General features: G+C 41.1%; 1 protein-coding gene, 1 long non-coding RNA gene and 2 other non-coding genes across 8 annotated transcripts; 2 read left to right on the top strand and 2 right to left on the bottom strand.

The window, feature by feature from the left end:
* Positions 1-165,405: 165,405 nt before the first annotated feature.
* On the top strand, positions 165,406-404,943 carry EPB41L4A (erythrocyte membrane protein band 4.1 like 4A). Of its 5 annotated transcripts, XM_024563334.4 has the most exons (23): positions 165,409-166,689; positions 264,499-264,603; positions 288,733-288,784; positions 295,606-295,684; positions 303,722-303,819; positions 305,150-305,270; positions 307,699-307,786; positions 310,056-310,144; positions 310,771-310,834; positions 328,512-328,603; positions 330,031-330,108; positions 336,907-337,028; positions 358,245-358,335; positions 360,815-360,898; positions 361,889-362,002; positions 370,178-370,225; positions 371,431-371,508; positions 382,914-383,033; positions 396,177-396,224; positions 396,785-396,853; positions 397,895-398,005; positions 399,036-399,117; positions 403,279-404,424. In XM_024563334.4, exons 1-23 carry the CDS (start codon positions 166,591-166,593, stop codon positions 403,405-403,407), a joined length of 2,061 nt encoding a protein of 686 aa, XP_024419102.2. In that variant the 5' UTR covers positions 165,409-166,590; the 3' UTR covers positions 403,408-404,424. The 5 variants fall into 5 exon arrangements, with proteins under 5 accessions (XP_053767398.1, XP_045053546.2, XP_071075509.1 ...); XM_053911423.2 differs by lacking the exon at positions 264,499-264,603 and having other exon boundaries at positions 165,406-166,689; positions 403,279-404,943; XM_045197611.3 differs by lacking the exon at positions 360,815-360,898 and having other exon boundaries at positions 165,406-166,689; positions 403,279-404,943.
* LOC112307233 (small nucleolar RNA U3) lies at positions 277,193-277,407 on the top strand. The gene has a single exon (XR_002975029.2). It is a non-coding gene; the product is annotated as a small nucleolar RNA U3 (small nucleolar RNA).
* A 284-nt stretch (positions 404,944-405,227) lies between the features above and the next one.
* Positions 405,228-406,773, bottom strand: LOC112307224 (uncharacterized). The gene is made up of 3 exons (XR_002975028.3): positions 406,304-406,773; positions 405,772-405,832; positions 405,228-405,382 (listed from the first exon to the last, which is right to left on the bottom strand). It is a non-coding gene; the product is annotated as an uncharacterized lncRNA (long non-coding RNA).
* On the bottom strand, positions 405,930-406,063 carry LOC112307243 (small nucleolar RNA SNORA13). Its single transcript, XR_002975035.1, has one exon. It is a non-coding gene; the product is annotated as a small nucleolar RNA SNORA13 (small nucleolar RNA).
* Positions 406,774-503,566: the final 96,793 nt, after the last annotated feature.

Genomic DNA, 503,566 nt, shown 5'->3' with positions numbered 1-503,566 from the left:
AAATTCCAGTTGTAGTTGTGCACCCCACTCCCACAGTTTTAATTCAAAACATACCTTTTCACGAAGTCCTCCTTGTTTGTCTGACAAAGATTAATCAGTACCTTGCATTACCTTTCTTGCTTAATTTCACTCAACATTAATTGGACAAATAATAATTGAATTTTCGTTAGATATTAGATATTAGTCTAGGTTGTAGGTTTATAGCACTAAGAAATAAAAGCTCATGAAACTTAAATTGTAGTCGGAAAGAATAGACAATAAAAGACTAAAATCAACAGGATAATATGATAAGGGATGGGAAGAAAGCCAACCATAGGGGCCAGTAGTCGTGAGAAGATCTGGATTAGAGCCTTCCAAAGAAAGGGCTTGGGGATGAGACCAGCGACAGGAAGAGGCACAGAGAGAGTAGGTGACATGGACAGTAGGAGGAGATGAGGTCAGAGGAGGGCTAAACAAGGTAGGACACTGCGGCCATGGCAAAATTGGATTTTATTCCAAGTGGCACTTCTAACTGGCTGACAGTTCCCCAACTACTCTTCTTCAAATACCTGTAGCTCCCATCTTCCTCATTGCTTTGCTCATGATGACTCCACAGTCTCGAAGACCCTTACTTACTCTAGTACTTTACACGTCTAGCTTGTCAGGTTTCATTTCAAATGTCACCTCAGAAAGAACATTCTTCCTAACCTAAGTCTCCTTCCTGCTCTCCCATTAGTCCCCATAATTGTACCTGATCATTTCTTTCATGACACTCAGCATATTTTTAAATTATATATTTATTATTTCTTCACTGTCTCCCCACTAAACTGTGAACTCCACAATGGATGTTTGGTTTACCAATGAATACCCCATGCTCAGCACCATGCCTGACGAGGGCGGTCATTCAATAAATGTTTGTTGAATTAACAAATGAGGAAGTTTGTCAGCACCTACGTAGTCAGGGGTATACTACTTTGTTTTTTACTTGTTGGTTTTTAAATGTAAATGCAGGTCATTTCCTAATAATATGTCTCCTCAACTAGATTATACATAGAACTTTGGAAAGGGGGAGTGGGAACGAGATGGAGAAGTGCAGGTGATGGTGGGGCAGTGGGCAGAGACAGCATTGCACATGTTTGCAGGACTGGGAGAAGAAAGGCTTCAGTTTAATGGAACACCTATTATATGGGTTGTGCACTGTGTTAGGTACTTAATCCTCACCAGCGCCCTCTAGGTAGTTATACCCATTTTTATACATAGGAGAGAGAGTTCAGAAAGATTAAGTCACTTGCCCAAGGTCGCACATTAAAAGATAGCGCAGACCCTATAGCCCATGCTCTTCCTATCTAGAGAAACTTGATTTGGGGATGGGCTTATTTGGTGATTTTGTTCTATGTCATGAGCTGATTTTCATTAGAGATTTCAGCTACTGCCATTTAAGAATCCTTATAAAACCGCTATTCTTGTATAGGATCTCACTGAAGGGCTGAGACAGGACAGTAAGAAGCTAGGAAAATTCCTTGACAAGTGGAATAGGAAAACTGAGACAGACAGCTGAACACAGTGGCAGAGCAATTTACAGCCAGGTGCAGATGGTCACCGGGGCAGGAGGCCTGGCGTGGCAAAACTGGGAAAACAAGGACCTCACCTCCAAGGTAACCTCTTCCCTCTTGACCTTTCCTCCCTGGAGATAACATCTAGGCCTCAGTTGTATTTTGGCTCCAGGCCCAGAAAAGCAGTAAAACCAGGTGGGTGACCCCAGGATTAACTGCAATGACTAAAGACCCCTGCCCTGTCACAGGCTAATCAGTGGAGACCATGACCTTGAAAGGACACACCTGGAGAACTGATGCATATTCTCCTGAAATCATCCCCTAAGAACTCTCCTGAGATTCTTGCCTGCAAGAAAGAGAGAGAGAAGCCTCTAGAGGATTCTCTGGATCCTCAAGAGAAAGGATTCAGTGCTCACACTCTCCTACTGGGGAGCAGCCCACAACATTCCCTTCCTCTTCTCCCACTTCTTTCTCCACAGGCACACATCTCCTAAACTCTAAGGCGATGGGCAGTGGTAGTTTGTCCTAAGCTGATCCCCTGAACCTGTCTGCAAAGACGCCTCTTCTCTGACTTCCCAGTGAGCTAAGGCAACCCAGCCTAGGTTCTCCTGTTGCTTCCTCTATGCCAAACCCTTCCTTGTTTCACTGTCCTCAGCTTTAATAAATGTACTCTCACAGTCACGTGGACTCATATTGTGAGGTCTTTCCTACATGAAGTCAAGAACCCACATACTACAGCTGGCCCTAGGCAGGCCCACTCACGGTCAGACCCCTGTGCAGTAACAGGGCCTGATTGAAAACTGCTGTCATTCTTTTCTTTTGCACTGAAGCAGAGCTTATGTTACCATTTCCTTTTCATGTTTTTATTTTTAAGAATTGTGTGTTTCTTTTCATTTATAAATTCTATATGTTTCATCAAAGGAAAAGAGATATTAGAAAAGTGGATGCAAATCCTGAACACTAACTGCGTCCTCTGGGTTAGGCTTGTTATTGCATTACGAACTCTCTCATGTAGGTCGCAAGTAATATTTTAGACATCAAAGACAATTCTCTGGCAAAGAGTGACAGGCTCACCACAACAATCATATCCCATTCACTCATCAGAATTACACACCATCATTTCCCTCTAAATAGGATAGCTGCCTCAAGATAGCTGGGGAGAACTACTAGAAAGGATGGGTCTTCTGTCTTATAAATTGGGGGCCACTCAGTCCTTAGATGAGGGAAGTGATACACTACGTATCTCATGATAACACACTTGTAAATAAGATCTGGTTAGTATGTGCAAACCAAGTCAGTACGTGGGACTACATACCTGAAAAGACTCCCCACCTTCACGCCACCGCAGTGTAATTCTTCCTTGGAATAAATCCTGGAAGCAAGACAATCTCTCCTTTTTCTATGGTGTTCTCTCTTCTTATGTTTACTATCTGTTATAGGTTGAATATGCCCCAAACCCCAGCCAAAAAAAAAAAATGCTATGTGAAAGTCCTAACCTCCCATAACAGGCAACAAAAACTTATTTGGAAATAGGATCCTTGCAGATGTAAGTACAGTTGACCCTTGAACAACATGGGGGGGTGGGTGGGTAGGGGCGATAGACCTCCTGTGCAGTCAAAAACCTGCATAGAACTCGTAGTTAAGTAGTTAAATGAGGTCATACAACAGTAGAGTGGACCCCTGATCCAATAACTTATAAGATGGCCATATAAAGAAAGAAGCGCCTGGGGAAAAGCCATGTGATGACAAAGGCAGAGATGGAGTTACACAGCCACAAGCCAAGGAACACCTGAGACTGGCAGCAAACCACCAGAATTTAGGAAGAGGCAAGCAAGGATTTCCCTACAGGTTTCAGAGGAATCATGGCCCTGCCAATACCTTGATTTCAGACTTGCAGACTCCGAACTACGAGACAATACATTTTTATTGTTTTAAGTGACCCAGTTTGTGGCACTTTGTTACAGCAGCCGTAGAAAATAATACACCATCTTATGTACATGACAGGGCCTGGAACAGAGGAAGGAGACAGGAATAGGCAGTGAGGAAGTCTGGGCTACTGTCCCAGTTTAACAGCAAACAACCTAAAGACCTCAGATTAGTCACTCACCCCTCCGACCAAGCTCCCTCATCTGTACGAACAGGGATGACGATAGCTGTTCTGCCTACCTCAGAGATCTGCAGGGCTAACTAATGAGTATTTCTCCAGAGATGCTGTGACCAAGACAGCCTGACAGCTACTGAGAAACAATTTTGTCAAAGACGGGGCTCCTGCTATGGAGAATTTTACAGTCTGGCTGTGAAGAAAGGCTCTTTCCTATAATAAGATAACAAGCACTGCCGAGTGCCAAATGTGTGGTTTGGATTTGATTTGCTACTGATGTCAAAAGCAGGAAGGATCATTGGGGACTGAGGTAAAGAGGGGAGACTTCATGACGAACCTTGGCAAAAAAGGAATTAATTAGAAGGATGCTGGATACCTGCAGGATCTTTAGGAACAACACTCAACATTATGCCCAGACCTGGTCCCAAGAAGTAAACACTACAACTGCTGGATACAGATACCAAAAACAGGGACCACCAATACCACTGGACTTAGACACTGGATGATGTCACTGCTGCCCCTGGAAACTAGATACAGTTACTGTCGCTGCCACTACTCTCAGTGAGAAGAAGGAGGGTCACTGTGACTTCACCACACTAGCATTTGGTCCCAAGCCTTGACACAATCCAGTCATATGTTAACATTCTAGCTCAATTTTCTTTAACAAGAAAAAGAAAAAAGTGAAATTAAGTTTCATAATATATTTTATTTAACCCAACATATCCAAAATATTATCATTTCAACATATGGCTCTAGCTTCATTTCAAGAGCTCAATAGCTGTATGGGGCCAGAGGCTAACCTATTTGACATCACAGTTCTAAATGATAGGGAGGCCATGAAAATGTGTATACGGACGTTTGATTTCCATGGTGTGGTAGGGTTCTGCTTCGTGAAGAGGACAACTTCCTAAACACAGGAAGAGGGGTGAGATGCAGTCTTGCAGATGGAAGATAAAGTTGAAGGAAAAGCAAGACTGTGTTGTAGAGATAGCGAAATGGAAGTTTCATTTCTTTCTTGAAAGTTTTAATGGTCATTCCTAGCTGGCGCTGACCTCTCCTTCAGGTCCACAGTTCCCCCATAGGGGGTTTGACATGGTTTGTTGGGCTCACGTTTCATCTTCTTCACTAGGTACAAACATGAGGGCAGAGACCATGTCTCATCCATGTTTTGTGTGTATCCTTCACATGTCTTGAACTGGAGGCAATCAAACAATGAAGATCAGCAAAGTTTGATAATTTCAGAAGCTGGATGACAAGTACCATCAATATTCATTCCACTATTCCTGCTATTTTTGTATCTGCTTGGTAATTTTCATAATACAAAGTTTTTGTTTTTTAAAGACGTGTAAGAAACTTCTGCTTCAAGATGCTGAATTAGGTACAAGTATTGACCTCCCTTTGTACCCCTTTAAATGTCAGCAGAAGGGCTTGATTTTCAATGAAACTAATGGAAGGTAACCTTCAGGGGGTCCTCACTTGCATGGACTCTTTCCAAGCTCCTGGAAGATAGCTTAGCAATATGTCCACATGTTTGTAAGTTTTTGTAAAAACCGCAGAAGTAATCTATTTCAACTACAATAGGTTAAGGACATGGTCTCTTTCTACCCTAACTTCCACACTGTCACTGACACTGGTCTCCTTGAGTCATGTAATGTGACAGGGACTGTGATCATTTTGGGGGATCCAGATAAAGGGAAGTTGAGTTTGGGGTACAATTAGTTTGAATTTGGTGGGAGGATATTTATGTCACTCACAGTCTCTTCTGTGTGTGGTATCTATTGCCAACCCAGACTAGCTCCCAGGAATACTCCTACAGCATAGCTTTGTAACACAAAGGAGCAGGGCCAGAGAGTGTCCTGCAGTGTGGTCATGTCCTACGCTACTTGTATCAGAAATATGGACAGCATTGGAAACTAGCCTGTGGAAAGTTCTCCCAAATTTTATAGCTCATAAATTGAACCTAATAGAAGGTTCCCCAAATATTACTACACTCTTTAAAAATTACAAATTACTAATAACAAGTTGTCAAGGCAAAACAAAAACCCTATTAGTAATAAAAATATTTTGACCAGCCCTGCTTGAAGAAAGACTAAATTATATTTCTATTCAGTCCATACAAATATGATAAAAACAAAATTATTATCATTTGAAGAGACAATTAAAGAGCATCTGGACAAAAGAATGTAGGGAAAAAGTATTATAGAAGTGTGTCAGGCAGTAAAATAATAAACACATTATATGGTTTTTGGATGTTGGGATGTTTGTGAATTTTTGGGTCAGTATTTTAAAATGTGTAATTTGTTGTGATTTTTCTCATTCAAAATAAATATTCACTTTTTAGCTGAATTTGTATTCAAATTTTATATTTTTCTCTTAAACAGAGACTCCAAAATTGATCTTTCATAAAACATGGATCTCTGAAATTGTAATTGGGAACTTCAACATCCCCTTCTCAGCAACTGGAAGAACTAATGGTCAGAAAAGGAGCAAAGATAAAGAAGACCCGAGCAACACACCAGCCAACAGGCTCTAAGTGGCATTTATAGAACACTACAGCCACAACAGCAGAATGTATATATTTTTTTCAAGCACCCATAACAGACCACATGCTGGACCAGAAAACAAGTGTTAATAAATTGAAAAGAATTGAAATCATACAGAGTATGTTCTCTGATTGTTACAAAATTAAATTAGAAATCAATGAGAGAAAGGCAACAAGAAAACTCTAAATGTTTGCAAATTAACATACTTTTAAATAATACCTGGTAAATAGGAAGCTTTCAAGAAAATTAAAAAAAATACTCAGAGGTGAATGACAATGCAAATACAATCTATCAAAATGTGTGGGTTGCAACTAAAGTAGTGCTGAGAGGGAAATTTATTCATTAACCGATTACTTCCGAAAAGAGGGAAAGGTTACATTATAAAAGTTCTCAAATCACTAACCTTTTTCAAGAAACTAGAAAAAAGAAGAGCAATATAAACCCAAAACAAGCAGAAAGAAGGAAATAACAAAGATAAACACAGAAATCCATGAAATGGGAAAAGAAAATAATTTTTGAAAATACCAACAAAAGAAAAGCTGTTTAATAGACTTTTAGCAAGAATGGCAAAAAAAAAAAAGAGAGAAGACACAAATCACCAATGTCAGTAATGAAATAGAATAGCATTACAGTTCCTGCAGCCCTTAAACTAATAGTAAGGGAATACCAGAAGTACCTTTTCACTGATAAATTCAACAATGTAGGAGAAATGAACCCATGACTACTGTAGCTTAAACAAGATGAAATAGAATAGTCTTACAACCATTAGAGAAATTGAACTTCTCTTTAAAATTCTCTGGAGAAAGAAATCCCCCGATAGTTTCACTGGAGAATCCTCACAAATATTTTGAGAAGAATTAGCACTAATTTTATACAATCTCTTCCAGAGAACAGTAGAGGGAATACTTCTCTACTCACTTTATAAGGCCAGTATTACTCTGATACCCAAACTCGGCATGTATTATCCAAAAAGAAAACTAGAGACCAACGTAAACTTAGATACAAATATCATCAACAAAATTTTAGTAAATCAAATCCAACAATGTATTTTAAAATTTACATGAACAAGTAGGATTTATTGCAGGTATGCATGGCTGGTTCAACATTCACGGGAGACCTTGAGCCACAGGCAGCCAGCTAACCTACACTCACAAACCTGATATACAGACACTGAAATGATAGCTATTTCTTGATTTGAGCTGCTAAATCTTAGAGTAATTTGTTATACATCAATAGAGTAACAAAGGAAAACAGACATGAGAAGATATGAATTCCATTTCCAACACTGTTGGACTTGGTCAGAGAGCAAGCTTGAAAAGCTTTCTTCATCTAACCAATCACGTATCTTAATCCTTTTTCTTCTATCTCTTGTACCTGATTCAGCCTTTCATTCATGATAGAATAAACTGCTCTTCTTCTAAGCTCCACCTATTCATTAAAAAGCTTTCCAACCAAAGTGACTGACTGTAATAAAGCAAGCAGCCAGAGATGCTGTGCTTTTCCATCTAATGACAGAAAAAAAGAACACACTCCATCTGGGTAGAAATTGATAATTGGCCATATCCGATTCCTGTACATCTGGCTTTTAAATGACACTGAACATAGCAATTGATGTCTCTTTCCTTGGGCAGTCTTTCACCAAAATGCTATTTATTCTTTTAGTCTTCAAAGGACAGCACCAGTGCAATTTTAAATATCAAATAACCAAAGATTTGCCTCATTTTTTTTCCTATTCCAAGCTGTTATATATTTATTGTAGAATTTGGAAGCTACAGAAAATCACAAGAAGAAGAAAAGGAAAAAAATCTCACCATCCAAAGTAATTATTAACATTTTGATGAATATCTTTCCAGATTGGGCTTTAAAAAATAAAAGGAGTTTCAGAATAACATTTTTTTCTCCATCAACAATAAATTCTCATTTAAAAACCCAACAGACTATTTTAATGAATGAAATTTAATGAAGAAAACCAAACCATTTATTCCACTGAAATCCACATCCATGTCCTAATATAGTTTACAGTGTGCCTGATGCCACTGATAATTCAGCCCTAATCACAAGGCTGAGTAGTTTAGGGAAATGTCCCATAATGCTAAAGCAGCCCTAGAGGCATATCAAGAGTAATGGGGTTCAGAGAAACAACATATGTTTGCACCCACCGTTCCTTCATGCTGCCTCAGAATTTGTAGTGGGGGAAGGGTTCACAGATTTGTACCAGGATCCTTACTGGGCTACAGGCCAGCTCAAAGAAGCACTAGAGAGCAGACTGTTAAATATCAGGGATTCTGAGACAATAGGACTGACGGCCAAGACGGAGGCATAGGTAGACACGCTGTGCCTCCTCGCACAACCAAAAGGACAACAACAAATTTAAAAACAAAAAACAACCAGAACTGAGAGAAAATCGAACTGTATGGAAGTATGACAACCAAGGAGTTAAAGATAAAACATTCATCCGGGAGGAGGGGTGGAGACAGGCAGCTGGACAGAAAGGACTCACAGCAAGGCAGCAGCTGGTGGACCAGGGCAGGCAAGGCTGCGGCTGGTGGACCCAGTGAGGCAGTGAATTGCAGACTGGGTGGTCCCACATTCATGTGCAGATAAACTGGGAGGAACAACTGGGGAGCGAGACAGACCACACAACCCAGGGTTCCAGGGTGGGGAAATAAATCCTCAAACCTCTGAAAACACCTGTGGGGGTTGAGATGGCAGCAGGAGAAACTCCCAGCCTCACAGGAGAGTTCATTGGAGAGACCCACAGGGTCCTAGAATGTACACAAACCCACTCCCCTGGAAATCAGCCCCAGAAGGGTCCAATTTGATTGTGAGTAGCAGGGGAAGTGCCTGAAAGCCAGCAGAGACTGGAGCAAGCGGCTTTGTTCCCTCTGGAACCCCTTCCCCCACCCAGCATCACAACGCAACGAGGTGGGTTGCCCCACCCTGGTGAATACCTAAGGCTTCACCCCTTACTATGTAACAGGCACACTAAGCAAAAAAATGGCCCAAATGAAAGAACAGATCAAAGCTCCAGAAAAAATGCAACTAAGCAATGAAGAGATAGCCAACCTATCAGATGCACAGTACAAAACACTGGTAATCAGAATGCTCACAGAATTGGTTGAATACGGTTGCAAATTAGATGAAAAAATGAAGGCTATGCAAAGTGAAATAAAGGAAAGTGTACAGGGAACCAACAGTGATGGGAAGAAAACTGGGACTCAAATCAACAGTGTGGACCAGAAGGAAGAAAGAAACATTCAACCAGAACACAATGAAGAAACAAGAATTCAAAAAAATGAGGAGAGGCTTAGGAACCTCCAGGACATCTTGAAACATTCTAACATCTGAATCATAGAGGTACCAGTAGGAGAAGAGGAAGAGCAAGATATTGAAAACTTATTTGAACAAATAATGAAGGAGAACTCCCCAATCTGGCAAAGGAAATAGGCTTCTGGAAAGTCCAGGAAGCTCAGAAAGTCCCAAAGAATTTGGACCCAAGGAGGAATATACCAAGGCACATCACAATTACATTACCCAAGATTAAAGATAAGGAGAGAACCTTAAAAGCAGCAAGAGAAAAGGAGACAGTTACCTACAAAGGAGTCCCCATAAGACTGTCAACTGATTTCTTAAAAGGAAACTTGCAGGCAAGAAAGGGCTGGAAAGAAGTATTCCAAGTCATGAAAGCAAGGATCTACATTCAAGATTACTCTATCCAGCAAAGCTATCATTTAGAATGGAAGGGCAGATAAAGTGCTTCTCAGATAAGGTCAAGTTAAAGGAGTTCATCACCACCAAGCTCTTATTATATGGAATGTTAAGGGGACTTAACTAAGAAAAAGAAGATAAAAAATATGAACAGTAAAATGACAGCAAACTCACAATTATTAACAACTGGTCCTAAAACAAAAACAAAAACAAACTAAGGGTGTGCTGGCACGTCCCTTCCTTCATAACTCTGTGTTCAGTGATTTCACATGGGCAGTTTGACATTGGGCAGGGTGAGTATTTACACTGGATAAATTAACAAACGTTCCAAATCTGGGTTTCATTTATCGTTTTGTTGATTGTCCAGTGATGGAGAAAATGTTAATACTGTAGATTAAATTTAAAAATGTCATATTTATAGTTGTTAATTGTGAATAACAAAAAGATCAAGGAACTATCCCTCCAGTATCATGCAAGTCACTCACGTTATCAAAGAACGAGTGAAGTTCCAACACATTTCTTTGTTGTTTCACTTTCATTTAATCATTAACATCAATGAAAATATCAGCCAAGATTCTTGCCCAAACTATAGTTGTTTGTTACTTATAATGATAGGTTGGCTACAGGTACAAAAGTTCAGCAAAAATCAATGAAACATTCTGTGTGAATCAATTGGCTACATGGAACTTACATAAAAAATATTGCACATTTTATTATTATTTATAAACTATGTGCCCTATACTCTTCATATCCATAAAATTAAAAATAAACTTTCATGTGTGTGCATGTGTGTGTTGCAGAGAGATGGTTGTAAATCATTTAGTAAATCTTTACTGATCAGAGCAAATGCTTCCTTTTGCCCCACTTGTCATAAACTCTGGAAGATTCCTTTCAGCTAGGCGTGAACTGATAAATAGGGAAAGAGAGTAAAAGAAAAATAAGAGCTCTGAAGAAAAGGCAGAAAAGCCAAGAAGAATAGAAGAGAAAGAAAGAACAGGTAGACATGGACAACAATGTAGTGACTGCAGGCAAGAGAGGGGGATATAAGGGGGACAAATGGTAATGGAAAAAATACAATAAAAATAAATTAAAAAAGAGAAAAACAGGTAGAGAAAATTCTCCCTGTCTTGCCTTGTGCCATATTGTGTCTCTTCTCAGACTCTCATCATCAGCCAGCAGCTGTTTATGAGAAAGGAGACAAACCATTGCACAACCTTTCAAGATTTCTGGAGTCACAGATACGCCTGGGATCAGCTGGCCACCCCGTGGACATGGAGCTAGGGAGCCAGCAGCCTCTCTCAACAATGTCCCTGCTGACTGTGGGTCAGAGTATGTTTCAGGTTTTTGTGTTTTACCCTTAACATTAAAAAAATTGAGATATAATTTACATACGGTAAAATTTGTCATTTTAGAGTCTAGTTCTCTGAGTCTGACAAATGCATAGAGTCACATAACCACCACCATAATCAAGATATAGAACATTTTCACCCTTGCTCAAAATTCACTCAAGCCTGTTTGTGATTGGCCAGCCCCTCTCTCTGTCCCCAGCCATTGGTAACTACTGATTTGTGTCCCATTCCTCTTCCCCCCCACCACACATATCATATAAAGGTCTAATGCAATAGATAGACTTTGGAGTCTAAGTCCCTTCACTTAGCATAGTATATTAGAGATTCCCGTGCAGTTGCTCGTTGCTGAAGCTCGTCTCTCTGTATTGCAGCACGCACACTGCAGCATACTTTAGCACACACTGTTGCCTAGTCACTGGTTGGAGAACACTTAGGTTGTTTTCAATTCAAACTGGTTATGAGAAAAATCATTGACTAGTTGGTTTATTTATTTAAAGTCTTAATTTTTTAGAGCCGATTTAGGTTCACAACAAAATTGAGAGGACGGTGCAGAGATTTCGCATATACTCCTCCCCTCCAATGACTAACCTCCTCCATTATCACCATCAGCCAGAGTGGAACATACATTTATGACCAAGTGTGAACCTGCATTGACAACATCACAATCACCCGAAGTCCATAGTTTACTTTAGGGTCCACTCTTGGTGCTACACATTCTATGGGTTTGGGCAAACACCTAATGACACGTATCTATCATGTGGTATCACACAGGGTGTTTTCACGGCCCTAAAAATCCTTTGTGTTCTGCCTACTTTTCTCCCCATAACACCAGCAACCACTGATGTTTTGGTCTCATAGTTTCCCAGAATGTCGGATAGTGGGAATCATAATGCTTGTGGCCTTTTCAGATCGACTTCTTTCACTTAGTAATATACATTTAAGTTTCCTCCATGTCTTTTCATGGCTTGATAGCTCTTTCCTTTTTAGTGCTGAATAGTATCCCATTGTCCGGATGTACCACAGTTCATGTATCCACGAGCCTACTCAAGTACACCTTAAGTGTACTGCCAAGTTTTGGCAAGTATGAATAAAGCTGCTACAAACACGTGGATGCAGGTTTTTGTGCAGACAGAAGTTTTCAACCCCTCTGAGTAAATACCAAGGAAGATAATTGCCGCATTGTGTGGTAAGAGTAAGTTCAGTTTTGTAAGAAACTGCCAGACTGTCTTCCAAAGTGGCTGTGCCATTTTGCATGCCCACCAGCAGTGAAGGAGAGTTCCCGTTTCTCCACATCCTCGTCAGCATTTGGGGCAAGCGTTCCAGATTTTGGCCTTTCTAATAGGTGTGCAGAAGCACTTGTTGTTTTATTATTGAGTTGAGAGAGCTTGTTATATATGTGGATACACGTCTTTTAATGAATATGTACTTTTCAAATATTTTCCCTCAATCTGTAGCTTTCATTTTTATTTTAACAGTATCTTTGGAAGAGAAGTTTTAATATTTTGATGAAGTCTCAATGATCAGTTGTTTTAATTTTAATGATCATGCTTTTGCTCTATCTAAAATATCCTGCCTAAGCAAAGATTAAAAAAAAAAAAACCTTTCTCCTGTGATTTCTTCTAAGTTTTATAATTATGGGTTGTAAATTTACATCTATGATTTAGTTTTGCATTAATTTTTGTATATGGTACAAGAGAAAGTTGAGGTTCTTTTTTTTTTTTTTTTTTGCATATGGATGCCCAGTTGTTCCAGCATGCTTTATTGACGAGATTATTCTTTCTTTATTGAATTGTCTTTGCACCTTTGTTAAAAATCAATTCACCATGTGTACATATGGGTTGTGTTACTATTTTAAAATTGGGCCTTCCATGTCAAGGGCTATGAACTACTCTTTTCTGGAGGGGAAAGGGGTAACTCAAAGGGCCACAGTGACCATCCTCACCAGTTCCCAGTATTTGGTAAATTCCTGAAGCAGAAAGCTTGGCAGAAGCCTTCTGAACTCATGTATGTAAGTTTTTGGCTGATTGCTAGCTACCCTACTCATGGTACACTTTATATGCCTGAATACAAGGCAATCCTGAATGTAAGGAGACCTCTCATTTTTAAAAATAAAATAATTAAAAAATTTTAATTTTTAACTATTTAGGCCAACTTAAATATAATGTACACTTCTAGGGATATAGCAAAGTAGTCAAATGTCTCTTTTTTTTAAAAAACTGTTATTATTAGTAATTAAAAAAATCTCACAGTGTTTAAATAATATATACATTTAAGAGTGTTGCTTGTTTTCCTGTCGCATATCATGACATTAGTTTCACCTAAGTTCTTCACGTTGTTCTTTGTCAGAACCTTTGCCAGCACTGGGACCACTTCCTGCATCGTTTAACCCAGTTTTTTCAGACCACACCAGCGACTCTGCTATTTGAAACACAGTGGTTTTTGAATCTTTGCATGAAGCCATCTTCAGCAATTTTATCACAAGTCACAAGTACCTATTTGCATAACATTGGAGTAGTTGACATGTTTATTCATTCTGAACCCACACATTTGTGATTTCTACCTCATCACTATTTAGAGTGGGTTTTTTTTAAAAGAACATATCTGTAGGGATTTTATTGTGCCTTTTCCAAGAAGGATGGGGGCAGAAAAGGGAGAAAAGCAAGACACTCACAACTCTAAGACTCAAAGTGCAGGGGATTACACCAAAGGGGAAGTGAGGAACAGGAATGATAAATGGGGATTGAGTCACCCTCAGGGAATGCTTACCTGGGGCAGGACAGTGAGCTCGAGAAGGAGAGAGAAGCATTATTGGCTTTGTGGTAACAAGGGCAGTCTGGAGTCTTGCAGACTTTAGGTCTTGCTTGTCCCTGGAGTCTTTAGTCCTTGCTTGATGAGACAGAGCTGGATTTGGAACTAAGGGTCTAACCAGTATCCCTCATGAGTAGAACTGGTCAAGAGGCCTATGTTTTGATTTCTCATAGGCAAGTCCTGGGCTTTATTCCCGCTCTCTCACTTGGAGACTTTCAGATGCCCTTATGAGGTGCAAAGCAGTGAGTATGTGCTTCTTTTCTTATGTCTCCATAGAAGCCAACTTAGTTCTCTCTCCGTGTTCCTGAAGAGGAACATAAAATCTTTCTTGTATGTCTAAATGTCTTCTGCCTTCTGAAGTCCTTTTCATTTCCCTTTGGAAAATTACTTTTTTTTTTTTTTTTGGTAAAGTTGAGCTGGCATGAGTCCCCTCAGTCACTCCTGTCTGGGCTATTACCCCATTCCATCTGCCCTGTGTCTTGTAGAAGGTGGGTGTGTGTTCCCCACTAGATTTTGAGCTCCTAGATGAAAGGCCCCTCTACTGACAGACCTAACATCATGCTAGATGGAAGAGGAGAAACACTTAAGAGTCCAGCTCCATCACCACAGAGCAGACAATGAAGGGTGAATTCAGAGTGAGGAGTAGAAAAATTGAATTCAGAGCAGAGAGTAGAAAAAGCCACAGCATCTCATACCTGAAAACTCAGGCTCCTTTCTCTTCATTCTCATCTGAAGTTCACCCTCCTGGACATAGGGACTCTTCAGTGCTCCAGGCCCTCACTGCAGGCTATACACCAATGGAGGGCCCTGCACCAAGCCAAAGGAGATTTGTGGTGTGGTGCTGGGGACAAGAAAGAAAGGTCTCCCACTAAAAAAAGGAGAGCAGCAGTAGCACCCCTGGATGCAGTCCAGGTTCTTGGTGGAGGTTGGATGCTGGTGTGATTCCATTGCCATCTGCAGACCAAGGGTTCCAATATCTGGGCTGAGATGGGGGCCACCCTCTGGCTCTTCTTTGTCTGTAATGAACCCAGTCAGCCAGGTGGATTCCAGAGGTCAGTGCTGAGCTACTCATGTGAGGGGCATTGAGGGCGCACTAGCAGCTCCTACTTATTCTTGAAGTGGTAACCTCTCTCAGGCATGTACAGTGATATCAAACATCACAAACGTGGCAGTGAAGTCCTGGGACGCTGCCCAGAGCAGCAAGGCGGGTGTCAGTGCTCTATCACTGGTCGTCTGTATGACATCCCCAGTACTGGGGGAAGGGTGGGCAGGGGAGGAGGTGGAAGGAAGCCCCATAGAAATCCAAGGGGAGTAAAGCTGGCTGTCCTAGGATGCCATTCCCAGGAAACACATGTCCCAGTGATACTTGAGGGCCTTCCAGACCACAGTCTGTATTCCTCCAGAGTAACTAGCTTCTTCACTGTTGAGGAAAGGGTGCCTTTCAGGCCTCAGTGTCTCCTGATAAGCCCCAACCCCACACACCAAAAGCACTTTGGCCTCGTTCCCAGATCATGGCTTTCTACTCCAGGAGCAGCTCCTGGAGAACTTGCTAGGAAACTGATGGGTTAGAGGGGCTGAAATGATCTATTGCTGCCCCTTGTCCCAGAGAAAAGAAGCTGAGGCCAGTGAGAACAAGCTGCTGTGTGAGTCATCGGATGCTGCTGAAAAAGTCTAGAATTTGCAGCTTCAAAGTAATCTGTAAACTCAACTAAGGAAATACTAGATTTCACTAGGAATAATCTCGAAATTTGGGTTTCAGCTATCATTACTAAGAATAAGAATAGTATTTTAAAATATGGTACCTGATTGCAATTTGATTTTTCATTTTATTTGCAAGGTTGCTCTGAAATTTATCTGCTGCCTATACTTGAAGGAGTACTTACAAAGTTACTTGGTTTTGAAATAGAGTGGGTTGTACTAAGATATATCATTTAAAATATCTCCAAAACATCAAAAAAGAAGAGCCAGGGAAAGCTTGGAAAGAGATGAAGAAAGCAGAAACGTTTAGCTGAGAATATTTGTACTGCTCCCAGGTTCACTTCCCCCTACCTTACCCCAAGGACAGCTTCAGACACTTCTCCTTTTTCTCTGAGGGACACAGGTACCCTAGATAAGCTTGCAGTGGGGTGCCTTCTTTGGATCCCAGGTGAAAATGGCAGTGTAGTAAGTTGAGCAGAGAGAAGGCTGGAAACAGTGCTTGGAACCTGAGCATGGAGCTCTTCCATAGGCCCAGCAGTGGGCATGCCAGGGCCATCTTGCCTGGGGGCAAGGTGATCCCACAGCACAGGCTCTAGGGTGCGCAGCCCAAAGGAACAAGATGAGGCTGAATGTCCAAGCTTCACCTGAGCTAAGAGGGGTTGGATGGGGGTGAGAGTGGTGGACCTTTATTTTATTAATTCAATAGACTACGACTCCTCAGCTGCAAAACCTCCAGTTACAGGAAGGAGAGAGGCATTTGGGCAGAGCCAGACCCTCCCTTGCTGCCCTTCGCCTGCACCCAGATACATCCTGAGGGGAAGAGAAGAATCCTTGACAGTGAACAGCTCTGATACTGAATTTGAGCTTTAAATGGACTGAGTTTAAATCTTTCATTTGATTAAATATTTACTCCAAGAGACTACCTTTGAAACTGCAATGATATTTACATTGAGAATGACAAGTTGAGTTTCCCCCATCGTTAAAAATGGCGGCTTGGAGTCAAGCTCAGTTCTGTTATAGAGAAGGAATTAAAACATCTTTCTTCCTGCTTGAGGGGTAGAGTGTGAATTTTAAGTCCATCACAACATCATATTTGTTCTTAAACCACATACCTGGTATGGACGGCAATATGGCTCAGATGTGACCCCATAAAACAGTGTGGCAGTGTCTGTGGGTCCTGCCACCCACACTCCGAGCCCTTGGACACATTTCACCCACCAGAGCGTCTGGTCAGAGAGCCCAGACCTTGTCAACTTCTCCCAGAGGACAATGGCCCGATGATGACACAGCTTCTTCAGAGGCCAGGGCACTGTGTCCATCCCATTAATTATCTTTATATGGCCCCCAAAATAACAGTTATTAAGCACTTATGCTAAGTACCAGCCTGCAAATAATATGTTGGAAGATAGGAGCTTACTTCAAGAAGCTCACTGAGGGGGGAAAAGAAATGGGACTAGCAAATATAAGCATTTGCTAAATAATCCAGGCCAAATCTCTCAAATAATAAACTGCTTTCCCCTCTCCTTTGATGACTGAGAGGACAAAGTGACAAAGGGCAGCAAAGGGGAAGTGTGCAAAATTAGGGACAGAAATGAGGCAATGAGAAAAGTTGATGACATCAAAGCAGGAAGGAGATGACAGGGATGATGGGGAAAAGCTGTACAAGGGGGTGACCCTCCCAAAAAATGGGATTATCTTCTGGGTGGTGGGCCCCTGGTAGTACAGGCTTCCCCCACTATGTGAGTGTTGTAGGATCCCATCTGTATCAGTGTAGTAACTGGCATTGTTGTGAGAGGCTGAGTTTGGCTTCAGTGGATTTTTTTGGAAGACTTTTTGAACGTGTTTGCCCATTTCATGATGGGTGATTTGCGAGCTCACCTGTACACACCACACTGAGTGTTCAGTTGTTTTTGACCCAAAACTGCACGATTCCCTACTCACCAGATCTCACCCCAAGTGACTTTTCTTTTGTTTCCCTGGATGAAAAAGTCCTCAGAGGGAAAGGTTTTGCCAATGTGGAAGAGGTGAAAAAAAATGGCAGAAGCACGAAAAGACATCAAAATCGATGAGTGCAAAAGCTGTTTTGAGCAGTGGAAAAAACATCTAGGTGGTGTACTGCATCAAATGGAGAGTACTTTGAAGGTGACTGAAGTTTAAACATGTAAGAATAAATACACAATTTTTTATACATAAATTCCAGGTTTTTTGGGTCCCCCAGCATAAACATTCACCCTAGCAAGCTTGCTGTCAGAGACCTTCCTCCTCAATCCAGTTTCCGCCTTTGCCGTTAGCCAGTGCTCACACTATCGCCAACAAGAAGTCTCCTGTGGTCCAGCAGGGAGAGAGCACCTGGCTGTTGTCGCAGAGAGTGGTCAGCTGCACAGGGCAGTGTCAATGCAGTCAACGAGGACAGTGGGGGCTGGGAGGTGGCAGCTGAGGGAACGGGAAGGCAGGGAGGTGCTGAGAAAGAAAGGCTGTGTTTCCTTTCACTCTAGGGGCAGGAATAAAAGGCTTTAAGAAGATTATTATTTAAGGTACAAGTGTCTCATATTACAGGGCTCTGCCATTCCTCCCATACTAGTTCCCCGCTCCCAACACACACACACACACACACACACAACTAACCTTGTAGAGGAAGAGAGGTCCATTATCTTTCTAAAAATACTTTATGCTGGGACATGCAATGAAGGCCACTTTAAAATACAATAGCCTCATCTCTTTGTATGCAATTTTATTTCCCCAGCAATAGGTCTTCTCGAGAAGAATTTGCTTTGGCTTAATCCTTTAAAAGGTACCTGCAACTAAGTAAGCAACATGTGAGGACAAAGGTCAGTATATATTAATTCTAAAACTGAATCTATTTATTAAATGTGTTACTTTTTCATCTGTTTACTATAGTTTAGTACTTATATTTCAACCCCCTTTACTGACCCATGCTGTCCCAGTAAAACACTGCAACAGAGCATTAAATTAATTTTCACAGCAACTAATATCATGAACGCCAGATTATGGCTTTGTTACAAAATGTAGCAGATGGGGGAAAGAGTTCAGAAAAACAAAGCTCCTTTCCAAACATGATATTCTCTTTAAAAAGTTATTAAACTGGAGAAAAGGCATACAACTGTAACTGAATAACAATAAAAATTTTAAAAAAAGATACGGCGAACCTTTGCATAAGCAAAGTTAAGTGAGTAAATTATAAGACGTGAACTTGAAGATGACAGGCAAAGACAGAAGAAATAAACAAAATCAAAACACACACACACAGTTATTAAACTGATGCAGAAGGGAATACAGAGTAATGGCTTCAAAATCACTTGCATAATATTTACCTAAATTTCCTACTTTCTTCTAAGGAACATGCTTAGGGCCAGAATCTTCTTTCACAAATTAGCTCATAGGCGTTACATAAGAATGAAATAGAACCTTTTGGCAAAATCTCCCCATAGGGAACTACTAGAAGGTGCTGTTTCTACCTGTTTTATCCACAAATCCCTGTTACAAATGGACCTTTCAGGTGTTAAAGAAAATGCTGGACTCGCCCTTAGTGAGGGAACAAAATGGCCCCTTTGGGCATCAGAATTTAATTTGCTTGTGGCCTGCCAATTTGCTCATGCTGGTAAGAGGCGGAAGGAGCAAGCGAGGGGAAGAGCGGGTGAGAACTACGACACTGAGAACCACCAAATCCTGACTCCGGGAAGTTAAGAAAAGCAGCCCTCGAGAACAAAGGAGTTGCTCTCTCTCCCTGCTTTCTGAAACAAAGGAGAGAGGAGCCAGCTCTCAGAGGGGCTCAGATGGACTGAAAAGCTTGCAGAGGGGAGGGCAGCTCCCAGTCCTGCCTCTAGCTGCTGGGCTGAAAGCTTTTCTTGTTGAAAAGGGACCAAAGGCCTCTGGGTCCTTAAGGTCCCCAAGGAACCATTTAGGTGGGGTCATCAGGAGCAGCATTTGGCTGAAACTACCAGAGAGCATCAGCTGGATCAAAGTGATTCCAAAAATTGAGGCAAACAATCTAAATACATTTGTCAAAACTATACTTTTGTTCAAACATACAGCTGGCTGATACAACGTGGTCTTTTTGGCTTATCTTAGATAACAATAAAAATTGTTTATATCATTTGGCATATATGGGTGAGAATAAAAAATTATTTTTGAAAAAAGTATATTAATATGGATGAAGCTGTTAGGAGACATTTAACCATGACCATTCACTAAAAGCAGATGCTAATGTCTAAAAGACAGATTCTGATGATAAAATTGTAGAAGTGTTAAATCTGCACATACCTTCATCTCAGCAGTAAGTGTCTTCATAGTGGTTACCCCATTGGATTATTAAGGGGCCTGTAATATTCTGGGTAAAAGGGGGCTCTTTGCACCAACCAGTGCCTCTGACCTGAATCCCACAATATCTTTCTTTAATGTTCTATCTTGGTTTATTTGGCTGAAGTTAATGTCAAAACAAGGTATGTTCTAATCAATATCAAAAAAGCTTAGAGGTCACGGTCCCACAGAGCCCATGCTAATGCAAATTACCCACATTCCCATCTTGTCCCTCCATGAAGTGTTAGAGTGATAGAAGCTTTGCACTGGGCAGACAAGGCTTCAAATAGTTGTCAAGAAAATGAAGGCCCTCTCTCAAAGAAAGTCCTGCTTCAGGCTCCACCGAGGACAAATTCTTCAACAGAGCAAACCAGCTGCCACAGGAAAGCAGAAGCAAAGGTTCCATATCAGTGACTCTAGAACCCACACCGTTGAACTAGAAAGTATACTGGTACTTGTTGAAAACTCACTGTAAAACTGGCTATTTGTCAAGTTTTCAAGGTAAAAGAAAAATATTGTCAATTTCTCATCAGAAAAAAATGTTCATACTAAATATAATACATTTAAAATTGGTTTTTTAAGTTGGCATTCCTAAATAACTATAAAATGAGCTTCTTCATTTGCACATTCAATGATGCTAGCTGATTTGCCCAAAATATATCACACAGTCAAACATTCCCACCAAGCTGAGAATAGGAGCAAGCTGTTGGTACGAGGGAGTGATGGGTGAGAACTAGACCTGCCAAGACTGAATGACTCAAAATGATGCTGAGTGGGAAAAAGCACAGATTCCCCCCACTCCATGGCATTGTAACATCTTACAACACTTGCCCATGTTTCTATGATTTACAGCAGCAGAATTCCTTAGGCCTGGAGACTTAAATTATCCCTTCACGTTCTCACTGGGGCCACAGTGGGGTGGGTGCAACTCTCTTGCCCTGTGGCTTTTTCAAAAATAGATAATTGCTTTTTTACAATGTTGTGTATTTCCTGTTTCTAATAAAGTAAAACAAAAGTTTATAAAGAGAATGCTGACTTACTATTCCTCATCTCCGGTGGAGATGGGGAGCTAGGAATAGGGTTCAACGTCATTAGACAGAGTTCAAGGTGGACATAGGAGGAATTCCCTGATTCCAGGAGTTAGGAGGCCCACAGCAGATTCTGACAAATGTGTTTTCCCTGCCCCTGGAGAACTTGCAGTAACAATACGACATGTATTTGGCGGGGGGAGAATTTGCAGGGAAGATAAGGCATACGTTTTGGGGAAGGGTGGGAGGGTGGTAAGTGTAGTAATGGACTCAGGAATGCAAAATATTAGTTATGGAATAACAGGCTGCTCAGTTGCTAGGGAATCCTAAAAATAGGGATGAGTGACTGGCTGAGAGGGGCAGGAGGAGTGGATGTTTCTGTGGGGATCGTGGGGCAGTCCAGGCCAACAGAGGCAGTGCGGAGCTGCCTTCTGAAGCTGCTGCAGAAATAAAGCAAGGAGCATGGACAGCCAAGTTGAGCCCCAGCAGTCGTGCAGATATATTCTTGACCGTGGTCATGCTTTCTTCCAGAAGCAGGCTGTCCCGCAATGTAGACTCATAGTCTGACAAAACTCAGACTCATAGTGAGGGCTAGAGGCTCGGTCCCTGAGGTGAGAATGCATTTGTGCATCCTGGCTCCCACTGCCGTCTACTCTTCACACTCATTCTGCAGCTTAGAAGCAGACTTGCACCCACCTTTCCACAGTGTGCAGAGCTGGCTTTGGAGGATACGGGAGGTGTTTAAGCAGTGAGCAACAGGGTAGGTGAGACTATTTTGAAGCAAAGTAGTTTTTGTTTTCATCCTGGGAAGGTTAGCCTTCCAGTCTGATGATTTCTAGCCTGATGATTCCATAAAAACATTTTAAACACATTTCACTTCATATCAAACTCATTGTCTATCAATGTCATGCTACTTGTTTTCTCTATGACAAGTTCCATTAGCGATTGTGTCTTTCATCTGTTATTTCCTGCTTGGTGGGGCTTAAAAAAATTCCTGATGTTGCTCTAAAAAGGGCTGGGCTCACTGGTTTATTTTTCTTTTGTTGATGGTAAGACCTGGTAGAAATGATAGTTGGTGGTTGTGTGGACACAGGGCAGATGGCAGGAAAATGGGGAGGGGGAGGGAACATGGCGGAGTCCATCGATTGGGAACTGGAACCCTAGCTTTCCTCCCCTGAGCAGGTGCACAGCAGGCTGGGCTCCTGCTCTCTGCTCCCTTTGATGCCTTTGTCCGTTCTGTTAGAAAACTGGATCTCAGGGAGAAAGAGCAGGGCTGTTTCCAAAGAGTCATACTTTACCTTTGCTGGCAATATTATCAGCTCCTGGTGTGGAGGCTCAATAAGTGACTTTCTGTTTGTGTGTTTATACAAAGGACATCCTTACCCTAAGAAAAAGATCTTTCCCTACACTTTTGTTGAGATTTACTGCTTTAGTTACTATCTTTTTCTGGTATGTTCTGTTCAATTGAAAAAGCAGAAATTATAGAAACCATTAGCAGGGTTTCATGTTACATCATTAATAAATATCATTACCTTATAATATAACTAGATGATAGGGTAGTGGACACAAATAGATATTCTTTAATTAAAAAATTAAATTAATTTAGATACTATAAATTTTTATCCCTTTTAGTTTACAGTGTTGCAAGTGTTGATAAGCACATGCAGTCATGTAACCCCTGCCACAATCACGGTATGAAAGGATTCCATCACACCAGGAAATTCCTCCATATCCCTTTGCGTCAAATCCTTCTCCATTCCTTAGCAACTACTGACCTGTTTTCTGTAGCTATAGGTTTGCCTTTTCTAGAACATCCTATAAATGAGCTCATACAGTATATTGACTTTTAAATCTGGATTTAGTCACATTGCATAGTGTATTTGAGATTCATCCATTTTTTAAATGTTTCAATAATTTGTCCCTTTTTATTCTTGAGTAGTAGCTCATTGTATGGATGTACCAGGTTTGGTTTGTTCATTCCACAGTTCAAGGACTGCTGTGGGCTGCATCCTGTGCCCCCTAAAATCCCTATCTTGAAACCTTAGCCCAATCCTAACTGTAGTTGGAGATAGGGCCTTTAGGAGGTACTTAAAGTTAACTGAGGTCATAAGAGTGGGACCCTCATCTGATAGAGCTGGTGCCTTTATCAGAAGAGGAAAAGAGAGGTGTCTATTCAGGTCCTTTGCCCATTTTTTTTATTTGGATTGTTTACAGATGACCAGTAGACATATGGAAAGATGCTCAATGTCACTAATCATCAGAGAAATGCAAATTAAAACCATAATGAGATATCACCTCACACCTGTCAGAATGGCTATCATCAATAAATCAACAAACAAGTGCTGGTGAGGATGTGGAGAAAGGGGAACCTTTTTGCACTGCTGGTGGGAATGCAGATTGGCACAGCCACTGTGGGAAGCAGTATGGATATACCACAAAAAATTAAAAATGGATCTGCCTTTTGACCCAGCAATCTCACACCTGGGAATATACCCAAAGGAACCCAAAACACTAATTTGAAAGAACATAAGCACCCCTATGTTCATTGCAGTGTTATTTACAATCACCAAGATATGGAAGCAGCTCAAGTGTCCATCAGTAGATGAGTGGATAAAACAACTATGGGACCTTTACACTGTGGAATACTACTCAGTCATAAAAAAGAAAAAAATTTTACCCTTTGTGGCAGTATGGATGGATCTGGAGAACATTATGCTAAGTGAAATAAGGCAGTCAGAGAGAAAAATACCATATGATTTTACTCATATGTGGAATCTAAAGAACAAACTGAACTAACAAGCAAAATAGAGACAGACTCAGAGATAGAGAGCAGATAGTTAAGGAGGGGAGGGGAGGGGGTAGAGGGATTGAGCAAAAAGGGAAAAGGAATTCATGGACATGGACAACAGTGTGGTGATTGGAGGAAGAGGAAAGCATAAGGGAACTAAATGGTAATGGGAAAAATACAAAAAAATTAAAAAGAAAAAGAAGCAGAAGAGAAACCAGAGTTCTCTCTCTGAGCACACACATTGAGCAAAGACCATATGAGCACACAGAGAGATGGCATCTACAAGCCAAGAGGAGTGTCCTCACCACAAACTGAATTGGCTGCCACCTTGATCTTGGACTTCCCAGCTACCAGAACTGTGAGAATATGCATGTCTGTTGTTTAAGCCATCTAGCCTGTGCTATTTTTATTGTAGCAGCCTGAGCAGACTACTACAGGGACATCTGGGTTGTTTTAATTTTTGTGACTATGAATAAAGCTGTAATAAGCCAGAATTGATAAGCTTTTAATTTTTAACTTAATTAAAAACTAGCTAATATATTCTCATGGCTCAAAAATTTTAAAAGTGATACTGTAGTAAATCCAACAGATAGGCTTGTTCAGCATGTGCTCCAACTTTTTATATGGTAGAGGCTGAAAAGCAAAGCCTACATTTAAATATATCCTTGAAACTAGGGTTCCAGGTATGAATTAGGTATACCAATCACATGTGTTTTTATAACTTTTGAATTTGGAAATACCTTACATGGGGAGAAAAATGACATGGAAGTCATTCATTGTACTAATGAGAATGATATGGGCTGATATTGTTTCCCGTGTATCTTTCCAGAGGTATTTTACATAAATCTAGTCAAACATAAATTTGTGCTCCCTTTTTAAAACACCCTTCTGCATCAGCCTCAAAAATTTTATATCTTGGAAACCTTTCTATATCCACACAAAGGGAGCTTGCCACTCCTTTTCATAGTGGCAGAGTATTGCATCATATGGATGTAACATAATTTATTTAATAAATCCCTTAATGGTGGAAATTGTTATTTCTAATGGTTTTCTACTATCAACAATACTGCAACAGATATTAATTATATACACTTGTATATATACTGACAAACAACTACAAATAATAGAATTATCTCTAAATCCCTAGAAATGAAATTGCTAGGGCAAGGAATGTGCACATTTACAATTTTGAAAATATTGCCAAATCCCCCTCATGGAGATTGTCCCAATTTGTCTTTCCCTGACAGCATACGAGAGTGCCTATTTCTCCACACCACCACCATACTGTATCGTAAAATTTTTGTGTTTTTGCCAATTTAGTAGGTGAGAAATACTGTTACTGCAATTTTAATTGGATTCTTCCCTTTTATTATGAGTAGAATTGAAAATATTTTCATATGTTTAAGAGCCACTTACAAATTTTTTCCAGTGAACTGTTTATCTCCTTTCCCCATTTTTCTATTTGGCTTTGGTTTTTCACTTAGCACTTTATTTGTAACAACTACATGAGGTTAATTAGTTCTTTTTTAATGAAATGAGTTGCAAATTCTTTTTCCAAGTTTGTTTCTTGACTTCGTTTATGATGATTTGAGCACATGCTTAAAAATTATGGCATAATATTTTGGGGTCATAGTTTTGAAAAGTCTTTGCCATTCTGAGGTTTCTTATCTCTCCTATTGTTCTATTATTGCTTACTTTTTTTTTGTAAAGATTCAATTCTTTGATCCATTTGAAATTTGTCTTGGTATAAAGGGACAGGTATGTCAGGAGTTAAATCTCCATGGAGTGCTCGTGTTTTTGCGCATCTCATGATGGCTTTTGCTCTGAACTATCTTTTCGAGGATGTTTGTATAGCGGTCAGCCTTGGGAGACAAGGAGGTCAAAGGGCAGATTTGTTTGCTGTCTACTATAATAAAGATGATGTTTCCCTCTATGTCAGGTTTTCTAGCAGTCCCCTTATAAGATGGTTTCCTAAGGTCAGAACTCAACCGTGACACAAGCCCCCGTGTGTGCAGCATCCACCTGGCCCAATCTCTGCATCAGCCCAGAGGTACTTAGGGAGCAAGGGGAACCAATGTAATTATGGAGCTCGTGCTTCCAGCCATGCATGAGTAATACAATCTTTTGTTTCCAATCCAAGAATCTTCATGTCTTCTGAGAGCATTTATGAAATCCTACAAGCTAACTTGTTGGCTCGCAAGAGGGTAAAATCCCAGACTGGTCACAGCTCTTGACAGATCTACCTCTATTTTTTCCAAATGGCTATGCTCTTACCCCATCACCTTCCCCCCAAAATAGTTCCTCCTTTCCCAACTGATTCTAGATGACAACTTTGTTATACACTAAATTCTTATGTAGAACTCAGAAATGAGCTTGTATTCTATTCAGTTAATCTGTCTATGTGTATGATCTAAAATACACTTAAAAATTTATCGAGGCTTTATAATGATAAATTTCTGGTGGAATAAATTACCACTTATTCTCTTTTTCCCCAGAATTTTCCTGGAACTTCCTGCATAATTGTTTTGCATATAAAATTTAGAATCCCCCCTTCCCTCTCTCTAAAAATAAATTTAAAAAATTTAGACTCAGCTCATGCAGTCACAAAATTCCTTGCATTTTATCAACGACAGTGTCAAACTTATCAATTAATGTAGGGGGATTTCACGTCTTCATGACATAGCCTCTTCCTGTCTAGGAACATGGTATGCCTTTCTTTTCACTCAGGTGTCCTGTACATGAAGTCTGTTTTGATTTGATTCACATGAAGTGTGAATTTGATATCCTTTTCCTCATAGAATTTTCTCATAGAATTTTGTTGTAGTTTTACAGTGGATTCTCTTTGGTATTACAGTTTTACAATTATAGCAACTGAAAATGTAAATAATTTTATCTCTCCTTTTAATACCTCTAATTCTCTTCTACTATCTGTTTGGTTTGTTTAGTGCCTCAAAAATAATGTTAAATAATGGCAAAGGTAGTTAAAACTTATTGAATATTTACATACCTTGTGGTGTATAAGTATTCTACACCTATCAAGCTATTTATAACTCATAGCAAGCAGCCCTAAGAATTATTATCATTATCTTAATTTACAGAAGGGTAAACTCAGCACAAAAATATTATGTAAATTGCCCATAGTCACATAGATTCTAGGTGGCAGAGTTGGGACTTCACCCTTGGTAGCTGAATACCAAAGTCCTCAAACTTCACCATTTCACTATGGTGTCTCTTAAGAGAAGTAAGAGTAACAAGCATCCCTCGTTTATTATTTTGGTGGAAATGTTTTTGGTAGTTCCCTATTAAGTATGATGATGGCTTTTGAATTAAGACATCTATTCAACCACGTGAAGGACTGAGAGTTTTTATGAAGAATAGACGTACATATATTTGAAGAGTTTATTTTCAGCATCTATGGAGCTGTTCTTAGATGACTTTTCTCCTAAGATCTATTAAAAGTGCCTTACCTTTGCACCTCGAGAATGAAACCCATTTGGCCTTGGTGTGTTATTTCTTTGATGTGCTGCTGGATTGTTTGATAACATTTTATTTGGCTTCTGCATTGATATTAATAAGTGAATTGGCAAACTTTGACAGGAGAACACATTCTGTGGTGTAGGAAGGAGAGGAAGTTTTAGTTGGAAGCCCTTTAGCGAAGATGAGGGGCATCTGAGGAGCGAGACAGCTGTGTGTTCTCATCAAAGGAGAAGGAGTAAGGGAGTCCCAGAGCCGTCAGAAAAGCATTAAAAATGAGCTCCACCTTTTTAATATAAGTTTCCTAAGAAATGGTTTCAAACAGAGAATGCTCCTATACCTTCTATATTCTCCAATACCCTCTTTCGTTTGCCTTCTCTTTAAAGTGTTCAGGTGGTCAGAGGGAAAAATCTAGCTAGAATTCTAGTCTCTCACTATTAGATACTAATAAAAGAATAATCGCTTGATAACTGAATCACTCCCTAAACATGATGGCGCTGGTGGACAGCTCTCTGCTCTTTCATGAGCTGCATGAGAATGAATGAGAACGACTAAGGGCCCACAGCTGGGGCACAAGGGTCACTATGGAGACAAACTGAAGAAATACCAGGGTGAGAAAAGAAGACGATGATGTTGACAGATGTTGAAACAACTTCTCCAAATTCTCCTCTATGAGGAGTTCTGCAGAGTGTACTCAGTCAGCAGTATAAATGCTGAATTCCTTCCACCCAGGGGAAAAAGAGAAAGCGGTTCCTCTGAGGCGGACAATGAGCGGGGGAGGGGGGGGTGGCTCTGCAGGCTCCCCAGGGCCGTATTTCTTAGACAGGAGACGATGGGGCCATTTGCCTCAGAAATGCCTGGGGTGTTTGCTAAAAAAGCAGATTCCCAGCCCTGCCTGGGGTGAAACTCTGAAATCTGATTTTTGTTTTTAAAGCCAGATCATTCTGATGCAGATAGTCATAAGACCTCATTTTCAAAAGCAGTTCCTTAGAGATGCTTGACTTCTTCATTCTACCTTTTCTGGAATCAAAGAAAGTTGCCACATTTAAAATATATTGAATGCCATGAGTTGGATCCAGGTCCTGCCCCCCAGAAAGATGTATGCACCCAGACTATGACACATTGAAACATACAATACGTATACAGATTGTGGTCATTTGTTTCAGTATTTTTATGTGGAGAAAAACAGACCAGTTGATATTAGTGAAACAAATTCATCTAAAGGTAGACAACGGACCTTCCAGGACCCATGGGTTTCTCTGCATAAAACCCTCAGTCACACCCTGGATGTCAGGGATGCTGTATGATGCACATGCTTTCGTGCCTTTCAGGGGACTGCACACCGAAGGCAAAGAGTTCCTGTGGGTGTCACCATGCGGCATCACAAGAAGACTGCTGTCCCTGGCTTCTGGTTAATAATTTGCAATGAAAAATGAATGTTTCAGGACTTCTGAATAGTCTGCTTAATAATTTGGAAAACAGAGCCCATCTCTCTGACGCTCACTAAGCATTTTTGGCAAGTAATTTAGACACAATTTATTTTCTCTGACATTGCCTAATGGAGCTATCTACTTCCCTGGTGCACGTGGCAAGGGACTGGCTGAAATGTCTGCATTCTGCATTCTACAGTAAGGTGAGTGTACCCCACCCAGGGAAGCAGCCTGCCTTGGGCACCCAGCCTAACAAGTTACAACAACCAGTTCTCCAGTAGATGTTCAGTGAGGTACCTGTTACTTTAACCTCTTAAGTAAGGTATCGGAGCTTTCAGGGCTGGTCTCTGGGAGTTAAAAAACGGTTAATCCAAAACTGTCAAAATATATTCCAGTTTTAAAAAAGATTCCGTTTTAAACTGAGTGGAAAAGCAAACATTAGAAGTTAATTAAAAGGAACATTTTCAATTCCTGAACCCCAAGAAAATGATGACAGTAGAAAAGTGTGACTTAAGACATCTATATAAATAGCTTTAAAAAGGGAGTAAGAATCTCTGATGATGATGACAATGAAGAAAAAGAAAGAAGAGGAGGAGGAGGAGGAGGAGAAGGGGAAAAAAAACACTTGGTAGAGTTTTTTGCCCATAATATCTTTAGTAAGTATGATTAAAAATACAAGGTCCCTAAATTAAGGGAAAAAAGGTGGTGGTAGCTGGTAAAATAAAGAATTCAAGACCCATGCTTACATTTAACTGGTCCTCAAATTCATCCAAGAAATGGCATAGATCTTGTGGGTTTTCACTGATACAGTCAGGTGTGTTCAGGCTCCTTCTAACTGCCCGAGGACAGAGGATTCTGGGAGACAGATGGCGCTGACTGGGGAGGCACGCTCACCACTATGACTGCAATGTGACGTATGGCAAGTCTTCCCTAACCTGTTCGTGCCTCCCAGCTCAACACTTCGCACTGTCAGCTGAGTTTTCCACTCCAAGAAAGGTGATAGAAGAAAACACTGCTGATGTGGCTCTTCATATAAAAAACCTATTTGCATTTTATCCAGCTTCAGAGAATTTCTGAACAGCTATTGAAAACTGAGTAACTGAAAGTTACAGATTGATATACATATTTCAGTTATCCATTGTGATAAGTGTAACAAATAAATGTCCTTGATGTTTGGGACTCTTGTCTTTCAAGATGGATTCCAATGTTAAATGTCGCATTTTAGAGGCAGGGTCAGAGAGAGCCCAGGTCACTGGCTGTCTTTCCTGACCCAGACAGAGCCCACTTTTGTACAGCACCCTCCAAATCTGCTAAAGTGATTGTTTGACAGCACAGGAAGTGAATAGTGTGTACTAATAAGTATAGGCAGCAAGGTTCAAAACCAGATTCATGCAATGATTGCAATTATGTTGAAATTATATATATATATATATATACTATATATATATACTATATACTATACTATATATATATACTATATATATATATGCAGGTAAGACTAGAAGAGGAGATGAGGAAAATGCGGCCAAATTATTTTGTTGGGATAGTTTCTATTTCAGAATTTCTAATACTGTTATTATATTGTTTGAAAAAATAACTTCTGTTAAAAGAGGATTTAGTTGACTCATATAGTGAAAAGTCTAAAATGTTGCTGAAAGAAATTTAAAAAGACACAATAAGTAAATGCAAAGACATCCAGTGTTCAGGTGTTGGAAGATGTGACATCACTGAGATGCAGATACTACTCAGAGTGGTCTACAGGTTCAGTGCAATCTCTACAAAAATTCCAACAACTTTATTTTCATGGAAAATAAAATGGAAAAATAATTGCTCTGACTGGTGTGGCTCAGTGGATTGAGTGTCGGCCTGCAAACCAAAGGGTTGCCAGTTCAATTCCCAGTCAGGGCACATGCCTTGGTTGCAGGCCTGGTCCCCAGTAGGGGGTGCATGAGAGGCAGCCACACATTGACGTTTCTCTCCCTCCTGTCCCCTCTCTCTAAAAATAAATAAATAAAATCTATGGCTTTGGGAAAACTGGATACCTGCATATGGAAAAGTGAGGTTCGTCCCATACCTTACACCATACACAAAAATTCACTCAAATTGGATAAAAAAGCTTAAACATAGAACTAAAAATACAAAACTCTTAGAAGAAAACAGAGGAAGAACTTTATGACATTGGATTTGGCAATAATTTCTTGGATATGACAGCACTGGCAACAAAAGAAAAATTAAATTGGACATCATCAAAGTTAAAAATGTCTGTCCATCAAAGGATACTATCAACAGAGTGAAAAGGTAACCCATGGAAGGGGAGGAAATATTTGCAATTTATCTATTTAATAAGGGATTGATAAAGAACTCTTACAACTCAACAACAACAAAACAAACAACCTGAGTGAAAAATGAACAAAGGACTTGAATAAACACTTCTTCAGATGGTATCACAAATGGCCAGTGAGAACATACAAAGGTGCTCAACATCACCTTTGATCTGAGGAAGCGCAGGTCAAAACAATACCGAGATAGCACTTCACACTCATTAGAATGGTTATTGTTTGAAACAAAGTAAAACAGAAATAACGTGTTTTCTAGGGAGTGAAAAAATTGGAACCCTTGTGAATTGTCAGTGGGAATGTCAAATGGTGCAGCTGCTGTGCAAGAGAGTACGGCAATCCCTCAACAACTTAAACAGAATTTCCAGTGATCCAGTAGTTTCACTTCTGGGTATATTTCCAAAAGAAGCAAACATAGATTTGAAGAGATATTTATACACCCAAGTTCACAGCATTATTCACAAAAGCTGAAAGTGGAAGCAACCTGAGTGTCCATCAGCAGATGAATGGATAAACACAATGTGGTATGTACATACAATAGAATATTATTCTGACACATGCTACACCATGGACGAACCTTTATAACATTAAGCTAAGTGAAAAAGGCCAGTCATGAAAGTACAAATATTTCAAGGTGGGCTCTTTGGATCTGGTGCAGCTCCTAGAATAGTCCAATTCATGGATAGAAAATAGAACGGTGGTTGCAAGAAGCAGGGGGAGGGGAGAATGGAGCGTTACTGTTCAATGGGCACAGGGGTTCAGTTTTGCAAGATGAAAAGAGTTCTGGGATTGGTTGGTGGTGATGGCTGCACAGCAACATGAATGTATTTAATATCATGGAATTGTACACTGGAAAATAGTTGAAATGAATTTTATTATGTGCATTTTACCACAATACAAAATCTGATTAAGTGCACATTCTAACTCTCTTATCCTAGGCAGTGCATTTTGAGGTCTGTGCTCCTTTCTTTCTCCATATTCTCATTTCTCTTAGTTTTGCTTTAATGAGATTGTTGCAGATTAATTGCCCTAAACTTTACTCCATAGCAGATTCTCCTCTGACCACTTCAACTGCCAATTTTTGTGCTAATAGATTCATCTTTTGAATTATAACTATTTACTATTGTATAAAATATGCAGGCCCCTGTATTTGGTGCTATGGACAATAAAGTAGGATAAGGGTCTGGTGACTTACAGCAATGCCCTGACAAGATAGGGCACATGGGGCACAGAGCACTATCTCCAAAGGAAAATAATGCTTAGACACCCACTGGGAGTGGGACAGACCAAAAGCGTGTTAGAAATTTGGAGAGAACTGGGGGAGGTGGAACTGAAAGAAGCTGCGGAGAATGGAAAGCACTAAGCTGAAGGGGCAATTCATGAGTTAACTGTTAACATGTGCAGAGCTTCTCAACCTTGGCACCACTGACATTTTGTACTGTACTATTTTCGTTGTGAGGAACTATCCTGCAGATTGTAGAATGCTTAGCAGCAACCCTGTCCTCTACACACCAGATGACAGTAACTCCATTCTCCGCTCAAAGCTGTCTCCAGCCCTGGCTGGTGTGGCTCAGAGGACTGAGCGCTGGCCAACAAACTGCAAGGTCACTGGTTTGATTCCCTGTCAGGGCACATACCTGGGTTGCAGGCCAGGTCCCCATTTAGGGGCATGAGAGAGGCAATCAACTGATGTTTATCTTGCACATCGATGTTTCTCTCCCTCTTTCTCCCTCCCTTCCTCTCTCTCTGAAAATAAATAAGTAAAATCTTAAAAAAAATGTTTTCAGATATTTCACTTCAAAAGTCCCCTAGAGGGCAAAATAACCCCCACTCCCATTTGAGAACCACTGATATATAGAAACTGTCCTGGAGCCAGGAAAGACATCAGTTGTCCATTCATAAAAGCGTCTTTCATTTCTATATTCCAAGGATCGGTTTTGGCACCTGACACATAGTGAATGGTTCACAAGACTTTTGGGCTCATTTCTTTTTGTACGGTGCTATAAGAAAGTTGATTTGAAACCTTCAAAAGAGTTTGGATAGGGACATCCTAGAAGTATAGATGGATCATTTAGGAAGCTTTGGTAATAATTCAGAAAAGGGATATAAAGACCTGAACTAAGGTTGTGATAATTGAAATAGAGAGATAGTTGATGCAAAATTTGGGTGACAGAAGATTGTACAGGGTTTGGGGGCAAGGGGAAATACATCTGATGAGCTAGAGAGAAGACAGGAGGGGCTTTGGTCTTATTGAGAAGCAGAGAAATAAATGCAGATGTAAGGAGGTCTCTAGGCAGATAACTGATGGTTGAGCGTGAACAGTTCTTTGAAATCGTGAAAAGAATCTGTAGCAAGTAGTCAGGCTGAATCTGGAATCACCCTGTAGGTAAAGGAGGCAGGCAAATTTAGACTTATATTTAGAAAAAGATATATAAGAAGGACAAAGAGAAGAGAAAATTGTGTTTTTCTTTTTTTCATTGTCTTTGCTCAGTAATATCTATCAGTTTGAGATGTAAAGATGATAGTCTCTGATTTGGGATTCTGAAATTTGCATTTGAAGCTCAGCATGTCCCTTTAAAAGTCCTAAGAGAATAACGAAAACAAACTTTGTGCTTTTAAAAATTCTAAACCATTTCCTCGTTTTCATGGGGGGAAACACAGACAAAGCAAGGGCAAAATTTCAGCATCAGGGCCTCCCCCTGGCTCACAGCCTTGGACGTTGCTAAGCTGGTGAGCATCCTATTGTCATTTGAGAAAGCCAGCTGCATAGCTAGATAGAGTGAGCCTGTCTCTGCAATTCCAAGACTGTAATTATGCTAAAATGGGATCTTGCAGCAGTGACTATAAAGAGAAGCCTTGGAATATCTCTCCTACACTAAACAACTTTATGGTTGAAAGGAAGCAATTACTGAGAACAAGATGAGACTAAGTAAAAACAGCATAATTTTCCAAGTTTTTCAACTTGGTTATTGACGGAATTGTGCTGACCTCAATCTTTGCTTCTGCCTCCCTGCCCCCACCTGCCAGAAGCCATAATAATTCCAGTTTTCTAGCCTGAGTTTTAGATTAAGTGGAAATAATTTTTTTAAATTAACCATTCCCTCACTCAACTTAAAGCAACTTTCTAGGTCGCCTTAATAATATCAGTAATTCTAACAAAGTCTTTAGGTTTAGTTTCCCTCCCACCAAGACCTGGAGAAACACAAGGTATCCAAGTAAGACATTTTTGCTGCTTACTTGATGCAGGAGCTCTGCCTTCCTGAGTCACCACAGTCCAGCTGGGAGTAGAGTCATCTGCGGAGAGGACAGGCACAAAAACTGCAGGACCTGAGGGTTTCTAATTCTTCTTCCTCTTCTGTGGTAGAAGGTGGCAGAAATAGGAAGTTGGGAATTGAACAGGACTATATCTGAAGCTGGCAACCGAAAATTAGTACCAGCTACCAGATTGCATCTGCCGCTTCCTCATTCTGTCTCTGTCTGCAAAGGAAAAAGGTCCATCTTGAATTTTCTTTCTCCAAGGTGCACGGTAGGCTAAGAGAAGGTAATGTGGTGCTTGAGAAGAGGCACATTCTACACAGGTTAACGAGATAACATAACCTCTCTCAATAATTCCAGAACCCAATAGAATCAGCTTTTACCTAAATTATACAGATGGCCATGCTTGGTGTTATTTATCACTCTTCTGAAAGTCTTAATCAAAGCATAAGCAACAGGAAGAAACAGGATGCGAAGCATTGAGAAGAAAGAGACAAAAATGATCACTAAGTGAAATGACTGTCTTCCTAGAAATGGAAAATCTAAGACAATCAAAGGAAAAACAATAAGGCCTAATGAGAGATGTAAGTAAGGAAGCCAGGTGTTACTATAAACATGCCAAATCAGTAGCTTTCTTACATATCAACGATAATCAGTTATAAAATATAATGTAAAAAGATTAAATGAGAGAAATTCTTTAAATCAGCACATGTCTACCCAGTGTAACATCTATGGGCAGTACCCCAGTCACTCGGACCTCTGTGCGACGGCATGGTGAGGTTGCCATTCGGTAAGAGGAAATAACGAGGCCCGAACAGTGCGTGTGTGGAAAAACACATGGAAAAACCACTTGAAAGACTATAACCAAATCCTTTTAGGTGGTTTTCTCAGAGATTGGGGAGAGCTGGAGTTACGGCTTTCTGCTTTGATGTTCTATATCTCTCTAATATTTTCACATGGCAATTATGTATTATACTTGAAATTCAGAAAAAGCAATAACGATGAACAATTTAAGCGAAAAGTTAAGAAGCTTCCTGCGCTCTCCATTTGCTGGCGCTGGCCAGCACTTGCAGTTAGTTCATCTGGGAGTCAAACACCTTCCTCTCGCAGAGAATGTGAAAGCTCATTCGTCTCCTTAAGAATGGAACTGAAAATGCACAGCTCCCAAAATGGAATCGAAAGTTCTAAGGTTCAGTTCATAAATGGGAGTAACTGTACACTGATATGGTTAACTGAAAACACATTTTAAAAGAGAGATCTAGCATTGGAATTTCTCATTTTCTCCAGTGTTTAAATCAACTTTTAAAAACACTGTATTTTTCTTTTATCAATAATTCATGTTATTCCAGGAATTTAGAAAACAACAAAAGTATAAAGAAGAAATAAAAAATATTCTATCGTCACGTTTCCCAGACATAACCAAATTAGTATTTTTATGCCTATATTTTCCTTTAGTCTTTTTATCAATGCATATGCATATTTTAAAAAAGGGATATAACTATTTTCATTTGACAACACATCATGAACAGCTTCTCTTGCCATTCTTTAAAATATCATTGAATATTTCCTTTACTTCCTGCTTTTACCATAAATAATATTATAATGAATGCATTTATATAAAATGTTTGAATAAAACAGAATAAACTACAGGAGCATAAGGGCTTTTTCTGTGTTGTTACGGCTGTGTCCCCAGTGCAATGGAATAGAGCCTGATTCTTAGCAGGGACTCAATAAGCATTAATGTATGAATCTCTCATTTGCCCTGGCCAGTGGGACGTTAGCTTTAATGTATATAAGAATTATCAGGAGAACTCGTTAATGCAAAATTCCCCGATCTCAGTCTGCATCAGAGATATTGATTCAGACATCATTGGAGGGGCCCAGGGATTCTGAAGCTCAGATCAAGCTTTGGGAAACTGCCTTAGGCCCAACACATAGAAGTAGAATTAATGGGCCAGTGCATAGACATTTTCTAGTCTCTGATTTATATTGTTAATTTACCCTCTTGAAAGGTTCTGTCAATTTACCAATTCACTGCCTTAAAGTATCCTCCTACCTGCTTTGTAATATATAAAACTGACTATGTTGCTGTCGTTCATCAACATTGTGTATTTCCAGTTTAAAAGCTCACTATTTACTGATTTGATAGGGAGGAGATAGGAAGAGAAAATAGTCTCTCACTAAAAATACAAAAAGTCATAAAAGAAGATTACAGTCATCTATATTCACATGGTCTCGAATGAACTGCTCTCATTCACTTCTGGCATATTTGTCTCTCACTTTGCTTTTTAAAGAAAACAATCACTATTGTTTTTGTAAAAATGGCACGGGCTTATTATAAAGAATGTGTACACAGTAAAAAAGGGCAAGTATAAAGGTTAAAAACACCTCAGGTTGTACCATCTAGAGAGGACTGAACTTAACACTGGAAGGGCACAATTTTAGACATCTTTCTATACGTGTCTAGAGAGGGGTGCACGAGAGATGGATGGATGGGTGACTGGCTGGCTGGCTGGCGGGTGGAGAGTAAGAGAGGGTACTTTCATAGAAACAGAATCAAACTGTTACAATGGGCATGTTATCTTTGACACTACCTGGGCTCTACTCTCTCTTCTGGGATTTGTTCATTGTTTTATGCCAGGGTGTGTTTCATGGGGGTGTGTATTTCATTGTTTTCAGTGGTTCATAGGTTGGGTTTCCACAGAAGCAGAAGTGGAGGCAAGAAAATGAGAGGAAGGTGTTTATTTGGGAAGCAACCCCAGAAAGCACTGGTAGAAGAGTAGAAAAGTAAAAAAGGAAAGGGAAGGAAGCCAGTAAAGGTTGTGCTAGGGAGTAGGTTACTTGTGTGGACAATAGGAGCGCAGTCCCACCAGGGAACTCCGGGTACCTGCCTCACAAGAAGCAGGCTCTGTTGGTAAACAAACAAAGAAAAACAACAAAACAACGAAAAAGCCCCACAAGCTACTGGAAGCTTGAAAAACAAACATGGCAATTGTGAATGCTGAGGGGGTATGGGTGGAGCCCAAAAAGTGGTGGGAGATACCTTTGGGTTTTGAATTGTTTCCCTAATTCAGCCTGGAAACCTGGAGACTTCTATGCCCTCATGAGAGAGTCAGCACCCTTGTTCCCCTCTCTATTTTAGCCCTGTCTCTCCACATCCATTCGCACTGTTCCTCAGGCAGATGATGCAAGAGATATACATATTCACACAATATGTTTCTCTCCAAATTTGGGAGTATTGGTGAGAATCCTCAGGATTTTGTTGACAGTCTTCTGCAGTTTCTAGGGGTGGCACTGAGGTTAGGAGCTGAGCTCTCCTGTGTATCTAGGTTCTCTGCTCTTTCTAGAAGCTGGTGCCTCTCCCCATCCCTCCATACAGCCCACTTACTACAGTTTTTTAAAAAAAAATCCTCATGTAAAGATATGTTTATTGATTTGAAAGAGAGAGGAAGGGTGAGGGGGAAAGAGAAACATCGTTATGAGAGAGAAGCATTGATAAGAGAAACATCAATTGGTAGCCTCCTGTACATGCCACACCCTGGGATTGAACCCTCAACCTAAGTATATGCCCTGACTGGGTTGGAACCTGCAACCTTTTGGTGTATGGGACAACACTCAACCAACTGAGCCCACCCAGCCAGGGCTCCCCACTGTTTTAAAGGCTTATTGTACTATGTTTTAACAATATATCCACAGAATCTTTAAAAAAATATACAAAAAAAATTTCTTTGACATTCTCCACCTGAAAGGCAGAGGCGAGTTCCCCTCCCTTTGAGTGTGAGCTGTACTTGGTGACTGGGTGACTGTCTTCTAATCAATAGAATACGGTGGATGTAGGAATTTGTGACTAGGCCATGAAAGGCACCCTAACTCTTCTTGCTGTCTCTTTCTCTTTGTCTCTCTGAGGTAAGCCAGCTACCCTGTAATGAAGACACTCGGCAGCCGATGGAGAGATCCCTGTGATGATTCTGTGAACGGTCAGGGAGGTACTAAAGCCTGTGGACCACAGGCACATGAGTAAATTTGGAAGAAGATCCACCAGTCCCTGTCAAGTCTCGAAATGGAAAATCCTGAGCCAGACCATCCATCTAAGCTGCTCCCAGAATCTTGACTCATAAAAACTGTGAAAATAAATGTTTGTTCGAAGCTACTAAGTTTTCAGGTAATTAATTAAGCAGCAATTAGATAACTAATACAATTGCATTAGGTTTTTCCATTTCCTAGTTTGGTTTTTATTAGTATATTTGGGGTTGGCTTTTAAACTATTTTTTGTTCCTTTTTAAATATGCAATTTAAATTCACTATATTTAAAAAAACAACTTTCATATTAATGCTTTTGTCCTGAACACGACAGAATATGTTAAACTTTGCATACTCCTTTCCATTATACAGCAGTCATAGGGGACCAAGGGCACCTTTTGTCGTTTTCCTTTCCCGAACAACAGTGAGGAAGTAATTTGTTCAGCATGTCCTTCGCCTTCACCTTTTTACCTGTTGGGCCGTTAATGCTGTTAATTGATAGAGGTACTTCGGCAAGCTCTACGCAAAAGAAGGCTTCGATGCTGACTCCCAGAAGCCCTTTGTTTTTCCATCTGCTTCTGAAACTCCTCCTGACTGCCAGATCCCGCAGACCCAATGCCACTCTGGCCACCCCCCCGTTCCAGTGGGTGGGGATCGATGGTTCTTCTGGGGCACTAAGTCACGGTCTCCGTTTTCTCTGTTTGAAATCTCTGAAGAAGTGGTTTCCCCCTTTAAAGTTGACATTGGCATTTGACTTCTAGAACTACTGCATGAAGGTCAGGGGGCAAAGGGCAGACAATGACTAAGGAGCTTACGACTTCATGAGGTGGAGTCTCTTCACCTAGAATCTAAATAAAGCAGGTGTTCCATTTGAAGCAACTCTCACAACTCAGTTTTATAACTTACATCACTTTAAAATCAAAATCTATTATTCTGAAATGTAAGAACTAGAGAATAAGGTCCTAAGCCATATTTGATCACTTGAAAACAAAATCTCCAGTAGAAACACCCAGTTAACAATGTGAAACACAAAATTACACCCACTCGATGATAAGAATCAGGTAAAAACTAGGTGCATGCGTGAAGGGGGATTAGGAGAACTAAAGAAATGTAAACAGCTATTTTACTTAGGCCTAGACATTATAGATGTACTTCACAACACTGCAAGATCAAAATCTTTCTGGAAGAAAGAAATATAACTATGTATGCCTGGGTGCATTTCTGTAATCATGCCAAGCTGCAGAATTTTAAAAGTAAATTGGGCTGGGGCTATGAAGGAGAAGGAGACTGTTCCTTCGTTCTGGCGGCAGTGAGGCTTCTGGTCTAAGATGTCACTTGCGTTGGTGAAAAAACCTTTCCCTCCACTTCCTCCCCTTTCCTGCTCAGCCCCGTTTTGCTGTAGCTTGCTTTTCTTCTTCTCTCTTAACAGAAAAATCTCTAAATTAGTTTACGGTTGATTATTTTGCCTGGACAAAAATAATGATAATAAAACTAAAAAATGAAGTGTGGTAAGTCTCAATTTAAAACTCAGACCAACCAGGCGGCATCTCAGGGGCTGGGCCTGCTATCACCTTTGGCTCCTAAGAAAGGACACAGCCTGTCTCCACCTCCTGCGTTGGCGGCTGAGTGTGGAAATGACCTAACAGAAGGCAGCAAAGCAGGCTGTGGAGCAGTCTTGCTATGAAAAAATAAGTAGGCCTGCTTATTAGGTTCCCCCATAAAACCCTGGTCTGTTCTACCCCATTCATTAAATACCATAATAAGCACCACAGGTTACATTACAGATGTACATGCGGTTACCTTTAAAAATGTAACTATCTCCAGCAGGAATTGCATTTGGAGAAGGGCCAGTAGCGGGGCAATGTCAGACTGTTTCTATCTGCCCTGGAAACCGCTGAACACCAATCATTTCTGTCAGGTCTCAGCCCCGGGGTCAGCAAGGTCTTCTTTCCCTGGCAGGCGGGGGAGAGGGGGTGGGGTGGAGTCAAGCCAGAGGCAGCGGATCTTTACTCAGAAGACCCCAGCCTGACCTTGGTGCCTGGGGTAGAGGTGACCTTGCAGAAGGCTAGGGTTTTTTTTTTTTTCTTCAATTTATTCATTTCCCCCCATTTTTTCTTACTAGTGTCAATATCTATATTTTATCATTTGTCTTTTTAAGATTTTAATTCCAGATTTTATGACTCCTCCCCCATTAGTATTTGATACTTTGTCATCGCAAAAGTGTTCCCTTCTCCAGTGTCTGGGAGCATGTGCTCTACGCCTTCTGAAAAGTTCTCCAGAGATTCCACACTGGAAATCGGACCTCTGCTGCCTGCAGGCCAGGCTTCACCTCCGCAGCCACCCAGTGTGGAAGAGACTCACAGCCCCTCCGCGTCAGCCTCAACAGGTCAGGCGCCTGAGGGTTGGACCGTGGTAGGTGGCTTTTACTTTCTTCGTATTTAAAACTTTTTCCAAATGTTCAATCATAAACATTTATTATTTTTATTCACAATTTTTAAAGATGGAGTATTTATTGTGGATATCTTTGGCTTTCTTTTGTAAACCACTATGGATCTAATATTTTCACCTAAATCCTTTTCAAACTTACTTACATATTTTACCTTTTAACTTACGAGTTAAAGACTTTACTTAAAAAATGTTGCAAATTGAATACCCATGATAAAATTGTGGTGTCCCTGATTTATTTGAGACACATTTCTAATTTTGTCATTTTAGAGAATTTGTGTGGGCTATATACCTTAGTCAAATATTGAATAGTGTTATGATCCTCATAAAACTGGTGAATAAACATAAACCACATAGCACTAGTCTAATATCTCAGCTAAGTGGGTAGATGACCGGCAGCAGAGAGGGTGGCATCCAAGTGGCAGATGCTCTCTGGGCAGGGCCATCGGCGAGACTGCCTGACCTGGCAGTCAGGAGCAAGGCGGGTCTCTCGGTCAGTGGGACCCCAGCTTGTGTCCCTCACTTACACATCTCTATGTCACCTGAAGCCAAATTTTCATCATGCTGAGCCATGTTTTTCTCTCCTGCAAAATGGAGGTAATAATAGGACCTACCTCATAAGATCGGTCATATGATTGTTATGAGGACTATATAATATGATCTACAAAATCCTAGTGGAGAAAACTCGAGATCTAGAGTGACCCGGTGTACTCAGTATATAAGTTGAAAGGAAAGGAAAGAAAGACGTTTTGTTTTGGGGAAGAGAATGAGGCGGGACCGGGAAAGAGGAGAGGGAGAGGGGGAGACAGTGCTGAGATTACGTGCATGGCACACGGGGAGAGCTATCGGACGCACTGCACATCTAGCACAGGTTTTGGCCATGACAATACTAGTTATTACTATGTCCTTCCGAATTGAATCACACACCACTTCGCTTAAATCACGTAAATGTGTGTGACGTCCCCCTACGTGTGCTTCTAGGTCCTGCTGTAACTCAGTGAGCATTAGACTGTCTTACTAGGTCATGCAGTGGGTACAGAGAAGAAGGATGACAGACCTCCCTCTTGGTCCCGGCTTTGATGATTGTTAGATGTGACATCTAGGACAAATAATTTATCTACTTCTCTGTCTCCTCAGCTGTAAAATTTGGATGAAAATAATGATAACTGTTTCATAGGGCTGTTGCAAAGACTCATTGTGCCTGATATGAAAAGTGCTTGGGACCATACCTACCACCCAGTGTAGTATTGAATAATGAATGCTTTCCATTATTGTTACCACAAGTAAACATGTTCTCTGTTTTCAATAAGCTTATGATCCAATAAGGGAGATAAGATATGTCCACAGAGAGCCATGGCCCACGGCCCAAGGTAAGGAATGTTGCAAGAGCTGTAAAAGTGCTGTGGGAGCCCAGGGGAGAGAGAACACGCCACGGGGAACAGTTGCTTCTCCTTCTTTGAGATGGAAGCTTCACTCCAGACTCAGAAGCTGAACTCCTTCCTCTCCGGTTCACTCATTTCTGCTCTCAGAAGAGGGGCTTGGACAGAGAGGGATGCAAAGTTAGGAGACTCATGTTTGGGTCATGGACATTTTTTAAGGGTCCCTTCCGACTGTAGGAGCTGCCATTTCTGGGTGCCACTCCTCTCTTCAGAGAACCATGGGGGAAGCAGCTCTGGGTACATACTTGAGATCCCCCTAAATGCTACCCTTTGCTTGCTGGGCATGCTGGGTTCTGACACCATTACCCTCTCCTCACTCAGTATTTTCTAGTTACCACCATGCAGCAGCCAGGTGATGGGAGGAGAGGGAAACCCTGACTGAGGCGAAGGGGGCAGTGAAGGAAAGCTCACCTGCACACGGAGGGAGCACTAGCATCTGAGAGAAGGCCGAGCCTTCTGCAGAGCAGCCAAGGGGCCTGGTTGCGAAGAGAGACTCGAAGTGGTGTGGGAAGTTAGTTCTCTGAAGTCCTCATCATCCTTGCCCTCCCGCCCTATCTTCAGGCAGCCTCGGTGTCCTGTGCGTGGGGCTCAAAGCACTGGGGCTGAGATGCAGAGGGGTGAGTGGAAGTCCTGGCCCCACCACTTAGGGACTGGTCTTGCACAAGCTGCATAATCACACTAGCTTGCAATTTCCTCAACTATAAAACCGGTTTAGTAAGACCTTCCCTGAGCATCTCCTGAGAATACAGTGAAGACTGAATGAGTTAATGTGTACGGAACATGACTTATTATATCAGTGACTTTGCTCCCTTTGCCCTTGACTTTTGGATATGGTTTAAATGCCTTCAAATGAACAAATCACTCAGGTAAGTGTTTCTACCACTAGTCTTGACCAGGAGACCTGTTTCTGTAAAGGTCATTTACATCTGGTATGTTTTAAACGTTTTATTCATTTATTTCTTCCCTCAGGGAAATCTCTGTTCTCTGCATGATAGAATCCTTACTCATCTTTTTATAATTCACCATAAATACTGTAATCACTTTAAAGTCGCTGGTAGGAAAAGCAGGTTTCTTAAAGACTCCATTTATTATAGGGATAAAGAATGACCTTGTCTAAAATACAGGGTGTAATTATTTCAGGTTCTGGAAAAAACAAAATAAAACTGTTCTTTGAACAGTGCATGCCTCTCCTCTGCATGTTTCTTTAAAAAGAATTGCAAGCTCTAGCAAGAAAGATGCCACAAAAATGGAAATGCCAATCTCTAAAGATCTCAAGGCACTTTCAAAATAATAAATAATGAATTTTCACAGCAACCCTGATAAGATTAGTCTTATTGTAGAGATGAGGCAAGGGAGGCCAACAGAAGTTAAGGGACCTGCCCAAGGTTATAAGCAGCCAAGCCTGGAATCGAAGCCAACCTGGAACTCAGACCTTCTAACAAAAAGATCCTAGTTTGGTGCATTTACTGAGCGTGAACTATGTTCTAGGTGCTGTCACCCAGGAGCTCATGATCTAGTGGGTAACATGCCTCCCCACACACATACCCTAACATAAAGCAAACAGCAACGAATGCTATAATTAGATATCAAAATGTTATAGATGTAGAGGAAGGGAGAGATTAATAATGACTCAGGCAGAGAGGAAATCTGGGAATGTTTTTATAGAGGAGATGGGATTTGACCTGAGGTTTGGAGAAGGGGCTGGAGGTTGATAGGAGAACACAGGAGAGGGGGAAACATGGTACCACTCCAGGCCGACTATTCAGTTTTGAGCTAATAACCAGGGTCTGCAAAGCAAAGGAGATACTCTTACAAAACAGCATGTAGAACTAGGGTGTGTGCTGAGTAGGGATGAGACAGCCAAGCATCTTGAATTCTAAATCAAAGAGGCTAGATTTTGTTAGCTATGATGAGCTATTGGTGGCTTTGGGTAGGGAAGACATAAGATATCTGTTACAATAAAAAGGTTACTATGGCAGCAAATATATAGAATAAATTAGAAGAAGGAGAGGCAACAGGCAGGAAACCAACAATTCATTAATTCTTTTAATCACTTTACAAATATTTACGTGAGGTTTTATTATTATGCACTGGTTGCGATGCTGGGCACTCGGGTACCCGTGCAGAAAAGACACAGCTCCTGCCTCTATAGAGAAGCAATGCTTACAGAACAGACCAAGTAGCACCGGAAGGGGTAGGAATAGGCTGCTTTGCAAGCACAGACCAGGGGCTCAGCCTTTTTGGAGGAGGTCTTACTCCTGTCAAGTGGAAACAACAAATGGGGATTGGTTGGGTGAATGGGGTATGCAAGTGCATTCCAGGCGTGGCAGGTGAGAGTGTGAGTTAGCATGGCAGGTTCAGGGGACAAGGGGCTCTGCGTGACTGGGGTAAGAGTGGTGTGGTGCTGGGGGAGGAAAACGGGGGAGAAATGAGGCCAGAAAGGACAGCAAAGCTGGAGCGTGTGAGGTTATATGAGTTAGTTAAGAGAATGAACTTTATCCTGAGAGCTTCTGAAGGATTTCTACGTGGAGGAGGGGCTATTGCATACCAGTAATTGCTATTAAAATCATTCTGGTGACAGGTAGTAAGGGCTTGACCTAGTCAGCGGCAGGCAATGAGACTAGAGAGGACTTTATAATTTGGATAGAAACTAAGGCACAGAATGGGATTAAAAATCAAGGTGAGGTCAAAGGTTAAATTACAGGTGACTATCAAAGGCTCTGGGATTTTAAAAGAGAGAATAAAGTGAAGCCTGGAGTATAGTGGCAGGCAGGGGTCCACGAAGGGGTGGGGCTTGCACCGAGGAGGGCATTCTGGGTAAGGATTACAGAGCAGGTGGAAGAGGCAAGGCCGGCTTCCACAGCAGGAGGAGAAAGGGCTGCAGGGGTGGAGAGCTGTTTTATCATCTGCCTGGCGATACGGTAGTGCTGCCTGTGGAAAGCTGTAAGAAGACCAAGACTAGATGAAATAAGCCAGAGACACTAAAAACTTTTGAACGGAGGAGTGAGCTAATGAAAATGATATAACCCAACTTTAGTTTAGTTGCAGGTACTTGGGGTGGTTTCGGCAACAGAGAGTGTCTCTGATCATCCCGAGAATCTGGCTGCAAGATGTGGACCCTTTCAGCTTCTCTACCTACATGCTCCTGTCTTCTCAGCAGGTGGCCATGACATAAGCAGTTTTTTCCCTACCACGAGTAAAGTCTTAGCATGTTAGCCATCACTGGCTAGTCTAAAGTAAAGAGTTCTAGAAAGCTAACCTCCCATGGCATAGAGCACTCAGTTTCAGTGGAGAAAGGCCCCCTATACCTCAGTGAACTTTCCTGGGACCAGTCCTTGTACCCTGATGAATAACTGTTCAGAGGCCAACAGTGTAGCACTTTTAGGTACAAGAGATTATAGCAAGGCTCAATAGCAAAACAAAGAAAGCCTGAAGGTCACATGGAAAAGGAAAGCAATGAATGAAAAAAAGGTAGAAAGTCAAGACGGAGAGTTTAGAAATTGAATAATTATATAGATCTGTGACCTGGACACCTAGGAATGATAGACTATAGTGATAAGATTCTTAAAATCATGGCTGAGACCTGAGAAAAGAATATACATGGAACAGACTGGCAGCTGTCACAGGGGCGAGGGGAGGGGGCACTGGATGACAGAAGGTGAAGGGATGAGCCAAAGAACATACATGCATGGAAAGAACACACATGCATACACACATGTATGCAAAGAACATACATGCATGGCCCATGGACACAGACAGCAGTGTGGTGGTTGCCTGAGAGGGGGAGGCGAGCGCTGGGTGGAGGTGGGCCAAGAGGGATAAATGGGGAAGCTATAATAGTATAAACAATAAAAATAAAGTTAAAAAAAATACACCTGTTGAAGGCTGAATTATGCTCCCTGAAAATTCAGATATTGATATCCTAATGCCCAGCACATCAGAATTCAACTGTATTTGGAGGTGGGGTCTTTAAAGAGGTAATTAAGGTTAAATGAGCCCACCATTAGAGCAGGTTCAAATCCAGTATGACCGGTGTCCTCATAAAAAGAGATTAGGACTCAGACACACACAGAGGAAGCCAACATGAAGGCAAGGGAGAAAACAGCAAGGTATAATGCAAGGAGAGGGCTCAGAATGAAAAAATCAGGCTGACACCTTGAGCTTGGACTTCTAACCTCCAGAGTGGTGATTTAAATTTCGGTTAAGTCATACAAGATATGGTTTTGTTATGGCAGCCATAGCAAATTAATACATTACTCTAGAAACCTAATTTAACAGCTTCCTTGGGGCCAGAAGAACTCAAAGATCTGGACCAAAGCCAGAAGTGCAGTGGATTAGAAAGGAAATATAGACTTGGTAGAGAGATAGGAAGAGAGGTTCAGGCAGATGGAGGCACACAGGTCTAAGGATCTGTACGTAAGATGGATGTCTTCTAACCAGACAAAGTTTTTAGTTTTTGCCTCAAGTCATCTGCTTGCTTTTAGGAGTGGCTTTGTTGCACTTGAGATGCCTGGCCTGGGGGTGATTTAATGCTGATGAACAGTGTAAGAGGTAATGATAGTTCTGTGTCTTCAAATGATCTCACTTCAGAGCAGCATGCAAACAGTTGACCACGCCTTCCTTTTTGTAACACTCTCCTCTCGTGGACTGTGTGGTACCATAAACCTCCTATATTTCTGGCAGCTCCTTTTAAATTTCATTTGCTGCCTCATCTTTCCCTACTTACATTCCAAATGTTAGAGTTCCTCAGGGCTCCACCACAGGCCCTGTTTTCTTCTCTGACTATCCCCTCTCTCCATGCCAACTCCTCTGGTGCCTTGGTTGAAACATCATGTATGAACAGATGACTCCCAAATCTAGTTCTACCCACTGCCTTGAGTTCCTGACTTGTCAGTTCAAATGCATATGTGATGTTTCCCACTTGGATGTCACACAGACACCTCAGATATTATGAGTAAAAAATTGCAGTCTTGATTTTCCTGCCCAATCTTGTTCTTTCCCCTGTACTTCCATTCTCAGTTAAATATCTACCATCATCCACCCAGCTGCTCCAGTCAGATCATTCTAATCCCTTCCTTTCTCTAACCCAATCCATTAGCAAGTGTGGACGATTCTACTTTTAAAATATCTCAACCTGTGCCCCTCTTTTCATCACCGCTGCTAACATCACAGTGCAAGCCACCATTCCCTTGCCCGGACTACTGTCAGAGCCTCCCGGGTGGCACACCACCTCTGATGCAGTCTCCACCCGCAGGCATGTAGTGTGACACTCTCATTCTGGCTCACAACTCTGCACAGTCTGGCCCCAGCCTAGAACTCCAGCCTCATCTTGCTTTATTCTCTTCCTTGCTGATTTTCTTTCAGACCTTTTTCCAGTTTCTCTAAAGTGTATGGATCCCAGACTGGGTTCCCTTAAAATGACTTAGGTACGGGGGGGTTGGGGAGGTGATTGAGGAGTGAGGGCATGAGAAGAGTGAGAAAGAAAATAAAAGAAAAAAATGTGAGTGCATTTTTGAGATTGCTGTTCTGAGCAACAGGGCTCTATTTTACTATGACCTCCTGAGAAGAAAATAATGCATCCCAGAAAGGTGAGCCTAAAGGAGGGAGACTGGGGAATTTGTCAGCCAGCTCCTGTCCCCCGAGTTGAGGGTTGTCTGATGGGGTGGGATTAGTACCCCTCCACTTACACACTGCACTTGAGGCATTATCAGGGAAAGCAGAAAGGTGCTCAGATGCCTGAGGCTGTTGGCTGGAGGTGAGTTGAGCTTGCAGGATCTGTCCACTGCAGCTATGGCTGAAACAGAGAAGAGCAGATGGGATGTAATGTGGGGCACCAGATGCATCTCCCATCCAAGCTTTGTCTTGTGTTGGTGGCCCTCTCTCCCCTCTGCCTCTGCAAGTAACTATGACCTGCCTGTCCTTTAGCTTTCAGCTTAAATATCATTTCTTCAGAGACATCTTCCCTGATCTCAATTACATCTCTTGGGCAGTCTCTCTCATAGTGCAGCAGTATATATATAACGTATACATATATAGTATAGGAGTCTCTCATTGGATTTGTGAGTATACGAGGTCTGTCTGGGAAAAGTCCAGCCATTGTTAATATAACAAGAATGGTTTGCCTGACATCGATGAAACCTGGCAGCCAAGGAGAGTGAACTAGAATGCGCATGTGTGAACAATGATGACTTCACTGTACTAGTCAGTGGGGGTGGTAGAGGCCATTGAGTGAGCATGTGTATTGTGTAGCTGTCACATTCAAAATAACTGAGCAAGGAGAGCAACAAATCTGCATCAAATTTTGTGTTAAGCTTGAACTTTCCTCCATGGAAACTATTCAGATGATTCAGAAGGCTGCAGCTATGGGCAACTGGTGACTGGCAGCTTCATCACAACAATGCGCCTGCTCATGCATCACGTCTCATGCAGAGTTTTTTGGCTAAACATCAAACCACCCAGGTGACTCAGCCCCCCTATACTCCATTTATGACACCCTGCAACTTCTGGCTTTTCCCAAAACTAAAATCACCTTTGAAAGGGAAGAGATTTCAGACTATCAGTGAGATTCAGGAAAATACGATGGGGCAGCTGATGGCAATTGGGAGAACTGTGTGAGGTCCCAGGGTGTCTACTTTGAAGGGAACTGAGGCACCATTGTCCTATGTACAGTGTTTCTTGTGTCTTGTATCTTCTCCAATAAATGTCTCTCTGTTTCATATGACATGGCTGGATACCTTCTGGACAGACCTCATATATGCATGTACATACGTAGTATAGTGGTCTCTCATTGGATTTGTGATTATATGTGTGTGTGTGTGCACGCGCGCACTCCGTGTTGTGTCTTATCCACATGAGGCTAACTGTCTTTCTTGTCTATCTCTGTACACCCAGTGTCAGCCAGTATACCTGGAACATAGTAGGTGCACGACTGATGAATGAATAAAGAAAAAGTTATAAACCTAAGTAACTAGTCTCAGAAACTAGTTACTTAGTTACTAGTCTCGAGTCTTTCTTCTGGCAGCAAGGGCAGGGACCTGGTTCTCCATCGAGCCTCCAAGCTGCCGGAAGAGCTCGGGTTCCCTAGGCAACAGCTGGGACAATAGAAAATTTTAGGATGACAAACAGGGAAGCCTCCAGCAATCATTTGCAGAGCTTCCACTGTGGGGGCAAGCCTTGTCTTGGTGAAGAGTAAAGACACAGTACCTGCTCTCATCGGGTGGGCGTGGGCGTCACAGAAACTTATACGTTGCGAGATGACTGGAAGACAATAGAGCAGTAGGCAACAGGAGGCCTCGTGGTAGTGAAAGGCTGAGCCAGATGGTTCTCTGGAGGCTTCAGGCCTTTTAATCTAAGGCATCCACAATCAAGTGGGGTCAGGACCTGGCAGGGTGAGGATCTGGGGGAGATTCTTGAACTATTTCAATTCAAGGGGTGCTTGAAAATAGTTTTGCTCACAACTCAAGGGCCGCCCAGCACTTGGGAAGGTGGTTTCAGATATGGAGTGCAGCTGTGCAGTCCCCAAGCTGGGCGGGGAGTCCTGGTTCCACGCTACTCTCTCTGTGGTGGATGAGTGGCTGTGTGGAGTTAAACTGGGCATGCTTTCTTTAGTCTAAACATCCATGGTTTAATACATTTTTCTTTACGGTAATAGCCAAAAGTGAGTGGTAACATTGAATAAAATGTGGCATAATCTATCTCTAAACTTGACACTGAAAAACATATGTTTATAGCCAGGATATTCTGCGGTAACTTTGCTTCTACTGCAGTGGGTACCAGTGCAGGATCTGGGTGTTTGACCTTGAGAAACAAACGCATTCATTATGGCCCCATGTTTGCGAAAGATTTTCCTAAACCACTGCTCAATGTGGACTCTCCGTTCATGTCGTAAGTGTTCAGAACTCAGGAATTTGAAGAGATAACATTCTGAAGGGACTGGCATGTCACCGTGGGTAAGGGAATGAGCAAGGGTCTAGGAATCAGGAGATCTCGTTTCTAGTCCCTTTCTGCCACCACCCAGCTGTGCAACAGTGGGCACAAACCCTCCTGGTCTCCACTTCCCCAGCAGTAACGCGCATCCTGGCCTTTCAGATCTAATCCAAATGGAAAACACCAAGTCGCAGTCCAGTGTGCGTGGTTAAGAGGCTGGGTCCTGCAGCCTGACTGTCTGCATTCAGATCTGTGCCCCACCACTCACTCGCTATCTGACTTTTGGCAAATTACCTAACATCTCTCTGTCTATTTTCTCATCTCTAAAACGGAGTAATCATAGTTTCTGTGCTATTGGAGAGTTATGAGAAGTAACTGACTTCATAAACATGAAAAACACCGACCACGCATGATGTAACTTCTTGCTAATGTTGCTCGTTGTCGCATTGTACCAGCAAAGCCTGGACATGATCAAGACACCCATCACTGGGGGATCGGCTACACAGACTATCAGAGAATGAGGCAGAGCTCTGTGTGTTCTCGTTAAAGGTCTCCGAGATACATGGTTAACTGAAAGAACATAAGGGGCAAGCCAGGAAAGAGCCTGCTCCCATGTGTGAGTTCATTTTTTAAGGGCACACATAGATAGAAGTGTGCCAGTGTGCACAATTTCTAAAAGAACATAGAGAAACCCTTAACAGTCATGATATGTTGGGAGGGGACTTGGGCGAGCACAGGTTAAGAGAGACTTAACTTTCAATTTATGCCCTTCTACTTGAATTTGTTACCACACGTGTGAGTGTGTTTTCTCAAGAAATATGCTAGTTAAGAACAAAAGCAAAAACCATAATGCTTGCCACCCAAGTCAGGTTCCCTTCCATCACCGTGGCGAACACACAATGCAGTGTACAGATGACATGCTGTGGAACTGTGCCCCTGACACCTACATAGTGTCGTTGGCCAGTGTTGCCCCAATAAATTCAATAAAAAGGAGGAAATTGAATCCAGTGGGTTTTCCACTTTGAAGTCTAATTATTCTAATGGAACCAACATTTTTGAGTGCTACTTTGTTTCAGGCGCTGTGCTAGGTCCTGGGGCAATATGGTCCACGGAGTTGATGCCTGAGTTGAGGAGACAAGAAACCAAGTCAGTCTGACACATTGTGACGGGAGTGGGGGGGGGAATCATAAGGTGGGAGTTGCTGGTCTCAGAGGACCACTCTGAGGAATGTGAGATGATGCACTTAAAAGCGTTGTGAAAAACGGGACAATGCTAAGTCAATGTAATGCATTAGTAAAATGGGAGTTTTGGGCCTAGAAAATAAAGAAGCCCTAAGTGTACATGGTTGCCTAAGTAAGCCTGGCTTTCGAGTATTGTCACAACAATGAAAGCAACTTTAACAGTGATATTAACAATTGCACTGATGCTTGATAATAAGTAGTGCTGGAGCATTAGCAGCAGTATCAGAGTAGTACTGGTAGCGCCTAGGGGTACCATGGAAATCAAAGCTTCTTTTCTGAAAATCAATTTATTTTCCATTTAAGTAAAGGGTCAGGGAGGGCCCGTCCCCAATAATTTTTGCTCTGGAGTCCTAATTATTTTGCAGCTTTTGGAAAACAAATCCAATGTTAAAATTTCCAGTGTTTTCAGTATTGTCTCTTTCCTTTGAAGAGGGGTAACTCTTAAGAAAATGTTCCCAATTGGATCCCCTGCATCTTTCACTAGACATCCATTGGTAACAAAGATTTCTCTCAACAGAAACTTAAAAAAAAAAAATCATTAAGGACTTTTAAATCAGGTTAATTTCAAAGGTGAGGATTGTATAAGTGGTTTTGAAATCAGGCCCAGAGAAGAGGAACCTGGTGGGGAAAGTGAGGATAAACGCTCCCTTTTCCCTCATTTACCACAAACTGGAAATTTTGAGTCAATCTTAGGAGAACAGATTTCCTGCCTTGTGCTCAACTGTGAAAAAGGAAGCTGTGTAATTGTGCAAGAGTTTGGTTCCATGCAGCAAACACAAGAAAAATCCTCAATTTTCCCTGCTCTAGGGTTTGTGAGCCCTGAAACACAGCTCTAGGTCGTCCCTGCCCTTTTGTCTCCGCTTTCTGGCACAGCCCCTGGGCAGCAGCCCTGAAACTGGGCCTAGCATGCAACCCCCCTGCGGCTTTCCCTTCCCTGTGTCACTCTGCACACAGGTGACCTCAGCCTCATTCACCCTCCCCCAGCACTTCTGCTTCCCAGGTTCTGAGGTGAGCAGCCCAGGGGCCCCTGACACATCAGTGTCCGTCTCAGCAGTCACAGCCTTGCCCAGAAAGCTGTGCAATGGCTTTGTGTACACTGCTGGTCCCACCATCCATCTGTGCAGTTTCAAGCCTCAGGGGCCATCCACGTGCAGACGCGCTGGAGTTCTGCCTCTTTCCTACTTCTTCCCACATCCTGGACAAATAGAACCATGTCTAGAATGACTCCTCTGTATCCCTCCCCACTCTCAACCCTCTAATCTGGTTTGCAAAGAGCTGCTTTTCCCTGGCAGGGGAGTCTGCCTGTCATCCTGATTTCTTTGGTTGTCTAAAGAGCAAAATGCAGAAATGTTGGCAATGCATTAATAATGCTCCCTTAACTGTTTCCCTGGAAAAGCCTCCCTTCCATGAAGTGGCTGGTGAGTGCAGCGACTCTGGCCTCCCAGCTGCTCTGGGCAGCGTCTTACCTCCTCTCCCTGCCAAGGCCCTAACCATTTCTGCTGGCTGAGCTGCCTGTCACAGAAACCTCCCCTCCCCCCCAAATTTGGAGAGAAAGCTTTGGATGCTTAAAGTAAAGTTATAAAGCATTCCTTTTTCGCAGGGACACAGGAATTCAACCACAGGACTCCTGCTGGTGTTTGCAAAGGCAGCTCTAAGAGAGGAGAGCTCTGGGAATGACGCTGTGGCTCCTGGGCACAGACAGCCTCTCTGGAGATGCAGGGCAGGGCCTCAGGCCGTGTTGCCTGAAAGCCAAGAATGGAGACAAAGAAATCTCTGCCCTGGAATAACAATTGGCCATTGAGCTCTGATTTTCACTGGGTTCTTTCCACCTTCCACTATACCCCACCAGGACCACCACCCAGGCCCCCTGATCCACAGCAGACATTCCCGCAGCCTGAATAGCTGGGGAAGGAGATTGCCAAGGAGCAGCGACAGGAGGCAGGGGACAGGAGTCTCTTTGTCCAGTTTTGGGGTACAAATTGTGGACTAGTTGCAAAAAAGTCCACATTTAGGCTTTGTGTTCACTGAGAATACTGATACTTCCTAGTGCTCTCTGTGTACCAGACATGGTCTTAAGTGTCTTACTTATGGTTGTCATTTAATCACTATCACACAACCCTTTGAGATGATTGGTTTCATTACCATCCTCACTTTACAGCTGAGGAAGTGAAAACTTGGAAACGTTAAGCAATTCCCGTAGGATGTCACATTTAGGAAACTATCCAAGTACAATTCCAACCCAAACAGTCGGCTCCAGGCTGCACTCTGAGCTACCTACGCACACAGCACACACCGCCATCCCCAGGGACTGCTGCTGTAGGGATGCCTGAGGGCCCAGCCTTTGCTTTATGTGACACACACAGGAGTATTGGAGGCCAAGGAGGTTACCCCTAGCTTTATGTAGAGCTGCTGACCAAAGGAACACAGTGTGTGGAAGAGTTGAGATGCATTTTGATTTTGATCTGAAAATGAAATAAAATGAGATGGAGAAAAACCAGAAATACTGAGTAGGAAAGGAAGATGAAAAGAAGAAAAACAGGGGGAGGAATAATTAAGATACAGTCATTCGTTTATTGAATAAATGAGTGTCTTCTATGTGTCAGGCAATGCAGGAAGCCATGGCTAGCAAAAAACAAAAAAGACAAAATTTTGTTATTGCAGGACTAGCAGTTTAATGGGGGACAGTGACCTTCACCAAACACCACATATGTAAATTTCAGCGATAACTCCTGTTTGGTGCTATGAAGGAAAATGCCATGGGGGATGACAGGGGCCAGGCCTCATCTCTCTCCTGCCTAAAATGTGCCGGGCGGCCGTGTAACCCACGGTCTCTTTCCCAGGCGAGGTGGAGTGGATTCTGGTATTCCCGAGTGAATCAGTCTTGCTGGCATGATAGTCATCTTAGTCTCTCACCAGAAGTTTGAAAAAGAACCATAATGGGTATGATTTTTGCCTCTAAACTTCCCCCAACCTGTTCTAATTTTAACTTTATTTCTCCTGTTTCAGTGCCCCTTCCCCTAAATCCCTGGTGCCCTAAATCACCATCACTTCCTGTTCAGTAGCAGTTTCTCCCTGAGCAATTGTCTGCTGAGGAACCCATTTGTCAGTGGTTCCGCTGTCACTCCTCCAGCTCGGCAAACACATCTGGGCGCCAGTTGGCCGGCCTCCGATCCCCTTCAGCCTTCTGTTTATGAAGCAAAGGCTCCAATATTCCTCACTGTTTATTAGACTCTTTTAGATTATCTATAGACTATTTTGGCATTATATTTTCATGATATACAGAATGCATAGTTTCTTTTTTTTTAAAGATTTCATTTATTTATTTTTAGAGAGAGGGGAAGGGAAAGAGAAAGAGAGGGAGAGAAACATCAATGTGTTGTTGCCTCTTGCACACCCCCCACTGGGGACCTGGCCTGCAACCCAGGCATGTGCCCTGACTGGGAATCGAACTGGAGACCCTTTGGTTCACAGGCCTGTGCTCAATCCACTGAGCTACACCAGCCAGGGCAGAATGCATAGCAGCAAAAGTATACAGTAACTTCTGCTTCACTCTCCCTTCATGCCATAATGGGAAAGATTGGAACACTCAAAATTCTAAGATAATGACGTGGAACAAGTCATTGTACAGCAGCCCAGAATATCCTATGTGATGGGTAGTACGGATTTTGTGTACCATAGATGATATTGATTTTCAGATTGTTTTTTGGGAAGTCAAACAAAGTCTGATTAGCTAATGGTGCTTTAGCCATTAGGAGTTATATTTAGTTGAAATGGAGACAATGATGGTTATTTTTACCACTACTCTGCTATAACTTCTCTTTGCCCAGAATATTCTTCACGTGGACATTGAGTGGAGTCCCAAGTGCTGGGTCATTGCTAACAGACACGGACTTCTTGTGTTTGGATTTTGGAATTTAGTCTCTGTGAGGATCAGTAGGCACCAAGGGAAAACACGAGTACTGAAAACATATTCCCATTAAAACTACTGTATACCACCAGGGCACAAAAGCAGACACCAGAAGGTAAGGGTCAGTGTTTACTATTTCCCTGAAGGACACACTGGAGACTCCAGCAAGGCCACCTCAAAGAGGGACCTCCTCACCTAAGGGTGCTGAGCCCAGCTGCCTCTCCAGACACTACAGGGCGTCAAATGTCTTGTTTTCAAAAGGATGTGTCTCCCTCATTCCTGCAAACGTTTCCCAGAGGTGGGCTATATGATTCTTTCTAAAATTTCCTGCTCTAGTCCCTTGAAGGGTTGCTGGGTGTCTGTCCTGACCCTTTCCAACCTGAGCGTTCAGTGGTGACTGCCCCAGCCTGCTCATACTCTCTCCTGGGAACAGTCTTTCAGGGATTTCATTATTGAGAAATGCCAAGCGGAGACTATTGTTCAACTAGAGAGTGATACTTTCCAAAGGGTCTAAGTCAAAGTAAGTAACACACATTCCGTCATTCATTCAGGCAATATCAATTGCGCAGTGCTATTCACCCGTCCTGGGAGGGGGCTGGAACAGAGTGGTGAGCCGCATAGCCCTGGGCTCTGTCCTAGTGGAGCACACTGTCTACCAGAGGGGGCAGAGACCGACCGAACGATCACACAAATACAAGATTAGAGCTATGAAATGTACTGAGTGGAAGGCAGGAAGCCAGGATTGTGGAGGAGGGTCAGGTGGTTCCTGGTGACCTGAGGCCTGAAGGACGTGGCCCTTCTGGTGCCTCGCATGTGCTGGCGCCTGCCTGTGTCCACACAGCCTGCTCTGGGACATGCTCGTCCAGTGGCACAGGGCCTTCGCCGGGAGTATCTCATTCACTGAGGTCAGTACAGATTCTTCGTTCAGCATGTGGTGGGGGGTGTCTGGCCCACCTTTGAGAGCCTAGCCTCTCAAACTAAGAGGGGTGTTCTCGTAAATCTTTCTCTGGAACATTTAATTATTCCAACGGGGGATTTGACTGGGAAGTACAACTAAAGAGGCATGAAACCTAAAGCATTTAACCACATGGTCTCATCTGGTCCTCACGCAGCCTCAGAGGCAGAGAGTCTTTATCACCCCACTTTATAGGGCGGGACTGGTGCTTCAGCTACTCGCTCCTTTACCACCCTATCGTTTAGTCTTCTTTGCTGTCCTGACTCCCTTGCTCGTGTGCTTGTCCCACAAGACCTGAAGTTTATGAACGCAGCCATAATCACCACCATATCCCAGGCCCCTAGCAAGTGCCAGTACCTAGAAATGATTATTTGTCGAAAGAATAAATAAGTGAATGAATAACTTGTTACAAAGAAAAGCTGTGTTCTGGAGGAAGAAAAAGACATTGAACTGATTTTCCAGTGGGATGTAATCAAACAAGACTACTTTGTCCTAGATGGGCTGGAATTCAAGGCAACAATAAATATAAGGGCCAACCCGATTTTTCACGTGCCTGAACTGAAAATGTGTAAAAGACATGTGAAAACACACAACACTTACCTTAAGCCTCTCCCACAAAATTGCTACCTCCACCTCTGACTGTTGTCAGCCCTGCTGCCAAGAGACACAATGGGAACCCCTCCCCCACTTCAGTTTCCTGCTCTGCTTCCCGTCAAGATAATCTCTGAGTGTGGTTGCTGTACGTGTCGGAGCTGAAACCAGGAGTCCTGCGTGGGCTGTTTCAGACGCACAGCTTTGTCAGGACAGAGGTAAAATCAGATCAGTATTAGCCACACTGTGTCCTCTGCCCCTCCCCCCACCCCCTTTCGCTTTAGATAGGAAGAGAACTCTGTCCACCCATTGACACCGACTTGCTGGGTACAGTCCAATGTTCAGATTGTCAGCACTGCTCTTCTCTTGCTTCTGATGGGGGAGAGCCATTCAGGCCAGAATTCAGCAAATGGGAAGACTTCAGGGGCCTTTAGTACCTCTTAGATTGCGGGATGGCTGACTCCCAGTTTCACGCTGAATTGAGTGCTTATTCTTCTAGGCCTTTCCTCCTGGATCCAAATCAGAGCCATGGTAACTTGAGAGCTGGACCCATGCCACGTCTGTCTGTGGCCGCAGCGCCGTGGCCCCCAGCTGCTACATCACCACCTCTGTTGTCCCTATTCTGGGCTGTGGAGTTTCCTGCCTTAACAACTGTTCAAGGAAGTCAACTTGGGTCAACTGTATGAAGCCGGTTTGCTGGTGGCTAAGCAGAGAGGATTGGGGCTTAGAGCGGGATATGATGTGGTCAACAGTGCAGCAAGACACAGTGAGGTCTGCAGTGTTCCGGGCCTCACTCAGGCCCCTGAAGCATTGTTTTTATTTGAATGGGAGAGTTGTTAGGATAAGGCTCACAAAGGAGAAACCCACAAAAACTTTTCTAAGTCCTCAGTGGTCCTGTTTTGAACAATGAATAACCTGGGGGAAAAATTGGGGTCAACATGGAAGAGGTCTTGGGTCTATGTCTTCACAGAGAAAAACAGCAAAACAAATATATGATTATTTTAAATTTATCTTCTCCATATTATCCATTAGAAAAAAGTTAACTCACCCAGAAAGCAACAAAAGTACTATAAGAGTATTTAAAAATAAAATTATAGTGACTGAGCTTTTGACTAGACCAGGAGTCAGGAAAGCAGTTGCTAGTCTCACTTCTGTCCCTTAACTACTTGTACAACTTCGGCAAGTCACTTCTCTTTTTCAAACCTCATTTTCCTCATTTGAAAAATGATGGGACTGGGTTGGATAATTTCTAGGGTGCTCTTTGCAGCAATAAAATTCTCTGGTTCAATGAAATATTGTAAATATCTAAAGGAAGCCCATGTAATCTCTCGTTTTTAGTGAAGTGAAGTTGGTGTCTGAGCTATCGCTTAGAAGGAATTTCTTAAACCACAAACCAGTCAGTGGCAATTTCAGTAAAACAATCTGTAATTGAATTTAAACTACATTTTAAAAGTGTAGTCCTACTGGCGTATGTCTGAAAATGTTGACTATTTCAACATGACTTCCAAAAAGGTAGTGGAATCAGTAGTAATATTAAATATTATTGATATTATAATAATATTAAAAGAGAGAGCTCTAGTAGCATGACCGTACCACAAAGAGAATACGGAACAACACACCCCTATTATTAGTCATGGTGGGCTCAGTTATTTTCGAATGCCAACGCAAAACATGCATAGTCAGGAAAAGGACGTCTGCTGTAAATTCCGCTAGAAGAACTAAGGCAATTGGAAAGGTGGAAGCACTGCCTCCAAGGACTTGGAAAGCAAGGGTTCTTCTATAATTTTATATAAAAGAGTATTTCTCAAGTGAGGTCTCTGGTGCGCTTGTCTCAGAATCTCCTGGGCTCTGAGAGCGCACACTTCAGGCCCCTCCCAGACTCACGGAATTGGAATTCTGGAAATGGATGTTTTAACAAGTACCCCATATTCAGGGAAAAACCTGCGAACTAAAGGTCTAGGGATGTTCTTGGGAGAAAAACCTGCTTTGTAGAAAAAAACACAATGGCTCTTAGAAGGAAGACAATCTTCCAGGTCCTACCAAATGAGAAAAGGTGCTTTGTGATCATTTATCAGCATCCAGTTAGGAATAAGAATAGATTTTTTTTTTTTTTTTTTTTTAGAATTAGAAGGGGCATGGGCCTGCATATCTGTCTTGAGGTTGGCATGGTGGGGGTAGCAGAGAATAGTGCAAAGAGCATTGGCTTGCAAGACAGGCAGGCCTGGGGCTGGGTCCTGCTTCTGCCTAACTCCAGTAAGAATGCAAGCTGGAATGTTAGCAGGGCACTCAGTTTTCTTATAGCTGTGTATTGCAGAACCATGTGGTAGGATCTCAATAAATATTAAATGTTTGTATTAGTTCCCCACTGTTGCTGTATAACAAATTACCACAAATTTAGTGGCTCAAAACAATGCAATTCATTCTTTTATACTTCTAGAGGTCAAAAGTCTACAATGGGCTAGAAAGCTGTATTTCTATTGGAGGCTCTAGGGGAGAATTTCTAGCTTCTAGAGGCCACCTGTGTTCCTTGGCTCATGGCTGCATTCTCCATCCTTAAAGCCTGCTGCATGGCATCTTCAGATCTCTCTCTCTGACCTCTGATGTGGTTGTCACACCTCCATCTCCTCCTTTGGTCCTCCTGCCTCCCTCTTATCAAGGCTCTTGTGAATACATGGAACCCACCTGGATAATCCAGGCTAATCTCCCCATTTCAGAATTCTTGATTTTATCATGCCTGCAAAGCCCTTTAGCATATAAGGTAACATGTTCACAGGTTGTGGGGATTAGGACGTAGACATCTTTGGGGGGCATTATTCTGTCTGCTACAATGTTGTTAAACAATTTTCTTCTCTAAACCTTGGGTTTCTCCTCTGTAAAATGGAGTTTCTATAAGGATTAAGTGGAGTAATGACTGTAAATGTAAAATAAAGGTAAGATATTATTTGTACACCTTCAATTATTCTAGAATCAAATCGCTTATTAGGGAATGAATTAAAAATACTAAATTCTTTTCTCCTTGCTGGTACTTCATTACCAGCATGTACTTCATATGCTGGCACTTTATATACCACTATAAATTTAGTTTAATTTTTAATTTAAATAAAATACAGGCCCTGGCCAGGTAGCTCATTTGGTTAGAGCATCAGATTCAATACTTGGTCAAGGCACATAAAAAAAAAAATCAAACAATGATGAACTTCTGGCCAAGATGGAGGTGTAGGTAAACTCACTGTGCCTCCTCACACAACCAAAAGAAGGACAGCAATTTAAAAACAAAAGCAACCAGAACTGACAGAAAATTGAACTGTATGGAAGTCTGACAACCAAGGAGTTAAAGAAGAAACATTCATCCAGACCGGGAGAAGGGGCACAGACGGGCAGCCAGGGCAGAGAGGACTCGTGGCAACACTGGGGCTGGTGGACCTGGCAAGGTAGCGGCTGGTGGAGAGGACAGTCCCACATTCACACGCAGATAAACCAGGAGGAACAAATGCGGAGTGAGACACACCACACAACCCAGGGCTCCAGCACAAGGAAATAAAGCCTCAAACCTCTGATTGAAAACACCTGTGGGGGTTGAGGCCGCAGCAGGAAAAACTTCCAGCCTCACAGGAGAGTTTGCTGGAGAGACCCACAGGGTCCTAGAACATAAACACACCCACCCACCCAAGAATCAGCACCAGAAGGACCCAATTTGCTTGTGGGGAGCGAGGAAAGTGACTGAAAGCCAGCAGAGACTGGAGCAAGCAGCTTTGTTCCTTCTAGAACCCCTTCCCCACATACAACATCACAGCACAGGGACATGGGTTGCTCTGCCCTGGTGAACACCTAAGGCTCTGCCCCTTTATGTAACAGGCTCGTCCAGACCAAAAAAAAGATCCAAATGAAAGAACAGATCAAAGCTCCAGAAAAAATACAACTAAGCAAGGAAGAGATAGTCAACCTATCGGATGCACAGTTCAAAACACTGGTTATCAGGACGCTCATAGAATTGGTTGAATTTGTTTGAAAACTAGATGAAAAAACGAAGGCTATGCCAAGAGAAACAAAGGAAAATGTACAGGGAACCAATAGTGATGCGAAGGAAACTGGGACTCAAATCAACGGTGTGGACCAGAAGGAAGAAAGAAACATCCAACCAGAAAAGAATGAAGAAACAAGAATTCGGAAAAATGAGGAGAGGCTTAGGAACCTCCATGACATCTTTAAACGTTCCAACATCCGAATTATAGGGGTGCCAGAAGGAGAAGAGGAAGAACAAAAAATTGAAAACTTATTTGAACAAATAATGAAAGAGAACTTCCCCAGTCTGGCAAAGGAAATAGACTTCCAGGAAGTCCAGGAAGCTCAGAGAGTCCCAAAGAAGCTGGACCCAAGGAGGCACACACCAAGGCACATCATAATTACATTCGCCAAGATGAAACAGAAGGAGAGAATCTTAGAAGCAGCAACAAGAGAAAAGGACACAGTTACCTACAAAGGGGTTCCCATAAGACTGTCAGCTGATTTCTCAAAAGAGACCTTACAGGCAAGAAGGGACTGGCAAGAAGTATTCCAAGTCATAAAAGGCAAGGGCCTACATCCAAGATTACTCTATCCAGCAAAGCTATCATTTAGAATGGAAGGGCAGACAAAGTGCTTCCTAGATAAGGTCAAATTAAAGGAGTTCTTCAACACCAAGCCATTATTATATGAAATGTTAAAGGGAGTTACCTAAGAAAAAGAAGATAAAAAATAGGAACAGTAAAAATGACAGCAAACTCACAGTTATTAACAACCACACCTAAAACCAAAACAAAAGCAAACTAAGCAAACAACTAGAACAGAAACAGAACCACAGAAATGGAGATTACATGGAGAGTTATCAATAGGGGATTGGGAGGGGGAGAGACGGGGGAAAGGTACAGAGAATAAATAGCAAAATGATAGGTGGAAAATAGACAGGGGGAGGGTAAGAATAGTGTAGGAAATGTAGAAGCCAAAGAACTTGTAAGTATGACCCATGGACATGAACTATAAGGGGGAGAATGTGGGAGGGAGGGGGTGGGCAGGATGGAGTTGAATGAAGGGGCGGAAATGGGACAACTGTAATAGCATAATCAATAAATATATCAAAAAAAGAAAATATATTAAAAATACATACATTTAAATTCAGAGGACCTTAAGAAACTTTTAATAGGCTCCTTCACTAAACCCTTAAAATTAGTGAAGGAAAGAGAACAACTCTAAATATTTTAAGTAGAAAAATTTAATACAAAGCATTAGATAATTTTAAAACCGTTGGAAGGAGCGGGGAGCAAGCATCAGCTGTGACCATCAGCAATACTGAACTTAAGAGGACAGTGTTGTAGGGGATCTAGGGACCAGGAAGCCACAGCCACAGGGAGCACAACTGCTTTTCCATCCCCTTAAAGCTGGAGACTAGCGATTGGAAGCCACCACCTTCCTCTAAGTCCTTGATTACCAGTAGAAATGATCATAAGAAGATGTTCTCAGCTTCACCCCTCACTCCAAATCAGATGTAATTGCATGCCATTGCTGGAGCCTAGGTGGCACTCAGAACCCTGGCGCTGAGGGTCTGAAACACGTGGGCTTCCACTTTCCAGCCTCTGTGATGGGAAAGCACAGAGAAGGAGGCTGAATGGATGCTGAGCCACAGTCAACCGTTATGTAAGCTAGACTCTCTCGGCAACTTGCTCTTTGCTGTTTGAAGTATGTTCCTCGGAAGGAAGATCCCCTTCTACAATGTGTTGATGTGTTGCATTCTAAAATCCCCTCTGCTGGGAATATTCTAAAATCCTATCTGTTGGAGCATCTAGATTGCAGAAGAAATATTTTTCTGTGTTTTAAATTTCTCCTTTGGAAAAATTCCCAATTTTCCTTTCTCTAAGAGTCATAGATGATACATTTTTAACTGAATATATATATTTTTAAACCCAGGATGTAAATCAATACAGCTTCTAAACACTGCAAAGTTAAGGTGGTGGGCTAGAAACTGCCAATAGCAGTCTGGGTGCCATTCCGAAACCTAGGAGATGCTCCATAAATACATGCTCTTCTGAAACATGAGTTAGCCAGCCTGCGGGCTCTCCACGTTGGAACGGTTAAGAGTTTGACTAATGACTTGAAATGCATACAGCTAACTTAAATAGTGAGACAGACTCAACGCAGGGTGTGATGAAGATGAACTACGATCAAATATGCACCTGGTATCAAGTGCATATTTCCTGAGAACCTGAAGAAGGGTTCCTTCTCTTTCCTTCGATTCCCCACGTAGCTTCTGCCTACCTGAGGCAAAGATGCAGGATGCCTTTGGTTTGCAGCTGCCCCAAGACCACTTAACCATATTTTAGCTTCAATGAGCCTCTGAACCCTACTATGCCACATGGCCTTGGCCACACTGGCCACTTTCTTGGTGTAAAGCTGAATATGGCGCACCATTTCTAAACCCCTTAACATAATCTTGGAAAGTATCAAAGCAAAACAGAACACCAACAAAGCAGCAAACCACACAGGTTCCCTTCCATGTATTTGTTTTTTAAGAGAAAAAGGATAATTTTGAACTACAACACTGGAATTATATGATGGGAAATGACTACGCTTTGCATAACCTGAAATTGCTCTTTTGGCATCTGAACACCCAACTCCAACACATCAATTTGGTAGCCTACTGTCAAGCAAAAGGAGATCTATATTTTTGGATTAAGAATGTCACATTCGCTTCCATTGCACTAATTTACATAGATTAATGTCACCGTTAATCCAAGTAAAGTGTAATTCCTATTTAGTCATTTCCACAGCCCCGTTTATTTAAATAGATAAAGATGTGTTCTTGACCTCCTACGTTAGGAAGATCTTACACTACAAAGCGCTAGATTTTCAGTGAGAAACGAAGGGCGAGTGCAGAGCACTGCGGCGAACTGGCAGAGGCCCTGCAGAGCGCTCTGGGCTGGCTGGTCTGGGATGTGAGCAGCCTCCACGGCTTCTCCCCCACAGCGGTGTGTTTGGAAAGTCCTAGGAAGTCTGGCTCTGGGCCAAGCAATTGAGGGGCACATTTTTTTCTTGTGAATCGAATGAAACACCCCTCAGCAGACCCACCCATGGAAGGCTCCAGGAACAGCTGGGTGGAATTAAATGGCATTTATTCCTGTATTGGTTATGGCCACGGGCCAGGAATCCTACACCCAAGACACATGCAGCCTCCAGCACACATGAGCAGTGGTATTGATTGTGGCCGGGGCTCCACTCTCACTGTGGGCAGGATGTGAATGATTAATTTTTCTATTAAAAAATTCCTGAAGGATATGGGAGGACTGTTTAGTTTCTGCGCTGTGCCTGGTTTTCCTGATACCCACATAAGTCTCACATGTCTCACACAATGAGGGGAGAACTGCCTGATTATGCCACAGATTCAGACAACTCACACAGCTAATCTGGCCAGAAATGTCCACGAGGACCTACTTATCTCAGACCCACTGAGCAATTACTTGTGCCCTCGTGTGATTTCATGTGACACTGGGTTTAGAATCAGGAGGACTTGACATTAGAAACATATCATTTCCCTCAAATTAACCTGTAAGTTCATCTGGAAGATTAAATGTGCTGAAATAGCTGAAAAAATAAAATAAAAAAGAGACGATTGAGGAGGGGCCAGCCGTATCAGATGAAAAAACGTGCTACAGTAACTTTAGTTGCAATATTAGGTGAGAAGAGATATCTTGATGAATTGAACAAAATAGATGAGACCCATTGCCTAAGGAATTTATAATAAATTTTGGAATTTCGATTAAAGAAGAAGGTGTAGGTTGTTCAGAAAGTCGTATTAGAACACTGAAAAAATTAAGTGAAATGCTACCTCTCAGGACATGCCAGCCCTCTCCCATCCCTCAAATCTGGACAGATTAAAGATCTAAATATTGAAAGACATTAAGAAGTATGAGAGACTAAGGGAAAATATAGGACAATGTGTGTGTGTGTGTGTGTGTGTGTGTGTAATGGGGAAGTAGAGAAGCCTTTCTAAACACAGCTCTAAACCCTGGAGTGGCAATAGAAGAGATGCTTTCATTTGACTCTACAAAACCAAAAGAGTTCATAGAAAAAATATAAATATCCATAGACACATAAAAACATTCTCATTCTCATAATTAAGGAAATGCTAATTAAACATAAAAATACTTTTTGCCTGTGTGAAACTTTTAAGACTTTCAAAATCAATATTGGTGAGATATGAAAAAAGGAGTATTTTTCATATACTTTTTGAAAGCAGAACATGAAAAACCTTTCTGAGGGTAATTTGCAATGTCAACTAAATTTTTAAATGCACAGAACATTTGCCTAACAATTGCTCTCAGAGGACAAAAGTCTGCCAAGTTATTTTATTTCAGCATTGCTTGTTCCAAAAACGGCTGCAGCATAAACAATGTAAGTGTCCAGCAAGGAAAATAATGTTAAATTATAAATGTATCCATATGATAGAATGTTATCTAACCATTAAAAAACCTATAAACACTGATGTGTAAAAATTACAAAATATATAAGTAAATGCAAAAAAATCATAAAGATTATAGAATTTTCTTATGAAACTACAGAAAATTCTTTAAAATATGCTATAGACCCTGGCCGGGTAGCTCAGTTGGTTAGAGCATCATCCTGATACACCAAGGTTGTGGGTTCGCTCTCGCATCAGGGTGTATGCGAGAAGCAACCAATGAATGCATAACTAAGTGGAACGACAAATTGATGTGTCTCTCTCTAAAATCAATAAAATTAAAAAGTAAAAAATGTCATAAATGAAAACATGGTCACATGTACAATTTTTTGAAAAATTATATTTATTATATAAATGGAGGCATGTGCATATTATGTATTTTTCCTGAAGTGAAAATTGTTAACAGTGATTGTCTTTAGGGAGGGGTTGTAGGGATGGCAGTGTGTGTTGGGGGTGGAGGGTAGGGGTGGGGAGAAATTAGTTGGACTCAACCATGGGAAATGTGATTGAGCTAAATTGTGATTTGTCCTGAATGCCAAATTAAAGATCTGGAATGCAAATAGCCAACGGTAAACAATTGTAGATTTTTTGGAAATTTTATTTAAACATTTAAACAAAAATACATTAACATACTTCAAAATCAAAACAGAAATAAATGATATGTAGTAAAACATTTTTTCTCTTATCCTTGGCTTCCATCCTTCCCATTCACCATCCCTCCAACACAGGTAACCATTGTTAGTATTTTCTTGTGTTTCCTTCAGAGTTTATGTTTTTATAATCAAACGCAATTATGCATATTTTTGATAAATTAATGATACTAATTTTTCCTTTCTTTTTATATAAAAATTGGAGTATTATACATGCTGCTAGGTACCTTGCTTTTTTATTTTTTTAACTTAATCTTAGGTTTTGATCTTTCCCTGCCCCTTTACCCAGAAAAGTGCTCATTCTCTCATCCAGATGCATATCATTCCAGTGTATGGAGCGCGGGAATTTATTTCACTAGTCAACTAGTGTTGGTTATTTGGTAGGTCTCCAATACTTTTCTGCAAAAAATAGACTTTGACATATCTAAAGGGGTAATATTTAAAAACTTCAAATTCAAGTACATCACGGACATCAAACTTTTAGGATACTTACTGGCCGTGAGCTAGGCAGTGGGTCCTATGCTCATGTTCTAGTTAAATACTAGCCCTGAAAATCTTTTCTTTACATGGAACCAAATAGATCTGTACAATGTGTAGTCTGGAGAATCCATAGTTGTATTTTCAGAAACAGAATTGCTGGATTAAAGGGTATAGGCATGTAACATACATATATGGTCAAATTGCCCTCCATTGGAGTTCATGCCAATTTATACTCTCTCTAGCTCTTTATGGGAATGACTCTTTCCCTACAATCTTTCCAACAGTGTGTTACCAAAGTTTTGTCAACCAGAGAGCTGAAAAATAGTATCTCAGGATCGTTTTAATTTTCAGTTTTATTTATATGAATATAGTGAACTGCCGTTTTTATGTTTACAGGGGCACTGGGGATTTTTTCTTGTGAATTAGATATTTATATCCTGAGCCTATCATTCTATGCTATTCTACATATTGATGGCTTTTTTTTCTCTTCTTGATTTCTAGGAGCTTTTATACAATAGGGAGATTAGCTTATTGTCTTATGATATGAGTTATAACCTACATCCCCACCCCCAATTAATCATTTATCTTTTGGCTTTGCTTCTGGTGTTTTCATTCCATGCTGAAATATTTTTCCCTTTATGACTTCTTGATTTTCAGTGAGAATTAGAAAGGTTTCTCCTACTCTAAGATTACAATAGAGTTCTCCAATGTGCTCATGCACTAGTAGTAAAGTTTTCACATTTAATCTCCGAGGAGTTCCTCCTGCTGCCAGGGGGGCAGTTTGGACCTAACTAGAGTGTTTCACTGAAGATTTTTACAGTGGGCCTTACATGACATCATGGCCACTCCTGGTGTGTGATAAGCCTGATGCAAAGATTACTGATGTATTTTCTACCCAGTGTCTGACCGCAGCCCATTGTCATTTGTGGCAGACACTGTGGGCGGCTCAGCTGACAGCTGTTTCCTCCATCTCCATTGCGATAAAGCCTATCTTTTCATGAAGTGATTGAGGGTAAATCTTGGTTAGCCCAAGCCTGTCACTGTCATCCCACGCCCCTTCTCAGGGACTGGTTTCACTGGCAGCATGGGACCTCATTCTGGCCAGTGAAACATGGGAAAGATCTCTTGGAAGCCTTCAAAAAAAGTTTTCCTTTCTTTTAAAATGAGACCAAAAGGGTGGGGAAAATCCCCCCTTTTTTGCTTTTGCGAGGCATTGTCAGGTTTGCCTGGGATTACAGGGACTGATGCAGTTACTTCAGCTATGCTTCTTACCTGTGAGGGAGCCAGCCAAAGATGAAGCCACCTGCTAGGTCGGAACAAGAAAAGAATCTGGGTGCTGGTTGTTGTGGAGATATTGAATTAACCACTTTGCGGCCAATCTTCCTTTGGGCTTCTTGTTATATGAAAATAAATTTTCTTTGTTGTTAAGTAATGAACAAGGGGTTGTCTCTTGATTGTAGCATCCTAATACAGTGGACCCCGAATGTTGCACATAAAATGAAACACAGCCCTGGCTGGTGTGGCTCAGTGGATTGGGCGCTGGCCTGCAAACCAAAAGGTCATTGGTTCGATTCTCAGTCAGAGCACATGCCTGGGTTGCAGACCAGGTCCCTGGTAGGGGGTGCAATCACAGAATGGTTTCTCTCCCTCTCTTCATCTCTTTCCCCCTTTTCCTTCTCTCTAAAAATAAATAAATAAATAAATAAATAAAATAAAATAAAATAAAATAAAATGCAGACCACAGAAATACAGAACACTCTTGATGAGAGGTCTGACCGTTCCCTTCAGCCTGGTTTTTCAGCCTCATTCTGAGGCCTTTAACACGCCTTTCTGGGCTACCTCTGACAATGCCACCACAGCGGAGCTCTGACCAGAATGTTCATGTAGTTGAGAAAATATTAAAAAATGAAAAAGTAAAGGTATGAAAACTTACAACATAGTTTGAAGTTTACACATTTAACTTACACCCCAAGTAGGACTTTAAAAAAAAATAATTTTGCTTTCCTGGATGTAATGGAAGCAAAGTTATCAGTAATATATTCTAAATCTATTTCTGGGGGACAACATTAAAAAAAATAAAAACATATATGTAAGGGTGCACATTTTTTTTCTTTTGCCTCAGGGTCTACTATGGCTTGGCAAGGCATTGTTGGATCCAATTTTTATTTAGAATTGTGAGATTTTGTTCATCACAGGTTTTTTGCATTAATTTTGATCTTCAAAAATATTGCATAAGACAGTATTTATTTTGATTATTGAGTTTTTTGGTGCTGGCTTTATTTTGCACCTGAGGTGATCGTCTCGCTCGCCTCATTCTAGCCCCAGGCCTGGCAGCCGCAGTATCCCTTGGGTGATACAACTGTGCGAGGCTACTTGGTCATGGGACCTGACTCTTTGCTGTCTAACTTTTGGGAGATACAGCTCCCCAAGTGCAAAGATGACTAGTTTTCCAGAGACCCTCTGTTGCTCCTATTTTCTTCCTTGCCTTACTTAGCATCTTTAGTTACGAACAACACTCCCCCCACCCCCGCCAAACCCTCTGCTGAATAAGGCCTAAGAGAATTCTTTGTGTGAAACTTTGAAATGTGGTTTAGAAATGCAAAAGCCAGTTATTTATTTTGGATCGAGTCAGCAGATTGTCAGTCCCAAGGCAATATATGTAAAAAGCTTTTTGGAAGTTAAATTTGTTTCATTATAATAGCAAGTGTTTTTATCTTTTCTAACCCCACCGGCCCAGTCGAGTATTTTCTGCAGTCCGGCTGGGACAGGAGACGTTTTCAGATAAATGACCTCGCCCTTCACTCTAGAGCTGCCATTCATGCTGCTGCATAGGAACTTGCAAGGAGAGGCAATTTGGTGGGTCCTTAAAGGGGACAGAAAAAGAAATTGAAAGAGTTGTTCCTGATATAGCAGTCATTTAGATGAAAGGTTGGGGTGAAAAGGCCCTAGATACCTTTTTCAACATGGGACTAAAATGGATGGGTAAGTACTAGGGTAGAAATAAAAAATTAACATCAGTAAGAAAATGTCAATTTCTCACTTAGCATTTTAAAGTGTCTATTTAGCAGGAAGCTTAAAACGTGGCCTCTCTACTCTACAGCTTGTGTAGATATAAGACAACCCACGGCCCAGCTGAGACTTTGTGCTCCTGTATTTTAGTTTTCTTGCTGCTGTCAGACTACCAGCTCATTAGTATTTAAATCAGCTCATAAATATTTCCTGGAAACTCACAGTTGCTTAACCTTCACCGCTATTCATCTCCCATTCTTGACTCTTACTTAATGCCTTTGTTTCTTAGGCTGCTAACATTGCAGGGGGATAGATTTCATTGCATATTAATCTTACTGATGCATGGTGATGGAAAAGGAAAGAAAGTCCTGTTCGAGGAGAAGGAGAAATAGAGAGTGGATGTAGAAGGAAATTTTACTCCATTTCTTTTGTGCAAATAAAGTTATCTAATGATGGACCGAGGAAGTGTGTACAAAATAAGAACAGCCCCAAAGCATATGCCAAGGCAATTCAACCTGAATGTTTCTTTCACATATTCTTTAAAAGCTTTGAAACAGACGAAACATTTCATTGGGGGCAGGCCCTGGATGTTCCCACTGGGGAGATGGTTGCATGGTTATAAAACCCCTTCTGTTCAACACAAGAGCTGTATTTCTAATTATAAAATAATGATGACAGAGAGGGGCCAGTTCTGTCATCATTATGATTCAGTATGGTTCTTAGCATTCTGCCAGAGTTCAACACTAATACCTACTACATACAATGCCAACAGCCAGTTCTTTTAAATGAGTGTGAATAATATTTAACCAATGACAAATGAGAGGAAAATAAATATATCCTATTTCATTGAATTTAAAGTGCCATTGATTCTAAGACCATTTTTTATACACGAGAAAGTATACCCAAGAAAGAAATAAGTGCTACCAACTAAACTAAGAGATATATTGATTTTTAATTACATCCTGATTTCAGAGGTGAAAGAAAAAATGAGAATGAATCTCTTTAGTAGGAGCATTCACTCTAAGAGGCAATGACTTTTCTGGTATCAGAAACCTAAGAGATGTGAGAAGCACTGAGGAGCAAAACTTTTGGGACCAACCCTGAGAGTCTGCCCAGGATGGGGGACACTGATGGGGCCCATCATTGACATTCTCATGTCACTCTGTCACATGCTCCCAAGGTCTTCTAGAGATGAACTTCAGAATAAATAGAGAGATCTGCCAGGCCCAGGCAATTAAAATGTAATTTTGGGCTAAGAAGCACCCAATCCTATTAAATATAGTCTAGAGAACTTAGCTGACATTCAAAAATGCATAAAATCTGGTCTGAAACTATTTTTTAAGTTTTTTCCCCCTTCTATTTAAAAAAAAATTACTGATTGATTTTAGAGAGAGAGGAAGGGGGAGAGATTGATTTGTTGTTCTACTTATTTATGCATTCATTGGTTGTTTCTTCTATGTTTCCAGACCAGAGATTGAACCCACAACTTTAGTGTATTTGGATGACTCTGTACCCAACTGAGCTACCTGGCCAGGGCCTACTTTTCTCAATGTAATGTGTACTCTCAGCAAGCTGAATTATTGAATTTTCTGAAACCCACAGTGTATTATCTCAGTTCACTGTTTTTGATTATACTAGTTTCTCAAGCTTGGCACTACTGACATTCTGGGTTGGGTAATTCTTTTTTGTGGAGGGCTGTCCTGTGCACTGTAGGGTTTTCAGCAACAACCCTGGCTGCTGCCCACTAGATGCCCATAGCACCTCTTCCCAGGTGCGATAACCGAAAGTGTCTTCAGATGCTGGACATGTGTCTGGGGGTAGGAGAACAAAGTTACCACTGGTTGAGAACACTGCTTATACTGTGCTGCCCCAGTGAAAGAGAACTTGCAAACTTTGGTTACCAATACTCATGAGCTTGAACCCTGCTCTCTGGGGTAGCTATCCAGATTGTATAGCCATTCAGCACCCATCCCCTCTTTCTAACAGCACCCCACTTTCCTTTGAGGGAACAACCTTTCCCCACTGTATGAAGACTTGATGGGACTCTAAGTCTTGAAATAGCGTCTTGCCCACCACTGGGAAAGTGGTGGGCATGTGAAACTGAGCTTGGCCAAGCCAATACTTTGTTCTAGGACTTTGGCCACCTTGAGCAGAGTGATGGCAAGGATGGAAGAAATGTTGGCGTGAGCTGACTCCTACGTGAGATGGTTGAGTGGTCCCTGTTATTTTTTACATCTGTCCTAATTCCTGTCCCTTTTCTGATTTGGGTTTCTAGATTCCCAACCTTTCTTTATTCCAATAGCCTTCCAATAAATTACCTTTTCAATTTAATATCAGACAGTTGTATTCTGTTGCTTGTCTGCAAAGGTAGCCAGTTGAGACACAGCTATTGACCAGCTTTGCAGTTGAACCAGTCTCTTAACCTCTCCAAACCTATGTTTCTCTTCTATGAATTGAAAGTAAAATCTATATACCTTTCAAAATTGCAAAAGATGCCCTCCTTATAATCTCTGCCTCTCTAAATCTAGGTTCTGAACTCAGACCTGGAGATGAATGAGGTACTGCCTCTGTCCTTATGGGTTTACTTTCTTCCTCTGACAAAATTAATGGCATGACCCAGACAACACAACAAAGCAGAAAAACCATTCTGAGTAGAAACAGTACCAGCAGGTCAAACAGCATTGGCTGAGAGTGGCCTTTGTCCTCAGCATGCCTACCTACTGCTTCTTTTTGTGCTCAGTCCTTCCTGATGGCCTCCCTCCCGCCAGAGGGAAGCGAGGCTCCTGACAAGGGGCTTTAGACACTCATTATTCTACACCCCCAGCCCGACCAAAGCTGCTGAAGTGTCTGATATTCTGCTGTACTGCTAGGTTAGCAGCCAGAGCCAATAAAGGAATCCAGGGTCGGCATCTTCTGTTTCTCATCTAACAAATAAGGTCAGGTATTTCTTTGAACAACCCAGTCCCAGTAGCTGTGAAATACAAAGAGAAGCTAGTGGTTAGGCACAAGGTGGGTTTACGGTTTCAGCTTTTGTTGTGGGAGAGGAAAGTTCTTGTCATCCCAGGCTTCACCTTTTTGGAGTGAGGAAAAGAATCTGGGGTGAAAGGCTTTTTGTTCCCCTCTGCTCTCTGCACTGAGTGCCAGGTGCAGAACTGGTTTCCCAGGGGAATCAGAGTGTCATTGTCACCCAGGTGCATGGCCATTTATCCTGATTCTTACTGTTTATCACCACCGCAAACTCAGAGGCTTCAAACAGATGAAAGAGAATGTTGTGCAAGCAAGTGAAAGAAAGGGGTGCTCTAGATATCAGAGCCAAGGGCTGAGGTTCCGGCCAGATGGGAACCTTGGCTGAGGGGATTGTGAGTTTCCTGGCCTCTCCCCCAGCTACCCTTCACCAGATGACCCTTTTAGATGGAAAGCAACCTATGTCCACAGATACCTCTCTGTGTACATTCTGTTTTTAACTCTCCAAGCGCACATTTTTCAGTATCTTTCCTTATAACAAATTATGTAATTGATGTTATTCTGGCTAATGTTTATTTGAGAGAGTTGGGTGACTTAAAACCCTATGCCCCAGGACGAAACCATCTCTGCTGGGCTGTGCCTCCTTTGTTAGTTGAGTACTTAAACACTCTGTTGTCTGAGGGTTGGTTTCTTCCAAAATGTTTAAGGCAATACTGGAAGCTCTCTTTGAGCAGAGGAAAAGCGAGACCTTAGTACAGACCCCAGGTTTCCCGTTGCACAACTTTAACTGGGTGTTCCACGATACCCTCGAAATCAACACGTCTAAAGATGAGCTCAGAACCTTCAACCACAAACTTCTTTCCAAGGTTCCCATCTCTAGGTGAATGGCACCATCATCCCCGTAGTTGCCCATCCAGACACCGAGAGTCATCTTAGACCTCCTCCTCTCCCGCCCACCCCCAGCACTCTGTAGGTCAACCGGGCCTGCACAGCTCTCAAGACCATCATCTTCTCCTTCTCCCTACTGCCCTCCCTTTATTTCAGGATTCATAATCTCTCTCAGCAGGCCTCTGACAACCAGTTGTTTTGACTGGGCATTTAGTTCTCCATCTCGTTTTCCTCCATCCATCCTTCAAATGGCGGCACAAGTAACCTTTCTATTATAAAATGCAAACCCCATCATGCCTCTCACCTTCGAACACCTCTGTTACCCAGTGAGTAATGCAGTTCCCTGGCATTTCGCGTGAACGGACGGACCACTGCCTACTTTTCAGCTTCACCTTCGGCCACTCCTTTCGTACTAAGTACTCTGGTCATGCCAAAATATCTGACATTCCTAATTAGTCCATGACTTTTCACACCTTCATTCCTGTGTGTATGCTCTGCATTCCTTCATTCCACAGATACCTGTATTCACTAAGCCCCTACTAAAAATGTGCCAGCCACTCTTCAAAGCTTTAGAGATACAGTAGTGAGTGAGACAGCCAAAATCCCGGTATCTTGGGATTTTCAGTGACAGGACAGAGTCAACCGGCCTCAAATATGTAGAAAAACTCTAAGTTCCTTTCTGTGGTATCTCATCAGATCCCAGTCTCCTCCCCTAGTTAACTGCTGACTGTTTTTAGGGCTTTGGTAGGCATACTATAATTTCTATGCTTTTAGATATATGAATGTATGTGGAGAAATGTAAACTTTATTCACATAAATATCATGTATACAATATTCTGCTACTTACTTTCTTTAAAGATTTATTTATTTTCAGAGAGAGGAGAAGGGAGGGAGAAAGAGTGGAAGAGAAACAGTGATTGGTTGCCTCTGCACGCCCCCAACCAGGGACCTGGCCCACAACCCAGGCATGGGCCCTGACTAGGAATCAAACTGGTGACCTCTCAGTTGTGGAGTGATGCCCAATCCACTGAGCCACACCAGTCAGGGTGGCTCAGTGGGCTGAGATTTCTTTATTTTATCCAACAATAGGTCTTGAAGGCAATTCTATGTCAGCATAAAAAAAAAATCTCTTTATTTTAGCTGTATAGTATTCCAGCGTGGAGGACTTTGTGTGTGTGTGTGCGCACACTCGCCAGAACCTTGCTCTTCCCCGGCAAGCCACCTCCCACATTTTTTATGTGGCTGATCACCTCACCTTCTCCATTCAGGAGGAGGACTATGACCCACACGGGCCAATTGGTATCACAGGAGTGGCTGGGGTGGAAGTGTGCCTCCGTCTGGGCCAGTGAAAGCCATCTCTGAGGATTCTGCTGTTTGCTAAGCTGATGGTGTCCCAGGTCTCCTCTTGCCCTCATGTCTAAACCTGTGAGCCTGAAAAATCCCAGGGGCCACTCCATCATTTGCAGTAGTCTTCACCAGAGAGTACTCTGGGATTTGGTTTCATCTTACAATCTGTTTCTATATGTCTCCCATATTTTAAGGTATTTTAAAAATTATTACTGGCTCACAGAGAACATTATATTATGCTTTTCGGGTCAGTTTTAGATTTTTATAAACCTCTGTTACGTCTGTTACGTAGTAACTGGCACATTGCCTTGTGATTATCGATGTACTTACCTTTGGACTGGACTCTTTACAAATAAACAATGACTAATTTACCTGTCTGTCTGGCAGTTGGTAGTCACTCATAAATATTTGTTGAATACCTAGTTAAATAAAAAGTTGACCTTACATTCACCTCCCCCGGATGGTTCAAGAGATTCTAGTGCTTTACAAAGTACAAAGTCTTTGTACTACCTTGTGATAGATTAAATTATTGTTTGGCAAATATTGCCTCCTCTCACCAGGTTCCATGAACACAGGATATACCCCTTCTGGCCACTTTTGCCTTCATTGTGTTCCTTCCTTTGGCCAATGGGATCTTAGCGGCCCAGGTACGAGCAGAGGCTTGGCATCTGCTTGGGTGGTAGGGTTTGCTATTTCACACTCCTGCTTTTCTCCACGGGAAGAGCCTGCCTAAGGCAGATGTTAGTTCAAGGAGGATGAGAAGCATGTGCAGCAGACCTGGACCAACAGGATGGAGCCTAGACCAGCCTACATAAGCTGTCCTCTGGCTTACCTGCAGATGTGTGAGTGACAAGTAGATGCTTATTGCTGTCTGCCACTGAGATTTGGGTGGTCTGTGATGCAATATCACTATGGCAATGGCTTACAGAGACACGTCTGCATCTGAGCTACCCGAGTGCTTATTATGGATGAGATATTTGAGCTCCACCCTGGATCTCATAACTGATAATCTTGTGTGTTTTTGGAAATCTGTATTTAATAAGAGCCTCAGGGGGTTCCTGTGCTTACTCCCGGGCTACAGCACTCACCACTTGGCTGTTTTCAGCAGCGTGGAAAGAGCAGTAGGTTAGTTCCCAGAGAGCTGCTACACTGACCGACAAAAAACTGTTCTGAGAAATTTGTGGCTGTAAAAAGCCAGGAAACAAGATTTTTCTCATGGGATCATTTAAAGGGGTGGGAATTGAGAAACTTAAAGGCTTCTTGAGGTGATTTATAAACATAGCATTTCTCAAAAAGCTTTCAAGCAGGTATCCAGTCAATAACTTCTGTTTAAATTTGAATACGTTAAAACTAGTTGGCCTGTAGAACAACACAATATTCATTAGTTAAACATGTACTTGGGAAGTTCTTACTAAATGTCAGGCATCTAGAAGATGATGGAAAATTCCAATGTGCAAAGGAGCTTCTAGCTTAGTTAGCCAGGTTCCCTCCTTGCGCAGAGGTAGGTGTTTGGGGATTTCAAGGAACAAAAGTGGCAGAGTCCTTTCCTCCCAAATGCTTTCCTGGGATGACTTCTATCATTTCTGTAGGCATCCACTCACATTTCTCACCATTTGTTCTGTTTGGGACCCACCTTGTTCCTGTCCCATGGAGAGAATTATTTTTAGTAACCATAGGACAAAATGATCTCTCTCCTCAACCCTGAATCCACCTCAGCACCCTTGCCTCAGGTTCCTTCTTCAATGCTGCATCCTGCCGGGAAATTCCACCACTCAGCAACCATGCAGGGGGCCAAGGCTCCTGAACTCAGGTTCTGAGGTTCTGTTCAGTGTGCTAGTTCTACTGGCCAGGAGCGCTGGTCGTGAAGGAGAAACTTTATCACAGGGCAGTATTATCATCACCTTTCCAGTCACAAAATCCATGCCTTGGAAAAGCATTTTCAGTAGCAGACAGGATAAAAGCATTGCAATCTGCAAGGAGTCTCACTGTGATTAAATGCTGCAGAAGCAGGTATTGATTTGTGTTATTTCCTCACCTGAAGCTCATCTGCTATCCTCAGAGAATGGGTTACTGAAGTAACCTTTGGATACTGACTACAGAGAGCATACAGTGTATTTATTTGTCTCCTAACAATATGACATTATGTACCAAGCAAATTGCCCTATGCCTTCTTTTCATATTACTCATCCAAACCACAGCTTTGCCCTGTGAGACTGAACTTCTAAAAGAGACAGCTAGACTCATATCATAATGATGTCATTGTTGTCAATTTATATGGATAATTCTTAATGGCATCAATTGTTGTAAAATGTAAGCATTTCCAGAATAAGAATTGTGCCTTTGATATGTTATGTTCTACCTGGAGCACCCTAAAACATATTTAACAACCATTAAATAGGGGAACGGAAACATTGAGCTTGTGGCCTGAACATCTCTAATTCTAGTTTTCAGATAAGTAGCTAACCCTGGGCAGTTCTATTTTCATCGCTGGGAAGTCTGCCAGCAGTGATCCAAATGACGTCTTCAAGGAGCCTGCGTTCCCTGCTGGACCCGCCCCTGGGGGTGGACTAGGATTGGAATCACCACAGCCATTTGTCCTCTGAGGCAGGTGCTGTCCCACCCAGACCCTCTTCTTCTCGGCTGGAGCTCCCCCCTGCTCCAGTTCCCCACATTCGCTGTGGGTGTTGACTGCTAACCGCAGCTTAGAGCTGCCCCTTTCTTTGGGCACCTGCCCTTAGCTCCTGAGAGTCCCCTTGTCCAGAGAAGCCAGGGAGGTTATGACCCTCTTTCTAGGAGAGTGGCCTGTGGCCAATGACTGACTGATGTGGGGTGGTACAAAAGCCCAGCCTCTCGGCCTCACGGCACAACAAGCTGGTACACCTTATGCTCACAAGCTCCCCGCAATATCAGGCCAAGGCAAGACATTTCTGGAAACCACATCTTTTTCTAACTACTTCCCTTCCTTATTCTGCTTCCCTCTCGCTCTTACAGGTTTTTCCTGAGCGTACTCTCATTCTGTCAATAAATTGCTTACACCTCAGGTTTCACTTCCAAGGAGCTTGTCCTAAGACACCCACCCAAAAAGATGAAGTAAATCTTCCCCAATGACATATTGTTACTAGGAGTAAGGTGGCTGAGTCCCAAACATGGGTTTGAAACTCTTAAGATGCACTTAAATAGCACTTGAAATATAAGAAGCCACCAATTGGTCAGATACAGTTACAACAGACATTGAATGGAATCAATGTCCATAGACAGGTCCTCATTTGAACAGAAATCTTAAAATCCAGCAGAGCTGCGAACAGGGACTGACCCTTCATGTAACAGTCATAGTTATTTGTTGCTGGACAAGTCACCTGTGAGAGCAGGCCGGGAAAGAAGGCAAGTCACATGCCCTGATTGCAACACTTAGGTAGTGACAGAGGAACGGCAGAATTTTCAGAAGCAAATGACTAAATAATAGTAACGACAATAATAAACTTGATCATTATTATTCATCCCAGGTAGGGTGCTGGGCATTTTGTCCAAAGGCCTTGTTCACTTCATCAACTGTGTGAACACCCAGTTAGCATAGCAAGGACCCCATTCAAGTGCGGTCCATCAAAGACCTTGGTCTCCATGGCACAAAATAATTGGAAGATGGTAGAAAACTGCCACCATGGCTGGAGAGCCTCCCTTTGAGAGCAAGATCAGTCCTTTCTTTTCAAAACATTTAAGGTAATCATCACTTCCCTCTTCTAAGGCCTTTGTCCTCATTCAAAGCACTCACTGGGATACTGTTAGTCCCTTTTATGTCTCAGGTTAACGTACCACCTGTTCACTAGAAGATGTGCCTTTAGCTGAGCTGCTAAAAGCAAGAAAACATTAATCAAACATTAGCACTTGAACTCAGGTATAATCTAGAAGTGGCAGACAGTGAAATCCTGACATATAATTACCTCTAACCTTTTTTGTGAACCTGTGTAGAACATTCACATGCTTCAGCAGGTTCCCTTCTTCCCATGGCCAGAGTCCTGGGGCTGTAGGTATGTACTTCAGCTTCCTTTGTGATACTGAGGATGCCTGGACATTTATTTACTAATTGGTTACATGTCTCTGAACAAGGCACAGGTGTGCCCTTCATCTTAGGAACATTGTCTGGGCGTTGGTAATGAACTTTCACAGGCAGGGGGAGATGGGGGGCCTTGTGAACCTGGGCACTGTTGGGAACCACCCTGTCTGGTTTCAGAAGCTATAACCCTCTGTGGCTAAGGCTGCGTGAGAGACCTTGGGACCATAAACCACTAAGGAGACAAAGCTTATCTCCCTGGCAGGGGTGCCACCTCTGCCCCCTTTTACTTCACCCTGCTTGGCCCTGGGTGGACGACTAGCCAATGATGGGTAAGATTCTTCAAGGGAGGGATGACCTAAGACAGGCACAGTCACAAGGGGGCTCTCAGGGATGGATTTGGGGGGCTATAGAAAAAGGGGGTGATGGATCCTCATCCCTTGGTTTTGACATAGCCTGAGTCTCATTCTGTCTGTGAGAAGTCTCCTAATGTCCTGGCTGCCTTACTTCCCCTGCCTGACTTAAGCCTGAAACAATGACAGAGGGCAATGCAGCCCTGTGCTGGAATGGGTGGTTCCGCAGGGCGATCAGGCCTGGTAAAGAATGCATAAAATCCTGTGAAACCTGCTTTGCTAAGAATGCCCTCAATTTTCTGATAAGAGTCCAAGCATGAAATGAGTTTGTTTCCCAAAGTTTTATAGCCCTTTAGCTAACTGACTCTGACTCAGAATAAGCCCTTGTAGTTATTTGAATGTTATCTATTGTTTGATCCTTACTGCCTGACAATGGTTGATGAGCTTTACCTGTATTCCTGTGCAAATTAAACCCAATAAAAGCCCATTGAGGAAAAGGCTCTTGGCCCTTCTCCTTTGAGAGATTGGCCACCTTTCCTCCCCAAGCAGATCACGTCTTGGTAGACTTACTCTCTCTTCCATGGTGGATGGGGGGATAGCACAAATGCTGCTTGGAGATCCATAAACTTCGTCGTCCTCTAAGGGAAGCAGTGGCTGTCTGTCACATGACAGTCCCTCTCTGTGTGCTCTGGGTGCTGGCTCAAGGACAGCGTTCTAGCTGTCTCCCTCTCCAACATTTCTCTCTTGATCTCTCCCCCGTGGATAATCTTATCAGTGGACATGTTGGTTTTAATATTACTGGGCTTAAAACACAAACATTCCTCTCCCTTGATCCCAAATCTATAACTTCTTGGTATCATTTCCCCCTTTCACAGCAAAACATATTGGAAGAATGGTCACTAGTGTCTTTACTTCTTCACCTCTCACTGGCTCCTTCCTCCAGGTCAGGCTTCCATGCCTACCCTCAGCTGAAACTGCTCCTGTTGAATCATCAATGACGTTCGTGTTGATAACCCTGGCAAGTGATAGACACTTTCTGTCCTTGTCTCATTTGGCCTCTCGGTGGCATTTCATGCTATTGACTACTCTCCCCCCTTTCTCAGAACTATCCTTCTCCCGACTCCATGCAGCAGTGTGCTGGCAAACTGGCTCTTAGGGTGGAAAAGCCCTGATTTGTATCTTTTCCTTTTCCCACGGCGTAAACACTCCCATCATGGCTAAATCAAGCTCCCAGTGGTTTCACAATGGCTCACAGACCACTGGTTCCATGAAAGGAATCCCAACACCATTTATTCCTGGTTTTCTCCTCTTACCCCTTACCTCACAGTGGCAAACACAAGGCCCGTGGGCCGAATCCGGCCTTCCACCTTGTTTTATCCAGCCTGGCATCTTGTTTCTACCTAGTGGCAGTGCCGAGCTCTCGATTAACTGGTAAGGAGTAGTTACATTTATACAGTCCTAAAATTACATTCGGCCCTTTGAAGGCAACTGCAAGGCTGATGTGGCCCCTGGTGAAAATGAGTCTGACACCCCTGCCATACCTGCTCTTTCTTCCAGTCCTTCCTCCACTACCGAAATTCCAAACATCTATCTTCTTTAGGCCTTGGATCTGCGCCTTCTTCCTTCTTCCTTTCTTTCTCATAGAAGATCTCAATTCTCCATGGTTTTCTTTCTTTAAAACAAAATTTAAAACTGTATATATATATATATATATATTTTACAAAAGGCAATAACTTAAAAAACTGAAGTGGTATAAAAATACTTTAAGAAGTCTCATGTCTGTTCCTGTCCCCACCCACCCCTACCCCGTTGCCCTTCAGGTAAGCCCTTTTATTAGTTCTGTGTATTCTTCCAGTGTTTCTTTTCGTAAATTCAAATGTGTGTATGTGTGTGTGTGTGTGTTATTTTCCCTCTTTTTTACACAAAAGGCAGTATCATGAACACTATACTGCAGCTTGCTTTCTACTATGTGTGCTAGAGCTTTTCTGTATCAGTAGAGATATCCACATGATTTAAAAAGCACCATCTAAATACTGACGACTACCAAATATATACGTCCAATTCAGACCCCTTCTCTGACTTACAGACTTTTCCAACTGCTTATGTGACCCTCTATATCTCAAATTTCTCTCAAACTTACCATGTTCCAAATGAAACACTTGTTTTCATCTCCCGTGGTTTTGTTGGGCAACCCCATTACAAGGTCAGAGCACCCTTTCCCCAGCTGCTTTGAGTATTCCCTGCTAATGGCTCACAGCTGCCACCTTCTCTGGAGACGTGCCTTCAGCTGAAGCGACCCACCTTGTCCTGGAAGTTACTCTCCCAACCAACCGCTGACCGATATTGGGTATTTCAGCACATGCCAAGCTGAAAATATCCCATGTGCCCATCTTCCAATGACGATATACAGGGGATTGCTTGAGCACGTGGGATATTTCTAGAGAGTCTGTTCAGAAAATCTGTGCTTCACAACGAACATAGGGACAGAGAGAATATTTATCTGCCATCTTCCTCCCATCTTCTGTGGCCCGTTGGTTAAAGGCACCTTACAGAGATGTTAACCCCCCTGCTATTCCTGGTTGTATCACTCGGTCCCTTTGGTACTTCAGCTGAGCTCAGAAATGTTGAGAGGAGGTAGAGACATGAGGTGTGGGCCTCTGGCAGAAGTCTGCACAGAGCCGGTCACAGATGCTGACAGTTGGTGACTTCTAGGAACAAGATACAGCAGAGGATGCCAGCAGGGACGGATGACAACCAAGGACCAGATGAGCCCCCTCCATGACCAAGAGGAAAACCTGGCCCGGTCCAGAAAAGGTAGTGCAGAGATTCAGACCTGGGGCTTGGGTCAGAGCCATCCTTTATGGGCTCCGGCATTATAAGCAGCAACTCTCACTTTCTTCATTTGTAAAATGGGGATTATCAATGGTACCTACTTCATCAAGTTGATGTGAGGGTAAAATAAGGCAATAAATGTAAGGAACTTGAAACTGTGCTTGGTATATAAAAAACCTTAGTAAATACTGGCTATTACAGTAACAAACTGTCTAGTTTTTAATGTAATTTTTCTTGATGATAATGAGGGAATTGGAGGCAGACTTCTCAGGTTGTGACATGGAGATGTGGTAGAATAATATTTTTTAAGTACTAATGTAGTTCAAATAAACTTCATGGATTAACAAATTTAATTAAAATTATTGAATATATGTTGAAAGATTGTTTTCTTTGCCCCTACTCTGAACCCACACATTGAGCCGGCACTTTTTCCCGTCAACTCAGATAGACGAAGACCCTGTGGGCTGGGAAAAGGAGAAGAGGCGAAAGGCTGCTGCTACATGTCTCTGTGGGGCAGCCCTGGGCTGGCCCCTTTCTGGGTTGATGGGAATAGGGGGGGCTCATGGGCTGAGAGGGTCTGCCTTGTCCTCTCGAGGGGTTCCAGGAAAGTGACCCAGGTCTGAGATTTTCTCACCCTTTGCTCTTGTGAGTCAGGGAGTAAGAAATCTCAGTGTTGCAGCTCAGTAGCCAGCAGTGCATCCGCGCCTGTCGGAGACAGGTGCCGGACTACCTCAAGGAGGCCTGGCAGATTAGGAGATGCTTTGTGTTGGGAAGGGGGGGCACCAAGAGCAGATGTCAGCGCTCTATCCTTATATGAGGCCAGATGGGAACTCAGTTGCCTCCATGGATGCCAGAGGGCAGAGATGCTGACAATTGGTGACTTCTAGGAAAAAGACACGGCAGAGGATGCCAGCAGGGCCAGATGACAACCAAGGACCAGATGAGCCCCCTCCATGTCCAGATGTTCTATCAGTCCCCTCCAAACTCCCTGGGGCCAAAGCGGGAGGGAGAAAAACCCTAAATGGACTGAGTTCATCTGGAATTGACTTGCTTCCAGTTCTGCCACCAAGTAGACTGGGGACTCAAGATAGAAATTAAGAGTCAGTTATGGAAAATATAGATTTTTACATTTTTGTATACCTAAGTTTTGTGGCCAGACACATTTTAACTGCTACAAGGGTAGGGCTGAATTGAGACACCAGAAAAGGCCTTTGGATAAAAAGCAAGAATAGAAACATTTTCTACTCTGGAAGAAAAAAAAACCTCAGATTAAAGAAAAAAAGGACTCTAGACTAGAAACATTTGCTGACATAAGGAGAGCAGTGAGACTGTTTCTCTTTGCTAGTTAGGTGGGAGTGTTGGGGACACTTGAAGCAGTTGACAGAAAAATGTAGCAGAATGCCAACATGTCACTCAACAGACTGTGCCCTGACGCTCCAGAAATCGTGGGTCTGCATTCAAGATTCATTGTATTCCAATGAACCTACAGGAAAAACCCCAGATATCTCTAAGTATCTAATGTTTGGTGTTTCCCACCTCTGCTCGGAGATCAACAACTAAATTCAAAACAAGTAAATCCTAGGAGGAGGAAGGGGATAAGAATGGATATTTTTTCAAAACAGATATATTCATTATAACAAAGTTCTCAACTCTGGCTACGAATTAGAATCAACCGAGAAGTTTTTCAAAATGTTGCGCCTGGGATCTACCATCTCCAAGGCTCCAGTCTAATCAGTCTGACTTCGTTTGCAGTTGTGGGATGCCCGGGAACCAGGGACCCCGGAAACTTGACTTTGCACGGCTGAGCACTAGCAGCTTGGATCCTCCTATGGAAAATACTGCTTAGTTGTCCTCTTATGTCAGGAAGAGCTCTTGCAATTGTTAGTGGGGTGCATGGTCACCTAAAATAAAGGCTCTATTTCCCAGTGCCTTTTGCATCGAGGGATGACTGTCTGATTAAGTTATCCTGACTTCTCTCATCTTTTCACTGAGAATTTAGGATGGTTTGGCTATAAGTAGCAGAAAATCCACCTCACAGTGGTTTAACAATAGGGGTTCCTTTTTCTCCCATAACGACAGGTCTGGAGGTTGGCAGTCCAGGGCTGAAGAAGCGGCTCAGAGACTCCCAGGCTTTTCCTTTGTTTCCACTCTGCCATTCTCAGCACAGTGACTCCGCACATTACCGTAGGGAACACAATGGTTGTCACAGCCCTAAGCATCACTTTCTTGTTTAAGGCAGGAGAAGACGGGAGGAATGGCTCTGCCTTTGTTGGTCCTTTTCATTAAGAGAAGCAACCACTTTCATAGAATTCCTCCAAGCATACTTCCATATACAGGGTCTGGCAGAAGTAACATCTGCTTGAGTGTGCTTGGTAGAGTAATAATATGGGTGTAATAATTTATGGTGTTAATTTGAACATTTCACCTAAAATGTCACATGGTGTGCTTAAGTGTGACATTGTTTGTTACAGAATTGCATGCTCATGATTTTGTAATAAAAGATTTTGTAATGAAAAAGGGGTGTTACTTGTGCTGGACCCTGTACAGCTCATGGGCTACAACTGTGGTCTGTGTCCCCTCAACTCCCGGACAAGAGAAGCTGCTAATGAGTAGTTAGTTTTCTAGTCTCAACACTGGGGGTGAGGAGGGGATGAAGTGGATGTTAGATCAACAGTGCCCATCACATTCACCTACTGCAGCTAATCAATCGTTAATTCTGCTCCCTCCACCTCATGGCATTTTCTTGAATGTCTACAGCCACCTCCCTAATCCAAAACCACATGATCTATAGCTTCCACTTTTACAAAAACCTCCAAAATGGTCTCTGTTTGAAATGTGCTTTTTCTGTAGTATTTGAGAATATTCAATTCTGCTATAAAAGGCAAAACAATCAGAATGGATATAAGTCTTACAAAGTGGGAGCATTGATAGTAAGTGAATAAAAAGACATAGGCAAAACACACAGCGTGTAGGAGTATGGGAAGTGATCAAACAAGTAACATGTGAGACTTAGGTAGAATTCATAGATGTGTTAAAAACAGATTAAGTTATTAACCTGTGCGACATGCAGAGGATACAGAGAATAAATAGGAAATATGATACAGACAACAAGGGAGTTGCTTACAGGTAGAGAGGGAGGACTGCTCTCACTGGGCTGACAGTGATATGGCGCCCCCATCAGTCACGCCATGGTGACACCCAACATGTTTTGGATTCCCTTCTGGCCCCACAGGTGCTCTGCCCCAGAATCGCAGATACAACTTGCAGCTGTTCAGCAGGCTTTTTGGAAACTACAGCTGTGACCAGGTGTACTTGCCCTGTGTCTCTTCAATACAGAAGTGTGTCTTTGGTCTCAGGTACCTCGCCTCTGTTGTCCTTCATTCAAACGCCAACTCAGGCTGTCCTAACCACACCATCAGTGCAGAAGGCTGATGGGAGGGGGCAGGAAGGAGAACACATGAACACAATTCGGCTAGCGTGGCCTTTCACCTGCTTGCACCCTGTCTTTGCCCCTCGCTTCTCACCACGTGATTTGAGTTGATTTAATTTGAATATTTTGATTTGTGCCAGGAGCTCTTCTGTCCTGTGGGAGAGCCCTGCTTCTGGAATAGCTCTCCTGGTTTTGCATCTACATTGCATGAAGGCCATTTCCAACATGACCCTATGTCTCTGAGTTTGCTCACTTCAATACACCTTCTAAATACGACCACAGAGTGATCTTTTAAAGTTGCAAATCTAACCAGGGTTAACCTCTGTTGACAACCTTTCAGCATCACACCATTGCCAACAGGCGCCATCACTCTCTAGCCTAGTGCTGCAGGTCCGGCTGCCTGAGAAGCAAAATCTGAGTTGCGGGTTAGCATGCAGCAGATGTATTAGGGAGTGCTCTTGGGAGCCTTGCTATCTGCCCAACCCTCCAACATCGACAAGTTATTGGGTGTGGGTGACCCCTGTGGAAGGGGCTGTGATCCTGAGTGAGTAGTAGCTATAGAATGAGTCCTTCAGTCCAGGAAAGGGGGTCTGGGCAGCATGACACAGTCCCACCAGACTCCACGTGACTGGCCAGGCCTATCTCTGTCTTATCCCTTGCTCTCCTCCTTCCATTAAACACACAGCCACTAACACTAGTTGTATCATCCAAACATACCAGGCTCTTCCTTCCTCCCTGGCTTGTTACTCTGATCCTGTTCAGATGTCCTCTCAGCCACCACTTCTACCCTTCCTGCCAGTCCCAGCCCGTAGCATCTCAGATCACACCTCTGACCCAAACGGCCCATTCCACCTGCAGGTTAACCTGCAGCTGTGAACTGGATGGGTCGTGGGAAGAATGGGACTGAATAAGGTACAGGTGATGAGTGCCTGGACAGGAGGGATCCAAGACAAATCATGCTCCACATTCTAAAATATCTTCTCTCTCTGAGCATCCCCTTCCCTCCTACCTTCCCCTTCATCCCAAATGAGGAACGTGGGTTCATTTCTGTAACAGGAGATGATACACTGAGCTCTAAATTGTGTTTTAAAATTTTAATAGTAGACTAAATCAAAAAACACCTAGGGAGCATTTTGAAGATGCCCTGCAGCTGGGTTTGTTTGAGGCTAGAGCAGTTTTGCTGCCTGGCTGCTTCCTGCTGAAAGCACAGAGATGTGCTGAAATGCTGCCACTGTAAACAAAACTAGATCAGGCAGATGCCTCTCTCCTGCACTGACAGACCTACCTTGTAAGTTGCTGGCAGCAATGCTATTTGACAGGTAGAGTGCTAGGAAGCAAGTGGCTTCCAAAATAAGAACTGAAAGGGAGGAATTCTTCAACACAGTCTTGAGAAATGTAAGCACTGGAAGGGACCTCAGAAATCACAGTCCAGCTTCCCTAATTTATAGTTGAGGAAACAGAGGCTCAAGAAGGTGAAGGTATTTTATCCTGAGTCACACAGCTGTGAGTGGCAGCCTGAAGCAAAACCAGGATTCTTGGCTCCTAGTCTAATCATCATCCTGCTACATTGTATTCAAGTTCGTACTTTACCCTGGGGTTTTTATTTTTGCCGCTGGGCATTTCAGATGATCGTGTGTAATTCCTATGATCTCTACAACGACAATACCTAACTGCATGTGGAATGGCTATTGGTTCTGTCACTGGAAGGAACAGTTCACAAATTCCCTAGATGGACTTCTGTGTTCACTTCTCTCCTCAAGGCTAATTACTTGTTTAATTAAGTCATTTTGACTTGATCATAAATGCAATCACATAAAATACTTGATGAATATTTACTTTGTGCTGTGAAGACCCAACATATGCATGAAGTATTTTCGTTGGAACTTATGAAAACTAAACAATAATTAACTTTGAGATGTTTAAAGTTTAAACAGGAGCAAATTCATAAATTTTAGAATTATTCTCTATTTTGCACACTACATCATACATGCATGAAACACCATAAGGGAGCTGAATTATTTATGGAAATCATAATTTACTACAGCATTTCCTTATGATTTTCTTTGTAAAGCCTCCAACATGCCATTGAGTTAAAGCCATTTGTTTGACATTTAATACTTTCTTTGTGTTTCTATGACACCTCTTCCTCCCTGCAGCTCAAAGTACTTAAGACAAATCAACTCAGTAATCTTCACTACAATACAGCCAGAGACAGTAGATGGCAAATATAATCCTCTTGATACCGAAGGCTGGGAGTCTGCTTGGAAAATCCAATGTCCAATGGACTGGCACGCTAACTGCATTACCAGAGTATGTGCGCAGTGGTTGGAAATTGCCGCCAATCTATATGTGACTGGTTATTTGCTTCTGGGCATCTTTTCAACTGAGAAAAGGGAAAATACGAACAATACAGTATATTGCTGAGTTTTAAAAAATGCCAACTTCAAATTGCAAACTACTTGGATTAACGTAGGACTAATTTTGGGGGGATGTCTTTAGCTAAACTTAAAAGAATAGCAGAATGATTGAATATAGGGGGTAAGCAAACCAATAATAACAATAATGATTATAATTTGCTGAGCTCCTACTTTGCATCAGATTCAGAGCTGAGTGTCTTACATGTGTTTCTCTAATCCCTACAACACCCCTGCAGGGCAGGCACCATTGTCTCTATTTTACAGGTGAGAAAGGTGTGGCTATTTTCACTAATCTAAGCAATTACTATAGAATTTCAGGTGCATCATCCAAGGTGGTGGCACGAGTTAAGGGGACTGTAGGCCAGGTTCACACTGTTCAGAAACTTTTCTTCCCCTCTTTTCCAGTTTTCTGCCCAGCAACTCCTCCCTCCCTTTATCCATTCAACAAACATTTATTGAGCACGTACTGTGCCAGGCAGGTGTGGGGCAGTGAGTGCACGGTTGTGAACAGAGCAGGCAGCGTTCCTGCTCTCATGGGCTCACCTTCTAGGCTAAAGTGTGGATTTCTGTGAGAACATGGTGAGAAACAAACAACAGAGTTAGGGGTAAGGTGATACACCTGGGCAAAGAGGAAGAAGGCACCAGGAGAAGTTGGAGACTGTCTAACCAAATACTGACTTCAGAGTTGGAAACTGTTATACTTTTCACTTCTTCTCTTTAGTGATTTTACTCAGGTTATTTTTGTATAAGTCCAGCACCAAGGAGGGATAGTGCAGTTTATAACAAGATGGCATGACTGTTAGCCAGTCTAGCACAGCATGGAAGCTTAGAGGGTACTCAAGGTTAAGGTGAAATACTCCAATCCACAGAATGGGTCGTATCCAGAATGGTGAAGCTTAGGTAGTAACCTAACAAGCCCATTCAACATGTCCCATGTTTTACCCACCTGGTCCATGAGTCACTTTCATTGTCAGCTGACAGCATCTCTCTCATCCTCTACCTCATGCCCCAGTGGGTTGAATAGTTCCTCCAAATAGTCATGTCTATTCATCACAACTCTCCACAGCCCTCTGCCATTTTTCTCTTGGAGATATTCTTGTCTATGTTCAACCCACATTTCACAACACTCTAGCATCTGCTCTGTTGTCCCATGATGCCTGTAGATAACTGTAGCTTTTGGTATTTGGTAACATCCAGAGTGGACTACATCCTTCTTTATCGCCACCCCAAGCCATTTATCTGGGGGCCCCAGATGGCCACTGAAAGGTGTCTTAGGCTCCGCCAAGGAAGAAATGCCAATCAGCCACAAAATTAGGCAGTACAGAGCTTTACTGGGGTTTGTGCACTCGGGCGAGATTCCCCGGTCTGCAGAGTGGGGCAAGGAAGTCGCGCCCAAGCAGGGAATATGGAAGCATTTTATGTACCAAGTTCTGGTTGGCTCTCTTCGTGGGGGCTAGGGATTGGTCTCCTGGAACAAAGCAGCAATCTATCATTGGTGGTTCCCTGGTTTGATGTCAGCTGTCTCTTCTGGGTTGTAGTTTGGCTGCCATTTTGTCCTTCCCTGCCCATCCTGACATTCCGACCTCTTTGATAGGATAAGGGGTGCCGTGTTCCATCTAGCTATTTCCTGCTGTCCGGGGCATAGAGGGGAGGGGCTAGAGGTTGGCTGTTTTAGTCAGATGATGACCAGGGGGTGATGGGAAGCTAGGGTTGGGGTAGAAGTGTCCCATACTTGTGGGTTGAAGAGAGAAGGGGAAATAGGCGGAGCTGGAGGAGGAGTTGGATTTTCTAACAGTGGAAGGATAAGGGAGGAGGAAGGGGTAGGGTTTCGCCTGACCTGGAGAGTGGCACCTAGTAGTTGCAGAACGTCCCTTCCTAGAAGCAGGATAGGGCAGGAGGGTATGACAAGGAATGAATGGGAAAAGGGAAAGCCGTCCAGACTGCAGTTAAGCAGATGGGTTCACCATGGGTGAGATGGGGTCCTGTCAACCCCCATGACCAAGATCTGGGAAGGAATGAGAGGTCCTGAAAAAGATGGTAAAACAGAGTAGGTAGCCCCCGTGTCCACCAGGAAAGGGACGGACTTACCCGTACCTGCAGCGTTACCCTGGGCTCAGCGAGGGTGATGGGGGTCTTCGAGTCCGGGCCCCTTCAGTCGTCTAGGAGTCCGAGAAGTTCCCGCACGGCCAGGGAAGAGTCCGCACCTTGATTGGCTGGTCCCCCGCATGGAGGCATCGGGGACGAGCCTCTAAGGGGACAGGCATCCCTGCAGTAGCCAAACTATTGGCACTTGGGGCAGGGCTTCGTTAGTGGCCGAGGTTGAGGACACTGGCGGGCCCAGTGTCCTTCTTTGCTGCACTTGAAACAGGCCCCCGGTGGGGCGTTTGTGGCCCGGACTTAGGCTTCGCCCCGTGCTGGTGTTTGGCACCGGCCGCAGGGCTGCTAGCACGGCTTGGGTCTGCAGGGCTACCTTTTGCTGGAGGCGTGCCTGGCAGGCAGCCTCAGCCTCTGCTTCCTGATTATTGAAAACCTTAAATGCCATATTTACCAGATCTCAGATGGGGGTTTGGGGGCCATCCTCGGCCTTTTAAAATTTTCTTCTAATGTCTGGGGCCGACTGAGAGATAAAGTGAGTAGCTAAGACAGTGGCCCCAGTGTTAGAAGCGGGGTCAAGGTGGGTATGGAGCACCATTGCCTCGGTTAGTCTGTTGAGAAATAGGGCCGGATTTTCTCTGGGGCCTTGGGTGACTTCTCTGAGTTTATCGTAATTGACTGCCTGAGATGAAGGGGAAGGCAGAGCCCTCCTTTTGGGAATTACAGTTGTTAGAGGTGGAAAGAGCCTAGGCGTTTCTCAATTGAAGACAGGTCAGTTAGTGAGAAGGGGACATGGACCCGAACAACACCCTCTGGTCCTGCCACTTCCCGGAGGGGACAAATATGGGAATCTAGGGGCTCTAGATTCAGGCGAGAGCAGGTGTGTGAGCTGACTGGGGAGGAAAGGTCTTCAGAGGGAGGGGAAGAATCTGGCTGAGAGGGGAGGGCTGGGGCTGCAGTAGCCATCAGCAGGAGCTGATAAGAAGGAGGAGGAGGAGGAGGAGGAGAAGCAAGATCTTCAGGGGAATCAGAAAAGGAGGAAGGGGGTTCTGGGGCAGTTGGCTTAGGAGGCCATACGGGTCAGAGTTCCCTCGGGCCAGGAGAACCTAAGCCGTGGAGCATTGGGCACACAGATCAGGGCGGGAGCGCAAGGCCCAAAGGCCCTGAATGTATGGAACCTCAGACCATTTGCCAGTCTGTCTGCAAAAATTATCTAGGTCAGTAAGGGTAGCGAAATGGAAAGTACCTTCAGGAGTCCAGGTTGCACGATTATCAAGCTGATATAATGGCCTGGCCATAGTGGATGGAAAAATCAGCCGTTTTCGCTTGAGGCTAGGATCAATAGCTGGGAAATTTTTCAGGAGGCACCCTAGAGGTGACTTAGGGTCTGGTTTGGACTCCTGCCCCCCCATTCCTGGTCCCATGGGGATTAGCAAGTGGGAATCGGCGTCCCTCAATCCAAGTTGCTGATCTGGTCTGGTAAAATGGGGGTCTAGGCCCAGGGACGTCTCCTCCAGTGCCTAGAGCCCTCAGCGGAGGGAGAGCAGCCTCTCCCGGAAGGGTCACCCGGACGCAGCGCTGCGATTTGGTGGGAGAGCAGTCTCTCCCAGCAGACGGGGGCTGGAATTGGGGTTTGGGGACCAGAAATGTAAGGGCAATGGCACTTACCCTGGTTCTTAGTCCGGACTGGTGGGGTGGCCGCGAGGCCTCCTCGGAGAGTGGGAAGAGGAGTGGTCTTCAGCAGACAACTCCTCCCAGGTTTCGGCACCAAATGAAAGGTTTTCTTAGGCTCCGCCGAGGAAGAAATGCCAATCAGCCACAGAATTAGGCAGTACAGAGCTTTACTGGGGTTTGTGCACTCGGGCGAGATTCCCCGGTCCGTCTGCAGAGCGGGGTGAGGAAGTCCCGACCAAGCAGGGAATATGGCGGGGTTTTATGCACCAAATTCTGGTTGGCTCTCTTCCTGGGGGCCAGGGATTGGTCTCCTGGAACAAAGCGGCAATCCATCATTGGTGGTTCCCTGGTTTGACGTCAGCCGTCTCTTCCGGGTTGTAGTTCAGCTACCATTTTGTCCTACCCCGCCCATCCTGACAGCCACCTCCAAAAATTAGTTTCTGATTATGTCCTCTCCCAAGCTTGGCGATATTGCCGTTGGAGCCTTCCCTCTTCAGGAGTAGACCCATGTGTGAGAAGTCACTATGCGCAGGAGTCTGTGTGTTTACCCAGCCTTCCCACTAGCATAGTGGCTTTGCCCTGGCGGCTCAGGTGCCAGTAGGGAACCTCACACTACATCTTTTCTGGTATTACTAGAGAAGCAAGGCCACATGGAATAGAGTCCATTCCATGGAGAAAAAGGTTTGCTCATCCTTATTCCTTAATTAATTCTGGCACCAATTTCTAGCCTTTTCTAGGGAGAGCATTTCCTCACTTGCAGAGACTATTAGAACACTAGCAGGAACCACACCATCACTCCATGTGCAGGCAGCTCCATTTCGTGTCTAAAGCTTGCATAATCTTTCAACTAAAGCTCCTTTTTCTTAGAAAAGAACACTGTCTCTGTTGTCTGGGCTGTATTGTTCTGTTGTCTTTCTTTCTCTGATTTTAGAGAGAGGGAGGGAGGGACGGGGGGCAGAGAGAGAGAGAGGGAGAGAAACACTGATCTGTTGCTCCAATCATTCATTATTCATTGGTTGATTCTTGCAGGTGCCCTGACCAGGGATTGAACCCACAACCTTGGCATATTGGGATATGCTCTAACCAGCTGAGCTACTGGCCAGGGTTATTGCTTCTATTATACAAGTATTTGGGCCCGGAGATTATAAATAAGATTCTGGTCTAGATAAGAGGGGCAGGAAATAAAATCAGAATGTCTTATAATGCCAGAAACAAAACTGTTGTTGTGATAAGTAGACTGAGCAATAATTAATCAAGGAGAAGGGCAGAGGGCAATTTTGAGGTGTAAGAGGGCAGAAAAAAACTTGTTTGAAGAAAAAAATACAAGGTCTGATTCCTGATTTAGGAATTCCTGGCAATTCTGAGGTATAGGTGGGCAGGGAAGACCTTGTTTTCAGGGAGAAACAAAACAAAGCATGACCAGATTCCTGATTTAGTGGTTCTTACAGTGTGGGTCACGGAGCACGGAACCCAAACATTGACATCATCTAGGACCTTGTTGGGTATGCAAATTCAGAATTCCTCTTGAACCTACTGAATTAGAAACTGGGGGCGGGCCCAGCAATCTGCACTTTAGCAAACCCTGTATGTAATTCTGATGCACACTAACATTTTAGAACCATTGGGTTAAAACCTCCTCTTCCGTAGGATGAATTTTTAATTCAGGACACCTGGTGGAGAAGGACATTGAGGCAGAGACATCAAGGGTCAGTTTTGTTCCAGGTGGGGAAACCCATCCCACCCAGGAATCTGGGTCAATGCTGAGAAAATCCCAGGAGTAGGCGCCTAAGTGCCCCTGCTGGTTCCTTTAGATTTCAAAGGACAGCTTCAGAACTGAGCTGCCAAAGATTTTGTAGCTAGACTCATTAGTCTCTAGAATTTCCCGTAAGAGTTTGAAGGGCTGGGTTGGAAACTTGCAACCGATTGCCCTGGTGAAGTGGGGGGAACGACCAACAGCACTGCTGAAGTGCCACAAAAGCCCTTCCTCCCCAAGAGGGACTGAAGCAGTCTTGTTTCTGTGTAGCAGGCTGTGAAAAGCCACTCCTTTACTTTGATGGGAACTGGGCTCAAGAAAGTTTCCCTTCCAGCAAGATGCTGAGGAATAAAGCAAATGCCAGCCAAGTCTCAAGCCGGGGTTCGTGGGCCAGCCACTCTGCCCGCTTGCCTGCTTTTTTTTTTTTTCCTATTTACCCTTTCCTTTTCCCCTCTGTTCCTTCCTTCCTTCATAATGGCCCGAGGCCTTGGCTGCAATAGGTCATTTGGCATTGATGGGGGTGTGGACATAGAATCTAGAGCTTGAGTCCATCATTGTAACCTCTCAGGACTGAATTAAATGCTCTTTAATGTCTGTTCCAGTTCTGATCTTATTCTGCTGAAAATTTTCTCATGGACAGAAGCTTTATCCCAGAGATAAACGCAGTTGGAGTTCTAAGACCTGTCACTCACCTTTCAGAAACTCACTAGTTCAGCTACTGCCTTCTGTCAGATGTCACCCTTTTGCTACATCAGCTTCTCAGGACTATCACAATTTTGAGATCAATGGCTTATGTTTCTTGCCTGGATTCCCTCACTCACCTAGATAGGCTGTGAGATCCTTAAAGGCAGAAATCATGATGTATTCATCATGGCAGCCCTATGCCTAGCACATGCTTTGTAGATAGCACAGCCTCAGTAATGCTGCGTGTGGACTGAACTGCCTAATTTAAACATTGAGGTTTTTATGCTGTTTTCAGCATAGAGTTGAAAGTCTATTTCTTCTAACTTGTCCATAGGTATTTGTTTTTAATTAAAGCAATTTTCCTAGAAGTGAACAATAAATACATGACCGTAGTGGTTCCACTGTCAAAGAAAAACCAGAGCTGGACAGTAGGCAAAGTGATAAAAACAGATTATATTCAGGACTATTGTCCTAAGTGAGAAGAGACTTCAGGACAGAATTGGGCTCAATTCTGAATGCAGCATGGACACGTGGGAATTTATAGGCAAGAAGTAGTATGGGGATCAGTGGATGGAAAATTACTAAGGGAAAACACCAGGGGTGAGGGGGATTCTGGCTAAACTGACCTAAGGGGGGTCTTTGCTGCAGACAGGCCAGAGTGATGAGACATCACCTGGAGGGAACTGGAGGATGAGGACCCTTAGTGGATATCGAGAGTGATCAGATATGGAGGGTGAGGGATGCTTGCTAAACTGATCTAGCGTGGCTCTTGCTAAAACTGTATTTTACAGTGAAATGCACAGATGGGCCAAGGAGAAGGTTCCAGAGCCTGACTAAAGTTTGGCCATGTGGAGAATATTTGTCATTACCTAGGGAAAGAAGATCACAATAAACTATGAAAAATAATGCATGAAAAGAAATACATGTCTTGAGCCAATACCAATGTACAATAAGTCATTCATGGTTCTGTTTACTTTCACATATTTGGCCAGTAGTCTGGATGGCAAATTTTGTGGGGAAGAGAGAGCATAGACAAAAATGTTTTGGGGTCCATAAAAGTTTTGTTATTATTGACAAAGTTGGTGCCTGTGCATTTCTACAATCTGATTAAACACTTTGTGTTCTCTGGGGCTTCATTAATGGGTTATATTGACACAGAAAAGTGACAACCAGAAAGAGAAATTAATAATAGTTATTTTCTATAACTAGAAGTTAGAGTCTCCAGCGCAAGATCACCAATCTCTCAGCTGCTAACTAGCCCACAATTTGACATCCTACATGGATAAGCCACCTTTAAAAACAGTCAGTTGAGGATATAAAGCAAGCTAGGGGCTGCATTAAGGTTTACGTGTAGGAAAGAGTTATTTACATGCTTCTAAAGCACTGTTAGGCCAGAGAAAGCTCATGAAAAGCCTTACAATGAATTGCTGCCTGTCAGAGCCTTTGAAAATGTTAAGTACCATACAAGTGCCCAGCAGGGATCCTGCTAACATTGTTTTATTGTCTTACCAAATAACTATAGCAATATCATGCCATCCCTCCACTGAATTTAACATATCATTTGCATTTACAGTGTAAAGTTGTTATTAAAGGCAGGATATTTTTGCAAGTGCAAATGTTGTATCTTTTCTCTTCCCTCTCTTGTTGTGGCACAGTATTTAAGAACCTGCTGCTCCACCACCTGTTCATGTTTATTACTGAGAGTACCATGTTCCCATCATTGGCAATTTTCTTTCTTTTGTTGTAATATGGCTCCAGGCTTATCTAGGATGATGGGCTTCAGAAAGAGCATATATTGAGCTGGGCACCAAACTGTCAGGCAATGTATAGCATGGTTTTGTCTGACTTAGAAAGAATCAGCCCCCACAAAGTCATGCACATTCTTTCTCTTATAGCAAGATCTCTAGGAAAGGGCTACTCTGGTTCTGTCTGTGGGGACGGGATTTTTAATTTGTCCATTTTAACATGCATGTGGTCAAGCCCTAGAACTTTCCTTCTCTGGACCACATCACCACAAATATCCACTGGGTCAGGAAAACTCTTGGGCTCACAGGTTAGCTTGAGAGCATCCTGGTAAAGAAATGGAGTATTTGATGCAAAGATCTCTTCCACTCAACTGGAGTCAATTAAATAGTGTTTCCTCTATGCAAAGGATGTGGAGACTTCTGCTCAAGATGGAGGTGTAGGTAAACACGACTCACCTCCTTGCACAACCACAGCAAAAATTACAACTAAACTACAAGACAACTATCACCCAGAACCGTCAGAAAATCAAGCTGTTTAGGTCTGACAATTAAGGAATTAAAAAAGTCACACTCATTCAGATGGGTAGGAGGGGTAGAGATGCAGGGACATGGAATGGGTCACTCCCACACCCATGTGTGGTGGGTAAAAATCAGGATGGGTATCTCAGGAGCGAGGGATACCAGACCACCCAGCCCAGGTTTCCAGTGCCAGGAAGATAAGTCCCCATAACTTCTTGCTGTAAAAATCAGTGGGGGTTGGGGTGGTGGAAGAAACCAAGGGAATCTCAGGTGTCTCCTCTTAAGTGGTCCCCAATGAATTTAGGATTTACTCAGACTTTCTCCGTTTGAGTTCCAGCACTGGGGCAGCAGCTTGAAGGGCATCAGGGGCATACAGGGAGAAACTGAAGTGTCCGGCATCAGAGTGAGTGCTGGGGGACAGCTTCCTCCCAGATAAAACTCCAGAGGCCAGGCCGCAGCCATTGTTCCTTTTCTGAGCCCTCCCCACACAGAGCCATAGAGCAGTGGCACCATATCTGAGTCTATCAACCTGCTCCACAATGGCAATTACCTAAGGCTCTGCCCCATCCAACTTATGGGTGCGCTTTTCCACATTAGGCCATGCTACTAAGACAGGAAGCTCTATCTAGTACATAGAAACAAAGACGGGGAGGCTGCCAAAATGAGGAGTCAGAGAAATATGGCTCAAGTGAAAGAACAGAACAAAACTGCAGAAAAAGAACTAAACAAATTGGAGATAAGCAATTTATCAGTGCAGAGTTCAAAACACTGGTTATTAGGATGTTCAAGGAACTCATTGGGTACTTCAACAGCATAAAACCCCCCAGGGTAGAAATGAAATTTACACTAAGTGAAGTAAAGAAAAATTAACAGGGAATCAACAGTGGAGTGGGTAAAGCCAAGAATCAAATCAATGATCTGGAACATCAGGAAGTAAAAAACATTCAATCAGAACAAGAAGGAAAAAAAAGAATCCAAAAAAACAAAGATAGAGTAAGGAGCCTATGGGACAACTTCAAATATACCATTTGAAACATACAGATGCCAGAAGGAGAAGAGGAAGACCATGAAATTGAAAACTTGTTTGAAAAAATAATGAAAGAAACTTCCCTAATTTGGTGAAGGAAACAGACATACAAGTCCACAGGAAGTCACAAAGATGGATGCAAAGAGGATCATACTAAGACACATCATAATTAAAATGCCAAAGGTTAAAGATAAAGAGAGAATCTTCAATGCAGCAAGAGAAAAGGAGGCAGTTACCTACAAAGGAGTTTCCATAGGACTATCAGCTGATTTCTCAAAAGAAACGTTGCAGGTAAGATGGGACTGACAAGAAGTATTCAAAATGATGAAAAGCAAGGACCTAGATTACTCTATCCAGCAAAGCTATCATTTAGAATGGAAGGGCAGATAAAGTGCTTCCCAAACCAGGTAAAGCTAAAGGAGTTCATCATTACCAAGCTAATGTACTATGTGAAATGTTAAAGGGACTTATTTAAGAAAGAGAAGATCAAAACTATGAACATTAAAATGGCAATAAATTCACAACTACCAACAATTGCATCTAAAAAACAAACCAAAGAAACAAGCAAAACAGAAACAGAATCATAGACACGGAGGTCATTGGAGGGTTATCGGTCGGGATGGGGAAGGGGGTGATTGGGGGAAAGGTACAGGGATTAAGAAGCAGAAATTGGTAGTTACAGAATAGGCAGGGGGATGCTAAGAATAGCACAGGAAATGGAGAAGCCAAAGAACTTACCGTATATGCACGACCCATGGACATGAACCAAGGAGAGGAGGGAGTGCCAGAGGGAAATGGGGGATGATGAATGGAGGGGGACAAAGGTGGAAGAATTGGGACAACTGTAATAGCATAATCAATAAAATTATTTTAAAAAAGACAGAATAAAAAAAGGATGTGGAAAAGATTAAATTATTTGTCAGTTGTGCATATGATTCATTTGTCTTGGAGACACTGTGCAATGGTCTTGGTTTTATTATAAGAATGCGGGTTAAAAGCTAGAATTCAAGAAATGAGCTAAACAAAGATAGATCAGAATGTCTCCTGCTTTTGCAATCTAATGTATGCACAGCCCTGCCATTTGCAGGGGGAAAGAACTAGAAAAGAGAGAAAAGAAAGGGAAAAGTGAAGAGGATAAGATGGATAAAGGAAGGGAGAAAGAAGAGAAATAATCTCCATGTTGGCCTGGTGGAGCCACACTTAGCACACAGAGCTCTAACAAATGCTGCGGGCCAGTGATTCAACAAAACACGAACTTGGAACCCTTCTAAGCAGGATGATAGGAGCAGCCTAAGTAAATCTGACCTCCTTTTACACCTCGGCCGCCCTGAGCTGTCACGGGGTTCTTGCTCCTTTGAAGGCACCTGGGCCACCTGGAAGGCACTCAGAGAAACAAGAGATTTTCAGCCACAGAGATTAAGAAACTGGAACACAGGAGGGGAGATAAAAGCTCTTCCTGGACAACGAGGCAGAGAACATTCTCTGGGGTGGAGGACATAAAGGATAGGGGTTCTCCTTCAGAACAGAGAATCGGTCATTGGAAAGAGTGGGGGCTGAGCTTGGTAAGAGCCATGGGATTTAGAAATTTTAAGAGTTTAAGTCAATCATGTCTTTAACGACTAGACAACTCCCATGCTATTTAAACCATCTGAGAGTGTAGAGGAGAGAAGTAAAGCCTCCAGGTTATTTTATAACATAAAATACCTTTGATGAGAAAAACCTGTCAATGATATCACAACAAAAGAGAACAATAGACCATATATGAATACAAGCAATAGACAAAATGCTGGTGACCAGAATCCAGCAGAACTTTAAAAGAACAGATGTCCTTCTGGGAAGACAAGGTAGTTGACAGTAGGAAATCTAGTAATATAATTCCCCATATTTCTTAAAGGAGTAAAGTACATCATTTAGTCATCTCCATTGGTGCTTAAAAAGAATTAGATAAAATGTACCCTATATCCATTATTTCTAAATGATTCTTAATGAAATAGGACTAGACACTTTCTAAATATATTTAATGTATATATAAAGCCAGCATTATGCTTAATTGTGAGACAAAGGAATTCCTATTAAATTCGGGAGTAAGATGATGTTCACTAAAACTCTTAGTTAACACTGTCCTATATAAGTATTAATTGATGCAAAGACAAGAAAAGGAAATAAGTGAATAAAAGGAACAAATGACAGTTGCAGAATATCTGATTATTTATTTATTTATTTTTAAGATTTTATTTATTTTTAGACAGAGGGGAAGAGAGGGAGAAAAGTTGGGAGAGAAACAACAATGTGTGGTTGCCTCTCACGCGCCCCCTACTGGGGACCTGGCCTACAACCCAGGTATATGCCATGACTGGGAATTGAACCAGCAACCCTTTAGCTCGCAGTCTGGTGCTCAGTCCACTGAGCCACACCAGCCAGGGCATGATTCTATATTTAGAAATTTCATGACAATGAGTTGCTGTGTCTTTAGAGAAAAGTAAGATAATTCAGTAAACTGGGAATCAACAAATGTAATGAGAAAATAACTTTCTATATACAAACAGCTACCAGTTTTTAAAAATCCCATCTTACAATAACAGCAAAGACAAACAATGCAGGAAATGATCTGCAGAGAATGGAGAGGAACAGATAAATCCGTACATCTCATACTCTCTGACAGCTGTTTCATGGTGTTTAATGTTTTGCCTACAGGAAGACCAATTGCCAGCTGAGTTTATGTACCAGTTAAAGTGGAAATGAGGCTCCTGGTCCTAAGCTGACTTGTCACCACAACATTTTCGAAGGAAGGGAGCCCTGTAACAGGAGTCCAGACCCCAGAGGACTGACTTGCTCACTAACTGACTGCGACCTGCCTGATTAACTTTTCTGGACCTCAGTTTCCTCAGGGTGTAAGAAACAGAGTGGATGCATGTATTGCATCAGATGTAAACTGGGAGTTCACAGATGTGTCTTATTGACCTGCCTGAAAGCAGTTTTAATGAGTAGTCAAAATTGGGTTACTTCACATAAAAATCTACATTCTCAGCACTGTCTAACACAACAGGGCTGGCCTCGCCCATTGCTACAATTAGCTGCAGCTGCAGAAGCTGTTGCCGCTTCTCTCAGAACCTGGCTCCTGTTTTACAGACCTCCTTCCCCATGTCCCTCACCACCCTGGTGTCATTGGCCTGAGTATGTACCCGATCAGCTGACCCCGATGGCATTCAGTTATAGCTCGTGGTCGTTCCAGTAAGCCTCTTTTACTTGCACAACTTAATGATTCTACATTTCAGTCCATCTAAACATATTCCTTTCCACATTACTTAAAAGCCTGGGTATTTTGAGCTAATGTGGGTGTAGCAAGCTCTGGCCCTACGCTTTTCTTTCTTTCTTTCTCCATTTGCTTGTAGCAGACTATCCTTGGTTACCATGGTGATTACCATCCCTTAATAATACGCTGCTACCACACAGGGAATGTAATTTTCTTTAAGCTCAGTGGAAAGCAGTGAAGGAACAGTAGTTGGTCTAAAAGCTTTCTCTCCCCCTCTGTCCCTAGGTGCTCCTCTGTTGCCACAAAGGACAAGAGCAAGCTGCTGATCAATGTCTCCAGACAAACCAACATGAGAGCTGCTGTCAGGATTTAAATGCCTTCCCTGGGTCCCAGTGCACATGTGGGAACCCTGGGAAAGGCTTTTCCAACCTCCAAAAGTGTTCTGCATCAAGTCTCATGGGACTTAATTAAAATAATCAGTTTTCACAGCCCAGGCTTTCGACTCTAACTTCCCACACAAAATGAGCATCCCATGTGCCAAGAGGCCCTGTTCACACATACTCGAGCGAGTAACATCTCTAACTGCATGCTCTCCTCCTGGCAGGGATCCTGTGGTCTACATCTGGCCCTTTCCCATAAAACTGAGGGCAGAGAAAGGTAATCCACAGCCCATAGCCCTGCTTGGACTTCCAGGCCTCACACCCGAGTTGTCAGAGGCTCTGATTGTGCCCAGGGGGACGGGAGAAGAATGGTGCTGTCTCCTGCACAAGACCCTCAGCTCCCAGGGGCTCACCCCGTGGCAGTCACTGTGAGAGCAGGCTGAATCTACTCAGCGCTGGCCTGCTCACCAGCACTTCGAAGTCTCTAACTCCTAAGGTCCATTAAAAAAAAACTGAGATGTAACCGACATATAACATGGTGTAAGTTTATGGTGCGTAAGGTATTCTAAGGTCCATTTTAAAATCACGGCCAAATAGAAAACCGGGCAAATGGAGGAGGTTAAAGTTTTAAAACATGCGTTATTACTGTTATTCACTTTATTGTAGTAAGAACACTTACATGAGACCTACCTACCCTCTTAATGGACTTGTAAGTGTACAATGCAGGACTGCTGTCTATAGGTACGATGTTGCAGAGCAGATCTCTAGGACTTACTCGTGTTGCACAGCCGAAACTTTATACTCATTAATTAGCAGTTTCCCATTTCCCCTTCCTCTGAGGTTGAACTGTAAGAAATGAGTTGATAGACGAGAGCAGTGATTTTCAACCGGTGTGCTGTGGCACACTGGCACGCCACAACGATTTTTAGAACATTCGGTGCCTGACGAGTAAGTCAGGGGTACTGACCTCTTCCCCTTAGATCATCAGATAAAAAAATGACAACAGTCAACACAACAATAGCCGTGGCTGTGAAGGAATCATACCTATTTTTTTTTGTCTGGTTGGCAAAAAAATATATTATTTTTTGGTGAGTCGCCGAATTTTAGTAATTAGTTGATGTGTGCTATGAGATGAAAAAGGGCTGAAAATCGCTGGACTAGAGTCACCTCTGCGGACTTAATCTCTCCTTTTCTCTTTCCTGCCCCTTCAAATATCCATACAGTTTAAATTTCAATTACAAAGTAGCTGAATATTTATATGGTAGAGCAAGTAGAATTAAGGTGGTGGGAATGCAGAGTGTCTATTGTAAAATTATTTCAACTTTTCCATTAAAAAGTTGTCATAAGAAATATCAGAAAGTACATAAATGACTGAAGCAGAGTTTACAAGCAGGTGGCCCATGGGCCATGTAAAACCCACAGACATGATTTATTTGGCCATTAAGGAGGTTTTTTTAATTGCATAAAAGTAATCTGGATTTCTAGTTTTTCTAGAAAAATTAGGACATCTGGTGACATCAGATCCCACGTTCTTGCATGAAAACAGTTGGCTGGAGCTGGGGAGTGGCTGTCTCCTTTCACTGGGGCGCATTCTCCCCACTGGGACACAGCCCCACTAGACCTGACTCCTCCTTTATGTTGTGGAGTGGGCCAGCTTCCCAGTTAAGACTCTGACCCAGAGCAACCTCCGAAGGTGGGAAAACTGATAAAAGGGCAGCTTAACTGTGTGTGTCTTGCGCCCCTGCAGCTGGCAGGAAAACGCAGTCCTCCACCTTTGTCTTGGTTTTGTATGGTCAGGGGGCAAAGCCTCCTCCGCCCCATTGTGCTTGCAGCCTCCCAAGATTCTGCTCTGTGACATGCCTGCCATGAAGGTAGTTGGGCAACGGAGCCCAGGAACAGGCCTGGCTGTGGCTGTGTCGAAAGAAAAGTCTTGGGGCTAGCTGAGCAAGGCTGCATTTATTTTAGAATGTTTGTCTTCTTACTAAAATGCCACAGTGCACAAAATAGACCCTCTTCTATCAAGTCGATGCCATCATCATTTATCACGAAGCTTTGTTGTTAGGTGGTAGGCAGAGAGCCATGTAGAACTCGGCTGTCCTAGAGCCTAAATTTGATCTGTGCACATCACCATGGGAAAATTCTCTTGTTTTTCTTTCTGGTATAAAGGAGGTTTGTTGGTTAAAATACTTTCTCAGAGGAGCGGATGCTTGTTGCAGTATTTAGTGTTCCCCCAAACAGATTTTTTCCTCTGCTTATGCCCTTTCCTTGCAGGGACCCATACCATAAAGGATGCTTTCCCCGGGGTGTGCTGTGCCTCTGAGGTCTTTGCTAGAGTGGGAGGTGCTAGGGTGGGAGCCATGTCTTCTAAATCTGCTATCTTAACAGTCAGCCCACTGTGAATGCTGTCAGGAGCTTAACGCATCCTCCTTGGAGATAGTAGTGACAATGAACTCAGATCCCTTGTTCTTCTCACTCTTCCTCCAATGCTTTCTACTGAGCTGGGCAAACAATTCTGCCCCTGCTTATCTTCCAGCCCCATGTAGTCCTGCTCTTCCTCCCCCTCCCATGCTCCAGCCACACTAGCTTCTTTCTACTTCTTGAACACTTATAGCTTGTCCCTGCCCAGGGCTGCTGCACAAAGTGCTCCGCCCTCCATCTGGACCACTCTTCCCCCAGCTCTTGGCCTGGCTGGCTCCTTGGGCTTCGGCTCACTTACCAGCTCCTCAGAGGTCTTTCCCTCTGCAAGAAGGGTGACCTCTTGACCACCTTCTGCCTCCTCTCATGCCTTGTTGCTAGTAGATTATGTCATCATTTTTTCATTGCAGTTATAATCTAAAATTATTTTCATTTACTAGTGTCTGTCTGTTCCACTTCAAAGCAAGCTCCACAAAAGCAAGGACCTTGTCTCTTGTTCACTGTAGAACATCCCCGTCCCAGGAACACACATTTGTCCCACAAATGCCCACACCCGGAAAGGTGTGGGAATTGTAACAACTGGGAGCCTGTAGGCATTCAGATGAACATTGCAAAAAAAAAAAAGTTGTATACACATATTTAATGTTCCCCTGATTTGGGCCTGATTTTCAGGATGGAATTTACCTGTTTGTTATATCTGGGTGGCAATATGAAAACTGTGTGAGAGAAAGACTTAGATTTGATGGTTTAATAGTTTAATTTATTTCCTTAATTACTGCGATTTTATAAAATGTCTTAGGTGACACAAAAGGCAAGGTTGCCACCTAGTGTTTAGATGTGTGACACCAGCAGTCCCTTTTTTAAAAAATTGTTTGAGTCTATAGAAAGCCCAACTTCCCCAACCTGCTGTAACACAGGCTAGAACTGACCACGGGGGCATCAGTGCCCACAAACAAAGCGTCTCTGAAGAGGCTGCAGACGGATTCCCTCTGGTCTCATGGGCTTCTGCCAGAAGTTGAGATACTGCCTTTGTTAGCTACTAAAGAAACCTGAAGCCGTCCAGCTCAGTTTCACAAGGTAGCACATTGTCCAGACTGAGTTTTCTAAATTCCACCTGCTTCCTCTGTCAAAGTGTGCTACTTACAAAGTCAGTGAAATCAATATTATAGAAAATAGTAGCCCACTGCCTCAGCTGCTTTTCCCCCTGGTGAGACAGGGAAAGATGCATTCTCAAGGTTCAGGATCACCCGGGCCATTCAGACCCCTAATTGGTTGTGGCCAACAGAACACTGACCTGCACTGAAAGGTCTTGGTAGTCTTAGGCTGGGCATTTTTTGTTCCCAAGCCATGCTGAAGATGAGCATGGTGAAGGGAAGCTGTGGGAACTGCCCGGACAAGGGTGGCACCAGGGGAAACCATTTCATAAAGAGCCTGGATTATAGGCTCCTAAGACACTGCTCTGGGAAACAAGTTATTAGAAATGATGGAAAATGGGTGATGAATAATAACCATAGCAACCAAACTATCCATGTTCTTATTATTTCATGTTCCTTGAGGCTAAAATAGATCAAGTGTGGGTCATTGTAAACAAGCCCAGCAATGGTTTGCATCTCCTGCTACAGCTTTTGCTGGCTTATTGTGGGCACGTGAAGAAATGCGCTCCTAACCTTGAAAAATTATCACATGTGTTTTGTTCTAACCATTTAGTCTGTGCTCTGCATACTACCTTTAATACATATATAGTCTTCTACTTTTAACTTACAAAATATTTTCTAAAAGCAATAGAAATAAGTATGAAATTACAAAGCTAGAATTAAAATGCTTTTTGGAAACCACCTACTCAATTCAGGAATCTTTTTTTTTTGTCATCCTGAGTGATCTAGGCTCTATTTAAATCTCTTCAGTGACAAGGAGCTCACAGCTCACGATGTAGGAATTCCACAATTAAACTAATGGTTGGAAGCTTCTTTCCGTATTCCGTTTACTCCTGCAATTGATGTTTATGTAGCACCTACTCTGTCAGACACTGTGCTGGGAATTTTGAATCTAGTGGTGGACAAAATGAACTCAGCTCCTTTTGAGCTCAGTCCACTGAAAGTTACAGTCTTCTTCCCTGTAACTCTCCTGTGGATACGTGCAATTGGAAACAATACAGAACAAGACCACCGTCTTTTTTTCATATGAAAGTCCTGTGAAGTTTGTAGAGAACCCTTAGATTTTCCTTTACCAACACAGCTTGTGGGTCAGGGAGGATTCCTCAGCTGCCAGGAAGTGAACAAATGAACGAAATCTCTGGTCAACATGGATCTACGTGAGCAAAATGGGGCAGCTCAGAAAAGTGAAGGGAGAGCAGAAGAACCAGGTCTGGAGAGAGCAAGAGGCAGCATGGGGATCTAAATAGCAGGAACTAAAGAACCATCTTCTCAAGGTGCTGCTTTTGTTTCAGAAACAGTTATCTCAGGCTTTTGTCCCTCTGATCGAGCTTCAAATCGTGAGAAGACAGCATCTGGCTGGCCCAGTGTGGGCCCCATGTGCACCCCATGCTGGGGCGGCCATGGAACTTCTTGATGCCCACACAGGATGCAGCCAATGAAGGAAAAGGTGTTCCTGCACCGAGAGGTCAAGGAATTGCTGCCAGAAAGAGGAGGAATGAATGCTGGAGGCTAAACGAACAAAGGACCACAACAGTCACCATCTTAATCACCGTCCTTTGGGCTGACGCACTCTGTGGAGACAGAGAGGCAAAGGGAAACCTGGAGGTCCTCCCTCAGACTGTAGTGCAACTGCAAGCCTGACAGATTGATCTCATCTCTCCAGTAACAATCCCAGGTCTGCCCCACCTTCTTCAGCTGATCTGTAGGACCACCGTGAGGACCTCACCCCTGTGGGTCTCATTCCAACCTGGACTCCTCTTCCGTGGGAGGTGCAGGACGAGCCTGGCTGCGCTCCTGCAGCCGCTGGCAGGGTGGGGATGAAGACTCAGCTCTTCCTCTTGACACCCATCTGCTGGGTCCAGCCCAAGCACCAACACTGCCCCAAACCTTGCCCTTATTTCCAAACAAGCATACTTACACACCAAAATTGTGATCCACACCCATTCCTCATTTCACCACTTCACCCACGAGCATATCACAGCAGACTCCGTGTAAGTAAATGAGCTCAGTTGTTTCATGCACTTGTTCTTGGGAATCAGTTAGTTTTACAAAAAGCACATCCTAGATTTATGATGGAGATTAATGTCAAGACTAACTATCTGTTTAACTATTTTAGATAGGGGGGAAGTCTGTAACTGTCTCCAGTATTCTGGCAGTCCTCCCTCCCCCCATTTTTTGGAGATTACTACAGTGTCTCAGACCACATCTGCAGGCTCCTTGAGTGCTCGGAATAGAGCTCACTTGTGCCCAGTGTGAGAGATTCTCTTAAAGCTGCCAGGTGTGCATGCTGTTGCACTCACCTAACCTACCTTGCTTCTACCCAGTCTTATTTGAACACCAGTCTCTTTGCTAGACAAGGCCAGAGAGCACTTGACTAGATCTGCCTTCACCCTGAAGAACTGTGTAGTGTTTAAAAGAGCAAGGGCTTTGCAATCAGAAAGACCTGGGTTTAAGTCCTCTTTCTGTCTTGTACATGTTGTGTGACCTTGGTCCAGTTATTTACCTATCTCATGTCCATGTATTGAAGAAATGAAAAGCCTTTTCAAAAAGGAAATATTAAGAAAGTAGCCATCATAGGAAGCAGTTACCGCCCTAGAACTGGAGGACTCGATGGAAGAGTTTGGGATTGGTACAGTTTAGAGCTTGAGGAGGGGCCCTGCAAGGCTGAAATTCAGACCTCTGAGAAGGGCCCCTGCTCAGCTGTGGTGTTGCCTCAGGAACTTGAAGGTGGCTCATGTGGGTGATACCCAGACCTCTGTGCCTAGCTGGTGCTGGGGCCTCTAGGGAATGTTGTGGTGCTAGTTCTGAGACTGTTGGAAAAATGCAAACCGGAATCAACGGGTGCTCCTAGAACAACCTGCTGCATGGCCGGGTGAAAGTCCATTGCCAGGATGGTGCTGGCAGGAGCGGTGCGACAAAGGGAATGGAAAGCACCCAGGGAGGAGCGCTCCCTTCTCCTTCAGCCTTGAAGTCGCCCTCTAGTGCCAGCTATTGGCAAAGCCCAACAGGGGTCCAGCTGAAAAGAACTGAGGCAGGCGGTTTCCCAGCCTCGGAATCATGGAGCAGTATGAAAGGGTGGGTCTGAGGCTGGGAAACAATATCTTAGTAACTGGCTACCCCTTTGGCTACTCAGCATCCACCAGCACCCTTCTTCCACACGACAGCTTCCCTGCGGACTTCCGCACATGGAAAACGGCTTCAGGCTCCTGCCCGACAAAATGCTACTTCTTTACACAAATGAAAATGTTCTCAACCTCATTGTATCTCAGCGTCCCAACAGCTCTGGAAGCCTGAGCAGTCACCGTAGCTCCCTCTGGGAGACAGTCATATTATCCATCTTCGAGCTGTCTGACTCTTGCCAACTCTCATCACACATTCTACTACTGACAGACGAGGTTGTCTTGTGTAAAATAGTAAGGGGAAGAAGCAGAAATACAAAATTAGCTTAAATCTGGGGTCAACAAACTCCAACCCATGGGCCAAATCCAAATTTTAAAATAAAATTTTATTAAAACACAGCCACATCCACTACTTTACATAGTATCTACGGCTGCTTTCAGGCTACAGTGGCAAAGTGCAGTGCTTGCAATAGAGACCATGTGGCCCACAGAGCCTGTAATATTTATCATCTGGCCTTTTGCAGCAAAGTTTACTCTGCTTCACACACACACACACACACACACACACACACACACACACACACACACACTCTGCAGCAGTGCTGTGCCAAGTTTTCCATGCTCTCAGTCAGAACCTGGGCTGGTTCTTTGCCCGGCGGGGCAGCCCACATATTCACTCCTGACTGAATGTCAGAATGAAGTCAGGAGTGTCTGAATGCTCAGTGGCTCTGCCTTTTTTTGGTTGCTGAAGTTTTCCATTAACTGTGGTTAGTGGTCATGGAAGTGCTAAGATACCACCCCACAGAATCCCCTGAGTTCTGCACGTTGTCCTTGCTACCTTCATTTTTTAGTAGCCCTACAATTGGCTCTTGGTAATCAGAATCAACCAACCAGCCAGGAGAGCAATCTTCTTCTTTACCTGTTGGTTGAGGGATGTGAAGACCCCCAAATGAGCAGGTAGGTGGTTGTCTTATTTTCCAATTCAGTGAAAACATTGGTGTGTACCCAAAATGAATTGTTCTTCTCTCCAAACCAGTAGAGATCACTATCGCAGGGGTGGGATGCAAAATTTGCAAGAAGGTTAGTAGATGTAATAGTGAGAGAAACCACCTGCTCACCCATCCATGGAGCCCTGGACCCTGTATGCTGACTGTGGATGAAAGAGCACCCAACACTGGTTACTGATCTAAGCATATACTGCATCCTGTAAGACAGAACCCCACGCTTTTAGGGTGTTACCTTTTAACCGGCACTGTAACCTAGTTCCAATGTGCCCTCCCACCATTCTATGGGGCTAGTTGCTTCTGGGTGACAGGACACAGGGTAAGACAGGCAGGTATCTGGCGTGTGGTAACTTCCATCCAAACTGGTCCAAAAGGCTTCTGTGTAAGTGACAGGTCCGGCAGGTGGGCCTCCAAGTCAGGGGGCAGTCACTGTGTCCTCAGGCAAATGAAGGAGGCCATCCTAGCCAAACACCATGGGGCACTCTCAGCCTCTAACCCTCCTAGGTGTTCTCTGTGCTTCTGGCTCCACCCCCTCCCCCCACTGCCCTATGCAGGAAATACTCTCCTCCATGGCGTCTCTGGTCAAAAGCTCCTCAGATCAGGAAGAGCTTCCTCTGCTAAAACCCGAGAGGCTTCTAAGCCACAGAGGGATTTCTTCCTGCGGAACAGCATGGGCAATGTCCTCTAGACGTCTCCAGACTGCATGCCAGCTGCATCCCAACTGGTATAATTCTCCTCAGCAGTTCAGCCAGAGTAGGTATTGTGGGCCTGGAAAAGGAGTCACTTTTTTCTTTTGGGCACAGCCCCAGGGTCAGGATGAGGCCAGCCTAATGTGCCTGCACCCCAGGCCACCTCTCAGGTCAGCCACACCCATTGCTACGGCCATTGCCCCATCCCTTCTTTAGCATTTAATGCAATATAGTTGACGTGAATTAACTCCAACTTTATTTTAGTCATTTCTGCAAAAGTCCTACTTAGCGAAAGTAATTCCAGTACATGATTATCAAGTTACACCAGGGTTTCACTGACCTCCCATACAATTGTTGCATGGGATCCTGGAAAGGAAGAAGTAAGACTCTGGATGAGCTCAAACACTAATTATTGATTTGCAAGGATGCATATATGTAAATATGTAAGTGCTTTTTAACCAAATAAGAGCAATAATGTTTTTGTGTTGCAAATTGTAAGTAAGTTCCCCAGTTTGTAGTTGGTCTTATAATTTTCATATAAAAGTTTTACATTTTTTTATTTGAAGCCAATTTGTTTGCCATTTAATCAGAAAAAAAATGTTATAAACCTCCAAATAACACTTCCTATGTTTCCTCAGATTTCTTTGAGTCATTGTGCCATAGAATCAGGGCCGGGCAGGCAGGAAGTCAGAAGTCAGTTCCAGCTATGCTCTTAACACTACCTAGTCTGCTAGGGCTTAGCATCTCTGGGTCTCAGTTTCCTCATCTGGAAAATGAAATGAGTAGGTGAGATGGTTTCAAGGTCTTTTTCACTTTAACGCTATAGTATGGAATGACAAGTGAGACAATTTCATACGACGTGGCTGATAAAAAGACCGGGACGGCATTAGCTATGGACACCTACAACTTCCATATTTAAATTCCAACTCTTTGAGCCTAACAGATTTTTTAAATGCTCAAGATAAAGCAACTATCAATTCTTCTGAAATAAATATGGTATATCTGCTCTGAGTACATGTTGTTTTAATTTCTTCAGAGAACTGGCAAAAGATGTCTCTGATATTTACTGGTAGCAGAGAAATACAATCGAGGTGCTGGCAGCCAGCAGCACACGGATGGTTACTATAAAATCCATCCAGATTCTCTGATTACTCTGAGAGCATTACAGTGGGGTTTGTTTGATACTCTATCTTGTCATGGCTGGGTCAGAATGCCTCTTTTGACAATAAACAGTGACTTCCTGTACTCAACACAATCTGACTTGAAATATGAGTATGAGGATGGAGCTACAGAGAGGTAATAAAAGAAAAGGGTCTTGGATGAAGGGTGTCTTGTTAGTTTTATGTTTGTATTGGGATCTGGTCCAACACTCCTCTTAGGAGCTCAGACACTTGGAAATACTTCTGGAAAGGGAAGCAGAGGTTAGCACGAGTAAAGTGCAGCTCATTATTTCTTGTCTGGAATGACTGTTCATGTTGAGTATGTGGATCCAGGGAAGCCAGACACACAGAAGCAAGAAGCACAAGGAATGGCACTTCTGGAATTCTGGTCATGAATTTACGTTGTCACGAAGGACAGTATCTGGGTCAGTTTCCCTCCCAGAGGACCAGGGCACTGGCCAAGAGGCCCCAGTGGGGATTAGATTATGAACTCCTGGGTGGGGATCGAGAACCCAGAGGTGGCGGGCAGGGCTCATGCTTCTCGAGCATGTATCCAGTGCAGTTGCACAGGGCCCTCAGCTCAGAAAAACTCCGTGCTTGACGATGAATTCTCTGTGATTGCCATCTTGGAAGTTTTAATAGCTTTATTTTTGAATTTGTGTTTTGTAAGTAAAGTCAGATGGGACAATAAAGCATCCACCAGGGACTGAAGGCCTCAACTCAGAAGCAGTCTTGCTTTTCCTGTTCCCTGCTTCTTAGCTTCCAGCTCCCCCAGTGCCCTCAAGCAGCCATTGATGCCCTATGGACCTGGTTGGGGCCTGGGTGTGAGGTGGGAAGGGCTGGAGGGCCAGGCATGCTCAGGCTGCATGTGTGCCACCTGTTGAGTTATGAGACTGAGTCTTGCTCATCCCTCAAGTATCCTCAACCATGAGGGAGTGCAACACCCAACAGTGATACAAAACACCATGACAAGTCAAGAGAGGGGCCACAAAATAAGAAAAAAAGCTTTTACTTCTGCTTTTTCCACATTTCACTGCACTGGGCCCCACAAATTATGTAGCCAACACTGGTGAGAGGGGCAGCTAATACCTGTGCAAGGAGTGAGTGAGGTGGATGGATGCCTGAACACAGCAGGGAGGAAGGGTGAACAGCAAATCCATGGAGCAAATACAAAGGCCAGAGCTGGACAATAAGTCACAAATTTGAGGCAGGGGAGCTAAGAGAAAGAGAAGGAAGCTGAATTGTGTGGCTAGGGTATTCTGAATCCAAATTTAAATAGTGGTGCTTCAATCTTGTTTATGTACAGGTGAGGGTCCATCTGACTCACATGGCCAAAAACGAGGCTAAACAGTGTTGACAATGTTCTAAGCGCATGTTAGTCCTTGAGAGAGGAAATAAAGGCAGTTCCACATTTTGCTGACACTGAGGGCTGAAATGTGTCTTTTAGCCATCCCATGTGATGGAAAGAATTACCATAATGAAAATTCAGTTAACTTTATACATCTAATGTGAATGTAATTATTACAAAGAATGACTGCTAGCCCTGGCTGGTGTGGCTCAGTTGGTTGGGTGTCGTCCTGCAAAGCAAAAGGATGCTGTTGGATTCCTGGTTAGGGCACATGCCTGGGTTGTGGGTTTGGTACTGTTGGGGCACGTATGAGAAGCATCTGGTTAATGTTTCTCTCTCACATTGATGTTTCTCTCCCTCTCTTTCTCCCTCCCTCCCTCTCTCTCTAAAAATACATACATAAAATATTTTTTAAAAAAAGAATGACTGGACTTCTGGTCAAGAAGGTGGCATAGGTAAACACAACTCAACTCCTAGCACAACCACATCAAAATTACAACTAAAATATAAAATAACCATCACCCAGAACTGTCAGAAACCGAGTTGAATGGAAGTCTGACAACTATGAAATTAAAGAAACCACAATCAGATTGGTAGAAGGGGTGGAGACACAGAAGGGGCTGGTCCCACATCCATGTGTGGTGGATAAAAATTTGGGAGGGATATCTGGAGAGTGAGGAGTCTGAGCCCCATGACAGGCCCTCCAGCTCAGGGTTCTGGTGCCAGGAAGATAAGTTCTCATAACTTCTGACTGCAAAAACCAGCAGGGATTGAGTTGGTAAAAGAAACTTTCAGAGTACCAAGCAGTTCCTCTTAAAGAACCAATACACAAACTTACTCAGACTCACTCCCTCTGAGCTCCAGCACCAGGGTAGTAGATTGAAAGGCACCAGTGGGGAGGCCTTTCAATCTACTACCCCAACAATGTGGGGAGGAACTGAAGGGTCTGGCATCATGACAGGAACTGGGGGACAGCTTCCTCCCAGACAAAAAGGTGGACAGGGGACATTGTCCCTTTTCTGAACCCTCCCCCAACAAAGCCAGAGGCGGGTGCCATATCTGAGACTCCATCAACCTGGCTAACACTGTTTGCCCTGCCCTGGAAATCCCTGAGACTCCATCCCACCCAACTTACAGCTGCTAACAGTGGCTTTTCCATATGAATGGCTGGTCTTGGCTCATGCTTCACAGTTTTCTAAATCCTTTCAAACAAGCAACAGGTGGCCTCAGTGAGCCCCTAGCCCCTATACCTCTTGCTAAGTGGACCCAGGCATGGCACTAGCAGCAGCCATTCTAGATTCACAGCTTGGCTTTGCCTGGGAATCTCCAAGCCCAGCACAAGTAGCAGCCATCTCAGATTGCTTTATAGCTCCTTCAGGATGGCCCAGGAAAAACATAGGCAGGGGCTGAACTTGGCCTGCACCACCCAGGAAACCCCAGGGCCTGTGCACCCAGTGGACAGCTACAGACCATGTTGGAGCACCACCACCCTGTCCCTGCCCAGCTGATCCTCCAAGGAAGATGGAGGTTGGTGGTCAGTGGTCACAGCCAATCCTTGCAGCTGACTGGCCTGGGTAAATCACTCCCATTGATCTGCCATCAACAACCAAGGCTCAGATAAAAGAGGAGGGTGTACTCAGCCCATACATAGGGCACACCTTGAGTACCCAGCTTGAGTAATAGGGGAGGCCATGCCATTTGATCCTACAGGACACCTACTACATTAGGCCATGTTACCAGGACAGTGAGTCAGAGCAGCTCTACCTAATACATAGAAACAAACACAGGGAGGCTGCCAAAGTAAGGAGACATAGAAACAGGGCCCAGATGAAAGATCAAAACTCCAGAAAAAGAACTAAATGAAAGGGATACAAGCAATCTATCAGATGCAGAGTTCAAACCACTGGTTATAATGGTGCTCAAGGAACTTAGTAAGGACCTCAACAGCATAAAAAGAACCAGTCAGAAACAAAAGATACACTAATTAAATTAAAGAGCAATTTACAGGGAAAGAGCAGTAGAGCAGATGAAGCTGAGAATCAAATCAATGTTTAAAAACAATAAGGAAGCAAAAGCCAACCATCGGAACAAGAAGAAGAAAAAAGAATCCAAAAAAAACAAGGGTAATGTGAGCAGCCTCTGTGACAACTACAAGCGTTCCAACATTTGCATCATAGAGGCGTCAGAAGGAGAAGAGGAAGAGCAAGAAATTGGAAATCTATCTGAAAAAATAATGAAAGGAAGCTTCCCTAATTTGGTGAAGAACATAGACATGCAAGTCCAGGAAGCACAGAGAGTCCCAAACAAGATGGATGCAATGACACCCAGTCCAAGACACATCATAATTAAAAGGCCAAAGGTTAAAGATAAAGAGAGAATCTTAAAAGCAGCAAGAGAAAAGCAGTTAGTTACCTACAGGGAAGTCCCCATAAGACTGTCAGCTGATTTCTCAAAAGAAACTTTCCAGGTAGAAGAGATTGGCAAAAAGTAATCAAAGACATGGAGCAGGGACCTGCAGCCAAGATTGCTCTGTCCAGAAAAGATATCATTTAGAATCGAAGAGCAGATAAAGAGTTCCCCAGACAATGAAAAAAACTAAAGGAGTTCATCATCACCAAACCATTATTATATGAAATGTTAAATGGACTTTTTAAGGAAAAGAGATCAAAACTGTGAATAATAAAATGGCAAAATATACAAATCTATCAACAATTGAATCTAAAAATCAAACTAGGCAAACAATAAGAACAGAGACAGAATCATGGATATGGAGAGCATTTGGATGGCTGCCAGATGGGAGGGGGCCGTGAGGAAATGGGTGAGGAGGTGAGGGGATTAAGAAGTACAAATAGGGAGTTACAGAATAGCCATGGGGATATAAAGGACGGTGTAGGAAATGAAGTAGCCAAACAACTTACATGCATGACCCATGGACATGAACAATGGTGGTGGGATTTCCTGAGGGAGTAGGGTTGCTGGGTGGAGGGGGGCAAAGGGGAAAAAATCAGGACAACTGTAATAGCATAATCAATAAAATAATTAAAAAATAATACTATATCTTATAACATTCTTTTTTTATGTGTAGATTTTTGAATCTGTAGGGGAGAGGAATAAACTTATAGCTGCTCTCTTAAAGTTTGGCGTCTCTAGTCACATACATGGTGGACACTGATAGGCACTATTGGTCCTGGTAATGAAGGCTGGAAACCAGAAAGGGAATTCACCGAACCTGGGACGCCACAACCTTGCCGCCACATCTTGCTCAGCACCTTTGGAGTGGTGCCAAGTTGGAAAGAGGTAAAAGAATGCTCAGAGCCTCTGCTTATTTTGTAACAAAATGGAATCTAATTAAGCACAATTTATGCTCTTAATTTATTCTTCTGAAGACTTTATATGTTCAGAGCTGCTACTGCTAACTATGGGCTAGTGATAGGAAAGTTTTTACCCATATTCTGAAACAGAATTTACTTATCAGGTGGTAGGGGCAACTGGGAAGAAGTTTGGAAGGAAGTAACATCTGGCTTGTCTGGTACTTTGCATTTTTATTTATTTATTTAACAAACACTCATGTAGTGCTTATTATGGTGTCAGGCTGTGTTCCAAGTGCTTCACAAACACTAACTGAGTGAGTACTCACAACAATCAGGGCTGACTTATCCAAAAGGCATAGTGCCTAGGGTCCATGAAAAAAGTTTTTAATTCCTTTAAAGTCAGGGGAAAAATGAATATAAGAATAATGAATATATAGTAAGGAACTCAGCCTAGATTATATTCTTCTTTATACCAGTGCAGTCATAAAATACAGTTTTGAATGTTATTTTATGGAAGAAGGGGCCTATGAAGGCAAATGTATGTAGGGTCCACAAAAATCATAATATAGTTCTAATACGAACTGCACTTGTATCTTAATTTCACAGATGGAAGGACAGAAGCACATGTCAGTGACTGCCCAGTGCCACGCAGGTACAGTTCTCAGAGCTGAGCCTCAAGCCAGGCAGCTTGCTTGTGGAGCTCCAAAGAACCCTGCATTGAGCTCTAGTGACCTGCTGATGAATGATGTTTTTTGCATGAATTTTCTAGATAGCTGAAAAATTAGGTGTCTACAAAACCAAAATTTATTGTTCAAATAATTTTGAAAGAAGGTCTTTTATATTACATTTGTTATGTACTTCCTGCCTTACTAATTAATTACCCTGAGCACAATCAGCTGTTTGTCATGATGATGACGACTGTACCCTTATCAGTAGACAACCTTACTGAGAATTTTTTGTGTGCCTGGAACCCTTCTATGATTTATTTTACATGTGTTAACTCACTGAATCCTCACAACCCTAAGGTATACAGATTTTCTTTTTTAGATGAGAAAACCCAAGTTAAGTAAAGTTAAGCTCCTTGTCCAGGTTCACCCAGCCCGTGGACAGCAGTGAGACCCAGGCACCCCGGCTCCAGAGTAGCCCGTAAACCGGGAGGAGCAAGCGCTCGGCCCTGCAGTAGGAGCGCTCCCCAGAGCTTTCTGCCGCCCCACGTGTCTTCAGACCGCGCTGTGGTTGCAAGTCTCTGGCAGTTCTGCAGGACGTGTCTTCTCTGTCCCCGGCAGGCAGCTGGCTGGTCATTTCAGCTGTGCTTTGTTCCCAGTACTCACGTTTGTCACTGTAAATTTATAGAGTGCCTACGAAGGGCTGTGTTGTGTTTCTTTGCTGCTTCCAAATTACTTCAATGAAGAACCTGAGAGCCCATTATCTTGGTGTTGTGTCAAGTGGGTCAACACGTGCTGTGTGGAGGCAGAGGCGCCTCTGTGACCCTTAGTACCTGGCCTTGTGCGGGTGATTTTGGGTGCTTGGAGGGGTTTCGTTGGTTCACGTTCACTTATTTCTTGTTTTTCATCTAAGACTTCAGTAGCGAGTGCTGGTAACTGGCACGGCAAATATTGTTTGTAAGGGGAAAATATTTGGCATGATGCCTTAACTGAGCAAGTAGTTTGACAGAATTCATTTGCCAGGTAACTGCACTTTGTGGTCTTTACTGAATGGTGTAAACGAAAGAATCCATTGGGCTATATCGGATTAATTACTCCTTTATGGCTCACTCTTGAATACTAGGCCTGAAGTTGGGAGGGACTCCCTCTCCTTACCTGTGTATCTGCAGGTATGTGTATGTATACATTCATACACTTATATTAACACAAAACATGTATGTGTATGTGTTTTATGTAGGAATGAATAAGTACTTTTTACTTGTCTTGACCCCCTGCTCATATCCGAACATCATTTAGGCATACCCTAAATTTAGCCTCGGTGACTATTCTAGAGCTTATAACCCAACTGGCCACAACTCTAGGATTTGAGGACCACTCCCTGACACCAGTTTGATTCTTTTCTGTTAATCTCATTTCAACTCTTGGCCTCCACAGCCTCATCAGGAAACGCTGCTACCACGGCCAAGTCCTTATTCTTTATGACCGGCCTGGAAGGCTGTGCTGAATGGGAATCAGTTTACAAGTCTGCAGAGGCTGGACAGTTTCTGGATCCTCCTGCTCAGCTGTCACAAATACACCTAGAGCCCTTTGTAGCTTCTGAAACATTGGCTGAATTTTTGGATAGGAGAGAACACAGGCAAGGGATGAGTAAATTTCTTGAAACATCTTCAACTGTTTTTAAAAAAAACAAACCAAATAGGCTAGACTACTACCTAAGTCAGAGTTTATAAACTGGTGACACTCAAGCTGGATTGGGGCCAAACATACTTGGTTTTTGCCTGCATCTTAAACTACAAACTTTTAAATCCATTGCTTTCACTCACAAATCTGGAAATTTCACCACATAATCTCCAGACATTTAACTGCTTTAAAAATTGGGCGTTCTTACATCGTAACAATTGGCCAGAACTGGGCAGTAGCCGGTCGCTTAGAACGGACATGCAGGTTTTTGGTGACAATCCATCTGCAATGCAATTTGCCTGTGTGACCTGCCTGTGCCCTGGAGCCCTGGAGTTTGTGTGTTTCCCCTGCTATGAATCAACAAAGGGCACAAGCGCGAAGCTCAGGACCACAGTATTCTGCTCAGTTTTCTGCTTAGTTGATGAAATCTTAAAATTAATATTGAAAAGCAACACCACACATAAAAAATTAAAACAAGGCAGAAATGTACAGGTGTGGACAAAACTAGGTTTACAGTTGTGAGTACATGAGACAGAGTTTATTTATTATTATTATTTATTATTGTAAATCTACTTTATTAATTACTGCAAACCTACTTTTGCCTACCCCTGATTATAGTGAAAAAAGTGTGAGTCCAATGACCCCATTTTTCCAACAATTCCCTTTCCTCAGTCCAAGAAATAACATTGGTAATGGTATCTTTTATATTCATTTGGATACTTTCTACGAATAGGGTTTTTTAAAATCCAACTGGGGTCATCTATGTTTTGTAAGGCAGTATGTATATGCAAGCACACATACAGGGTCCCACACATGCACAAGAGCAATGTGATGTATTGAAGTAATTATCTGTATAATTAACAAAAACTCTTGAAGAAATTTCCGAATATTAGAAAAAATGCTTTTAAAAAAAAATTATCTGGCTAATTGCCTTCATTAGACCTCCTTTCAGCTCCCTTCTTCATGGAAGGAATCCGACCATTCAGTTGTCATTCATTGAGCTCCCATTATGTTCAAGACACTGTGATATAAAGTGGAAAATATAGACACAAATTGAAAACAAAATCAAGAACATTGACATGAGAAGAAAGTGATTAATTTTTTTTGCCAAAAGGAAAGAGGGCGAAGGTATTGAATTTTGAATTAAACATGCCCCATTCTCAGTGGGCCAAGCCTAAGATTTGAAGGATATAAAAGTCCTGGCAATAACCCAAACCTGAAAAGGTAAATCAAAAGGTAAATCAAAAGCTGAGCGGGGAGGATGTGTGTGGATGATGCAGAGGTGGTAGGAGGTGGGCTGGCCACCTGAGGTGAGGTATGAAGGAGAGCTCACTGATGAAGTGTGACCTCTCAGGGTAGAGACCTGCTGGCATTTGTTCAGCCAGGTAAAAACCACCCTGGGTACATGACTGCACTTCCTCTTCTCTCCCAAGTAGATTTCAATGATAATTTTGATAAAATGAAATTGGGAAGGGAGAACTTCGAAACTAGAAATAAAAGATGAACTCATGAGAGACTTAAAGAGAAAGAAAATTTTGTCTTATATTTCAGTTACCTGGAAACAATAATTTTTTGTTGTTGTTGAATACTTCCCTTAAATGAAGAGAATGTCAAAAACTCCCAATCCTTAAAAAATAAACAACCAAAACTAAACCAAAAACCCATAAGGTTACTTTACGTGCTTTTATACCTCTGTAGTTTTGCAGACAGCTGAAGCCTCTTGGAAATAATAAAAAGGACCCATCTGTTATAGATCTGCAGTCACTTGTGGATGAGACATCAGGGGGGCCTAGAGCACACCCTGAGTTCTTTCCTAGGAGCATCACCCTCCAAAAATCCTTCACTGTGATCTTCAGCAGCCTGATGCTTTATATATCCAGCACGGATGAGAAGTTAAGAGTTAGGCAACTCCAGTTTTGACATGTATAATGGCTATTGAAGATACTGACATTGAATAAAGCTGGGTGAATGGTACATGGAAACCACTGAACTATTTTTGCAATTTCTTGTGAGTCTTAAACTGTTTCAAGGTATAAAGTTATTTAAAAAATGGCCATGCAACCAATTTTCATTTTGCTTTGGAATGTATCTTTTTCTTGAATGCCTCAGCTAGAAGTTCTAATTTTAAAACTTCTTACTTAAGTGACTTTATGGATAATGCTAATTGAAATAGTGATAAAAATTGTCCGAATTATTCAAGCAAAAGTATTCTTTGTTAGAAGAGCATTTTATTCTCTTCTGGGTGACCAAGGCTAGATTTCTTCAATAACAAACTTTATAGGATAATCGGTCAGTGTCAATTTCTCCTTGCTTTGCTTTAGAACTGCAGGTATGAATAAGTGCCTTTCACAATAATCCCATAATTGTATATTTTATTCTTTTATATAAATAGTATATGAATAGATTTGTTTGAACTATTAGTAGTACCATAATCAACAACTATTTATTGGTATTACTTTGCCAACAGATTTTTCTCTCCACAACACATTTTACAGTCTATAAATGTGTTATGTTCTATAATAAATTATACAACATCAAATAGTGACCAATTTTTAAAGTTCCGTACATTAAAAATGTTACAGATTTACTTAGACATAACATTACAGCCTGCTTTAAAAACCTTAGTGCTACGGTCTCCAAAATAGGGCTCATATGTCCCAGGGATGTTCAGGTAGATTCATTCTAATTGTCCAAATTTGAAAAACTAAGATGTGATCCAAAGCAGGGGTAGTATCAGTGTACCTGTGCCAATGATCTTCAAAATTCACTTAGCCAACATTTCTCCACAGGAGTCTTTATAATAGACTAAGAAAACTTTTCCTGTATTTGTATTTCTAATATGTAGTGGGTATTAATTGGGGGGGCATTTATCAGTAATTTACATATTTCTATAATTTTCTAGGAAGCATTACAGCCTTGTTAATAAATCACTAGAGTAAATATTCATCTTTTTCCTTCAAGAAAACACATAATTTCTGGGTAGAAGGGATCTAGATGCTATCCAGCCCAACTGATTGCCTACCACTTGAACCTGCTTTTTAAAATCCTCACCCCAAGCATGCTTCTAGCTTAGTGTTACGTGCTATGAGCTGCAGAGCCTCAGGCTCTCAGAGGCAGTGCTTCAAGGGCTACTGTGGGGAGGGAGTAGAGGGAACTGGGAAAAGTGAATGCTGATCTGGCATGGATCCAGTTCTCCTCATTCACTCGCTGAACAAGAGCAGCTGAGATAGCATTTGATTCACTGAATTAGCTCTGTGTCAGATTTAATTTTCAGAAAGTGTTCCATTGCTCAAGAAAGTGACCCTTGAGCTGAGTCTTAAGACTGAGTATAAGTTAGCCATGTAAAAATATGGTAATTGGGCACACCATTTAAGAGGCAAACATATGTTGCCTTAAATAAACTACAGAGGAGTTAGAGAAAATGGCAGAGTAGAGAAATTCTCATAAAAGGTATAGGAAAACTGGCAAAAATCATCAGAATCAACTGTTTCAGAACTCTATATATTAAGTAAATGGCTTCCAGCAATTTTAGGAGTGTTTATTAAAGAAAAATGGCAAAATCTCAGTAAAACGGTGCGAATTGTGGCATTTTAACTTGCCCTATGCCCATCTCCTCTCTCTAGCTCCGTGGTAATCTTGAAAACCAAGAGCTTGCAATCATGTTGAAAACTGGCAACCTGGTAGCCAGTGGAGGTTGCAGAATGGAGTTGACCTCCTTCAAAGCCTCATTCCCAGAGAACTGCCATCATTTGACATGCCTGGTGGTTCCCTGTAAGACTGTGCTTTTGAGGCTGTATTTATTTAACATGACACAGAGTGGAGGTGATCTACTGGGGAAAGCCTTTTTTTCCTCAGGGGTGTTTGCCAAAACAGTTAGTGTCAGTCGTTTAACTTAGTGGCTGCTGGGGGTGATGGGGAAAAGTGGGGATAAAAATAGGCTAGCCAGAAGATTAAAAGAAAAAGTCGGAGAATAAGATATCCAAAGGGACTTTGAAAAGCTCTGACATATTCCTAGGAATCTAGAGGATCAAGTGCATGCATAGGGCTATGATGTCCAGGACTCTGTGCCCGCATGGTGAGGAAAGGCCTGAGAAGGCCCTAAGCTCTCCTATCTGGATGGCCTTGAGGGTCTGTGCAAGCAGAAAGTGAAGGCTAAGGTGGATTTGTAAACTTCCTCATGGAGTGTTGAAGGTACGTCCCAACACATACATGGAGACCTTTGACAAAGACTGGGAGGCTTACGGGTTCCAGGCATTTAAGGAAATCTCTACCCAATTGTTACCTGACCACTAAGCTAACTGAGCAGAAACTTCAGCAGCCACACATGACAATGAACACACAATTTATCATTTAGGAAAGTTGTTAAAACAAACGAATAATAACAAACACCAACAATCCCTAGAAAGGGAGAATATTTGATTTCCATAGATGTTAAAATGTATTATTTAAACGTCTAATTTTCAACAAAAAATTATAAGATGTGCAAAGAAACAGATGGTATGGCCCAGGAACAGGGGGCGGGTTGGGGGAGCGATTAATAGGAACTGTCCTTGTGGAAGTCCAGATGTTGAAATGACGACACAAAGACTTTAAATCAGCTATTGACTGACAAACACATGAAAAGTTGCTCGACATCATTAGTCAAATGCAAATCAAAACCATTTCATACCCACTAGGATGGCCATAATGAAAAAGACAGGTAATAATAAATGTTGGAGAGAATGTGGGGAAATTGGAACCCTCATACATTGTTAGTGGCCATGTAAAACGGTATAGCTGCTTTTGAAAACAGTTGGAATTTCCTCACAATGTTTAACATAGTGTTACCATACGACCCCAAAATTTCACTTCAAGGACTATACCCAAAAGAATAAAAATCATATGTTAAAGTAAAAAAATTTACAGGAATGTTCATAGCCTTATTATCCATAGCAGCCAAAAAGATAAATCAAATATCCATGAACTGATGAATAAATACGCAAAATGTGGTATATTTAAAAAAATACTTTATTTATTTATTTATCTTCAGAGAGAGGGGGAGGGAGAAATAGGGAGAGAAACATCAATGTGTGGTTGCCTCTTGAGCACCCCCTACTGGGGACCTGGCCCGCAACCCGGGCATGTGCCCTGACTGGGAATTGAAGTGGCGACCCTTTGGTTCGCAGGTCGGCGCTCAATGCACTGAGCCACACCAGCCAGGGCAAAATGTGGTACATTTATATAATAAAATATCACTTAATCATAACAAGGAATGAAGTACTACTATATGACACAACATGGATAGTCTTTATGAACATTAATTTTATGTGTCAAGTTGTCAGGACACAAGGTGATGAATATGTTTATGATCTTGATTACAGTAACAGTTTCCCAGGTAGATACATGAAACAAAACTTATCAGATTTTATAGTTTTAACATGTGAAATTCATTGTGTATCAATTATATACCAATGCAACTGGTAAAAATAAGTGGAAATGGGAAATCATACACAGGGATCTATGTTAGCACAAACGGTGGGCATCCCTCTGGAGCTGATGGGTCAAAAGTCTGGGATTTGCTGCTTTATTCAAACCAGTTGTATTGCCACTTTCGGGAATGGAGTCTGCCTTGATGCAGGGTCAGAAGCCAGGGCCCCAATATTCTGGAAACAGGATCATGCTTGGGGCCCTGCTCTGACAGCCTCGGACGCCCTAGGGTACTCGTACCCCGCACCACCCCTGGTTCTGAAGGCAGGCTGCAGGCACCCACTGGTATTTGCATAGTGATCTAGAGGGACGAACAATGCAGGAAGTTGATGCCAAAACTACAGGGATGTAGGCACAAAACTAGGGCAGGTCGTTTGGGGGTCACGGAACACAGCAGGAGAAAAGGGTCAAATTTATCTGAGAAACTTTACTTTGGTGAGAGTAATCTTCCTCATTTCAGAGGCAAGGAAAATATCTAGAGGTAATCAAGGCACTTTCTGGCATTTCCTGGCAATTGCTTCAGGTACCCACAAATCATAATGATGTGTCCCCAAAGCATCTACTTAAAAGAGCAAAGAAAGAGTCTGTGGGATAATTTAGTGGATTAAATGCCAGAGGCATGTTCTTGAGACACACATTCCATTTTGTATATGCTTGACTTCTCTTCGTTATTAAGAACCATAGATCCTAGTTGAAGTGATTTGCCTAAAGCTCAGATAAAGTACCTAGCAGGCCGTCAGTGTTCTGTCTCTCCTGCTATGGGATCTGATACAATTCAGCTGTAGAGACACATGCTATTTAGCTTTACAAGGTATTATTTTGATTTGTAAAACTGATTAGCCTCTTCAGCTCCAGGCTATTGTGCATTAAAAATTTTTCTCAACAAATAATGAATTAGTACTTTTGCCAAAATGTATGACAAATGCCATTATTATATGGGGTAGGATAAATTATGCACAGTATTGGAAAATAAATCACATTAAATATAATTTAGTCCATCATTTAAATTACAAACATTAGTGGTCTCCTTATAGGTATATTTTGAAAGTTAAGCATCGTAGCTATTGTAAATCTATAGGTCAATTTTGATTTTCCCTGGAATGGCCTTACCATTCCAATATTTCATGACAGATTTCTACCTGGCTACCACAAATCACCTTCTATTATATTAAGGATTCGGGCTGTGATGAATGTGGCGATTGCCCTCTGGGTCAGTGAAATGTATTCAGGTGTCCCTAGTTCCTGTCAGATGTTCGACAGGTTCAATGCGTTTCCTTTTTTTTTTATTGAAGAGAGAGTCAATTTGTTAAATCAGACAGATTTCTTGTTTCCATCTTTTCCACTTAATCATTAAGATCGGTACTTGTACTTTTCAATAAAAATAATCATGTTTTAATTTTTCCATTCTAACTTATGTTTCAGTAAGTGAAAGTCCTAATACTTGAACAACATCTTCAAACACAAAGTAAAAAATGGGATTTAAATTGACTTTAATCTGAAACATCCAGAAAAGCCTAAGTCAAGGCAATGTATTGGCACAGGATTGGTGTTGAATGAGTGCTCTTGATAATTTCCTCAGTTATCTTCTAATTTGCACATCTTACATTGCAAAAAAAAAAAAAAAAAGGTGAAGAATAGAGTAGAATATTGCCTGTTTTATTGGCAAGTGTGCCTAATTGAATTTTCAATACTTCTTGAGGCAGTGTGTTGTTACATTTAGAGATTTCTCTCCTTTAATCAAACTATTTAACGAGTGATCTTAGAAAAGCCCCCATCGGCCCTTCCTCCCCTTCCTGCCCCGGGCCTGAGCCCCACATTGCTGGAGTCCCAGGGACGCAGAAACTGGCAACCTTCTCTGGCAGACTGGCAGCCTGAGCTACCTCTCAGAAGCCTATTCTTTTTTTTTTTTCTTCCAAAAACCCCAATTAAAGAAACTGAAATTCAAAGCAAAATCAAGGACACCTTGATTGAAACAAGATTGAGATAATAGCCTCCAATCTAGGGTTGTTGTTTTTGTTCTTTGTTTTTCAGCTGAATCTCTTTAGCATCTGACAGCTACTGATATGTCAGATCACTCAGTAATTGCAGGTTTGTATTGGGGCAGAATGTCCTGCCCTACTGGATGTAAAAACTAAACAAAGAAAAAAGGCGGAGAAATAGATCGGTCAGTCTTAGGAGACCACAAATACACCCTGAGTCAGATGACCACTGTTTCAGAACCTCATGCCTGTTCTTTCTCAGCAATTTTGGTGTTAGGCTGCCAAAGCCGCACCTGGACTGGCAGGGTTTTCCCAGGTGGGAGCTGTCTCCTTTGGTGGACTTGGGGTCTGTGCCCTCTCATTGCCAGTACAGATGTCGGTTTCCAATGGTCCCATGTGGGGCTCTGCCACTGTTGTCTGCTGCCAAAGTCCCAGCAAGGGTGTCAGAAACGAATCATGAAAACATCTGATCTGCGGTGAATCTGTCATTAAATTGATGGACCACTACGGTGACCATTTTCCGACTGGAAGTCAAGTGGTACCAGGCCTGCTCTCCTCATCTCCCAGTTCCAAGGGTTACATCGAATACCCTGCATGTGACGCCATCCATCCTCCAAAGGGAGTCTGGGTTCTAGATGGTAACCCCCAAATTACTGTCATGAAATTCATCTTTTGTGTTCCCTTCCTTTCTGTAATCAAGAGCTTTCATATTTTCGCACTTTAGCCCCCATGTTCCCAGTTTTGTTCTTAATAACTGAGGCTGGCAGACTTTCCTTGAAGGATAGAAAAAAATTAATTAGGAACCTGATGACTGAAAAGGGTAAGTGTAGGCAGCAACACACACAATCACGGGCACAACTAGAGAAGACAGCTTCAGTTCCAAAAAAGCTCGAGTCGCAAAAGCAATCTCTCTGGACCCCAGTTTCTTCATCTGTAAAATTAAGAGGTAGACTACATAGTTTTCGAGTTCTCCCACTTCTAACACCCCAAGAATCAGTATCTGATAGATGTTTTTAAATAGGATGCTAAGGTCTCCTTATTTGCTTAAATCAGATACCAGTTTTCCATCTCTATTCTTGTTGATGTTTCCAGTATTAGAAAGTGTCTCTTTACTAATTGGTAAGTTTTTATTAAATGCCTACTGTGGCCCAGGAACTCTCATGGGTACTGAAAGGACAAAGGCCCTGCCCTCAGAGAGCCTGTGGTCTAGTTAACAGATACCCTCGTTCTTCTTTCTTCTCCCGTCTCCTGTGGTAGTTAATTATTATTACTTACTCATCATTCTTACCCTCCCTTCTCTGTCTCCTTTGATGGCTCCTCTTCCTTCTTGCATTGTTAATGAATCCTAAGGGTTACTCCATCCTTATTTCTCTACACTTGTCCCCTAAGAGACTCTCCTCAGGGCCACAACACATATTATCTTCCAAAGTGCTCATTCCGTTTGTTACTCCCTTTCTGTCACACCCACAGTAACTCAAGGCCCAGACACCATAGTTCTACGTCTCTACCAAGGAGATTGATTGCAACTACCTAAACCTGCTCTGGGCATTTCCTCCTCATTCTTAGCCCTTAGATTTGTCTCCATTTTTTGGATCTTTTCCCATCTTTCACACTGCTCAGTGCACTTGGTTTCTGTATTAGTTTCCTGGGGCTGCTATGACAATGTGCCACAAATGTGTGATTTAAAATGACGGAAATTTATTCTCTCACAGCTCTTGAGGCTCGGAGTCTAAAACCAAGGTGTTGAGGCAGGGCCATGCTCCCTCTGACGGCTGTTGGGAAGAATCCTTCCTTGACTCTCCTAACTTCCGGTGCTTGTAGGTGATCCTTAGCATGCCATGGCTTTCAGATGCGCCACTGGAATCTTTGCCTGCCCTTTCGCATGGCCTTCTCCCTTGTGTCTCTATCTCCCTCTTATTCATTGGATTTAGGGCCCACCTTAGTTCAGTGTGACCGCACGTTAACATTATTACATCTGCAAAGACCCTATTTGTGTGTGTGTGTGTGTGTGTGCATAGTGCATAATATAGTGAGATCTAGTGGTTAAAAACATAGTCTATGTCACAGACTCTATGATATCAAACAGACCTGAGTTCAATCCAGGCTTTACTATTTGCTAACTATGTGATCTTATACACATTATGTTATTTCTGTGACCTTCAATTTCCTCATCAATAACCTACAAATGTGCCCTAGCTGGTGTGGCTCAATGGACTGAGTGCCAACCTACAAACCAAAGGGTTGCCGGTTTGATTCCCAGTCAGTTCAGATACCTGGGTTCCTAGTTTGGGGCATGTGAGAGGCAGCAGATGATTGAGCTTTCTTTCACACATTGGTGTTTCTCTCCCTCTCTTTCTTCCTCCCTTCCCCTCTCTCTCAAAATAAATAAATAAAATTAAAAAAAAACTACAGATTTTAGTACTTATCTCAAAAGATAAAGTATAAATAAAACAATATATTTTAAGTTTTTAGCTGAATGCCTAAAAGGTACTAGGTACCAAATTGGATATTCTCTTACCTCCACTCTACTCCAATATGAATTGCCCATACTGGTCAAGCTGGTCTTCTCATAGGCCTAGAGATTCCCAGCCCCGTGGCCTCACAGAAGTGCCTTTTTCCCTCTCTGTCTTATTTCTTCTTCTCCTCCCATACCATTTTTGAAAGCTAGACTCAAACCCATTTCCACCATCATCTTAGGCTGCTTCTCTGTGGATATTTTATCTATGTTGAATACATAGTTTTGTTTCCAGGGACATGGAGTTGACATGTTTTTTCCATATTCTTCCTGCCAAGTCAACTGAAATCCCTGGATATTATATATAAAAGAAACCTGACAGCCAAGGAGAGTGGACTGGAATGTGAATGTGTGAACAATGAGGACTTCACTGTACTAGTCAGTGGGGGCAGTAGACACCATTGAGTGAGCATGTGTACTGTGTGGCTGTCGCATTCAAAATGACTGAGCAAGTAGAGCAACAAATCTGCATCAAATTTTGCATTAAGTTTGAATATTCCTCCACAGAAACTATTCAAATGATTCAGAAGGTCATAGCTATGGGCAACTGGAATTGGCAGCTTCATCACGACACACACCTGCTCATGCATCACGTCTCATTCATAGTTTTCTGGTGAAACATCAAATCACCCAGGAGACTCAGCCCCACTATAGCCCAGATTTGGCACCCTTCAACTTCTAGCTTTTCCCAAAACTAAAATCACTTTCGAAAGGGAAGAGATTTCAGGCAATACGATGGGGCAGCTGATGGCGATTGGGAGAAATGTGTGAGGTCCCAAGGTGCCTACTTTGAAGGGGACCGAGGCATCATTGTCCTATGTACAATATTTCTTGTATCTTGTATTTTTGTCAATAAATGCCTCTATTTTTCATATTACGTGGCTGGATACCTTCTGGACAGACCTTGTATATATAGGTGTGTATGTGTGTGTGTGTGTGTATGCCCATACAGTAACCAAGACTGAAACTTTCAATGAAAACAGGATAAACACACAGATGAATAGAACAGAATAGAAAAACCAGAAACACACTTACACAAACATTCCCAACTGCTTCTTGACAAAGGTGAATTGTAAACAATTCAACGGAAGGAAGAAAGATAGCCTTCTCTATAAATTGTGCTGGGGCAAATGGACATCCATAGGCCAGAAAAAAGAAAAAAAGAAAGAAAGAAAGAAAGAAATTTGATGTCTCATACCTTATACAAAAAGTAACTCATTATGAATAATGAACTTAAACATAAAATGTAAAACTATAAAACTTTTAGAAAAAAACATGGAGAAGATCTTTGGCATCTAGGACCTGGCAAAGAGTTCTTGAGACCAAAAGTATGCTCTACATAAAACAAAAAAAGAAATAAATTGGACTTCATCAAAATTAAAAATTTCATCCTCACCTGAGGATATGTTTATTGATTTGAGAGAGAGGAGCATCAATGTGAGACATGAACATCGACTGGTTGCCTCCTGTATGTGCCTGGACAAGGGATTGAGCCTGCAACCCACATAGGTGTCCTGACAGGGAATCAAACCTGCAACCTTTTGGTGTATGAGACAATGCTCCAGCTGACTGAGTGACCGATCCAGGGCCAAAATGAAAAATTTTACTTTGTGAAAGGCCCTAGTAAAAGGATAAAAAATAAGGTACAGACTGAGAGAAAATATTTGCAAACCATATATCTGAACAAAGCACTAGTATTTAGAATATGGAAATAAGTCTTAAATGCAAAAGTGAAAATTTAAATGGCCCATTTAGAACATTAGCAAAGACAAGAAAAGCATTTTCACCAAGTAATATACAAGTGGCAAATAAACACATGAAAACATTTTCAACATCATTAGCCATTAAAGAAATACAAATTAAAACTACAATATCACTACTACTTATTATTAGAATGGCTAACATGAAAAATAGTGATAACACCAAATGCTGGTGAAGATGAGGAAAAATATCACTCATACATTGTTGATGAGAATGTAAGTACTGCTACTGTGGACAACAATTTGAGAGTTTCTTAAAAAACCTAAGACTAAATGGGTAGCTATCATACAACTAAGTAATCAAAATTCTGGGTATTTATACCAAAGAAATGAAAAGACTGTTCACAATGAAATGCTTGTACATGAAAGTTTACAGCAACTTTATACATAATAGTCCACACAAACCAAATGTCCTTCAACAGGCGAATAGTTAAACAAACTGTGGTAATGCATACCATTAAATACCACTTAGCAATAAAGAGAACAAACCATTGGTACACACAAGAACTTGGATGAATCTCCAGAGAATTATGCTCAGTGAAAAAAGCCAATCCCAAGTTGTTGCATATTATATGGTTCCATTGAAATGACATAATTGTACTGAAGAAATGAAATACAGATCAGTGGTTGCCCGATTAGTGGTTAAGGAGGGGGTGGTATCAGGAGGAAAATGGGTGTATCTATAAAAGGTAACTTGAGGAATTCTTGTGTTCATGGTGATTACGGATATGTTTTGTATCTTGGCTGTATCCTTCTCAATGTCCTGGCTGAGATACTGTACTGTACATAGTTTTGTAAGATATTACTATCGGGAGGAAACTGGGTAAAGAGCATTTCTAACAAATACATGTGAATCTATAATTATTTCAAAATAAGTTTAATTAAAAAATTTATCATATATTATATTCTCTTATATGTTTTTTATTAGTTGTTCCAAGTGAGATCATCTTTGCTCCCTAATAGATTTAAAATTACCGAGAGCAGGAACTATCTTGCTAAATCTTATCTCTGCCACGGTGTTTAACACAACATAGACGTTCAGACAGCATCCACTGAGTGAATAATACTGTCGAATGAATGCTCCTCTGTGCCTAGGACAGATCGATAACAGCATATGGCTTGAGTTTATCTGTCAAGCCAGATGGAGGAAATTTGGGGGCAGATGTGCTTTCAGCTCATCTCAATATCCGTGTCAGTGCTCCCAAGAATAAGATACAGGAAACAAAGCAACACATGGTCACGATAACCATGCCCAGACAAACCCTCTCTTCTGACGCTCTCCCCACCCCCTTGAAATGCTGAAGAAAAGAAGAAAATGAGATTGGGTAAATATATCTCTATACTCTTTCTCCTGCCTGGAGAAGCAGAGGAAAGGTCATCCCATGGAATAATGCAGCAGAAAAATTCATATAAACCCAATTTTCCAACTTGGAGCTGAGAGCAGCTGAACAAGAATTCCTCTATTATCTCTCACTGTACTGTCTTCTGCAGCTTCCAAATTAAGTGATCATGGATCCCGTGTGCTTTCCTGGTCTGGGTGCAGGCCCTTAGAGGGACTGAGTGAGCTGGATATAAACCAGAACATTTTTAGGGCACAAGTAATAATATAGCTTCTTTTGATTCATGTTTCTAAGGCTCAATTTAGGGAAACCAGGTTTTGTTTCCTTTTTTTTTTCCTCATTTGTTTTTTTTTTAAATCTCTTGTTGCTTAGCTTTTAGGTTTTTGTGTACATCTAAATTAAACCTCCACATTTGTCTCACTATCAACAAGGGTAAAAATACTAATGGGTCCTAAAATATGTAATGGCTAATGACAATAAACCCAACAGAAGTTCGTCTACAATGTGGCCAGCTCTAGATGGCTAAATTAAGAAACGATTAGATGGATATTTATAGATTAGATATTAATTGGTCCTTCATTAAATGTCCCATATTATATAGTGTTGATGAGGATGAATAAGACATAATTTTTGTCCCTGAAGAACTCTCAGACCAGCAGACAGACACATAAAAACAATCACAACACTGTAGTAAGAGCTATAACAGGGTGTGTTCATAGCATTATGTAAACACAGAGAAAGGAGAAACTAACTCAACTCGTACGTACTGCCTAGTCTCTAAGAGTCATAGAATCCTGTGGTTTTCAAAAGACCTAAGTTTGTTTCCCAGCTCCAAAATGGTCTCTTTACTTAATTGTGAGAAATTATAGGACACCTGCTTATTTCAAAATTTAGGATCTGAGGTTTCCAATATACGTCCTATGCCTGAGCCTGCTTGAGGTCCAACTATTTCCAGGTCTAAATATTTCCGACTATTGAGGTACTGCACTCAGAAACTGCGGGTGAAGGTGTGAGTGCGGATTTTGGAGCCCGATTCCTCAAATTCAAATCTCAGCTCTGCTATTTATTAGCTGTTTGGCCATGACCAAGTCATTAACCTCTCTGGACTTGAGTCTCCCCAGTTGTAAAGGAGAAGTATTAATACACCTATCTCTCACTCATTGATGAAACCACTCATGAATTTAAAGGGTATACCATTCACCTCATTTGTTGTATTCTTATCCTATTACTTTTTAAACATTTGTATGACCTTTAGCTGTATAATAAAAATAATAATTAATAATACAATCAGCATTTTTATAATGGTAATCCACAATTGGTTTGGTTCTTCATTCACCAGACAAGATAAATTTCAAGTTTCTCAAATATCTCCTGCAACTTTTTGTGAATTATGTAATTTCACAGAACATACCTACCTACCTACCTACATATTTGACCAGAAGCAAATAAATTCAAAGTTATAGCAGTTAGAATCCTGTCAGAAATGGATAGCACACTGGATTTGAGTAATTTGAAAGAGTTTTTAAAAGGCACTGTTGAGCCCTGGCCAGTGTGGCTCAGGTGGTTGGAGCATCGTCGGTACACCAAAAAGTTGAGGGTTCGATCCCTGGTCCCTCTCCCTCTCTTTCTCTCTCTCTGTCAAATCAATAAGCATATCCTCAGGTGAGGATTAAAAATAATAAAAAAATAAAAAAGGACTGTTGACAGATATGTGGAAAGGGTATAGGGAAACCAAAAGGGACATGTGGCATCCAGAGAGCTGCACTCTTGGACCTGAAAAGTAAGGGGAGAAAGCAGGCAGCAGGATTCAGGGAGGGCCACTTGACAGGTGGGCCCATGGCAACCCAGTAAAAGGAGACTTGGGAAAAAAGGTAGCCTGATGCCACTCTCCTCTTTCCCTGGGAACTTCTGCATGTTCCCCAGCTTCCCAGAAAGGCAAAAAGAAGGGCTGAGATGACTAGGGGTTCTGGAGGGACAAATCAAAGAAAACCAATACAGAAGACTTGTTATTTTGTGGTGAAATTCTCTTCCAAAACAACAACAAAAGAATGAAACAAAAACAAACTCAAGACTGATGGACAATTTGTCACTGACTGGCCTCTAAGACTGAATTCGAACTTACAGAAAGATGGTGCAAAAGCTGAGGAGCCCCTGGGGAAAGCATCCTTTTTAGTTCTCATGTCAGATGTGGCCACAAGAGACAGTCAACAAGGAATGTCTTCTTCAAAACGTATAACCAGGAGGCAAAGGAAACAACCAGAGAGGATTTTCCCAACGGGAAGAGCCAGCATGAGGCAATATGTGCTGCGTATTTCCCAAGCACACATTTCTAAATGGGAGTTTTATTGCAGTTATCTTGTTCCTTCCCCCATTTTTGTACACTGGATGTATTTGGAGGAGAAGTCTTCACTTTTTTTTTTTTCTTTTTTTTAAATATATTTATTGATTATGCTATTACAGTTGTCCCATTTCCCCCCCCACTCCACTCCATCCTGCCCACCCCCCTCCCTCCCACATTCCCCCCCCATAGTTCATGTCCATGGGTCATACTTATAAGTTCTTTGGCTTCTACATTTCCTACACTATTTTTACCCTCCCCCTGTCTATTTTCCACCTATCATCTATGCTACTTATTCTCTGTTCCTTTACCCCCCTCTCCCCCTCCCACTCCCTTATTGACAACCCTCATGTTCTAGTTGTTTGCCTAGTTTGCTCTCGTTTTTGTTTTATGTGTGGTCGTTAATAACTGTGAGTTTGCTGTCATTTTTACTGTTCCTATTTTTGATCTTCTTTTTCTTAGGTAACTCCCTTTAACATTTCATATAATAAGGGCTTGGTGATGATGAGCTTCTTTAACTTGACCTTATCTGAGAAGCACTTTATCTTCCCTTCCATTCTAAATGATAGCTTTGCTGGATACAGTAATCTTGGATATAGGTCCTTGCGTTTAATCTTGGGTAATGTAATTATGATGTGCCTTGTTGTGTTCCTCCTTGGGTCCAGCTTCTTTGGGACTCTCTGAGCTTCCTGGACTTCCCGGAAGTCTATTTCCTTTGCCAGATTGGGGAAGTTCTCCATTATTTGTTCAAATAAGTTTTCAATTTTTTGTTCTTCCTCTTCTCCTTCTGGCACCCCTATAATTCGGATGTTGGAACGTTTCAAGGTGTCCTGGAGGTTCCTAAGCCTCTCCTCGTTTTTCCAAGTTCTTGTTTCTTCATTCTTTTCTGGTTGGATGTTTCTTTCTTCCTTCTGGTCCATACCATTGATTTGAGTCCCAGTTTCCTTCTCATCACTATTGGTTCCCTGTACATTTTCCTTTGTTTCTCTTAGCATAGGCTTCATTTTTTCATCTGTTTTTCGAACAGATTCAACCAAGTCTGTGAGCATATTTATAACCAGTGCTTTGAACTGTGCATCCGATAGGTTGGCTATCTCTTCGTCGCTTAGTTGTATTTTTTCAGGAGCTTTGAAGTGTTCTGTCATTTGGGCCATTTTTGTTTGTTTGTTTGTCTTGGCACGTCTGTTACTTTAAGGGGCGGAGCCTTAGGTGTCCACGGGGGCGGGGTAATGCTGGTCGCTGCGCTGTGACACTCTACGTGGGGGAGGGGCCGAGTGGGAGCAATGGCGCCCGCCTCACTCTCCTCCGGACTTCAATCTCTCACTCCGCTACCCACCATCAAACTGGGCCACTCTGGTGCTGGTTCCCGAGTAAGTGGGCCTGTGCACACTCTAGGCCCCTGTGGGTCTCTCCAACAACCTCTCCTGTGAGGCTGGGAGTCTCTCCTGCCGCCCCAACCCCCAGGGGCGCTTTCAATCAGAGGTTTGAGGCTTTATTTCCCGGAGCTGGAGCCCTGGGTTGCGCAGCGGTCTGCTTCGCTGCCCGCCGTTCATCCGGTTTATCTGTGGGCGAATGTGGTGCCGCAATGTGCTATCCGCCACTCTGCCTGCCCCACTCTCCGCCACTCTGAGTCTGGCCCTCTGGGTTTATCTGTGCAAATGTGGGGCCGCAGGGTCTGCTAGTGCTCGGACTGCCTGCGCCATTTGTCCCACACTCCGCCAGTCTCAGTCCCGCCACAGCCACGCGAGTCCTCTCCACCCCGGTGCCCGTCTCCGCCCCTCCTACCAGTCTGGATGAATGATTATTTTCTGTTTCCTTGGTGTCAGTCCCCCTTGCTGTTCGATTCTCCGTCAGTTCTGGTTGTGCGAGGAGGCGCAGTGTGTCCACCTACGCCGCCATCTTGGTTCCCCCCCGAAGTCTTCACTTTTAAAATTGAATTTGCCAGGTCATGTGGAACCACCACCAGAACCACTGAAGAGAACTGGATATCACACAGAGATACTGGACTTTGGTCTGGATGTAGGAACTAGGGTTGTATTCCTTGGGGGGAAAAGTAAATGTATTCCACATAAATACAAACATGCGAAAATAAGAATATGTGTGGATGTTGCACAGCCAAAGGACCGACTGTGGTGGACACTATGGATGGCCTATCCAACGGCCTTTCACAAACCCCTTTCCCTTGCCTTTCTCTGCTAAAGGGATTGGAAAGCTAAAACACACACCTTTCCAGACTTCCTTGCCAACTATAATGAACATAGTTGGGTATACCGAAATGTTGAAAGAATACTCTAAGGACGGGTTACTGTTCTTTCTCCCTAAAACGTTAACATGATGTTTAAACTTGGAGCAATCCTCTTCTGACCATGGGGATGGATTCTGCATATTCAGTACCACTGAGCAAAATGATAGGTGCAACCTGGTTTCCCGATTATTACTGGGCAAGATTTTCAGCCTGCGTAATTATAATTGCTATACACTTACCTCGTATAATGGCTATTCAGTCAGCGTTTTTTAGCCATAATAGTTCTTTAAAAGTTATGTCATTTTTGAACAAAGAATTCCATTGTTATTTTTGTTGTCTTCATGACTTGTTCATCCTAAAACATACAAAATAGGTATGCTATAAGAAATGGCATTTTGACGTTACAATTTCAGGCAGAAACACACTCAGAGAATGTCATATAGACCAAATATGAACTGTGCACCATGATGGGAGAGTAAATTCATTAAAATATATAAGGCATTTATAACAGTGGCTACCACATAACCCAGCAGGGCCAGTTTCATGGCCATGGACCTGGAGTCACACAGGGTCTAGTGCTTGGAAGAGTCCTGTGCTTGGTTTAATGCTCTGCTGCTGCTATCTTGAAATAATTTCCATTGTTTTTTATTTTTTTAATATATTTATTGATTATGCTATTACAGTTGTCCCATTTCCACCCCTTCATTCAACTCCATCCTGCCCACCCCCTCCCCCCCCATTCCCCCCCTATAGTTCATGTCCATGGGTCATACTTATAAGTTCTTTGGCTTCTACATTTCCTATACTATTCTTAACCTCCCTCTGTCTATTTTCTACCTACCATTCATGCTACTTATTCTCTGTACCTTTTCCTCCTCTTTTCCCCTCCCACTTCCCTGTTGATAACCCTCCATGTGATCTCCACTTCTGTGATTCTGTTCCTGTTCTAGTTGTTTGCTTAGTTTGCTTTTGTTTTTGTTTTAGGTGTGGTTGTTAATAACTGAGTTTGCTGTCATTTTTACTGTTCATATTTTTTATCTTCTTTTTCTTAGATAAATCCCTTTAACATTTCATATAATAAGGGCTTGGTGATGATGAACTCCTCTAACTTGATCTTATCTGAGAAGCACTTTATCTGCCCTTCCATTATAAATGATAGCTTTGCTGGATAGAGTAATGTTGGATAATTTCTATTTTTTTAAAAAAGATTTTATTTATTTTTAAAGAGAGGGGAAGGGAGGGAGAAATAGAGGGAGAGAAACATTTATGTGTGAGAGAAACTTTGATCAGCTGCCTCTTACATGCCCCCACTGGGGACCGAACCCATAACCCAGGCATGTGCCTTGACTGGGAATTGAACCAGTGACCTTTCACTTGTGGGAAGATGCCCAATGAACTGAGCCACACCAGTCAGAGCTGAAATACTTTTACCTTGAACTTATGCATTGCAAATAAACAGTGATGGAACAGTAGGACATGCACATAAGCAAAGGAGGTATGTGTACCAGGTGCATCCTCCATTCTTCCTTGCCTCATTTGCAAACTGTGCAGGTGATGACTCATGGGCACAGAATTCTGGGTACTACGTGTGGGCATTCAGCAAAACTCTAAGCAAGAACGAGGTAAGAATGTTACATCTAAAACTAAGTAAATGATTGCATCGACAGCTCCATAAGGCATGCTTTCTGTCTGAATCAGAACTTGCTTTGAATGCAGAAAGAAGACAATGTCATTTTAAGAAATACAAACAACAAAGGAGCCCTATCTTATCTTTCCAATCTCCTTGTATTAGCCAACCACTTACATGAAAAATAATTTACAATGACATTAAATAGAAAATTTAAAACACAGGACAAGTTGGGAGACTGCAGAAGAAAAAAGAAGCTTTATACTTTAGCACCTTTAATAGCACTCTTTTCTTTTTCTTCCTCCTCTTCTTCTTTTTTTAAAACAATGAGTCTCTCATTTTCATTTTGTATTGGACTTTGCAAATTATGTATTTGACCTTGGATATGATGTACATTTACACATAGCACATACATGAAAACTATAAACTAGCTATACTAAACATTAATTAGATACCCAATTAACAATAATGCCCCAATAACTGGCTCTTTAATAGAGGGGGATGAAAATACATCTTTGCTAAAAGAGCCTGCTCTATTTATAGCTGAATTTAATTTAGCGGAAGATCCATTTTCTGTAATATCTGGGGGGCGGGGGTGGGGAACAAACTCTCTCTCCAATCTAATGCTGGGGCAAGCAAAAGCAGAGAGGCAAGAGCCAATGTTTGGTGCACTCTGGATTCTGGGAGAAACTTGAGTCCCTGAGCCCTTTCCAGCAGCTCCCACCCTGTGCAACAGGGAGGATCATCTCACTGTGACTGGTAGTGGCTGCACAGAACGGGCAGATGAATGGTTGCTGTCCTACCTCAGTCTATTGTTTTAAAGTGCCCTGAGGCAGAAGCCAAGGGAGTATCATAAAACTGGCACAGGCACCCAGGCCTGTTGGTTGGATAAAGGAGTTTTTTTAAAAAAAATTTTATTTATTGATTTGGGTGGGGGGAGATAGAGAGAAACATCATTTTGTTGTTGCACCTATTTATGCATTCATTGGTTGATTCCTGTGTGTTCCCTGACCTGGATGGAACCCAGAATCTTGGTGGATTGGGATGAAGTACAAACCAACTGAGCTACCTGGCCAGGGCCTAGGATAAAACATTTCGAAGACCAGGTACTACTCTCAAAGTCTACGACTCACATGGATTTGCAGCATTGGATAACAGCTCATGTAATTGAAGCCTACTAAGTTTCTTAAAAGAGTTACATGGTCAGAAAACCCCTAAATATGGCAATGAACTTCCTTAAGCCTCCAGAATTCACATCAAAAACAGTGGTCTCAGTAGGAGGTGGAATCATCAGATCAGCCCTAATTTCTGTTGTAGCTCGTATATGCATATGCATTTTGATTTTACCAGAACAGTGGGAACACCGCACAAAACTATTTTTATTTTGCTTGTTGATACATGCACATTCTACCAGCGTTCTCTACCTTCAGCTTATGGTTGAGGGGAGGACAGAGAGGAAAAGTAACCATGGGTTGCCCTATTTTTTTCCTGGTTTGCTGTTATGCACAACACCCCTCACTCATTAATAAATCATTTCCCTTGACTGACCCTGCTCATTGCCAATGGGTTGCCCTAAAAATCAAATGGAAAGTCAGTTTCAAGTACTTTTGGTTTTCTGCTCAATCACTCTAAGATCTGAGAGGCTTTTCTTAAATAGAGTGTGATAACGCTCAGGTCAGTCTCTTTTCTGCAATGACTCAAATGGGATTCAGACAGGACCAGGCTTGTCCGTTGAACTGGTAGGGCAGGCCTGCCAGAGGGTTTGCTTGGCTTTGTTGTTTGAAAAGGAGAGAGGCGGGCACCCACGTCCTGGAGGGAAGGAGATGTGGGGAAGATGATAGCCTCTCAGTGACGTTCCCTCGGCAGGCTGCACAGACTTGGGATTGAGTCTATGGAGAGAATGACTGCAGGCAGACACCGAAGGCGTTGTTCTCGTAAGGGACTCTGTGTGACACTGTGAGACGTGAGGATGTAGGCAGTGCTGCTTCTGGGTCCGGTAAGGGGGAGAAGCCTTCTCCCCAGTTAGGCACAGACCACAGCATGTCTTCAGAACACTAAGGACTGATTTGCAGCTTTGGGGGTCAGAAGGCCGCCCCTTTGGCCAGGACATCAGTAGAGTCTCAGTGGAGATTTCCCCCAGCTTCTGATCTTGGGGGAAATCTCCTTGGCTCATTGATTTCCATGATCACCAGTTCTGCTTTCTGAAGACCTCCCCTGTCGGAATTGTGGGGATAAAGTGTAGACTAGGTCTGTGGATGGTGGTGGGAAGAACTGAAGAGACCAAAATTTTGATTTTTAGACACAATATTAACATTTTAATCTCTGGAAGGGACTGTCAATCTGTGCGATCTGCTGAAGTGATCGTCCAGAAGCGAGGAGGGAAATCTGATGGGAGATATCTGAAGATCAAAGTGGAGAAAATGAAGGTGCTTCCTGCCTGCACCCCCTGGAGTGCGGCACCTTTGACAAACCTGGTACACCTGGGACACTGGAAGCCACTGGAGGAAAACCGGTTAACACGTGTGGATTTCAAGAAAACGTCCCACTAGAGAAAGTTGGAAGTGGTGTTTGCAATGTGGTTTCACTATCAAAACGACAGCATAGAGTGGAGGCACCAAATGTGGATCTTTCTCATAATTTCAATCAATGACAACCAAGTTATTTTCCCACCTTTGAAATTTACTCTTTTGAAAGAAAAAAAAAAACTAAGGACTTGCTTTTTATACTTAACTATCATAACATTTTCCATATTATTTCATATTCTTTTGAGTGCAGTTTTAAATGACTTTATAACTATACCCTATAAAAAGAGTTAATTACTATCACTTTTTTGCTTATAAATAACAAAGTATATAGATAGAAATTTTTCAAAAAAATTTAAAGCTTACTTGCTTTGGTTATAGTCCAAGACCCAGTTAAACTCTTTTAAATCTCATGATTGTTTTATTTAGAATTTATGACAATTCAAGGTGTAATTGATTCCTATTAATTATGACTTAAAGTAATTTTTTGCTCTGTGAATTTCAGGGCCTTTCTGGTTAGAAAAGTCAATTTAGCCTAAAGCTGATGGCTTTTTTTTTTTTTAATCAAGAGCTCATAAATTAACAATTTATTCTATGAGCCTTCAACTTCTGGCTTTAGCAGTAAATTATTTTGTGCTAAATGGCTTGTGTTCATTGTTCAAAAAATACTACCTTATTTGTTCTGATATTCAGGACAAATTGCCTTTACAAATATTTTGTGATAAGGAAATCTCACTTGGTAGAACAGCTATTTTCTTTTTGTTGCAAGTTTGTGAGATTTTGTTTTAATATGCTTACAGTTCAAAACCCAGAGATGTCTTAAGAAATTTGTAATAATTTTAATTCATTGACTAGTTATGTGGGGATAAAGTCTCATACTATATATGAGAAAATTTGATAAAGTTAACACATCTAAATTCTCTCATATTTAATAGTCAAATAATATTACAAAAATTGCATGAACAGAATGAAGCATGTTCCATATTATTTTGCTTAAAAATGTAGTTTTATAAACCCAATAAGGTTTCAACTGTCAGGGAAGAGGAAAGAGAAGAGCAATAATAATGAACAATGCCTGATCTGACCCAATGATGTGTATACATTAAACAACATTCATATATACGGCTTTATTTAAGGACCTGTACTTGGTTTCATCATTTTTAATAGGTGTAGGGAAACGTGAATAAAGGTAACTTAATTTTAATGTTTGAAAATTTGAATTTCTGGTGACATGTATTTCAGCCAAAAAAAACTGCACTCTTTCCCCAGTTGCCTTTGGCAACACACCCCACAGTGACTGATCTTCCTGACCTCATCCCGGAGTTTGGCTGGAGTGACCAGTTTTAATCAACCTGAAAATAATGGCTCTTTGTCTATTGGAAAACAAATGGCGACAGATTGGCTCTTTCTGCTATACCCACAGCTCATCTGACTGGCTTTGCCCATGAAAGTCTTAGAAAAGTATGGAATACAATTTGAGGAGTTAGTTGTGTGTGAAAATCTTAATGAACTCAGTCACCTTGTAATTTAATGTCCAAGAAGCAGCTGTCTGAACACATTACCCATTAAGTCTCAGATGGGGGGCTGTGTGACCTTAGTTTGCATATTTTTAAAATCTGATTTTGCAGAATGTGGTTGGCTCTCTGAGGCAAGCGAGGGGTCTCTGAGCACTGCCTCGCTTCTGTTGGGTTACAATGCTACAGAGCAGAGCCGGGCCAGTCACCAGTAGAAAAACAAAAGGTGGCTCTCTTTTCTTGCTTTATATAGCTTTACTCAATTAAAATAGTTTTATATAATTAGCATTAGATCACTGTCACTTTTTTCTCTGAGATGTTGATTCTCTAAATCAACATTCATTTGTGACATTGGTGGGTAATAAAAACATCATTCATGGTCATCACAGTGCATTTATTTCTGAAGATAGATATGGCTGTTTCTGGGATTCAGAAAACTGCCAGTAAAATAATGAAGACACTAAAATAGTGTTGCTAAAGCTAATGCCTAGAAGGACAGGACAGGTAAAAGTTGAACTGTGTGAGAGACTACCAATGTTCCTTCCATATTAGTAATAGAATCTTCCTCAGAATACACACCATGCTTTCCAGGCTCCCTTGTAACTAGGTGAGACCATGTGGTATGGACTGAACTGTGTATCCCCCAAATTCATATACTGAAGCCTATCCCCTCCACCCCATGTCACTGTTTCTGGAGAGAGGGTCTTTAGGAGGCAATTAAGGCTTAATGAGGTCATAAGGATGGGACCCTAATCCCATAAGACTGTGTCCTTCTAAGAAGATCTCTCCCCCTCCCCTTCTCCCCCCTCATCAAAGGAGAACACAGTGAGAGGACAGCTGTCTGCACACTAAGAAGAGAGCTGTCACCAAAAACCAAATCAGCCAACATCTTGATCTTGAACTTCCCAGCCTCGGGACTATGAGAAACAGAGTCTTGTTATAGCAGCTTGAGGGGACTAAGACACCACGTGATTAAGTTCTGGCCAATGAGTTATGAGCAGAAATAGTAAGTGTAACTTCTGGGTTATGCCATTATAGAGAACGGGCATACCCTCCTTTTCCCCTCCCTCTTTCCCATCAGCAGGAACCTGAACAAGGTGGTACTCAGCCACCTTCTACCCCTCAGATGAGGACAATGCCTTAGGATGGTTGAGTAACAACATAGAAGGGGCCTAGATCCCTCACACCATGGATCTGTCATCCTAGCTCTGTACTGTTCATGCTTGAACTACAGTACATGAGAAAAGAACAAATTCACTTCACTTCAGTCAGTGCACTTCGGGTCTTTGTCTTAACAGCAGAATCGTTTCTTAATTCACACAGTATATGAGATCATTAAGAAGAGTGGTTAAAGGCCCAAAAGCATTAAAATACAAACATTAGGAAACAATGTGTATGCAAAAAAAACCCCCACAACGACAACATAAATCTCAGGGTACATTAAACTAGTTTGCAATTGTAGCTGTTAATTTTCAGTTTCTTTTTTGAAGCCTGGACTCCAGAATCCCTGGAACGCTGCCACATGCTACATATTCACCCCCCTGTGTTTCAGTTTGTTCAAAGCACACCTCTCACATGGCCCAAGGTGACTCTGCCTGTCAATCCTTTATAAGATTAAGACGTGGGGGTGGATGGGGGAACATCTAGTTCAGGTCCTTTACTCTTGACTGGATGATTCATTGTAATAACAGGAAGTTGAAAACCAAGGGCCATGGGTTCATGACGTGCCAAGAGAAGAGAAATCTGAAGATGGATTGGGGAGAAAGTGCCCCTGAGGGGATGGGAACAGGGCCATCCCTTATTGTGTACGTTATGTACTTCACAATTCTAAGGCAGCCCATTCATGAAGGAGTCAGACAATCTTCTGACAATCTTCCAAGTGTTCGTGTAGTGCCTCCGGTCAAGGCTCCTTCCCCTCATCTGTACACAGTTGCAGCACAGGCTGGCAGGGGTGCTAGGGTGGGTGCTAAAGACCAAGGGTGGGAGACTTTCCGGGAGTAGAGAGAGAGAAAGTGGCAATTTCCAGAAAAAAGAACAAGGTTACCTTCCACTTTATAAAAATCAGTGAGGATTCACAGTGTCAGGGAGGAGTTTCAGAATATGCAATGGGGTAGCATCTAGATCTTGAGACCACCCCGGGGGGCACCCCACAACAAGAGGACCAATGCCGTGTAGGTGGTGAGGACACATACACATGACTGTATTTTTAGTCATTGCATACACTCCGAGACACTCCAAGCGGTGGTCGGCGAATGGGGTGGGGAGAGAGTTCCACGATCAAATTCCAACCATTTGCAATAACTTACTTTGTGTCAAACTTATTTAAAAGTAGCCATCCCATATATCAGGTTTTTTAAAAGTTGAGGGGAGAGGGAAATGGCAACATTTTGTGAAATTCATTGGCCATGTTTTAAATTATCTAATGTTCTATGTCAGAGGTTGTAAACTAGGCTGCTGAGGTCAAATTTGGCCTTGCAGGTTATGTTTTGCTTTGCTGACGTAGCAATTTTTAAAAGAATGGTTATTAGTTGTCAATATTTAAAAGAAAGATATTTCGCAATAAAATTGGGATTTGAGAATTCTTTCTTGAAGACTAGAATATGTGGCTACTCTGAGCTCACGCGTGTTCCCTTAGGGAAATACTCCATGGACCAGAGGAAAGGCAGCCTCTACTCTTCATTCCCAATCCCCACCTGGCCTGCCCCGTTTATGTTACCTGCCTGGCTTCTGTGGGCATTTGACTTGCTGCCCCTAGAATTTGAACAGGGACTGTCGTTCCCCAGAGAAGGATCCAGCGTGTTGCTGGCCGAGTGCGTGGAGTGCGTGCTCTGTAAACATTCACTGGATAATGAATGGATGAATTGATCCTGCTCAAGGCTCACCAGAGTCTGATTTCGATGATCATCCTCAGGCTAGAATACGTTACGGACCAGTGTTTTGATCAGCTTGCCGGGACCTCTGCTTCCAGCCAGGAGACGCGTGAACTGTCAAAGCCAATGTCATGAGTCCATCACCAGGGAATCAGCTTTTGTAGTTATCATGGATAAGTTTGCAGAACCTGGTCCTGCTCATTTTTACTGAAATCATTTTCTGATTGCCTACATTGGTAGGCAATGGCACTTTGGGCCTGACCTAAGTGACTCCTAGACTGAGGCCTTTCTGTTTGTGTATCTTTGTGAAGCTGCTTTAGATTTTCCCTTTTTTTTTTTAAAGATGACATAAAACAAAAGCCTGGTGATCTGATTTTGCTTATCAGTTTATTCAACAATTCTGTGATTTCAGTAATTTCCTCAGGAAACTATGTTTGATTCCAAATGAAACACTTAAGTGTTTTATCTGTAAGTAACACACCAAGAGTCCCAAGAGAAGGGACTACTAAAGGAAAACCGGGGGTGGGGGATTCAAGAAAGGATCAGCTGAGGTTGTTTTGTAGTCTCAGCAGAAGGAGTGGGTGGGGACCGTGAAGGGATATTTTAATTTAGTACTGGAGTATACTGGTATACATTCAAATGCAAAGCGCTTCTAAAATGAAAAGAAAATCATCCAATCCATGCTTTAGAGATGAAACTCCTCTGATTCTGGTTTAATATTTTTGCTATTCTACTTTGCTTAGTTGTTGTCGATTCTGCTCCTTTTTGTGTAAGTTGGAACAATGACAAAATCTCTGTAGAGTTCTGCAGGCTGGTTGGTGCTTCACAAATAAGCCCGAAAGGATTTTAAACTCCTCCCAGAAGGACACAGTATATTAAGGAAATAACACCAAAAACTTAGTTGCCTCATTGCCAAGATCTTTTATGTCCCTACATGTTTGGCATATCATTTCAGGCAACTAATAACTTCTCCCCCCTTACAATTCATGAAACAAGAAGCATTTCTTAACCTCAGCTACAGTATATATTTCCTGAGCCCTTTTCCAAAGTCCAACACTTAAGGGAGAGATAAGCATTTATGAATCGTCTCTGATGCACCTATACCTGGTCCAAAAAGAGGCAGAGTGTAGGTTGGAAGGAGCAGGGAAAGGAGAAAAAGAAGGACTAGAGAATACAGAGGGCTCTTGTGATGAAATAGTCCTTGGTCAAAAACCAGTCTTTGAGGGCAGATAAAATGTACACATTTCATTTACTCAATCCATTCATGCATTCATTTATCCATAGTTATCATACACTTATTCATTTATATTTAGAAAAGTATAACGTGAACAAAATGAAGACCTACAGTTGACTCGAAAACAGTGCCAGGTGTGCAAAAGCACTCAATAAATGTTAGCTATCAGGTCTGTAAGAAACTAAAGTGTTAGTATGACAAAGAACTTTTACAAATTAGTAAGAAAAGCAAAAACACTTCAATTGAAGACTGAGCAAGGATTATGAACAAATTATAGAGGAGGAATTCCTAATTATCAATAAATATCTAAAAATATGGTCAGCCTTGCTAGAGGTCAGGGAAAAACACCCATTTAAACCACAGAGGCTCCTTTCTCTCTCTCTCTCTCTCTCTCTCTCTCTCTCTCTCCCCCTTTCTCCCCACTCTTCCTTCCTTCCTTCCCTTTCTCTCTCTCCATCCAAAAAAGAAAAAAAAATCCAAATAAACAATGAGATGCTATGTTTCACACGTCAGGGTTGTGAAATTAAAAAGGGCAGGTGAGGATGGGGAGAAATGTTTGCTACAACTTTGGGAAAAGGAATCTGGTGGACTCTATTAAAAATAAAAGTGCACAAGGCCTCCTTTGGCCTGGTTTTGTGGGGAAAGTACACACACAGGGCTAGAACTGTGTGTGTTCTGGGAGCTTACACAGGCAGGGGACTCCCCTGTCGGAGTTTTACTCCGGGAGCGGAATGATCAGACCTAGTAGGGACAATGATGAGGTTTTGGTTTCAGAAGAACGCCCTCTGGCTGCTGTACAGAAAGTGTGGTGGGTAATCACAGGCTGGAAGCAGGGAGATGAGGTAACTGGCTGTGAGGAAAATGAGGGCCTGAGGCTGGGGCAGCTGACCCAGGAGGAGTGAGTAATATGAAGTCAGTTAGGATGTGAAGTCCACAGGCCACCTAAGTGAATACTCACGAATGGGATGATTGACTGCAATACCCTAGGACACAGAAGTGAGAATGGAATGGAGGAGTCTAGGAAACAAGGCTGTCCTAGATCAATTGTCAGACAGCTACAATTTATATGAAGCTCTTCCTCCAACCTTAGCTGTTTTCGGTTTGGGACCCCATGCTACCCTGGTGGATTAAGGAACGCTCCACCCCAGGCCCTCAGCAAGCCTCCCTCCCTCCAGCAGTGCTTCAGGCATCCCCAGTCTCCAGGCATCAAGCTGTGAGCCACTGAAGGGCAAAACCACATCCTATTCATTATCCTGTCCCAGCCTCTAGCCTATGTCTGTCACACAGTTGATGCTCAGTAAGTATTTGCTTATTCTGTACTTTCATCTAGTTATTAAGAAGATAATTAACTAGATCATGCCAAAATATACCAGACAGCCAACTTAACGTGTGATCTTTCCTGGAGTCTGCTGTTAATCCGAAGGAATGTATTAATACTGGTGAAATTGCTGGGAGATGGAGAGCTTTTGGAGTTTGTGTCTTCCAGGCCTGTCAAATCATGCAACACAGGCAATCGCCTAGATAAAATGTATTAACCTGGCTCAGCAGGAGAGAGTCCCGAGTGCCATGTTCAGTTATGAGATTCCAATGAAACAATTCACAAAAATATGTTTAGAGAGGGCAAAGTGGAACAGAGATTCAAGTTCTGTCACAATCCGACTCCTGCTCTGCATGGAAGTCACTGTATGGAGCGGCAGAATCTGGGTGTATGTGAGGGCTTTGATTTAGTTACATCCATCTTGGTATCCAGACACGGAAAGTTTACGTGTTAACAACTCCCTAGCTTGGTCCAAAATCTCTGTATTTCATAGTGTAGCTGTTTTGGGCTTTCCACAACCCAAACTTGCCCTTGGCTGATGAATTGCCCATCTGATCTTACTGATGGTCTCTTTTCTTCAGCCTTTCGGATGCTCCCAGCTCCACTGGGGCCAGTGATGGCCCTTACCCCCTGTCCACACTGAGTGTGTTTTAGTCTTTTTCCTGGGAGAACCAGACCCAACTCCTGGAGGGCAGAGGCCTGTCCTCAATAATGTATCTATATTTGGCACACAATGGGAGCTCAGTAAATGTCTGTGGATGCCAATTAAAATGGACCATGGAAAAGAGGAGACTTCTGGCATTCCCTGTATGGAAAGAAAGTTGTCCAGGGACAGAAAGTAAATTTTTAAGTCACTGATTTATTGCTGGCCCCCAAAGAGGCCAGGCTCTTGACTGCAAACACTACTTCCCCTTTCCCCCAACCATTGCATTTTAATTATATATATTTTCAATTACAGTTAACATTCAATATTATTTGTATTAGTTTCAGGTGTAGAGCATAGTGGTTAGACACTCATATACTTTACAGTGATCCCCTTGATATTTCCAGCACCCACCTGGCACTATACATAGTTTTTGCACTATTATAACTATATTCCTTATGCTGTACTTTACATCCCCATGACTATTTATTTTGTAACCACCGATCTGTACTTCTTGATCCCTTCACATTTTTCACCTGGTCCCCCAACTCCCCTCCCCTCTGGCAACCATCAGTCTGTTCTCTGTAAGACACTCTACTTTTACATGTTTCATTCACATCACCTACTCAGAAACAACACCTTCCTCTGTGGTCAATAACCAGAACAATATAATGGCAACTATTATTTATTGTTTATATGTCAAACAGTATGCCTAATATCTCTGTATATTTTTATTCTATCCTTAGGACAACCCAGCAAGAGGAATTATTATCCTCATTTTATCTTTGGGATAAACCAGAGAGTTACATGACTTTCCCAAGGTCGCCAGGATAGTAAATGTTGGAGTCCTTTGGTCTCTAAATGTGTGCTTAAGTCTAATGTGAGCTATTCGCTAGCTTCCTTCTGCCCCCATCCCAGCTCTGTTCACTTATCAGTGTATCAGATACACAGATACACTGTATCAGTGTATAAGTGCATCAGACATTTTCCTCAGTGCTGGAAAGGTAAAGAAGTGTACGTGGATCATTAGAGTAAAGTGTGCTTAGCGCTCTGATAAAGGAGCGCAGGCAGTGCCGTGGAAGACCAAGGCCGCACTTCAATCAGACCAGCACCAGGAGTGGGTCAGTCTTCTCAGAGGAAGGGATCCATGAATATATTGGCAGTTTTGAAAAAGAGTAGGAACATTACAGGTGGGAAGTGAGAAAACATTATTTTGGGAACTGCTAAGCAATGGGCATGAGTCCTGATTTACCTCGGCACTAGCTGTGTGACTTGAAAAAGTCATTTAACCTCTTTGAGCCTCAATTTACTCACCTTAAAGTGAGGCTAGTAATTCATCATACGCAGAGATCTGGTGAAAGCTGAGGGGAGAACACAGGGAGAGCATGTAGCTGTGCTGCTTGGTTTGCAGAAGGTATTTGCAAATGGCAGTGGTAGTGGATGGTGGTGGCGGAGTAGTTCTCACCCAGGACTGAAGGAGGAGGCTTGTGGCAGAGTCCCCGGGACAGGCGAGACTGCAGGTGGACTACTGACTAACCAGAGGAGGGAAGAATTCTGAAGCCCAAGCTCAGCAATAGCTGCGGGGAAGGAGAGGTGGGGAAGATCTAGAGATACTTCAGAGGTTGTAGGTGAAATAGAAAGAGTCCTGGGATTGTTTGGATAGATTATGAATTAAAGGAGAGGGAGGAGCCTTCTCAGGTGCCTGGGGTGGGTCAGCAGAAGAAAAGGTTTGAATATACCCACTGTTTAGAACCAACCACCCTGTGGGGTCAATGGGGACTTCAGTGCAGTCATTTGGGGCTGACACAGTGACTGTGGGAAGGGGCTCAGCCTGACACAGGGACTGGGAGGAAGAGGGTGCTGCATATTTCTAACCCTTACCCTCACATCTCATTTATATCTGTGATGTCGATGAAATCTTAGCATGTTGAGAGAGTAACCCCCAAATTATTTGGGATGACATTGCTTCCTTTGGCTTTTAAGCACTTTTTAGTCTCAGGAAGATTCAGAATTAAATGTAGAGGTAAACCCAGGGGATAAGTTATTTTTGTGTTAAGTGACCTGTGTGTATTTGGTACTTTAAGTATTTATTATTTTTTTATTTTATTTTTATTTTTTTTACTTTTTAAAAAAATATATTTATTGATTATGCTATTACAGTTGTCCCATCCCCCCCCCACTCCACTCCATCATGGCCACCCCCTCCCTCCCACATTCCCCCCCTATAGTTCATGTCCATGGGTCATACTTATAAGTTCTTTGGCTTCTACATTTCCTACACTATTTTTACCCTCCCCCTGTCTATTTTCCACCTATCATCTATGCTACTTATTCTCTGTACCTTTCCCCCCTTCTCCCCCTCCCACTCCTCTATTGACAACCGTCCATGTGATCTCCATCTCTATGGTTCTGTTCCTGTTCTAGTTGTTTGCCTAGTTTGCTCTTGTTTTTGTTTTAGGTGTGGTCGTTAATAACTGTGAGCTTGATGTCATTTTTACTGTTCCTATTTTTGATCTTCTTTTTCTTAGGTAAGTCCCTTTAACATTTCATATTTATTGGCTTGGTGATGATGAGCTTCTTTAACTTGACCTTATCTGAGAAGCACTTGATCTTCCCTTCCATTCTAAATGATAGCTTTGCTGGATACAGTAATCTTGGATGTAGGTCCTTGCGTTTAATCTTGGGTAATGTAATTATGATGTGCCTTGGTGTGTTCCTCCTTGGGTCCATTTTCTTTGGGACTCTCTGAGCTTCCTGGACTTCCTGGAAGTCTATTTCCTTTGCCAGATGAGGGAAGTTCTCCTTCATTATTTGTTCAAATAAGTTTTCAATTTTTTGTTCCTCCTCTTCTCCTTCTGGCACCCCTATAATTCGGATGTTGGACCGTTTCAAGATGTCCTGGAGGTTCCTAAGCCTGTCCTCATTTTTCCAAATTCTTGTTTCTTCATTCTTTTCTGGTTGGATGTTTCTTTCTTCCTTCTGGTCCACACCGTTGATTTGAGTCCCAGTTTCCTTCGCCTCACTATTGGTTCCCTGTACATTTTCCTTTGTTTCTCTTAGCATAGGCTTCATTTTTTCATCTGGTTTTCGAACAGATTCAACCAATTCTGTGAGCATCTTGATAACCAGTGTTTTGAACTATGCATCCGATAGATTGGCTATCTCTTCCTTGCTTAGTTGTATTTTTTCTGGAGCTTTGAAGTGTTCTGTCATTTGGGCCATTTTCTTTTTTTTTGTCTTGGCGCGTCTGTTACTTTAAGGGGTGGAGCCTTAGGTGTTCCCCGGGTAGGGGTAACGCTGGTGGCTGCGCTGTGACACTGTACATGGGGGAGGGGCCGAGAGGGAGCAATGGCGCCCGGTCCACTCTCCACCGGATTTCAATCTTTCACTCAGATACCCACAATCAAACTGGGCCCCTCTGGTGCTGGTTTCCGAGTAAGTGGGCCTGTGCACACTCTAGGCCCCTGTGGGTCTCTCCAATGACCTCTCCTGTGAGGCTGGGAGTCTCTCCTGCTGCTGTCCCAACCCCTATGGGCGTTTTCAATCAGAGGTTTGAGGCTTTATTTCCCGGAGCTGGAGCCCTGGGTTGTGCGGTCTGCTTCGCTCCCTGCCGTTTGTCCGGTTTATCTGCGTGAATGTGGGGCCACAGGGTCTGCTAGTGCTCGGACTGCCTGCGCCGTTAGTCCCACACTCCGCCAGTCTCGGTCCGCCACAGCCACGTGAGTCCTCTCCACCCTGGTGCCTGTCTCCACCCCTCCTATGGGTCTGGATGAATGTTTATTTTTTATTTCCTTGGTGTCGGATCCCCTTGACATTTGATTCTCTGTCAGTTCTGGTTGTGCAAGGAGGCGCAGTGTGTCTACCTACGCCACCATCTTGGTTCCGGTACTTTAAGTATTTATGATACCTAAGAAAATAGAACCTATTAGAATAAACAAGCAGTCTTGTTTCCAATATAAATTTATAATTGAATAATTAATTTAAATTTGTGGCTATAAGTTGGAAAATATAAGAATATCTTACTGAGTTCAAAACAGGATTAGAAATCTTAAAACATTAAACATACTTAACATTCATGTATAAAAGTTATTTAGGTTCTTAAAAAGGTTTTGCTTTAAATGCTTAAGATGGAAACAAAAGTATAAATGCAGTTTAAAATGTTTGAGGATATTTTTAATTAACTGTGTATATTAATACAGTAATCAAAGGTTTCTTAAAAGTGATTGTTAAAGTTTGTTAGTTTTCTGAACAGACTAATAAGATTTGTAAGAGTAAAAGCCGAAGAAAGACCTATACTTTTCATTTTTAACTTCAATACATCACTTATTTAAAAAAAAAATCCTGAGTAATTCTTTCTGTTCATAAAAGTCTCTCAAAAGTAGCAAAAACATCGATGCACTGCCATGATGTGTGCCTGAATTAGAAGGAACACTACAGAGTGCTTCTCAAACAGTATGTATGTTATTAATAACGTATTCTCAAATACAGATTACACGTGATATAAGACAGCACGCTCCCAATATGTATCTGTGTGCGCGCACACGTGTGTCTCTCCCCTCTCACAGGAGCAGAGGCTGTATGCAGACTAAGGGTTGGATGGTCTTGTCTGAAAGTTGTTTTCCCCAGCTCTGATATTCAGTAATCCATGTAGAGAACAAAGGGATTTTGTTTCATGAACCCTAATTGCCTGCTGAATGAATGAATGACTGACTGAATGAATGAATAAATAAATAAAGCGCTGCCTGCATTAAATGAAGGTAAACATTGACCCTGACACCATATGTTTGCTAGGGAGCCAGCTGCAGTGTGCTGGCAGGTTCAATCAGTGGGGGTGTCTACCAGCCCAGCAAACAGGGGCTTGGTCATTCAGGAATACCGTCTGGAAAGACGCTGAAATATCGATAAGGCTCTTCTGCTTGTGCCTTAATCCTTCCCCCCACCCCCAATTCCTTCACCAAAGGCAGCCTGCAAAATCAGAACCCCCCCCCAAAAAAAGGAATAAGAAAGGAAAAGAAAAATAGAATGAATATTGACTGTCTAATCTCAGATAGTCCTGTGGGAGCCTCTGTTAAATCAGACTGAGGAAGATTAGCATATCTTTGTTTTATTTCACCTTTACTAAAGAAAGGAAAGACTATTCTATTGGGCCAGACCCATGAGGATGAGGGCAACTATATATAAATATATATGTATACCATGCTCTAGGGGAACAGACCCTCTTCCCCCGGAAACATCACTTGCTGGGCAAGCCCCATCACCTCCCTGAGCCCCAGTTTACTCAGCTTCACAAGGCAGGTAATACTGGTCCTGCCTTTGTCATAGGGTTTAGAAGCTCAGGTGAGGTTACTTATAGAACAGGGCCGGAGAAAGGCTGCAGATTTTAAAAACTTAGTGACGATGACTTCTGAGTAACAAGGCCCTCTGGAGTATACCCTCACCCCACCTGTGCTGTCTGTCCCTGTGTCTGTGTCCCAAGCCCAGAGTGGCCAAAGGAGGGGCAAGAACAGGACAGGCTGCTATTGGAGGCGGCCATGGCAACTTTTGCAGGGCAAGAAATCCCTTGGTTTTTCCCAGTTCTTTCTGAATTAAGAAGCCTAAGTTATAGATTTTCAAAGAAAAGAAATTTACTCATTTTAAGGATACCCAGAATCAGAGAAGTTAAATATTTTCATTTAATAATAGACAGAAATTATTTCCAAGGAGTGGCATATCATAAGCAAGTGGTCCTTTAAAAAAAGTATGTTGTTTATTTGGTTACTTGCTGTCTTATGTAAATAGATGGGTATGGGTTTCAATCAGGATTACATTTTGTCATCTATAGCAAAAAACAACCCCCCCAAAACAAACAACCGGGCTTTGAACAGGTGGACATGAAGAAGCCCACAGACAGGCTGCCCAAGGCTGGGGTGCTGCTTCCCGGCTTGCGGGGCACAGGCTCCGTTTTTGTTCCCCTGCCCCTGTCTTTAGATGGCTGTTTGTGCTCCAGCCATGATATTCAAGTTCCAGTTATGGGGAAGGAGGGCAGAGGTGCTGTGTGTCTCCTTCCTTCTTTTTACAGATTTTTAGGGAGACTTTTCAGGCTCTTAGGAAAGTACCATTTAATACTTAACAAATCCCATTGGCCAGATCTGAGCCACATGACCATACCTACTGGCCAGTGGATTCGGGAAAAATGCTTAGTTAAAAATGAGGGTTTAGTTTCAGAGGCAGATTATATGCCACATTACTTTGATATATAGATAATGGGAACATAAACTTCAAGTTATTATCAACTGAAAAATTAGAAGTATCATTTGGGTAATATTCAAAGACTGCCTCTTTCTACTTAACTCTTACTCATTCCATCCACGCATACTACTTTTCTGGAGATCTGGATAAATAAATTAATTAAAAGCTGTGATGTGCTGGGCATTGACTTAGGTGTTGCAGATAAACAGCTGAACAGAGTCCTGCCTCTCTGCCTTCTGGCAGCTCACAGTCTAATAGGGGAGACAGACACGTAAAATACGTATCATCATAGTACTGTAGTCAAAAAAAATCTAGTCAACCCCCCAAAATCACGTATTGATTTTCTAGGGTCCTGTTTGCTCTTTCACTTTATGTACTAGTGATCTAGCTAAAGGAAGATTAATATTTGTTAAGAACTGTCATTCTGAACAACTGCAAACCCCATGAGGGCAGAGAACAGGTCTGGTTTGTTCACTGCTGAGCTTGGTACACAGTGGACTTCCAAGTCAACGAGCACTGAGTAGTAACATGAATGAAAACATATGAGGAAACAGGGGGCCTGAGGAACATTTTAAAAATGTGTAATTTATATAACGTGGAAACTTGGTATATGAAAATACACATTTGACAAAAATATAAGGCTTAGGAAGATTATTTACCTGGGACACATGGCCTCCATTTTATAATATGATTTGTCAAACAACCCTGTGTTTTTAAATCATGACTTGTGTAGTGGACATTTGTTGGTTACTCCCACCTGCTTTCTATCCCTTAATTTACCTTCTCAGTGCTCCTATTTGGGGACCTTATGTGATTCCAGAGAAGCAAATTCTGCCCATCTCTCTGGAGGTGCCTTGGACCTAGGCTAAGCCATTCAGTATAGTCTCCCTCTAGCCACGGTGATTACTTCAGGGATGAATCACATCACCATCATTAACAACAATAATACTTTCATAGCATTTACTAAGTGCCAGGCACTGTTCTAAGCACTACATTTGTCCATCTAATCCTCACAACATGTGCATGGGGTAGGTGTTATCATCATACCCAATCTGCTGCCCTGAGGTGCAAAGCTGGTAAATAGTGAGCTGGCTTGGGTTCCGAACTCACACAGTTTGGTTCTGCAATCTAGGTTCCTAATGGCTTCACTATACTGCTGTGACTCAAGCTGGTTGGTCCTTCAGAGTGAATCCTGGGCCTCCAACTAAGAAAGAACAGTTGGCTCCCTTTGCTCTCTGTGGTGTAGACAGCAAATGTGAGTCCTGGCTCTACTCCAGCATCTGAATGCTTCAAGAGAAGCTAGGCTAAGTTCAAGATCAATACAAGGAAGTGGCAGAGGTGAAAGGAAACAGAGAATCAGAGTCAGTTCTTGGATGCTGCTTGAAATTGGTAGAAGCAAGGTAGTAAACTCTATTTTAGAGGTTGCTTTAGAGATTTCTGGTCAAGATGGTAGCATAGATAAACACAGCTCACCTCCTCACAGAACCACATCAAAATTACAACTAAAATACTGAACAACTATCATTCAGTATTGTCAGAAATCGAGTTGAATGGAAGTCTGAACACTATGGAATTAAAGAAACCACATCCATCCAGGCTTGTAGGAGGGGCACAGATGTGGAATGGGGTGGTCCGACATCCATGTGTGATGGATAAAAATTTGGGAGGGATATCTTGGTAGCAAGAAGTCCCAGCCCCACTCCAGGCTGCCCAGCATAGGGTTCCAGTGCCAGGCAGATAAACCCCATAACTTCTGGCTGCAAAAACCAGCCGGGATGGAGTCGGTGGAAGCAACTTTTGAGTCCCAAGCAGTTCCTTTTAAATAATCCACACATGGACTTACTCAGACTCATTACCTCTGAGCTCCAGCACCACAGTAGCAGCCAGAAAGGCACCAGTGGCATACAGAAAGGAACTGAAGTATCTGGCACAAAGACAGGAGCTGGTGGACAGCATCCTCCCAGACAGAAAAGCAGGCAGAGGTCATTATCCCTTTATTGAGCCCTCCGCCCGCATAGAGCTGCAGGTGGGTACCTCCATCAACCTGGCTAACACTGTTTGCCCTGCCCTGGATCATCTGAGACTCCCTCCCACCCAACTTACTGGCCCAACCAAACTGTTAACTGTGACTTTTCTATATGAATGGCTGGTCTTGACTAATACTTCACAACTTTCTAAATCCTATTAAATAATCAGCAGCCAGTCTCAGTGAGCCCCCAGCCCCTGTATCTCTTGCTAAGTGGCCCCAGGCCTGGCACTAGGAGCAGCCATTCTAGAGTCACAGCATGGCTTCATCTGGAGATCTCCAATCCCAGCACAAGTAGCAGCCATCTCAGATTGCTTTATGGCTCACACAGGTGGTACTGGGTCGAATACAGGTGGGGGCTGAACTTGGCAGGCACTACCTGGTAAACTCCAGAGCCTGTGTACACAGCACTGGACAGCTACAGACCACACTAGCGTATCACCACTCTGCCTGTGCACAGCTGATCTTCCAAGGAGGGTGGAGGTTGGTGGTGTGTGGTCACAGCCAGTCCTTGCAGCTGACTGGCCTAGGTAAGTCACTCCCATTGACCTGCTAACAGCAACCATGGCTCAACTACAAGAGGAGGGTGTACTTAGGCCCACAAAGGGCACACCTCAAGTACCCAGCTTGGGTGATAGGGGAGGCTGTGCCACTGGATCCTACAGGACACATACTACATTAGGCCAGATTACCAGGACAGGCAGTTGATGAGGACTCCGGCCCGCGGGGTCCGTGTGTTGTGGCTGCAACGAACAAATTCACAGGGTGAACTCCAGAAGTCCTGTGGAGAAAGAGGGACGGCATGGCTGCTCTCTAAGTGAGAGAGGGCGGGCCCTGACCCCCGCCTGGACAGGCTTTTATTGCTTTTCTGGGTACATTACATTGAGGATGGTCCTCATTTACTAGGCACAGGTTCGCTTTAGGTGATTACCTTTTACAGATAACGAAGGAAAGGATGTTGCTAATGCAAGGGGAAAGGTGGTTGAACTGGTTACACTCCATACCTGCGAGGTTTAGCACAGACTTTAGGAAGTCACTTTAAAGATATGCAGTAAACATTTGCTGCTTCAATTCAAGGTGAGAGAGTTTTAGCAAAAAGCAAGTCTCAAAGTAGCTTAGGTACAATGCAGGCTTGATTCCCCATGGGAAAACTGATCCGTGGGCTCAGTTCCTGTGTGCTTACTTGCTCCCCACCAGTTTTCTGAGTCAGGGGCTGGGCTACATTCACCATGTCATGCGGACAGGTTCCCTATAGGGAGTCATAGCAGCTCTACCTAATACATAGAGACAAACACAAGGAGGTTGCAAAAATGAGGAGACAAACGAACATGGCCCTCATGAAAGACCAGATCACTACTCTAGAAAAAGAGCTAAATGAAATGAAGATAAGCAATTTATTAGATGCAGGGTTCAAAACACTGGTTATAATGATGCTCAAGGAACTTAGTGAGGACCTCAACAACATAAAAAAGATCCATTCACAAATGAAGGATACACTAATTGAAGTGAAGAACAATTTACAGAGAAACAACGGTAGAGTGGATGAAGCTGGGAATCAAATCAATGATTTGGAACATAAGGAAGAAAAAAAACAACCAATCACAACAAGAAGAAAAAAGAGTCCAAAAACCGAGGATAGTGTAAGCAGCCTCGGACAACTTCAGGAGGTCCAACATTTGTATTACAGGGGTGTGAGGGAAGAAGTGGAAGAGCGAGAAATTGGAAATCCACTTGAAAAAATGATAGGAAACTTCCCTAATTTGGTGAAGGAAATAGACATGCAAGTCCAGGAAGCACAGAGAATCCCAAACAAGATGGATGCAAAGGGGACCATACCAAGACACATCATAATTAAAATGCTAAAGGTAAAGATAAAGAGATAATCTTAAAAGCAGCAAGAGAAAAGCAGCTAGTTACCTATAGGGAAGTTCCCATAAGACTGTCAGCTGATTTCTCAAAAGAAACTTTTCAGGCTATAAGGGATTAGGAAGAAATATTCAAAGTCATGAAAAGCAGGGATCTATAGACATGACTGCTCTACCCAGCAAAGCTATCATTTAGAATTGTAGGGCAGATAAAGAGCTCCCCAGACAATAAAAAAAACTAAAGGAGTTCATCATCACCAAACCATTATTATATGAAATGTTAAAGGGATTTATTAAGGAAAAGATCATAACTATGAACAATAAAATGGCAATAAATACATATGTATCAACAATCGAATCTAAAACACAAACTAAGCAAACAAGAATAATGGAGACAGAATCATGGATACAGAGAATGTTTGGTTGGCTGCCAGATGGGAGGGAGTTTGGGAGAATGGGTAGAGAGATGAGGGGATTAAGAAGAACAAATAAATAGTTACAGAATAGCCATGGGGATGTAAAGTTCACTATAGGCAATGGAGTAGCCAAAGAACTTATACACATGACCCTCGGACAAGAACAATGATGGTGGGATTGCTTGAGAGAGAGTGAGGTGCTGGGTGGAGCAGGGCAAAGGAGGAAAATTGTGACAAATGTAATAGCATAATCAATAATACATAATTAAAAATAAATTAAAAACTTCAATTACAGTTGAAAAACTAGGAAAAAAAAGGTTGGTTTAAGTTGGGCTTTCAAAAGCATCCTGACATTTGACTTACAAAAATTACATACATGCATTCTTTACTGAAAATATCTGTGCCTATGTTCTTCACGTATATTTACTAATGAACATGGTATATAGAGACATTAGAATATTAAATCAGTTATTTTAGCTGAAAAGAGTAGTATAAACATGATCCTAATTAACATCATATTTCAGTTTTCAAGATGACATTTTTTTTTCATGTTAGTATTTCTGAAATCAGGGCTCCTCCTATAACTGATAGTGTCTTCAATTAAATGGCAGTTTTTATTTCTTTCTTAGTGGTAAATAAAATAAGTTGTTAATGTAATCATTGGCACTTAGATCAATGACACAGTAATTTGATTTTGGTTGGATATATACCCCTTATAAATATTGCTTTGTTCTATGTACAACCTGGACTAAGCGTATTAAGGCATACCCTACTGACATATACATTATATGTATATATAAGTAACAATGCTTAAATTAAATTAATTTTATACTTTTCTAAAATTTTGGGTAGTGTTATATTATAAGAGTGGCAAATTAAATTAAGTCCCAAGGACAGGAGTCCTGTGGTCAAGCCCAGTTTTGCCAAGAGCTACATACTTTATATTCTTGTGTCTCAAAACCTTTATGTGAATATGATTAAGGGATGGGACTAAGGTGAACAATAAAATTCCTTCCAGATCTCACATGCTACAGGTCCTAAGTAATTGTATTACTTGCCACTGTTTTGTAGTATCACTGACAACAACTACGATCATATCAATAAAGCATGTTGTAAACCCAGGTTAAATGAATTATTAGAGATTGCTTCTCACCAAGCTGTTAAAGGAACAGATTATTGCAGTTCTTTTATTAAATATCCTTTAGATATAAGCTCTAATAAACATTCGGCGTTTATTCAATACACCTTGAATGTAAACTCTGGTCTGTAAGTTTGCACAAAGAAGGTCTGAAGTGTTTATTGCTCATTTGCTTATCCTATTTAATTTCTACAGAAAATAAGGGAATATCTCACAAAACTTCTGACATCCATGTGCCAACCACAACACCCTGTAATACACAGGGCAATGAGAAGCCTTAGGGGTCAAGTGCATATTTCAACATACAGCACAGTTGTATGCCTACTTCAACTCTGTCTTACTCTCTAAACAAAAGGTTCCTTTGGTTAAGAAGATGGGTAGCAGACAAAGTAAGTTCTCTAAAAGGAAATCAAACTAGAGTCCAGTTGAGAGTGCTCAAAAAAAAAAAAAAAAAAAGTGCAGGTAGTAAGCCAGAAATGAAGTTTGTACAAGTGAGCTCGGCCATTCATTTAACAGATTTATTGAGATTGTCTGTCGGTCAAACAGTATAACAGGTACTTGGGGTACAACAGTGAACAAATCAGACATGGCCCGAATTTCAGGAACGACAGTCTAGTAAGCGGGTGGTAATAATGCAGTTTGGATTGGGACCTGACCCAGACCGAGGAGTCACAGGAGCTTCCTTGAGGTGGGAGAGCAAAGTGGACGGACACCTGAGCAGTAGGTGGGGCCTACTGATGTGAAAAGGAGGCAACAGGTGGGAGGTGTGGGAAAGAGGAAGACCTGAAGCTGAGGAAACAGCTCGCAATGAGAGAGCGAGAGGATTCACCGGGCGCCTGTCTGTGCCAGGTGACATAGTTGTCAACAGGGAGTTTGTGGCAACTTTCTCCCCCCTGGGTTTGATGTGCTCACTTGGACTCCTTTTGTTCTTTATTTTATTTTTTAAGGAATTATTTGTCTTTTTTTCCGAGAGAGGGAAAGGGGTCATCCCTTCAGTTTGAGGGATGACACCCCCAACCTACTGAGCCACCCAAAATAACAGTCAGGGCTGTTACTTGTTTTACTATTTTTTTTTAATTTTATAAGATTAATGTTTAAAATTCATACTCTGGTTTCTCTTCAGATGGTATAAATCTTTCTCCTTTTAAAATTAAAGAGATTTATCTGGCCATAGGTGTAATATTTATGGAAAAAATCTATAAAAAATTAACTAATAGAAAACAAAATTTACTCAGAGTTGTACCACAGAGAGACAATTACTGTTGGTAGTCTCACACACACAGACCCAGTCCTTACTCTATGTAGGCCCGCTTAAAAAGATACTTTGCCTTTTTAAAAATGATTTAAAGAATTTATTTATGTAATGGCTAAGTAACACATATACAGAATACCAGTATACAAAATTCCAAATGTACAACAAAGAATACAGTAACATGTCTCCATTCCAGTCCTGTCCACCAACCATCAATCAAATGACTGTTTTGTTTTTCTTGGCAACTTCTTAGTATCAGAATCACAAAGCTGGACATGAATTCAGAGGTCATCTACTCCAGATGTTTCTTTGCCAGATGTCACACTGGGTTACTGTTTGCCTGGAATATCACCTTTCCAGGAAAGGCAATGTGTTGTTTCCAGAAGAAAGGGATTGGAAAGCAGCATTCTGGGAGTGAAGATCTAGATGCACCAGAACCCAAGTCCCAGGTCCCTTATTTAAAGGAAGAACATGCTGTGGCACAGAGATTGACAATGGGGCTTCGTTTAGATCACATGGCTAGTCTGACTTAAAATTAAAGTAATTGCAGGATAGATCAAAGCTCATTTGCCCCACCTTTTGATGGGGAAACAGGAAGAATATGAACCAGATACAATAGTCGATATGTGAGAATTCAAGTTAGATTCTAGAAAAGGAATTCATTTTTAAATGAGGGTCAATTTCATTACCCAGAAATGTAACAGTATTCTTTTGCTTAATATAAAAATGTTTTCATCTTCAATTTTTTCATGCTCATTGTAAAAAGTTCAAACTTCCTTTTAAAAACAAATAAAAATGGACCTTTTTATTTGGACGATTTTGTAAGCTGCAGTTTTGCACCTCACTGCTCGCCGTGGGTCACTTTCCACATTGGTACACACACAGCCATCTCATCTTTATGAACAGCTGCTGAATCTTCTATCAGATGCAGAGACTAGAATTAATGTAACGACTCCCTGTTTTTAGGGATTTAAAAAGTTTTAATATTATAAAATATTGTAGCAAATATCTTTTTTACATACATCTGTACCTCCTCTTTGTTAAGGATGGAATTCCTGGGTCAAAGTGGGGGCATGTTTAAGTTACTGCACACACCACGGTTTGCACTCCCGAAAGCCGGAACCCATCTGCGGTTCCACCACCACCAATGTATCAAATACCCATGTCACCCGCTCCTGCCAATCTTTGGAATCTTTCTCAAATAGGCAGAAGATGTCAATCTGTTTAAAAAACTAAAAAAGAAAATGTCTCCCAAGGGACTACTAGACTTATCAACTTGCTCTCCTGCACCCACCTTTGCTCATTTACATTTGACCAGAGAAGGGGATACTAAGGTATTTCAGAATCAAAGTTCTAAACCATGTATACCAAGTACAGACCATATCAATGCATTTATCAACAAGGATTACAAACTGTGCAAAATAAAAATTCTCAGTAAACTCCAAGGAACATTTACATGGAAATCAGAACAATGAAGACACAGCTTAGCATGCTGTCTGGGAGATGACTCCCTTGAAATGTGGGTGACACCCTTGAGGCACTTCAATAAATGGACATAAGGCCTCAGAACTTAGAAGACAGGATAGCTGGTTAATGACATATATATGAAGGAAGTCAGAAGGCAGGACGGTCTTAGAAACTGGATGTACCCAGGCACATTCTTATATCGGAGAGAAAAATGAGTGCAGTGTCTGAGGAGATGAGGCAGGAGTACGATGAAACTAAAGCAGGAATATTTCTTTTCTTTAAAAGCTACTCTTTCTGAAGTAACGTACTTGGCAGGGTCTTCAGTGCTCTTCCTCAACGGGCAGTAATGAGGTAATGATGCACGAGGTGGAGCAACAGGGAAGCTACGAGTAGAAAATTCACCTCCCCCTTTAAAAATTATTCCAGACCAAGTGAATTCAAAACTCTGGGGGGTGGGGCCAGCAGTCTGTGTTTTAACAAGTCTTCCAGGTGATTCTTCTGAATCACCCTTGTTATTTAAGTAATTGGATTATTTACTTATTTACTGTCAATATTTTCAAATTGTTATTTCCTGTTTCAAGTTACAGTTAACTTTGAGGTTTGGAAAATGCAAAAGTATAAAAAAATGACAGAAGACATGGATTGTTTAAATACACCTTCCTGAGAAGAAGATGGTGCTTTAATAGAAATCCTGTGTCTGGCATTTTGAAGTGCATGTTTCAACAAGGGATGGGGGCCTGTTTCATCTGAAGTCAAATTGCTTCTTCCAAGATGAGAATTCCTACAGTCCTTCACAGATGATTTACATATTTCCATAAAATTGTATCTACTCTAAATTTGTAATTTGACTCATCTACATACGCTTATTATGACAAGATGTCATCTTGACTAAAGAAAATATTTTTCTAAAAAATCTCTGAAAAGAGATCAAAGGTTTTGACACAGGCTTTAATAGACTGTATTATGTTATGCACATGTTGAAAAACTGTATGATTTTCCTGAGAGTGGGTGTTTGAATAGCATCTTGTTAATTTGTTTCTCTGGATAGTCATGTAACAGGATGCAGCCAAGAGGGGCCCCCCAAACAGGGATTTTTAATGGGGTCCAGAACTCGGTATCCAGGAAATATTAGAAAAAAAAATATATATATACATATACATATATATATATATATGATGTCCTCACCCCCACAAGTCTGAGCTGGGGGATGGGACACATGGAGCAGGGCCATTGAGAGTTGTTTTGAATAGCAACAGTTTTGCAGATAACCTCTAGAACAGTCATTTAACGTATCTATAACCTTTAACTGGTTTTATAAATATGTTAAACAGCTGTGGCCATGCTTTGAGCCAGGGGATGGGAGTGACTTCAACCCATGATGTAACTGGGAGGCAACTCCCCCTGGTTACAGCGCCTGCGTAAGAGCTCGGAGATGATTGGCTCCACACCACAGGGCCACACCTGCCCGGACTTACTACGGCAACCCAGTAAAGCTGGAAAAAAAATACATGAATGCTGGCAGCTGTGGCCAATTGTGGGAGGAGTCAGAAATGGTGTGGCAGAATAAGATTGGTGCTGGGATTTAAATCCAGGCGCGGCAGCAGTGCGGAGGCTTTTTGGGACCATGCAGCTTGGGCAGAGAAGAACCATGGGCTTCTATTTCTTTTTCTGAGATACGGTACCTGGACTAGGCAGTGGGGGCTGGAGGCAGGACTGTGCGTTTGTGGGTATTCTAAAGGACTTTGGGATCTCAATGAAGACATTAAGTTATTACTCTTAAATTTGTATAACTCTTTAAATAAATAATCCCTTTCCTTTTCACCAATCTCTGGCATTGAGAGACGTCTTTCCCTGGCGGCGGGCAAGGTCAACCTAGTATGGGGTATGGGGACCCCCCGAACCCCTAGGGTCTGTTCTGAAACAGTCAGAGAAAGTCTTCCTCCAAAATTCTGTGGAAGGTGTATGTTTATATGTTCAACGTTTTAAAGAGACTGCCAGAGTGTTACCAAAGTGGCTGTACCATTTCACATTCCCACCAGCAGTGTGTGAGAAAATATATATATATAAATTTTTCCTCATCCTCACCAGCACTAGGTATGGCAATATGGTACCCTGGTGTGGTAGCCATTCTACTAGGTCTGTAGTGGTATCTTAGGATGATTTTAATATGAATTTCCATAATAAGTAATGATGTTGAGCATCTTTTCATGTGCTTATTTTCCATTTGTACGTCTCCTGATCCAGTGGGATGGCAGCCGCCCATAAGGCAGGAAGAGAGGTCTCACCAGGAAGCAACTATGCTGGCACTCTGATCTTGGACTTCAGCATTCAAAATTGTGAGAAAATACATGTCTGTTGTTTAAGCCACCCTGTTTATGGTGTTTTGTTATGGCAGCCTGAGCTTACTAGCACAATCCTCAGAGCAGGATTTGTAATATTTATATTATTTGTAAGAGTGAAACACTGGAAACCACACAAATAAATGAATAAACAATCGTGGTAAGTACCTATGAAGGCACACTACTGAGCACTACAAATGGGTGAATGATTGACACACACAACATGGATAACTCTCTAAGTATGCTGAGCAAAACCAGACACCCCTCCACCCCCCCAAAAACTTGACACTAATTCCATTTATATGAAATTCTAGAAACTACAGGTAATCTATAGTGACAACAAGCAGATCTGTGGTTGCCTGGGAGGTGAGGTGTGATGAGGAGTGAGAGGAAGAGATACAAAGGTACATGAGGAAACTTTATGGGTGATGGATATGTTTACTAACTTGATTGTGGTGATGGTTTAATGAGTATAGACATATATCAAAACGTACACTTTAAATATATCCAATTTATTGTATGTCAATAGCTCATTTACATTTCTTAAACCTGTGGAATCTCCCTATTACCTCTAGAAAACTCCAATTTTGTGTGTTAAATGAATTTTTTTCTGTTGCCAGTCCTTGATAAAGAAATAGGGGAAAAAACAGTCTCCCTCAGAAAAGGCTGTCACATGTACAGGGCTTCATGGATTTGTGCTTTTCCTTGCGAAGAGCCTGGAACAGAATGGCTGCCTCACCCCCAAATCCCAGCCTTTCCATCACCATCAAAGGTAAAAAACAAAACAAAACAAAACCCAAAATCAGAGGACATGAAATAGGTGGCAACAAAACCCCTCGAAACTGGAAAACAAATGATTACATTTGACCTTCTCTTTTTTGTTTTTGCAAGCTCAGGAGGCTCTACTGAATATGATGATGTAGAAGGAAAATGGTGACTTGTGCCAGGAGTAATTACAGAAAAGAAAAGCCTCCGCCAGTAAAGATCCTATACCCAGAATAATGTTTCAGCCCACGTCAAGCAAAACTTGGACAATACCACCCAAAGTTGAACATAGAATTTGATTAGAAATTCAAAACCTGCTTCCATTTCACAGACAGCTTGGAAGATAAAATAAGTTTGAGTGATAACTTTAGGTAAGTTCATACCAAACACGGCAGGTTTATATCGCACTTCGGGACTGTGCTCTTCATGTTTAGGTGGGGCTGCTATAGCAGGGAAAAAAGGCTTCCTGCGGAAGGTTCTTTGCAGCAAATCACTATGGAAGGAAACTACCTCCCAAGTTGCAAATTGTTCATTTTCGTTCTGCTGAGCTGTGGACGTCGGCTTTAAAATTTTTATTTTATTTTTAAGGTACTAACGTCTTAGGTTTTAAGCTAAATTTTTTGAGCTTTGCCTACCTACCTTGGAACTCAAAACTCTGATGCCAAAGCTCTTGCTCTTTCTCATACAAAACATAGAATAGAGAAGTTATCTGGAAGGCCTACCCTCAACTCTGCTCGGTGTCCTCCTCTGTGTCTCCCCTCCAACTACGAGGCGCATTAACTCGCTGCTGTTTCCCAGCTGGAAAGCACAGATTGCACCTGCTCGGAAAGCTTGCACCGCCCTGCCTCATCCGCTGCTTAGCTTGGGTTGCTTGTGCTAGGACACGAGGACCCGCCAGGGGTCACTGCAGCCTCAGAGCTATTGTGCCAGTCCCGGACACCCGCCGGCTGTGGAGAGGGTGTGGGATTAGCAGCGTGGAAAGCCAGGGTCCAAGCAGGAATGCGCCCAGCCCAGCCAGAGCCAGCCTCCCGGTCTCCCAGGGAAACGGACGCAGAGAGAGGGTTCAGGGCTCAGGGCAGCCGGGTGGCTCTGGGGCCTTGCGCCATTGCTCGTGCGGACCTGTCGGCACTTCGCCATTAGACCACCTCCGCCCCGCCCTCCGCCCCCAGCCAACACCCCGCCCAGAAGGGGCGCCCCCTTCCTGGCCTCTGGGTCCCGCTTCGCTCCAGGGCTTTTTGCCTACGCCAGGGCCCGGCCCAGCTGCACCTGGGCTGCTCCCGCCTGGGGCGCCACCTCATGAGCTGCGGAGAGAACTTTCCCCGGAGCTGCTGCGGCCTGGCACACCCCATACCCGTCCTGTCCTGCGGCCCGCCGCGTTCCCAACCGGGCGCCCGTCGGCAAGTCCTTCGACTCCCCACTTCTCTGACCTCCCAGGAAAGCTGCACTCCGCCACAGCGCAGGGCATTCTCCCAGGCAGAGCTTGAACTTGGCCTTACACGGTCCCCCGAGATGATCTCAGGGGTCCCCAGACTGGAGCCACATTCCCCGAAGAGCTGACTTCTACTCACCAGTCTCGGTAGGAGCCCACTGCCGTTTCCGACTGTCTTCGGGCTTCTCGGTGCCCGCGGATTGGGAAAGGGACCATCCTTGCCACTGCCCCTGCAATGTTGCTGGGACGTCGTGGGGGCCCCTGACACAAAGCGCAGCGCACCCCATTCGGCGGACCCGACCGGGAGTTGCGGGGTGGGATTTGAGCTGCAAGTGCGCGTCCTCTTGGGACTCCGCAGGCGAGGGGGAGGCGGGTGCGTAGCTGCCGCACTCTGGGCGGCACGGTTCAGGGGTCCTTAGAGCTTCTAGGAGCTTCCAAGTGTGTCGGGGGGAGCCTCTCTGGCCCCTCCCTTTTCTTGCCTCTGGACCCTTTTGCCTGGAGACTTTTGTGGTCCTGAAGACTGCGGGAGGGGCCGCAGTGTCCCCGCCTTCAGAGAAGCTCGAGCCGCGGGATGCGCTGGGACGCGCCGCCGCCCACCGAGCCCAGTTCCTCCGGCGCTTCCCAGGCTGCTCCCGGGCGCTGACTCTCCCGGCTTCTCCTCCCTTCTTGTCTACTGCCGCGTGGCCCTGGACCCGCTGGGAGCTGTTCCTGTCGCACTGGCCACAGCACGGACAATAAATTAATGCCTCGCACTTGAGGGGAGGGGGCGGTTTAGCGGCTGGGTCGCAGCTTTCTCGCCTGGCTGGAGACGACCACAGCCGACATGGGCTGTTTCTGCGCTGTCCCGGAAGAATTTTACTGCGAAGTTTTGCTCCTGGATGAATCCAAGTTAACCCTCACCACCCAGCAGCAGGGCATCAAGGTAGGCGCAGGTTGGGGGGCATGTTCGGGGTTTGGCAGCTCGGGGGTCCGCGGCTTTGTGTGACGGCTGGCTGTCACAAGTCTCCGTGGGGAGGGACGGAGCCGCAGCTGCCTCCTGCGCGCAGGTAGAGGGTGGACATGTCAGTGAGGTTAATTTTGAGTCCCTTCATAAAGGAAAGTAAGTTTGTTGCTCCAGAGGGTAGTCCACGGTCCTACATCTGTCTTTCCAACACCCTCCCAAGGCATCTCAGGTGCGATTACTTGCCTTGGCCTTTTCTTGATAGTGTGTGTCATTGGGAAAGTAAAGGAGTTCACTCGTTGAAACATTTATTGGGTGGTTATATTGTGCTGTCTGGGCGTATAGTTGGGTATTGCTACGTTTGGACAGAAAATAATTTCCCTTTCCTCAAGCAAAATGGTTACCCACATTTAAGTAAACATCTCTCAAAGCTACTCGGTAATAACTTTGCTTGTGTTTGTAGATCATTAAAATGCAATTACTACTGTTTACCTACAGAACCCAAACAAAAAGGCTGGGAAATTGCAGAGATCTACTTCCTTAATTTTACTGGATTCTTATGTTGTAGTTGACTATCTGACGGAGGCGTCTGCGCACTCGCTGGTTTTGCTCTTGCAACTTTGTAACTACTGAGAGGTGATCGGAATTGGGAGCGGTTTGTTTTGTTTCCTTTCTCCTTCGCTTTTAAATCACAGGCATTTTAGATAGCAACTGAGTCTGGTGAAGGAAAACTCCTCCTCCCTCCTCCCCAATATAGCTGGTTGTCTGAGAAATCAAGTCCAGGCTGGCAAGTGTCCTTTCCTGGTCTTGTCATCTCAGAAGTTAATCCTAATGGCCTAGGCCCTGGGGATTTCTTTATGTGAATCGGTTTTTACATAGCTTTATGTACATTAGAGTAACTGTACCTGGCCCGAAGCTTCAGCTTTAGTATTGCCATTCTTGGTACACAGAATTCTGATTTCACAGGTGTCATTCTTTTACAGGGGGGAAAAAAATGGGAGGGGGAATGACCACTTAAAACCACAAGATAAAGTTAACCCTTTCCTTTAGGAAGTGGTTTTGAATATTGTGTCGCCAGTAATCATAATAAGCAAAAGCCAATCAAATTCTGATTTGCTGTTTCCTTTGAAGGCTAATAAAAAGACTTTGGGGGGGGGTGTTCATTATATATTTTCAGCTTTTCACTATATTCCAAAACACCTCCCCCCCCCAATGAAATGAGGAAAAGAACTTGCCTTATAAGATCATGTGACATTCTTTGGTGTACTATGAGAACAAAATAGGCAGGAATCACAAAAACTTCTTAAATTTTTGATAGTATATAGATTCTCTTTGGCTTGGGGATAGAAACAATTAGAGAAATATAACTGATGATCCAGTACTAAAACAACAAGTAAATCTTTCTGAAGCGCAAAGTCTAAAGTCATCTGGAGTGCGAGCTTCCTATTTCATCATGAAAGGCATTCCTGTCAGCTGTGGAGCATGTACATTATTCTGTCAAGAGAGCAGCCAAGACTTGGGATCAAATGGAATAATTTTGTCAAAGAAACATGAATCAAAATCCATCATTACTTTTTATAACTTGACGGTGCCTACCTTGTTTTACAGATAGGTTGAAAATTGGTGAGTGATTCAAATGTAATAGCAACTTTATAATGCTGTTATTTTGGATAGATGGCATTTAAATAAACAATACTTTAAGCAGGCTTTTGTTGGAAGTAATCATTTTGGAACAGGCTTGGCCTCTTTTAGTGTCACAAAAGAATGCCACAATTATTTTGACGGCCGTATGTGTAACACAGATGTCTGCTGAAGTTAACCACGTTATCTGTAAGTGCCATGCTACCATAAGATGCATGTGCTGAGCACCTATCTGCTTGTGGTAGGTACTAAATTAAACACATATGTATAGTTGTATTTAATACATGAACAGCATCTCGAATGTAGAAGGTATTCAATATTGAATGAATGTATCTATAGTTTGTATATTATTGTTCTGTGGATACCTGACATTTTTTAAACTCCTACTTTAGTTTGTAAATGAAATAGTGAACAGTTAGTTCAAAGTTAATAGTGTAATAGTTACTATGATAGTGTTTTCCTCCTGCTGTAGTAAACTTGATAATTTTGATTATCACTAATTAAAGTCAAAGTTAAGCATGCAATGTCAGTCTATTTTTCCCTGAAAGTAAAATAACAAAATCTTGCCCTGGCAAGTGTGACTCAGTTGATTGGAGCATCGTCCCATGGACTGATAAGTTGCAGGTTCGATTCCTGGTCAGGGCACATTCCTAGGCTGTGGGTTTGGTCCCTGGTCAGAGCTCATATGGGAAGACAACCAAGTCGATGTTTCTCTCTCCCTCTCTCTCTTCCTTCCTCTCTCTCAGAAAGCAATGAAAAAATGTTCTCAGGTGAAAATTTAAAAATAAAATAGAAAAATCTTCTCATTTTTCCAAAGCATTTTCTAATAATTATTTTGAGATGAGCCTTTCTTCCATTCTATCTCAAATGAAATGAAGAGAGCTAATTTTGTATTAAAATTATTCACATATTTCATCTCTTAATGGAAGGAGTTGTACTGATTCCTCATAGTTACTTAAGAATTTGTTTGTATTACTGTTACAGCAATTCCTTGTGAGTTAAAGAATTAATTGTGGGGAATTTAACGAGGCGTGTGCGAGAAGCTTGGTGAAACATTTTTTTTCTGTGTGATATTTTGAAAAACACACTTTGAATTTAAGTGCCAAATTACAAATTGAAAAGTGGTTATGAAAAGATATTCTGCAATTTAGATAAAAGTTTTTCTTTGACTTTAGGAAAAATTGGTGTTTGTTTCCATGGAAAGTAGTTCAACTTGAAGAGAGTGGTTACATATAATATATGTTAAGATGGGTAGCATTTAAATGGAAAATGATTTTTTTTCTTTAAAAAAAGAATCAAATTGCTAGTTATAAAAACAGTCGCGGGGATGTGAAGTACAGCGTAGGGAATGTAGTCAATAGAGTTGTAGTAACTGTGCGTGGTGCCAGATAGACTAGACTTATTGGGGCGATCAATTCGTACACCTGAAGTCTGATGTAACATCTTATGCCAACTGTAATTGAAAATTGTAAAAATCAGAAAAATAAAGCACAATGTCTTTGCGTTCACACTAATGTTGGGTAGAAACTTGCCTTCTTAACTTGTTTAGAGGTCACTCACCTTGAAAACCAGGAAGTCTTTTTCATGCAGTTTGTAGTTTGAGTCCTATCCAAGGTTTAAAAACCCAAGTTTATGTAAATGTAAGCTGTTGGTTGTGTGCCTGAGCCCCCAGTAGCTTCTAGCTGTTTGTTCTCTGCTGCTATCTCTGTTGTTTGTTCAAGTTAAGAATTTCTGCTGGGGTTGGTCTCTTGGTTTTTTGAATAATGTTTGCTCAGGGATACTTTTGTTAGGTCCTTTGTAGTTCTTTGACTTGAGGGAGGTAGAGATCTTTCCTTTTTGTTCTCTTTAGAAAGTAAAACTTTATGTGCCTCAAACTACCCTTATAGGTTGTCATTTGATTAGCAAAGATTTTCAGGGGGAAAAATATCACCACGTTTGATTATAAATTTCGTTTTGAAAATTGCTGCTGCAAATATGAACTAGATTAGTATTCTCATTTTAGCAAGATTTTAGTCTCCTGAGTAGTAAGTAATGTAATAACCACTGAGGTGCTCATTTCCCCCTCGGTGTATTTTACTAAATTAATGAAACCAATATGATAGCAAGATGGAAATTCCATTAACTTTTTTAACGGCTTTATTGAGATATACCACATAATTCCCACAGTTAAAGTGTACTGTTTATTCGTTAACTTTTAAATGAAGTTACTGCCTAATCATGCTGAGCTTCCTGAGGGAATATTGTGAGTTTTGATGCTTTGATCGGAACTTCATAATGAACTAGAAAAACAGAAGGTAGGGACTTACAGTCCTCTCACTTACTGAGAAATGTAATTTTCGTCTCATTTGGACTGGAAAAGAAGAATCTGAGAAGAGTGAGGGAAAAGTGAAAAGCAGTATCTTCACAAATCATATTATGTAAACACTTGAATCTTTGATATCAACCACATAAGTTACAGAGTCAGAGGCCTTATTTACATAGGTTGCAGCAAGTAACCACACGCCAGCATTTCTGTTAATGTGAGATTGGCTGGGGGGCCTCGATTGGTTAGTGAGTTGGACGTGATGGGGTAAATGTGCCTCCCTTCCCCGCTGCGTCTGGCTCTCCAGAATTGATATATGACAATCATATTGTGGCTGTTCAGGATGACCTAGTATGTAAATGCTCCCTCAGATGTTTTTGTTTTTAAAAAGTGAGTCAAGGTATTTTTCAGCTTTATTGAGGTGTAGTTGATAAATAAAATTGTGTACAACCTGAGGATTTGATACACACATGCGTCGTGAAAGGGTCCCACCAAGTTAACACATCCATCACCTCAGTTACTTATCTTCCTGTTGTTGTTGAGAACACTTAAGTGCGATTCTCTTGGCAGATGTCAGTTATACAACATAACATTATTATCAGATACAGTAACCATGATGTACATTAGCTCCTCAGACCTTACGTGCACCTCAATTCTACAAGTCTTTTTTCTTGAAAAAAATTATAAAAATACTTTTGTCATTCATGGTTTGAACGTGTTTAAAAATAATTTAATGGGGAAAGCTTTGTTACCTCCAGCAGCTCGTCAAGGGCTGTCCTTACCCAGGGATTCATAATTTTACTAACTGAAGGTAGGCCACACTTTTTGCAGCCCCATTAATGTACTCTTGAATTCTACAATATTAAGCTTGAGCTAACTTTGCCCTAGACTGCAACTAACGTGGAGCTTTTGTTGCTTTTAAGCACGGTGGTGTCAGTCCGTTCAAAGCTGCTCTAACCAGATATCACAGACTGAGTGACGTATAAACAAGAGAAACTTATTTCTCGAAGTTCTAGAGGCCAGAAATCTGAGATCAGGATGCCAGCATGGCCCGGCGAGGGCCCTCTTCGGCTTGAAAACTTCTTGTAGCCTCACATGGCAGGGGCTGGGAGTGTTACCAGCCCTCTTTGATAGGGGCACTAACCCCAAAGGCCCCACCTCCTAATGGGGGTTAAATATCCAACATACGAATTTCTTGGGGGGAGGGCACAAACGTTTAGAGTTATATCTAAATTGCGGGGACAAAAGTCCAGACTCTGCTATCCATTAGCTATGTGGCCAGTGGCTTGCAGTTTTTGTTAAGACACTTATAAACAAGGTGGGAAGCTCACATTTTCTTCCTTGGTTTGTGTCAGATTATCCCTCAGGGTGAGGACGGACAGTTTTTGTTGTGGGAGGCTGTCCTGTCCGTTGCGGGATACTGAATAGAACTCCTAGTCTCGAGCCGTGAGATGCCAGTCGCGCATCTTGTCCAGTTGTGACAACCCAAAATATCCCCAGATGTTGCCAAATGTTCCGATGGGCAAAATCACCTTTGGTCGAGAACCACTGCCACGGAGAATGACATGCCCTTTATCCCTGTGTGTTTGTTGCTCAGCCTTCTGCCCTGGATGCAGGCTAACTTGTAGTTGCCTTCTTTTTTCTTTTTTTTGAGGGGGGGTAGTTATCTACCGTACATGTCAGTGAAAACAATATGATATCTGTGTCTTTAACTTGTTTAATGTTCTTATACTAGGAACAATATAAGGGATTAAACGCATGGGCTCTAGAGTCAGACTACCTGGGTTTAAATTTTCACTCCACTAGCTGTGGTACTTTCAGAAAGTACTGATCTCCGAGAATTTCCCCACCTATAAAATGGTGCTTTGCATCTGGTAAGCACTCAGAAAATGTTAATGTGGTTTTTTTCTCCTCTTTTCTTCATCTCCTCCTTTTTTTTTTTGACTACATTTTATTGATTATGCTATTTACAGTTGTCCCAATTTTTCCCTCTTTGCCTCACTCTGCCTGCTACCTTACTTGCCTCCAGCAATCCCTGTTGCTTAGTTCATGTCCATGGGTCATGCATGTAAGTTCTTTGGCTTCTCCATTTCCTATACTATTCTTAACCTCCCCCTGTCTATTTTGTACCTACCATTCCTGCTTCTTATTCCCTGTGCCTTTTCTCCCATGCTCATCCTTTCCTCTCCCCTCTGAAAACCCTCCAAGTAATCTCCATATCTATGATTCTGTTGCTGTTCCAGTTGTTTGCTTAGTTTGTTTTTATGTTTTAGATTCAATGCTGATAGTTGTGAGTTTGTTGTCATTTTAATGTTCATAGTTTTTGATCTTCTTCCTTTTCTTTAATAAGTCCCTTTAACATTTCATATTATAAGGGAATAGTGATGATGAGCTCCATTCGCTTTACCTTGTCTGGGAACCAACTTTTTTGGAATCCTTTATGCTTCCTGGACTTGTTGTCTATTTCCTTCACCAAATTAGGGAATATTTCTTTCATTATTTTTTAAAATAAGTTTTCAATTTCTCGCTCTTCCTCTTCTCCTTCTGGCACCCCTGTGATTTGGACATTGGCATTTTTGGAGATGTCCCAGAGTCTTATACTATCCTTATTATTATTATTATTATTATTATTTGAATTCTTGTTTCTTCATTCTGTGCTGCTTGGCTGTTTATTTCTTCCTTATGTTCTAAATCATTGATTTGAATCCCTTCGCTGTTGATTCCCTATAGATTTTTCTTTATTTCACTTAGTATAACTTTCATTTCTTCCCTTATGATTTTGGTGTACTTAGTGAGTTCTCTGAGCATCCTTATCACCATTGTTTTGAACTCTGCATCTGGTAGGTTGGCTATCTCTGTTTCATTTAGTTATTTTTCCTGGGTTTTGTTCTGTTCTCTCATTTGGACTATATGTCTTTGTCTTCTCAATTTGGCAGCCTCCCTGTGTTTGTTTTTGTGTGTTAGGTAGAGCTACTTTGACTCCCTGTCTTAGCACACCTATTATGTTGTACGCAGTGGAGCCTTAGGTATTCACCAGGGCCCAGCAACCTGCTTCACCGCTTTGTGGCTCTGTATGTGGGGGAGGGTTCAGAAAAGGGACAGTGCTGCTGCCTGGCTGCTGGAGGCTTGTTTGGCACTTGCCCTGCTTCCAGTCACTTCACCCACTTCCTGTATGCAACTGGCACCCTTGCAGCTGTTGCCCTGATGTGGTTCCCAGAGTCGGTAGGTTTGCGAACATTCTAGGGACTGGATGGGCCCTTTAGAGGGACTCTCCTGAGAGACCAGAAGTTTCTTCTGCCACCCCAACCCCCATTGGTTTTTACTGCCAGAGTTATAAGGATTTATTCTCCAGTGCTGGAATCCTGGGCTGCACAGCCTGGCCTGGGGCTGGGATTGCTTCCTGATTTTTATCTACCACATGTGAATATGGGACCACCCGTTCTACCAGCGGCCACCGCCTTGCTGCCACCATACCATATCCTCTCTGCCCCTGTTCCCTGTCTCTTCCCCTCCTACCAATCTGGATGGATATAGCCTTTTAAATCCTTGGTTGTCAGACTTCCATACAATTTAATTTACTGGCAGATCTGGGTGTTTTTTGTTTTGCGGTTAGTTGTGATCCTTCCTATGGTTGTGGAAGGAGGTGAAGCATGTCTGCTTACACCTCCATCTTGACCGGAAGTCTGTCTCTTCCTTCTTTTAGTGATTCATTTCTTTTACAGATAAAGTCTACACTTCATTGTTTGGGTTAGCACCTTATTGATCTAGCCCTGCCTACCCAATGACCTGCTCTGTGGACATGCAGAACTGCCCAGTTTCTCAAACATACCAGAGTCTCCTGTGCCTTGATACATGGGATTCTCACCGAGTGGTGTACCTTTTTGTCTTCCATAAGCACACACTCATCTGAACTCATCCTTTTGACACTTGAATCAAGTGTCCCGTCTGCTAGAAAGCCTTCAGCCCAGCTCCACTAGGCAGAGTTAAGCACTTGTCAACACATCACACACATCCTGCCATAGAACTGAGCACACTGCAGGCATTATTTCTGGACACATCGGTCTTGTCCAGCAGCCTGTGAGCCCCTCTCTGTGATCCGCAGTAGCCGGAGATGCGTACCTCCTGTAATAGATGCTTCTTAACTATCTTCGAATAGGAGATAGGAATGAATGGAGTGTTACGGTTGGAATGGGCCATATTGCAAATCTTCTGGATAATGAGAGGTTTTTTTGCCATTTTATTTTTACTAGAAAAGGTCCCAGGATAAAGTGAATTTCACTGTGAAAAGTCTGTTGCCAAGATACCCTAATTTTTATATTGATAATGGGTAGAAAATGAGATGGTGCCGTGGACTGAATGCAAGTAGCACATTGAAAACCTGACTAGCTGCCATTTCAGAGAGCACAAGCCGCACTATTTTGTATTGTAGATGTAGCTACTAAGCCTTTCTCTCTCTCTCTCCTTTTTTTTTTTTTTTTTTTTTTTTTAGAAAATACATTTTTCCCCATAAAAATCGAATCTTTTGGAAGAAGGGCACATTTCAAAAATGGTTAACAGTCTCACACTTCAGTTGCTTTTCTTCCTTGCCCCCTCTTCTGTGAACCATCTGAGAAAGTGAGTTGGTTTTGCAGTGTGGGTTTACACAATCAGTAGTTAAAAAGTATACAGTAATTTTTTAATATTGCTATATCATCCATTTTACTCTTGAAGCTGCATAAGCCTCATCTGACACTGCTCTAAGGCTTCATGGAAAAAAGTGTCAATAAATGAAATATTGGGTTTTTATGACAAGTGTTAAGTTTCTCATTCCAATGCGCAGTGTCTCTTCTGCAGGCCTATTATAAACACGACAGATCAGACACCTGATTTGCCACGCCCCTCTAGCGTCTCTGAGATTGATTGCTTTGGCTGAGCTGTGTTTCCGATATTTTCACCACAAGTAAAGTCCATGCGTAACATTCCTGGTCAGCCTGCTTTGGGTTATAATGAGTGTACCTGCCGTTTGCTTCTGCCTCATCAGATTGTTTCTACGCCTCCTATATTAAGATCATCCAGGCATCTGTTATTACTTGTTTAGGAATAGACTAGGTGTGTTAAGGCCAGGAAGCAGCCTGGTTAGTTTGTGACTCAAAAAAAGCCTGTAAGTACACTTTGGAGAGTCTATGCCATTCTGAAAAATGTGGATTGCATTCCTGGGCCTTCTGAGCCTTGTATGTATTTCCTGTTTTGTTTTGTAAGTGAATCAGCCACTCTTCCTTAATGCTGCCTATTGTTAACAACCCATTCCTCTGTAACTAAACACTCTTGCCAAGAAATTCCCCAGAGGCTGGGATGGCCTCTCCAGAGGCTCTCCTAATAATCACTGAAGCTGTGGAAGCTCTTGGCAGCGGCTTCTGAACGTGTGAGCAGTTTGTCTTCAAGGATATTGACATGCCAACAGGAAGTTAGAAGAAGAGTGATGGTGGCAGGCAAGGAAGACCGAGAGGTGCTGAGTGCTGGCCTCCATGGTCAATCACTGAAAGGTCAGATGTCAGGGCGGGAATTAGCAGACCGAGACCTGGGAGGAAACCAGATGCAGCAGGAGATTGTTGAGAAACTACAAGTCCTGAGCACAGGAGAAAGCACAGTTCTTATGCCGAGAGTTCCGCACTTTGTGAGGATGGTGTCCCAGAAGTTGGTTAGAAAGTACCTTGTTTAGGAGACGGTTTCCCATACAGGGGCACGAGTGAGGGTCAGCGGGTACCTGAGCTAGACCGTGGAGACTGTCAGCGTGTTTAAGCCCTTCAGGTCCCACCTTGCCCTTGGTTCAGAGCTGAGTTTGAGAAGCAGACTGGGTACCTCTGCTGCCTTAACTGACTTACCACACTTGGTTTTTCTCTACCATCCTCCCTGCTTCCGGTGTAGTCCAGGCCCCCCCTCACTGGACCAGCCTCCTCACTGGAGTGCTGTGGATCACCTCCAAGTCTCTCCTGGCTTGCTGTCCCTGCCCCGTGCAGGAATCCTGCTCTGCTATGAAATTATCCGTCTTGCGATTGGTCAAAGGACTCTTCTCGGAACTAGCCTCCCTTTCTTCACTTATAAGTTGAGGGGCATGATACCTGCCTCATAGAATGATTGTAATAACTTGAAAAAAGAATTTTAGGCACATAGGATAAAAGGTGCCCAATAAACAGTAGCTATTATTATGTATGGTTTATTATTTGCTAATAATTTTTTTCTAAATTCCAATTTGGGCTATTTAATCCCCCCCCATCCAAAGTGAGACTGGCTCACTGAAGGACATGCGTAGTTATTAGAAGTGGGGGAGTGTGGTGGTTTGTTATTCACAGAGACCAGTGACTTACACTCCTTTTTTTTTTCCCTCTAAGACTTTCATGGCTTCAGCTCTTACACTTAGGTCTGTGAGTCATTCTTCATTCTTTTTCATGTGGCTGTCCAGTTGTCTCAGCTCATTTGTTAGAAAGACTGTATTTTCTCCACTGAATTGTAAGGCACCCTTATTAAAAATCAATTGACAATAAACGTGAAGATTAATTTCTGGACCCTCAGTTCTCTTCCATTGAAATACTTGCCTGTCTTTCTGCATCTTGTTTATTGTTCCTAGTTCCTTGGTACGGTAGTTGTGTATAATTCAGCAGAGAAAGCACTCCCAGTTAAAACAAATTTGACATTTAATATTTTGAGAAAAATTTCCTGTAAACTTCCCGGAGGGCAGCAAAACATTGTGTGTTTTATCCACTGATAAGTCCTCAAGAACCTAGAAAAGTGCCAGGTACATGGTGTGGTGCACAGTAAATATTTGTCATTTCTGAAGAAGGACCGATAGGATTGTTTTAGTCATGTGGCTGCTATTGTTCTTTTAACTTGAGACCTTGGTTGAATATATAGATTTCCAAAAAATTTTCTATGCAAGCTTTGCGTGTTGCTATTTACATTGTGTAAAGGATTTGCCTTTGGTTCTTGCAGGTTCTTTCTGTAAATTACTTGGTGGAGGGCTGGAAAAAGTGTGTTTGCGTGTGTTTTATGAATAACTTTCTTTGATAGTTTTGATAGGTGAATATGTAGCATGTTAAAAAAGTTAATATTTAATAGGTATGTGGTTTTCATCTATTGCCTTGAAACATATCGAGAAATTGCTGGAGATTTGGCCTGTACAGTGTTTTCCTCCTAGGGAAATGATTTACATGGTTAGAAGCTAGTTCTGAACACATACATCCTCCCCCACCCTTGTGACTTCCTTTCAGCCATGAACTTCCAGGAATCCTAGAAGGACCGCAGGTTAAAGCCTAGGGGACAACTATGGCTCCGTAGAATTGAACTAAGATTCCCTATGACTGAGGGAAATTGTAGGAAGTCTTAGTGGTATTGAAACTGGCAATATTAATATAAGCTTTCCAGTTTTGTCAGGATTGTACCTTTTAAAAGTCTGTAGTATTCAAACACTTGAAAAATCCCACTAGATATTCAGGCTACAGGCAGTTCCCTCTGTGAAGAAAATCTCAACCATCTATAATACAGATAATGCCATAGCCTGATGAAATCTTCACATAAGCTTGTTTCTACTTGTCATTGCTTTTTTCTGCCAGCCGCTCATTCTTTTGCCCAGTACTACAGCGGTCTGATTCTCTGCACCAGACCTCTGTGTGGTCACATGTCCTTAGTTAATTCAGTCCCATGACGCTGTCTGAAAATGCAGCAGATACCAGGGGCAGAATGTGGATGAGATGAGAGAAATTACAACAGACTGGATTTAGACCTGGCCCCGGAATCATCGAATTCTCCCATCCCACCTGTGAGGGAACAGGGACCCAGTGAGGGGTGGAGATTTGCTGGAGCCTAGCACGTGGTCCTAGAACCCTGTCTCCTGGCTTCCCATCTGGTCATTTTCTCAGTGCTTACCCACCCTCCATTTCTTTGTAGCATGCCAGGGAGGGAGGGCTGAGAGCTGATTATAGAGGGAGAGGTCAGAACTTATTAAAAATCATTTAGGTTTACTGCCAATCTCCTCTCCTCTCATAGTCGCAGCCTTTTCTTGTTCCCTCCCCTTTGCTGCTCTTAAATTAAGTCTCCATAGGCCTACGATCTGGCCCGATTACCTTCTGCGGTCCTGGCATTTGGATTTGAAGAACTCTTTCTGGGTAGATTATATGAGGGAGAGATCCTTTTGTTCAAAGGTGTCTTTAGTTTCCCCCCCCCCCCCAATTTAAAAAAGAGTTTGCTTATGTGGAACTTCTTTTCAGCGCTTACTGCATTGCATTTTAATGGTTTAGCTTTTTTTTAAAGCTTATTGATCTAAAAGGTCTAGAATAATTTATTTAGCTTCAAAGCCCATATCACTCAGTGTTTCCTTTGTCTTTATTTTGTAAAGCCTCTACCCTGGATTTTTACAGCCATTTTAAATCTCTCTTCAGGGAAGAAAATTAAAAACTGATTGGTGACCCTTCCTATTGCTGGAGGGAGGGTGTGAGAGGAAAGCAGAAAGGTGAAATTGCTCTTTCCTTGAAAGGTTCAGATGGGCCAATAATCAGGAAGCTAATAGATCTTTTCCTCTGATAATGATTATTTCGTGCTTCTGCTACTGTTTACAAGGGCACTTGGAGGATGTGCAAGTTTCCAGAATTCCTCAGAGAACCAGCTTCTTTTTCTTTGAGACAGACACCGTGTTCACATCATGTTCTAGGCCAATTATTTGGTGATAAATAGGTTTGGAGTGTGAGGGTTTATGGGGGTCTGGGCCAGTGCTTTGTGCCAGTAATTGTAGGTATGGACTCGTGGACTCAATTCTACAATAATTTATTTAGAGCTTGTTGTATATGCGGTAGCAACCAGGTTTCTGGTGGGGGTGATGAAGTGGAGGGAGGATTCTTGCCCATAAAAAGTTTAGCTTTTAGGTGGAAAGATTGGAGAGATTTACTTATAAAACAATACAAAACAATTTATAATCAAAATTGGGTTGTGTTGTGCAGAGTCTAAGAGGTACAAAAATTCTTACAAAGAAATCCTGTTTCTTGTATGCCAACGTGGGGTTAATCAAGAGAGTGTTTTAGGAAAATTGAGTACAGGTTCACAGTGCCTTATCTGAAACCCCTGGGGCCAGGTGTATTTCAAGATTCAAATTTTTTCAGATTTCAGCAAGGTGATGTGGTGGATATACTGTTTGTTAGACAATATCCCTGGCCAGGACTGGTACTTTCTAAAACAAGCACATTAATATTTATGTAGTTCATCAATTGTATATCCATAATAAGTGGGGATGGATACTCAAAGTAGCCTTATGCCAGTTCATAACAAATTTTCCCCCATTATTAGTTTCCTATTCCTGTCTTATAGGTTATATCCAAAACTTAGCAGCTTCAAGGAACAGGCATTTATCACCTATGTTGCATCCACCGACGCAAGAAACAGATGTTTGGAGACTTTCAGGACCTTTTCATAGATGTTACTTTAATGGCCAACTCTTTTAACCTGCGCGGGGGCGGACTCTCGATGTGTCCCGGAGACACGGTGCTCAGAAGAGCTGCAGATGAGAGCCACGCCGAACGCTCACAGGCCAGCCCTTTTATAGGCGCACAAAGCAAGCAAGCAAGCTACAAAAGCAGATGTGGCAGTTAGCAATTGGCTATTATTTCTTGGCACACTCAGGGTTGGTTACCAGGACAGGGGAGTGGAAAATTTCAAACTTGAGTATTCTAGGGCAAGGCAGTTTCTCTTGGGTGGGCGTCTTAACTGCCAGCATTGACTAACTGGGGGGTGGGGGGAGATGTTCACAAGAATAAAATGTTCTCTTAAGCTACTGTTGCAACAACCTACAGATTCTTTGGGTCTGGAATCCAGGAGTGGCTTAACTGGATGATTCCGGTTCAAGGTCTCTCATGAGGTTGCACTTGAGCGGCACCCACGATGACTGCCATCTGGGGACAGGGGACCTGCTTCCAAGCTCACTTGCCTCTGTCAGCGGGCCTCAGTTCCTCACACATGGGCTTCTTCATGGCTCCTGAGTATCCTTTCAACCTGGCAGCTGGCTTCCCTCCAAAGCAAGTGATTTTAGAGCAGGGGTGTCAAACTCATTTTCACTGGGGGTCACATCAGCCTCACAGTTGCCTGCAAAGGGCTAAAACAGTTTTAGGACTGTATAAATGTAACTACTTCTTAACTGTTAAGGAGTTGAAATTACATTCGGCCCTTTGAAGGCAACCATGAGGCTGATGTGGTCCCCGGTGCAAATGAGTTTGACACCCCTGTTTTAGAGAGAGAAAGCCCAAGATGGAGGCCTCGGTCTTTTATAACATGCTCTTCTGCAGTATTTTGTCGGTCGCACTAACTAAGCTTGGTATGAGGGGGACTATATGAAGGTGTGAGTACTGGGAGGCAGGTGTCACTGGGAGCCACCTTGAAGGTGGACTGCCATAGTCATCATATGAGTTCGGCATTGAACTTAAGATAAACTTTGTTTTCATATCTTCTTGGATTTTTGATTGTGGAAGAGAGATTATGAACTTATGTAGACTTTGGCCTCCCTGAAGTGATGACTTACGAGGATGGCTGAAGCTCTGAAGGTGGTTTAGGATGGCAGGTAGCAGGAAGGCAGACAAAAGGATGAGTTTGGTGGAGGAGATGAGGGTCAGGGGACACTCAGCCCTGTCGTCTGCTGTGTGCCAGGCATTGTACTTGATGCCAGGGATAAAAGGGCGAATTCAATAGAATTGTTACCATCTGGAGCTAGAATTATGCTTTGAGAAATGATCAGTGCTTAATGAAAACACTTTTATTGAGTCTGCAGTAAGAAAGGCAGCTTCTGTGGTGGGAGAAGGGGAGAATATAAATGCAAAAAATCTGAGTCCTGTTCCAGCTCCTTCATTTACTAGCTTGGAAAAGGTGCTTCAGAGCCTTGGTCTTTGATTTGTAAAATTAAATTGATGCTTATGTGTGGTGAAGTTCAAAGAAGATAATGGCTGAAAAAACCCTTGCAAATTTTTAAAGTGCTATGGAGTGTTAATAATTATCTTGCAGCTCTATCATTTACTAACTGGTGACCTTTGGCAGGTTATTTAACTCTGTGCCTCAGTTTCATCATCAGTGGAATGAGGATAATCATACTGTAGATTCATAGATCGCTGTGAGGTTTGAATAAACTAATGCATGTCAGGGCTTAGAACAGTGCCTAATGCACGGTAACGTGGACGATACCAAATAAAAATGAGCCGTTGCTGTTTTTATGTAGCCATATAGTGCTGAGCCTTATGGGAGATTTAAAAAAAAGTGAAATGATGACTTAGAATGCCCTTAAACAGTTCTAAACAATGAGACGAATTATAGTTTTCCTTCAAAGGCTTTTTATTATTTGCATGTGCTGATAGAAAGCTGACTTATTGGGTTGGACTGAGATAAGTTTGGAAACAACTACCAGCTTCCTCCTTCCCTATTTTCCTCTCCCTTTCTCCTTCTCTCTTTCTTTGGATGTTGACCTTCATGTCCAGCTTTTTAAATTATTGAAGGTCATAGCTGGAAATCAATCTCTTTGTATTTCTGGTGGCATACTAGTCAGCTTGCCTGTTCAAGTATAAAAAGGTGAGTCAATTTAGATAATCTTGATCACTTGATAAAGATATATTTCAAAAATGAAGCTTAGATTTGGGAACCTGGCAGGATTTACTCATTAAAATTCCTTGTAGGAGTGTATTATGAGTAAAAAAAATGAAGATTGCAATTCTTCTGTTAATTTTAATGATGAGGACATTGAATATATTATGATGTAGCCTTTGTAAGACTCTGAAGAGCCTTTTTTTTTTTTTAAGTATCATGGGAACCTTAATAAATCATTATTTTCTAGACTCTTTGTCCCACAGACCTTGAAGAACTCTCCCGTAGACCGCCTGCGAGCCATGACAGGCACCGGGGAGAGCAGGCTGTGACAGTGTCATGGGAGCATCGGTGTTGACACAGGCATGATGTCGACTCCCAAAGAGCAAGGTCGAAAAGGGAACCAGACCCCAGGCTGGCAGCTCATCAATTTCCTCGGGTCAATTTCCTTTGTGAATGGTGGTGAAGAAACTTGGGTGGCGTTCAGGTTTTCAGGTTGAAAATCCTTGCGTTTTCCTTCTACTTGAAAATGCTGAACTGTGTGTGTGTACCCAGAGGGAGAAAGATAAGTGAGGAGACATTTAAATTTCAGTTGTGTGTCAGCCGTGTTTCAGAGTAAATACTGTATGACTAACTGCCCTCTAGGAAACCACTGTCTTCCTCTTAAATACTGTTTTCATAAGATGGGGAGTATTTATGTCCCAAAATGACATTTTCATGTATGAAAATAAGGGCTCCTGAGAGCGAGTGTGCATATTCAACAAGATGTACCGTGCTTTACTCCAGAAATTATTTTTGTAAAAGTTTAGTTATAAATTGATTTGTGTTTTAAAATGCTTCCCTTTTAGTGTTATTAAAAAGTTGAAAACAACACAGGGATATTCCCCCCCCAGGGAAAGGGCGGTGATTTTTTGTGCTAAATTGCTTATGGTTTGCTGGGTCTTCCAGGTGCTTTTTTCAGACTTGCTGGGTTATGCTGAATTGACCAAGGCCACGTTCCCAACAAAGGCTGCTATGGTTTTCAGCACAGAGCAGACGACAGGCACACGTTTGTTCTGGTAGATGTTTCCACCTTTGTCCTCAAATGGTTAGATGATCTTGTGCTTTCTGCCTGGGGTTAGGGTAGCAAGGTGACAAGAAAATGCACCATTTCTTCCCACATTTACTAAATTCTGCTTTGTACGTGGAATCCATGGCTTCTTAGATGTGCCAGGCTGTTAGTTTTCTAAGCATGTTCAACCAAAAATGATGAGCAAAGGTGGCTTAGGTTGACCAGTGCATTTTGAGTGCCACTGCATGCATTGGCCAAGGACTTTGGCTCTCATTTGGCCAGTCTTTTCTCCACGGAAGATGATTCACCGACACTGCGTGGGTCAGTTTGGCTGCATTTCTTGTGTTAGATTCCAATTGCAGGCTGAAAAAGGAGCTAGAACCAATAAGAACCCAAATATTGAGAAACATCTGTAATTTTTATAATATTAGTAGATTTTGTTCTTCCCCATAAATCAAAACTTTTGGGCTGAGAAGACGGCATCTACTCCTGATGTATATTTGGTACTGCTCGATTCTCTTGTTTCTGGTGGCAGCAGTGCATGCCAGAGGAACATTGAAAAAAATTCTTCAAAATTAATGAGAAACTTGACTGAAAAATAGATTCCTCCCGCCTAGGAACTTTCCATTCTTAACTGAGGAAAGGATGAGGAAAGGTTCTGCAGACCCTGGGTGGTGTTAAATGTATGTCTGATACAGGCATTCGAACATTGGGGTAATGGGCTGGGCTTCTTCTAGCTCTGGCGGGTTGTATCTACAGTGGCTGTGGTGACAGGTGCTGTTTTCAAGCCTTGAGATTAGGTTTATGGTTTATCTAGTCTGGAGCCACAGTCCACATTTCCTTACTCAGGCTTCCCAGATTACTGTGGCTTTTTCAGCCCCCCTCACAGAGTGGGCAGGGTCCAGGAAAAGCCGGTACATTTTCTGTTTTCAACAACTCCAATGACTGATTCGATAGGGGAGGGAGAGTGAAGCTGTTTGTTCTTCCTCTGACTCATGAGCATTTTGATGTTTTAATTATTCTCTTTTATTTTTGGATTTTATTTTCTTAAGGCTACTTCATGGTTTAAGACCATATGTAACTTAAAGGTTGTCTGTAAGAAAATATAAGCCAGTGGATTCAGTGGGAGTTTTAACAGAGCTTACTAGTCACCCAGATATTTTACATGTTATGTCGTGTCTGACACTCAGCAGCGTTCAGTAATTGTTGATACCTTCTTCTACTTCTCGAGTCTAGTCAGCCTGTTAGGGGAGTACAGAATTAATGTAAATAAAATTACAAGAGCACAGTTAAATCTGGAGTAGGACTGGAAGTGTGATATTGAAGTGTGTTTCAAATTTGACTTTTAAGAATAAGTGTACTTTAGATATAAAGAAAGTGAGGGTTGCCCAGTGGGAGTCTCGGGACAGTGAGAAACTGGATGAACCTGGAGGCAGAGGGCAAAACCACATTGTACCCAGCTGGGATTATTCAAGGACTTGAAAACCAGGAAGAGGAGTTGAGACCTGGTGTGTGATAAGCCAGTGCCCCGAGGGTCCTGGTGGTGTTTTATTGAAGGTAAGTTGGCAGTTAACCCATGCAGACTGCAGCAGAGCGAGGGGAGCCTGGGTTCGGGGAAAGCCATCAGTGGTGAGGTGAGGAGAGCTGGGCTTCCACCGTGGAGTGGGGCAGAAAAAAAGATAGAAGGGACCTTTTAGACAGTCATTCATTGAACAGATGTCCTTTGAGGTCCTTTCTGGTGTCAGGCACTGGGCTGGACCCTGGATGCCATGGTGTGGCCGACTGACACTGTTCCTGCTGCTGATTCTAGTGTTGTTGGGAGGATCCAATGGGATAACATATGTAATAACAATGCCTATTACCGTTTCAGGATTACAAAGTCCACTTGTTTTTAAAAGTGCTTTAAAAATTCTGATAGAAGTCTCTAATACAGGGAAATAAAATTTTTGACCGAAATCAATTTCTCACATTAGGAACTGTTAGAGCTTTGCTTTGTAAGTGATTTGTACTTCTCCTTTTATTCCCCCCTCACTCTAGTGCTCTGTGCCCCCCGCACCACCCCCCTCCCCGCCCCAGCCTCATATGTTGGGTCCCCCTTCCCTCCCACATCCAACAGTTCTCTTCTTGGATAAGAAGTCATGTTAGCATAAGTTCACAGCTCATTAAATTAGGTACCAACTGCTTCTGAGGCCCACAAATCAATAATTTACTCTTATGTGTGTGTTACATCTGAGAACTCCTCAAGGGGCTAAGAGGGGAGAGGCCCTGCTCGCTCTCCAGGCCCCTCATCAGCTGTGTTTCCACTGACTTGCTCTGTTTTCCTGGGTCCAACCAAGATGTCCTTTGGAAGATTGAATACAACTTTCGTATGCAGTGTTATTTATAAATAATGCATATTTGACAGTGGAAACTTTCTAAATCTGCACTTTGGAGGACTTTGTGATAAATATTTTGCAACTCAAAGGAAAATCTGCAAATTCTTTAACACAATTTCTTTAGAATATTGCCACCTGGTAAGAAACTCTATTCATAGTCCATTCCAGGCAGTCTGACATGTATTTTTTAGGGGTGGTTCTTTAACTTTAAATGGTGAGAAGACTTTGAAGCCCTGCTGGAAGCTGGGGCATCCTGTTAGGATGGAGGTCAGGGTGGCTGCAGGGAGGGCACCTGTGTGGGTCAGCATCAGGCACCAGGAGTGCACATAGCTGCTGTAATCCCTTGTTGAAGCCGGAGCTGGACACCAGCGGCCATGAGAGTCAGCCTAGGGACCTTTCTGAGCAGAGTTACCAGGCAGAGTCTGAGTGGAGAGGCCACTGAGGGCCTCAGGTTCAGAGCTTGACCCTGAGCAGCGCAGGACCTGAAGTCAGTCCCTTAAGGGCACATGCTGACTTAGCCACAGGGCAGACAGCCTTCAGGTCTTCCTCCCGTGGTCCTGTTCTCCTGGTGTCTGCGTGGCTGTGTCTTTACAGAGCCTCACTGCCTTTTGTGCCGTCTTGGTCCTGGTAGGAAGGGAGCTCTCCCCACTGGGCTTTTAGCTTCCATATCGGATGTGAGGCCCATATGTTTGGGCTTTCCAGGTGGCAGTTTGCACTTTTTCCATGTGTTTTTCTTTTCATAGTCTTTTTAGCTAAAGCAGGGACCCACTGGAAGGCTCTGTCAGTGGTGAGGTCATTGTCAAGTGAGGTAGCAGAAGGGAAAGGATTGACCACTCTCTTGTTTGTTGGTTAAATTGCTTTGGCTTTCTTGCAGGAGAATCACTTGCTGTTCCCATTGAGCCTCTCCACTCAGTCTTCCGCTGTCGTGTCTATAGTATCTTCCTTTACTATCCAGTCAAAGTTACTGGAAACTATAACCTTAATTTTGAGATGTGCTGTATATTTACGATCCTAAATGTAGCATTAAAGAGAAAGTTGATATCAGATTTATTTTAAAACTTTATTGCTACAGTATGTCTTAGTGTTCAGTCCAATCTCTCTCATCTGTTGTGATCAGAGCCTGACAGTTAAAAGTAACAATCATTTATTGGAGTAAAACAACCAGGAAAATTCAATTACCCAGAAAACCCTATTCCCCCAGCATCCTTTTAAATCAATATTGGGGCATATAGATGAACTCAGAAGTCTCTGTCTTCCTTAAAATAATTACTGTAGATGTGTTAGCCTTTTTAAAAAAAATCTATGAAAATCAACATTAATTTTTAAGCTAATAAAATTTATTACTGAAGGTTTGGTGTCCCATTGGAAATAATTTAGCATCAGACAGGAGTAATTTGCTGTAACAATATTTTATGTGAGATTAGAGCAATTTTATGGGCTGAGTTTATGAGACTAGAACTACAGGGGCTGTGCATTCACTGTCCATTTCTAGGGTTTACCAGCCAATGCCCCTTAATGGGCGATGGTGCCTTCGTTAGGTCTTAGTGCAAACAGACGGCTCGTTAAAGACTGACCGTCAGAGGCTGGGAGAATGCAAGGCACTGCTTCGTTCCATTGTTTTTTAAAAATATGAAATGCTAGGGTTGAATTCTCTATTAGTTAGAAATATATGATATTGAAAGGACTAATTAAGCCATATTAAAAACTAATTATTTGGTTAACAGCGAGCTCACAACTTGTATATTTCGGAGACAGTCATGCTTGGAGGGAGAAAGGATTAAGGTCCTAGTTACAAAGAAATCAATACATACTGTCCACATTATTTTTAGAAATTCTACCAATTTGAACATCTACTAGGAGCTTGTGAGATCGGAACCTCGTTATCTCTGAGTGATACGTATTTGAAGATTTGAGTAATGCAAATTATCATTTAAAATTTTTATTGGTGAGGTTGGGTACTACCCTTTTCTCTTTCCCTCTTTTGAGTTTTTTGCCCTTTGGTCTATTGGGGTCTCTCTAACGATCTTTTGGGGTTGGGGCTGCCTCCCTTCTCTCACTTAGACTACGATTTTAATTCTTTTAATATCATTGAGGAGGTAATTTCAGTGAACGAAAGACAGACTGGTCAATGGAGTTTTTTATGGAGGGTGTTTTGGCTTTAGGTAATGGGTCTTAGTTTTCTCTGAAAATAACAAGTCTGGAAGTTGGCAGTTCAGGGTTGCTTCGGGGGTCAATAGGTAGGGGTGTGGATTGGCTTTTCTGGGAGTTTCTGGGCCTTTTTGTCATAGTTGCCTGGGATGGATAAAAAAGCTTGTTATCAACTTTGGGGTTCCTCCTTCTCCCTAATGGTTTTCTGTATTATTTCCACACATTATAATACCCTTTACTAGACTTTCCCCAAATTCACCAAGTTGAGTTCACTATGTGTTCCTTCCTAGAAACATAAACTGGTACAGGTTGTGTTCCTTTTATCAGAGAGGAGCATTTTTCTTGGAAGCACCAGGTCCCTAATACACGTTCTTTCTCAAAGGTCCCATCGGCCACGACGGGCTCGAGCCTGTAGGCTGATGGAGTTCCTGGGAAGGTGTACTCTACTGACAAGGGTTTCTCCACTTCCTTAGAGAAGGTAAAGCTGAAACCATATGCAAGGGTCACGTGTGCTGTTCCCAGTTTCTTCCTAAAGGTGGGGCGTCTCAGTGGACTGAGGGGTCGTGGGTCATGCAATGACCAAGACTAACCACAGAGGGAATTTCCTAGGGACAGCCCTAGCAAATGATTGGGGCAGCTCTTTGTATTATTTTTTCCCAGCATATATTGAGGGCTAAGAAAAAATTCATTTATTGCCCATGTTGAAATGTCTCCAAACCTAGGCAAAATCTCATTATGACTTTTCTTTTGCTTTTTTACTAAAACAAACAAAGGCACTTCAGTCAGGGTTTTGACAGGTTAACCATCCTTCCTTAGTTTTAATATGAAGGTGGCAAAACTGTCTTTCAGGAAGAAGCACACACCTTCTACTCCCACCTGCCTCCATGGACAGGAAACATCTGACTGTGTGTGGCTGTTGCAGAAATTTGGCCATGGTTGAAGGTTCTCAGGCTCTAAATGAAGATTTTACTGACAATCCATTTCAGAACGAGATCATCTTTTTATTTTATTTTTTAGAGTAAAGTTGGCCTTGGTCTGCCATGTTAATTGCAAACACACAGTTACTACTTTTTTGCTTTTAAACTTAGGTTAAAGAAATTCTAATTTTTTACTGAAACATAATTGACATACATTATATTAGTTTCAAGCATACAACATAACGACTCGGTATGTGTGCCTGTTGCGAAATGATCATAGTAAGTCTGGTTAACATCCATCGCCACACAAAGTTAAATTTTTTTTCTTGTAATGATAATTTTTAAGATTTATTCTTTTAGCAACTGTCAAATTCAAATGCACAACACAGTATTATTAACTACAGTCACGATGCTGTAGCACCACACCCCCATTACTCATTTATTTTATTCTGGAAGTTTGTACCTCTTGACCACCTTCGCCCGTTTTCTCCACCGCCCACTTCTCACCCCTCACCTCTGGCAGCAATCTGTTCTCTGTATCCATGAGTTTAGTTTTGTTGTTGCTATTTTGCTTCGTTTCTTTAGATTCTATATATAAATGAGATCATACAGTAACTTTTCTCTGTCTGCCTTATTTCATACAGCATAATGCCCTCAAATTTCACTTACGTTGTTGCCAATGGCAAGATTTCCTTTTTTATGGCTAAATAACACTCCTGTGTGTGCGTAAATATTTTCTTTGTTCACTCAGCCATCGATGGCCAGTTAGGATGTTTCTCTGTCTCGGCTGCTGTAAATAATGCTGCGGGGAACGTGGGGGTGCACGTAACTTTGAATTAGTGTTTTGTTTTCTTCAGATAAATACTCAGAAGTGTAATTGCTGAATCATATGATGGTTCTATTTTTAATATTTTGAGGAACCTCCATCCTGTTTTCCATAGTGGCTGAACTAATTTACATTCCCACCAACAATGTACAGGTTTCCTTTTCTCTAACAGGGGTGTCCAACCTTTTGGCGTCTCTGGGCCACACTGAAAGAAGAGTTGTCTTGGGCCACACGTTAGATACACAAACACTAACGAAAACTGATGAGCAAAAAAAAGGGGTGTAAGTAAATTTACAATTTTGTGTTGGGCTGCATGTGGCTTGAACACCCTGCTTGCCAACACTTGTTATCTTGTCTTCTCAATGATAGCCGTTCACAGGTGTGAGGTGATGTCTCCTTGTGGTTTTGGTTTGCATTTTCCCGATGATTAGTGATTTTGAACATCTTTTTATGTACTGTTGGTCATCTGTTCTCTTTGGAAAAATGTCTAATCAGTTCCTCTGCCCATTTTTAAATTGGATTTTTTTTTTTACTATTGAGTTGTACGAGTACTTTATATATAGTGTGGGGCAAGTAGGTTTCCAGTTGTGGGTACATGAAACAGTTTATTCAATTATTATTTATTAATTGTATTATTTATTACTTACTGTATTATTTTCCATACAAAGAACTGTAAACCTACTTTTGCCCCACCTTGTATTTTGGACGCTAACTCCTTGTCAGATATAGGATTTGCAAATATTTTTTCCCACTTGGTAGGTTGGGTTGCCCTTTCATTTTAGTTGATGGTTTCCTTTGCTGTGCAGAAGTTTGATGTAGCCGTACTTCTTTATTTTTGCTCTGGTTACCTTTGCTTTTGGTGTCAAATATCAAAAATCATCACTGAGACTGATGTCAAGGAGCTTACTGCCTAGGACTTTTGTGCTTTCAGGGTTTACATTCAAGTCTTTAATCCATTTTGAGTAAATTTTTGTGTATGGTGTAAGATAGAGGTCTAGTTTCAGTTTTTCTTTTGCATGTGGCTTATTTTCCCAGCACTGTTTATTGAAGAGACATTGTTTCCCCATTGTGTATTCTTGGCTCCTTTGTCATAAATTAATTGACCATAAATGTGTGGGTTTATTTCTGGGCTCTGTGTTCCATTGGTTTTTATGCCAGTACTATACTCTTTTGATTATTATAGCTTTGTAATATAGTTTGAAATCAGGAATTCTGATGCCTCCAGCCTTGTTCTTTCTCAGGATTGCTTCGGCTATTCAGGGTGTTCTGTAAAACAAATTTTAGGGTATTTTTTTCTAGTTCTCTAAAAAATGCCATTGGAATATTCATAGGGATTGCATTAATCTGTTGATTGCTTTGGACAAAATGGTCATTTTATAACAATATTAATTCTCCTGAATTATAAATATGGATATCTTTCCATTTATTTGTGTCTTCTATATCTTTCATTAAAGTCTTGTAGCTTCCAGTGTATACATCTTTCACTTTCTTGGTTAATTTATTTCTTTTTCAGGTATTTTGTTATTAGTGTATAGAAATACATCTGATTTTTCTATAATGACTTTTGTATCCTGCAACTTTAATGAATTTGTTGATTAGTTCTAACAGTTTTTTATTGGAATCTTTAGAATTTTCTCTATATAAGATCATTTAGAAACAAAGACGGTTTTAGTTCTTCTTTTGAAATTTGGTTGCCTTTTATTTATTTCTATTTTTTTTTCCTGATTGCTATGGTGAGGGCTTCCAGTACTATGTTGAGTAGAAGTGGTGAGTGTGGGCATCCTTATTTTGTTCCTGATGTTAGAGGAAAAGCTCTCAGCCTTTCACCATTGATTATATATTGTCATATATTGCCTTTGTTATGTTTGGTATGTTTCTTCTATACCGAATTTGTTAATCATCTTTATCATGAAAGAGATCATTTTTTCAAATGTTTTTCTGCATCTATGGAGGTGAACACGTGATTTTTCCATCTCATTTTATTAATGTGATGTATTACATTTTCTCATTTGTGTATGTTGAGCCATCCTTGCATTCCAGGTCCAAATCCCATTGATCATGATTCCTTTAATGTGTTATTGAATTCAATTTGTTAGTATTTTATTGAGAATTATTGCACCTATATTCATCAGGGATATTGGTCTACAGTTTTCTCGTAGTGGCCTTATGTGGCTTTGGTGTCAGGGTTATGCTCGCTTCATAAAATGACTTTGAAAGTGCTCTTTCTCTTCAATTTCTATGGAAGGGTTTGAAAAGGATTAGCGTTAATTCTTTACTAAATATTTGGTAGAATTCACCAGGAAAACCATCTGGTCATGGAGATTTCTTGTCTTGATTGTCATTTATGAGCTCTTGCTCTGGGCTTTTCTTTAAGCTCTCTTAAGGGTATCTTTCAGCTCCTTAAAACTGCTCTGTCATGCTTCTGCAAATCTCTGCTTTGCCCTAAAGCTTTTCCCTTTTCCACTCAGTTACTTCTAATTCAAGTCTGAGTTGGGGATAACTTTAAAAAAATATTAATACTTTATATTCAGGTTTGAAGATAACCTAAAAGAATTAGAAGGCAGGAAAAAACCTGAGCCCTCCCCTCCCCCCCCTTTCCTCTATCCTTCCCTCCCCTTCCTCTATCTCTCTTTCCTTTCTTTCTCAGGACTACATGCCAACCAACTGAGCGACCCTGCTGGGGCTGCATTGTTCTTGTAAATATGATTAAATTGAGAGGGAGAATATCAGGCTAAACTAAGAGCTTTCTTTTCCTAACTCACTAAGAGTTTAGAAATTAAGAATGGTTGTGAAGATATATCAAATACCTTTATAAGGACCAATTGATTTCTTCTCTTATTTTTAAAAAGTTTGACTAATTGCTGTGAAGTACCATATAAATTTCTTAAAGTTAAAAATTTCATTTCTGGAAGAAGTCCTACTTTATTGCCTGCTGTTGGATATGATATGCACATAGTTTTTAGAATGGCTGCACTGTCAACCCCCAGTTTTAGGGGGAGATTGCCCAGTCTTCTGACTCCTTCACTTTGGGAAAGGGTCCCTCCTTGGTGAAGAGTTGGTGGGACCTACTACCTTTTTCACACTATGAAAGCACAGAGCTATTGTCTCACCAAAGTGCTGAGACTTTGAATCTTGCCAAGGCAGAGGGACAGTTGAAGAAGTTCTTATGGCTGTGCCTGGTTGTCAGGAGCCCAGTGGCAGTAGTGATGTGTGCTCTGCCATAGCAGGGCGGAGGGAGCAGTGGTGATGGTGATACCAACAGCAGCATCCTAATTTTACAACTTGACCCCGGTCATGGCACACGTGACTGGGTCCTGGGTAATGAGTTTGGTTCTCCATGTTTCCCATTCATTCTGTGAATTATCATTACGCTTTCAGAAAATTGATTATTGCTTAGTTTTGCTAGAGTTGCTTTCTTTAGCTGGCAGCTAAGAACCTGAATGTATAATAGCATAGTGGGTGGAGTATGAATGGATCTTGGTTCAGGTCCTTGTTCTTTCAGTTACTGACTTTGGGCAAGACACTTAACCTCTTGGAACCTCATTTGCAAAACCTCACAGAATGGTAGAAGGAGTTAGAGGAGTTGCTAATGTATACCAACTGAATTATCTCTCATAGTAGGCACTCAATGAATAATTAGTAGTTAACATTATTATTTACAGAATGTTCCATAATAGGGCAATAATCCCTTCTCCACAATTCTAAAATCTGAAAAGTTCTGAGAACTTAGATTTAAAAAAAAATAACTCATTCGATTATAAAACCAGACTTGACTTGGGATGTATTTGAGGAAAAGACCTGACTCTAATGTGAGAAAATTTAAAGTCTTTACTTAGCACAATAGCGTAAATGTTTATACATTTTTGCTTCACAAATATTATAGTTGCCCCAGACTCTCGGAAGATGTGTGAAAGATATTGGATATGCCCAGTAGTGCCTTTCTGGAAATTGTTTGAATCTTGAAACACATCTGGCCCCATGAGTGTTGGGTAAGGGATTTGGGAAGGACTGTTCACACATCCTGGCTCTCTCTGTAAGAAAGAGTAGTGGGATGGTCTGGAGGGGCTTCAAACCATCAGTGTCCTCCGTGTGGATGAGGTGTATGCTGCCCTCCCCTTTCCTTGTGGTCAAGTTGTATGCACGGGTGTCTGTGTTGTGTGTATGTGCGGGGGGGATGGCTTCTCTGACCGGTTTTGATAGCGAGATTATGCCAGCATCAGAAAACTAATTCAGGGACACTTCAGTCTTTTTCTTGGGCTTTGTAGTAGGTTATGTAACCACAGACTTACTGTTCTTTGAAAGTTGGAAAGAGTGTGTGTTAAACTATCTGAAACTAGAGTCTTTTTTGTTTTTTTTCTGTTTTTGAGATTATTCTGTGGTAATTTTCTTGAGTGTGACAATTATTGGGGAAGTTTTTTTTGTAAATCCCCACATATTTACACCTTAGTCAAAGAATTTGCAAGTGGTAGCTTTGTGGATGAGAAAAAGTAAGCATCAGTTCTTGTCTATCTTTACAGTTATTTAAACATTATTGTATAGAGTATCAATAAAGTTACACCAACTAAGCAATGTTTTGTTAGTGAAAAACATTATCTTAGTAGAATTATAGTTTTATTGAATAAGTAGGTGGAGAGGAAGCATTCGATGTATTTAAATATACATAAGTAGGTAACTTTGTATAATTTTCTTCCTGGTCCTTAATTGTTTTCAGTCACTTTGTAGTGTAACTGTGGTTTCCCCTCAGGATTCGAAGCCTCGATTTATGCTGAGTTTCCGAATTTGGTATGAGACCCTCTAAGCTACTTCTGTCGGATCCCTGGCTCCTGCACTGTACTCTGGGGACCGCGCTGTGCTCTCTGCTAAGGGGGACACTTGTGATTACATAGCAATTCTCCTTCAGGTCCCAATGATTACTCTGCCCAGAAAAGCAGGTTTAATTTTGACTCTCAATTTTGGGCTCCTACCAAAGATCATAAAATAGAAAAATAGTATGGCTTTCGATTTCCTTAAAATATTCTTTTAAAATTTAACTAGGTTGGTGCTTTGAACAAAAGCAGCTCAAATTGCCTTTCTTGGGTCTTGTAGGATTACAGTAACTAATCATATTTTGGCAGAAGTGATTGATTCTAGATTTGGACAGGTTCCACTAAGCAGTTATCTTGACAACTCTCATCTTAACTGCTGTAGAATGTATTGTGCCTTCGGGTAAGCCTGAGATCAGTCCCTCTCTAAGTTAGTGTGGGGTGTGCTGCTGCCTATTGCTTTTCAGAACGGCTGGGTTTCATCTATGAGTGAGTAGATATTCTTTTCATGCAGTTTGCTGTTGGTGAGACCTCGCCCCCCACCCCTTACAGGTGAGAAAGCAGGACTGATTAGACACCTGAACATTTCTGTGTTTCTCTTAATGATGGGCAGACTCCCAGGATTGGTTGAGTGTGTTGTCCCAGCCTCAATTCCTGCTCTGTTCCCCATCCCTGGCATTTCTTCAGCCTCTAGTCTGGCCTCTGTGTTCCTCACCTTTGTTTCATCAGAACTTGTCCTTAGAAAAGACCATTTTACACTTCATTCTGTTTTCAGAAGTATTTTGATGTTATGCCCTAAGTTCATTTGTGGCGTGTAAGGATTGTTTTGTGATGAAGGAATTCTAGGTGTTCGGAATATGTAGAGAAAATATTTTGGTACTGCTGTTTAATAGGTTTATGTCATAGAAGGAAGTGCTTAAGCTTCTATGTACTAACTTTAAGAGTAAAATTCTAAGTGTTTGGGGGAAGATGTCTCTGTTCTTTTGCCTCCCTTCATGCCCACTGAAGACCGGTGGGCTGCTTTGGCTTTCCCGGTGGTTTGTTTCTCTGAGTGTCTGCAGAGACAACGAGGAGGCCCTGTTTTGGTGCTAGCCCAGGGCTCTCTCCCGCCTTTGTGAAGGGGGTTCGGGTATGCACACACCTGTACACTCCTGTGCACACCTAATCCACAGAAGAATGAGTGAAGATTTACAAGGAACACATCATGGTGGAAAGGTTTCCAAATTGAACCCCTGACGCAAAAATGTAGACTTTCAAAATTAGACTTTCAAAAGTCTGTTTTGGGAGGCTCCACCATGGCAGCTGCCCTCTCAACCATCAAACATCGCCTGGGTTTCCTGTTGATTTGCAACAATTCTGCATGTTCAGTCAGGCATCAGACAACGAAGGGCGCTTGCGTTTAGGGCTTCGTGTTGTACAAAAAGAACACACTTGAACCATGAGGATGAGACTCAGTGTTTTGAAGCACACCTAAGAGAGGCACCCAGGGACTGAGCCTGGGGCAGCAGGACTGTCCTGCGGAATTTCTCCCTCTCTCTGTCTCTCCGTCTCTCAAATCCGTCCAGCTCAGTTTGCGTAAGTTAAATGCTGTATGCTCTTTGAGCCAGACAACCTGGCATTCTTTGGAGTGACTATAATTTTGTACAAATCAATTTCTATAATCATGACAGGAAACAGACATATTTTTTCCCCAAGATGTGATGCTGAAGGTAGCCTGGCTTGACAAATGAACATTTTAAAGTGTCAGAACAAGATTTTCCCCTCTCTGGAGAGCTTTCAGTTCAATATAAGTTTTCACCTTTCCATATTGAACTAAGTTTCTCCCTGCAAATGATATACAAAGATTCTCATGTCTGGGGATGTTTTAAGGGCTGTACTTGTAGATAGAAAGTGAAGATTGCAATTTTTTGTTTGTTTTTGGACCTGGTAATTGTGGATTCGGGATCTTCCAAGAGTGAATTGAATCACAGTGAAAGTTTCTTGTCCTAAATGCACTGTAGAGTAATATCCTGTTTTGTGCGCTCCCTCCCCCCTGAAATTGAGCGGTAGTAATTTTTTTCCAGTTCATATTAAGATACTAGTCTGAAATATAGCACCGGAAGGGACATTTAAGCAGAGGGACATTTAAGCATCTTAGCATCTTTCTCTGAAGAGAACAAAGCAAAGCAAGTAGCCGCGTAGAAAGTGGTCACTCTAGGCTGTGGCGTGGTGTAGGCTTGATAGCTCCTATTATATTGAGTGTCACCAAGGAAGTAATTGGTCTTGGCAAGGCCAAGGTGCCCCGTCTTTATGAATAAAATTAGTAAGGTTGCTGGGACTCATGAATCATGGATGAAATGCTAGAGCTAAAAACGGCCAGTAAATAAAGATCTGGAAGCACATGTAAAGCTCACTTCCACATACTTGCTGTTTTCTGAGTGCTGCAGTCAGGGTTCCATGTTCAGTGAGCCAGTTGCCTTTCTTTTTTTTTAGTTAAACATTTTATTTTGAGGTAATTCACATGTAGCTTTAAGAAATAATAGAGAGAGATCCCATGGCACTTGAACCATTTTCCCTCAAACGTAACTGCTTACGGAACTTGAACACAGTGTCACAACCAGGATGTTGACCTTGACATAGTGAAGATACAGAGCGTTTCCGTCACCAGAAGGATTCCTTGGATTGCCCTTTTATAGCCGTGGCTGCTTGTCTGCCTCTTTCATCTCTCCTTAAACTGACAACCACTAATTTAGTCTCTATTTCTATAGTTTTATTTCCAGAATGTTGTATCAGTGGAATCGTGCCTTTTGAATTGGCTCTTTTCACTCAGCGCAATTCTCTGGAGATTCATGCAGGTTTTTGCACATGTCGGTATTTACTCCTGAGCAGTATTCTATGCTGTGGATGAGCCACAGTTTGGTTAATCCTTCACCTGCTGAAGGACAGCTGGATTGTCTGCCATTTTTGGCTTTCTGAATAAAGTTGCTATAAATATTCATGCATAAGTTTTATATATGAAAATTTTCATTTCTCTGGGATGCATACCGAAGAGTACAGTTACTGGGTCTTATGGTCGTTTCATGTTTACTTTTGTTGTTGTTTTCTTTAAGAAGCTGCAAAACTGTTTTCCAAAGTGGCTATAACATTTTATAGTCCCCCCCAGCTCTGTATGAGTGACTCAGTTTCTTTGCAGTTCCTCAGCATTTGGTGGTGGTACTGTTTTTTATTTTAGCTATTTTGCTAGGTATGTAGTGATATCTCATTGTAATTTTAATTTGCATTTCCCTAATGGCTGATTACACGGAATATCTTTTCATGTAATTATTTGCTATCTGTGTATTCTCGTTGATGAAGTCTCTCTTTTTGTCTTTGCTGATGTTCTAAATGGATTGTTTTTCTACTGTTGAGTCCTGAGAGTTCTTTTTTTTTTTTAGACAATTTTAAAAGATTTTATTTATTAATTTTTAGAGAGAGAGGAAAGAAGGGAGAAAGAGAGGAGAGAAATATCAATGTGTGAGAGATATATCTATTGGCCTCCTCTTGCATGCCCCAAATGGGGACCTGGCCTAATAACCCAGGCATGTTCCCTGACCTAGAATTGAACCTGCAACCCCTTGGTTTGCAGGCTGGCACTCAATCCACTGAGCCACACCAGCCGGGGCTCCTGAGAGTTCTTTATATATTCTAGATACTAGTCCTTTCTTTGGAAATGTTGTTTGCAAATATTTTTTTGCAGTTTGTATATATTTTATTTTTTGCATATATATCCTCTTTACAGGATATTTTGCAAACAGAAGTTATTAATTTTGATGAAATCTAATTTGTCCGTTTTTGCTTTAATACTTTCTGTGTCTATTTAAAGCCCAACCCTGGCATGAATCATCTTCTCCTTTCTTCTTAACCTAACCCATTGGAGACTCCGTTGTCAGTCAGTCAGCCCCCAGGGCGTAGCTTTCCTCAAGGGATTCTAGGCTTTGACTCATTCAACAGTCATTCAGAAAGTCAGATCAGAGCCATCATACCAAAGGTAAATGACAGTGAACAGGCCCTAGGACACCACAGGCCAGTGTGCAGCTGGGTTAGTGTCCCTGGGGATTTTTCTACCAAACAAATTTCTCAACCTGCTCCAGCCCAGACCTGCACAATCCTGTGTGGGCCAGCAAAGAACCTCCTTCAGGGGCCCGAGGAACAGGATGGCATTTCCCCCAGTTCATCTGGGGTGTTTCTAATTGCTCCTTGAAGAATTTTTATCGCAGCCACATTAAAGTTTTTGTCAATTCTAACATGTCATCTTGATGTTGGAATCTGTTGATTATCTTTTTTTTCATTCAGTTTGAGATCTTCCTGGTTCTTAGTATGATGAGTGATTTTTGACTAAAGCCTGGGCATTTTTGTATTCTGTTATGAGACTCCAGATCTCATTTAAACCTTTTGTTTTTGATACCACTCCAGTAAGGGAAGGGGGAGAGCTGTCACCTGATTACTATCTGTGTCTCCAAAGGGTTGGGCTAAGAAGAAGCAAGAGAATTTACCCCAGGGGTTGGTGTTGGTGTTCCGCCATCACTCTGGGGCATCCTCTAAGCCAAGGTTCTCAACCTTCTCTGCCTATTCAAGTTACTTGGTGGAGCTGTGTCACAATGGTTTCCTCTTCCACCCCACAGGCGGCAATCACAAGGCCCACAGGCTGAATCCGGCCCTCCACCTTGTTTTATCTGGCCAGGCACGTTGTTTCCACCCCGAGGCAGCTCTGAGCTCTTGCTCAACTGTTAAGGAGTAGTTACATTTATACAGTCCTAAAATCACATTCAGCCCTTTGAAGGCAAATGTGAGGCTGATGTAGCTCCATCCCCAGGTAAAAATGAGTTTGACACCCCTTCCTACCCTGAGACTTTGATTCACTTGGCCTGGAGTGGAGCTTAGGCAGGAGCATTTTTTAAAAGCTTTCCAGGTCAGTGTTCCTGTGCAGCTAGAGTTGAGAGACACTACTCTGCAGTCATTTTTTGAAAGCCTTGGTCTCAGACAGAGGGTTTTGTGTATGTCCATTCTCAGTGGTAGTGAGATGTGACTCGTCACAGGATAAACTTGGCCCATCTTCCTGGAATTTCAGCTTTGCCTGATTAAAAAAAAAAAATCATGTTTCAAATTACCTGGCCTCCCCCCAAAAGAGGCCAAAAATCAAAAGCGATCTTTTGTAGAGTAGAATGTAAAATTTGCATGCATTTTAAAGGAAAAAAACCCGGCTGGGATTCTAGAGAAAGCTCACATTCATGGTGAGCAACAGCACTGGGGCTCTCCTCCTGGGGTTGCTTTGGCGCAACTGCTTTCAGAAGCACCGTGAAGACCCAGGAGGCAGAACACCACTGTCTCTGCGTGCTGTGTGTAACTCTTATTGTTATGTAACCTAGGTGACTGGACTAATGTGATGTTTTGTAGTATGAATCATTTTTATTTAGAAGACTTTACCCTCTTTTATCATCTTTAACTGTCAATGTAGTCATCCCTGGAATACTGATATTTCTTATCTTTTTTTTTTTTTTTTTTGGTCTGGAGCTGTGGGTGATGAGAGTCCCATGGCTCTGAATTCTAAACTTAGGAAACACTTCTGTTCATTTTTAGAAGGTTAAAGAAGGGAACTGCTGGATAATGAGAACTTTCTCAGCCTTTTTGTTCTCACTCTCAATCACTGTCAGCATAGATGAGCTCCTTTCTTTATGGCCACGGTTTGTAACACCAGTTAATAGTTTTAGTGGGGACCTGTTTATTCCGGGGGGATGCTTCTGACATTTGAAGAATGCCATTTATTTCTGAGTTGAGCACCCCTTCCGCACTAACGATTCTCTTTGTGGGACGTTCTCACAGAGGATGGGTGCTTCCCACCCTGCAGAGCTGCTCTCTGGCAGAACTGACAAGTGTGCACATGAGTTGCTCTCTGTTACCACATATTCATTGAAAAATGAATGTTTTCTCTTCACGTATTAATCTGATTTCCTGGAAGTGACCCAAAGTTTGATGAAAATAAACTCATATAGTTCTAGCACTACAGAAACCATATAACCCTTTACTCCAGCATCTCTCCGTTAAGGTGCAAACGTTTGACACTATCTTTACCGTGAAGTGTGGACCTTTCTGTGGTGGTTGACTGCAGTTGTTTCATCTTATTCCCGAAGAACCTGACTTGAGAGCTGGACTCCAGGTTCAGCTGTACACTATCAGGAGGCAGCTGATGAGGTTAAGAGCATGGGGACCATGGAAAGACTGTCTGGGTTCTGATCCTGCCTCTGCTGCTTGCTAGCTGGGCAAGTTACTTAACTGTTCTGTGTCTCAGTGTCCCCTTCTTTAAAAAGGGGACAGGATTTTTATGAGGATGTCCTGAGTTAATACACTGCAAGCTCTAAAACAGTACATGGCTTAGAACAATAGACGAATTAACTGCTATTACTGTTTTAATGGACATAAAAAGAAAATATCCCAGTTTCTGCAAGTTCAACATCTATGTGGAAAGGAATTTAATTCCAGATTGTGCAGTAGGGGAAGAGCCAACCATATCTGGGCAGTGGGTGATGGCGGTGCAAAGGGAAGCAAGTAGACTGGTTCACGGGTCTGAGGAGAAAAGAGAGGGGGACTGTGGTGATAGGGATCTGGCCCGAGGGGACCGTGGATGAGCAGAGCAGGATCCCATGGAAGTAGTCCACCCTTCTGGAGTCCTGTCCCACCCCTCACTCTCCATTCATCTCAGGTCAAGGGAAGCACAACCAGCGGACTGGAAGTGGGGGAATCCTGCTCCCCCTCCTTTGTTGGGAGGATGATGGAGAAGTCCCTGAGTCTCTTGCTCAGCCCAGAATGTGGGGATCTATACTCTTGGGCTTCGAGTTTATATCTGAATATGTTTTTTAGAACAGACACTCCTATTCCTGGTTGTGAATTCTGATTTGCTCTTGAAAAGAGTAGTGTAGAGAGATTGGTGTTATATGTCTAGAATTTTAAGGGTCGAGTAAGCAATCGAGGGCTGCCGAGGCCAGTTATTTCTACTCCCAAAATATCTGTCCTTCAGTCTTTACCTCCACCTCTACCCCTTAGTCAGGTGTCACCATCTCTTACCTGAACTGCTGTAATAATCTCTTTCCTGTTTCCCCAACTTACTTCCTTGACCATCACAGTTCATTTCTCTGTGTAGTAACCAGAGTCAGTTGTATCACATGGGAGTTGGAGTCAGGCAGCTTCTTAAAATTCTTTAGTGGCTTCATTACACTTTGAGTAAAATCCAAACTCATTTTTATGACCCACCAAGACCAGTAAGAAGCATAGGATGTGATCTGGTTCTTTCCCATTCTTTCCAGTTCCATCTTGTACTAATCCCCTTTGTATTCCATTTTCAGCCGCACAGGGCTTTCATGTCCCACACGCACCCTATACTTCCCTGCTTTAGAGTCTTTGCCCTCAGTGTTGCCCGTGCTGGGAAGGCTGCCCCCCTCTGAGGGCTTAGGTGCACACTCAGCCCAGACATCTCCCCCTGAAAGGGCTTTCCCTGACCATTCTTCTTATTTCCTTCCAATAACGATCACAGTCCATAGTTATTGTTTGTTTACTCACTTATTGTCCGTTTCTTCTACTAGAATATAAACTCCACGAGGGGTGTGTTGCAGACTGATTTAAGCCAATCTGGCCTTCCAGCACTGTTGGGTTCTTTTGTTCAATACGGGTAGCCTCTAGAATCTAGAAATAGGTGGGTGCCATACATTCCTTCCTACACTGTCTTGCTCCCAGCTGGTAAATTACACTAAAGACTATTTCTGGTCTTAATTCTGTAGGTTTACAGTCATTTATAAGCAAGCAGGCACAATAAAGAGCCACATGCCATCTTGTCTCCCTGAACGAGTCCCACTTTCTGTCCTTGGGCACTCAGACTAGCAGGAAAGTGCAGGTGCAGTGAGGACATTCTGAAGATGAAACCTTCCAGCTGTGGCTCAGTCCAGGCGACAGCCAGAGGACTGGCGAGAAGCAGGGCTGGCTGCAGATGCTGAGCGCCGCACTGCAGGTGTCAGGGTTCTTTCAGAGATGGTGGAATCTGTGCAACTCAACCAACCACGTGTCCCGGACAGCCCTCATATCACAAATGAAAATGACTTTTTAACAGGCCCTTTGTTAATTAACAAACCATTTGTTGTATTTTAAATACTGACACTTAAAGTGCTAGCCCGGAGTGTAAGCTTCTAATAACAGTGCTTGAAATGTCAGAGTGTCCATAAATCTTAGTAAGTAAATTATACACACAATGTGCATTGTTTGTACCACAGTTTTCCCTAAGTACAGAAATTATAACAGATGAGGACCTCGTCTGTCTTATTTTCTACAGTATGTCCATCACTTAAAATGGTACTGAGTTCATGATAGGTGTTGTGTAAATGAATAAAATTATTTCTGACAGAAGAAAAAAATCTATGTTCTAAATAATAAACTTACAAACTTTTGGAGCAAAACTGATTTTTAAGTTGAGGATTTGTAACTTCAAAAATCAACCTTTTTTTAGAAATCCACGCATATTCTTATTTCATCTAGAACAAGTTGATTTGGTTATCATCAGTCAAAATGTCTGGGAACATTTTATGAGTACGGGAAACAGCACATCATTACCATCCATATGTTTAAAAATGCTGTAAAAATGACAAAAAACATCTTTCAAAGAAAAAAATTCTTAAAATTCAAGAAATACATAGAATGCCATTGCCAGATTAGACTGTGGAGTAATTGCTGAAAGATGGGAAGTTCTGTAGAGAAACGAAGTGGCTGAAAGCGGGAGCGGAGGACTGCTGCGGGGGGAGCAGCTGCGGAGACCCATCCCCAGGGCTGGGAAGCAGCCGGAGCAGGTCGGCAGCCTGCCCCGCAGGTCGGCGCCCTTGGGTGTTCGTTCGTCAGAGATGCCTGCAGAGCTTGGAGGCCAGGGATCATTTCCCAGAAGCCAGTGGCTTTTGCTTCAGGCTAAAGTCACCTTGTTCCACCAGAGAGGTAGGGACTCCCAGAGGATAAGCTGCCCCACCTCCTGACAGCATTTCTGCTGCCTCCTAGCAATTTCCAGTGGCAGGCTGGTCATTTCTCAGTAGTTCTTCAGTTATACATGGAGATAAAACAGCTATCATAAGAGTTCTGTAAGAATTAAATAAGTGAATGGAGAAAAATACCCAGCATAGCACATGGTGCCCATTGCATACGTAAGTGGTAATTGAGCCCCAGCTTTGTAAATGGTGTGTATGGGTTCCATGTAGATACAAGTGAGTAGTGTGAGGCATTGCTCTCTCTCAAGCAGTGAAACACATATGAATGAATTAATTCAGCTTTTTGTGGAAGTCATTTCATGAGCCACATTTCTTACCATTAAACTAGGGTCATGTTGTCATAAATTATCCGTTAATCTAAATACAGCATGTGAAAATAAAGTCAGAAGATTTATGGCTATTTCAAATAAACTCCCAAACACACACACACAATTTTTCTAATTCATTCATTAAAGAAATACCATGTCTAGATCTGATTATGCCACTATTCCTTCAAGTCCCCGAATAGAAGAACATCTATAAGAGAAATAACCTTTCTTTGAAAATCTTTTCAGAAACAACAATGCATACTAACCCCATTTTTGGTATTGTTGTTTTGTTTGCAGTCTAATGAAGGAAAAGATAGCGTTTTCGGGGCTCATCCAAGTTTTTACTTCAAGAATTTTTCTTTAGGTCCTCCTTTTTCTTGCCAGTCATTTGATCCAAGTCAGGATGGTGTTCAAAATACCCCTCAAATGTTTTTAATACTGCCTTTTGCTTTAATAAGTCCAGTTACTTTCACTAAGGTTCTTTGACTCAGCAAACATTTCTTGTGCTTGTGTGCATCGAGAATACAGCCCTGACTAGGACATCGTGCCTGCCCTCTGGCAGCTAACGATATGTTGGAGGCAGCACACAAACAGGTGATTTTACTTAAGAAATCCAGGGAGGCTTCCTGGAGGAGATGCCACCTGAGATCAGAAGAGTGAGCATGCTTTTTCAAGGAAGGAAAGGTATGAGGAGAGTACTAAAAAGATCAACAGCATGAACAAAGATACAAGGATATGACATAGCATGGGGGAAATGCATGCAGGTGACAGTAATCAAGTCTGTATTACTAAGAATAAAGACCAAGTAGAAAATAGATGGGACATAAGGCTGGAGAGGTGGATGGGGCCTGGAAGGGGAGAACCTGTTTGTTCTATTTTTCAGGTGATGGAAGGTCTCTTTAAGGGTTTTGACTAGGCTGGTGATAGACATTTGTGTTTTTAGTAGGTCTTGCAGGGCTGTATCAGGGAAATGAAATTTCGGAGCTTTGGACCAGAAGCAGGAAACTCTGATAGGAGACTTGGCAATGGTCCAGGTGGGAGACAATAAGATCCTGAACTAGTGCTGGGAAATCTATATGGAAAGGAAGGGATGGGTTTTAAAAATATTTCGGAGGTAAGACTTGAAAGTTTGGGCGATGACTGGATGTTGGAAATGAAGGAGGAAGAGATTAGGATGACTTCAGATAGCTGGCTTGAGAGACGACTGGTGGGCACCATACCCTTGGGGCATTCACGTGGAGTCTGAAACACTGTGGATATCAAGCAGCCATCTAAATGTACATCTGTAGCTGGCGGAAAGACCTGGGAGCCTTCGGTGAAAGATGAGGGTTGGAACTGTGGGTAGTCTGCTACCACTGTCTGCTGCAGGAGAGCTGGAGAGAGTGAGGATGGGGGTGACGGGTGGGAAGAATGCAAGAAAATTGGAGACGGGAATGAGAAGGCAGAGAGAGAGAGAGAGAGGCAGTAACAAAAGATACAACCATTAGGGACAGCAGTGTTTAAGGAGTGGGCAGAGAAATGGTGAGAAAGTACAGTAAGCAGGAGTGGTCGGGGAGCTCCAGAGCAGCCAGAAAAGAAAATGTGACATTATAGTCACCAGGGGAAGGCGAGTCAATGGTATCAAATGTGGTAGAGCGGGCCCTGAGACAGGCTAAAATGCATTTCGTGAATTGGGCATGTGCAAGAAATTGTTGTCCTTTGGAGAGCAGCTGCAGTAGAATGGTGGTGTCAAGCCTTGGTGCAAGAAAGGGAGGGATCAGGGAGTAGAGATGCAGGAAGCCAGAACATCATCAGTCTCTTTCAAGTGAGAAGGAAGGCAATGGAGTAGTAGTTGGAGGGACCTATGTAGGCATCAGGGAGATTTGTATTGGTTATTATTTTTTAAGGATTTGAGTAACTAAGGTGTGTATATTGGCTGGAAAGACAGAGCAAGCCAATGGGAACAAGGTGGTGATAGGGGACAACAGATGGGGTAGGGTACTGGGAGAGGTGGGAGGGATGGTATCAACTATACTATTGTATTTTTCAGATTATAAGACACACTCACCCCCCCCCCCAATTTGGGATGAAAATGGGAGTGCATCTTATAGTCTGAATGTAGCTTACCTGGCTCGCTGGTGCGGAAGGGGTGGTGGCAGTGGGGAGTGGGGGGGTGGTGGTAGAGCGGGGTCACTGGCAGTGGCAGGAGTGGGGTGATGCTGCAGGCTGGCAGCAGCAGGAGTAGGGTGATGCTGCGGGCCCTGGGCTGGGAGGAGGGGTGTCCCGGCGGTGCAAAGCAAGGGAGGCAGGAGCAGAGTCCCCACTGTGGCATACTATAGTGCTATGGAGGAGGGTACAGGCGGTGCAGGCACGTTAGGACAAGAAAGCCTGCAGCGCCTATACATGCCTCCATCACGTGACTGGTGTGTCCCCCATTAACATTAACACAGGTGAATTCCACTGCAGGGTCACCTGTCAACGTGGCCGTGCAGCTGTTGCAAAACTACAACTCCCATCATGCTTGGACAGGTTGGGATGATGGGAGCACTAATTTGGCCACAGCTGCAGAGCCACACAGGTTGTGCAAAACTGCTGTCCCCAGACAAGAGTGTTGCACAACCTGTGGCCCTCCAGCAGCAGATCTCCCCCATAGCAGTGTCAGCAGCAGATCCCCCCGCAACAGTGTCAGCAGCAGATCCCCCCGCAACAGTGTCAGCAGCAGATCCCCCCATAACAGTGTCAGCAGCAGATCCCCCCATAGCAGTGTCAGCAGCAGATCCCCCCACAACAGTGTCAGCAGCAGATCCCCCCACAACAGTGTCAGCAGCAGACCCCCCATAACAGTGTCAGCAGCAGATCCCCCATAACAGTGTCAGCAGCAGATCCCCCGATAGCAGTGTCAGCAGCAGATCCCCCCATAACAGTGTCAGCAGCAGATCCCCCCATAGCAGTGTCAGCAGCAGATCCCCCCACAACAGTGTCAGCAGCAGATCCCCCCACAACAGTGTCAGCAGCAGACCCCCCATAACAGTGTCAGCAGCAGATCCCCCATAACAGTGTCAGCAGCAGATCCCCCGATAGCAGTGTCAGCAGCAGATCCCCCCATAAGTGTCAGCAGCAGATCCCCCCATAGCAGTGTCAGCAGCAGATCCCCCCACAACAGTGTCAGCAGCAGATCCCCCCACAACAGTGTCAGCAGCAGATCCCCCCACAACAGTGTCAGCAGCAGACCCCCCATAACAGTGTCAGCAGCAGATCCCCCATAACAGTGTCAGCAGCAGATCCCCCCACAACAGTGTCAGCAGCAGATCCCCCATAACAGTGTCAGCAGCAGATCCCCCCATAACAGTGTCAGCAGCAGATCCCCCCATAACAGTGCATCACCCACTGATGTTCTCAGCTACAGCGTCCCCATAACTGTGGAGGACACAGTGCTGATAGTTCTGGCATTACTGTATTTTGTTGTAGAAAGATACGATAACGTACCATAGTCTCCTGCTGAATCTACCGTAATTGTGGAAAGATGTCAAAGCAGAAAAGGATTTCTGCTTTAAAGGATGTTATGAAATATTTTACCACATTTTTTTTGTTTCAAAATTTTTTTTCCTATTTTCCTCCTCTAAAACCTAGGTGCGTCTTATGGTCCGGTTTGTCTTATAGTCCGAAAAATATGGTCTGTCAGGAATGGCCTCAATCAGGAGACAGTTTGTGCTCTAAGACACAAGGTGAGGAGGAATAGGACTATTTTACAAGTAGAGGCAGAGAGGAGACAGGTCTGAAAACTTTTCATTTAAAGGCCAATCTGTTCTGAAAGTTTACTTCTCGTATCTTTAAAGATAAGAATAATAAACGACTTTGTTAAGTGCTTACTGTGTTGCCCAGTATGGGGCTAGTCTGGGAGAAAGTCAGACAAAATAGGGAGGCATCTCCCTGTCTTGGAAGGAGCTGCTAACAGAACCCTGCCAGGTGGGGAGTGAGGAGAGGTAAGCTCCCTAGCGAAGGCTGGAGCACTGCTGGTGCTGGTGCTGGTGCCGGTGCCGAGGGCCTTTCCTTGGTGAGATTTATGCAAGTGGTGGTTGACAGGGGAAGTTGATGTTTGTATAAGCATAGAAGCACTAGTGCTTCATTAAAGGTCTCAGAGACGAGAGGTTTTATAGGCCCTTAAGTAACAGAATTTTTTTTTGAAGAAATGTAATGAAATGTAACTGAAGTTTTATTTTGTTCTCAATCTGTTGAGAGTGGATTTGAGGTTCAGCATGGGAGCTTATGAGGCTTTGGGCAGGATGATCAGTGGTTAGAATCTTACTTGTTAGAACACAGGTGCAAACTCTATCCTGGATTGACACAGGGGTGTTGGGCAGAGCTGAGTGACCAGTCTGGCTCTCGAAAGAGCTCTTGGAGCATCTCTGTTGTTTTGGAGCAAGTGCTGATCTGATCGGCTCTCCCTTTATCATGGAAGGGCTAGCCTCACCTGCGTCTGTTTCTGAGGGCTCTTCAGGGTCAGGCTCACAGGTGTGCCCTGTGTATGTTTTCCCTGCAGTAGAGTCATGCTGTGACAGTCCCAGGTTTCGTTCTGACCTGCAGACGAGAAGGGCCTGTGTTATCCCTTGTTTCAGATACGTACCTCAGTGCCTACTAGGACGTTTGTGTGGGACCTAAGATTGCTTCTGTAAGTCCCTGCCTTCAAAGAGTTTACAGTACAAGATAAAACACACAAACAAATATCAACATTCAAATAGCTATACGAAGTGTGTGAGCTTGGCTTGCCTTTTCTCCTGAACTGCGTATCTGTCACTTGCCTGTCCAGATCCATTCTCCATCCTAATCCAGTCTACTCTGTGCCCTTGGACACTGACCCTTGTGGGCAACATCAACATCTTTGCCTTCTAGTCTCTCTGGTTCTGGCCAATGGAAGACTCTACCTAGCAGGGTCGAAGGGCAGGAAGAGAGTGAGGTAGGGATGTCAGTTCCTCCAAACTCCTGTCTGGTGCCCTTTCCCATTCACTGTTCCCTCGGGGCTCCTCCCCTCACTCTTTCAGACCTGGTGTGGAGGAGCTCCCCGTGGTTGCCAGCACTAAGGTACTGTACTGTCGTGGGTTGGTTATTCTGCCCACACCTTGGTAGACAGCTCCTTGATTACGTCCGCCTCAGTCATTCTGTTGATAATGCTGTCACCTGATGGGACCTGACTGCTCACATTTTTCATTTTCTAAAAACGGTTAGAGACAACTTACAAGGAAGAACAAATGCACTACGATGAATAAAACTGAGGAGAAAGAGTGCGGCAAAGGTAAGGAGTGGAGGGAACAGTAGTCAAACGCTGACTGCAGAGTGGTGCTGTCTGGGACATGATTTATGCCAGATGCGTTTTCTCCCAGCTTTCCCCCCACAGGTTTCCTTGCCTTTGGTCGGTCTTTCTGAGGCTCCCGTTACGCAGGGTCCTTGTAATTTGTTCCCCAGCAACGTTGTTCAACTTCATTTCCTTTTGCTTAGGTTCTGTATCTGCGGTCTGGATTTAAACTTCTGGTTTACTTCTTCACAGAATAGTACATTATTTTGTTGAGTAAACGGGCCAAAATTTGTGCCTTGTACTTTGTCCTATCAGAAATCTTTGAATTGAACTTTTTGAAATCTGATGTTTTCAAAATCAAAGCTTTCTAGGAAAAACATAAGACAAACCTACATTGAAGGATGTTCCTCAACTCAGTACCTCTCAAAAACGGTCAAGGTTATTAATCCTAAGGAAAGTCTGAGAACCTGTCACGGACCAGAGGAGGCCAAGGAAATGTAATAGGTAGGGTCTCGACATTAGGGAAAAACTAGTGAAACCTGAACAGAATGTGGGTTTGTTTATGGTATTGTACACGGGTGTTGGTTCTTTATTTGTGACAAACGCACCATACTCGTGTCAGGTGTTGGCAGTAGAGGAAACCGCGTGGTGGAGATATGGGAACTATAATATCTTCGCAATTTTCCTGTAAGTCTAAAACTATTCTGAAATAAAGTTTATTTAAAAAAATCAAAGCCTCTAACATCTAGATAAATTGATTTTACATCAGAATACTTTATTAAGACATATACATAATTTTTTTTCTGTGCACAGGATTTGCGGAAGATAATTATTTGGACCCAAAGTGATGTATACAGTCCCCAAACCTTCTGTACAACTCAGGCTTATTAAAACCCCTGTTTTTTTGTCTGGAATACTATATAGGAATATAGATAAGTTTCTTTGCAGTTGAGAAGTAGGTATCTCTTGTTTTGTTTCTCTGGATGTTTATCTCAATTCTTTATCTCAGACTTATTTTTATCCCAGCGCATAGTACTGTATGCTGACATTAAGTACTAAAAGTTCTGTAATATAAAAGTATATTTATTAAACTACATTTAGGCTTACTATATGTATGTTGCCATTTATTTTACAGTTTATATTCAATTTAAGAAATGAAGCTAGATTTAGGGATTATCTTTAACCTGAGATAAAGATTGAAATTATGAATTGGGAAAAGTACTTAAAGTCTAAAGGAGTTTTTAGGTATTTCCTCAGAGTCAGGATTTAGAGAGAAGACATTCATTTATGCGATGGAATACTATGCAGCAAAAAGAAAGAAGGAACTCCTACCCTTCGTGACAGCATGGATGGAACTGGAGAGCATGATGCTAAGTGAATAAGCCAGGTGCTGAAAGACAAATACCATATTATCTCACCTATAAGTGAAACCTAATCAACAAAACAAATGAATAAAATAGAACTGGAGACTTGGAAATAAAGAACAAACTGACAGTGACCAGAGGGGATGGGGAAGGGATAACACAGGAAAGAAGGGGAGGGAGCAAGCAAAGGAACATGAATAGAGGACTCATGGGCATGCACGATGGTGGGGGGGACTGTGGGAGTGGGGGGGATAGGGTAGGGGTGAGCATTGGGGAAAAAGGAAGGGCAACTGTAACTGAACAACAATAAATAAATAAATAGGAAGGAGGTAAAAATATCAGATATATTTTGTTAGCCATATTAATTTGATAGGAGGAAAAACCTACATATTTGTAGTGTGACCCCCTTTTGAGTCCACTTACAGAAGAAGCCCCCCCCACTTTGAGTTTCTCAGATTATTTGTCTTACCTCCAGTGAGAGTATGCACGTCATGGTAGGAATTCGGCAATAATGTCAATATCACTGGTGAAAAATTAGTATTAGCAGCAATTCTAGATCAATATGATAAAACTGTAAAGACTGATAAATATTCTACATATAATAAATTTATGCATGCAAATTTGGTACAGTTTTTTAAAAAATTTTTATTGTTATTCAGTTACAGTTGTCTGCATTTTCTCCCCATCCCTCCACCCCACCCCAGCCAGTCCCACCTCCCACCCCCCTCCTCCACTCTCCCCCTTGATTTTGTCCACGTGTCCTTTATAGTAGTTCCTGTAATCCCCTCTCCCCACTATCCCCTCCCAACTACCCTCTGGCTATTGTTAGATTGTTCTTAACTTCAGTGTCTCTGGTTATATTTTGTTTGCTTTTTTCTTCTGTTGATTATGTTCCAGTTAAAGGTGAGATCATATGGTATTTGTCCCTCACTGCCTGGCTTATTTCCCTTAGCATGGTTCTCTCCAGTTCCATCCATGCTGTTGCAAAGAGTATAAGCTCCTTCTTTCTCTCTGCTGCATAGAATTCATTGTGTAAATATGCCATAGTTTTTGGATCCACTCATTTGCTGATGGGCACTTAGGTTGCTTCCAGTACTTGGCTATTGTAAATTGTGCTGCTATGAACATTGGGGTACACAGGTTCTTTTGGATTGGTGTTTCAGGGCTCTTAGGGTATAATCCCAGCAGCGGAATTGCTGAGTCAAAGGGCAGTTCCATTTTTAGTTTTCTGAGGAAATTCCATACTGTTTTCCACAGTGGCCTCACCAGTCTGCATTCCCACCAACAGTGCACTAGGGTTCCCTTTTTTCCGCATCCTCTCCAACATTTGTTTGTGGATTTGTTTATATTGGCCACTCTGACTGGTGTGAGGTGGTACCTCAAAGTGGTTTTAATTTACATCTCTCTGATGGCTAGTGATGCTGAGCATCTTTCATATACCTCTGGAATCTCTGTATGTCTTCCTTGGAGAAGTGTCTGTTCAGGTCCTTTGCCCATTTTTTAATTGGGTTGTTTGTCTTCCTGGAGTGAAGTCGTGCGAGTTCTTTATATATTTTGGAGATCAGGCCCTTGTCTGAGGTATCATTGGCAAATATGTTTTCCCATACTGTTGGCTCTCTTTGTATTTTAATGCTGTTTTCTCTAGCCATGCAGAAGCTTTTTATTTTGATGAGGTCCCATTTGTTTATTCTTTCCTTTATGTCCCTTGCTTTAGGGGATGTGTCTGGCACAGTTTTATTATTACCTTTTCTAGAGTCCCTGCTGACTTTACTGCTTTTTTGAAAAAGAAACTTCATTACTGAATTTTTTGAAAGTTCTACTCTTAAAACTTATACGCAAATACAACATAAATGGTGGCAATGGTGTGGAGATTATCTGAGTGAAGTAAGGGAAAACTCTAACATGCACTGTTAATAGAGACTGCTGAATGTATGTGCAGCTATATTATGTAACAGTTTAATTTTAATGGTAGACAATATTTAAATTTTAGACTGTAAGAATAATCAAAGGTACAGATAAAGCCATCTACTATTAGAAATTATTTTAAGCCCTTAGGTCAGATCCAGAGTGAGCCCTGAGACTTGATATCATTTATACTGTATTTGTTTCAAAAATGATGCATTGTCTTAAGGATGGTAATGTGTTGAAGAGAGGGGTGAAGACCATCGTGAATGATTACTGTAGGGAACTTTAGTTGCGTGCTGGAGACTTATCTTTTGTTCCTTAAGGTTTAATTGTTAGTAGTGTTAACATTAACCTCAATGGGCTTGATATTAATCATAAACTGAGGTCAATGTTTTGGTCAACGTTTAAAATTAATGGTCTGTTTGTTTTATAAATCTAAAACAGGATTCTTAGTCTAATGGTAGACTAGGTCATTTGGCTTGGTATTGCCAAAGAGCCTAAGAATTTAAAAGTGTTCCTTGATTGGCTTATCAAGAGAGAAGAAAAAAAAAAAGTCCATACAGTAAAACATTTTTAGAATCATTTTCTTATTTTTCCTGATAGCTTTTACAAATGTATTGGATTTCTATTGGATATCTAGTCTGGAGAAGACAGTTTAAAAATGTGATAAGTAATTACAGAGTTCAAATAGATATTTGATATTTGAAACATGGTATGCTGAGATGGCAGGTGAAGCTGCTGTATCATAGTAAGGGTAACTTTAAAGTAGTATGTGACATACACATTTAAAATAAACTCACTGAGGCTTTCAAGGACATTTTTCCTGCTTACCCTTGAAACTGAAGCAGAAAGTGAGTTGTTTCAAATTCAAAACTCAATAATTGTTACTCCAACCGTATTAAGATTAGAGAGCGTAAGGAAGTGAAAGCTTTTGAAATCAGCCATCGTAGATAATTGGCTACCTCTGGCTAAGTATTTAGAGAGAGAGAATTTCTGTAAGCGTTCACTCAACTGAAACTCTAATCAATTACTTATCTCTGGCGTTCACTACCTTTGTTGGACCTATTAGAGAACCTGGAAAAAAACCTCTAGATTCTCTTTTAAAAACAATTTTGAGGTATAACATACATAAAGTACACAGATCTTAAGTTTGTAACTGGATAAAGTTTTACATGCAGAAACAATTGTGTAAACACTATGCAGGTCAAGATACAGACCGTTTTCTGTACCAAGGAGGCTCCCTTGTGTCCCTTTTCAAACCGTATCCCCTCCTCCCTGCACTCACCCACCCAGAGGGAAACTGTGCTTCCGACTTTCAGCATTGCACATTAATTTGGCCCGTTTTTTGTTTCGTTTTGTTTTACATTGTGTAAGTGGAGTAATAAAATATGTACTCTTTTGTTTCTGGCTTCTTTTACATAGTATTATGCTTTGGGATTTTTAATGTTATTGCCTGTGGCAGAAGTTCTTTGTTTTTTTTTTCTTTTCAATTTCTGTGTGGTATTTCATTGTATGAATATAACACAGTTTATCCATTGTACTGTTGATGGATAGAATTTAGCTATTATACATAAAGCTATTCTTCATATTCTTGTAGCACATACATAATTTTTTGGTGGAAATATGCACGCATTTCTCCTTTGTGTGTAGCTAGAAGTAGAATTTACTGTGTCATAAGGTAGCTGTATGTGTAGCTTGAGAAGATTAGAAGATACTACCAAACAGTTTTCGAGAGTGGATCTAACAATTTAGATTCCAACTAGCAATATGTGAGAATTCTAGTTGCCCCATATCCTTACCAACACTTAGTATTATCAATCTTTTAAACTTTGGCTATTCTAATGGGTGATTTCTTTTTCCTATATGACTGCAAGGAGATTTTAGTTCTCCTAATTAACTATGTACTTACTTCAGGATCTCAGATTAAGAACTCCATTACTGGGTAACAGTTACAATATTTATCTCTGGGTAAAATTATCTCTTCCTATATGCTTTTATACAAATTAAACTATAATACTATAGTTTATAGTATTATAGTACTATAATACTATAGCTTATAGTATTATATACTTGAAATATATTATAGTACTATATAATATATAACATTATATATTATAGTACTATAATACTATATAGCTTATAGTATTGTAGTACTATAATATATTACTATAATATTTTAGTATAATATATATTATAGTACTGTAGTACTATAGTTACATTTTATATGTAGTATATTATGTGGTTTATATGTAGTATATTTTACTACTATATATACATATATAACTATATGTAGTTATATGTAGTACTATTTATATAGTACGGCAACTTGCATTTTTACATTTAATACACTTGTATATTTTTTCTGATCAGTACAGTTAGATATACCTTTTTAAAGTTATCTTTGAAAGAATATGTGTTGGTTCGCATACTCTGAAACTTTCAGGTAAAATCTGAAACTGGCCCCCTGTACATGAGGGCAGGGAGAGACAGGAGAAAGAGGCAGGTCACTGGAGATTTGTAGGTGGCAGGTTTAATAAGCAAGGGAACCTACATATGAGGCTTGGCTTGGCGACCACAGATGAGTAGATCTCGTCACCCACCTGCCAAATCTAAGAAGTGTATATTGAGGCGTGTAGTGCGTTCGGTCTTGTATTCAGTCCAGATGTCTCAACACCCACCACCTTGCTCTCTCAAGGCTACCTTTTTGTAGCCTTGAATATTTTGTAACCTAGAAACTAAATTATAAAGTTAACCACTATGACCTGTCCTTACTGAAAACGATAGAAAAAGGTGAAGTGAAGAAAAATAAATTACCTGGGTGCACACATATGTGTGTGTGTGTGTGTGTATGTGTGTGTATCCTCCTCCATGGAAAGGATTCACCAAGTGGCTGTCTGATCCTTCGGGGGAATGTTGCTGTTTTGGTCACTGAGGGCTGGTTTCTGCTGCTGGCAGGCGAGGTGCTCGTTGTTGGGAGCAGCCAGCTTAGCCTTTGTGAGAAGTCCTTGTTGTTGAGTCCACTCATAGCCTCTGTTGCTGCCACTGCGACCACTTCTAGTTTGTCTGTCGAGGAAGCATTGGAGTGGCTGGTGAGACAGAAGCTCACTGACATCTAATTTGTTCACCTGATGTGTAATTTTTGTTCACTGGATTATCGAGAGGCTCTTTTGCAGTGGATGGAAAAACGTGTACACACACTGTGCTACTCCTGAGAGGACCATCGTATTCTTCCTCCCTAGACCGCCTGGTACCTTCTCTTCCAATGCTGGTGTTTTCCAAGTCCTTGACCGTCCAACGTAACCATCGGCTTTTGCCCATGACTCAGTATAGATCCATAACTTTGACCATTTCTCAATGAAGATAAAGTGGACAAGAAAATGTTCTGACCACAGTTGTGCTTTCTGGGACAATTTCTCTTCACGAAGTATTTCAGGGATGCTCTGTTTTGGAGATGTAAGGCTGCAGCAGTCCACTTTTGCTGGGTGCCTGGTATCATGAAAACCATCTCTAAACCAGGCCCAAGTTTCCTTCTCAATCAGCTGCTCACAAGGAACTGTCCATAAAGCTATAGGCCTGATACGTAGGGGTAGGGTAGGTATTCAAGATATTTGAGCCATCTGCTCAAATAATCTCTTGTGCCTTGTAGCCCATTCTTGTATACCATTACCTTTTGATGATTGATTGCTTCTATGGGCCCAACCTTATGGCTTGGTGGGTCAGATAATGATCACATCATTACAGGCAGCTCAGGTCACACAGACACTTGATATCCTTTAATCAGGCTCTGCCAAAGCATAGTTACAAGCCAGGAGTCACTTCTTAAAAGCACAGTTATCTGCAAAAGAGGGAATGGCTTTGTTTCAGAGCCCTAGAAGTTTGTGCTGTGATTTTCCAGATCCTTCTGCATTGTACTAATTGGATCTGCTATGTGCTAAGACCCAAGTGTCATAGCAGTTTGTGCTGCGTAACCATCTCTCGCTCTGGACCCTACTCAGCACTGGTGGTTCTACAGGTTACCTAGTAGAGGAGTCAGAACAGCATGTTGAAGTGTGGTCTGTGTTGTCTTTACAATGCAGAGAGGCCCATGAAGTGTGCTGCTGCTTTTTCAGTAGTGACCAGTTCTGAGTTCACCAGCTTTGAAGAGGGTACTGACATCTTCCAGACCACTGGATCCCCAGAAACTTCACTGAGGTCATAGCACTTGAATTTTCATATTATTTTTTTCATCATCAAGCTTGGATGCATATTGCTTAGACATCTAAGAGACTTGTTACTTCCTGTTCATCGGGTCTAGTCAGCAGAGTATAATCAATGTGGGGACCAGTGTGATGGTCTGTAGGATGTGAAGACAAGCAAGTCCCTGTAATTATGGTAAAGAAAAGAGTTGTTAATAGCCATGAGGGAAGGAAAGTGTATTTTTGACTTTGACCTGAAATAAAAGTAAACAGCCTCTTGTTTCCTTGCATATTGATAAACCATTTTCTAGGTTAGCAGCTTCATATCAGGTGTCAGGAACTAGATTTGCCCCAGGAAAGGTAATTGTTTGGTCAATTGGCCCCATGGCAGTCACTGCCTCAGTTGGTGTATGATAACCCATAGCTGTTCTCCAAGGTCTGTCTGCTTTCTGCACAGACCAAAGAGGTAAATTCAACACGAATGTGATAGGACTTACCATCCTTGAAAATTTGAATGTTTTGGTGGGGGTATTCATCTCTACAGTTTTCCCATGGATGTGGTATTTTTTTCTGCTTTCCTGTCCCTGTAGAGGGGAAGTTCAGGGTCTTTTATTTGGTCATTTCTCTCATAATAGCCCATGCTCCGTTGTCAGAGAGCCATTGTGGTAATTCTACCAGGGGTCCAGTATGTTTACTAATAATACATTCAGAAATTGCTAAATAACCATAGAGGGGAATCCATGGGTTACCGGGTCCACTGTGAGATGGAAGGGGGCAAAACTTCACGAATCACCTGACTACAACAAAATTTGACTGGTAGACAGGTATTTGAGGTCCCTAGGATTGAGTGGAGCTCTAACTTATATAGAAAGATAAGGATTGCTGTCTGAGGGAGTGAAAGTAGGCAGAATGTATATTGGTTATGCTTTTGCTCCCAGCTCCAAGATCTCCAAGAATTTAGAGGTAGATTTTAGTATTCTACCTCCAAAATCAACCCTAGGAGATAGTTAAGGATGAACAGGTGAAGGAGTAGAATTCACCGCGGGTAGTGGTCTTTTGCAAAAGGTAGTTTCTACAGAGCTTGCAGTTGTGTTAGGAGAAGGTTTGGAAGAGTGTTTTTGTTTTCACACATTTTTAATGCTCTCAAACTGGCTCCTCAAGAGGAACCAAAAATGAACTTTGTCATACTGGAAATTGTGCTTCAACTGTGAAACTCAACTTTCGCTGATGCATAAACACATGTAGCACTCCAAAAGCAAGTGAAATATTATTTTGACGTGTGAAACACACTGGTAGAAAAGAGGTTGTAGGTGTTTATTTTTCTCATGAGAAATACCTAGTCTGTAAAGAATATTCAGCCTTATTTTTTTTTAAATTATTTGGATAAAAATCTAAACAGTGGATTTCTTTTAAAAACTTGATCTCTATGCACTGCATTGCTTATTTCAGCCACTTTAGTTGTGGAGAAACTATCTTTGAAATAGCTTTTAGTTTCTAGTAACTTATCTTACTAGTTGCAAAATAAATGTGAATACTACTTTTACTTATTTTCTTTTGCAAGTGGATGAAATAGATTATCTGGTAGTAACAATGAAATTTGAGTATAAATCTGTGTTCATTGAATTAATGCCTTCATGTGAAATTCTAGAGAAATAGAAAAAACCCCTGTGAAACTAAGGCATTTGTTGGGGGTCAGATTTGCTTTCCTCCCACGTCTTTCTGGTTCCATTTTAGGTTTTCTTTTGTTTGTTTTGGTGCCTGTTCTTAAATCAAATTTTGGAAAAATACTTCTTTTCTTAGCCACACATAATAGTTTTTCTAGCCTGATGGTAATCTATGCTTACTAATGGCATTAGTGTTCTCCGAGACTTAGAAAAGACATATAGTTACAAGCGCAAATGAACAGGTTCGCTGGTAGAGTCTTGGCATGTGGTTTGCAGAGGACGTCATCATCAGTTCAGCCAGGTTTGAACTAGATAATGATGAATCATAAAGTATTTACTGTTCCTCTGTGCAGAGGGGGCGGTTTCTTATGGAGTCCTAATGAGAAAATATTATTTTCACCAATGAGAAGCCTTTCCTGGGTTTTTCCTAATTGGTGAACTATACAGCAGGGAAAAACAGTCCACAAAAAAAATATCACTTGACTGGTAATTAGCCTGTGTTAGCTTTTTGTGGAGAAAGGGCGGGATTTTGTTAAACCAAATTAAATGTTTCTTCCAGGTTCTTTCTTACCCTAAGTAAAATTAGGCTTCCTCCTGATATGTCTTCCCCATCCTTCTCTGCCCGTTTGCCATACACCGTTGGCCAGTGAGCGGGGTTTGCGTTTTCTTGCCTTATCAGTGCCCCTTTCACATTGTTTCTCTTCCTTTCGTTTGTCCTCTTTGACTTTCTCCTTACCCTCAACCTCACCTCGTTGTGACTTCTAGTCCCTCCCACCACAGACTCAGGCCCTTGACAGCACACCTGCGCCGTTGTCTCCTGTGGCGCCCAGTCTCCATCAGCTCCCACATCCGTTCGGATTCATAATGGCTAACACTTAATGAGTTCTTCCTGTGTGTCAGACACTATTATAAAGCACTTTTGTGTCTGCCGTTTAATCTTCTGAATAGCCCTCTAAGGTACGGTATGTACTGTCATTATTCCCATTTTACAGGTGAGGTTATTTGCTCATAGTCACAGGCCTCCAAATCAACAGATCTGGGTTGGGAACTTGTGTAATGGCTTCAGAGTTCATGTTCTTAACCAGTACCCCAGTGGTTCTCAAACTCTGCTGTCCCTGGGAACATGTTTGACTAATTAAATCAGAACCTCTGGGGAGTGGGCTCCAGGCAGCTGCACTTTGTCAGTCTGCCCAGGTGACTGCCATGTGTGACTGAAGCTGAGGACCATCGCTCTACCTCTGTGCTGCATGGTAGCTTCCAGCCACGTGTGCTTGTTCAAATTTAAATTAATTAAAATTAAATAAAAATGCAGTTCCTCAGTCATACGTGGAATATTTCAAGTGCACTGTAGCTATAGAGTATTTCCATCATCTGGGCAGCGCTGCTCTGCACCACACTGCGTCCCATCCCTCACGCTGTCTGCCTCCTTCAGCCCGTGACCTTCACTGTTCTTCACTGACATGGCCAAACCCTGGGCCTTGTTGTCACCTGAAACTTGTCTACTTTGCAGAACCTTTAACTCATCAATCCCTCTTTCACCGGAGCCCCTTATCCTGTCCTCTCTCCCGTTCATTTATTTAGTCAGCCTCTCCACCTGCCCATTTTCTCCCTGTCTCCTTCTTGCAGGCTTTATTTCTCTTTTCCATTCAGTTTTGTACCCCCGATCAGTAAATGTCTTGGACACTTCCTCCAGTGTCTTCCCTTTTGTTTTCTTTTTTCCTTGCCATACCCACAGCGGCCAGCTTGAATGCTGATAGGAAGCCATTTACATTCTCTGCTCCTCCTGCCCGTTGCTGTTAGAGAAAATCATGTCTTCTAACAGATGTCAGTGTAATTGTTCATTTCACTTGGAGAATGTGTATCTGTATGGCAGTCCTTTCACTCACTCTTACACAGCAATCTCTTCCCCTCAGGGGCTGTCGCAGACCTTTCACCTCCTCGGATCCTGCCAGCCTCAGCAAATGACCCCGCCTCTGAGAGGAGGACCCAGCGGCAGGGCTGTGCTTCCCTCCCCTCCAGCCTCACACCCTGCAGTAGCTGTGCCCATTCCTCATCCTCTCCCTCATCTCAGAGCAGAGGCCGCGCCTTTCTAAGGTTCCCCTCTCCATCTGGTTAGCCCAAGCCCCATTTTCTTACACTGGGGCTTTGCCAAGTCTCTCCTAGCCTAAAAAGTGTGTTTTCATTCATTTTTTAATAGCCAGAATAGTATATTTATTTTTACTTGTTCCAAGGGCTTAGCTTCTGATGGAAGTACATTTTTTTAAGTGCCAAGCTAATCTCATCACTATTGAAATGTACACTTTAAATAAGTAACTATTTTTGTCAAAAATAGACAAATGATTTTCTAAAACTGTTTTCAGTTATTCCTCCCTTCCCCTTGGGAGATATTTTCCACAATTATCCTCATCATCACCTGTGTCTTAAACTTTTAATCTTGGTTCATACCTTTTCCAGCTCAGCCTACAAACATTCAGAACACACAGAAATTTCTTTCTGAAACAAAGAAAAATTTCCCAGCTCCCCTCAAAGCTCTTGCTCTTCTGGGTTACTGTTTTCATTTGTTGTTTCCTTCATTTCCAAGTGTCTTGAAAGAGTACATTTGGATTTATTACTTCCCCACCCTTCAACATAGATTATTCTATTTGGGGGATGCATTGGCAAGTATCACCGTGTGTGTGTACATGTGTGTGTAAACAAAATGTGTTTTCTTGATTGTGCATCCCCATAAAATCATGTCCCTATTTCCTTCTTTTCCTGTTTGACAAACTTCCACATCCTCCACCTCTCTTCAGTCTGACTCCCACACCTGCCAATCTCGTGAAACTGTTCCTTCTGTGTCATTAATGACCTCTAAATGCCAGATGTGTGCTCTGCAGTGTCATTTGAAGTTGTCACCACTCCTACTTTCCTAAAACTTTCTTCTCTGTTTAGTCTATGATACAGCCCTTTCCCATTCTCCTCTTGTTCCCCAGTTACTTCCCAGAATACTCTGCATGCTCCTCCTGTCTCCCCACAGTTCTCATTATAGTCAAGTGCACCCATTCGTGAGGATTTGGACCTTGTCTTACTTGCATTGTCTTCATTTAAAAATCGTCAGCATCAATCCTGGCATTTGGTGTGAACATTGTGCTTAGTAGCATCATTGAATGCGGTGAGGTGCTAGTGTGTGATTCTGTACAGGGAATAAATAACTTGTCTGGGGATACCTTGAAACACATTTTCGATTTGCACATGTGCTTTTGAATGGACAGATGGAATCCCTAATAGACATTTGGGAGCTCCCTGTTGAGGTACATTTTCTCTTTCCACAAAGCACCTGAGTGCCTCATTAGTATCACTGTCACGTCAATCATCACATACTGTCTCACTTTGCAGCTCTGTCTTGAACTCGGCCCCCCTCCCCATGCCTGCCTCTTCTAGCTGACTTCCCACTTCCCCTGCAGAGACTCACGGGACTTCCCAGATGTTCTAGGTTCTGTCTGAAGCCAAGAAACATTCAGAACTACTGTGTTTTTAAATCATATTCTAACAAAATGGCTTTCCATGAAACAGAATTATTGGTATCTGGTATCTGGAAATGATTAATTTATTTAGCAATGTATGAGGACTATTTTCTTAGCTATATGCAAAGAATAATAAAATATGAAAGATATGGCTTTTGTGGCAATTATAAGCTAATAGGAAAGGAATATATACATCCCATTTAATTCTAATACAGGCACAACATGATAAATGGACAGAGGTGGGGCGTTTTACAGAAGGTTTCATGAAGGGGGTGACTTGAGGAGGACCTTGAAGGAGGGATCAGGATTTCAACAGGCAGGGACCAGAGTGAGGATGAGGTGATTCAGGTCGAGGGTGTGACAGGAGGAAAGTGGTAAAAATTGGGGCATGTGCTGGCTTATGTTGAGCATCCAGTTTGGTGGATGTGAGGGCACATTAGGAGATAGACATGGAAGGATTCATTGAGCCACAACATAGAGGACCTCCAGTGCCAGTCTAAATGGTGCTGAGGGGAAAAGTGGTGGGGTGCTGTTCAGGTTTCGTGTCAGAGAAATGTGAAGGTAGGGCATCGAGAAGAAGCCCTGGCAGCCAGCGGTAAGTTGGGTGTATGGGAGGGTTCAAGGTTGGGTGCCTGTGGCTGGGTGGCTTTCTCTTCAGAGTGCTGGGGTGGTGGAGGGCAGAAGCCGCCTCTTGGCTCTGCCCCACTCTGATTCTAGGCTGGAACTATGGCCTTTGGGTCTTCAGCTTTTTAGACTGAATCTTTTCTCTAGGTTTCTGCTAGTTCAGCCTCTGTTGCACTCTATTCCACAAGTGTTCAATTATGTTCGAAATGGATGCCCAAAGGTCAGGCAGCCAGAGGGAGGAAGAAGAGAAACTGCTTACAGGATGAATAATTTAAAACTGCATGAAGGTCCAAGAGCATGTGTTCGTAGCTGAACCCAGGTGATGGCTCCAAGATACTTGGAGAGCCATGCCTGTAGGAGGCGGATTGGTAGGGGCCTGAAAAAATCTGTAATTAAAATGATAGTACTTGCCTAAATTTTGCATTTTAATAAGAAGATATGAATTATCCACACTGCTTGGGGAATTGACAGAGTGTTCCTCCATTTTTAAAAATTGAACCGGTTCCTTCTGTATTTTCCTCTTCTTTTTACCCACTATTGCTTTTCCACCATCAGTGCAAATGTCAACACAGTGAAACAGGCAGATAGTGTCTTCGAATTATGACAAATACTGTTTGGACCACATGGACCCTCTTACATGGCTCACACTTTGGAAATGCTGGGGTGTGTGTATATCCAACCATGTTCTGGTTGGTGCAGCCCCTTCTGTGGCTCGATGACACCAGGCACTTGCAGCTCTCAGCTGCTGTGCTGTGCGCGTAGTGTGTCCTCACAGAACTATCGGCGGGTCTTAGTGGTTCTACCCACGTTGTGGCTCAGGACACTGTTGGTTGACTGCTTTTGTGTCCAGTGTTGTGGTTTGGGCTTAGGGTCAGCTATATAGCTGGCTATTCAGACTTTAACTGTCAAAATGATAGATATGGGGCACTCATCCTCAGATATTCCTCCCTGATGTTTAGAAAGCTATGAAGAACGCTGGGGGTTTAAAAATTCGTATAGATGTAGCTTTTCGTTCGAAGTTGTGGCCTGAGAAGTCTCAGGATTTGTGTGTCTAACCCTTAGTGTTGACTGATGGAACAAGGAAATAGTGATTTGCAAGTTTTGTTTAACTAAAATTTACTTTTGGGTATTTTAGGCAATGACTGTAAAATAACATAATAACATGATAAAGTGTTGATGGTCTTATGCGTTTCTGTAGTGTGGGACATGGCTGCCCTCATCCTGTTTATAAGCCTCGGGGACTAACATTTATTGTGAGAACCAGAAAGAAGTATCTATTCTCACAGTTTGACTTCTTTCATTTTCTATTTATTAATCTTCAGATATCTTACAAATTCTCTCTTTATTTTTTATTTCCTTTTATTTTAATGTTATTTAGCTTTATTGTGGATTTCTTAAAATTTTTTTTATTGTTCAGTTATATTGTCTTGCTCTTTCCCCCATTACTCTCCCTTGCTCTACCTACCCCCACCTTCCACATTCAATCCTCACTCCCATTGTCTTTGTCCATGTGTCCTTTACACATGTTCCTTGATGACCCTTCCCCTTTTTTCTCCCATTACCCCCTCCTCCCTCCCCTCTGGTTACTGTCAGTTTGTTCTTGATTTCCATGTCTCTGGTTATATTTTGCTCACTTGTTTTGTTGATTAGGTTCCACTTATAGGTGAGATCATATGGTGTTTGTCTTTCACTACTTGGCTTATTTCACTTAGCATAAGTTCCATTCATGCTGTTGCAAAGGGTAGGAGTTCCTTCTTTCTGCTGCTTAGTATTCCATTGTATAAAATGTACCACAGTTTTTTGATCCACTCATTTACTGATGGGCACTTAGGCTGTTTCCAGCACATGGCTACTATAAGTTGTGCTGCTATGAACATTGGGTGCATAGGTTTTTTTGAACTGGTGTTTCAGGATTCTTAGAGGATCTCCTTATTAGGTAAAAGCATACAATATATCTAAGTTTAAAGATTCTTTTTTTTAACTACATGTGTTTGTTGAAAGTATAACACATAGTTACATCTGTGTGAATAAATGATATGTCATCTACAAACATTGGAAATCTTGAAAAGAGAAAGCAAAAATAATTGTAAAGTGTTGTGGCTAATAGTCTTGTTCCTAGTACTTCTAATAATCTAGGATTTCTGGGCAAATGAATCGATCTTCCTTATTCTTAACAGTGAAATCAGTGAACTATACCATCTCAACTCTTCAAAAATTAAAAAACAAAACACATTGAAAACACTTAAAGTATAAAATAGAAACATGTTTGTACTCAGAAATCTGGAACACAGAAGGCTATAACAAGAAAATAAAAACCATCCCAGGTTGCCTGGACATGTGTGTATATATTGACTATAAACAGGCAAGAGTAAACTTCCTGGGATGATGGAAATGTTCCCTATTTTTTATTGGGCTGTGGATTTTATGGATTTTATTTGTCAGAAATCATCAAACTGGATTCTTAAGGTTTGTATGTATATAAATTATACTATAATAAAAATTATCCTACAGTCAGCACCCAGGAATAATCATGATTAACATTTTGTTTATTTCCTTCTAATCTAGTATGTTTTTTTTTTTAAAAATTGAGATCTTATATATAGAATATAAGTTCTTATGTTATTCAAACACTAATATGGCATTTTAAAAAAATTAACATTGGCCCCGGCTGTGTGGCTCAGTTGGTTGGAGCATTGTCCCGTTCACCAAAAGGTTGCTAGTTCAATCCCTGGTCAGGGCACATACCTAGGTTGCAGGTTTGGTCCTCGGTCAGAGTTCATATGAGAAGCAGCTGATTGGTGTGTGTGTCTCTCTCTCTCTCTCTTTCTCTTCCTCCTTCCCTCCCTCCTCCCCTCCCTCCCCACTAATATCCTTGGGTAAGGATTTAAAAAATTAACATTGTATCCCGAACATTTCCAAATGTCATTAAATATACTTTAAATATAATATTTAATGGCTACATTATATCCATTATTCAAATGTACTATAGTTTTATATAATCAGTTCCTATGTTGGATAATTTAGATTGTTACAGTTCTTTACTTTAATAAATAAGACTTACAAACTTAATGGCACAAAACTTTTTCCTGAGCTCTGGGTATTTTGTATATGTACAAGTTTCCTCTAATTCAGTTCAGTTCAGCTAAGTGCAAGAACCTGTGGCTGAGGGCCACATGCAGATCTGTGAGATATGCCACCCACACCCCTGCTGTCACGTTGGCCAGATACAGTGAGACTGGAATGAACACAGTACTACAGTGCACTACAGCACGTGAGTACTTTGAGCCTCAGAACCTGCAAGTTTGGGCAAAATAAGATATTGATGAAAACAAGGATGTAATATTATGATAGTTACCATTTATTGAAACTTCTTATGTAGCAGGCACTGTGTTAAGATATTTGTAGTTGTTATTTCACAATGGCTTTGTAATGTAAATATGTTAAAAAAAAAAAACAGTACAGAAGTAGATTATATGAATCAGGGTGCCCTGAGAGAAAAAGAGCCGCAGAGCCAGTAGGAAGGATGGAGATACACACACACACACACACACAACAGATTTATCACAAGGAATTAAGGGTGTGTGTGTGTGTGTGTAGGCATCCGTGTGTGTGTGTGTATAATATACATAGGCACACACACGGGTGCCTATATAATGGATGAATATACATGCAATAGATGTGTATATATACACACACACATACTCTTTTAAAAAACAGATTTATTGTGAGGAATTAAGTTATTGTGGGGACTGGTGAGGCCAGTGTCAAATCCACAGGGAGTGTGTCAGGAAGCGCTGGCTGGAGCCCCGGGGTGTGAGCCACATGGCTGTGCACAGGCAGAATTTCTTTGTACAGGAGCCGTTAGTTGTGCTAGTACTGCCTCCTTGCAACCGATTGAATCGGATCCACCTGGATTACCCAGGGTAACCCTGCTTTTTTAGAGTAAATTGATGGTAGACTTTCATCAAGTCTGTAAAATACCTTCACAGCAACACTTAGAGTAGTGTTTGAATAGCTGAGGACTATAGACTGGCCACGTTGACTTGTGAAAGCAACCATCAGTCAGAATAGTTTAAGGAACCTGCATGTACCCTTCCCTCTGCTGTCACCAGCCATAAACCAGTTTTGCCGCAGTCATACCTTCCTTCGCTTGTCCTCTTCCTATTTTATTTTGAAACAAATCCCGGTCGTCACACATCTCATCTACAGATGTTTTGGTAGGTATGTGTCTCCAGCCTGCCCAACAGAATTTTCAGCAACGACAGAAATATTCTACATCTGTAGCCATTAGCCACATGTGGCCATTGAGCACTTGGAATGTAGCTAGTGAGCTCAGGAACTAAAACTTTACTTCTACTTAATTTTGAATTATTAATTTTAAGTTAAATGCCCATATGTGGCTAGTGGCTATGGTATTGGAGGGCACAGCTTTGTAAGATAAAAGCTCATTTTTAGAAAACATAGTCCTAATAATATTTTGTGTGAAAAGTTCAATAATAATTCTTTAATATTATCAAATGTCCTTTCTTGTTAACATTTCCACTTACAACTGTGATCAGTTGTGTATTTTTAATAGTGTAGATCAGAATACAGGTAAGAGTTCTACATTGTAATTGGTAAATATGGGTTCCCTCTGTGTGATTGGCTACTTATTTGTTGAAAATGCTGGGCCATTTGTCCTTGGCCAGAAGCTATGACCTGCTCATTTTATAGATTATTTGGTGAAGGCTCAGTTGGGTAGTCTGTGTTCAGAGCAGGTCCGACTCCAGAACCTGAGCTCCTACCTGAAATGATGATGACTGTGGTGATGGCAAGTGACGACATAGCCGGACGTGAGGGCTGGCTCTCTGTAGACACGTTAGCTCACTTCATCTTCACAGTGTGTGCTGACATTCTCACTCCCAGCTCCTAGACCGGTCACGTGACTTCTTCAATGTCAAATAGCTAGTAAGTATCAGAATGAAGGTTCAACCCAGGCAGGCAGTCTGGATCTAGAGTCTGAATTCTTAATTACTCTGCTATTGTACATGATCTCCATACTGTATTTCCTCTTAAACACAGGAGATGAGAAATTCATTTTGACTTCCTGTTAGCAGCCTGGACATGTTTGAAATTGTGGATCTAATTTTACCAAGTGATTTTCCAGGACTGTTGGAAGAATGGAATCAATTAGTGCTTGAAAGCACTTGAGAACCCTTAAGTAAAAGACTGTTACGGAGCGTGTTTACTTGTCTGTAAAGTCAACTGCCTACTATCCCAGGTTCTCATTTGTGTTTTGTATGTCAATTGCTTTAAAACGGAATGTATTCCTACAGGCCACATTCTGAATATGATCCTTTTATTTAAAGTCACTTAAACATTATAGAAATCCTCTAAGAAACCTGTTTAGAAACTATTCTGTCCAGAGTGCCTTGCGTAACTGCTAGATTATTTTTCTCTTCTGGGTTAGGAGAGATTTGTTTGTGTTGACAGAATGGCCTGCTGAAATGCACTCTTAGGAGTGAATGCCTCTGAAGTGTAGTCCGAGTGTCTGCATGCACTGGGATTTTCCTGCTTTGTCCCATCTGCTAACTGGAAGCATGCAAACCAGTCCCCTCGACTCTCAGTGGCCGCTGTCTCTTCAAGACCACCCCTTCTGATGTGACCTCACTTCTTCAACCCAGGTGGCTGTGGAGCCTGCTGCTCCCACTTGCTGTCTGTGCTGCAGCTCAGGGCACCAAGGAGCAGTAGACGCCCCTTTCATGCATATTGGATTAAACTGGTACCTACTGCTACCCACGGGGAAATTGGTCTAGCTTATCTGGAAAGGGTGCCTAGTGCTATTGCCACTCAATAAATCCCACTGTCAGTCCATCACTCAGGACTGCCTGGCATCCCAGACCTACCCCACTGGTTAGGGCCCAGTTGCTATAAACACATGGCAGTAAATGCTTTTAACAAGTTATCAGAAAAGACTGGTGATAAGACAAGGTATACTTCATACATTTATAATTCAATAGATAGAGAGACAGAAGGAGAAAGAATAGAGGAAAGGAACAAAGAGAGGGAAGGAAAGGAAATTGGTGAGCCAGCCAGGAAGCATGTGTGTAGTCAAGAAGCATGGTTGTCTTATTGCACCCGGTGAGGAGTGCTTCTCTTGGCTGCCCAGTGTCTTTAATGAAGTGGTGTTTACTGCAAGGGATTATTTACTTATTCTCTTTTTTAAAAAGAAGTTTTAAAACAATGTTTGGGTGTCTTGTGAGAATATACCTCTTTGAGATTTGATAGCTTCTAATTGCAGATAATTTTGTGTAGTGTTTCATGAGTTATTTTGGTTCATCCTATAGGATGAAATAGTTTTTATTTGGCTTTAAATATAGATATTTGAAGGACTTGCCCCATTTTTAATTTGCATACATACCATCTTCACATAAGCTAAGATTATATACAGAGTTTTGGGTAATGGTGCAAATATATTTTTATTTTTTAGACACAAGGCTCTATCTTTACAGTATCCTATTTTTCAAGGCATTTAGTTAGGGATGACCAATATATCATTAAAAAAAAATCCTCACCCAAGGATATGTTTTTATTGATCTTAGAGAGGAAGGGAAGGAGTAAGAGGAGGGTGGGAAGAAATGGAGGGAGGGGGAGAGAGAGAGACATCAATGCAAGAGAGAAACATCGATTGGTTGCCCTCTTTACATGCCCCAACCAGGGATCGAACCTGCAACCTAGGTATGCGCCCTGACTGGGGATTGAACCCACAACCTTTTGGTGTATGGGACAATGCTCCAATCAACTGAGCCACCTGGCCAGGATGATCAATATATCTTTTAACATTTAAAGTTACTTCCTTTCAGATTGTTGGATGTGAGTGGTCAATAAAGATATTTATAATGCTTTTACTTGCCTTGTCTATTTGTGATGTTATAAAATAGGTATTAGGGGAATCTTATTAATATGATATTTCAGTTGATAGCTAAAGCATCAGATACTTTAAAGCTATATTGGATGAGTTCTATTAAAATACAATTCTCTGGACCAACAGTGCTAAATTCCTGCATTTGTGCTTCTGCGTGTGCACACACACAGAATACGTGTTTTTGTAAACTTATTCCGTGAAGAATTGGTTGTGAGGGAGGGAAGCAACATTTGTTTCAATTTGGAAGATTAATGCATTATAATTGAACACAATGAATTTTATATGGGATTTTGGAGCTTGGTAAGGACTCGGTCAGCAAATTCCACCAAAGTTTATTGAGTGTTCTGTGTGTCAGACTCGGGGGGTAGGGCAGTGAACTGACACAAAATCCCTGTTATCTTTAGCTTATGTTCTGATGGGGGAGACCAACTACACAGTGAAAAAAAAACATACAGTAAAGGTTAAGAAGAAAAGTAAAGTGAGATGGAGGGGCAAGAGTGGGATGTAGGGAGAATTGCTGTTCAGAGCAGTGGCTGGAGAAAGCCTTTCAGACGAGGTAACAGTTGAGCAGAAACCTGAATGAAGTAAGGGAGGAAAGCATGTGGCTATTTGATGTAGAGAAAGAAGCTGCCCCGCAGAGTGAACCGTCGGCGTAAAGGCCCTTGGGTATGTATGAACGCATGCTTAATTATACGCAATATTTAAGGTTATATTACAGCTGAGTGAATGTTTCGGGCTTGCTGTCTACATTGGATCTTTAGCCAGGGAATAGATATAGGAATAAGATATACATTATTTTAAGTGGATCATTTGTAAACAAAATTTATATCACAAAATAAAATTGGCAGAAATGTACATGTAGCTACATCAGAACTAGTGAAGGTAAAAAGTAAAAACAAAACGTGAATGTGCTATAACAAAAGTGATTAAAAACTGATGTTATATTCTTCAGAGCAAGCATTTGTTTTTATTACTGTTTATGTGGGCACTAGAAAATCTGTTCTTACTGCAGGAATCTACCTAAGACTTCCCTTCATTGTTAGAGAGTTGATAGTATACCTCAGAAACACAGTTCAAGTCCCAACTTCCCAGTACCTGTGAATTTGACCATATTTGCTGATGATCCAGTTAAGATGAGGTCACTAGGGTGGGCCCTAATCTTAGTAAGATTGTGTCCTTATACAAAGAAGGAAATTTGGACACAGGGCGACATGAACAGAAGGAAGATGACCTGAAGACAAAGGGAGGGCACCATCTACAAGACAAGGAGAGCCCGAGGCAAGGAGAGAGGTGTGTTGCTTACCTCCCTCACAGCTCTCAGAAGGAATCAACCCAGCTGAGACCTTGATCTCGCACTTCTGGCCTTCAGAACTGTGAGACAATAAGTTCCTGTTGTTTGAGCCACCCAGTTTATAGTGCATTTACAGTGCGTGGCACCTCTAGGAAACTAATACAGGCATTAAGGAATGTTTTGTTTTCTTCGAAAGGTGTCAAAAATGAGAAGACAAACCTGAAAATACTTTCCGCATCTCGGCAACTTGACACGTAGGCATAGAGCAGGGCAAATATAGACGCCCGCAAACCCCAGGCAGATCACAGCCTGTGCCCACTCAGTGTCCACTCACCTTAGACAGGTGCTTCATATCTGGTGGTCAGTTTCTTCATCTGAAATGGGTCATGTGCTTTTGGGCAGCGTGGCAGCCACACACAACAGGTAGCAGTTGAAGAGCCCCAATGGAAGTATAATGCATTTCCAGGAGTGCCGTCACCCTGCTATGTGTTTTCCATTTTCTGCTTGTTAGTGCTTTATAAGGCCGCTGCTCTGTTGTAGTAACACAGAAGAAAGATGATCTGGGAAATTACAACAAGGATGTGATTGTGCTTCTGAAGAGGCTAGCCAACTCACGTTTTTGGGGGGAGGGGAAGTGGTGAGTTGAGGAAGAATTCTTACAAAGAAAGCATGAAAATGTGCTGCTGTTATTTCATACTGTGAAATAAGGGCCCACGGATGGAGGTTGGGTTGTTGCTGAGAAGGCATTTGCATGGAGTGTAGTCAGGCAGCTTTAGCAGGCTTGTGACTTGGGGCCATTGAAATCTGGTTGAGCACTTGCAGGAGGAGGTATGTGGTCAGGAGTATGAGCTTTGAATGACATGGCTTGTGTTTGAATCTGTGCTTCATGTCTACTGGCTGTGCGAACTTGAGTAATTTCACCCCTCAGTTTTTCCTCCCCTGGAAAGTGGGATAACAGATCCAGCCTCAGACAGTTGTGGGGATGAAACGAGACGATCACTGTGAAGTTCTTAGAACAGTGCTGGCACATTTAAGTGCTCAGAAGGTTATGGTCTTTATTAGTAGTAGTAGGAGTAATAGAAAGTCAAGTTAGAAGGAAAAGAATAAAATAGAAAGACAGGGCAGATGATACAGGTATCTAGGACAGAGGTCATGGCTTAGGTGACGGGCCAGGTGGTGGGCCAGGTGATTCCTGTAACCAGACTCTGATGGTTTCTCAGGGCACAGGGACTTTGATGCTGAAGAACGAAGGCCTTAGTTGGTTCTAAATCCTATTCGGAAGTAGAAGGATTTGTAAAAATACTCAGACTCCTCTTCAGGTTCCTGGAGCCAACGTTAGTCTTTGTGATATGGAGGGGATGATGGAGCACGGGGCACAAACAGGCTGCACAGGGGCACCCTGACCTAGCAGGTCCTTGCGTGCAAAAGCTACCGTGGGCGGCAGTCTTACGATGAAGTAGCATGTGCCGGCCAAGCACAGTGCAGAATCCTGTCATTTAATTCTCAAAGCAGTCCTGTGAGGTAATTTTTATTCCCAGTTGTGTTTTTAAAATGGGAAACTTTGAACTTTGGGAGGTTGCCTGTCTCAAGTTATACATCAAGGAAGTGGTAGAGCTGGGACTCGAACTGGGTCTGTCTGAATGCAGAGCCGGAGCTTTTAGCTTTGGGGAAATCATGCCGATTTCTCCCTTCCCCAGCATCTTTTTCCAGAGGCAGAATCCTGATGACCTGGATGTAGGGCCCCCGCACTGTTGGTGCTGGGGGAGGACTATAACAAGAGGAAGGTGATGGTTAGTCTCTGTCATCTGTTCAAGGTAGGTATTTTCCCAATGGATAGCTTCAATGTGCCACGTGCTCAGAAGGCAGTTCTAGTGGAGACACGAAACTATTTTGACATATGTCTGCCCTGTTAGCAAAACAGCATAATCATCATGGGTATTTTGAGGTGGGCAGCATTCATTCCGAGACATTCATTCTGGCACTCTAATCAGGTTATTCTTCGTTTGACCTCCAGAACATGATGTCTAGAGAGGTTCTGTCATCCTCTTCTCTCTGCATTGACACCTGCCATCTTTTCCTGTCCCCATCTTTTATTGCTCCCTCACTGATGGTGGCTCTTTCCTTCAATGTGAACAGGCTCAGGTCTCTTGCATCTGCCTTGAACTTGCACCAGTTACCACCTTATTTCCTGTCTTCCCTTCATAGACAAACCTCTCAAACTAGCATCCAGAGAAGGAGGTAAGGAGCCATGTGAGAGAGGAGTCAGGAAAGCAGCCGAAAGGGTCACGGTCCAACGCTGCAGCAGTGGCTCTCAAAGTGTGCTCCCTGGGAACTTGTGAAAAATGCATTCTTAGGCCTCCCCCAGACCAACTGAGTTAGTAACTCTGGGTGGGGGGTGGGGTGGCAGTCATCTGTTTTAACAAGGTTGCCTGTTGTGATGTACCCTAAAGTCTGAGAAGCACTGTGCTGCAGAAAGGTTGAGTTAACTAAAAGCCAGAAATCCCCCTTGGAATTCCTAATTAGGCGATTCTTTGTTTTATTCCTTTGTTCCCTCAGCCCTGTGCAGTCTTGCTCTGTGAGCAGCAGTTAGCTGTACATTCCCTATGTCGGCAGGACCTCCCCTGCTGACTCTGTCCCTGCTGCTGTGAGCACTGATGCGTGGGAAAGCTGTGGGCCCCTTGTCAAGAGTTCTGGGTTCTGTTCTAGCCTCCTCCTCTTAACCAGCTGGGCTACTTATAATAGCGGTGGTTAACCAGTCTGGGCCCTAGTTTTCTCATCTGTTAACCCAGAGAGTGAGATTCGTTAATCATTAAAGGCCTCCTCCATCAGATATAAGGTTTTCTATTTTAAGCATTTATTTATGCATAATATTTCTATATTATGCATTTAAATTCTTTTGATTTATAAATTTGTCTAAATATGTTTGCTACTCTGTTGATGGCAGATTTAAGCATATTATCTATGGTTACCAAAACTTTGAATATCTAACATATTTTAGTGCCATAATATCGAGCCAGTTTATTAATGGGGGCTGTGCTGTCAGGCATCGACTGACCTTGTCAAGGTACCTGATACCTTTCTTTAAAACCCGTCAGTGGAGAGGGAGAGAGATGGCCCTGATGCAGGACTTGTATTTATGGTTTGGTGATCAGATTCTCACTCTTTGACCAAGGAGCACAGACAACATTCGCAATGCTTCTGTTGTGGGATTCCTCCCCTCCTCGCTGGCACCTGAACCAAATCACCAGGCTTGTTGATTTTTCCCTCCAGCATCTCTTGCACCCACTTCCTTCTTTCCACTCACATTTCCCCCTTCCTCTCACTTTCTTTAATGTAGCAAATGGTTTCTGAGTGCCTGCCGCCTGCTCAGTGATGCACTGGTAGGTCTGAGACAAACTGTGAGCACAGCAGGAGAGATGGGGAGGTTGCTTGATGTTCTAGAGCTGGGTGGGTAAACCTTTTTTTGTAAAGGATCAGATTGAAAATATTTTGGGTCATAAGGCCTCTGTCACAGACAGAGACACTGACTCTGACAAAGACAATATGTAAAACAACGGTGTTTATGTAAAACAAAGGCTTAGGTGATGGGCAGAGCTGGCCTGTGCGCTGTAGTGTGCCAACCCTGTTGAAAGACTGAGGCTGACCATTAATGTGCATGATAAAAAGTGTGTGTGTGTCTACCAAGTTGTGATGCATGCTATGAAGAAAATAAAGCAGCGGGAAGGGAACGAGGAAGGCTGGGGTATGTGTGTGTTCTTTTATACATAGGTTGGCAGAAGAAACCTGTGAATCTGAAAAAGTGGGGAAACAGTCATGGGCCATGTGGTGGAAAAGCCTTCCAGGTGGAGAGAACACAGGCGGAGTGCCCCTCTCATCGCCATGTTTTGGGCTCATTCAGGGAGAGGCCAGGCTAGATGGGTGAGCCAGGGAGAGGGCAGGCAGGGTCTCTGGGACAGGTGCCACGTGAAGGGCTGGTAGGAATTCACCAGCAGACAAGGAAGGAAGGGCCTTCCCTAGAGCGGAGGTGTCCTGTGTAGGGTCTGGAGGTGTGAGAGAGGACAATCTGTTTGGGGGACATAAGAGGTTTGGTCTGGCTATAGAACAGGTTAGATGGGCCATGTGGCAGTGAGAGGAGCTGAGGTTGGTCAAGTAGGCTTTGAACATCGTGCCCAAAAGTGTTGCCTTTATTCATGAGCAGGCTTTTAGAGAGAGGAACATTGCTTGTGTTTTAGAAAAGGTGACAGATAGGTGGTTGTGTGGAGGGTGAGAGGTGGGGATGTAGGTGGGAAGAAGGAGGAGGGACTGACCTGGGACCGAGGGGATGGAGATGAGGTGATGGATTCAGGAAACACTCAGCCAAGTGGACTCCTCTTTTATTTCTTTTTTTTTCCCCCTTTTTGTTGGTTTCATTTATTTATTTATTTTTTTAAAAATGTATTTATTGATTATGCTATTATAGTTGTCCCATTTCCCCCCTTCACTCCACTCCATCCTGCCCACCCCCTCCCTCCCACATTCCCCCCCCCCCCCATAGTTCATGTCCATGGGTCATACTTGTAAGTTCTTAAGTGCTGTGTCTTCCTGCACTTGTGCCTTTGTTCCTGCTGTTCCTTTGTCCAGGAATGCCTGCTCTTGACCTTCACCTGCAAGGAATGGCTGAAGGTTTCCTTCTGTGAGAAGCCTGCCTCCCATTACTCTAGTTATAAGAGTCTGTTTTTTCCTCCCAATTCTCACAGCACCTTCTTCCTGGTACTTCTCTTGCCTTGAGGGTCAGACAGGGCTATTTGTTTACATGCCCCGATCACTTCTTAGGTATTTTAACATTCTTGAGGGGAAAGGATCTTTTATTGATAGTGAGATCTTAGTATATATTGTAGTGGGGAGTATGAACTCAGGAGTTATGCTGACCCAGCACTTACTATTGTGACCTTAGGTAAATGACTTTGCTTCTCCAAGCCTGCATTTTCTCATCTGTGGAAGGAGAGAGTATTACCAGCCCCACAGACAGGGCTCTTGTGATAACTGAGATTCTGCATGGAAGCACTTGAAACAGAGCCTGCACATTTTAAGTGTTCAACACACTTTAGCAGTTAGTAGCAGCATTGCTCTTGTATTACAGCAGTGCCTAACACAGAGCCTGGTATATAGGGAACACAAAAAACATTGGTTAGTAAAGAATGGTATGGATTAACTTTATATTAGAAGAATGCAGACTAAGCCTAAATTGTGGTAAAGGTGACTGTAACGGATGGGCTTGGTCTCTGTGAAGATGAAATTATGGAGTTTTTAGAGAGGCTTAAGTATAGCTGGATATCTTAGTTATTAAAGAGGAAAAGCTGGTGAAATTTCATGTATATATGGGTGAAAAATCTCAGAATACATGCATTATCAGTGTTAACGATCAGATGTTCTTGAATATTATAAAATTTGCAAATGACAGGTTTGGAAGACAAATATTTAGAGATAATAGTTAGCAGTGCATACTACTTTGGGCTAAGAGAGCTAGCCTCTTTGTTTGGTGTCTCAGGGGCTCCAGGTAAGAACTGCAGACAGGCACTGTTGCTACAGACAGTGTCTTGCATTGCTCAGAACAAGAGGAGACATGTATGTGAACAGCCTGAAAACGAAGCCTCTAATGAGGAGATGCGTTTGCTCTGGAGAGATCAGGAATTGTGTGTAGACAGCCATGTAAAAGTTGAAAGTCATGTAATTGGCCCCAAATACCTTTAGGTTATTTGTCATCTCTGAAAGCTACCACCTGCTCATTATTCCTGCAGCTAAAACCCTTTCCTTTCAAACTTTCTGGCCTTCATTAATGAGAAGTTGCACTCGTGGTGCCTCAGTGACACAACCTTTGGACCTTTTGGTCATCTCCTTGCTATACTATTGCCTCCTTCACCATAGAGCTCTGCTCGTGAATTCTGGTCTCGAATTTTGGACCAAGTCAGTGCTAAGGCCTAATCATAGGGCCCCATTTAAACTACCCAGAGATCAGGAAGTGCTGTGCCACCACTGGGGATATTTGGTGAGCAGCTTTAATGACCACCACAGGAATATGTAGAGCGTAAAGAGAGTCACACCACTTTTTGATTGCATTTTGCAAAATGACAGACCGTACGGTCTCAATTCCCAAGGTAACTGACAACATGCCCTTTGGTTTATGTTTTGGTTACTTAGGTTCTCATTATATTACTGTTGAGGAAATCCTAATCAAAACTCTAATTATGGCTCTGGATGATGTGTCTCAATTGGTTGGAACCTTGTCCCATAGACCAAAAGGACACGGGTTCAATTCCCAGTCAGGGCACACACCCAGGTTGGGGTTTGATCTCCAGTCAGGGTACGTAAGAGAAGGCAGCCAATTGATGTTTCTCTCTCTCTCTTCCTCTCTCTTTAAAAGCAATGAAAAAAATATCCTTGGGTGAGGATTTAAACATAAAACAAAATTCTAATTATGCTTTTCACTACTCCACCCCAACCAATTTTTGGTCTTAAAATTAACTTAAAACTTGTGGTCTCTGATTTTCCATAGCTCTTTGAATTACCAATGTTTGTCTGCTTTCTAATCCCCCTCTGTGTCTTTATTCATGTTTCCCTCTTACCCAGAAGTCCCCTCCCTTTTCTTTCCATCATTCAGTCCTCCTCATTCAGTACGACTCATTTCCTTCAGGGAGCCTCTCCTTCCCTAGCGTATCGGGAACCAGGAAATGTGACTTTGAGGACGTGGGAGGATTGTACCTGAGAGATTGAAAAAAGAGTGGGAGCGTATTGTTTCTAGGCAAAGGATCAATGGAAAGAAGTCCAGTGTGGCTGGACCCCAAGAATGAGGGGAGAGAAATAACAGCTGTGACTGATCAGGGCAAGATTATAGAAGGAGGACTTGGAGATCAAAGTGAAGGAAATTTGGTTTTTGTCTTTATAATATAGGGACTCTATTGAAGAACATTAAATAAGAAGGTGTCAAGGTCAAGTTTACATCTTAAAACACTCACCCCGGCTGCTGTGTCCAATTAGGAGACAGTTGCAGTAGTCTAGATGGCTTGGACTGGATGGAGGTGGTAAGGACAGAGAGCCATGGACAGATTTATGTCCAGAAATCTCATCCCAGTCATCACAATGTCTGGCTAGTTGGGTGAAATGAACCATCTGGAAAACGCCAATTTGTGGGCCTGGGTTAATGGAATTGAATATATAGAAGCAGCCACTCCTATTCGAGTGATTTTTCTCATATTCCTTGTTTTCAAAATGCTTTTTTTTTTTTTTAAGATTTTATGTATTTACTTTTAGAGAGAAGAGAAGGGAGAGAGAAAGAGAGGGAGAGAAACATCTATGTATGAGAGATACATGGATCAGTTGTCTCTCCCATGGCAGCCCCAGCTAGGGACCTAGCCCTCAACCCAGGCATGTTCCCTGACCAGGAATTGAACCAGCACCCTTTTGGTTCTCAGGCCAGCTCTCAATCCACTGAGCCACACCAGCAGGGCAAAACATTGTTTTGATTGGATTGATCCCGTGAAAAATAATACAAGATTTCAAAAAAAAAAAAAAAGATAGTTTGAGCAATACTTTTGGCCTATACATCTATTTTAGGCTTACCTTTTCCTGTTAAAAGATAATAGATTAATCGTTCCTCATGTAAGACTGAAATGATTTCTGACTGCTTGAGAGGGAGGGTCTTTAGCACTGAGTCCCTCTGTGAATTTGGAGCTTGGGTGGATTCAGACTCTAGTGGGGGGGGCTTTTTTTTTTTTTTTTTGCTTTTCATTGATAGGAATCTCTCTCCTGCCATTATGTTCGCTGTGCAGAGCCTTGGACAAGCCCTAACAAGGCCTCCTGTGTTGAGGGCTCCTTGTGCCCAATCAGTGCAAGGCTTCCTAGCTCCTGTGCTCAGGCAGAGTGCTTATTCTTATGCCACATTAATGGAATGATTTTCATGGTGAGATTTATCCCATTCTTGGTAATATGTTTCCCAAAATTGTCTAATACTAATGTTTTTTGCAGTTCTTCTCTCTACCAAAATCTGATGTTTGGCTTTGCCAAGTGGGGTATCTATGAGAGACTCCCATTCCCCTCATCTTTGCCTTCTCGTTTTCTTAAACTCAGCTAATTGTGCATTGCAGTCTTTGAGGTGACCTGAAGTAGGTGCCGAGCAAGCTCTTTCTGTGTATTTACGGGGGAAACTCACGGTAACAACATCGAGTGTGAACATACAGTAATTCAATGTGATATCCCTCCTGGCTAGTCGAGGCCCTGGCAGACAGCCAGGTTGCCAAAGAAGCATTTATGCAAAAGGAGAGCTGGTGACATGTGTCCTGGAAAAAGTGGCATCAGATCTGTGTCAGTATGTAGCAGTCAGAGAGAGAGAGAGAGAGAGAGAGAGAGAGAGAGACTGATGGACTCTCTCATACAAATGTGTAATTGGAGGACAGTGTGGGGAGGGAAGAGAGGACCACAGGAAGCCGAGCAATTTCGGAAAGACACATTCTCCCCCTGTGGCCAAGCTCCCCATCTCTGAGAAAGGGGACTGCAAACAGCATCCTGGATTGTCTGCTTTGTGTGCGTGCGTTTGTTTAATATTCATCAACACCCCATCTCCTGGGGCCTGGTGTCACAACCATTATCCTTCCGTCTGAGGCTGGCTGCAGCTTGCCGTGGAGACCAGCCGTGCCTCTCCTTAATTGGCTGGTAGGGTCAGCAGCATTGACATGCATGTTTTTCCCGTTTTCCCTTCCCCCTTTCTTGACATCTCTTCCCTTCCCAATATATTTTCTAGAGGGGAGGGCCAGCAGAACCAGGAGAAATTAGGGGATCTTGCTTGCGAAATGAATTCTGCTCAGGGACCCAATTCCTTTGCCAGAGGCTTGCTTCCAAACTGATATGCTCTAAGCCCTTTGAGAGGGTACCTGCATTTTAACCCAAACGAAAAAAAATAGCCCTACATTTATGGATATTTTGGTCAGCAAAGTGGCTATTAATAATTTCAGTTTTCTTAGCATTTACTGGTGATGTGGTCTCTATAGGATTGAGAGAAACCACGAGCGATGCTTAAATATCAGTACCCACCACCTCCCTGTTCCCACCACCACATGCTGCGTCTCCGAAGAGCCTTGGACACTAATCTCCTGATGGCGCAGCAGGTCAATACTTCTCTGTTGCTTTATGTGGAACTCCAGCAGACCTGAGTGGTTACAAGGGGGAAGGGTAGGAGCAGTGTTTCTGAGTGATGGCGGGGCGCCACTCTGGGACCAGGTTCTTGGCATGCATCCATCTTCACAGCAAGCTCTGAGGGAGGTGGAGGTTTCCTTTTGGAAGAAGAAGCTGAGCACAGAGGGTTAAGGAGCTTCGCAAATTCACATGAGTGTTAAGCAGGGGGAACTGGAATTTGGGCTTCAGTATGTTTGACACAGAGCCGATGGCATTCTTACCATGTTGGTATAAGGATTTGCAAGGATGGAAAGGTAGCTCCTAAGCATGTTGAAAGATGACTTCTCTTCAGTAGTCTGAGATAAACAAGATGCACAGGTCAGAAAATCGAACCAGTATAGAAGTTTATATAATGAAGAGGGGAAGCTTCTCACACTGTCCACACCTCATCCTGCTAACTGCTTTCTCTGGAGGTAATCACCATTTAATTTCTTTCAAATTTATATAAAATATGTATGTGTTAATATGTATTGGTACACAGACCCAAATATTTCCTTTTTAACTTATACCACAAGCCTATACTCTGTGCAGTAGAGGCAGGACAGCACAGATGCAAGCCTGAAGCTGGGTTCAAATGTGGTCTTACCACGTTTAAGGCCTTGGGCTGGTTACTGTCCACCTCACCTGTAACGTAGGTTGTTCTGATTGAATCTGATCTGTGAAGAACGTGGAACAGTGCCTGATGCATAGTAAGTGCAGAATGAACGTAAACTGTTAATTGCTTTGCATCTCGTTGGGCTTTTGTAAACTTAAAAAATATAAGATCTATATGTACTCCTATTAATCCCCTTAAAAATAAATTTAGCAAATTATCAATATGTGCCCTTTCGTTATCTTTCAGGGCTGCAGAGCCTGGGCAGTGCAAAACGTGTTGTGATTGTGCGCTGGCTAGCACTTTGTGATAGGAATGAGCCCGTAACCATGTTTGTGATGCTTTGTGCATTTAAAGAGAGCTGCTAGGTATGCTTTATTTGATCTTCCAAGCCAGCCTGTGGTGTGGGTTGGGCAGGGGGTATTAATGCACTGTGCAAATAAGGAAACTGAACGGGATGCAGCAGACCTGCCTCCGGTCACACAGCCTTGTCGGGGCCCAGCACTCTGCTTCCTTTGATACTGCAAGTAGCTCCGCGGCCACCTACTGTGGGAAGTCCTGTTCTCTTCATGGCGGAGGAGGTGGGGTGCTGAGAGTTTCCCCCACAGCGGGATAGGTTTGCTCAGATTTATCCACACTCCTTTTCCTGTAAAGAGTGACACATATTTTCAGGACAGTCCTTAGGTTTTGAGAGGTACTGTGGGACACTGCAGAGAGTCTGGAAGGGGGTGTGGTGCGGTGGTGTGGGGGAAAGAGCAAGGAACCAGAGGCAGGGAATGTGGTCTCAGTGTCTTCACTGTTTACAATGATGCCTGGGTATTAAATGTTCTCTAGGCTTCCAGCTGAGGAGTTAGGGCCAGAGAGGTTAAGCAGCAGTTCCAAGTCACTCAGCCAGTTAAGAGCAGAACCAGGACTAGATATGGAGGGTTGGTCATAAAAGAATTAGTAGTCAAGGCTGTCAGAACCCGTTCTCCAACCCAGGCAATGAGCTATCATCCAATATATCTAAAATGTTATTTCTACATGAAATCAACATAAAAATTACTCTGTTTTTCATATTACCTTTAAAATCCTGTGTGTATTTTACAGCACATCTCAATTTGTACCAGACACATTTCAAGGAATCAGTAGCCCATGTGACTAGTGTTTACTGTATTGGACCACATAGCTCTCAGAGGGTAGGAGCTCATTAAAAAGCATATTGTTCAAGTTGCTTTGAAACAAAGACCTTCCCTCTTGGCCCTTGTCAACATTCAGTGTGCATTTTGGTTAAACACCCTTAGACTAAAGAAACTGAATGAACTTTACTTGTAATAAATGCTACAGAAAATTCTAAGTTTTCAAAGTCTGAAATTCAGGAGTTGGTGATTCAATTATAAAAATAATTCAGTGTATAGGCTTTAAATGATAAATTCTTATGGTACATTTGCATTTTCTTCTAATATATTAACTATTTTGCCAAAGAAAATCCAAGGAATTGAGAAGTTTTATTTCATAATTTGCCACTGGAGGATTATTAAGTATAAAAATTTCAGAAAATAAGTCAATGGTATATATAGTTTGAATGATCAAAATTTGATTTTCTTGCAGCTCTTTAGGGGAGTAGTGTTACAAAAAAAAATAGTTGCTTACAAAGTGTTAACCTGAATGGCATTTTAAGTCAGCGAGTGAGATAAACATGGGGCAATGAGGAGAATTGGATTCTGTTCTCACTCTGCTTGTAACTCGAGTCTGGGGCTAATTTCTTAGGTTAGATCTATTTCATTACTTATAAAACAGTATCCAAAATACTTCAGTTTTTAAATACATGAATTTAGATAACCATCTTTTAATGGTTATCAGATATACAACCCTTTTCTGCACAGAACTACCACTCTTTATTCATAGGTTATTTCTTTGGGAAAGTCGATTCAACTAAGGTTCTTTTGATGGATGGAATCTCTCCATCTCCTAATATTTTACAGCATCCTTTCAAAGGACTATCACTTGGCCAAATGCTAGAGAGATATAAAATGGGGATGTGAGCCAAAACAAAATCAACTGGTGGAGACAGCGTGTAATGAGAATTTGTATAACCACAGCGCCCACGAAGAGCAGATTGACTTGACAGGCAAACCCACCGTGAATCCGGTGCTGGCCTGCCCTCCTTTTCCTTCTTGTCTTCCTTCGTGTGATCCAAGAGTAGTTGCTCATCATTTGCTGTGTTCAAGAAGCTGCTATAGCTGAAGTTTGTAGTTTGTAATTTCTGTTGTAGCAGAAAAAAAATGTGGTGATATGTTCTTTGAAGTGACTTTAGAAGATATTTATTTGTTAGAATAATTGAATTTAAACATGGAGGACTTCTTTATAAAAACTGTTGACTTCATAATATCTTGAATTTCATTTCTTTGAGGAAGCCTTTTTAATTATTCTGGTCAGAAATTCTCTGTTCTGAGTCTTAACATCACATGCAGGAAGGACCCTGAGTATGGGAGCCCAGGGTGCGCATCTGGGCTTCAGTGCTTTCTGGTTCCATGGCTTGGGCAAGCCACTCAGCTGACCTGTCGAACCTTAGTTTCCCCATTTGTGGAACTGAGGCTACTCCTGCTTGTGGGACACAGTCATGGTGAGGGTTGAATGAAGTACTGAAAGTCTGTGGCACAGTGTATGGTGTGTGCTCAGTGCCTCTTTGTAGAAGGAATAAGTCATTGATTCTGTGGTGATGTTGGTGCTCTGTTACCTCCGAAGATTTTTGGTTGAACGTAAAACTGACATGGTGTAGGTGTGTAAGTGTCTTTAGTCATTAGGTTGATTCATAAAAATGGAGATAGGGAAAGGAATTAAGTCACTAGGAGGCAAAAGAAAGGAGAATGGGTGAGTTGAGCAGAACAGCAACCAGCCTTTGTGCCATAAACGCCTGCACATCACATCCGTTTGGGGAAGGCTGAAGTGAGGGATGGTAACAGGAAATGGCATGGGAACGCTCTGTGTTCAGAAGCACGGTGAGTTCAGAAAGCTTGTAAAATTGTTGTTCTCGTAGTAGTTCTCCCTTTTTATATCTTCCCATAAATTTGAGATGAAAAGAAACATTTTCTACTTAAAATTATTTTCATTTACTGCTTAACCAATAATACCCTGGGGTGGGGTTTATTGCCTTTCCTGTGAAACTGGAAGGGTCCTGTTTGACAGAGAGGCTCCAAGGAACGATGTTTGTGCTGAGTGTAGGATTTCTCACAGGTGGATTTCCTTCTGGGTGTGGGGCTGGGCCTGCCTTCAAGGTGGGGTAATGCAAAAAATGAAGAAAGAAAGAAAGAAAGAAAAGAACCATGGGCCCTCCACCACGTCCTGGGAAGTTAATGTCCACAGAGAAAGGCAGTTAGTGGAGGTTTCCAAAGGATTCAGTCTGCAGGTTTTGTTTGTTTGTTTGTTTTTAAAGCACATTCATTGACTGCCAGAGCTGGAAAGGACCTTTATTTAGTTGTTATCCCATTTCACAAATGAACAAACTGGGATCCTGACAGTTCAGCAGCCCACCTGTGGTTGTCTGCACAGCGAGTTGGGAGCAGAGCTGGGTGAAACCCAGGCCCCTGGTGCCCTTCAGCTGCCTCGGAACACGGATCTGTGTGGTTCTCCTGGCACAGCATGGCCTCCCCACCGCCTTCTCTGTTTTCTTGGATGTTTTTGAAATTACAAAATTTGAAATTGCAGAAGTGAAATATGCAATAGTTCTTTATCACCCATTTAAAACACTATTCTGCTTTTGTAACTAAAATATCTTTTGGGCATCACTTCAACTCAATGCGTATTTTATCCAGTTCTTTTTACTTGTCACATAGTTTCTCAGTTGAGGTGACTATTGATGGCTGTGAAAGTTGGGGGATTTTATTTTGCCACTCTCAAATATGCTTTAATAAGCATAGCTGGTGATTTTATTTCCATAAAATAGATTCCCCACAGTGAGACAGCTAGGTCTAAGGGTATGTATGGTAACTACTGTCTGATCACTTCTCAAAAAGATTGGTGAGCCCCTTTACCACTCACATTTATCATCATAAATGCTGTATTTGTTTTTATTCTTTCCATCTGTTGATCTAAGAATGCCCAAACTTGTAGAGAATTTTTATGGGGGTTTATTTAAGCCAAACTGATGACATATGCCGGGGAGCAAGATGTCAAATGCTCTCGAGATTAACAGTTTTGCGGCTTCTGTTATGCATTTGAAATTAAAGAGGGAATGTAAGGAGGATTACTTGGAGGTGAGGGAAAGCAAGGTGGGGATTGGATTAAAGGCTAGTTAATAAGATTATGTGTTCTCCTGGGGGTGGTTAAGGTTTATTTCAAAGGTGTGTTAACCTAGATACACAGAAACAAAGGACCGGGCTTGCTTACAGGGAAGTTAACCCTTTTACTAAAAAGTTACATGCCTGAGGCGTGACCACCCACCATGACCTGCCCAGTTAGGAATTTATGATCAGATTACACTTTCCAAAGGACCTTTTTTGTTGTTGTTCATACATCTATTTTTTATTTATCATTTATTATACTTTGTTAACATTCACTCTTTACCCTTCTTTTGCTACATGGTCAGATTTCTCATCATTTCTCTACCCACCTCATTAACATGGAACATCTTTGCTTCTCTGTCCTGTTAGTGGTTACTTTCCCACCGGCTACTGTCAGAGCAGCTATAATTAAAAATTCTATATTAACACATAAAAATGAAATAATACATATCCCCCCACATTGGGTTTGTCTACGCATTAGAATTTTTTGTTCTTGTTTTTCTCTTATTGTATGTCTCTTAAATACTTAAGCTACACATTAGAAGTTCCTGGCCATGTTACCTTCCTGTTGCATTGTGCCTTTTTTCCAAACTCTTCTTTGTCTTCTGTATCATGAGATTTCTGCCTAGAGTACATCTTTCAAGACTCCCTCCGATTGGGTTTATTGCTTAAATAGTTTCTTAGTTCTTGAATGTTCAAAAGGGTTTTTTTTTCTTTTTCCTTTTTTTGGTCTTCCCTGACAGGTGAAGAACATCTTGGTTGGGCTTTTTCTCTCCGCAGTCTCCATTGAACATATGCTCTGGTTTCCAGTGTTGCAGTTGAGAAATCTGATGCTCATCTGGTTCTTTTCCTTCTAGAAGTCCTCTGTTTAATTTGGTTGAATGACTATATGTTTCCTCGTAATCCTGAGAGTCTCTGACCACTGACTGAAAAGACTGCAGAGTAACCTGTAGCAGAGCCAAGTTTATTGCCTCCTGTAAGAAGGGAGACCATGACACTGGCGGAGCGTTGTGGAGGAGGGGGAACAGAGATGGGGGATTTATGAGGTTTGTTAGGGTCTTGTATAAGGCAGGTTGTTCAGTGCAAGGACATAAATTAGAGAAAGTTTTTGATAAAAATAATTTAAGACTGGTGGGCTGAGTAAGGGGAATTTAATAAGGATTAGCTGAGCTGTCTGTTGTTCAGATAAATGGCTTTCTGGAAAGTTCCTGAGACCGACAGTAAAATTATCTGTGACTTCATCTGGCTGGGTAAGAACTTTCTGAAATAGTAAAGTCATATTAATGCAGACAGTTGAATAGTCAAGTCATGTTAATGCAGTAAAACCGCGTGTGGTTGCAGATGACTTCCCGTCCCAGTTTGAATATTTTACAAGTCTAGGCATGTGTCTTTTTTATCTTCATTAATGCTGCCTGAGCTTGTTGTGAGGCCTTTTGGTCTAGAGAATTATCCCTTCTTTCAGCTCAGGGAAGTTTTCTTTTGTTTTGTCCCCTCTGTACCTTCTAATTATTTCTTCTCCATTCATTAGTATTTCTCCTGCAGGAAAGCCGGTTTTCTGCATGGCCTGTCTTCTCGTGCCGTCTCTCACATCTCTGATACTTGTACTTGTGCCGTCTGTTTGATCTTTCTGCACACCGAACGGGTTTTGAGTAGTGACCGTGTCCCTCTGCATTTTGCCTAGTGAAGATTTAATTCCAGAGTCATGCAGTTTGGTTTTAGAAAGCTTTTTTGTGTTCCAGGAGTAGTATCTCCTTGAAAAGTCCCCATGGCCTTCCCCTACTTACTATTTTTTTTTGTCTTTTTCCTAGATACTTTTTGTTCTGGTTATTAATATTGGTCTCCCTCATTAAGTGGGTTGTAATTTTTCTTTGACTTTGAATGGGTGTCTGTCCCTCAGGCAGGCTAAGAGGGCTCTTGGCAGTGGTAGGTCGCCCGGTACGAGAGGATAAGAACGTGTGTGCACACACAGGCACGTGTGTGGGGTGATGGATGAGTGCGAGCCATCAAACCTGGGACTCGTCGGCTGAGTTCTGGGGAGACTCCTTGGTCCTCAAGAGCACTTTAGCTCACCAGCGCAGCGTCACATGAGCCCGCTTGGGTCAGTAGGGCTGGACAACCCCTCCAAGCAGTGGCCACAGTGTCTTCCCAAGTATAACCAACTAAGATTTCTGGCAAGGTAACTTTAGGGGGCTTTAAAATCTGTGGTTAAGCCAGGTGCATCCTTGGGCACAAGGGAATTGTTAGAGCCCTCTCTCTAGGAGTTTCGCGAGAACGCTGGCTTCAGATGCATTCTCTAGCTCTCCTAGGACAGTGGGAGTGCATTTGGAGCCCAAGTTCTAGAGCCAGACAACCTGATTCCTGGCTCTGCCATTTACTGTCTGGTCCTCCTGGGAAACCTACTTAACCCATATGTCCCAATTATCTTGTCTCTAAAATGAAGGAATAATAATATTATTTTCTTAAGTTGACATGAGGATTAAATGAGTTTCACCTTTAAGGAAAGAGGCAGAGCGCTCTTAGAACAGTGCCCATTGCATGGAAGGTACCCAGTAAGAGTTAGCTGTTACTGTCATCTCATAGGGCTGCTGTGAGGATCCAGTTCACATATATAAAGCACTAATATGTGCCAATAAATGTTAGTATTATTTATTTTATTATTTTATGTGATGCTGACTTATGGTACTTTGAAATATCATGACATAAAAATATTAACAAAGCACTCTGGCTGGGTAGCTCGGTCGATTAGAGCCTTGTCCCAATACACCAAGATTGCGGGTTTGATCCCCCCATTGGGGCACATACAAGAATCAACCAGTGAATGCATAAATATGTGGAACAACAAATTGATACATCTCTCTCTCTCTCTCTCTCTCTCCCCCACCCCTGCTGTCCCTGTAAAATCAATAGATAAAAATTAAAAAAAAATACAAAGCCACACTTTATCTTTTAAATTTAGAATGTCCCCTAAATTAATTTAATCAAAAATCACATAATTTTAAAGTTGGGAGGGTGAGTGACTGATAAACAGTATAAACTCTTCTATACCCTTCACCCACAGATGCTGCTGTTAATATTTTACCACATAGGCTTTATCGTGATTTTTTTCCTCTCTTACTGAACCACTTGTAAAGTGAAAACATGAGACTCATTACCCTCGAGTGCATTAGTGCAAATTACCTACAAACAAGGACCCTCTGCTACTCCGTCATGGCACAGCTGTCAACACAACTTAGATATGGTATGGCCATCCAATCCACAGGCTCCCTTCAAGTTTTATTAGTCACCTCAGTGTTGTTCTTTAGAGCAAAATAATCCCAGATCATTTGTGGGACTTTTGTCAACATGTTTGTCCCCTTCAATCTAGAACAGTTACTCAGGACTCTCCTGACCTCATTATTATTATTATTATTATTTTTGAAAAATCAACTGACAGAGAGAACCAAGATGGCGGCGTAGGTAGACACACTGCGCCTCCTCGCACAACCAGAACTGACAGAGAATTGAACAGCAAGGGGGACCAACACCAAGGAAACAAAAAATAATCATTCATCCAGACTGGTAGGAGGGGCGGAGACGGCACTGGGGTGGAGAGGACTCGCGTGGCTGTGGCGGGACTGAGACTGGCGGAGTGTGGGACAAATGGCGCAGGCAGTCTGAGCACTAGCAGACCCTGCGGTCCCACATTTGCACAGATAAACCCAGAGGGCCGGACTCAGAGTGGCGGAGAGTGGGGCAGGCAGAGCGGCGGATAGCACATTGCGGCACCACATTCGCCCACAGATAAACCGGACGAACAGCGGGCGGAGAAGCAGACCGCTGCGCAACCCAGGGCTCCAGCTCGGGGAAATAAAGCCTCAAACCTCTGATTGAAAGCGCCCCTGGGGGTTGGGGCGGCAGGAGAGACTCCCAGCCTCACAGGAGAGGTTGTTGGAGAGACCCACAGGGGCCTGGAGTGTGCACAGGCCCACTTACTCGGGAGCCAGCACCAGAGGGGCCCAGTTTGATTGTGGGTGGCGGAGTGGAAGACTGAAATCCGGAGGAGAGTGAAGCGGGCGCCATTGCTCCCTCTCGGTCCCGCCCCCACGTACAGCATCACAGCGCAGCGACCAGCATTACCCCGCCCCGGTGAACACCTAAGGCTCCGACCCTTAAAGTAACAGACGCGCCAAGACAAACAAAAAAAATGGCCCAAATGACAGAACACTTCAAAGCTCCAGAAAAAATACAACTAAGCGACGAAGAGATAGCCAACCTATCGGATGCACAGTTCAAAGCACTGGTTATCAATATGCTCACAGACTTGGTTGAATCTATTCGAAAAACAGATGAAAAAATGAAGCCTATGCTAAGAGAAACAAAGGAAAATGTACAGGGAACCAATAGTGATGAGAAGGAAACTGGGACTCAAATCAATGGTATGGACCAGAAGGAAGAAACAAACATTCAACCAGAAAAGAATGAAGAAACAAGAACTTGGAAAAATGAGGAGAGGCTTAGGAACCTCCAGGACACCTTGAAACGTTCCAACATCCGAATTATAGGGGTGCCAGAAGGAGAAGAGGAAGAACAAAAAATTGAAAACTTATTTGAACAAATAATGGAGAACTTCCCCGATCTGGCAAAGGAAATAGACTTCCGGGAAGTCCAGGAAGCTCAGAGAGTCCCAAAGAAGCTGGACCCAAGGAGGAACACAACAAGACACATCATAATTACATTACCCAAGATTAAACGCAAGGACCTACATCCAAGATTACTGTATCCAGCAAAACTATCATTTAGAATGGAAGGGAGGATAAAGTGCTTCTCAGATAAGGTCAAGTTGAAGAGGCTCATCATCACCAAGCCCTTATTATATGAAATGTTAAAGGGAGTTACCTAAGAAAAAGATCAAAAATAGGAACAGTAAAAATGACAGCAAACTCACAGTTATTAACGACCACACATAAAACAAAAACGAGAGCAAACTAGGCAAACAACTAGAACATGAGGGTTGTCAATAAGGGAGTGGGAGGGGGAGAGGGGGGTAAAGGTACAGAGAATAAGTAGCATAGATGATAGGTGGAAAATAGACAGGGGGAGGGTAAAAATAGTGTAGGAAATGTAGAAGCCAAAGAACTTATAAGTATGACCCATGGACATGAACTATGGGGGGGGGGAATGTGGGAGGGAGGGGGTTGGGTAGGATGGAGTGGAGTGGGGGGGGAAATGGGACAACTGTAATAGCATAATCAATAAATATATTAAAAAAAAAAAAAAAAAAAAAAAAAAAAAAAGAAAAATCAACTGACAGTCTTATGGGAAATGGCCTTTACTATTTTTGAAGAAACTAGGCCAGGTATTTTGTACAGTGTCCCTTAATTTGCTTTTGTCTGATGTTTTCTCTACATTAAAGTTAGGTTAAATATTTTTGGCATGAAAAAGACAAGTGCTCTATTTGTTTGTTGCATCCTTTCAGGTGGTGCTTGGTGTCAGTGTACCCCACGATGGGTAAAATTAACTTTGGTTTGGTTACTGGTTTTTTCACTATAAAGTTTCCCTTCTATCCTTTGTAATTAATAAGTATATGGTGGGGAAAGATTCTGAGACCTTGTAAATGCCCATTTCTCCCCTGAATTTTCACCCACTCATTTTAGCATCACTGATGCTTCTCTACTGAATCAATTATAACCATGATGGATGTTTTCTAATTCTGTCATTCCTTCTACATTTATTAGCTGGCATTTTACTGTGAGGAAGCCCTTTCTTTTCTCTCTATTTATTCATCTATATGTTTATATTCACATAGACTCAAGGATTCCTCCCAGGGGATTGTAATCTGATGTTTTCATTTATTTTGATGCTCAGATTGTCCTGGATTTGACCAGTAGGAATCCCTTCAAGCTAACTCCTGCATTTTTTGGAGAAGTTTTCATCCTTCTTTGAGTACTCCTTTCCTATGTGGTGGAAACAATTTTTTTTTGGACTTTTACTTCCTTGTCTCAGCCTTGAATCGGTGTTTTCTAGGAGTAGAGGATGACACTTAGGGACCAAAGATCTGCGCACTAGGTGCGATTATTGCTGTTGAGGTGTCACTGCTCTCATGCCCTCTCAGTGGGGAGGCCTGGAGGGTAGAGTTGTGTGTGGACACACACCTCTGTTTATTTAAAAATGGTAAATCATGTGTCAGTACATGTAGACACAGTACCTCTGTGTCTACAGGGTTCCTTCTCGTTTTCTCCTTTTCCATATTTGTCACTCCCTTCTCTAATAGGAGAAACCTGGCTCCTATTAGTATATTTACTTATTGCTTAATCCTTCTGTTTGTAACCAGTCTGCCACCTCTGCCTGCCACTGCCTGGCACGGTGGCCATCCTTGCTCAGACACCTTTTTGGCTTAACTTCCAACCACACCAGATAACCACCTTGCTCAGACTTGGGCCTGCTGTCCATGTCTAACAAGTAGTGAGGTACTAGGAAGGGACCCTAGTGGCTTTTCAATGGAATTTTTCAATTATTCAGGAAGGAGAGGAGCGAGGGCAGGACTGAATGTTTTTTTCTAACCGTTTAAGAGATGAAAGTGAAAAACATTGTCACTCATGTTAGGGCCATGCTTTTAAAATTTGATAGCACTCTGTGGAGTCACGGCTGCTTGTACGGCTCAGTTGTAACAGAATTGTCACCTCATGGAACAGTGATTTGCTCTATCCAAACATATATTGTGTTTTGGGTGAGGGAGTTTATAGTTTACTGAACTTTATTTACTTCCTTACAATTCCATTGGTCTTAAAAGGGTGCATTTTTCTGTCTTTCAAGGGGACATTGTATAAGATTAAAAATCTCCTCTTCCCAATCCTGAAAAAATTCTAGCAAACTAAGGGCTTGATCATGCTAGAAAAAACCACGGCAGTCTGGAAACATGTCATGTCCTACCCACTAGGACTACCACTTGGAAGTGGAACCATTTGTATTAAGGGGAATTTCTAGTTAAGGAAACCAAATGTTACTATGCTATTATTAATGGAGACTCCTAAGAGCTCCAGATACCAAGCGGGTGCCACAGTACCCAGGGATAAGCTTCCAGGTACACCCGGAACAAGCGTGGAAGGAAGTGCAACAGTGCAGGGAGATTAAAGGAGGATATCAAATAGCTTTTTACTGGAAATTGTTGAAAAGTTCCTAGTGTGTGCATTTTATATATCTGACCGTGAGGGAAGACAGAAGAAGTTAATGGTGTCTGGTATGTGCTTTGACTCTTTTTCATGGGGATCTGCATTTCTAGACTGAGAACGATAGAGTGTTACCATTAGTCTGATTATCTATGGTTGTGTAGTTGAATTAAAAAAACTACCCAAAATTTAGTGGCTTCAAACAACAGCCATTTTGTTAAGTTTCATGGTTTGTAGATAGGACACTGAGCGAGGCACCGCCGGGCAGTATTGCTCCATGTGGCGCTGACCGTGGTCTAGTTGGTACCGATCAGGCAGTCGGCTCTCTGGAGGGCCTAGGACGTCTTCATTCGCAGGCCCAGCATCCTGGCAAGCGTCTGACAGGTCGGGCTCACCTGAGCCCCACTTCTTACGTAGTCTCGGGGTCTCTCCCCATGGTCTCTGTAGCAGGGTGGTTAGACTTCTTTCATGACGGCTCAGGATCCAAGACACCAACGAGAAAGCAGCCAGTTTAAAAGCTGCACTGTATCTGGCTTCGCAACACCTGTGTCAGTGGAAGCCCTCATAGGCTGGCCCAGAAGCAAGGAGAGGGGAACTGGACCTCCTGATGGGAAGAGTCAAATAGTTTCTGGCCATCTTTGCTGCACTACACTTCAAAAAAGGTATGAGTAGGAGATGAATGGACTTTTAAAACTTTTTCTTAAAACTTCTGTGTAAAATAGAGGGTTTTTTTTCTGAAATTATAATTGCTAATATTCAACATAGTATATTTAAAGTTTTGAAATATAGTCTTTTATTATTCAAATTAAAGCTCAAATGGTTATACCTCAGATGAGGGATTATGTTTGTAAAACACAAATCCTTGGCTTAACACATGTTCTCCTGTTCTGTAAGGTTTATGAGCTTTAAAAATATAAGCATTCAAAAATGGAAAAAGTACAATAAAAATAATGTATAATAGTAAAAAATATATAAAAATAAAGTAGGGAAACAAAACAAAAAATAAGTAAATGTCTTGAATAAAGCAAGATTATTAGTAAATTTTCAATATTTTATTTTTCAGGGTGTATAACGCACTTTTATTTTTACTTGAATGATTTAAAGAAAGGCTGTGGTTATGAAAAGGTGTTACCGTCCAGTATTTCAGTATTGATTTCCTCTTTGACTTGTAATGACTAGAATTGATGTGACAGAGTTGCTGTTCACTTTGTCTCTTATTACCTATGAAACGTTTTTAGCTCAAAGGTTAATTTCTGAAAACTTGAAATAAAATGAAATCAGATTTGCAGGAGAGATGCAAAGATTAAGAGTCCCTGAATACCCTTTACTCAGCTTCCCCTCATGTTAATATCTTATATAATCACATTGTATTTGTTCAACACCAGGAAATTAACATTTTAATTAAAATAGCTATATTTTCTGAAACAGTTTTAGTGAGAAAAATGACCTTGTTTTGACGTCTTTGCACGTTAATGTCTGGCTTAATGGAAAATAGTTGGATTCTTATATCTGCTTTCTGCACTGACAGTGGCAGTGTTATCTCTCATATGCCCTATAGCCTCTGGAAAACTGTATACTTGTGAGAAAAGGAGAAGAAAGCAAGTAACAAATTAGTAATATTAGGAATATTACTGGGCTATTGAGCGGGTCTCTAGGTCCTCCCAGGGGTCCTTAGATCATACTTTTTGAGAACCACTGGTATAAGAGAATGAGCTCAGCCTTTTGTCAGATATTTCTGCGATGGAGTCCTACCTTTACCACTTATTTCTGTGTGACTGTAGCCAAACCGCTCATTCTCTTCCAACTTCTGTGACCTTGTTTGTAAAATGGAAATAAAACGCCAAATTCACATAGCTCTTGTGAGGATGAAATGAGATAAAGTATATGAAAGCATCTAGCATAGTTCTATCAATACAGATGATCAAGATTTACTCTTTTGCAGTAATTGGAAGTATTACAGTGAAGATGAGTTGAGCAGAGAAAATACCATAAAGAATATAAAAGGTATAGGGAGGGGGATCAGGAAGCGATATATGGTAGATTGTCTAAAAAGATGATTACCAATGATTCTTCCAGTCACTCACTAGACATGCATATCTTTCCTTCTACCAAGGGATGGGATCCATTTCCCTTTCCTTTGAATCTGGGCTGATCCTTTGACTTACTTTGACCAATAGAGTATATCAGGAGTGATACTGTGCTAAGTCTGGGCCTTAGGAAACTGGGCTGCTTCTACACCTGCTCTCTGAGCCTCGGTCACCATGTGATGAAGTCAGAATACCCTGCTGGAGAGGGAGGACTTGGAGGATGAGAGACTGTGCAGAGAGAGATTGCGAGAGAGCCAGATAGCCTCCAGACATCCCACTCTCCGCAAGAGAGATGTCAGTCTGCGAACGAAGCCACTTTGTGTGCTGGAGCCCACGTGACCCTCTCCAGCCAACAACAGCTGGAGCAGATAAAAGTTGTTTCTTCCAAGCCCTGCCCAAGCTGCAGAATCATGAGCAAATTGTTGTTGCTTTAAGTCACTAAGTTTTGAGGTAATTTGTTCCATAGCAGTAGATAGCAGAAACATTATATAAAAGTCTGAGAAAAGTTCATTAGTGTGAACAAACTTTTATATATGATAAATACAAGTGGCAGCTTGAAAAATAAACACATTTTACTCTTTTTTAAAAAATTACCAAATGAGGGCTTTCTTTACAAATTCCTCACTTAGCAGTGAAGGTAACTCTTAGTCAAAAACCATTAGATGGTAAAAGTACTAGCCAGTGATACATCTGGTTATGGGTTAATAACCCAAAGTTTTGTGAAGAACCCAGACCACTCAACACCAGAACAATAACCAACCCAATTAAAAAGTGGGCAGAAGATCTGAATAGACAGTTTTTCAAAGAGGACATAAAGATGGCCAATAGACATATGAAAAGATGTTCAACATCACTAATAGTCACAGAAATGAAAATTAAAACCACAGTAAGATACCACCGTACACTGGTCAGAATGGCTACCTTCAACAAATCAACAAACAAGCGCTGGCAAGGATGTGGAGAAAAGGGAACCCTTGTGCACTGCATCCCACCGGGATTCAGATTGCTATAACCACTATGGAAAACAGTGTGGAGTTTCCTCAAAAAATTAAAAATGGAATTGCCTTATGACCCAGTGATTCCATTTCTGGGAATATATCCAGAGAAACGCAAAACACTAATTTGAAAGAACATCAGCACCCCTGTGTTCACTGCAGTGTTATTCACAATCACCAAGATATGGACGCAGCTCAAGTGTCCATCAACAGATAAGTGGGCAGAAAAGCTGTGGTACATATTGGGTTGGCCAAAAGCCCACATGGTTTTTTCCGGAAAATAAAAGACACATTTTTCATTTTCACCAATAACTTTACTGATTTGGATATTTTGAGTATGTTGACTATCTCCCACATGGTATAACGTTGATTGTTCTCACTTAATGTCTTGATTTGATCGCTATCAACTTCAAGTGGTTTACCCGACCATGGAGCATTGTCCAGCGAGAAATCTTTAGCATGTAACCTCACATACCACTTTTCATACGTTTGATCAGGCACAGTACCTTCTCCATACACTGCATAAATCTTTTTTTGTGTTTCAGCTGCATTGTTACCTTTCTTGAAATAATAAAGCATAATATGCCAAAAATGTAATGTAATGTCTTCCATCTTCCATATTAAATGACTACACAAAAATTCACCAATTTTGGTAAGTTTTTTTAAAGTGTATGCTGATATGACAGCTGTCACAATACAATCTAACAAAGTTGTTTTAAATGAAGTTAAAGACAACTAAGTGCTACTAGAGCCATCTTATGGAAAAAGCAAATGAACTTTTTGGCCAACCCAATATATACAATGTAATATTACTCAGCCCTAAAAAAGAATGAAATCTTACTGTTGCAACAGCATGGATGGATCTAGAGGGTTTTATGCTAAGTGAAGTAGGTCACACAGAGAAAGACAAGTACCATATGATTTCACGTATATGTGGAATCTAAAGAAGAAAATTAAACAAACAAAATGGAAACAGACTCGTAGATACAGAGAACAGACTAACAGTTGACAGAGGAGAGGGGTTCTGGCGGCTGGGTGAAAAAGGTGAAGGGATTAGGAAGTACAAATTGGTAGTTACAGAATAGTCACAGGGATGTAAGTTATAGCATAGGAAATATAGTCAATGATATCATAATAACTTTGTACGGGGCCAGATGTGTATGTGAAATATCAGGGGGGCCCCTCTGTAAAGTCCACGATTGTCTCGCCACTGTACTGTACATCTGAAACTAATACGGAGTAATACTGAATGTAAACTGTCATTGAAAAGTAAAAAAAAATTAAAAAACCCATCAGATGGTGGTTAACAATACTTGGTTTGAGAAGCAATTATCATTTGGTGCCTGAAAAATATCTCCAAGTTTCTACTTTACCTTATCCTGATGGGCCTGAGCTAAAAAATTTAATGTGATTTAAGTTTTCCCAGAGAACTTGGTAACTAATAGGTAAAAAAGCTAAATGAAAATACAGTAAATTTTAAAGGCATAACATTAAATAACTTTTTGAAGGATTCATTTGCCCGACTCTGAAGGAGTAAACGTTGCGAAGGAGTTTGTCTTAAATGTGATAGTTATTCTGTGCAGCTGGTAAAAACCTGCCTTTCTGGCTTGTAGTGTCCGGTTAGTCAGCAGCGGTGTTATTACTCATTTGAAGAATTCTTGGTTCTGGTTGAAAGTCTCACCGATGGTATTTCCTAATAACCTTGTTCTACTTGGGAGTCTTTCTCTAATATTATAAGCCTTTTGTAGCTCGGTTCTTTCCAGAATGTTGCAAATATGTTGGCACTAAAAGTAATCTGTCTTCATTGGCTGAGATTTAAGTGGCATATAATTCGCAATCCAGAAAATATGTCGCAGGCGTTTGTTTACTGTCATTTGAAAAGTGAATGAATATATTGTAACATTTTTTATTATATTTTTTCCATTACCATTTAGTTCCCTTACGCTCCTCCTCCACCCCCTGCAGTCACCAGTCACCACACTGTTGCCTGTGTCCATGAGTCCTTTTCCCTTTTTGCTCACTCCCTTACCCCCTACCCTTAGTCCCCCATACTGTACCATTTCTATAAGAAAACTGTCCATTTCTACAGAAAACTGTCCATTTCCATAAGATTTACATGTAAAAATTAATATTGGGTCCCTTTATATTTTGATATCTTGTAAATTTGAAAAGTAAGCTACTTATTCCCTAAACCAGTTTTAGAGTCTGAATCTGTCGGAACTATATGATACTGAAACAAACGTATGTTTCTTTAAATTAAAAGTAAGCTCAAGTAGCTTTGAATCAGCTACGTACTGAGGTCAGGATAACTGAATCCATGCAGCTTTCTCTTTGCTTTTGTAGGTCTGATTGGTCAGGAAACATGGACATCTTCATTAAGAGGCAGGAAGAGAGGTTTAATTCATGGGCCCCCATGTTTCCGGTATTACATCTCTCCCTTGCTTCTTGGCCCTTAGCATCAGTTCAGTGAACTTTTAGGTATTTTTACTGTGTGCGGATTATTGGACTGCCTGGAAAGGAAGTGGTGTACAGTTTAGTACTTGCTTTCAAAATGTCTAAATATTAGAAAAGTTGAAGGAAATAGAAAATGGCTTTAGTAAAGGCAAAACAATGTCAGTCCCAGAGATGTGCAAAAATGAGCCACTTTGTAGGTTCAGTGGAGGCAGAGGTCATAGTGAGGTTGAGGAGAAGGGCCGGCTGTTGTGGAGAAGGTGGCGTTGGAACTGGGTCTCCAAGGCTAAGTGGGATTTTGACGATGACAGAGCAGGGAAGATGTTCCAAAGGGAAGCGGAAAAACAAGCCTAGGCCCAGGGAGGCCTAGGAATTCCTGTCCTGATACTTGTGTTGTTGCTCAGCTCTCAGGTTTCATTAGAGGAGGTCCATTATGTGTCTAAGACAATTATAAAATTTATTCTTTTCTTCAGAAACTGCTTGAGCATGTTAAGTGCTGTGGTCATAGTTACATCTTATTTTGTAGCATTTTAGAAAGTTCTCATTTTGGTAGAGATTTCTGCTAGAAATGGTCAGAAAGAACAGGAATGAAACTAATTATAGTCATATTCATGTTTTTGTTTTGCCAAGTACTGAAAGAAGTAGAGTTAGGGACTGGGGGTATGTGGCCTCCACACTGGTATTTAATGGCCTATAAAGGTTAGCTCAGGAAGAATTCAGATTAAAAAGTCTTCAAGTTACTTTTCTGTGAAGAAATGGGGAGTGTGAATTGTTCATATGGAAACAGGGTCAACAGATTGACAGCTCGGCACCGCAGCCCTGTGTAGTCCCTGGGCATTGTGCTTAGCACACCTCTTCATGCATGAACGGGAGCCAAAAAGGTAATGGCTAGGTTCTCCTTGGCATAGATTTGCTTTTTAAAAGTATTTTTTGTGCAAGTAAAACATGTGCATTAGGTGTACAAAAGAGCTTCTGATGAAAACCTGGTTCTTCCCTATCTGACTTTCTAGAAGTTTTAGCCACTCTGTAGCCCCTGGGCCTCTTTCAGGTTCTGATGGACCAATCAATGCTCCCCCCAGAGAGGTTCTCTGTGTTACGTTCTGAGCACATCCTGCTCTCCTCTGGCATGGTTGCTGTCATACTTTTTCCGTCTTCTAGAGATGAATCACTTGCTAGCATGAATAGGTACTCAATATTTGAATGAATGAAGTCATGTTTCTTTGATAATATCCTTGATGGGGCTTACTTGTCCTTTTCTAGTAATAAATCCTGAAACTGGCCTGTTCCTTGCCCAGTGTATTTCTAGTTTGTTCTTTGGCTCTTGTGTCAATTGTCTTTTGGTTCTTAATTATTTTTTTATTCAAGTATAATTTCTTTTAAACCTGAAGACTTTCAACTTGGAACTGGAAAACAGAGCCCACAGGCAGTTTCTCTGAGGAACTCGCATGAAGAAAGAGTAAGTGTGGAAGCAGAAGGCTGGTCAGAAGGGGTCAGTTAGGGCAGGACTGGCAGAAATGTGAGCTGGGGATGTGCACCTCCACCTGGTAGCGAATTTATTGCTGGCATCCACTCTTCTGGGTCTTGTCATATTACAGGATGACAGATGAGAATTAAGAGCTTCTCACAGACTTGTTTGCTTGGAGCAGTGACAGAATGATAGTATTTCTGAGGTTCACCTGGCTGGGTTCCAGGTGCCCATGTAGACACACCCGAATACAAAGCTGTGCAGGGAATCAGGAGACATCGTGTTTTCTCATAGGTCAGCTCTGCAGTCATTGCATAATGCTGCGTGCTTTCTCTGTGGTTTCTCTGTACCGGGTAAAAAGTACACTGAAGGGGGAGATTTCTAAAGAATTGTCAGCACCAGATTCCGTATAAATGCAAAACTGTCACAGAGGATGGACAGACAGTGTTCTGGTATTTTTGGAATGATTGTTTTGGAAAACGGCGATTTCTTCTATGCATGAAATCTTTGCCATTTCTATATACTTTCCAAGCTACTAAACTTGTTTTCCAGGTTTTCTTTTGTGTATATTTTCCATGAGTAGAGTATTATTATCTTCTTTATACTTTATAAATAGATTGTAAAAATGAAAAAGCTAACATTTCTTGTGGAAGCAAAAAATATTTTTCATAAAAATAGCCTTGATATGTATATATATCTATAGCATAGATTATAAATTAATTTATATATAAATTATATACAACTATTATATGTAAATTATGTATTATACATAATATAAATATATAATGTTTATATATTTTTATGTACGTATGATATATTATATATAATTATAGCACTGAAATGGGGACAGATTTAAATATTGTATGTATACATTATATTTAAATCTGCCCCCATTTCAGTGCTATAATTTTAAGGATAATTTATTCTCCTTTTGTTTACAAAGCACTTCTTTACCTGCCTGGGACAGAAGGATTAGGTTGGATGTGTGGGCTCAACCTGTTCCACTTACTCTGTCCATTCCCACCTGTGCCTGACTGGGAGAAAGGACCCAGAGACAGATTAGATCAAGATGGAATACAAGCCTCATATGCTAGCCTTCCAGAAATATTTTGAAGTAATAGGAAAGATATGTGTGCATTTTCCACAGCAGCCTGGAAAAATAAGAAAGGCTGATCTCAGCTGGCCAGAAACTATTAAAAAAAAATTCCTGAGGCAAAAGGCAAATGCGAAACAATTGAAACTGAAAACCATCCTCCAAAACCTGGGCATGACTGTGGAAGGAGGTAGTGATGGATTAAGGATTCCTCCCAATTTAGTGGCTGTGGATACATGGGGATTAGGAGGCAAGCAACCATCAGGTGATGTCTATAGAACTTGCAAGGCACCAAGTCTCTTTCCAGTAAATTCCTTTCATGGCTACTTAGCAAGAGTCAATTATTATTGTTTGCAATCAAGAATTCAGCTTGATGCACTCACATTCCTATGATAAACTAGTTTGTATTCACGATGATATTTATAGTATACGATTTAAATTTCCTATACTTTTACTCAGGATTTGTGGTTCTTGGGTCCAAATGTACGTATTCACTGCTCTCACAGGGCAAGAGAATGGAGGCTGGTGGAGTGCCTGGCTCTTCCCTTTTAGTATCTCAAAAATGCTGGGAAACCTGGTTCAGGAATTGGTTATTATTAGTCGTTGTCACAATTGTTTCCACCTCTGGATGATGGAGTTCTTCATACTTCCTTCACCTTTGCATCACTTACTCAGAAGTCAGAGTCCTTGGCTGAAACCAGGTCATGTGTCACAGCCCAGCTGCCAGGTGTTAGGGAGTCTGGATCCTGCCTCCACCAAGACTCAAAAAGTAGGAATCCTCTCCAAATAGGGAGGGAGCTTGATATTATACCCAGAACAAAAGAACTAAAATGGGAAATTCTCTGTTAAGAATATTTGACATGAGAAACTCTTTTAATATTACTCATACGTGAAAGAACAAAAACCATGTAGTCATCTCAGATTTCCATAAAGAAATTGATTATCACCCATTCTTGATTGAAAATCAAAACAGAACAAAACAAAACAAACAAGAACACCAAAAGGCAGGAGTAAAAGGAAACTTTTGTTTGATAAAGGGCATATACAAAGGACTACGGTGCAGTCATTCTAATACTTAGTGGTGAAATTTTAGAAGTAATTCCATTCAAGTCTAGAAGAAGAGAAGATGAATGTTCTCACAATTCTTGATCATTTTTTATTGAGGCCCCAGCCAATGCAGTACGAAAAAGAAAGAAATATGGAGGAGGCATTCTGAAATGGAAGAACTAGAACATTTACTCTGAGAAAATGTAGTTATATGAAAAGACTCCAGAGACAAACTCTTTTTTAAAAATATTTTATTTATTTATTTTTACAGAGAGGGGAGGGGAGGGAGAGAGAGAGGGAGAGAAACACTGATGTGTGAGAGAAACATCAATCAGTTGCCTCTCACACGCGCCAGGCTTGTGCCCTGACTGGGAATCAAGCCGGCGACCTTTCACTTTGTGAGACGACCCCCATCCAACTGAGCCACACCAGTCAGGGCCATAGACCAGAACTGTTTTCACTGGCTCTGCCAAGGTAGCTCCATTGTGGGTTCGATTTCTCGTCAGGATACATACAAGAAGCAACCAATGAATGCGTAAAGAAGTGGAAAAACAAATCAATGTTTTTATCTCTCTCTAACATCAAGGGGAAAAACAACAGCTCCTCACTAATTGGAGTTTAGCAAGATGGCTAGGAAATAGACCATTGTAATAAAGTCAGTTGCTTTCCAATACGCTAGCAATAGCCATTCAAAAAGTAATATGAGGTGTAACTAAAACTAGAAGATATCTAAGAATAAGCCTGTATTAGTTTACCATTGCTGTGTAACAGCTTACCACAAATTGGAGGCTTAAACATACACCTACTTATTTTCTTACCATTCTGTAGGTCAGCAGTCTAGGATAGTGTGGCTGGGTTCCCTGCTCATTGTCTTGGCTGAAATCAAGGTATTGGTCGGCTGGGCTCTTACCTGAAGGCTCTAAGGTAGAATCTGCTTCCAGACTCAGATTCTTAGCAAAATCCCATTCTTGTGGTTGTAGGACTGAGGTTCCCATTTTCTTACTGGCTGTCAGCTGGGTTCCACTCTCAGCTCCTTAAGGCTGTTCGAACTGCTTTCTCAGATGCCCCTTCATCTTTCCAGTGGCAAGCACCTGTACAGGTGTTCTCATGCTTTGAGTGCCTTACTTCCCTTCTCTTTTGTTGTAGTAATTGCTTTGCTTGTAAGGTCCCAAGTGATTAGGGAAGATATACTCTGATAAGTCCCTATATTAAGGCCAACTGTGACATATAATCCAATCACAGGGGTGATATTTATCATACTCACCGATTCCAGGGATTAGAGCAGGATACATTTTTGGGGTGGGAACCATTTTATAAATTCTGCCTTCCACAATGCCCAAGTAGAATTTTATAAGGCCTACATGAAAAAAAGTATAAAACTTCCTTGAAGGATATGAAAGAAAACCATATGGGTTTTTCTTTGTAAATATCATGTCTCCCCCACCAAGTCTGTCAATTAAATTTAATTCATCAGATTTCCCAACAGAATTGTTTATTAAATTGGTAAGCTGGTTCTAAACTTGCTCTAGCAGAGAAAAATGTCTAAAAATTGGCAAAGACAATTTTGAAAAAGAATGATGGATATCAACAAATTAAACTAAACTCATTAAAATCTTAGAGGATTGGTTCAGGAATAATCCATGGGATATAATGAGGGCTCGTTTAGTAGATGATAAAGTTGTTTCAAATCCAAAGAAATGATGGCCTTTCTGGTAAAAAATGGTGCAGTTGTCCATCCACTTGGAAACAAAATTAGGCTCTTATCGCAAGCATAAAAATAATTTCCAGACGGCATGAAGAGCTAACTATACTAAGTAAAATTGTATTAGAAGTACTTAGCAGAATTTGCTCATAAACTTTGGGTTAGAGAATGCCTAACCCAAATGAAATTGATTAGCAAGCACACGATAGAGCAGTTACCTCCTGCTCCTTTATTTGCTCAATCAGATTGGAAAAATTTTGCTCGATCCCAATGTTGGCAAGGGTGTGGGGAAACATACTCTCATCGAATGAATTGTAATGGTCTTTTTGGCAGTGCCCATCATAATTTTAAGTATGCATATCCTTCACATGAGTAATTTCTAGATTTTTACCCTAGCTGAAGGCCTAGGTACTGAGCACAAAGATGTATTTACTCGATGTGGCGTTGTTATTATGCCAACAGCCTGAAAGGGTCTATCATGGAAGTGCTTTTTTAAAAATAAATCTGATGGATTTTGAAAAGGGACCAATTAAGTTCAACCAAGAGAAGTTAGAGGAAAACAAAATACCTGAGGGATTTGAAATAAGAACTATTTTCTCCCAATGTGTGCTTTTATCACACATTTAATTAAAACATTTCTCTTAGGTTACAAATTCATTTTCTAAAAGCAGTGCAGTATTGAGTACTCACCTGCAGGAGAGAGCATGCGACGTTAAGTCTCTGGGAGAAAACTGACACTGAGCAAAGCCCTACTTCATTAACACAACGTGTGACTTCTTGGGGACTTTTTTTTTTTTTTTTTTAAACTATCCTGTATTCGCTGCCAGTGATGGGGCAAAACAAAGGAAATGTCTGTAGTCTGCGTGTATACCATTGACGTGGAGTATTATCAAGATGCATGTGGTATGTGGAATAGTGCTTGCTGGTTAAATGTTTATCTCATAGGTGTGAATAATTGGTATTTAAGCTATTAGATGATAAGAATCTTAATTGAAAGAATCTGTGTATGCAGTGGGAGGGGGAGAAGAGAGATGAGATTTTTAGATCCGTGTCAGCATTTACAGAGCAGCCAAGGAGAATGTTTTCTTCATGTTTTTGCTTATGTGAAAGAGATACAGTAAATGATTTTTGATAGAGCTTTTCAGAACTTTAAAATTGATATCTTTAATCAATGGGTTTATTAGTTGAGGATTGAAAATAAAAGTCTTGGCTATTGTTATTTAAAATTTTATGTCTTCTGTATTAATTGTAAGAGTAACACTAGTTGAAAATGGCTTAAAGTGAAAGATGATGGGATTTTTAACTAAAATGTGTTTTTTGATGAATTTATTAGATGCTCTTTATATAAAAGATTCTTTTTTTTTTTAATCCTCGCCTGAGGATATTTTTAAAGATTTTAGAGAGAGAGGAAGGGGGCAGGGAGAGAGAGGGAAAGGGAAACATCAGTGTGGGAGAGAAACATCTATTGGTTGCCTCCTGTATTTGCTCCCTGACCAGGGATTGAATTCTTTGTTTAGGTATGTGCCCTGACAGGGGATCAAACCTGCAACCTTCTGGTGTATGGGACCAAGCTCCAACCAGCTGGGCCACCCAGCCAGGGCTATAAAAGATTCTTTATTTTTTTTAAAATTAATCTTTACTGTATTTTTTTCCATTACCATTTAGTCCCCTTTACCCCCGTCTTCCCAGTAATCACCCCACTATTGTCCATGTCCATGAGTCCTCTTTCCTTTTTGCTCAATCCCTCCACCCCCTAACTCCCTCCCCACTAGCTGTCATCCTGCTGTCCATCAAGAATTTTGTCCTGAAGATAATTTTCAATTCCATAAGAAAATAAGTCTATATTAATTTAAAGCCCACTACAATTTTAAGATTGTTTTCCAAAGCAATTTCTTTAGTACACTTTTCCTTTGTAACTGAGGCAACACTTAATAGAGGGAACTGTGGGCTCATAAAATTGCTCCTGTTGTGAGCGAAGCTAGTAAAAGATGAGAATTGTGACTGTGTCCCACTGAGAATGACAAAACACCTTGTTAAAAATAAAGATAAAACTGTGCATTATTTTTACAGAAGTCAACGAAAGGTTCCGTTGTCCTTCACCACGTATTCCGTCACATAAACCTTGTGGAGATAGATTATTTCGGGCTGCGATACTGTGACAGAAGCCATCAGACAGTGAGTACCACGACTCTGTATTAAATCTTTCTGGTTATAAGTTTCACTCTGCCTCTGGTCTTTCTGGCTGTGGTTGTAGGAGGTTAGGGTCCTTGTAAATGACAATGATTTGGAAAACCTTCAACATGTTTCCCTTGCTAATTTCTCTGAATTCTTTTTCTTTTGCCAAACGTCTGCAGAGCTGCAGGCTTCACAACTGGCATGTGTGTGCTGCTCTTTATACGAGGCTTACCCGGCTTCCATTTTTGCAGCCATATCGTAGCGAGTACTTTCCATTCGTGCTGTTAGGAGGACTAAGTAAACCAAGTAATGTGTTAGGAGGCAAGTGGCTGGTCTCTTGACAGATGTTTCTACCTTTTAAGAAGGTGAATGGTTAAAGAGAAGAAATATATACGGTGTAAAAAGGTGGCTATCTAACTTTTAGAAGTGGGGCAAGCAAGTGTAAAGTACAGTAAATAGAGGCTTTTATTCGTGAGCTTGATGGAGTTAGAGTAGTAAAGGTAACTAAGCTTTTGCTGTCTGATGCCAATTGTTCCCAAGGGTTTGACTCAGAACTTCTTCCCGACTGTTGCATGACAGTTACTAAGAAACTCACTACATTGGTTAGTATAGATTGTATGTGGTTATAAGGCCGAGAAGCTGTTTCTTAGATGATAAACAGAGGACAGACTTTAGAGGTCATGGTTTTGAGGTACAAAAGGATATTCATTATTGACCTTTGTTTTAGTCTAAGAAAGATTTTAAGCCCCGATAGACACATGCTTACCTTAAAAATACCCTATTTGACTTAGCTTTTATTTTTCATGCTGCTTACTTCTTGTTGAAATAAAATGTTGGTTCTTCTTCCTTCATCAGTTCTTCCAGCCTCCACTGGGTCATCTGGGGTCTGTCTGTCCAGTGAGGGACATGATTGGCTGAGTGGTGTTTCCCTGCCCAGGTCTCAGGAATGTGCTCGGATGAGAAGAGGCAGGCAAATGGAATGTCATTGATGGTGATAACTTGTGATTTTTTTGAGCTAGTTTCACAACCTGTTCTGTTTCATAGGAGGATTTCACAGAGTAGGAATAAAAAGTGGGTGTGTTGGTTAGCTTTCCATAGAAAGGAATAGCTTTCTAAAGGCAAGTAGTCATCGACGCATACTTCAAAGGAAGGGAATGGCATATACAGAAGTTCACTGAATTCCGTCCCATACAGGCCATACATCAATACAGCAGAACTATAAATCTATACTGAAAGATTAGATTGAAGGCTGTAGAAGAGATTTTGTGTTATATTCATGTTTTTGAAATAACATTTTTCTCAGCCGAAAAAAATGTAGTTTTCCTCATCCTATTTCGTGTGTCAGACCTTGTCTGGAAAGACTGGCTGTCTTGCTAAAATTATATAGACTGTATCTTTTTTTTTTTTTTCTTTCCAAAGGGGAGGAAAATGTGAAAAGCTGGAGCATTTCAAACAATAGCCTGTATCTTTACAAGAGAATTACCAGTTGGTATGGATGGTTTATTCAGAGTTTTCTAGGGCTTATATTAAAACCAAAAAAATTTTTTTCTTCCCTTTACTTCTAAAGTTTGGCATTTGTGATAGTGTTTGCAATACAAGTGTTTTAGGAGAAGATAAATTATACAATTAGAAGGGGAAAGCTCTTAAATTTTTTTTATTCAGGTGTATAAACCACACGAGAAAATGAATTTTTCTACCTCCTGATTTTTTTTTCTGGTGAACTCAGATAAAACGGAGGTGATTTGTAAACATCGTGTAGTCTTTGCATGTTCAGGTGTCTGACTGTCTTACGTCCTTTTAAACTGTGGGCAGGTGTGAGAGTAAGGTCATGAAAACCGGTCCTTCCTCCAGGTAACCCTTTCGTCACAGCATGTAGTTCTGGGGGGCCGACGGGGTGTGGCTGGGTAGGAGCACGTGCTTCCATTCCTGACTCGCTCCTCTGGGGTGCTGAGGCAGAATTTTGGATTTCTCTCAGGAGCAGCTCAGGCAGGCTTCTCACTGAGGAAGGGCAACCGCCCAAGGCACCACTTGAAGTTTCTAGGGAGTCTGTTGATAAACCCAAATTCATTTTTTTCTGTCTTCTCTCTATATTAGTAGGAGCAGCCCTGCCTATGCCATAGTTACTTAATGTAAGTATCTCATAGTTACTTAAATATGAATTTAAAGAATAACCCTATGCTGGAAAGGCACAAGACATGGTAAAAAATATTTGCCTTAAAAATAGAGAGTAATGATTTCCATAAGTGTGTATTACTGTCCATTAGATTGGATTTTATGTGTTGCTTTGCGTTTTTTAGTATCCTAACATTTATTTTTAATGGGGAAAGCCTGTGTAACAACCTCCAGTGTAATTAAGATCTGCATAGAGAATACTTTGAGGCTCTAAGAAGGACCCCTTAGGTCTACCCTTGAGGCAAATAAAAAGAGAAAGTGGGATGAGCTCTGGCTGATAAAAGGAAATGAAGATTAACGAGGAAAGAAGAGATGGCTCACTTGTGCATGAAAAGCCCTAGGCTCTCCCTTCCATTAGCAAATGATCATGCCTTGGGGCTATGCCTCAAATCCTGGTCGGGATGGAGAGCAGGGTGGGATTGGGTAACCTGCAGCACTGCTAGTCAGCCAGTTACGGTTAAAGTGTAAATGTGCAAAATGTAAGCAAGTGAGTTGCACTGGTAGTGACTGAAGGGTCAGGGAGGGCTTTATGTATACATTGGAGATTTAATGCATGTTGTCTGAGAAAATACCCAGCGACCCGAGAGCCTGATATACATGTGCCTAGGAGAGATGGAGCTCACATGGCAGGGAACCTGTCTGCCCTGGAGGATCTAGACAGTTCATCATCATTACCCATCACCGTCATTGTCATCAACTCACTAGGTGCTGTTGAAGATTTTCCATTAATGGTCATTGCATGCTCAGAACACCTGTATAAGTTTGGTTTTATTATCCTACTATTCGAGATGAAGAAACAGAGGCTAAAAAGGTTAGGCAAATTCCCCAAGGCCACATAACTGTCAAGTACGAGGACCAGAATTCAAATTCAAGTCTTCATGTTTGGAAGACTTTGCAGCCACTATATTGTCCTGACTGGAATGCATGTAAGATAAAAAGGCTCTGCATACTTAGGATACGAAGGATTTCTCTCTTTCTGTGCAATTCCCATATTAGTGTTTATTGAGAGGACTTCAATGGCATTTTATAATAAGCTAACTTCTCAGATTGACCTTGTGTCAAGAAAGTAGTTTATTTTGGCCTTTATGTATGAGCTCATGGGTCCTTGAACAATAATTTAATGAATGCCTGTTACGAGCAGGTCCTGTACTAGAACCTCCTCTCTTTTTCACATAGTCTCAGGAATTCTAGGGAAAGGGAATTTACTCCCTGGATTATTAAATAGGAAAATATGAATTTTATTAAATTGTAACTGGGAAGTTCATGTAGCAAATGCATTGATTCAGGTGTTACCTGCGTGTGAAGAGAAACAGCCAGACAGACCTAAACCTTGTTAAAGCAAGCTTCTCTTTAAGGAGTCCAGCTAATGTGATTTGGAATACTCCTGGCACTGTCATTTCTTAACTTCACTGCTCAGGTGGGGTCTGTTAAAGGATATCTGGAAAATAAAAACAGCTCTGCATGAAGACACATTTATTGAGACTGAATCCACACAGTGCTGTGTGTGTGAACCCAGGCGTACTTCTGTGAAGCAGTCTCTTAAAGGGGCAACACAAAGCTCACATACTTGCGGTTCCTTTTCCTAAGGAGAAACGTGAAAGCATTTAGTCTGGGCATAGAGCCTGCTTTCTGTTCTGCTCTGGCCCCTGTCATCAGGTTCTTTCTTTATCTGGTTGGTGTGCATGGGGGAGGTAGCTCCGTTATATCAGGGCCTTGGTTTGACTTAGAGAAAACGCCCAGCCTCGATTTAAGGTGGACATGAAGCAGTCTGTCACAGGGATTATAAGAACACACATGGGAGTCAGAGAGATCCAGATTTGTCTGATGGTCCTGCCACTTATCAGTTGTCAATATTTAAAATTCTCTGAAAGTACTGATCATTAATCTAAAGCAGCAGAGCGTCCCAAAATTTTGCTCTCCCCAGGCATTCTAGGACTACGTCTCGCCAGTTTGGTTGCTAGGTCAGCAGGAACACCTCTTGTTCTCCTCACAGTGTATGATGCAGCAGCTCAGCTTGGTGTGTCTTTACTTTGAGTGGGTACCGGCTCTCTCTGTGCTCTGTTCCTACTTCCTAACACCTGTGAACATGCACTTTGCAAAGCAAAAGGGACTTTGTAGGTGTGATTAAAGTAAGGATTTTATAATGTGGGGGGTGGGGTGGGGATTATCCTGGATTGATCAGGTGAGATCCGTGTAATTCCAAATGCTGTTATACAGGAAAGAGGGAGGCAGGAGAGCCAAAGAGGGGATGTGAAGACAAAAGCAGAGGTCAGAGTCATGCATTTACTGGAAGGGGGCCTTGATCCAAGGGGTGCAGTAGGCTCCAGAAGCTGGAAAAGGTGAGGGATTGGGTTCTCTCTGGATCCTCTGGATGGAACACAGCCCTGCCCTGCACTTTGATTTTAGGCCAGGGTTTTAGTCAGTTCGGGCTGCTGTAACAACTTGCCATGGACTGGGTGACTTAAACAAGAATCACTTATTTCCTGTAGCCTGGAGGATGGAAATCTAGGTCAGGGGGCCAGCATGGTTGGGTTCTGGTGTGAGTCCTCTTCCAGGTTGCAGATGACTGACTTGCTATAACTTTACATGGTAAAAAGAGAGCTCTCTGGCCTTTTCTTATGGCTCTACTCTCTGACCTCATTACCTCTTAAAGGTCCCACTTCCAAATTCCATCACATCGGGATTAGGGTTTCAACATAGAAACTTTGTGGGGGACACAAATAGTCTGTTGCACCAAGTGAGACTATTTTGGACTTCTGTCCCTTGGACTTGTAAGATGATAAACTTCTGTTAACAGCAGCAGAAATTTATATGAGGGGGGACCCCCCCCAATGGAATTTAGTTATAAAAAATTGTGTATTTATTCTTACATGTTTAAACTTCAGTCACCTTCAAAGTACTCTCCATTTGTCGCAGTACACCAATGGAGACTTTCTTTCCACTTCTCAGAACAGTTTTTGAACTCATCACTTTTGTTGCCTTTTAGTGCTTCTGCCGTTTTTCTGTTTTACTTCTTCCGTATCCACAGAACGTTTCCCTTTGAGTACACAAAGTCGCTCGAGGCGGGATCAGATGAATAGGGAGAGTGGGGCTTGGAGGTCATGCCGTTTTTGGTAAAAAACTGCTGAACACTGAATGCGGCGTAGGCAGGCGTGATCATAAATCACCCATCATGAAATGGACAGACATGTGGAAAGCGTCTTCCCTTCCCTTCTTCCTTCCTCTCCCCTCCCCTCCCCACCCCACCCGGCCGGGGCAGATTTATTCTTGATTCTCTTACACTCTACCTGGGTACAGGCTCACACATTTAATGTCTCTCCTGGCACTATTTGTCTCTGAAATAATTTCCTTTAAAAAGATAAGCTAAACTGTGTATATATTTGTATCCCTCTCTCAGCCCCAAATGCTCTGAGTGTTTCTCAGCAAAAATAATCATCCATTGAGCACTAGCAGGCTGGCTCTGCCGAGAGTAATGGTGTTCTTCTTTGCATCCTGATTTATTGTATTTTGCGACCCGAGTGAGATTTTACTTTCTGTAATTTCATGTTCTGGCAGGCAGCCATAGTGGCTGATAAGATGTGTGCAGATAGTAATGTGAGCCCTCTTCCAAAGAAAAAAAGGAAGTTTGTCATGCTGGCTTCAGGAAAATACGATGGGGCAGCTGATGGTGATTGGGAGAACTGTGTGAGGTCCCAAGGTGCCTACTTTGAAGGGGACTGAGGCGTTGTTGTCCTGAGTACAATGTTTCTTGTGTCTTGTATCTTCTTCAATAAATGCCTTTATTTTTCACAGTATGTGGCTGGATACTTTCTGGACAGACCTTGTATTTTGATTCTAGCTGGAAGATGTAAGTTGGAAGATCATTAAATGAAAATCACCATACCCTCTGCTGCCCTACTGTATAATATAACTGAATTCAAAATAACCCAATTATGGGCCCAAATTCCGTCTTTTTATCACTTTGTCTAATGCTTACCAGAAATATATGTAAGGTAGGAAAAGACAATTTATAGCATCTTTAGAAAGGCAACTTTGCCAACATTGGTATTTTAAAATGTTCCTGTGTTTCTACTCCCTGGACTTTTCACAGCCTGGGGCAGTGTGACATAGAGAGACTGAAATGGGTGAGTGGTGCTTTTCTCCTTTAAATCAGGAAAGATGGGATTGTGGAAGGGGGTGTCTTGGAAAGGAGAACTTGCATCTTAATCTCAGGGCTATTCTTAGGTAGATCAGCTTTAAGACAGACTGTGCATGGAAGCCGAGGAGGATCTGGGAATTAAGTCTCTTAAAACTATTTGTTGCCCATGTACCCATCAGGAAGTTCTTGTGTACAATATGTATCACTGAGTTGTGTGCACATCTGTTTGAGTACCTTAGAGAATGCCACTCCCATTCTGCTTGCTCAAGTGAGGGTGTCATTCCTAACTCAGTCATCTCTTTCCACCCCATAGCTGACCAGTCACCAAGTCCTGTCAGCTCTCCTTCTTAATAGCTAGAGTGATTATATAATCCACCATCCAATACAGATTACTTTTGAGAGTGAAAAGAGCCCCTGTTAATAACTCAGCTGGGACACCAGTTGTAAATGGGACTCGTGGTCACTTACTAACCTCTCTGGAATCAGTCTCCATCTCTGAATTCTCTTTCCAGTGCCAGCACATGAGCTTGGATTCTGTAATAACTTTCTGACTGGGCTTCCTGTCTTTGCCCTCGTTCCCTCCAATGCTTTCCCCTCTGGGTTTGTAGTTTTCCTTCCGAAAGGCAACTTGAATGATGTCTCCTCTGTGGCTTAAACATTTTTTAATGGATCCCTAAGGGAAAATCTCAACTCCTTAACATGGGCTCCAAAGTCTTTCAAGCTACATAGCCCTTGGTTGCTCCTGAGCTGCTTCTCCTGCAGTGGGGCTCTTCAGCCCTCCTCCCCCACTCATGCTCCCCTCAAATCCACAATCCAGGTACTCTGTGGCTACACCTAACTACCTAACTGCACTCCTCACTTACAGCATAGTGCCTCAGAGGGATGTATTTGCTGCTCTCCCCGCCTGGACTCCCTTCTCGTTCTTTTCCCTTTCCTTTTTACCTGGTTAAACCCTGCTCTTCTTACCATGCACTTGCGGTATCTATCTCTGATGCCTCTTCCCTGAAGCTTTCTCTCACCCCCCAGGAAGATCCTAGGCTACCTCCCATTAATTACAAAAATCTGCATTGTATTGGCCTGTTAAGTAATATCCCCCGTGTGATTGGAAACTCCTCGAGGGGAGAGATTGTGTACAATCAGTCACTCTATTACTGCTTCTGTCACTGCGCACTAAGCGACCTGTAATGTTAGTGAAGGAAAGAACTCTCACCTGGACGGGGTGTGCAGGGCCAGTGGAGGTGGGATGCAGGAAGAACACTTTTCTGGCTTCTCCTTTGCATGTCTATCTGCTGCATCCCTGCCCTGATGTTGAGTTTACTGCCTTGTTTCCTTTATGGAGGCCTGTCCTGTTCATTTAAACCAGAGTTGACCTGATTTAAAAAAGAAGAAGCTTTACTGAGATGTTAGAAAGTTAGGTTGGAAGTGTGAGAGATTGTAAGGAATTATAGAACCGTATTCTCAGTGTGCTGAGGTAGTGTGGTATGTGGTAGAAGAAAGTGTATGAGGATGTGATTTCAGGTAATGTCACTGGGAGCTTTGTGGTTGTGGATCTCATGATTAAAAAAACTTGCTTATCCTAAACTGTATTTTCCTAAAACAGTAAGTTTTTAAAAAGATGTTTATACTTGATGAACAGTCTCTATTAAGAAAGGAATAGATGAATAGAGGATGTTTCTCAGGAACATATTCTTTTTAAAGTGGATTTGATCTCTTCCGAGCACGGTTGTGTGATACATCATGAGAATCCAGCAGCTGACACGCTTGAAAGCATCCTGCAGAGCGGTGAGAGGGGAGCCGGTGCAGCCGCCACCCACAGAGCCGCGGGCGTGTGCCGGCTGTCCTCGCCCGAGCACCTGCAGCGCGGAGCATGCTTTGATTGTTCTTCAGTTTCTTTGTCCTACGTGTTGATTTGACATGGGTTCAAAATGCTTTTGAAGAACCTAGATTTCTTTAGAGTCAGCTCCGGGACTCATCTTGAACTTAATTCTGTTATGGTTTTTGTTCCTTCCTTTGCCCTCTTAGATGGTTGATCACAGTACACATGAAGGTGTCTTTCATGGGTCATTTGTGATAAAATATTTATCCCATGGCTCTCATAAATTTGTTTTCCAGGTTTAGGGAGGTGAGGGACTGAATTCTATCTTGCATTAGAATGGTTCTTTCTTTGTTTATGGCATTCAGTCATCCAGTGCCTTGTGTTTTTTTTTTGTTTGTTTGTTTTGCCAAAAATAGATTAAAAGGAGAAACAGTTGAAAATAAAGTTGCAAATACTTTAAAACAAAGCTATCAGGAGTGGTAGGAACCTCACTATATATGCACCTACGTACCCACACATATTTGTATGTACAAGAGTATGCAGGTATGCTAAGTATTCTTCTTGTCAATAAAACGGGATTTTGTGACCAATTCCTGTGACCCACACCTTGTCAGTCGTGTAAGTGTGTGACAGGAATATTGCTGGTTTCTGTACTGTGAACATTTTATTAGATGACTGTCCTACTCCCCGGTTAAGTCAGAACGAGCTATAAAGAATGGCATTTCAGACAGTTGATGGAACGGCTAGGATGGCGGTGGTTTTAGAGTTAATGATTCTAGACAGTTTCTTGATTATCATAGGAAACTAGTCTTTTCTTTAATCTAGAGGTTTGATACAAACCTCTGAGAAATTGACCTTTATTTAACCTTATTCTGAATCTTAAGAGGATTTCCTTCATGAATATAAAAAGATATTTGATTGGGATTTGCCAGTAGCCTCCTGTGATAGAATGCATTTTATGCATTGTTTACTGTATCATTTTCTCTTGAATTTTATAAAATTTCAAGTATGTTGTATGCACTAAAAAGTAAGATAACTACTTTGTCTATTTTTTTTATGACTTGTTCCAGTAAGAGAGATGCTCCAGGAATTGTTCAGAGTTGGGCATGTACATTTTGGGGTGGGGGGCAGAAGGTGGGTGTTACTCCCTTTACCTGTTGGACTGTGAACTTTGAAAGTCGCTCTATGAATTAACAAAAGTAGGCCCTTTAAAAGCTGATGATATCCGGGAACTTTTAAAAAATTAAGTAATTTTTTTGTGCTACACATTCATCAGTTTTTTTAAGTTGAAGGGTATTTTGTAGAGGATGTTTACTGAGGACATTTCTTGCTTAAAACCATCGCCCCTGGCATGAAACCATGAAACTCTGCTATTTCTCATCTCCATTCGACCCTGCACCAAATATTTACTGGGTAACCACTCTGTCTCAGGAACTAGGGTGCAGTGGTCAGCAAGAGACAGAGTCCTGGGTCTCAAGAAGTTTGTATTCCCGGAAAGACAGACTGTAAATATGTGTTCCAATATCAGGTAATGATTGATTGACGCTTTGAAAGTAATATAAGATGGTGTGCCAGAGAGACTAGGAGGCTACATCCATCGAGTGGTGAGAAAACGCCTCTCTGATATTTAAAAAAGAGCCCTGGCTGTGTAGCTCAGTTGGTTATGGCATCATCCAGGTACACCAAGGTTGTGCTTTCAATCCCCGGTCAGGGCGCGTACAAGCATCAACCAATGAGTGCATAAATAAGTGCAAGAACAGATCTGTGTTTCTCTTTCTCTCCCTTCGTCTCTCTCTTTCCAATCAATAAATAAAATTTTTAAAAAATAAGAAAAAAGCTTTACTGAGATGTTAGAAAGTTAGTTGGGAAATGTGTAGGATTATAAGGAATTATGGAAATATGGTATTCCTAGTGTGCTGCCCGCAACTGGGTGCGGTGTAGATACCCTTCTCTAGTAAGAGGAAATGAAGTGTGTGGGAGAAGAAAGTGTATGAAAATTTGGTTCAGGTAATGTCACCAGGATCTGTATGGTTGTGCATCCCATGATTTTAAAAAACTTGTTCATCATAAACTCTATTTTTAAAGAACAGTAGGTTTTCTATTTCTCTATAGTTAATGAACAGTTTCTATTAAAGTAACTCTCCTATGATATTTAAGCTGAGACTTGAATGGCAAGAAGGGAGAGGATGGCAGCAAGAAGTAACAGTGGTACTTAGGCAGGGACAAATAGCAGGTGTTGTACAATGGAAAGACCAATAAAATTAGGTAGTAGTAAGAAAGAGAGTGATAAAATGGGAAGAGTAGGCAGAATCCACATTGTATAGGTCCTGGCAGCCTGGGGTAGGCTACATTCATGTGCATCTGCTGGGAGTTTCAAGCTGAGATGCTATAGGGTCTGATTAAAAGGTAGCTTTTGGGAGTGGGGAGTCAATAGTTCTGTTTTGGATAGATCAAGCTTAAGATGCCCAGTGGACATCCGAGTGGAGATATGTTAGGTGAGTAGATTGGGCTCCTGAGAGGATAGAGTCACATTTAGGAGTCTCTAGGTGTTGAAAGTCATGAGACTACTAGATCAGGTCATTTAGGCGGCAGGACTAAAAGCAGAAGAGGAGAGGCAAGACTGCCCTGTGTAGCTGTGCCGACCATGAAATTTGAGTGCTCTCGAGTTGGGCACACGGTGTGCTGAGCACGGGGTCCAGGTCCTTCTTACTTTGGTTGGCTTGGCTCCTCTGGGCCAAATCACATGGTTAGCTAAAGCTACATTTATGTTCAGTTACTAGAACAGAATTTCAACAAACCCTAACCTAATCATCTGTGTATTTTAATTACTGCAGTTTCAGAGTATGTCAGATTTAAGATTTGATTTCAAGATGATGCCTCACTTATGTTGGAAATGTGTAGGGAGCATATTCAGTTAAGCAAAATGTAGATGACACTTAGTAAAGAAGAACTAAAGTCTCATGAGCAGTACAAAATGCATACCTTGCTGTCAACTCATAGGATGCAGCACTTTTCTCGTAGAATCTGTCATTCCTAAGATCCTGTTTGTTTTCATTTTAGGATTTCTTCCCAAAGAAAGGATAGGATAACTGGTATAGACACATAGGATAGGACAATTGGTGTAGCAACTTCCATTTAGAACAGGTGAAAATGGGCCCTGGCCGGTCTGGCTCAGTTGGTTGGAGCATGGGGTTTGGTCCCTGTCTGGGCACCTGCGTGGGTTGCAGGTTCGATCCCTGGTTCAGGTGCAGGCACATATGACTCCTGTTCTGGATACTATGATCCTGGTTTGGGCGCCAACTCCCAGTCCAGGTATGTATGGGAGGCAACCAGTCTATGCTTCTCTCTCACATGGATATCTCTCTCCCTTACTCTTTTCATAAAAGCAATGAAAAGAAAAAGGTGTCCTTGGGTAAGGATTAAAAAACAAAGAACAAGTGGAAAATGGGAGGCACATAGCAGTCACTACTTCTTAATAGGTCTAGCCAGGCACATGTAGCCATTTTTTTTTTTTTTTAAATTAAAGTTTGGTCTTACTGCATAGGAGTTGTCCACTGTGATGTGACATTCACACTCTGCTTTGTGGACTTTTGTTTTTTTTTCTCTTGAGTTTTTCTTCCATTTCAGTAAAAAGCAGTATGTGTTTGCAGCTCAGTCATAGACCCAGCGTGCTGTTTACCTGATGAGGATGAGGTTCCAAAGTCCTCTTGTCAGAGTGCAGTGTCTCTGTCCCTTCCAGCCCAAGCTGATATAAGCCTTTTAAAAAACTTTGTGAATTTCTTATGAATCAATTTATAATCAACTCTGTTAGACAAAGGCAACACCCACAAATTGCTTTGAAATAAGCTCTATACTGTTGATGTATAAATGTCCAAAACTGAAAAGGATCTTTATAAGATCTTATGTGAGCCAAATTGATGACAGTTGCTAGGAAGAAAGATCTCAAATGCTCCTGAGAACAACAGTTTCACAGTCTTTTATGCATTTGAAATTAAGGCGGGAATTTAAGGAAGACTACAGGAAGGAGGGAGAGAGTGAGGTACAGGACAGTGCTCCTGTGAGGGTGGTTACCCCTCCCAGGCCCCTGAAAAAGAGCATTACTCTGGCATTTCAGAGATGAATGAACCTAGATGTAGTCGAACAACTGACAGGGCTAGCTTAGGGCAAAGATTAAAACTTTTACTAAAGAAGTTATAGGGTCAAGGGTGGGAAGTGGGGATGGGTGGGGTAGGGGGAGTTGTAGGAGGAAAATGGAGACAACTGTACTTGAACAACAATAAAAAAATAGTTAAAAGAGGTTATACATATGCCTGGGGCACGACTACCATGTGACCTGCAAGTTAGGAATTTGTGATCAGATCACTCTGTGAGGTTCTTTTCTGTAGGACCCTCTTTTTTATCCACAATACTTTAGATTCCTTGTAGGGGTGTTGGGGAACAATGACCTTAAGATCCTTAGAAGAAAGACTATACTTTTCAGGGATAATTTCTATAGTTCGTTACTAGAGAAGTTTCTCTGAACGTGTAGAGCACCGGAAGCCATGAGTAAGAGGCTAAGTGTTCTCCCCTGAGTGTGAAGCCGGCTTCTGGTGTTGCTTTTGCAACTCTCAATAGCCATTGTTGATTGTTCTTCTCTTCCTTTGGAAGAGTAAGAGGGAGAGAATACAGTCTGAGTGGTTTCTTAAAAAAAAAAAAAAGGTTCTTAGAAGACCTTTTGCTCATTTTGATATAGGGAGGTCTGACCAGATCACTGGGGCGGAGTTTGCCTGAGGCAATGGTAAACAGCCTGGGACAGGATTGACTGAGAAGCGGAACACCTCCAGAGCGCATTATGGAATTATGGGCCAGAAGATTTAAAATAAAAAGAGGGCAGAGACTGGCTCTTGGACTCTCTTCTTCCTCAAGGATGCCTGCATGCTGTACCTACTTGTGTTCCCCAACGGGCGGTTTTTCGGATGGGAAGAAATTCTGGGGGCAGCCCAGGACTGGGCTGGCCTGGCAGAGGGTGGGAGGGTTATTCTTTGGGTGTTCTAGAGGGAATAGGCTCTGAGGCAGAAGCCTGCCATTCTTCCAAAATTGTGTAGCTTTTGTATCTTATGTTGTTTCAGTTTGCAAAGTAACCCTATGGGAATAAGATAATTTAAAACAGGGGAATGAATGATAGGAGAACTCAGGTGGTAAAGAATTGAGCCTTAATTGATAGGTTCAACTGATTAAAGCTGTGACTAATTTATGTGGCAAGCTGTTATTCCAAAATTGTGTAGCTTTTAAATAAAGACTCCTTTCCTTTATCACAGAACCCCTGTCTCCAGAATTTTGCTTAGGGGGTGGTGGTGGGTAGCAGGACCCCACTTGCTGTTTGCTAACAATTTGAAAGGGTCTGAAGCATCATGTTAGATCTCTTTTGAGGACTTATTAGTTTTATAGTTGTATTCATGTTTTTCTAAGCACCCTTCATTCAATCTTTGTCCATAAGTCACCTTAATTTTTGCCTTCTGATATGGCCAGAGATGAGACACCTCTATTTCAAACCCAGTAAGTCCTGGCATTTTATATTTAACAGTTCTTTTTTAAAAGCTCATCTCTCTCCTCTTGCATTTTATATTGTAGGCAGCAAAGACGCCAATCTGCACTTTCCCAGTCCGCCTGCAAATCTTCTTATCTGGATCATCCGTTTCATTAGGTACATCTTTTATTTTCCATGTTGCCAGAGGCAACAACAGCATTGCTAAATATATGCCTTCAGATAGTAAGGTGCTCTTTCTTCCTCCTTCCAACAGGTTTCTCTTTGCTTCCCTTCAAGGGCCCAACACAAAATTGTGAATTTACTTAAAACCTTTTTTTTTTTCTCATCAGTTTTCATTAGTATTTGTGTATTTAATGTGTGGCCCAAGACAACTCTTCTTCCAGTGGGGCCCAGAGACACCACAAGGTTGGACACCCCTGCTTGAGTTTAGGTCCTCCCCAGCAGCCTCCTTGAGGGCTCTATTTGTCCTAACATTCTTCTTGAGGTCCTTTCTGCTGTCTCGTCCCCAAAGCACAGTGGCGAGTGAAGGAAGTGGGGCCAGATTATGTAGGGCCTTATAGGCCATCATTGGGACTTTGGGTTTTATTTAGTAAGAAGGGAAGCCACTGGACGATGTTGAACGGAAGAGTAAATTGATTTGACCTGTGTTTTTAAAGAATTTCTCCAACTACCAAGGTAGAAGCAGGGATACCATTAAAAGAGTCGTTTAAGGAATCCAGGTGAGTGCTCTGGGTAGGTAGCTTAGCTGGTTAGATCATTGCCAATACGCCAAAGTTGCAGCACCATTTAATTTTCATGTTGGGGCACCTACAAGAAGCAACCGATGAGTACATAAGTAAGTGGAACAACAAATTGATGTTTCTGTCTGTTTCTGTCTCTCTCTCTCAAATCAATAAATAAAAATTAAAAAAAAAAACAAGATGAGCAATGCTTCTAGACTTTTATGGCCTGGACTGCTACCTTTCAAAGCTTGAGAGAGAAAGCCATTAATTTGGTTTGGTTACTTTCTGTATTGTTAACAGCTGGAGTTGGAGTGGATGTCTCTGCTTGTCAGCATGTAACTGAACTCGGGTCTGGCTGGCTGCCTGCTGCAATGAAAGCCAAACCCGTGAAACAGGTGCTCGTGGAAAGGCAAGTGGTTTATTCAAGCGCTGGGCACCTGAAAAGATGGGGGACTCATGTCTCAAAGCCCATTTTAACATCTCAGTGCAGGCAGAGGTTTTTATAAGGAGGGAGAGGGAGAGCAGAACAAGAGATTCCTTCTGCTAAGGACCTCGAAACCGGTCAAGTAGTGGTGTAGTGTGCGTCATCCTGGTTTTAGTCGTCGTGGTTTTACGTCATCATGGATTTACAGTTGATGCTCAGCCAATCTTCCAGAGCTGGGATGACTAAAGATCAGAGTGTGTAGCTTTTGAAGTTAGTTCCTAGGATTCTTATAAAAACATGCTGTTTATTTACAGACTACGTATTAGTCAGAGTCAGCTTTTACAGAAACAATGTCGAAAGAATGGTGGGATGTGTTACAATTCCCCACTGTCACAAGCAGGCGCGGCCTGGCAGTGGCTTGGAGTGGTCTTTTCTTGGCCCCCAGCCTTGTGGGGGCCAAGGGTGTCAGGCCAAACTGCCAGATATGCTTTCTAAAAAATAAACAATACTCAGTTTTTTTTTTTTTTAAGAAGAAATCCAGGTGAATGGTGGATGACTTCTTGGAGTTGGAAGTGGTGAGAATGTGTCAGGTTCTGTTTCTGTTTCTAACATAGAGCCAACAGGATTTGCAGGTGGAGGGAAGTGATAGATAATGAAGAGGTTTTCACCACCTGCTGCCCGTGCAAAAGTGTTATCTGTTTGCTGAGATGGGGAAGACTGCAGGAGAACAGGTATTTCTAGGAGGGAGTAGAATCATTATTCCCCTTTTGAATGTATAAAGTTTGCAATTCTAATAGGCATTTAAATGGAGCTGTCAAGTAGGCATTTGGATTCAGGGGACAGTTCTGGTCTGGCTCTGCATGTGGGAGTTGTCAGTATGTAAATTGAATTTAAAGCCAAGAGCCTTGATGTTGGGTGTGCGCCTGGGGCAATCCAGCTTTTCCTGGTTAGGGAGATCAGGAGCAGCCAGCAAAGGAGATTGTAAAGGTGTGGCCAGTAAGGTATAAGCCAGGTGTCCTAGAAACCAGTGATGAGTGCATTGCAAGAAAGTGGGTGAAGACCCTGCATCTATCATTAGATTGAGCAACAGTGCAGGGGTCGTTGCATGGTACCGGAGTGAGTTCTAAAGTGGGCTCAAGAGGGGAGAGAGGAGACAGTATAAAACAATGGTCCCCCCCCTCCCCCCTGCCCCCTGATCTGTTTTACAGTGTAGAAGTGAAATAAGCACATGGAGGGGTTAAAAGGTGATTTAAAAAAATATAGGAGAAATAAAGCCTTGTATTCTCCTAGAAATGATTCTACAGAAAGAAAAACTTTGGTGCTGGAAGGAGGGCAGGAAGTTGCTGGAACCATCTTTCAGAATAGATAAGGGACAGGCTTAAGGGGAACAATTCATCCACAGAAATAGAGAAAGAAGACAGGGCACAAGCACAGACGTAGCCAGGCTGGTAAATTTGGCAAGAAGACATGCATGTTGTCTTCTGATAGCTTCAGTTTTCTCCGAGATTATCGAGATCATCAGCTGAGAGTGAGAAAGGGGGAAGGAGTTACCCAGACAAGTGAAAGAATAAAGTGTCGTAGGATTCTGGATTCCCTCTGGTTATTGATAATGGACTTAAACTGAGCACATCTAGGGTTGTGCAAGTTGAGTCTCCAGGTATGTTCAGCCTGGCATGGAGAAGGCAGAGGTGGTGTTTTTCCTAGTGGCAGTATAGAGGGAGATTTTACGAGGTAATTGAGGGTGACTCCTAGTGGATGACTATAATGAATAGAGAAAGAAGTGAGGACTTGGGTTGGGGAGCAGGGAGGAGGAACCATGAAAAGATAGTAGGGTCGTGCAATTGCATGTCCTAATGTTACAGAACGAACCCGCTGGGGAGTCTAGATACTGTTAACGAAATGACCCCCTCCCCCGGGGTTTCTCTGTACTATGGTTCTTCTTGCCTACCACCGGGTGTTAGGAATTGTGACTCTCAGTGCCAGAGTTTGGTGAAAAGGAAAGGAACTATTTATTCAAAAGTTATACAGATTTAGATTAATGGCAGAATGTCGCCATTAAATCTCAAAGTCCCTTTATAACACCCACAAGCATGCACAGTCCTGCCTCCTCTTGCCAAACCAGGCCAGTGAGGGGTACTGCACCTCAGGAAAAGAAATAGAAGTCTGTAGCTCAGCTAGACTCCTAGTTCCTCTCTGTAATCCGTTTTCAGCTGGGCAGGTCTCCCCTAGTCCCCAGCACCATCAGCTGTGTCGCCACAATCTCCAATTCTCAATCCAAAGTCATGTGGCACCTCCTCATGGCCTGGAAGCAAAAGTCTTGCACCCCTTTTCTTCCTGCGTGGCCTCACATTGTCCCCACATCGTCTCAGGTCCCATATTGTTCCACCCCACACGGTCCCCTCCATCCCCCCATTGTTTCATGGTGCTGGAGGCCTGCATTTTTGATTAAATCCCAGCCTAGAACCTCCTCCGTAACCCCATTTCCAACTCCTCCCACAATCGACTACACCTGCCGGCACTCCCGTATTCTCTGCCTTTCTCAGCTGCCATAGTTAGTCCAGGCAGGCACGGCCCAGTGGCATGGAGCGAACCATCTCAAAACTCTCTTACAGGTGCTGTAACCAAGGGGGAGCTGCCTCCCAACTACATCACTGGGCAAAGTCATGCCCATCTCCCTAGCTAGCCTGCTGGTGATATGGGAAAGAACCGTTTTTGCACATGGGTATGAAGCTAGCCTGCTGTTTCTGATATGCAGAGTAACTCTCAGTGGCCCTGCTCCATGTCTCCCATCCCACAGCCAGACGTGTGTGGGGTGGCTCTCTCAGCCCGCATCCCATTACACTAAAGGAATCAGAATACGAGGATGTAGTGAGCTGAGAAGAGAGGGGCTGGTAGTTGTGTGTAAAACGTTGAAATTGAGGTTCTGCATTCCCATTCAGACAACACTCTAGAGCTGCAATCTTCAAGCGGTGTGCTGCGGGAATTTTCAGAATGTGCAATGCCTGACTATTTAGTCAGGGGCACTGACCTCTTTTCCCTTAGAAAGCATGATAAGCTTTCAAATAAAAAAAATGACAACAGGCAACACAACAATAGCCATCCAGTGTGAATGAATCAAAATTATACCTATTTTTTGTCAGATCAGCAAAAAATACATATTTTGGTGTGCCACAGAATTTTAGTAATCAGTTTGTGCTCTCTGTGCCATGAGATGATAAAGTTGAAAACTGCTGCTCTAGAGAGTGGCTTGGCCTGAGATCTGCATGCAAAGGGGTTCTGTTCCCTGGATCTGCTGTTCTACACTTTTGAGCAAGTTCTTTAAATACCGCACATTTCAGTCTCCTCATTTGTAAGATGGTAATTGTAGTAGTTCCTATTTCATCACCTTATTAAGATAATTAAATGAGTAAATATAGGTAAAGCCTTCAGTAGTACCTAGCACATGGTAAGCTTTTAATAAATGTTAGCTGCTATTATTATTATTATTATTATCCCTATAACTTTTTTAAGTGGTGCCAGGGTCCATGGGTGAGGACTAGGCCAGTGACACTTCATGAGGAGCCAGATGGCCCTACAGTGATTCAGAGGGGTGCACTTCTGTTGAGAACTGGGGCCTAATGACAATTCCTCCCATCACTGTGGATCGTGCAATGACAGGCTCTTGTTTTCATCCCTGCTGTGTGTTGGCTCTGTGACGGTGACTTGACTTGCGGTCCTAAAGCTTCTGTGATTCATACCAAGCAGCAAACTGAGACCATGTCCTCTTAATGTTGCTTAGAAAGCGTGAGGTCTGTCTACAGGGGCCTTGGGAAAAGCAAAATAGCAATCTCCACAGTCCTGGATTTCTTGGAACTTATGTAGCACATTATGTTGAATCCTAGAACTCCCTGGGAGTGAACAGTGGTATTGTTTTTGGAACTCTTTGTGGCTTCATTGTCCCTTATAGATGGTCAACTCTCTTTATATGGCCTTAGATCAAGAGGTTGTTTTGTTATACTGACAAAAACTATGTGTGTATTTAAAGCCTTTTTTTTTGATTGATAGGAAACATTATTAAATATCATTGTAATGTTCTTAAGTTCTCCAAAAGAGAAATAGTATTAAACCCCCTGTGAAATAAGATGCAGCAAACTTTTATTATTTCATGGTGTCCTTGTTTTATCTAAAGCTTTTTAGGGCTTATACTACTATTAGAACTCTAGGAGACTCCAGAAGAACATTGTCAAATGAAAAGTTGGACCCTGAATTTTGAAGGTTAGGATATTGATTTCCTGGACAGTGTCAGACTTTTAAAATCTAATTCTGAGATTGTTACCTAGCATATTGATGAAATTGAGACATTATCAGCCAAGGTGAATGAAAGACACTCAGGATGTTTAGCTAAGACCGTCAGAGAATTAGAAGGAACTTGCGTGTATCTGTCATTCTCCCTGAAACGTAAATGCCGTTGTTAAGATTGGCAGGACCAAAGAGGTAAGACCACCTAACTGCTGGTCTCTTGCAACCTGGCAAAGGGGTCAGAGCCAGGAGGGCTCTGGCCTTGGCTCTTTAGTGCCTGGTATTGGGGTTGCAGTCTGTTCACATCTCCTTTGTTAGGAAGCCCACCATAGAAATCAGGATGAGAGAGCAGGGTCTGCTTCTGTTAATTGTTATGTTATCTTCCTACACTATAGGACCCAATTTAGTCAGATATAAATTTGAAATTGTTGAGAGAGGAAGGAGGAAAGGGGAGGGGAAGATTGAGTGATTGAGAGATTTTTCTAGAGAATGAACAGCTGGAATGTTGAGAGCAAATGGGAGAGATAGGGTGTCTCTCCTGATGACTGGGTAGGCAAGACCACGTTACAGAACAGAAAGAGTTTGTACACCTGGAGCTAGCAGAGCCAAACACCGAGAATTGCAGTGGAGAAAGTAGCTATTTTATCTATGAATGAAATGGCACCATCCAGGAGAATGGGAAGCTAAGGCTTAAAAGCCTGAATTTCCTGATCCAGGTTTCTGGGAGGGTTTTTAAGGGGTTAGGGGAACAGGTGTGTGGAAGTGCTGGTGGGGCAAGTTTTAATTGGAGGACCTTGGAACTTGTCATTCACGGTAAGGGGCGTCAACACAGGATCTTCCTGGACCATGATCCTCTGCTTCTGCAAGGGTTCTGTCCTGGTTCTTTGGTTTTGTAGGGCAGGAGGGTACAAGACTTTGGTTCCAGATGCAGCTGGATGTCAAAGTTCATCTCTGGGCTTGCAACAGCTGTATGACTTGGGATTTTGTTCCATTGTCTCTGAAAAGCAACTCAGTATCTTGTAAAGGGGATAGAACCATTTTGAATTGGTTCTGAGGTTACAATAGGTTCACACCAAAATTCATTTCCGAAAAGCCATTCAGTAGCCTCATGTACAGTAAATTGTGCTCAGCTGTCTGCTCCTCCCTTCCCCTTGCCTGGGACATACAGAAGGACTGAAGGGACCACTTCTCTTTCTGGAAGTCCTGCGTGAGCATTGATTTCTTAGCTGAGTATTTGTTACCTATTGGGTAGAACTGATTTCAATATAGCATTCAACTATAAAGGACCTGGAGTATTACATTCTGTGTTGTCACTTAGAAATGAACCCAGTTGAGCTGGTTTATAAAAATTTAAGTCTGTTCTCCATTTCTGTATTTTGGGAAAGTTTTTTTTTTTTTTTTTAACTCGTAAACACAATGTTTGAAGGTTTCCTCTTCAGTGATGCCTTCCTACATTCACCCTGCAGAAGTAATTTTCTTTGTACATAATTTTATTATCTCATAAGTACTCATGTTATACATATTATTATCTCACTACACTATTGTATTGTATTGTAATTCTGGGTCCGTATGTCACCTGCTAGGTTTGACTGCCTCAAGGTTAGGGGTAGATCTCAGTCACCTTTGTTTTCCCACACTGCCCAGGACCAGGTCTGATGTAACCTTAACCTATAGAGGACATGTATAGTGGGCATGGTGTAAATGTTACATGAGTGAATGAATGAATGATACCCAGTTTTATAGCCTGCATCCATTCTGGCTGTAGGTGGACTATTCTGGCTGTAGTCCTTAAAATTGGGATACTGTGTTTATTGGCAGATTCTTGCGGCCTTTTTCTCATTGGTTGTGGGATAACTGCCTGATAGGTTTCCTGGTGGTCAGACACGCCCTGTGTGATTGCTTGTTGATAATGAGCAGTGACAAGTGCCATGGAGTGTGACTGCTTTGTTTCAAGGTCCTCTCTTTCCCTCGGTTCAGCCGAGGGAAATGTGGGTTTTACATTTTAAGATGTTAGCTTATGGAACCCGGTGGCTCATGTTCTGGAGCATTTATCATTGTCGGACCTCTGTAACCCTTGGTTTCCCTTTGGTTCAAATGAGATTTGTGCACGATGAGTGCTGGATCGATGCCGAGCGTAGTTAATGTGCAGTGAGCTAACGGAACAGCGTTTGCCTGAGTTTTGACTTGACTTTTTTTTTTTGCTTCACAATTGTAATTTCTAACTCATCTCAGAACCTTCATTATACTTTTCACCTCACAAATCAGATTGCTCTCAAGGAGAGAGATTCATTTTTAAAGTGTATAGATTATCAGTTAATGTGGAAATTTTTAGTAGGTTAACCAGTCTTTCCTGTTAACATTAGTTAAAAGTTCCCCTCCCTTTCTATTTTCTTTACCTGGATTTTAATGACAGAAAAACGTTTTGGAGGCATAAAGAATTGGTTTTAGGAATCTGTAAGGTTTGTGTTCCTGGGATGATGATGTTAGGAGGAGAGATTAAGAAGCTTTGGTCCATTTTCTGTTTCTTTCTAGTTTCGAGGTGAGATGAGACAGAGCAGTAAGACCTTTCCCTTCCTTCTCTGTTGCCCCAGGCATTCACTGAGCCCTCCCGTGTGAGTGCCGAGTGAGGCCTACAGTCAAGGGTACCCTGATGCAGTGGGGGAGCTAGCCGAGCCTCTCATTGCTCAACTCCAAGTCCCTTCCTTAGAGTGCTCTTATGGGCAGGGTCCCCTCACCAAGTAACCCTCCAGGGCTGCAGCTGGCTGGCATCTTGGTTTTGGTCTTGTGAAAGAAACTAAGTTATCTCAGGACGTGGAGACCATACTGGGTATTGTTGTAAGCCTCTAACCTTGTGATACGTTGCTTTGGCAGCAATAGACATCTAATGCAAGTGTTTGGTTTTTTTCAACAACAGACGTTTGTTCCTCACAGCTTGGGAGGCAAGTGTTTAAAAATGGTTAGTGGTATGTGTTTTTCTTGGTTTTATCCTCTTTGAAAAATCCAGGGACAGTCAAACCCTTTTATTTAATATCTACCTAGTATTTCCATTTCATGAGAAGCATCCATAGCTTTGTGTACTTAGAGGAAAGGGCTGGTCTATGTCCAGCACACAGCTTAACATTTGGATTGATTTTACTCTACTTATATGAATCAGCGTTTACATGTGAACAGTGATTTTAACACTAGAGCCACATCTTTAGTCACTTTGGACCCGAAAACAGTTCATTGATTAGAGCCTCTGCTCTGGCTGGTGTGGCTCAGTGGAGGGAGTGCCAGCCTGCAAACCAAAGGGTTGCCGGTTCGATTCCCAGTCAGGACACATGCCTGGGTTGCAGGCCAGGGCCCCAGTAGGGGTGTAGGAGAGGCAACCACACATTGATGTGTCTTTCCCTCTCTCTGAAATTTAAAAAATCTTTTTAAAAAAGAGAGTGATTCTGGACCTTCAGCAATTGAGAAATGATGAGGAGCAAAACAATAAACATTGTGTTGTAAGTTGCTACATATATATGCTACTTTTAAAAAAGTTGAAAAACTGAAACAGCTCTGTGAGTGGCAAATAATGAAGATTATATATGTATATGAATAGAGTTTAGTCCTGTACTAAAATCTTGTAATAAAATGATTATGACACACGTTTAGTATGAGTAATTGTTATATTAACTAATTAGGAATAAAAGGTAGGAGGATTGCAAAAATATTATAATTTCTATTTATAATTACTGCTATTGTTACATATAGCACGGCAAGCGTTTCTGCCCCCAGGGAAGGGGGAACCGGGCAGGAAGGTTTTCTTGGGCTCCTTTTTCCACCTGTGATGCCTGACCCAGTAGAGCCAGGGGAGTGTGGATGTTTTCACAGGGGTGAACATGAGTGCTGGGAAGGAGGTGGCTCAAGGTGGGCCAGCTCCCACCTCCTTGCTGTGAAAATTGCCCCTTCTTCATTCAGGAGCAGAAGACAGTGGAAACTGGTTAGCTAGGCCCTTGGGATCTCCCCCCCTATTTGGCACGGACAGCCCAGGAGAGGTCTCGCTCTGCCCTCCCGGGCTCTCCAGGGCGCTGGAATCCCTCCCCGTGTGTGTGCTTCCAGGGGAGCCCAGATGCCCCCTCTCTGCTTCTGCCCTGCTTGTCTCTTTTTCTTCCAGTGATTTTATTTCACACGGGCGAGATTTAAAGGAAAGTTTCTCCCCAGGGCCAGAAATTCTCCCATCACTGTCTAAGGTTCTGCTCATTAAAGATTAATTTGAATTCATAAACAAGTACCGTAGGCTGGTTAGAGGCACTTATTAAGAGTGACCCTCACACCTTAATAATAGTCATCACTATTACTTAGTTATGTGTTGCATACTTAGTGTGAACCAGGAGCTATTCTGAAGATTTTACATGAATTGACACATTTAATCCTCACAGCAGCCTGTGAGGAAGGTTCAGAGGTGGTCCAGTACCTTGTTCCAAGGCGATGATGACCGAGGACAGAGCCAGGACAGCATCCAGCTGAATCGGCTCTGGGACTCGCCCAGCAGCCATGGTGCGGAGCTGCCTCTCCTGGACACTTAGGCAACATTTGATTTGATCTGATGTCTTTCTTCTTTCCATCCAGCAGCTACACCTGTAAGAGACAGGACTGGAAGTGAGGAGGGTGAGGACGTTGTAGGGGGAGACATGACTGTGGGGACTTGTGATGGGGACTCTGGAACGAGACCTGGGAGGCATTCTCTAAGGCCATTGTTTTGCCACCAAAAGCAGCAAGACACATTCACTAGCATCCTGATATTACTGATGTACATATAATTAGGACGAGAATTCAACCAAGAACCCAGCAAGTACTGCTTCTCTTCTCGTCTCTGCTGCTCTCTGAACATGGACTTCAGTTTTCTTTTACTTTAACGTTGTAGCCACAGAAAGCTCTTATGTATGTTTGTGTGTATATATGATAAATTAAATTCTTTACTTATTATGTAAATGCCATTTAAAATAACACTTTTCAAATGTACTTGAAGTAAAGGTCAATGAAAAGCGACTAATTCTTATAATTACCCTTTTGTTCCTCACACAGTATTGGCTGGATCCTGCAAAAACCCTTGCTGAACACAAAGAGCTGATCAACAGTAGGTATTTAATTTTAGCTTTGTTAAGAGATGCCTTGACAACACTACAATGCCCATGGTTAGTCGGGTGCAGAGTTAGGCCTCGGGGGTGGGGGGGGGTGGGGGGGTGGGAGTACTAGCACTCAAGTGCCAGAACCTGGAAGTGGGTGTGTCTATGTTGCTAGGTCTCTGCGAACTCTGATCACATTTGCGTTGATAAAGACTGAATGAATCTTAGTATTGAATTTTGCTTGTTGTTCCCCTGCTCTTGGCTTTAGTTTGTGGGTTTTCCAGTTGCTTGTTGTTACATTTTCACCTTAAAACAGAAAAGGCAGAGGGGCACTGATGTGGAAAAGGTAGTTGTCATCCAACCTTTTAAAGCGTCTGAGTTTCTGGGGTTAAAGAGTAGTTTTGTCACACTGTTCACTTTGCTGGGCCAGTAACTAAGAAGTGCCTTGTGGCCTGACCGGTTTCTATGGCTTCAGTAAGGACCCCCCTCCTTTGCTTCTGGTTTTATAAATATGAATCTTACTAGGTGACTCAGTAAAATTAAGGTTATATCTATTAACCTTAATTTCCATAACCCCAAATTTTATTTATAACTGTGCATATGTACTCACACACACAGTCGCTGTCCTTAAGCATACAAAAGAGTAGTTATTTTTAAAAGGTTATCTCTTTAAAAATTATGGCAAAGTACATAACATAAAATGTACCATTTTAACCACTTGAGGTTACAGTTTGGTGGCATTAATAAGTACATCCACATGGTTGTGCGACCACCATGTCTCTCTCCAAAACTTGTTCGTCATCCCCAGCTGAAAATCTGCACCCTGTGAACCAGGTTGCTTTAATGTGCGAATTATTGCTACTAAGACGTAGTGGATTCCTCTGGCCTTTGTTACCCCCCGCTCTGAGCCTGTGCTTTTTGTAAGCGTTGGCTCGCTCCCTGGAGAAAACTTGGTCACCTGGTGCTTTGTGGATCCCAAAGGCAGAAATGTGTACAGAGAATAACACATGGATATTACAAATGAAGGAAGATTATGTAACTGAAAAATACATAATTTTTATATTTATCTGTGAAAAATTATATTTATAATTTTTATATTTATGAGATAGTTTGATAATTAATGAAGGAGAGTCGGAAGGAATATGTGTAAAAATGACAGAGTACTTGCCAGGCACCAGGGTTCTCATGGGTAAGTCCCGATGCACTATAATCCTTGTGCTAATGGGGGGCTTTATTATCAGTATAGGTCGGAAATTAGTCTTCAAAAGGTAGATTAGAGGATTCTGTTTCTGGCGTCTGTACTTTTTGCTGAAGTGAAACAGTATTAACTTACTTTGCATAAGGATTTCTTAAAGGCAGACGTGAAGAGACACGGATTCAAGATCATAATGAATTGGAATTTGCTTCATCAGGGCTTGATTTTTAGAGTCAGTTTTGGACGTATCCGTGCTCCAAAAGGCCATTTCCATGGCCTTTGATTGATTTATAGAAACAGTGATGTTTATGAAAGATTTTGCTTACTCTCTAGTTCTTATAATTTCCCCCAAGGTGCTATACAGAATAGAGGCCAGAAAGCACTGAACTCTAGGTATTAGCAAACTTGGTTCTTAGTTTGTGATCCCTGTGAACTTAGCCAACCAAGTTGCCTACCTCCTTGGAGCCTCACCTGCCTTGCGTATGTTACCAGGTGGATGTTGAGAATCAAATATTTAGGAAATATTTTTGTACTTTATCAAATACAAGCACATGGTAACGATGCCTTATGTTTAGAATACAAGCCATTTTATGTGTAAGTGGGAAATGGAGGGCTGAGTTGGGCTACAGGTCCTTTAAGAAAATTAGCCCAAACCAAATGTTTTCAGTTGGGCATTTTGCAAACGTCTGCATAACTGCTCATCTCCAAACTTGTTTGAAGTGGCTGGGCTTGGTCAGTAGGATGTACTCTGTCATGTTCCAGAGGATAAAAGCAACTCTGGACTCCGGACAAGGCCCTCTGCCTTTCTGCTCTGTCTCAACAGCATCTGTGCTTTTCCTGTCCCAGATGCCAACGCCAGTGGCCTGAGGGCACTGGCCGACCCATCTGCTCCGTAACACAGGGCTTGATTGACAGTGACAGATCAGCAGAGGGTGGACTTCCTGGCTCTTCTAAATATTTAATAGTCTGTGCCTCCCTGACATCTGTATTCAGGGAAGGGGTATGTTTGTCAGAAACACGGTGATTAAACAAAAAATCGAACATAGAGGATCAACTCTTCTGGTCAAAACGTTACAACAGTGTTTCTTTTAGAATTTAGTTTTTGAAGCAGCTCTAGCATAAGGGGCGCCTGTTCAGCAGGGCAGAGACGAGGAGAGACTTGATTGTCTTCTGCGTACCAGGAATGGGGCTTCGGGGTTCTACAGGCAGCATGTGTGGGGCATGATAATTAATAGTAAATAATGGCATACTTTGTATATTATAAAAGCATTATGGGTTTATTGCCTTTTGTTCCACTTAATTTCCTTTCCCCAACTTCTAAGTTTTTTGACTTCATTTACTCAGTTAACAATGAAAAGAGAAAGACGAGGGTTGCTTCACAGCGATTACACAGCATCCGAGACTGGGGCGTCACGTGTAGGTGGAAGTATTACTGAAGTGCGTACTTTATATCTTTTTGATTTGTGTGGCAGTCTTTTGTTGAAGAAAAAATTAGAAACAATGATCACCACTTGGTGCACCAGGTAGCAAGTCCTTTTTTTTACAGCTTTAATATAAGGCCTAGCTAACACTCTGCTCTGAAGTATGCAGTTTGCAGACTGTATGAATTAGAGTCATACTCTCTGAAACAGAAGTATTTCTAGTAAAAGCGTACGAAAAGGTGGTTGGCGCCCAAGAGGCTTATGTCCTCTTTCACAATACGAATGTTAATAGTTCTATGTTTGCACACATGGGCACATTTCCAGGCTTTGGTTTCATATATATTTGGTATTTGTGCAGGTAGTTCTTGTGTGTGTGTGAGTGACTGAAATGAGCAGTGTCTTTTTAAAAGTGTAAGAGTGCATTCTTAGATTCAGAAAAGTTTAAGAATGAGACATATATTGACCCTAATCCACATAGTTTCACTGATAATGATTTTTTTTCTGAAAAGTTAAGATATATATGGTAAGATATTCCTAACACACCAATTTCATTGAGAGTAGAATGAATTTTCTCACTGGGTTAAGAAAGGTTAATGTGTGAGGGGATGGATGTGTATACAGATATCAAATCATGACCTTGAACTCTTTAAATATCTTACAATTTAATTTGTCATTTTGACCTCAGTAAAGCTGGGGAAAAAAGTCTCCAGTCTGTCTTCTCAAAGTTTTCCACTGTTAGTAATTTCTTATGTATTTTAGTGGGAAATATTTTAATAGATAACTGTTTTTCACAAAAACTACATTTCTGTAGTCAGAAGTATAGATTGACGATCTTTTTCTATCCTCTGCCCACTTAAACAGGTGCATGGTTTTATATATATTTATCTATCTCCTTTGGATGATTTAAATGGTCCACCTTCTGCTGAACATTTTAGTTTTTTGAGTGTGGAGATTTTTGGGGGAGTATTTTTTGCAGTGGTGATAGGTGGATGGTTTTTTAAAACCATTTATTTTGTTTATAAATAATCTTCATTATGAAGAAAATATATGTATGTTGTAGAAAATGTGAAAAACTATAAATTAATAAAAATTGTGCATAATCTCAATAACCAGAGATAAGAACTGGGAACATTCTGATGTTTTTTGGTCCTGTATGATTCATAAACACATAAACCATACACATACACACATGTATGTACATATACACATACATACATATACACACATGCATATACACATACATGCGAAGGGAGACCCCCAAAATCCTGGAATTATCTTCTGGAGGGCTGGCCTCTTCTAGTGCAGGCTTCCCCCACTAAGTGAGTATTTTAGGAACCCGTCTGTATCAGTGTGCCAGCTGGCATTGTTGTGAGAGGGTGTGTTCAGCTTCAGTAAATTTTTTTTGAGGACTCTTTAAACTTGTTTGTCCATTTCATGATGGGTGATTAACGAGTGTACCTGCCCACAATGTGCTGAATGTTCAGCAGTTTTTGACCAAAAATGGCATGACCCCTGTGTCCTACCTTTCCTATTCACCCAATCTCACTCCTAGCTACTTTTTCTTGTTTCCCTGGATGAAAAAAGTCCTCAAAGGGAAATATTTTGCCTACACAGAATAGGTGAAACAAAAAACAGGAAAAGCAGTAAAAGGCATTGAAATCAATGAGTTCAAAAACTGTTTTGAGCAGTGAAAAGAAGTCTGGATAGGTGTATTCCATCAAATGGAGAGTACTTTAAAGATGACTAAAGTTTAAACATGTAAAAATAAATAAACAATTTTTTAGAAATAAATTCTGTTTTGGGGGGCATCCCCCCTTGTATACATATACATAGATACCTGCATAATTGAATCCTACTTTATAGAATTCTTTTTTTAAAATTTAGTTTATTTTTTAGAGAGGGGAAGGGAGGGAGAGAGAGAGAGGAATAGAAACATCAATCAGTTGTCCCCAACTGGGGACCTGGCCCACAGCCCATGCATGTGCCCTGTCTGGGAATCAAACTGGTGACCTTTTGGTTTGCAGGTGGGTACTCAACCCACTGAGCAAAACCAGCCAGGGCCAATTTTACAGATTTTGACCCTTGTTTTTTCTTTTTATATTTTCCTGTGTCTTCAGGAATTCTTGGTGAGTATGATTTTTAAACAAATTTACTGAGATAGCTATGACATGTCAAAATTGTATATGATGTTTTGATACACGTATACAGTGTGAAAAGAGCAACACAATCAAACTAAATAACTTACCGCCTCTACAGAGTTACCATATGGTACCACAGTACCATAGTTACTATGGCTACGTACGCCATAGTGTATGTAGGGCGTGTGCGTGTGTGTGTGTGTGTGAGAGAGAGAGAGAGAAAATTTAAGTTTAATCCTTTTAGCATATTTCTGATATGCAATACACTATCATTAACTACCATCACCATGTTGCACATTAGATTCCCAGAACTCGTTCCGCTGGCACAACTAAAACTTTGTACCCTCGACCAACATGTTCTCGTTTCTCCCTCCTCTGGCCCCTGGCAACCACCATTTTATTCGGCTGGCCAAAAAGTCCATTTAGGTTTTTCCATAAAATAAAAGACACATTTTTGATTTTCACGAATAACTTCATTGATTTGGATAGTTTGAGAATGTTGGCTGTCTCCCACTATTGGTGTTTAGTGGGTAGAGGCCGGGGTGCTGCTCAACATCTTCCACTAGACAGCCCCACAGCAAAGAATTATTTGGCCAAGCGTCATTAGTAGCTAGAAATGTCTCAAACCACTTTTGACACGTTCTGTCAGTCACAGCACCTTCTCCACATACTGCACAGATCTTTTTTTGGGTTTGAGTTGCGTTTTTACTTTTCTTGAAATAATAAAGCATAATACACCAAAAGTGTTGTGTATCTTCGTCCATCTTCAATATTAAAATGGCTTCACAAAAATTCATCAACTCTGATATTTTTAAAAGATTTTATTTATTTTTAGAGAGGGGAAAGGAAGGAGAAAGGGAGGGAGAGAAACATCAATGTATGGTTGCCTCTCACACGCCCCCTACTGGGGACCTGGCCTGCAACCCAGGCATGTACCCTAATTGGGAATCGAACCAATGATCCTTTGGTTCACAAGCCCATGCTCAATCAATTGAGGTACACTAGCCAGGCTGATAAGTATTTTTTTTAATGCACACTGATATGACAGCTGTCACAGCACACAATCAAATGAAAATTGTTTCAAATGAGGTTAAAACAAACTAAGCACTACTAGAGCCATCTTTTGGGAAAAAGTAAATGAAACTTTTGGCTAACCCAATAATTTCTGCATCTACGTGTGTGACTATTTTATTTTATTTTTAAATTATTAAAAAAGTTATTTTCAATTATAGTTCACATTCTATATTACTTTATATTGTGTGTAACTATTTTAGATGCCACATATAAGTGAGGTGAGGCGCTATTCGTTTTTTTGTGTCTGGCTTATTTCACCTAGCATATCTATTCTCCAGGTTCATTTATGTTGCCTCAAATTGGAGGTTCCCTTATTTCTTATGGCTGAACAATATTCCATTGTGTATGCATATGTACATTTATTTATTTTCTTATTGATGGACACTTTGATTGCTTGCATATCTTAGCTGTTGTGACTAGTGCTGCAATGAACATGGGTGTGCAGATATCTCTTTGAGATTCTGATTTCATCTCTTTTGGATAAATACCCAGTAGTGGGATTGCTGGATCATATGGTAGCTCTATTTTTAATTTTTTGAGGAACTTCCATACTGTTTTCTATAATGGCTATACCAATTTACATTCTCAACAATACTTTTGTCTTTTGTTAACATTTTTTTTTACAATTTTTAATACTTTCAGCAACATTTACCTTTTTGATAATTGCTATTCTTATAGGTATGAGGTAATATCTCATGGTTTTGACTTGCATTTCCCTGGTGATTAGTGATGTTGAGCATCTTTTCATGTATGTGTTGGCCATTTGTATATTTTATTTAGAAAATATCTTTTTAGGTCCTTTGTCTGTTTTTAAATTGAGTTTTGATTTTTTTTGATGTTGAGTTGTATGAGTTCCTTGTATGTTTTGAATACTAACCCCTTATTTAGTAAATAGCTTGCAAATATTTTTGGTGAGTGTAATTTTTAATAGTTATATAATATTACACTACTACTTTGATTAATTTATAATGTGAAATTAAATTAATTTCTTTTTCTTATTTTAGCTGGACCTCCATATACTTTGTATTTCGGTATTAAATTCTATGCTGAAGATCCATGTAAGCTTAAAGAAGAAATAACCAGGTAAGGTATTGAATTTGCTTATGAACAATACATGTATGGAATATAAAAAAGGCTGTATTTAAAACAGATGGGGTTAGCCATTTGGATGTATGTATACCTGCGTTTTGTAACACAGCGAGTGTGGGAGTTCAATTTAAAGCACCATTGCGTGAGGCAGATCAATGTCTGGCGATAGATGTGTTTGAACAATGGCATGAGCCCCAGTGACATGAGAGATTTTGCATCTGCTGTGATGGGATGTTTCCGTATCTTTATTGTGGAGGATGCATTCAGCCTTTGTAGTCAGTGAAAGTAGTCGTTTGAGCTGTGTAAAGGAAGGTTTCTCGATGCTCTGCGTGTATACATAAATATAAATTTGAAGAGCCAGTTATTTCTCTTTCATTGGTTGTAGCTTAAATGTCAGCTGTCAAGGGTTTCCTTTTTCTCTGTAGGAAATGAAAAATTATTTTTAGTATTTTATGATGTATTACTTCACCTTTGTCATCAAATGTTTTATTTCAGTTAAGGCAGAATTTTCAATTGATATTGACTCTGTTGTTAAAATAGTCCATGCCAACATTTGAAAGTGGCTTGTAAAGACCAGATCATAGTGTTATATTTTCACTTATTCCACCTGGGCCCTGACTGCACAAGGCAGCAAAAACAGAAGTGTTTTCCCAACTGAACTCAAAGTGGTCAGCTTTGCTAGTAAACCCTCATCACTGGCTCTAGTAAAACCTAATTTGTTATTCCAAAAATTTGAAGTCATATTCTCGATAACTGAGGTAGTCTGTGGTTTTGTTCCTATTCCATGTTTTCATCTTTTCCCTTGGACTTTGTGTGGTCCTGATCCTGGACTGGGCACCGAAGAGTGAAGAGGGGAGGCTAGTTGGATGCTTTCTGTTATACTCTGGAGCGCTATAATTAGGCCTCTTTTTTAGAGCCGTGCTGGTGTCTGTGTGCACATTTTCTATCACCACCTTGTCAGCGAGCCTTTGAAAAGCAGGCTGCCCATGCAGGCTTCCTGCAAGCACACCTCTGAGGGGGAAGGGCCATGTGCTGGGGCGATGCTGAAGGGTGTGTGTACATTTGAGTTGCATGAATAGTCTTTGCCCTCAAGAAGGATTTCAGAGTCTTGGGCTCGTGAGGAAACTGAGTCCAAGTGGTATAAAAACACATTTATATCTGTAACTCGTTGGGGAACAACATTTTATGAAAATACAAGGAATGTCTTTCATTTTGAGGTTGTCAGTAACCTCTGTGCCTCAGTTTCCTCAACCGTAACATTGGAGATGCACCTGTCTCATAAGCATCTGTGAGCGTTCAACAGAATAGTGTGTGTGAGGCTCTCATACAGCTGACCTCTGAACAACACTCATCGGAACTGTGCAGGTCCGCTTGTGTGTGGATTTGTTCTTTTTTTCCCAGCATAATGCATATGTTTTTATTTTTTTCAAATTTTTATTATATTTTTTCCCATAACCATTTAACCCCTTTACATCCCCTCATCACCTGGGTTTTTTTTCAATAAATACTTAAGAGTATTTTTCTTGCTTTTGATTTTCTTAATGACATTTTCTTTTCTCTAGCCTATTTTATTGTAAGTATACTACATATAACATACGAAATATGTGTTAATTGACTGTTTAAGTGGTTGGTAAGGCTTCCAGTCAACAGTAGGCTACGAACAGTTAAGTTTTGAGGGAGTCTGAAGTTATATATGGATTTTCAACTGTGCAGGGCGTTGTTCTAAGATCAACTGTGGTTGATTGTGTTTGTTAGTGGAGTTACCTCTTAATGAGAGTTAGGTTCCAAAAGATAGATATTTAATGTTAAGAAGGGGGAAAAGAGCAGTGTTCTGCAATGCATTGCTTTATATCTATTCACCAAATATTACTAATGACCAGAAATTTCCTAACAGCTCATTAACAGAATACGTGGATTTGTGTTATGTACGACCCCATAAATAATTCAGACCCACCTGTTTTTCTTCAAGTAGCAGACCAGATAATATAGTTAAGAACCAGATGACATAATGGGCTTACATCACAGGTAATGACTGTGATCTCTAGGAATTTATTTTTGTTACCGAAAACATAGATTTGAATTTAGGGAAATTAAATGTGCATTTAATGTGATGTCACTATGCACTTATTCTTAGTCCATCCTGAAGATAAACTAAATGATTGGCATGAATACGTTAAATTGGTAGACATAATGGACCTTAAGAAAGGAGTCAATTATACAAGATAATTTTGGCAAAAGCAAAAACTGAAACCAGAAAACAAAAGTCCTCTAATATATGCTGTTAACGGGAAAGTCTACTTAGGCCAGCATTTTCAAGTTGAACATTTATTTATCTCGCTTCCATTCTTTTGAAAAATTGTCTGGCTTTCTCCGTATTGGATTGTAGGTTGTTTATAATTTTTTGATTTGAGAAATAATATGTGGTAACATGAGTACGCCTACTCTTCATGTTTCGTTGGTGGTCATGCTGTACAGTGTCTTTCACTATCAACCCGGCCGTCTCACTCCTGCACGGTATTCCGCGATTTAGCCACTCCCTGTGGTCGGGTCTCCCGCTTGTTTCCTGTTTTTAAATTATAGATAATGCTGCACCGAATCTCCCCCAGTACATATATGGTTAAACTGGATGTAGTAGTCCAGAAGGACGTTGTGTATAGGAAAACCCCCCTGAAGGTGAATGGGATGTACAGGAAAATAAGGTTTCAGACTATGAGAAATGTAAGTGAAAGAATTTATATCAACTTAGAGTCCCTGTTATGTGCTCTAAAATGTGTTCTGATATAAACAAAGTGGGGTGACTTCCAGGTCACATATCCTAACCCCCACCCTTACAGAACATTTCTGACAGGTCAGCCAGCTTCTTTGTAAACATTTAAAGACAGGAAACCTTACTGCCTCACGGAAATTCCGTAAGAAATAAATGCCTGTAACTTCTGTCATCGGTACTAGGCTTTCTAGGTTTATGCAGAGTAAGTCTAATCTCTCTTCTCTTTGTCAGTCCTTTAAGTAATTCATATCCTCATGACTGTCTCTTAAACTTATTTTCAATTCTGATTCAAAATATTATGACAGCCTTTCATGTATCCCATGTCATTCACAGCTCCGCATCCCCTGCAGGTTTGATAAGCATGAAACAGTACAAGGTTAAGAAGACGGGCTTTAGAGTCAGACAGGCTGAGGTTTGCATCCTTGCTTTGCTGCTCCCTTGTTGTGCAATCTTGAGATTGCTTAGCCTCTTTACAGTCTGTTTTCTCATCTGTAGAATGGAATTAAAGAATTCTTTGAAAAAGGTGTTGGGGGCATATAAGACCATGCAAAGTACTTAAAATGCAAAAATGTAAGTGTTCAGTCAGTGGTATGGGTTAGCTAAAATGGAAACAATAATAATTATTTCACATTTTCAAATTATTGATTACAAAACAAGGGAGGAAGAGACCAACTTGGAACCCTGGGGTAGGTCCTTCAGGTTAAAATCAATCCACTAATCAGAACTTTCTGGGTGTAGTTGTTCATTTATCTGTGAATTGTCCTACTACTGCCTTCGAGCCTGCATTTCTTGAATTTGTGTAAAAAGAGAATTCACTTACTTTCCTGCCCTTCATTCATTCAGTAACGACATGGAGCAGCGTGTTGCCGTGCGCTGAGTAGCGAGGAGATTCAGTGGTGACCAAAGACAGACAGAGTTTCATTCCCCGGAGAGGGAGGGGACAGAGACACTGCACATTGCCTTGCCGACAGTGCCGTGTGTGGTGCCATTGAAATTTTCCTGAGCTGCTAAGGATCTAACAGCTATTTCTGTAAAAGAAAATAATGTTAGTTCCAAATGACTTGTTCATCATGAGCACTTTCTAGCTTCTAAAAACAGGTCTTTGTTTTTTAGTTTGTTTTGTAATATTTTATAGTATTTTCTGGGGACTGATTTTAAGCACATCAGTGATTATGATACTTTGGTAGTCCCTGTTCTTCACATTGTGGAGATTAGCTTGTTGCAGCTTCTTTGCTAGCTCAGTTCCACCTCCACTTCCAGAGTGCCTGTCTCTGAGTGAAGACAGGGCTCAGTTCATCAGAGCTGAAGTGGGGGTCACTGTCCTGTATGGAAGCAAAAGAGATTTGTGAGCTTAAATGACTATACAAATGTAAGGTGATAATTTTGCTATTTGTTCCTGTATTTTAGTCATTAGTTTTAAACCCCTGAGACAAAGGTGTTATTCCACTTTTTTGTCTCTTTCTCTTGAGAATTTGTGGATGCTTCCTCTGTTTTTCTTCTTAAGCTATACACGCCATTTCCTCCACAGTGTTTAATATCATGTTATCATTTAAGCATTTCCCTCTGTCCCTCATATTTAAGTTTATCCAAGTGATGAGGCTCCTGTCACATGCTGTGTTCCCTCTCCGTGGGACAGAGAGCACAGGACTGCCTTTCGTGTGGGGAGGTACTCTCCTTCAGTGTCATGTTCAGCTGGCACCAGAAGTCAGACATGTACTTGTTCCCACATCTTTCAGTTTCCTCACCGGGGTTTCAAGTTGTTGGACGGTGCGCCTCGGTCTGTTGTGGTGTGAACATGCCGGAGGACCTTCTGTTGGGGCTCTTGAAAAAGCAGGGTCTTTCTGCCCTTCTCTCAGCAAAGCTCCCTTTCTTGTTCTCCTTGCCTCGGATGCACATAAGCTTACATGTCCTTGGTGTCAGTTCAGCTCTTTTCATTGAACAGTAGGTCCCTGGAAAACTGTGAGGCCGATGTTCCAAGCCCTCCACCTGTGTTGTACAGGTTGTGATAAGTATGGAAAGGAGGGAATACGGTGCACTCCTCCCCAGGGCTCACAGTCCAGCTTGGGAGACAGTGTATATACACCAGTGTATTAATTTATGTAAGAAGATAACCAGTAGTGGTTTTGTGAAGCTCTGCTTTGCACAAGAATGAGTTTTGGAAAGCTTCCTTATTAAATAAATCATTTTTAGTTACTGTATTTTTTCTCCAATAGGGGAACACTGTAACTCGGGTCACAATCTAATTTATTGTCGAAACCCAGACACTTTGGAGAATGACTAGGAGAGTTATTAACAATTAGGCGTGTGCAATAGGCACAAAGTAGAACTCTCCTTGGTAAACTGGAACGCAGATTCACTCTAATTAAAGCCAGAGATATCCAGTGACTCAAGCATCTATTCATAGCCTTAATCAGAATGACACAGAGAGAAAGAACCAGCAATTCTAAAAATGTAATTTAAATAAATATTTAGTTGTGCTCTAAGTCCCGTAAAATGGATAAAATAATTTATGTACAGTTAAGTTAAAAATAGGATCATGATAAAGTGTTTGTTTCGCATGTAATTTATGATTTTACTATATCATAAATTTGTTTCATATAAAATAATATGCTTACTGTCATAAAGATTAATCAAGTTCCTAATTAAAAATAGTTTACTTGTCTTTGATTTCAGTGGATTTTTTATTCAGTGACTTTAAGATTTCTGGTATCTTTAAAAGGCAAGCTGTCTAGAGAAATTTAAACAGATGTCCCTCTTTTTCTTTTCCTTTATGACTTTCTCAGAGACAGCAAAGAATGTCCAGTTTTTTCCATTTTCATCCATCTGTCTATCTGTTCATGCACATTGCCGCCATCAAGACAGCAGTTCTTCACTGCGTAGCTACTGTGTGCCGAGCTCTGTGTAGTGGGAATAGAAAGAACAATGGGTTATGCCCCTGTCTTTTGTGTCTGTATGTCTTTCTCTCTTTGTTTTGGCTCTGTCTTTGTTTTTTACCTCTCTGTTTCTCTTTCTCCTTCTCTTTGAAGCAAACTCTCATGGGATTAGGTCCCTCAGTTTCTGTATCTGGCAAGGGATTTGACTGTTCAGTCAGATGTTATAAAAGTCTTAATAGAGCAAGACAAATATGCATCTGTGACCCATTTCCTTAAAAAAAAATGCACTTGAGGAGAAGAAATTCCAAGTTAACAATAGAGAAAGAGAGTGTAGCTAAACACAAGTTTCTAGCAAGCAGCTAGAAACTATCTAAACTTACTTGATGTCTAAAAAGACATCTAGTAAAATGTCTTTTTAGTTTATACGCTTTTGCATTTCATTTCTGCTAATATCACTTTACTCATCTTTAAGAGGAGCACAGATGATTATAACAAAGTGGATTTGTGTTCAAGCATTCAGGGAATGGAAAGTAATTAAATAGGGCTAGTATTGGGAATGCAAGTTAGGAAGTGGTGGTGATGGATAGTCAGTGGTTATTGCAAAAGATTTGGCTTAAGAAGTAAGCAAAAGTCTTAAAAGCTATCTTAAAGATCTTGAACTTTATCCTGAAGACTTTTAAAGGTTTGTTTTTTGTTTGACTGTTTTAATCAAGAGAATGACGTGATCCTCTTTACCTCTTGGGAAGGTCATTTGGAAAGGAGATAAGTATGAATGATGCAGAGCAGGGCAGGTTTTAGAAATCCAGCGGGTGGTGGCCTAGCCTAGATGGAGAGAAAGGTATGGATCCCCAACAGCAGACTGCGAGAGAGAGAGTGTGGGTGCCTGGGGTTTGCCCCCAGGTTTCTCTTACTTGGTGTCTGGAGGACTGTGGTGCCACTTACTGAAACAGGCAGTGGGAAAACACGGGCTGTTAAGCAGATTTTCCCTTAAGCCTGTGAGCACAATCAAAGTTGATACCAGTTTCCTAGATTTAATAAGAGTAGCATCGAACATTTGGATATCCTTACTAAGGGCTTTGGTTGTGAGCTTTTGGAGAAGAGAAATTTATCAAAGCTGATTTTCAGAATTCATTTTCTTTGCTTTTTTCCTGCTTTTTCCCCAATGGCATCAAGAGTCACCCAGCAAAGAAAAAGATAAATCACAAAGGACAGCCTGAAGTGTGTGTCAGAGAAAGAGAATTAATGGGAGAGGGAGAGGGCGACAGAGAGACAGAGAGACAGATTGAGAGATTGACTGGGGCTTGTGTTGATGATTCATGTATCACTTCATAAGCCTTTGGCTTCATGTCACTGGCAGAAAGCTTGAACGTGGGGTGGGGGGCGGGTGTCATGGAGGGCGGGAAGCTAGGCAAAGTTGCCCAGCACCCTCATTAAGACAGATTTCCTAGAATCCAGGTCTGGCTCTGCTACTTAACTGTTGGAAGATCTTGGAGAAGTTACTTCATTTCTTTGTGTCTATTAGTTTCTTCATCTGTAAAATGGGGTGATAATAGTACTGACTTCACTTTAAAGTCTTATATAAGTTATTGTATGCAAAATACTTGGAATCAGTTACTATATTTACAATGTTTAGAACAGTGGGTCCATCATTATTATAACAGGTTTTCTTTAGGCAAGTGGAATGAGCAAACCTGCAGATGACGGGCAGGGTCTTAATAAGTGGGAAGAGTGATGGAATTACACTGTAACGACCTTTTGTTCTGTATCTATGGTTTTAGGCCCTATAGATACACAGGGCATCTAGCTTGGGTCCTTCTGATCTGTTCCTCCCATTATGAGCATGTCATCATAGTGTTAAGAATTGTGTGTGTGTGTGTACATATACATACATACACATGTACACATATATATGAAAGTATTAAAAATTGTAAAAAAATGTTAACAAAAGACAAAGGTATTGTTGAGAATGTAAATTGGTATAGCCATATATATATGTGTGTATATATACATATATATATATATTTATAAAATCAGTCTTATCAGTCTCATGAGGTGTAGATACTTCCCGGTCCATGTTTTACAGATGAGGAGGCTGGCTGTTACAGAGGTCAGGCAGCCAACCAAGCCCACAGGCTGTGGAGTGCTGGAGCTAGGATGCAATCCAGCCAGTCTAACCTGAGAGCCTTTGCTTTGTAGCCACTGGCTTGTCTGGCCTCTGTAGAGTGTCCTCCAATAGTCTGTTTACTCAATAGCTTTCTTCGTACAAAAAAGCAGAAGGCACTGTATTGTCAATAGAGATGATTGGTTGTTACCTTGATTCTTAGGCTCTGAAACTTCAGATCTGGGAGTGTGTAAGGTTATCGTTAATCTCTTCTTCCATTTCTCTTGTAGATACCAGTTTTTCTTGCAGGTGAAGCAAGATGTCCTTCAGGGCCGGCTGCCCTGCCCTGTCAACACTGCTGCTCAGCTGGGAGCGTATGCCATCCAGTGTAGGTTCTGCTGAAGTAAATTTGCTTCAGATATTTGTGTTTATTTCTTTAGTTTTAGAGAGAGGGGAAGGGAGGGAGAGGGAGAGGGACAGAAACATCTATGTGAGAGAGAAACATTGATTGGTTGCCTCTCGCACCTGCCTGGACTGGAGACCACACCCACAACCTAGGCATGTGCCCTGACTGGGAATCGAACCGGCCACCTTTGCTTTGCGGCATGACGCCCAACCAACTGAGCCTCACTGGTCAGGGCTGCTTCAGAGATTTTGAAAAAAATCTTTGATTTTCTCTTTTTAAGCAAGTTTATATACTAACACTTTTCTTATCAGAATATTTTGCTGAAAGAAATTGAATTTAGTCAGAATTCAAGTTTTAATCAGTGTCACTTCAGAAGACATGAACATGAAGCCAGTTACACATTCTTTGTAGGGGTCCCATGTAGTTTTACTGGCGGTAATGCACTGGTTCTTGTTTAAGTGGAGAGTCTGAAAAATCTGTTATGTTCTACATTGCACCCGAGTCCATTGATCCCGGGAGCTGTTCTGTCTCAGAGTAGGACTCTGAGCTGTTGTCCAGGCAGCTCTTGTGAAGACTCCACACGGACAGGTGCCATGGCCAGTTGGGTGCGGCACTCGCTCGGCACTCTCTGCACTCCAGCTCTTGGCATCGATGTGGCGCCCATGAGGGGCACTTCCAGGTGGTGTTGTTGTCTTGGAGACTGAGGCTGAGGCTGAGGCTGGGGGCAATGGGGCAGCCTGTTTCTTGCCTTTGTGGCCTTTGCAGATCAGAAGTAGCCTAGAAAAAATGTCTAAGGAATAACGTCATCTAGATGAACTTTGTTGGGCTTGGAAGGTGGACTCATGTAGGAAGGATAATTTTTTATGAGCGCACCATAGTGAGCTTTCTGGGGTTGCGTGCAGCGCTGCCTGATGTTTCCGTGCCGGGTACTCGGGGTGCCTGCCCTGTTTCTCGGTGTCGTCTTCTGAGAGGCTGTGTTGGGGTCGTGGCTGCTATGCACCTCCAGTGTTTCCAACATATGTGCCACAACACTTGTTTTCATATAAACTGCTAAGAATAATTGAAATGAAAATGATGATAAGTATAGTCTTTCAGAAGCAAAAATACAGAACTTAGGTTTTTAAGGCAAGTTTTTTTATACCATTCATATATGCTTATCAGATTTGGTTTTTTACCAGAATTATTTATATATGTGAATTTATTAATAAGGCATTTGAATACAATGTTTAAGTAAGGTTGGAATATTTATATTCCTGTATGTTGGGGGAATATTTCCCTAAAATGAAAAAAATTACCATGTTTTTCTTTTTAGCTGAACTTGGAGATTATGACCCATATAAGCATACCGCGGGGTATGTGTCAGAATATCGGTTTGTTCCGGACCAGAAGGAAGAACTTGAGGAAGCCATAGAAAGAATTCATAAAACTCTGATGTAAGAATCGCATTTTATTAACTGTAACTAACACGGTGTACATTAGGTCCCTAGAATCTCGTCTTGTAACTAGAGGTTTCTCCTCTTCCACCAGCATGCCCCCCAACCTGATAACCAGCCCCTTGTAACCACTGTGCCAGTTTCTGTTTCTACGAAGTTGGCTTTTTCAGATTTTACATACAAGTGTTTGTTTTTCTCTGGTTTATTTCACTTAGCATAGTGACCTCAAGGTCCATCCCTCCACTTGAAAATACTAGGTCTTCAGTGTTCTTACCACAAAACAAATGCTAATTGTGACTGGATGGAGATCTTAGCCGAGCTGTGCCGGGAATCACTTTGCAATAGACAAGCGTATCAAATGAACACACCGTTCACCTTAAACCTACACAGCATTGTCTGTCAGCTATATCTCAACAAAGCTGGTCAAAATAACATCTTATGTTACATCAGCCACCATCCTTTGCTGTTGGCAGGTTTAAGAAAAGTTTCTAGAAGATAAATTCTTCATCTTTGCTGGAAACATTCTAGCATTCTTTTTTTTTTTTTTTCTAAGTTTTACCTACTTAAAACACTAAAAAACTCATAGAAAATCCAAACAATTTATACAATATAAAAGAGAAAGTAAATTACAGTATCTAAAAGTCAAGGTATGTTTGGTTAACAGCCTTTCAGACCTGTGCGTATAATCTCCCACAGAGAAAATGGATTATGCATAAATTCATGTGTGATTTTGCATGAATGGAGCCATTCTGTGTACTGTATTTTGCAGCCTTATACTTTTTCGGCCACCGGTACCTTGTGAAATTTATTTTTTAACTCTGAGTATACTTTAGAACCACAAAAGCCTTAATGTATTCTGGGTTTGCTGTGTCATAAGTATGTAAATTTTTCACAGTTATAGGCAAAGTCCTATTCGGTCGATAGCAATGAATCTGAGAGTCCCCGTGGCACCAGTGTGGAGCCTGGGAAGGCACGACGTCAGCACCGCACACCCTTCTGAGCATGGGCTCGAGCCCTAGCAGGGTGTTTAATCAGTGGCCTGCGGCATTGACATTAGAATTTAATTATAGTTATTGTGGTTAAATCCTCTATACTGGTTAACTTTCCTTTACTGCCTCTTATGTAACATTCCCTCTTGAATTTGCTTGGTTTTAGGTCTATTATAGTTGAGGGGGAAAAAATGTAGAATTTATCTAGTCAACAGAAAGGTTTGCCTAAAGGATCTGGTTCAGTGAGTAGCAGCAGAAGCCCACTGCTGACTTGCGATAAGGGAAGCCAGGCTCTCATCTTGCCTTAGCTTGCACCAGAATGCTCTTCAGCCTGATTACAGGGTCCTCATTTTTTAAAGTTTTGCTGAAGTGCATGCTTAGAAAGTGCCTGTTACAACATTATGAAGGGCAGTGTGTTTGGCATATTCTGAGAATACTAATTCTACTAGGAGTTTCAAAGTACAATTAACGGTATGTATTTTGAAATTATCAAGGGGCTTTGGATGAAGAGCCGTATGTGTTTCATGCAGTGGTGTTGACAGTGTGGCTGTTATTTCTAAGAGAATAAAGCTTGACCAAGGTTTGGGAGCTTTGTTGTGTCTAATTGGCGATGAACAGTCTTCATAGCTTTTGAAAGTATGATTTATTACTGGTCTTCCAGGGTACCATGGCTGGAAGATAAGAATGCATCAAAGAAGGATTGCTTAATTTAAAAAAAAAATCACAGCTCCTTTTGTTAATCATTAAAAATCTTTTTCTTTCTCTCTTACACACACACACATGTGCACACACTCACTTCCACTCATCCATGGAGATAGATTCCTCACAGATGCTCGCCCTCATTAGGAATGAATGCTGTTTTCTATATATTACCACCTATGAAGATTTTGGGAAGATTTCTGTGCCTCGTATCAAGACAATGACAAGTATTTGTACAGTTTCTAAGTGTTGCCTAGTGTATTTTCACACTGCTCTGCTCAGGAGAGGCTGCTGTGGCCCCGGCTGGGTGGTGTGGAGCCCATTCTCCTCTTCCTCCTACCACCGCTCCCCCGCCTCACTGCTTCTCCTGGTGGAGCGCCTCGGGGGGGTGCAGACAGTTCCTCTTCTTTGTCAGGGTGTGCTTCTTCAACCTGAGTGCTTATGTTCTTAATAATCTCTTTGGGGGTTTCTGAAACAGAGAATTCTTAATATATGCTAGGACACTGGGCTTGGCTATACTGAGCAAAAGTAGATGTGGTAAGTGAAATTAACTCTGTGCAAGTATCACCTCAGAGTATAAAATTTTGTCATCAAGAAGGTAAGAGTCTTCTCAAAATGTAAAGACTTGCGTTTGCGTTAGCACAAAGGAGCACTTATTTTTCCGGTGAATGCAGTGAAGATGGTCGGCATTCCCTGGAAGTGCAGCAGAGTAAGGCTCTTTGCTTCTGTGCCGGGTGCAGGGGTCAGGCTCCTTTGGACGCAGAGCTGAATTACTTGAGGACCGCGAAATCCCTGGAGATGTACGGCGTTGACCTCCATCCCGTCTATGTGAGTGACATTTAATTAATGCAAAAATATTTTAATCTGATGACATTTACTTAAAGTGCCACTGAAACTCCCAAAGGAAAGCCGCAGTCCTGTTGTTCAGTGAGCAGATGATGCCTTTTCATCTGTGTTTTTCAAACACAACGAATCTCTTGTGTGGATTAAACCCTAATGAGTTTTGCATAAAAGTCTGTGATTATATTTCCATGTGTAGAAAACAATTAACTGAGCTTGAAAACACAATCTGGATAACAGCTCCAAAGGGCTCAGCTAAACGTCAAAACAATTTAAAATTGGTCTGTAATTGATTGTATTAGGCAGAAAACAGGAGGGCTTTCTAAAAATAGATTTTGTGGCTGAAAAGCATTCATAAAATCACTTGCCAGGTAAAGTAGGCTTTAGGTAACAGTCTAGGTGCAACTGTTTGTGGTTCTTCATTGCATCCGCAGGTCCTGTCAATATTACGGTTATTGCCTGTTACAGTTCTTGCCTCTGCATTATTAGAAATATTTTTGCAGATTGTCTTCAGTAAATGACAAAAACTTGCTGAAGGGAATCATTGAGCAATTATATTGACTCTGTGTTGAATATTCATTCTGGACCTAGGTCTTGACCTGTGAGCCACCTTTCTAAGTTTACCAATTGGTTACTCTGCTCCAGTGAGATTGAAATGTGATTGCCTTTCATTTTATCAGTTTAGTTAGCAATAGTCAAATTTGATTATTTGAGAAAATGAGCCAGGTACCTTTACACAAACTGAATTGCTAAAGATCACATATGGGCAGGGTGTTTGTCAATTTGATTATGGTACTCAATTTTTAAGGAACCCTGATAAAACTTACAGTGATATAACTCACTCATGCATTCATTTTGGAATATGCCTTTTGCTGATCAGAGTTTGTAAAGAGTTAGATGCATCTCTGGGTAGATGATTAATATGGCAATGAAAGTTACATATTTTGGGGACGTGATAGTTCCCTAATATATTAGATTTCAGTCTCATTAGATCATTAAATGCTCTATGCTACTGTCCTTTAAGAACACGCCTACAATTTGTGGGGTAGTTATCTTGTTCCCTTCTAGCCACATTAATCATGTTAGGTTTAAAGTTTTTAAAATATATATATATTTTATAGGGAATATATAAAGAGACAGTCTTCTGCAAAATACTTGTGCATTTGTGTAATGTTTACGTCAAGTCAAAAATACTCTTATGAGTGGGGGGAATTTACGGTAAACAAACTGGATTCATTAGAATATTCCATACACTCCTTTAAGGTTGAATTTGTAGGGATGAAAGTGGACAACAGTTCGTATTCTTTCATTACTTATTACTTGATTTATGTTCCTTGGGAATATAATTTTGTACTCTGTTATTTGACCTTAGAGTAGAAATAAGATGAACATAAACAGATAGTTCTGTTTATACCCTTGGTACACACTGTATAACTTTTTCATTTCAGAATTCCATTTTCTTTGTCTAAAAAGTACATTTACTGATTTTAGAGAGGAAGAGAGAGAGAAGGAGAAACATTGGTTGGTTGCCTGCTCTATGAGTCCCAACTAGGGAGTGAACCCACAACCTAGTTATGTGCCCTGACTGGGAATTGAACCCTCAGCCTTTTGGTGTGTGGGATGATGCTTCAACCACATGAGCCATACCGGCCAGGGCAGAATTCCATTTGCTTAATTGAGATCATTGCTGGAAATTAAGGGCCTCTAGTCCTTACCAGAGGAGATTATATTTTAAAATTTTGAGCAGTGTTAAAGTCACAAATGGAAGAAGAAAGAAGCATGATAGCGACCTAGAAAATCCAAGTGTATGCCTGCAGGAGGCTGCCTGCACTTTCTGGAGAGGGTGGTGATGACCTAGGTCTCGGGATTGTTTATCAGAAAGTAAGATCAGTGAGTCCTTGGAAGGGACCCTTGAGAGAAGCCAGTGGTTCTTAGTCCTTGGCTGCACAGGAGTATCACCTGGGGTATTTATGTGTGTTTGATACTGGGCTGCTTCATGACTGATTCAGATTTAACCGGTTTTGGTAATACGCAGGCATCAGCATTTTAAGCTTCCTGGGTGATTCCAGTTAACGTGCAGCCAGGGTCGAACACCACCATAGAAGCAACATGGGCTGAGTCCGTCAGTGGCCTGATTATTAGTCCAACTGGATCTAATATTAATCTGACAAATTATGTTTGAATGGTCAATTATAATTTGACAAAGTGCATTTACATGACTAAATTTATAGTTACAGGCATATGTTTGTTTTTGCAGGGAGAAAACAAATCTGAGTATTTCTTAGGATTAACTCCAGTTGGTGTTGTTGTCTACAAGAATAAAAAGCAAGTAGGGAAGTATTTCTGGTGAGTAGCTGTAAACTGTGGCAGCATTGGTATTAAACATTATATATTCTATGTATTAGGTTTATGGGGTTTGTGTGTCAATAGAACATTGGGGAAAAGAAAACAGGCACATTTCCAGTGTTTGATAAATATGAGTGAAATTGGGTGTAAGGTTCCTTCCAGTTCGTAGCAGTATATTATTTTCTGTTACAGTTTCAGGTACTGTGATTCTGGACTCTTGCCCATGGAAGCTGCGTATACTAGGATTTCCTACCTGTTCTAGTGTGTGCTGGTGGGCTGTGGTTCCAAGATTGCTCTGAGTTTTCACTGTAAATGGGGAAGGATCTGAGAGGGATTAAGGAGTCTCGGGCACTACAGTGTGTCTGGGAAAGCAGCACTGCCAGGGCCTGGGGCTTCCATGTTTATCTGTGTTTACTGGAGAAGCATGGAATGGCAACGGAGTTTTGTTAAGGAAGGTGCGGAGGGCAGAGGACACACAGGGAAGTTTGCAATTACTGCAACAGTACATAAGGGAGCCAGTATGAACCAGTCTTTTTCTACTGGATATATGTCTGAATTTCTGAAAGGTTAATTCTGAAAAACACCACCACCACCACCTGCTTTTTCCTTTTTCTTTTTTTTCCCAGGCCTCGGATTACAAAGGTTCACTTCAAGGAGACACAGTTTGAACTCAGAGTACTGGGAAAAGATGTAAGTTTTTGTTTGGCACTTAGCTTAACTGTGAAGGGGGGATTCTTGTCTACTTATTGATAACTGAAAAGACATTGTGAAGTAAAACCGCTGTGTTTTCTTCAGCTGCAACCAGGAGCTTGGTTAATTGACTTACATTCGCAACTTCTCAAGAAAGGGAAAGGGAAGTGAGTAGAACATCAGTGAGCTGATAATGAAGAAGTGTTACTGTAGTTTTAGCAAAGGGAAATAAACCTTTCTAGGGCAGAGGGGAGAAGAGCAGGGGATAGTTGTGATCAGTGTCATTTGCTCTTCAGCACTGTTTGTGCAGGTAGGACTCATGTAATCAGAAGGGTGCAGTCTGCGTATAGGCTAAAAAGTGTCCTGATTTTGTTCCAAAGTAAATTAAACAATCTTTAGGGAGTCACACCTCTGCTATTTCCCTAGACAGGTGTAGCAGAGAAACCAGATGGGATATTCTGGATGCTATCAAGGGAGAATGCAAGGTGAGGGCGCAGAAATGCTGACCTTCACTCTGCAGCGTGACAGTGTCCTCCAGGATTGTGTGGGACACGGGCACAGCATTGGTCAGAGCCTGGAGGTGCTTTCATGCCTCGACAGGTAGCTTTTAGGAAACTAGGAAAAAGAGAGCAAAGATAGGAAAGCTTCCTCTTAATCTACCTGTGAAATTAATGCTCCCTGGAGTGCTACTGCTGGAATCCGTGTTTATGGGATAAATGAGTGGAAATAGGATGCAGCAGAACCCACCTGTCTCTGTCTTCAATGCTAACTTTATGCAGAACAAAATCCTAAGTGAATGACCTTGAATTGATGAGATATTTCTTGTAAAAAAGAGGTTAATAAAATCTGTGCTTATACATTCGCACGGTGAGACACAGGAAAAGTGCAGCTGTAACTACATGGAATGTGGTACCTTACATGTAGCAGGTACTCAATAACTACCCGCTGAGTGATCAATGAACCGATCTACTGAGATTATGTGACGCCAGATTGGAAAGCCTGATACTACTATTTGCTCCTCTTCTAGAAAAAAAGGCAGTGATCCCTTCCTGAACTGTGTGACATGCTGCCATTTATTGATGAAATGAAAGTTGGATTTTTGAAATGAGTTGTAACTTGCAAGGAGGCAGAAAGCCCAGATTTTTAAAGAAATGATAGTCCAAAAACCTCAGAGTAGTTCTTAACACTCTAGTTTGGAGGAGGTCTGGTTTTCTTCACCTCCTCATTAGAGAGATCAGTCTTAAATGTGCTAATATAAGATTGAATTAAAATCACCCAAAAAGTAGTATAACTAATTAGATGGTAAGGTTACCCAGTTTTCTCCCATCTTGCCCCAGGTTTCATGTGACTTGATGCAAGGTGTACAGTTTGTTCAATACATTGAAAATAATGTTTCGGGTTTTTAATAGGAATATGATAATAAAATGTAAGACTTTTCATGGGAGCATTACTGTTATTCAAAGTCATTTTTGTCCTTATGTCTAAGTTATCTTTGTGAGTGAGGTCCTTTGGTGAACCACTTTTATGTTATCATTATAGTGCCTTGAAATGTCTTCTACTGCCTAGGGATACATATTTGATAAAGTCACAGCTAATTTAAACTTTTACCTTCTTAGATTTCTTCATAATTAGCTGACAGCAACAAGAAAATTGATACCATCCTGTAATTTTTTCCTCAGTCTGCATGGTACGCCCTGGTTTCTTACACACTCAGCTCAGTGCCTGTCCCTTCTGTAGCGGTGAGAGGAAGTGGATGTTTGGGCAGGGCCCAAGGCACCTGTGCTCCTGGGTCATTGAGTCTGGTGTCCGTGATCGTTAGGAAGGTGGTATAGCAGGTCACATAACTCAGGCTTGAATCAAAGGAACTTCTAAAAAATTAAATAGCACCTTAATTTAACTGGAGCAATTTGTCTGCTGAGCATTCTTGCTTTGAGGGGTCTTTTCCCTTCACCAGGGTACTTCTCTCTGTGCGGCAGTGATTTACATAATGGTAGAATTAAGTTGATTATTATGGAGCCCTAACTGTAATCATGGATTAAATAGAAAAGTCCCCTGAAGCCCATCACCTGGAACAGTAATCACAGTCAGCTTGGAAAAGGGTTGAAATGCTTATTCTGCTGGTTTTCTGGTTGGCTGGTTCAGTCAGAGACTGAACTCAGCATGTTCAGTGATATTGCAGCCAAATTCAGAGACTCAGTTCCCAGAAGAACAGCAGCGTCCTCCTGATAAAAGATTTTCCTAGTGTCACGCTGTGCCGCTAACACTGTCCAGTTCCATTTTTTAGTGTTAACCATGTCCAACTTTACACACTAAGGTATCTTTCTACATATTAGTAATATGTTAATATGTACTATTTATATATTCATATATTTCTTTGCATCTACAAATAAGTCTCTTTCTCAGATATAACCTTACTGAATTCAGAGAGCCATTCTTTTTCTTTTTTAATTATATTTTATTAATTATGCTATTACAGTTGTCTCAAGTTTTCCCCCTTTGCCCCCCTCCACCCAGTACCCCCAGCTCCCTCAGGCAATCCCCACACCATTATTCATGTCCATGGGTCATGGGTTGTAAGTTCTTTGGCTGCTGCATTTCCTATACTGTGCTTTACATCCCCATGGCTATTCTGTAACTACTACTTATTTGTACTTCCTAATCCCTTTACCTCTTTACCCATTCCCCCTCACCCCCCTTCCATCTGGTAGCCATCAAACACTCTCCGTATCCATGATTCTATCTCTGTTCTTCTTGTCTGCTGAGTTTGTTTTTTGGATTCAGTTGTTGATAGGTATGTCTTTATTGCCATTTTGTTGTTCATAGTTTTGATCTTCCTCTTTTTCTTAAGTCAGTCGCATAATAATGGTTTGGTGATGATGAACTTTGCTTTTTCTTGTCTGGGAAGGTCTTTATCTGCCCTTTGATTCTAAATGACAGCTTTGCTGGGTAGAGCAATCTTGGCTGTAGGTCCCTGCTTTTTCATGACTTTGAATATTTCTTGTCAATCCCTTCTAGCCTGCAAAGTTTCTTTTGAGAAATCAACTGACAGTCTTTTGGGAACTCCCCTGTAGGTATCGGATTTTTCAGACTATAAGACTCACTTTCCCCCCAAATTTGGGAGGAAAATGGGGGTGTGTCTTATAGTCTGAATGTAGCTTACCTGGCTTGCTTGGCGGGGTCGGGGGGACGTGTTGGAGTGGGGTCACAGGAGGCAGGCGCAGGGTCGCCACAGCAGGAAGCTGTCAGTGGCAGGAGTGGGGCGATGCTGCGGGCTCTGGGCTGGGAAGAGGGGTGTCCCTGTGGTGCAAAGCAAGGGAGGCCGGAGCAGAGTCCCCGCTGCACCATACTGCAGTGCTAGGGAGGAGGGTACAGGCGGTGCAGGCACGTTAGGAGAAGAAAGCCTGTGGTGCCCCTATGTGCCTCCATTACGTGACTGGTGTGTCCCCCATTAACATTAACATAGGCAAATTCCACTGCAGGGTCACCTGTCAATGTGGCCCTGCAGCTGTTGTCAAACTACAACTCCCATCATGCTTGGACAGGTTGGGATGATGGGAGCTGTAGTTTGGCAACAGCTGCAGAGCCACACAGGTTGTGCAAACCTGCTGTCCCCAGGCAAGAGTGTTGCACAACCTGTGGCCCTCCAGCAGCAGATCCCCCATAACAGTGTCAGCAGCAGATCCCCCCATAACAGTGTCAGCAGCAGATCCCCCCATAACAGTGTCAGCAGCAGATCCCCCCATAACACTGTCAGCAGCAGATCCCCCCATAGCAGTGTCAGCAGCAGATCCCCCCATAACAGTGTCAGCAGCAGATCCCCCCATAACAGTGCATCACTCACTGATGTTCTCAGCTACAGCGTCCCCATAACTATGAAGGACACAGTGCTGATAGTTCTGTCATCTCTGTATTTTGTTGTAGAAAGATACGATAGCGTACTATAGTCTCCTGCTATAATCTACCGTAATTGTGGAAAGATGTCAAAGCAGAAAAGGATTTCTGCTTTAAAGGATGTTGTTAAATATTTCACCACATTTTTTGCTTCAAAATTGTTTTTCCTATTTTCCTCCTCTAAAACCTAGGTGCGTCTTACAGGCTGGTGCGTCTTATAGTCCAAAAAATATGGTAACTGCTTTTCTCTTGCTGCTTTTAAGATTCTCTCTTTATCTTCCAACTTTTGGCATTTTAATTATGATGTGTCTTGGTGTGGGCCTGTTAGCGTCCATCTTGAGAGAGCAACAAATAGTTGTCTTCAGCTAAATACTGTATTTGTAAAAATTTATTCCTCTGATAGATTCAGAAGCTAATTATTAGAAATATTTTAATGTATTATTTAAACTTCAAAATAGGTACTGCCATTTAAATAATACCTCACAGAAAATTAAAACTTTTAGTAAGAAGATCTTACATGTTGATTATAGAAAATCTGGGAATTCTCTATAGAAAAGAAATTTAAACAGGAAATTAAAATTACATATTGACTTAAAATTTAGAGGTAATGATTATTATTTCAGTGCAATCCCTTTCAGATGTTTCTATTAGGGGTGAATATATAACATATGCATGTATACATGTATGTACCTTTTCCCCTGTGTGGTTTGGTACACAGGCTTCATACTTCATAAGCATTTCCCCTTTTATTATATTTATCTGTTACATGCCAGCACCATGTTTAGTAATGTTTTACTCTATGTATTTTACTTTTTTCTTAATATTGTGGATCAATTTTTTTCTCATATTATGTCTTATAACTAGTTTTTGCTGGTAGAAGTGAAAACTATGCAATTTTCTGTGTATTTCAAACTGGCCATTGTGCTGGATTCTTATATTATAGCCAAGAGTTCTTAATTTGATTCTCATAAATTTGTATAGATGGTATATATTACTTGCAAATAAAAATAAATTATTCCCTCATTTCTGTTATTTATGTTTTGTATTTTATAGTGTTGTTCAGAACTTCTAGAAGAGTATTAAGTAACCTAGCAAAATAATACATCCTTGATTGGTTTCTGATTTTAATTAAAAACCACTATTGACCACTTACATATTAGCCCGTGGTTTTAAAAGTATGTTTATTGCCAGGGCTTTAGATTTTTAAAAAGTCTATTATCAAATGTTTGATTTTCACTGAATGCCTTGAGATCAAAGATATTTGCTTATTCACTCATTAACAACTAATGCTTATTTCAAAAATCCAGGTGAGATGGTAGTGACTGAGCACAGGGCAGCTAACTTCAAAGCGCTGAGGAGCTGTTGGACTCTGGATTTGGCCATATGGTTTTGTCGATTGGGGAGGTGAGCGAGAGGGACATACTGGTGACGTAAAGGTGTTGGCTGGAAAGGCAGGAAGAATGGAGCTGGAGGTGGAGAAGGCTCTAAGTAGAACATTCTTGATGGAGGGGTCGGGGTGGGGGGTGGAGGTTGGAAGTCCCATTTTAGCAGGTCGAGTCTGAGATGACTGCTCCATGTCTAAGTGGAGATATACAGTAAGTGGTGTGCATGAATCTAGAATTTGGGACTAACGTCTGGGCAGAATATTCAGATTTGAGAATCATTGACATTGAGAATCCTGGTATTAAAAGCCATGAGACTGTGTGAAATCACGAGGAGAATGAGTATAGATAAGAGAAGAGGAAGAACCAGAAAGGTGGGCAGAGAAGGAACAGCCAAGGAGGTAGAAAGAACACTTATTGTCTTCAACTTTGGCAGGTAAAAATCATGTATTAGGTAAGCATCAAATGATGTGTCAAATAAGATGAGCCCTGAGAATTGACCACCGAATTTGGGAAGTGTAGGAAGTCACTGAGAAGACCAGCTTTGGTGGACTGGAGAGTGAGCTGTAACCAGCAATTCCACTCTTAGGTCCGGGCGCCCTAGAGAGTCACAAGGGACATGTATGTTCATTGCAGCACTTGTGTGAAAGTAAATGAAAAAAATGACCCAGAAGTTCATCATGGGAGAATGAATTGATGCATATTAAGTAAGAAAAAATAAAAGTGGTAATAGTGAACTTGGAGGAGGTGTGGGCAACTATTTTGAGGAGTTTTGGCACAAAGGGGAACAAGTAGGAAGATAGTTGAGAGGGGAAACAGGTGAAGAAGGAGGTATATTTTTTGTTTTGTTTTTAAAGTTGGAAGAAATAATAGTACGTCTATACTCTGATGAGAATGAAGCAACATGTGGAGAAAACTTGACACTGTGGGAGAGAGGGAATTGCTGGAGTGATGATGTTCCCTGAGTGATGACAGGGATGGCATCCAGTGTGTAAATGGAGGGTTGGTTTTAGAGGGCAGGCGGGACAGTCCCCCTGTGGTTAGCGGGTGGGAAGATGGAGCAGAGGACTGTAGATTAGGGTGCTGGCTAGTTCTCTTATAGTCATTCTGCTTTGTATTTTGAGGGAACTAGGTGGCAAGTTCATCAACTGAGACTGAGGTTGAGGAGGAGGTGCTGAGGGTCCAAAGGAAGAAGATAGGAAATAGTAATTTTGGAGAAAAAATGGACAAGGGACATGTGGCTTGATAATAAAATATGGTAGCTTGGTAGTATGGAGGGTCAAGAATTTAATTAAGTGCAACAGTCACAGCGTGCATTTCTCCAGCCACATTCCACAGCACTGGTGCAGGCAGGAAGCAAGCGGAGAGCTGGCTTTGTCAGGAGAGTGGTACAAGGAGGGAGGAGGGCAAGGAACTCCAGTGGGTCAGGGGAGCAACCACAGTAACTTACCATGAATTGAGACTGGAGAAGGAGGTAAGCGAGGACAGTGAAAGCATGCTCATGTCTGTGGGTGGAGGTCGTGGTGGCCATGAAAGATTATTGGGGGTGGAGTACTGGAGGGAGTGAGCCAGAGAGAGAGGGTGGTGGTCAGAGAGGGAGGTGCTAGGCCTCAAGATTCTGGAGCGACTTCAGTTATGATACATGGAAAGGCCTAGGGCAGTGGGTCTCAACTGGGGTTAATTACTTCTCACTCCCTTCCTCACACCCCCAGGATATTTGGTAATATGTAGAGACATTTGTGGTTGTCACAGTGCTGGGTGGAATAGGGATGCTACTGTCATCTAGAGGGTAGAGGTTGGATATGCTGTTAAACGCTTCAGAATACACTGTAAATTGGCAAAGGACAGCTTCCCCCAAATGTCAGTAGTGCTGAAGCTGAAAAACCCTGCTGTAGAGTTCTGAGCATGTGAGTGGGTGCCTGGGGTTGGGAGGAAGACCACGTCATTGGAGGAGGGACGTTCAGGGAGCTGAGATGTCCGGGTGTTGGAGGGATCATTTCTATTATTTATATATTGAAATTTCCAATAATTAACACAAGACAGAGTGAGAGTGACTGCAGTGGCATCCACATGTGAGGGAGATGCCTGTATGGATGACAGCCACCACAGAGACTGCAGGTGGTGTGACCTGATCTGATTCAAAGCTGGGAGTTCAGGGGGAAGAGAGAGAATGGTCTGAAAGTGGCTGTGGGGAGAAAGCCCCATTCCCCCTTGCTTTCAGCCCCCGTGACAAGAGAACAGTGGGGACAAAGAGGGAACAGCCAGCACCTGAGAGGAATGCAGGTGAGACAGTATGCTCAGCAGAGAGCCAGGTTTCTGCTGGCCCAAGAGGGTGAAGGCAGTGTGAGAGAATGGATTGAGGAACTAAGGGATTTTGCTGATGACAGACCATGAATTCCAGAGGGCAGGAAGGGAGGGTTTCAGAAGTTGGTAGCAGTGGGAGAGTGGGACAGACTAGGGGATGTGCTGAGCATTACGTGGGGTGACTGACAGAGATTGGGAGAATAATGAGATTGGATTCAGTGGATTCAAGGCAGGCGAAGGAGGAGAGGCTGTGAGTGTCAGAAGCTGCAAGGGTAGTTTGTGCCTGCCCATCCACACTGGCGAAGGGGGTGGAGGGCCCCAGCGTACCAGTTCAGTCTTACCTTTCTGGGAGAAGCCCTCTCTTACCTGTATGCATGTGCTCGATCTTGACACTGGCTGATGGACTTCAGAGGTATCTGGGTGTTACATCAAGTCCTGGGTTCACTCACTTCTACCAGATTGACATTTCAGAAAGAGCACTGGCTGCACGTGTCAGCCCGTACAGGTGAAAACAGGTGGGCAAGTAGGCGACTACAGACCAATCAGGGGAGATGATAAGAGGGTAGCCCCTGCAAGGGTGGAGAGGAGTGGGCAGATTTGGGAGGCGTTTTCCAGGTAAAATTGCTTCTGATTAGTAGCAGATTTATGTTTTTGTGAAAGATACAGAGGAGTTTTGGATCATACCCAAATTTCTTGGTTTCGTCAACAGGAAGAAAATGCATTCTCCAGCAGTAGGCCCAGAAGTTGGCATGTACTAAGCACAGTTGTTGAATAAATGAAAAAAAGAAAAGAAGAAAAAATTCTGCTCTGATTACCGAAATTAACTTCAGCTAAACTTACCCAGTGACAGGATGTAGAGCCAGAAGACTCCTGGCAACTCTGGCCATGTGTAATCAGACCCTCGTGGCAGAGCTCTTGGGCCTGCTTTGGGAAATTTCGTACACAGGAAGTGAGGATGGCCAGGAGTTGTCACTGTTTGTCAACAAGTCCAGGAGGTCTCACTAGGGTTCCTTCACATTTTCAGTGGAACTATAGATTTTTTTAGTCTTTATTTGAAAATAACTCCAAATTTACAAAAAGCTACAAAAATGAAAATATTACAAAATCAGCCCTGGCCAGGTAGATCCGTTGGCTGGAGCATCGTCCTGTACACGGAGAGGTTGTAGGCTGGATCCCTGGCTGGACACGTACAAGTGCAACCAGTTATGTTTCTCTCTCTCTCTCTCTCTCTCATCAATAAACATATCCTCAGGTGAGGATTAAAAATAATAAAGTAAAAAACATGGTTACCTCTTGTTACTCACATTCAGTTATTGTTAACATTTTATTTTCTTTTTCATTTTTATCTACACACACATGATGTTTTTCTGAATGATTTAAGAGTAAGTTTCACATGTTATATGTCTTTTAGATACTTCAGGATGTGTTTCCTAAGAATAAGGATGATCTGTGATGTAACCAAAGTATGGTTATCAACTTAATAAATTTATGTTGATAGTAATGCTTCTGTCATCTACTTTCTCTGTTCCAGTCACCTAATAATGTCCTTAATAGCATTTTCCCCTTCCAGGATAGAATCTAATTAGCCTCCTTTAATCTCTGGAACATTTTTCCCTATTTATTTTTTTAATTTAAATTTTATTTTTGATTTTAGTTTACATTCAATATCATTTTGTATTAGTTACAGGTGTGCAGCATAGTGGTTAATCTAGAACATTTTTGTAGTATTTTTGGTTTTTATGACATTGACATTTTTGAAGAATACAGTTTTATCTCACTTCTGAAAAATAGAAAGTTTCTCATTTCACATGAGTCTCTTGTTTCCTTGTGTAATAACCGAGGCTCTGTGTTCTCAGCGGGAAGGCTGCGCAGGTGAGGCTGTGTCCCTCTCAGGGTGTCACACCTGGAGGCACATGGTGACCACCTGCCTTTCATTGGTTAAATTTGACCACCCACTCCTGGTATTGCCTGATTTTCAACTGTATAATGACTTTTTTTTCTCCTTTGCAACTAATAAGTAATTAGTGGGGAGATACTTTAATTCAGTGCAAATACTCTGTTTCCTTTCAGAATTTCTCTGTAGATCTAGTATTCACTGAGGCTTCTGGCCCGTCCAGTTGTTTACTATATTCTTGCATCATGCTGGTTTTCTAGCTCTCCCACTCCCTCTGTATTTGTCAGTCAGCACTTGGCATTCCACTGTAAGCAATCATACCATTCCTCCCTTTCACTTACTTTTTAAAAATTGATAGCTAGCATTTATTGAGGGTTAGCCATGTATCAATTAGTTATTGGCATGGACTTACTAGTTTCTGGGGGTTTTTTAGTGGTTTATAATACATTACTGTCCTTGACTGTTGGATTAGTACAAGCTCTCTTAATCTGGCTTTTGTGCTCTTCTGACCTACCCTGGTCAATTTTTGTTACTTTCTTTCACTTCGGTACAATATGGTATTTCAGATGCATCTTCTACCTACCCCACATCCACCTGGTTATCAACCATTTCTCCAAAGAACCCTGGTTCCCTTTAGTGGGGAAAGGTCAAGATCTAGGCATTAGATGTGGTCCTTGCTACTGGGGTGACTTTGTAGACAAAGCTAGGGATTATATTCATGCATGAACCCATACATACATACAAATAATATATGCATAAAAACATGCTTATGCTCATTTTAGAAATCATGGGTTCATACATACCTCTAATTTCCATCCCACCCCCAAAGGGTTTTACACACACACACACACACACACACACATATAAAGAACAAAGGGATATATATATATATATATATATGTATATATATATATAATTTTTAATTTTTTGAGGGAGGGGAGAGAGAGACATTGCTTTATTGTTCCACTTATTTATGCACTCATTGGTTGCTTCTTGTCTGTGCCCTGACCAAAGAGGGAATGCTCAACCTTGGCGTATTGGGATGATGCTCTAACCAACCGACCTACCTGGGCAAGGCCCCACAGAGTTCTTTCTGCCTTCCCTTGTTTCATATTTATATGTCCTTTTTTTGGCCATGTGAACCTTGGCTGCTGACACCAGTAACACATGTTCTCATTTCCTCCATTCCCAAATACATCAGAAACAGTTTCAGGGTTGCTCTGGCCAAACCACTGAAGTTGACAGTGTTTTGCAGTGCTTGCACTCACAGAGCACCTTGCCAACACTGAGGACATAGAGTCAAACGCCGTGTTCAGAATTTACTTGGGTTGGCCCTTCCTCCCGCCTTGCCTGTTACTGTGGTACGGTGCTCATGTGAGATCCAGCTAGGCTTACTTGTCTCAGGTCCCCTCCTCATATCCTTTCTTACTTGATTTTTTCCTGAAGATGTAGAAATTAACATGCTTTTAAAAGTAAACCTATGGGGAGGGGTGGGGGGAAAAGGCAGAAAACTGTATGTGAACAACAATAAAAAAAATAAAAAATAAAAAATAAAAATAAAACTATACAAAATGCACATTCAGAAAAGTAATGGCTAGCTCCCATATTCCTTTGGTCCTGTTCCTTCACACTTCCTTGTATATAACCAACTTCAGTGTTTTGTGGTTTTTCCTCCCTGCGCTTCTGTTCGCAAAGATAAACACATTTTAAATGTTCCCTTCTTTCTTGACTAAAAGCGTACTGTATGTATTATTTTGCACTTTGTTTTCCTTTTACTTAGTAATTCCTCCTAGGAATCTCTCTAGATCAGTTTACTAAGAGCTTGTTCTTTTATACAGCTGTATAGTATTCAATTGAGTCTATATTGCATCGCTTACTTAACCAATATCTTTTGCTGGGACATTTAGATTGTTTTCACTTACAACTTTTTCTTTAGTCAATAACTTTGTGTGTATGTATTTTTTATATTGTAGGAGGGTGTCTTTGGGGTAAATTCCCAGGGGTGGGAATGCTTGGTCAAAGAGCAATGTCATTTTGTAGTTTGTTAGTTATTGCCACATTCCTCCTCTCCAACCTCCACGCAAAGCTTTTGTGGCATTGTGTATTCCTGCCTACAGTGTATGAGCATACCCGGGACAATAGATGTACCATTTCCCCCAGGTCTTCCTAACCGTGGCTTTGTGAGGAATGTTTGGATATGGATGCTACACAACAGTTTGGTTTGGATTCTCTCAGGTTCAGTAATGGACTACTAGACTTGTGGTCACATAGCGTGGTTCAAGTCCAGGTCTCTCGCTTATCTAACCTTGTGTAATTCACACAACAACATTTAACCTACATCTCCTCATCTATAAAGTGAGGGTGATGATACCTGTCTTGCAGTGTGGTTGCCGGGTTGGAAGCACCTAGTCCAAAGTTGGACAGGAAGTAGGCACCCTGTACCTGTATCTGAATTGGAACTGTCTTGGCCTCGTGCCTCTTAGAACTGCTGAAGTTTTGCACAGAAAAGGCCTCCGGGAGCACCTTGTTCTTGGCCAGTCTTGGCTGGCGAATGGCTTGTGCCATGGCAGGAAGGGGAGCCCCGGTTTTCCAGGCCGAGGGACTTACCTTTGTTCCATTTACTAGTATGTTTGTGACATTCTCTTAATTAAAACATGTAGGTCATTTGTTTGGAAGAAATTTTTAAATTGTGCTATAAAATTTTTTAATACTATGAGTAGATCTTACTAAATATGTCTTTATTTTTAGCAAGCTTAAGGAACATTTGTTATTAAATTTTAAAACATTTGTGAGACTAGGAATAATGATTAATTATCGTTAAAAATTAAATCTGCAAGAGAGAAATGTTGACATTTTAGTAAATGCTACAGTTTCTCTAAAGAGCAGATGAGGAAAAGGCAGAATAAAAACAGCAATAACAAAAGCAAACCAGCTGGAATTCTCGGTTGGTATCTGTGAACTTTTCCAACTAGGAAGCATAATATGGTCGACATAATAGTTTTCAAAGTTTACTGAAACATGTTATCAGTATTTTCTAATGATTTGGCTTGTATTCTTTTTTTGAATTTTGGAGGAAAGGAAAAAAGAGGAGCAACACAATGTAACACAACCAACCGTATAATTTATGTTTTATGAACCTAGAGTTACATGCGATTATTCATCAAGCAACCAATTTACTCATCTGTAAATGAGATAAAGAGGTTTCTCACATTTTGTACATATTTTGAATATATAGCCCACACAACTGACAAAGGAGTACTGGAATATTTGTGCTGTTTTTGTCCTTTTATTGTAAACTATAACATACATGCAGGAATGGAAATTAATTTTATTCTCTGCCCTGCTGAAATGCACATGATTTTTAATTCAAACCATATTACATGCATTTCAAAAAGAATTGAAAAAAACTGGTATGTGTAGGAGTGTTTGTGTGGTATAATATTTTTTAAACCAGAGTAATGAAGAAACATTTCCTTGAAAAAAAAAAAGTTCTTTGTGTATATAAATCAGGGAAATGCCAGCTACCTTACCAGCTCTTGGAGATTCACAGTACACGTTAGTACATCAAAAACCTGAGTATTTCAGCCATAGGAAAGGGCGAAATACTGCCATTTGTGACAACATGGATGGATCTTGAGAGTATCATGCTAAGCAAAATGAATCAGATGGAAAAAGACAAGAACCACATGATTTCATTCATGTGTCAGATATAAAACAGAAAGCAACAAGTGAACAAGCAAAACAAACTCATTGACACAAACAGAGTGGTGCTCAGCGGGGGGCGGGAATCGGGCAGAGGGAGGAGAAAGAAGGTAGAGGGGGTCAGGTGTATGGTGACAGAGGGAGACTGCACTTTGGGTGGTGAGCGCACAATGCAGAGTACGGATAGATGATGTATTATAAAACTGTATGCTTGAGACTTATGTTATAACCAGTGTCACTCCCAATAAATTAAAGGATCTGAGTATTTAACCCATTGTTTCCCAAACTTGACCATAGAACTCTTTTTTTTTTTTGACAAGATCACAAGACGCTAACATTGTAAGAAGCACTCTTTAGGGAGCATTGTGTAAAGAAAAAGCTTGAGTAAGTTACTATTCTACTCAGTGTTTTAAAATTTCCTTCTAACACCCTTCCAAACAAAGATGAGATGGTAATTTCTCTTGTTGAAGGACTTGCTCAGAATTCCTCATCCGGGTGGGGATGCCTGGGAGGGAATGGTGGGAGGTAGGGGACAGTCGCTAAGATAGACACTGTGCTCTCTCACACACACAGTTTGACTTTTTTAATGCAGTTATTCAGTCTCGCCATTTTTAAAGATAAAATGTCTCAAAATGCTTAAAATTTGATGATTTTGTCTATTTTCAGTTGAAGAATAAAATGAATCTTTCCAATTCCACCACTTGCCTTCCTTTGCTTTGTCTGTAGTTATATCATTCATTTGCTCTCAGCCCCTCTGATGATTTTGGTTTTTTGCTCTCACCCTGCTACTGTGCAGTCCCTGAAATAAGTTAACAATTGCCAAGTACACATATTGTAAGTCTTGTAGAGATCGAATGCTTAAAAAAAATCTGTCAGTACTTTAGTAATCTTTACACTTCTCTCCTCTGCCCCCGGAGGTCACGGATGCAGCCTCTCTGCTGCAGGTCCTGACACTATGTAACGACCATCTTTCTACCGTTACCAGCACTAACCTATTTCACTCTTAAATACCTGACGTATGCACTGTACCTTAGGTTACTTCTGGTGATCTTGGAGATGGGCAAATGTACAATAATTTGAGAATTATTGAGGATTGACGTGTTCATCCACGTAATTCCAGGGAGGCTGGAAGGCAGACTGACTGTCCAGTGGCGGCTGCTTCCAAAGGCAGAAACAGAAGAACTGGCTGGAGTGTGGCTGTGTGTGCCAGGGCGGGTCAGGCTTGGGAGAGGCAGTGAGGCCTGACCCGGCCCAGGGAGAGCACGTCACTGTGCTCCTTGCCGTGTGAGCCCCTCCATGACCCTGTCTGGAATCTCAGAACACTCAGGAGAAGCCAGGCTAAGGTAGATTGCTTTCTTCAAGATTGCAAAGAGAAACACTGACAGCAAAGGTGAGAAAAGAGACAGAATACCAGAGGGAATTAGGTTGGGAATTCATCGATATGATACAGGTCCTGAATTCTTTACACATGATGGAATTGGGGGTTTGAGCCAAGTTTACCTATAGATGCACCCCAGTGGGGTCCCTGCATAATATCTGAGTTCCAGGTGGTTTGAGCTGGATCAGTCCACAAAATGAAAAGAAATAGATTCAGACCATAGCTTCGCTTCTGGCACGAAAGGACAAAAGCTGTGAAGGTGTTGGAGTAATTTTGCCAAAAGCAAGTGCTATTACACGCTTGGGTAAAGTTTCTTAGCAGTAGATTGGAATGAATTTAAGTTAGGCAGAGCCTCCGCTTTGTCTGAATGAGAGGACAGGTGCTAATAGTCTCCGTCTGGAAAAGGCTTAGTAGGAGGGGTGAGGAGGAAGAAAGGCATTTGCAATGCTGCATCAGTTACCTTCGTGCCAGCAGTTGCTTGAGGTGGCAAAAACACGCCCAGTTTATTCAGAATCCTCGCTTCTTTTGTTGTTAACCTTCCTTTTAGTATCTGGATTATTCTGCTGCGGATGGGAGAAGAAGCAGGCAGCTGCTGTCAAAGCTGTGGGGAGGGAGGGTGCGTTTATGCGTGTTGTTCTGTTCGCACACAAGTTACTAGGAGGCCTGCGGGAGGCTCTTCTGTGCCTTTAACATATTTGTACCCAGGGGAACTTGAGAAAACCCATTACTGGTTGGAGCTTAAGTACCCTTTATCCTTTCATTAAGTAATAGTTCTTTTAAAAATATACTACAAATTAGATACCTTGTGACCAGGTCTTTATTTGAAAAGCAAACGAATAATGAATGTTTATGTGAAGAATGAAGTGAAAAATCAGTCCATGAAAAATTTGAGATTTCTTTTATTTTTATGATTGAGTGCTTTTTGGTTTCTCCTTTACTTCTGCAGACCTGGATTATATGTAGTTAAGACACTTTTTGAGAATTTGATTCGGGTATGTAGCTGCCACCTTATTTGTGGGTGCTCTTGCTAACAGGCGGGAGTGCCTGTGTCACAGAGCAGTCGTCGCCAGACACCGTTTCTTGTGGCTGGTGATGCCCAGGAAGGAGGTCCTGCTTTAGGTACGGAAAGGCACAGGAAGATGGGGGTGCGCATATTTCAGAGGGTGGCAGAGGGGGGCAGCCTGTCCTGTACTCACTTTGTCCTAATCATTAATCTTGATAACAGTGCAATCACAAGCAAAATTATTGTGATACACAGCCTCTGCATTTAATTTTTGGATAACCCAGTTACCTTAAAAACACTCACCTGTTATATAAGAAACACTTATCTCTGGATGGGGATTGGGGACAGTGGTTATCATTGTGTATCTGCTTTGGGAACTTTTAGTGTTTGTGCCGTCAGTGTGTGTCTACTATAGGCTTAAAAAAAGAAAGTAAAAGGGAAAAAGGTCCCTCTGAGCACTTCCCATCTGCCGATGGGATGCTTGCTTTCCCACCCCGCCCCACGGACCTCGTGTGATTTCCCCTGCACTCCCTTTCCCAGCCCTCCCCCAGTTTCTTTTACTTTGAGGACAACACTTTCTGCATTCATTGACTTTTCTTCCTCACCTCTAATTTTGTACTCCCTACCCCTTTCATGAATGTCACTGAAGATTTCTCACCGTGAAATGCAGTAACTCCTCTGAAAACCTGCTTGACCTTTCTGGGTCACTGGAGACTTGTGCCCTCCTCCCGGCCTCCCTGACCGTTACCTCCTGGTCCAGTTTGACCTCTCTCATCTCTGCTGTGATTCGACCTTTCTTCACTCTGTGCTCTCTTTCTGAGCAATTCTTTTAACCTACTCTTGGGTGAAATCATCTGTGTCAGCAGCTACGACATGGCTTCAGCTCTACTCCTGAGTGTTTCCTGGCCCACTAGGCATGGTTAGTTCTCAGTTCGATGGGCATCTCAAAATCAAAATAGCCGGAATCCCCATTTTCCCCAGTTGCTGTATTTTACTGCTTCACAGCACCCAGGCCAGAAACCTGGGAATCGTCCTGAGCTTTCCTCCACCTCACAAGGTTTGGAAATCATGGGTGGCCTTGCTGTACCGTGCATATCTTGGCTCTGTTTTCATCATACCCTTTCAGTTTTACAAACCAACTTCTAAATTGGGCCTCATTCCAGATGGACTTGGGAGAATTCATGCATATAAATGTTCTGTCCTTATTAAAAGTAGCAGGGACAGGGACGTATTTTAATTATTCCTCCGCATTGACAATCTTGTTTATGAAGCCATAGAAACCTCATTCCAGGGGCATTTCTGAAATTGAGACATGAGCTTGGTTTCTATTTGAAAGTAAATTAGCAATTATATAACTTCACAGAGCTTGTGGCTTATTATTTTAGTGCTTATGTTGTTTTCCTACTCAGTCATTTAAAAACATAAATGGTATCTTCTCCTGCACAGTTTGAATTACCTCTACTATTGCCTTTGTTTCTTATGCATTAAATACATATAATTAGGTAACCACCAGATTAAAATTATAGTTAAAATTTATTATATGCTTATTACATGATAGTTTACACGTGCCATATCATTTAATTTAATTCACCCAGTAACTTGATGCAGAATGGAGAAAGTCAGAATCAGACATTATTTAACTTGCCCAGATTGTACGGCTGTGCTGGTTGTTTCTCCCTGTGACCCTCTCGAGATTCATTAGGTACCAGTTTAAGTGCGGCCTGATATCCCTGAAAGTCATACGTGCATGGGCATCTCCTCTGTGGTGGGAGTTGATTTGCACACGGTCAGTACTTTTCCTGTGTCAGTGCCGTTTGGGACTGAAGCGTTTGTGGTACTTCAGTACCGTCCCCAGGTTACCGGTGGTCACATGTGCTGTAGGAGTAGGTGGTAAAGGCTGTGGCATTAAGATTTACATGGAAATTATGTTGTAATTTTAATTAAAGTTTTAAAGCAAACTACCAAAAACAGTTACAAAGAGATCATTTTTCTTCATTTTAAGTGTTAACAATAAGTTGTCTGTTTCCTCAAATTTTTGTTGCCTAGAGGAGCAATTCAGGTGGCTGTCCTCTGAAGCACGTTACGGTCGGTAACTCCTGTTCTCTCTCTCTGTTCTCTCTCAGTGCAATGAGACCTCGTTCTTCTTTGAAGCCAGAAGTAAAACTGCTTGCAAGCACCTTTGGAAGTGTAGTGTAGAACATCATACATTTTTTCGGTATGTTAATGTGAAAGTTTTGTTCATTGTTCTAAAAAATGAAAATCACATTTGCTTTTATAACAAGAATTATGTTCTATCTGTAAGTAGAAATTTAGAAGTTTTTCTCTTTTATTTTTTTCTGGTCACCTAATTCTCTTGATCACATTAATACAAATAGGTATACATGCCCCCACATACATACACACACACACACATGCACGTAGATATCTTCTTTGCTTTCTTTGCTCACAGAAAAGGCCAAGGACATTATGATGATGATGATGATGATGATGATGATGATGATGATGTTGTTTATGTAAACAGTGTAGCTTTGGTATTTGTGGAAATTGTGTCCTGCTGCGGACATGCTACCTTTGAAATGCCTGTTGTCACCCAAGTGGAGATGTTGGATGTATAAGGCTTATGAGAAAGACCAAGGTTGGCCACGTAAATTTAGTTAGAGTTTAAGCAAAGAGGACTGGAGGAGGTCACCTATGAAAAAAATGAAGAGAGAAGCAGAAAGCCAAGGACAGAGCGGTGGGACCCTGCCAGCATTCAGAGGTCAGGAAGAGCCAGCCATGGATTAGAAGAAGGAGTAACCGGGACAGTGCTTAGGAAAACAGGAAGTGAGGGAGGCAGATGTGGTGAATGGGGAGCTGGCAGCTCTCTTGCTTGCTGTGTCCCGGGGAGGTGAAGGTGAGGTAAGAGAATTGACATTGGATTGTGGGGACACTTTTTGTTCTTTTCACATCCTTATGGTGTAAAGATACAACTAAATTTTATTAGGTACTACATTAAGCTTTATTTGTGTTTTTAATTTTAAAACTAGGTGAATTCTTTCCCTTATTCCTGGTTGATTTGCATGGAACAGTTTCCCCAAATAGCATGAGATGGGAGAAGTATTCTTATAAAATGACCAATGTCCTTTGTAGAGTTTGTATTAGGAGAAGGACGTTGCCCAGAAAGCCTGAGACATGACCTCTAGTTCAGCGGGCTGGGCGGAGGAGCCTGTCTGTTGAAGGTGCCCCAGAATGGGAAGTGCTGGATCACAAGGTGCAAAGAGACCGAACTACCACGTCAGGTGTGATTAACTGCCGTGAGCACCTTGGCGTGGCCAAATCGACATAGTGACAAAGTTCCCAAGGTTACTTAAGTAGAGAAAGTAATTTGATTCACAACTAAAGCTTCTGACGACAGTGATATATTTAGGAAATATGAATATTTTGATATTGGACATATATAAATTCTTAGAATGTGGTTGTATTTCAACTATTAGCTTGTAATAACTGATTATTATTTCCTGCCAATTTGTAGAATAAATCAGATATTTTGATTGGCTGTTAAAGTATTACATTATTATATTCTCTACATAGTTTTTGCTCAAATATTGCCTAAGTATCTGTATTTGTGAGTCTTTATTTAATTTTATTTTAAAAATTCATCAGGATGCCAGAAAATGAATCAAATTCATTGTCAAGAAAACTCAGCAAGTTTGGATCCCTGAGTAATAAGCACCGGTATAGGTAAATGGCATCTTTTCTTTGGGGAGTATATGTGAATACATAAATATTTAACTTAGCTGTCCACATACATACACATTCCAGGTTTGGAAAAAATTTTTCTACAATACCCATGAATTTCATGAGCATAATAGTGTATTTAAACTTCTTGACAAAAAGTAGTTTTTCAGGTTTTATTTAATGTCTGTGTTAGCTATATTAAGTTTAGGACTTTTGAATGTATTAGAGCTTATCTGCAGAAATGTCCTTTGATGCATATTTGACTTATTTCTATGTTGTGATTATGAAACCAAGTAGATATTTTGAATGTAGCTGATTGCAGTTCTCAGGACATCCTGTTGACCCCGGGTTGTAACAGTGTTTACTTTATACTGTGGATCAAATCATGCTTTCTGCCACAGAAATCCTCCGTGTAGTAATGACCGCGATTATATATAAACTTCATCGAGCAGTTGCTAAGTGCCATGTAGTATGCTAGATGTTTTCCATTTATTATTTCATTTAATCATTGCAGTCTTCTTAATATTATCTTTATAATATGTGAAGAAACTAAGGCTTAGAGACGCCAAGTCACTCCTCAAGGGAAGCCAGCTGGCAAGCAGTGAAGTGGGGCCCCCATGATGGCAGTCCGATGGCACAGCCTGGGCTTTTGTCCATTAGGCGGACTGTTAGCGTGTTGCAGGGAAAGCCTGACTGTGATTGTCGGGAATCACAGTGCAATCACCCGGGCACATGCTTGTGTCTTTTTCTAATACACAAAATTGGGGCCTTCTCTGTTCTGAAAAAGAATTGTTTTGTTTGAACTCCTCTGTTAAGTGGAGAGCCAGTGATGGGCAAGACATGGCATTGGGTGCCTAGAGATACAAATTTCAGACCTAACCATCTCTGCCTCAGAGAACTGCAGCGTGAGGCTGGTCCCAGGCCCTGTAAACCCTGAGCAGGGTACAGAAATGCTGCTCAGGCGGTGGGACGCTGTCTGTCGGTCCCACTGGAGACATGGCTGAAGGAAACCTTACCTAGGGGGCTTAAAAATAAAGCCGAGGCAAGGACAAGGGTATGCCAGATTTTGATTCCTCTCTTTTATAAACCACTTTTTTGGTTTTGAATTTGAAACCAGAGATAATCAATAACAGAGTGCTTAATATTAAATGTTTGCTGCATTCATCTTTACATATTACTCACTTGGATATGTTTCCCGTTTGATGACTTAAATAAAACTTAAATTATTGTATTATAGGTGTTCTCAGTGTTTGGTATTCATTGATATATAAAAATTTAGACTTTAGGTTATCGAGGTTCTTTCCCGGACAGTGATACAATTATCAGGAATTTAAGGGAAGAGTATGTACTTTTATATTGAGGACAGCTAATAGTCACCATTTTGGCTGTTCTGCCATTTAGGGCGTGAAACATTTCAAGGGTTATAGGGAAAGTGTGTAACTCTATCTCTGTGTTCCTACTATTAAAATTGTAATTATGCTGTTTAACATATGCTGTAGTTGGTTTCCTCAAATTTACTTATACCTGATTTCTCACATTTATTGAAATGCAAATGTGTAGCTACTGGGAATTATTATTATTGGATTTTGCATATTAAATATCATTTCTTCCGAGAAAGTAATTAAAAGTAACCTTTGCAGAATTGGAAGCTCTGCTAAATCTGTTCTAATTTGGTGGCTGGTCTTAACTGCCTAGTAAGTCTTAATGAAACCCAAATCTCCAAGCCTGTATGTAGAAAGCACCCTTACAACATTCGTGGAAGAAATGTTTCATCCCACTGCCCAGAGCCACGCTTGGGGAGGGATGGGTCTCTGACTGCTGGGTGGCCGCCAGCAACCAGCACGTAGACTGTTAATTGTTGGAGGAGGAAAGATAACCAGCCTTTAACAAGCTTCATATGCCCGCCCCTTTCTTGAGATATTCTGTAGACCTGGTGGAATGAAAGCAGAGCTCTGCAAACCCAGAGGGCCTCCTTTTTGACCCTGAAGGCTTTAGAGCCTGGGGGATAAAGGTCAGCATAACAAGTGCAACTGTGGTAGTGTTTGTATTTGTGTCTATAATTGTGTGTAGGTGTTTACAGGGCTGTGTCTCTAGCTGTGTGTGTGATGTAGGAAGTCAGAGTTCTAGTCTTTGTCCCTTTCCTGCACCTTTGGACTTGCAGAATACCAAGGGCATTCCAACATCTTTTAGAAAAATTAGTCATTACTTAAGAATGGAAAAATCAGACCCTTTTAGTAATGTGTGACAGCCAATCTTTTCCAAAATCCCAAATTAAATTTGTGGGGAAAGGCTGAGCTGAAATCTGACAATCTAATTCTTTTGTTGTTGTTTTATTATCAGACACCAATAATTGAAATAGAAGTTGATCAAATATTTGATTAAAATATTTTATTATACACTGATACCTGTTTTTCTGAGTTCCTTAAAAATTAATTTTGTTTTGACCTGTTGTTACGTTTGTAGGGGACTCCTAGTTTTGATGAGTGAATGAGTTGTGTAGAATTTATATTCCAGCAGTGGGAGCTGGGCTTGAGAAACACCCCTGAGAACCCAGACCACCTTCTTGTAGGATTGAAATCACACAAACTTTCCGCATTTCTTAAAGCGCGGAAGACAGAACAAGTTCTCAGGAGAACCGCCTGTGTGTCAGGTGTTTTTGCGTGGGTTACTTTATTCAGTCCGCTCCCTCCGTGACCCACTGAAGGAGATATGCGTATCCTCACTTACACAGACAAGGAATTTGACCCCTGACCCCAAAGTAAACTGACCGAAATAAAGACCTTTAACCAGTAAGTGGCGAAGCTAGGATTTGAACACAGGTGTCTCTATTCTTGTTCTCTTTCTGCTACCCCACAGGTTGCCGATTGTGCCCCCCACTTTGGGGCTGAAAAGGGCCACTTGGCATAGAGTGGCAGTGCGTGTGCCTGAGTGTGAGGAGGAAGGGACGTGGGTGATCATGGGAATGAATCTCTGTCCTGTCACTACAGTCTCCAGGCACTGGAAATCTCTCTAGTTATCAGATACTTTCTGCTACAAGGAAATAGTAAGAAAACTGCACAAGAATATTTCTGCCAGGAAATAGTAATAACAAGTAGAAATATGTTATAAATAATGAAAACAAGGCTCCAGGAGATTTAGAAAATAATCTGTTGAAGACCACATACAGCTGTAACAGAGCCCTGTGTTTTAGACCAGGCTTGCGACTTCATTCCAGTGGCTGAGTATTCCCCTCCTTTCCCGCTCTGCCAGGCTGCGGGTGCTGACCAGCTGGAGGTCAGAAAGCTTGTTCTAGTCCTGGGTCCCACACAGCCTGTGGCAGATCAGTTTATGTTCCTGGGCCACAGTTTTTTTAATCTTGTGGTATGATCTTGTCATTTCTCCTTTATTCCTGGGAGAGAAACCACAAGGAAAAATTGAATAATGTAAAATCTTATTATAAAATGCCTCAGCAGTCCACATAATGGGTTCTATTTTTAGGGCCAATTATTTTTTCCTCTATGTAATAATATACATAGTACCCAAGTGTTATAGCTGGGAAAGTCTCTTGAAAGTATTTATAATAATGGAATTTTGCTCTCTGTATGGATTTAAAAAATTTTTTTAACTATATTTCATTGATTATGCTATTACATTTGTCCCATTTTTTTCTTCCCCTTTGTCCCCCTCCGTCCTGAAACCTCCTCCCTCCAGCATTCCCCCCTCTTAGTTCATGTCCATGGGTCGTACATACAAGTTTTTTTGGCTTCTTCATTTCCTATACTATTCTTAACCTCCCCCTATTTTGTACCTACCATTTATGCTTCTTACTCCCTGTACCTTTTATCCCATTTTCCTCCTCCCACTCCCCTGTTGATAACCCTCCATGTGATCTCCATTTCTGCAATTCTGTTCCTGTTCTAGTTGTTTACTTTGCTTGTTTTTGTTTTTTAGGTTCAGTTGTTGATAGTTGTGAGTTTGTTGTCATTTTCCTGTTCATACTTTTTGATCTTCTTCTATTTCTTAGATAAGTCTTTTTAACATTTCATATAAGGGCTTGGTGATGATGAACTCCTTTAACTTGACCTTATCTGGAAAGCACTTTATCTGCCCTTCCATTCTAAATGAAAGCTTTGCTGGATAGAGTAATCTTGGATGTAGGTTGGATATAATCTGGAAGCCTTTCATGACTTTGAACACTTCTTCCCAGACCCTTCTTGCCTGCAAGGTTTCTTTTGAGAGATCAGATGATAGTGTTATGGGAACTCCTTTGTAGGAAACTCTACGTTTCTCTTGGTGCTTTTAAGATTCTCTCCTTGTCTTAAATCTTGGGTAATTTAATTATGATGTCTCATGGTGTGGTCCTCCTTGGGTCCCACTTCTTTGGGACTCTCTGAGCTTCTTAGACTTGCATGTCTATTTCCTTCACCAGATTTGGGAAACTTTTCTTCATTACTTTTTCAGATAACTTTTCAATTTCTTGCCATTGTTCTTTTCCTTCTGGCACCTCTATGATATGCATGTTGGAACAGTTAAAGTTGTCTCAGAGGTTCCTCTGAGAGAATTCATTTTTTTTGAATTCTTGTTTCTTCATTCTGCTCTGGTTGACTGTTTATTTCTTCCTTCTCTTCCACATTGTTGATTTGAGTCCCATTTTCCTTCCCTTCACTGTTGGTTCCTTGCATATTTCCATTTGCATAGCCTTCACTTTTTCCTCTACTTGCGTCCATACTTTGCGGGGCCTTAGGTATTCGCCAGGGTGGGGCAACCCATTTCACTGTATTGCAGTGCTGTTGTGGGGGAAGGGTCAGAGATGGAACAGTGCCGCTTGCTCAGCTCTTGCCCCACTTTCAGTCACTTCTGCATTACCCAGAAGTGAATTGGGCCCTTCTGGTGCTGATTATGGTGGGTGGGTTTGTGTACGTTCTAGGATCCCCAGGGTCCCTCTAGGACTCTCCTGTGAGACTGGGACTTTCTCCTGCTGCCACAACCCCCACAGGTTTTTATAGCCAGAGGTTTTGAGGCTTTATTTCCCTGTGTTGGAACCCTGGGTTGCGTGATCTGTCTCTCTCCCCAGTTGTTCCTCCTGGTTTATCCCCATGCAAATGTGGGACCATGCAGTCCGCCAGCCACCACCCTGACAGCGTATCCTTTCTGCCCCAGCTGCCCTTCTCTGCCCCTCCTATGGGTCTGGATGAATGTTTCTTCTTTAACTCCTTGGTTGTCAGACTTCCATACAGTTTGATTTTCTGGCAGTTCTGGTTTTTTGTTTTTAAATTGGTTGTTGTCCTTTTGGTTGTACAAGGAAGCAAAGTGCTTCCTATGCCTCCAGCTTGGCTGGAATTTCCTGGATTTTTAAAAAAATCTTTTTAGGAGAGAAGTGTTGCTATTTGTATTACCTTATGTACTACCTTTAAAAAAATAGTTAAATTTCAAATGGAAGAAAACATGTCCCAGTTTGCTTCCCTGGTTCTCATGAATTATTGAATACAAAGTATACTCAGGGATGGAGTCTGATATCTTAATTTATGGTAACTCATATCAAGTGATGTGCCCAGTTAGTCTGAGAAGAAGCCACTTTTTATGAGTGTTTCAAGCATTTTTTTAAGAAAGATTTTTATTTATTTATTCTTAGTGAGAGAGGAAAGGAGGGAGAAGGAGAGGGAGAGAAACATCAATATGTGGTTGCCTCTCATGCACCCTCTACTAGGAACCTGGTCTGCAACCCAGGCACGTGCCCTGACTGGGAATCGAACCAGCGACCCTTTGGTTCACAGGCTGGTTGGTACTCAATCCACTGAGCCACACCAGCCAGGGCCATTTTTTAAAATTTCTAATAAGGGTGGGTAGGGTAGTAAGGAGGGGAAACTTTCACTAAACCATGTAGGAGGTGAATTTTGTTGTATAAATGTCATTTGGAAGGGATTCACCTATGTTTATTCTGTAAATGTAGGGTCACTGGGATTTGGGGCCATTAAAAGGCTTTTTGTTGATGGCTCTTCCTGAGGTGAATCAAACTGGACAAAGGGAAATGCATTTTTTTTGTACCTAAGTCCAAAAAAGGTGAAAGTCAGGGTCATTCATTGGCTTAAATTTAGCAGCTGTCGACTCTGTTTCCTATAGGATGAATGTTTACTGAAATCCAACAAATGAAATTACACAATTCTTTAAGATTCTTCGAGATTTGAAATTCTTTGTAATTTCAAATTCTTTGAAATTCCACAAAGCTCACCCTCCCGAATCCTCGCAGACCCGTCAGAGAAGCAGGGCTGTGGGTGGGTTTTTAGGCCTGATGTAAATCTTCTGGGCACCTGATCCAGCACAGGGGAGGCGGGATGATAAAAGGTTGATCGTGCCGTAGCAGGGGTGACCGTGGAGCACACAGTGGTCCTGTGGGGAGGCTCTACAACTTGCCATGCAAGTCCAACGTGGGGTCATGCTGACGGGCGCAGCGTCATTGTCCTTATGTAATTCAGCCCAGTGTAATTTCTTCATTATTTTGTGGTAGAGCTGGAAGGCAGCCAGCATTCTCTATTTCCATTCTGCTTAGGCCTTAGTCCTTTAATAAACCCCCTTCCCTTGTTTCTTCTCCTGAAAGATATTCCTTCTATCTAACCTAAATGTTTCTTATTGGAGTTTAATGCTACTCTACTTCCTTGGTTAATATTATGGTGAGAATCAATTGGAAACCCATATATGCTTACAGAGTATGTGAGTGTGTGTTTTTTCTTCTTTCCTTACTTTGCAGATATTCTGAATGAGCTGTTGTTTAATTTTGTGGCTGTGTGGTTTTACCTGTGTTAACCAAAATGTTGCATTTTCAAGTGGCAGGACAGCATTGCAAATGAGTCGAGATCTTTCTATTCAACTTCCCCGGCCAGATCAGAATGTGGCAAGAAGCCGAAGCAAGACTTATCCTAAGAGAATAGCACAAACACAGCCAGCGGGTAAGTCACTGATACAAACTTGCATTTCCTTTTTGACTGGCGGGGCGTAAGATGTGCTCAGGCAGTGACTGTAGCCCAATAGTTTTTATTATTATTATTATTCATACTAGAATTTTTAATTTGATCCAGAAATTTTCTAAGCAACCAGAAATTATTAGTAAGTAGATAACTAGTCTACTTGAATCACCATAACCTGCTTAATGACTATACGTTCTCTTTGAAGAAATTAAAATTTCAACTGAGTAATTCTTTAGTTGAGTATATCTGAGATTGGAATTGAAACAACCTCTTAGAAAAAGTCTTTTTTTAAAAAAAATAACACTTCATATAATCTATACAGAATTTACTTATTTTTTGTTATTGTTGGTATTTCGTGAAGTATATTATAGAAAAATGTATATGTGTGTGTATATATACACACACACACACAATTTAACATTGCTGCAAGCCAGCAAGTCCTTCCTGCTTGCCTGTTCACATCTTTACCACCCCATCTCTTCCCAACCATAAAAAACCCCATCTGATTCTGTGATGATTATTTCCTTACTTTTTGTTAATAATTTTACTACTTATGTAGCTTTCTCTGAGCAAACTAATTTATTTTGCCTGTTTTTAATGTTATGTGAGTCAAACATGGCCTGTGTTCTTTTGTCTTGCTTCTATCAATGTTATATGTAGTATATAATAAAGTGCATTCATTTTTCTTGCTACAAGTATTCTAATGTATGACGGTTTCTTATATATCACCCTTGTCTGACACTCTCCACCAACTTCTCACATGTTTTCTCTCACCTGAGCCTCACAATAACCCTGAGGTCGGGCAGGGCACAGAGTATCTTCCCATTTTGCAGATCAGGAAGACAGGATCCAGTAACTAGGTAGTGGTGGGGCTGGGATGAGAGCCCAGATCTCCTGGGTCATTTTGCTCTATAGTAATTGTGAGAAGCGAATGGAATTTTTAATCACAACACTTCACATCTGAACATTGTGTGACAGTTGACACAGCATATGATGTCCATTGTTGCATTTACCTCTCAGGCCAGGGCTGTGAAGGAAGTGTTTCAGTTTGCTCCTCCACTGCTGGCTGTGAGAGTGTCACTTGTTATATTTCTAAAGCCAAATTACATCTGAATCCTGTCACTAGGCTGGGAGGAGATTAAATTCTTTATGTTGGGCCTATAGTGACAAAAAAGAAGACATGATTTCATTTTGTAATAGATTATCTTCCTACTTAAGTATCATCATTCCAGTTTGGGTGATGAGGAAACTGAGATTTAAAAAGGTAATTTGGTTGAAATTACATAATAAGCAGGTAGCGTAGGACAAAAGTTTTAGCCTTAATATTTGCTGTCTTTGTCTTAATCGTTTGTATTTATTTTTATATATAAGCAATCTTTAATCTCATTTAGATCAAGTCCAGTGTGGTATAATCAATAAGCAAATGTTCAAATCCTGTGCTATTTCTGAAAGGCCATGCCTCATGAAATTGTCCTGAGACCAGCTGAGAATATCAAAAGCATTCCTTGCTTTAAGTCAACATTTTATTCCACTTGAGATGTGGGAATGATTACATATGCTTTTTATACAAACCTGCTCAGGTTGCTTTTTTTCTTCTCATATGTTCTTATAAAAACATCTGCCTCTGTAACACTTTTTTTTTTGACTCTTTTTGGGAGCCCAGATTCTAGAAGCTGATTAATTTAGGGACAAGAGGGTTTTGTTTTGGTTTTTTTTTTTTTTGGTTTTGATTTTCTCATGGCTTATGCAGATCCAGTGAAACACAGTTTTCACAGAGCGACCTGGAACTGTGTTGAGCTCTCACATCTACCTCCCACCCCAAGCCCCACCTCCTTGTGTCCCGTGGGAACGCCCTCCCTCTCCTGGACGGGGAGAAGGGTGTGGCTAGGGCCTGGCCAGGCTTCAGTAGCACAGACTCTCAGCATCAGGTGGATCTTTTAAAAATGGAGCACAGGTTGTGCTTTTATTATTATTACAAAATACCTGCTTGCTTTAGAAAGTTTAGGAAACTTAGACACTTCTCACCAAAAAAGAAAAAAAATTTCATATTCAATTCCATTATCGTAGAACTAACACCGTATTTTATATATTGTCTTCTATTCATTTGTATATCTTTTCTGCAAAAGTTATATAGTAATGTTTTACAACTTACTTTTCTTATTGAATAATATATCATGGGTATGTTGTAATAAATTTTTAAATGTTCTTGTACAGCACCATTTTAAGATCTGTGTAATTTTATCCTGCATCGCTGTATAGACTTGACATAATTTACTCAACCAATTTTTAGTTCTTGAATATTGAAGCTGCTTCAAATTTAGAAGACTATAAATATAACTAAAGTGAATGTCCTTGTAGTGATACCTTTAAGCATTCATCCTAATTTATTACACATATCTTAAACAATGGTTTATTGGTTTATTTTCATCAGTTTTATTTTTAATAGAGGATTAAACAATGCTGTGTTTAAAAACCAAGGCTTTGCTGTGCATACACTTTATTTTGATTTAAATTACTTCCAGCCTAACTTTTCAGGCCTGGACTCCACACAACTGTGATGTATCCTGAGGACTTAGAGATGACCCTGCCCTTGGCGGTGTGTGATTGTCCGGGGTGGGGAAGGACCCCCCAGCAAATGTCAGTGATGCAGTGTTACCGTTGCTGTCATGTACATTTATGTGAAGGATGTTGGGAGGCAGGGATTAATGTTGTTCTGTTTCTTTAAATGTTACATTTTCTCTTTCCTCTAATTCCCATGTGCTCTGCTTTGAGCCTCAGCTAACTCCAGTCCATAGAGACCCAGTCTCAGCCACCTCCCACTCCTAAGGTCATGGCTGGGTTCTAACTTGGAGTGGAATATTTGAAGGGGGGCCCTCCATCTTCAACTACATTAGTCACCACTGAGCTTTTTGTCCCAGCCCACCAGGCCCCACAAAGGTGGGCAGTTCTATGTCAAGCTGGGCTGCTGCCTGTAGGGGAAGGGAGGGTTTTCTGGTGAGCCTCCTGGTCTTAGGGTTGTCAGTCAGTAATTGTTGGTGCCAATTCAGTGCTTACAGGAAACCCCAATTTGGGGTGCGGTGAAGAAGGAAGCTTTATTCAGTATAGACATCTCAGTTATGATGCAGCATGACTGTGGATAGCTCAGTAGCATTACAGCTCAATTATGGAACAGCATGACTGTGGAACAGCACAGCTCCGAGGTGGCCCTCACTGTGCTGGGCACTGCTCTGCTCTGCTCCACTCTGCCCTGTGCTGCTCTGCTCTGGTCCAGTGAGTTGTCTGCAGTGTTTCAGCTCCAGCCTGGGAAATGCTGGCTCCAATCTTCAGTGAAAAGGGAAAGTTGCCCTTTCCTAGACAGAGGGAAGCTGACTTATATGTAGAGAAGTCCCTGCCCCAGCCCCTGATTGGTTTGTCCTCATGCAAATGAGGGCTCTAAATCTTTGCAGTTCAATTGGCCCAAAAAGTACTGTTCTGATTGGTCAGAATGAAGCTGCTCTGATTGGTAGGTGAAGATACTGATCGGGACAGAGCTGTGCAGCTCCAGTTGGACAGGGAAAACTGCAGTCCTATTGGTTGAAATACAATTCCAGGAACTCCTTTATAAGGGCCGGCTCAGATGGCAGGAACACAGTGCAGGCAGACAGTTTAGTGCAGGTATCTCCTTAAAGTGCAGTTTGTGTGAGAGGCCCCTGAGTAGAAATGGCTGCTAGGCTCTGTTTTTAAAATTTGTGCCCAGTTAGCCACCAGGAGCCCTTCTTAGTAGGTATCTTCTTTCTCAGGGTCCACAGATATTAACCAGAAATCACTACTGTGGTCTCTTTGTGTAACGACCAAAGACCAATTGTAGCTGAGCAATTGTCTCAGCAAAGGTGAGATTGGAAAGGGAATTTGACTTAAGACAAAATAAAACAAAACAAAAGAACCTATAAAATTGTAGGTCTAATAAGTCAATCATTAGCTATTTATATTGGAATAGTATCTAAAGGAAGTAAATTATGGTTAGGGTCAGGCCTGCCTAGAGAGACCACGCTCCAAGTCTCCCTCTAAGGCTCTGCTGCGGAGTGGGGGTGGGGAATGGCCTGCAGGTCATTAGGTCACTGTAGCCCTGAGACCTCTGTCCTCTTCCCCACCACCCAGGCAGCCCCTCCATTCCTGTCACTTCATCCTTTCACACTCTCAGCTCCAGAGCAGCTCCTCTCTCAGAAGCTCCCTGTTCCTGGAACTCACTCATGGGTAGCTGAGCAGGAAAGGAACAATAGGTTTCTCTTCTTTAATTTTGACGATTAAAAAGGTAGAAATAAGATTTGAAGACATAGAAAAATGTTATTTAATTAGAGTGTACTGTATTTGGGAAACATGGAGTTGTGGTTTAAATAGAAGGTACATTTTATTTGACTCTATTAAGTCTAGCTGTTAATTTTCATAGATTGAATTCTGCTGGTATTCTCTCTAAAGTAAAATTTTAGCACTATAGTTTCAGGAGTTATCGGCATAAATGCTCACCTCTCATTTAACATTTATATATAATAAAAACAAGTTGTGCTAGAAAGGAGACTTGTTTTTGTTAGTTTGTGTCATTAATTTGTAGTGCATGACTTGTAACTCCAGAAGACGTTCTTTTATTTCTTCTGAAGTTAAAAAAAAATTCAGTCAAATTTGATGACTGTTCTCCCTAAGTTTCCACTCAGTTCTTTGCAAATAATAATAATAATAAAAAAAACCCTTTGTTTCACCTCTCAGTCAGGAATAATGAATGCCCTGGTAGCTAACAAGCCATTGTGTTTAGGATCTGCCAAGGTTAGGCCTTGGCACCACTCTGAGGAAGTGCATTCCAGAACCCAGAGCCCTGCACCCAGCCTGCCTGCCGCCCCACCCAGAGGAGTTCAGCGCCAGGGCAGGCGGCCAGAGCATGCTTGCCAATCTAAATGGCTTCTGAGGAGCTTGGGGTAAAGCAGGAGGTGAGGTGAGATGGCAGGAAGGAAAAGGAAGTATTTGTACAGCCCTCTCTCTGACAAGGTCTTGGCCCCTCATGTGGGTGGGTTCTTGTCAGAAGAGAGTGTCTGCTGTAAGCAGGCAGTAGAGACAGGGTATTTGGCCATGATCCATAATTAGGTGTAAGAAAAGTAATGGGTGAAGCCATTTACAGTGCTATGATGGTCTGATGCAGCATTTTAAGTTCTTGAGGATATCACACTGGAGAACAGAGAAATAAACAGTTGTCTGCAGACAACTGGGAAGCAAGGTCAGGTGACATGTTGGCATTCCCACTTTGAATACTTGGAAGATGCTGCAAACACTGTGCCTGAGGGGTCGTGATTATGACTCATGGGTGAGGTGGTTGGGCTGCTCAGGCCCAGCCCATTGTTTCTGTGCAGGGGTGTGGACCCAGTGCTGTCAAATTGCCAGTGTTTTTTTCTTTTTAATTAAAAAAATCCTTATCCAAGGGTATGTTTTCATTGATTTTTAGACAGAGGAAGGGGCAGGGCCAGGGAGGGGGAGGGAGAGAGAGAAGCATCCATGTGAGAAACATCAATCAGTTACCTCCTGTGTGCACCCTCACCTGGAATTGAACCTGCACCGCTTTTGGTGAATGGGTACCCAGGTCACATGTGATAATCACCGGGCACCATTTCTGAGCGGCACATTATGCTAGGTGTGATGTCAGCAGAAGCCCAGCTTGGCTTGTAGCAATTAGAAATATATTTATAAAAATGTTTTCAAGGCAGACGAAAGGCAAGCTGTGTGAGTAGAGACTGGCGTGTCAGATCACGGCAGTGTGCTCTAGTGAGCTACATGGGATAAATCCGGGTTCGGCTTCAGAGCTGTGTCCTAGCTGTGGGATGTCATGAAGTCACTTAACCAGCCTACGCCCAATTTCTTCATCTGTCCAATGGGGACATTACTCCTGCCTCACGGTCGATGTCATGAGAATAGTGTCTGAAATGGGCAGAGTTATCACGCCCACAGGTCAGGGCTTGGGGCACTTCAGTTTCCTTCTCTTAAACCAAGGGGAAGTCTTTTATTACATGGTGTAGACCAGTTTCTGAGTCCAGCTGTCAGTCTTGATATTAAATTTACCATATAGCATCAACCTCACGTCCAAAGGCTAATACGACATATGGAGGAGGTATGGCCTTTTGTGAGAGATGGGTGGAGAAAGACATTCAGGTACAGTGAATAGTGCTTAAGGAGACTGGGGTGCCCCTGCTTTATTCTAGAAGATTTGGTATAAACAGAGTATGAGGGAGGGGGGCAAGTCAGAGTATCCTTTCTGTGAAGTTTTTCTGCTCTGCTGGCAGATCTCTGAGCCCTCAGGGGCAGCTGTGGGCAGGTGTTTTTAGTGGCCCAGAGTTACTGCCTCTCAGAGTAGTCTTCAGTTCACCATTTTCCTTCTCTGATTTTTACCTCCCACCTCATGCTCACTGTTCTCCAGTCCCATTGGGATAGTCTGTGGCTGTGAAGAGGGAACAACAAGCTCCTTACAGTGAGTTCATAGTAGTAATTACATTGCGTGATAGTTTAAAGTTCAGATTTAATCGTTCTGTCTTCCATGTAAGGTGGTTTTCCCTATTTGGAGTAATTAGCTGCTAGGCCTACGCAAGTGCATTCTTCATGTCAAGCACACAATGGGAAACAGAAGACAAAGAAAGGGCGAAGCTGAAAGGGCTTGGAGAGGGGAAGCAGAGTCGTTGAACTGAGGAGTAAACAGCAGCCAGGGCTCTGAGCCGGGGATTTCACAAGCTGATCCGAGCCTCATTTCTACAACACGAACAGACGTGTTGCTGAGTTTGTCATCACAGAGATGGCAGACTGCCCGAGCGTTTGAATTTGGGTCAGTCTGATGCTCCAGTCCCACAACATCTGCCGTGACAGGCCAGGTCCCCTGAGGAGCCCCACCAGGTAGAGGGATGGTAGTAACTAACAGTCACCGAGCGTCACTGCGTGCCTGGCGCTGTACTGGGCACCCCACAGTGGTGTCTCACTCGTTTTTTAGGAGATGTGACTCTCAGTGGACAGGTGAAAAGACAGGCTGGAATTTGCCCAGGGCCCCAGAGCTGGAATTGGAACTCAGTCCACAATGTCAAGAAGAGAAACAAAAAAAACGTGATAAATTTTTATGTGCTGATATGGAATGAGAGTCAGTATGGAGCATAAGCAAGGAGGGGGAGAAGTATGGGGGTGAGTTAGCAGTGTATAGTACACTCATAGAAAGACAAATAAAAATTAGGGGCTGGAGGGTATGCGTACATATATACCGGCCACATGAAAGCTAGTAACATTAGTGGCCATAATAGGGATCAGTGGGAGAGAGATTTAGTATGTTATTTAGTATGTTTTTTAAACAGCATTTTCATTTTCATCATATCATATACTTTTAAAGAGCCTTAAAGATAATCGTCATGAATGTGTTAAGTTTGCAAAATGATTTCAAATGCCCGTTCAAACTTCCCACAGATATTCTTGAAAAGCTCAAAGCTGAGGACACATGTTATGGTAGGGAGGTGCATTGTAATCCATGGAAAAAGTAATGGAACAACACAAAACTGATGATATAAAATTCAAACGTTGGGAATTTCTACTGTGTTGTAACAGGTACAGCCCAGGTATCCAAGGTGAGGAGCATAAGACACATTCACACCTGTGCATTTTATTTTAGCCCAGGAGTTAAAGTACGGCAGATTGTGTTACAGGTCGTCAGGTCAGAGCATGCTTTGTTTCAAAGGAGCGAGGCTCACAGTGGGACCCAAAGTCTTTGGATCAGATGACGGAGAGGATGGTTGCTCTGTGTTGTATGTGAGGAAACTGAGACCCAAAGAGGTGAAAAGATTTGCAAGTGTGGCAAGCTATGGAACCTGGCGGATATCTGGATGAGAATCACTAGGCGCTGTGAGGAACGTCTGGAAGAGTGTGGTGCCATAATAGCTCTCACACCTGTGGGGTGCTTAATGGGTATCGTGCAGTGTTGATGGTCTCTGGGTTAGCCTGAGACAGGTAGGGAAGACATCAGTATAAATCCTCATGCAAGGGAATTGGAACAAGGCATTCTGACCAAGAGTTGTTATTTGGGTGGTTTTGGAGATGATTTCTAGAAAATTTAACGGAGTGCTAACTTTGTTTTAGATAGAGTGTGTCTGTCACTCCCTCCTTCAAAGTGAAAAATCAGAATTACATAATCTGCTGAGATGGGGTCCACATTTGTGATTCTACTTTCTCTTCATCCTGACTGTAAGAATTCCTGCTGAGGAATCGCCCCTTGGCTGATTGTGTAAGCCTTTGCACTGAGAAGGCATGTGGTGTAGTGGGAGCAGAAAAAAATAGTTCCCTTGTCTAACTTGGCCATGGTCTGTAACATATCATACAATGCTCAGACCTTTTACTTCATTATCTATGAAGTAAAGGAGTTGGGCACATAAAATTTAAAGATCCCTCTTCTTCCTAAAATTCTGGGGTTTTTTTCCCTCTGGCTTACCTGTCACAAAGTTGAAGGGACCAAATATGAAAAAAAATTTTTTTGGAAAACTTTTATTTAGTATGTTTTTTTTTAAAAAAAATCATCACTTCAGAAGTCTTATAGACTTATAAAAAATATCTTCCCAGATCACAAAACACATTTTTGTCATTGGAAATATACAGTGTTTTTGTATGCAAAAGTAGAGCTGGTTCTTTCAAACTCGAGTTGAAGTGAAACTCGTACTGACAAACTGAATGAAATTAATTACAATAACCTTTGCACCCATTATTCTTTTAGTCCAAATTAACCAGATGAATCTGGGCTTTTACTTCTTCGGTTAAACTCATGGTTAGAGATTAGTGCTGTGTTGCTGGGTACACGTGAAAAGAGGCCTTTCAGGATGGGTTTTGCGTGGCTTTGTTTCTGCTTTGACTTCCGTGTGAACATAACTGTAGACTAGTCCTTGTGTGAACCCTGCGAGTTTGAGTAACTTTTACAAATCAGCAGTAAGAGTTGATTCCACCTTGGCCTTTGTGGTGTCAGTTCATGGTTTTGCCATAAAAACCATGCCATGGTTCTGCCTTGATTTTATTAACCATTTAGGCAAATTTCCCTGCCTTCTCGCACTCTTTGTCTTAATAGACGGGTTCGAGGGTGTGTCTGTCACCTGTTTGAGCTTCTCTTTTGAGACAGATCTCTTAAGCAGATGGCAGATTCCACTCCTTTGTTTTACTGTAAGATTCAGGATTCATGGTGGTGATTCCTCTGCCAGTAGTTTCTTCAGATGTCGAGAAATCTGGGATTAATTTCTGTAGCTCTGTCTGCCTTACCGATATCAGTGTGAAAACTGTTTTGGAGTTTCTGGGATTCAAGGTTCTTTCGGCAGGTACAAGGAGAGGAGGTGAAACAGTGGGGAGGGGAGGGAACAACTTGCGCTGTGGAGCGCTTACCGTGGGTTGGTACTTTGAACAATGCACCGTGCTGATCTTGGACCAAGAGTCCTATAGAGGTGACAGACAGCACAGCCCTCTATAACAGTGGCCTTGACCCCTCCCTTCTCTCCTGGCCTAAGAATGGGGTGCCTGAGGAAACAACCCAGAGATGCTGGAATTGGAGCCCAGGGCATGAATCCCTCAACTGGGGAAAGCTATGCCTTTTGGGGCTGCTATGAGAGTAGCAGGAACGTAGAAGCTGGTTGCAAAGAATAGACTCACTGGAGAAACACCGGGGGACCCTGCCGCTCTGAGAGGAGGACAGGGGTAGGAGATTTAGTGGCCATGACTTCCGGTCTATGAGAGCCTGCTGTGTCTTTCGGGTGAATCCCTAATGTAAGCTGGTTTCCTCGCATCTCAACGGTGAATAACATTACTTAAGATAACCCTTTTGGGAAACCCATGAGGAGGGTGGGTGGTATTCTCATTTCACACCTAAAAAACCTGAAGCTCAGAAACCTGAAATACTTATTCAAGGTTACACAGCCAGTAAGAACAGTGTCAGGATTTGAACCTAGGCCTTTGGAGGACAAATGTTTGGAAAGCAAATGGAAAATTAAAAAGGTGAAAGGCCTAGAGTTATTTGAAAATATTCATCCCCTGTTTTTTCTCATTATTGTGGAATTCATTTAGTCCACCAGATCCACTCGTTTCTGCAGGTATTCTTGAGAAGACAATATGTTCTGTTCATTTACGGAGGAGCCCCAGGTCAGCCTGCTTTTATATCAGGTTTTATTTATTTTTTTTCTTTTCAAGAAGATGCCTAAGTTCTATGGGACATTTACCTGACAAAGAGGAGAACAGTGTTAATTGCAAGGAGCATCCCATCAGGTGTGTGTTCAAGGATGTTTTCCTTTGTTGACACTCTTTTCTATTCTACCTTAAAGTGGATGTTTATTTTCATTCTGTAGATGATTTATTAATAGATGGCAGCTCTGGTTAGATTTTTGCTAAAAAGTTAATGTTTCCACTCTTCCTAGGAGAGTTTAGCGTTCCATCCATAGCAACCAAAATTAGAAAAGCAAGCAAGACCGAAGGCTTATTGTATATTAGAGTTAAACATCCTAGTTTTAGTGAGTTGCCGTGAGTGTCACTTACCCCCCTTCTCATTCAACAAGAATTTATTGAATGTCTGCTTCACTTAAGACCAGTGATACTGTGATTTATAATAAGAATTACGTTTGGTTTTGATCCCTGTCTGTGACACAAAGCTACTAAAACCCTTGGAATTTCCTAAGTGGTAAAAGTGGTGAAGGTGACAGGAGTGACTTTTGTTACTCATAACAAATTCCTTTTAACCACAAAGGAGTTGATGTTGATAAGGTGACTTTTAAAAAGCCTGAAGGCTGAGGGCTGGCTGCCAGAGACCCCACTGTGCAGTTAGAGAGGTGCAGCTTTCAGTCCCACCTGTGATTTCCAGGAAGGGGTGAGGGGCTGGAGGCTGAGTCAGGTGCTGATGGCTGATGATTTCATCACTCATGCCAGTGTCGTGAAGCCTCCATTAAACCCAAAGGGCAGGGTTCTGAGGGGTTGGTGAGTGCCTGGAGGCGCAGGAAGAGTGGTGCACTCAAGACCATGAAGCTCTGAGCCCCTTCCTGTGTAACGTGCCCTGTGCGTCTCTTCCATCTGACTGTTGCTGAGTTATATCCCATCACAAACCAGCAACCTAGTAAGTAAACTGTTATGCTGAGTTCTGTGAGCTGCTCTAGCAAATTAATCAAACTGGGGTAGGGGGACATGGAACCTCCAATTTACAGCCCATTGTCCTGAAGCACAGATAACAACCTGGACTTGCCATTGGTGTCTGAAGTGGGGACAGCCTTGTGGGGCTGAGCCCTTACTCTGTAGCATCTGACACTGTGTCCAGGTAACTAGTGTCATAATTTAGTTATCTTGTAGGACATGCAGTCAGTGTCCCCTGAGAACTGAAGCATTGCGTGGTGGTTTTGGAAAACAGGGCGGCGGAGACCCTATTGCATGGAGCACAGAAAAATGAGTAACACTTGGCCCCTGACCTAGAGGGATTTAGTCATACAGAAATCATACAGCTGTAATTTAGCATTTACGAAAGGCCAAGAACTGTCTGTGCTAAGCACTTTATATAGGTTATCCAGTATAATCCTTGTATCACTGTATAAGTCGTTGGTAATCTCTCTGTTTTACAGATGACAAAACCAAGGCCCAGAGGGTTTTAATAACTTGTCCAAGATCACACAGTAGGTAAATTGGCAGAGCTGAGAAACAAGTGTAGATTTGTATGATTTTCAACCTTGTACGCTGCTAGGACAGTTTGTCAGGCTGGATAGGTGAAAGATGTACTTAAATGAGAGCAGGATCTGAAAGTTATAAGTGGCCAGAGGATAATTTGCTTATAGTTGAAGGTAATCCATGATGTTTTATGAAGGAAGTGGTTTTCGAAGGACAGATGGGTTTGGGCAGAAGATTTCAAGCTGGGGGATGCAACTCCCGGTGGGAAAGGGCTTTCTAAGGGTTTTGTGGGCACGGTCCGATTTGATTGAATCAACTTCCAGATTCTCTATCCTGGAAGGGATCTGCCTGGGGTATTAAGACTTGCAGGTCCTTCTCTCCAGCCTGCCCTTCCCCAAAGGACCTTTTCCCATTTTCCAAAAGAAAGGCAGACCTCTTCAGCATTCAGAACCTATTAAACTGCTTTTTCCTTAAATGTTAAACCTCCTGCGTGGATGTTGGCAAAGTAAATGACATTAATTATCAAGTGACACATCCTTTTCTAAGCCATTTTCAGTACATATAGAACATTTGAAACCATTTTACATGGTATATCACTGTTTATAGTTACATATGACTGCATGCAACTCTTACAAATTCTTTGGACACTAGTGATGTCTTCATAACACAGCACTTTCCATAAACCTGTACCTATGTGAACAGGGTTTCTCAGCATTTAAAATCTATCAGAATAAAAAAATAGGAATAGAATTGTTGCTAAACTGTTCACTCTAGCAAAAAATAATATTCTTGAAAGAGATGACCTTTGCAATCATTGGGAAAACAAAATTTTGTTCATATCATTGAGTTATTTTCTAATAAAAATGTACTTTTTATGTTTAATAATTATTTATCAACATTATCATATACTAATGACATACCTTTTAAATTATATATTATTAATCATTGTAATGGTAACTTAGTTTAGAAGAAATTTTTAACACCTAGAGCTTTATAGTCATGGGAAATTAAACTTAATTTATTTCTATTTTTGTCACAGAGAAATAAAATAGGGTGATGAATAAAAACTCTCAAGCATAAAATGTTACTTTGGGATAAAGTTTTGCAGAGGAGGTGACATTGAAATTAAAATACAAGGAGGAAAAAGAATGCTATGGAATTTCTGACTGTTAAACTCATTGCATGGACTTAAAACAGATGATGATGGATATCAAATTTCTATGGCATTTTATTACACTGGATACATTTAAGAGAATCATGAAACAGTTCTATTTAAAAATGTCAATATACACTGTATATTATAGATGATATCCTTTGGTACTATTAAAATTTTTAATGCAAAATGTTAGATATTATCTTAGACATACACACTGAGGGATGCAGTTTTTCTGATTCCTTTGGTGGGTCCTTGGGTAAAGTAGCTCCAGGAACACTGAGTCGAAGCCTCCTAGATATGGGCTCAAATATGGAAGCAGAAAAAAAATAACAGGTTTCCCAATTTTGCCTTAGTTAAATAATGTTGAATAAATAAGCCTTTTTAAAGCAAGCTTTGTATACAATTTTATGTACTACTTGCTTGTATATACTTCGTATACTATTACAGTTGCATCAATAAAAACCACTGAAGCAGTGGGCGAGCACACTCCTCTGTGGGAACCAACTCTGGGTCAGGTGTGGACTGTCTGCCCCGTGTCTGAGAGAAGATGGCTGCAGAAGGCTCGCTCTAGGCTGCTCGAAATTGTGTGGCCCTGTTGGAGGGGTTGGGGGAGTGCAAGAGTACCACTACCAGGATGGGATGTGAGCGTTCTACTCAACTCTCTCCCTTCACACCGAGTCCTCATATCACAGGAAGAAAAGCTTGGTATCTGAGTGGTTTGCCATATCTCCCAACTTACTTGAACTTCCTACAACATACATAATCTGTGTAACATTCCAAAATAAGCATGATAAGTCTTTTACAACTTAAGCCTGATTGTATTGCCAAACATTTGACTTAAGGAGTATATTATGAAGTGAAGAGGGGGATAGTGAGTAACATTTGTTTGCCAAATTATTTGAGGTTGCAGCCCTCTGGGGTTAACGCCAAGAATAGGGGGATTCCCAATTCCCACTGAGTGAGGGGGTCCCTGCCCCAGATGTTAAGTATGGTGGGAATGGACGTAAGGCTGAATTCATCCAACTTGCCCATCTGGGTGGGATGTGAGCATTTTACTCAACTCTCTCCCTTCACACCGAGTCCTCATATCACAGGAAGAAAAGCTTGGTATCCTAGTAATTGCCTATTAGGCAAAGTATCCTATTGATTTGCCACACCTCCCGATTCCAGCCAACCACTCACAAACAGGTGTTGTCACTGGGCCTAAGAGGGCTGGAAGGAAAGATGGCTGTCCTTCTGCTGTTAGCGTCTGGCAGCCCCTCCAGCATATGCAGTGTAGGCACGCTACAAGTTCTTCAGCTGGTAGAACCCTTTCATTCTACTGGGAGGGTCTTAAGGAAGGGAGCAAGTGCCTTCCCAGGCTCAGAAGTGCCTTTCTTGTTTTTGAACCTGGCATTCTGACGCACAAGGAAGGACGTCTGTGACCGCCTCTCACCAAGCGTGTGCCCCTGGTGGAGCGGCAGAGGATGAAGTGCCTTTGTTGCCACCTGACTCACACTCCCAAGTTGGTCATTTTGGTCATGAGGGAAGCAGAGGGGCCCGGGGGAGTGCTGGGTCAGAGAAGAAGAAATTGGAAGCAGATCCACCAGGGAAGGATTGTTCGTGCATAGGCAGATTTTCCGAGCATCTTTCTCATCCACGCCCGTTCTTTATAATGTGCCCTCCAGCTTTTTAGCAGAATGCCTCGTTTGATCTTGCAGTTGACAAGTAGCGAAATCAGTGTCTTAAACTCTGTGTGTTTGTGGTAAAGAGGTAACTGTGCTTAAATACCACATGGGACTTCTGAATTCAGAAACTCTAAAGAAAAGCAGGGGCCTGGCTGTCTCTTTAGGATGTCAGTGGGCCGATGTCAGGCATTTGAACTTTAAAGAATTAGACGTTGGATTCAGAAACAGCTCTATTTTCCAAATTGTGTGTTTTGAAATTCAATTTGGTTTGCATAAATTAGTGAGTGCTCTGCCAAGTACAAAACCTTTCATGAGGATAGGAAAAATGTATATAAGGTTTCTTTGGTCATTTTACTTTTGGTCATAATTTGTGGTGTTAGAAAAATATTTGTTTTAATTTCCCAAATTATTATGCTATCTGCTGTTTTTTTCCATAGTACTCAGTCTAAAGTCAGCGAAACCAAGGCAAAGTGACTTTGTACTGTTAGTGTGAGAAATAGCGCTAAAATATATTTCTGCTTATTAGCTCATTCTTAATTCACTAATATCAGATTTGTTCTGAGAAGTTATACTGGGTTAGATAATATTAAATCAGATTGGCTTTATTGAAACATAATCGTCTGTTGTATTGAGAATAGTTATAATCTGTCCGGGTTGTTATTCGTTTAAAGTATCAGATACAGAGGGTTTTTTTCCACTTAAGTTTAGAGAAGATATGTGATTAAGTGGGATAAAATATTACCTAAAAGTTTACAAATTTATCATATTTGAGAGTTCTTAAAATGAAGTTACTTATATATTACAATCCTGCTTTCCTTTTGGCTGTTTGTCTTGTTGCTCATAAAACAGAATAAGGCATTTTTACTTGCAAATATACATATTTTTCATTTAAGTATCTCATATTTATCCTCCATGTCCACTCTGTAAATTAAAATCAGTGGCAACATTTAAGTAAAATCAGATTTAATTTAGGTTGACAGGTATCAAAATGAACTACAGATTTTGTGAGACTCATAACTATTTAAGTGCAAAGTGGTTTTATAATTGAAAATCCATGTATATACATCAGCAAATCTTCACATCACAGAGATGACTTTTAAGAACTGCCCCCAGATCAAGTAGCTAAATAGATCCGAGGAGAGTTGATTCTGTTCTGACGGCTACTCTTCTGGACCGAAGGCAAGGGTCACTGAGGATGGGGGCATTCAAATGTGAGCAGAGCCGAGCCACACAAAAGCCTGGTAGGGGTCTGGTGCACTCAGGCTGGAAGCCTTTGCATTCAGGGTGTTAAAAAGCAGACAAACAAGACGGTGGAGCATTGGACACTGGCACCACAGTGTCGTCGCAGCTGCGGGGAATTGTGTGGGCCCAGGTGAGGCTGAGGTGCCAACAGGCCAGACACAGAAGTGCTCACAGGTAGTGAGCTCACTTTGACTCCTTAACAAACTGTAGCAGTCCCCTGAGAAAGTGATTCTCGCAAAAGCGACCTGCTCTTACAGTAAAGCCCTCTGTGTTTTTCATGTGAACGATGTATAAAATGAATTGGATGCTCCTGACAGATTCTTAAGCGGCTTTGCTACAGTTAATATTTCACTTTGTCTAAAATTAAATACAGATTTACTAAGGAGGCTTGATGACCCTATGTCAATAACCGATCTTTGTTATAGGTAATCTGTGACTGTCCTTTAAAAGAGCAGTGTGCCCCAGCACAAGGCTGCCTTCAAAGCTCTGAGAAGTAGCCCACTCTCCTACAGGGTATGGCACATGTCCTCTTGGCCTGCATTGCCCTTACTACCACGTTCAGGGTTTTTTGTCTTAGTTTTGACACTTTTTACATGTGACATAATTATCCTGACCTACCATGTGTAACACACTGTGCTGGCAGTCTTGGGGGGAGGGGCAGTGATGTGTTCTCCATTTTGTTACGATTTTGAGGCCTTATAAAATAAGTCCTGGGGATGAAACATATAGCATGGTGACTATAGTTAACAACACTGTGTTGCATATTTTTTTTTTAAGATTTTACTTATTTATTTTCAGAGAGAGGGGAAGGGAGGGAGAAAGAGAGGGAGAGAAACATGGATGTGTGAGAGAAACATGGATCGGTTGCCTCTTGCATACCCCTATCTGGGGACCTGGCCTGCAACCCGGGCATGTGCCCTGACCGGGAATCAAACCGGTGACCTTTCAGGTCACCGGCAAGCGCTCAATCCACTCAGCCACACCAGCTAGGGTTGTGTTGCATATTTCAAAGTTGCTAAGAGAGTAAATCTTAAAAGGTCTCATCACAAGAAAAAAATTTTCTGTAATTATGTTTGGTGACAGATGTTAACCAGACATATTGTGGTCATCATTTCACAATGTATACAAATATCAAATAGTTATGTTGTTAATATCATGTTATATGTGAACTATGCCTTCATCAAAAGATTTTGAGACCTTATTAACTTTTATTAAAAATTTTAAAATTAATAATTTTATTGTGTATACTATAAATATTTTATAAAATAAACACATAGTATTTTCTGTTTCTAGATATATTTAGATGGAAACCAACTGTTGTCCCAAATGGAGTGATTTGTATAGTGTAGGAAAATTGCCCTCATTGTTTATTTCTTGAGGTGAGGAGTGGTTAAGTAGTTGTTCACTTTATAATAGTTTGTTAAACTGTTCATGTTTATTTTCAGGGGTCCATTATAATTTACAATGAAAAAGGAATGGGGAAGAAGGATTTCTCCAACCTCAAAATATCCCCTGGAACGGCCTAAAATCTTATTGTTATCAATGAATTATTTTAGTTAATATTTGGCTTCTCCTTTTCCTCTTTCAAATGGAACTATTCTGTGGCCAATAACCCACATGAGACCCACATGAAGACATGAGCCCGTCCGTGTTTAGGGCTCATCAGATCACCTTCTGCCTCAAGAACCTGAGCTAATGGAGAAGGGGAAGTTCTGGAGGGCGGTCCGATGGGAGAAAGAGCCAGCTGTGGATGTCAGCAAAGTGGGAATTCAGTAACCTAAATAAATGCATAACCCGTATTTCCCATCTTTTCCTATTTCAGGAACCAACACATAACCTAGCTTTACTGAATTACATAGCTTTCATCTCAAATGGTAGTATGAGTAAAATCTCACTAATTTAACCCAGTTAGGAAGATGATTACAATACAGTGTTTTAAAAGTATAATTATTACTTTTAAATGCACATTTAGTCATACAAAGCTAATAAGTATTGCTTTTAAGAATGCTACATCCATGAATAGAAAAGAGTATAATTTTTAGTTAGCATTTGAATATTATATGAATGGATACTTCAGAAGTGCTTCCAGTAAGCGATTGCTTGGAAGGAGCTTTTCCCCCTGTAAGTCTGTGTTCCTAGTAAGGGTCTTAAAACCCAAGGTTGTCCTAGGAATCCTGAAACACCATTTGAAAAGAACCTATGCACCATTGTGTTCGTAGCAGCGTTATTTACAATAACCAAGTGCTAGAAACAGCCTAAGTGCTCATCGGTAAATGAGGGGATCAAAAAATTGTGGTACATTTACACAGTGGAATACTACGCAACAGAAAGAAAGAAGGAGCTCCTATCCTTTGAAACAGCATGGGTGGAACTGGAGAGCATTATGCTAAGTGACATAAGCGAGGCAGTGAAAGATCAATACCATATAATTGCACCTATAAGAGGAATCTAATGAACAAACCAAATAAATGAGCAAAATAGAACCAGAGGCATGAAAACAAGGAGCAAACTAACAGGGACCAGAGGGATGGGGGAAGAGAGGAATATGGAGGGAAAGAAGGGGAAGGATTAGGGGAAGGGCCTAGTCCAGGAACAGGTATGAATGACCCATGGACAATGGGAGGGGGGTGGCATGCAGGGCAGGGGAGAGCAAGGTGGGAAAATTGGAACAATTGTAATAGAGTAACAACTAAAAAAATACAAAAAACCCCCAGGGTCGCTCAGTTCACATAGTTGTAGAGTAGGGGAACCCCTGTGAAGAGATTTTTAGTTAGTAGCCCACTGTCTTCAGCATAAAAGAGCCATGAATTGGGTCGCATGATTGGCCTGTCTTACCTCACTGAGGCCGTGTGTGTGGCAGTTGTGACTGCTGTGTTCGTGACAGAGCCGTGACTGGTGAACAGCCCGTTTTGAGGAGGCCTGGCCGCACTGCTAGTGAGCGTCTGAGAGAGGCAGGGCGTGCACATGGTTTCACCCTCCCTAAAGTTCCTCTGGAACACAGCCTGTCCCATGTTGCATTTTAAAAATTGTGACTGGGATATTGTGAAAAACCAAATACTGGTTCCTTTATGAAAATATATATGCATATAGAGTTTGGAATTTTTTCTATTTAAACATATTCCTCAGCTGTTTGTCTACCTGTTTGTTAATTTTTTGGGAAGAGTTGGATGGAAGGAGTGAAAGGGAGAAGCAACCTTACGTTTCCCATGGTGATTAGTTGTTAGATTAAGAAAAGACTAATCAGTCTAACAGGATGGGGCTTGGAGCAAACCTGGGCTTATTCTTAAGCTAGTTGCATGGGGCTTTGGTTAACTGGACGTTCATCTTTACTCGGTGCTCCTTGGACCAGGGCTATGGGCAATGGGAGTTGGTCTCTCTGCCATGCCTCCTCCTCCTCCCAGCCTGGGAAAGCAGCCTGAGATACTTGAAGTTCCCTTTCATTTATATTAATTAATAATACCTACTGAGAACAAAAAAACCCCATTTGTTAGAAACAATGTCTGGGGCCCAAATGAATTAATCTCTCCTGCCACTGCCCCAGGGTCATATCACATAGAGTCCCATCTTTGAGAAGCAGCTCCTTCTCAAATCTGTGCCTGCAATTTTGGGAATCTGCCCTCATGATTTTATTAATGGCCCTGGCAAAATAGACAGTGGCCACTGCCATATCAGACAGCACATGGGTTGTTCGAGGGAACTGTGTCCCATTTGTTATGGGATTTCCTGGTGAAATTTCCCATAGGCCCCAATGTCATTATTTTCTAAGGCCTGGATTCTGAAAGTTGCTTTAGCTCGAGCTGGTCTTCAATGCCACGTGTGTCTTTAGGCGCACCGCTCCATTTCAGGGTTACAAAATAGGAGCCAAATCAGATACTGAATTCATGTCCAATTCCTTAGAATAAAGATTTTTAAACCTCTTATTTGAAATCACTGTTTGTCTTCTCTGTCCAGGGTATATTCATTCATGTTTACCTTTCCCGATGGGAAGTCAGACCTGCCTGCTAACTGCTCTGGAAGGAATTCCCAACTTTGGGGTCGGGGTGGGGGTGTTCAGTGTTTCTCTTGTAGACTTTCAGTTTCAGTTGCCCTTGAGAGAAAAAAGTTCTCCTCTTGGTCATCCTCTTGGATGCGCTCCTCATGGGACGTTCTTTTCTAAAGAGTCCGTCTATCCTAGTGGACTCCTCATGTAGTCTGACTTTTTAACTCTTGGAGGGTGGGGCACGGAGGGCACCTGGGGGGCCGTGTGTGCTGGTGGTTTAGAGCCATCTCTGTGGCCACACTGCTGGGTTTCAAAGCTGCTCCCTCCCCCCATCCCTACTCATAAGCTGTGGGGACCTTGGGAAAGGCCCATTTTTTAATCTTTAAAAATGGGGATAATATCAATATTTACTTTATATGATTATTTTGAGGATTCCATGGCTAGAGAGATGTGAAGTGCTTGGAATAGCACCTGACACATAGTAAGTGCTCAATAAATTTTAGCTTTTATTAATATTACAAATTCATGTCATGACTTGAAAACTGTTAGTGGTAATGACACTTTGTACTGAAGGACTCAGACTGTGCCTATCCCACCATAAGATGCCCCTCTGAGGTGGGTACACCTGCATGGTACCGATTTATTTGAACAAGGACTCCGGGCATCCCCTTGCTGGTTTCCCCTGCAGCATCCCAGTGAGGAGTATGTCATTTGAGAAGAGACATCATTAGTGCCTACACGTGTCACCCTGCAGGCAGGCTTACCAGCCCTTGTTCTGATCATGGGACCCAGACTTCCAGATGGGCTCTCACTTAGCTCTGTGTAGGCTCCCTGGTCGTTTCTGCTGGGGGCTCCCTCTGCTGGCCCACCTAGCATATATGCAAATCTGTGTAGTAACAGCTTGTACTAAGTCAGTTTTAGGTTTTTAGGGATGTTTGCACAAATACATTTGAAAACGTTACTTGTGTGTGTGAGTGATACAAATCACTTCTGTATTACTCTTTTTTTGCCATTTATATAATGAGTTGGAATATTTTCATATTTTCTTGTTTGAAATTGTCTTGTGTGTTTTAGAATGGAAGCTATCGTGGCCTACCAACAAATGGTCACTTCTTTACAATGTAGTTATCAATCATTAGGTTTTACATTTCAAGATACAGTACTAAATATCTTAGAATCTTATTTTTAACAGTGTAAAGCAAAGACTCTCTTTGATGTAGGGAGTTAACTCTTAACGTCTCAAAAGGTCCCATTTTAAAGTGGTGTCATAGCCCACACCCCATAGGACATTGTTTTGTTGAAGATTGAGGTTTTATTTTTACATCGTCAGAAAGTAGTACCTCCGATTTATTGTCTGATCCATTATTTGGGATTGTAATTTATCAATACGTTGTGCCATGACATCCCTAAAATTGCATTTTAAAGTAACACTTTTGCGTCTTTGTGTTTCCCTGATCACTGTGTCCTCTTCTCTGTCTTGTCTTCTCCCTCCCTGTTCCTAGGATCAAACAGCGTAAGTCGGGCACCTGCGAACACGGAAAATGGAGAAAACGAAGGAACAGCTAAAATCATCGCACCTTCCCCAGTAAAAAGGTCAGTCCGTGAACTGAAGGAACGTCACACTCTGTGCTGTCACAAAGATGATTTTCCCTATGAGCAAGGTTCAGAATCTTTTCCCTTTGATAATTCACTGGTACTTTTGATTGAAATAGTCTGGGGGCCAAAGAATGCTTTAAAATGCCGGTGAATTATGCAGCACTGGCCCTGCCCGTCTCGTTTGAAGGAGACGTCCCTGCTGTCACAGCATGGTGAACTCCAAGATAATCAACGCTTTGCGTTCTCGGCAGCGAAGTGAAAATTCCATGTGATTTTTTAAATGGCGTGATATAATGGACTAACTCGGAGGGACCCGTGAAATAAAGTAGATGATATTCATGTTTAATGTACTATGTTCATCACAGCGGTGCACTGAGCTGTGGTCTTGGAAAGGGGGTTTCTAGCGTTTAGCGGCGCTGGGCTTCAGCAGTCAGCCATTGCATATGTATGAGGAGTTGTCATGGTCCTCTGCATCAATTTTCCCAGCAGCATTCCCCCGTGGAAAATCCTTCCTTAATATATTACACGGACTGTTTCCCTGAAAGATCAGCCTTGTTTTCTAAGACACAATTTCGGTGTCATTTTTTTCCTATCTCCAATTACATTCATGGGACAGTGTGTTAGAAGTACAATGAGCAGCTTTCATCCGCTCAGTCTCTCTCCAGAGATCGCTCTGCACACGTCACGGAGAAGTCCAAGCAGTCAGAAATGTGTGACCTGGAAAGAATTCTTCGATCATCTACTCCATCTTTTGTTAGTAAATAATGGTGTCTTCATTCATCTGGATTGCGACTACTTGGAGAAATACAGTTTATAATTTCTCAGCATAATAATTCCAAGATACAAGGCTTCTCAGAGTTGCAGTGTTTTTTTTTTCCAGGGTTTTGATTGCATTTCCTTTCGTTTAGGTTTAGAACACTCCCTGTACAGATTCTCTTTTTGGACTGACAAGTTCTTTGCCTTTGCACTACTTTCGTGTGCTGTGCCTCCCTTAGCCTCACAGCTGTGGAGAGAGGCAGCTTAATCTGTATGTACAGGGTATGCTGTGTAAGTCCAACAGAAGGACAGTAATCTTCTGTGAAATTCAGATCCCAAGCTCTTTAGAATGTATAGAGGGAGCTCAGACTGCTTTGTAATTGCATTCTTGCCAATAGGCCCGATACCTAAAGGGCTGCCAGAATTTTCCTGCTCAAGCTGTAGATGAGAAATAGCTTAGGGAATGAATGTCGTTAATTTGCTGCCCAGGATTTTATTGTTCTTTAACTTCCACCTACTCTCCCACTTCCCCTTTCATCTTGCCATTCCATTTCTCAATCTCCCTTTTCTCGCTTTTCCCCGATTTACTAAACACACTCATATGCATGAGTGTGCGCACACTTTCTACTGTTGTATTCAATATCTACCATATTTATTACTTTTCCTCATTTCAAATGTAAGCTTTTGCTTTGGAAATTTGATCTTCCAAAGATTTTTAACTTTATAAAAATAACATATTCTTCATCTATAAAACCTACTACTTACTATCTACTAACACTGTGAGTTATGTGCTTTTGTCAAATATATTTTCAGAGTTACATTCCTGTATGTTTATAATATACTATATATTCATAATGGGACACAAGTTTCTTTCCATTTTTTGAAATGACCTTGTCAATTTTTTCTCTCCTTTTTCTTGGCTGTTACAAAGAACCCTGCTATGACCATGTTTGAAGACAATTACGTAGAGGATTCCTCCAAAAGCCACGTTTAAAAGTGCACTAGGAATTTAGTAGCTCTATCTTTTTTGAAAGCTGAGACTCCTGGGGAAGTGAGAGGTGATGCACCTCATCTGCCCCACTGGTGACGAAGACTTCTAATTCGTCCCTTCCGGCTGTCTCCCATGTGTTTCTGAAACAATGTGTTGAGATTGAGTAACACCCCAGATATATTTACTTTCTTAGGGCGGAAAGATGATACTTGGTCAGGAAATAACATTTGAATGTCATTCTGATTTGGAAGGATGATGCCAAGAAATGGCGGAAGCTGGGGGCAGGGAAAGGTCAGTGTGGGTGGCCCCAGCCTGCCCAGAGCTGACCAGCCTGCATAGATTCAGACTCAAATCCAGAGCCAGAGGGTCTCTGACCACTGCTGAAAAGAGGGAGCCCACTCACTAGCCAGGATGCCCTTGCCTCCCGTCCTGCAGGTGGGCTCTCTTGAAAGTTCCTTAACAATGGATGACTGGGCTTCTGTTCATTTAAAGCAGTGAAAATAGAAAGAAAGAGGGGTAGAAAGACTCAGAAGTACAATATGTGCTGGAGACATGGTTTTTTTTTAGGCAGCCACTTATATTCTTTTTGGAATGAGTCATAGGTATAAGTAAACACACATTTTTAAACATTTGTTAAGTAATTTTACTGAAGAAATAAGTACTGTGAGTTAACTTCCTTTTATTTTCTAGTTAATTTGTTTTCTGTACTTTTTTTTTTTTAAATTAAAGCTTTAAGAAAGCAAAGAATGAAAACAGCCCTGATACCCAGAGAAGCAAATCTCATGCACCATGGGAAGAAAACGGCCCTCAGAGGTAAAGGGAATCGTTTTTCTAAAGGAGAACAGTAGAAAAGGGGTTATCAATTGCTCCTATCAAATAGTGGAATCCAAGGGCTTTGTGGCTGCTCAGGCCCGGCACGGGACAAGGCAGTGAGAGGGCTAAGCCCGTGTGACCGGGAGCTTCTGACGCAGAGACCCACAGCCCGTGTGCTAGCGTGAACCTCTCTCCTGGAAGGACGGAAGGGAGACCGGTGGGCATGAAGAAACTGCCTAGGAAGGTCATTGTGATGGTTTCCGAAAACTGTAAATGAGATATATTAATGATAATTTCTCCAATTTCATAGTTCTTGTGAAAACTTTAGTTGAAAACTATAGTTTATGACTAGTGATTCTAGAAGACCTTCATTCCTAAAATTGTATATTTCATTTCTTTTGTTCATAACGGTCAAACCAGTGACAGCCCTGCATCATCACTTATAGTTGTAGTTGTGTAGTTGTGGTGGTCTCGGGTGTGACCACCCAGAGGTTCCAGTTCTAGCTCTGCCACTTTCTAGCACTTTCTCTCTCTCTCTCTTGTGGGTTTTTGTTTGTTTGTTTGTTTGTTTTTTGCTAAGTGGGCCTAATAATTGTGTTGCAGTATTTAGGGTTGATATGACGATGAGCTAAGGTAATGAATACAAAGCCTTTAGCTCGGTCAGTGCCTGGCCTGTGGTAGGTTTACCATAAACACAATTTGTTGTTATTATTGCTATCATTTGTTTCTGTTCATTTCTTACTACGGAAGTCCATTGAGGCAAATCCATTCCTGCAAAATAATGACTTTATGATTTGTTTTACCATATCTTACCTGTCTTTTCTTTCAATATACCTTGTCAACTAAAAGAACCGTTTGCCCACAATTCAGTATTCCCCCAAAAGTACTATGTAATTATGAACCTTCCCTAGAAGCATTGGGTTTCAGAGTTCAGGTGTTGCTCCTCCAGGTCTTCTGCAGGGATTACTGACCATTCTTCTTCCACTCTAGTGGACTCTACAACACTCCCAATGACCGCATGAAATCCCCAAAGTTCCCCTGTGCTCGCCGCCGAAACCCCTCTTGTGGGAGCGACAACGACTCTGTACAGCCAGCGAGGAGAAGGTAAGCTGAACACAGCCCTGGTCTTAATTTTCAACAGAAGCTCTGGGTCCCAGTCGCGTTTGTATTACAGGTTATTCTCATAATGTCACAACTGGCTCCCCAAGGTAGCAGAAAGCTTAGGTTTTCCGAGGAAAAGTGAGCTATGGATCCCGAAGCATTTCTCTTAAACAGCCAGACTTTCAGAGAATAATTTCAAAACATTAATAAGAACTTGCTGCCTATATTGTACTTAAGACTGATAAGAATATACATATATTTTAACAATATATATTGTATTGTGTGTGTGTGTGTGTGTGTGTGTTGCATTATATAACATATTATATTAAGGCTGTATATTAACACATAAAAGATATTAAATGTTTTGGCCTGAGAAGACAAAATTACGTTCATAGATTAATCTCAGCCAAAGTGATATGGTCTGCTCTCCAAGCTGGTATTATTGTATAAACATGAGCAAAACTCCTTTCAAAGCACAGAAAAAAACGAATCCTGTTACATTTTACTCAGCAAGTTAGATTGTTTGTGTGATTACAGTTACATGTGTGTACGCTTTAATTTTTTTAAAAAATCCATGTCTAGAAGTTTGGGACTCTCTTTGCAAAGCAGGCTGGGCAATGTGACAGGTCCAAGAGAAGGTGACCTTCAAATGACTTACCAGCGGAATCCACTTTATTCCTACATGGTGGGGGCAGCGACTGACTTTGGGTACTTCCATAAGCAGTATTTTATAAGCGACTTTTAAAATTATGAGAAGTTCAGGTCACGTTCTCAGACAACCACCAAGATTCCTTTTGCATACACTGTGGGTCAGGAAAGCAAATTGGCCTGTCTTTCTTCTGTGCCCTGTTTGTACTCACTGCTGATCCACCCCTGTGTTATTCCTCCTTCTTCTGCCAGTTTTCCAGAGTCTTATTCCCCAGCTTTCTCAAACCAGGTCCAACTTCACTGAAATCCTTTGATGGTTAAGAAAAGAAAGGTCTCTATCACCCTCAGCTAGTGGGACTGATAAGGGGGGAAGAAATCATGACCAACAGTGATTAGATTAATAATGGAATAATAATTGCCATTTATCATGTTCTAGGTATTGAGTGAATTGCTTGCTGTATATTATCTCACTGGATTCTTACAATAACCACATAGAAATGGGCATTTGCATCATTCAGTCATAAGGAATTTATTTATTTATTTATATCCTCACCCAAGGACACTTTTTCATTGCTTTGAGGGGAGGGGGTGGGGGAGAGAGAGAAAGGGAATGTGAGAGATACACATTGATTGGTTGCTTTCTCGTAGGTGTCCCAACCAGGGAGCAAACCTATAACCTGGGCGTGTGCCCTGACAAGGAATCAAACCTGTGACCTTTTGGTTCATGGGACAACGCTCCAACCAACTAAGCCACACAGGCCAGGGCTCCTGAGACATTTTTAGCGGAGAGGCATTAATGCAAGGAATGTTGGTGCACAGGTGTCAGTGGTTTTGAAGGAACAACAGGCAGAGTCATGGTACGACTCTGGGATCTGGACGCTGTGCTGCCCCTGGGCTGGAGGAATAAAAGGAGACAAGGGGGTGTTACCTAGCAATCCAGAAGCTGCTTCTTCTGCCTTCCAGCTGGCTCTCCTGGGCCTGTGCTTGCTGATGACATTGCTGGAGAAACCACCACCGTAGCTAATGCTGTGGAACCCCCAATTCTCAGCAGTGCAAGAGTGGGTGCCACACCTACTGCCAGAGCACAGTTGCTTCCCCTCTTCCCCTGCCTTCAAATCTCACCTGAGTGTCTCTCTGAGTAGAATCCAGCTGGCAACGGAGTCCACAAAACGCAATTTTCAGGCGTCTCGTCTTGGCACTACAGGGTGGATTGCAGACGAGATGGGATGGGGTTGAGTGCCGGTGGACAGTTCCTGGCCCCGCGTTACCACCTCACTTCTGCAGTCACTGTGCTTTGTAGCACTGCTCTGGGATTCGGAGCCAGGTCTGTACACCTGAAAAAGGCAGGGATAATGAACCGTCATTTAAATAGGGCAGGGGGAAAGGTTTTCTGCTTCCTTCCCTACCAAGGATTGGTACAGTTTGGACAACGCTTAAAACTGGGGCAACACCGCTGGGAAGTCCTTTCAAGTGCACTTGTGTTTGTATGTGTGTTGAGGAGGCGTGGTCATCGGGATTCACTGAACATGTTAAGAATGTGGCACTGTCAGGTTATTGTTAGATAGGTTATGACAACTTCTTCTTAATAGTGTTCTTTGTCATCATCCCTTAAGTAACATAATTACACATGTCGAACAGGTGGTCATTTTGATTTTAATATACTGAAAACTGAGCTTATCAAGTTTTGCTAAAATACACCGAAACTTACATTTTTTTTCAAACCGAGTGCTTGCAATAGTTTGGAGCATACACGTTCTCAAATGCAGACTTGGTGACTGCTACACTGCGGTAGTTTTCTGTCGGCGCCCTGTGGAACAGAGACGTGACTGTGGTGAGGGGTCGCAGGGCCCTTTCACTGGCGCCGTCCGGGGCAGAGGCCGGGCTGCGGTGGCCTGCGCAGCCTTCTGCCTGGCTCTGTGCGTCACTTGAAAGGTCTCATTCAGCACGTGTGTTCTGAGGAGACTAGCCATCGCCGCATGCTGGCACGGAAGAGCTACAGCTCATTCTCTGTTTCTTTTCACTCTGAGTGCCCTGTAAATGTCCCTGTCCTTGTTCCTCTATTTTATCTTTGCACATTTTTGCGGTGCCCCTGGGCACACTCCCTAGTTAGACGCATTGACTCTAACGTTTAAAATCAAGATTTGTTATCAGCATGGAAGAGTCTCAAGGACTTTAATAATAGGATGTTCTTTTCTTTCTATTTTTATTTTTTAAATTTCTACACATTTCTGTGATACATGACCTGTATATTGCAGTATGGGCGCATTGGGTGTGCCCACCACCAAAAGTCAAATCATCTTCCGTCACCATATATTTGGCCCCCTTTACCCTTTGCGACCCCTCAACCCCTTCCTTCTGGTAACCACCACACTGTTGTCTGTGTCTCTGAGTTTCAGTTATAGCTTACATATGAGTGAACTCATCTGGTTCTTTTACTGACTGAATGATTGCTTGGCATAATATTCTCAAGGTTCATCCATGTGGTCGCAAATGGCAGTATTTCATCTTTTCTTATGGCTGAGTAGTATTCCATTGTATATGTACTATATCTTCTTTATCCAGTCTTCTATCAAAGGTCACTTTGGTTGTCTCCATGTCTTAGCCACATGTCTTAGCGTGAATAACGCTGCAGTGAACATAGGGGTGCATACATCTTTGCAAATAAATATTTTCGAGTTTTTCAGCTCGATACCCAGAGGGATTGCTGGTGATATAGTAACTGTATTCTTCATTTCTTGAGGAACCACCATACTGTGAAGTTCTGTTTTGTAATGGATACCAGGATACCACGTTTTGCAAAAGATATCAAAATTTCATGTTTTGCTAGTTGTTTGTTATTAGATGAATATAGCTGTCAAATTCTGGCAGAGTGTAGAACATTGGTTCTTAAACTTTTTGGGTGATAGAATCTGAGAATCTGACGAAATGCCAGATTCATTCTCTAGCAGGGAAAAAGTACATTATGAAATACAGACAAACATTTTAATAATTTTCCAGGTTCATGGAGACCCTGAAGCCTGCTTGTTTAAACTTTCCTATGCTAGAAAAAGAAAGCCAGTGTACTTTCTGGAAGTACAATTTATTTTTCACTCCCATTCATCTTTATACTTGAAAGTGTTTATTGAGTACCTACTTTATGCTAGACCCTGTGTTAAACAGCATTAAAGAAAGTCTCTGACCTTTGGGAGTTTACAGTTTTGGGGGGAAGAAATATACAAATTACAAATGTATTTTTGTAGTAAACAGTGCAGTTCTTATGGCTATATGTTCTCAAGGAAGAGTTATGCGTAAGGGAATTTAAAAATCTTTTTATTGAAATATAACATGCATACAGAAAAATACATGTGTCTGAGAATAATGGCTTGATAAATTTTTACCATTCAAACACCTGTGTAGCCAGCACTATTAGGGGAAGTTTGGCTGAGTTGTTGAATCAACAGGGTCAGGAAGGGCTCCTTGAGGCTGGATGCTGGAGCTGGAATCTGAGACAAAAGCAGGCAAAGAGAGGGAGAGGGGCTAGCATGGGCAGAGGCCTTGGGATGGGAGGGAGCAGGAAGCATTCATGAAAAAAATAAAAGGCCAGTGTTGCTGAAGCATTGAGAGTGGACAGAAAAGTGCCAAAAATGAGCCTGGAGGGAAAGATGGGGCCAGACCTCATAAGATACCTGAACTTTGTGGAGGATTTTGGTTGTTAGACCAGTAGTTTTTAGAAGGGATGATGTCAAGGTCATATTTACTGTGTAAAGGTGACCCTTACTGTTCTGTGGAGAGAAGGTGGGAGGGAATAATCGCAGAAACAGAGAGACCAGGAAGCAGGCTCTCCTACGAGTCCTGGCCAAAGAGAATGGGATCTTGGCCAATGGGGTGGTGTGGAGACATAAGGGTGTAGGTGGTTTCGAAATCCATCTGGAGGTAAAATTAATAGAGCTGGCAGGATCAGTATGAGGGTGAGGGAGTGAACGATGTCAGGAATGAAGCCCACAGTTGTGCAGTTTCATGGATTTAAGTGTAAGGCACTGAGATGAGAGTCACCAGGACATAACAGACTTGAAAGGGATGACTTTTTGGTTTTTGCGTGTTGAATTTGTGGTACCTTTGAGAAGTCCAAGTGCAGGATTCACATGGATTGTGGATATAAGTCAGGAACTGGATTAACTGTCTCAACTGAAATATGAATTTCTTAAAGATTAATTGAAATATGAAATAGAGATGAGGCTGTCTGCTATCTATATACTGACAGATAGTATAGACAGAATGCAAAGACCAAGCCAATGACAGAGCCATGAGAAACTCCAGAATTTATTGGGCGTAGTTGAAGAGAGTTAGCTTGGTAAAAGAGACTGACATTGTGGCCATAGGAAAAAAATCAAGAGAGTGAAAATCTGCTTCCTAAATGTCTCCCTTCTCTCTTCATTCCCAGAATGCTAGAAGCCTGGCTGGTACCTCCCAGGCATGAGATTAGAGAATCTCACAGTAAGAAGTGTGGTGATTGCAGGGGAGTCAGGGGTGGGTGGAGGTGAAAGAGGATATGGGAGGATAAATAGCGATGGAAAAAAAATAAGATTTAAAAAAAGAAACGGACAGATACAAGAGAAAAGATCTGCAGATACAAACTTTCAAAGGCTTCGCCGATGAGATGGTGGAGACTGCCCACATCACTTTGTTCCACGCGGCAGCGAAGCCGTCGGTTCACACGATCTCCGTCCAGAGGGATCATGTGCACAGTGCTTGAGGGAGAGCCTGGCATTTGAGGACACTTTCGCTTGGAGAGACAGAGACTGAAACAATTAGGGGTTGTGTGTGTGGGGCGGTGGGGGTAGGGGGGCTCACAGAAAATAGAGATAATATAAGAAACAAAAACCTTTTTTAAAGTATAAATATTATGTTTGGAAAATGAAAAATTTGATATTAAAAGGAAAGAGTGAATAAAAGTTCTTACTTAGACTTTAATGTGGCAGAATTTAAAATAATCAATAGAAGTTTTAGAAGATAAAGTTAAGGAAATCTTCCTGAAGGTAGAATAAAAACAAAATAAATATATGGAAAGAAGGATACAAATGATCAAACCTGGATATCAAACATTCAGCTAATAAAATTTCTAAGGCAAAGCCCCTACAAATGCAGGAGAGGACACTGTTGAAGAAATAATACAAGAAGAAGTGCCAGAATGGGATAATCTCACTTTATAGAGAATCCACTTAGTGCTTGGCATAATAGATTGAAAATTAGAGTCATACCAGATCCATTATCATTAAATTTCAAAGCATTATAGATTAAGAGAGAATTTTTAACACTTTGAACGGGGGAAGAATAAGGGGGAGGAAAGTCCATGCACAGCTGGTAACAAGTCAGGACTGTGGCATTGGGCTGCTTAACAGCAATATCCGAGAAAAAAGATAATGAAGCATTGCCTTCAAAATGCTGAATGAAGATTATTTTCAGTTTAGGATTTGATGTCCAGGTAAACTATAATTATACGTGTAGAATACAGACATTTTCAGAAATTTTAGCTCTAAAAACAATGTACCTGCCATGTTGTTTGATGTAAGTGTATTGGGGAAATGAGGGAATGTAGGTTACGATGGAGGTGTTGCAGAGCCGTATCTGCCCCGATCACAGTGTGAAGCACATGCAGTAAAGGGTGTGGGAATTGAGACAAGGGGCTTGGACACCTGTCTCAAGAAGTTTGGCCTTGAAGGGGAGAGAAGAGACTGGGGAGAAGATGAAGGGGAGCGTGTGGAGTCAGGTGTGTGTGCGCGTGTGTTTAAATGGGAGACTTGAGAATGTGAAAAGCTGGTGAAAGAATTTTCCATGAGGACGAGTTGAATATATGTGAGAGGTAGGAGGGTAGTTAATGAAAGTCATTTAAAAGATGAGGTGATGGGACTCACATAGCACAGGAGAGGGGAACTGACCTTAGTTATAAGGACAGATCTGTAAATAACAGAGAGGGAGATGTTGCTCAGTTTTATTTTTGGTAACAGGAAGATGAGCGAGTTGCCATCTGAGGGCTACTTTTCCCTTTGGAAGGAGAGAACAAAGTCATCTGCTGAAGCGGAGGGATGGTGTGTCAGAGGGTTGTGAGGTAAAAGCGTTGAAAACTGCTTTGCAGAAACAGAGAGAGCACTTAGGTCAGAGAAAGGGAGTGCGGTTGCTGGGCCATGTTGTGGCTGCACTCGAGGTGTATGAAAATGGATTTATAGCATAACTAATATGCTCTTTTGTGTGACTCCCTCCAGCACTGCTCGGCAAGATGTTGAGGTCGGACCCAGAGAACCTGGACAGTTGGTTTCACTCATGCTTGAGGTTTTGCCAGAAAGACTGAGCAGCAAACAGGAAGTTGGAGGAAGTTTTGAGTATCGGCATGCACGTTATTGGGGTGACAGAAATCTAAGCTGAGTCAGGGAGGGAATGAAAAATAAGTGAAGAGCTGTTGGAAACTTGCAAGGTCAAGAGACAAATAGTCCTACTGGAGGTCAAAGAAAGGTAGAATGGAAGTAGTTAAATAAGCACTAATAACAGCTAACATTTATTGAGTGCATACAATGGGCTGAGTCCTCTGTGCATTTAAAATAGATTAATTCATTCCATCCTCATAACAGCGATTTGTGGGAGGTTCTATTAAAATGGAGGCCCTGGCCCTGGCTGGTGTAACTCAATGCGTTGAGCGTGGGCCTGCGAACCAAAGGGTTTTGATTCGTAGTCAGGGCACATGCCTGGGTGGCAGGCCAGGTTCCCAGTACCAGGCATGCGAGAGGCAACCACATGTTGATGTTTCTCTCCCTCACTTTCTCCCTCCCTTCCCCTCTGTCTAAAAATAAATAAATAAAAGCTTTTAAAATATTTTAAAAATATTTTTAAAATGGAGGCACTGAGTAGAGAAATAATTTAAATCACACAACTCATCATTGGAGGAGATGGGATTCAGGTTCAGGTTGTCTGGCTCCAGAGCCTGCACATTTAAGCAGAATGCCCGGTTGAAGCTGTTTGAAAGTAAATAGAAGTGGTAAACAGGAAGGGGAGGAGAATGTGGTCGGAGAGCAGTGTTTAGAGGTGGTTACAGAGGGTAGAGTCCAAAGGTGACATGATGAGGATGAAGTCCAAGGTCGCTGAGTTATTGTGAAGAGATTATTAGTGAAAAGGTCAAGGGACTTGGAGGCCAGGGTGTTGGGAAGGGCATCCAAGTGAGAGCTGTTGTCAGATCGTGGCAGAATTTGGCTCGGGGGATTGCAGACCGAGGAATTGCAGACTAACCCCATCACTGGATGAGTGGGATTTGATTGACAAGTTGTGCACTGTTATTTATGGACTATTCACAGTCCCCGTAGGTTGCTGACTTTTGAGACCAGTTGGTCTATTTCTGGGACCTATCGTAGGGATGGGCATGTATGTGTGATTTAAATGTTTGGTAATGAATGAATACATAACAGGTACACATTAAGTGGAGTAAAACTCATTTTGGTGTGCTTTCCTTAGCTAATTGATAATTTTCTATTTTCTTTAATATCTTCATTTATTTGTTTTCCGTAGGAAAGCCCATAACAGTGGTGAAGACTCAGATCTAAAGCAAAGGAGGAGGTAAAACAAAACAAAACAAAACAAAACCCCCCAAATGGGAAGGAGGGTCTGGGAGAGGGAAGAGGAAGGATCAGCAGATTAGCACAGCTCAGAACTGAGGCAAGAGTGGGGGCTTTTCTGGTTTGTTTTATTAGTGACTGCTTTAAGAGTATGGTAAACTTGTTTTTTAACTTTCAAATTGGCTTCAACTGGTTCTCAGTCTTCCATTCTGTAGCATCCTTAGCAATTTCTCTTTTTTTCCTGCTCCTCAGAGGAACTGCATCTCAGAGGAACTGTCTCAGTTGTCTATTGCTATGTTAAAAACACTCCAAAACCCGGTGTATTTTATTTTATTGATTTTATTTTTATTTATTCGTTTTAGAGAGGGGAAGGAGGGAGGGAGGAAGGAAGAGGGGTACATGGGTTGAGGAGGAGATTTGTCGTTCCACTTATTTATGAATTCATTGGTTGATTCTGGTATGTGCCCTGACCAGGGATTGAACCTGCAACCTTAGCATATTGGGAAGATCCTGAGCTACTTGGCCAGGGCAAACTTGGTGTATTTTAAAGCAACAATAACCATATTGTTACTGTTGATTGGACAGGAAGTTCTTTAGTTAGTCTTGCTAGTCTCAGATGAAGCTTCAGTTAGATGGTGGCTGAGGCTGGATTATTCATATCTGGTGTGATTCATATCTTGGCAGAATCCATAGTCTCTCCACTGGCTAGCCTAGGCTTCTTTAGATGGTGTCTGGGAGGAAGCAGGAGCTACCGGCCCTGTTAAGAGAGAGTCCCAGAACAGGCAGAGTATCCCTTCCACCTCATTCTGTTGGTAAAATCAGTCACAGGACGAGCACTAATTCAGGGGCACGGGAAATAAACTCGGCCTCTCTCAGTGGAGGGTGGAGGTCTGGCAGGACCCCCAGTCCATATTTAGTGTACCAGAGGGGCGTGGAGCTTTGCATGTCAGATTTCTGTTGGAAGGGCTTGGTTCTGTGGTCCTTTCTGGGAGCTTAGAGACATTTTCCTTAATCTACTTTTACATTTCTTTAGACTCATTTAAATGTATGACTGAATTGAGAAACATAATGGGGAAGGGATAAAACTTACGTTTGGATTAGTAATTTTACTATAGAATTAATTCCAGAGAACCAACATGAACCTTTCTAAAATTTTTCTTTTGTCTTAAATGAGGGTTTTTCCTTTTGCTCTTATTTTGTCTTCAGGTCACGCTCACGCTGTAACACAAGCAGTGGTAGTGAATCAGAAAATTCTAATAGAGAACACCGGAAAAAGAGAAACAGGTAATGTTAGAACATTATAGTTAACTGGGACTCCAAACTCAGGGGCTGCTGCTGGTGGTAGAAGCTGGGCGTCCTGTGTATTTTTAAGCCTGATTGTTTCGTCAGTGCTTAAGAAGCAATCTGGCCCTATCCTGAAGCACTATTTTAGAAAACCTTACCTCTTTGAACTGAGTTTCTTTTCTTTCTTTTTTTTTTTTAAGATTTTATTTATTTAACTTTAGAGATAGGAGAAGGGAGAGAGAAAGAGAGGGAGAGAAACATCAGTGTGTAAGGAAAACATCCATTGGTTGCCTCTCTCACATGTCCCGATGGGGGACTGAACCCACAACCCAGGCATGTGCCCTGACTGGGAATCAGACTGGCGACCTTTCACTTTGCAGGGCGACACTCAATCCACTGAGCCATGCCATTCAGGGCATGAACTGAGTTCCTTGTCTTTATAATAAGATGATTAAACAACTTGACAGTGAGGTTCCTTCTTGTTAATTAAGAAAAAAGTTGATCTATATTTAGGTTCAATGTGTAATAACTTGGTCTAGGGTGGTAAGGAATTTTACCGTCAGTAGAGGGATTTCTCCCTGAGGTATCTTGTGCATGACGAGACTATATTTTGCCCAACCAAATACGAAGGCCTCATTGTTTTATAGATTTCATAGTTTCAGCCTCGTGTAGATATAAATGCAAGTGTGTGTTTATATTTATGTCGGGCACATACCATTAGGTGGGGAAATGCAGTTCATATCTTTAAGACTAATTTTTAAAAAAATTTTATTGTTATTCAATTACAGTTTATGCCTTTTCTCCCCATCCCTCCACCCCACCCCTAAGACTAATTTTTAAGAGCTTTTTAATAACATCATTTGACATGTAATCAATATTAGTGATGGTTTAATGCATTAATCTGTTCTTCCTGGTTACAGAATGTTTGTTTGAAAACAGGGTTGACCTAGTGAAAGAGTACCAGGCTGAAAGTGAGAGGGATTTGCTTGCAGGTTATACCAGTTTCTGACCCAGGGGTGGTTCTCAACTGCAGGCCATTGTATCCACCCCCTTCACTCCCTGAGGATGTTGGGCCATGTTTTGAGACACTTTTGATGTCACAGTTGGGTGGGGGGATTGCTACTGGCCAGGGTGCTGCTAAGCATCCTACAATGCACAGGACAGCCGCCCCCCCACAACAAAGAAGTGTCTGGTCCAAAAATGTGTCAGTAGTGCTACTGTTGGAAACCGTTCTCACCTGATGTGGGACTCTGGCCCGGTTACTTTTGCTTTTCTGGGTCGTCTTTTTATCTTCTGTAAAATGAGGAAGTTGGATGAGATAATCTCCAAGGTTCTTCTTTAGTATTTGGAGCCCTTATGCTTGGCACACATTGAATCAGCCTCCCTCTCCAGCTACAAAGCCTGAGCAATAAAAGCCCAGACAGCATTGTGAGACTGGACCATTTTCTTAGGAAAGCTTTCTCTGTGCAGCCTTCTTAGGGGCTGGAATCTCACCAGAGAGAGGTGAGGTCTCAATGGTTCTGATGCTCTTCTCAAGGAAATGACTTCAGTTTCTTCACCTGCAAAAACCCAAGGGTGGAGGGCAGCTCTCCCTGAGGGTGCCCTCTTCCTGCACTAAAATTGAGAATCTTCACAAACAACACAAAGCAAAGCAAAAAAATCTCACCTTCTCTCTGCATTTATACTTACTGATCAAGCCAGTATCTTAACAAATATATTTCTGTTATGCTTGGTGTATTTTAAGTTGTGTTCATAGATGTGCTCTAGTGTCAACTTCTCAGAAGACGACCTGTTTAAAAATGGTGTCTTTTGGGACCAAAAGCACTCACGGTGACATTTGCTGTTTGAAATGAGACACTATTTAAAGGTTGCCAACAGATTCTTAAAGATTTCATTACTGATCTTGCACCAGCTTCAGTATTACTTACAGGTGTTTCCTCCCTCAAGAGTTTCTCCCCAACCCCACTCCAGGCACAGTTTTTTAGATTGGAATTCTTTGTATTGGATAAGTAGTGTATTTTAGAATGATAGTGGTTCTGAATGTTTAAATGCTAATATGCTTTGTAAGGCTATTAGTGAGAAATCCCTTTTCAAAACACTCTGACACAAAGGCTTTCAAACTCATTTACCTGCAGAAGTGCTGCTCCAGGGTTTCATAAGTTGCCTGTCTGTAGAAGATGAGGTCCAGAGTGTAGATCTCAGGGGCATAGCAAAAAGTGGGCCGAGGAAGAGACACATCTCTCAGTGCCAATCACCACTCCTGGAAATTCTTGCGCAGCAGGCAACAGTGAGTATGCAGGGAGAGGCAGCAAACACAGGCTGCCTCCAGGGGCCACTTACCCATCATTCTGTGCTTCCACTAACCCCTCCATCCCATGGGTAGCCTTTCAAATTTTGCCACAACCCACTCATTCCACATCAGGATGTGTAGGTAAGAATATATAAACTGCAGCCCTGCTAATGGTCCTAATATTTCTTCTGACTGTGATGGATGTTGTCTCCTGATGTCTGACTTCCTACTTGTGCAAATAACTCCGTTTTGGGAGAAGAGGAGAAATCTCTTCAACTTCATCTGTCCTTCCTTATCCCAGAAACAGTGTGACTTAGCCAAGCTCTCCACAGAGTCCTCTGTGCTTTCATTAAAGGACTCTGCTCACCCTAAAGTGAGGCAAACTGCATCTCCAGCATGCTGGTGTTCTACTCCCTGCTAGCAAGGTCTCAAGGTTAAGCCCCAGGTGCTTTCTGCCTTTCCAAACCAGAGCCTGCACCAGACACACCCTGCCTGCCTGTCTCCCCTTGGGAACCATAGCCTGGCCAGAGGGGCAAAGACTGCAGACTAGCTTTTCAGTCTCTGTTTTGAAGCCCATGTTGTGTCCAGTAGAACTCTGGACAGTCAGGTTTACTTTCTGGAGATGGTGTATGGTCTTGGTATGTTGTTCTCTTTGCCACTTGTTGCTGGATTTCTTTTGAACATAGGAAGTCTTTCCTGTTAGGTTTTGGATACTCTATGGAAATACTGTTCTATTGTTTTTTTTCTCAAAGTGCTACCCATTAGAGCTTAAGCTGCTTTGTCATTCCCATGGATAACAATTTAAACACCCCTCATTTTGAGTGAGGAGAAACAAAAGTTAATAAAAGAATGTTTACAAATCATCTTCATATAAAGCAGTGGTTGTGGCTTCTAACAACCTTTAAGGAAAAGCTCATAATCTCCATCACTCTGGAAGGCTAACATTAGAAACAAGCACTCTTTTTTAAAAGATTTTATTGATTCATTTTTAGAGAGAGGAGAAAGGAGGGCGAAAGAGAGGGAGAAAAACATTAATGTGTGGTTGTCTCTAGCGCACTCCCAACTGGGGCCCTGGCTGGCAACCCAGGCAAGTGCCCTGACTGGAAATCGAACAGGCAGTCCTTTAGTCTGCAGGCCCACATTCAATCCACTGAGCTATATCAGCCAGGCAGAAACAAGGATTCTTATTTTGTTTAGTTTTAGGACAATATAACCCCCTTTCTCACCTGTGGGCCCAGCGCTGACAAGTGTGTAAGGGCACTCTTGTCACCTCTGCATTAACCGCAAGGTCCCATGCCGCTCGGTTTCCTACAACACTAGAAGGCTTCAGCCTCCTCCTCTTTTGGGGGAAGAGGGTTCGTTTATGTCTTTATTTGCCATTTCCTACCTTAGTTGTTCTCTCTTTGCTATTTTTATGATCTGAATGAGTATCCTATAATTTTCTGGATTTTGAGGTTTGAGAACAGAGTTTTTCTTCCTTTTTATAACTAGCTGGAAGTTGGAGCGCAATTAGTTTCTCGTTATTACGTCTAAGATGACAGAAAGCTCTTATTTCCCCCTTACTGTCTGCTACTTACATTCTCATATTATCTCTATTCTCTTTCCTCCCTTTTTAATCTTTCTATCACATTATTTTTCCATACCCAGTTCCTTTTTCTTTGTTTTCTTAGTTTCTTTCTCTCTCTTATGTCCGTTCTTCTGTCTTCTCTGATGCTTATCCTGCCAATGATGTGTTAAAAAACCTCAAGGATGTGGGTCAAAGGCTTGGTTCCACCCATGCACTAGTACTTGACTTTGGGCATCTCTTTTAACCAATTAAAAGTGTAGTTTTCTTACTTTAAAGTGGGGTGTAATAATAACTTTTTGGTCAAATGAGTTACTGTAAAGATGAAATGAAATCTAAGAGGTGAGAGCACTTTGGGGCACAGCACTGCACAGTTCAACGTCTGATTCTGGAGTTACTGTCTCTCTGCCTGTCCTGCCTCCCCTCACCCCTTTTCCAGCCTTTTCCACTTTCCTTTTTGTCCTGTCTTCTATTGTCCCACCTTCCCTACCTTTACACATTTGCATTTTTAGACCAGTCATTTTTATCCTCTGAATCATGGGTAGGTCTTAGGGACCTCTTAACCCCACGAAATTGTATGTAAAATTCTTTGTGATTCTAAGTATATAATTTTCTGGTGATAGGGTCTAGTTTTTATCAGATTCTTAGGATGGTGTCTGTGTAAAATCCCCCAAAGTTATGTAGTGGTCATTATATAAATAGTGAAGGAACTGATTGATATTGGGAAATGAAATTGGTATTTCAGTTTACTGGTAGGATTAAAAATTAAAATGCTTAAATTTTCTTTAGAATTTACTTGCTATACTGATTTGTAAAACAATTGGTTCAATTAAATTCATTAAATTAGGAACCTACCAAGTACAAGGCAGTATGAAGTTAATGATCTGTGTAAATATTAGATTGTATTAGATTGCATTCATTTCCACTAGTTAGAGTTTTGAACCTTTCACCTGAGATCAGAAGGGTCAGCCAGCGTCTCTGGAGACTGGAGCCTGTGGGCCATGCCCTTGACTTGCCCAGGGTGTATGATGAGGGAGAACCTAGGAAGTAGACTTACCAGAGGGAAACCTTTCACAAACCAGCTTTCCCTGAAAATACCTTGAGCTTAATAAAATATCCTTCACATTCAAAGAAACCAGCCTGCAAAACATCCTCCGTGCTATTGATGAGAATCTGCAGCCCTTTGAGTGTTCACCAGGGAGAATCTGTGGATTAGCCAGTCATTAGTTTTGATGTGTGGCTAGGCTTTTCGGATTTTGAAGTGGGAGATTTGAAGTGGAGGGGGTGGAGGGGGTGGAGGGGCAGTGACCGGAGAAGTAGCGTGGTGTTTTTAGCGTAAGCGTGAAAGTGGAAGTAACTCTGGAGCATGGCGAGGAGTAGAAGAGTAAAAGAAATGAGAGAAGTCTGGGGTAGGAGCAGGACTAGAGTAAACTGGCAACAGAGGACCATTTGGGCCACGTGAGTTACATACGTGAGGCTGTGTGTGTGCACATGTAGGTCCCATAGAGCACAGAACAAAGCATTCGGGAGCCTGTGTCCCGGCTTTCAAGAACTCCATGGCTAGGAGCTGGTTACCTCACCCTCTGAATCCTAGTTTTCTCACATGCAAAGTGGAGTAGTACCTGTTCTGTCTTCCTCACAAGAGGTTTGTAAACATCCCGGAGATAATAGATGTGGTTTGAAAAGTAGAAAGTGCCCGCATAGGCTGCTGCTGTTAGGTTAATGAGAGCGGTCCATCCGCTCCCTGTTATCTGGAGTCCCTGTGTGTCTGTAACATGGGGCCCAGCTCCCTTTAACAAAAAGGACGTCAGTGTGTCTGACATGCATTTTTCTGCCACAAATGTTGTTAGTTTCTTCCTGCCTTTTAGATGGCTTTTAGAATCTGTATCTGAATAATGGATTAAGATGGTTTTAAATATTTTAAATACATTCCACAAGGTCTTTTGTGGAACATGTCTTCCATGGCCCTGCAACTAACAGAGACGGAACATCTAAGTAGGGCATGATTTTTGTTAGGATATTGTGGAATTGTTAAAAAAAGAACTTGATTGTCCCTGTGCCCTGGGCGGGTGGGGTGGGGGAGTGCGTTTTGGAGGATAGCAAGCGTAAACCAGTGGGGCGTTCCATCCAGAGCCTGAAAAGAGGTAACCGTTTCCCTGCTTGCATTCCCTCCTGCCCTGTTTCTGATTTAGGTACAGGCTGCAAACAAGTAGGTAGACACTGTGGATATGGAGAGAGCAGCTCATACACAGCCAGCGGAGACAGTGTTCACCATGCTGCAGATCGCAGGCGTTTCTGATTTCCACTCTAGTAAGTTATGTCAAAGTTTAGACATTTGATGTGGATGATTTAGGGCTTCCAGAGCATAATCAAAATTGACAGAGATGACTAGGGAAATGCAAAGCTGCAGCAACTGAGGAATGACGTCAGATAGTTGAGTGTGGGCAGCTTGAAGAATTAGGAAAACAGAGGGAGAGTTTGAAAGAGAAATTGCACACGAAAGGTAGCTCATTTTGTAGAGAGAGCATAAGGAGTAAGTGGAAGAGACAGAAGCACCTTTAAGAGCAAATAAGAATAAGTTATTGATGATGAGGGAAGGTTGGTGATAGCAAATGAATTTTTGCTCGCTGGTCTTAAGAGATTTTGTCTCGCTGGTCTCGCTGTCGACAGATGCCTGGAACCAACATAAATTTCCCTAGGGAAGAAAAAGTACTGAAGAAAAAAAAAAGAAGATTGGTTTATAGCAGGTGATCAAAAGATGAGTGCAGGTGATGAGAAACACAAATCTACCATCAGCTGGGACCTATGGACTTAATATTAGCAATGGAGCGGCCATATAAAGCAATTGTCTGGAAAGCTGAGCTGTACATGAAGAGTAGAGGTTTGTTTTGATTCATCTAACTGGCTTGAAATACAACGAAATACAGAAACATAGCGTTTTAAAGCTAGAAAGGACCTTCACAATTGTCTGGAAAGCTGAGCTGTACATGAAGAGTAGAGGTTTGTTTTGATTCATCTAACTGGCTTGAAATACAACGAAATACAGAAACATAGCATTTTAAAGCTAGAAAGGACCTTCACAATGAGTAGGTAGATGAAAAAACTGAGACTGGACCAAAGAACATAAGCAATTGGCCCAGATAGTGGCAGGGATGGGACCAGGCAGAACTTGGGAGCGCTGTGTAGTAAGTCCTATCTTCTTGAAGCTTCACCATACATTTGCTTTGTAATGTCTCAGGTTCCACAGTAAATGCCATCTTTATCTCAGTGAATGGGTAGTGAATTAAGAACTGGTGTAAAGGAAGGCCCTGTTAGGAACAAAATCGCCTGGGCAAAGTAGAGAGCAAAGTGAAGGCCATGGGGGTTTGTGTAAGAATTCATCTAATGTGAAGAATTCTGCAGAAGAGGCAGAACTGTAATTGGGAAGACAGGAAAGAAGAGGCTAGGAATAGTCATTATCTTCATTCTTGTTATCAAATGATTATATATGGCATTTCATCTTCAAACCTTTTGCAAACTTTAATTAAGTGTCACATGCAGTTATAATCTCAATTGCATGCATGGTCTGGAAAAGTAGGGTATTGAACTTTGGTGAGACATGGGAGAAATATATTAGAATGCTCCTGTTCTGAGACATCATGGACATTTGTTCTGTTTTGAAACAACCCTCTTTCTTGTACATTAAAAAACAAAAGCCTTGTTCGGATAAGGCTCCCTAACCTATTAACTCTCCATAGTTACAGATAAAGAAATAGACTAAATATGATAAATTTAGAATTATTGCATCTGAGGATACAGGAAAGAAACATTTAGCATTTTTGAGGTTCACTTTAAATGCAACATTTGAAAATGAATCTATTCCAAATGTAAATTGCAATGGACTGTTTTTTCCCCTTGAGACTTTCCTAACTATCATATAAGAGCACGTTTTGACTTATTTTTTGTTTTATTTTATTTTGTAAAAGATTTTATTTATTTATTTATTTTTAGAGAGTGGAAGGGAGGGAGATAGAGAGGAAGAGAAACATCAATGTGTGGTTGCATCTCAAGTGCCCCCTACCACAGACCCGGCCCACAACCCCAGCATATGCCTTACACTGGGAATTGAACCGGCGACCCTTAGTTCGCAGGCCGGAGCTCAATCCACTGAGCCACTCCAGCTAGGGCTGACTTTTTAAAAGTCACTATTTTAATGTAACTCCCTTCATCATAATTAAAATGTAGCAGGAAAGGAGCAAAAAACAATACTTGTGCACCCCACACCTAAGGATAGATGAGACTTAGCTTACCAAGGCAGAAGCATGATAGGAAACGTCTTTTACATTTAAAAATTTCTTTATTCACTTACGCATAAGCAAAACAGTCAACTTCTGTCTCTTAAGGACTGTGCATTAAAATATTCTTGCTCTTAGAGCTAACATTTTTCCTTTCCATGTAGCACCTGTATTTCTGGAGCAGTTCATCGATGGAAGAAATGACACGTTCATCCTTGTAATGAAGCCCCATTAACCAGAGGCCTTTTGTAAGAGTGTAATTTCAAACTTCATTACAGACTGAGGCAGCCACACCACCATTACTCAGGAAAATGTGCTTCTGTTGTGACTCTCCAATGAGCCTTACATTTTTAATGCCCCTTGTTAGAATATTTATGAAACAGTGTCACCAGTAGAGGGCATCTGTCTTTGAGACACATGGGTCACAAGGATATTACCTGGCAGGGTGTCCCTGCCCTCACTTCAGATTTAGAAAAAAGTCAAAGGTATATGCCCTCGTCTGCAATTCCTTCTGACACCTAGTTCTTACTACTAGTGAGGTCTAGAAACGCTGTGGGCTCGTGTTTTGGGGGTTTTATTTTTCTTTTCAGTGGGGTAAAGTCTGAGTAGGAAGGTAGCCAGCTGAATTCCAGAATAGAGAATGAGCATACACTAACTGTGCTTCCTTTTATTTTTTTAATTTATTTTTTTAAAGATTGTATTTATTTTTAGGGAGGGAAATAGAGGGAGAAAGAGAGGGAGAGAGACATCAGTGTGTGGTTGCCTGTTGTGCACCCCATACTGGGGACACGGCCGCAACCCAGGCATGTGCCCTAGACTGGGAATCAAACTGGCGACCCTTTGGTTTGCAGGTTGGCACTGAATCCACTGAACCACACCAGCCAGGGCTGCTTCCTTTGAAATGTCTGTCCTCTCGGAAAAGTATGTTTGCCAAAGTCAGGCCTCAGTCTTGCTCTGAGGCTTGACCTCTCAAAAATATTTAAAGATGCTGATTTCCTGAGTTAAAAAAAAAAATAAACAACATTGTGCAGTTTAGTCCTGCCCATGACTGTGCCGCGATTTAGTTCAGAATGGAAGCTGTAGAGGGTCGGAGTTAGGAGACCTGGGTTTTACGTCCATCCCCGGGCAATGTGAGGTTCCGGCAGGAGAGGAGATGCTTCCCCGCTCACTGTGTCTAACTTTGAATCCCTGGGTCCTGGGAGTGGCCAGGACTGCTTCCCCACCAGGCTGTCACGTAATGCAGAAGACGGTTTGAGATGTAAGTTCTGGCTGTGAAAATACATTATGTATGAGTGTGTGTATACACACATAGCATTTTCAAATGGCAGCGTTCCAAAGAATGGTTAATAATTATGATCTCAAGTAGTTTACCTATTCTTATTTTTCTTCAGATACTTCTAACATTAAGATCCGTGGCAGCATATATGGAACTTTAGTTTCCCCTGTACGTGCCATGAGAGACGGAACTGTGTTCTTGAATCTGGGAAACTTGCCACGACTGCATCCTGCTCCTGTTCAGAGAGCCTGTTAGAAAGGAAAGCTTTAGCGAGGACATATATACGGTTCAAAAGCTTGAAGTGTGTTACAGATAATTTTTCACTTAACACAATTTCTCTTTAATCTCGAAGAGCTTAAATGGTTTCTTCCTCATAAGCTACTGGGTTTTTTTTTTTTAACTTGAATGTGTCTTACATTATCTCTGTTATCTGTGAAATGAGTATTTGCCCCCATCTACTGATTTGCATTTATAAGCAAATCCATGCGTCCTCACCACAGTCGATGTGAAGTGCCGTGACAGGGCATCCAAAAGATACCTGTTCGGCGAGAAAACACCCCTTCCTTTCGTTTCTGTTTTGAAGCATCTATGCTCACAGAGTCACAGTTCTGGGATGATTACCTTGCACTTGGGAGCGTCTCTCCCATACCCTGGGGGTCTCAGTGTGTGGAAATGAACCCGGTGGAGCAGTGTCCTGGAGGATTTACATAAATTAAAAGTTAAATATTCAAACAAGAGGTGTTTAATTTTTGCGAGGAATCCTTGTGGCTTCACAGCATTGTTGCAGTGCGTCCCAGACAGCATCTGCACATTAATTAAGCACTTGCTTTAATTAAGTACTTGCTTCACCTCTCTCCTACAGCACCTCACCCCTGGTACTAAAAAGACGGTATCGCGGAGGTCCAAAACTTCTTCAGTGTGCTCCATGGATGGGTTTCGTTAGGTCCATGTGGTACTTTCATGTACAGAATGGGTTGCCATTACTTAAAATTGAAAGAGGTGCTTTAAAAATTCAGATTTGTAGGTAATCTTTTAAAAAATAAGGTTTGGTAACATTGTCTTATGATCTCTTTTGGTGGGTGCCTATGCTCCCAGTTCCGTCCTGCTCCGGGTTTTGCCCTGGATTTCCTGGTCCCTCATTTCCATATCCTGCCTGGCCCTGGCCACCTTGAGTGTTCACCCCTCATTTCCCTCTTCCGCCTGGGAGCAGCCATAACCGGAGGAGTGCTCTGTGCCTACCCAGCTGCTGATGCACGATGACTCCATGTTTTACTTCTCACACTTCTAGTTCTCTATCTTAGAAAATATGTTTGGCAACTATTATCCATGAAAATCTCGACAATTAGTAAGATTTTTAAAGAGTATTTTAACATAAAAATATGTATGGCTGTCTTGGTTAGCACGTTTTAAAAAATGATTTTGTTTTATGATTTAAGATTGCCTATGTAGCAGACATTATGGTTTTCTTTAGTCTAAACTTGAATCTGTTACATGTCAGGTGGGTACCAGACTTACCGGGGGGACCACTTTGTAAATTACATAAGTGTCTAACCACTGTGTTTTACCCCTGACACTAATATAGCACTGGATGTCAACTGTGATTGAATAATGAAAATACTTTTTAAAACCTTAAATATATTTTAAGTGATTTTTTGTTTGACATGTCGTTTTCCAGGAAAATTTTAAGCCAAAGATAGAAGTCTGAAAGTAACTAATTATATGCTTACATATTTATGGATAAAAATTTTAATGTATATGTATACATTAGTGTATGTATATAGGTATATACTTATGGATATATTAACCTGTTTAACACATTGTTAGCTTTGAGTGATGATAATGAAATTGCTTTTTAAAAAATAACTCTTCACTTCTCAATAACTTCTAAATAACTCATTTGCTAATTTCTTAATGTCATGTAAAAGCCACTTTAGGATGAACGGAAAAACAAAGCACCGCATGTGTGCAAGCTAACTGTAGACGAATGGTCCTTCTTTTCAGAATACGGCAGGAGAACGACATGGTCGATTCAGCGCCCCAGTGGGAAGCTGTATTAAGGAGACAAAAGGAAAAAACCCAGGCCGACCCCAACAACAGGCGATCCAGGCACAGATCTCGCTCGTATGTGGACTCTTTTTATACCTTGATTCAAAAACACTGAGCTTGAAGTGGCATGTGGATTCTAGGGCAAACTGGGCTGTCTTTGAAGCCTTCCAATGTGATTTAGTTCAACCATGATTATCCTGTTGTTTCTCCGTCATATTTACCCTCGTATGTTTGTGACATTCATTAACTATGTCTGAAGCTGTAGAAGTTGGAGCACAGTCAAACCAAAATGTCATCAAAAAAACCCAAGGCTAACAAAATTGTGTTTTGGTCTGTTTATTAACAAAAGCATACATTTAACTGAAAAAGTAGGAATAGTCTCCTTTGTTCTGGAGCCCTTGTTGGTGAAATACCTGCTGCTCCTGCCAGTTGGAGTCTGCAGAATTCTCTCAAGTCTTGTTCCAGGTTGAATGAGATGTGAATATCTTCCCATCAAATTACCATTTGTGAGCAGCAGTCAGTGAGTGATTCATTACACCCTAATGTTGGGATTTGCCTGCTCTTTCTGTTGCTAGGCAATGCTACGTGTGAGCACAATTACCCCATAACAATGAGGTTACCAGTCCCCCAAATTAATTTTCTTTGGAGCTGACAAAGTTTATGTGAGTTTTTTTAAAATGTGTGCATTGTCCAGATTTAGACTCTTCACCCCCACCCCACTTCCCAAAGTATACCTTTTTAAAGTGAGCTGGTACTAACTACCATCCCTTTGTGGCCCTGGGTAGTTAGATGTATGGTGTTGCTTACTAGTGGAAGGAAGGATTAGAGCCTCAGACAGGGCCGAGGCAGGGTGCTGGAGAGTGGATTTAGAGACAAGCTGTAGGTAGGTAGAAGGGTTCCAGATCAGGTTAATAGAGGCCAAAGGGGCACTCCACAGGGCGTACCCCAGAACCCTGTGTGGCTCCGAGGGATGCTTCTTAGTCTTAGATGCTTACTTTTTAATTAGAAGTATTTTTTTTTATCTGTAGTACCACAGAAGGAGTGATATCTGTTTCTTTTGTAATAGGAAATTTGCAAGTACACGAAGCAGTGTACAGTAGCTTTTCACTTAATATTGTCAATAGGTTCTGTGACTTTAAGTAAAACCATGTTTAACTAACCGGTGTTTTCATAGGCTAATTGATATAAAGAGTCAAGTTCCTACAGCACCTCATCAACATTATAAGGAGCGAGTGTTATTTGGAGACCTGCTGTATACCCTTATAGATTTATTCATTACTCCATAATGTTTCTGTTCTGAAACCTAATTAAAACATTCAATTTAAAGCAGAATTTAAAAAGCTTCCTTTGTCCTATATACTATCTCTTTGCAACTCTGTTAAAAACGAGCGGCTTAGGTCTGGACCAATTATGAGCACACTGAAGACAGTCTAACAAAAAGGCACAGAAACCCAAGGTCAAGTCTCAGTGCAGTCATGGGTGAATCTATGGTAACCATGTGGAATCTTCTATGTGGGACTTGGAACACAAGGTTTCGTGACTTCATAGTAAGTCTTAAAATAGCATTTTGTTTTTCTAATCATTTCTAAAGCACTCTAAATTCAATTAAATACAAATAGCAAATCTTATGTATTTAAGAAAGGGAAAAGGAAAATAAAATTAGGAAAAATTCTGTAGATAGATTTTTAAGAAGTCAAAAAGCATTACTAGAGGCAATACTAAATAAGTGAAACTATATAAATAAAATTGATACGTAGAACAATCCAGGATGTCGACTGTTAGAGTTACTATAATGCAGTTGTATTATAGGGTAAATATTGGGTTGGCCAAAAGATTCATTTGGTTTTTTCAGTAAGATGGCTCTAATAGTGCTTAGTTTTCTTTAATTTCATTTGAAACAATTTTGTTAGATTATTGTGACAGCGGTCATATCAGCGTGACCAAAATTGGTGAATTTTTGTGTGCCATATTAATATTGAAGATGGAAGAAAATCACAAAGTTTTTGGCTTCTCATGCTTTAGTATTTCAAGAAAGGTAAAAACACAACTGAAATGCAAAAAAAAGATTTCTGCAGTGTATGGAGAAGGTGCTGTGACTGATTTAACGTGTCAGAAGTGGTTTGTGAAGTTTTGTGCTAGAGATTTCTCCCTGGATAAGGCTTTATGGTCAAGTAGACCAGTTGAAGTTGATAGCAGTCAAATTGAGAACAATCAGTATTATACCATGTGGGAGATAGCAGACATACTCAAAATATCCAAATCAATAAAGTTATTGGTGAAAATGAAAACTGTATGTTTTATTTTACAGAAAAAATGGAAAAAAACTAAATGGACTTTTTGGCCAAACCAATATTTGTAGATGGGCCTGGTAATTTATTCATTTTAATGGAGTGACCTGAGATTTATTTAGCAGCCTAAGGAATAAACTGTTTTTTAACTGACAGTAATTTGAAGTGAAATTGATATACAATAAAATGTTCTCATCTTAAGTGTACAAGTCAATGAATTTTGACAAATGTTAACAGAGTGTATGTATCCATCATGCCAATCAAAGTATAGAACAAAAGCGTTCCTTCATGTTCCTTCTAGTCACCGCCATGCTCCACTGTCCTGATTTTTACCACTAGAGATTAGTGCTTCTTTCTCTCTTACTGAACCTCATGTAAATGTGATTATATAAAATGTGCTCTCTTCAAATCTGGCTCCTTTCACTCAACATATTTTTGCATGTTGTGTCTGTCAGTGATTATTTAAAATTGTTGATTAATAATCCATTGTATGAATATACCACAATTTGTTTATTCATTCTCCTCTTGATAGACATTTGGAATGTTTCCAGTTTTGCTGTTGTGTTAAAAACTGGTGTAGACAATCCTTACAAGGGTATAGGTGGAGTATGTTATATTTTATGTTGGGTAAATACCTGGGAGTGGAATTGCTGGGTTAGAAGATATTTGCATATTTAATTTTATAAGAAACTACCAAAATGATTTCCAAAAATTGTATACGCCCAATTGTGCCCTATTTGTCAATATTTGGTTTTGTCTGTCTTGTTAATTTTAGCTAGTCTGATAGGTTTGAAGTGGTATTGCATTGTGGTTTTAATTACTATTTTTCTGATGACTAATTATGTTAACCACATTTTCCTGTGCTTGTTGCTTGTTCATAAGTCTTAATTTTTACAGTGTCCAAGTTTTTGAACATTTTTAGTTGGGTCGTCTTTTTAAATTATATTTTATTGATTATGCTATTACAGTTGTCCTGATTTTTCCCCATTTGTTGCCTTCCACCCAGCACCCCCACTTTCTCAGGCAATCCCCCCAACATTGCTCATGTCCATGGGTCATGCGTGTAAGTTCTTTGGCTACTGCATTTCCTGTACTATACTTTACATCCCCGTGGCTATTCTGTAACTACCTATTTATACTTCTTATTCCCCTCACCTCTTCACCCATTCTCCCCCACTGCCCTCCCATCTGGCAAACATTAAAATGCTCTCCATATCCATGATTCTATCTCTGTTCTTCTTGTTGATAGATTTGTATTTATTGCCATTTTATTGTTCATAGTTTTGATCTTTTTCTTAAGTAAGTCCCTTCAACATTTCATATAATAATGATTTGGTGATGATGAACTCCTTTAGTTTTTTCTTCTTTGGGAAGCTCTTTATCTGCCCTTTGACTCTAAATGGTACCTTTGCTGGGTAGAGCAATCTTGGCTCTAGGTCTCTGCTTTTCATGACTTTGAATATTTCTTGCCCCAGTCCCTTCTAGCCTGCAAAGTTTCTTTTGAGAAACCAGCTGATAGTCCAATGGGAACTCCCCTATAGGTAACTAACTTCTTTTCTCTTGATGCTTTTAAGATTCTCTTTATCTTTAACCCTTGGCATTTTAATTATGATGTGTCTTGGGGTGGGCCTGTTTGCATCCATCTTGTTTGGGATTCTCTGTGCTTCATGGACTTGCATGTCTATTTCCTTCACCAAATTAGGGAAGATTTCTTTCAATATTTTTTCAAATAGATTTCCAATTTCTTGCTGTTTCTATTCTCCTCTGACACCCCTGTGATGCAGATGTTGGAACGCTTGAAGTTGTCCCAGAGGCTGTTTACACTATTCTCATTTTGATGAGGATTGATACTTTTTATTATTTATTTTCTTCTTTGATGATGAGATTGAGATTGATTTGTTGCTCCACTTATTTAGGTACTCATTGGTTGTTTCTCGTATGGGCCCTGACCAAGATCAAACCCGCAACCTTGGCGTATCAGGATGACACTCTCATCATCTGAGCTACCCAGCCAGGGTGAATGTATCTCACATATTTGATAAGCATCATTTTCATTTCAAAATACTTTTAAATTTGCAGTTCAAAATATTTTTAAATTTCTCCTCTTTTTTTTTTTTTGACAATGTTTTTTTTTTTTTTTTAGTAGGTGTTGTTTTAATTCCAAATATTTGGAGATTTGCTAGATATCTCATTACTATTTATTTTTAATTTAATTCTATTGTGCTTAAAAAAATCTCAGATTTTAATCCTTTGACAGTTACTGAGACTTGTTGTAACACTCAGCACACGGTTTTCATGGTGAGTGATCTGGAGGGCCTGAAAAGAATGAGCACCCTCAGTCACTGGGTGTTGTCCGTAAATGCCAAGTAGATCTAAGTAGCTGATCATGGTGCGATCACCTGTCTTTTCTGATTTCTTTGTCTAATTTTCAGTCATTGAGAGGGATGTTAAATTTTCCAATAATTGTGGGTTTGTCTGTTTTACTTTTTAGTTCTGTTGGTTTCTGCTTCAAGTTCTTTTGAAACTCTATTAGGTACACACATACTTGTGTGTGTGTGTGTGTGTTTTCTTGTCTTCCTAATGAACTGATCCTTTAAAAATGTCCTCTTTATTCCTGTATTTTTCTCTATGCCCACTACACACCCCCCCCATACACACATACAGCTATTGTACCTTTCTCGTGCTCACACTTTGCATGGTTTATCCTTTTAGTCCTTTTACTTTAAACCTGAGTATGTCTCTACGTTTAATGACTATCTCTTGTATACAGCATATAGTTGGTCTTGTTTTTCAATTCAGTCTGACAATCTGTACCTATTAAATGGAATGATTAGTATATTTACAGTTAATGTAAATATGTAATTAGTATAGTTACAATTAATATTTGGGGGCTTAAGTTTACCATCTATCTCTCTTTTCCTATTTATTGTATCTATTTTTTGTTGGTTGTTTCCCCCTACCGTATTTTGTGTTAGTTGAATAGTTTTTGGCACTCTATTATACTTTTTCTATTGACAGCTTACCTATACTTTAAAAAATTATTTAGTGCTTTCTCCATGGCTTACAGTATGATTCCTTAATTTATCACAGTCTGTTTAGGATTAATATAACATTTTACGTAAAATTTGTAAACCTTGGAAAAATATAACTCATTTATTCCCTCTCTTTGTTCTTTATTCTATTTTATATATTTTATTTTTGCATGTTAGTAGCCCCACATTGGAATGTTATTATCTTTGCTAAAACAGTAAGTTACTTTAAAAAGAAATCAAGAAAAGAGCAAAAATTAGTGTTAATATGGTGGGCAGAAAAATAGCCCCCTAGATATGTCCTTGTATTAATCTCCATAACTTGTGAATATTTTGTTAGAAGGCAAAGGGGAATTAAGTTTGCAGACCTAATTAAGTTTGTTAATTAGTTGACTTTTTGTCAGGGAGATTATCCTGAATTATCCAAGTAGGATCCAAATAATCACAAAGGGTTGTAGAAGTGGAAGAAAGGGCAGAAGAGGAAGTCAGATGATTAAGTTTGAGAAGAACTTAACCTAGTGTTGAAGATGGAGGAAGGCGCCAGGAGCCAAGGAAAGGAGGCAGCCTCTAAGTGTTGGAAGAGGCAGGGGAATGGATTCACACCTGGAGCCTCTAGAAAGGAATGCAACAACTTGATTTTAGTCCAGTGACTAAAATCTGTCAGATTTTGGATCTACAGAACTGTAAGCAGGGATATCCCACCTTTTGGTGTTTGGGGGGCCACACTGGAAGAAGAAGAGTTGTCTTGGGCCACACATTAAATACACAAACACTAACAAAAACTGATGAGCAAAAAAATGGTTTTAAGTAAATTTATGATTTTGAGTTGGGCTGCATTCATAGCCATCCTGGGCTGCGTGTGGCCTGCAGGCTACAGGCTGGACACCCCTGCAGGATGAGAAATTTGTGTGGTACAGCAACAATAGTAAATGAATAGAGTTACCCACATATTTACTTTTACCAGCATGCTCTGTTTCTTCCTTTAGATTTGATATTCCATTTTCCTTCCATCAGCATTTCTAATAGTACAAGTTTGCATATGATAAATTTAGTTGTGTATTATATAAAAATGTCTTCATTTTACCCTTATTTATAACAGACGCATTTTTTTCACTAGCTATAGAATTCTGCGTTGAGAGTCTTTCTTTGACACTTTAAAGAGATTGTTATGTTGTCTTCTGATCTCTGTCATTTTTGATAAGAAGGCAGACTTTGTTGTCCATGCACAGTATTGAATTTATTTCCATTAGTAGCTTTTATGATTTTTTTATCTTTAGTTTTTAGGTATTTGACTATGGTTTTCTTTATATTTACCTTTTTTGTTTGTTTCTGTAATTTGATGTTTTCCACTAAACTCAATAAATCTTTGGCCATTATTTTTCTACTTTTTTCTCTGACCCTATTCTCTCTTCTTCTCCCTGTGGGCAACTAACATTATACATGTTAGACTATTGGCTATTGTCTCAGAAGCAACTGAGGTTCTTTTCATTTTTAAGATTTGTTTTCTGACTTCCAGTCAAGTTGGAGGCATAGGTAGACATGCTTTGCCTCCTCACACTACCACACAGAGAATTACACCTAAACCTCCAAACAAATAAACCCAGAACTTCCAGAAAATCAAACTGTATGGAAGTGTGACAACCAAGAATTTAAAGAAGCCACATTCATCCAGACTGATAGGAGGAGCGGGTCGTGGAGACGGACAGTGAGGTGAGGAGACTCAGTGTGCTGTGGAGAGGTGGAGGCAGAATGAGAGGTCCCACATTCATGTGTGGTAGATAAAAATTGGGGAGGATGCCTTGGGAGTGAGTGACCCCTGCCCCAAGCCAGACTGCAAAGCCCAGGGTTCCAGCACCAGAAAGATAAATCCCCATAACTTCTTGCTGTAAAAACCAGTGGGGGTTGGGGCAATGGAAGAAACTGCCAGATTTTCAGGACACTCCCCTTAACGGGTCTGCATGGTCTTAGAACATATGTAAACCCTACCACTGTAGGATTCACCACCAGGGAAATAGCTGGAAAGGTGCCAGTCACATACGTGGAGTGGGTACAATGATTGGAAACAGAGTATGTGCAAGGCAAAACTCCAGAATCCAGGCAAAAGTACAGTCCCCTCCCCAAGCCCTCCTTCCACACAGACCCACAAAGTAGTGAAGCAGGTTGCCCAACCCGGGTGATTACCTAAGGCCCTGCACCATACAATTTACAGAAGGCTTTTCTACAATAGATCATGCTACTAAGACAAGAAGTCAAAGCATCTCTATCTAATATATAGAAACAAACACAGGTTGCTGCCAAATTAAGGAGACAAAGACATATGGCCCCAATGAAAGAATAGAACAAAACTCCCGAAAAATAACTAAACAAAATGGAGATAGCCAACCCATTAGATGCAGAGTTCAAAACACTAGTGATCAAGATGCTCAAAGAACTCACTGAGTACGGCAGCAACATAATGGAAGATGCAGGTCACAGTAACTGAAATGAAGAAAAATCTACAGGGAACCATCAGTGAGGAGGAGGAAGCTGGGATTCAAATCAATGATTTGGAACATAAGGAAGAAATGCACATTCAACTAGAACAGCAAGAATTCAAAAAAACGAGGATAGTATAAGAAGCCTCTGGGACATCTCCAAACATACCAACATCCAAATCATAGGGGTGCCAGAAGGAGAATAGAAAGAGAAAAGAAATTGAAAACTTACTTGAAAAAATAGTGAAAGAGAACTTCCCTAATTTGGTGAAGGAAATAGACATACAAGTCCAGGAAGCACAGAGGGTTCCAAACATATTGGACCCAAAGAGGACCATACCACGACACATCATAATTAAAAAACCAAAGGTTAAAGACAAAGAGAGAATCTTAAAAGCAGCAAGAGAAAAGCAGAGAGTTACCTACAAAGGAGTTCCCATAAGACTAGCAGCTGATTTCTCAAAAGAAACCTTATAGGGAAGAAGAGACTGGCAAGAAGTATTCAAAGTGATGAAAAGCAAGGACCTACAACCAAGATTACTCTATCCAGCAAAGCTGTCATTTAGAATGAATGGGCAGATAAAGTGCTTCCCAGACAAGATAAAGCTAAAGGAGTTCATCATCACCAAGCCCTTATTACATGAAATGTTAAAGGGAATTATGTAAGAAAAAGAAGATCAAAATTATGAACATTAAAATGGCAACAAATTCACAACTATCAACAACTGAATCTGAAACAGCAAACTAAGCAAACAACCAGAACAGGAACAGAATCATAGATATGGAGACCATTTTGAGGGTTATCAGCTGGGTGGGGAAAGGGGGAGAATATAGGAAAAGGTACAGGGAATAAGAAGCATAATTGGTGGGTACAAAACAGACAGGGGGAGGTTAAGAGTAGTATGGGAAATGGAGAAGCCAAAGAACTTACATGCACGACCCAAGGACGTGAACTAAGAAGGGTGGGGGTGTGGAGGGAAGGAGGATACTGGGTGGAGGGGAACAAAGCGAGAAAAATCAGAACAACTGTAATATTATAATCAATATAATATATTTTCAAAAATTCTTTTTCTCCCTTTTCCAGTTTTGATTGTTCTGTTGACCTGTTTTCAACTCCATCAACCACCTTTCTCCCCAGTACAGTACAGTCTGCTGTTAACTCACTTATTGAATGTTATACTTTCTTTTGTTTTTTTAATATGTTGCATTCTCTGCTGAGATTTTTCATCTATTTATTATGTCCATATTTTTGCCTAGATTATGGTTATATTTTCTTGTCTCTCTTCATGTACAGTAATTTTTATTAGATGCTGGAAATTTTCGATGACAGCATTAATAGGTTTGGAATATGTTGTCTTCCTTTACAGAGTGTCAGATGGTGTTCTGGCAGGCAGCTAAAATGCTGTTGGAGCCTCTCGAGCTTATTTTTTATGCTTTTAGATTTTGTCATTAGCCTAGGATGTGTTCTTTACTTCAGGCTTGATCCCTACTCCGAAAGCCTGGCCTTTCTGGAGTCTCAGTTGAACGCACACAGTGCTCAGCATGGTTTCTCCACATGTGGCTGCAGCAGAACTTTGTCTCCTGCCACTTCACACTCTGCCTCTGTCATCTTCCGGTCCTGCAGCCGCTGCTCCCTGTCAGGTCTCACAGTCACATTCTGCTTATGTGTACAGTGCCCTGAGTGTTCTCAGCAACTGCTTAAGGAAAACCCCACGCAGACTTCTGGTCTCTTTTCTGCACTGCACATTTCGTCTTACCCACATCCTCATATTCTGGTCTCAGCCTCCTCAGCCTTGTGGAACTGTTGCCTTTTGAGCTCCACCTCCTTGCACCACACTGGGATTGTGTTCCCAGGTCGAAAAAACTGGAGCAAATGCAGGCTTTTTTTTTCCCCCCTCTCAAAGATCACTGGCTATAGCAATAGCTATAGGTCTCAAAGACCTGTAACAGTCATAAAAATATATTGTTATAATTGTTGTATTTTATTAGTTATTGTTGTTAATGTCTTACTGTGCCTAATTTATAAATTAAACTATCATACATGTGTTTGTATAGGAAAAAATAGTATCTGTAGGGCTCAGTAGTATCCAAAGTTTTAGGCCTCATTGGGGGCCTTGGGATGTATCCCCCACAGGTGGGGGAGGAGTGTTAGTTCCTACTGCAGTGTCTCTGAATTGCTATGTGGAGATATTCACTGGTTTAGAATGTTATGATACATCATCCATACATGATTTATCCACTCTGTTTTTTAATCCCCAATGAAAATCTAGGAACTTATATTCATTATAAAATACCAGAGACATACACCAATATAAAACACAAAACCTTTCTCTCCTAAAACTCATGAAGCCGAAATACAATTGGATCTTATCTAGTAAAACATTGAGAAGCATAGTTCTAGCTCATACATTTTTCACCTGCTTTGACATGTCATCATGTTTACTTATCATTAGAAAACTCTGATGAAACTGCTTTTCTTCATAGGTGAACCTTTACTGTTGGGGTATTTGGAAGAGGCATGGAAGCTAACTAAAACAATAGCTCCAGGTTCAAGGCGTCTGTGCGAGAAGGCTCAGGCTCCCTCTGGTGGCAATGATGTCTTACTATTTTTATTGGAAAAAAAGCTGTTGATAATGTGGGAGATGAGATTGTCAGGGTGAAGTGATGATTCCAGTTAAACACAAAACAGAAGTCTGGTGCCTTAGATACAGATTCAGCACGAAGCCCCTGGAAGGGGTCCTGAGCAGTCTTGCGTAGCCAGGTTGCTTGGTTCCACGGCTTCTAACCCTTCTTTACTTGTGAGCAGGGGAAAGGAAAGGAGGGGAAGGTTAAGGCATCTCCTTATTATATCTATTCTGATCGTTCAGGAATGTAATGAGAAGTTACTGAGATATTTATTAAGTGCTTTGAATTCCTTAAATAAAGATATTTTGTGAACTTACAGTTTTCTTAGTAACATTTTCAGTTCTAAGCTTCCTTTTAGAGCAGTGGTCAGTCATAAGACCACAAAAGTAGTAAGTCAAATGCTGCCATACTTATTAAGTGTAAAATAGTTTATGAAATATAGAATATGATATACTATAATATTTTCAAGGTAATATAAATGGAATATTTGGGGAACGTGGAAGGAGACTATTTACGCAATGATGGGGGTTAAATCCTTTGTAGATTTATGAATGTTATTATTTTAGTGTTTTAGAAGAAGGAAAATGGATTCTGAATGATGTTGCATCAAACTAATTTCTTTGAAAATGAATTTAATTTGGGCTATTGCTATAAGGTATGGACAAGGGATGCTTTTAAAGAATATTGGACTAATATGGGACTGCATGTATATTTTTAATATATGTTGTATCTATTGACAACACAGGGTTCTATTTCCTCGGGGACTTCTTTGGAGAGTTCAAGTAAAACATCTGCAAAATTAAGGGCCTTTTAATTAAGAAAAATGACTTAAATTTTCACAGCTTTCTAAATGTACAAAATGCTTTTGAGCTGCTATTCATAAATTCATCCTAAATTATTGATTAAATGTGTGCAGATGTAAGCATGAAAATAACACATTCCTCATTAGCATATGGTTACATTTGTTGAATCACAGGTGGTCTCGCAATTGGAAGAAATGAGCTTTTTTTTTTAAGATTTGGAACTTTTCCCTGCCTGAAAGCTGTTTGAACTTGCTGGCCATTTCAGAGCTCTGTAGTTAAATACGTGAGTGAAGGTGCTGTAGATCTCAATCATCTAGACTAAATTCTTGAATCTTTTAGGACCAATATTTATGGCTGGAAGGACTGATATTCTCATTTAGGTTAAGATAACATTTCTGGTAATACTTTTGAGATGGGAATGAAAGGCATTTCCTGTGGAATTGCAGCAATAGTAATTTTTTTTGTAACATGAAAATACCTTATGTTTTTTCTTTTTCTGATAATTAAGATAGGAAATTTTCTTAGCTGAGAAAAAAATGAAAGAAGATAAATCTAAATACAAGTAAACGTCCTGCAGTTCTAGCACTCAGAAGTATCCACGTTAGTGTCTTTTAATATTGGCACCTTCCCTGGCAGTAGTATTGAATGGTTGACACATTGTCCAGTGAATTGGGCCAGCCAAATGTAGGAAAGGTGGATTCCATACAGGAAATGCTCCCAAGGAAGCACTTCTTTAGATATTTTTAAGCATGCAATTTTATTTTTATTACAAAATCTATTAATAATATCGTATTTTAATGTCTAAGACCAAGATTTTATTCCTTCTTCTTTTTTGTCCATGTTTTGACTCCTTTTGAGTCAAATGAAAGATCTTTACCAGACAGATTTTTTTCTCTACAAAGGTTAAAACTACTTAGTTAATTCAGTGCTAGAAAGTAGCTTATTGTATCCTGTGGGCTCAGAAAGCCCTACCAGAATGCCTTGTGGTGCCCTTATTAATTGAGAAAAATGAAAGCAATGATAATGCCATATGTTGAAAGTGATATTGATACAGATAATAAATATAAAATTCCACAGGGCAATGTACATCGTGGCTTTGCTTAGCTCCAGGCCTTTTCATTGTTAGGATTTGGGTCTTTCTTTGGGCCCATTATTAGATCTCAGTTCTCTTGAAAGGACGCATGAAAGCTTATCATTTTCTCACTAGCAAAAAGACATTCTGGGGCAACAATCGCAGTGCTAATAGATTTCTGGTATTCATTGTTGTCGTGCGGAGTGTGGACACATGAATGCTGACTTCGAATCTCTTACTCTAGGACGTTAAAGGGAGTGGTGTAACTACTTTCTGCTCAAGTCACTCTTGCAGAAGAGATTTGTGGGTCTATACATAGGGATGGTGAAGGGCATATGGGGTGACAGCATTTGTGGGCACATGCCGTTGCCCAGAAATGTCACAACATCAGATGTGACATGAAAGATGGGTCCGTGGCACCCAGTCTGCCAGTCCCACCGCTTCCTTTCCCCTTGTGGTTGCTGTTTCTACCAGGTAATCACAGGTCATGTTGGGAATCTTTCTCTTAGCAGTCAGGGCGAGGGGTGTTGTTGTTGTTGTTGATTATTATTGCGATTACTTAGAAATAGCTAGAAGGACCAGCAATGGAAGCCTCAGATTATTCTTCACTGGCATATCCCCACTGGAGCAGGTGCGATCTGCCCCTGCAGTTCCCAGCTCTGTCATCAAATGAACCCTGTTGTGGCTGCTTTTAATGTGATTCTTGCTCAGTGGTGCTAGCAGATAAATTATCCTGGTGTCTTTCTACCAACCATCCCACATTAGTTCTCCTGGCCCAGCCTTGCTTTTTCATGTCAGCTGGCAAATAAGAACTTCACAGTCCGAAAAATCCCAACTATTGATGTTGGAGCTCTGGCGAAGTTAGCTGTAAGATTGTTAGATGAAGCGTGTGTTTTCAGAGATGACTGCTGTTTTCTTGATTTATAGGAGAAGCCCTGATATCCAAGCTAAAGAAGAGTTATGGAAGCATATTCAGTGAGTACTGTTTTTTTTTTCTGCGTAGTTTTAAAACCCGTGTAGTTTTAAGGCATTGACGAGGAAGACCCCTGACACTGAGAGGCAGCCCAGGTCTGAAGCCTGTCAGACAGTCTTAATCGCCATCATTACGGGGAACACGGAACTCACAGTGGTGGCGCCTGACCGTGCTAGCAGCCCCGACATCTCTGCTCCCGAGGCCACTTAGCCTTGCCTGTAATTGGGCCTCCGACAGGCCAATACTTTACAAATAAACACCAAGGAAAACAGATTCAGAAGGAAAAAAGACACCTACTGCAGGGGAGAGAAGCACAATTTTGTAGAGAAACTAAGGCTGGAGAGCCACCTACATTGGATATAGATAAATTGGAAGAAATTGGAAGAGCTACTTACTGAAAAGATTTTCCTCCCCTTTTTCCTTGAATACATTCTAATTTTTAAATCTCTGTTCCCGGCTTATATTTCTATTAGGTGTGCTAATACCATGTTTTGGGACACATCGTGAAAGGAATTAGTATTTATACCTGCATCACAACTTTAATTTTCTTACTCCCTTCTAGGAAGGAACTAGTGGATCCGTCAGGACTGTCAGAAGAACAGTTAAAAGAGATTCCATATACTAAAGTAGAGTGAGTATGTCTTTGAAAACCTTTTCATAGAAGTTTTATTGATACTTGGCAGTCAGCAATTCATTCTTGCTCTCTATGCAGTGCTTAAATTTGCCTTTACATTTTAACTAAAATGAAAAAGAACTATAGGGAAAGAGGAAGAAAGGGCATATTACAGCTAATCCTTCCCCTTTTGTACACAGTCACTAATATCTCCTATTAACTGACTGTTTGTATGTGGTAGGTACAAAGGGACTTTTGATGATGATGTTAGTTTTAAAATAAATTCCTTTTCTGAGATACTCATTGGTTGGTGACAGAGTTTCTTTTTATTCATTATTTAACATCAAGAGAATTATGTTGACCACAAACCCCATCATATAAGTCCAATCCAATCGCTATCACAGAACTAGCACACTGAATGTGCTTCGTGAAATCATGAATCGCCACTCAGTGTGGGAGGCAGCAGGTGGCCTGTTTACGCAGTTTTCTGCCGGCTGTGATGGTCAGAGAAAGTAGGAGGCTACTTCACTGCTCTATTTCCCTTCTGCAACCCATGCTTCCTTTTCACTCCAGTCCATGTGCAGGTTGGTACACACCCTCCCCACCTCCATCCCCCACCTCTCTCATCTTTAGGCCAGAGATTGAATTCTTAATGACAGGCTAGTTACTAGCTAGACAATCACCAACTTTTTCTGGTAGGAATGCCCTTTGTCTGCATTGTAGAATTTTTTTCTTCCACACTGCAGGAGAGAATACAACTATAGGGAATAATTTCATTACAATCTAGTGGTTGAAAGTAATATACACATAGTAATATGTATATACAAATGCTATAAAGAGTTTTGTTTTTGTGTATGGTTGACGAGCAGTGTTCTGTTGTTAACTTGTGAAATTGAAGCCATTTAGGATTTCCAAACCCGGAAGGGTCAAGTGTTTTTTTTTTTTTTTTTTTTTTTTAAACTCTCAAAGTCATTATTCCTTTGTGGTATCAATATTAAGGAATTATCCTGTTCTGACTTATGGTGTGTTTGTTTCCACGTTTTTTGGTTGCCTGTTCAGGACTCAGGGTGACCCGATCCGCATCCGACATTCTCACTCTCCACGAAGTTACCGCCAGTATCGGAGGTCCCAGTGCTCAGACGGAGAGCGCTCTGTCCTGTCGGAAGTGAAGTACGTGGGCAGCCCTGGGCGCGCGTGGCCCTCCTGGCTCCCGGACAGCACCGTGCAGTAGAACTCCTTATGATGATAGACGTGTTTTATACTTGTGCCTATTAAATATTTGAAATGCGGTTAGTGTGATGGAGAAGCTAAACGTTGAATATTATTAATTTTAATTAATGTAAGTAGCCAGGGGTGGTGGCTAGTGGCTACCCTATTGGGTGGTGCAGATCTAGACCAGACTCAGGCTAAATCATGGCACTTCCAAGCTATGCACTAGAGCTTTCAGAAGAAAGAAAAAAAGATGCAGAAGCTATTCTGTTGTGAATGATGCAGCCATATTTGAGAGAAGGTGGCATAAGAGATTTTGTTTTTTGGTTTGATGGCATTTTTGTCTTTTCTTTTCCTACAGCAAATATCATATTACAGTAGTTTATTTTTTTGTGATTTTTTTTTCTTGTGATGAAAGTGACCGTTATCTGGCTTGACATGATAGGTGATAAATTTTAAATGAGTATATTAGTGAAATAATTATGCATCCACTTGTAAAAGTACTATAATCATAGAAATTCATGTTCTTTGTATTTCTGAGTAGGAATGTTAACCAATAAACTCTGAATTAAGGCTCAAAACTTTGATAAACATTAATAAATTGGGAGATAGCCTAGCCCAGTGGAGAGAGGTATAGGCCAGGTTTTGTTTATTTTTTTTGTTTATAAAATGTAGGCGATGGCTGTCTATAGCACCATAGGTTCATAAAAAAGTACAGATGGCTAAAAAATGTTAGAAACAAAAAGTCTTTTATATAACATGTCACAGTAAGATAAGCACATGTTTTATTCTTGGTTCTTCTATTTATTTGCTTTGATCCTGGACAAATTACTTAACCTGTTTAACTTAATTCAGAAACACTCAACACCTCAGCATTGTGGTGGGTACTATAAGGAATACAGAGATGTATAAAACATGCATTCTAGGCTGTAACCCTCTTTCAGCTCAAATTGTGATTCTCAGAGATAATTCTAAAACTCACTCTCTGCAGCTCAAAAACGGATCTTGTGCCGCCACTTCCCGTGACCCGCTCTTCAGATGCCCGGGGTTCCGGTGGTGCCACGGTTCATCAGGTTGGTAGTGATACAGTTTTAAGGAGGTCTTACAATGATGACAATTTTGAGAAGCGCTTTTCTGAAAGTTATTTGGGGAGGTAGGAAAATGAATCTTTAACTTTACTCTGAGATTCTGTGTTTTAGAAGAACATGTACAAAACGAGGAAGAAAGAGGGGGTGCATGGCCCAGACAAGGCACCACCCGGGAAGAGCTGTATTAGAGAGAGAGAGAGAGAAAGAGAGAGAGACAGAGACAGAGACAGAGAGAGACAGAGAGAGACAGAGAGAGAGACACACAGTGCAAGGTCTGAAAGGGTCTGAGGCTTGGGGCAAAGCCAAGGATAACAAAGATTGTAAGATTGTTTGGAGTAGAATAAAGTAACAATGGCTTCACTAATTCAAAACAAAAAAAAACAAACAAAAAAACCCTCTTAAGACTTTTAGGTATTTTTGAGCCAGAGAAACAAGGAGGAAGTGGTCAACTCTTGGCGGGGCAGATGCTCTATTGTTAGCTGATGGCAGACAGGAGGATTACTCAAGTCCTGTTTTATTTCTGTCTTCTCCATCAGAGGGAATTACTTTTTTCTGGAAATGTTTTAAAAATGTGGTTAAAGGGGAATTCAAGGACATAGTGAAGAATCTAGCTGCCTTAACAAAATCAATTTAACACTCAGCTGAATTAGATATTCCAGGGGAGTACTGTAGCAAACATTTCAGCAAGGTGTTCGACATCACCTCTCATGGTATTCTTTTTAATAAGATAGGGGAAAAGTGTAGTCTGTATAAGGTCAGTGGGTGGATTTATATCTGGTTAAACAACCACTCTAAAAACAAAGTTGATGTTTATAATGGACCAAACTGGATATTTATAGTAGACGAGTGTCAGCCTTGCATGTCATGATGACAGCCTTGTTTGCAGTTCTGTGGTTGTCCGTCTTTTTTGGATTGTGGATCCCTTTAAAAAGCCAATAGAACTACTGTCTCTCTCCCATAAAAATGCATGTAAGCACATAGACAGCTTTGTGTACGAATTCTTGGAGTTCAAGGACAGCCCAAGAACACTGACCCTAGCAGTATTCATCATGTGTTGCCCTTCGCTTGTCCTGATTCATTTTGCCAAGAACAGAAAACACCTACGCTCATTTTTAGGTTAGGTTCTCCAGAAACAGATTCTGAGATAAGAGATTTGCATGGAGGAAGTTTATTGCAAAGCACTTTTAGGATTAACACCTGCTGGGGAGTGGGCGGTTTGGGCAGAGAGGAAAGATGAACTGTGTGGAACTCATATAACCCCAGTAAAGGCATTGCTGATTCCACGGGGAGCTCTGGAGTCTGGACTCAGTTGAGCTGGCTCTTCTGATTCATCCCACCTGGACTCAAGGGGGTTGGGCCTTCACACACTCGCACTCACTCCGTAGCAGTCTTTGGATTAAGGAGGCCCCTGAGGGGGGCATGACCTTGGGCGAGGTGGCTCTCTTCAGCTGAGGGCATTTCCTGCAGAGGGGCTGGGTTTTGAGCTGTATTGCAGCCTTCACTCCCAGCAGCTGGGGTAATTGAATGCCTCATTCTAAAAGGAGATCAGGTGGTTAAACCAGCTTCCACTACAATCTGCATAATGTTTGATTAGATGAATCTGGGAGAGCTAATACGTTGTTCAGACAATTTGTTTGAAATCATTAGCACTTTTAAAAAATTACTTTCATATTAGTAGTTAGGGTTTTACATTGAGACCGATCTACATTTGTGTCTCTTCGTCTCCACATACTTACTACTCGTGTGACTTTGGGCAAAGAGTTTAACTTCTAAGTCTCAGTTTCTGTGCAATGTAGATAATAACCTGCTTTTTAGATTACAGCGAGGAGTAATAAGCAGCTATCTTTCAGAGCTCTTTTCCAATCTTTAAGGTGATTTACTACAAATAGGAATTTTACTTTATTGTAGTTATGCTTTTCTGATTATTCCCTAACTCAGCGATTTTCAACTGGTGTGCCACCAGAATTTTTAAAACATGCAGTACCCGACAAGTCAGGGTACTGACTTCTTTTCCCTTAGATTGTCAAATTAAAAAAATGACAGCAACCAATACAACCATAGCCATCCAGTGTAAATGAATCAAAATTATACCTACTTTTTTGGGGGGGTCAATTGGCAAAAAATACATTTTTTAGTGTACCACAGAATCTTAGTAATTAATGTGTGCCACGAGATGAAAAAGGTTGAAAATCACTGCCCTCGTTAATCATCACCACTTAGGAATCTTAAAAAACCTAAAGAATTCACATTAAATGCCGCACATAAGAACAATTCACTTACATCTTATCAGTGGCACTGGTTCTACGCTTGTCACTGGGACACCTTTGATTCTGAACTGAACAAATAGCTGATGAGCACATCTGAGGAGCAGCCGGCACCGGTCTGGGCAATCAGTAAACCACAGCCTGCGGGCCCAATGCTGCTGCCTGTGTCTGTGTAGCTCAGACGCTGCTCATGATTTTTACATTTCCAAAGAGTTTTTTAAAAAGGAGCATGTGACAGAAACCAGAGGTAGTTCACAATCTGGCCCTTTACAGAAAAATGTTTGCTGCCTCCTGGCCTAGACATACGAGTATCAGACATAAAAGTACAGGCAGACAGAATACAAAAAAATTAGGTAAGCGTTACAAAGAAACAAAGGCCTGATTAGAACATCGAAGGGGACCTCTCTTTCCGTTAGGGCAGTCAGGGAAGGCCTTCTCAGAAAGTGACAGGTGAGCTGAAAGCTGACAGTCGAGGAGGAGCCAGCCAGGGCAGAGGGGGAGGCTGATGTAAGCAGCGGGGAGAGCACGGACAACGGGAGGCTGGGACAGGCCTGGTGTTTGAGAAGCTGTGGCCTAAGCACGGTGGAGTGGGGGGAAGGACAGGTAATGCAGGGCCTTAGATGCCATGGGAAGAGTATGGATTTTATTCTAAGTGCCAAAAGGAAACCACCACTACAGTTGCTGTGAGTGACATGTGCAAGCAGGTAAGTCATACTTCCTGAGTTCCACCTTGGTGCCAGAACAGGCGCCTGGCCTGTCTGTACCCCGCCTTGCCTTTTCATACAGAAAGTGGTGTAAGCGAGGTGCATCAGGGACTTTGATTCACTCATTTCCTTAAGGGTTTGCAGGCAGAGGGGACATAGTCGGTCCTAGACAAACTTAAAAACACGTAATGTTTGTTTCAGGTAACCTGCCAGCTCCTGTCTGGTGATGCTTCTGATATGCTACTCTCCCATGCACTGGTTTGTCTAGAAATCCTCCATCCCGGACAGACAGTCACATGTTTCAAAGTTATCTTGATTCAGTACTCCCCACACGTGTTGTTCCTTCAGTGCTTCTGTGAATGCCAGTAAAACAAATTAAGCCAGTCATAGAAACTTTTAAAGTGATGATTTTTTTTAACCCAAATTAATCCAAAATAGAATTCTGGATACTGAAGCTTATTTAGTGTGGCAGTTTGGGGGATAGTGAATATGCTTGTTACCTGACCTACAGCCCCATGAGGCCATTGCTAGCAGGTAAGACCAGGAAGGTTCAAGAGAGCAGGGAGCTGTGAGGCACTATTAGTGTCATTCTCAGGGCCTCTGCCTGACGTCGAGGGGACAGACAGACACACACACACACACACGCACACACAATCCAATTCCAGAAGTGCTGGGTGTGGTACCCAGGCTCTCCCTGGTGAGGTCCTCCTCCACCCCAGCTGACAGGAATCTCTAGCCCCAAGTGATAGGGGCCCCCAGGGCATTGTGTTACGGGAGTTTCATTCAGTGAGGATGGGCATATAATCAGGGAAGATTATAAATTGTCCACAACTTCTTATTCTCTCTTTGCCCCTCCTTAGAACAGTGGGAGACGGGAGAGCCTGGTTGAGGAATGGCTACAAAGAAAATGACAATGGGAGAGCTGGGTTGAGATTTATGCCTAATTTTCATGAATAAAATTTTTATGCATGTAACTGCCAGAACTAATTTTTCTATATTAAGATTTAAACAATCATGTTATCATAGGTAACTAGAGGGAATATTTGAACAGCTTTTGATATTATGAACTTTTCTTTCTCATAACTTGATGTCTTTCATGTAAGAAAATATTAATTTTTGATGTATTCATAAATTAACTTACCTGTATTTTCTTCTGAATCTTACTATTTTTCTTCTAGAGAAGAAATGGGTCTAAAGATAGCCTGATTGAAGAAAAATCTCAGGCATCTACAAGCAATCTGGCTGGAAAACATGTAGCAAAAACAGTAAAAACTATCCAAGCTTCGCGCCTCAAGACAGAGACTTGATCCCAGCGAGGGGCTTGAAGTGGGGGTGGGGTGGGCGGGTGTGTGTGCTGCCTTTACTTTGAAACTGTGAATTATCATTATTCAAGTATCTTGGACCTGCAAGTGTTTGTTCAGAAGAATTGAGTCAGTTGCTTCTTTTAAAGGTTAAACTACAGTATATTTGTGCTGAAGGGCCTTTTTATTTGGTAACTGGAAGGATGGTCTTGTAAAAACTCATTCACTGGACCCACATCCACAACTAAAACCAGACGCTTCTGCTCCGAGGTCTGGAATCCCGGCCTGCAGCTGGCTAGCTGTGCAACAGCTGCACGCCCAGTGGGATGAAAAAGGTCTTCCCAGCTCTAGGTGGCTCTTGGCCTGTGCAGACGTGTGACGACTGAGGTCACATCACTTTGAGACTGTAGATATTTTTATTCATATAAATGTTCTTTGTAAAGCTGTATTTTGTGGCATTAAGTTCCACTGGTTATTTACAAATGTAAAGCTTTTTGTTTGAAAGCATTGCTTTTAATTTCTAGTGTTCTTTTCATTAAAAAAAAAGCTGTATGTGGATTTTGGCTTACAAATTTGTGATTACCCTCCACCTCAAATGGTCCCTCCATTCAGCTGGGCTATCTAAGTCTCCTCCAAGACCATTTCAGACCTTTCCCCTGTGCAGGTGACTTTGCTATGTACTTTACATGGAAAAATAGACTGATACAAGCCATGTTTTACCTTCCCCTTACCACACCTCTTCCCCAACTGGTTCTTTCAAGCCCATCTCCTTAAGGTTTAATTCTATAGCTGAGAGAACAGGCCAGTGTTCTTCCAGACCAACTAGTTTAAAACGCTGGCTGGATTCCCCAGCTGGATTTAGGGCAGTACTGTGCTAGTCTAACACCTAGCAATCACATGGACACCTCCCTCTCCTATTACCAAGTCCCGTTACCTCTGCCCTCCATAGCTTAATTATCCCTCTAATTTGCCACCAAATTGACTCTAGTAGCCTTTAATTGGCCCACCTGTACCCTTTTTCTTGCAAATGTGAACGAATTCTAGACTGTAGGATTTCCCCTTGCTTCAAACATAGCCTTAAGTGGTCTGGCATCTTACCTGTTCAGTCTGTAACATTCCCAGCTTTCATTAGGGCCACCTAACATGCCTCATTAAGCACTCAACTGTCTACAATCAAAGCACTAATGAGGGAAAGCAGCTACACCTGTCACAAGCAGGGACTTATGGCCACCCACACCCTCTCTAGCTGAAGGCCCTCCACGCGTGCCATTCCTCCAACTTGGCCCAGCAATACTGTCGCCTATCCCTGGTCCCAACTCTGCTTTCTCAGGTTTCCTGACTTTGTCAGATTTGTCTCACAAAGGAGGCTTTACATTTGTTATGACAGTCCCACCCTTCCCTCCATTTGTTTGTAATCTTCCGAAGGGTGGGGCTGTTTTACTCACTATTGTGTTCCCAAGTCCTAGCACAGTGCTTTCAATAAATTTTCTGAATTCTCTAACACATTATTTGTTCTTTCCTGAAAAATGAAGGCAGAAGATATGATGACACACAGTTTACAATTTAGTAAAAAACCCAGTGACAGTGCAAAAGCACACCCGTGCCCTACACACCAACTGGTCTCGTTCAGTTCGTCGTGAGGCACAGGAAGAAAGCACATCTCTCTCTCGGCCTACCGTAAGCCTATCAGTTACAGCAATGAATATTAATCTTAACTGCCGAGATTTAACAAGTTTGAAGTTGCTGGGTGAGGAGGGAGAAATCCTGATTTTTCTGTAAAAGAACACTATTTTCTGGCAGTCACACAATACACAAACCCCCAAGGAGCACATTGAAATATTTATTCAGACTCATTGTTTGAACTGTGTATTTATGGATTGTGGGAAAGTTGTTGTTAGGGTACTCCACACTCTTTGAAAATTTTAAATGATCCAAGCAATTCCTGTGAAGATCAACTTTTCAAATTCTTCACCAAGAAATCCTACAAGAAAAAAATCGCTCAGTTTCACAAGCAAATATTTACATGCACCACTCCTTAACCAGTTCCGAGTACTTGCTACCCCACTGCACTGTAACGCGCTTCTGGAGTCTGATTTAAATGTCCCCCTAAAACATGCCGAGATTTGGCAAGTGGTTCTTTTTCCCTCTAACTACCACACACAGAAACATCGTAAGTTATCAAAAATTAGGTGGAAACAAACCATCCCATTTGCTATTAACTGCACCTCGTTAATTACAGATGTGGCAGGACTAATGAGTATCAACACCCGATTTAACACCCAGAAGAGGCGGCATCCCCATGTAGAAAGGTGGTCCAGTTCCCTTTACAAATGACTGCTGCTCGACAGAACTTCTACTTCAACACCTCACCTTGGGTCACGTGTGTGCTCCCGGGTAGCAGCAGTCCACGCTTTCGGCAGCCACCTTTCACCTGGACAAAAATTAGTTAAAACCGGTTATGAGAAACTCTACACTAAATGCTGGCAGACCCAAGATCCCACGTGCAAACAAATTAATGTGAGAGCATACACTGTTACTTACGCAGCGCCTACACCAAAGCCATCAGATTCAAGGGCAGGAAAGGGCTGCAAAGTGTTTAGTTTACGCCTTTTTTGACACCACATTCACTAGTTTCCAAAAGTGAACGGGCAACACAAAGGCAACACCAAGTTGCTACAAAGACGGCCGGATCTAGGGTCCGCGTGGCTGACCCTACGTCAACCCGCTGAGACGCACCGTAGTTGGTTAGAGCTGCAAGGGGAACCATGAACTAATCCCAGCTCTATATTCTTTCCAATTCAAAATGCGACAGCGCGATGAACACTGAGACACAAAGTGTTCTTGCATGCTTAAAATCTTAAGTTTAATGAGGCTTTTTTTTTACACTAACATGAAAACTCACCTGCAGAGTTGGTGCTACTCATTCGATTTCCGCCAAGTTCTGTGCTTTGACACGGCTGTCGTGCTCTAAATCTTAGGTGACTCTTTACGTCCGCGCTGTGGCAGGCCGTCCCCTGCCACAGAAATCCTCGCTCACATTACAAACTCCCTGCCATACACGGTCGGCGAACGACAAACAAGTGCACTCAAACCAATGTCCCCAATTCCTGGCGTGGGAACGCAGACTGAGGTCCGCTTCGGGCCTCGCGAGGCTCCACCGACAACGCGGCCGAGGACGGGCCCAGCCGCGGCCGTCCCAGCGCTCAGGGCCCGGGACCTCGGCCCCGGCGGGGCCGCCGCGGGCGCATCACCGGGCTCAGGGCGGCCGCACGACGTGCCCACCGCCCCCGCCGGCAAGAGGCGGTCGCGCTCCCCCGAACCACCGCCATTCAGGAGCCGCTCCTCGCAACCGAGGGACGAGGGCAAGAAAGGCCGAGCAACCTTCCCACAATGCTTTTCTACCACTGGAAGGGTCCACGGCCCGAAGGGAGAACGGGCTGTACCATCGGCCGCCGCGCGCTCGCGAAACGCCGCCTCCTGGCGGGAGGGCAAAGTGCCCAGCAGTCGACAGAGGCGGAAGCCGCACTCCTTTTGCTTGGTGCGCCCAGTTCTTTCCGCGGGGAAGGTGGTTTTTTTAAAAATCGAATGTGTATCTGCACCCACCTCGGCTCCCAGCGTTGGGAGCGCGTGGTCAGCGCCGAGCTGCGCGTGTAGCTGAAGGACTTGAGACCTTTTTCCTGGGGGAGGACAGAGAGCTCACGACCTCCAGCTGAGGAAAGAGTAAAGTCATTCATTCAAAAATATTTACTGAGGACTTTGCTTCAGGCCGCGTTTTAAGTGCCTGGGCATCAGGTGTGAAGGAGACAGGCGAGATTCCTGTCTTGCTTTCTGGTGGCGTGGGGGCGGCGCCGGGCAGGCAGGTACCGCCCGGACGCAGTCAGCCCGGGTAGTGTGAGCGCCAGCGAGGGAACAGCGTGCCGTCCGACAGAATGCACTGCGAACCACGACGGTGCTGTAGACGTTTCAAAGTGTCACATAGCCAAGTAAGAAGAAACATTAATTTTAATAGTAACTCAACACAGGCTAAATACCATTTCACATGATATTAATTCAAAAGTTAATGATATACTTTCCATTCCTTTATTCCTACTAAGACTTAAAAGGCCGTTGTATGTTTTATGTTTCTAGCACATCTCATCCCCACTAGTCACATTTCAAGTGCGCAGAAGCAGGCCTTGGCCCACGTGGCTGGAATAACCAGGGGAGTGCAGGGTGGCCTAGTCCGCAGCAGAAGATACAGGCAGCAGCAAATCATATAGAGCTTTGGACTTGTGGTAAGCAGTTGGGTTTTTTTTTTTTTTTTAAAGATTTTATTTATTCATTTTTAGAGAGAGAGGAAGAGAAGGAGAAAGAGAAGGAGAGAAATATCAATGTGTGGTTGCCTCTGGTGCACCCCGTACTGCGGACCTGGCCTGCAACCCAGGCATGTGCCCTGACTGGGAATCGAACTGGCAACCCTTTGGTTTGCAGCCCACACTCAATCCACTGAGCTACACCAGCCAGGGCAGCAGTTGGGGTTTTATGCTGAAATTTTAGAATTGATTATTACCGTAAAAATGAAGCAAAGGTCGTTTGCTGGCTTTTTGCTGATAATCATAACTCATTGAAGGGATAGGGACTGCAGTGATACAGGCTGTATGGGAACAACTGGTGTCTTTGCTCCCATAAGCCCTAGTAGAGACTCGTCCAGACACCACATTCGGGCACCTTTGTTTGATTATTTGAGGTTTACTGCTGAAAAAAAAAAGAAAGGCCTGGACGGGAAGGAAGGAAAGAAAATTAAGCTCATTGCCCAGAGTGGTCAGCACACAAGGGCTAGCCTGGACCAGAACATCAACTGGGGGACGGGGTGGAAGAGAATGGCCACACAGAAGGAAGTAACTATAATCACAAGAAGGTAAATAACTCTTAAGACCTTCATTAGGAAGTCACTGTAACACCTCGGGGAGAGAAAGTTTGGGGAAGGAGGACAACAGCTTCAAGAATGTCATTTAATGTCACTGAAGGGTACAGTGTGGGGATTGTACCAAACTTTAATGTTACCTTCTTGCTGGAGAAAGTCAGGGAGAGGGCATTGCCTTGGGCTGGAACAGCCGGCTGAGCCAGGTTTAGGTCCACCTCTGACAGGTGTTCCCTTGGGAAAACAAGCACTTCTCTGAGCCCAAGCTTCCTCACTTACAGCGCGTTAACTGTGACATGTTATACCCTTGGACCACGTAGCTTAGTTTAAAGAATTAAGAAAGGTTTGTGGAATCCTCTAGTACTGTGTAGTACGTAGTAACATCCAATAAATGACCCCAAGGGGTTAGAGTCTTCCTCTTGCTTACCACCACCCAGGTATGGAAACTTCTTTGATTGAGTTCTTAAAAGGGAAGGGGGAAATTTGCTGCTGTTTTTCTTTGGATGTTCCCACCTTACTTTTTTTCTGTTCTCCTCTTTATATATTTCCCCTAAATTCTGGGCAATTCAAAACTAGGGGGAGGCATTTTTTTCAATTACTGGAGTAGGGTCGGTATCTGGAAATCAGTTCTAAATTCTTCATCTTCCTGTCTGCTTCAACCTCACACATCCCGGTAAGGAAAACTAAGTCACTCAGCAAAGGCAAGCAGAAAGTACGTGAGAAAAAGGGGATATTTTCTACCCAGTCTCCTTCCCACCCTTGCTTGCTGGGGCTGAGGCATTCATTACATAAGGATGTACAGGCTACAGACGGTATTGCTGTAAACATGGAGCAACCTCAGCTTCCCTGTGCAGAAGGCAGACTAATGGTTCCCCAAACATATCCACATCCTAATTCCCAGAGCCTGAGAATGTTTCCTTATATAGTAAACGGTGCTTTGCAGATGTGGCTAATATGAAGAGATAAAAATTGAAGGGGAAAGCAGAAGACTTAGAGATGGGGCAGAAGAGAAGGGAGGAGAGGGACTTAACCTTACTTCTTGGATTTGAAGATGGGGGAAGATCTTTGCATCCGAAGAATACCAACGGCCTCCTCTTAAAGTGGGGGACAGCTCTCAGGTGACACCAGCAAGGAAACAGGGATTCCATTTCTACAAATGCATGGAACTGGATTCTGCCAACAACTTGAATGAGCATGCAAGCAGATTCTCCCCTAGAGTCTCCAGAAAAGAACACAGACTTAAAAAAAACCCCTCATCTGAGGATATGTTTTTATTGATTTTCAGAGAGAGAATGTGGGGGGTGGGGGGGAGAGAGAGAGAAACATCCATTGGTTGCCTCCATATGTGCTCTGACCGGGGATCAAACCTGCAATCTGGGCATGTACCCTGACCGGGAATTGAACCCATAGCCTTTTGCTGTGTGGGATACCCCTCCAACCACCTGAACCACCTGGCTAGGGCAAAACACAGCCTTTTTTTATGTTTTGATTTTAGCCCAGTAAGACTCACGGCAGACTTCTGACCTACAGTGCTGTGGTAATAAACTTGTGTTGTTTTAAGCAGCTCAATTTGTGTGAATTTGTTATGGCAGCAAGAGAAAAGTAATACATCCTGTAACACATGGAGAGTGAGAAATGACCTGTTCTCTTCCTTCACTCCTTGTCCCACTCCAATATTCTCATCAGGATCATAAGTAAGATTTTGTAGAGGAGTATGCACATTTATTTTATTTTAATTATGGTGGGTGCTTGGGATCCAATTGAATATCCAAGTCATGTTAAATATTTTGCATACTTAAAATTTTTTTTTAGATTTTATTTATTTATTTTTAGAGAGAGGGCAAGGGAGGTAGAAAGAAAGGGAGAGAAACATCGATGTGTGAGAGAAAGGTTGCCTCTTGCGTGCCCCCAACTGGGGACCTGGCCTGCAACCCAGGCATGTGCCCTGACTGGGAACCGAACCCATGACCTTTTGGTTCTCAGGCTGGTGCTCAATCCACTGAACCACACCAGCCAGGGCGATAATTTGAATACTTTTTATAATTTAAAATAATTTGTAGATTTTGGGGGGAGTGATTTCCCTTAAGCAATTGTATCATCTATAGAAGCTTTATTTCTTCCTTTCCAATTCTTACACCTCTTCTCTGTGTGTGTGTGTGTGTGTGTGTGCGTGCGCGCGAGCACGTCCAGCAGAGGACCTCCAGAACAATGTCGAATAGAATGGTAATAGTAGACATCTATGTCTTCTTCATTGTTTTAAAGGAATGGTCTTAATTTCAGCACGTGTGTTTGATATTTTGTGCCTTTCCTATTGTTTATTGGGTTAAGGAAGTTTCCTTCTATTTATATTTCTAGTTTGCTGGTTTTTTAAAAATCATAGATGACTGTTGACGTTTATTAAATGTCTTTTCTGCCTGTAATGAAATGAGGGTTTTTCTTTTAATTTGTTTATGAGGTGATTATATTAATACATTTTGTAATGTTGAACCAATACTGCGTTTCTGGAAGAAAACAAATTTGTCATTAAAAAAGATATTTTGTTTGGAAGTACTGCACTTATGTTTATGGATAAGATGGGACTGTGGGTATCTTTCTCATACCCTCTTTGATAGTTTTGATGTTAAAATTATACAGACATTTACTTAATAGTACTAGTTCATTCCTGCAAATCAAATGTTCTGTGCAAAACATTAACTGGGAGCTTTTCTCCCTTTATTTTAAATGGTGAAATTGTTATAATGGGTTATTTATTAACCCTAACCAACTTCATGAAATATATCTAAAATATATGTAATGTAACTTTAGGCTGTAATTGTTCATAACTTTGCCAAACAATAGAGTTGTTAAATAGTTGCTTTGTCAGCAGTAACATATTCTTTGTTATTTCTTTTCTGCTTGCTTTGCTTCCTTCTCCACTGTTCCTTAACACTTTTTCAACTTTTTTTAGTTCAAAGAAAGGGCAATATGAAATATGAAAGGCACTGTGGAAAAGTGTCAGAGGAGGATACTTTAATGCTTCTTTTATCACTGGTAGTATTTGTGTGGAATAGTCCCGTCTTTCATATTCAGTATGCTTTAAAAAAAATCCTTACCCGAGGACATGCTTCTTGATTTTAGAGAGAGGGGAAGGGACGGAGAGAGGGAGAGAGGGAGAGAGAGAAGCATCGATGTGAGAGAAATATTTGGTTGCCTCTTGAACCGCGGACCAAGCCCACAACCCAGGCATGTGTCCTGACCAGGAATCAAACCTGTGACCTTTTGGCTTATAGAACGATGCTCCAACCAACTGAGCCACATTGACCAGGGCTCAGTATGCTTTTTGATTTGCTGATACATGATGTAGATATTTGGTTAATTGTATTTGTAATGTTTTGTAAGACCCTTACAAAACATTACAAATTCACTACAAATACAAATTGTATTTGTAATGCATTGTCAGCTACAATGGGGTGCCCAGACTACTGACACTTCTGCCCAGTTGGCTACAAATGGAGGTGTTCACATGACTCTCTCACCAACCTCAGGTTTGATAGTTAGAATGACTTAACTCAGGAAAACACTTTACTTACTATTACCAGTTTATTACAGAGGATACCACTCAGGAACAGCCAAATGGAGTTGGTGCATAGGCTAAGGTACCGGGCAGGGATGGGACACAGTCTCTATGCCTGCCCTGGGCGTGCCACCCTCCCGGCACTCTGATGTGTTAACCAACCCGGAAGCCCTCTGAACCTCGTTGTTAACAGTTTGTAGAAGTTCCATTACACAGCCATGATTGATTACATCATTGGTTATTGGTGATTTTACAAAATCCCCAGCTTCTCTCCCCTGCCCAAAGATGGGGTAGTGTGGGTAGGGCTGAAAATTCCAGTTCTTTAGTCACATGGTGGTTTCCCCTGGCAGGCAGCCCCATCTTGAAGCTACCAAGGGGGCTGACCAAGGGTCACTTTTAGTGACATAAACTCAGGGATGATTGAAAGGAGTTTGTTGTGAATGACAAAAGATTCTCCTATCACTTGAGAAATCCAAGGGTTTTAGGATCTCTGTGCCAGAAACAAGGGACAAAGACCAAATACCTATATTTTATTTCACCTTAATTATATTATCTGATTATGTTTTTATTTACATTTATTTATTATTTGAGATCTTTCTCTTTTCTTAATGTGGGCATTTATTGTTGTGAACTGTTTTTGCCGAATTCCATGTATTTTGGTATGTTTCCATTTTCATTAGTCTCAAGAATTTTTTGATTTATCTTTTGGTTCTTTTTTGATTATTGGTTGTTCAGTGGCATACTGTTTAATCTCCACACATTTGTGAATTGTTCAGTTTTCTTGTAATTAGTTTCTAGTTTCTTGTCAATATGGTTGGAAAAGATGCTTGATACAGTTCCAATCTTCTTAAATTTATTAAGACTTCTTTTGTAGCCTATCATCTAATCGAACCTAGAGAATGTTTCTTGTGTGCTTGAGAAGAATATATTCTCTGCTTTTGGTTGGAAGGTCCTGTCAATGCCTGTTAGGGCCATCCGTTTTAACCTGAAGTTTAAGTCCAGTGTTTCCTTACTGATTTTCTGTCTGGTGCATCCCTCCATTGATGGCAATGAAGCCCCCGACTAGTATTGTATTGCTATCACTCCCTTTAGTTCTGTTAGTATTTGCTTATATATCTAGGTGCTCTTATGATGGGTGCATGAGCATTTATAATTATTATATGCTCCTTTTGAATTACCTACTTTACCATTATATAATGACCTTCTTTGTCTCTTATTACAGTCTCTGTCTTAAAGTCTGTTTCTTCTGATATAAGTATAGGCAGCTCTCTTTGTCTCCCCAAAGAGACAAAGATTTATACTTTAATATGATTTCCTGTTACTAATTTTAGTACCCTTTCCTTTCAGCTTAAAGGAGTCACTTTAACATTTCTTGTAAAACCAGCCTCCCGGTGATGAACTCTGTCAGCTTTCAGTTGTCTGGGGAACTATCTCTCCCGTCCTGGAAGACAGTTTGCCAGGTAGAGTATTCTTCAATGGCAGTTTTATCTTCAAGAACTTTGAATATATTATGCAAAGTTTCTGCTGATAGTCTAATGGAGGTTCCCTTGTACATAACTAATGGTTTTTATTTTCACTGCTTTTTAGATGGCCTCCTGGTCTTTAACCGTTGATACTGTAATTACATTGAGTTTTGGTGTGGGTCTTTTGGGTCCATTTTATTGGGGACTCTCTGAACTTCCCAGATCTGGTTATCTGTTTCCTTCCCCAGGTTAGGGAAGTTTTCAGCCATTATTTCTTCAAACAAGTTTTCTGTTCCATTCTTTTTTCTTCTTTGGAACCCCTATCATGCAAATATTGGTCCCCTTACTGGTGTCCCATAAGCTCCCTAAAGCTATCTTCATTATTTATTAATTTTTTTCTCCTCTGATTGGATGAATTCCACTGCCCTGTCTTTGAGTCGCTGATCCTTTCTTCTGCTTCCCTTTGTTACAGTCTTACGGGAATCAGTGAATGTAAGCCCTAGTGGCCACCAGACTCAGGTGATTAAGGGAGCATCTCTTCAGCAGCAGCCTGAAAAACTGGGGTCCCAGACATGTACACAAGCTCCTTTCTGGGAGACACCAGCACCCTGAAGTGAGGCAGAGGGAGAGCTTGAAGATGGCACTCACCCACCTCCCTAGTCTTGGGAGAGTATTGCAGTTAGCTTCTTGACATGTGTTGAATTACAGCTATTGAGATATGCAAATAGGCCTCTTTCACAGAAAAACTGGGTACGTTTAGTGTGCTGATTCTGTGTTGGACCTTGGGGGACAGCCACAGTGAGTCTGTGTGAGCCCTTTAAGAACCGTCTCTTAGTTCCTTTAACCTTGTAGGTCTGGTAGATGCAAGCTTCACTGGCTTTTAAAACTAGGTGTTTTGGGTGCCCATCTCTCAGATGGAGATCTTAAAAGTTGGGCACCAGATGTGGGGCCTAAACCCTTTACTCCTCAGGGGGAAGCCTGGAATTGCGAGATCCCACCTGGATGTATGTTGCTGCACTGGGGGTGGGGTTTATGGCAAGATTGTATCTCACCTTCTCCTACCTGTTTTGATTTGGGTTTACCCTCATTTGCCCAATGTGTAGGAGCCTCTCTCAGAGGGAGCTACCTGTATGTAGTTGTGGGTCCGGTGTCATGGGGGGTGTGAGGTCAAGAGCCTCTTACGTTGCCGCCTTGAACCAGACCCTAGAACTGAATTTTTAATGTCAATTATTAGAAATTATTTTTTCAAGGATTTCTCTTTGTTTTTTTCAAAGATGTCAGTTATTTGTGGTATCTTCTGTTTCTTTGTTATGTGCCCTCTCTTATTTCTCAAATATTTTAAATGCACTCATTTGATATTCTGTAGGTCAAAAATTAACACAGTTTAACTCTGTTTCAATGTACTGTCATTTGTTGTCTCTTTTCTCATAGATTTTTTAAAAAGTTGTGAGTATGTGTTCTTTGGAAATTAAGTTGTAACCGTTTTGGGTCTGTCCCTCTAGGCAGGATTTATAGGTGGCATGACAGCGTACTGGGGGCACCGCTGGCCTGGGGGCACCGTCAACCCATCCTGTGTCCTCCATGGAGGACAGGATGTACCCAGTCCTACATGCAGGAGGCTTGTGTTTGTAACTTCCAAGGGCAACTTTTTCTCCTTGTTTTATCCTTCTTCATAAAAAAAAAAAAAACAAACAAAAAACCCACGTAGGCTAATTATCTCTACTGTTTCTGTCTGTAGGGCGGATGCTCCCCCCTTGGGCCCCAGCCACTTCTGTGAGCATGCTGCCTTTCAGCATAAAGGATACAACTTTACACATGGGTCACTAGTTCTCCTCCTGCCTTACTCAGGCCTCGTCAGGTCTTGCAAAGGTCTTACCTCCTAGCTGCTGTATGGCCCTGTGAAGCCTGAGCTCTAAGCCACCAGGGATAGGTGGATGTCCCAGGCAAATGTCAGCTCCAGAGCTTGCTTTGGATTCATGTTACCTTTTATTTGTGGCCTTTGAGGACACCAGCTTCTTGTCAACCAATTCAGTAATACATTTAGAATGATATTTTAAAATATTTTATTCATCATTTTAAATGATTCTGAATTAGGGGTTTCTCTGCATATCTCTCTCCTGCTGCACTACAAGCACCAAACACCTTTTGAATTTCTTCATCATTTTGTTACTTGAAAAACTCCCTGCTTAAAAGCATCGGTAGAGCTTATCACTAATCCTACTTTTCCTACTAGTAATCTCTGTGTAAAGGTAATGATTCCTTTTCAAATAATTTATGATTACAGTAATTCTCACAAAGTGCTTTCCTTAAAGGACTTGGTCAAATTCTTCAGGAACCTAACTTTTGTATTCTGAAGTTCATTTGGAATAAGAAGCTTATGAGAATAGGCAAAACAATTTAGAAGAAGAAGAGTAATGGTGGAGGACCGACTCCTTCCTTAACACTAAATATTAAACACAGTCCAGTATTAAATATTAAAACATGTTCTAAACTTCATGAGATAATTAAACCAGCATGGTAATGGCACAGGCACTCATCTGTCAACGCAATGAGAAATATGTCTCGTAAATAGTTCTTGTTGTATGTTAAATCTTGATATGCTTTGAAGCAAACTTCCCAAATCATAAGGGAGTGAAGGGCTTAACCCACAAGTGTTGCTAGCAAGAGTAACTTGTTACGTTGAAAAAAAGAGCTTAACTTGATATAAAGCAAAGTAAGGCCTATGTGGTTTAAAGAATTAAATGATAGGAAGGCTCAGTAAAAATATTTCTTTGATTGTCGAAAGGGCTTACTAAAAACCTAAAAATAATGGCTGTTTCTGGAAAGCATTAAGAAACTGGTTATAATACACTATGAGTTATTAAAGGGAGACTTTTCTTACTTTTTGACCATAATAAAGTATTACCTTTCATGATATACCAGTGTGGCTCAGTCGGTTGGGTGTTGTCCCACAAAGCGAAAGGTCGCTGGTTCCATTCCTGGTCACATGCCTGGGCTGTGGGTTCGGTCCTGGTTGGGGCGCCTATGAAAGGTAACCTGATAGATGTTTCTCTCACTCTCTTTCTCCCTCCCTTCCCCTCGCTCTAAAAATAAATAAATAAACTCTTTAAAAAAAAGGGAAATACTGACTTGTCAGTGATAGTGATAACTGCAAAGAAATCCCTTGTCTGATGTTAGTACAAACAAGAAACCACCAGATGGCAGTAGAAGCCAAGCACAAAACCCGCATCAGTTTACAGAAGCACATTCACAGTTACTCTTCAACTGGAATGAATTAGCATTTGAATAACCACGTTGGAGTAGAATAACCCCACCTCCCTAGGTATTTTTTAAACGTCGTTTTATACTAGGTTTTCAGAGGTGAGGCTTTGATTATTTATTTATTTAGTTTTAAAATTTTGAATAGGAAAAGCCTGTTTCAAACATTGCTTGGAATAACCCAAAACACCACCTTAGGTATTCCAGCCCAGACAGGACTGAAACATCTTGGAATGGTGAGATTGATTCCCTGTGCCCCAGAACCATATGTCCTAAGCTAATCAGGAAAATAAAGCTGGTGCTTCAGTCAGGAGTCAGCTTGCCAGGAAATATATACATAGCTGTTGGGATTGAATTATAAATAGACAGTTTTTTGTGGGTGAGACAGATAAATCTGTCTTAATTCTTTTTAAGTCAGGTATGACTTAATTGCAATGCTTAGTCACATATCGGCACATAAATAGTTGCTAGATAAAAATATGATTTTTAAAAATTTTTATAACTAAATATATGTGGCATGTATTTCGTGTCTATACATTTCCAAGGGCATTTTTAGAAACATGTTTCCATATCAGTAACTTAGCTCTTTCACAGTGCTGGAGTCTGCCTTTGGGGGAGCAGACAGTGTTGGAAGATGTTCTGTGAGACAAGTGCTCCTGTGGGGCACAGAATAGCCCAAAAAGGCCCAGCTGGTGTGGCTCAGTGGATTGAGTGCCAGCCTGCAATCCAAAGGGTCGCTGGTTCGATTCCCAGTCAGGGCACATGCCTGGGTTGCGGGCCAGGTGCCCAGTAGGGGCATGTGAGAGGCAACCACACATTGATATTTCTTCCCTTTCTTTCTCCCTCCCTTCCCCTCTCTAAAAATAACAAATAAAATCTAAAAAAAAAAAAAAAAAAAAAAAAGAGTAGCTCAAACAGCATAGGACCCAAATCCTGGGTTTCTAGTGAGTGACTTTGGTGGTATTAATGTTATATTTGTTTTAACTACTGAAAGAGAATTCCCAGCTGCTCCATTAGAGATTTGAAGTCTCTCAGCTGAATACATTAAATCCCTGAAATTGAGCAAACAGAACCTCTCTGAGGGATCTCGGAGAAATCATGGGCAGCCCAGGAAGAGCTAAAAGATGGGAGAAGCTTGAGCATTCTGGTCCTTCAAACTTTCAAAAAGGGGGAGAAGTAATTTCAACAAACTCTGGTCTATAATAATGAACCCGGTCTCAATTCTGTAATGTACTATTATATCAATGATTGCCGAGTCCTTCGAAGCAGTATCACTTATTCAAGAGAAGTCAGAATAGGTTCAATATCCCATCACAGCAAACTTCCTTTTTTACCAGGGTGTCCAGACTTCCAGAGCTGGGAAGGGTGGAGAACCTTGAAATCTGAATTTGAACAGAACACTTGGCCAAACTCATAATCCACCTCTGCCCGAACCGAGATGTAAGTTTCATTATTTATGTTGATAGTTAATTTGAATAGCTACCAAAGGGATGCTGTTTAATAGGTTGATGTCAAATGGAGAGATGTTTCTAGGAATGTCCTTGGCCTTTTTTCTTTAATCCATTTTATTGGTCATTTGGATGAAGATGTTGAAGGCAGTCTTATAAAATTTGAAATGATATGAAGTTAAAGAGAATAAATTAAATGGTCCAGTTAGGGTTCTAAAATCATAGGCTAGTTGAACTTGGTAAGTGTTAGAAGAATGCTTTTTTTTTTTAAAGAGAATGTATGTAAAGGCCGCTATTTGCATCCTAAAATCAACAGCATATATACAGGGTAAGTCATATGTTAGCTATGGCACATCTAAAAAAAACTTAAGGGAATGTAGTTGGCAGTGAATACAGTATAAATCAGCTGTGTACCATGGCTGTGAGCAGAGAAAATGTTAACTTAGATTTCATTAATCAAAAAGTGTGGCATGGAGAAGGAGAGAGGAGGTGTCCCCTCTTCTATTGGCTGGGCCACTGGACCACCCTCCCTTCAATTCTAGGTGCTGTACCTCAAGTGGGGCATAGGTGGGCCAGGGCCTGGCGAGGAAAGAGACAAGCACGCTAACGGAGCAACAGCAGCTGTGTGACGAGGGCCGTGCTGAAGGAATTGGGTGTTAGAAAATGCAGTATCAGAACATGTCAGCTTCACATGTTTGGAAGTCTCTCACATGAGAGAGGGGTTGGACTTGCTCTGTGTGATCCCAAGGGATCAAAGTAAGATCAGGGTGGAAACCTTATAGGGACAGTTTGAGTTTCATATAATGACTTCCTGATGCTGAAAGCAGTCCCAGATGGGGACGGGCTGTTTCAAGAGATCGTGAGTTTTCCATTATTCGGGTGTTCAAGCATGGATGGGTAAGAACTTGGAAATGCCTCAGCAACTGATAGATACTTGAATGAATTTAAAAGTCCTTCCAATTCTGAAGGTTTATGGTTATTTTATTAATCCATTGTTAAGCTAACAGGAATTCTTAAGAAAAGGCATCTTGGAAAGTTTCTCAATATTAATTTATTCCAATAATCCTAATATGTGTTTTTTTTTTTCTTTTCTTTTCAATATCTTTAGTCAGCAGAGCAGTACCGGGATTTTGTTTTATATATTTATTTATTATTTATTTTATTACATTTACTGGGGGAACATTTGTTAATAAGATCATATAAATTTTAGGTGTACATTTCTGTGATACATAATCTGTACATAGCATTGTGCCCCCACCACCCAAAGTCAAATCATCTTTTGTCACCGTATATTTGGCCCCCTTTACCCTTTCCTCCCCCCATGCACTTCCCTCTGGTAACCTATGAGTTTCAGTTTTATATCCCACATATGAGTGAGCTCATATGGTTCTTAGCTTTTTCTGACTGACTTATTTTGCTTAGCATAATATTCTCAAGGTCCACCCATGTTGTCACAAATGGCAGTATTTCATTTCCCAGGATTTTAAATGTGACCTTTATTCCCATTGTCTCAGAGATATGGTCAAAGCCCCAGTGCCAAGATGAACAAAACAGGTACCAAGGACTTCCAAATCCTGAAGAGATCACCCTAAGCAGTCTGTGTTAGGTGATTCGGTAACCAGTCTTTGCTTCCCTCTGGGTCTGGAGTGGTAGAGCTGGTGAAGACTGTTGGAGAGAGTCACTGGTGTGCTGTGAAACGCCTGGCCCCCATGGGGACTGCTGGGAGAACTTGAGCTGTGTGCCCTGGTGTTTAGGAGACTCAAGGATGGTGATGCCCGCTAAGAGAGGCTGTGGCTGCAGCTACCTATGCCTGGAGGTAGCTCAGAAGAGAGGGAGGGCTTTGGTGGGAACAATCTCTACCACCACAAAAGGGATGTGGTAGAGGCATGTGTTTCTCCTAGATCAGAAGTGGGGTTATTTTACAGGGGACCTTGCCCACCAGGGTAGCCTAGAGGGGTGGACTGCCAGCAATTAGGGCTTATGGGGGAAATTATTAACGGGCCATGTCTGGAGGCCAATGAGAAGAGATTAAGAAAACTGACTAGAGCCAGGCTCTCTAGGTTCACATCCTGGCTCTGCTGCTTTTACATTGTGTGATCATGGGCAGAGGCAGAGCAAGAATGGTAGAAGGACGTAACTCTTTAGCCCTACCTGCCCCTTAGGGAGATAGCTCAGGGGAGCCTATTTAAATTAGGTAAGATTTTGAAATTTGGACAATAAACAAAAGGGACTTGAAAAATACTCAAGTAAGACTATTGTTGCCACTTAAAGGGATAGAGAGAGCTACGGGACCTTCTCTGGTTTCCATTCAGGGGGAGAAAAGGAGTCCAGAAAGACAGTTTGAAGAGAGAGTGGAAGAAAGAACAAAACTTCTTTCTGCTTGCATCCTGTGTAGACCAGCTCAGTAAGTAAATAAATTGGAGACAGCTGTGAGTGGGAATGCCAGAGTCAAGAGCGGATGGACTGCAGGTGCGGTTGGTCCCCAAATAGCAGGATCAATAGCAAGTCACCCTGCCTCTTTGGGTCCCGAGTTTCTTCCCCTGTAGAAGATCCTCTGGTTTCTTTTAGCTTTGTAGTTTCATTTTCATTTTCTTCATAATCAAGATTTGGCGCATGTATGTGTGTGTGTACACACATATATATATACACACACACACATATTTATATATGTGTATATGTGTATAAAATCTATTTATAAATTTAGTATTGCAAAATTTATAAATATTTATCTATAGCCAGATTTTTTTCCAGAAAGGGTTTAATTAACTAAGCTTTCCTTTCCTTTCTATTGGCATACTGATTGTGTTTTGTACCTAGATGTAATGTTATCTTTTGTGTTCCTCTCTGCTAAACTTTATAGATAAGCTTTAGTAACATGTGGCATTTTGAGTCCATGTATTTTAAGAGTCTTACCCATACTAATTCTGCTGATTCAGTCTACATGTGGTTTTTACATTTTGTAGATGAAAAGTCACAGGTAAACTAAATTCAAGGAAGTAAAATGGATCATCAATTAAATACAATTAATTATTAAAGAATTCCTGTGAACTCTTGGAATTCATGAGATAGTTCTGATTTTTTACTCACATGTGCTACAAAAATAGACTTAGTTTGTCCTTGAATTTTAAGTCTTTTTATTACACGACTATCTAAGGTAATGCAATTATCTATAAATTCCAGTTAGAGTCTCTAACCTGCCCTGGAAAGGATTGGCACAACTAAAAATTATTTCTCTAACTAGCTTAACTATTTAAAATTATACAGTAACATGCATTTCAGTTCAAATAAATGTGAGCCACCGCTTAGAACATCATGAAGTAGACAGAATGAGGGGGTGACATGCAGCTTAATCTGCTCAGTTCTCTGTTGGAATTCCTATTGTCTGGTTTGATCTCTTGAGCAATAGCAACAGTTTGTTATAAATTAGGCTAGATTGTGTATTTATTAGTTTTAACTTTTATAAGACATTCAGTCTTTGTAATGGCCGTGAATAAAGGGTTTTCCAAGTCTAGCACCATACTTGGATTGCGTATTTGCACACACAACATCTACGTTACACGCTGAACTAGGGGAGCTGGAGCAACAGTTGCAGCACCTGGGGCCCCAAGGCCTGTAACTTGAAATGTCCTTGCTATTTTCATCCAATTTAGATTTAAATGATCTCAAAGTTTTCCTTTATCACCACAATCCTATGATTCAACTCACAAGAGACTTTATCTTTAAAGCTTAGGTATAAATTCAGCCATGGCAGCTTAAGCCTCCAAAATCTCGGTATCCAGAACACCCAAAACCTTGTTAGAATGCAATGGGAATATTTATACATTGGTAAGAGAGTGGAAGGTCAAGTATAATAAAGTGCCTTTCCTTGAAAAGACATGTATGTTAATTTAATTTCTCTTATGTTCCCAGGGTGTTATAAAGAGTGATTAGAGAGAGAGAAGTAAGCAAAGAACCCTGAATTCTGTTTCTGAGGGCAGTTGTTTTCTACCTCATGGACTATAGACTCCGAGTCCAAAGGTTTAGCCCAGTGATGATGGGGCGCAATTGGACCTGTAATGAATCGGAGGATGTCAATAGCATAATTTATTGTACAGTTCCAGGATTCTGGTAGTCTTATTTTTGCAACGCAGCACATTTCCTCTTCTTTAGTGCAGACTCCCTCTCTTTTTCACACAGGGATCAGCATATAACCTAATGAGGTCAGAGAGCCACTGTCATTGATTCAGAACTGACACATGACCCAAGCTGGGCCAATGAGATCCCTTGTCTGGGGCTCTCTATAGTGGAGTCAGTAGGGAAACCTGCTTTGCTCTGTGTTCCTGGAACTGGAAAGAAAGCTGGGGATGGCTAACTGACCCTGTGGAGGAAGCCCGTCGGCAGTTGTCAGAATGAGACTTACACAAAGAGAAATGGAGAGGAAAGGAGAATAATGCTGATGTTGTTGGAGGTCTGGATCGAGTTCTGTCTGATGTCAGCACTGAAAGCTCACTTCATTTTGTTTTGTATCACTTGATTTATATTTCTCTCATCTGTGTCCTGACTGATATAGACTTCAAACAGAAATATTAGAAAAAGCCCTTTGATGAGGTATTACTCCATAAATATAAGAATAGATAATTTTGGTATGAATCATAATAAAAATAACTAATTTATCAAGCATCTACTAGGTGCTAAGAACCTCAATAAGTAAATTATTATTTTTTAAATTTAATCTTCACAACAACCTATGTGGTACCTGTGTCAGTTAGCTATTGCTGCTGGATAACTATTGCAAAACTTAGTGGCTTAAAACAATTAGAATTTATTTAACCAAGTCTATGGCTTGCTTTGGTGATTCTTCTGGTTTAGACCAGGCTCAGCTGATTCTTAAATGGGCATGCTCACAAGCCTGCAGTAAGTTGGCGGATTTCTGGGGAATGACTGACTAGTTTAGAATTGGCTCTCTCATAGGTGTGGAGTGTGATGGTCTTCTCTGCTGGGCCCACAGGGCTGACTGGGCATTGTCTCCAGCAGGCTAGCCCAGGTTTGTTCAGTGGACCTTGCAGACTGCTGGGAGAGTGAGTGGAGCCATGAAGTCCTCTCAAGGGTCAGGGTAGGTACCCATACTTTTCTGCTGCTGCATCCTGCTGGCCCAAGTTCAAGGCCAGCCTTGAGAAAATAGTCTCCACTTTTATGAGAGGAGGTGAAAATCAAAGGGAATGGATATAGGGAGGTGTGAAAAAAGTGGGAGCATAACTAACTTACTAAAAAAAGGTATTATGTGCATACACTTCAAAAGTTAAGAAATTTACCCAGGGTCACATGACTAGTAAGGAGCAGAGTAAGGATTGGAGCCTTAATCTTCTGACTAAGAATCTCACCCTCTTTCAACATTTCTCTCCTGTATTGCTGATTGATCTATGAAGTCCAGATGTCACAACTTAATTAGTTTCTAAATTCCTATTCTTAGATCACTTTTGAATGACTTCTAAGTTATTATGATGAGTTCTTCATTATCACAAAGGTATTAACTTTCTATGAATAGGTTATTCTTGAGTTACTTATAGGCATTTTTATTCATATTCATATCTACAACAAAATGAAGCTCATATTGTCATCTTATATCACAGCTACATTTGAAATACCAGATGTTATTTTAAGAAAATAGATAAAATAACTTGTATCTAGTAAAAATGTTTAAATATTTACTTATTTATTTTTCATTTAATGTTTTCCATTACCATTTATCCTCTTATACACTCTTCTACCTGCACCTACCCCCTTCCTATCCACAATCACCACACTGTTGTCCATATCCATGAATTCTTTCTCTTTTTTTCCTTTTTTGTTCCAATCCCCAACCCCCACCCTCAGAGCTGTCAGCCTGCTCTCCATCTATGAGTCTGTCTCTATTTTGCTTGTTAGTTCAGTTTGCTCATTAGATTCCACATATGAATGAAATCGTATGGTATTTGTCTTTCTCTGACTGGCTTATTTCACTTAGCATAATGTTCTCCAGGTCCATCAATACTATCGCAAAGGGTAAAATTTTCTTCTGTTTTCATGACTGAGTAGTATTCCAGTGTGTAAATGTCCCATAGCTGTTTATCTAGTAAATTCTTAAATGATACTTTGGAGGTGTTGGAGAAACAAAGTGTTCAGGCCAATGGGAAGCTGGAAGACAGCAAGAGCAATAATGTGGGAAGAAGGCTGTCGACAAACAGAAGGAAGAGACAGTGGACCTAGTGGTGGCAGGGGCTGCCTTTGAAGTCAAGGAATCTTAAAGCCTAGAGTGAAAGAGGCATATTCTAGGAGCAGCCTCCCCAAAGATCCTTAAAAGGACAGAATATGGGGAACAGAGACGGTGCATCCAGAGCCTGGTACTGCACAGCAAGGCTCAGATGCTTCACATATGTCTCTAGCAAAATAAGTTAGCTCGCACCCTCCTTGCATGCTTAGCTTAAAATCTGAGTGTTATAATTGTTCCTCTAGAACAGTCCTAAGGGTGTTGGTGGAAGGGGCAGTCACATATGCAAATCTATCACATGAAATTCAGTGATTAACGTGCACAATTACTGTGAGGAAAGGACGGAGGGTATTGAGAGAAACAGATGGTAGAAAATGGAAGGAGACAATAGCCAGGAAATGAAGAAGAGCTTCTCTCAAAGGCTAACACCGGGCAGGTAGAACTGAACACTTGGGAACATCTCAGAGATCATTCACTTCGAGATGGGATGACTGGGACTCGAATTTGGGATACAGGCATGAGAAAAGGGGGGGAGGGTCTTCAACTGACTCAAATGAGACAGGAGGGGGTGAAGGGGGACAAGTAAAAGGACATATGGATTGGTAAGAAAATCAGATGGTTTTATGACTTATAAGCTGGCTACTGGGGGAAAAGATGATGTGTTTAATTTTTAAATATCATAGTGTTTTCTACCTTCACCTTCTTTTCATTACATTGGTAAGTATGTCACTTTAAACACCAGAACTAGGTTCTGATTTTAGGATCAGGAAAAGATGGGGTATGAGAAGCACTGTGGTGTGTTCTCCCCAGAGGGAACAGTACGGGGATCACATTCTCCCTGATGAGCTTCCTAAGTGATTTGTTCTAAGAAGGTTCCTGCATTGTATGTTCAAAAGCACCGAGAACCTTGGAATGGAGAAGCGGTGGCCTCTCTTTTGTGTTGGTCTCTGTCTGCATTCTGGCACTGGATAACTCTGGAAAGAGAGGGTGGCCATTCTGCCTAGGTCAGAGAAGGCATGGCCAGCAGTCAAGGCTGGATCCCCGGACTGTGGGACCTGACGTTCCTGGACTCCATGCCTTCGAGGTGTTGCCTGCATCTGCCTGTCATCTGACTGCAGATCCTTCCCCTACAGCAAAAATGTACCGAGTTCTAACTGCAAGAATGAGAAGTTTGTGTAAAGGAGAAATCACTTTTCAACACGAACCATTTGAGACAATAGATCCCAATTTATATTAATAGGGAAAATAACCCAAGGAAATTAAAATAGATAATGTCCATTAGATAGGAATGTATCTCAGAAAGGAAACACACACAAAAAAGTTCAGCTAGGACAATTCCATACAATCATTTAAGGCTTTTGTATCACAGGTTTGAGCTGTAGGAATGCCTTTGTTGATAGATACAGAAGGAGGAGCAGCCATTGAAATAATTTGTATTTGTGCAAAGCACTGAATAAATTAGAGCAAATTGTGTAGCATTTGGAATTTTACTGTGATGTGACAAATACTCAAAGAAAATCAAAGAGTTATTGAATCTGAATAATATTTTTTTGTCCTGATTGACCAATCCCCTTCTTCTAAATCTGTAATTAAAAAGGGGAGGGAAAGTAACCAAATATGAAAGCAATTTCACATTCTTCAATTCCAAGTTCTTGCTGAAGATATTTAAAAAATCAGGCAGTTTTCCATCCTTGGTGACCTAGACATGCTTACAAAAACAAAATGTAATCCAAGCATCTTCTAGAGCATTGTTATTAATCTAAGTGTTATTTTTTACAAACTTAGAGTAATCACTGCCCCCAATTTTGCTGCCTACAAAAGGATGTCTGTGGATTTTTTTCAATTGTATCCATCTCTGAATTTTATGTCATAAACCAAATATGCCAATTTTGTTTAAACATGCTAACTTTTCAAAATACACTTTGTGTTTTGGAATAATTTTATATGTACAGAAAATTTGCAGAGAGTATGGCAAGTTCCCACGTATGCTTCACCCATCTTCCCCTCATGTTAACATCTGTAGTGGATTGAATGGTGGCCCCCCAAAATATATGTCCACACCCTAACCCCCAGAATCTATAAAGGTGGCCTTATTTGGAAAAGGAGTCTTGGCAGATGTAATTAACTGAGGATCTTGAGATGAGATTATTCTGGATTATCTGAGTGGGTCTTAAGAGTGATGACAAATGTCCTTGTAAAAACACCCACAGGAGAGAAGAAGGCTGTTTTTTATTTTTATTTTTTGACTGAGATCCCTTTTCTGCTCTAGGATCCAATCCAGGAAACTGCACTGCAGTGGTTGTCACGTCTCCATGGTCTGCTCTGGCCTGTGACAGTTTCCCAGTTTCCCCTGGTTTGTCATGACCTTGATGGTGCCGTGCAGTCATGGCCAGATGTTTTGTAGACTGTCCCCCTGTGGGTTTGTTCACTACTTTTCTCACTATTAGGTGATTGGACTGGGTTATGAGTCCTGGAGAAGAACGCCCCGAGGTGCTGTGTCCCCGCGCATCGCATCATAAATGGTGTATACACCTGCGTGATTCATCCTTGCTAATCCCTGTTCATCTTGATCACTTCGATAAGGTAGCATTTTCTGGTTTTCTCCATTATTAGGTCACTATTTTCCCTTTCCTATTTTAGAGGCTGCCTACCACACCCTATATTTCACCATTATATCCACCCACTTCAATTAATTAAAATGGGGAGAGGGGGAAGAGAATGGAGAAGCTTTGAAAAACAAAACCACTGATTGATTAAATGTTCTGCTTGCAACAACTTTTTAAAAAATATTTTCATTATTTATTTATTTTTGGAGAGGGAGGGAGAAAGAGAGGGAGACAAACTCAGGTGAGAGAGAAACATCGACTGGTTGCCTCTTGTGCACTCCCCAAATGGGGATCGAACCCACAACTCAGGCATATGCTCTGACCAGGAATCAAACAGGTGACCTTTCACTTTGCAGGACAATGTCCAACCAATGGAGCCATACTGGTCAGGGCTGCTTGCACCAACTTTTGACATAGTGTCACATACTACATGGTATCTACCTGTTATTATTGGTCACTTGTACATATATTTATTCATTCATTTAGCAGTGTATGACAGCTTCAAGCCAAATATGACATTTCTGATCCCAGGATATGCTCTACCTGAGATTTTTGGAAAACACTTTTTTCCCTTAATAGATAGCACCTGTGCACTTTCAGGCCCTTTAGGCCCAACCACCTGAGCATCAGTCCCAGCAGCTGTCTTGTGAACAGAAGTAGAACAAGTAATTGTAATAGAACCTCAGTGTAATACTTTTATAATCTTCAGGTATTCACATTGAATTCCACAAAAATTATATTAAAAAACTGGGGAATTTTTAAGAATTACTGAAAAAAGGACAATATCAATAATTCTTCCATTTGTATTCAACTTGTCTTTAAATTGGGTCCATCCACCTTAAAATAAAATTGTTTCTTCTAAATAAAAAAAAATTGTGCTCCCTTCAGAACACTTGAAAATGAAGAAAAATCCAAAGGAAAACAACAGAAGCCACTCCAAATTATATACCATAGTGTTAACATTTTGATACATAAAATTTCTACATTATTCTTACACATATTTATACATATTTACACAGAGTGGATCCATATGTTTAACACCATTCAGAAATATATTCTGAATATTTTCCTAAATAAATAATTATTTCAGCAGGGACCTGCTTGACTCACCATTGTTGTCACTGAAATCCCCACAGGTGTGAGTTTCTGCCCTGTGAACACCTCTGTACTCACCCAATAAACACATATTGACTGCTCACCATTGTCCAGGCACTGTGTCAGTGGCGCTACGAGAGGGTGCCTGGCACAGGGGAGAGCAATTTGGGAAACTCAACTTTTGTTCCAGCTCTGCTACTAATTGGCTCATGTTTCTGGACAAATAAAAACCAACAGCTAACATATAGAAGCTTCGCTATGCGCTAGCTACTGCTCCAGGCGCTCACCCTCTCGTGTCTCATCACAACAACCTCAGTGAGGTGGACACTGTTATAACCACACTCATTCTACAGAGGAAAAGGTCCAGGCTAGAGAGATTAAGGAACTTGCCCAGGGGCACAGAGCTGGTAGGTAGTGCGGCCAGGATTTAACCCTTGTAGCTGATTCCATTTCATGCTCCTAACTGCTACTCTCTACTTTTGAAGTAACTATGAGTGTATTTTGGCTCTCTGGACCTTAGTTTCCTCATGGCAAAATGTAGGGGGTGAGGAGTAATACCTGTGTGTAGAGTACATTTTCTTTGCAGGGATGCAAATATTTAATCTGGGAGGAGAATGTGACTGAATAATTCCTTTGGGATTAATTATTTTATTTCTTTTGGCACTTCCCTCCTCTCTCCATTGGAGCAGATGGTCAGGTCTGAGCTCATCACCTCAGGGAAGGGAAGTGACAGAGTAGGAAGAGCCTCTTCAGAGTTGTGTTCCAAAACCTGAGGTCCTGAGGGAACTCAGAGTATTTTGGGTATGGACAAAATATTTAGCAGAAGTAGGAGGAAAAGAACAGGATTTCCCCAACGATTAGAGAAAGATTTCCTGGGTTGGAGGGTAAGAAGGGGAACCAGTTGAGCCTCAGAGAGGGGCTCTGAGCTCTGGCGCCTGAGTGCAGACCTGGAGGAAGCGCTGTTTGGGATGCTGAGTGGGGCCAAACAGCCTCTCACATTCCTGTGTGCCAGGGGCCTCGCAGCAGCAGCAGTTTCCCGCACGGAGGTCTCTAGACCACGCCTTATCACAGGCATCCTCTCCGTTCTTTACACTGAACAGTCTTCCTGGCCCCTTCTGGTCAGATAGCTCTCTCCGCTGCTTCTTCTATGTCAGGCTAGAGGATATAGGGGCAACTTGTGCTTGGATACCATGCTAGGGCACAGGCATCTGTGTGAGGCTGTTGGTGGCCTGACTGCCTTGATGTACCTCAAGGTCAATCGCTGTTTGGGGCCCTGATACCTCTCTGAAGTCTCACTCTGATGCCAGGTACTGGCACCTTCAGGTTCTTGTGTTCTTACTCATCACCTCTCCTTGGCAGAAACCATAATGAGTCTCAGAGAAGCATAAGGAAAAACATTTTTCCTTGCTAAAAAGGAAAAAAAAATGTTTTATACAAACTCAAAGGTTTACACATTCTCATATGTGTATTGGAAATTCTCTTGGGCCCCTTTCCCCCACCACGTGGATTCACACAATGAGTGATGGTCAGAGGTGTGCAGTTCACAATCACGGAGGTAAACTGGAATCGTTTTCATAGTGACAGCACTTTGGGCATTCCAAGTGAGTTTCTGGAGACAACGAGTTCAGGCTCTGAGAAGCAGACAAGTGCGGTGTGGAGAAATGTCAGATTAAGCTCCTGCTGCAGACCTCCGAATCACATCGCTCTCTCCTCTGAATTTACTATGAGCCTGGTCTGCACTGGCCTCTCACATATAGGAGAGCTACATGTTATTTAGGGGTTTGGTCATAAAATCAACACTATGGCAACATTTCCCAGTGAAAATTACCCTGAAACTTTCTTAAATTTTCAGTCAATTTCCATATGTAGTAGGTGCCTTGTGTTTAGGGACAAATGTTGTGTTTTAACAAGTTTCTTTAAATTCTGGAATTGTGGAGTGTGGTGAGATGCTCACGTTGTGAGAGGTACATCAAGGGGAATGTATGTTACATCTCTCAGATTAATCTCACTTTGGGGGATGAATGGAATGTGGAGCAGGTATGTACCTGTTACTTACTACATTTATTATATTTATCTCTTTTTGGTAGAGCAAGTATAGAACTATGTTTTACATGGTTGAAGATACTAAGAAACATCCAAGAACTTGTCCTCAAGGAATATACAGTTCCACTCCTGAGATAATTAAATAGTAACGTGAGAAGTACATGGCAATATAGAAGTCTCACAATGGTTTCGCACCATCTTTTGTCTCTGTATCATTCCCTGTGGCTACATTCTTAGGTTTCATATACCGGGGATATTTCTGTCAATACTTCAGGTCTACAGCCTTCCAGGATATGCCAATAGGTCAGGGTTTGTCTGAAGTTCCAGAATAGCTAGCTGTTTGCATCCCATTGGGTCTGATGACCATGCCAATCTCATTGTTACCACAAAAAGTGTATGGTACTTTATGGTTTTATATGGTAGAATATAATTCTTTGATTGATTGCACTTTAATTATTGCACATATTTGGAGATGGGGTTGAGTTAACTCCACGATAAGCACTTGGAAAGAATGAGGAAGAAGTTGGTTTCCCAGAGGAAAATGTGGGTAATAGAATCTGGAAAAAAGTAAATAGATACTGGGTAGAGAAATGCCACTCTTAAAAAAGTTTAAAATGGTGAGTGTTTCTAGGAAAAAGAGTGATATTCCATAGGGTGCATTGTTAACCCTTAGACAGTTGGTAAAAGGGGGGTACGATGGGAGGAAGAAGTCAAATCAAGGGAGCAAAGGGCTAAACCAGATGGAATTAAAGTCTAGGGACAAGGGACAATTGCACTGTGGGTCCTGCCAGGGAATGGCATGGATAGAGCATAGAGTTCAGAGTAGGCAATGAGGAACGGACTGACTTCTGGTCCCTGCTTGTATTCTGATGCAAAGTTGTTTTGTATTCACCTGTCAGTCCTAGGTCCTTTTCTTTCTGCAGTGTTCACAGAGGGCCTGGGGTTGTAAGTGTAGCTCACCAGAAGAGCTGGCATTTAGAGGAGCATTTTACTTAAGTCTGGTAAAAATAATTTCCAATGATTATTAATGGAGTGAGAGTGGTTGTACCTTGCTCATTTACTCTTTTTCTCCTTTTTTTCCTGATTAGGGTAACTATTTGAAAACTGTGCAGAATAAGGGAAATTAGGTCCCTAAAACATCACTGGAGCTTTCTCCTATGTTTTTTTGCAACACAAAAATGAGATTAATTGGAAATTACATAATTGAAGATATGTTTCACTTGCTTTAAAAAAAGGTCAGCTCAGCTTCAATGTAGAGCATTTGTATCTTTTACTCTGAAAATTATTATGAGCTGCTTTATATATAAAAGAATTCAATTGCTACTTAAAATCATTAAATTATTCAATTGTATTCCTACACAGCTCCTTAAAAAAGTTGTAAAAGACAAAAACAAGAATATTTAACATTTTATATGTTGTCATGTGAAATTGTTAATTTCTTGACAAGGTCTACATTATTATTGCATTTAGAAATATATGTCATTATTGTGTTTGAATTGGCAGCAACTTGGACAAAGGACTTTTATAGAAAAATTAAGAATGGAAGCTCCTTTTCTATAGGAGTGTTGGTTAGTCTTGCATTGTTTTTGGAGATCTAATAGCTGCCATATGTTAGACCTATCAAATGAATGATGTAATTTAGGCTGCATGTTGTCCTGCCAGCTGCTCCATGCTGCCTCCTCACTTTTAGCACGTATTACTCCAATATGTCCATATATCACCCAGCAGTTGCTTCTTACACAACCGTGTTAGTCCTTGGGCTCTTAACCCCATCCATCACCTATATGGGCTCTATCTCCTTTCCTCCAGAATGGAAAATAATGGAAAATAATGGTAAACCTTGGCAAAGAGTGTACTTGCAGGAAAATCAACTCAATATTCTGGTTCATGGATAGAAAATGAGGGAAAGGTTAAAGCATAAGAGAAAAGCATGAAGTACGATTAAGAGAATTCAATCTTCTCTATGCCTGAAAGACAGAAAAATGCTTTCTCTTTTGTGAAACCTGAAACTGTGCATTTCTCCACCCTAGTGAGCAGGATGATGCAATGAGAACGATCAGAGCGAAAATAAAGTCACATATATTGTATGGTCTTTGCTTGTGCTATTATTTCTGATGGCTTCTATCCCAGAAGATAAAAAGTTCATTCTTGGTATTCCAGATATTTATATATTCACAACCCATATATTTTCCATTTTATAATGGGTAAACAGGGGCCACAACTGCTTAATGACTTGTTTCAATTTGCTATTTATGTAGCAGTATTTATTAGAAGGAAATTTATGGTATTAAAGAATTATATTGGGAAAATCCATTATTAATGATTCTATGAATTTAATTGAAATCTATTTCTTATCAGCCTAAATTGCACTGTGGTACAGTTATCTTAAGGACTGGTTTTACTGCCATTTTCCAGTGAATAAGCCAGTATGGGAGACTTTATTTTTCAGCATTATAAAAGAATCCTAGAATTTGCCACTGTGTAGCTTGAGACACTTATATCTTTGTATTATGTCTTATGTACTCAAATGTTAGGACTACTTATTTTAACTCAGTACCCTAATATACTTTCAATATGGCAGGTTTCTTTTGCTATTTTGTATTTTCATATATTTCAGTGTTCTTCTATGTTTTTTTTAAACCTGGGATTGGAGAGATAATTTTCTTTAATTTACACCTTTCCATGGGCCAGCAGGAACTAAAATTAATCCTTTCCTTTATGGGGAGTGCATAACAGTTGTACTCTTATGTAACCTGTTGGCTCCCACTCGTCATCTTAATGAACTTCCTCATTTCCTACTGTTTTACAATCTGTCCTTTTGGCATCTTAAAGCTTCCTGCCCTCTTCCTCTGTTGGTAAGTGTATTAGTCTGCTCGGGCTGCCGTAACAAAGAACCACACACTGAGTGGCTTAAACAACAGGAGTTTATTTTCTCACAGTTCTGGAGATGGAAGTCCAAGATTAGGGTGTCCGCAGGATTGGCTCCTTCTGAGGGCCGTGAGGAAAGGATCTGCTCTGGCCTCTGTCCTTGGCTTGTGGATGGAGAGAGTCATCTCCTCTGTATGTCTTCACGTCGTCTTTCCTCATACTTGGCAGTGTCCAAATTTCCTCTCGCTATAAGAACATCAGTCAAATGAATTAGTGCTCACCCTAATGATTTCATTTTAACTAATTACCTCTGTAAGAGCCCTGTCTCCCAATATGGCCACATTGTGAGGTGCTGGGGGTTAGGACTCAAACATATGAATTTTCTTTATGGGGACACAATTCAGCCCATAACAGTGGGAAAGATGAGCACAGAAATATTTAATGTTACTTGGCAGTTCAGGGGTATTGAGATTTCATGAATCTCAAAAATACGGATCTTAAGTATCAGGCAAGGAACATTTGGATGTGTTATGTAGTGATATCAGTCTTCTAGCAGGCAGAATGCTAACCTGGTAGGACTTACCCGCCCCCCCCCCCCCAACACGTATAAAGAAAAAAATGCAAGCTGAGTTAGCAAGTGTGTAGGGAGTAGAGATTCTAAAACAGAAATGGGAAAGATCCTACCAAATGGTAATAAAAATGAGATTTTCTTTTTAATCAGGTACAGGTATTTTAATTAAGGTTACAATACACACATGTAAAGTAGAACTCACCCATCCCAAAATTTCAGCACGGTATTATACTGAACATGTACTATTTCATGGGTGTCAACAATGTAGTTTCTCTATTGTTTTCAAGTCTTTAAATGTAGGAAGAGATTCTGAAATGATTATGAAGATTGTATAATAATTCCAGAGTAGTCAAAACAGATCAGAACCTGTTTTTTTGAAGTTTAAAAAAATAGAAGTATATAAAGAATCACATATTCCTAGAAGGCAGATGAGATCAGAAGCTGTGTAAATAGATTTTGACTTAAAACATTTTTTTTAAAGATTTTATTTATTTATTTTTTAGAGAGGGGAAAGGAAGGAGAAAGAAAAGGAGAGAAACATTGAAGTGTGGTTCCTTCTTGCATGCCCCCTGTTGGGAACCTGGCCTCACAACCCAGGCATGTACCCTAGACTGGGAATTGAACTAGTGACCTTTTGATTTGCAGGTTGGCACTCAACCACTGAGCCACACCAGCCAGGGCACTCTGACTTTTAATGCCATTATTTCCTCCTTTGAATCAGAAGTTGTTATTGAACTAGGGATCTAAAGTGTTTTTCACCATGCCCTAGTGAAAATGACTTAGGGGTAGGTTGGTTAGTGGTTAAATTCTAGAGATGGAAGTTAGCCTGGGGGTTGAGTGTGGGGATTTTTACCAGATCAAATCTATGTCTGTCTGCTCTGATTAATTCTGGGTACAGCCCAGGGATTAAGGTCCTGTATGGGGAAAGAAAGTGTGGAAGGTAGCTATTCCAGCCTCTTCCTCCATGGAAAGTGACTTGGCCTTGTAAATTGTCACTCTGGATTAAGGATGCCAGACCAGATCTATTAGGAGCCAGATTACTTTCCCATAGTGGTCACATTCAGAAGGAGTAAAGGAGGAAAATGGGAGCACCAGATAGCTCCACTCAGTTGCTTCTACCAAAAGTTCTCAAAAAGCCTGGCGTGGTACATGTTGAAATTTAAAATGCTCTTATAAAAACATACATTTCTGCATGCTGCCCATTTTGCTTCAGTTAGTTCTGGATAAAAATTACATTACACGTAAGTATTTTTAGCAGGGTCCCAGAATTTCTTATATTAACCTGCTTGCTGTGCTTTAGAAGTCACATTTTTAGAGTTACATTTAAAATAGGGTGAGTTTACTTTAGAAACAATGGTGAATGCTGTCAAGTGTTTTATTTCTAAGCAGAATTTTCTGGAGCTATTATAAAGGGCAGTGCTCACTAATATGCTTAAGTCTAGAAATTGCTGTTTCACTAATGGGTAGAAACTGGACAGCTTATCTCTTTTCTCAGAAGGTTAGTGATTTCCTGTGGGGGGAAAGAAGTAGGAGAAAACCCTTCCTACACTCTTCCCGTTTCCTATGTTATTTTCTGTGGCCTAAAGAGAGATGCATACTGTTCTCCTTCCCCAATTTACCACTTCGTCTCTCAAACTCAACCCCCACACACCCACTGGGACCAGTTCTCACATGTACTGTTTTTATTGTGAATTTCATTTATTTCTATAATCCTCCCAAGTGACTCAAAAAAGTAGATGTATATGTATTCTTAGAGGTGTCATCTCACTTGTTTTTAAATTATAACACCAAATGGAGTTTTAATCACCATTCTTAGACCAGTTAAATAAAAAGTTTGGGTACAAACCAAGAGTTATAGTTGCTGTTATTTATTAAATGATAATTCTTTATCTTGTAGATTAGGGAGTAGAATAATCTACAGCCTCTTTCCTGCCAGTTTTATCCATGACCAGGGTACATCAGTTCAGTGTGTACATTCTTCACATTCTTAGGAGTCTTCGCTCAAGGGAGGGGCCGCCTCATTGCATGTGTGCTCTGTCACTTGGTAAAGTGATGGATTTCCTAGACTCTTGTATTGACATTTTAGGGCCTTTTTTTCTTTTCTTTTCTTTTTCCTTCTTTTTTTTTTTTTTAAAGCAAGTTAAGCACATGCTAGAGTCAGTGGCTGTGTTAGGCTATATACTTCAGAGGAGAATTGGTAGGATTTGGAAAGGATTTTTAATGAAAGCCTTAGGGAAAGTGTCTGCTTATTTTTTGGAGCAGATAGTAAATGAATTAGCCAGAAAGTGGTTGGAAAAAAGGCATTTATTCCTCTGCGTGGTTATGTGAGGGCAGGGGGCTGAAAACAAAATATTTACAGGCATGTTGATTGATCTGGGCGCCAATTGGAGAGTGTTGCTAGAGGGAGACTCTGTTTTTGATAAACGGTAACCATCCTCAAGATGATGAAAACATGTAGCAGAGAGATCACACTTCTTCCCTTTTTGTAGGGCCAATCGATTTCACTTTATATTCCAACCAATTAAGCCATTTGGAGAGAGAATTACAAAGAGATATGCAAATATATTTTCAAAAAAGAGAAAGACCATCAGTTTAGCAGCAAGTATTTTTAATGTCTTCACTGGTCAGGAGATCAGGGATGTAACCCTAAGTCACATGTGAAAAATGGCTTAACCTGGTAAAGAACCACTTTTACAGAGGGATGAGAAAAGGACATAATGACTTAGAGAGGCTTTTGAAAAGTAGGCAAAGCTAGTGTAACCCATCACAAATTTATTAATACTTTATTGGGCTCAAGGTATATTTGTCATTTCTTATCCCCAAATGAGCTAAGGACCTACAACGTTGCTTGGACAGTAAGAAGAATTAATTGGAGTCTAACATGTCAAACTAGTCTTACTATGCCAATAAAAAGATGTTTTAGGCAAATAAAAAGTGCAGAGAAAAATGGGACCAGGAACAGGGCTGGATCACACAGCCAAAGCCCTGGAGAACACCAGGAAGATAAAGGAGTGAGTGCAGGTTACTGCAAGGCAGCCTGACAGCCAAGGAAGGAGCCTTGGTGTGGACTGGGAAATGCTGTTCCTCAGCTGAGGGCCCAGAAAATGGTTAAGGTCCCAGGCTCGGAACTGTAAGTCTCTAAGTATGATGCCAGGTCAGTAAATGATGGACTGAAACCTGGGCAATTTGAGTATTTGAAGTGTAGGTGTGGGGGGGCCCTGCAGAAGAAGAACAAACTGCAGAGAAACTACATTGATTTTTGACGAAAAGCAATGACCATGCAGCCAAAACCTGGCAAAGAAATAAAGAAGCCAACCTACGAGATTTATGTCTATGTCCCACAGGAGAATCAGGGATGGATCTGGGATCCCGTTTCCCTGTAACTCGGTGCACCGTATCCCACACTTAGCTAAGAAGGAAGTCCAGAGTAGGGGCATGGAAACTGCAGCCCTTGCTGCCTTAATGCTTCCTTAGAATATGGGGGCATGGCCACATGGTTAGCATTCTTGAAACAGGAAATTTGTCAGGATTACATTTGTTAAGTCTTGTCAGTTTTTACCTGTTGTGAGAAATTGTTGGAAAGAAAAGTGTCATTTGCTTGTTTCAGAAACAGCCAGTATGGGAGAAGCAGGATGAGGGAGGGTGTCTGTATTGGCCTTAGAGAGAATCAGAGGACAGAAGTGTCTCTAATCAGGGATGCTCAATGTGGGGGTGAGGTATTTTGCCCCAGAAGAACATTTGGCAACATGTGGAGATATTTTTGATTGTTAGGACTGCAGGAGAGCATGTTAGTGACTTAGCAGGGAGGTCAGGGACAACACTAATCATTCTACAAATGCCCACTCATCCCCATTCTATCCCCACCCCCACAGAAAATTATTGGGTTGGATGTGACTATAGTGTAGAAATTAAGAATCCCTGGTTTAGAGGTAAGTAGATGGTTCAGCTGAAAACAAGGAAAGGGAATGGGTCTTACCACCAGTCCTGGTGCAAGAAAGGGGTGAAGACCCTGTGGGTGGGAAACTGTTAGAATGCAAATAATGTCCCCAGGGTGGGTGTGGGTTGGGGTGCAATGGAGTGGGGAGTATTTGGAGAACCATCCTTCATTCCTTAACAAATCTATCTAGAAGAGAACCCAACATCTGTTACTTTAGAGGTGGAGTTAATTTTCTCCCTGTTCTTTTTCTGGAGGAATCTGGTCAAAAACACTTCTTGCCTACATACGCTCACTTTTCACTGTATTCAGAGCCCGAAGGAGGAGATAAAGTCTACTTTTTCTTTCAGGTCTCTACTACCTTGACAAAAATCTTCACTTGACATTGCTCCTTCCTTGAGCTATCATTTGATTTTCTGCTTTCTCTAATGGCCACTGAGTGGCTTATGCTTAGTGCTTCATCTTCTTCTCACACACAGTCCATCCCTCCTACTATTTGACTGAGCCTACACAGTGGATATACATTAATGCCTTCCACATTCCTCTACCTAGCATCATTTAATTGTCCTTATTCCCCTTGTTTCTCTCTGGCTGTCGACACTGTTGCCTACATATTTTTTCCCCCTTAAAATTCTGTCCTTTAATTATCTTCATTGTTCTGGCTTCTTTTTCATTCCTACATCCTTCTCTTGCCTCTTTTCTAGCTCAGTGTGTACTCCTGGCCTCCGCAGCTATGTCCTCTGTCCTTCTTTCTTTAATATATTTTGCTGATGATGTCACTTCCACACACTCCATCAATTCACTGTGGATAATTCTTTTACCTTAAGTCACCAGTCCTCTTTTCTCTCTTAAGTTATAGACCATTAGTGCCAACCTGCTGGATAATCCTGCTTCACTTCTATGCCATGAACCCCAAATATTTGAGTACAAAGCTGATTTTATATAGGTATAGATATGTGTATACATATATATGCATATATGTGTATGCATATCTATATATATATATGTGTTCTTCAAGGAGGGCTCTCCTTGTGTCTCTTGAATCAATTTTGCCTCAAGACTTTGGATTTCTGCTCTAGTAGGAAAATTTATTTTTCTTTAATAAGTGAACAACCATTACTCACCATGCTACTTATTCTCCAAGGTTCCACCTGCCTCATTTCACCCATACAAGTATATTGGAGATGAATTTTCACTTTAATTAGCTTGGACTTCATAGCCTCCCATAAACACACCAAACTTATAACTCTTGAAAGTTTATTCTCTTCCCTTTCACTTAAACTTTGCCATGCTATCTCTCCTCTGTAATATTGAAAATTAGGCAAGAATGTCTACTTCCCTTGGTCAAAGAGCAGAAGCTATGGAAATTTCTGGCTTTGAGGTAGAGAGAATCCAGTGGGCAAAATCACATAATGCTGGCAGCTGCCACACTGTAAGCTTGGCTCTGGCATAATTAATGCCTCTTCTGTTGAAATCTTCCTGTTTTGTGTGGCAATTACCACCTTGCAGAGCAGGAACAGTGGGGTCTTCAGAGCTTGTCAGTAAGAGTGAAAGAAAAGGATATGGGATGGAGAGAAGTAAAAGGAAATTAAACCTGCTTCCAGGGTTTCCTAGCTACCATGCAAATAACTTAATAAATTGGATGTGCTTTAATTACAGTTTTGAAAATTTACATGAAATGAATTTCTGCAAATAAAGTGCTATTTCAAAATTACTGTTTAAAATTTGCTCTGGTAAATTCCATTAGGTTGCAAACAGTACTTAAAAATAATCACACTTTATTTTATAGAAGCTATACCTTTTAATATTAGGTTTGTTAGCATTTATTCCAAATTTGATTTTCTAACCACAGGTACAGGAAAAAAAGTTCTATCCTGCCACTGGTCAATAGCTACATTAAAACTGCTTTCCTGAAGCTGGTCCAAAGAGAATTTAATAATCTGATCTTTCTTCTGCTTGCTTTTCTTAGTGTTCAAAGCCAGGATGAGCACTTTAGGCTAAAATAGTGCTCGGAAGCCCAAATCAAGCACACTACATGAAATCCTTAGCAGATTTTCATTTCTTTTTGTGTTGTTCCATTTCATTCTTTAATGCCAACTAGCTTCTTTTCTACTCAGGAAAATAAAATTGTTGGACGTTATATTCTGAGTTATTCTTGTTTATATTTCTACAGGTAAGTAAGGGAAATTAGTAAGGGCAATGAGAAAGGTGTGGTATTTGTATTTAGGCTACAATAGGTAGGCATTTACCTCAAGGTTTGATTAATTCATAAAGGAGATATGAACAAAGTCAGAAATTTATATAATTTAGAAACATAATTTATTTTTTAAAGTATATTGTATTGATTATGCCATTAGAGTTTTCCCAATTTCCCCCTCTTTATCCCCCCTCCACCCTGCATTCCCCAATCCTCCAGCATTCCCCCCACTTAGTTCATGTCCATGGGTTGTACATATAAGTTCTTTGAGTTCTCTGTTTCTTATACCATTTTTGACTTCTCCCCATCTATTTAATGCCTACCAATTATGCTGCTTCTTCCCTGTACCTTCTCCCCCATTCCTTCCTTCCCCCTGCCCACTGAAAACACTCCATGTGATGTCCATTTCTCTGATTCTGTTCCTGTTCTAGTTGTTTGCTTAGTTTTTGTTTTCATTGTTTTTCTCTTTCTCTCTCTCTTTTTTTTTTTGGTTCATTTGTTGATAGTTGTGAGTTTGTTGCCATTGTACTGTTCATATTTTCAATCTTCTTTTTCTTAGATAAGTCCCTTTAACATTTCATATAATAAGGGCTTGGTGATGATGAACTCCTTTAACTTGACCTTAAATGGGAAGCACTATATTTGCCCTTCCATGCTAAATGCTAGCTTTGCTGGATAGAGTAATCTTGGGTATAGGTCCTTGCCTTTCATGACTTCAAAACTTCTTTCCAGCCCCTTCTTGTCTGCAAGGTTTCTTTTGAGAAATCAGCCGATAGCCTTATGGGCACTCCTTTGTAGGTAACTCTTTCCTTTCCTCTTGCTGCTTTTAAGATTCTCTCTTTGTCTTTAATCTTGGGTAACTTAATGGTGATGTGCCTTGGTGTGTGCTTCCTTGGGTCCAACTTCTTTGGGACTCTCTGGGCTTCCTGGACTTCTTGAAAGTCTATTTCCTTTGCCAGATTGGGGAAGTTTTCCTTCATTATTTGTTCAAATAAGTTTTCAATTTCTTGCCATTGTTCTTCTCCTTCTGGCACTCCTATAATCTGGATATTGGAATGTTTCAAGTTGTCCCAGAGGTTCGAAAGTCTCTCTTCATTTTTTTGAATTCTTGTCTCTTCATTCTGTTCCGGTTAGATGTTTATTTCTTCCTTTTGTTCCAAATTGTTGATTTGAGTCCTGGTTTCCTTCATGTTACTGTTGGTTCCCTGAATATTTTGCTTTATTTCATTTTGGGTATTTTTCACTTGTTCTTTCATTTTTTGACTAAGCTCAATCAGTTCTGTGAGCATTTTGATTACCAGGGCTTTAAATTCTCCATCAGATTAGTTGGCTATCTCATCATCATTTAGCTATCTTTCTGGGGTTTTGCTCTGTTTTTTCATTTGGGCCCTATTTCTTTGTTTGGGGCCCCTGTTAAGTTGTAAGGAGGCAGGGCCTTAGGTATTCACCTGGGCAGGGCACCCCTCCTTGCTGCGCTGCACTGCTGCCTGTAGGGGAGGGGCCAGAGAGGGAACAATGCAGCTCTCCTGCTGGTCTCTAGCCCACTTTCCAACAAACTCTCATTTGAGACTCCCCCACTGTGGCAACCGCTGTAGTTCACAGCCAGGTCTGAGTCTCAGTTTCCCCTTAAGTCAGCCACTCCCACACAGCCTGTCCCCTTGCTGCAGCCAGCCCTGCCTGCATGGTCCACTGCCTCACCACAGGTTCTCTCTGTCCACTGCCTTACCAGTCTGGTTGTTCTGTTTGACTGTTTCTTTAATTCCATGGTTGTCGGAGTTCCATGCAGTTTGATTTTCTGGCACTTTCTGTTGTTTATTGATTTTAGACTGGTGGTTATCTTCCTTTTGGTTGTGTGAGGAAGTGAAGGGTTTCTAGCTATGCCTCCACCTTGGCCAGAACTCTTAAATACATATAGTTTATTTTTGCTAGCATTTTAATTGTATTTCCTGAAGTATTACTTAATGGGATAAAAATCAAGCTAGAACTTATTCGTCATCTATGTCATTGGGTATTTCTTAGAGTTGGCGGAAAAGTTCCGTAGATATGTAAAACACCCATAGTGATTCAGTTTAATTAAAATTGGTACTTCAAAGAACTTCAGACTAAATCCTGGTGTTTCTGTGGGTTGATATTTGGAAAAAAAAGCCATAACATTTCAGTCAATAATTTAAAAATTAGAGGGTTTTTTGGGTTGACTTGTTTGTTTTCTATTTCTGTGTCACACTGCTGTTAGAGATAACATTTTCTCCATCTCAAAAAGTGCTATTTATAAGGTAGATGAAATTCTATTACTACCAATTTATAGAAGCATGAATTTCAAAATGGCAAAGCAAAGCTGAATGAAGCCAGCGGGTAGTCCTGTTCCTGATTGTTTCATCTTGCAGAAATGTCACCAAAGTATAATTTTGCTATTTTGTTTAGAAATTATATGGTGTGGCTAGGTCAAGTCCGAGAGTGCAACATCAGGGTTTGAAATAAATCACCAGGGCCTGAGGAACAAGTGAAAAGGATATTCCATGTTGTATTCTAAATCATCAGGATGTTTGTTCCTATATTTTTAAATTAACATGATACTAACAAATCTTCAGCTGCATAAGAAATATCAGTTATTTTCACAAGTGATTTTTTTCTAATGTGAAAAGTTCTACCCACAGTTTCAGAACTGTCCTCTTCATGTCCACATGAAAACGTATGGGTGATTATTTGCCAAGTATGGACAGATTTCCACATTTCTCTACCACATCATCCATTCTTCCTTATGAAATACAAAATAATCTTTAACATTTTAATCAGGCTATATCATCCTGCTTGAAAATCTTGCAATGGATTTTGGTCCCCACTGAGTTTGAAACAAGATCCATAGTCCGCACTATAATATGTAATACTGCACACCAGTGGTTCTCATTCATTGTGGCCTCGTGGTCACTTTGTGCTCTTAAACGTTATTGAGCCTCCTCTAAAGGCTTCTTTTTATTGAGTTATAGCTATTACATTTATTAAAACACAAAATTTAAAAATATTTATTAATTTATTTTAAAACAATAATATACAATACATATAACACTTTAAATGAAAATTACTATATTTTTTCAAAACAAAAATTATTGAAAAGAGTGGCATTTCTTTACATATTTGAATTTTTTTAACATTTGGCTTAATAAAAGATAGTGGGATTCTATCTACTTTTTCATTTAATTTATCGCCATAGCACATATCCTTTGCCTCAAATGCTTAGACCCACTTCACTCTGGTCTCTGTAGAGAGGTCTTCATTTTCCACCCATTGTGCAGTCTCCCTCTGTCCTATTGTTTTGTTTCACTTTCTCCATAACATTTTAAATTCTGCACAGTTATATTATCTGTGTCTGTGTTTATTATCCATCTCTACACACTCAACTGTGAGCTTCACTTAGGCAAAGGCCTTGTTTGTGTAATAAGTCATTGTGTAATAGTTTTCTATTGTTGCTTTACAAATTTCCCCCCACATTTAGCAGCTGAAAACAGCAAACATTTATTACTTTACAGATTCTGTGGTTCTTACAGTTACAAAATCTTGCTGTGGCGTAGCTGGGTGCTTGTGGCTCAAGATCTCTCCTGACATTGGGCTGAAGGATTTACTCTCAGGCTCACTCCTGTGGTTGTTGGCAGGCCTGGGTGATCTACTTCACGTGGGCCAGGCTGCCTCCCTACATGGCATCTGGCTTTCCCTGGGGTGATGGATGAGTGAGTGAGAGAGAGAGAGAGAGAGAGAGAAGGGCGGAGAGAGATTGTGTCTTATATTACATTCCCTAAAATAAGAGCCCAAGACAGGGATTTAGGCCTATGTGAGTTAATGAGGAAGTGTTTTTCAGGACAGATCTCTAAGGGAATGAAGGAAGAAGGATAGGGAAGGCAGAGGAGTAGAGCAATGATATTACCTTGGGTAAAGTTTTGGGTCAAGTTTAGCCTTAGCCTGGTTTGGAAGGACACAAACCATTATAATGTAAGATTTTCTTCATCCCCCCAAAATCTATTCCCCCACCATGGGACAGAATTTCCCCACTGAGGGCATGCTCTAAGAAGCCCTGGTTTATTTTAGTGCAAATAATATTTCAAGACCTCAATCAGTACTAGGGACATCTCAGTATTACAGTGTTTTAACTTCTTTACCTGCATCTCCTTTTTTCCACACTGGGAATCCCATAATTATTCCTTTGTTTTATTCCACATTGTACCACAACAAACTCATAAAAGCAATGCTAATATCATCAATATGATTATTCCAAACAGTTAAAAATGTGATCTGTATATGTTTTTCTTACTCTCCCCTCTTCCCTCCCCTTTTGTTTGAGCTTACAGCCATCAAGTACTATACTCTCTCCCTTTAATACTCATTTAGTTTTAGTTCCACATGAAACTATTTAATGCTTACCACCATATCTTATGGTGATCTTTCTCTGGCCATTCAGGTTGTCTGAAGCTTGTTCTTTAGTAGATTCCTCAGGAGGGCTCATGGGAACACTAGTCCCTTAGGTTTTCCATATTGAGATCAATTTGTCTGTGCTGTTTACATTTGAAAGTTAGTTTGAGGGACTTTGGTCAAGATGGCCATAGGCAGACATGGCTCACATCTTCACACAACCACATCAAAATTACAACTAAACTATAGAACAACCATCACTCAGAACTGTCAGAAATCGAGTTGAATGGAAGTCTGACAACTACAGAATTAAAGAAACCACATCCATCCAGACTGGTAGGAGGGGCACAGATTCAGAACAGTCTGGTCCCACACCCTCATGCCGTGGATAAAAATTTGGCAGGGATATCTTGGGAGCAAGGAGTCCCAGATCCACATGAGGCTCCACAGCCAAGGGTTCCAGTGCCAGGAAGTCCCCACAACTTCTGGCTGCAAAAACCAGCAGGGATTGAGTTGGTGGAAGAAAATTCTGGAGCCCCAAGAAGTTCCTCTTAGAGAACCCACACACAGATGCAACTACTCAGACTCACTCCCTCTGAGCTCCAGTACCAGGGTACAGTTTGAAAGGCACCAGTGGTATACAGAGAGAAACTGAAGTGTCTGGCATCAAAGAGAGCAGAGGCCATTGTCCCTTTTCTAAACCCTCCCCCCACAGAACTGGTAAGCTGATGACATATCTGAGACTCCATCAACCTGGCTAATACTGTTTGACCCACCTTGGAGATCTCCAGAGACTCTGCCCCAACCAATTTATGGGCTCACCCAAGCTGCTAATCCATATGAATGACTTGTCCTGGGTCATGCTTCTCAACTTCCTAAATCCTATAGAACAAGCAACAGCTGGCCTCAGTGAGCCCCAAGCCTGGCGCTAGAAGCAGCCAGCCAAGATTCACAGTTTGGCTTCCCCTGGAAATCTCCAAGCCCAGCACAAGTAGCAGCTTTCTCAGATTGCTTTATAGCTCAGGCAGGGTGCCCTGGGCAAAACACAGGTGGGAGCTGACCTTGGTCTGCACCACCTGGGAAATCCTAGGGCCAACGTACCCAGTGGACAATTACAGACCACATCAGAGCACCAAAACTCTATCCCTGCACAGCTGATCCTCCATGGAGGGCGTAGGTTGATGGTCAGTGGTCACAGCCAGTCCTTGCAGCTGACTGGCCTGGGTAAATCCCTCCCATTGATCTGCCAACAGCAACCAAGGCTCAACTACAAGAGGAGGGTGTACTCATCCCACAGGAAGGGTATACCTTGAGTATCCATCTTGGGTGATAGGGGTGGTGATGCCACTGGACCTGACAGGACACCTACTACATTAGGCCACGATACCAAGACATGGAGTCAAAGCAGCTCTACCCAATACATAGAAACAAACAACAGGGAGAGTGTCAAATGAGGAGACAAAGAAACATGCCCAAATGAAAGAATAGGTCAAAACTCCAGAAAAAGCTAAACAAACTGGAGATAAGCAATCTATCAGATGCAGAGTTCAAAACACTGCTCAGTTATATATGCTGCTATAAGGAACTTAGTGAGGACTTTAGCAGCATAAAAAGGATCCAGTCAGGAATGAAGGACACACTAATTGAAATAAAGAACAATTTACAGGGAAACAACAGTAGAGTGGGTGAAGCCAAGAATCAAATCAATGATTTGGAGTATAAGGAACCAAAAAACAACCATGCAGAACAATAAGAAGAAAAAAGAATAAAAAAAAAATGAGGATAGTGTAAGCAGCCTCTGGGACTACTTCAGGAGGGCCCACATTCACATTATAGGGGTTCCAGAAGGAGAAAAGAAAGAGCAAGAACCTGGAAATCTATCTGAAGAAATAGTGAAAGAAAACTTCCCTAATTTGGTGAAGGAAATAGACATGCAAATCCAGGAAGCACAGAGGGTCCCAAACAAGATGGATGCAAAGCTGCCCACCCCAAGACACATCATAATTAAAAGGCCAAGGGTTAAATATAAACAGAGAATCTTAAAAACAGCAATAGAAAAGAAGTTAGTTACCAGATGGTTGCCAGATGGGAGAGGGTTGGGAGAGAAGGGGTAAAGAGGTGAGGGGATTATGAAGTGCAAATAGGTAATTATAGAATAACCACGACGATATAAAGTACAGTATAGGAAATGGAATAGCTATAGAACTTATACACATGGCCTGTGGATGTGAACAATGGTGGGGGGATTGCCTGAGGGAGTAAGGGGTGCTGGGTGGAGGAGATCAAAGGGGGAAAAATCAGGATAACTGTAATAGCATAATCAATAAAATATAATTAAAAATAAAGTCAGTTTGGGCTGGATAAAATCCTTGGCTCCATTTTCATTTTTAGAATGTCTTAACTATGTATGTTAGTTATCTCATTTTCTTGTGGCATAACAGTGCCAGAAGATGACAATTAATTAGATTAATATCTAATTTTTCTTTCCTTTGTGTCACGTGCTCATTTTTTAAATGCCCAAAGGATATTTCTCTCTTTTTTTAAAAAAAAAGTCCAATCATTTTACTAGCATATGCCTTTGTGTTGGTAACTATGATTCTCAATATGTAGTTTTGGGGAGAATTTTAAGGGATGTTTTATTAAATTTATAGTTTTTAGCAAATGTCCTCAAATTTTACTTAGGCTGTCCCTTCCCTTCCCTTCCCTTCCCTTCCCTTCCCTTCCCTTCCCTTCCCTTCCCTTCCCTTCCCTTCCCTTCCCTTCCCTTCCCTTCCCTTCCCTTCATTTTTCGTTTTCCCCAAAGACTACTTAGTGTGGGATTTTTATCTAAATGCAATATTTATCACTTTTTCTTAAATCCTTTTTAAACTCTCTCTTCATTCCCTTTTGACTTTTGTCTCTACTCCCTTTTAGTTTTTAATTTAATACTTAATTTTACCTTATAATTATCTTAAGGCACTATGTTTATTTGCTTTTATGCTCCATCTAGTTTATTCGTCATTACTGAAATGGTTTTTAAAAATTTTATTTCTAATTCTTTTATGAGCCCTGAAACTTAATTTATGAGTACTTTTTCTCTGATTCAGATGTTTCTTTCATATCTTGTTCTTAATGTCTATTCAGTCATTTTGAAGTAGTTTTGGTCTGCTATGTGGGCACAGCTTTCTGGCATGCTTTTACCATTGGTAGTTTTTTTCTCCTCCTTATTCTCTTTCTTATAATAAAGTATAGGAAGGATTTTACCTCAATTCTTGTCTTTCTAAACTTTTATGAGAAATTAGTTTTTCTCAACATTTAGAAGGTGGCATGTATAGGTCAGGATGGTATTTCCAACTTTCACATAGTTTTTACTTCTCTGACTTGCATTCCAAGATTTCCTGGCATCTTCCCATAAGCCCTTTCTCTTCCTTTGTCTATATTTTCACTGTCCCATTCAATTTTATCTATTCACGGCCGTTTCTTCTTACTCTGTCTTGGAAGACAGCCCCAGTTGATCACTTCTGAAAGTTCATAGACTGACCCAGTCTCTTCAAAGATTGCCAGATGCTTCTTTCTCTCACTCATTTTAGGTTTAGAAACTTTGCCAGTTTCAGCCTCCATTCTCAAACTGGTCTACAATGCTTTCCAATGAATATTTATTGGCTTTTGGGGGGACTCTCCCATTCTCACATTCCTCATCTATTCTGTTAATACCTTTTGCTTCTTTCCACTCAGATGCTGATAACATGCGTGTCTTCTATAGATGTTGGCGACTTATCTTCATATGCTTCTCTTTTGGGTTTTGTAGAAATATCTTTTTAATTTTTAATTTTTAAATCTAAAAAATTTAAAAAATTAAAAATTGTTTATGCTATTACAGTTGTCCCATTTTCCCGCCCTTTCTCCCTCCACCAGCTCCCTCTTCCCACAGTCAATCCCCACATTATTGTTCAGGTCCATGGGTGATACATATGTGTTCTTCATCTCATCCTTTCACCTTCTTTCAACCAGTCCCCACCTTTCCCCTCCCCTCTTATGGCTGTCAGTCTGTTCCTCATTTCTGTGCCTCTAATTCTATTTTGCTCATTAGTTTATTTTGTTCTTTAGATTCCAGTTATAAGTGAGATCGTATGATATTTGTATTTCACTGCCTGGCTTATTTCACTTAGCATAATAGTCTCCAGTTCCATCCATAATATCACAAAAGGTAAGAATTCTTTCTTTTATACTTCTGTATAGCATTCCATTATGTAAGTATACCACAGCTTTTTTTCCCACTCATCCACTGATGGACACTTAGGCTGTTTCCAAATCTTGGCTATTATAAATAATGCTGCTGTGAACATAAGGGTGCATATATTCTTTTGAATTGATGTTTCAGGATTCTTCCAATATATTCCCAGAAGTGTAATAGCTGGGTCAAAAGGCAGTTACATTTTTAATTTTCTGAGGAAACTCCATATTGTTTTCCAGAGTGGTTGCACCAGTCTGCATCCCCACCAACATTGCACTGGGGTTCCCTTTTTTCTACATCCTCACCAACACTTGTTGTTTGTTGATTTATTAATGATAGCCATTTTGGCAGATGTAAAGTAGTATCTCATTGTGGTTTTAATTTGTATCTCTCTGATGGCTAGTGATGTTGAGCATTTTTTCATATGTCTGTGGGCCTTCTGTGTGTCCTCTTTGGAGAATTGTCTAGTTAGGCCCTTTGCCCATTTTTTAATTGGATTGTTTGTCTTCCTGGTGTTGAGTTGTATGTGTTCTTTATATATTTTGGAGATTAAACCCTTGTCCAATGTATCATTGGAAAATATGTTCTCCCATACAGTGGGTTCCCTTTTCATTTTGCTGACAGTCCTTTAACTGTGCAGAAGCTTTTTAATTTGATGTAATTCCATTTGGGTTTTTTTCCCCTTTGTTTCTATGGGAATATCTTGTCAACTAGTTTTGCTAAGAGTATTGTCAATAGTTTGTTTGGGTTTTGCTACTTAGATACCTACTTGCCCTTCCTTTCTCTCTTTCCCCCTTCATCCCTCCTGCCCCCCTCTTTGTTTCTTCTTGAGGGTGTTAGGAAGATTCAAAACTATGCCACTGCTGTTGCCATTATTTTTCAGAGTTCGTAAAATACTTTTGATACTTACCATCCTCCTTGCAGGCTGTAGCAATATCATCGCTTACCTGAAAATGAGAAGACACCAGTATAAATCAGTTTTTGTTTTTTTTGAGGAAAGGAGTAATCTTATTCTAACTACCTTGTTTTAGAGATGAGAAATCCAAAGGCTATGTTGATTTCTTTAATCATCAATCATTTTATTCATTTCAGAGATCTGATAATAAGGGTAAGTGTACTAGGCATTAAATGTAGCAGAGTACTTGAAATACTTTGGGATCTTCATATATTTTATTAACTTTAAATCAAGTGGACATTTTCCATGTAATTATAAGGTTTGTATTATAAATGTGAAGTCGTGGTCTGCATAAACATAATTCAACACATGGCACTAAACATACAATGAGATGGTTTTTATTGTTCTTTATTTTCCTTCAAACTGATCTTGGAAATAAGAGCCTTTAAAGACAAAGAGGGGCACACAATGCAACATACAGATAATGTATCATAGAACCATACACTTGAAACCTATATAATTTTATTAACCATTGTCACTCCAATAAATTTAATTAATAAAAATGTCTGTGGTAGAAAAGATATTGAAGCTATCCTATTATGTGAAGTAATAAAATTCAATGTAATTGTAAGAAAAAGAGAGTAAGGGAGAAAGACTTTTTCAAAAAAGACAAAAATAAACATAAAAACCAGTTAATTCTTATTTTGAGATTAATTTCTTTATCTAGAGAAGCTTTTCACTAATAGTCTTTCAAAGTATAACCTAAAAGATTTGTTTGTTTTATTTTTATTTATTTATTATTTGTTTGTTTGTTTTAACAGAATAAGCCAATCAAAAGAATGTGAGGATTTTCCCTTGTTTGTTTTTAAAAGAAAATTGAGTTTTTAAATTATAAAAAACTAACTCATCATTTTCATTTTTTGTTTCTTTTTTTGGGAGAAATATCTCTTGCTGGTTAAATTTATAAGATAAATTAATTTATCTTTATTTTAGCAACAGGTTATCAGAGTCAGGATTTTAGCCTGGACATATAAATAGTTTTCATGATTTATTTTTTCTTTCATTCTTTTATGATGCCTAATTCCCAATTAGATTATTCTCATATTCAATGACTTCTCTATTATTAAGCCAGGAGGGAGAATTTGTGCTGGACATATTTATTAATTGGCACTGAAAGAATCCATGTGCTTCAATGACTGAAATCTTCAAGGAGAATTATGAGAGCTGTTAAATAATTCAAAGAGCTAAATAATTCAATAATTCATAGATTAAGGAAAGAAGAATATACAGTGAAGAAGAATAAAAGATGAGATAGGAAGAGAGAAAGAAAGAAGGAAAAATTTGCCAGGTGAAATTGTGGAGGTCATTCTCAAGCAGATTCTAACTGTTAGACCAAATCTGAATGCCACTAATGAACTTCCATATTTCTCTTCCACACTAAAGCAGCACACACACATCTCCCTGGAATGACTTTTCATTTTCAAATCCATATTTAGATATAGTTTTGATATGCATTTCTGTAGGAGTATTTTCAGTGGGGAAAGAAAATGTTTGTCTGTATTATAGACTATCTGCTGGGATGTAAGGACACTACTTAAAATGACATTTTGACACAATCACTGTTGTCATTAATCAGGTCATCTCAACTCAGAGACTTATGGGGTTTTCAATATTTGCATTTTGTATTTCCATGGACTTGTAGTTATTTATTATATTCAAAACCACTTAACAAATAATGATACTGAGGCCCTGAAAAGTCCAATGTCTGTGTAGTGGTAAGGACTAGAACTTAAGAGTTCTTCTATTGAATTATGCCATAGAAACCAAGTTTGTAAAAAGGCATACTCAGACATTGTGATCACGAGTCTGTATCAGTAAGTGTGCTTTGTCTGCAGTAAAGAGAACTGAGGGAAGGAATACAGCACATTTAATGATTGATGTAATCGGAAGTCCTGAGTTACAGCAGACTTAGTGTTGGCTTGATTCACCAACCGAAAAACGGCATCAAGGGTCCATTTTCCCACCATTTTCCTAGTGTATCTTCTTGGCTTCATCTTTATCTCAAGGTTGAGAGCTGAAAAGGATGTTCAGACACTACAAAATGTTACAATATAACTTCCAACTACTCCCAGGATTACATGCTTCCTCATCTAAATGCAGGGAGAGAGAAAGAGAGCTGGTTTTCATAGCTATGTCAGAAATGTACCCAACAGTTATTATTACTATGTTTAAAAAAATAGAAGTTTTTCTAACAGTTATTATTACTATGTTTAAAAAAATAGAAGTTTTTCTAACACTATTTTCTTGACTGTTATTAGTTGTCATTCTACCGTCAAAAAGTTTTTCCTTCCCCTTCCTCCCTCCCTTTTTTCTTTTATTTCAATATGAAATCATATTCTTATTTTATCCAATGGATTATAATCTGGTGATTATATTTCTTATTTTAATTCTCAAGCTGTTCTTTTTAAATATAATTACATAGCTGTAAAATTTATTTTTTTAACCAGTTATTTTGCATTTTAATTCTTTCACAAGGTTACAAGGAAATTATTTTGCTATAGGTTATGTTACAAATGTAACAGGTGCTCTAAAATATGCAAGTCCACTTTTTGTTGTTCTAATTTTTATTATATTTCTGAGCATTTCTTACTCTCAGAAACAAGATGTTTTAAGTTTATGCCGTATTTTCCCTACTCTAGCCCTTGAATCAACCATTCCTCCCAAGAGCCTGTTCCTTCGAGCAAAGAATAGTATTTAGAAATCAAGATTTGAGTGCCATGTGTGCTCAGTGAACCTAGGCCCACTTAGAGGCTGAGCTATGAAATATATATACACACGTACTTCTTAAAATATGATTGCATCTGAACAAAAGTTTTCAGGGTAGATTTGCTTTATAATTATAGTTGAAAATGAAAGACAATTTGTGATCTTACAATTCTAGTTGGTAAAGTGTATATAAAGAAAGCCATTGAATAGTTTTAATCAAGGATAGGGTTTGAATCCCTTGAATGATCTGTCTATGCTTCAATAACTCAAGAAATGACCTGTTTGTGACATAAGCAGATTACTAATGAACTAAAGAGTGGACCTGAGCTTTCAATGTTAATAAGAACAAAGTCTTGCATATGTCTGTCATCTATCTGTCTGTCTGTCTGTCTGTCTATCTATTTTGGTATGTACGTGTGGCATAGATAGATTTGGAGATATTATGCCCATTTTACAGATTAGAAATCAGAGAGGACCCTTAGGGTCTTAGTTATAATTTTACTAGGACATGTCTTTTGATTACTAGCTTAATTTGTGTTCCACAATTTCTACGGCTTTGTGATCAGTGCAGTTTCTGCGGGTAACTCCACCATTTTAATCAATGAATACTTTTATGCTCTTTACCCCACTAGGCTTTCAGAGGCTTAATTAATGTTAAAAAATCCAATCCCAAAATTTAGAGGACTTGTGTTCTCACATGAACCTCAACAGTTGCCAAGCCTAGGGTCTTCCTTATGGAGTTAAGAATGTTCCTTTATTTTCTTTCCAGGGACAGTCCATGGTTACCCATCAGTCTAATTTGTAATCGTGTTACAGTTTTTATTTATCAGAGGTGCTTGGTATCAAGACATGAGAAATGCTCTGTGAGGCTGGAATTTGTGAGATCAGGCACACGGTTCTGTGGAAGTTGGAGATGGCATATATGAGTATTACTTCATCACAGACACATAGGCTTCCTTTCTGAGAGAACTTAAACTACATTAAGTCCACATGTACTCTTTTTTCTTTTTTATATATATATTTTATTGTTGTTCGAGTACAGTTGTCTCCATTTTCCCCCCAGCACTCTCCCCCACCCCAGCCATCCCCACTTCCCACCCTTGGTCCTACCTCACTTTGGTTTTGTCCATGTGTCCTTTATACATGCTCCTGAAAACCCTTCCCTCTTTTCCCCCGACTATACTCTCCCACCTCCCCTCTGGTTACTTGTCAGTTTGTTCTTAATTTCAGTGTCACATGTACTCTTTTTTCAATGAAGGAGCAATTCAAGGTAAAGTTGTGGGAGAATTTCTTCACTCCCAGTGGGGTGGGTTTAGGCAGCCCACCTGTGGTGAAGTTGGCTTACTGTATAAAAACAAAAATATTTTCAAGTCTTTGTATTTAGATCTTAAAGTTCACTCAACTGAAATACTTTAAGTAAAAACAGTAAGAAATAGATGTGAGAAGATGGGAGAGAGATCCAGGAAGTATTAGAGGGAGTGGATATTTATAGTTTTTAAAAAAATAAAAGTAAATCTGAAAAAACAGTTGAACACTCTTTTTAAAAAAAAAGTTTTATTGTTACTCAATTACAGTTGTATGTCTTTTCTCCCCATCCCTCCACCCCACCCCAGCCAAACCCCCCTCCCTCCCCCATCTCCACCCTCCCCCTTGATTTTGTCTATGTCCTTTATAGTAGTTCCTGTAATCCCCTCTCCTCACTGTCCCCTCCCCACTCCCCCCTGGCTATTGTTAGATTGTTCTTAACACTGCTAAAACACTTTAAACTACTTTACTCCCAATGTTATATTTCAGTGAGATTGACCTGGGAATCTTCTTAAGTTCTATATTCAAAAGAAGGAGGAAAACATACTTGAATTGTAGTTGTACTGTGGGTTAACTGAATTCATTTAGGGTGACTCTTTTTTGTTTAGTAAGCGTATGTTATATCTTTACCAGGTACTGTTCATAAGATGCTTTTAAAGTGGAGGCCTGGCATTTTAATATTTCATTCCATTTGGTTGTGTTCCATGGTGACTGAATAGAAGTGATTAGATTTTATGTATAACTCAGAGCAATTTATTATACTTTATTCTCTTCATTGTATACACAAGCCATGTTTCTACTGTGACCACTGCATCAAATATTTGGTGGCTCTATAGATGACCTTTCTTAAGTTGATAACATTGATTAGTGGTTTTTCTGGAAGAGTTCTGCCTGGTCATCTATCAGTTATTGTGATTGTAGAAAATTTAGTGTTTATTCTATAATATGAGACAATGCAAAACTGCTGTATTCCTTTATTTTTCTAGGTTAGATTTTCTCCAAGCTCTTATCCTGGTAGATTGCCAAGAAATTCAATTTCAATCATGGCCAAGGCTCTTTCCCTGACACCCTGATCATCCAAAGGTTTCAAGGGTCCTCAACAGTCAGAACATTATGTTCTTCACCCTATAAGTTTGACTCCTTATTTCTAAGCCACATAACAGTATTGTTACTTCTGTGCCAAAACTGGGCACAGGATCTTTCCCCAAGGTGTCCTTTGATATGATTCTTAGTATTTTATGCCCACTACTCTTCTACAGGTCACCTTTAAGACACATCAGAGGGTTTGTCACCTTTTGGGGATACAGTGTGGGTACATTTGTGTGGAGATTAGCTATGGGTCCCCTACTTTTCAAGAGCAACTCCCCTACTTCTTCCTCCCCAACATCAAAGCCTCCACGTGTATTGTCTCTTCCTCTTGAATGACTCAGTAATGCCTTCCATAAGTTTAAATTTTTTAATATAAAAGCCAGGAGGGGGTGTTATCTTCTAGGTTCCCAATACTCTCTGTTTTATATTTGGACACAATAACGCTTCAGGCAATGAAAGGGGACACATAAGCTTAGAAACCTCCTTGGGATAAAGAGGGGGAAATATAGATGGGAAAATAAAAAACACATATTGATGATTTGATAAATTATTCAGCCTCTTATTCATTAGGTTTTTTAAAAGACTTTATTATATTATATTATTTATTTATTTTTAGAAAGAGAGGAAGGGAGGGAGAAAGAGAGGGAGAGAAACACCAATGTGTGATTGTCTCCTATACACCCCCAAATGGGGACCCAGCCCACAACCCAGGCATGTGCCCCGACCAAGAATTGGACTAGGGACCCCCTGGATCACAGGCTGGCACTCAATTCACTGAGCCACACCAGCCAGGGCTATTATTTTATGTTTTTAAAAATATTTTAAAAACATATTTTACTGTTTATGCTATTACAGTTGTCCCAAAATTTCCCCCATTCCCTCCCTTTACCCAGTATCCCCATTCCCTCCAGCAATCCCCCTACTTAGTTCATGTCCATAGGTCATATGTGTATAAGTTCTTTGGCTTCTGCATTTCCTATACTGTTCTTAACCTCCCCCTGTCTATTTCGTACCTATCATTTATGCTTCTTAATCCCTGTATCTTTTTCCCCATCCTCCCTCTTACCCTTCCCAACTGATAACCCTCCCAATGATCTCCATACCTATGATTCTGTTCCTGTTCTGCTTGTTTGCTTAGTTTGTTTGATACTTGGATTCAATTATTGATAATTGTGAATTTGTTGCCATTTTAATGTTCATCGTTTTGATCTTCTTTTTCTTACATAATTCCCTTTAGCACTTCATATGATAAGGGTTTGGTGATGATGAACTCCTTCAGTTTTACATTGTCTGGGAAGCATTTTATCTGCCTTTCAGTTCTAAATGATAGCTTTGCTGGATAGAGTAATCTAGGTTGTAGGTCCTTGCTTTTCATCATTTTGAATACCTCTTGCCAGTCCCTTCTAGCCTGCAAAGTTTCTTTTGAGAAATTAGCTGATAGTCTTATGGGAACTCCTTTGTAGGTAATTGTCTGCTTTTCTCTTACTGCTCTTAAGATTCTCTCTTTATCTTTGACCTGTGGCATTTTAATTATGATGTGTTTTGGTGTGGTTCTCTTTGGGTCCATCTTGCTTGGGACTCTCTCTACTTCCTGAACTTGTATGTCTATTTCCTTCACCAAATTAGGGAAGTTTTCTTTCATTATTTTTTCAAATTCTTTCTCTTCCTCTTCTCCTTTTGGCATCCCTATGATTCAGATATTGGTATGTTTAAAGATGTCCCAGAGGTTACTAAGCCTGTCCTAGTTTTTTATAATTCTTTTTTCTTCCTGCTGTTCTGATTGAATACTTTTTCCTTCCTTGTGTTCCAAATCATTGGTTTGATATTGGGCTTCATCCTTTCCACTGTCGGTCCCCTGTAGATTTTTCTTTATTTCACTTAGTGCAACTTTCATTTCTGCCTGGGTCTTTTTTATGGCACTGAAGCACCCAGTGAATTTCCAGAGCATCCTGATACACAGTGCCTCTGATAGGTTGCTTATCTCCATTTCATTTAGGTTTTTTTCTGGAGTTTGGATCTCTTCTTTCATTTGGGCCATATTTCTTTGTGTCCTTCTTTTGGCAGACTCTCTGTATTTGTTTCTGTGTATTAGGTAGAACTATTGTTCCAGCTGTTGCCCTTGTTCCAGCTGTTGCCCTGGTGCTGAATCCCAGAGGGGTGGGTCTGTGTGGGTCCTAAGTTCGTTGTGGGCCCTTTAAGTAGACACAGTTTTTTCTGCTGCCCCAGCCCCCACTGGCTTTTACAATCAGAAGTTATGGGGACTTATCTTTCTGGCACTGGGACCCTGGGCTGAGTGGTCTGAACTGGGGCTTGGATCCCTCATTCCCGAGGCATCCCTCCCATTTTTTATTTACCACATGTGGATGTGGGACTGCCTGTTCCTGTCATTTTGCGCCTCTCTGTGTCTCCACCCTTCCTACCCATCTGGATGAATGTGGCTTCTTTGAATCCTTCATTGTAGGATTTCCACATAGTTTGATTTCCTGACTATTTTGGGTGATACTTGTTTTGTAGTGTAGCTGTATTTTTTGCTATAATTGTTCATGGAGGTGAGGAGTGTTGACCTATGCCTCCATCTTGACCGGAAGCTTATTTTTAAAAAATACTTGTATTTGTTCTATTACTATTTATCCCCTCTAAGCCCCTCTCCACTCCAAGACTTTATTTTTTAAGAGTAGCTTTAAGTTTACAACAAAATTGAGAGAAATGTGCAGAGATTTCCCATATACCCCCTGCCTACACATGAATAGCTTCCCTATTATAAACACCACTCACTAGGGTGGTGCCATTTTTTTACCAAGGATGGACCCACATTAACACATCATGATCACCCAAAGTGCATAGTGTACTGTAGGGTTCACTGCTGGTGTACATTATGTGGGTTTCGACAAATGTAAAATGGTATATATCCATCGTTATAATTTCACACAGAGTATATTCATTGCCCTAAAAGTCCTCTTTATTTTTTTGCCTATTCTTGACACCATCTTACCTCAGCAATCACTGTTCTTTTTCTATTTCTTTCATTTTTTAAAAAACATTTTATTATATTTTTTCCATTACCTTAGGCCCCTTATACCCTGCCCCCTGCAATTACCTCACTGTTGTCCATGAATCAATTATCTTTTTACTGTCTCCACAGTTTTGCCTTTTCCAGAATGTCATATAGTTGGAATCATATAGTACGTAGCCTTCTAAATTTGGCTTCTTTCACTTAATAACATGCATTTAAGTTTCCTCCATGTCTTTTCATGGCTTGATAGCTCTTTTTTTAGCACCGAATATTTCATTGCCTTGATATACCACAAGGACATCTATTGGTTGCTTCCAAGTTTTGACAATTATGAATAAATCTACAAATATCTGCATGGAGATTTTTGTGTGGACACAGTTTTCAACTCCTTTGGATAAACACCGAGGAGCATGATTGCTACATCATATGATAAATTATGTTTAGTTTTGTAAGATGCAGTCCAACTGTCCTCCAAAGTGGCATTTTGCATTCCCACTAGAAACATATGAGTGTTCCTGTTGCACCACATCTTTATCAGCTTTTGGTATTGGCAGCATTCTGGATTTTGGCCATTCCAATAGAGGTGTAGTGGTATCTCATTTTTTTATTTGCTTTTCCCTAAGACATATAATATGGGGAATCTTTTTGTATGCCTATTTGCCATCTGTATATCTTCTATGGTATGAAGTGTCTGTTAAGTTCTTTGGCCTATTCGTATTTTTATTTTTTATTTTATTATCTATTTTTATTATCTATTTTCCATTACTATTTAGTCCCCTTATATGCCCATCCCCTCAGTAATTAATCACCACACTGTTTTTCATGTCCACGAGTCCTTTTTCTTTTTGCTCAGTCTATCTCCCCCTCCCCTGCCCCACTCCCAGCCTATTTTAAATCAAGTTGTTTGTTTTCTTATTTTCATGTTATTTTTATTCTTCCTGAAAGAATAAAGACAAAGCGTATTAATGTCTAATGTTTAATTGTTAGTATGTGTTCTCTCATAATACATTAGGAATCAAAGATGACTGTGTTCTAGTCAATATGTTCTAAACAGAGAATAGTTCTTATTAATGTAACTTCTTTCTCAAAGATAGTTAGAGAAGTTGAGCCAGTAATTGAATCCAAGGTGGAAATAAATGGATGAGGGGAAACTCTTTTGAGATATGCGGCCTTGCAGAAGCAGGATTAGTCCGGGCAGATATGCCAGGCTGGAGAGGAACCTGGTGGGATTAAGGATGGGGTTAGGCAGACAAAAGGGCCCAAAAGGGGTCCAGCTATTTGGTGCAGGCCTGGACTACTGTACTGGCCTTTTCTCCATCCTCCATAGGTAATTCCACTGACTTTCCATGAACATGGGTCTGCAGGAAGTGACATCCAGGGAAAACCTATGAGAGAATCTACACTTGAGAGGAATTTAGGGACATTATAAAGTAAAAAATATATATTTATCAGATAACTTGTAAAATTTCTGTGAAGTCTGTAGGACATGACTATTATGTAAATAACTACAAATGGGTAAGATATGCAGAGTTAAACTTGGGCCTAGTTCTAGGGAGTTTTGACATGACATGCTACTGCTTCATTGTCAAGTTAGGGAAATAGAAAAATCTGAATTTTAATAGTTTTTTCTTGATTCCTAATTTCCATGAAAGAAAGGCATGAAAACCTTTGGGTAAAAACTAAGACCCAATTACAACATAAATATTATTCACACATATTTAAAAGAAAAATACCTAGAGGATGAGAACTACTTATTACTTAATTTCTCATTTGCCCTGTAAGTGCCTTCAAGAATGTACATTATTTAAAGAATGAATTCTGGTCAGATATTTTGTGTTCAACACCTGTCAGGCCTTCCAAGTGGGATACGATTTCAGTTTTATTTACTAGATAATATGGCTACTTAGCTTATCACAAAGCAGAAAGTGTTTATATTCTAAGACCTGTGATTTGATGACTGGACCTGCTCAGTACCATTTTGATGTTGCCAACTAGTTGCTTTACATGGTTGTCATATTTTACAATGTAAAACTGGAACTGAGACTTTAAGAAGTCTCTAATTCAGTGATTTTCTCAAAATTTCCTGTGATGCCTTTTAAAACATACAAATATCTAAACATCATTGAGTCAGAATCTTTTGTTAGTGGAACCCAAGAACCCACTAATTTTGTTCATCACTTCTCTTTCAGAAATTATTCTACCAAAACCATCTGTAAGCCATGCAGTAAATTGATGTGGAATACTGTAGCTTTATTTCTCATTTAATCTGACTTTAAACATAGCAGCAGAAAATTCTAAGAAGAGAAAATGGCTTCAAAATAAAGACAGTTTAGTTATAAAGTCTCTGTGTTTCATAACTTGATTCAATTCAAAACAGAAGACCCTGGAGTATTATGAAGCTCTCGGAAGTCTTCCCTGACTAATTGGGTGGAAGTGTTGTGATCCTCAACAGCACTCTCTTAACCTGCCATCACACTCTGGGATAGAATATGAACTTATTTTGTTTGTGATGTTCAGATGATATTTTTGTAATGTTTAGTATTTATTCATCATTCCTATTGACATTTCTGGTGTCATGAAATTTTTTTCTTTTTAATTTTCTGTAAGTAAGAATTTGGTAAAGTACAGAATGAAAATAAAGATATTGATGGTGTCCATCTCAGAGAAAAAGGACTCCTTTCACATACAAAAATTAACTTTATAATTAAAGTCACAAATTTCATAATATAGACAACCATTTTGTAATATGGACAAATTGTTAACTATGTCACTAATTTTTTTCCTTTAAGTAATCAAATCAGAAAAGAATTACTTTGTTTAGTTTTACCTATTTGAATTCTATATATGGAATCATTCTGTATACTTCTGTAACTTCCTTCTACTGTTCAATGATATGTTTTGGGGATTCTTCTCTATTTATACCCCTAGTTTATAGCTCACTTATTTCTGCTGTGGACATTGCAGAGTAGAAATATACAACTTTATCTCTCTGTTCTACTGTTTTTTTTAGAAGATTTTATTTATTTATTTTTAGAGAAAGGGTAAGGGAGGGAGAACGAGAAGGAGAGAAACATCAATGTGTGGTTACTTCTGGCTCCCCATATTGGGGACCTGGCCCACAACCCAAGCATGTGCACTGACTGGGAATCGAACCAGTGACACTTTGGTTTGCAGGCCGGTGCTCAATCATTGAGCCATACTAGCCAGGGCTCTATGTTCTATCGTTGATGGATATTGTATTATTTTCAACATTTTTTATGTTATAAACATTATTACTGTGAATATTCTTATACAAATTTTTATTGATATATGATTTATATATCATAAACTTTAAATTTAGACTGTACATACAGTTCAATACTTTTTTTATTGTATGTATAAAATTGTGACACTATCACTAAAATCTAATTTTCAAAGATCTCAATATGAGATAAAGAATACACCATAAAGAAACCCAGGATTCATTACTAGTCACTTCCCATCTCCATTCCACACGTTCTCTCAGTCTCTGGCAACCACTAACCTACTTCCTATCTCTATAGATTTTCATATTCTGGACATTTTATATAAATGGAATAATATAATATGTGGCTTTTTGTGTCTGGCTTCCTTCATTTAACAATGTTTTCAAAGTTTATCTTTATTGTATGTGTCAGTACTTCATTCCATTTTACTGGCAAACATTGTATGAATGAATAGACCACATTTTGTTTATCCTTTCATCAGTTGATGGATACTTAGGTTGTTTCCGTTATTATGTACAAGTTTTTGTGTACACATACATTTTCATAAATTTCATATGTAGATACCTAGGAGTGAAATTGCTGGTTTATACAGTAAACTTTATGATAATTTGAGGTACTGCTAAATTGTTGACCAGAGTGGTGGTACCATTTCACATTTCTAATAGCAATGTATAAGAATTAAAATTCTTCTACATCCCTGCCTTGTTTGTATATATGTTTCTGATAATAGTCATCCTAATGGTATGAACTGGTATCTTGTAGTTTTGGTTTTCATTTCCCTAATACTAATGATGTTGAGCATCTTTCCATGTGCTTATTAGCCATTCATGTATATTTTCTGGAGCAGGAAGGTATATTCAAACCCTTTTCCCATTTTAATGTTTGACTATTTGTCTTTTTATTGTGGAGTTGTGAGAATTCTTTATATATTCTGGATACAGACCATTTATTAAATATATGATTTACAAATGTTTTCTCCCATTCTGTGGGTTATTTTACTTCCTGATGGTGTTCTTTAAGGCATAAACATTTTAACTCTTGATAAAGTTCAACTTATCAATTATTCTTTCATTGCTTATGCTTTTTTGTCATATCTAAGAAACCATTGACTAATGAAGAGTCCCAAAGATTTATTTTTTTTTCTAATAGCTTTTGTTGTTTTAGCTCTTATATTTAGGTCTTTGATCCAGGTTTGAGTATATGGTATGAGATAGGGTCCAGCTTTATTCTTTTACATGTATATACTTAGTTGTCCCAGCACAATTTGTTGCAAAACTATATTTCCCCCATTGAGTTGTCTTGGTATTTTGTTGACACACATTGATTATAAATTTCAGGGTTTATTTCTGGGCTCTTAGTTCCATATCACTGATCTGTATTTCTGTCCTGGTGCTAGTTCCACACTTCCTTGATTACTGTAACTTTGTAGTAAGTTTTGAAGTCAAGATGCACATCTTTTATTTTTTACATTAATTTTAACCTTAATTATTTTACATTTATTTAATTTCTAAAGCTTACATACTAATATTATAAAATTTTAAAAATACAGGATATGGCACAAATAATGCCCCATTTTAATTGTAAAACCTTTTATGACAAAATCCTTAGCATGTAAGTTTGTAACATAACAATGTCACACTCAAGCACATCATATAAAATTTTAGGTGGAATGTTCAGATTAAAACTATAAATTACTACAGCCATATTATTACACTACCAATCACACTCAAGCAGGCATTACTTCTGCTGGACCCTGTATAACAAAATAAGAAAAAATGAATATCACTCATAATACCATCAACAGGAATTAGTATTTTAGGACATGTGTTTGATCTCTTTATAGGCAGCGCTATAGGTCTAATTTTCAGTTGATACATATGCAGTGTGATGAGCAGTGGCAATATTTTTCTTCTGAGACAAGAATCTTCATGAAGTTCTTGTGTAATCTTTAAACTTTTATATTTTAATAACAGATATAGTTGAAGCACATAAATGGCAGTTAATGATAAAGTGAGTTTTCTTTTATTTCATCTTATTTTTATAACTTTCAAATCTATTTACAAGGGGAGACAGTTTACTTTCTAATATAATGTAGAGTTTTTACTGAAGAGTTTTATAATGTAGAGTTTTAATTTTTTGAAGATTACTTTGTGTTATATGGTTATCTTTACTTTTAATAAGCTCTTAATTCCATCACACTCATAATCACACTGGAGTCTGACACTTAGGAGGGCTTTCTGAACACTTTGTCAAAACCAGTAGTTACTCAGTTAAACAACAACAGGAAGCCAGAAAAATTATGAAACATAAGCAGAGTCAAATAGAATCAACTGGATTCTAAGTATAGACAAATATCAGCATACTATTATTTCCCCAAAGAGAATTGTCTTCCAGGAAAAGTGAAGATAGAACCTTTTGTTTATATGTAATCTATTCTTAACTCAAGGCTATGAAGTTTTAATGTTTACTTGAGACCTCTGTTTATGAAGGTCTAAGCAAGAGCTCCTTCAAAGTAATTTCTGTGAGGGGGTGGGAGATCATTCATCAGGACTCGGGACCACAAAAGCATAGTAGCTCTGATGATGTGAAGTAAATTATATTGACAGATTGGTAAAGAGTGAAGAAAACTGAATTATAGGACAAGTGAAGTATACTCTGAATTAATGCGGTGAAGATACAAGTTTCATAGAGAAAACAATGACTGAAAATAAAGTTATCCCTAAATGATAAAATGCTAAAACCAAGAGTCATTCTTTCTCATCACATATTAGATTTACCATTGAGTCTTGCGGACTGTACTTTCAAATGTGTCTTGAATTTTTCTACTTCTTTCCATTTCTAGATCCTTACCCAAATCTTAGCTATATCATTTCAATACTACAGGTCTCCTAGCTTTTGCTCTTGTATACTTCCAATTCATTCTTTATACAGGGGACAGACCTTTTAAAAACATAAATTGAGTCACATCACTTCCTCATTAAAAGCCCTTAAACGTTTTCTTGTGCACTTTTATAAAAATCTTCAAGTCAGCAAGGAAGTGGCTGACACATGGAGTGAAGAAATATGTGTATTAAGACAGAGCCAATAGAAACAATATACAAATTTTATAAAAATGAATATGTGAAGTAAAAAGTGAGTGAAGTAATAGAAACTTAGCTTCAGTTCCGCTGTCAACTAGATATACAGCACACTTCACTTTTTTTAGAGCTAAAATATTTAGGTTCTCTTCAGTTCCAAAATTTTAAAGAGTTATGATTTATCTTTTTTGATGCTGAACAATAAAAAGGAAAATACATCAAATTTTCTGAATAAAGGAGATCTTTATTTTGCACAGTGCTATGTAGCTTAAAAAGTGTACATGAATTATCCCATATGAGGTTCTTAACTTCTCCCTGCCTTTTCTTTTCCCAGATTTCTGCAGACCAAGAATAATTGAGTTTCCCAAGATTTCCTTTTCATTATATCATTTTGCCTGTTCTAAGAATGCTGTGTAATATGTTTGGGATGGGATAATTCAATCTCTACAATATAAAATAATTTCTATTTTTAGTTGAATTTGGAAAATAAAAACAACTAGAGATGCTAATCAAAGTAAACATTGAAGAATTTTGCTGTATATAATCTAGTTTGAATACTTCTATGAGTAGATTCATGAACATAGGTAAAAATTCTGTTATATTTATTTTCATTCCTAAAATATGTAACTAATGTAACTTGAACCATGCCAATAGTCTAAATAATGATTCTGAAGATTCTTCTAATCCAGTTAACAAATTAAAATTTCTTATCATTAAGACTTGTACTTTCTAGAATGGCATGTCTGGAAGTCCACATAAAGGAAAGTGAAGATCTAGAGGGAATAAAATTGAAAAAGCTCACTAATAAATTTCCATCATGCGCATGTAATAGTCTGCTATGTTTCTAATAGCCTCTAAGCCATAATTTTCTAGTGGAATGAAATAACTGTTAGAGGCAAAATCAATACTTTCAAAGTACACACTAATGTTCTGTGAAATTAGAAACTGACCTTTTTTCCTTTCATTTTTTCTTTTAAGGAATAAATACAAGTGGGTTTAGATATTTGGATTATATATAACATTTGAAATAGAAATCTCTTGATTATATTTGTTGAAAAATAGATTTTAAGTGTTATAAGTGTGTTGCTATATCCTCCTTGTGACTGATAATAAATTAAAAATATAAATAAAAACTTGATTCTCTGAAATATGGTTACTAATCAGTTAACACAATTATTATTTTAACATTTGCCAGCATATGTTGCTAAAATTGCAACTTGAACAGAGATATATATATATATATCAAAACTAAACACTTATCAATTAAGAGGTAACACTATTATCAATACTTTTATTTAAAATTCATACTATCACTAAGTTGGAGTGAATATGCATACGAGATCTATTATATGGTATAAATTTTTTCCCAACAAGTAACAAATTATTGAGTATAAATCAAGCTGCTATAGTAGCTCTATGAACTAGCTATGGAGATATTTTAGCTATTAACGTATTTTCAATTGGTCCTTGTTGAGATTGCTGAGTTATCTCATCCACATAATTTTTATTAATTTCTTACTCAGTTCAACTCATTTGACCAATTATTGTCCTAGCTGGACTTGTTTGAAAGGAAAGGTGGATGTTCCACATAAAAGAGTACAGGGGTTTCACCCTGCTTAGTCTGGCTCAGTTGGTTGGAGAATCATTCCATAAACCAAAAGGCCACTGGTTTGAACCCTGGTCAGGGCACTTCCTAGGTTGTGGGTTCCATCCCCTGTCAGGGTACACGTGAGAGGCAACCAATCAGTGTTTCTCTCTCACATCCATGTTTTCTCCCTTTCTTTTTCCCTCCTTTCCCCTCTCTTGAAAATCAATAAACATGTCTTTGGGTGAGGACAAAAAAATAGTACAGGAGTTCCTTTTGATCTATCTGCATATTAACTATCGGACTGGCACATATTGAAGATATTCGTTATGCTGAAATTTCCATCACTACATTCACCTCTGTATTTGCTGCCATTGAGGCAGTGTTGTATATGAGTAAGGGCATAAGCTCTGGGGTATACATGGGTCCAAATCCTAGCTCCACCGGTTACTAGTCACGTGACCTCGGACAAAGTATGAATTTACCTGGGACACAATTATTTCATTGTTAAATGGAGATGAAAAAGTTCCCATTGGTCTCTTGAGAAGATAAAATGAGATGTTGCCTAAAAAGAACTTAGAGCTATTCCCAGTGGGTAGTAAAGCACAGCTCTCAGAAGTTTTCTGCCTACATTTTCTTTGTTTTTTCTTTACTATGAAGTGATGTTAACTTTGGGAAAAAGAAATAATTCTCCCCCAGATTGTGGAGATGGTGCTTGAGATCTACCTTGACTCAGGAATACCAGCCGTGTCCAATCTGGGAAGTAAATAGAAGTTAAAGGATGATGGAAGACATGTATTGCAGTGATAGGAATATTTAACCCAGGGAAGGAACCCAATTATCACTCATGGACTTAGTGCATAGACTGATAAGGAGGGGTTGCAGGCAGGCATCATCACTGTGAGTCTGACATTTCCTCCACTGTGGCGCTTCTGGTTCACCTTCTGCCTTGACTTAAGATGCTCTATACTTTCATTCTACTTTGTTGTTTTTTTCTTACCACTAAAAGTTTACATGTTAGCTGGTAATTTGGGTTTTTACGATTGTGACATTGTAGGTTCCCTTAATCAGAGTTCTTGTGTAACTGGATCTGATTGGGATTGGGTTTTCTTTGGGAAATGACATCTTCTACAACAATGCTTCTGTGTTATTGGTCATTGCCTTTGTGCTGTAGGCAATGACCATCAGTCTAGACAAAGGGGCTCTGGGCAGGTGGAATGAGATGATTATTTAGCATGGAACTTAAAAAAGAAAGTGTGTCACTGTAGAACATTGGGACACAGCAGCAGGGAGATCGTGAGGTACAGACCAGGGAACAAGACCAACCCAAAGCGCTCCCAAAGCGCTTTGTTAAAAACAGGATAGTGCCCGTTCCATTGTATCACCAGTATTTTCACGTCTTTTCCTCAACAAGATTTAGGGCTTTTTGTAGGCAGTTATGTAATCTTATTTGAGTTTGTATTTTCCGTGTTCACGTGTGCTAAATGAAGGACCAAATGGATAAGCGGAGTTAGGACAATTCATGACTGGGTGGCTGTGACAAAAGGTTTTGCCTACGATGTGGTAAGTCATGCGTGAGCAGAATCTTATTCAGGGGTCTGGACTGCTCACTCCGAGAGCTCTGGTGGCACTTCTAATGTCCCCGAAACAACGTTAGAGCTGTGTTGAAGAATAATGCCATGGTTTGTTGTACAGGTACCCAAGCAACTACTCTCTAGACGAGATTGGGACTTTTCATGAATTGCTCATTTAAAGTCAATTTTTATTTTGACTAAAGTGAAACAGGTAGAGTTTTAAAACTAAATGATTCTAAATATCTGCAGTAAAATAAATTACTATTCAAAATCAATTTATTCTATCCAACCCCCACACAATTCTCTTCTTACTGGCCTCACACCATAGGAGGTTTTTAATTCTAAACTCAGTAGTGTCAGATGTGGCTATGTAAATTTTTTGGGTCAATACCATGTGAATGGAAGTGACCTGTGTCACTTCTGAAAAGAGACGTTAAGAGCCATAATATTTTTCTTCCATCATTCTTTTCCTTCTGCTACAAAATTGGTATTTCCAGCTAGGGGCTACTCCTTCAGCACTGCTCCTGTAATGAAGATGTGGAGAAGAGACACTCATGGTGAATGTGAATGGGAATCCCATTCATGTTGTTGCCAGCCACTCAGATTTTAGGGTCATTTGTACCACAGTATAATTCAGCTAAGCTGTGTGACACAATGGCTTCTATTAATATAATCACGTAATATGTTGTCAAACCTGGCCATTACTGAGAGTTGAAGGAGGTTTTGTGATCAATTTGTGTAAACTGATATTATCCCAGCAAACAGAGGCTGAATGGTCATCCTAGTTGTAATGGAATAGTGATACATAGGGTCATTCGGGACTTTTCTTTGACACTCTCACTCTCCTTTGTGGGAGTCACTTCCTTGGAGCCTGGAATGCATGAACTTCTCTTTCTTGATTGACTCCCTTGTTTTCTGAAGCCTATCCTTCATGGGGACATTCATTTAAAAAAATTCTTTTGTGTCTAAGCGGTCTCAATTTTATCTTCATACTTGATTGATATTTTGGCTTGGAACAAATTTTAAGTACAAAAAAATTTTTTTCCTTAGGTTTTTAAAATTAATTTAATTTTTTTATTGTTGTACAATTACAGCTGTCCCTATTTTCCCCCCATTACTCTCCCCTCACTCTACCCACCCTCACCTCCCACCTTCACACCTCCACATCCCCGTTGTCTTTGTCCATGGGTCTTTTATACATGTTCCTGGATGACCCTTCCCCTTCTCTGGCCTGTTATAAAAAAGCGTTGCACCACTGTCTCCTAGCTGTCGGTATTGCTGCTGGAAAATTTGATGCCACTTGCATTCTCATTCTTTTGTATTGATAAGTGTGCTCTCTCTGGCAGCTTTTAGGATCTTCTCATTATCCCTGGCATTTTGAAATTTTGTAATGATGCATGTTCTTTTCATTGTTCTAGTCACTTAGCTGACTCTTTCAAATGTAGACTCCTTTCTTTCTGTTTGGAAAAATGTCTTATTACTTTTTTGAACTATTTCTCACCACCAGCCTCCTGTTCTCTCATGTTAGTATTACTATTATTTTCATTGGCTATCCTAGATCAAATGTGGAGGAATTATTTTACCCTTGTTTATCATATTTTCTGAGTCTTTGGTTTTTTGGTTTTACTTTCTTGGTGATGTTCTCTCTTTTAACTTCCAACCATTTGATTGATTTCTTTATTTTGGATGACTTATGATGGTTAATTTCTAAACTTTTGCTCCTGTGATTATGGTGTAGTTTCCTCATATTGTTTTATGAATACAATATTTATTCTTATCTCACTGAGGATATTATTTATAATTTATTTGAAATTTTCTCTGCTTTTGCTTTGTTTCTGTTTCTTCATCTTCTTCTTCTTCTTCTTTTTTTTTTACAGCTGTTTATTCTTTTCTTTCATGTTGGAGGCAGGTTCAGCAGAAAAGGGTTAACTTAGTAGGCCTGGGTTGCTTAAACCCTGCTCACTACAAAGAAAGGCCTGTCTTCAGGACTGGCCTTTGGCTGACTCCTACAAGATAAATTCTGAGCCCTTGGAATATTCTGCTGATAAAGATTGATTTTGTATGTCTAAGGCCTTGGGCCATGCTATACCAGTTTGATCTGATACTTTATGCTAACTAATGTGATTTATGATGAAAGCCTGGTTTCGCTCTGGGGAGAGAGGCTGAAATCTAAGTAGCTGAGGTCAGTCATAAAGGTACTGCTTGTCTACATGACTGACCTCCTATGAAACCCCTGGACACCAAGGCTCAGGTGAGCTTCCCTTGTGGGCAATACTTTACATGTGCCATATATCACTGCTGGGAGAATTAAATGCATCCTTATATGGCTCTACTGGGAGGGGACACATGGAAGCTTGTGCCTGGTTTCTCTTGGTCTTTGTTCCATGTGCCTTTTCCCTTTGCTGATTCTAATCTGTGTCCTTTTATTGTAACAAAATAAAACCATGAGTACATCAGCTTTTCTTATCTTATGAGTCCTTCTAATGAATCATTAAAGCTGAGGGTGGTCTTGGAAACCCCCAGCACAAAGGCTATACTTAATTAACTTCACATTTTTAAGTAAGGGACTAAATGCGCAATGGATTTTCAGAACGTGAAGAGAGGGTTGGTTTGCTTTACTGGAGGGCGATGGTTCTCAAAGTGTTGTTCAAGGACACCTGAGTCCTCCGAGAATCTTGCAGAGTTTCACAAGCTTAAAACTATTTTTGTATTAATACCAGATATTATTTGCCTTTTATCTATGTTAACATTTGCACTGATGGTGCAAAACTTTGCTGGATAAAACTGCTGTGGACTTTGCCATGAATAAAGGAAGTGGTACTACCTTATACCAGCATTCTTTATACCGCATGCTATTGTAAAAACTATGCTGGTCTCACCCAAGGTTGTCATCGGTGAAACAGTAACACTTAGAAATTGGGCGCATGCACGTCTTTTAATATTTTATTGAGAAAATGGCAAGTATGCCTATGGCAGTTTTGCTGCACACATACTACAATGCAGTGACTGTCTCAGGAAAATGCCAGCACACTTCTATTGAGAATTGAAGTGACCATATTTTTTTTTCATGGAAACTATTTTTACTTAAAAGAATGACAAACTATGGTTATTCAGACTTGGGTATTTGGCATATGTTTTCTTGAAAATGAATAAAGTGAGCCTGTCACTTTAAGAAAAACAACTGTCAATATTTATGCCAATGATAAAATGCAAGCTCTCAAGAAAAATCAGAAGTTTGGAAAATTTCTGGGAACTTGACAGCTTCCCAATACTTACGGAGTATTCTGATGTGGTCAATGGTAATACTAAGAAATGTAATTTTTTTGATACTGTGTAAAGAAATGTGTCAACATTTGGAAGATGTGTATAGCCCAGTGAGCAGAGATTTTCCAAATGAAAAATGCATGATGCTACAAAATCATGCTTGGGTAACAGAGACATTAAAATTGCAAGATAGACCAATGGACTTCAATGTAACAGAGTACAAAAAGTTCACTGGTTCTAAGTGCACATCATCTGTATACTGCATTGGGTGTTCACCACCCCAGGTCTCCTTCCATCACCATATATTTGACCCCCTTTACTGTTTTCTAACTCCTTCCACCCACTTTTCCTCTGGTAATCACCAAACTGTTGTCTGCGTCTATTATTTTGTTTGTTTGTCTTATTTGTTTGTTGCCTTAAGTTTTATATCCTATATATGATGAAATCATATGGTTCTTGACTTTTTCCATTTGACTTTTTTGGCTTAATATGATATTATAAAGATCCATTCATGTTGTTGCAATTGGTAGTATTTCATCTTTTCTTATGGCTGTAGTATTCCATAGTATATACTAAATAGTAGATATCCTTTTTATCCGGTCATTTATTGGAGGACACTTTGGTTGTTCCCATGTCGTGGCCACCATGAATATGCTGCAATTAACATAAGGATACGTATATCTTAAGCCTATATAATTTTATTTACCAATGCCACCCCAATAAATTTGATAAAATAAAAAAAGTTAAAAAAGACTGTGCCTCATCTTATAGCATGAAAACATCTTTTTCCCACTTGATATATATATTGCAGCATTTTAAATAATTTGTTCAGTTTTATAAGGTAACCTCATGTTTTTCTATGGTTTACTGCTATCATGGAACTTGGTATAGAACACAATTTACTGTTAAATATACAGTCTTATGTCTGATAAGTGTTACTAAATTGTCCATAATTCTTCTAATTTATATTTGAAAGCTATATGCATATTATAAATGTTACATATGCATATTTTAATAATATCCATTTACAATATACATTTATATTATATATCACACACACATATAGATACATTTCAACAAATAGTTCACAAGTGTGGTTTCAGATTCTGCCTTGCCACTAACCTTTAAGAAACTAGTGCTTTTCAAATGTTGTGTAATTTCGATCCATATTACCTAAAAAGGCTATTAAAATACTTTTTCTTCTTGCATCTATATAGTAATATGAGGCTGCATGTTATTCATATATTTCAACCAAAACAATTTGTTACAACAGGTTAAATGCAGAAGCACATATGAAAACCCAGATGTATTTTATGATGAAGACATTAAAGAGGTAGCCAAAAATAGCACTCCTCCACTAAAACTTTTTTTTTTGTTTAGGATAATATGTTTTCCATAAAAGTAATGTTATTTATGTTATGTTGTAGATTTGTTACTTTGGAACAAATTCATAACGAATTTTAAAAAAGTTCTAGAATGGTAACACTCAATAGCTCTAGCTTGAGTGAACAAGAGCTCTTTGAAGTCTCCAAAGATTTCAGGAGTTTAAGGGAGTGCTGAGACCAAAAACTTTGGGAACTGCTACTATTGGGCTTAAGGGAAGGAGCAGGTCTTTTCATTGGGCTGACCTCAACTGTTACTGTTTGTAGGTGCATTTTTCTGAAATTGTGCATTTTCTTCCTAGGAGGAATCCCTTGGTCCCCTGATTTTGGGCTACGTGATGGCATTTTGGGGTTGGGTCGGATGAAGGGGCTTGCAATTTGCTTAGTTCACTGGGTAGACTTAGAGTTCATCTCCTAGCTTACATCTCTGGCTACCTTCTGCTTCTCCACTCTACTTGATGGCCATGGCTGTGAGGCCTTTCTGACTTCATTTCTCCAGAGAATTATCTCTGCTTTCCTGTCGATAGATGCAGCAGCGCACTTTTTTTAGTATTCTCTTTTACTGTTCTGTCCTCACTGCTCCATCTACTTTAATCTTCCAAAAAGCTGTGCTTTCTTAGATGCTTAGATGCTTATGTTGACTCCTTTCCTGATATCTTCTTGGCCATGTGGTAAGCTGAATGATGTCCCTACTCCTACCCCAACAATATCCATGTCCTAATCTTTGGGAACTGTTAGTGTTCCCTTATGCGGCACAGACTGTGTGCAGGTGTTTGCAGGCGTAATTTAAGTTAACGAAATGGGAGAGTCTCCTGGATATCCAGGTGGGCCCTATATGCAATCACAAGTGTGCTTATAAGAGGAAGGGAGAGGGAGATCTGTTACAGACAGGAGAGGAGAAGGAAATGTGAGCCTGGGGCAGAGATCAGAGTGATGCAGCCGTAAGGCAAGGAATACTGGCAGCCACCAGAGACTGCAGAAGGTAAGAAATGGCTTTAGCTCTCGTGTCTCCAGAGGCCCTGCTGACATCTTGATTTCTGCCCAGTGATATTAATTTGAGATTTCTAGCCCCTAGCATTGTGAGAGAATTAGTTTCTTTTGTTTTAAGTCACCAAGGTTGTGGGTATTTGTTACCACAGACAGCAGTTTCAGCAAACTAATACAGACACAGTATTTTTTTTGTTGTTCTTTTTTTTGAAGTCTTTCCTTGTCACTTTACTAGGATTTTATGGGGTAAATGCATGTGGTCTATATTTTCCAGGTGTAACCAGAAACTTTTCAATGAGTTTCTAAGTGGCAAGGAGGGGAGAATGGAAATTTTGCCAGAATATATATTCTTCTGATGTTTTAGAGTGACTCATATGGCACCCCCACCCCCAGGGTGAGGGGAGTTGTCCCCAGATTTCAGTCACTTAAGGATGCACATCCAAATGGCTGTAACTTACTGGAAAACAGCCAACAACAAGATGAAAAAATTTTTTTCTCTTTTTTATTGTCGTTCAAGTGCCATTATCTCCATTTTCCCCCTACCACTCCCCTCCACCCAGCCATCCCCACCTCCCACCTCATTCCTACCCCCTTTTGGCTTTGTCCATGTGTCCTTTATACATGTTTCTTGATGACCTTTCCCTCTTTCCCCCATTACCCTCTCCCATGTGCCCTCTGGTTATAGTCAGTTTGTTCTTTATTTCAACATCTCTGGTTATATTTTGCTTGATTGTTTTTTTGATTAGGTTCCACTTATAGATGAGATCATATTTGTCTTTCACCACCTGACTTATTTCATAATGCTCTTCAGATCCATCCATGTTGTTGTGAAGGGTAGGGGCTCCTTTTTTTTTGCTGCATAGCATTCCGTTGTGTAAATGTACCACAGTTTTTTGATCCACTCATTTATTCATGGGCACTTAGGTTGCTTCCAGTAATTGGCTATTGTAAATTGTGCTGCTATGAACACTGGGTGCATAGATTCTTTTGGATTATTGTTTCAGGGTTTTTAGGGTATAATCCCAGCAGTGGACTTGCCGGGTCAAAAGGCAGTTCCATTTTTAGTTTTCTGAGGAAATTCCATACTGTTTTCCACAGTGGCTGCACCAGTCTGCATTCACACCAACAGTGTACTAAGGATTCCCTTTTCTCCACAACCTCACCAGCAATTGTAGTTTTTTCATTTATGATGGCCATTCAGACTGGTGTGAAGTGGTATCTTATAACTTGCATCTTTCTGATGGCTAGTGATGTTGAGCATCCTTTCCTATGTTTCTGGGCCCTCTGTATGTCCTCCCTGGAGAAATGTCTGTTCAGGTCCTTTGTCCATTTTTAACTGGGTTGTTTGTCTTTCTGGAGTGGAGTTGTGTGAGTTCTTTATATATTTTGGAGATTAAACCCTTGTCCAAGATATCATTGGCAAATATATTTTCCCATATGGTTGGTTCTCTTTTCATTTTGCTGATGTTTTCTTTAACCATGCAGAAGCTTTTTATTTTGATGAAGTCCCCTTTCATTATTCTTTCCTTTATCCCTTGTCTAGGAGACATAGCAGTGAAAATATTGCTGTGTGTAATATCTGAGATTTTGCTGACTAGGTTCTCCTCTAGGACTTTTATGGTGTTGCAACTTATATTTAAATCTTTTACCCATTTTGAGTTTATTTTTGTATATGGTGTAAGTTGATGGTTGAATTTCATATTTTTGCATGTAGCTGTCCAGATCTCCCAACACCATTTTTTGAAGAGGCTATTTTTACTCCTTTTTTGCTTCTGCCCCCTTTGTTGAATATTAGTTGATCATAGAGACTTGGGTTTATTTATGGGCTCTCTATTCTGTTCCATTGGTCTATGTGTCTGTTCTTTTGCCAGTACCAGGCTGTTTTGATCCCTGTGGCCTTGTAATATAGTTTGATATCAGGTATTGTGATCCCGCCTACTTTGTTCTTCTTTCTCAAAATTGCTGTGGCTATTCAGGGTCATTTATGGTTCCATATAAATTTTTGAAATTTTTCTTCTATATCTGTGAAATATGTCATTGGTATTTTAAGAGGGATTGTGTTGAATTGATAAATTGCTTTGGGTAGTATAGAAATTTTGATGATGTTAATTCTTCCAATCCATGAACACGGTATATGCTTCCATTTGTTTCTATCTTCTTTAATTTCTTTCTTCAGTGTTGTGTAGTTTTCTGAGTACAGGCCTTTTACCTCCTTGTTTAGGTTTATTCCTAGGTATTTTATTTTTCTTGTTGCTATATCAAATAGAATTTTTTCCTGATTTCTGTTTCTGATATTTCATCATTGGTGTACAAAAATGCCTTCAATTTTTGAATATTGACTTTGTATTGTGCTATTTGCCAAATTCACTTATTAGGTCAAGCAGTTTTTTGGTGGAGTCTATAGGATTTTCTATGTACACTATCATGTCATTTGCAAACAATCACAGTTTTGCTTCCTCCTTTCCAGTTTGGATGCCATTTATTTCTTTTTCTTGTCAGACTGTTGTGGGTAGGACTTCCAATACTATGTTGAATAGAAGTGGTGGAAGCAGACATCCTTGTCTTGTTCCTGATCTTAGTAGGAAAGCTTTTAGTTTTGCCTATTGAGTATGGTGTTTGCTGTATGGTGTTTCTTGTGTATGGCCTTTGTTATGTTGAGGTATGCTCCCTATACTCCCACTTTGCTGAGTATTTTTTATCATAAATGGGTGCTGTACCTTATCAAATACTTTTTCTGCATCTATTGATATGATCATGTGATTTTTGTCTTTTGTTTATGTGATGTATTACATTTACTGATTTGTGAATATTATACCATCCTTTCATCCCTGGGATGAATCTCACTTGATCATGGTGTATGATCTTTTTAATGTATTGCTGGATGCAGTTTGCCAATATTTTGTTGAGGATTTAAGCGTCTATGTTCATGAGCAATATTGGCCTGTAGTTTTCTTTGTGTCTTTATCTGATTTTGTGGTTAGGATGATGCTTCATAAAAAGAATTTGGGATTCTTCCCTCTTCTTGGATTTTTTGGAATAGTCTGAGAAGAATAGGGGTTAGCTCTTCCTTAAATGTTTTGTAAAATTCTTCTGTGAAACCGTCTGGTCCAGGGCTTTTGTGTGCCAGGAGGTTTTTGATTACTGCTTTGATTTTTGTCAGCTGTTATTGGTCTGTTCAAGCTTTCTGCTTCTTCTTTATTCAATTTTGGAAGATTATATTTTTTTAGAAATGCATCCATTTCACCTAGGTTTTCAAATTTCTTGGCATATAGTTCTTCATAGTAATTTCTTACAATGCTTTGTATTTCTGTGGTATCAGTTGTAATCTCTCCTCTTTCATTTCTGATTTGTTTATTTGGGCCCTCTCTCTTTTTTTCTTGATGAGTGTGCTTAAAAGCTTGTCAATTTTGTTTGTCTTTTGAAAGAACCAGCTCCTGGATTTATTGATCCTTAGAATTGTTCTTTTAGTCTATGTCATTTAATTCTGCTCTGATCTTGGTTATTTTCCTTCTACTTGTTCTGGGGTCTGTTTGTTGTCATTCCTCCAGTTCTTGTAGATGTAGGGTTAGGTTGTTTATTTGAAATGTTTCTGTCTTTTTTTGTAGGTAGGCCTGTATCGCTATGAACTTCCCTCTCAGGACTGCCTTCACTGTGTCCCATAGGTTTTGGACTGTTGTGAGTTCATTTTCATTTGTTTCCAGAAACTTTTTGATTTCTTCCTTGATCTCGTTCTTAACCCATTCATTGTTTAGTAGCATGCTATTCAAACTCCATGAGTTTTTGAGTTTTATTTCCTTGAGATTGCTTCCTAGTTTCAGGCCCTTGTGGTCCAAGAAAAAAAAGCATGAAATTTTGATCCAGCCCTAGAACTTGGAAGACTTGGAATATCACCAGATTGGGAGTGGGGGTGAAGGGATGAGTGATAGTTCACAATTTACACTGTTGCCCTGATTTGGGGACTTCTACCACTATCCATCTGAGCTTATGATTTCTCCTATATGATTATCCTGTGAGCCTTCATGCAGTTTAAATAACAGAAGAGGGTTTGCTGCATCCCCATTTTCCCATATGTTTGATGTTAGTGATGCTTTCCACTTATGTTGTCTGTAAATGGGCCAGAGATCCCGGAATGCTGAAAGGGAAAGTGAGATCTGGAGCAATACAGGATGGGCATTGCAAAGCCTGTGGGGAGACTGGCTGATGGAGGTGGGCCCTGGAAGGCATGTCTTCCTTTCATAGTCAGTGAATAATTAGGTAGCACTCATCAAATATAATACACTGTACCACAGCCTTATACAAGTGATCACAGCACACAAGAAATTAAAATGAATTAGTAAGGAATTCAGTTGAAGGAATAATCCCTGAATTCCTTATATTCCTGAAAATAAATAAGAATTAAAGCAAAAAGTTTAACATCTAGAATTTACAACATTAAAACCTATAAAAAGACTATTATTCAAATTTTCTTGATACGTTATTACAGAAATAAATCTAGGGTTTAGAACAAAATTGAGACTCAGATATTTTCTACAAATTAGATTTTTCTTTCCTTCATATGACTAGAGTTGCTTGGGAATTGTATGTGATAGATATAGGCCTTTAAAAATAATGATTAATAAGAGATGACTAGCCTAAATTGACAGCGTAAGCCAAATAAATAGAATTATATTAGACAGAAGCAAGAAAATGGCCATTTTTGGCAGCACGCCCACTGGGTTGGAATGAAGTCTAATGCTGTTGTTCCTGGTACTTCATATGAGGCTGGTGGTCTGGGGAAGTTTAAAACACAAGCAGAAACATATTCTGCAGTAATAAATTTTACTTTTGCTGCACGGAGACATGAATATACAAATTACTTCCTACTAATTCAAAAAACCACTTCCCCTGAACGTTAACTCCACTTTAACCAATATGTTTCAGTTTCTTGACAATATTGAAAAAATGATGTAATATCAAGAAGAGTTTAATGGCATTTCTTGAATATCGGATAAACTGATTAAGTGCTCATGATAAAAGCAGGGAAGAAAGATTGGAAAATACAGGGTGGAGAAGGTCACAGATGAATAATGTGTGGAGTCATGAGGGCATAAAGTATAAAGGCCAGAGTACTAAATCCTGGACTCAGAGAATTCACAGTGTCTTTCTTCTACCGCCTGCCTTGTTCCACAGACATCCACAAAGGGCCTCAAGTTTGTGTCTGATACTCTAGAAGTCATTCAGAAAAAGGGGTATATGGGATACAGACGTATTTGTGGCTCTGGAGGTATAGACGCATCCCTGAGGTCAGGGACAAGCAGGCACTTTCTGAAGTCTTAATGGAGCTGGCATCATGTGATATAATGGATAATATTCTCAACAGAGTCCTCTGTGGTTCTAATGATACATTTCTGATGCTGTTGATTACCTAGGCCTCTGTGGCTTCATACCCAACAACAAATCATTCCTACCAGGTGGTATTAAACCAGAAACCATATATACAACTGGATGGAAGAAACAGAATTTACTTCCGAGGCAAAGGAACAAGTTGCTTGGACAATGAACGAGTAGAGACAGCTGAGCCTTTTCTGCCTTTGTGGCTTTCTGTGCTTTCTCTGTGCTTGAGTCAAAAAGTGAGTAAATACATTTACCCCTACAGAGAAGGAAGTGACTTTCTGCATAAAAGTTAGAAAAATGGGAACAACTGAGGCTTATTATACACATTGAAACAGCCTATAGCTACATCTTTCTTCATTAGTTACATGATTCCAGGTGTGGACCTAGACAGAATAGATTATTTTTCCTCTGGATGACTGGGTAGTTCTATAAGCAGAGGCTCATAGAGTATGGACAAAATACAAATATGTTTTAATGATCTTTCCTGTCTTCCCTGAACAAGACCCAGTGGGGTCCACCCAGAGCCACCTACATTGCACAGCTCCAGAGGGCATGATTTGGATGAAATGTTAAGTGACTGTCCATCGGTGCCTGGGACTGGGCTACCTACAAGTTCTGGGAGGTTGTTTTGCCAGAGAGAAGATGTAAGGGTTAGAGCTTCCCCCCATTTTGAGCAGGGCAGAGTGCACATCGATATTAGAAGAGAGATGATGGTGCTTGCTCGAGTAAGCTGAGTCCTTTTTCGTCAAGAGAAGACATCACGCTTCTATGAGTAGGTAGTAGAGATTCAACCCCAGTGGAGTCCAGGGGCTGATCCAGGTGCAAAGGGCCCTGTTGGAGTGATGCTGTCGGACCCTTCTGTAAACACAATTTTTGAAAAGTGGAAGTGTAACTCACACAAATATAAATACCTGTCAGCGCTTTCACTCTGCTCACTAATTAATGAAGGACTCAGTAAGATGGAATGCTGATTCTCAGAACATTTTGAGACATGTGGACATTCATAGGAAATTTAATAAGAGGGTATTAGAATGAGATCACTAAGTTAGATTGGAACCTGGTTGATGGCCTATAAGGCAATAAACTGTAACAAATGAGGATACTTTTTTCTGCCAGATAGAAGTCATTTGGATAAAATTTTGTGACATTCCTGTTACAGAATTGATTGGCTGCAATCCTGACTCTCATGACGAAATGCTAGGTATCTTAGTCCCAGTAGAGCTAATTTAGGGTTGGAGGCTGTTGGGTTTTTAATATTAGTTTTTACTAGTTTTATCCCAAAAGCGTACCCAAAGTATTCTAGATAAGAGAGTGATTTCTTAAGCACACAGCCCCTCTTGTCCTAGAACTAATCCCTGGGGCGATGTGATAAAAGTCAGGCCAAATGTTCTATTGGAGCATTGGAGTGCCTGAACATTCCTTAAGTGAGAGACAAATAAAAGGATTTTTCTTTGTTTCTAATGGGGAAGGAGGCAGCTGTCCCTGTCTCCCCTCCTGTAAAGGTCTCCTTGGAAACATAATGGGCATGAATCCTTATTTCAACCCCTTGGTTTATAAATAAAATCTGTCCCGGGGCCAGAACGCCCTGTGGGTCTTGGCTTGTACTACCAAGAGATGTCTCCAAGTTCTGGACCTTATTCCTTCTCAAAATGTAAATACCTAGGGGGAAAACACTCCAGTCTTGGCTGTAAGCTTTTGGGGTCTTTTTGGATCAGATCAATTAGCTCCATCATTAGGGAAATGAATGGTTGCAGATTTAGTCCTACAGTATGTAAAAAATGTTTCTCAGAGAAATGAAAGCCAACTCTTTTTTACTAAGATTCTTCTGTTTTTATATTGTATACATCCTTGTATCTTGGGAAGCTAGGGCTTTTTGCAGGAGCCAACACTGTAGGCCAGCCATTCTCAAAATGTGGTCAGCCTCACTCGGAAATTTTTAGAAGTGTGCACTTTCAGGCATTCCATTACAAACAGACTCACTGAGTTCGCAAGTCTGGGGGTGGGGTCCAGCAGTGTGTTCAGTGAGCTCCCTGGGTGATTCTGATGCAGGCCACAGTGTGACGCCCACTGTGGAGTCCCACGCCTCCCGAGCTAGTCCCAATGTTTTTCTTTATTTTCTACAGCCGTCTCCTTGCTTGCTGCCGTGCATTGTGAGTTCATTATTATTAACAAAGTTTCTCTGCTGCCACGATGAGGTCCACTCCGGCCATAGTAAATTTGGTAGTAATCCAAAGAGCGAAGTTTTATGTAGGAAGCATTTTAGTATAATGAGACAGTTATGAGATTCCAGTTTCTGAAGCATTTTAAAAATTAGAACAACCACCTATTTTGGATGATTTAAATATGGATACCTGAGCAACAGCAGGTGGCCCAAATGACTGAACATTTTTAGTTTTCTAAAGCAGACAATATTGGAGAGATCAAATAGTAAACTAATTTCCTGAAGGAAGAGTAACTTCCTAGCAAGATCACCTCATGTAGATCCACCATGCAAAAAGCAGATATTCAGAATATTACATACTTTATATTGCATATTGTATCACTAGTACACTTTGGAAACAATAATGACTACTTTTAGATGCTTCATAGGTGTTTTTATGCTTTTAGGAATTCTGGCACCATCTACCTATCTTGATACCATAACCATTTAAGGTGTTCTGTGATGTCTGCCTTTTGCCTTCCGAAACTTTCACAAAGGTGACATCAGAATTCCCTTTATCTGGGAACAGGGTATTCTCTTACACAAAAGTGGGCTCAGTCTTATCAGTTAGGTCTCTAGAGGTCTAAGAGAAGCTACCTATTTGCTCAGGCAATGTGTCCTTCTGGAAAATTAGAAATGATATCAGACCATATAAAATTCCATTTCTAAAATCACCAAGTGAGATTCCTTACCAGCTTTATGAATCTAAGCAAACAGAACATGTGGGATTTATTACAAACATTTCCAAAATTCTTGTTATATTTCCATGAACACAAATCTGATTTGCTTGGCTTTCATGACAAAGATCATAAGAATTAATCCACAACAAAGAAGAAACACATAGGAGGGAAAATATAATTGCTAGCATGTGTGTTTCTGTACTGCAGTATATTAATGTTGACCCAAGAGCAAATGTACATAAGAAAACAAAGAAAGTTAAAAAAGACACCTAAATATAGATAACAGTTACTTAAAATTAAAGAGGGAATAATCCAGGTTAGTATAAATACTAACACATGAACCATAAATGCTTTAGAAATAGAGAATGGTTCCTTACTTCTTGTAATGCATGAGTATCACCCACTTTCATAAAGTAGAATTGTTTTTATGGACTGCTGAATTATTCCTTGCAGCACTATATTCTTTGTTGCTTCTGAGACTGGTGTGGAAGGAGCAGTCATTACTTTAAGAACTGCCAGTGTTTATCCAGGATTCTGTGGCCATTTTGTCGAAGGTTTCAGAAGAGTTTCCAAACACGAATATCCACATATATGCAATGTGCACACGTCTTTTCCCCGTTTCCCCTTGACAGCTTGCTTTTGGGAGGGATATTTTTTAGAAAGCTTCCTTTATTTTTATTTTCTAATTTTATTTTGCAATTACTTTACATTTAATATTATTTTGTATTAGTTTCAGGTGTATAGAATAGTGGTTAGACAATCATATACTTTACAAAATGATCCCCCTGATATTTCAAGTACCCGCTTGGCATTACGCGTGGTTATTATAATATTACTGACTATTTTCCCTATGCTGTATTCTACATCCTATGACTATTTTGTAACTATCAATTTATACTTCTTAGTCTCTTCACCTTTTTCACCCAAGTCCCTTAATCCCCCACCCCTCTGGTAACTATTAATTTGTTCTCTGTATCTCTGAGTCTGTTTCTGTTTTGTTTCTTCATTTATTTTGTTCTTTAGATTTAACGTAACAGTGAAATCATATGGTACTTGTCTTTCTCTGTCTGACTTACTTCATCATACCCTCTAGGTCCATCCATGCTGTTGCAAATGGTAAGATCTCATTCTTAAAAATAGGCTTCCTTTAGAGCAGCAGTCCCCAACCTTTTTTGGCACCAGGGACCGGTTTTGTGGAAGACAATTTTTCCACGGACAGGGTTGTTGGTGGTGGGAGACAGGAGGCAGAGCTCGGGCGGTAAAGCGGCTGCATCTAGCGTCCACGGTCTGGAAGGAGGGAGGTTGGGGACCCCTGCTTTGGAGGGAACTTGTCTATGTGATGACTCAGGCAGCTATCATTTTTCCTCTCTACTTTCCAATTCTAGCACTCTGTCCTTGGATTCTGAGACTGTTCAAAACACCAAGTCATGAAGAATCACTTTAGCCCTTTAGTTGAAGGGAGATTTTGGCTTGGCTTCTTGGCCCACAGCACCAGACAAGAGTAAATGCTGGGACATTCTCTACTGAACTCTGGGTAGGAATAAGTGGTCTGGCCATATATTCTTCAAGACAGAGAAAATCAACTGAAACATTTTTGTGTAACATGACCTTGCTAGGTTGGGTACACTTACCGTGGCATGGGGTTTTACCTGAACGCAAACCCATCCACACTATCTCCGAAAGGGAAGGCAGAAGAAGGGTCTTTCAGATTGTACTTGTTGTGATGTGACCTTCTCCTCATTCACTTTAAAGGCTGGTCCTGGGGCTCTGGAGTTCTCTCTTGAAGGTCTTCTTTTTAAACCAATCTTGGAATCCTTCCTTGTTTAATGATGCTACTACATGCTTCTTGTGTGTGTGCGCGTGTGTGTGTGTTTCCTCTTTCCATGGTTCTGGCTGAGGATTTATATGCATGCCTTCTGGTACTCCTCTACTTTTGGTACCCAAAGACAGAACACAGAATTTTGATTTTTTATTTTAGTGGTTTAACAACTAATCCTCATGAGAGGGAAAGAAATGTTATAATAACATGCGCAAATTCCAAGAAGTTAAGTGTTTCTTGGTTCCTTCAGGTTCTTTTGTAATCCTTTATTTATCACGTTGCCTACCCTGGAAACCAATTCTATAATGGCAAGAGTATATGTCTATGGGGTGGGTAAAGTTGGTTTATAGTTGTGAGTGTGTAAAACACAGAGTTTATTCTTATATTATTATTTATTAATTATTGTATTATTTCCACACAAACAGCTATAAACCTACTTTTGCCCGCCCCTTATATATCTTAACATAGCAAAGGAACAAAAGAGGTTGGCTACAGAATATATTTTTTTTCTAAAAACAAGCTCAGTCAAAGGGTGGAGGAAACACAGATTTGGTTATAAAATTAATTTCTAAACATTAAGTTTCCATGGAGTAGGGTTTATTAATTAAAACAGAGCATAGAAATAAAGAAAAACTGACAGTAACCAGGGGGGAGGGGGGAGAGAGATAATGGAGGAAATTAGGGGAAGGGCCATCAAAGAACATGTATAAAGGATGCATGGACAAAACCAAAGGGGGATAGGATAGGATTAAGGGTGGGAGATGAGGATGGGTGGGGTGGGGTGCATGGTGGGGTGACAGTGGAGAGAACTGTACTGTAACAACAATAAAAAAAATAACAGCATAGAAAATAGAAAACAAAATCTATTTCTTATTGAAACAGAGCGGACCGTAACCTTCCCTTGCACTTAACATGAAGGGCCAAGGGTGTCCCTGTGGATTTTGGCACCATCGTAACTAAGATTTACACATACCACATTCCATTCTGCCCTAAGGGACCCAGGATGACTATCTTCCTATCTGCCCCATCATCCTTTTGACTTGTATAATTTGTGTACTCGTGTGCTGTATTATCTATCCCTCCTTTCCAGCCAGTGCAGTTCCAATAACTTCTGGAAATATGTGTCCTTGTGACTGCATGGCACTGAGCAGTAGGTCCGAAGTCTAATAATGTGCTCTTCCTTAAGAAGAAAACTAATAATGCTAACTATAAAGTTAACTGCAGCGCAGTGAGCCGTCCACATTTGATGATTCCAAGCTTTTATTCTTGGCAGTGGAGATATGCTTGGTAGTTAATTTTACATCAGCCTATAACCCAAGAGTTTGTGTCTGACAGCTTTAATCAGAGAAAATGAGTATTTTTAAAACAGCCCAGCAACTATTGCTATGAATCACGTAATTTGGGAGACTACAAATGCATAGTGAGTAAAATCTACTCTATTCTCTAAGTTTGTTGTAATTACCTGCTCCTGCCATGAAAAGAAGAGTGGACATTAAATCTAGAACCCATTTTCTTTAGCTCTGAGACTGCCTATGAGAACTTTTCCTCACTAAACGATGCATTAAAACAGGTGAGAGTTCTTGCACTAACCTTCTCTTTGGCTTCCTCAGTGCTGGGTTGCCCAGGATGGGGAAGCAGGAGGAGGCAGGAAAGACCTGAGTTTGACTTCCTGTCTTGGGCATAATAACAGCACTATCTCACAGGGTATTGTTGGGATTAAGTGAGAAATGCATGTGGAACTCTCAGTACAGACCTGGCAGAGACTACACAGTAAATGTTATAGCTGTCATTATTATCAGCTGTGCCCTTGGGCAATTTTCTGAGTCTCAGTTTCTCCATCTGTAAGATTTAGAACATAAGAATCCTTACTTTATCGTTGTTAGCTTGTAAGAACAAAGGGCACACCCTGAGTGTGGGTACAGAGCCAGTCCTCATTATCTGTTAGTTTTCTTTCCTCAAGAGTTCCAAAGACAGTAGCTCTTCTATGCGGGATCCATAGATGTTACCATGTGCGCATATCATTGGTAGCATCCAGCAGGAAGCACCTTTATTACATTCTTTATTTTTACTTTGTCCTTGAGCCCCTCTGCCTAATCTCCCTCCTCCATCCCAGGAAACTAGCTTGGGCAGATGTCATAGTTTTATAGTCACATTCAGGAAATAGAGACAGTCTGATTTTCAGACATTGGAAAGTTTAGTCTTGTCTCAATTTAAATGTCTGTTTCTTAATCATTTAAAAACTTGCCACATGCTCCTGAGCGAGTAGGCAAGAGGAGCACAATTTGCTCCTTGGTTACACCTCCTGTGTTTTCTGCCTTTTCATTCCTGTCCTCAAAGTTGTTTCTTGCTCTCCCGGGATCAGGGTGGGGAAGAGGGCAGAGAGGGAATGGGACGTGTGAGTCTAAACTGACCAAGCTGGTGTCGATGTCTCTGCACGGCAGCTACCCACATGCTACCAAGTGTATTTCCCGCCTCCTGTCCTGAGTTGAGGTTTGCTTCCTATGTAGCCTTCCAGATGTTTTTCTGTTTACATATGTGTCCATGTGAAAATATAAGGGTCTTTTTTGGGGAATATTATGTTGTATATGTTGTTCTGATATTTGCCTTTTTGCTACAAAAGCATATTTTGGTAATCCACATAGGTAAAAAGATCCATCTTATTCTTGTTATCTATTGAATTATACCCATAAAATGGTTTTATGATTAGTCATTCTCCTGTTGAGGGCTATTTAGCTTGTTTGTCATTGTTCATCCTTTGAAACTATGTTTCAGTGATCTTTGTACATGCATCTTGTGCATGTTTCTGAAGTGGCCAAAGGATAGGCACCTTTAAAATTATGGTGTCCTATGTCCTAAAATTATGTCACTGTCCTATGACCCTTTGAAAAAAGCAACACTAACCCTCATTCCCACCACTGGGTGTAATTGTACCCATTTGCTCACACTCTTGCCAGTACTGAGTATTATCAATCTTTTACATTTGGGTGTTAAAATTCAATCTTATTTTTTGTTTTAATTTGTGTTTAGTTTGGATTCTCCTTATACTTATCAAGGTTAAATGTCTTCCCATATATTTATTGGCTATTTATATAATTCCTTTTTTTCTCCTTTTCACTTGTTTATTGTGATGGTTGTGTTTTTCTTATTGACTTTCAGAAGCTCTTGATCTATGGTTATTAATCATTTGTATAATGTGTAAGATGTAGCTATTTCCTTCCAATTTGTTACTTATTTTTAACTTTAAAAACATTAATTGTTACTCAAAAGTGATGAGATGGTGGGAAAGAGTGGTTCAAATGGTCTTGCCATTTGGTATGACAACATATTCTGGGTTCATCTTGTATATTTCCTTCCCTGGGCCTGGAATCAATCATTTCTCTAATGTAGCTTCATAAAAAAAAACCAACCAAAAACCCTGAATATTGCTTTATAGTTTAATTCTTGCTCTTTGTATTTCTTGTTTTAAAAAAGTCATTTTATAGTACAATAAGACATAGCTAGAGAAAATCACATAAAACACATATATAGTTGATGGATTTTTACAAGGTAGACAGACACCTTTGTAACCATCACCCCAGGTCAAGAAATATATGTGCCTCCCATGTTCATAGACCCTATCAAATTACCTCCTTCCAACAAAAAATAGCCAATATACTAACATTACCACCTTGTTGCATTTAAAAAAAGTTTATCACTAACATGTGTCTCTAGACACTGTGTTTGGTCATACCCACTTTTTAAAAAATTGGATATGTCTTTCAAATTTTTTAATCTACAGATTTCCTCTCCAGCCCTTTCTGTTCCTTATCACTTCATCTGTGGAAGGACACGAGGTGTTCGATCTGTAGAGTTTCCCACAGTCTGGGTGTTGCTGACTGCACACCCATGGCGCAGTTCAGCATGTCTCTGTCTGGTCTGTTTCTGGCAAACTGACAACTGGATCAAGAGTTTGGTCAGAATTTCAGTTCATTCCCCTTGATAGAACAGAAAACGGTGGTGACACTCTGTCGCCAGCTGATGTATAATATTTGGTTGTCTTGCTTTTCCTGGTGGTAATAGCCACTGGTATTTATGCCTGCATTCATTAACATGTTGGAGGTTGCCAAACAATAATACTCAATTCTATTATTTCTTTTCCATTTATTAACTAGAATACTTTTATAAAGAGAAGCTTCCCCTATCTACTATTTGGTTATCCAGTGACATACTTCATATAATAAATCAGGGGTGTCAAACTCATTTTCACCAGGGGCCACATCAGCCTCTCGGTTGCCTTCAAAGGGCCGAAATGTAATTTTAGGACTGTGTAAATGTAACTAACTACTCCTTAACAGTTTAGTGAGAGCTTGGTATTGCTGCCAGGTAGAACCAAGGTGCCGGGCTGGGTAAGACACGGCAAAGGGCTGGGTTCGGCCTGCAGGCCTTGTGTTTGCCACCTGTGTAGTAAAGGAAGCCTTAATACTTGATTCTTTCCACTTACTCAATATTTTTCCAGATAAAGATTTTGAAGTACTCCAGATGCTTCATATCATCTTCCAAAGGTACCCATTTAATTTTTAAAATCAATATGAACTAATAGATTTAAGCATATTTGATGAGTTTTAATCTATTATAATTTTTCTTCTTATTAAAGTGTAAAATTTCCCAATTTTGACCAGTGAGAGCTTCTACGAATTGGTTATTATATTCTTTGACACGACTCTAGTCTTAGGTCTCATCTGTCCTATTTGTTATGGGTATTAGTTTTCTATGCCCAATAGAATAAGTTAACATAAATTTGGTAGCTTCAAACAACACACATGTATTTTCCTACAGTTTTGGATGTCAGAAGTCTAAAATCAAATTTACTGGACTGAAATCAAGGTGTCAGAAGGGCCATTGCATATTGCTTTGTTCTGTGTCCGATCTCCCTCTTGTATGGACATTTATGATTATATTTAGTGTCCTCATGGATAATTTAGGATACTCTCCCATCTCAAAAATTTTAACTTAATTCTACCTGCAAAGTCCCTTTTGTCATATGAAACAATATTCATGGGTTACAGGGATTAAGACTAGATATCTTTGGGGGACATTATTCAACCTCACAGTATGACAAAATACTCTGGGGCCATCTTGTATATTTCTTGTCTGGACCTAGTAGTATCAACCATTTCTCCAAGTACCTCTAATTTCTTTTAGTGGGAAGTGTTATTTCAAAACCACAATCTGGGATGACAAATGTGCATAGAGTACTATGATATTGATTATTGTTTCTAGGTCTTTTCAGGGGACAAAATTTATTCTACTACTTCCAATTCAAATTCAAGACTTTAGAGCTTCTACTTGACATCTTATAGAATGCACTTGAATCTCTTGTCTCCTACCCTGAATGTTTAATGGCTGATTCTCAAGGGCACAGTGGATAATAAAATTAGATCATTCCATATTCCACAGACATTAATCCCAGAATGATAATATTGATACTACCACCATGAGTATGACATCTGAAAAAGTGAATTTTTAAACAGATGCTCTGCTCTGTTAAAAAATGGTATTGTCGTATTTACATTGTCAAACCACATAACCATTATGTACTTTATTTTCTCCCCTTTAAGTTTTATTTAATCATAATTCTATAAGCAAGTATATATTTAATGCAAACCAATAATCCTTATCTGAATGTCTTTCTAGATGTTTACATTATATAAAATTCTTCTGTAGGATAGGGAGTGTCATGGATATAATGTTTCCTGAATTCATTAATGTTGGTAACATCTTGAAAATGAGCTTTATACTTGAAAGTCAGTTTAACTGGATATAATAGCTAGGCTTGCACCTTTCTTCCTTCAAGTAGCACATATACTCCTTTTCCTTTTGGTATAAAATCTTGCTGTTGGAAATTTGTTTATAATCTACATTTTTTCCCTTAAACTTTTCTCTTTTTTTGCCTAGATATTCAAATAATTTTTCTTTAAAGTGTAATAATTTTAAAAGAATGTGTCTTGAAGTTTGTCATTCTGGGTCATTAGTCTCATGTATGTTGTATAGATTTATTCATTTTTTAATTTTAGGACAGTTTTCTTGAGTTATATACTTTTATATCTGGTAGGTCCTTTTGTTTGATTTTAATATTCAAGGAGTTCCATTATCTAAACAAGACTTTTTTGTTTTCAATTTTGTTCTTTCTATCTCCTTTTATCTCTTTTCTGCTTTTTTACCTATTATTTCTAAGGAATTATGTGTTTTGTATATTTGTTCTTGTTTTTCTTCTGGTTTAGTCTTTATTTCTAAAATGAATTTTACTTTTAAAAAAGTTTTATTGTATTTATTGTGGTGACATTGGTTAATAAAATTATATAAGTTTCAAGTGTACAATTCTGTCATACATTATTTGTATCTTGTATTGTGTGTTCACCACCCAAAGTCAAATCTCTTTACATCACCATCTATCCCCTCTTTACCCTCTTCTACCTCCCTCCACCCTCCTTTCCTTCTTGTTATCACCATACAGGATATCTGTGTTTGAATTGGTTTTTTTTTTTTTTTTGGTTAATCCCTGCACCTTTTTCACCCAGTCCCACTACTCCTTCCCTTCTGACAGCTCTCAGTCTGTTATCTGCATCTTTGCATTTGTTTCTGTTTTATTTTGTTCGATTCCACATACAAGTGAAATTATATGGTATTTGTCTCTCTGACTAAGCCATTTACATTTAAATGATTATTTATAGGTATGTATTTATTTCCATTTTATTCTTTATAACTATTGTCCTCTGTTTCTCCCCCTCTCCTGTTCCTCCTCCTCCTTCTTCAGGAAGACCCTTGAACATTTCTTGTAATACTGGCTTGGTAGTAATGAACTACTTTAGCTTTTTCTTGTTTGGGAAGATCTTTATTTCTCTTTCAACTTTTTAAAAGCACATTTTATTGATTATGCTATTTCAGTTGTCCTAATCTTCCCCTTTGCCCCCCTCCACCTGGTACCCCCCTTCCCTCTAGCAATCCCTGCCCCCTTAGTTCATGTCCATGGGTCATACATATAAGTTCTTTGGCTTCTCCATTTCCTATACTATTCTTAACACCCCCTGTCTATTTTGTACCTATTAATTATGCTACTTAATTCCTGTAACTTTCCTCCTATTCTCCCTCTCCCAGCTGATAATCCTCCAAATGATCTCCGTATGTATGATTCTATTTATATTCTAGTTTGCTTAGTTTGTTTTTGCTTTTGTTTTTTAGATTCAGTTGTTGATAGTTGTGAATTTGTTGCCATTTTAATGTTCATCATTTTGATATTCTTCTTTTTCTTACATATTTTCTTAATATTTTCTTATATTTCATATAATAATGGATTGGTGATGATGTATTCCTTTAGCTTTACCTTGCTTGTGAAACACTTTATCTGCCCTTCAATTCTAAGTGATAGATTTGTTGGACAGAGTAATCTAGGTTGTAGGTCCTTATTTTTCACTACTTTGAATACTGCTTGCTGGTCCTTTCTTGCCTGCAAAGTTTCTTTTGAGAAATCAGTCTTATGGGAACTCCTTTGTAGGTAATTTTCTGGTTTCCTCTTGCTGCTTTTAAGATTCTCTCTTTATCTTTAACCCTGGCATTTTAATTATGATGTATCTTGGTGTAGTCCTCTTTGGGTCCAACTTGTTTGGGACAGTTTGTGCTTCCTGGACTTGTATGTTTATTTCCTTCACCAAATTAGAGAAGTTTTCTTTCATTATTATTTCAAATAAGTTTTCAAGTTCTTGCTTTTCCTCTTCTCCTTCTGGCACCCTTACAATTCAGATGTTGGCACTTTTGGATATGTTCCAGAGTCATCTTATACTCTCCTCATTTTTTTGAATTCTCGTTTCTTCATTCTATTCTGATTGAATGTTTTTTTTCTTCCTTATGTTCCAAATCATTGATTTGAATCCCGGCTTCTTTCTCTACACTGTCAGTTTTCTGTGCATTTTTGTTTATCTGACTTAGTATAGCCTTCATTTCTTCCCTTATGTTTTTGCTATACTCAATGAGTTATCTGAGCAACCTGATAACCAGTGTTTTGAACTCTGTATCTGATAGGTTGTCTATCCCCATTTCATTTAGTTCTTTTTCTGGGATTTTGTTCTCTTCTTTCATTTGGGCCACATTTCTCTGTATCCTCAATTTGGCAGCCTCCCTGTGTTTATTTCTGTGTATTAGGTGGAGCTGCTTTGACTCCTGTCTTAGTGCACCTGTTAAGTTGTGTGGGGCAGAGCCTTAGGTATTTGCCAGGGGAAGCAACACATTTCACTGCTTTGTGGTGCTGTGAGGGGTGGGGCACTGGGGAGGGGACAAGGACGCTGCCTGGCTTCTGGAAGCTTGTCTGGCACTTGCCCTATTCCATTACTTCACCCACTCCCCGTTCCGGACTGTCACCCTTCCAGCTGTTGCCCTGGTGTTGAATCCCAGAGTGAGTGGGTTTGCATAAATTTTAAGACTGTGCAGGGCCCTTTAAATGGACTCTCCTGAGGAACTGGCAGTTTCTTCCACCTCCCCGACACTCACTGTTTTTTCCAGCCAGAAATTATGGGGCTATCTATTCTCGGTGCTGGAACCCTGCACTGTGCGATGTGGTCTGGGGCTGGGATCACTCATTCCCTAGGTATCCCTCCTGATTTTTATCCACCATGTGTGAGTGTGGGACCACACATTCTGCAGCTGCCACTACTTTTGCCTCTCTGCACCATACCACATCATCTCGGCCCTGGCTCTCCAGCTCTGCCTCTCCTACCTGTCTGGATGAATATGGCTTCTTTACATCCTTGGTTGTTGGGCTTACATACAGTTCGACTTTCTGGTAGTTCTGAGTGTCTTTTGTTTGGAGGTTAGTTGTGATTCTTCTTGTGGCTGTGCAAGGAGACAAAGTGTGTCTACCTAGGCCTCCATCTTCTTTCTTTCAATTTTAAATTATAGCCTTGATGGATAAACTAGTCTTGGTTGTAGGTTCTTGCTTTTCATTACTTTGAATATTTCATGCCAGTCACTTTTGGCCTGAAATGTTTCTGTTAAGAAATAAGCTGACTGTCTTATGGGAGCTCTCTTGTAGGTAACTAACTGCTTTTCTCTTGCTGCTTTTAAGATTCTTTCTTTGTCTTTAAATTTTGCTATAAAATAATTTTTCTTTTTTAATCTTTTCCTTACATTGCCCATCTCATTTCTGAATCTTTCTAATTGTGAATTGTGTTTTTTTCTTTTGTCTTATATAATTTTCTTAACTTTTAGCTTCATTTGATCTAGGGATCTGTTCTCGATTGGATCTGTTTTGTGGTTATATATATATTTCTGGCATGTTGTCATTGTTTAGATCAATGCTATTCTATGTTTTTTTCTTTTTTCTTTTATAACTTTATGTTAGATTTGTCCTAGATACTTTTTGCTCCTGTTTATGTGACTCTAGATTTTTTTTTTTTTAAGATTTTATTTATTTATTTTTAGACAGAGGGGAAAGGAGGGAGAAAGAGAGGGAGAGAAACATCAATGTGTGCTTGCCTCTTGCATGCCCCCTACTGGGGACCTGACCTGCAACCCAGGCATGTACCTTGGCTGGGAATCGTATCAGTGACACTTTCATTCGCAGGTAGGCACTCAACGTACTAAGCACAGTAGCCAAGGCTCTAGTTTGTTTTAAGTTTTGAGAAGATGTGACTCTGTTGCTCAAGATAGCTTCCTTAATTTCTTAGAGCTCCCACTTGTTTTTATATTCTTTGAAGTGGTAAAACATATATTCATGTAGTTTTTGAGGTTTTCTGACTGTTTATTTTCCCTGGTTACTTGGAACATCTCTTTCATTTGTCTTTATTGTCCAAATTCCTACTGACTTTTGATTTCATTTCAGGAAGTTTCTCCTTAGTATGGAGCTCTCTCTTAAGGAATGGAATTGTGGTTGTTTGGTTGTGACAATTCTTATCACCTAGACTACTTCAGTCTTTTTCATACTTTACTGTGGGACCCTTGTAATTATCTACTATTAGGTTGGGCAAAATGCTTTCCAGTTTCAAAAATGCTACCGTTTCATATTGTCTGGTCTTGCTTCTCAGGGAAAACATGTGTGCTATTTTTTCTCTCTTATTTTTCAGAGCCATCAGACACCTCATTGCTTCCCTCTGTCTTCTCCCACACAGACACTGACAACTGTCAATCTTGCAGATGTTTAGTCTATTGTTACCTCCTTGTATTTGAGGATTTGTGGGCCTATTTTGTCAGCAGGCTCTGTTGCAAAAGTTGTTTTGTTCTCCCATATAGTTTATTGCTCTTTTTATGTGAAATTATTTACAAAAATATTTTATTATATAAACATGAAGTGATACCTCCAAAGAAAGAACAAATTGTATTATTTTGAAGTAATATGTTATTTTCCTTTTAAAAATCAAGTGTGATTCAATAGCAAAAATAATGTTAAATTCTTTATTACCCAACTCAATAGCCACTAAGAATCAAAGCTTAAATGTTTCTTTTATTAAGTCTGGCCTGTTTTAGAATTCTGTAAGATGTCAAAAATAATTTAATGCATTATACTATTTTCTTATATCACTTATTTCACCCTTGCCATCCTCAGAACCTCAACAAACATTGCAAATACAAAAACATCTATTTTTGTTACTTACTCTTTGAGGTAACGGTACAGTAGTCATATTTAGTTATGTTTGATTTTTACATATGTCCAATACTCGATCACTTGCTATTTAACATCAGAGTGGTAGTATAAAAATAAATAAATATTAAATTTCATGAGAGCTTTGCAGTGTTAATTTATTAACAACAACATTTTTACGAGAGTTAGTAAAACTTAAAGACTATTTCATGAGTGAGTACACTAAGTGGCCAATGTGTAATGTAGTCCAGCTTCTGGAAAATCCTGTGTATGCTATTCCGTTTGCCACTAAGTTGACGTGAGCAGTGCATGTTCAGCTTCTTTACATGGTCTCAAGTCAATTGCTAATGTTTAAAAATATATCTAGCCCTGGCTGTGTGGCTCCATTGGTTGGAGCATAATCCTGTGCACCAAAAGGTTGTGGGTTTGATCCCTGATCAGGACACGTACCTAGGTTGCAGGCTTGATCCCCAGTCAGGGTAGGAATGGGAGGCAACCGATTGATGTTTCTCTCTCTCTTTATTCCTCTCCCCAACTTCCTCTCTCTCCAAAATCAATTAAACATATTCTCAGGTGAGGATTAAAAAATAACAAAAAAAAATATACAAAAATAGAGTTGTAGAATTTTAGTTGACAAGTTGTGGAATTTTAGTCCATTCCCTGATTTCTTAGAAGGTGTTGGATATTATTCTCCAAAATAATTTGATATAAAGAAGACAAATCCCTATTTCTGCTCTTTATGTGGATTTTTAGCCCCAAAGGTCATTGCTTCCGGAGTCTTGAAAATATATGTATCTTAAGAACAGTGAAATGAGGATGGTAGATATTGGCCATTGTCCAAAGTGTGCGATAGAAATTAATAACTTTTTGTTTGGGGGATTTGTTCTTCTAAAACTATATTTTTTTCTTTTTATATGCACTAATCCACGGACCAATTAACAGAGTTTAGGTTGGAAGATGATATGAAAGATAATGTTGTATAAATATTGAGAAATGAAAAGTTCTCAGTGTTTGCTAGACCACTCTTGGCACTCTTGGAAATGCCCCAATGTTGCCATTTCTCAAGACTGTCTTTGGCAGGCCAGCTGCTTCCAGCTGTATCTCAGCAAGTCCACCGATCCTGGTCCTTGTAACTACTGGCCATTCCTGACGTGCACATTGTGAATGGCTCCAGCTCTCTGTCCTGCAGTCTTTCCGGATTAGCTCAGTGTTAGCACCAGCTGCTGGGAAGGTGATCCTGTCAGCACAATATGATGGTCAGCGTGGCTTCATCTGTATGGCCCACTTTCTTCCCCACAGGACAGTGAATTCACACTGCATACTCCTTGCCCTAGCTTTCTGCTACATGCTGGAGTTGGCCTGGCATGTGTTCTGTGTGAGCAACTAAATGTGTGTATGTACATATACATCTACGTATTTGTACATATGCATATTTGTACGTGTATGTAAATATATATATAGTTAAAAATTTATGCAATTTTCCATTATATAGGGAAAATTCATTGCTAATTGCATCTGCATGGCCTCTGTTTATTTCAGGCACAATTGTTACCATCACTAATCTTTTGGTACAGTAAGCAACAAGCTAGCTGAATTAGGTAGAGTCCTAAAAGGAAATACGTGACATACACAAATTAGGAAATTTGATGAGGGGCTAATTACAAATTTGTGAGCGGTGTTATAGGTCAGTCACAAAGGGAGTCAGAGCTAGTAATAGTGGAGCTGTTACCATCCTTAGGCTGGAAGCCAGAAGGGGTGGGGGAGGTTACTGGAAGCCAGAAGGATGGGAATAGGGCAAAAGGCCTCGAGAGACCAATGACTATTTTTGAGGGACACACCTAGGTTGAGGTGACTTCCCAGGGAGAGAATTAGGGGAAAATACCTGACCATATTCTTTTCTGTCCTTATTTTCTGCCTGAGCATCCCTGTTCGTTTCCGTTTGCCATCCAGAAGGCAAATGCATGAGAGCCTGTTGGGTAAGAAGAGCAGGGTAGAAGGGAGAGGGAATGGATCTGCATTAAGCAAATGGAAAATACTGGGTTGGCAAAAAGTCCATTGATTTTTTTCCATAAAATAAAAGATACATTCTTCATTTTCACCAATATCAATTTGGATATTTTGAGTATGTCGGCTATCTCCCACATGGTATAACATTGATTGTTCCCAATTAATGTCTCGATTTGATCACTGTTGACTTCAGCTGGTCTTCAATTACCCAACTGTAGAGCATCATCCAGGAAGAAATCTCTAGCACAAAACTTCATGAACCACTTTGAACGTTCAGTCAGTGGCTTAAAACAAGAATACATCAAGTGAGGCCTAGTAGCCGATATCTGCCCTTCACAGTCTTTCACGGACCCAAGATGAAGAATGAACCACCATGTCAGGACACTGCCATTTTATGTGTTTATATGATAAAAGCAGCAGGTGAAGAGGGCTCTGCAGGGCCTCTTGCTAGTAATTAAATGTTTCTGCCTGGAACAGGCATCTAGCACTTCCACTCATAAAACTGACCAGAATTAGTTCTTAGGCCCTGCTCAATCACAAGTGTGGCAGGACGTGCAGTCTTCTGTCCCAGAAGGAAGACCGGCATGTTAGCATGGGTCACGTCAACCACAGTATGAGGTGTGTTTTTGTCCTAAGTTGAGTGAGATCAAGACATCTTTTGAATTAACATTCCTTCTCTTTTGTATGTTCTCTGTTGATCCTCAGTCACCATCTGCCTCTAATTTTAACCCTTGAACACCTGGTACCAGTATTTCTTTCCCAGGTCAGCTGTGGTAGAGTTTTGCTCACAGAACAGCCCTTGTTTTGTGTTTTGGATCTGTCTTAAGATGATCACATACACATACTTCACTTAAAGACCTATCTAGAAGCAGACTAAAACCAGACAAAGATGGCTTTATACTAAATGCATAAACGAGGTTTGAATTGAAGTGATTGTGAATTACAGTTGTCTAGCAACAATGAGAGATGTCATCCAGAAGATGGGAAGGAAATAAAGAGGCAAGCCGTTGCCTTTCTTCATGGAGGATTCCCAGGGATGCTCAAGGTATTTCCCCAGGTACTGATGCTGAGTCGGTGTCACTTCAGTTTCTGTGAGTCATCTCTGTTCTTATCAGTGTCAAGAAAAAAATATCCCTCAGGGAACTTTGACATAATTTTCTTTGCAATAATTTGTATATTTATTGGGAGAGTTGGTTACTAAAGTATATTTTCCAAGTTCCTTTCATGATTTTTATCATTACCTATGCTGGGAATATATAAATATGTAGAGGCATACAAATGAATAGGTATAAATTGTTTATTACATAGATACCAATACAAAATTAAATATGGTACTGAAGCAATGCTAGGAAAGAGTCAAACATTTTAGTACAAAAAGTGAACACCCTCTTCTTCACTCTGCTGAGCAAGGACAGCAATTCCTAGGAGGCCTTTTGCTGATAAGACATTTCCAAAATATTAATAAGAAGACAGGCCTGTCCAAGTAAGTTCTTGGATTTTTAGATTTATTGGAAACACCACAAACAATTTTGATATAAGCAACTTTCTGTTCCTTCCCCAACAGGATTCTTAGATTGCTGACTTGGCAAAGCACAATCATTTTCATTCCTTTCAGATCATTATTTATATAGCTCAGTGCTAGCTTTCCAACATTTCTTGCCTAATGGCTCTTAAAATCAACAATCTGAGCCCTTTGCGGGGAAATAGATTGTGCTGGTGTTGGGTGTTAAGGGGTGAAGCTTTGATGGAGACCATTTCATTCTCCTCTACGTTTGCATTGCATGAACAGAGGGGATGAAATGGCCGCAACTGGGATGAAAACCAGAAATTTTGTCTATGCGGGCTCTAGATATGCACTCGGCAGAAAAAAGGTAACAAAGAAATCAAGTAAGAAGAAATACTCTCTTGTAAGCTTACCTGCATTTTAATTTTACTTTGAAATATTTGATTATTTCAAGCTCAATATATTCTTGCTATTAGAAATTAAATGCTACATAAATATTTACAGTAAGGTGAAATTCCCCTATAATCTCATCACCCTTCAAAAACAACGAACAGTTTGTGTATATTCTTCCAGACTTTATTTTTAAATTTTTATGGGATTCTCCCCTCCTCCCTTCCCCTGTTTTCTCCTTTGGTTCCCCCCTTTTCCTTTCTCTTTCCTCTCTTTTCCTTTCTCCTCCCCTTCCTTCTCCTCTTCCTATTCCTCTTCCCCATGCCCCTTGTTCTCATTCCCCTCTTTCTTTCTGATTCTGTTCTCTAAATTAGTACATGTGTATTGCTGAATCAAAGATTCTGAACTTTTCAAATTTTAGAATATTGCCAATAAATGTTTGCCAATCACTATGTTTTAATTGCTTTGCCAAAGAAAGTTGTATTAAGCTGACCTTTCCAGACACTCTTCAATACTGGCTAGCGTCAATCATTTATTTATCTTGCTAATTCTGTTTTACTTTAAAGTTATTTAATTGTGAGGTTTAGCTTCTTTTTATGTTTATTGGCCCACAGTATTTCTTCTGTGGGTTGCCTATTCATGTACATTTTTTTCCTATTGGGTTGTTTGACTTTTAAAATACTGATTTTAATGTATATGTTAATATATGCTAATATGTATTAGGCATATTAGACATTTGTTTTTTCACTCTATTGTCTATACTTTTCCCTGATTACTTCTGTGTTCTTGATACTCTTTATGTTATCTTTTGCCTTGCAGAACTTACAAGTTGTTATAGTAATCTATCTGTCCATAATTTATTTTATTGCTTCTAGGTTTTATATTGTGCTTAGAATTGCTTCCTGCTTTTCTAAGTTTATAACAAATATTTACCATTGTTTCATTTAGTTTCTTTATAAATTTATTTTCTGCCTTTGTATGTAACTTTATCATCCTTCTGGAATTTATTTTATAACAAGATATAAACTATAGATTCAGTTTAATTATTTTTCCAAATTGCTATCCTTTCCAAATGGCTGGCTCATACTACAACCTACTTCTTTTAATAGTTCATTTTCCCCTCCACTGATTTGGAATACCATCCTTATCAAATGCCACATTTCCATACAGTTGGGTCAAGTTTGTTGCATTAATTCTGCCTGTCTTATTTCTATGTTGATCCTGGGATGTTTTCATTACTGTATCTTCTATATATTTGTATATTTAAGAGGCCTTCCACTTTCTGTTGCTCAAATTGTGGACCCAACTTTAAAGGTAAGGTGGGGACATCGATTTTTATGACATTGAATTTATAGATTAATTTGATGAAAAGCATGCATTTATACTATTGAATCTTTCTATCCAAAAATAAAATGATACTGGTTTTTCAAGTTTTCTTTTGTGTCCCTCAGTGAAGTTTTATACTCTTTTTCTTATAGCAACTATGTACTTATCATTAAGGTTTCCTGAGATGTTTTGTACTTTCTGTTTCAATTATAAACATATTTTCCTACTTTTATAATAAAATAGGAAATATTAATTATTTATATTAATTTTTGGTCCAGCTAAATGCTGAATACTTTGTTTTCTTTTAGTATTTTTTCAGTTGCTTATCTTTGGTTTTCCAATCATATGTCTACAAACAGTAATGACATTACCTTCTGTTTTCTTTCTTTCTTCTTTTTTATTTTTTTGATACTTCTAAAGTTACTGCAGTGCTGTTTTCATTCTTCCAGAGCTAAGAGAAGCTGTAGTGGTAACATTAGGCCTCTTCTCACCCTGCTCTTTAACTTTGATACATATGCTTCTAGTGTTTCAGCATTAGGCATGATGCTGCCCATTGTGTTATGTATGCTATTTCCTTCATTGGAATTTTAAAAAATAAAAAATCAAGGACTTTTAAGTCAGATTTCATAAAAATTAAATTTTAGCAAAAGAATTTTTGTTATCTATTTAGATGACTATGTGGTGAATATTATTAATAGAATTAATAATTTTGATTCATCCTGGTCTTCCAGGGATGACTAAATCCAGGTAGGGAATATATATAAAAGGTGGCAGTGATATGCTAATTTTATAAATAATCTGGGAAGCATTTCTCTTTTTTGTGTGCTCCAGTACAGTTTAACATGAGAATTTTATTCCCTGGGGATTTGAAACAATTTATTTGTGAAATTGTTGGAGTTTGGTGGCATTTAGGGAAGTAGCTCTATAAAATTAAAATAATAATCATGGAGTATATTGCAATCTGTCAATTTATTCATAGGGCCATCTTCATAATTTTTGCAATAAGTTTTAAATTAGGGCTTGAATTGTCTATTTTATCCTGGCTTAAAGATTTTCTAGCTTTTAATGTACAAGTATTTCCTTAATTTATGGTATATTTGTATTTTTCTTTCATTCTCATTCTTAATTTGGCACATATTGAATTATTTAAAAATACATAAGTATGAAGTTACTTATTTTGTTATTCAGGAATTACCTCTGAGATTATTTTAAAAAATTCTATTGCATTGTATTTTCTAATTTATTAATCCTGTTATTATTATTTCATTCTATTTTCTTTAGATTTATTTTGTAGTTTAATTTTATTTGATTAATTAGTTTATTTTTATTATTTTATATTCTGTGACATTGAGGTTTTAGGTTGTAAATATTATTTACTTTTTTCTGTTGTTTTTTGTTGGACCATGGTGGAATTTTTGCATTAATCACTTATTGCATTAAAATTAATACTTACATAGCTTTGCTTTCAGAAATTATAATATTATATCTCATATTATGTATATTATAACTAATATATTATAATATTTATATTATAACTTATAGTATATTATTTTTAGTCAGTATGTACACCAGTTCTTTCATAGTGGGTTTTCTTGTGAGTTTTTTGTTTTGATTCATTTTTCAGTTGGGCCTATTAAAAATTCATTTGTATTTATTTTTCAAGAAGACCTTTTAGTACTTTTTCTCCTGGAGTATTGCAGAATCAGACATTTCTTCCTGGATATGTAGTTTTGGATATAATCTCTCTCCCCCCAACCCTGCCAATGCAGTTCCTTTGTCTTTTTTGGGCTTCAGTATTGCTGAAGTGAAGTTTGAAATCATTCTGACCATTTTTTTAAGCACTTGGAAGAGGTCTAATTTGTCTTCTCAAATACTCATGAGTCTCTCTTTGTTTTTGAAATTCAATAATATCATTAGTAAATGTGCTTTAATTATTTTTTTTTCATGGAGCACACTTAGCCCTGTTAATGTGCACATATAGGTGTTCTTTTAGAAAAGGAATATTTTTATTGATGAATGATGTTTATATTCTATTTTCTTCTTCTGTTATTTTCTTCAGCTTCCCTTCCATGTTACAAGTGTGTTTTGACCAGTGTTGGTTCATGTATTGCTGCTTTCAATTTGGTGTTTACTTCTGTAACAGTGTTTTCACCTTACTTTGCTAGCTCCCTTTTAAAATTTTCTCAATTGAAATGGCACCTCACCTTGTTTTCTTGCAATTCTTTTCTGAGATCTAATTCTATATATAAGGTATTTTGTCTGCAATTTTCTTCTGTTTCCTGGAGTATCTCCCATTTCTTTAATTTTTTCATTTGTTAGATATGTTCTTTCCCCTTCTTTTCTTTTTTTAAAAATACTATCAACCAACCCTGGCTGGGTGGCTCAGTTGTTGGAGCATCGTCCCATACACCTTAAGGCTGTATGTTTGATTCCATCAGGGTACATGCTTAGGTTTTGGGTTTGACTCCATCCCTAGTAGAATTTGAGAAATTATGATTATTGAGACATTAAATGATGAAGTCTATGGTATGTAGACTTCAACTATGATGGATTGTCCTAGTTAGCTTCACAAAAAATAAAGATGACACAGTACATGGTATCTTCTTCAAACTTGCCTATTGTTTATCCTTGAACATGCAAATATGACTCAAGTGGATGCATCTTTTTTCCCCCTCTCCATGGCTTAACAAGGCCATTGGTATTTTCCCTTTCTAACAAAAGGATATTATCTTTTCTCTAAAAAATTCAAAACTGCACTCTCATCAAGATTATGGAGATGAGTTTTAGTTCTTAGCATTCTCCTGTGGCTTGATCCAGTTGGATCCAAGTTTCATTGTATCTGGAAGAGTAGATATTATTGCAAGTCTTTAGTACAGATTGTGGTAGTTCCATAGTATTATTATGGATGAGATTTTGGTATCTAAAACAGGTTCATTTTATTTTTTTAATAGACTTCAAGAAGTGTGGTTATACATACATGCTCTCAAGGTACCTCAGTGTTATGGTTTCAAAGACTTTTATTTATGTCATTAGAGTACGTGTTGGCTGAAATAATTGTGCTAATATCAACAGAGAACAAAAATAACTAGGCGATATCGATGCCTGCACATACCCATGCTTCTCACATTTTTTTTAACAACCTGAGGATGAAGTTCAAAACCTTGTAGTACATGGCATCATGAATGCACCAAATGCAGGTCTGGCTGCCTGCCCCTTCAAAAGCCAATGCTCAAGAGACAGGTGCTAATGTAAAGGAAAGAAGTTTATTTAAGCACCTGTCACCTGAGAAGATGGGGGACTTATATCTCAAGGCCCATCTTAACATCTCAGTGCAGGCCAGGGGTTTTTATAAGGAGGGAGAGGGAGAGCAGAACAAAGAGCTCAAGGGAAGGAGCTGAAAAGTTCTCCGTGTGCAGATAAGCATGGTCCATTCCAGTAAGACAAGTGGTGGTCCGGTGTGTGCCATCCTGATTTAGTTGTCCTGGCTTCATGTTACCCTGGCTTTACATCATCCTGGCTCCACGGCTGAAGGTCCAGAAATCTCTCAGAGCTTGGATGCCAGAAGGTTGGAGTCTATATCTTTTGAAGTTACTTCCTAGGGTTCTTCTACAACCATTCTATTTATCTACAAGCTACGTATTAGTCAGAGTAAGCATAACAGTGTCAAAAGAATAACTGGGTGGGTTACAATTCCCCACTGTTATATGAAGTCTGCGACTAGTTTGAAATACTTTTAAATATTTTAAAATACTTTGAGATTGTATTAGTCTTCTGTTGTTGTGTAACAAATGACCAGAGATTTAGTGGTTTTTGACAATACCTGTATAATAGCTAGTCTTTCTATACGTTAGATTGTCTGGCATGGCTTGGCTGGGTTCTCTGCTTAGATTATCAAAAAGCTAAAATCAAGGTGATGGTTTAAATGAATTCTGTGTTATCTGGGAACCCTGGAAAAATCTGTTTCTAAACAGATCACTATCATTCTTGTTGGGAAAATTCAGTTCCTTGCAGTTGCAGGACTGAGGTCCCCTTTATCTTGATGGCTGCCAGCTGGGGACTGCTCTTAGCCCCTTTAGACTACCCACATTCCTTATCATGTAAATCCTTTCATCTTCAAAGCCAGTATGGTAGGCTGAATAATGCTCTCCATCCCCCCTCTTCCAAAAATCTCCATGTCCTAATCCTCAGATTAAGTTAAGGAGCTGGAGGTGTAAGATTATTCTGGATCGTCCTGATGGGTCTGATGTAATCACAGGAGTCCTACTAGGGGAGAAGGCAATGGGAAGACAGAAGCGGGGACTGAAGTGATGCAGCCTCTAGGAGTTAGAAGAGTAAGGTACAAATTCTCCAGTGGAGCCTCCAGAAGGAACAGGCCCTGCTGACACCTCAGTTTTAGCCCCTTAAGATTCATTTTGGATTTCTGACCTCTAGAACTCTAAGAGAATAAATTTGCATTGCCTTAAGCCACTAAATTCGTCATGATTTGTTAAAGCACCAGCAAAGGGGAATTTCTCTCTCATGAAATCTCCCTTGCACTTTGAAACTCTCTAACCTCCTCTTCTGAGACCAATGGGAGAAAACTCTGCTTTTAAAGGGCTCCACTGATTAAGTCCAGCTCACCCATATAATCTCCCTAATTTAAGGTCAACTGATTTAGGACCTTAATTACATCTGTAGAACCCCTTACAGCAGTACCCAGATTGTGTGATTAAATAACCAGGATAAAACGTATACAGGAGATTTCAGGAATGGGGGGGTGGGGGGGAGGGCGGCTATCTTAGAGTTCTGCCTACCACAGAAATTAAAATAATTAAACATACTTTAGAAGTCATTTAAACATTTAAAAATAACTTAGACTTGAAATTTACTTAGTCTTACAGATATTAGAAATTTATTTATTATTATTATTAGTTTTTTGGATGTATTTAGTTAGGAGTCCACTGGATTTCTGAATTTACACAGCAAAATATTTTATCTATCAATTTATACAACAGTAGAATTCAGAGTACTGCCCCCACATCCAGTACTTTCTTTTCTTGCTTTCTTGGAGTTTTTTGCTTGCTCCCAAGGCCTACTGCTTTACAATGTACGAATATACAAGGAAAGGTTTCCATGGTTCCCCTCTAATTTAGTCAAAGAACACATGCAATTAGTTTACTTTGGATTCCTGCTGCTGGACTTAGAAAAAGTGACTACCCTTTCACCCAGGGCAGAAATCATGATTCCTTGATGTTTTTCTATTCTAGTTAGTACATATGGCTGGCTCTCGGAGTTCCTACAACCTGTAATCTCCACTTCCTTGTTT

This window comes from Desmodus rotundus, chromosome 1 (assembly GCF_022682495.2).
Source record: "Desmodus rotundus isolate HL8 chromosome 1, HLdesRot8A.1, whole genome shotgun sequence".
Lineage (NCBI taxonomy): Eukaryota > Metazoa > Chordata > Mammalia > Chiroptera > Phyllostomidae > Desmodus > Desmodus rotundus.
This window is presented reverse-complemented; position numbering and strand designations above follow the sequence as displayed.

Coding starts and splice junctions, on each gene's coding strand:
- EPB41L4A (XM_024563334.4), top strand. CDS start 166,591: ATGGGCTGTTTCTGCGCTGTCCCGGAAGAATTTTACTGCGAAGTTTTG. Junction 337,029..358,244: donor AGCACAAACACAGCCAGCGG/GTAAGTCACTGA, acceptor CCCTGTTCCTAG/GATCAAACAGCGTAAGTCGG. Junction 396,225..396,784: donor GAGTTATGGAAGCATATTCA/GTGAGTACTGTT, acceptor ACTCCCTTCTAG/GAAGGAACTAGTGGATCCGT.